This window comes from Macaca fascicularis, chromosome 11 (assembly GCF_037993035.2).
Source record: "Macaca fascicularis isolate 582-1 chromosome 11, T2T-MFA8v1.1".
NCBI lineage: Eukaryota > Metazoa > Chordata > Mammalia > Primates > Cercopithecidae > Macaca > Macaca fascicularis.
In genome coordinates this window covers 79058451-79635166 of record NC_088385.1, presented here as the reverse complement: position 1 = coordinate 79635166, position 576716 = coordinate 79058451, and the positions used below count along the sequence as shown (strand labels likewise).

At 36.0% G+C, this 576716-nt stretch overlaps 1 protein-coding gene and 1 long non-coding RNA gene across 3 annotated transcripts; one reads left to right on the top strand and one right to left on the bottom strand.

The window, feature by feature from the left end:
• Nucleotides 1-118629: 118629 nt before the first annotated feature.
• Nucleotides 118630-536599, bottom strand: TRHDE (thyrotropin releasing hormone degrading enzyme). Its single transcript, XM_005571555.5, has 19 exons — nucleotides 535400-536599; nucleotides 521518-521791; nucleotides 430395-430521; nucleotides 334741-334895; nucleotides 331489-331602; nucleotides 298466-298603; nucleotides 256387-256452; nucleotides 236309-236374; nucleotides 235492-235679; nucleotides 230162-230250; nucleotides 223407-223540; nucleotides 223253-223308; nucleotides 174491-174638; nucleotides 172315-172412; nucleotides 171773-171880; nucleotides 131529-131696; nucleotides 130854-130994; nucleotides 127131-127212; nucleotides 118630-121180 (listed from the first exon to the last, which is right to left on the bottom strand). The coding sequence occupies exons 1-19, from the start codon at nucleotides 536308-536310 to the stop codon at nucleotides 121037-121039; spliced, it is 3207 nt and encodes a 1068-aa protein (XP_005571612.1). The 5' UTR covers nucleotides 536311-536599; the 3' UTR covers nucleotides 118630-121036.
• A 21514-nt stretch (nucleotides 536600-558113) lies between these two features.
• Nucleotides 558114-573363, top strand: LOC141407979 (uncharacterized). 2 transcript variants are annotated; one of them, XR_012419752.1, is made up of 3 exons: nucleotides 559322-559454; nucleotides 569737-569820; nucleotides 572671-573363. It is a non-coding gene; the product is annotated as an uncharacterized lncRNA (long non-coding RNA). The 2 variants fall into 2 exon arrangements; XR_012419753.1 differs by lacking the exon at nucleotides 572671-573363 and having other exon boundaries at nucleotides 558114-559454; nucleotides 569737-570677.
• The last annotated feature ends 3353 nt before the right edge of the window (nucleotides 573364-576716 follow it).

Sequence of the window (576716 nt, the reverse complement as noted above, 5' to 3'; positions counted from 1 at the left end):
ATCAACACTTTAAGACCAATTAGTGTCCACCTGCTGGTGCCACACTGAGCATGCCTATGTTTATACTCATTTTATTTTTAGCATTGTCATTTTTCTCTCTATTCTGGCTTATTCTTTAAATGTCTTTATTAACTTCCATATTTTGCTATTTTTAGCATTGATTTAGCAATTTCCTGTGCCTGTTTCTTAAATGATTAATTTCATATGTTTTGCCCTTTTAGTTTTTTTCTTAGTTCTCTTAACTCCTTTTTCACTTCATTTAGAGTTGTATTTCTTGTTTCATATAATCCATTTGAGAGTGTAAACCACTTGCAATCTATCCTAACTGCCCCATGCAAAATTGCACCTCTTACTTTCTTTCCATTTATTCTGCTTTATTTTTCTTCTTAGCACTTTTCTAAGCCAAACTTATTCTATTTTTATTTTCTAACTCCCAATTTGTATTTATCTGATTTTTTTGTTTCATTGCTGTCATCCCAGTCACTGGTACATGCTTATCACAAATAGGAAGCTCAGTATTTGTTGAATTCAATGAATCTCATTTTTTAAAAATGTCTAGAAGTATATGTTTTCCTAATGTGAGCTCCATGCCTTTCTTTTGCAGGCTGGTGTTGCTTTCCTTCTTTGTGTTGCAGGATTTTTTAATAGATTCAATGTTGGAGTGAGTTTATCTCTACTTACATATCTCTGAAAGTGTGCAAATTAATAAGTAACTGGTATTTACTTGAAAAAGAGTTGGTATAGTCCATTTATATCAATGGCCTGTTATACCTGAGTATAATTTTTCTGTTCTCTTTCAAACTTGAGTTGGAGGGCTGGCTCTTAAGGTTTCACCTATCCAGTAACCTGAAGGAGATAAAGAAGAAACTAAGACCACCAGCAGCCACAGTTATGGAATTTTACATCTGCATATTCTTTGTCTGTATGTTTGTTAAAATTCTATCTGAAAGTCATGTTTAACCTACTGAATTGGGAGCATTTGCCACCTAATTAAGGTTTCTAATAAACTGGATTTCCCACCTTGGGACAAAGTGGCCATTTCAATGAACAGTTTATTTTGAAAAGTGTGGATTCTATTAATTTCATGTGACTATACATCTTGTCCTGGCAGTTTCCTGCTGTTGATGTCCTTTAGTTGTAAAAATGGCTTTGGAAGGCCGGGTGCGGTGGCTCATGTCTGTAATCTCAGCACTTTGGGAGGCCAAGGTGGGCGGATCATGAGGTCAGGAGTTTGAGACCAGCCTGGCCAATATGGTGAAACCCCATCTCTACTAAAAGTACGAAAATTAGCCAGGTGTGGTGGTGCATGCCTGTAATCCTAGCTACTCAGGAGGCTGAGGCAGGAGAATTGCTTGAACCCGGGAGGTGGAGGTTGCAGTGAGTTGAGATCACGCCACTGTACTCCAGTCGGGATGACAGAGTAAGACTACATCTCCAAAAAAAAAAAAAATGACTTTGGAATATTCTTTTTCACTCTCCTGCCTTGTGCCTAATTTATAGTCAGTTGAATGGTAGCATTCAATAGGTATGTCCACAAACCTGGGAATGCGATCTTATTTGGAAAGTAGGGGAAGGCTTTTGCAAATGTAATTCAGTTGAGGATACTTAAATGAGAAAAGTTTGGGTTATCTGGGTGGGCCGTAAATTTAATGACAAATGTCTTGGCAAGGATATACAGAGGAGAGACACACACAGAGAAAGAGATGAGGCCATGTGGAGAAGGAATCAAAGGTTGGAGTTAGGTAGAAGCCCAAGGAAACTAATACAGCTCTTTATCCTAGATATTGTCCTTCCAGGTAAGGTAGAAATTCTATTCTTTATTTGAATACACTCTGCAATTATTAGAGAGTGAAGGCAGAAAAAAATTAATGGAAAGCTCTGGTCACATATATTCTCTTGAAATTCTCTCATTAAAATGTCAGTATGACATTAATATGCTCTGAGGACAGCAGCTTCCAAATGGAATATAACCTTCGTTCCCTTGCTGTGCATGCCCCACACCCAGTCATTCCTTAATTTGCAGAAGGAGTAGAGCACTCTTGAAAAGTATGTTTTACGTGTTGTCTGTGTTGGCAGTGGTGTTTATGGAAGTCCAAACTATTTCTTGGATTTTACCTTCATTTTGCTGCAAATTATAGTGTGTTTGGCAGGTAGTCCAAGCAATATAAATGGAAGAAAAAAATCATTATCTGATTTTGAAGCTAATTTTTTTTGGCATTCAAAACTTTCAGTTGTGTTTTTGAAAGGGAGCAATTTATAAATCTGCACTTTACATCCTATCTTTTTTGCAGAACTTTATTTTGCTCTTGAAAACTAAGAAGATAGTTGGTATATTGTCTAATTGCTCTCCCCATTGTCAATTTTGCTCAACACTTATATATGTATTGCATATATATTATTAAAAATAAATGTAAGTACCATAAATATAAATTTCTGGTTTTATAAGGTATCTGCTCAGCTAACAGCAATTCCAATAGCATAAACTTTAATGGTTCATTGATCATTGGATATGCTTATGATCAGAGTATCTTCCTGCCTCCCATATCTTCATGGAGGAAATCTCAGGCTATTCTACCTTCCACAGCAGTGTGTTTGTAGAATGTTGAGGGTAATACCACTGACTGCAAGATCTACCCCCTTCATGTGCCAACTCATTGACTTCCTTCAAAATACATATTCTATTCAATCACAGAGTACAGTCTCTATCAGAGGAGAAGTATGAAAATTATGAGACATAACCAAAAACATATGATCAAAATATTCCTTTAACATTTCAAATATTGTATTACCAAAATACATTCATTGCCATACAGCATAAATTCTCTAAACCAATGCAAATAAATAAAAATGCTATGGGGAAAGTTTTTCCAAACAAGTCTCTTGGGACTTGAAATAAACCCTAGTCTGTTGCTTTAACCTCCTCATTAATGACTTGGAAAAGGGTGGGAGCCAACAGCACATTAATTAAATTCACAGATGTTTCTTAATTGAAAGGTATAGCACATATAGCAAAGGACAGAGGCTCTAAGGTTAAAAATAGTAGCACAGAAAAAAGTGTATAAATATACAAGCAGGAAAATAATCTAAAAATCCAATTCCATGGGTTGAAGATACTTGACATGGTGTTTATAGTTCAATGACTCTAAGGTGGAAAATGGAAGTACATAATATTATTATACTATAATCAATATTTTTAATAGAGTAAGTTTAATTGTTTCACTCTTTATAGACATATATAAACATACATTTTCATGTTTATATACATATATAGTTCCAAATCCTATATATAAATATATAAATTCTATACATAAATCCTATTTTGGAACTTCTCTGGGTACTTATTATTGCTATTACTATACTTTAAGTTCTGGGACACATGTGCAGAATGTGCAGGTTTGTCACATAGGTATACACATGCGATGGTGGTTTGCTGCATCCATAAACCCGTCATCTACATTAGGTATTTCTCCTAATGCTATCCCTCTCCCAGGCCCCCACCCCCCGACAGGCCCTGGTATGTAATGCCTTCCCCCACCCATGTCCATGTGTTCTCATTGTTCAACTCTCACTTATGAGTGAGAACATGTGATGTTTGGTTTTCTGTTCTTGTGTTAGTTTGCTGAGAATGATGGTTTCCAACTTCATCCACATCCCTGGGGTTTCTGCAGAGAGATCTGCTGTCAGTCTGATTGGCTTCCCTTTGTGGATAACCCCACCTTTTTCTCTGGCTGCCCTTAACATTTTTTCCTTCATTTCAACCTTGGTGAATCTGATGATTATGTGTCTTGGGGTTACTCTTCTCAAGGAGTATCTTTGTGGTGATATCTGTATTTCCTGAATTTGAATGTTGGTGTGTCTTGCTAGGTTGGGGAAGTTCTGGATGATATCCTGAAGAGTGTTTTCCAACTTGGTTCCATTCTCCCCGTCACTTTCAGGTACACCAAGCAAAAGTAGATTTGGTCTTTTCACATAGTCCCATGTTTCTTGGAGACTTTGTTTGTTCCTTTTCATTCTTTTTTTCTCTAATCTTGTCTTCTCGCTTTATTTCATTTAGTTGATCTTCAATCTCTGATATCCTTTCTTCCACTTGATCAATTCAGCTGTTAATACTTGTGTATGATTCCCTAAGTTCTTGTGCTGTGTTTTTCAGCTCCATCAGGTCATTTATGTTCTTCTTTAAACTAGTTATTCTAGTTAGCAATTTGTCTAACCTTTTTACAAGGTTCTTAGCTTCCTTGCATTGGGTTAGAACATGCTCCTTTGGCTCGGAGGAGTTTGTTATTACCTACCTTCTGAAGCCTACTTCGGTCAATTTGTCAAACTCATTCTCCATCCAGTTTTGTTCCCTTGCTGGCAAGGAGTTGTGATCCTTTGGAGGAGAAGAGGCATTCTGGTTTTGGAATGTTCCACCTTTTTGCACTGGTTTTTCCTCATCTTCGTGGATTTATCTACCTTTGGTCTTTGATGTTGGTGACCTTCGGATGGGACTTTTGTGTGGACATGCTTTCTGTTGATTTTGATGCTATTCCTGTTTATTAGTTTTTCTTCTAACAGTCAGGTCCTTCTGCTGCAAGTCTGCTGGAGTTTGCTGGAGGTCCATTCCAGATCCTGTTAACCTGGGTATCACCAGTGGAGGTTGCAGAACAGCAAAGATGGCTGTCTGCTCCTTCCTCTGGAAGCTTCATCCCAGAGGGGCACCTGCCAGATGCCAGCTGGAGCTCTCCTGTATGATGTGTCTGTCGACCCCTGCTGGGAGGTGTCTCCTAGTCAGGAGGTATGGGGGTCAGGGACCCACTTGAGGAGGCAGTCTGTCCATTAGCAGAGCTCGAGCACTGTGCTGGGAGATCTACTGCTCTCTTCAGAGCCAGCAGGCAGGAGCATTTAAGTCTGCTGAAGCTAGCCCCACAGCTGCCCCTTCCCCCAGGTGATCTGTACCAGGGAGATAGAAGTTATATATATAAGCCCATGACTAGGGCTGCTGCCTTTCTTTCAGAGATGCCCTGCCCAGAGAGGAGGAATCTAGAGAAGCAGTCTGGCTACAGTAGCTTTGTCAAGCTGCAGTGGGTTCTGCCCAGTTCAAACTTTCTGATGGCTTTGTTTACACTGTGAGGGGGAAAACCACCTACTCAAGCCTCAGTAATGGCAGACGTCCCTTCTGCCACCAAGTTCTAGTGCCACAGGCCAACTTCAGGCTGCCATACTGGCAGCAAGAACTTTAAGCCAGTGGATCTTAGCTTGCTGGGCTCTGTGGGGGTGGGATCTGCTGAGCTAGACCACTTGGCTCCCTGGCTTCAGCCCCCTTTCCAAGGCAGTGGATGGTTCTGTCTTGCTGGCATTCCAGGCACCACTGGGGTATGAAAAAAAAAATTGCTGCAGCTAGCTCAGTGTCTGCCCAAACAGTCACCCAGTTTTGTGCTTGAAACGCAGGGCCCTGGTGGTGTAAGCACCCGAGGGAATGTCCTGGTATGTGGGTTGTGAAGACCATGGGAAAAGCATAGTATCTGGGCTGGAATGCACTATTCCTCACAGCACAGTTCCCCATGGCTTCCCTTGGCTAGGGGAGGGAGTTCCCTGACCCCCTTGCCCTTCCCGGGTGAGGTGATGCCTGCCCCTGCTTCGGCTTGCACTCGGTGGGCTGCACCCTTTGTCTAACCATTCCCAATGAGACAAGCCTTGTAATTCAGTTGTAAATGCAGAAATCACCCACCTTCTGCACTTCTGCATTGATCTCGCTGGGAGCTGCAGACCGGAGCTCTTCCTATTCGACCATCTTGCCAGCCACCTTCTACACTATGATCAATTTTAAATGGCCAGTGATCCAACTTTGGAGAGAGGGGAACACAGAAGGACATCATATACTATATGAAGATGCAAATAGCTCTTGAAAAGATGTATTAATCTCAGGTTAGCATAAATGTAATAGAAGATCAATTTTTTAAAGATTGGCAAGAAGAGATAGCTGAAAGAACTAATAATTCATAAAAATAAAAATTTACGTAAGGTTACTTAATTTTGTTGAACTTTCAAAGGGGCCTGTCCAATCACATGATCCTAAAAAGTGTTATTAATTTATAGATAACACCAAGAAAGGCTAAGCTACTAGCCCAGAGTCTTAGAGCAAATATTTGACAAAACTGGGCTGAAGGTTGTCTCCTGACTACTAATTTCTGTGCTGAACTCTCACACCATTGCCAGGTCCACCTTAACATTAGCATCCCAGGGACATGAAAATATTCTGATTCTCATATAGGAGATTCCTTGTGAAGGAAATCTAGTAGACATTTAAAATTCCATACTAATTTCTTAGAGGAATAAAGGAAGCAGAGTTCATTCCACTAGGGTGAATGCAAGAATGGTGGTTTGTGGTAGTTTCTTCTCTGTGGACCATTTTGTGATATGTTCCACACTGACTTGTAGAAAGCTACAAGAACAACATGTGAGGAATCAGAAGAATTTGGTCTGAAACCTTAGACATTTATTTCAGCGTTGTGACTCTCAGCTCCTAAATTTGCAAATTAAGGCTAGTATCTGCGCTAACCAATTGACAAGGCTGTGGTGAGGATCAAATTTTTAAAATTGTATAGGAAGAGTCCGTGAAAGAGAAAATCCTATATAAATCAAGGCATAATTTTTCCTGAATACTGACTTGATGATATGCTCTAGCTTCCCAGGGAAAGTCCACCGGATAGAGGTCATGTAACTGCAGCAGCTTTTAGAGAATGTCTAACCAAGAAGGGAGCAGAGACTCAAGGGAAGTAAACTAAAGCAAGTTTAAAGAGCTATCCTCCACTGAAGTGAAATGTTCCTGCCTTTAAGATAAGCCAGAAAATAGTAGGTTGATATTTAGCATATGTATAATCAGTAAGAAAGCTAAACATTTCTAAATTGATTGATTAAAAATACCTCCAAAAGTCAGTCCAGACTTAGTGTCCAGGATTTAGAAAGGTGTAGAGAATGTGGCACAAATTTTATTATTTACATCAAAAAGTTGTAAGGATTCAAAGAACACATGTCAATTCTCCAGTACAGTGCTGAATCTACATCATAATAATTTTCATGCCTTCCAAAGCAACTGTGGAAAATTTCTTCCAGATTAGAAAACAGTCCTGTAGTTTGCGTGGAAGTTGACTTCTAGGGGATTTATTTGAAACCCCAAGATAGAAACTAAGCTGTCAATGTTAAAGAAAATAAAGACGAAGGTCATTGAATGTACGTAGTTATAACTCCACCAACAATACATAATCATACTGTGAAACAGTTTTGCCCTCACAAGATGATAATATTTTACATAATTTCATGAGTCCTTTTATTTCTGATTTCTCTGGCTGTAATTTTCTAAGTAAGTTAGTTAAGGAACAATTCAAGCCTATGTGGAGGTAGCTAAAGAAAAGATTGTTCAACTAACCTTTTGCTGTGCTATTAGTTCCATTAAAACCAACTCATTAAATATAGTCAGGTCAGATTCAGAGAACAATGAAAATTAGAAACAACGGGTTAGATCTTTTAGGTAGTCTGAGTCACAAAATAATCACAGCCATGATTTTCTCAGAGCTAACCATTTATTTGCACCCTAGCACTTATGAATCATTATGTTATTGTTTTCCTCTTAATGTCTGCTATGCATCAATGGTCATAATGGATGGAGATTGATGGGGAATTGAGACTTAGCAGCAACTTAGCAATTAAAATACTCAACTGGTCTTTGTTCGAGTGTTCCCTGGTGAATATGGCCCTGTTCATTAATCTGCATGTTGATTGCAGCCACAGTGTGCTATTGATCTGTGTTTCCCCGTCCTGTGACTGCAGGAGTATTAAGTTGCCATAGGCATCTATAAAAACTCATACCTCAGAATTTAATGCTGCTGACAGTTGTGCAATGAAAAAAAATATATAATCACCTATTATTCTGACTTGAGGATAGATATGAAAAATTTCAAAACCTACTTACCTTAAATTATTTTAATAAGATAATCTAAAGACTGAGTTTATTTTATACCACAGATGTTGTTCTAAAATTTCCGGGTAATAAAACCATATTTCCTTATGGACCTACTTTATAAATTTCAAGTAAATATTGTTTTTATATTCAAATATTAGTGATTTCATTACATTAGTTCTAAATTTCTCTCTTCTGTTCCCAACCTTTTCCTCTCTATCAAGCAGTTAATGACATGTAAACTAACACTTAGGTGTGTTGAATGAACATACATTTTTTTCAAAGATCATGAATCTTTTTATGAAACAGTTTTTTAAATTGTGAATAATAATCTTGATCTGTATATGTTTATATTAATTTTCTTAGAATGGAATATACTTCAAAATAATTGTGATATGAAGAATGAAGCTATTATAATTAGCACAAGATGAAGCATTGTTTTAGAGCACAGTGATTGAGAAGAATGATTTGGTAAGACTTATATTTAGTAAACCGTAGTTAATAGCACAGGTGTTAAACATGAATATTTGAAACATTGTTAAACTCATCAGTAGGATCTATAAATACGTTCGCTTAGATGTTTGCTTTGATAACTGTTGCATTTTAACAATGTAGTTAATTTCTTGGGTTCTGTTTTAACACTAATAGTAGCACCTACTTTGTCTAAGGCATTTAAATTTTTGGAGGATGTAACATGACCTTTATACATAAAACTCTTAGAAGGATGAGAGAGTACTTAATTCGTTTTTCAAAGTAACGACAATTTTTTATTAAAGTCAAAATTATAAACTCATATTAACATGAATAATATGCTTACATAAACAAGTATATTATAAATTTTATTCACCACCAGAATTTAGGTATTACTATCCTTTCACTACCTTGTCTATTTCTACAAAAGTGAAAATAGATGATAAATTAACACATTTTTATCATACTGAAAACATGGAGATGAAAAGAAGAGAATAAGTTACTATCCAAGAAGCAGTGAGATTATCTGAATATTGCCTGAGAACTAATGTTAATTCAACAACATATGGCCTGTGCTTTTAAAAAATTATTCTGCCAAAGTCCAACCCCTAAATCAAACTGCTTTGCTAGGTCTAAGGTCACTTTATAAAGTTAACTCAGCATAGGCCATATTTCACATTATTTGATATTATATTAAGTTTGGAAAAGACCACTTAACTGGTCTAATTCATCCCACTGAATCACTTCATATGCCTTAAAAATATTCTCGGCCAGGCGTGGTGGCTCACTCCTGTAATCCCAGCACTTTGGGAGGCCTAAGCAGGTGGATCACGAGGTCAAGAGATCGAGACCATCCTGGCCAACATGGTGAAACCTGGTCTCTACTAAAATACAAAAATTAGCTGGACATGGTGGCTGTAGTCCCAGCTATTCGGGAGGCTGAGGCAGGAGAATCGCTTAAACCTGGGAGGCTAAGGTTGCAGTGAGCTAAGATCAGGCCACTGCACTCCAGCCTAGCAACAGAGCAAGACTCTGTCTTAAATATCTATATCTATATCTATATCTGTCTATTTATCTATCTATCTATCTATCTCCTCTAGGGTCACTGCTTAGTCTTGAATATGCCATGTGGAGTTCTTTTTCAATAGGTTTCAAATAAGATCTTAGTGTACAGTTGGCCCTTGAACAGCACAGGTTTGAACTGTATAGGTCCACTTATGCCAGATTGTTTTTCAATAAAAGTTACACCAAGTTTGACTATCTTTCTTGCATCCCTTTCCATCTCCTCCACTTCTGCCTCTGCTACCCCTGAAAACAGCACCAACCCCTCCTCTTCTCCTCCTCTTGAGCCAACTCAATGTGAAGACGATGAAGATAAAGGCCTTCATGAGGATCTACTTCCACTTAGTAAATTGTAAATAGATTTTCCCTTCCATATGATTTTCTTAATAACATTTTCCTTCTCTAGCTTACTTTATTATAATAATATAGTACATAATACTTATAGCATACAAAATATGTGTTCACTGACTATTTATGTTATCAGCAAGCTTCCAGTCAACAGTAGGCTACTAGTAGTTTAAGTTTTGGGGGAGTCAAAAGTTATATGCAGGTTTTCAACTGTGTGGAGGATTGGCAACTCAACTTCCATGTTGTTCAAGGCTTAATACTATACTAAATTGTAAGTCATCATTATGACCACACACTATCTGAATTCCAAAGGATTCTGTTGTATATCCCTGAGATAAATTCACCTAAAAACATTGTAGAAGCAACGTTGATCTGACTTAAGTGCAGCTATTGCTTCAATAAATTATAATTTCAGAGAAATCTCAAGGCCTTACCATTCAGCAACAAAAATGTCCCTTACTTGCATGACACTTACTAAAACTCTTCTTTCCCACCAACAAACTTGTCATTTCTTTGAGTTGACTGTTTTTTTTTTAACAAGAAAATCTTTGCTAAAATTTAAATGTATTCCCTGAGCAGAGAAAAAGATTTACTCTCTCACATCCATTAGGCTACAAAAAGAAAAAAAAAACTAGACATAGGTCAAGAATAACCTGTCATAGGTGAGAAGGTGTTGACGAGAAGGCAGAAAAGATTCCAAACACCAGAGGATCCAAGCGTGGAAAGGAGGAAGAGAGGATGAAGAATGAAGACATGAAAGACTTGGAGGTCAAGAGAAACAAGAAGCAAAAACCAGAAATGTATCTCCTGCCTAAAGCATTTTTAATTTTTGTAATTTTTTTTAGGTCCACCCAAAGTTGTGCCACTCTGACATCCAATTTTTCACCACATAGTCAAAATTCAGAAGCCATAACCATTATTTAGAGCATAGAACATTTACTCCTAACTTTGTTTACTCAGTTTTAGATTATTGTGATGACTTCAGCTTCATCTTTTAACTGGGAGTAATAGTGCTACATCTCAGCTCATCTACTTCAGAGTTATTTTAGTTTGAAGGCTTCAGCTAATACATTATGATTTAAAGATAATAGAAGTCTTCCTTTTGCTTAGACATCAATACTGATCTCAGTAATATTTTCAACTCTGAAATAAACAAAAATAATATCTTCATTATTTGCTATCATTCTTTCTCTACCTAGAATTTGACTTAAGTTCTTTTCATAATAATAAAATAATGAATATTGATTTTGATTTGCATAAACTCAAATTAAATTTATTATTTTTGTTTTATAATTTAAATTTACCCTGTTTAATGTATTGATTACTTTTTACAATTATGTACCAGTGAGAAGCAGATAAGTCAAAAATGTTTTTTAACTCAAATGCATTCTCAAAAGAAATAACTTTTTATAATAATTTGCTCCACAAAAAGTAAGTTGTAAGAGCTGTTTTTATCTGAGAATCATGAAGTCTATTCCAGCAACCATCTGCTTCTTTTTATCCTGACTCCTAATCTACTCTCTAGAACACAAGTGGAAGCCAGCCTCTTTGTTGATATTCCCATTAGCTAAAAGGAATTGGATCCTCTGCCAGTCATTTTTCATCCACCATCACCATAGTGCCTTCCATCATAATGCCCTGGTAGTCTGAGACCCAACAATCATAAACATAACTCCTCCTGTGAAAAGATGCTACAATAAAAATTATTCCTAGGATTTTCTTGGCAACAGGAGCCACTGTAATTCTCTACGGAAACTTCGTTCTTCTCTATTTTTCTACAGGCGCTGATAAATTTTGTAGCATCCAAAGTACCTCTTAGATACTTAACCTGATAGTACAAGTATTACATGAAGAATAGCTGATTGTACTCTTCCATTTTTCCAGGTATTATAGAGACCATAGCCTATGAGTTCTTAGTATTTTGGGTATGTGCTGACTAATAAATATGACTTATACTGCACTTAATGTTACTTTCAGCAGGGGGCAAATAGGAACAAAGTTTAGTAGAGAATGACAACATGGAACATTATGTCCACAAGTTTTTCCTCTACTTTATATTGTATAGTCAATGCTACATGACTCTTTAATTCTTATGAACCTGACTGCATATACAAGTTGTAGCTGTGTAATGTAGCTTTTCTTTTTTAGTGATTGAGTGTGAGCCTTAAAGAAGCAATGAAATGAATTGGGAAATGGGATCTGAGTTATATAGCTGCAAGCACTCAGATAATAAAACTCATACAAAAATCATAAGAGGACTAATATAGCTAAAAGATAAAAATCAGATCACAGGTATCCTGTATGGGATAAACATTTTCCTTGAAGACACATTTTTCAAAAGGCATTAGTAAATGATCTGGTCTCTTTGCAGGCAGATTCAGAGAGAATGAAATAATATGAGTTGAGAATGTAGGGGAAGAAATCAGGAAGTGGGAAAGATAGAATAGCCTTGTGATATTATTTACCATGACATCTGGAAAGGAAAATAAATAGAAATAATATCTGTGAAGTAGACGAGATAAGAAATACAAGACAAGAAATTGGGTATATTTTAAAAGCCTAGCACAGCATAAAGTGGCCAGAAGAGAAGGTCAATCATATTCTTTATAACAGAAAAGAGAGTGACCAAAATCAAAGAAATAACATATATTTATCACAAGGAAAGTTTATGCTAATGTTGAATGAGTGATTTATTTTTAACTGTAGGATAAAACATAAAAACAATTGACAAGATTCTACCACAGTCTGAATGAAAATAGAAGGTAATATTCACCCCAAAAGTTGTGTTTTGTAATGATAAAAAATGACTTCAGAAGTAGAAAATATTGGTCAAGAAAATATTACCAGTATGTAAAAGTCAAATAAAAACTAAACAAGTATGTACAACATTGAACAAGATAATTTTCAGCACCAATATGAATCTGACATGCTCCTTGTCTTAAAGAAACTTACAGCCTAATGAGATAGACAGGCATATCTATTAGTAATTGTTACATAACAAACCATTGCAAAATTTAGTGGTTTAAAACAAAAAGGGTTGTATTGCTCATAAGTTTATGGGTCAGCTAATTATTTCTATTGATCTGGGACAGAGTTACTTGATTGAACCTTTTAGACAACTACATGCAGCTGGTAAATCAGTCGGCTGGTCCAGGAGAGCCTGAGTTCAGATTATTAGTCTCTGCTTCATGTAGTCTCTCATACTCCTGCAGACTAGGCCAAGTTTATTGACAGGTATAACAAAGTTTCCAAGAGATGCAGCTGAAGCATGCAAGGCCTCTTAGGGCCTAAGTGTAGAACTTGCAAATTCATTATTTTTATGACATTCTATTGACTAATGCAAGACATAAGGCTATCAGATTTAGGAGAGAGGAAACAGATTCCACCTCTATATGCAAGTGGTTGCAAAATCACATTGGAAGGGAAAAGAACAGTGTTAAATCATAGATGTCTGAAAAAATATGACATTCAGAAACTGAAACTTCATTTCTAATGGCTAAAACGTAGGCTGAGTGGGGAAGAGATAACATGAGAAGATGGCTTGGTTATATTCTATAAGAAAAGTAGAGTTTACAAGAAGATAATCAGGGACAAAGCTGAGGAGTGGAAATATAGAGATATTGATAGGAAGCTATTAAAATAGTAAAGTAAAAGAAGACAAGAGAATAGAAATTAGATTCAAGAGTCATTCAGAAGTACATGGTTGATGGATTGGATGTTTGTATGCAAGATTGAAGGCTAGAGAATGAGGAAGAGGAATTGAAGGTGATCCCAAGGCTTCAGCTTTAGACAATTGAGCTAATGTAACCCTATTTACTGGAGCATATTGCAAGAGAAGTATTTCTTTTTGTGTGGGGAGGGGGAAGGTATTAGGATGTTCTCACACTGCTAATAAAGACATACCTGAGACTGGATAATTTATTTAAAAAAGGAGGTTTAATTGACTCACAGTATTTCACTTCTAGGGTGGCCTCAGGAAACTTACAATCGTGGCAGAAGGCAAAGCAAACATATTCTTCACATGGTGGCAGGAGAGAGTGAGAGCCAAATGAAGCGGGAAGCGCCTTATAAAACCATCAGCTCTTGTGAGAATTTACTCACTATCACAAAAATAGCATGGGGTAAACTGCCCTCATTATTCAATTACTTCCCACCAGGTCCTTCCAACAACACGTAAGGATTATGGGAATTACAATTCAAGATGAGATTTGAGTGGAGACACATAGCCAAACCATATCAGGGAATAATAAGGGCTGAAAATTAGAAAAGTTTGGGAAATGCTGTTTTTTTTTTTTTTTAATGCCTCTGATGATGAATTTCAATGAGGTAGGAAAATTAGAAATCAAACTATAAGTTGATGAAAGAATTGGAAGTTAAGCTGAGACATATTAGGCATGTAACTTTTATGATGCTTCTCTGAAAAGAGATGAAAGTTGTAGAATGTAGTCAGCATAGAATGAAAGACTGAAGAAGAAATGTGTTTGCTTTTTTATTGTTTGTCTTTTTGTCAGATGAAAAAAAGCGTCAGCATTTTTCTAAGTTGACAGAAAGAGAGAAATTAAATATATAGCTATTGAGAGGGTTGGGGATAGGATTAACTTTTGGAAAAGGAATAAATAACAAATTTAAAAGAATGTGCATTAGATCCTTTTTTGGTGACAAGATGGGGAGTTCAGAGTTAAATGCCTGACAAGCTCCTTTCTTTTTTCATATAAGTTTGGTTAGCAGGGCAGAAGGTTTAGGAAAATAAAAATGATATAGAATAACTTCCTTGGAAAATCTGGAAAGATAGTAAACTTAAGACACATTAAAAAAAACTGTGAATGAAAGCTGATGACACTGTGAAAATAAAAAGCTTTATTTGCATTGCAAGGAACCATGTCAGGTCTTTTCATAGGTGTTTCTACATTAGAAGTTTTCATCAGCTTCTTCTAAGGCAAGTAATCCCATTTTACACATGGAGAAATAAAAGTTTCTAGAGGATGAATTACCAGATCATCCTAATACAGAGGGTGAATGACCAGGAATTTGAGCCCAGGTCTATATGTCTCCAAAGCAGATCTTTCCACATCATACCTCTCTCAAATTCCAATTTCCCATAGTTTTTGATATGTACTTGCCCACAATTTATAATTTCTCAAGCGTTTCCCTGAAAAGAAAGAGCTTCTTTCTGCATAACAAGTATAATCGAAGGATTGGTCCTTCCAGGGTAACCATTTATAAAATAGGAGGTTGGGGCACAGACAGGGGGCTGCTGTCTCATTTCCACGGTAGATGCCCACTCAGGCACCAAACTTGTTGAGCTGTTTTTTCTGATTAATTATTAGGAGAAACAGGATTTATGAGGATGCAATATGGAACAGAGTTGAGGTGGCATGCACCCCCACTGTTTGACACAGTAGGTAGAGTGTAGAGTGTTTTCTCTGGGTTAAGGTGTTTCTGAGAAAGGTAGCTGGGCATATACCGTGCTTATAGGACCTGCCCAAGAAAACTGCCTCCTGTGCAAGAGTATCCTGACAACAGGAGGCTGAGCAGAAGATGATAGATCATTTCAGGACAGGTTATCCCACAGTAGCCCTCCCTATTCTGGTGTCTTTGCAGCAAAGAGACCTCATTCAGGGATTCCCTAGAAATTAACCCACTCATGCACCCCATGAGACAATAGGCACTGTATGTACTGTAACAGAGAACAGCTAAAGAAGAATCACAGCATGACTAAGACCTAGTGCGAAGAGAGAAAAACTTTAAGATGGATTTGAAATTGAAATTACAGCCTGGACTAAGCTTAACTGGGCTTTTTAGTACCTAACACAGCAAAAGAGCTAAAAGAATTTTAGGTGATGTTCAGTGGCAGAAACAGGAAAAGGAACAAATTATAATTAAAAATTGTGATTAGAGAAAAAATAAAACCATTACTTCTTTACAACTCTAACTTTTAAATCATATTATTTGATAAACAAATTACACATGGAATCATACAAACTCAAATTAGTAAGATCCTAAACACTTAATATTTAACATGGTTTGGTAAGAGCATCAGAATGAAAGTCAAGACTGCAGACTCAAACACCTGGAAATGATGCATATGGCATGCAAAGTACAAACATTTATAAATGACATATTTATTTATGGCTTATTCATACGGCTTAATCTGTCTTTTTGCCATAAACATTATCTTCATTCAAAGAAATGATTCTTGCATTCTTGCTTATGTTCTCAGTCTTTCATCTCCACGGCCAAGTACAACTCCAATTTCTATTTCATTAAAAAATAAAGTTTCTCCATTTCATTTATGATTTCTAGGTTCCTTTCCTTTAAAAAGTAAAGCTAATTATTATTTATCCTCTATGTGAAATAAGCTCCTTTCTCTGATTTTTCTTTTCTGATCTTAAGTAGTCAGTCAAAGTTGAGAGAATGAGTTGAGCTGAGAGAGTCCTTCAGCAGACTTGAAAACATCCAGGAACAAGCTCAAAGGCACTGATTGACTCCCTCTGTAAATATACGATTCTAGGTTCTCCCCAACTGGACTTATGTTAAACTACAGGTGCTCCATAATTCATTTTCCTTTTATAATAAACAAAGAAATCCTAACTGCTATGGCTTGGATATTTGTCCCCTCCAAATTTCATGTTGAAAAGTAATCCCCAGTGTTGGAGGAGGGGCCTGGTGGGAGGTGTTTTTGTCATGAGGGTGGATCCCTCATGAATGGTTTGGTGCCATCCTCCCAGTAATGAGTGAGTTTTCACTCTATAATTTTATGTGAGATCTGGTTGTTTAAAAGAGCCTGGAACCTCCTTCTTGCTCTCTTGCTTCCTCTCTCACCATGTAAGGTGTCTGCTCCCCTTTTGCCTTTTGTCATGATTGGAGAGCTTCCTGAGTCCCACATCAGGAGCAGATGCCAATACCATGCTTCCTATACAGCTTTTAGAACCATTAGCCAAAATAAACCTCTTTTCTTGATAAATTACCCAGCCTCAAGTATTTCTTTATAGCAACACAAATGGACTAACACACTAACTGAATGTCTGAACATTTTAAAGAGCCTAATACTTGGCACAAATAGGATGTTGAGTCCTTTTATTGTATCTAATGATGTCTAAGGCTAGAGTTGAGAAAGTTTTTTAAAATACCTCAAAAAAAAGTGATGTTTCCCAAAAGATGCAAAAGTATTAATGTAGTGTCATGGAAAACCAACATGGACTTTGAGGGAAAATGGATTTGAGTTAAAATCTACATACACCCCAGTGCTTTTATTTCATTAATTGTAACCTACAGGTTCTAATTCTTATTTAAGAGAGATGATATAGTAATGAATAAGATAACAAATGTAGGCAGCCACCCTGGCAAGATAAAAGGATTCAGTGCAATGAGAGATTCACCTGGGCTGGGCAAACCAGGAGTACATTGGGGTCATTACCAGCATCATCAAGTACATTGAAGATTCTCTCAACTTGTTCAATATGCCTTGTCATTCAGGACTGACAGTGCTAAAAGAGGAATTGATAGCCCTTGAAGGGAGACTAGGGTATGCTGAAGCACAGGTAACAAAATGTGAGATGCCACCTAGAACAATGCCATGCTGCTACTGAGAAGTTGCTTTACAGAACAATGGCCACATGGGAAGGGCCCCAGCAGCCTTGCTCATTCTTCTCCCCTTAAAGAGAAATGGGACTTATTATTGTTTTTCTTTTTTCAAAAGTGTGGCCTTTGGGCTCTGCCATGTCCACAGGTGGTATGATGTGGATGAAGGGAGAAGTCCAGAGGAACTCTTGGAAGCAAACAAAGCATTTTGCCTTTTCAATAACGTTTCATGGAACTACTTGTCAATGTATTTGAGGCATTCAGAGCCAACAGCCTGGAAATCTTTTTATAGATCCTTCCCAGTGCTTTATTTATCTCTCAGAAAGTTCTCATTGCCTCTACACTAATATTATAAACAGTGTCTCCTCCCCACTCTTGGTAGGAAGTAGGAAGTAGTCCTGGCCAAGATACTCAAGCCCTGGCGATGCAGCTGCCAGAGAACGTTGCTACTAACTCACTAGTTTCTTGTTGTTTGGGGGAGGTCATGGCCAGGCCCCAACTTGGCTTGAAAGAACAGCTTCAGACTTTTCTTTCTATCATGTGGGGTGTCTATGCCTCTCATATTTCCATAATAAACTCTTCAACTTTATTTGACTGCTATATTATTTTGGGGAGAGGAGCTAGAGACACACTCACTTATTCTGTAGAGATGCCATTTATGGGATTATTATTCTAACATACGATTTTCAGATGTAGCTCTTTGATTCAAATCCTAGGTGGCTTACCAGCCCAAGCTCCCATGCTTGCACTTTTAGCTGACTAAGTCATCCTGGGAATCATTTGGTCATTCAGGACATTTACATATTTATCAAGTACTTACTGTGTAGGCTTGTAATACACCAATAAAAAGATATAGCATTGAATTAGGGGAAATAAAAACAAATTTAGAGTACCTGACACTTAATAGTTGTTCACTCTTTTTTCATAGAATGCATAATGGTTAGATTTATGCCTGTACTATGTGATATGTGATTAACATACTTACAAATTTGGAGAGTATGGACATATTCACTTACCAATGAAATACTTTTGATCTATGTTTTTGACAGGGGCAAAGATGGGGTAAGTCTTGGAAATCTCTTAAATTTATCTTCATCATTTAAATCTCCCTTGGATGTTTTTCCCATCTGAGTTCCGCATCTTCCCCCACTTTTGGATATTGAGATGCCTTCTATTTTTCAGTCTCCTCCACCTAAAGCAGGTCTGGAATAATATTATATATATTTATCAATACTGCCACATCTATCAATGATTGCTTCTATTGATTTGTATTTTCACTTTGTAAAAATTCATGTCTCTAGCTTGGTACAGGGATACAGATCACATGGCTACATCCTGTGAAAAAAAAATTTAAGTCAGAAAATATAAGTACTAAATGGAAGAAAAATATTACCTAAACTTTCTTGAGTGTTTCCTGTGTTCCAGTCTATGCCAAAACTTTATATACATTATCTCATTTATACTCAAAACAAGCCCACCAGGTAGATATAATGATTTTCGTCATTTAACATACAAAGAAACTAAAGTATGGAGAAATTAAATAAAGTTATATGGTCACATAGCTATAATGTAGATTTGGGATTCCAATACAGGCAACCTGTTCCTTGAACATATACTATTATTTTATCAATCACTATTCTATTTTCTTTCTTCTTTCACAACCCTCACCTCAAATTCTATAAGGGGGTCACTTCAAGAGAATCATTTATAAGGAATTAGATGGTCTGTCAGATACAAAAATATATACTAAGAAATAATAAACATAGAACACAAATCAGTTACATGAACTGTATTAGGTGTCTTCTGCTACTATGACAAGTGAGCAAAAACTTAACGTCTTAATACAAATTTATCTTACAGTGAAGAAGGTCACATATCTAAGATCAGTTTCACTGGGCTAAAATCAAGATATTAGCAGGCCTATATTTCTTCTGGAGGTTTTAGGGGAGAATCCATTTCCTTGTCTTTTTCACCTCCTACACTCACCTATATTCCTTGACTTCTGGTCCTTTTCTCCACATTTCAAGCCAGCATCTTAGCATCTCTCCTGTCTGGCATCTGCGTCTGCTGTTTTGTGTGGATTATTGCTGGAAATATGGGCCTTAAAGCTGTTGCTGATGAGGGCTCAGAATAAAGTGAGGAGCATGGTAGAGAGAGCCTATATCTTCTTAGAGAATAAATACATTGTCATAAAAAGAAAATTAGTACAAATATAAATGTTAATGGCTCTGCTGGTGAGTGCTCAGAAGGAAATTAGAAATAGGCTATTGAAAACTGAAGGAAAAGTGATCCGTGTCATATAGAAGCAGAACACTTAGCTGAATTATGCTCTTCAGTTGTATGAAAGCAGAACTTTTTTATTTTTATTTTTTATTTTTTTGAGACGGAGTCTTGCTCTGTCACCCGGGCTGGAGTGCAGTGGCCGGATCTCAGCTCACTGCAAGCTCCGCCTCCCGGGTTCACGCCATTCTCCTGCCTCAGCCTCCCGAGTAGCTGGGACTACAGGCGCCCGCCACCTCGCCTGGATAGTTTTTTTGTATTTTTTAGTAGAAACGGGGTTTCACCGTGTTAGCCAGGATGGTCTTGATCTCCTGACCTCGTGATCCGCCCGTCTCGGCCTCCCAAAGTGCTGGAATTACAGGCTTGAGCCACCGCGCCCGGCCGAAAGCAGAACTTTAAAGCAACAAGCTTGCGTATGTAGCCGAAGAGATTTCCAAGCAAAATGTTGAAGGTGTGATCTGTTTTTTTTTTTTTTTCCTTGCTTTTTGTTGTAAAATGCTACAGAAAAGAAATAAATTGAAGAAAGAAGTGTTAAGCAAAAAAAAAAAAGACCACAGACTTGACGATTTTGGAAACTCTCAGCCAATACAGATTGCAAAAGAATAAAAAATTAGGAAATTCACCATCATGAAAATGTGCTCTGGGGTGAAAACCGGAGGTGTGGCTGGACAACCTTTTGCTAATGCCTTGGCAATATCCAAAGTTCAGAGTATTCAATTACACAGAAGGCTCTTTAAAGAGTTTAGACATATGACTTGACCCATAGATCCTCTTCAGTCTTTCAAAAGAAGCCGAAATAAGAGATATTATCAAGATTAAGATATAGGGAGGAGCATCTTTTCCAATAGAATAAATTTGTATGACATGCATTTGAGATTCACAAGATTCTGGGAATGTTGTAACAGTAGAAACACTGACAAACTGGTCTAAAAGGGACACAGAGACGTTAGAATGAAAGAAGGCTGCTGAACTTCCAAAATTCTATAGTCAGGAAACAGGCCCATAAAACAACTCATCTGCAAATATGTACTGTTCTTTTTACGAAAAGAAGGATGGCTTCAGAAGATGAACTAGCTGTGTGAGCTGAGAGGAAAGAGCTGCTCAACATAGAGGATTATTCCCAGCCTTTGAAACCTAATGGGATCTCCCTGCTGCGATTTCACAATTCTTGAGACTGATAACTTCTTTCTTGTTTTTCATTTTCTCCCTTTTTGAATAAGAATATCCATAACAATTATCCTTACCTTTCCTGTCATTATATTTTGGAAACAGGTAACTTGATTTCTAGTTTCACAACTCTAAAGATGGAGAGGAATATTGCCCCCATGATGAATTAAACTCAGCGTTGCACTCATACTTGATTTGCACTATGAGATCTGGGACTCTTGAGCTTATGAGACTTAAATGAGACTTTGGACTTTAGTTGATGCTGAATGGTTTGAAGCTTTTGGGAACCTACAGATGGGGTGAATATATTTTCATGTGGAATGGACATGAATCTTTGGAGCCAAGAGGGTGTCCCTTCATGTGTTTTGAAGTTATTAGGTACATTCACTTTTAAAATTTCTTTTGTTTCCTTAATGAACTCAATCCATGTTTGAGAAAAAAAGAAGCAGAAAAAAATATGAGAAAGAAATAGGACTTATTGATAAGGTTTATTTTTAATATTACTTTCTAACAAATATGTAGTTCAATATTCTGTCAAGTCATCCAGACAGAACTTTATTTTATTCGTCAGGATGTAATTTGTCTTACAAATTAATTCACACTAAGTTATGAATGTCACAAAGCCAAATACAGAGGAAGGAGCAATGGGGTTTATCAAGATATTTCTGGAGAGAGTTCCTTCTTAGTCATGCTTCATTTCAGTATTCTCTATGTATCAACTGGCTGTGTTGCACACAATCCTAAGTCTCAGTTGGAGAGGACAGCATATTTGCTTAGAGAAAAATTGCATATAAATTATCCCCTCAAATCAGAGACTCTAGAAAGCACTGAGTAAGGGAATCGATGAACAAATATTGTGGAACACATGGTCTTCTAACCTTTACAAATAATCTCTATTCTCATTTTTTAGTATGTATAGTTCTCTTTCTCTCTGCCATATAGTATTTTATTTATTGTTTGAAAAGCTTCAAAGGCAATTTAGCCAATTATATTCTCAGAAGCTTTGTTCGCGATCTGTTCCAGTAACAAAATTTCATAGCACTTGGTAAGTATCAGTTTCAGTCTATGTCTACACAGCACCAAATGAAAGAGATTCATAGTACTATAAATATTTTTCACTACAGATTAAGAGAATTAAGCTTGGAATACTTTATGAATCACATTTTATTAATTGTTAATAATCTCAGTAAGTAAATATTAACCAAACTTTTAGCTGTTAATGAAGCTATGTGACAAAAAAGAGGCCTTCTCGGAAATAAATTTTTGCAGATATAATAGTCTCATCGTACACTTTTTCATCTAACACATATTAATTAAGCATTAATATCCACCAGCTATAATTCTGTACATTGAAATAGTGAAAAAATGAAATAAAGTTCCTTCTTTTATATTTTAATGTAAGTACAATGAGCAAATGAACTTATAATGTCAGTGAGAAATGCTAAGAAGTCAAAAATAATGGAGATACACTTCTGAAAGACGGTTAGAAAAAGTTTTCCTGAGGAGGTGACATTTTAACAGAGATAGGAATAAAGTGAGGGAATGAGCAGGACAGTTATGTGGTGAGAAATCATTCTAAGCAATGCAAACAGTTGGTGCAAAAGCTCTGAAGCAGGACCAAGCAGAGGCCAGTGTGGTTTCTGCAGGGAAAGTAAGGAGAGGGTGGTAGGAGAGAAACATTAAGGTCACTGGAGGCATGTGGGACATTAGATAATGTGCTGCCTTTTGGATTTTATTCCAAGTGTGATAGGAGATCATTGGAGAATTTGAATAGATAAGTGATTTGCTCGAGATATTGCATAGGTCAAAGTGGGTAAGGTGATGGCAAAATAAATAAGAAGTAGTAGGATTCGGGATCTTTTCTGAAGAGATTTTGATAACAGATTAGATGTGAGAGAAAAAAGAACTTATATGTTTTCAAGGTTACCAGGTCACCACTGAGAGAATGATTGGACCAATTACTGAAATTGGGAACACCAAGAAAAGAAGATTATGCTATGGGGTGGGGAAGAATAGGAAAAGAATCAAGAGTCTACTTTTGAGTATAGCAAATGTGAGATGGCTACTTTCCATGTAAATCAGATGTTAATTGGGCAGTTTGTAGAATTCCAAAATGTGTTTCACAAATTTGGGAGCCACCAGCATATAGATAATATTTAAAGCCATGAGTGTGGGTAAAAAAGAGGTCTGAGGTTGGAGCCTTGGAGTACACCATGTTGGTATCCTGGACTGCTCCATCACAGAGATGAAGGAATGACTACTGAAATAGAATGAAGACAAGAACTTGTGTGATCTCCTGGAAGCCTATGAAAAAAAAAGTATTTTAGAAGAAAGAGAAAGTGACTAACTTTGTGCATTTGTCTTTCAATCAAAATTAATGTAACTAGGGAGAAATATGCATTTGTATCTGTGGAAGAGCTAGAAAATAAAGCTGAAATATAAAATAGAAAATGTAGGGTAAAATAGGGTTATATGCCATTTTTCCTGACCAAGAAACCTGGAATCCATACAAAATACACCATCATCTTATTTATAAAATCATTGGAACTGATAGAGTAGCACCTCAGATCAGGAGCAGATGTGAATATATATCTATTTCTGTGGCTGTGTTTAATGGCAATGACAGAATCATTTTCTTTTTTTTTCTGCCTTCCAGATTCAGTGATGTGGGTAACCAATATATTTAGAAAAATACCCATAGTGATGGTGGTAACCAATATATTTAGAAATGAATCATTCACCAAGAAACTAAAATAACTATATAGGATGTCACTCAAAATGATCTATTCCTAGTTGATTTTTAAAAAAATCCTTCTAAACTTGTATCTCCTACTTAAAATTTTGAATATTACTTTGGTGCTAAAATTTTCCAAGGCTTTTTTGCAACTTTATTTTTTATTATTATGGATATACAACCGTTATACCTATTTATGGGATACATGTGCTATTTCAACACAAACATAGAATGTGTAATAATCAAATCAGGATAACTAAACCACATGGCTGCAATATCTCTGTTATCCCATGACTGTAAGTGTATAACGTCCTCAATCTAGATAGAACATAGGAGATACCTTATTTCTTTTTCTCTGTTAAAAGAGCTAAAACGAGTATATTCCTCGTGAAAAACACACCATCTATCTATCCCCACAGAAGCCAGTCTGTGCAAGTTAATTGCTTAGACCTGACAGTGCAGAGAACAGCATTAATAAATGGGGTGTACTGGGTTGTAGAAAGAACAGATGTGAGTGTTCTGCTCCACTGTACGATGAATTAATTATCTATATCTCCATTTATATACTGTGGTCACCATTCAGGACCTGTGTTTAAAGACCCTATGGTAAAGCACTCTTCATATAATCTCCACTATTTCAAAAGTCTCCAGTGGCATTTGAAATTTCTCCTTTAAGACGTAGTCCTTTTTCACAGTGTTGGGAAGGAGAAGGGGGAATTTTACTTGAAATGCCACTGAATTATGATTTTTGTTTCTGGTTGCTCTAAACAACTTGTGCTTACAGACCTACTGCCTGGAGAAACTAGAATTGTACAATAATCTGTAACTTTATCCCAGTGGAAAATGTAGTTCAAATATGTTTTATAATAAATTTTGCCTTTTTATTTTTTATCTAACTTAAGGATTCACGTCTTTAAGCTCCTAGGGATGTAGCATTAGTTAAGGATTCAGAAGTGTGACCCTTGAAAGAAATGTACATATTTTAGTACCACACTGAAGTAAAAGTGTTTTTTGTCATGAAGTTCATTATTTGATATCAAATGTCTTTGCAAATCTTACGGGTACTAATTGCTTCTCTGGGTATAGACCAAACACTTCTAGATTAAAAAAAAAAATTCTGAGACTGTTACTAGACAGAAGTTAGAAGTATAGAAATATTTTTCCAGTTTCTATGATATTCTACACATTGTGCTATACATATTTGCTACTCTAGCACACTTTGTTATCACAACGGTCTTGTGTAATGGTAAGAGAAACTCTGTGGAACAGAACTTTCTTAAGACTCAATTTTCTTATCTGTAAAACACAGAGATCAATTTTATATAACTCATAAAGATTCAGGGAGTAATACCTCTAGATTACTTAGATTAGTTCCTGCATAAAAAGCTCTCTTTGTTAACTACATACCACCTGTGAGTTAAATAATTTGTAACAAATAAAAAAACAAATTGTCTTCTATGTAACATGGTCCAATTTCATAGACCATAAGATAAAAATCTAGAATTCATACTCAAGACGATTTCCAAATATCTACAACCCCTACATTTATTGAATGCTTAACTTTACAACATGCTAGTAATTTTCAAGTATTAATTCACCTAATTAAAAAAACACGTGTGAATAAGGTGATAATATTTTCTTTTTATAAATGAGGAAACTGAAGATTAAAGATATTAAGAAATATCTAAAGCTGCTAAAGTTCATAGAAGGAGGAATCAAAACCAGTTCAGATGCATTGCAAACTCTACTTGGAGAGTGGAAGTCAATATTTGGTTCTGTGACTAGCATATGGACAGTGTCTACTGAATGGTTGTGGAATAAATCAACCAGACTCAAAATATGTATTTTAATGTGGCATCAATTCAACAAACTTCAAAAATATCTTTATTAAACGTCACGTTTCAGCCGGACGCAGTGGCTCACGCCTGTAATCCTAGCACTTTGGGAGGACAAGGCGGGCAGATCACCTAAGGTCAGGAGTTCGAGATCAGCGTGGGCAACACAGTGAAACCCAGTCTCTACTAAAAATACAAAATTAGCCGGGCATGGTGGCACATGCTTGTAATCCCAGCTACTCGGGAGGCTGAGGCAGGAGAATCACTTGAACCTGAGAGGTGGAAGATGCGGTGAGCCGAAATCGTGCCATTGCACTCCAGCCCGGGCAACATGAGTAAATCTCCGTCTCACCAAAAATAAATAAATAAATATAAAAAATAAAAGTCATGTTTCATGGAGTAACACTGTATGTAGAGCCTCAAGCTAGTAACTTAATTGCCAAGCTAAGATGGGATTTTCAAGACTGCCACCAGCAAGGGATCAGGATGAATCCTACAATTTCAAATGTGTGTTCTGAACTATTTCCTTTGGAAAGAGAAAAGGCAATTTGGCAGAGTCAGAAAGAGGGAGTATGTGGACCTCTATCATGCCATGGAAAGGCATGCCAGGACTAAGGCGTCTCCTGGACAGGATGTGAATTCTCATGCAATGATACCAAATAAACTAGATTTAAATTATCACCTATTTGTGGACATTGTTTATAAAAATAAACTGCCAATTATCTGGAGACTTTGGAGTTTTTCTTTATCAGGAAAAGAAGATGTCCAGAATGTAAAATGCTGTACCTAGATACAGCTGAGTGTGGAATTAATCATTTTAGAATCTCAGTTTAACTAATCATCAAAATTTGATTTCATTCCTAATAACCATAAAAGTTTCACAAAATATAGTCGGTGCCAATATATTTCATATAGTGTACTTGGATCATTATTTTGAGATATTTTTAGTTGATAAATAATATTTGTACGTTTATATGGGGTACATGTAACATTTTGTTACATGCATAGAATGTGTAACAATCAAGCCATCACCTCCAGTATTTTATTATTTCCATGTGTTGAGATCATTTCAAGTCCTCTTTTCTAGTTATTTTGAAATATCCAATACATTATTTTAACTATAGTCATCCTACTGTGCTATCAAACATTAGAACTTATTTCTTCTAACTGTTTGTTTGTACCCATTAACCAACCTCTCTTTACTTAACATAATGATATCTAGTTCCATCCATTTAGAGGCTAAAGACATGATTCCTTTTTTAATGGCCAAAACTTTTTTTTGTTTTGTTTTGTTTTGTTTTGTTTTTTTGTATATATACCACATTTTCTTTACCCGTTAATCTGTTAATGAACACTTAGGTTGATTCTACAGTTTTGCTATCGTGAATAGTGCCACAATAATCATATGGGTGCAGGCATACCTTCGATATGATGGTTTCCTTTTCTTTGGATAAATACCATATAATGGGATTGCTGCATTTTCTGGTAGTTCTATTTTTAGTTTTTTTGAGAAATCTCCATACTGTTTCCTATAGTAGCTGTACTAATTTACATTCCCACCAACAGTGTATAAGAGTTCCCTTTTCTCCTCATCCTTGTTAACATCTATTATATTTTGTCTTTTTAATAATAGCCATTCTAGGGCAGGGTGTGGTAGCTCACACCTGTAATCCAAGCACTTTGGGAGGCCAAGGCGGGCAGATCACCTGAGGTCAGGAGTTTGAGACCAACCTGGCCAACATGGTGAAACCCGTCTCTACTGAAAATACAAAAAATTAGCTGGGTGTGGTGGCAGTTGCCTGTAATCCCAGCTACTGAGGAGGCTGAGGCAGGACGATGGCTGGAACCCAGGAGGCAGAGGTTGCAGTTAACCAAGATCTTGCCACTGCACTCCAGTCTGGGCGACAGAGATTCAATCTAAAAAAAAAAAAAAAAAGAGTCACTCTAATTGAGGTAAAATGGTATTTCATTGTGGTTTGGATTTACATTTCTATGATGATTAGTGATGTTGAACGTTATTCATATGCCTGTTTGCCATTTGTATGGCCACTTTTGATAAATGTCTATTCATGTTCTTTGCTTACTTTTGAATGTTTTTTTTTTTTTTTTTACCTGTTGCATTGTTTGAGTTTCTTATATGTTATGTATATTAGTCTCTTGTCAGATATCAGGGGAATAGTTTGCAAATATTTTCTTCCATTCAACAGGTTGTTTTTTCACTCTATTGATTGTTTTCTTTGCCATGAAGGAGTCTTTAGTTTAACATCATCTCATTTGACTATTTCTGTTTTTATTACTCACACTTCTGAGGTCTTAGCAATAAAATTTTTGCCAGTGTTTTAAATTGTTTCCCCTATGTTTTCCTCTAGGAGTTTAATAGTTTCTGATCTTGTGTTTAGGTCTTTAATCCACCTTAAATTTATTTTTGTATATGATGAGAGATAAGGGTTCACTTTCATTCTTCTGGATATTTATATACAGTTTCAAAGCACTGTTTATTGAAAAGGGTGTCTTTTCCTCAATGTATGTTCTTGGCACATATGTCAAAAATTAGTTAGCGGCAAATACATGAATTTATTTCTGAGTTTGCTATTTTGTTCCATTGGTCTATATTTCTGTTTTTATACCAATACCATGCTGTTTTGGTTACTGTATCTTTATAATATATTTTGAAGTCAGGTAGTTTGATGTCTACAGTTTTGTTCTTTTGGCTATTTTAGTTCCATATGAATTTTATCCATTTCTATTTTTGTGAAAAATGACATTGGTATGTCACTATAGAGTCTAATAAGTACATAGATTGCTTTGGGTAGCATGGCCATTTTAACAATAATAATTATTCTGATCTATGAACATGAGATGTATTTCACTTGTTTGTGTCCTCCTCAATTTCTTTCATCAGAGTTTTGTAGGTTTTTTTTTTTCCTTTTTTTGTGGAAGTCTTTTAACTCGGTGGTTAAATTTATTTTTAGGTAACTTATTTTGTTACATATATATACATGGTATTGTTGTTCTTGATTCCTTTTTCAACTATTTCATTATTGGTGTTTAGAAATACTCCTGATTTTTTAAATGTAGATTTTGTATCTGCGACTTTGTTAAATTTATCTGTTGGATATAAAAGGTTTTTTTGTTGTTGTGAAGCCTTTAGATTTTTCTAGATATAAGATCAGGTCATATACAAAGAGGGACAATTTAACTTTCTCTTTTCCAATTTAGAAACCTTTGATTTATTTTTACTTTCTAATAACTCTGTCTAGGACTTCCGGTACTATGTTGAATGGGAGTAATGAAAGTTGGCATCTTTGTCTTGCCACAGTTCTTAGAAGAAGGCTTTCAGCTTTTCTTCATTCAGTATGATGAAAACTGTAGGTTTGTCATATATGGCCTTTACTGTGTTCAGGTACATTCTTTCTATGCCTACTTTGTTGAGTTTTTATCATTCAATGTTTAACCATCTTTACATCTCTGAGATAAATCCCACTTGATCATGATGTGTCATCTTTTTCATGTGTTTTTGAATTCAGTTTGCTAGATTTTGTTGAGGATTTTAAAAACCTGTGTTTATCAGAGATATTGGCTTGTAGTTTTTGTTGTTGTTGTTGTTGTTGTTGTTGTTGTTGTTGTATTTTGTCTGGTTTGGGGATCAGAGCAATACTGGCCTCATAGAATGAGTTAAGGAGAAGTTTCTTCTCTCCAAGATTTTGGAATAGTTTGAGGAGAATTGATGTTAGGTCTTCTTTGTAAATTTAGTAGAATTCTGCAGTGAAATCATTTGGTCCTAGGCTTATCTTTTGTCAGGAGACTTTTTATTACTGATTCAATTTCATTATTTATTACTGCTCTATTCAGATTTTTTTCTATCTCTTTCTAAGTCACTCTTGATAGGGTATGTGTTTCCAAAATATCTATTTCCTTTAGGCTTTCCAGTTTGTTAGTGTATAGTTGTTCATAATAGTCTCTGATTATTGTTTATTTTTCTATGGTATCAGTTTTAATGTCTTATTTTTTCACTTATAATTTTGTTAATTTGGGTCTTCTCTCTTTTTTTCTTGGTTAGTCTAGCTAGTGGTTTATTGATTTTATCTTCAAAAATTCAACTTTTTGTTGTATTAATACTTTATATTTTGTTTTTAGTGTGTATTTCATTTAGTTCTGCTCTGATCTGGTTTTGTTTGTTTGTTTGTTTGTTTTTTGTGCTTCTACTAATTTTGTATTTGGTTTGTTCTTGCTTTTCTAGGTCTTTGAGGCACATCATCAGATTATGTATTTGAAATATTTCTACTTTTTATATAAACTTTCGTAACTTCCATCATAGTACTGCTTTTGCTGTATTTCAGATTGTGGTATGTTGTGTTTCAATTTTCATTTGTTTCCAGAAATTTTTAAATTTTCTTCTTAAATTATTTTCTGACTCAGTGGTCATTCAGGAGCATGTTGGTTAATTTCCATGTATTGTTATAGTTTTCAAAATTCTTCTTGTTATTGAGTTCTAGTTTTATATCATCGTGGGAAAACACTTGATATGATTTTGATGTTTTAAAATTTGTTAAGGGTTATTTTGTGGCCTAATATGTGGTCTATTCTGGTGAAGGTTCCATGTACTGATAAGAATGTGTATTCAGCAACTGTTGAATAAAATGTTTCGTAAATGTGTGTTAAGTCCATTTGGTGTAAAGTACAGTTTAAATCCAATGTTCCTTTGTTTATTTTCTGTGTAGATGATCTATCTAAGGCTAAGAGTGAGATATTAAAGTCTTATTGTATTGAACTATTGAACCATTATTGTATTGGAGTTTATTTCTCCCTTCAGATCTGATAATATTTGCTTTATATATCTCAGTATTCCAGTGTTGGGTACATATATCTTTAGAATTGTTATACTCTTGTTGAATTGATGCCTTTATCATTATATAATGACCTTCTCTGTCTGTTTTTACTGTTTTTGTCTTAAAGTCTATTTTATGTCATGTAAGTATAGCTACTCCAGCTTAATTTTTGTTTCTGTTTGCATGGAATATCTTTTTCCGTCTCTTTACTTTCAATCTATATGTGTCTTAGAGTGAGATGAATTTCTTGTAGGTGGTACATAAATCAGTCTTTTTTTTTTTTTGCCACTTACTCAGTCTGTATATATTTAAGTGGAAAGTTTAATCCACTTACATTCCAGGTTATTACTGATATGTAAGGGCTTATTCCTGTCATTTTACTAAATTATTTTCTGGTTGTTGTGTATATCCTTTGTCCCTTTCATTCTCTCTCTCTCTCTCTCTCTCTCTCTCTCTCTCTTTTTTTCCACTGCAACCTTCACTTCCCAGGTTCAAGAGATTCTCCTGCCTCACCCTCCCGAGTAGTTGGGATTATAGGCCCTTGCCACCAAACCCAGATAATTTTTTTTTTTTTTTTTTTTTTTTTTTAGTAGAGACAGGGTTTCCCCATTTTGGCCAGGATGGTCTCAATCTCCGGACCTTGTGATCCACCTGCCTTGGCCTCCCAAAGTGTTGGGATTACAGGTGTAAGCCACCATGCCCGGCCTCATCCTCTCTTATTTTTTATAGTTTTGGTTGATGATTTTCTGTAGTGGTAATATATGAGTTTTTTTCTCTTTCTTATTCATGTGTTTGCTCTACCAGTGTGTTTTATACTTTCCTGATGGTAGATACCATCCTTTCATTTCTATGTATAGGATTCCCTTAAACATTTCTTATAAAGCTGGTCTATTAGTGATGAACTCAGTATGCTTTTGCTTGTCTGGAAAAGACTTTATTTCTCCATTTTGAATAATAACTTACTTTCCTGGGTATATCCTTGACTGGCAGTATTTCTTCTATCAGCACTTTGAATACATCATCCCATTCTCTCCCGACCCATACAGTTTCTGCTGAGAAATCCACTGTTAGTTTGATGGGGGTTCCCTTATAAGTGACTGGACACTTTTTTCCTGTTGTTTTTAGAATTATATCTTCAGGGTTTTTTTTACTTTTGACAGTTTGATTAGAATGTGCCTTGGAGATCTTTTGTGTTGTAACTTTCTGGGAATCTATGAGTTTCCTGTGTCTGGATGTCAAAATTTCTTGGTAGACATGTGACATTTCTAGTTATTATTTAATTAAATAGGGTTTTTTTTTTTGTCCTTTTGGCCTTTTATTTGTTTCTGCAACACCTAATATTAAAATATTTGGTTGCTTTATGGTGTGCCATATATTATGGAGGCTTTTGTCATTCCTTTTATTCTTTTTTCTTTATTTTTGCTGACTGCTTTATTTTCAAAGGCCTATCTTCAAGTTCTGAAATTCTTTCTTTTTCTTGATCTAGTCTATTATTGAAGTTCTCAGTTGTATTTTTTTTAATTTTATTCAATGAATTCTTCAGCTTCAGGATTTCTGTTAGAATGTATTTTATGATCTCTGTCTACTCAGTACATTTTTCATTCATATACTCGCTTTTTTTCTCATTTCTTCATATTGTTTATCTGTGTTCTCTTGTATTTCACTGAGCTTCTTGAATACCATTATTTAAACCTCTTTTCTGGCATTTCATAAATTTCTTATTAATTAAAGTCTATTGCTTGAGAATTATTGTGTTCCTTCAAAGGTATCATATTTCTTTGCTTTTCCGTGTTTCTTGTGTTCTTATGTTGATATTGACATCTGATGTGATTAATGCTTGCTCCAATTTTTTGGCTTTGCTTTTATAGATGAGGATTTTTCCTAAAGATGTATCGATAATATTGATGGTGTAGGGGCACCTTGCCTTTGATTCTGGGTGCATGAAGCAGCATAGTGTGAATATACTTTCTTCAGATATAAACAGAATCAGTGGTCTCTGTGATTTCCTCAGAGGCTTAGGGTACAATTGTTAGTGAAAGCTGTGGTGAAGTTTTGCTTAGGACAGGGATGCCAGGTGGGCTAGTCCTCAGGCTTCAGTGGTGGCAGCAGTGGAGGTATACACTGGTACCAGTGTTAGCATGTCCAGGTCAGTCAATTTATGGTCCTCCAAGTGGCTTACAGCAGAGGCAGTTTTGGACTGTGAACGGGTGGGTCCTCAGGCCCCTTGGCAGGCAGTGTGGTGTGCGTAATGGCAATAGCAGTGGTGGAATAACCCTCTGGCTCCCAAGAGATCCATGATAGTGTTAGTGGTGGCTGCGATGGCCTTGGAGAGCTAGTCTTCAGGCTTGTATTAACACATTCAGTTGGACGAGCCTGCTTCAGGGTACATGCCAGTGTGCTATAGCCCTCCTGCTGGGGATGGAGAGTGTGAGGTTATTGTCAGTGGCAACAGCCATAGGTAGGTGGCTGGCATATTATTCCATTTTCATACTGCTATGAAGAGATACCCCAGACTGGGTAATTTATAAGGAAAAAGAGGCTTAATGGATTCATGGTTCCACATGGCTGGGAAGGCCTCACAAACATAGCGGAAGGTGAAGGGAAAGGAAAGACACATCTTATATGGTGGCAGGCAAGAGAGCATGCGCAGGGGAACTTCACTTTATAAAACCATTAGATCTCATGAGACTTACTCGCTATCACAACAGCATGGGAAAACCCACGCCGGTGTCTCAATTACCTCCCACTGGGTTTCTCCCAAACACATGGAGATTATGGGAGCTACAATTCAAGATGAGATTTGGGTGGGGGCACAGCCAAACCATCTCAGCTGGGGAGCATGTGTTTCAGCTCCAGACAGCAGCTCCAGTGGGGAGAGTTTGTTCTCTGGGCACTTGTGAATGCATGACAATCCTGCTGCTGTGGGTAGCAAGGTTGCTGCCGGTGGCTCCTGCCAGTGACTGGCACTTCAGCCTCAGTGGCAGCAGCTAGCAACAGTAGCAGCTGTGAGTAAGGAAGCTTATTTCTAAGGCAAGTGCAGATGCATAGAAGTCCCACCGCTAGAGGTGATGGGGTCACTACCAGCAGCTTGTGCTTCAGTCCTGGCAGCAGTAGTGGCTGCAGGTGGGGGCTGTTGTCCTCATAGCACATGCAGATGCACAACGGTTCAGTTGCTGGGGACAGTGAGGTCATTGCCAGTAACCTTCAGCCCTGGCAGCAGCAGTCAGCAGCAGTAGCAGCTCAGGCAGAGGATGTCAGTGGGGCTCCAGTGATGTTGTGATGTAGGGGGTGTTGGGCCCAAGGGCAGGATGCAATCTGGTGGGGGCTGTGCTCTCAAAAATGGCACCATGCTGTAACTGCTTAGGTCTCTGGGGTTGTGTGGGACCCAGTGTGAGCTCCCTCTCTGGAGCAATAGAGTCACACAGACCCCAGGCAGTTCACTATATTAGTTTTAGGACCCCTGAGGGTTGAGAGGCTCTCCCATGGCTAGGATTACAGGCGTTTGCAGTGGGAATATGGATCACTGGGGATCTGTCATTTATTCTTTCTCCACAACGAGTAGCCTCTCCAGACTGCTAGTCAATACTGGACAAGGAACTTGCTTCACTTTACTCTCCTTCCTTGCCTTAGCTGTTTCCTGTCACTTTCCTGTTGAATGTCAGCGCTCTCTCTTAGATGGCCCATTCCAAATCTGATTATCTACTCACTTTGTTAGTTCCTCTTTGTGGAGGAGGTGAATGTCAGATACCTCTAGACAGCCATCTTGAAGCCCTACTCAAAACTATATTTGTGTGTTTTAATCAACAAATTTAGCATGGTACTAACATCGTTTGTATAAAAATATATACTTAAAATGATTCTACATTATCATGGCACAAATATTGGAAACTTCTAGAAATATTTAATTTCTTTTTTTTCTTAAAAAAGAAAAGGGATACATATGCAGAATATGCAGGTTTGTTACATAGGAATACGTGTGCCATGGTGGTTTGCTGCACCTATTGACCCATCCTCTAAGTTTCCTCCCTTCAGCCCCCACCCACCAACAGGCCCTGATGTGTGTTGTTCCCCTCTCTGTGTCCATGTGTTCTCATTGTTCAACTCCCGCTTACGTGGTATTTGGTTTTCTTTTCCTGTGTTAGTTTGCTGACGACGATGGTTTCCAGTTTCATCCATGCTCCTGCAAAGGACATGATCTCTTTCCTTTTTATGACTGCATAGTATTCCATGGTTTACATGTACCCCATTTTCTTTATCCAGTCTTTCACTGATGGGCATTTGGGTTAGTTCCATGTCTTTGCTATGGTAAATAGTGCTGTAATAAACATATGTGTGCATGTGTCTTTACAGTATAATGATTTATATTCCTTTGTGTATATATCCAGTAATGGGATTGCTGGGTCATATGGTATTTCTGGTTCTAGATCCTTGAGGAATTGGAACACTGTCTTCCACAATGGTTGAACTAATTTACATTCCCGCCAACAGTGTAAGTGTTTCTATTTCTCTGCAGCCAGCATCTGTAGTTTCCTGACTTTTTAATGATTGCCATTTGGACTGGAGTGAGATGGCATCTCACTGTGGTTTTGATTTGTATTTCTCTGATGATCGGTGATGTTATTTCTTTTCCTGGTTTATGTCATTAGATTTTTCTCAGTAAAACCTCAGAGACTTATTTTTAATGTTTGTGAATCCAGGGATGGAAAAAAAATGGTTTCTAGAGCAAGACATACTGTAATATATGAAGCTTCTCACAGACCTATACCAAGACGCCTCTGCTATTTTATTATTAAACTCAGATTTTCACTGATCATTTACCAAATAATATTAAGGCCTAAACAAAGTTAAAAGAAGACAAAGTAAATTAGAGCTGTGGAGATACAGTTAAGTCTTCCACAGTGACAGGTAGCCAGGAAAAGGCCTAACATTCTTAAAACTCAAATTGACAAATTCCAAGAGACAGGATGAATGAACTAACGTTCCACTTGAAATGTACCTTGATCAAGATACGGGATTTTTGTTGAAGAGTTGACATTTAATGTAGAACGGGATCTAAAAGTAACAGATTGATTAGCAAATTTGGCTGAAGGAAAATATGAAACGATATATGATAAGAAATCTCATGTGGAAAATCCAGAAGTATTATGGATGCAAAACATGAGAATTTTTGGACCATTTATTCTTTCAATGATCCAAATTTAATAAGGCCTTCATGTGTATATATGTTTTATTTTAAGTTATTGTTTTATTATGTTTTCACAAAAACTGTATTTTTATATTTGACTGGCATTACTGACACACACACACGTCAAGTTCATTTCTTTTCTAATACCTGTTATTCCTTATCATGTTAAAAGTTATGGTGTAAGATAGCCTTAGAGCAGGAGAACAAACAGGAAAGGTAGTAATGGGATGATGATATGTTTAAGAAAAAGTGCTAGACTGTAAAATAGATTGGAGTTGAGACTTAGTTCCAACTTGCTGGCTATGTGTCCTTGAGTAAATTATTTAATCTCCCTAAGCCAGTTTTCTTATCAGTAAAATGAAGATAATAATTTATACCACATGGTGATGTTGTGAGTTTTAAATGAAATTACACATATAAAGAGTTTTGGATAGAGCTGATGAATAATGACAGTTTTTTTTGTTAAAAACACTATTGTAGCTATGATGAGTTATCAATTAGTTCTTTACATGTGCAGGAATCGTTTTGATTTCTCTGAAATCCTCCTTTAGACTTCATATGATATTAGCCTAACACGTTTTTCTCTTTGGGGTTGAGAAATGAGACCACTCTGGCTCCAAGCAGAGTTATTATCCTAATGTATGGAGAACTCGTCATTAATCATTGCCTGTTGAGCTTTAAAAAACTCTCAGTCTAGGTGAAAGTTGGTACAGCAACTTTGTACATTTCACTGGTACCCTCTCCACAGACCACCACTCCAATTTTCTAAGAGGCTGTGAGCTGGGGAGCAAAAAGATAGTTGGACGAAAAAAAAAAAAGGTTGACTATTGATGTTGAAAGTAATGAAACTGAGGTAGACGTGCCTTTTCAAATTATGGAAAATGAAGGTAGGGCGTATTCGAAGTCCACTTCCCAGCTGAGTTCTGAGTGTACCGCAAATGAGACACAGGTCACAGTGAAGCAGGGACCAGAAGAATCACGATGGTGGCCGGGTGCGGTGGCTCACACCTTTAATCCCAGCACTTTGGGAGGCCAAGGAGAGCGGATCACGAGGTCAGGAGATCGAGACCATCCTGGCTAACACGGTGAAACCCGTCTCTACTAAAACTACAAAAAAAAAAAAAAAAAAAAAATTAGCCGGGCGTGGTGGCGGGCGCCTGTAGTTCCAGCTACTCAGGAGGCTGAGGCAGGAGAATGGAGTGAATCCGGGAGGTGGAACTTGCAGTGAGCCGAGATCACGCCACTGCACTCTAACCTGGGTGACAGTGCGAGACTCCGTCTCAGAAAAAGGAAAAAAAAAAGAAAAAAAAAAAAAGAATCAGAAATATTCAAACAATCGAACCTTACCTGAAGCTAGGAGAATGATGTAAAATTCACTTGGGAAGATGATCTTTAACTCAATGAAGATATGCATCCAGAAACAGTAGCTGGGACTGTGTGGCAAAATGCCACTGCAACAAATGCCAGTGAAATTGGAAGCCAAACAGCTGTGCATCTCTGTATACAACTACACAACAGATTAAAACCAAGAAGTGGAGTTTTCTCCCTTCCAAAAATACAGGCTTTTCCCATAAACTTTGAGGCATAGAATCAACTGCAGAGATAAAGAGAGTAAAGGAAAACATTTCTACATTTGATTTTGAGTTTGAAATAATTACAACATGTTTAAGTTTCCCTAGAGTGAATAGATTACAGATTCTGACACTGGATAGAATTGGGGAGCAAGATAGAAATTAACTTCAGGTATGGAAAAATAATGTTACTTTTTTGCACACTTGAATTTGTGGTCCGTGAACCTATTTTGTTGCTTTCATTGACTCTACAGAGCAGGTTTTATTTCCACATAGAAAAAGAATATGTATTAAAGAGCTCATATAATTAGACTAACACACATAGGCAGACACTGCAGCTGCTACCAGATGTACAATGGGTCTTATTTGTACAACAGATCAGTGTTCCTGAAACACTAAGGTGCATAAAGGGCTTATCAAAATTACCCTACACATCACATATTCGGATTCCTTAGGTCTGTGGTGAAGTGCTAAAATGTGAAACTTTAACGTGGTACCAATACTATTTTGATACAGCTAAGCCATTCAGCTTTTTGAACTGGGTCCAGTTTAAAAAGAGGAAGCAAACAGAGACAGACAGACAGGTGTGCGTGCATGCAGACAAACACACACACACACACACACTAAGAGAGAGAGACAGAGAGAAGGACTAAAGCATATGACCAAATATTAAAATGATTACATATTTAGGTCATAGCATTATACTTACTCTTTAAGGAAAGAAATACCCTGTCACAATATTTAGGGACAATATAAATATCTAAATTTAAACTATTGGATTGTCCTCTACCTTAATCTATCATTTATTGGACCATAAACCAATTATAATGAAAGTAGTACAAACCTTATTAGAACAATTATAAATGCAAACATTACTAAAATATGCAAATCCACTGTAAGAGTAATTATTTTAGAAGTAAATCACAATAGTAAATATGTGTTACTAAATGGGCACAGAACAGCTATTTTAAAACATTTAAAAACCTAAACTAGCAATATATTGGACAAAAGTCTGGTCACATAAAGAATGAGCTGCATCTAACAATGCCACAGGAATTAGCCTTTGTGATATTGGTTAAGAGGTCAGTGATTAAAACATTTACCAATAAGAAACAGATTAACTGTGAGAGGACCTTGACACTCCCTTATTGTAATTTCACCTCTAACCCATATACCTCTGTAGAAACACCTTTCATCTCTATAGAAAAACCTTTCACCTCTATAGAAACAGAAGGTTTTGTTAGGCATTATGAAGCCGTGGAGACTTTGTCAGCATATTATCACAATGATATTATCATCAAAGTTGCTCAACTTTGCAGGTGGGGTCAACAACTGTCCAGTTTATTCAGGACTAGCCTAGTTTCAGCACTAAAAATTCCACATCCTAAGAAAGAAATCCCAAGTCTCAGACAAACCAGGATAGTTGTTCACTCTGTTTGCTGGAGAAAAAATAGCATGTCTGGTAGACATTCTACTTAGAAGAATATGAGGACATTTGTGGTGAGAGCAACATTTTGAATACTAACCATGAATTGTCTCCTTTGTCTTCTCAAGCACAAGACTTTCAACAGATCCACCCAAAGCCTTCATCTACTAGGGCATGCAGGTGAACAGTGCTATGGAGAATGACATGAAATTTGAGACTTGATATAGAAAGGATCCTTGGTGAAGGAACAGTATAATATTTGGCTTCAGATATGTAACTCAGGGCTATGCACTGAGATGATAGTGTTTTTGTCTAGGATACATTCTTGAGAGAGTATTTACTGGATTGTTTTAGTTCCCCGTTTACCTTGACACACAAGCTGAAATACATAGAATATAGAGTTCCCCCTATAGGCATGGTGCCTATGTTACAAACAGTCTTTTACCTACCTCAGAAATCCAGGTGATTTTTATGATATACAACTCATATGATATCAGGTAACTAAAAGAATTGCTCTTTTTCCCCTGGGACACTGAGGAAAGATGAAAAATGGAATTCAAGAAAGAGACAAGTAGAGTTGTACTGTCTCTAAGCACTACCAGGGAAGAGGAGAGTGTTGCATTTCCTGATTAGAGTTCAAAGAGAAGACTGTCTCCCCAAATGCCTGTCACAGTTTCAGGCTTTGAAAAATCACAGTAACTGGTGCAACAGAAGACTCTAGGTGGCTACACTCTCAAGCCATTCTCGGTTCCCATGTCACATGGATAAGATGAGAGTCAATGGCCTGCAAGGTATGTGTTATGAGTGAGGAAGGTGCTCCGCTTTCCCTGTCAAGTTTGTGAAAGGATCCCCAGGCCAGTGCAACAGATGGAGAATATGGCAGATGCCCACGGTCCTACAACCAGCAAAATCCAAAGTGAAGGAGTGCCACAGAGGGGATGCTAAATAATAATGATGGGTTCACCAGCTACGGACTTGAGCAACAGAGGCTATCAGAGCCCTGATTATCCAGTTGCACATGAGTTTGCTTCAGCAGCCAGAGAAAACTAGGCCCAAGGAAAAAAGAAGAGTTTTCATTTTCTAACTTGAGATCATCTATACCCTACACCCTTCCACCCATGCACTAGACCTCACCTGAAGGAGAAAAGCAGAGGAAGAGGGAGTCTTTAGCATTTGAGACACCGGAAACTTGTATCTAAGAAAGACTAACTTTTACCACCAGGGAGGTTTGAATTATTCGATCAATTAGACATACAGTTATTGTTTTTCCTACTGTCTAGAGAATGGGTTGTCACAATGAAGTGCAAGTCATTGAGTAAATAAAAAAATAGAAAACTATTTTTTTGTTTACTATGATTGTTATTGTAACATGAATTTGTGCTACTTTTTAGAGTCTACATACACCCACCCTTCTGTTTTAAGTGTAGAACAAGTACCCTGGTATGAAAAAGGCTTCCTACTATCCACCCATATTCTTTTTACCATTTTCCTGGCCAAGCAGCTGGATCATATCTACAAGCGCACTTTGAAGCTCATGCCAGTAAGTCCTAGCTAAAGGAATATGAGTGAACTGAGAAATGCCACTTTATGTTTGGACAAATAAAATCTTCCACATATACGTCTTTCTGTTTCCTTTCCAGTGGCCAGACACAGAAAACTCTGAGGCAGCAAGCATCTAAGGTCCCTGAGTACTGACCCAGATTGCCCTCACCGGGTTGTAGTTTGTGTCAGACAGAAATTTTTATTGTGTTAAGTCACTGGAAATTTGGGATTTGTCTTTACAGCAGTTAGCTTTACCTTAACTAAATACATGCTACACAGAAGGGAAAGTTAAGGGTGGACAAAGAGGATTAGAACAGGACTGGTGGGTTTAGAAAGGAGAAGAAGGAAGATCAAACAGAGAAGGAGATTCTCAAAGATTCCTAGTAGTGGTCTTAGACCTGAATGGCACTTAATAATCTACTATTTTGCTTGAATGTGACAGAAACATAACAAACTAGATTAAGCTAAAATGATATTATAATTCATGGGCTCTTTAAATTAAAAATTTTACCCTCACAGAGCTAGAACCAGGAACTTATGTTACCCTTAGGTCTCCCTCTCTCTCACTCTCCCTTTCACTCGCTCCGTCTCACTGTCTCAACATTTTTTCTAAGTGTGCTTTTTTTTTACCCACCAGATGGAGAAGGATAACTTTTCAAAGAAAAAGCTTCAGAGCATGCAAAAATAACAAATATCCACCACAATGACTTACTAAAAATGTGGATACATGGATATATACATAGAGAGATAGACAGATAGAGATATATATACATAGAGAGAAAAAAGAGTGTGTGTGTGAGAGAGAGAGAGAGGGAGAGATAAAGCTAAATAGATAATGATTCACATCATCCTCTAGTCTCTTTGTGTCAGTTTTCAGGAAACAGAAACACTTCCTTTGCTGAAGTGGGATGGACTTAAATATCATTTCAGTTATTATGAGTACAAGTAAGATGTTATATTTAGAAGACTATATTGTTGAACTGTGGAAGTATTGAATTGTGCCACAGTTTATGGCTGTTCCCAAATAAAAACATATTAAAGAAGTCGGCCAAACATATCAGCCAAACATATTCTATCACAACACCATCCAAATGATCTGTTTATATTTATTTATTTATTTATTTTGAGACAGAATCTCACTCTGTTACCCAGGCTGGAGTGTAGTGGTGTGATCTCGGCTCACTGAAACCTCCACCTCTTGGGTTCAAGTGATTCTCCTGTCTAAGCCTCCTGAGTAGCTGGGATTACAGGCATGCACCACCATACCTGGTTAATTTCTGTATTTTTAGTAGAGATGGGGTTTCATCATGTTGGTCAGGCTGGTCTTGAACTTCTGACCTCAGGTGATCCACCTGCCTCGGCCTCCCAAAGTGCTGGGATTACAGGCGTGAGCCATTGTGCCCGGCCCAATGATCTGTTTATTAACTTCTGGATAATGAACCACACTCCAGAACTGAGTGGTATAGTGACTTAAAATAACTATTTTAATCACCTCTCATGATTTGGTGCAATGACTAGATAGCTGGCTGGATTTTTGTGCAATGTGATGTGGGCAAGGTCTGTAATCAATGAGGGCATGACTTGGGCTAGAATGCACTATATGTCTTAATTAATATGGTTATTGACTTGTTGCTCAGCTGGAGTTGTGGACCAGTTCACCTATACATGATCTTTCTATGTTGCTTGGGCTTCTCATAGCATGGTGCCTATGTTACAAAGGGAGTGTCCTAAAAGGAAATGGTTCAAGATGACTAAAGCAAAAGCTGAGAGTCTGTCTAAATGCTAGGCTAGAACTGTCAAAATGTCATTTCAACCACCTTCTGTTAGTTAAGCTGTCACAGGTTAAGCTCAAATTCAAGGAGAAGGGAAATAAAGCCCAAATAAACTACCACTTGATGAAAAGAATGACCCCAAAGCTGCAGCTATCTTTAATATACTACTCAAACTATCAGGAAAGTGGTGTGGAAAATGTTCGTGAGTCCATCATGAACAACCACAGCATTGGGATACCCTCTGTTTCAGTCAGATACTACCAGAGAAACAGGAGCAATAGGAAATATATATACACATATACATGTATACACACACACATATGTACATGCATATGCATGTACATACATACTTAGAGTGAGAGATTTATTTTAATAAATTGGCTTATACAATGTGTAAGTCCAGTCTGAAATCCATAGAGCTATCTAGTTTTTCTTTACAGAATATGATAATTTGTTGGAGCAACTAATCAAGACTACTTTAACATTCCTTTCTGCTTGACTAAATTTTAGATAGGCCTCTTCCAGACTATAGGCCTCTGTCCACCTGTTTGCTAAAGCATTTACTTCAAAACACTTGGAATCGTAAATTGTTCCTCTGCCCCTTTGAGATGCAAATCTTCCACAATCCAGAACCCTCTTTCTCAAGGACCTGGGACCACCTCTTTGAAATGTGATCATGAAGAAGATAGGATCCCTCTATCCCAGTCTCTGCTGAGGAGTAGGAACCTGACTTCAATAAATGCCGATTAGCAAACATAGGTGATCTAATTGTATTAACCAACCTCCCCACTAATGTCTTCTGGTACTTTTCATCTAGGTCACCCAACTGCTTAAAAACTATCCTGCTTTTCAGTGAAGTTGAGTTCTATTTCTGTCCCCTGTCTCAATAATTTTGAACAAAGTCTTCCTTGTCCATTTAACCAGTCTAATGTAATTTTCTTTTACAACAGGTGTAAAGCTAATTGTTGATAAGGCTGATCCTTTTGTGGCTTGCTTTCAAGTTTTCTTAGAGTGGTTCTCTAGTAGTCTTTTTATTAGGGCTGCTTTAGCCTTAGGCATCACAATGTTGTAGTGGTCTTTATTGAATTCCCATGTTTTGTGCCACTGAGGTTACACCACTCTAATGAATTAGAACTTGAAATTCTACCAATCTTCTACAAGCTATGGAAATTGTTTGACTTATAACAGTCTAGTATTATTTCCCTGAGCATGAGAAATGTCCCTATACATGTGTACAGGTCAAGTCCTTAGCCAAAGATCCAAGAGGACCTCAATACAGATTTTGAGCTTCTTATCTATGTAGCTCCCTTCTCTATAACACCTTGACCAGCAAAATTTAGCTGCCTTTGTCTTTTTGAACTCCTATTACTGACCTTTTGGCTCCATGAATCATGGTTCTGAGTCTCACGTCCCCACATTGTTGTCTGGAAACACTTCTCCAGGCAAAAAGTCAGGAGAATAGCAGAACTCATTTCATTTTTTCCATTTTTTCTTGGACCACTATCTTCTGTTTGTTGTCTCGTAGGTGAAAATTGTTTCTTCAAATGTCAGTTTTAACCCTAGTTTTTGTTTTATTGTGGTGTTGGTCAAATGCCGTCTTCTTTTCTTGATAAACGGAAGTGGAAGATTTAAAATATTATATAATTTGAAATGGCTATTCTATGGTAGATAAAGGCTTTGTGCCCAAAAAGAAGTCATTAAAATTCCTAGTATCCTTATGTGTTTATGTAAAGTGTCATTTTGTTTGTATTTGAAAAACAGAAGTTTCCTAGATTAGTGCCTAAATACACAGCTGGTCAATTGCTTGCAATGACTTAATGTTAAATGCAATTTTATATAATTATTTTCATATATTTCTAACAAACACATGGTATGTTATTGGGGTTATATTTAGATCTGTAGTATATAAAAATCCTTTAAAGTATTCGTTTATATAGAGATCTATTTTAGCTGTCCTTCAAATTTTAAAAAAATTAAATAAAACATAAGAATGCTAATTGCATGACTATAAAGTTTTCACAGTGAGGCTGTTAAAAACCTGCAAGTGCATCATCAGAAAGCTTTTTCCATACTGTTGCGTTTATTTTTCTCAAACTCAAAGTTTCCAGATTCTGTAGCTCAAAGAAAGATACCACATCATGTGCGCAAGTTACACCTGAGAGCCAGCCAAAAAAAAAAAAAAAGTTATTGAATGATGAGGCTCATGCTTCAGTTCTTACTGGTAAAGATATTGTGGTAGACAAAATTCTAAGATGGTCTCCAAGATTCACACCCCCTGATGTATGTGTCCAGTATAATCCCTCTCTCCCTAAGTATGGGCAGGACTTTGGAATATGGTTAACATAAACACTGTGATTAGTTTATGACTAGTTTACATCGTAAGCTAATTGTGCAACTGTGAGGGGATTTTGCAGATGTAAATAAATCCTTAATAATTTGATTTTGAGCTAATCAAAAAGGAGATTATCTCAGATGGGCAAGACCTAATCAGGTGAGCTCTTTATTTATTTATTTGTTTGTTTATTTAATTTTTAAATTATATTTAGTTTTAAAATTATAACTTAATTTAGGTTCAGGGGACATGTGCTGATTTGTTATATTAAGTAAACTGCATATTACGGGGGTTTGGTGTACAGATTATTTAATCACCCAGGTAATAAGCATAGAAACAAACAGATAATTTTATGATACTTCCCCTTCTCCCACCTTCCACTGTCAACTAGGCCCCAGTGCATGTTGTTCCCCTCTTTATGACCATGCATGTGTTCCCACTGTTTAGCTCCCACTTATAAGTGAGGACATGTGGTGTTTGGTTTTCTGTTCCTGCATTCGTTTGCTTATGATAATGGCCTCCAGCTTTATCCATGTTGCTGCAAAGGACATAGTCTTTTTTTTTTTTTTTTTTCAATAACTGTAAGTATTCCATGGTGTATATGTACCATATTTTCTTTATTCAGTCTGCCCTTGATGGGCATTTAGGTTGATTCCATGTCTCTGCTATTGTGAATTATACTGCCATGAATATATGACTGCATGTGTCTTTATGGTAGGACGATTTATATTCCTTTGGGTATATACCCAATAATGGGATTGCTGGGTTGAATGGTAATTCTGTTCTAAGTTCTTTGAGAAATCACCATATTGCCTTCCACAAAGGCTGAACTAATTTATAGTCCCATCTGCAGTGTATAAGCATTCCCTTTTTTTGCCAGCATCTGTTAATTTTTGACTTTTTAGTAACTGACATTCTGACTGATGTGAGATGCTATCTCATTGTGGTTTTGATTTGCATTGCTGTAATGATTATTGAGGTAGATAGTCTTTTCATATGCTTGTTGGCTGCATGTATGTCTTCTTTTAAAATGTCTGTTCATGTACTTTGCCAACTTTTTAATGGGGTTGTTTGTTTTCTGCTTAGAAATTTAAGTTCCTTATGGATTCTAGACAGTAGACTTTTGCCAGATATATAGTTTGCAAATATTTTCTCCCATTCTGTAGGTTGTGTGTTTATTGATAGTTTCTTTTACTGTGCAAAACTTCTTTAGTTCATTTAGATTCCACTTGTCAATTTTTGTTTTCATTGCAATTGCTTTTGGCATCTTTGTCATGAAGTCTTTTCCATTTCCCATGTCCAAAGTGGTATTTCCTGGGTTATCTTCCAGGGTTTTGTGTTTTAGGTTTTACCTTTAAGTGTTTAATTCATCTTGAGTTTGTTTTTGTACATGGTATAAGGAGGCAGTCCAGTTTCAATCTTCTGCATATGGCTAGCCAGTTATCCCAGCACCATTTATTGAATAGAGAGTCCCTTCTCCATTTTTGTCAACTTTGTCATAGATCAGATGGCTGTAGGTGTGCATCATTATTTCTGGGTTCTCTATTCTGTTCCATTGGTACACATGTCTGTTTTTATACCAGTATCTTGCTGTTTTGGTTACTGTAGCCTTGTAATATTGTTCAAAGTCAAGTAATGTAATGCTTTATTCTTCTTCCTTCTTTTTGTTTAGGATTGCCTTGGTTATTCAGGCTCTTTTTTCATTTCATATGAATTTCAAAATAGTTTTTTCTTAAATCTGTAAAAACTGTCATTGGCAATTTGAAAGGAATTGCATTGAATCTGTAAATTGCTTTGGGCAGTATGGCCAAGAATCAATGATACTGATTCTTCATATCCATGAGTATCAAATGTTTTCCCATTTGTATCATATCTGATTTCCTTGAGAAATGTTTTGTGATTCTCATTGTACAAAGGTTTCACCTTCTTGATTAGCTGTATCCTAGGTATTTTGTTCTTTTTTTTGCAATTATGAATAGGATTGCATTCGTGATTTGGCTCTCAGCATGGATGTTGTTGGTGTATAGGAATGCTACCGATTTTTGTACATTGATTTTGTATCCTTAAAATTTGCTGAAGTTGTTGATCTGATCAAGGAGCTTTCAGACAGACACTATCAGACTTTCTGGATATAGACTCATGTCATCTGCAAAAAGGGGTATTTTGATTTCTTTTCTCCCTATTTTGATGCTTTTTATTTCTTTCACTTGCCTGATTGCTTCAAGCAAGTATAGGACTTTCAGGACTATTAATGTATTGAATAGGAGTGGTGAGAGTGGGCATCCTTGTATTGTTCTAGTTTACAAGGAAAATGCTTTCAGCTTTTGCACATTCAATATGATGTTGGCTGTGGGTTTGTCATAGATGGCTCTCATTATTTTGAAGTATGATCCTTCAATGCCTAGTTTATTGAGGTGTTTAACAAGAAGAGATGTTTAAAATGAATTCGTTTCAATAAAATGAATTTTATCAAAAGCCTTTTCTGCATCTATTGAGACAATCATGTGGTTTTGTTCTCACTTCTCCTTATGTGATGAATCATGTGTATTGATTTGCATATGTTAAACCAACCTTGCATCTCAGAGATAAAGCCCATTTGATCACAGTGGATGAGCTTTTTGATGTGCTTTTGGATCTGGTTTGCAAGTATTTTGTTGAGGACTTTTGCATCTATGTTCATCAAGGATATTGGTCTGAAGTTTTCTTTCTTTGTTGTGTTTCTGCCAGCTTTTGGTGTCAAGATGATGTTTCATAGAATGAGTTGGGGAGGAGGATCTCCTCCTCAACTTTTTGGAATCGTTTCAGTAGGAATGATACCAGCTTTTTTTATACATCTGGTAGAATTCAGCTGTGAATCCATCTGGTTCTGGGCTTTTTTTGGTTGGTAAGCTATTTATTACTGATTCCATTTTGTAACTTGTAGTTGGTCTGTTCAGGGATTCAATTTCTTCCTGGTTCAGCCTTGGGAAGTTGTATGTGTTAAGAAATTTATCCATTGCTTCTAGATTTTCCAGTCTGTGTGCAAACAGGTATTCATAGTACTCTAATTTATATATTTTTTAAATTTGGAGACAGTGGTAATATCCCTTTTGTCATTTCTAATTGTTTATTTGGATCTTCTCTCTTTTTAAAAAAATTAGTCTAGCTTGAAGTCTATCTATCTTATTAATGTTTCTAAATAAGACACTCATGGTTTCATTGATCTTTTTATGTTTTTTGTGTTTCAATTTCCTTCAATTCAGATCTGATTTTGCTTATTTCTTGTCTTCTGCAGCTCTGGGTTTGGTTTGCTCTTGCTTCTCAGCTCCTCTAGTTGTGTTAGGCTGTTAATTTGAAACCTTTCTAACTTTTTGATGTGGGCATTAAAGCTATAACTTTCTATCTTAACACTGCCTTAGTTGTGTTCTAGAGATTGTGGTATGTTGTATCTTTGTTCTCATTAGTGTCAAAGATGTTCTTACTTCTGCATTAATTTCATTATTTACCCAAACGTCATTCAGGAGGAGGTTGTTAAATTTCCATGTAATTGTATAATTTTGAATGACTTTTTAGCATTGATTTCTATTTTTATTGCATTATGGTCCAAGAGCATGATTAGTATTTTTTTAAAGATTTTGCTGAGGATTATTTTATGTCCAATTGTGTGGTCAATTTTAGAGTATGTACCATGTGGCAATGAGAAGAAGGTATATTCTGTTGTTTTGGGGTAGTGAGTTCTGTAAAGTTCCATTAGGTCTATTGGTCAAGTGCTGAGTTCAGTTCCTAAATATCATTGTGAATTTTTTGCCTTGATGATCTGTCTGATACTGTCTGTGGGGTAATGAAATCTCCCACTTTATTGTGTGAGAACTTAAGTCTCTTCATAAATGTGTAAGAACTTCTTTTATAAATTGGGGTGCTCCTGTGTGGACGAGTACATATTTGGGATTGTTAGCTCTTCTTGTTGAGTTGAACCCTTTACCATTATGTAAAGCCCTTCTTTGTCTTTTTGATTTTTGTTGGTTTAAAGTCTGTTGTGTCTGAAATTAGGAGAGAAACCCTTGCTTGTTTCCATTTTTTATTTGGTTGGTAGATTTTTTTTTCATTCCTTTACTTTGAGCCTTTGGATATCATTGCATGTGAGATGGGTCTCTTGAAGGCAGCATACCACTGGGTCTTGATTCTTTATCAAGTTTGCCACTTTGTGCTTTTTAATTGGGACATTTAGTCCATTTATATTCAAGGTTAGTATTGATATGTGCAGATTTGATCCTGTCATTGTGTCATTAGCTGGTTATTAAGCAGACTTGTTTGTGTGGTTGCTTAAAGTGTCACTGGTATGCGTACTTAAGTGTGCTTTTGTAGTGCCTGATTATGGTCTTTTCTTTCCATATTTACTGCTCCTTTCAGGACCTCTGGTAAGGCAGCTCTGGTGGTAACAAATTCCCTCAGCATTTGCTTGTCTGAAAAGGATCTTTTTTCTCCTTTACTTATGAAGCTTAGTTTAGCTCGATATGTAATTCTTAATGGGAAATTCTTTTCTTTTAAGAATGCTGAATGTAGGCTCCCAATCTCTCCTGGTTTATAGGGTTTCTGCTGAAAGATCTGCTGTTAGCCTGATGAGTTTCTCTTTTAGGTGACATACCCTTTTGGTTTCATTTAGACCTTGGAAACTGATGTTTATGTGCCTTGGGGATGGTCTCATGTAGTATTTCATGGCGATTATCTGCATTTCCTGATTTGAATGTTGGCCTCTCTAGCAAGGTTGGGGAAGTTTTCATGGAAGATATCCTGAAATATACAAGTTGCTTGCTTTCTCCTTTTCTCTTTCAGAAACTCCAATGAGTCAAGATTGTCTCTCTTTTTATAATCTCATATTTATCAGAGGTTTTTGTTTGTTCTTTTTTCTTTATTTTTGGCTGACTGAGTTAGTTCTGAGAGAACTCGGAGATTTTGAACTCTGAAATTTTTCCTTCAGTGTGGTCTATTCTATTAATACTTTTGATTACGTTACGAATTTTTTTTTTTTTTTTTTTTTTTTTTTTTTTTTTTTGAGACGGAGTCTGCTCTGTCGCCCAGGCTGGAGTGCAGTGGCCGGATCTCAGCTCACTGCAAGCTCTGCCTCCCGGGTTTACACCATTCTCCTGCCTCAGCCTCCCGAGTAGCTGGGACTACAGGCGCCCGCCACCTCGCCCGGCTAGTTTTTTGTATTTTTTTAGTAGAGACGGGGTTTCACCTTGTTAGGCAGGATCGTCTCGATCTCCTGACCTCGTGATCCACCCGTCTCGGCCTCCCAAAGTGCTGGGATCATAGGCTTGAGCCACCGCGCCCGGCCTGTTATGAAATTTTTGTAATAGGTTTTCCAGCTCTGTCAGATCATTTTAGTTCTTTCTTTTCCTGGCCATTTCATCAATCAGCTCCTCTACTCTTTTAGTTTTATCCCTAGATTCCTTGGAGTTGGTGTCAATGTTCTACTGAATCTCAATAATCTTCGTTCTTATCCATATTTTCAATTCTCTTTCTGTCATTTCAGCCACGTCAGCCCAGTTGAGAATGCTCGCTGGGATACAAGTGCAGTCATTTGGAGGAAAGAAGCCACTCTAGCTTTTTGAGTTGCTGGAGTTCATGCACTCATTCTTTCTTATACATATGGGCTTTTGTTCCTTTAACTGAAGTGTAATTTGTGAACAGTTAGTAGTCTTTTCTGGATATTTTCAGAAAGTGGAGACCCTGTGCAGGGTCATTATTTATTTTTATTTTTATATATATATATTTTTATTTTACTTTAAGTTCTAGGGTACATGTACAACGTGCAGATTTGTTACATATGTATACATGTGCCATGTTGATGTGCTGCACCCATTAACTAGTCATTTACATTAGGTATATCTCCTAATGCTGTCTCTCCCCACTCCCCCCACCCTATGGCAGATGCTGGTGTGTGATATTCCCTTCCTGTGTCCAAGTGTTCTCATTGTTCAATTCCCACCTATGAGTGAGAACAAACTGGAAACCATTATTCTCAGCAAACTGTTGCAAGGACAAAAAACCAGGGTCTTTATTTGTAACTGAATTATTGTCCTTGGTTTCCCAGGATTGGTATATTAGCAAAGTATTTTTGGTGTTGAAGATTTGGCCTGTGATCCAGTAGGTGGCACAAAACCAAAATGGCCAGTATGTAGGCTCCTGCTCAGCCACTTGACTCCTCTTTATTTCTTCAAGATGGTAGCCATGCTCCTTCTCAGTGTTCTGAAAGTGTGGGCTCCTCTCTCACTTGATTACTGGCTGCAGATCTCAGCTTGGCATTCTCAGGCTGCAAACTGTAGCTCTGGAGCAAGCTCAGGCTTTATATTCCTTCCCTAGCTTGGAGGCAGCAGGGGAAGGGATTTTAGCAGTGGCTGTGGCAAAGGGCCTTTCACTTGTCTCTTGGGGCTCCACTCCAGAGAGATGTCACTGCAATCAATCTGGGATGGGGCAGTTGAACTGTGGGCCCAAGACAGGCGGGCCCTTCCTGGTAGTGAACAAAGAGGGAGGGCAGGTAACAGGAGAGACAGACTCATCTCTTCTCCTGAGGGCAACTGCAGCTTGCTAGAGGTGCAGTTAAAGCACCCATGGTATTTGCTTCTTTCCCGGTCTGAGGGCAGCAAGGGCAGTATCACTGTAGTGGCAGTCAGAGAGGGGTTTTTGGTGTTCTCTGGGAGCTCCATCTCAGAGAAACAGGGAGCCACTGCTACTGGGAATGTTCAGCCAGGTGGTTGAGCAGCTGCACTGCTGGCCTGATCTGAAGGTTCTGCTTGAGGAGGAGCAACGGGGGTCACGGACTCACAGGGAGGAGAGACTGATCTCCTCTCCATATGGTGACTGTGGCATGCAGGGCGTGAGCCCTCAGGCTCTTTGTTTCTTCCCCAGACTGAGGGCAGTAGAGGAAGAACCACCACTGTGGCAGTGGCAGAGGGGCTGTCAATTGCCTCTGGGTGGCCCTCCCCAGGAAAACTCAGAGCCAATACCAGCGAGTGTGCTCAGTAGTAGGTGGGGCAGTTCATGTGTAATCCTGAGCCTGGGGCCCTGCTTGGTGAAGGGTCAGAGGTGAGCTCTTAGGTGAACTGTTTTAAAGAGGACAAGCCTTCCCTGATTTTATAGATTCTCCTGTTTTTCTAGAAGAAGTAGTGAGCTATAAGAGACGGCAACCCCTCTACAACTGTGAGAGGCTTCCAGTATCTGAAAGTGACCCATGGACAAAAGCTAACAATGAAATAACAATCTCAGTCTATATCCACCCACAAGGATCTAAATTCTGTAATATCTCTGTGAGTCTGCAGCTGGACCCTGAGCCCCAGAACAGAATGCAGTCTGACCAAAACATTTAATTGCAGTCTTGTGAGACTTTGAACAGAACATCCAGTTATGCCATGCCTGAACTTATAACCCACAGAATTTATGAGATAATAACTTTGTTATTTTAAACCACTAAGTTTTGGGTACTTTGTAATGTAGCAATTGATAATTAATAAAGCCACATTGGTTAGTAAAATGTTAAATACTTCTACCAGTTTGGAAATAGCTTCTGCCTAAGCTCCTGAATACCCCTCCACCATACCTGGTCATCAGGCTATCATTGCTCTTAGACATATGGATGCATCACCTAACGGGTTAACGCTTGAACCAGCAGGGACCTCCAGGACCTTGCTTCATCAGCATAGCAGTTTCCCTTCTGATTGGCCAGTGTTCAGGTAATGCTAAATATTATACTATATTATATATCATTATCTATTGAGTTATATATATCAATATGTGCAGATATTCCTTGGCTTACCATGGGGTTATGTTTAGATAAACTCATAATAAGTTGAAAATATTGTAAGTCACAAGTGCATTTAAAACACATAACCTACTAAACATCACAATTTAGCCTTATCCACCTTAAATGTGCTCAGAACATTTACACTGGCCTACTTCTGAGAAAAATTTTCAAACCCAAAATCTACTAAAATTAGTTGTTGAATAGTTCGTGTTATTTATTGAACACTGTAATGAAAGTGGAAAACAAAGAGGTTGTATGTATACTTGAAGTATGGGTTCCACTGAATGTGTGTCACTTTCACACCATCATAAACTTGAAATCTGTATATATTTCTCTCTCTCTCTCCATATATATATATACACACACACACACAAACATGTTTATATATATATATGTTACATAATATATAGTAATCTCTTATTATATTGGTGCAGAATTAATTGCAGTTTTTGGCAAAAACTGCACAATTACTTCTGAACAAACTTAATGCATTATGTAATATATACTACTATGCTACATATGTTAAAGGTATATCAAAGAGTTGTTGAAATTGTAGAGAATAAAGCAGGAAAAGTCCCTGCCCTCATGGGACTTACTTATGAGCTAAAGAAGAGATAGAAGAAAAAAACATCAAGTTAACAAATACAATTTTGGACAGTGATCAATACTATAAAGGAAGTCAACAGAGCCTGCATGACATAAACATCTGCTTCATGTCAACAATTTGCCAGCTTACTTTCCTGAACTGCCCTATTTTGTCACAGCTTCCTTCTTGACCTCTTTTCTCATTCTGTGCTGCTGCTGATTATAATGATGATACAATAAAAATAAGCACAAGTATGCATCCAGAGTTTTCTCTGTGCCAGGCAAGGAGATAGTTGCTTAACATACATTACCTCACATAATTCATTCAACAACACTGTGACTTGAGTATTCTTTAAAGTACTCGTTTGATATATAATATGTCAACATATATATAGCAAAATATATAACATAGTAAGGATAATATTTAAAATATTTAACAGCCAGTATGGCATGACTACCGGCCAAGCAAAATGATGGAGATTGATTGGCAGGAAAAGGACCTCTCAGAAATGTGGGATTTGAACTCAGATCTTAATGAAGCAGAGTCAGCCATGAGACAATCTCTAAAAGGTAAGTTCAGAAAGGTAAACCAGGTCACTTTATTTAATGCTACTCAGACAGTTGCAAGTCATGTAATTTTGTTTTTAAGTGATAGGAGTGGGCTTTCAGTAGGGAAATGACACGATTTAATTGACTTTTTAAAAACAGCACTCTGCTTCCTGCTGCATTTAACCTCCAGCATCTAATAGCCAGGCAATATTGCCAGGAGCTTTATATAGGGAGTTCCTATATAATACTTCTCTGTACCCACATGAGTATCTCATGTGGCCTCTCAAGTGAACAAATTTTAGTTAACTGGAAGCTACCAGTGTAATTCCTGACACCCTATTATTTACAAAAGTTTTAGGTCAAGTCATGTAGCTGTAGCGTGTGTGACATTTTTTAAGCATATTGATGAGGTATATACTTAGTTGATCCTCATTTCCCCACTTCTTAGAGAAGCTGGAGAATCTGTTTTAGTACAGCTGTAATAGAAGAATGTAGGCTGGATTGCTACATGGCTAGAAAAATATTAACTGCTGCTGTCTTTCCATCATCCTTTCCCATGTCTCCTAATTTAATACAGTATTTTGATGATATTGTATTTTTGGCTAGGATCTAAATCACACAAGCTTTTCTCACACAGAGTGGTCAACACATGACCTAAAAAGGGTTGTATTTAATGACAAGGTTTAGCTTGGTAGTGTGGATGACAGTTTGGGGCTATGTATGCTCCTCCTGATTCATTATTGGCCTGGAGCAGTACCTTTAAGGAGCTGTCCTGCTCTGGAAGTGCACGCTGAGCTCTGCATGACAGAAACATCTGCTTTATGTCAGAGTTTGCCAACTTCGTTTCCTAAACTGACTTATTTTGTCAGTGCTGCATTGCATTCCTCACAAGGTCTCTACTTCTTGGCTTCTATTCTTTCTATGATGATAGTAACGATGATACTTACAATGATAATACAGTAACAATACCCAACACAGTATGCATCCAGTGTTTTCTGTATGCCAGACATGGTGATAGTTGCCTAATACATATTAGATCATATAATTCATTCTATAACTCTGTGACTTGAGTATAATTTTTAAGCCCATTTTACGGAGAAGAAAACTGAAGCCTGGAGGCTTGACGATATCATAGCTTGTGAGATGTGAACTCAATGTATACCCAGAATAGATTAAAGACCAAACAATTTCCATCCATTTTTCTTTTCCAAACTGCTGAGTGATCTTGTTCCTCTAAACTGTAACTGATGATTTAACTTGATGTGTACATAGACTTGTTTGGGTAATAATGCTTCCAGCTTTGTCTTGCCTTGGAAAAACCCTTCCAACGTGCTTCTCTTGAGTAACAAAGGCAGATCCATGGTTTTCTTTCTCTGATTTACCTACTAGGCTTTCTACTAGGCTTCCTACTAGGCTTTCTCACTTAAAGCCTCTTGCAGAGCTCATAGATCAAAAGGAAACTATGTTATAAAAATGTTGTAACTTATACAAACTGAATTGTTATTGAATTATGTTGCAGGGGCCAGAGAGTTTTTTATAAGGCCAAGAAATATATGTTTTTATTGATTAATATACACATTGTTAAAAAAAAAAGATTTAAGGCCATTAAAAATACAATATCAACTCAACCTGAGGTTCTTTAATACAACCTTAAGGTAGTTACAGAAAATTAATTGAAAAGAAGTTTATTTTGCTAAGTAAAACTGTTTGGAATTGTACTTGGTCAGAAAGAAATATTTGTGTTAGCCATGAAATATGTAATGGTTTTATAAAAATCTATTTTTCTCTAATCACAATGTTGGAAATGGTAAAAGAATATTTATCTTTTAGAATCTTCTAGATTTCATCAGTACTTGTATTTGAATATGAAAAAGTATTTTCTTTCCCACTTATGAATTGAGTTAAAATAATATTCACTTTCCGCAAATGATTTGAATTTGCTTTTATGTTGCATACGCATTTAATCTGCTTTTCATACTCATTTAATCTGCTTTTGTGTTTGTCTGTTTGTCATTGAATAGCATGACAAGGCAATTTATGATTCTTAAGCAGCAGGTAGTATTTATTTTCTGGCTACCCTTCTAATGGATGCAGACTTCAATGTAGCAAGATAGAAATATTTTCAAAAGTACAATATTTGGATATACCCTCTGGCTGACCACAGTACCCTAACTGAGTAATTTCATTGGTTCTAAGGGAAATAATTCTTTCTTTCTTTTTTCTTTTTTTTTTTTTTTTGAAATGGAGTCTTGCTCTGTCACCCAGGTTGGAGTGCAGTGGAGTGATCTTGGCTTACTGCAAGTTCTGCCTCCCGGGTTTACGCCATTCTCCTGCCTCAGCCTCCCGAGTAGCTGGGACTACAGGTGCCAGCCACCGTGCCAGGCTAATTTTTTGTATTTTTTTAGTAGAAATGGGGTTTCACCGTGTTAGCCAGGATGGTCTTGATCTTCTGACCTCGTGATCCTCCTGCCTCAGTCTCCCAAAGTGCTGGGATTACAGGCATGAGCTACCGCACCTGGCCTCAAAGGGGAATAATTCTTTAAATAATATTGCAGCATTACAACACAGTAAATGGTCCAATAATTTTCAGCAGTGACTTTTCTTGTGCATATTAATTCGGCATCTTTATATAAGCACATATATAGGTAAAAATAGACCTGGGCATTCTCATCCTCAGAAATTCCATTGTAAACAAACAGATGTGTTTTTTTCCAATGGTATTTCCAGATTTACAAGTCAATAAATTTAAAATATATTAACTATTTAAAATAAAAATATTTTTAAATAGTTTTTTCTCAATAATAATGGCAAAATATATTTTGAATACATTTCTGATAAATGCATTTGAATTGTTTTCCCCAAGTTATCTAAACTGAGTTTATTTTCTGACTGAATTTGTCTCATTGTTTTATCTTCTAAGGCAGGGAAATTGCTATCTTCAAAGAACATAGTAAATAAATTCAAAAGGCATAATCCTGTCTATTTCCCTTTGGATATCTAAGCAATTTTTCAAAGACTTGTTTAGTTGAAAACATACATAAGAATGGTAGCAATAATTCATTTTTTAAAAACAACATTTTGAAAATATTTGTTAAAGTACAAGAGAAGAGACACAGGTGATTGTCATAGGTATAAAACTTTTCTGATTCATATTATACTAAACTAGTTATCAACTCATGGAATTTATATAAATCCAATGGAATGAAATTTGAGTTCATTCTAGTACCACAGAAAAAGTAACTCAGAATCTTCTAACTGCACATAAAAAAGGACATAAAAGTTAAGTAACGTTTTTTTTTCTGAATCTTGAATAATATTGATTCTGTGATATAGTGACTTGGATATGCTTACCTTTCTTATTTCTTGGTATATATATGTAAAAAGACAGTGTTTAGTTTTTTATTCAAGTACATTATGTTGGATTTTTCCAATAAAGCCTTTAAAATCTCCAAGAAAGTTGATACTCATGAAAAATGGTAAGCATTCAATGAATGTTTGCCTTTCAAGATGATTTTGGTTAAAAACAAAGAGTCTGACTAAGCATATTTATGGCTAAAATTAAAGAGATAATTGTGTTTATTTTCAGTTCTTTTGTGATCCATTTTCTCCCCCTGGAATCCTCATAACTAGAATGACAAGATGGTCTATATTGGTTTTTCTAGTTTTTATTCATTTTATTCTATTTATTTCTCTTGAGGTCTCAAACGCTATTATATATCATAGTTGTTTCCAATTATCTAATTACTTTTCATTTTTAAGAACTAAATTGATAAGGGCATCGGCCCTGTGGACTATTGGAATTTTGCCAACTCTTAATTGTTGGTTGACAGCAAAGCCTTCTCCACAGACAGTGAAATACTGCTTAGGCATGATTGGAGTAGTTTCTGGGGATAGGAGATTATCTTATTGTGCCTCTTGCTGCCATAAATGCATTTTTATAAATAAAATCAGGTTAAAATGAATGTCATGGGGACACATGAAGGGAAACACAAATTGCTAAAAATGTAGTAGGCAGATTTGGAGAGCTGGGTAGAAGGTTGCAGGGGCCTGCGAATAGCCAGGAAACTGAGTGAGAACATGGACTGTGGACTCAAAACAGTCGTGACTCGAGTTCTATCTCTACCACTTACTAACTGAGCAGGGCACTGGACCTCTCTGAGCCTAATGAATAAATAAGGATAACGTTAGTAGGTATCTCATAATATGATAAATAATTTAATACTAAAATTAAAGAGATAATTATGCCTGTTTTCAGTTCTCTTGTCATCTGTTGTAGGCACCATGGATACAGCATTAATAAAGTTTAATCTCTGACTTCATGGAATTTGCGGGGGAGAGGGACAATAAATAAAGATGCAATTGGTCAAGAAACAAAGATAATACAAGATAAAAGAATAGAGAGTGAAAGGGAAAGAAAGTAGGCAGGCTGTTAATATTTTAGAAAAGATTCTCAGTGAAGATCTCAGCAAAATAATTGAATCTGAAGGTAATGAAATAACAAGCCATGTGATTGTTCTGGAAAAAAATACCATTCTAGTCAGAGAACAGCACGTAGAAATGATTGAGTCAAGAACACGTATGGTTTGTACAAATAACAGCAGGGTCACCAATGAGGATTCAGCAAAGTAAGAGGGGAAAGAAGGTGATTTTCATTAGATAAGGGGCAGTGCGTGGGAAGGTAGCAAATCATACAGGACCTTAAGTCAAGGTAAAGACTTTGACTGATATGTGAAGCCATTGGAGGATTTTGTGCAGAAACATGACACAGGCTTGTTTATGTTTCGTAGAATAGCCCTGGCTGATGAGTTGAAAAGGCAGTAGGAGAGAAAGAATGGAAACAGAAAGAAGTGTAAGAAATAAGATAATTGCAACTCCAACTAATGCAGTAGCCCAGTGAACAGATTCAAGACATCATTAACAAATAGACTTAAATGAATTTACTTATGTATTGACTGTTGGGAAGGAGAGAGAGAGAAGGTGTTTTGCCTCAGAAATAAATTATCATATACTGAAATGGTAAAAATTAGAAGAGGAACACTGTTGATAGAGAAGAGAGGTTAAGGATGTAATATATTTGAAATGCTCATTGGTAGGTAGTTACATATAGGAGACTGAAGTTCAGAAAAAGATGGAGATATAAATTTAGAATCCATCAATGTGCAGCCATTATCTTAAGTGAAGACACTATGTAACTTCTTCTGGACAGTTAATGTGATAGATACAGGGTCTAAAAACTAAACTCTGTGACATTCCAGTGTTTGAAGTCAGAGAAGATCAATAGAAACCCACAAAGGGCCCCGAGAAGAAATGGCTAGTAAAAAAGGAGGTGTACTTAGAAAATTCCAGAGAATCAGGGAAGAAAATATTCCAAGGAGTAATCAACAGTTTCAACTGCTATCAGCAGATGAGTAATGGAAAGTGACTATTGAATTTTGTAACATGGGAATGACTGTTGACCTGGATAAGAGAAATTTTGGTAAAATGGTGGAGACAAAAGCACTATTGAAATGAGGTCGAGAGAAAAGGGAAAGGGTAAAACAAAAGATAGCAACTCCTAGGCAACTCTTTCAAGAAATTTTACTAACCAAAAAAAAAAAAAAAAAAAAAGGAAAAATAAAGTAGCTAGAGGAGGAAGTGTGATTAGTAGTTTTTTGTTTCGCTTTGTTTTAAAATAAGAGATTATCATGTCTCATAAATGAGATAATACATATAATGAATATAGAAGAGAGACTTACAGCACAGTTATTCATTGTGGCCTTTGACTGATCCAGGAAAGATCCAAGGACAAAGAAAATATCTAAGAAAAGAGGGAACCCCCGCTTTTCCTTCATGTGGCTCTCAGAATAATCATAGTATGTGTTGGGAATACAATATTCTGAGGTAGGGAGGAACTTGAGTTAAAGAGAGCTGTCTAAGACAGCTGAGGCCTGGTTTCTCACTCCCCTCGAAGCAGAATGTCCTTCGAAGCTTTGCTCACTGGTCCTGTTGCTTTTGAGTTATATAATCTAGGATGGTCTGCCTTTTGGGGCCCTCAGCTGTGATGCAAGTGGGGCACACATAGTAATAATTTCATCTGCTGCAGGCAGCTTTCCTGAGCCTTAGTGAACTGGCTCACAAGGGATCTTAGCTTTCTCTTGTTCCTTGCAACTTACCTGCAGATAATAAATCCAATTCGTATAACTTGTTGCATATGAGTGTGCTCTGTCTCTGTGGACTTAGACAAGTTGATAACCAGTGCACAGTGAACCTACTCCTCCAGACTGGCATATAACAGCTCAATATGGATACAAAAAGATTCTTTAACTTTCAACATCTTTTTTTTTTTTTCCACTTACCCTCAAATCCAGTTACTTTTCTGGTCCTAGTTTACATCTTTGTATCTATTTGTTTAAATGCCACCTGCTATGGTTTCGAAGTTTCCTCCAAAACTCATATTGAAACTTAATCTCTATTGTGAAGGTATTAAAAGGTGGGGGTCTTTGAAGGTAATTAGTATTAGATAAGGCCATCAAGGTGGGATTCCCTGGATAGTATTGGTGGTTTTAAAAGAAAAGAAAAACCTGAAATAGCATACCATCTCAGCAGCATGAAGCCCCTAATCAGATGCAGCCCATCAACCATGGACTTTCCAGCATCCAGAGGTATAAGAAATCAATACTTTGTTTATAAATTACCTAGTCTTAGGTATTCAGTTATAACAACAGAAAACAGACTAAGGCATCATCTAATGTTTATGACTCACAAATTTATATCTCAAGCCTAATCATTTCCTCTAAGTGCTAGACTCATGACAGCTCTTCTTGAATGCCTAGTTGTCACCTCAAACTTGGCATATTCATAGCTGCAACTCCAAAGAATTCCCCATCACAGTAAAAAACATCTCCATTCATACATTCCTCTAGTCTTGAATTCTGTGGTCATTCTTAACTATTCTATTTTTCTAACACCTCACTTCCAATTTATCAGCATATCCAATTCTACTATCAAAATGTATCCCCTATAGGTGTCAGTTCTGACAATTTTCTACCCCTTCACAGATGCTACCATTATCTTTTCCCAATAATACTGAAATAGCCTTTGTGGGAGGCATTATTTTTGTTAACCAATATCTGGTTCTTCTCTATTTGTGGGTACAAAAATTCTTGCTCGGCCATGTGACTTGTCTGAAACAGTAAGATACGTACAAATATAATCTGTTTCACTTCCAAATGAAGTCATTTAATTACCATTGCTGACTTTCTAGACCTTTCTTTCCCTTCTTCAGCAACTGTAGAAGCACCTGTTGGTGTGGTGGTGCCATGAAATTGAAAAAACCTACAACGCTGCACGTAGAAATGCCTCCAACCACAGCACACTTTGCATTGTTGTTACCTAGCCTGACCGATACAACCTCCAAACTGTTTTCCTTGATATTGCTCTTATTTCCACATACCTATAGACTAGTTTCAACCAAGCAGCTAATTTCTCTCTTAGCACATAAAACATTATATCAGTCCTCTTCTTCAAGCCTTCTGCTGGTTTCCCATCACACCATAAATATAATCTACAGACAATACCAACACATCCAAGGCCCTAAATACATGATTTGATCCTACCATACTGTTTGATGAATCTTAACCATTTCCCCTCACTCATTCATTACTCCAGTTACACTGAGCTTTCTAAATTCTTTAACTATGACTACTATGCTCCTGCTGGAGCAAAAATTAAAATAACATCTCTTTTGTCATCTACTCTCTGGTCAGAGCTCCCCAGTGACATAACTTAACCAAAAATCAGCTGGGAAATACCATTTGTGGCTTTCTATTTCTAGCAATGCAGAGAAGAGTATACAGGAGCAAGTATGGGCTAAGAGTCATAAACAACTAGCCAGTGCTCTTGGCATAATATAAATTGCATAATAAATATTTATTGAGAAGGTAAAATGAATATGTCCTCCTCAAAGTTTTTCCTATTAATCAGCACTGGCTTATAAGATTATGAATAATACAGAGAAACACAGCTTACGACAATGGAAGTGGTAATTAGAGAGTTGTTTAAGTAGGTACAGTAATCTTCAAAACTCAAATGTTAAGCAAGCCAGTACAATGAGACTCTTTTCTCAGAGGTGAAAGTTGCATTAAAATATGTCACTGAACAATACTCTTATTCAAATCCCCCTCCTGAAAAGATGTGTTATAGTGCTAGTCTAAGGCTGCAGTCTGTTGAAAGACAAAATTAGAATAAATTTTGTTAAAGATCTAATTGGCTTTTATTCATGATTCATGGATTGGGCAGCCTTTATTCTATCAAATAGATGAAAGCTCCCACTGTGCAATTGACAGAACAGTGGGATCTGTAAGGTAAAAACAACAAAACAGGATAATAGAAAAAAAAATGCTGTTGGTGAACATTAGGCTATTTCAAGTTTCTTTTCTTGGAAGGGTAAAAGCACAGGGGACTTCCTTGTTACACTGACATGGGTGACCTGAGCTCTTTTGGATTGGGTGCTGTGAATATCCTGTTTTCAAGAAAAAATTGATATGTTTAGGGATCCCACTGCTTTCTTGAAATTTCAGTATAATTATGTGACACTTAGCATAAGTGATGCCATTTTTCTTTGGTCTGGTCTGTTAAGGCCCATTGCAAAAGATCAGTTCAAAACAATAGTCCCTCATAATTCTTGTTTAACAGATTCTAGTATCAAAATATGACAATGATGCTAGGACTGACATGAAGGTCCCAGAGCATGAACTAAGGGAGATCTGAATAATGATAACCAGAGATAAAGCAGTAGTTTCATGAGACTAGGTAGTGAACATAATGAATAGTGAATACAGTGAAAATAAGGAATGGACAAAAACTAGAGTTGTGAAGAAATGGAGAAAAGGCTTAGAATAAAGGATACGAGGCTGAACCTTACAAAAATGCTTGTAATTCTGGAGCAGAGCTCTTGGTAGCTTTCTGAACAGAAGCAAGTCTTTATTCTCTTTAAGGGGAAAAGCTTCTGACACACTGTGAGATTATGAAAGAACAGATACTCTGTTAAATTCTAGGCACTGTGTTAAGCACTTTACCTGAATGCATTATCTAATTTGTAGTTTATATTTTGTTCTGTTTGTTTTTGTTTGTTTGTCTGTTTTGAGACAGTGTTTCACTCTGTTGCCCAGGCAGGAGTGCAGTGGCACAATCACGGGACCTCCTGGACTCGAGCAATAATACTCTCACCTCAGCCTCCTGAGTAGCTGGGACCATAGGTATCACCATGCCTGGCTAATTTTTATTTTTATTTTTACTTTTTTTTAGTAGAGATGGGGTCTCTGTTTGTTGCTCAGGCTGGTCTCAAACTCCTGGGCTCAAGCACTCCTCCTGCCTCAGCTTCCCAAAGTGCTGGCATTAGAGGTGTGAGCCACTGTGCCCAGCCTAATTTGCAGTTTAGAAAACCCCCAAAGTTTCTACAGTCTCAGTTTCATAACTGAGAATAAGACCCTTAGAAGTTAAGTCATTTTCCTTAAGTCATACAACCAAGGAGTGGAAACAGACAAAAATCAAAGAATGACCTGTTTTCACAGGGATGGTCTTCCCCAGTAGCCAGATCTCTTGGTAAAAGTTTCTGGCATCAAACATATTAAATATATAGGACACATATACACACACAGAGGAAAAAACATGTTATCAATAATGCAAAACATAACTGTCTTAGAAACATATATAGTGAACTGATTTATCCTGCTAATCAAGTTTCTCAAATTAAAATTAGTATTAAAATGCTTCCCCCCGCCCCCCGCCCTGAGCTGCACAAGCCCTGTAAGAATGTGAGAGCACTCAAGGATGTTGGCTACTGGGAATAAACATTTGTGACTATAACCCACAAAACTATCTGCACATGGCTAATCAAGAGAAGACTGCATTTTCCTATTTTTGGTTATATGACACCAGTAGAACATTTCGCATTAAATCTATAGTGATGATAAACTGCCCATTGGGATTTTCTGCATTCTTGTAATCACCCTTAGGATGGAAAACAATCCCATAAGTTTGCACTTTGTGAATTCTATTGTGGGGAATGCTGCAGTTAGGCGCTATTGAACCAATCTTTGAAAATTAAGAGCTGTAGAAAAATATGTCAGTTTACATTCCACTTTTTCACTCCCTTTCCCAGTGTGTAATAGATTAAAAACAATGGGTTATCTCTGTGAAGAACTTGGAATGTAGCATTAAAATCATTTAAATGTGCTATATCCTAGCACATTTCTCTGCCAAAGGCCAGGAAGAAGCATTACAATCAAAACAACAAATTTTATACACAATTTAAAGATATAAATGAGAAAAGTAACTTAAGGAAATAAGATCTTTTTTTTTTTTTTTTTTTTTTTTAAGATCTTGAAAGGAATTAGCATTTTACCTAAAAACCATTTTACTATTAAAGGCTAATATATGTAGCAAAGTTACACAATCATTTATGCTAGATTTTTTGTCTACCCTGGTTGACACCCATATTCTTTACTAGAACCATTATCCTTTACAGCAATGTTAACAGCTCTCAGGCACTTTCTAACCTCCCATTCAAACCACTACCAGTTGAATCTACCAAACGCAGAAGTTGCTATCCTAGAATTTTTAGATTCTACATAGCTAAAAAGTACACACCTAATTCAATTTTTGATGTATTTGATACTATCATTTGATACCAATTTCTGGTACTAATATTTACCAGTACCTTCTCTTTGAAATTTTCCTTCTTTGGGTTGTTTATCAACATTCTTCCCTGGTTTCTTCCTACCTCCCTGACCACTCCTTTACAAAATCTTCTGAGGATTTCCCCTCTGCTTTTGTTAATACTGTGTTAGTGCTCAACAAGATCAATTTCTCTACTGTCTTCTATAAGCCATTAATTGTGATCTCATCTCCTCTTAATTACTATTTCAAAAATTATACTAGATCTTTTTGATTGTACAGCACACTGGATAGTTCCAGTCGAGCCTCTATATCGATAAAACTAGATGCAAATCTATCATATTGACAAACAATCTGTTCTTTATCCTGTATTCTTTATTTTGTCTAATGTCACAGCTATTCATATAGCTTTCCTAGTCCAGAATCTGGGAGCTGTCTTCAGCTACTCTTTCAATTGAAACACCCAACACACCTGAAGGAGAATTAATCAATATTAATACTATAATTTTAACAAATACATGCAAAATATTTCAATTCCCTCTCCTTTTACTACCCCTTTTCTTCCATTTTAAATTTTTAATTTTATTTTACATTTATTTATCTGTTGTTTTATTTTATTTTGTTTTTATTTCCATAGGTTTTTGGGGAACAGGTGGTGTTTAGTTACATGAATAAGTTCTTAATGGTGATTTGTGAGATATTGGTGCACCCTTCACTGAAATAATATATGCTGTATAAAATTTGTAGTCTTTTATCCCTCATTCCTCTCCCAGCCTTTCCTCCAGGTCCCCAAAATCCATTGAATCATTTTTATGCCTTTGCATCCTCATAGCTTAGCTCTCACTTATAAGTGAGCACATAAGACGTTTGGTTTTCCGTTCCTGAGTTATTTCACTAGAATAATGGTCCTCGGTTCCATCCAGGTTGTTGAACATGCCGTTAACTCATTCCTTGTTAAGACTGAATACTATTCATATATATATACACACACACCAAATTTTCTTAATCCGCTTACTGATTGATGGGCATTTGGACTGGTTCCATATTTTGCAATTGCGAATTGTGCTGCTATAAACATGTACGTGCAAGTATACTTTCCATATAATGACTTCTTTTCCTCTGGGGTGATCCCCAGTAGTGGGATTGCTGGATCAAATGGTAGTTTTACTTTTAGTTCTTTAAGGAATCTTCACAATGAATGGAAAAAAGTTGAAAGCATTTCCTCTGAGAACTGGAACAAGACAGGGATGCCCACTCTCACAACTTCTATTCAATATAGTACTGGAAGTCCTAGCCAGAGCAATCAGACAAGAGAAAGAAATAAAGGGCATTCAAATTGGTAAAGAGGAAGTCAGACAGTCACTGTTTGCTGATGATATGATCATACCCATAGAAAACCCTAAAGACTCCTCCAAAAAGCTATTAGAACTGATAAATGAATTCAGCAAAGTTTCAGGATACAAAATTAATGTACACATCAGTAGCTCTGCTATACACCAACAGAGACCAAGCTGAAAATCAAATCAAGAACTCAACCCCTTTTACAGTAGCTGTGAAAAAATGAAATATTTAGGAAGATACCTAACCAAGGAGGTGAAATACTTCTACAAGAAAAACTACAAAACAATACTGAAAGAAATCATAGATGACACAAACAAATGTAAACATATCCCATGCTCATGGATGGGTAGAATCAATATTGTGAAAATGACCATACAGCCAAACCCAATCTACAAATTCAATGCAATTCACATCAAAATGCCACCATCATTCAGGAGTACATGTGCAGGTTTGTTATATAGGTAAACTTGTGTCACAGGGGTTTGTTGTACAGATTATTTTATCACACAAGTACTAAGCCTAGTATCCAATGGCCTTTTTTTTTTTTTTTTTTTTTTTTTTTTTTTTTGCTCCTCTTCCCACCCTCCATTAATAGGATTTTGTGAAGAGATTCCAAACCATGTTGTAATTACCTAATTGTTTGTTCTGCCTGATGGACAGGCAAAACAAATTTAATGAGTCCACGGCATTGCAGTAAAGAAAAAGTTTAACTGATGTGAAGCTAGCCAAGCCATATAGATGAAGTTGTGACTCAAATCAATCTCCCCATGGAGGTTAGAGATTTTCAAGGACAGTTTGGTGGGAGGGGAACTAGGGAAAGAGTAATGCTAATTGGTTGAGAATGCCATCATCATTGAGATACAAAAAATCGTCCTTGTGTACTGTAGTAGTCCATTTTCATGCTGCTGATAAAGACATACCAAAGACTAGGCAATTTACAAGACAAAGAGCTTTAATGGGATTACAGTTACACGTGGCTAGGGAAGCTTCACAGTCATGGTGGAAGGCAAAAGGAAAAGTCATGTCTTACATGAATGGCAGTGGGCAAAGAGAGAGAGAGAGCTTGTGCAAGGAAACTCCTATTTTTAAAAACATCGGATTTTGTTAGATTCATGCAGTAGCAAAGGACAGCAGAAGAGCATGGGAAAGTCCCACCTCCATGATTCAACTATCTCCCACCAGGTCCCTCCCACAACATGTGGGAATTATGGAAGCTACAAGAAGAGTTTTACATGGGGACATAGAGCCAAACCATATCATTCTTTCCCTAACCCCTCCCAAATCTCATGTCCTCACATTTCAAAACCAAGAATGCCTTCCCAACAGTCCCCCAAAGTCTTAACTCATTTCAGCATTAACTCTAAAGTCCACAGTCTAAAATCTCAACTAAGACAAGGCAAGTCTCTTCTACCTATGAGCCTGTAAAATCAAAAGCAAGTTAGTTGCTTCCTAGATACAATAGGTGTATACGCATTAGATAAATACAAACATTCTGAATAAGAGAAATTGGCCAAAACAGAGGGGCTACATACCTCATACAAGTCCAAAATCCAGTGAGACAGTCAAATCCTAAAGATCCAAAATTATCTCCTTTAACTCCATGTCTCACATCCAGATCACACTAATGCAAGAGGTAGGCTCCCATATGTGGCAGCTCCACCCCTGTGACTTTGTGGGGTATAACCTCCCTCGTGACTGCTTTTATGGGCTGACATTGAGTGTCTGTGGCTTTTCCAGACACACAGTGTAAGCTGTCCGTGGATCAACCATTCTGGGGTCTGGAGGAGAGTGGTCCTCTTCTCATAGCTCCATTAGGTGATGCCCTAGTAGGGACTCTGTGTGGGAACTCTGACCCCACATTTCCCTTCTGCATTGCCCTAGCAGAGGTTATCCATAAGCGCCCCCCACTCCCCGCCCCAAAACAAACTCCTGCCTGGGCATCCAGGCATTTCCATACATCCTCTGAAACCTAGGCAGAGGTTTCCAAATCTCAATTCTTGACTTTTGTACACCCACAGGCTCAACACTGCATGGCAGATGCCAATGCTTGGGACTTCTACCTTCTGAAGCAACAGCCCAAGCTGTACCTTGGCCCCTTTTAGTTATAGCTGGAGCAGCTGGAACGCAGGGCTCCAAGTGCCTAGTCTGCACACAGCAGAGGGACCCTGGGCCTGGCTCACAAAGCCATTTTTTCTTCCTAAACCTCTGGGCCTATGATGGGAGGGGTTGTTGCAAAGGTCTCTGACATGTCCTGGAGACATTTTCCCCATTGCTTGGTGATTAACCTTTGGCTCCTCATTACTTATGCAAAATTCTGCAGCAGGCTTGACTTTCTCTTCTGGAAGAAAGTCTGCTTATTATTTACCTGTGCCTGCATCTTAACAAAATAAAGGCCCCTCTCATAAACTTAACCTTGTGGACTTTCATTAGTTTTACAAAGGCATTTTAGTTTTGGGAATGGCTATTATCAGTCTTGCTTTAAAGTGAAACTATAAACTAAATTTCTTCCAAAGTTGGCTTGGCCTATCCCCAGGCATGGCAAGGACAGCTTAGAGGTTAGAAGCAAGATAGAGTTAACTATGTCATATTTCTCTTGCCATCATAATTCTGTAAAGATGGGTCCAATGTTGACACAAAATACAACAAATATGTACACATGTATACATAAAAATACAGACATACATAAAGGTCTTATAGGTTTCATTTAACAAATTTTAGCTATGAGACAGGTACAATAACATAAAACTCAATGGTTTATAAAGAACAGTTGCATCCAAATTGTGCTTTTGCAAGTTAAGTGAACCAGTTCATATGGCTAAAGCCCTTTACTAATAGTAAGAATGCCTTCAATATTTTTTATTTGGTCAAGTTTTAAATGATTTAATTTTTCTAGCGAGTCATTACCCTGAAATTTATTTCCAAAAGATAGCTACTAAGTTCTAGAGAAGATGGGATAGGAAATTAACATACCAAAGGTAAAGAGAAAATAATGCAAGTTTTTCCAAGAAGGATTTTAGAGTGTGTCAGTAAGGTCAGACATAGAGGAGGATTTAAAATGGATGCCCAAGTAACCAAAAATTATTACAGAATTTTACAAAGAAATGCACAGATGGACCTAGAGAAGGTTCAGAAGTCTAACTGCATTTGGTTATGGAAATGTGAATCCAGCTGGGCACGGGAGGTGGACTTGAGCTTAGGAGTTTGAGATCATCATATGCAATGTGGCAAAACATCATCTCTACAAAAAATAACAGAGGTTAGCCAGGCATAGTGGTGTGCACTTATAGTGTCAGCTACTCTGGAGCCCAAGGTGGGAGGATTACTTGAGCCCAAGAGGTCGAGGCTGCAGTGAGACATGTTCACACCACTGGACTCCAGCCTGGATGACAGAGCAAGACCTTGTCTCAAAACAAAGGAAAAAGAAATGTGAATACTTCTTACTCACCTCATGTATCCTCTTAGTAATTTTCTCTCACTGACCACCAAATAAAAAAAGCAGGGACTTGATGGAGAACATATCAAGGATTCAAGGGGACCAGATGGAAGATTGAGGGTGGGAAAAGGAAGGAGGAGCAGAAGGAAATGAAAGAACAAGTCTTAGAGGAGCCAGTTTGGAAAGATCTTAAGTCTACAAAAGAGGCCAATGAAGTTTTATATTATCCTCAGCAAAAATCATTGCAGTAAATAAAGCAGACATAGGGAGCAGACTATATAGTTAGCATGGCTTGGAGAAGAAAGAAATTCAGTTGACTGAGATGTTCACATGGGAAAAGCAGGATCCTATAGAGAGAATCAGAGTGGAAAACAAAACAAAACAAAACAAAACAAAAAACCATAGCCTGAATATCAGTTTTGAATTAAGCTGACTTCTGACCACAGAGCTCTTTTTAAAATTGTATTTCCTTCATTATCTTAAGTGCAGGACAATTTCAGTTCCAATATTCTGACATCTTACAGTATCTGCAGGCATCCTGAAATGGATAGCTGAGGTTTTGGGGTTGACAAAAATAGGTAGGCTTCAAATTGCCTCTAAACGCACATTCTTGTTTTTGTAAAAGACTCAGTTTGTAAAACCCTAACAGTTGCTTTTAACTCTTCAAAGAATTGCGATGCAGATTAAATGATACCAACGGACTGACCCATCAGTCTAATCTAATTGCATTATCTTTAAACTTTTTTTTTTTTTAAATCAGGAGAACATTTCCCACTAAAATATAAATCAAAAGATTTACCTGTTTTAGATTTAGAGCTGTTCATCTTTGAAATATTTTAATAAACTTACTTCTTATATTCTGAGTATGCAGTTCCATTTTAGCTTAGGAGAGAAGACAACAAAAAAATCCTATCACACTCTGAATATAAACCAAAGTACTAAACCGAAGGTATATCTACAAGTGACTCAAGACCAAAACTAGTATGCAAGGCAAAATTATTAAGTCTTTTAATGGCTTTAACCAAGATTTCCTAAGAGAAAGCAAAAAGATCCAGCCCTTTAGAGATCCCAAAAATAGACAAAAAGAAAGAAAAGCTTCAACAGTTAGTGTACTTATCCATAAATGAAGTACTACTCACATTTCTGTCCAGCCATATTCTTAGACCTCTCAACCTTTTGGCTGGTAGCCTACACATAAAGGTCCTATAACCTGTATCCCCACAATAGACAGAGAGTTTTAAAAAAGACATCAGTTGCTAAGATAAACAGGGAAACAAAAGCTGTTCATAAGAGAAAAGAGGATCACTAACAAATGGGTACCCCAAAAATCAAGAGTCAGACCAATTCGAAACAATTAATTTAAACTAATTCTTGTAAATTAATTCAAAAGAATTCTTATAAAAGTTTTTCTCTGAAACTATAGAAATTTCCTGACGAAACAGAGCCACATTCAGAGGAAGGAAATTTTAAACCAGGAGCTCAGAGATCCAGAAGATTTTCAGCTCAGAGGAAGGGAATTTATGAATTTTAACTGATTTCTGCTTTTAATTTTGCCAAGAAATTCTCTAAAGTTAGCCGTTACATTTCTTTGTGTCCTCTTTTTAATTTGATCTTTTCATAAAAAGAAGTTCTCAAAGGTTTTGAGAAAATATTTTCTTAAAAAATCTTTTCTTAAAAAATCTTTTTAATATTTTAAGAAAATATTTCCCTAAAAAATCTTTTTTTTAAAACATCTTTTAAAACATAGCCAATTTATTCCAAAAGTGACTGAAACCAATAATCCTTCTTCATGGAAAGACATGGAGGTAACTTTTCAGATTTAGAATACCATGGCATTGTCAAAGTGGGTGCACAAGATGCAGCCCTGCCACCAATTTAGAAAGTTTACTCCCAAAAGACAGAATAAGAAAGCAAAGAAACTTTTCATTACCACAGACAGTTAAGAATTGCGTTTGTGAATACAGCATCTCCAGACTCCTATGGGCCATGGGGGGCCACATGGAGTGCCTCCAGTCGCAAACCTGATCATCTGTGACACTGGCTGGGCAGACATTATTGGGATTGGGCTTTCTTAGCACTCTCCAGGCAACAGAGGTTATGATGACAAAAGCCTTTATGGACTGGGGCCTCTTAAGATAAACTCTCCTGAGAGATGGAACAGCCTGACAAAGAGAATGTTGCTTGGTACTTTGTGTCTTGGGTTATGAGCCTTTTTGACTAGCTATCAGATGCGACCTGACAATTGCACCCCTCTGGGTGGCAGAAACAAGAAAGAGACGTCCTTCCTCACTGGGTCAGAAAGCCAAGCTCCCAAGACACAAAACAATATAAAAGGAGAACCTCTCATCCAGTTTTTGTGTTGGGCACCCACAGGAAAGTTTGTCTAAGGAGAAGCTGCTCTGATGAGAACTGTGAACTCACCAGTTCAAGGCTGGCTTGAACAGTAGGTTTACAGGACCTAAGCCTGTGTGCTTTAGCTTTTCTCTTTATAACAAAATGACACAAAAGATGAATACAAAGAAAAATAAAGACCATCTATGAGAGGGAAAGGATCATAAAACAGAAATACTCACACTAAAAATAAAAACACCAAAGTCGCTATACAAGAACTCATTTACATACACTTTTTTTCCTGCTAATCTACATTTGGAAAGGAAAAAGAGAAAAAGAGAGACTCCCGCCACTTGCTCAACTAGACTCCACAGGCAGAAAGCCAGGAGACTGACTTGACAATAATTCTTACCTTTTGTCAGCTTCGTCAGGTCTCAGGGTCTCACAGCCTTCAGAGTGAGCAGAGAGATTTGTTCGCCTGGCTTCTCTCCGAAACTGCAGAGGGGAGGGAAACTTTTCTTCCACTTTCTGAAGTTTTGATAATTTCAGTCTCTGGAACAAACTGAGAGCAGACAGATTAATAGGAGAAAAGACTTACAAATTTATTATGTGCACATATGCATGGGATCCACACAAAGTATGAGACTCAAAGAAAGGCCAGATGGTTGAAGCTTAAATAGCGTTTTGAGCTGCAGAAAGAAATAGGGGCTTGGGGCTTCTCAAGGGGAGATGGCAACATAAGCAATGGGAGGGTGAGGGGAGGAAATGCATGATGAACAAAAGCTACCTTGTAATGTAAATATAATTTCTGAGGTATCAGTTGTTCAGAAGAATAGACAATGTGGACCTTTAGTATCCTTTCCTATGAGTTAATATTTCCAGTTTGATGAGATGATAGGGATGGGGGCTCAAGACAATTGCATTCCTTCTAGAGGAACTCCACATAAGGGAACTTAAGTCACATAAGGGAACTTCAGAAAGTCCGTTCCTGCATTTGCTGCTCTCAAGGTGCTATTGGTTTGAAGTGCAAAGTGGCATATTTTGGGCTATCATTTCCTGAGCTCCAACACCTGAAACTAAACATGTAAAATAAATCAAAATGCATATTTTAAAGTAAACTGATGTAATGGGAGAAAAGAGAATCAATTTTGATTTCAGATTTTTTCTTTAAGTGGCTCAGAAGCCTTAACATTGGACACATGGAAGAGAAATTATGTTGTCATGTAGCAAATAGTATATCATTAATCTTAATCATGTGACCTCTGTTTAGTGCCTTTTTGCTTTGTGCTTTCCTTTTTTTTTTTTTTAAAAAAAGCCTTTAATACTAATTATAATGACCAAACAGAATGTAAAGTATTGTAACATGAAAAATGCATTATGTTAAAGCTGATTTTTTCTGAAATGAGACCCTCAGATAAAGATTTCAGTGCAGGTATTTTACTAGAGCTAATTCCAGGAAAAACCAAGAGAGGAATGAGGAAAGGAGACAGGGACAGGAAGGAAGACAATAAAAGGATTATTATTAAGGACATTATCTCTGTGGACGTCTGAGCCTCATTCCTACTGGAAAACTGGGATTAATCCAGCCTCAGAGTTGCCTTCCACGGAGGGGTAAGGATACTGGGGTATGTGTCTTCCAAATCTCACCTGCCACATGCTAAATCTTAATACTTGTGGCCTGCCCTGTGGGAGGCTGGAGAGGAAGCCCTCATGCAAAGTCAGAGGTGTTCTCAGATGCAAGAAACAATGTATGGGAATGATAATGCTAAGGAAATATTAGATGAGTGCCAATGGTTTCTGCTAATGTCCACATCTTGCATTGTTTAGATCTACTCACATATTATATTACTCACATATTCAGATCTACTCACATATCTACTCACAAGGTTATATTACTAAGAGCTATCACTTCATCTTTACGCTAGTGGACAGTCAAAATTTCTAGGGGAAAAAAAAGAAAAATGACTTACAAGTTAGGAAACTTCATGGGACAAGCTACTGTTTTAGATATTTATTCTGTTTTTGGCTAGTGGACAGTAAAAATTTCTAGCGGAAAAAAAAGAAAAATGACTTATAAGTTAGGAAACTTCATGGGAAAAGCTACTGTTTTAGATATTTATTCTCTATTTTTGGCACTCATTCTAGATTTCTCTCACCATTGAACATTATTCTGTTATTCTAGATTGCATGTTTGGTGGGTATCCCAGACCTTTACCACGAGGTATCTGAGACCCTGGTCACTGTGCCCTTGTCAAACCTTGTTTACTGCAATTGCTCATTTATGATTATCATTGAGAATGAAAGCAGCAAGAGGCAACCTACTAGGTCTCCTGAGTCCTGAAATACTTCTCACTGCCCAAGTATGTTACAGCAGCACGGTGTCTCTGCAATAATCAGGTCAACTATTCCTGGTAGTATAGTCATTCCTTTATTTGCCTGTTGGTCTGCGGGCATAAGTAGCCTAAAATCATCAGGTAGCAGATTCGGCTTGTATTTAGTTGAATATTCACTATGCTCCCAGTTGTACCACCATCCCTCCCCTTACCTCATAAAGGAACCAAAAATTTTAGTCTAATAGAGACTAAATTGTAAGGACAAGAATAAAGAGGAGTAATGTTGAGTTGGAGACATTCTATTATACTTCCACCAATTGTTTCATAGACCCATGTACTTTAGCTATTTACATCACAGTAGCATAAAATGACCATTGATGTAAAGTATACACTGCATTTTGAGGAACAATGCTCAATACTGAAGGATGTCCTTTCCAGATGACACCTTATGTGCACTTTGAGAGGCTTTTCCAACACTCTATAAGACCAACAGTTTCTGACATTTGGAACTCATGATCATGTGCCCCTTGTTATATTGCCTTAATCCAATAGTGGGTTCTTAATCCTAGGTAATATTATATGAGGATCCTTTAACAATAAATCAGATACTCTTTGAACCTTCAGACACTGCTATTAGCTGAGGCACTATGGGCAGGGAAGGCATATCAATCTCAGTAAGGAAGAACTGTTATCAATACAATTAACTAGCCACCAAATTACTGGTTGGATTCCTCAAAAGATGATACCATATTAGCAGTTTAGTGATACCTCTGTGGCTGTGTGATACCTCTGTAGTCAGACATTCAGCAGCAGATAATCCTTAGCAAAAGGGAACTCATGCTATTGGTCTTTTAGACAGCCCAAATCCCTGCCAACATGGCTTCTCTATTCATGGGCCACTCATGTAAGTACTAGGTTGGAAGAACAGAGGCTGGTTAGTGTATATGAAATGAGTAACTCTGTCCACCTGATTTTAGTAACTTCTTTGAAATTGAAACATCTAGTGAGAACTGTCCTAAAGCAAATAATAATAGTAATAATAATCAACAAGTTTCTGTGTCACTCCCATATATGTCCATTTGCCTGCCTCTTACCTATATCTTCTTATTTTCAATTGACACTTGCATTTTCCAGATTTCTTAACAAGCTGTCAAGCTACTCAGTTCTTCCCAGTATTTTGAATATCTCAAACCACTTCTTTCTTAACATAAAATTAATGTCAAGTATACTGAGTAAGCCTCTGCCCAGTAGAAAACTTTTTATTCACTGCCAAATTTTAGTGCCACCCCAAGTGATAGCAGTGTGACAGAAGTACTTTCTTTGTTTGAACAAACATTTAAACATTCCAACCATGATCCAGGCCTAGGTGTTTTGCAATTCTATCAGCTATTCTCAAGGAATCCTCAAAGACAATGTGCCTGTGAGCTTAGGAAGAGTTCGTTGGTACAAACAACAAACAAGAGTCTCTGGTGAAGGAACCAATGTGAGGTTTATACATCTAAAAACTTTACCCAAACTGAATATTCCCTCAGATACCAGAAAAATTACTACACTGTATGTATGTGAAATGGATGTGAATTAGGACTTCATTTATCACTTGGCCTCTGTATGCCTCCCTTGACAAGGGTGGCCATGTTGATTTTATGGTACTCTGGTGTTAATGTCAGCACAGAATCTGCATCTAAGTGCTCTCTCGGGAGATCTATGTATTTCTCCTTTTCCCAATGTATGCTATCTTATTAGAAAAAAGGAATGGTGGTGGGGGATTGCTATTGCTTTTTATGTATATTCCTTCTTATGAGTTCTTCCTCTCCTTCAATCAATAATTCTGAGTCTGAAAACTGGCTAAGGTCTGGAAACAAGGATTGTGATTTTCCATTATAGAGGCCGACATCAATCTTCTGACTTGTTCTTAACCTTCTTTGATTATATAGGTCAGGGTCCTAACTTCTCCTGTAAAGGTCTAGACAGTAAATATTTCATAGTTTTGTAGGCCATACAGTTTCTGTTTTATCTACTTAACTTTGCCAGCATAGCACAAAACAGCCATAAACAGTAGGTAAATAAATGGACATGGTCACGTTTCACAGACAAAAGACTACATTTGACCAACAGGCTGTAGTCAGCTGACCCTGATACAGGTCAAATAATGCTGGTTACTGGCTACCTGTCTATCTCATCCCTAGCTCTATGACCTATTACATATAATGGATCTGCAGTGTAGGTCCTCTGCATGTCATCCAGACCTTGCTACCCATCCTTATAAGTAGATATGCTTTGCTACTGATGGTTAGATGCTGTCACCTGATATCAAATATGCCATGATTTTATTATCCATATTGACCCCAAAGGCACAAGTTCCATATAAAAATCTTCTATCATCAACCCAGAATCATAGACACAGTCACAACTATACTTGTCATCAGTGTTGGCACCTTTGTCAATGGTGAATTCCTTATCATTTTAGTAAGAAGAGTGCTCTCTAGGCCCCTCCAGGAAACATACTTAGATGATGTACTTTCCAGATTTATATAATACATTCATTTTAACATGCTTGGTTCTCCGAGATTTTCACCCCTTCTGTCACACTCTGCTAAAGCAAGTTTATTTACTTTAGGCTACCATTCCAAGCTTTAAACAGTTAAGCCAATAATATGATAGAAGCAGCTCATGATCACATTTCCAGAATTTTAATCCTGAGTTATGAGAGACTACTACCCCATCTCCATTGATATCGTTTGGCTGTGTCCCCACTCAAATGTCATCTCGAATTATAGCTCTCATAATCTCATGTGTCGTGTGAGGGACCCAGTAGGAGGTGATTGAATCATAGGGGTGGGTTTTTTTCCAAGATGTTCTTGTGATAGTGAATAAGTCTCACAAAATCTGATGGCTTTATAAAGGGCAATTCCCCTGCACAGACTCTCTTGCCTGCCACCTCTTGTCTGCCACCATGTAAGACGTGCCTTTCCTCCTCCTTTGCCTTCTGTCATGATTGTAAGGCCTCCCCAGCCATGTGGAATTGTGAGTCCATTAAATCTCATGTTCTTTTTAAACCACCCAGTCTCAGGTATTTCTTCATAGCAGTATGAAAATAGACTAATATAGTAAATTGGTACCAAGAGTGGGGCACTGCTATTAAGATACCTGAAAATTTGGAATTAACTTTGGAACTGGATAACACACAGAGGCTGGAACACTTTGGATGTCTCAGAAGAAGACAAGAAGATGTAGCAAAGTTTGGAGCTTCCTAGAGACTTGTTGAATGGTCTTCACCAAAACGTTCAGACTGCAGTGGTCTCAGATGGAGGTAAGGAACTTATTGGGAACTAGAGTAAAAATGATTCTTGCTATGCTTCAGCAAAGAGACTGGTGGCATTTTGCCCCTGCCCTAGAAATCTGTGAACTTTTAACTGGAGAGAGATGATTGAGGGTATCTGGTGCAAAAAATTTCTAAGCAGCAAAGGTTTCAAGATGTGACTTGAGTGCTCTTAAAAGCATTCAGTTTTATTCATTCACAAAAATATAATTTGTAATTGGAACTTATGTTTAAAATGGAAGCACACTATAAAAGTTTGGAAACTTTGTAGCCTGACGATGTGATAGAAAAGAAAATAAAACACTTTCTCAGAAGATATTCAAGTTGGCTGCAGAAATTTGCATAAGTAATAAGAAGCCAAATGTTAATTTCCATGATAATGGGGAAAATGTCTCCAGGACATCATCATAGCCCTTGCATCACAAGCTAGGAGTCCTAGGAGTGAAAAATGGTTTTGTGGGCCAGGCCCAGGGCCTTGCTGCTTTGTGCAGTCTCAGGACTTGGTGCCCTGCATTCCAGCCATGGCTAAAAGGGGCCAACATCCAGCTCAAGTCATTGTTTTATAGGGTGCAAGCCCCGAACCTTGGTAGATTACATATGGTGTTATGCTTACAGGTACATAGATATCAAGAATTGAGGTCTGGGAACCTTACACCTAGATTTCAGAGGATATATGGAAACACCTGGGTGTCTAGGCAGAGGTGTGCTACAGTAGTGGAATCCTCATGGAGAATCTCGCTAGGGCAGTACAGAAGGGAAATGTGGGGTCAGAGCTCTCACACAGAGTCCCCACTGGGGCACTGCCTGGTGGAACTGTGAGAAGAGGACCACCATCCTCCAGACCACAGAATGGTAGATCCACTGAAAGCTTGCACTGTGCACTTGGAAAAGCCACAGACACTCAATGCCAGCCCATGAAAGCATCCAGGAGGGGTGCTGTACCCTGCTAAGCCACAGGGGCAAAACTACCCAAAACCATGGGAGCCCACCTCTTGCATCAGTGTGACCTGGATGTGAGACAGAATCAAAGGAGATCATTTTGGAGCCTTAAGATTGATTGCCTCACTGGATTTTGGACTTGCATGGGGCCTGTAGCCCCTTCATTTTTGGCCAGTTTCTCCAATCTGGAATGAGTATATTTACGCAGTGCCTGTATCCCCATTGTATCTAAGAACCTACCAACTTGTTTTTGATTTTATAGCTCATAGGTGGAAGATACTTGTCTTATCTCAGATGAGACTTTGGACTGTGGACTTTTGAGTTAATGCTAAAATGAGTTAAGATTTTGAGGGGCTGTTGGGAAGGCATGATTGGTTTTGAAATGTGAGGACATGAGATTTGTCAGGGATCAGGGGTGGCATGATATGGTTTAGCTGTGTCTTCACCCAAATCTCATCTTGAATTGTCACTCCCATAATCCCCACATGTCATGGAGAGGTACTGAATCATAGCGTTAGGTTTTGCCTGTGCTGTTCTCATGCTACTGAGTAAGTCTCATGAGATCTGATAGTTTTATAAAGGACAGTTCCCCTGCACACACTATCTTGCCTGTCACCATGTAAGATGTGTCTTTGTTCCTCCTTAGCTTCCACCATGACTGTGAGGCTTCCCCAGCCATGTGGAACTGTGACTCCATTAAATCTCTTTTTCTTACAAATTACCAAGTCTCAGGTATATCTTCATAGCAGTATGAAAATGGACTAATACATTCTTAGTGTTCACTATCTAGCCTTATATTCCATTACCCCATCCCCTACTTCTGGTATAGCATTTCAAGATTAATTATGAGGCATATTATCCCAATTTCTGGTAGTATATTTCTGACAGTTCCTACTGCTCTTCTGGTAAATTATCCTTTTCATTTTGTTTCAGTACAGTATTTCATTACTTGGGCCATGTTGAAACAACTCTACTTATTGGTCTAAAGGCAATGGGGTGAGGCAGTGGAAGATCTTGAGGAAAGTAACCATGCAAACAAGAAGAGGTTGGATTCTCTCTTCTTGAAAGGAGTGTTGGTGAGATGGGGGGACTTTTGCTAATGTAGACTATCTGGGATAATATGGGGATTCAAGCTTTTCAAGTCCATTCACCCACATATCTTAATCTAGCTCTAAGGGTCCCACTTCTTCCCTCTTAGAGTCCTGACATTGATGTAAGAGGACTGTAAATTTAAATCTTCATAAGAGCACAACAATTAAAATCAGGAATTTCTGATTTTCAGCAGATCCTGTTCCCTTTGGCGCAAGATTTATGATTCTCTTTATTATTGCCATGGAGACTTTCCAGTTTTTGCACAATCCTTTGGTAATTAGTAGCTGACCTAAGCCTCTCGTATTCTTCCTTCAGGATATCTGGGGCAGTTAACAATAGTCAATCAACTCCAAGATGTAAATAATAATCATTTCCTCCATGTCTCTCAAGGGCTAGAGCTATAGCATAAGCCAGTGCATCCCCTTCCACCTGTATTTTATTACAAGTCATCACAGGTAAGAGCCTTAGCAATAGTGATGCTGTGCATGCCAGGGTATACATCTGTCAGTTACTAAGTCATGGACCAGTTCCCAGGAGTTTCTTTATCTCAGACCACTTCGTCCTTCCCTAAAGTTTATGACAAGATGTACTGAATGAAGTTTTGCCCATTAGGGAAGACATTTCCTCACTGCTATCTTTCTACCTCTGAGTAGCAAATCTGGTAGTTTTCCTTTTTCTGCTTGCACCAACATATCAAGCAAACCACCCCTGATCCAGGCCCAAGTGTTTAGCTTTTGTATTAGCTGGTTCTAAGGGTTACCTCAAGAGGCCATTCGCAAGAGCTCAGAAATAAATTCTGATGGAGTTCTTATCACCAACTGACTGGAAAACTCTCTAATTCCAGATTTTTTTTTTAATCAAGGGATAGATTAGGATCAGAACTTTTCATACTACCTTGAGTTCCTCAACTAGCATATCTCAAAATAAGGCCAGGCACGGTGGCTCATGCCTGTAATCCCAGCACTTCGGGAAGCTGAGGCGGGCTGATCACCTGAGGTTGGGAGTTCGAGACCAGTCTGACCAACATGGAGAAACCCTGTCTCTACTAAAAACACAAAACTATTCAGGCATGGTGGCACATGCCTGTAATTCCCAGCTACTCGGGAGGCTGAGGCAGAAGAATCGTTTGAACCTAGGAGGCAGAGGTTGCGGTGAGCTGAGATCGTGCCATTGCACTCCAGCCTGGACAACAAGAGTGAAACTGTCTCAAAAAAAAAAAAAAAAAAAAAAAAAAAATTGAGGATAAGCAGCTTATTTGAGAGTTTTGAGACATGTTCCCAAAAAGTGTTGTCAGGGGAAGAAGAAAATAATACAAATAAGGGAAGGAAGACTGTATTATCCATCAAGTTAAATATGTGGGCAACTAGAATGCAATCTTACTGGAAAACTCTAGGAGACAAAGTAAAACATGCCTCGAAATTACATTTCCCAAGGAAATCGTCAGGAAAGCTGGAGTATTTTTCTTCAAACTCCAGTCCATCGGTGGCCAAGGACTGCTCCTGGGGTGTAACTTCCTATTACTTTCAGAGGTGAAAGGAGGGAAAGCCTTGAGGCTGAAAGTGGCAGTCATTTGCAGCAGGGCCCTGTGGTATGCACTGGCACAGAGAGTGCTAAGAGGATCTGAGCAGGACATGAATGTGCTGCATATGATAGATCTGATGGAAAGTGAAAAGACAGACGGCCAGAGGAAGAAAAAATTTTATTTCTTAGACTTAAAACATATCATAACAAAGACCCTCCCAAAATGCTATGGCTCAAAAAACGATAGAAGCTTATTTTCCTCTCATGGGATGCTCAACATTCCTGGTCAATAACTGGTCCATGCCATCTTTCAGATTCCAAGACTATGGAAGTTTTACAATATTCAACATATGGCTTCCAAGCCCCACTAATGATCATCTTTTCAACCAGAGGAAGGAGAAAAGAATAGAATGTGTGTTAGGGTTCTCTATATAATAGGATATGTATATATATAACACATATATGTGTCTATATATGTATGCGTACATATATATCTGTACATGTATGTGTATATATATGTGTGTATATATGTATATATGTGTATGTGTATGTGTATATGTGTGCTTATGTATATATATATGGGGGTTTATTAAGGAGTATTAACTCACATGATCACAAGGTCCCAAAATAGGCTGTCTGCAAGCTGAGAAGCAAGGAAAGTCAGTTTGGGTCCTAAAGCTGAAGAAGTTGGAGTCCAATACTCAAGGGCAGGAAGCACCCAGCTCAGGAGAAAGATATAGGCTTGGAGGGTAAGCCAGTCTAGTCTTCACGATCTTCTGTCTGCATTTTACTTTGGCTATACTGGCAGTTGATTGTGCTCACCCAGATTAAGGGTGGGTCTGCCTTTCGCAGCCCACTGACTCAAATGATGGCAACACCATCACAGACACACTCAGGATCAATACTTTGCATCCTTCAATCCAATCAAGTTGACATTCTGTATTAACCATCACAGAAGGTAATAATATTATTTTAAGCAAATGTATAGAAGCTAACAGATATCATTCCCACACCATGTTGTATTAGCAAGAATTCTGTCACATGATTACATTTAGCAACAAGTCTTTCTGAGAACCGTAGTACTTAGTTGGGCAGCCACATTTTAACTAAAACTGTTTTAATATGGAAGTAAAGGAGGATGGATTTTGGTGTAGTCTCTGCCTCAGAAGGTAAAATAACTATAGGGTATCCTAGGCCCTAACTGAAGATCATGGAACAAGAAATAGTAATAAATGTATTATTCAAAATTATAAAGATAATCAATATAGCTATCAAAAATTAGAAAGAGAGGAAGGGAATTAATGTCAGCAAGACAAATAATCATGTTTCATAAAAGGGAGTCAAAAGTAATTGTTTAAAGGTTATTTTAGAGGTGATTATATAGTAGCCTAAATTAATCACCAAATGATTTTAAAACAAAAAATAGTTTATAAAATAGTTGCATCTAGGTATAAGTGGCAGGATAGGTAAAACTTAATCTTTACCATTGCCTTGAAAATAATTAAGATACATTTTGAAAATAGAAAAAAATGAAGTAGATCTCAATTTCCTGGTTTAAATTGATTTCTAAAATATATTATCATCAGATAAAAGTGAAGTATATAAATGTATTTCAGTACTATCCCATTAGTATGAATAAAAATGATGTACACACATACACACACAAATGTGCTTGTTTATCTTTGCAATTATTTTTAGAAAGATACAGGAAAGATTGTAATCAGGAAGCTATTGTTATCATCAATGATTGAAATTGCTGGTCAAGAGTTTGGATTAGAAAAAGGAAGATTTCAATTCTTCAGATATTTTACTACCACTTTAATGCATTACTTTCATTTAAATAAATTTTAAAAATCTATATACAGTGAAATTATTTAAGTTCATTGGATAAAAATGTCAAAGCTCTTAACAACATGTTCTAATTGTGCAACCTGAGCATTGAGCTCTTTTAAAATTCCTGTCTTCACTGCAGCCGTCTGTCTCCCATCAGTTGCTAAAATTATTGAGTTATAACAAGACAGAGTTTCATTAATATGGACAAAGAAGAGCACTCTTTTTTCCCACATTCCCCATCAGTGCTATCTGACTGACTTCCATTCACTCAGAACAAGACAGTTCTAAGTTAACATGCATTCATTCATCCATTTATCAATTCATTCATCTCCTTAAAATTTCAAGTCAGAAGCAGCAACAAAATCATTAGAAGCAGCTGATGAAAACATCATGGTGGGTGATGGATGGTGAAAAGGGAATTTCTGAAGACAGCTATGTTTGGGAATAGGTATTTGCATTATTTAATGAGACTTTAACAGCTATGGCCAGAGTTGGAAGGGATAGTCTTAGTTTTTGTTTCCACAATTTTTAGATTATTTTAAATTTTAGATTGTTTTTTATTGTAAATCCTTTAGAAATAACGACCTTTAGAAGAAAATATTGAGAGGAAGGATGTTTATTTATAATAATGATTTTCCTATAGTACTTTAATGAATGCGATTACTGAAGTGTGGTAGATGTCCCAATACATCTCCTTACCTGCTCCCTTTCTACAGCCAAAGAGTGATCAATAACAGTCACTGTTAGTATAACATACATTCATGATTTTTTTTGTAACATAAGGCAAAGTTTCCATTTCTACATAATGAAACTTTATGTGATGTAATTCTTTTCACTTCTCAGCTGGTTCAATGTATTTTTTCTCCAAAGGCAATCAAATCTGCCCTGTAGTTTACGCAGTGAGGTCCTATGGCCATTGAGAACATCACATTGACTCTACCTTTGTCTGATGCTTCTGATCACATGGATACATTTGAAGTTGTTCTTGGAGGTATTTACATAACTTATTTAAAAGCTTTGGTGCTGTTTTAATTTCCTTTCTTCCCCTAGGATGCTGGGGTGGGCTTGCTCTGAGTGGGGTTTTGGATTCTGCTGGGCCAAGCCCAGAGCTGGGAATCTCATTCCCAGATATCAGGGTCATGGAGGCCAAAGAAGCAAACAAAGCCACAAAAATAGCAAAAATGTCCAAAATCAAAATGGTAGAAGGTGACTCAGAGGGTCATTCAATGTGAGGCTATCAGAGGCAGACTTCAGAGTAGAGGTCTGGAGAAACAGGAGTCTGGAATTTGGAAGTGGGTACAAAAAATAAATAAATAAATTGAAACGAAAAGCTACAGGAGGTCTTAGGAATTGCCCAAAATGATGTTACACTGGTATCCTTGACAATGACCAACCAGGCAGGTGGCTATGTGTAGCTGTTCAGCTTGCTCAGTGTATAAAACCAACTGGAGATGCCAGTGGGGGCATCTCCACTGGTCTAGTCTGCCCAAGGGAAGCTTGTTTGTTTGCTTGTTTGTTTTTAATTCACCCAAAGGGTTCATACAGGACAATGTAGCCTTGAGCTCAGTTTAAATAGCCAAGCTTCCACCTGGCTGCATTATACCTTTTAATCATATTCCTTTCTCTAAACTCTAACAACCTGTCCTCAGTCAAGCAATAAGCACATAACAAAATCATTGCAAAATAAACAAAAACAATAATAACAAAAGAATTAAAGCCAAAGTTAGAAGACAAATTTGCAGAACAAATTAAGAGTTTCCATATGACTTAGAATTCCTGGTAGCTACTTTCCCATACAATTATACATATATGTCTGTGATTATATACACACATATATATATATAATCAAGTGGGTAATGCTCAGGGTAAGACTATCTCTTACTCTCTCAGTAGAACACTACAATTCTTATTATTCATTGTTTTTAATTATGGGATTTCATTATTTGCTTTCTTTTACAAAAATGCATTGAGTTCTTACTTTATATATTCCAGGAACTATTCCAGGAAATACAATGGTCTTTGCTTTTATGGAGCTTACAATTCAGTGAGAGAAAAACAGCAATCCTACCAAGATAAGCTTTCTAGTCTAAAGAAATAGAAAGAATGCTTTGGGAGCATGAAACAATGGGAAATGGATGCGGGAAGTAACTGATGCAGACCTCTCAGCCTCCTGGTGGCAACAGATGATGTTCTATGAAAATACATCAACACGTTTCACTCCATGAGATTAGTGCATGGCTTTTGAATTATAAACACCTTAATAAAATAACAAATGCCCTGTAGCAATTAATCAAGTGTTCTGGTGTTCTGAATGTTCAACTGACAGTCATAAATCTAGTTACAGACACTGGGGTGGGATCACTTTCTTATAAAGATTAAAAAGGGTTACATATAAGGGTGGAGAGATAGTACATCTGAGCTGAAAGGATGGATGAGACCCAATTCTGCTTCATCCCAGCTTTCCAGTGCCTTGTAATAAAGTAACCCACTCTTTTCCCAACATTGCTAGAATTCAAAGGACTTAAATTTGAATGCCACCGTACTATTTGTTATTGAACTTTCCTGCAAGTTTCATCACTTGGGAAAAATAATGTTTGTCAATGTTGAAGGATTAAATGAGAAAATAGAAAAAAAAAATGCATAGCGTTAAATAGATTGTGTGGTTTTTAAACAATTAGTAATCTCCTTGTTGAGGAGTATTTATTTTGACATAACTCAAGAAAAAAACTGGCCACAGTCTTGATTAACATAGAGAGGAAAAACTTGAGTTTCAATATCTATTGTCTGAGACTTGCAGCCAGCCACAGGGCCAGAGCTCTCTCTTTTCCCACTTCCCTTTGGGACCAGCAGAAATTAATTAATTCCATTAATATGCAACTGAAGTCTGAGATGCCACAATGTAAGACAAAAGAAGGAGTGGTTGCTACTCCTTTTGTTGCTACTGTAACCAATTACCAAAAACTTGGACATTCAGATGCCAATTTATTATTTCAAATTTTCTGTGAGGCAGAAGTTCAGGCACAGTGTGACTCAGCTGTTTCTCTACTTAGAGTTCCCCAAGGAGGAAATCAAGATTGCATTCCTTTCTGGAGGCTCTGGAGAAGAGTCAGCTTTCTCATTCGGGTGAGTGGGCAGAATACAGTTCCTTATGGTTATAGAGATGAGGTATATGTTTCTTTGCGGACTTTCAGTTGTAAGCCTCTCTTGGTGACCAAAGACCACTTGCATTCTGCTCTTTGCCCCTCTCATCTTTGCACCAGCAACGGGGCATCGATTTCTTCACTCTGAATCTCTCTGCCTTTCCCTCCTGCTTGATTCAATGGAGGTAATTCTCTACATTTAAAGCTCGTGTGATTAGATCAAATCCAGACGGAAAATTCAGGATATATATATATATAAAATTTTAAGGTCTCTAACTTTGATTCCTCTGCCAACTAATATCATATATTCACAGTTACTGAGAGATTCGCGTGCAGACATCTTCTGAGGCCATTATTCTGCTTATCTCAGCTTGGTTGCACTCTGGTTTCACCTGTGGGAAAAGGGGAGGAGGAGACACATGGTAGAAATGGGATGACAAACAGGATGGTTGATTGAAAATAAAGAACCCGCATCTGTTTGAAGATTTTGTTTGGCTAGCGGGGTGTTTGCTGTTTGTATTGTTTCTAAAGTGAATCTGAATGCCTTTTGGGATGGCATGTATATGCGTACTGGTTCCACATTTCCCACCATTCCTTATTACGTTACTCTGCCCTGCTTCACACAATTTTCTTACACGCCTGGTCTCTGAGAGCCTCTATGTTTGCAAAGATTGCCTTCCAGTGAGTTCCATGGAAGACAAGGAGGATAGAAGAATTAGGGCATATGAGGGTCAGTGTTCATTTGGTCAGGGGAAGACAGAAGAGTCGTGATTCTTGCCATTTCACCCCATGGGGATCTGAAGAGCACTAAAAGATCGATCTTTGTAGAGTACAATGCTCCACAACCAGAAAATGGCTCCCAATCCAGAGTTATTCTATCATCAATTTTTCTGATACTTTTCATCTAGAAAGAAAATAGGAACATATCCTAGAGGACAGAAAGAAAATGTCTCCCAAGCTTAGCTATACTAGTATATAGCTTACTTCTACTGACTTGTCTGCCTCTCTTCACGAGCTCATTTTTTAACTGTTCACTAAAATGCCTACTAATACGGTCTCTGTGCTTGCCATTTATCACATGAATAAATTCACAACATGAGTACCTTCATAAGAAGCGATACAGTGACATGAAAGTTAAAGTGAGCACAGGTTCTGGAGCCAAACTACTGAGATCCAAGACTTGGCCCTACCATTTATCAACTGCTTACAACTTGGGAAAGTTATTTAACCCTTCTGGGACTCACTTTTCTCATCTGTAAATTCGGAAGAGAAATAGAACCTACTGCAAAGGATTTATGTGAGGAGCAAGGAGGTTACCACATATAAAGAGACCATCTGCTATTTAGTGCTTAATTAATAAATATTGAATATAATTATTATTAAAACCTCTTTATCTGTGATATTTTTAAGAAAGAATGAATATTGCATTGCTTACAGATTGAAATGTTGTTTTAATATTTTGTGTTTAAGGTTTAAAAAATGTACTGACTTCTCACAAGGGGCTCATTGGCCTTGTAAGACTTCAAAGTAAACTGACTTTACAGGAAATAACATAGAATTCCCTGGCAAGGAGTGCAGGACAGGGGCAGGAGAATAAATGTGTGTGTGTGTGTGTGTGTGTGTGTGTGTGTGTGTAGAGGTGGGAATATAACTGACAGAGAAATAAAATTCTACCTTAGCCAGAGGTGGATTTTCCATGACACTAATGAAGCTTAAACTTTAAAAACTTTTATGATACAAACCTTTCCAAAACTTAAGAGGGGACCTAGCAATGTGTCAACTTAGATTTGTGTTGGTAATTTTGTAATAAGTTTCTTAAAGTATATCTACCAAAGGAAAAAATTACATCAGATTTCTCCCCAAAAATATAGCCAGGTCACCTCAAACCTGGTCTTAACCCCCAAAAAAGTATTCTTCTGTAACTAATTCTATGGGATCCTGAGATCTACATGTGCTTTATAAGTATCCCTACTGTTTATGTCTGCCAGGTTCTGTGCTATTAACTCTACAATAGGTTTGGTTTATTGACAGAAAATACCCAGTCTCTCTAGTCAGAAACCTATTTATGATTGGAAACTCTTTCCTATCCCATAGCCATCATATTAACGGTGGCTTACATCCTAGAGTTTCTGCCTCCTAATAGTTCTCAAGGACATTACCTTTGTTCCGCCTCCACTGCCATGCTTCTGTTCAGAACGTCATCAGATCTGATATGGATGAATACAATAAGCTATCAACTGATGTCAGAGCCTCCACCCTTATCCTAATTTTCAATTACCACAAGTATTATCTTCATAAAACTCAAATATGATCATGATAACCCATTTCATAAAATCCTTCAATTACTTCCCATTTCCAATAACATAAATGCCTTAGTAGGAAATTTAAGATACTTCATAATCTGACCAGTGTCTTTCAGTATAGTCCCATCTTCTGCCATTTGTTTTGTTCCCATTTCCCTGCAATATTGAATTACTCATTTTCCAAATGTGCTGTTCTGATTCACAATTCCACGTGTATCCCTTCCTTCTACCCCAGGTAACAATGCATTTAACCCCAATACTCTACTGCCTGTTGATCATACTCTGCCTAGTGAATTCCAAGTCAACTTTCAGGAGTCAGTTTTTTTTAAAAAATTAACTCTATTAAGGATTCCTTGACATGCCCCCAGAATTAGGCATGCTTTCTTTTATGGGCCCATTGCTCTTTGTTTACAACTCCTTCATAATTATTGCTACATCATCTGCAAAGGCAAGAACCATTTATTTTCTTTGTTGTAACCTCAAACCCTAGCCTAGCACTTTCTAGAAGATGATATGTTTTCATAAATTTTTGGGGAAAGGAATGATTGAACGAATGGAATAAATTAGGAGAGATTAAAAATGGTTGCCTATAAGTTAATTTGCATGAATAAATCTTGCTCTTCCAAGAAATATTTCAGTAAGTACGTCATTGGCATGCCATGTCTTTTCTTTCCATATTAATCTCTTGAGTACTTGTCACAGTACAGAGAACATTGTAAATACTTTTTAATTGATTAAACTTTATCAGCAAGGGCAATCTAAAACACTCAATTTAACTTATCTAATAGAAAAGTTAGAGAGTGCCACCCAGAGAAAAATAGGAGCAAATAAAAGCCAACTTCCACTCCAGGTATGGAAGGTTGCCTTCCTTCCTTAAGATCTCTAAAACAGCACTGAGCATCCAGTTTAAGAAAGAAGATCTCTGTGATAAGAAGCCCACAGCAGTTTTCATAGTTTCCATCTTATAAGAAAAGTCAGTGGGAGCCATTAGATCCCTTCATAGATTAATCTAATTTGGGCTTTTATTTTTTCATGGCTTGGAAATATATACTGTTTGTAGCTATATTGATTTCAAGGTATGTAGGTCTGGGTTCTGCACACAATGCATGTTGATATAGTTTATGTATTTGTTCTAATTGTAAAAAAAATACAAACAAAATTAAAAGAATAGGACTACTTCTAATCTCAGTACAAACAAACACAAACTTTAAAGAACTAAAGAGTTCTTTAATGCTCTTCTTAAAAACCCCATCATTAACATTAAAATTGAAAAACCAAAATCCTTTTTCTTAAACAACTATACATTATCATTGAAAATGCACTCAAAAAGACCAGCCTGAGCAAAACATAATCAAGTTTTAGATGTGCATGCTAAATATAACCATTGAATCATAGGAAGTATTTTAGTATTGTTCTACATAAAAATATTCCAAAAGAAATATATTTTGTCATTTATTTCTCTAAAAATCTGGTACTTAATCCAATCTAAGATTACAAGCATAAAATTAGCATATTATTATTGTAAATTAGAATGACAGGGATATGGGCAGCAGCATATTATGAGATGCTGTTAGAGAAAAATGGGTTTCTTCCTCCAAGAAATATGGAGAATTCTCGTTCTTCTATTATTAAAGGGAAAATAATCATTATCAGTTATGTTTTTTAAGAACCACTTTGTGTGTTATTTGCCAAGCTTCCTTCCTCCAAATGAAGACTAGGAAAATCATTGCCACTGAAATCACCTTGAACTGATGTGAGATTACATGTTCCCAAGTCAGTGGTAGTGATAATAATCACAGCTACCATTTATTCATTGTGAATTATGTTTCGAGAGTTTCATGTAAATCGTTTTAAAATCTATGCAGTAGCTCTAAATGTTAAATATTATCTTCTCCCCTTTTTCAATTGATTAAATGGAGGCTAGGAAAACTCAAATTGTCTAAGGATACATACTCGGCTAGGAAAGCGCAGATTCAGGAACCTATGTCAGGTTACAGGCTAGCTTTCATCCACTGGGTCACATTTACTCTCGGAAGAAAACTTGAACCCTTTAGGCTTCTATCAACCTTATCATCAGGAAGGTTTCCTTCCTTATAAGTTTCCATTTCCTATGTAAGTCTATTTCGTCCAATTCTGCCCCTGAGGAAGAAAACAGCTGGTCAGTGCCCTCCTCCTAATAAAGTTAACTGATTCACTGGTTGAGTAATTTTGCTTATGAGCGATTTTAAGTCCCTAGAGAACCAAGTATTTACTCACAGAATGAAACAAATCTACACTGAACTAATGGAAGAGGAATATTTCCTTAGCATCAAGCTTTCCTTGTGTTTTTAATGTGAGTAGGATGAGAATAAGCAGACGATGTAAAAGAGCCAGAGGAGAGATATTTTCTTAATTTGTTTTCTTAACTATGATCTAGAACTTGATGACTACAGACAGAAAAGTTGATGGAAACTCAGAAAGTACCAAGAAAATACCCACGCAAACAATTGCAGTGATTACATCCTAAGCCAAATTGTCAAAAATTGCTTAACATGTTATAAATATTTTTCAGTAGTGTAGTATCTTTTTTTAGGTAGGGCCTCTTACCTCAAATTTATCATTCAATAATCACTTTACAGCTATTCTTATTTCATGAATATTTTTGAGGGATCTTTGTGTGAGCTCTCTCATCAGGCTCATTTAATGCAACACTATGGTTTTACTCATTAATCTCTGCCTTTCCTTTGAAAGATAATCTGTGCGGGGTGCAGTGGCTCACACCTGTAATCCCAGCACTTTGGGAGGCCAAAGCGGGCAGATCACAAGGTCAGGAGATCGAGACCATCCTGGCTAACACGGTGAAACCCCGTCTCCACTAAAAATACAAAAAATTAGCCGGAATTAGCCGGGAGTGGTGGCGGGCGCCTGTAGTCCCAGCTACTCGGGAGGCTGAGGCAGGAGAATGGCGTGAACTCGGGAGGCAGAACTTTCAGTGAGCCGAGATCGCGCCACTGCACTGCAGCCTGGGCGACAAAGCGAGACTCCATCTCCAGAAAAAAAAAGAAAGATAATCTGCATTTAGTGGATACCTTATGTAATGTGGAACAAGGCAAAACTCTACTATACATTCCAAGAAGGGCAGTATCATAATGTGTCAACAGACCTCTTTGCATCAAAATCCTATTGATTCAATTACTAGTCTGGGGAATTTTAGAGCTTTACTATCTTTATTTTTCTTCATACTGATTCTAGAAACTAGAATTCCACATCATTCTGCTATTTCTCAAGGGATTACCAACATCGCAACAAAGATAAAAACCATCATATGTCAAAATAAAATATAAATTTTAAAACTATATTTAAATTAGTAAGTTCTTGGAGCAGAGGAGATCCCCATTTTCTCTGTGTTCAAACATGACTGCAGTTTCTAATGTATATCAGGCTTGATAATGAATTCAAAGGGTAAGGTATTTTTTCTTGAGTATAAACATAGTGCTGAGCCCTATCTAATTGAGTGGCTGGATTGCACAATACATAACAAGTTCTTTCTAGAATAGAAATAATTGAAAATTATTTTACTCTTTTGTAAGAAGGCAAATAACTCGTCTCTTAGTGGATGAACGAATGAATGAAAAAATTTTAAAGTAAATGGGTTGCTTGGTTATGATCTCAGTCTATAATTTCCTCCCCTGTACTTTCTTTGAAATTTTCAAAGTATGATAAGCCCACAAGTCCACAAAGGATAATTCTTACAGAATAAATACAGTGCTCTTCCCTCATTTCAGATTTTTATTCCAATGTATTGGAATACCTACTATGTATCTATTTGACCAAAGCATTGAACTCCTACTATGTGCCAGATACTGTGTAAGTCACTAAGATACAAAGATAAATAAGAATAATGTTGTCCTCCTTGACTTGACGTTCTAGCAAGGAGACAAATGGATAAACAGATGATTTCTATGCAGTGTGGAAGGTTTAAGATTGAGATCTGATTCAACGAAAGTACAGAAGAAAGGTAACTAAACACTTGACAGAGCATGCATCACATCTTATTAAAAACACTTCTTGTCACTTAAACTTTCTCCATGCATGCTTTACATGTACACATTTAACCCACAAAATTGCAAAATTTCTTCAAAATTCTGCCAGCCAGTCATGAAATGTACAATAATAGCTGACTCTTGTTGATTACTTACTATATGTTAGTCCAGGTGTTGTTCTAAGTTCTTATGTCTATTAGCTCAATCTTCTTACTTCTCTATATGTGTTAGGTACAATTATTAACATTTCACAGATGAGTAAACCAAGGCAAGAGAAGCCAAGTTACCTTCTCAAGATCACAGAGCTAGAAAGTAGAACTGAAATTCACATTCAGACAATCCGACTCCAGATATCAAGTTCTCAAACACTCCACTTCACTGCTTTCTGATGACTGAAAGTACAAAAAAGTAAGAAGAATTTGGTTTGAATCACTGCTGCAGCCTGTATTAACTCTGTGATTTGATGAAAGATCCCCAATTTCTCAACTTTTAACCTTTCTAGTATAAAATACAAAAATTAAGTTTTTTCATTTTGCAGTTTTAAATGTGATTTTAAAATTATTTGGCACACTGACCATCAAGACATGGGGTTTATGTTCCTCCCTTTGCATCCAGATTCTGTAAATGACCAACATAATTCAATAGAGGTGACACTGTGACAGTTCCCAGACATGGTCCTTAAGAAACTGCCGCATCTACTGCTTATCACCTTGGATGCTCTCTTTTGGAATCTAGTGTCCAAATATGAGGAAGGCCAGGCCACATGGAAAGGCTGTGTGTAGGCATTCAGGCCAACAGCTCTAGTAGGACTCCACCTGGTATCAATCCTAGACATGTAAAAGAAGAAATCTTTAAGATGACTCTGGACCCAGCCACTGTCTGACTCAAGTACACGAGAAACCTTGAGCAAGAACCACCTGTGCCCAGTCAATTCCCAGAATAATGAAAAATATTTTTTTTTTAAATAGATGGTATATTAATCAGGGTTATCTAGAGGGACATAACTCATAGGATGCATACATAAAGGGGAGTTTATTAAGGAGTATTGACTCACACAATCACAAGGTGAAGTCCCACAATAGGCTGTCTGCAAGGGGAGGAGCAAGGAAGCCAGTTCAAGTCCCCAAACCTCAAAAATAGGGAAGCCGTCAGTGCAGCCTTCAGTCTGTGGTCGAAGGCAAGAGACCTGAAGGTGAAGAACTTGGAGTCCGATGTTCATGGGCAGTAAGCATCTAGCATGGGAAAAAGATGTAGGCCAGAAGACTAAGCCAGTCTAGTCTTTTTCACGTTCTTCGGCCTGCTTTTATCCTAGCTGTGCTAGCCGCTGATTAGATTGTGCCCACCCAGATTGAGGGTGGGTCTGCCTTTCCCAGTCCACTGACTCAAATGTTAATCTCCCTTGGCAACACCCTCACAGCCACAGCCAGGAACATTATTTTGCCTTCTTCAGTCTAATTAAGTTGACACTCAATTTATTAACCATCACAGGTGGTTTGAAGCCTGTAAATTTTAGGATGATTTGGTATACAGCAATAGATAACAGAAACTGTTATTTATCCTGTCAATATTATTACAAGTATGAAAGTCCTTGGCAAATTGTAAAGTATACAAATGTAAATAAGTATTATTTAACCTATATCAAGTATATATAAACAGACGATTCCCTATAGAATAACACACCATCATAGAAATCTGTCTAATACCAGGGGCCAGTGAGTACATTAATTTAAATCCAGTGGGTATTCCTTGAGTGTCTACTCATTGTTAGCAGTAAATTAGGTTCCATGAAGACACAAAAACAACAAAGGCAGGAGTATTCCATACATTCTAAGAATATATGAAAAGCATCTTAAAACTGAGCTGTAAATGAAATGTTTTATTTAGCATCCTAATTTCTCAGAAACCTTGTTTTATTCCCTAAAGCTTAGTTTACTTCTTGATAGAAAGTTGGTCGGTGCTGGCATCAGGAAATTTGGGGTTTCAGTCTTTCCTCTAATACTTCCTTGAGTACATACAAAACATATTTCCGTGATGGGTTCCTATTGTAAAATGAAGGTAAAAATGTCTATATTGCCGGAGCCTTGGGAGGATTAAATGACATGTATATATTAAGAGCCTAGCACAAAGAATGAGATCAGTTAATAGACAGCTCCCATTATAATTGATCCTTCTAGGTTTGATCTCCATTGTAAATTTGCAATAAAAAAAACTATCACAAGAACAGAAAACCAAACACTGCATGTTCTCACTCATAGGTGGGAACTGAACAATGAGATCACTCGGACTCAGGAAGGGGAACATCACACACCGGGGCCTATCATGGGGAGGGGGAGGGGGGAGGGATTGCATTGGGAGTTATACCTGATGTAAATGACGAGTTGATGGGTGCAGCACAGCAACATGGCACAAGTATACATATGTAACAAACCTGCACGTTATGCACATGTACCCTACAACTTAAAGTATAATAATAATAAATAAATTTAAAAAAAAAATAAATTAAAAAAAAAAAAAATCATGGGGCCGGGTGCGGTGGCTCATGCCTGTAATCCCAGCACTTTGGGAGGCCAAGGCGGGTGGATCACGAGGTCAGGAGATCGAGACCATCCTGGCTAACATGGTGAAACCCCATCTCTACTAAAAAATACAAAAAATTAGCCGGGCATCCCAGATACTCAGGAGACTGAGGCAGGAGAATGGTGTGAACCCAGGAGATGGAGCTTGCAGTGAGCCGAGATGGTACTACTGCACTCCAGCCTGGGTGACAGAGTGAGACTGCGTTTCAAAAAACAAAAAAACATGGACATCTATCATTATTGTTCAGAAATATGGCTGTCAGGTTTTCCTGAGTTCAATTCTTAAGAGCAAAAGGCTGCATTTGTTCTTGAATTACTTCTAATGCTTCTCTATGAACCACAGACAAGTCAACAAATCATGTCAATTTTACCTTTTTAAAATACCCTGGATCCAGTGCCCCTCAAGACTTCCAGCAGCACCAAACAGGCAAAATCACTGTCATCTCTCACATGAATTATTATAAGAGCCTCCTCATTTAGATTTCTAGAGCTTTCATTAAAAAGTGCCACAAACTGGGTGGACTAAGACAACGGAAATTTACTTTATCATATTCTGGAGACTTACAGACCTAAATCAAGGTTTCAACAGGGCCATGCTCTGTTTGAGGGCTCTGGGAGAGGGTCTAGATCCTGACTGCTTCCCAGTTCTGGTGGTTGCTGGCAATCCTTTACTATTTCTTGAATTGTGTCAACATAATCTCTGTCTCTGTCTTCATAAGACTTTCTTGTTCGTATGGGTCCAAATTTATCTCTTTTTATAAGGACAACAATCATTGGATAAGGGACAACCCTAATTCATAATGACCTAATTTTAACTTGATTACATCTGCAAAGATCCTCTTTCCAAATTATATCATTTTCACAAGTATCAGGGGATTAAGACTTCAACACATCATTTGGGGAGATAAAATTAAACTCATTAAACTTCCCAGTTGATCCCTGCTTTCCCTTTGATTCCTTTAGACTATTCATTCCATTGCAGTCAGAATGCTTCCCATGTAAACTCTTTAGTAATGCTCCATTTCCCTGCAAGTAAAAAAAATCAGTGTCATGAAAGAGGACAAAAAGTTCATCATGAGCTCCCTTTGCCTGTCTCCTATACTCACCCCAGGGTCATTTCTCACAACTCCTCTTCCTGGTACTCATTACGTTTCACTGCGTCAGGCCCACTTGAAGTCCCAGTGCCCCTGCTCTGGGGCTTTCGTACTCAGGGTTCCCTATATGTGGAATTATCTACCCTTAACTCTCATAGCCTCACAGTTTGCTTCCTTTTCCTTTGGGTTTCTACTTAAATATCACCTTTGTGGAGAGAACTTAATGATTACTCCATAGAAATTAATACTCCCCTTTATCCTATATTACTTGGCATTAGTATCCTGCTTTGTATTTCTTTATAGATGGTACATGTCTCTAAAGGTCATATTACATATGTATTTGTTTAATATTTGACTTTAACTCCTTGACACACACACACACACACACACACACACACACACACACGAATGTAAACTCCAAGAAGGCAGGGATTCTGTTTTTACCACTGTATCTCTTTTGCTTATGTGAAATATCCAATAGTAATGCAAATGATTCTTGTTCATAGACATACAAGTTGTGTCTGGTAGAGATTTGCCTGATTTATTGCCTGGTGAATACTGACCAGTTTTACCAGTTTGTCTTCAATTAAGTGCATTTATATCAGCATTCCTGGTGGTCTTATATCCATGTGGTTCTTTGAGGTTTTGAACAGCTTATAACATCTTACTATTTCCCATTAATTATCATCTCATTTGTTAATTTCTCATTAACTATCTCTTTACACCATTCATATTGATAAGGTTTCTAGAAAGGGGTGAATATGAATTGAGTTTCAAAGAGAGAGTGTAGGTATGCACTAGAAGAAGGGAGGGCAGGTGACACATGGAGACTTACAAAGCAAAGAAGGCAATAGAATTTATGCATAGTAAACCCTGTTAACTCATAATTTTAAAAAAGTAAGATCATGACTCATAAAAATGTAAAATAAAGATAATTCAGCACTTTAACTTGTTAAGTAATGAGGGAACTAGTAAGATGTGAACAACAGTAGAGAGTCTTAATCTTTGTAAGACCAATTCTTCAAACTGCCAAGAGCGGGAATCATTTGCGTCACTATGGACAGGAAGTATCTGCACTGCCATCAGCCTTTCAGAAGTTTATCTGTATCTCTAGAAAGGTGAAAACTACACCAGTCACAAGTAACTCAAAGGTGCATACCATGAAATACCATAAGATAAAATAACTCTTGAAGACTATCCTAAAAAACATTCAACATTCCTTTGAAACGACATCAGTAAACTTTTTCAAAAATCTTTCGCAATGTCCCTAAAAACATCAAGCATATTATGTAATGTATACAGTCCCACATGTTTCTGAGAGTGATGACTATTTGTTCGGTTGGATGAAGGGGTAGCCCAGTTGGTGAAAGATGTTATTGAGAGGCAAGTTAGGATTTTATATAACAAGTTATGGAAAGTCACTCTAAATTCTCAAGCAGAGGAGTGATTTGATGAAAACAACATTTAAAAAGAATCATTTTAGCAGAGATGTGTAGGATGGAATCTTAGAGTTGGAAGATAGGCAGGGAGAAGACAGGAAGCAACAAGAAACACTCAGAAATGTTCTAGAGGAATTCAAACCTGATTTAGTCCTGAGATTTGCAAATGATCCAGAAGAGGTTGGACAGAGAATATTGGTTTGGAGATAGTTGATATAACTGAATTCACTGAGAGACAGAGTTAAGGCTCCTTGAAATTTTTCAGAGGATACTTCATTGTGAGGAGATTTTATAGTTCTAAAATGTGTACTTTCTAACATTTGACAGTCTATTTCTCTGCATTTATATTACTTTTTCGATGGCATGCTAATAAGTTATTTTCTTTGAATTTAAAATATCACAGTCACCTTTTATTTAAGCCTTAGGCTTTTGTAAAATTTTCTTGCCTAAAATGTTTGCTCCCTAAAATGTTTTTCACCTCTATCACTTGAGAAAGGCATACATCCATAAAATATTCAAGTGTATTTTTTTCACCTCTGTAGAAGTATTTGTGATATCCTTTCTATGATGGATATTATTTAGATGTCAACTCTCGTGTAATGAATTCATATAATTTCACTAATATTTAATGTTTAAATGCAATATTGTATGCTAATTAAAGCTCTTGCAATATCTATAGCAAGCTTAGAGAAATCCGTTTTCTCTTTGTAAGTTTTTTCTTTTTTAAATAAGTAGTTTAATTACATTTTCTGTTTGTGTGTGTTTGTTTCACTGGATTTTACTTGGTTTATTAAAAAATAAGAAGAAGCATCATGTCTTTTCAATATTAGAAAACAAAGCATATCATTCAGGTCATTTAAATCCATAGCAAAGCATGTTTGACGTGGTTAGGATATAGCCTGATTTCAGGAAAACAAAATATCAAGGAATAGTCTCATAGTAACTGCAGCTAAACATTTGAAGTTGAAGCCATGTTTCCAATCTGTGATTTGAGTATGCTTTTTTTCACTCATATGGATTTTGTAGAAATTAAACAGTGGTATTTTATGAAAATGCCCTTTTGTAGCTTGACATATTGTAAGCAAACATACACACTCCAAAAATGCACATCCAAAGTTAACCTTTTGAAAATTCAGGCTGTACTGAGGACATCATAAATGATTCACCAGTGACAGACATATAGGTAATTTTTATGACCTGAACCATGAATCGTTCTTTAGTTCTTGATTCAAGTGACTACTTTTCACTATATTGAGCCATGAGTTTCAGAAATAAACCTTTTGCTGATAAGAAGATTTACAGAGAACAAAAAAGCCTGAGTCAACTATTTATCTGGGACCAAATTCTGTGAACTAAGCTTAGTTCAAGCAAGAGTTTTTCTAAGCAGTTCATTTATTTTAATATGGTGGTGCAAACGATTTGGAGTTACATTGTAGCTTATGTTCACAGAGCTTTGACAGAAGAGGCGGGGAAAGGCCTGGAGGTAACACTTCATGCATTCTTAGAGATAAGAATTAAGCACCTGCTAGAAGCAAAGCCCCACGCCAGATGCTCTGGAGATACACAGGCCTAGCCTGCAAGGAGTTTCCCTCTATTCTAGAGGGAATAAAACAAGTTCACAGATCATTATGTTATGATAAATTATAAGACAGAATGTTATAAATAGCAAAGAAAGGGTAAAAAACAAACTTTTTTTTTTTTTTAAGAAATTCCAAAGACAGAGAAAGTACATTGGTTTTCCAGGGGAATGAAAATGACTTGATGGCGTTTGAGTAGAACAGTGTTTCTCTAACTTCTGCATGCATAAAAGATACCTGGAGAGCTTGTTACAATTTAGATATCTGGACCATCCCTAGAGATTCTGATTTCTAACATCTGCATTTCTAACCTGCACCTTAGGTGATTGAGATAGAAATGGCCCAAGTACCCTGCTTTAAAAACACACGCTTAGAGCCTTAAAAGATAAATAGCATTGAGATGGCACTCATAAAAGGAGAAAGTATTCAGATGAAAGGAATGATGGAATTTAGAAAGGAGATAAAATGGTGAGGATCTCACCTTGGTGGGTGGGCAGCAGGCTGGGGAGGGGTGTTGGAATCCCTAATCAGGATTAACCTATTAAAATAATGGTTTTCTGATGAGCAGTTCCAGAGAAAGGGAGTCTTAGAGTTTAGCAACAGAACATATTTCATAGTACTACTCAAAAATTATCTCTAAGTTGATCCAAAATTGATGAAAGAGTAAATAAAATATCAATAAGAAGTTGTCACATTGCAGGTAAAGCTCTTCTAAACAGCTACAGGACAACAGAAGGGAAAACATTCCCGGAAACTCATCAGGGAGCCCAGCAAAGTGACAAGCTCACTTGTTTTCTTTTTCTTTTTCTTGAGACGGAGTCTTGCTATGTTGCCCATGCTGGTCTAGAGCTCCTGGGCTCAAGTGATCCTCCTGCCTCAGCCTTCCCAGTAGCTTGGATTACAGGCATGTGGCATGTGCCCATTTATGGTCAGCTCATTTTTGAAACAATATGCAGTTACAGGTTTTCTGTTGGTCTGCTTTGAGTAATTGTTGTTGTCTGCTGGTGCCAGGCTGGATCACTGTATCCCTGCAGTCAGCGAACAGTACTCAATAGCATGTGCCAATGATGGTCTTCGTGGAGTTGGGGGAGGGGAGTCAATTACCTTTCTCCTATATCCAATTGCAAATTGTTAGGGGTTTCCTGTCTCCTGTATTTCTGAGCATAAGCTTGGAATCCCTCACTTACATTTTATTTTCACTCACATCCCTACTTTACATATTATCTGCCCTCACACAACATTCTACTAAAGAAAAGGAAACTAGCACTCCTTATCTGTGTCAGCATGTAGCTAAAGCAGCAGAGGCTGGGGCCAGAACTCAAAAAAAAAAAAAAAAAAAAAATGTGCGATTGGTAAAGAGCCCATTTCCAGCCTCCAGCAAATGAGAATTTTCTAAATGCTCATCACCACAGAAAACCTGCAAAAGAGTCAAGAAAATTATAGTCAATGTGTGATGTACAACAAGAAATGAAAACCAAGGAACAAATAGTACATCAAAGGCAAATTGTAAAAGATCTTGAATGTTAGGGCAAAGAACTTTTTTCAACAGACCAAAGGCAATCATTAAACATGATCCAAATTTGGCTGTAGGAGGTTTGAACTGGCTACAGTATGGAAAGCATGCAGAAATTGGTTAAAAGCAAAACAAACAGGAATTTTAAAGAGATACATGGAGTTAGAATTATTCTTGGTAAGTCCCTGCAAAAATCCTTTGTTGACCTATAGAAGACATGTACTTACATGATTAATTCCAATTTGTTTCTTAAAGAGTTTTTGAAACTGTCTCCACAGAATTTTTATAAAATTGGTTAAGGGAAAAAATAAATTTCAACTAGGCTTGCAGCACAATCAGCAGCAATCATTAAGCCAGCATGCCCTTTGGTCCACTTCCTTGTAGAAGTCACTGCTTGCTACACCAGGTTCATGGAATCCTTGTCATAAGTTTCTTTGTTTCTTTCTGTTCTATAAATAAAGTCTAAGAAATTGAGAGATGATAAGTTTTCCACTTGAGTTTCTCCTTTAAGTTCTGCAAACCAGTAAATTACCTCCATTACCTGATCTGAAGGGTCCAGCAAGGAGCTGACTCATGGAAGAATATCGTTTCTACATCCGGATGATTTTATCCTCATTACCCCAATCAATCAATGACCCCAGTTCTCCAGCTCTTCACTCTCTATGATCCTCTTAACACCCTAGGCCAGAACCCCTCACGGAGACAAATTTGAGGCTTGCGAATTGCAAAAATCAGGAAATAAAAATATTAAAGGATTATACGTATATTTGTTTAGTTCCTTTCCTGCCATATAGTTCCATCACTTACATTTTAAGCAGGCATTTATTCTCTATATTAGGTTCTTCTTATGGTAATCACTATTCTAAAAAATAAACCTCAAAATAGAAATACTTTCGGAGGGCAGAGCAAGATGGCCCAATAGGAACAGCTCCAGTCTCCAACTTCCAGCGCGAGCGACACAGAAGACCGGTGATTTCTGCATTTTCAACTGAGGTACTGGGTTCATCTCACTGGGGAGTGCCGGACGATCGGTGCTGGTCAGCTGCTGCAGCCCGACCAGCCAGAGCTGAAGCAGGGCTAGGCATAGCCTCACCTGGGAAGCACAAGGGGGAAGGGAATCCCTTTTCCTAGCCAGGGGAACTGAGACACACAACACCTGGAAAAGCGGGTAACTCTCACCCCAATACTGCGCTTTAAGCAAACAGGCACACCAGGAGATCATATCCCACACCTGGCCGGGAGGGTCCCACACCCACGGAGCCTCCCTCATTGCTAGCACAGCAGTCTGTGATCTACCAGCAAGGCAGCAGCGAGGCTGGGGGAGGGGCGCCTGCCATTGCTGAGGCTTAAGTAGGTAAACAAAGCTGCTGGGAAGCTCGAACTGGGTGGAGCTCACAGCAGCTCAAGGAAACCTGCCTGTCTCTGTAGACTCCACCTCTGGGGACAGGGCAATAACAAACACAGCCGAAACCTCTGCAGACGCAAACGACACTGTCTGACAGTTTTGAAGAGAGCAGTGGATCTCCCAACACGGAGGTTGAGATCTGAGAAGGGACAGACTCCCTGCTCAAGTGGGTCCCTGACCCCTGAGTAGCCTAACTGGGAGACATCCCCCACTAGGGGCAGTCTGACACCCCACACCTCACAGGGTGGAGTACACCCCTGAGAGGAAGCTTCCAAAGCAAGAATCAGACAGGTACACTCGCTGTTCAGAAATATTCTATCTTCTGCAGCCTCTGCTACTGATACCCAGGCAAACAGGGTCTGGAGTGGACCTCAAGCAATCTCCAACAGACCTACAGCTGAGGGTCCTGACTGTTAGAAGGAAAACTATCAAACAGGAAGGACACCTACACCAAAACCCCATCAGTACATCACCATCATCAAAGACCAGAGGCATATAAAACCACAAAGATGGGGAAAAAGCAGGGCAGAAAAGCTGGAAATTCAAAAAATAAGAGCGCATCTCCCCCGGCAAAGGAGCGCAGCTCATCGCCAGCAACGGATCAAAGCTGGACGGAGAATGACTTTGACGAGATGAGAGAAGAAGGCTTCAGTCCATCAAATTTCTCAGAGCTAAAGGAGGAATTACGTACCCAGCGCAAAGAAACTAAAAATCTTGAAAAAAAAGTGGAAGAATTGATGGCTAGAGTAATTAATGCAGAGAAGGTCCTAAACGAAATGAAAGAGATGAAAACCATGACATGAGAAATACGTGACAAATGCACAAGCTTCAGTAACTGACTCGATCAACTGGAAGAAACAGTATCTGCGATTGAGGATCAAATGAATGAAATGAAGCGAGAAGAGAAACCAAAAGAAAAAAGAAGAAAAAGAAATGAACAAAGCCTGCAAGAAGTATGGGATTATGTAAAAAGACCAAATCTACGTCTGATTGGGGTGCCTGAAAGTGAGGGGGAAAATGGAACCAAGTTGGAAAACACTCTTCAGGATATCATCCAGGAGAACTTCCCCAACCTAGTAGGGCAGGCCATCATTCAAATCCAGGAAATACAGAGAACGCCACAAAGATACTCCTCGAGAAGAGCAACTCCAAGACACATAATTGCCAGATTCACCAAAGTTGAAATGAAGGAAAAAATCTTAAGGGCAGCCAGATAGAAAGGTCGGGTTACCCACAAAGGGAAGCCCGTCAGACTAACAGCAGATCTCTCGGCAGAAACTCTCCAAACCAGAAGAGAGTGGGGGCCAATATTCAACATTCTTAAAGAAAAGAATTTTCAACCCAGAATTTCATATCCAGCCAAACTAAGTTTCATAAGTGAAGGAGAAATAAAATCCTTTACAGATAAGCAAATGCTTAGAGATTTTGTCACCACTAGGCTTGCCTTACAAGAGACCCTGAAGGAAGCACTCAACATGGAAAGGAACAACCAGTACCAGCCATTGCAAAAACATGCCAAAATGTAAAGACCATCGAGGCTAGGAAGAAACTGCATCAACTAATGAGCAAAATAACCAGTTAATATCATAATGGCAGGATCAAGTTCACACATAACAATCTTAACCTTAAATGTAAATGGACTAAATGCTCCAATTAAAAGACACAGACTGGCAAACTGGATAAAGAGTCAAGACCCATCAGTCTGCTGTATTCAGGAGACCCATCTCACACGCAGAGACATACATAGGCTCAAAATAAAGGGATGGAGGAAGATTTACCAAGCAAATGGAGAACAAAAAAAAGCAGGGGTTGCAATACTAGTCTCTGATAAAACAGACTTTAAACCATCAAAGATCAAAAGAGACAAAGAAGGCCATTACATAATGGTAAAGGGATCAATTCAACAGGAAGAGCTAACTATCCTAAATATATATGCACCCAATACAGGAGCACCCAGATTCATAAAGCAAGTCCTTAGAGACTTACAAAGAGACTTAGACTCCCATACAATAATACTGGGAGACTTCAACACTCCACTGTCAACATTAGACAGATCAACGAGACAGAAAGTTAACAAGGATATCCAGGAATTGAACTCATCTCTGCAGCAAGCAGACCTAATAGACATCTATAGAACTCTCCACCCCAAATCAACAGAATATACATTCTTCTCAGCACCACATCGTACTTACTCGAAAATTGACCACGTAATTGGAAGTAAAGCACTCCTCAGCAAATGTACAAGAACAGAAATTATAACAAACTGTCTCTCAGACCACAGTGCAATCAAACTAGAACTCAGGACTAAGAAACTCAATCAAAACCGCTCAACTACATGGAAACTGAACAACCTGCTCCTGAATGACTACTGGGTACATAAAGAAATGAAGGCAGAAATAAAGATGTTCTTTGAAACCAATGAGAACAAAGATACAACATACCAGAATCTCTGGGACACATTTAAAGCAGTGTGTAGAGGGAAATTTATTGCACTAAATGCCCACAAGAGAAAGCAGGAAAGATCTAAAATTGACACTCTAACATCACAATTAAAAGAACTAGAGAAGCAGGAGCAAACACATTCGAAAGCTAGCAGAAGGCTAGAAATAACTAAGATCAGAGCAGAACTGAAGGAGATAGAGACACAAAAAACTCTCCAAAAAATCAATGAATCCAGGAGTTGGTTTTTTGAAAAGATCAACAAAATTGACAGACCACTAGCAAGACTAATAAAGAAGAAAAGAGAGAAGAATCAAATCGACGCAATTAAAAATGATAAAGGGGATATCACCACCGACCCCACAGAAATACAAACTACCATCAGAGAATACTATAAACACCTCTACGCAAATAAACTGGAAAATCTAGAAGAAATGGATAATTTCCTGGACACTTACACTCTTCCAAGACTAAACCAGGAAGAAGTTGAATCCCTGAATAGACCAATAGCAGGCTCTGAAATTGAGGCAATAATTAATAGCCTACCAACCAAAAAAAGTCCAGGACCAGATGGATTCACAGCTGAATTCTACCAGAGGTACAAGGAGGAGTTGGTACCATTCCTTCTGAAACTATTCCAATCAATAGAAAAAGAGGGAATCCTCCCTAACTCATTTTATGAGGCCAACATCATCCTGATACCAAAGCCTGGCAGAGACACAACAAAAAAAGAGAATTTTAGACCAATATCCCTGATGAACATCGATGCAAAAATCCTCAATAAAATACTGGCAAACCGGATTCAGCAACACATCAAAAAGCTTATCCACCATGATCAAGTGGGCTTCATCCCTGGGATGCAAGGCTGGTTCAACATTCGCAAATCAATAAACATAATCCAGCATATAAACAGAACCAAAGACAAGAACCACATGATTATCTCAATAGATGCAGAAAAGGCTTTTGACAAAATTCAACAGCCCTTCATGCTAAAAGTGCTCAATAAATTCGGTATTGATGGAACGTACCTCAAAATAATAACAGCTATTTATGACAAACCCACAGCCAATATCATACTGAATGGGCAAAAACTGGAAAAATTCCCTTTGAAAACTGGCACAAGACAGGGATGCCCTCTCTCACCACTCCTATTCAACATAGTGTTGGAAGTTCTGGCTAGGGCAATTAGGCAAGAGAAAGAAATCAAGGGTATTCAGTTTGGAAAAGAAGAAGTCAAACTGTCCCTGTTTGCAGATGACATGATTGTATATTTAGAAAACCCCATTGTCTCAGCCCAAAATCTCCTTAAGCTGATAAGCAACTTCAGCAAAGTCTCAGGATACAAAATTAATGTGCAAAAATCCCAAGCATTCTTATACACCAGTAACAGACAAACAGAGAGCCAAATCAGGAATGAACTTCCATTCACAATTGCTTCAAAGAGAATCAAATACCTAGGAATCCAACTGACAAGGGATGTAAAGGACCTCTTCAAGGAGAACTACAAACCACTGCTCAGTGAAATAAAAGAGGACACAAACAAATGGAAGAACATACCATGCTCATGGATAGGAAGAATCAATATCGTGAAAATGGCCATACTGCCCAAGGTAATTTATAGATTCAATGCCACCCCATCAAGCTACCAATGAGTTTCTTCACAGAATTGGAAAAAACTGCTTTAAAGTTCATATGGAACCAAAAAAGAGCCCGCATCTCCAAGACAATCCTAAGTCAAAAGAACAAAGCTGGAGGCATCATGCTACCTGACTTCAAACTATACTACAAGGCTACAGTAACCAAAACAGCATGGGACTGGTACCAAAACAGAGATATAGACCAATGGAACAGAACAGAGTCCTCAGAAATAATACCACACATCTACAGCCATCTGATCTTTGACAAACCTGACAAAAACAAGAAATGGGGAAATAATTCCCTATTTAATAAATGGTGCTGGGAAAATTGGGTAGCCATAAGTAGAAAGCTGAAACTGGATCCTTTCCTTACTCCTTATACGAAAATTCATTCAAGATGGATTAGAGACTTAAATGTTAGACCTAATACCATAAAAATCCTAGAGGAAAGCCTAGGTAGTACCATTCAGGACATAGGCATGGGCAAAGACTTCATGTCTAAAACACCAAAAGCAACGGCAGCAAAAGCCAAAATTGACAAATGGGATCTCATTAAATTAAAGAGCTTCTGCACAGCAAAAGAAACTACCATCAGAGTGAACAGGCAACCTACAGAATGGGAGAAAATTTTTGCAATCTACTCATCTGACAAAGGGCTAATATCCAGAACCTACAAAGAACTCCAACAAATTTACAAGAAAAAAACAAACAACCCCATCAAAAAGTGGGCAAAGGATATGAACAGACATTTCTCAAAAGAAGACATTCATACAGCCAACAGACACATGAAAAAATGCTCATCATCACTGGCCATCAGAGAAATGCAAATCAAAACCACAATGAGATACCATCTCACACCAGTTAGAATGGCAATCATTAAAAAGTCAGGAGACAACAGGTGCTGGAGAGGATGTGGAGAAATAGGAACACTTTTACACTGTTGGTGGGATTGTAAACTAGTTCAACCATTATGGAAAACAGTATGGCGATTCCTCAAGGATCTAGAACTAGATGTACCATATGACCCAGCCATCCCATTACTGGGTATATACCCAAAGGATTATAAATTATGCTGCTATAAAGACACATGCACACGTATGTTTATTGCAGCACTATTCACAATAGCAAAGACTTGGAATCAACCCAAAGGTCCATCAGTGACAGATTGGATTAAGAAAATGTGGCACATATACACCATGGAATACTATGCAGCCATAAAAAAGGATGAGTTTGCGTCCTTTGTAGGGACATGGATGCAGCTGGAAACCATCATTCTTAGCAAACTATCACAAGAACAGAAAACCAAACACCGCATGTTCTCACTCATAGGTGGGAACTTAACAATGAGATCACTTGGACTCAGGAAGGGGAACATCACACACAGGGGCCTATCATGGGGAGTGGGGAGGGGGGAGGGATTGCATTGGGAGTTATACCTGATGTAAATGATGAGTTGATGGGTGCAGCACACCAACATGGCACAAGTATACATATGTAACAAACCTGCACGTTATGCACATGTACCCTACAACTTAAAGTATAATAATAATAAATTTAAAAAAAAAAAAAAAAAAAAAGAGCAGTCACTCAGGTGGTGAAGGGGTGACAGACATATAAAAAGCAGTTTAAAAGCCTTTGAGTGTTTTGACCTGAAGGTGTGCAGACTCAGAGGGAAATGATCACTGTCTTCAGATCTCTGAAGGGCTGTCATGTGAGAGAAAGAACAAACTTAGTCTGCCTGTGATTCTGAATAGCTTCATTCAACAAATACTGAAGACTTCAAAAAGTCCCCAGGAGATAGACTCAGTCTTGATCAAAGAGGTCTTAGCCCACTTAAACCTGTTTCCTAACAGTATGGAGATTTCTTGAAGAACTAAAACTAGAACTACCATTTGACCCAGCAAATGGTATCTAACCAAAGGAAAGGAAATCACTTTATCAACAGGACACCTGCACTTGCATGTTTACCACTGCACTATTCACAATAGCCAAGATGTGGAATCAACCTGTAAGTCCGTCAATGGATAACTGGATGAAGAAAATGTGGTACATGTACACAATGGAATACTACTCAGCCATAAAAATGGAATGAAATCATGTATTTTGCAGCAATTTGGATGGAGCTGGAGACCATTATCTTAAATGAAGTAACTCAGACACAGAAAGACAAATGCCACATGTTCTCATTTATAAATGGGAGCTCAACAGTGTGTATAAATGGACATAGAATGTGGAATGATAGACAATGGAGACTAGGAAGAGTGCAAGGGAGGGAGGAGGTGATGATTAATTACTTAATGAGTATAACATATGTTATTTGAGGGATGGATAACCTAAAACCCCTGACTTCACCACTATACAATCTACCCATGTAACCAAATTACACTTGTAACGTATGTACCCTACATATTTATACAAATTTTAAAAAATGAAAAAAAATAAACAAAGCTGTTCCCTTGTGAAAAAAAAAAAATAGAAATACTTTGTTCTCATCGGATCAGAAAAAAATAAATTAAAGCTAGTCAGACCCTTTCTCCATCTTTGGTGGATAAAAATGGTGAAGAGAAGAGGTCCTCAAGGTCTTATTTAATTCTTTCAATATCATTACATGTCTCTTTCACCCACACCGCCCCACAGCTTCTTGTCTTGCCTTTCATGGAAACCACAGGTAATGGGTAGTAATCTTTCTCCAACGCCATTTACTCCATAAAGTTTTCTTAAAGCATTCAGTCCATACACAACTTTCCTTTCCTCTGTAGTGACCTCAAAATATATTTTGTATGTTTTCCTGTATTCTATTATATATATTATGATATATAAACATATTAATAAATATAGCATATTAAAACAAATATATAATATAGAATATACATATATTAACACATTAATACTATATATTTATATATAGTATATAGATCTTGAAGAATTTATATATATTATATATATACAAAATAGGATACAGGAAAACATATATACATATATATATATAAAATATGTTTTACTATATCATACCTTATATGGTATTCTGTTCTATTTGTAATTGCTGTTTGTCCAAACAAGAAAAAGTTCTTTTAGACTAAAAACTATGCCTTATATTACTTTAATGTCAGCATTGCATCTAATATAGATTTGAGCACACAGTAGGTCAACAATAATATACTATTTATTAGCTCCATAGTGGGATATAGCTTACACCATTAGCATTTAGTAAAGATTATGTAATTCTACCTGATCTCTGTTTTATATTAAAATATCAAAGAATAAAAGCTTAATGAAATTTTCCCAGTCCAATCCAAAATCTTGCAAGACATTTGAAATCCATAAATGGCATCATTTTCTTGGATAGACGTACATTTTGTGGCAATAAAGGAGATACTGAGAATGTTTTCCATCTGATGATAACTTGAGAAAGCAGCACACATGCAAAATCAAATATACGTGAAGTTGATAGATCATTAAATGGAAAATGTGCTTTTTTAAAATCATAGAATTTCTATTAACAGTGAACAAAAATCTCTTTGAATAAGCCACATAGACACTATTTTTTTAAAAATTATCTTAGTTAGTTCAATTTTTCAACTAAAGTTTCTCTCTCCCTTGTGCATTTTACAACCTTTTGGCAGCTTTATTGTTGAAAAGCTAAGGTACATTCGTAATTGCACCACAGTAACATGCATTTATCATTGGCAAAGGTTCCGTACTATAAATGAATTACTGTAATAGATGTGTCATGAAATAGCATCTTATTATCCTCCTCTTCTTCTACTTACTCCACCAAGTGGGTCAAAGTCGATAACTAGTGTTGCTTTAAAGTGATATTTTTGAACAAATTAAAGAGATGGCGTGAGCTTTAAAGCTTTAGCTTTGCAATGCTTTAAAATGATCAACACTTTTTATTATGGTTGTGGCTCTACATTCTTAAAACTCTTTTTGCTCTGCTTTTTTTGCTCATACTGGAAAGTTGTTGGTTTTAATACTGGAACTTAGGTTGTTCTCAATCAACAAAATGTGATTGAGAATTTATCATATTTGATGTTTCTGTCAAAAATGGAAATAAATACCATCTGTAACCTTGAAGAATTCATAATCTATCAAGGAGATAAAACATATCGATTTAAAATATATATCGTATAGTCAGTAAGAATTATACACATGTAAAAAGAAGATCTGTTCAGAGGAGAGACAGTTAAATTGATACAAAAAATTAGCTTTATCACACCACTGCTCTCCGGCCTGGGCGACAGAGTGAGACTCAGTCTAAAAAAATAAAAAATAAAAAAAGTTAGCTTTGAGTATGAATAAATGAATGTTTAATGTAGATTGTAAGATTTCCAGTTGGTTTTAGTCAGATGTATTTGGGAATTTTGAGAAAGAAAAATTCCCTCCCTCCTTCAAAAAGCTTTGGTAAGATATTAGAGTAAAACTATGTTTTGGCTATATGGTGTATTGATAGCTGCCATTTCTGTTTTTTGGGTAGCTAAAAGAAAGTGATTAGAAATGTACAAGTATAGGGGTCTGTTACCAGGTTATTTTAGCTCCTTTATTAAGCCCTAAAGAAGGCAGTGCATAGTCTGTGAGCACAGAGAAGTTGTCCCCAAACAACATATAGTACCATGTAAACACAGCCTAACCACTGGATCTACACACATAATCAACGGAAGAACTAATGGCAGGTATCTGATCTACTGGCACAATGACATTTAGGGGGAAAATTCCCATGACAATCTCATGTCATTATTTAAATGAGGACAAAGGTGACATGCTACTCACATGTAGAAAGAGAAGTTGTTACAAGGAATGACATTATTGAGATCCCCAAATTCTCAGACAACAACATTAAGCAAGAAAAAATATTAATTTCTTGTCTTGTGTGTATAAAACAGCCAACATTTAACTAAGAGTTGGCTTAACAATATTCAAACTTTGGATATTTAATTGAGCCAAGAGCTATGTAGAGCAAACTCATCTTTATAAGAACACTGTTAATTTAGATGTTACTAGAAGTATAGAAACTAGGGTATGCCAAATGATATTTTGCTTTATCTTTGCAGTGTGGCTAACCTATGCTAGGGCTATACTACAAAACCAAATATCTCAAGTGAGGATGAGTATTATAGTAAGCAAGGAAAGCATCTATAGTCAAAGCAAATGAGATTTTTGTGCATGAAATTCAGGCAAAGTATTTGCTTTCACTCATCTGATCCAAGTAATTGAGAATGACTAGAAACTTAACACATGGGGACCTCTATTTTAAAAAGAATTTGTGGCAGAACAAAGAGATGCTCATATATCACCTGTCGCTTTGGGTTTCCTGTGTTTTGTTACTAACAGAAAGGGCAACATGAGTTCTTCAGTTTCATTTATCCAAAGTTAGGTTTTGCTTTTTCCTTTTGCTCTCAAGAGAACACCCAGTTTCTACGTACCCAGATATCTACTGAATCTTATTTGACAGTTCTAGAAACTCACATCACTTTCTATTGAACCAAAAATAATAATATTACACTTCAGTCTAAATCCCTCCTCCAGCTCACCAAGTATATTTTCATATGCAAGAATATGAGGATTTTTAAACTGGCAAATTGAAGAAACTAATTCTAAAATATTGAAAATATATTAATGTGTAACATGGGACTTTAATTTCAATTTTATGTGAAAATATGCTTGGTCAAAAGTTGTGTCATTTGTTCTTAACCTTTTCTTATTCTCCCTCCTCGTCCATCCGAAACATACACACATACATACACACTTAACACCTCATAAACACTAGCCAGTTTTTGCGCTTCATAGGCAATGTGAGTAAGATTGAAGGATTAAAATTAATATTTACTTTAAAACTTGTGCTTATCACCTGAAACATTATATTTATTTCTCTCAATTATTTTTCTCAAATAAATTCAATGGAAAACATTTGGATTAACCAAGAACCAGGGTAACTATTGCCTGTAAAATATATTCATGATTGCTGAAATTGCCTGGAGTTATTTACATACCTGTTGCATCTTTGCATATTCTCTGTCTACTAAAGTCCACCACTGTCATAAATATGGCAAGCCTATTTTCCAATCCCTTATTTTGTGCTAAATTTTCATGTATGCCTCCAAGTGGATGAAATAAAGCCATTCCTATTAAAATTTAGCTTTAGGACTTTTACATAGATCTTTGCTCATTAAGCATTTCCCTCTTTTTCTTTACCCAGCAGGCAGTTGTTGGAGTTCTTGGGTAGACCTAAATTTGTCACAGATGTCTCAGTAAAGTTATTCATCGTAAGAATTCTGGTAACTTAATAAGAAGCTACTAACTTGGAAGGTCTTACTCTACAGCAAAATTTCCTTTCTGCATGAAAATAGTTTCAATACTAAATCCTATAAAAACAATTACAAGGGGTGAAGGATGGAGAATGAAAAAAAAAATAGCAAAAGGAGGACAGGAGGATTAGAGTTTATTTTTTTTGTCAGATACGGCTGAAGAGTTATCCAATTAAATAATTCACCCTTTCCTCTACCAGCTTGCTAAAATGTTCAAGAGGTGACAATATTTCCAGTTCTCCTTTTATTAAAAAAAAAAAAAATTAGTTTGTATGCTGAAATCTCTAATTAGCTAGAGACTTTAGGAAAGAAAAGCAAATTTTAACAACCGAAGGGAAGCCAGAACTAAAGGATTGACGAATGAGCACAAAGACTCAAAAGTACAACCAAGTAGTTTCAATGTATCCAGATGCCCTTTGGGTCTTGTTTGACAATCCCAGGAACACATGTCACTTTCTATTATGCACACAGATAGAAACAGCTTAAAACTTCCACTGTTCTTTTTGCAATGTCAAGTAAAAATACAGTGTCTGTGGCTGAAAAGGCTCAGTGCTCATCTGGCAGGTCACATGAGAGAAAAAGAGAAGGGAGAATAAAGTAAAAACAACCACCACAACAAAAGACAACTGGAAAAGGAGTAACATTTCAGATGACAATAGTGTATAGTAATAGTTTATGGTGTGTTTATCTCTCTCAGTAACAACTTTAACATATGTCATTCCTGATCTCCAATGTCAGGCAATTGTGAAATGAGTAGCAGAAAAAAAAAATTGTTTTATTCAGCAGAGTAAAGGTACAGTCATTTAATGGAAAACGCTTCCAATGGGAACCTCCTTTTTTAGTGTTTTTAAATTTTTTTTTTTTGTATTTTACTTTAAGTTCCACGATACGTGTGCAAAACAAAAGTTAAAAATTTGCTATTGTTGATAATAGTAGATGTGAAATTATTCACCCTCATTTATATAGGACTACAGGGGAAAGGGGGTGGTAAGATAAAGCGGGTGACAGCAGAAAGAGTCAGAACCAGGAAGGATCAGGCAGCCACGTGGATGGCGCCAGACGACTCAGATTTATACTGTGGCAGTGACATGTCAGGGCAGTAAAGTCAATTGTCCAAACTTCGTGTTTGCTTTTCACTATTAAGCTAATTGAGAACATGTTTTGACTTCCATATTTGGTGAAGAATGCCAAATAATAGTATGAGCTTAGATTCTTGAAAAATAGGTACTTCCGGTAGTATTCTGTAATTAATGTTCAAGCTACTTTATGCTTAATTTGGTACCTCCTCTCAGGGGTCTTGAATGCTATATATTAAAATCAGGTGTTTTTAAAAATGCTTAAATGAATGCCCCATGCCAGAGTCTTTTTTAGTTGGTCTGAAGTGTGACCCAGGCATCAGCATGTTTTAAAAACAATTCAGGTGAGTCTAATATAAAGTCAGGGATGCGAACCACTCTATCTAGCCAATGTTTCTTGAAGCGCAGTCTAGATGGATCACCTCCGCCAGAATCACATACAATCCATGTTCAAAATGTAGATGATTATATACTACTCAACACCTACTGAGCCAGAATCTATAAGCTCCCGTGTGGGTTTTACAGAGTACCCTTGCTATCATGCCAGTATAATTCACCATTCATTTGACAGGCTCTCCAAGTTAAGATGGTACCCATCTGATATTTTGCAATAGCCATTTTCTGACTTATGTGATTTTTCTGCAGCACAATTTGGACAGGGAAATACATAATATATATGTGTATGTGCTGTTGGGGATATATACACTTATGTATATGTAATGTATGTATATAAGATTATATATATACATACTATATGGATATTTTATTATATATAGTTATACATAAATATATGTATATATGTTATACATGTATATGTAATGTAGACACTACTGGAGATATATAAATACATATGTACATACAAACACACACACTCACACACACGACACTGTCTGTATCCCTTAATAGAAATATTCTTTGCTCTGGCTTGGAAAGCCTTCTCTTTCTTACCCTCATGTTCATGGACGAGAGGAGGATTATCTATGGCTGTATAAAGTATTATGGGAAAGGCTAAAATGAGTGGCTCTGCAAATTCAAATTCTAATGCTTTCTGTCTAATCCTTAGAAAGAGAAAAACCCAGAGACATTGAAAATATATTTTGAGTACTACTTACGAATCATGATTATATATATTTTATAGCCCTGTTGTTATTGAAAACTGTTCTTGAAATTCAGAGCCTGAAAGTCTGTCGAATGCAGAAAACCTATTAAAAAGCAATCTGAAATGCATTTCAGGTGAAATAACTTTTTACCAAAGTGCAGATCATTTCATTTATTCTAAAGGCATATAATTAGAAAGAAGAATAAATTGGTATTCTTTTTATTTTTACAATATAGCACAAATACATACGTTTTTATTCTAGCTTCAGAATGTGTATAGTCTTGAAAAAGTCCATCTCAGAGAGAATAATTTCTTTTTCCATTTGCATGGACTTCTACAATATATATACTCAAAATTTAAAAAATGTATTTTCAAGTGAAAAAAGAAGCATTAAAAAAACAGATGGTATTATTTATTTTGGCCTTATCTGCATGTCAGAAAATTAAAACTTTTTAAATTGTGATACATTACACATTACTGTATAAAATTTGATTATCAGAGGCAAAATTCATATTTGTACTGCTTAAAATACAGAAGACAAATTTTCTCATTTAGAAAAATTAATTTTGTTAGGGCTTGGCCAGAATGGAATAAAAATTTCATGTTGAATACATACTAATTCAATTTTTACTGAATAATTTTAAAAGCATTAATTGGAAACATCTATCTACTAAACTAACAAAAGGTCATTTATTTGGTCAATGTTTTATTAACACTCATTTACTGAGAGAAGTTACTTTTTAATTCTTAAATCTTAAATATTAGAAAGGAAAAGTACTTTTATATGGCGTATTTTAAATAAGCCTGTTCACTTGGGGAATGGATTTAGGAAAATAAATTTTATTCCTGAGTAAATTTAGGTTCATTCAAAATAGTTCATATAATATTTTTAAAGATTATCTAATAAAGTCAGTGGTGTCCAGAAAGCCAATTACAAAAGCTCAAAGATAGAATTTCTCTTATTGTTCCAGTAACTAGACAATGCATAATACAAGTCCTAATCTTTTTTAGTTTTTCAGCCCTAATCTGTTTTTGATATTATCAAAATGCAAAGGAATTAAAATATAGCAATGAAAAATGATAAATAGCTTTATATGTGGCAATATATAGGTAGCATTCAAAAGGATAATGTAGAATTGCTGTTACACAATGTTTTGAAGGTAGAATACAACATTTGAGGAAAAATTCGCTCAAAAATATTTAGCATTTGAGAAATGCTAGTTAATAAACCTATTTTAAATAAAAGTAAATAGCAAAAACTTAATAATGAATGTTCTCACCCAGTAGGTCATAAGCTATGTAAAGGTGGGAACAGAATTGTTTACAAGAGCAAATGCAATACTGTGAACATAGTAGAGGTTAAAAGGGTAGCTACTAAATGATTAACTTAAAAAGTAAATGCACTGTACATTTGAGGCAGATGTTAACTCCATTGTAATATTTTCTATAAAACGTTTCACTCTTTCATTTACTTACATGACATAAGAAAAATGTATGTGATGAGAAGTAAGTTGACCTGTGTAGAGGCAAGTCAAAGCATTTATCTTAGACTGTATCTTCACACAGCAGACCCGTTGAAAATGTAAGTTTAAATAAATTAAGCAATTGCAGTCCATCTATACTTCTAAGCAGAATGACAGAGATACTTCTCTGACCTCACTACTAAGCAAAAGGAAAGTTCTGGCTAGACTAATGTGTCTCCTCCACGTGCAAAGACAGAAGTTTAACCTTAACTTTGTGGTCCACTGGTAAAATCTTTGCAATTTATTTTGTCTTTTCACTTATTTTTTTCATGTGTGTGGCTCGTTGGCTGAAATATCTGTTAATTATCTGTTATAACTTAAAATCCACTACATAACATGCTAATGTAAAATGTTTTCATGAAAACTTTTTATGGAATGTATATAGCAACTTTGTTAAGAAATGAATGGTAAACCAGAATACACAAATTAACATTTCTTTCGAAAGAGCCAGTGACAATGATGAAGTGTGCTAAGTATCAATTCAAATCTGCTATAGAGAATGGTCTGTACGGATAAACATTACGTTTTCATGCATGCTGAAGACACATTAATGACTAGTTTGAGCCATATAAGGCTTGAGTTTGCAGAGTTTTGAATCCCAGCGAATACCACTAATTAATCATGTAAACTGATAACAACTCTGCCTCCATCTACTCTTTGGTGAATTAAATCTAATGACATTTCACAGGGTTATTAATTGAGATGATACCTATAAAGTGCCTAGCATTCAGCAGGCATTCAAATTTTTGTAGCTTCCCTTTACCTTAACTTACTTAACATTAATACAGCACAAACATTTAATTCAGAGCAAAAGAATCAGTCGTTTTGTTTTCTTTTCTCTTAGTACATTAATAAATGAACTAGGAATGTACAAAAGATAAACGTCTTCAAAATACTATCCATAAAGCACTAAGTATTTGAAATAAAAGCTGTTAAAGTGGTATGTTTTCAAAATCGGGGGTAAAATCATCAACTAGTGGGGCCAGTTGTGAAAAACCTATTTAAAAAACAAAATGTATGCAATGGCATATATGTAGTATAGTTAACATTAGAACATATATTTTTAACAACTGTTTTATTAAATATTTAAGACAGTTTGAAAACTTTCCTTATCTAAACTTTAAAATAAAATTTCACAAAATAAAAAATAAAAACTACTGAAATACATTTTTGTTAGACTTTTCCTGAATCTATATCACATTAAATAAAATACTAATTTCTTAAAAAACTTCTTCATTAGTTCAAATCAATTGAACAAAAGATTGTTCTTATATAATTAAAATTTAGGATTCTAGAATAATTTACAAGAACATTTTTTCATAAGTTCACATATACTAATTTCAACAAATTATTGCTTAGGATGAGTATTATTTAATCTGCTTTAAAGAATATATAATTAACTTAAAATTAACACATTGTGAGATATCGATAGTATGCTGAAACCATTTTAGAAAACTTGAACTACTTTTTCATAAGTAGATTAAAGTATTCCTGCAACTTATTAATACTACTAAATTGTTCAAACAGCTTTTCTTAAGGATAAATTCCATCTCAATTTATATTACAATTATTAGAGTTTAAACTCTATTATTTGATTATAATTTCAAAATGTAACCTATTTCTGTAAAACACAATTGAGCACTAGGAAATCAAACAATTAAAATTATACTAAGTATCGTAAAAGTTTTGAGAACTAGTGTACAAAAATAGTTGTATAATATTATGTATACCTAAAAATGATTTACTTCCCTCTCTGTAGCAAGGAATTATTTTTCCTGTTGCCCTCTTTCCCCCGGTTCATTATTTCTTTTTCTTTTTCATTTATTGTGATATGAATTCATTCCTTCAGGCCATTTTCATCTCTGTATTCCTTTCCCTCTCTAGGTGCCTTGTGAAATAAAAGATGCTCAATAAATATTTCTTTAAGTATAGTTATATATTGTATCAATATATAGCTATTAGTGTCAAATGATAATTTAGCTATGATCTCTGATAATGAAAAAAATCAGTTGTAAGAATTAGTTTTCATTATATGTGCTTTTACTACTTCTTTATTAGGTGTACACGGTTACTTCATGAGAGTACCCAGGAGAATAAGCAAGCTATTTTAGGTTCTCCAACTTCTTAGAAAAGAATTCCTTAAAATTCTAATTGCCAGTAGATTTTAATTAAATGTATTACTGTAAACTTCCTTAGGGATTCCTTTACTGCATCTAATCCAGTAGTACTAAAATTGCATTGTTTTTCAAAACTTAGTCTGCATAGATTTATAGACATTTTATCAAATATTATTTTTACTGATTTAGATGCACACAATTATCTGCATTCTGACCATCTGTTACCACAGACAGAATTTATCAGATAAATTTGTGTTGAAAATTAAGCAAATTATCAGTACTTTAAGGTTATGTTTAAACAATGTTCAGTAAAAGACAGGAAATATAATTAATAAACTAATGAATTAAATTCTTTATCCCAATATTTGATTACTTATACTGACCAAATTGAATCATAACATTTCATCCAGTTGTTTAACATCCTGCAAATTAGAAATGCAAAAGTTAACAATGTAATTATTGTAAATATATTTAATTGTGTATTTTGATGCTGGTCTAGTATTTGGAAAATCTCTGACTAATGCAATGGATAGAGATATTATCAACATATATTTATATTTTAGTGGGGAATGATGTTGTGATAGATGTAGGTTATCATATTGGCTCCCAAAATAACAACATTGTGATTTTATTTTATTTTTTTAGAGACAGGTTCTCACTTTGTCACCCAGGCTGGAGTAAAGTGATCATAGCTCACTAGAGCACTGAACTTTTGGACTTCAATGATTCCGCCACCTCGGCCTCCCTGGTAGCTGGGACAATAGGTACACACTACCATGCCTGGCTAAGTTTTCATTTTTATTTTCATAGAAATGGGGTCTCAATATGTTGCCCAGGCTGGTCTCCAATGCCTGGGCTCAAGCGATCCTCCCACCCTCGACCTCCCAAAGTGCTGGGATTACAGGCATGAGCCACTGTGCCCAGCCCCATTTTGAAGTTTTAAATAGCTCATGTTGCTACCTGAGCCCCAGTTTTCTCATCAGAATATTAGGGCTAACAACATTTATTATGTTTTTGTGATAAGTCAAATAAAACAAAATGTGAAACAGTTCTTTGAGAAAGCAATGCATTTTATCAATACATGGCATCATCTTAATAATACCCTCACAAGATATTATAGTTATAATATTTGTAAATAATACTATCACAAAAATCTCAGTCCTATGATATAATTGTTCTGGAGACTATATAAACTAATGTGAGTTTATGACCCAACTAAAATACATGTTATTGAAACTCAAGAATAGACCTAGTATTGTACATATTAGCCTTAGAGGTTGAGATTGTATATTTTAGAAACTTCAAAGATTATAGAAAAATTTTAAGAAAAAAATGTGTAAAAATGGAGAAATCTTTTTATTTACAAGTTACCTGGAAATGTTTAATACTCGATGTGATAAATAATGTTGCCCTTTCTAATTGAAACTACTTGTTTTGTACATATATTGGCGCAGCAAATTGCTATGGCTGGAGGTTGGACACTTTCAACAGTTTGTTATTTCATGCATATATATAACTTGTAAAACTGACAAAAAAGAAAAGATAAAAACTCTAAGTAGAAAATAGAATTTTATAACTACATTTTACAGATTATTCCAAGAGATATCATTGGTTATTTTATTATTTTGAAAATATTACTTATTTAAACAACTAAAAAAACCGGTAAAGCCTGATATAGTTTCAACATTAGAAAGAATAAATTATTGAAAAATATGTAGAACAAAAACACCATCTTAATGCCACTGATACCACTATACTGTTGAACAAGTATTATATGAGGTATTGAACATTGCACATAATTATACAGTTAGAATTTGAGATTGTAGATAAACCAGTTGTTCAAGGCCACTAAAATACTGAAAAAGGATTATGATTATTAACAGTGGGGAGGAAAATACAACTATAAAAGCCCTTCAAACTTAAATCTGGAAATGGTAATTTTACTCAAAAATATACCACAACTACTAAGAGGTTTTAGTAATTCATGACACAAAGCAAGACATCCACCTATAATTTTTTCTTATCTATTACATAGATTCAGTGGTGACATAGCACATATTTGGGACCTGCATTGCAGTGTGATATTTATTACTGTTATGTTTTAAAAGTTACCCATTTAATTAAGGATTTTGTAAATGTGATATGTAGTAACTGGATTTTATCACTTCTGATAAGTGGAAAAAGTTTAGATTTTATACTAAGTATTATCATGCCTATTCACATCATGTAAAATATTTAAAATTCATATATTTTAATTGAATGAAGTGCTGAAAAATTTAGATATGACTAATAGGTATTACTTGCTTATATGATAAAATTCAATTTTAGGTGGTACTTTGTAGATTAGGAAATAGCTCTTCTTTTCTACTAATTTAAAATAATTCTATGGCTCTGATTTCTAAAATGTCTAATTATTTTCACTATTCAGTGAGTACTGTTAGAATATATTTCTTTCAATGATTTGTAAGATTTGGAGGAGTGAAAAACCTCCTCAGGAAAATAAGAAGTGATTTACAAACATTTGGCTATGTAAAGTAGTTGCATTGTTATTTTATACTGGTAAACTTAAAATATGCTAATTTTGAAGCATCTAAGCAATGTTTGGAAAGCTGGCCTACTGGGTGAGAATACCATTTAAAAACATTTGTGTTACATAACACACAGCCATGAAAATGGCTATTCAAAATTCCCAGGTAGAACACAATTGTCAGTGTCAAAAGAAAAGCTTTGCACATTAACACAAGAAAAGGAACTTTTCATCTTAAGGGATGGCACAACTGGCATAAAAGGTCATTAAATGCTAATAGACCCACTTGAGGTATGCTTGCTTAATGGAGGATTAGAACAAAACAGACTTAAAAACCAACACTCAGAGAATGTTTAACTCTCTGAACTACTCAACATAAGGTAGGAAAACAAGATGGAAAATAAATTGTTTTTCAGCACTAATAATTATAAGTTTACATAATTGTTTCATGCAAAAGGAACTCTGACAAAAATGATGGCAGAATCTATATGTAAGGCTGTCACAGGAGAACTGGAAGAGTGGTTAGTTTATACAAAAATTTTGTTTGTATTCATCTTCATGTAGTAGAATAGACCACTGTTCAAGAAGTAGATGAAAAATTCTTAACAGTTGAGAAATTTAGTCAGGACATAGAAAGAATAATGTTGAGATAAATTCCTTGAAGCCTTTTGCAACTGTCCTTAAGTTTATAAAAAGAGATAAATTTTCTTTGATCTGAAGACATTCTTTGTACATGTGCAGTGTACAACATACTATATACATACGGGGCTTCCCTATGTACATATACATATGTATACACTATCTATATGCCTTTTAAAATGTATACACAGCTTTAACTCAAAGAAAATGAGTTAGCAACACAGTAATCATTGCCAGACAATCCAAGTGCTGAAATAAGTGATGTTCATCACTTCAAGGGCTATTTTACTTCTCACATTGCCCAAAATTGAGAATATCATTTCTGTTTTTAGTTTTTCTTTCATTGCAACACTGATTGTCATATATAATCTTTGTGCTTTTGCATAATGCCCATCCTGGATGTAACATATATTCACACACAACATTGGACATTTGAAATAAGCATGCTGGAACACAGGCAGGACCATATATCCATGCAGAGAATATTCTGAATATGTTTTTCCAAATTGACTGTAACATCAACATGCATCACTATCATATTTGGTCCTGTACAGCAAGGAATGTACAGCTGAAGCAATCATGGCTAGTTTCACTTGCAAGAGTTGCTTTAGAGAGGAACACCCAGTAGAGAAACAGAACAGAATGAATGAAAAAAAAATATCCCCCAAAACCAAAAACTAAAAACTAAAGAAAAAAAAAAAATTCCTCCCACATGTTAACACTGAAAATCTGGCCATTTTCCATGTAGTACATTTTCCTCATTCCACAAAAAACGTGTCTTCTCATAAAATTCTGAGTTGAATTGTTTATAAGATACATATATTAGTGTCTTAGAGCTTTTCCTAACCATTGGAAAAGCTCATCTTGGTAAAGCATTTTCCAGCGTACATTGGCTTCGACAGTTTCCACAGCTCGTGAGAAAGAAGCAGCAGCTACCCCATCATAGTTCTTCATGAAGTTCTTGAGCTGGAAAAATAAATTTTTGAATGGTAAATCTGCCTGTCTTAAAATGAACTCATGTCCAACATACATGAACAAGAATTTATTTAAAAAATAAAAAAACTCAATATATTTGAAACAAAATGCCACAACCACTATAGAAGACATATTTAATACTGTGGAGTGAGTTTGGTAATGAAATGAAATATGACAGATTATGTCAATTAGTTATGAAGTAATTGATTTTGGAACAGAAAAAAGAAGAGTGGACATTACAACTTAAATAGCTCCAAATTCAGCTTCATGTTTCACAATTAGATATTAAAACAGACATTTAATTGATTATTTTAAAAGCAGTTGATGGGATTGTGGCAAGGACTAGTTCTAACTTCAATGCGTATACAATGCACCAAGTAGCCTCAAACACTGAATATAAGGATTAAAGTTCACATTTTGTCAGTAGAGAGAAAATTATTTTTCATCTTCTCCAAATGAATGATATTGGGCTTGACATTATCTTTGATGTCAAGGAATACCAAAGTATTGTCTGGTGGAAAAAAGCAATGGTGCTATGAAAACTGGATGATTAATGACATGGCAATCACCTGTGTAACTAGATTTTGAAATAATAAAGGAGGGATATGGTCTTATTTAGCTAGAGAATCTGAGCATTTAAGTAACAAGTTTTAAATGCTTTGCCATATTTTTGACATAAAATTTTATTTAGAGAGTTCACATACTCTGGAAATACTCCAAGATTTTACTTCAAGATTAAATACCAGAAGTTTTTCCTTTCTGTTTGATATATCTTAAGAAGCTGGCAACGAACTAACAATTGTGATGCTAATAGACAAATGTGAAAAATCAACTTGCAACACAGAAACATTATGTGGTGTAATTAGTGTGGGGTGTGATTCATCATATGGTGGGCGCCACATGGAGGATATGCCAGGAGAGAAATGCAGTGTATCAAGACTGGCTCAGGGGCAGGCAGAAATGGTGGTGGAGGACGGAGTTAAAATGCGGTAATAACTTTCTGAATTATTTTAGAAATTAGTTCATGGGCAGCTTAGTTTATTTATAAGCGTTACTTTGATTACACGATATGATGGGTTTTCTCAGAGTTTTTACTCTGCTTTCCTACAAAGCCCTTTGCCCAGCAGCATTAGCAATAGATAACTGTATCTCAGAGATACATCCTTTAGAAGATTTCAAAAACGCTGTGATTTTATAACAAACATGTAAAATAGGCAATGTATTACAAACAATTATGGGTGTTGTCCTTAAAACTGATATGGCATTTGACCAAATTACATATATTAAGAAAAAAGGAAGAAGCAAAGGGATTGGAGTTAATAAATATTAATAAATATTACAGGCATTGTGCCATGGCAATAGAAATATAGATACACATATATATAAAGGGGAAGTCTAATGGAAGTACTTGACTCATAATTTTAAACTTTATCTGATTCACATTAGAATACATTTGTACTTATATATTTATGTTCAGATTCATCCAGTCTATATCCTTAAAGCAAAAAGTAATACATTTTGATTCATTTTGAATTTTGTTTTAGTATAAAATATGATATTGTAATGGCATTATTTACATGTTATAGGTCAATCATAAAAAAATGCTTATACTCCTTTTAAAGTATATTCTGAATTATTACATTTTTTCCTAGGCAGTCACTGAATACACCAGAGAGTCATAAATGACCCTTTAGCAACTTTAACTCTGTGGAGCATGCTCTTGGTTTCCTTATGAGATGGCAAGCCAGCCTAAACACATGAAGTAAAACTCTTAAGTCCTTCTCAAAGGCAAACTATGGATTTGAATATGAACGTTTATTGACAGAAGGAGAGTAGGTTGGATTATCCTGCAAAATAACTCTCAATAGAAAATGTGAACTGGTGTGTCTCCAGAGATTCACTTCTTAAATCATGATTTCAGTGCGGTAAATACTCCCCTTGTGGGCTCAGAGAGTCTGAGGTGCCTCATATGCATCTTAAGAGGAACTTATTCATCAGAACACATCTGGCCTTCTTTCCACAGTTGCCATTAATTGATCTTATGCCTTGTAATTCTCCATAGCTCTGATATCCAACATGTGGTTGGAATTGCCTCTGACTGGCCCTAGTGCACACTCACAGTGCCTTACAAACCCCTGCCTCACTTTAGAGGGCTTGGGGTAAAAGAAAGGCAGTTAGCTTTCTAGTTTGCTTCTTTCTTTCACTCTCTGGTAGGATTTATGCTGCCATTTGTGGGCAAAGGATTACCCAGGTGCCAAGGCAAGAGACTGAAGGCACAAACTTTAGCAGTATAATAAAGAAAATAGTTAGAATAAAGAATAGTTATAACACAAATTAGATATAGAAATGATCATGGACAATTATCAATCATTAGTATAAACATTATTAATCATTAGATTTTAATATTACTCTTTGTTGCATTACTAATATAACCTAGGAATAACAGGCAAGCATAGGGTCAGGTGCCGAAGGGACATTGTGAGAAGTGACCTAGAAGGCAAGAGGTGAGCCTTCTATCACGCCCACGTAAGAGCCGCTTGAGGGCTCCTTGCTCAAGTGGTAATGCCAGTGCCTGGGAAGGCACCGTTACTTAGCAGACTGCAAAAGGGAGTCTCCTTTCCTTGGCGGAGTCAGGGAACACTCTGCTCCACCAGCTTCTTGTGGGAGGCTGGATATTATCCAGGCCCGCCCGCAGTCATCTGGAGGCTTAAACCCCTCCCTGTGGTTCTGTGCTTCAGTGGTCATGCTCCGTGTCCACTTTCATGTTCCTGCCATACTCCTGGTTCCTCTTTGAAGTTCGTAGTAGATAGCGGTGGAAGAAATAGTGACAGTCTTTGATCTTTCTTATAAGTGCAGAGAAGAAAACGCTGACATATGCTGCCTTCCGTCTCTGCTTTGGCTACCTAAAAGGGAAGGGCGCCCTGTCCCATGATCACGTGATTGCTTGACCTTATCAATCACTTGGATGACTCACCCTCCCTACCCTGCCTCCTTGTCTTGTATACAATAAATATCAGCACGCCCAGCCTTTGGGGGGGGGGGGGGGCGGGTGTCTTGATGGGAGTGGTCCCCTGGGCCCAGCTGTTTTCTCCTTATCTCTTTGTCTTGTGTCTTTATTTCTTACAGTCTCTGCAAATGAGGAGAATACCTGCTAAGTCCCGTAGGGCTGGACCCTACATCATTAGTGTTTTTTTTGTTTGTTTTCTAACTATACCATGATACGCTTTTATTTTAAAATGTTGCAAGTTTAGGCACTTTTATAAAATAACATTTAGTAAAATGGCAATGTTGTTTGTGTTCCCTATCTTTTTAGCACAAAACTTTGAAGCATGTTTGTTAATTTTTCTATTAAAAAGATTTTAGCATTAAAATTTCCTCTTATTTCAGGGTATCCTATCATAAGATAAATTATTTTTAGAGTAGATTGTAAAACATAATATACTCTTAGTAACTATGTAAATGAATAGAATTAACTATTGCCCTATTATAAAGTTAATATCTTCAATATTAAAACTGTAAATGTGATGCCTTCGATGCACAGGATCTATGCTCCTCCACAACAGTGAGGTATGTTAGGTTTAAAACGCAGAAAAATGGGCATGTGAAAAGATTGGTTAATGGTCATTAATGTGGAAAAATGGCAAGGGCCTCTGAGGTTCCAGAAGATTGTCTCCATTAGTTTAAAATCAAATAAATGACAGATTGCTTTATGGAGAAATATTGTTCAAATTGCTAGAGCCATTCAATTAAAATTAAAAGGAAACTCCAGTTTCAGGTACTAGAATACTGTTTTTGGGAGAAAACCATGGAACAATGTAAGTGTCTTTACTGAATCCACCTAAAGCTGATGAGGATCATTAAAATCTGGAATGAGTTTTCAGAATTCATAAAGATGCTGATTCCCTTTTGATCTATAAACCCTTAGAAATAAGAATATGCCATATCCACAGGGAGGACGTTGGGCTTTCTGCTTATGAGGTGTATGGGTTATGGTAGAATGCAACTGCATTCTCCTCAGCCTTTTCTATTTAAGAAAGGGAGGTTATCATCATAAAAGCCAAAACCCCCACCCCATCTGACAATAGTGTTCCTCAATCTTATAGATGATGTAAGAATTAAAAAGCCCCAGGCAGCACCTGTTAAACTGCAAAGCCAGAGTAAATAACTCCAGAGTGAAGAGATTCATTCCTCATGCCACTTAGAGACTGCATTGTGACGTTAGCTGCTTTGTAGATAATGAAATAAAAGCCATAATTTAGTTTCAACTTTGAAATTATACCCTTCATCATAGGAGCACTTTGAAACATCTGAAATGGCAATTAAATAAAGTGTAAAAATTTAATAAATCAGTGAAATATGTAAGACAAAACAGTCAGTATGTGATAAAAGCAATTAAATGTCTAAAATATTTTCTTTTCATGGCCTGGGTGTTACCAAGTCCAGGAAACTATGAAAGGCAGACAGAGTTAGAGGAAAGTAAGAAGAAAAATAGAGAAGGGATGAGAGAAGAGAAGAGAAGAGGGAGAGATTTTGCTTTGTGCTCACTTCAATGGCTGCAGAGGTTGTGACTAAATGAGTCTTTCATTCCCAGATTATTGAATGTGAAATCATGAAATTAAAAGTACTTCATTTAAATACAGTGAAAAATGGAAGCAATCATTAATTTAATTGTTCTTTCTTTCTGTTTTTTTGTGGATATGAAAACAGTCCTTTCCATTTAGCTTCCTATATTTAAAAAATAGTAAAATATGTTCCGGGGCGTTCAAATTTAATCCTTCAGGGTCGGGAACACACATAGCAGGGATAAAGACTGAATTTCAAATCATTACAATCAGAGACTTAGCTTAGCTTAGCTCATGGTGTGAAAGAATCCAAGTTAGTGCACGCGGGATAATCACAGGAAACTGGACAATATTAGAAGACATTAAGGATGGTGCCAGGGTTGATGCTTCTAGGGAATGGTGCTCAGTGTGATTAGCTGCGGGGCACAGCATTAAGCATTCTGTCAGTGAAAACTGAGAAAACCATCATTCTCAATGTCAAATATCAGCTATATTTTACAATGGAGAACAGGAGCACGAGAAAAGGCAATCAATGTTTGAAGCATGATCCACTGTAATCAATTAAAAGAGTCTATATTTTGCTTATTTTTTCCTTCCTCCTTAACCCTCTCCCCATTTCTCATCTCTCTATATTAGTAAGGTGACTTAATGGCAAAACAAACAAACAAAACTAGCTGGCTTAAATTTCCAAAGTAATAAACCAGAAATAATATAGTAAGGAAATGTTAAATACTCCGTAATCTGGACACCAGTCCTTAAAAATCAAGTTTATTTTCATTAATGAAATTCATTTGTGATTGTACCAAGCAGTTTTAAAACAATTTATTAATCTCAATATGTATTACCAGATATGCTCCTTTCTACACATAAGAATTTGTTTCATTTAAGAGGCTACATAGCACAAAGCAATATTATTATGTACAGTAGGTCCATTGTCTGTTTAAGGCTGACCACAAAGCAGTGAGACCCACGGTCTGTATCTCAACACCAACCTTCGTCCATTATACAAATACTGAGTCATTAACAGGATGGTTTTGTTGTTTAGTGAATCCTACAGTGGGTTAATAGAATCATTTGAGGAATATCTGATTGGATCAATGATCTCTGAAGTGGACTGTGGATCTACAGGTTTGAAAATTATTACATTCAACCATTTCTTGCAGGCCTTTAATGTTTGATATGTTAAAAATACTCCTTGCAAATTATGAATTGAGTAGTCTTTAACGTGTGTCTGTGTGTGGGGGGGGGGTGCGGGGGGGGTGTGCATGTGTAAGTAAAAGGAATGGATATGAATCTGTTGGAAAGAAATGACTGAAGTAAATGCATAATTTCAAATGTTTAGAAAAGAAAATAATTAGACCTTATCTTAAAATATTTACCTCTTTGAGTTCACCTTCAGTGTTAAGAAATTCTGTGACACCACTGATAAGTTTGGAATTCATAAACAATGCTTCTCCGTACCTCAAAAGAAAAAAAGAATCTCAATGTTAATGCAGGTAGTAATCACAAAAATATTACTATAAAGATTTTGTAGAGTTCTTCTCAAGGGTTCCATTTGATCAATGTTGTCAGAGACGGCCAGATCTCTGAGCACTCAAGTCCATTTCTCTAGGGATTTGGGGACGGACAGACAGTTATGGCTATGGGATATCATCAGTTCCCACCTAATATGGCTCACAGTGTTTCAGAGAAGTCTGAGTTGTAGCGAATTTTTTAAAGGAGCCCTCTATAACTGGATTTAGGGATTAACAGTATATTTCCAAGGCAAGGCCTGAGAACAAAATCTTTTAAAACTTTCAATCACAAAGCAACCTAGCTCACTGGAAGGGAAAATGATTCCAACAAAGGCAAGAGGAGCTGCAGGATCAACTTGGGCACTGTCAGATCCTTTGGTATGATTAGTCATAATTGACACTGGCATTTTCATATTTTATTCTTACCAACTGAGGCAAAATGCATTCTCCAAAATGCTCTCCAAAATATTAGCTTTTTCATGGGTACATTAAAGTATAACATCTACTTGTTCATTTGGATTGCCTAATCCTTGTACCACAAACACAGTTACTTGACTTTTCACCCAAGGCAAGGAACAACTTGTGTCAGTGAATTGAAAAGAATTCTCATTTTACTGATTTGTCCCTACTATGCTAAGGATACCTATCACAGGTCATCATACTTTTAGAACTAAGGTAAGTACAATAAAAACAAGACTCTGGATTTTTAAAGACAAGGATCTACACACTGTTACAAGAGGTTTTCTAATGCTTCCGTAACTTGTGGGATCTTAAGTATCTGATATAAGATTTAATTTAGCTTCTGTAGAATTTAGTTCTCTCATCTATAAAATGAGAAGGCTGAACTAGATGACCACTGAGATTTATTATAATTCTACCATTGAACTATTCCACAGAAAAAAAAAAAAATTAGCTAGGTAAAAGCAAGCAAATAGCCATTCAATAATAATAAAAGTGATCACTTTCAATCAGTATGTGGGTACAAAATTGTCCAACTATCCAAGCAAATAATATTTTTTTTTCTAAAGAGGTATTAGTTGCTTTTACTTATATTGTCCTGTGACGATAATAATAAGGTACAGTTTGTCCCTTGAAGGTATTATACTATCTAGTTGAAGAGTTTGACATGTAATCAAATAATTTCCATGTATTGTGGCTAAATGAGGTGGTGATAAAATTATACACAGTGCTCAGAGAGGATCTCTTTATCTGTAGGGTCTTGGAATGGCTTCTGGGAGGTAATGGCATCCAGATTGACCATGGAGTAGTTATGAGCAACAGGGAAGAATGTAATTTTAGGCAAAAGATGAACATAAACAAAGAGATGTGAAAAGACATGGTTTGTGCAGACAACTACAAGCAGTTTGATATTAACAGTGCATACAGGCCAAGACGATGGTTCACGCCTATGATCCCAGCACTTTTGGGAAGCCAAGGCAGGTGGATTGCTTCAGCTCAGGAGTTCGAGACCAGCCTGGGCAACATGGGGAAACCTTGTCTATACAAAAAATAGAAAAAAGCCAGGCGTGGTGGTGTATGTATGTAGTCCTAGCTACTCAGGAGACTGAAGTGGAAGGATCACCTGAGCTCAGGAGGTCAAGGCTGCAAAGAGCTGTGATTGTGCCACTGCACTCCAGCCTGGGTGACAGAGTGAGACCCTGTCTCAGGGGAAAAAAAAAAAAAAAAAAATAGTCCATACACTGATACATTGTGAGCCTGGGGATTGAAGAACAAGACGCTGAGAAAATATGCAGAGGACATATTAAGGAGCTTAGATTACAAATCTCACTTAGAAAGTTTTATAGCAGGGAAATATCCCATTTGCTTTTCTGAAAGATTCTTGGGATAAAGGGAAGAGGCTAAAGTGTGTTTGTGTAATTATAGAGGCAGTGAGACAGAAGGCTGTTATTTTAAGAGTACTGGGAAGAGATGAGAACCTGCACTAGGGAAGTCATCGCAAAAAAAGAGAGGAAGAATTCAACAAACTTTAGGAACTGCTCAATTGACACAACCTAAAGTCTAATTGTTATATATGACAAGAGAAAAGGGGACGACTGTTAGACTTCCAGATGCTGGGCTTGAGCAATTGGTGGATGGCCACAAGATTTACTGCGAAAAGGAGGATAAGAGAAAAATCATGGATTTAGCTTTGCAGGCACACTCATAAAGGCAACCTCGATGGGCAATAATCCATTACAGGGAGAAAGGTAGGGACAATGTCTGAATTAGAGATACAGATTTGGGAGTAATTGAAACCATGAGAGTAGAAGACATCTAAAATCAAGAAGAACTTGTAGAGTGAGAACAAGGGTGCCTTCAACAGAGCTCCGTGAATGCCAGCATTCAAAAAATCGACAGAGGAGCAGAAGCCCATGAAGATTATGCTCCTATTTGTCAATGTAAACACCATTGTATTTTTGGATAGGATGGAGATCATGGATTCAGTGAGACAAAATAAGCATATCAGGAACCAAGCATTTTTTGGTAGGAAATAAACTATATATGCCTATAATTGCATTGCCCTGAACTCTGACTTACAAAACCACTCTCTAAAGAAACTGTGTATTGGTGATATTCTTTTAAGTTAGATGTTTGTATACATTAATTTTACCTTAAGTGTCTGACTATTCGCTCTATTATATGCACAAAAGCAAAGCAAGCTTTAATCGCCCAACTATTACAAGAGCTGAGCTGAAAATATTAAAAGTCAAAGTGTCTTATAGAAATATCAGTGTTTTTTCACAATGAAATACCTAAGGATAGAGGGTTTTAATATGACACAGCCATTCTAATTGAACTTATTATACCAGGGCAACTGATGAAGGTATGCTTAAAAATAATAAAGATTGCACACTAGCTTTTCAGAGACAGAACAATAGGTCTGCGTACTGTCTGGGATCATTGAAGTTAAAAAAAAAAAGCAGCATTTACACGCTCTATAATAAATTGAATTTTAATAGGCCATAGAGATGATCAGAGTAATAAATTAGCGTGTATTATAATATATTTAAATGCATAATGAAATATCTTATAAAGTTGAGGCTAAAGAATTCTAACCATGAAACAAGATGTCCTGGGAATAAATTTTACTGCAAATGGAATTATACAATGATTCAAATGATTAATATTACTTCTCTATATCATGGTTTTATTCAGGTATTTTAAGATATTTATATTTAAAGAAAATTTAAAACAATTATACGGAAGTAATTAAAGTTTTATTTTTATAATAGCACTGTATTTATAAATCATTTCTATAACATATTCAAGATATAGGGGTTTTATGATACAGTGTCTTCAACTTTGGACAGTTTGATAGATTTTCCAGGAAAGTTGCTGAGCTAAACCTTTTTTACTCCAAATGTTTGCACATATAATTAATTAAGGTTATCAATTTTAATAAAGGAAATATATTATAGAATTTAAAAAGTAATTTTGAGTTTCACAGGAGTGGCAACATTCGTCTTGGTTGAGTATTTTAAAATCTAATCCTATTGCATGGACCTTAGCTTTAATACAAAACTTGGGCCTTTATTCTTCATATTTCAGCTTTAATTTACTCATTCAAGTAAGAATTCTTATGTCTACCTGGTATTTAGTATCTTCCATTTATCTCTGAAAAACTTCCAGGCAAGGTCTCGGCCATGTGGATTTCGAGCTACATGGATTATGACATCAATTGCATCTTGATCCAGCACCACCTCAGAATTCAGTGACAGATTTAGAAGCCTACAAAGATAGAATTTTGTAAAAATTTTTAGTCCAATAACTTAAACATTTTTATAATCTTACTAAAATTTTAGGACCTAGTTTGTCATATTCTTCAAAAGAATAGTCTAGTGCAATCTTTAATAATGCAAATTTATAAATAGAACACATTCGTTTATAAAAGAGAGAGGATCAAACTCATGGTATTTTAATTAAAAACATTAAACTCTAAAAAAATCTTGTGGAAGGACAAATCACAATTCCGGTTTGATGATGCAAATTCTCCTTTAAAACTCTTTATACTAAGCACTTCCTTTTATAATGAAATATTTTCTTAAACATATATAAATTATATAAAATAATTAGTCATTAAAAGATATAACCTCTGAAATCAAGTAGCTTTAGTCTTTAACATGGCAGTTTTTCTCACCTTTAGGAAGATGTATTTTAAAATAACTAACATATATTCAAGTAAATAAAAGCAATTTCAGAGCAATTTGATTAACACAGAATACTTTTGTTACAGAAACAAATTTAGAAAATCAGTTGACTTACCTATTTAATAAATTTCTGTCATCACTGCAAGTTAAGGCTTCCAATAATATTTTCTTCTCAGAAACTGCTGTGGTGGAATGGAATTTCATCCATATGAATTCCCAGACATCCTCATCCAGTAGTGACACTCCTGTACAGTATACGATGTCTCTAACATTTAGTGGTATTCTAAAGAAGCAACCCATGGTGGTTTTCTATTAATTAAAAGCTTAACAGTATTGAAAATAAAGACAGATTTTGCTTTACTACAGTCAGTTTTTTAAAAGATTATTTTGCTAATTAGATTTTACCTGAAACAGAATACTACATAGTAATAATATTTTCAAAATATTTCTCACTGAATGAATAATGTATTTTATTCAAAGGTAGTTTTGAACATAATTATTATTTCTACTCTTTACTATACTTAAACAAAAATAGTAACATAAAGGCTTCATAAACCCATGAAAATAAGGCACTTTATCTTTTCACCAACTTTAATATGTTTATTACACAAAGATTTTGCTCTCATAATTGGTAGACCCAAGAATGTCAAGAAAGTACCAGCTGAGGAGACTAATTAATCTGGATAGAACAGAAACATTTTCTCTTAAATTCTTAGATAACTTCATAAGTAATTTTCTCAAGCAACTCTCCAAATTTTGGAGACCTAGAAGATTATAAATATAGGTAATAAACAGATACCAAAACATAAGTAGAAAGTTATTTTTTCTTATGTTTATAAAATAACTTAAAATATACTAAAATTTGACTTTGATCTGAAATGCAATATTATAGTGGGAAACAGTAAATTTAATTAGACTTGGCTATTCATAAGTTTTAAATTTTCATCCCTACTTTGTCAGAGTGATTTTTCTTACTAAATATTATTTCTTTAAGTTTTGGTATGTACCCTACATTTACTGACTTTTTAATATGCTTCTCTGAAAAATGCTCCAATACTTTTTTTTAAGGTTTCAAAATTTAATTTTGCTTTTTTTCAACATTCACTCATCTACTATCAAACAGCTCATTAATAATTTGAATGTGGCAGTTATATACTGCTTTTTCTGGATAGCAAAAGCAAACAATGCCTTTTAAAGATTTAGGACCTTGATGATTAAAATACTGTTATGATTAAAGGAGTATTTGGAGAACAGGAAGAATTGTGTGAATGACTGCCAGTAAGATAATCTGAATCTCATTTTGTTAAGCAGCTAAGAAGGGCTACAATCAGGATATTGTGGCACTATACCAGGTGTGTAGAATTCTAAGAAAGTATCATACAAAATTCATGTTCCCAGAAAAGGCTAAACTTATTCTGTCTTTTTCAACAAATAAAGTATTTGGGGAAAAGTTACTTTAATTTGGTTAACTGAAGCCCTTTTGCTTTGTGGCATTAGAAAGCATTTTGTTTGATTTGTTTTTAATGAAACAAAAGGAATACAGACATAGAATAAACCATTAAAGAGCTTCACATCTTTCTCTTGTTTTCCATCTCAGCCCTGCAAGCCCTGTGGAAAGTACTAACAAAAGCCTTCTCAATTACTGGTGACATGTTCTCTCTGCTGTGTTTATGACCAGCTTGACACAGGGCATCCCTGAAATCACTAAGGAAGGCATTGTCACCACATTTTGAAGGATGTGCTCAGTTCTGGTTAAGATTACAGAGATGCCTCCATCTTTAATAACTTAAATCAACAGCTATAAAAAAGGGTGGGTCTTTTCCTCCATATATTACAGGCTGCAGAGCACAACACTGCATTATTGCCCTACTTTTGCCAAAAGAGTGAATAAAAACTTGCAAGAAAAAATCAATAAAATATCTAGTGAAATCACTAACCCACCAATCAATGTACATTTCCTCAATGTTAAGCATGATATTATAGTAACAGTTTACTTTCTAAGATATATTTATTAAGCTGTCAATATACCAGAGAGAATATAGGGATAAAGCCCCTTAAGTCAGGATTTTTATCACGTATAGAACCAACCTCCAATATCAATGTTCAAGAAGAAAAGGCACGTAGAAATATAGAAAAATATGTAACAGAATACACTAAACTATGTTGCCTGGAAAGCACTTGAGTACCACATACTATACCGGTGCCATATACTACAGTTACCTGTAAAAGTACCCAGCCCCTGGCAACCATCATTCCACTCTTTAATTTCATAAGCTTCACTTTTTAAAATATCTCATATAAGTGGAATCCTATCTGTCTTTCTGTGACTGTCTCTTTCACTGAGCATAAAGTCCTCCAGGTTCATCAATATTGTCAATATTGAAAAACGTCCTTCTTTGTAAAGGCTGAATAGTATTTCATCGTATGTATACACTACATTTCCTTTACCCATCCATCTGTTGAACATTTACATTGTTTCCACATCATGGCTAATGTGAATATTGCTGTAACAAACTTGGGAATGCTAATATGTTTTTGATATCTTGATTTCAATTCTTTTAGATAAATATACACAAATGAGATGCTGGATTATATTGTAGTTCTATTTTTAGTTTTTTGAGAACATTCCATACTGTTTACCATAGCAGCTGCACTATTTTGCATTTCCATCAGCAGTGTGGAGGGGTATTGATTTCTCCACAACCTTGACAACATTTGCTGTGTTTTGTTTTTTGATAATAGTTATCCTGAGTGTGAGGTGATATTTCATTGTGATTTTGATTTGCATTTTCCTGGTGATTAGTGACTTTTTTTCATATACCTGTTGGCCATGTCTGTGTCATCTGGGGAGAAAAGACTTTTCAAATCCTTACCCCTTTTTGTAATCAGATTAATATTGTTTTGCAGCCGGACGCAGTGGCTCATGCCTGTAATTCCAGCACTTTGGGAGGCCGAGGCAGGCGGATCACGAGGTCAGGAGATCGAGACCATCCTTGCTAACACGGTGAAACCCTGTCTCTACTAAAAATACAAAAAATTATCCAGGCGTGTGGTGGCGGGCACCTATAGTCCCAGCTACTCAGGAGGCTGAGGCAGGAGAATGGCGTGAACCCGGCAGGCGGAGCTTGCACTGAGCCTAGATGGCGCCACAGCACTCCAGCCTGGGCAATAAGAGAAAGGCACCATTTCAAAAACAAAACAAAACAAAAAACCTATATATGTGTATATAGTTTTGCTGTTGAGTTGAAGGAGTGTCTTATATATTTTGGAGATAAACCCTTTTTCAGGTATATGGTTTGCAAATATTTTCCCCATTCTGTAGGTTGCCTTTTTACTTTTGTAGATTGTTCCCTTTGCTGTGCTTTTTAGTTTGATGCAATTCCACAATTTATTTTTATGCTGCCTATGCTTTTGATGTCATATCCGTGAAATCATTGCCAAGATCAATGTCATGAAGTTTTCCCCTATGATTTCTTTAAGAAGTTTACAGTTTGGGATCCCATTTAAGTCTTTAATTCATTTTGAATTGATTTTTGTGTCTGGTATATAACAAAGGTCCAATTTCATTATTTCTTTTACATGTGGATATCCAGCTTTCCCAGAACAATTTGTTGAAAAGACTATCATAATCTTCCTATTGTGTATATTTGTCGCCCATTGTTGAAGAGCAGTTCAGCATATATTTGTGAATTTATTTTTGGCTTTATATTCTGTTTAACTGGTGTATATGTCTGTCTTTATTATAGTACCATATTATTTTGACCACTGTAGCTTTGTAATTTTTTTTTTTTTTTTTTTGAGACGGAGTCTCGCTCTGTCACCCAGGCTGGAGTGCAGTGGTGCGATCTCGGCTCACTGCAAGCTCCGCCTCCCGGGTTTAGGCCATTCTCCTGCCTCAGCCTCCGAGTAGCTGGGACTACAGGCGCCCGCCACCACGCCCGGCTAGTTTTTTGTATTTTTAGTAGAGACGGGGTTTCACCATGTTAGCCAGGATGGTCTCGATCTCCTGACTTTGTGATCCACCCGCCTCGGCCTCCCAAAGTACTGGGATTACAGGCTTGAGCCACCGCGCCTGGCCTGTAATATATTTTAAAATTAGCAAGTATGATTTCTCTAGCACTGTTCTCCTTTCTCAAGATAGGTTTGGCTATTAAAGTAGTCTTTTGTGGTTCCATCTGAATTATAGAATTTTTTAAATGTCATTGGAATTTTGATAGAAATTGCATTGAATCTGTAGATTGCTTTGGATAGTATTACAATTTTAAAATATTAATTCTTCCAATCCATGAACATCAGATGGCTTTCCATTTGTCTTATTTTCTTTCATCTATGTTTTATGGATTTTAGTACACACATTTTTCACTTCCTTAGTTCAGCTTATTTCTATTATTCTTTTGAAAGTTTATTTATATATATATTTTTTTCATAGAGATGGGGTCCCTCTCTGTTTCCCAGGTTGGTATCAAACTCCTGGCCTCAAGTGATCCTCCCACCTTGGCCTCCCAAAGTGTTGAGATTACAGGCATGAGCCGCCATGCCCAGCCTATTTTATTTTTTGGTGCTGTTGTAAATGGGATTGCTTTCCTGAGTTATTTTTCAGATAGTTTATTGTTAGTGTAGAGAAACACTACTGATTTTTGTGTGTTGATTTTATATCAAGAAAATATACTGAATTTATTAGTTCTAACAGTTTTTTGGTGGGGACTTTAGGGATTTCAATACATAAGATCATGTCTTGTGCAAACAGGGACAATTTTACTTCTCTCTTTTAAATTAGGATGCCTTTTATTTCTTTTTCATCCCTATTTTCTCTGGCTAAGGTTTCCAGTATTATGTTTAAAACAAGTGGTTAAAGGAGGTATTCTGATTTTGTTCTTGGTTATAGAGGAAAAGCTTTCAATTTTTCACCATTGAATATAATGTTAACTGCAGGCTTTTCATATGTGGCCTTAATTACATTGAGGCACTTCTCTTTTATTCCTTATTTATTTGTTGAGAATTTGTTTTTATCATGAAAGGATGTTAAATTTTGTCAGTGCTTTTTATTTATTGAGATGATCATGTGATTTTTATCCTTTATTCTAATAATGCGGTATGTAACAGTAATTGATTTTTGTATGTGGAAGCATCCTCGCACCTCAGAGATAAATACCAGCCAGTCATGGTGTATTATCCCTTAATGTACTATTGGTTTCAGGCTGCTAGCATTCTGTAGAGGATTTCTGCATAGGGGTATTTACCTGTAGTTTTCATTTCTTGTGATGTCTTCGCCTGGCTTTGCTACCAGGGTGATGTTGGTAAAATAAGTTTGGAAGTGTTCCTCATCAATTTCTTTTGAAAATTTCAGGATTGAAGGATTCTTTAAATGTTTGGTAGAATTCACCTTTCAGTGAAGTCATCTACTCCTAGGTTTTTCTTTGTTGAGAGGTTTTTGGTTTTCAATCTCCATCCCAGTTATAGATCTGTACAGACTTGCCAATTCTTCATTAGTTAGTCTTGATAGGCTACATTTTGTAAGAGCATGTCCATTTTTTTTATTATTTCATTTGTTGGCATATAATTGTTCATAGTAGTTTCTTTTGATCCTTTTTATGTCTGTGGCATCAGTTGTAATATCTACTCCTTCATTTCTCTTTTTGAGTCTTCTCTCTTTTTAAACTAATCTAGTTTAAGATTTATCAATTTTATCTTGTCTGATTTTTTCTATTGTTTTTCTGTTTTCTATTCTGTTTTTTTCTGTTCTTATCTTTGTTATTTCCTCCCTTTTGCTAACTATGTGGATAGTTTGTCCTTCTTTTTCTCTCTCCTTGAGGTGTAAAGGTAGTTTCAGGTCATTATAAATATAGGTATTTATCGCAATAAACTTCCCTCTTGGTTCTGCTTTTACTGTATCCCGTAAGTTTCATTACGATGTGCATTCATTGTGCATTCATTTTTGTTTGTGTTGATGTACTTTTTACTTTCCTTTTGGATTTCTTCTTGACCCAATTGTTGTTCAAACGTGTCTTGCTTAATCTGCATATTTGTAATTTTTTCGTTTTCTTTTTGCTATTGATTTCTAGTTTCACTTCATTTTGTTGAGTAAAAATATGTGATATAATTTCAAACTTCTTAAATTTGTTAAGACTTGTTTTACGACCTAACATGTAATCTAACTTGGAGAAAGTTCTAAGTGTGCTTGAGAAGAGTGTATATTCTGTTGTCGTAGGGTATGATATTCTGTTTATGTCTGTTAAGTCCATTTGGTTTATAGCGTGGTAAGCCCTCTCTTTCCTTATTGATCTTTTGTCTGGATATTTTATTTATTATTAAAAGTTGAATACTGAAATCTCCACTATTTTTAATGCTTTTTATTTCTCCCTTCAGTTCTGTCAATATTGGCTTTATATATTTAGGTGCTCTAATGTTGAATGTATATATGTTTATAATTCGTCATATCTTTCCAGTGGTTTGACACTTTTATTATAATATAGTGCTCTTCTTTGTTTTGTGATGGCTTTTGACTTAAAGTCTTTTTTGTCTGATATAAACATAGCTACACCTGCTTTCTTCTAGTTTTCCATTTGCACAGAGTATCTTTTTCCATCCCTTCACTCTCAGCCTATATGTGTCCTTAAAGCTAAAGTGAGACTTTTATAGACACTACACAGTTAGGTCTTGCTTTGTTAATACATTCAGCCACTTTTTTTTTATTGGGAAGTTTAATCCATTTATATCTATAGTAATATTGATAGAGGAGAATTTGTTTTTGTCATTTTAACAAAATTGTTTTCTATTGGTCTCGTAGTTTTTTTTTCCTGTCTTTGTCTCACTTGCCATGTTCCTTTCTTTGAATTTTTATATTGATATGCTGTGATTTGTTTTTCCCTCTCTTTTGTGTAACTTCTGTGGCTTTATTAGTGTGCTTACCTTGATGTATACATATAACAGTCTATTTTAAGCTGATAACAACTTAAGCGTAAACGCACACAAAAACTCCACAGTTTAACTCCTGTCCTCACACTGTTATTGTTTTCACAATTTGTATCTATTCATATTGTGTACCTTTTAATATGTTTTAGTCATACTGATTTTAATACTTCTGTCATTTAAATTTTATACTAGAATTAAAAATTATTTACCCACCACCATTACAGTAATAAAGTGTTTGTATTTATCTATATGTTGATTTTTACCAATGAGCTTCATACTTTCTTAGGCTATTTTGTTGCTGTTTAGCATCCTTTTATTTCAACTTGAATAATTTCCTTTAGCATTTCTTTTAAGGCAAGTCTGCTGGTGATGACCTCACTTAACTTTTGTTTGAGAAAATCATTATTTTTCTTTTATTTGTAAATGACATTATTGCTTGTATAATATTCTTGCTTGACAATTTTCTTTTTCCTTTCAGCATTTTGAATATATCATTCCACTTCCTTCTAGCTTACAAGATTTCTGCTGAAAAATCTTTTGATATTTCTACAACTGTTCCTTAGCAAGTGCCAAGTCACCTTCCTTTTGTTGTTTTCAAAATTCTCTTTTATACTTTTGCCACTTGGATTATAATGTGTATTGGTGTACATTTCCTTAAGGTCACTTTCTTTGGGGTGCTTGGGCTTTTTGCTTCTGAATGTCCATTTCCTTCTCTAGATTTGTGAAGTTTTCAGCCATTATATCTTTGAAAGAGCTCTCTAGTCATTGTATTTTCTGCTTCTTGGACTTCCATGATGTATATATTGGTTCACTTGCTGGTATCCCAAAAGTCCCTTAAGCTTTCTTAACTTCTTTTCATTATTTTACATTTTTGCCCTTCTAAGTAAATTTTTAAATACTTGTCTTTAAGGTTGCTGATCAATCCATCTTCATGAATCGGATCTGCTGTTTAACCCTTCTATTAATAGTAGATTTTCAGTTAAGTTATTGTGTACTTCAGCTTCATTACCTGTTTAGTACTTTTAAATGTTTTATATCTCCTTGTTTAAATTATCATTTTTTAATGCACTGTACTCTTGACTTCAGGGATCTTCTTTATGATAGTTATTTTGAATTATCTGTCAGGTAAATCATATGTTTCATTATGATCAACTTTTGAAGTTTTATCTTGTTCCTTTGTTTGGGACATCTTTCCTAGATTCTTATTTTTTTTTTCTATCAGTTGCTGTCTACACATTAATCAATTACTTCTCCGAATTCACAAACTGGCCTTGTACAGAAGAAGATATTCACCCAACAGCCTGGCTAGAGACTCTGGGAACCTCTACCGTCTTTATTCCCAGGGAGAAGCAGGCAGCTGTGGTTGTGTCTGCTTGCTCTGTGCTGAGCTGGGGAGAAGCTGCAGTGTCTTAACAGTTCAAGCCACTGTTTCTGTTCTCTCTGTGGCTAGCCTGCATCAGACCCATCAGAACGCCAAGACTGAGAAGTAGGATGTTAATTCGTTGGGGTGCCCCAGAGAAGTTTGAGCACTGGATGCACAGATCAACTCTTTCCCTCCCCATGGGGAAGCCAAGAGCTGGGAATTTCCCTCTATTTGTTCTGTGCTGAGCAGTAGACAAGATCTCTGACATTTACCAGTCCAAACTCCTATCTCTGTCCTCCTCCAGCTAGCTAGGCTATGGCAGATCTGTCAGAGCTCCAAGACTAGTAAAGCAAATGCTCATTCTTTGGGCAGCACCAGAAACATTGAAGCACTGGAAGCACAGATCAAATCTCTCCCTCTCTAAAAGGCTGTCAAGAATTAGGATATTTTTTCCCCATTGCTCTGTGCTGAACAAGGGAAAACAAAATGGCATCTCTAGCTCAAGCCACCACGTCCATTCTCCCTCATATGGCTAGATTGTGCTAGACTTTTTAGAGTTCCAAGGCAGGCAAGACAGAAGCCAGTCTTCTGGAGATACCTTTGAAAATGGTAAGATACTGGATGCATGAATCTACTTCTTTTATCCCCTGGGAGAAGCTGGGAGGAGGAATTCTCTTCCTGATTATTTGACTGTGTGCTAGGGAGTAGAGATTCTGATAAGTGTGCGTCCTGAATCACTCTACTAGCTTTGATGAGTGGTTTTACACTCACTAATGATACAGGAACATTTCAGTTAGTTTCTGGATTTCTCACAAAGGGAATTTGCCCATTAATTGTTGCTGAATCATTGTGTTTGTCAGGGGAAGAAGAATCCAGTGCTTCCTGCTCTACCATCTTGCAGATATCACACTAAAAATTGTATACCCTTCAAGAGGGTATCATTGCCATGCCCTGGGCCTAACCAGTGAGCTGCAGAGTAATATCAAGGCATCCAGCATATAATCTTCTGAGAGTTGAACTGTACACAAATGTTACCTGTAACTTTTTTTTTAATTACTTTTTTTTAAAAAAATCCACAGTTTAATCAGTCATCTTTGGTAAATGTTTGATGTTGGAAAGACTGGATTTCTGAAAATAAGTATTCACTGTGTTCACCAGCATTGAAGTGATACTTGCTAAAACACAGCCTCTGGGTGAGTTAAAAGGATATAAAGTAGCAGTATATTTAAGGAGCTACTGTATGGCAAGTTGGTCATAAGCAGAGCAAGAAGAAGAGATTCTGAAAGGACACTCAGAAATAAAATACTGGATAAAATGACAGACAGGCCACCCTGAAGGAATCTAACACAAATGGATAAAATAACAGACAGACAACCCTGAAGGAATCTGACACAAATACGGGGCAAAGAAAGTCTTTGAAGGCAAAGCTGCCTATAACAAGGGCAGGTTCTATATTTGTGTCTGTAGCCTCAAATCAAGAGAAAGACTGCATACTTTGAACATGCTTTACAAAAAACTGCTGGTCAAGTTTCAGTCTTCTCAATGGCTATCCATCACATAGCAGATATATCAAATTTGATGAAATTTCATTACTATGTAAATGAAACACACATATGTTTACATATATAATTTAAAGCATGTTGATGGTCCATTGAAAAATAGTTCTCAGTCTCAGCTACAAATCCCCAAAATATCAGGGAAGAAATGACTCTATTAGCAGCTGCTAAGAAGTACAATTGCACAGGTTTATATGGCTCCTTAGAAGAGAACAAGTAGCACCTCTTCTCACCCCATCAACTCATGTTTTTTATCCATGCAGCAGATGAAGAATCAATGTAAAGTTCACAAGATCATTTTTACTCATGCCTATAAATGAAATAAGATTGGTAAGCACCGGATATGTCAAGTGCCTTCGGTTCCCAATGACTTCCATTGTTAATGAAACCCCCTTTTGTTGCTAAATTTGTAAAGATGTTCTAATAACATTTCAGCAAAATGATTGCTCTGGGGACAGTTTAAGATCTCTTTGTATAAACCAAAGTCATTAGAAACAAATGAAAATGTTCATTTGTTTGTAAAGCATGAGCTAAAAAAAACCCCACAGAACCCACACTTATGAACAGTACAAATGAGTCCTGTGAGACTCTTGATATTAGCATCACAAGGAGAGGGCCCCTCCTAGTGAACATGGAGATTCTTTATAAAAATGTGAAAATTCCCACAGTCATTTCTCTTTCAATGCTGCCTGAGAATTAAATTCTTTATAGAATTTTATTATCTGGGAAGGAAAACTGTGTTTGTTTTTCTCTAGGTATGGTATACACGATAAACACGAACAGTGAGTTAGCCTCTCCTAGCTACCTTCACACAAGATGAATCCCGGGGTAATGCTTAGCCAAAATAAAATATCTTTATCTTTTTTAGGATACTGACATTACAGATATTATTACCTAGTTAGAGTAACTTGTTTGATAGTTTATTCCATTCTTATTTTAAATAGGATTGTGACAGAGTTCATTTGTATGATAACACTTTCGAAAGCATAGAAGTTCAGTGTATCATTGTGAAATAATTTCTTTTCATATTTTAGTGATGTATTTAACTTTATTATCTTACTCAAAGCAAATGCTGTGGAAGGAAAAGTTAAAAAATTAAGTAGGTGGAAAAATAAAGACATACATCTTTCAGGAAAAATGTTTTACTGAGTTAAATAATAATAATGGCTGCCTTAGTCTGAACAGCTATAACAAAGTACCATATGCTGGGAGGCTTATAAACAACCGAAATTTATTTCTCACAGCACTGGAGACTATAAGTCTGAGATTAGGGTAACAGCATGGTCAGGTTCTGGTGAGGGCCTCCTGCCAGGTTGTAGACTGCTGACTTCTTGCATTCTCACGTGGCAGAAACAGGGCGAAAAAGCAATCTGGGGTTTCTTTCATGAGGTTTTTAATCGCATTTGTGAGGGCTTCAGCATCACTGTGATTTAGCTCCCAAAGACCCTACGTCTTAATACTATCATATTGGGGGTTAGGATTTCAACAAACAAATTTGGGAGAAAAATATGTTGTTCATTCATAAAAACAGTCGAATGAAACTAAATCATAGTAAATTGGTATTTTAGTTATTAAATGAAAAACAGTGAAATGAATTGATAAAATAAATAATTAAGACAATTTCCAAAGATTTTGCTGTGAATGTTTTCATTGCTTTGTGGTAGAAAATCTGAACTCAACTAAAATATCAACAATAAGGCACTGGTTTAAGTTAACATGCAAATAGCAACCGAGAATAATATAGATTAATATGTAGTCATATAATAAAATATACTAAAGATATAGTATAATGCACATATTAATGAATAATATGTATAATACCATTGCATAAGTTTTCAAAAATAACATAATGTGTATGTTCTTAGGAAAAATAGACTGAAGGAAAAATGAGTATCTTAACATCTGCCTCAGGGTTTGGTCATTACAGGTAACTACTCTTTCTTTTTTTAAGCTCATATATTTTGGAAATCATTTAATAACTTTTATAATTAGTTTGGAAATAAGTAAATGTATAATTTCATTTGTAAAAATAAATTATGTTAATGTTAAAATAAAATACATTCAATATATAAAAATGATATTGAATAATATGTAGAGATAAATTTAAAATACCTTACAGAGGAAAATTATACTTGCCAAAGAAAAAACAATACTTAAAATACGAATTTTGATACTTAATTATGACATAAGTCTATTTCTAAGCAAGTTTTTGGCGGACCTAATTTGACCAGTAACTGCCTCTAGATCCAGGTAAGTCAAGGTCATTGCTTTGGGCTTCATTTTTTACCCTAATTGGACAGGGCTAAATACATGAGTTCTACAGTCCCTTCTTGCTCTGTGAGTACAAGATTCTTTCATTAGTGATTGTATTAACACTGAAATGTGGATTTAATTATTTTCAAACACAATGTAAAACATTTCTCAAACCACTAGCCTCTCTAAGAGCACCTCATTCTTTCAGTGGCAGTATACGTGCCATTGATTTAGAGTGAGGCCTAACAATTAATTTAGAATTAATTCATTCATTTGAAAGACTGTTTGCCTACTCTAACTGAAAATTAAAAGCTTTGGTGGAGGCTTCCTTGAAAATATTCCAAATCTTGTTCTGCCTTACAAATGCTTATACCTTTACCTCTTTGGGAACAGGCAATTCATGACTTTGAAATAGCAAACTGAAAAATAACCTGCATTTACAAAGTTTGACTTTGTTCATAGTGTCCTCTATTCTCATTTCTTACTATTCTCATTCTTTAGCCTCTTGTCTGCTGCTAATAAAGCCACCATGAATAAAACCTAAAGCTGTTTAGAAGGAATGAGCAACTTTTTATACCGATGTGTCAGTTTCCCCTTCTGGAAAAAGGAGATAATAATTCCTTACAGGACTGTTACAATGATTAAATGAGATGTCTGTCCAGTGCTTAGCACAGTGCCTGGTGTATATAAAGGGTTCGGCAGGGGCTTTATCTCCACAATGCGCACCTCCCAGCGCTGGGAAAACAGCAAATTGTTCTCAGTATTTGATGAGTCTCCTCCTCCTCATTATTTTTATTACTATTATTATTGAAATGGAGTAACAACCATCTTTCCCAAATGAGTAATGGAATTTTTAAAAAGCACCAGTAAAACTAAGAATCTCACTGAAAGTGAATGAGTAATTTATTGAAAAACCTGACTGATAATATGTCTCAAGTTTAAAGCATTGTAATAAAATACACTTTTATAATCCCACCTAACTTTACTAGTATACTTGTCAATCAAATATAGTACCACTAAATTCACAAAAACCCTGGCAACCAGGAAGAATGTGGTTTCTAGAAATCTCTACAATGCCCCCTAGCAAATAGGGGACAGAATCCCAAGTGAAATGCATAGCCAGTGATGGGTGGAAAGGTCACTAGGAAGCAACGCTGTTTGCTAGGCACTTTTCATGCTGAAGCTAGGGTGGTTCTGTTTCTAGGGAGCTCTCTCACTTGTGCCCAAACAGCATTTGCGTTCCCACTGAACCTTAAGTATAACCAAAAGAAATAGGAAAATCTCAAAACAAAGGAAAAGGCAGTTCAAAAACAGTCTGCAAAGGCCCTGTGAAACTTAGAAGAATAGCACTGGAAAAACCTGGTAAGAACAGAACACATGTATTTAAAATTATCTGAATATATTCTAAAATGATGTTCAATACTCCTTAATATTTTAATTTTGCATGTTTGCAAAGAGGCATATGCAGCTCTTTCTATATGAAAAGAAAGACTTGCTGGTGGGAGACAAGGGATCTTAATTCTTAACAGCCTGAATCTATCAAAAGATTACGATTTAAAGTAACTGTACTCCTTTCAATTGGCTTTTAAAATTAAAGTAAACGTACTTTGAAAGGGACACTCACTTTATCTAAGTTTAAGTAATATATATGAAATTACTTTGTAAAGGTTTAAGTTCCATATATAAAATTGTTATTATTTCTGCAGAAATAAAATTGGATGGTCAGAAAGAGGGATGATGAAGGTTAAGTATCTGGGCTATAAGATCACTTTATAAAATATAATTGCCAAAGCACAAAAACATAAGAAACTGAGTTGCCCAGATAACATTAAAAAGAAAAGGTCAAAAAGGAGACATCAAAGGAAAAGTAAAAAGACAGAAAGAACACAAGTGAGAAATTCACAGAGGCCAAAAATTTCGGTGTGAATGACAAAGGCAAAAATGACAAAGACCTACAAAAAGGTAAAGAAAAAAAGCAAATAATTAGAGGAAAATTCGTGACTTGTCTAGTGGTTTTTTTTTTTTTCTTTTTTTTTTAATGGTCCAATGTTAAACACATCCTACTGAAAAGCCTAAATGCTGGGTATTTAACATTTCACAACTTAGAACCCTTGCGATTTTCGTGCAATATATCCAGCATCAATTATACCTATAAGAGTTAAAAATGCTTTATAAGTAGAAAAATTAAAATATCTATGATGGCTCAGTCTAAAACAGTGAACAGCAGGCTGCTAATATAAACAGCTCTGTGAGCATAACATAACTTAGTACTTAAGAGGTATACAATTGTAGTAGAAGTTGTGAAATGGCTGATAAATTGCCCTATTTATAGACTCCAGTGTTAAAGATGAGATAAATTGTATCCTGATAATCACCTGCCTCTTATCCATGGCTTTTTAACTCATCTGCTCCATCCTGACAATGAATATTTAAGCTGCTTCTTCACTCAGCTCTGGTCAGGGCACTGTAAATCTAAGTACCTGCTATCATATAAAGTCTAACTATAGAAACAAAAATTATTGGTGTTGTCTGAATCACAATAATTGGGAATTAGCACTTTAGCTTAACTTGTTAAGATGAAAGATAAATTATAAGAATGAAACATTAGTTACCATAGCAAATACACAAGCACTGTCCTCATTCAAATCATGACCCAGGTCTGAGTGTCTATGAAAGTTCCACTGGATTATATTAGGCTCCACCTCGACAAATAACATTTGTTGCTCAGGAATGATTTATAGCAATTGTCATCATCTTTTGTATTCTTCACACAAATGTTGAAAAATTACAGAGATTTATCTTATCCATCAATGTAATACTTCCAAAAATGTGAGGAATCAGTGCAAATGTGGTTTATCTTAATCTCTAATGCACTGTCAAGGTCACTGAGATTAACAAGCCTGATTCCTCAGACTGGGAAGAATTGATTATTGCCATTTTGCTGAGTTTTTTGGCATAACCATAAAGCTGCCTTGAGTAGAACAATACTGCATTTTTCTCAATTGAAGTTTCCCAACCAAAAATGGATTTTATTTTGGCTAAAATAAATTTTGCTACTTGTGTGTGTGTGTGTGTTTATGTGTATTGCTCAAAATATAATTCTCTAGGCCTTTAATTGATAGTTGTATTTAATTGATTCATTATATAAGAAAATGCTGTACTTTTTAAAAATAGAGAAATTTTCTTATTCACATCCAATGTGAGATTCTATGACTTTGCTGAAATGTATTTTGAGCTTCCTGTTTTCTTTTTATGTGAAAAGCAGTGAAATGCATGATGAATCTCATATATATGTGTATTTTAAGGAATACTGATATAAATTTGACAAAGGATACTCACTTAAATAGTTAAGAATCTATTCCTATTTTATGAAGTAACAGAAAATTATTGAAAACAAAATAAAATAACCTAGCTTCTGGCAAAAAGGAGAATGGCATAATTGAATGAAAAAGTTACAAATTAGGCAAAAACAGACATTTTGCATTGTGAGATGATATACCTGAGAAATATATTTTAAAAGAGTTGACATTATTATTTTGTGAAAAAATTGAAATATTTAAGGTGTATACATGCACATATATGTGTAATTGATTATGGCATTACATATGTCTGAAGAGAATGAGTAAACAGTACATGTTGAATGCCTGCTCTGTATATTTCAGAATAAAATAAAGTTTATTTATATATGAAAATTAAATATAATATCTATTAAATAGGATAAAATAAGGTTTATATATGAAAATTAAATATAAGTCACTTTGTTTTTTTCTATTTGATTTCATAATTATAAATGGAATCTCGAGTCATTAGAAAGAAAAAAAATGAAGAAACTCTAAGTAAAGAGATCCTGAAAAATGAATATGGGTGTTTTGGTTTTTTTTTTTTTTTTGATATGAATTTTAGGAAGATTTCCATATATTATTCTATTTCATGGAATGGATCACTCCCATGATTTTTTCCCTATACAGTTAAAAATAATATTATACTGGCTGATGATTACAATTTTATCTTAATTTTGTGAGTAACAAGAAGAAACTGCTTCCTCAGTATTTTTTATTCCTCCTTTTCTTAATGAAAATCTTAAGTAAAAATAAGGATGAAGTTTGTTAAAGTGAAAAAGTTAATTTGCAATACCTCCCTGATATTCCATCAAAAAAAGGAAAAAACTCAAAAATACTGATTATACATCAAGGCTTGAATACAAGGCAAAGACTGAGGGTGTGTGCATTAGTTTTCTAGAGCTGCCAAAACAAATTACCATAAACTTGGTGGCTTGACATCACAGAAATTTATTCTCTTACTGCTCTGAGAGCAGAAGTTCAAAACCATGGTGAGTTTCCCCTGAAGACTCTAAGGGAAAATATAGCCATGCCTCTCTCCAGCTTCTGGTGGCTCCAGCAATGCTTGGTGCTCCTCTGTATTTACGTGACTTACTCCCGGTATCTCTCTCTGACTACTTTTCCCCTATAAGGACACTCATCACCAGATTTAGAGGTTTCTCTAAACCTAGGATGATCTCATACTGAGATCCATAACTTTTTACATGTGCAACAATCCTACCTCTAAATAAAATCACATTTACACATAGGGATTAGGATTTGGAGGCATCTTTCGGAGGCCGCTATTCAACCCATGGATGTATGTGGGTGTGCTTTTAATTTTGCTGTTATTGCCAAGAACTTCTGAACTATAAAAGTTCTCATTTTCCTATGTTTCAAATACTTTATATATATTCATTATATATACATAAAATGAAACAATATTGATTCTTCCATATTTTACCATAATTATCACAATGTTAAATTAATGTTATCACAGTATCATTAGAAGACTAACATAAATTATTTTCATTTTTATTTTGAAATAGAGTGAACTATATGTATAGAATCAGTCTTAAGCCTTAATCACAAGGGGAAAAAATAAACAAAAAGGAAATATTAGTTCTGTTGAATGACTCCCCTTAGTGATAGTATGAATGCTTACATTACATTAGGAAAATGTGAAGGAAATCTCTTCTTTGTAGTGGTTGGCAATGATTGCGATGAATTTTATACTCAATCTGTCAGTGTAATACACTCACTGTGTCTTAGTACAAATGTTTTGGAAGCTGCAAATATTTTTCTTGGCTATTCAGCAAACGAAATTCCAGTTTAGCAAACAATAAGGCTTATTATTATAAGTTTAATAAGCATTGTTCTTAGTTGCCCATGGGAATCTATATTCACCGAGCCCTTGTACTGTAATCAACAGTTGGGCTGTTAAAATAGAGGTACTCTACAACTAATCAGTAGGCATATGTCTTTTGATAGAAGACACAAAAGTGTCTGAAATCAGTATAATTTTAGGTAAACAATACTGGCACAATAAGAAAACTACTATTGGCAGTAATGGGGGAGATCCAATTATACTGCAAAGAAAAAAAATTAAATTAAATCACATTACCTTCAGAAAAGCATACTTATGTAAAAATTAAGATACTTTGAAGAAATAACTATTGACTATGTGCCTCTATGCATGGCTAGTAATATAATTTTTTTAAAGAGGAAAATGTCAGGAAAAGACCAAAGTGTTGGGAAAAGGAATACAAGTGTATGATTATTTCTGCATTTTAAATTAGAATATAAAGTCGTTAATGCATTTAGATTAGAAACTAAATGTGACTATAAGAAAATGAATAGAATTATGCACTCACTGGAGTTATATTAGCCATAGAAGAAATTAAAGTCCCTGCTATATAAAAACTAAATTAAAAATACAACCAGATTAGTTATTCCCTAAAGTAGGTCATTCAGTCAAACATTTATCTCATGATGAACTGAACTGAGTTGGCATGTATTAAATTCTCTAAATAGCAAGGAATAGTGGTATTCTCAGTGTGATTTCAGAAAAGCTTAGGGAAAAGAAGGATCAAAAGTTCTTGTCTATATTCAGGTATAGCCACTATTTAAGTAATTCTAATATATGAAGACCTGTAATTATACAAATAATAAGCCAGGTAGCAATTCCTGTCTATGAAAAGGATTTTCATTTTGACAAAAGAATTCACAGTAGGATAAATTCAGATAGCAAGTACACTCACTACATTTCATATATTATTTTTCTTCTATATAACTTTTCCAAAACACTTGTTTGGTAACATATTCTAACATTAGAATAGAGATCCTCTAAAGGTTTGATGAAAGAGCATAATCAACTTACTGGGATTTTTGCTCCTCTCAGCAAATAAAAACAAAACAAAGTGATTAATTAAAAATTAGCTTGCAAAATTTTTAGAGGATGTTGTTGTTTCAGTACAGATTCTGCCCAATCAGGTAAATTTTTGAAAGTATGAAGAATTTAATCTTGAGGAAGGATGTTGTGAAAGAAGCTCATTTTTACACGCTGTTGTTTCCATTTAACACCTGCTTTCCTTCTTAGTCTAAACAATGTGCATCTCTCCCAGCGACCTCAGTTTACTTGCCATTCTGCAAGGAAGTCAACTTTACTGACAGGTCGAATTGTCCTTCTCTTGTAAACTTTCCATCTGGCTTCTCATCACAGTTAAGTACTACATTATTTGTATTACATCTGACATCTGATTAGCGTTTGTCTACCCCATTAGATTGTAAGGCAGGAGCCATGTTCTTTTGTTCATCATTGGATCCTTGGTGACTTTTAGCATGATGGCTGGAACATGGCAGAGGCTCGGCATGTTTTACATCTGAATCAAATACTGTAAGAGTTTGAATTAATACTGGTTAAAACAAGTAAACTTATAACTATGGAAGAAATATGCAATAACATCTTATTTTAGAAAAGTTAAAAGTCCAGTCGATCCCTGCACTTTGACAGACCATGGCAGGAGGATTGCTTGAGATGGGGAGTCTAGGAGGACTAGCCTGGGCAACATAGTGAGACCCTGTCTCTAAATAAAACAAAACAAAAAAAATATTAACCAGGTGTGGTGGTGTGGAGCTGTAGACCTAGATATACTGGGACGCTGAGGTGGGAGTGTTGCTTGAGCCTAGTAATTTGAGGGTGAAGGAAGTTATGACAGTGCTACTGCACTTGGATAATAGAGCAAGACCTAGTTTCTAAAAAAAAAGAAAGTCAAGTCAAGTTGACTGTTAACCAGACATGCCATTATCCATATGTAGACTGGTGAATCTGGCCCTACAACATTGCAACTGTCCACAATGAGGGATGCAGCATATTAAATATTTTATTTTTCAACCTTAAAGAACTATGAAGGAATAAATTGAAAATGAGATGTCAATAGTAATGATTTTCATGATAACTGTGAATGCCAGAAGTGCCCATACCATTTTCTTCTTTAAAGACTCTTACTACCAATCTCTAAGTTTTTGTGCTAGGACTCTGCAGGCAACAATTCACAATGAACTGAATAGCCATAATTGCTGATATATATGGCAGAAAGGTGAGGGAAGGAAGATGATTATCTTTAAAGTTATTTTTCTAAGCATATGAGAGTGAGAACAAAAAAAAGTGCCCTCAAGTTTTGTATTGGTGGAAAACTAGCTAAAAGTACTCTAAAAATCTGTACTACAAATGTGCAAGTAGGCTTTTTATGGTGGTGTTCCCCTCACCCTCAATGAGCCTGTCATGAAGCATGTGTAGGGTAGAATTTGCACAGGGTAAAATAATGAGAGGTATATCACACTCTCTATCAGCAGTGTACCGTACTGTGCAAAATACGGTATGGGGAATTAGCCAAATAAAATTACAGTGTGAGATGCTGTATTACTTCACATGCAAGAAAAAATATGAATGACTAAATATACTGCTCAGTTTTTAGTTACTTAACATAATCTGCTGGGAATATAACTACTTTTTATGGCATAGTTTCTAAACTCTTAAAAATTAAAAATTTAATAATTTTTAATATTCTCATGAAAAAAGCAGTTTCTATGCCCAGGGTCAGTAGGAGGTAAAGAGATACATAACTTGATTTGTAAAATCAACATTAGCTAACTATTAATAGTAAGAAAGTGATTAAAATTATTTTGAAAGTAAAATATAAATTGTCTATTATGTGATATAAAATAGAGTGCAAGTAGTTGTATATTTTAAAGGAAAATGAGTAAAAATAAAATTAAGAATTGTGTAAATTTCCTGGGGACATATATAAAAGTAAATTCCAGGAATAAATCCTTATAAAATATATCTTTTTAATATATCTATATAGATATGCATCTATTTCTTTAAACAGAGAGTAAAAGTCTGGAATTTTAGTGGAAAGAATAATAAATGACAAAAAGGTTTATGAAAATTGATAGAAGAAATAAAGCCACTTTAGAATACTCTGTAACTGTTAAAGTTCAGGAGCCACAGCTTATGTCTGGATTATACCCAGGTATTTAATGCTGTGATTTCTCAAGTCTTAGTGTTGAACTCCTCTTTATGTATGTTCTCTGCCTGGACAATCTCACCAACTTATCATCCTTTCAGTGTTTACCCACATGCCAGTGCAGTTGTATTCAAAATGAGGCATTCATAGCTCTGGGGATAAAAGATGACTTTCCAAGGAGTACCCAAAAATATGTATAGTATCATGAGCATCAAGTTCCAAATCCTAAACTTTCATATGGATACTTTTAATAAAATCCTTTCTGTTTTTTTCCACGTTCCAGGAGAAAAGCATATTTTTCACTCATCTTGCCTTTTCCAGGGGTCCGTTGTACTGCAGTAGCAAAGAGAAAATTCTAAATATTAGTGCTGATATTTAGGAAACGAGTTTTGAATTTTTAAATTCTTTGCTTCTATAAAATCTGGAGAGAGCCCTAATCAAATTTTCAGGTGATAGTTAAAAAATTTTGGTAATAGATTACTACGTGATATTTAGCATAAATTTGGGAAGATTGTAAAGAACTGTGTCATATTGCTACAACAAAACACCTTTCATTCCCATCTACTTATTTTTATGCATAAGATTTCTCAGAACTTTAACATGAAAATAGGGATGGAATTGATGGTGAAACTTTTCTCATTCAGAAATAAGTAATATTTTTCCTTAAATATGTAAGTTCATTGGAAAATGGCCTATCTTATTTTTTTACTTCCATATTTAACAATTTTTTATGTTTGGAAATTATCAAATTAACAATTGTAATGATAAGTCAATTTAGAAAACAAATTTAACACAAACTTTTAGTATGACATGAAAAAATAACATATATATGTGTGTTTGGATTTTTTTTTTTTTTTGCAGAGGGGTATGATAGGATGATACATAAAAGATTTCCAGGAAGCAATATATTGGAACACAAGTTTGGGGGAGAGAGAGAAATGATATAAAGTCTGTGACTATTAAATTAAAAACTTCATCACATTTAAAAATGACTAATGGCCACTTTGAAGTAAAAAATAGCTATGACTAACGGTCGTTATTTTAAAGTAAAAAATAGCGAGGCTTTTAGATTATACTGGATACATTTAGAGAGACTGAAAATATTTTATTTGAAAATGCCTATAAAAATATGCTAGAAGTTAAAACCTTGCAATTATCTAAATGTATGATGGAGAATTTTAGATGTAAACTTAAACATATTATTTTAGGAGATACATGTACATAAAGTTTGAGAGCTATTCAATTATTCTAGTAAATTGTCCTTAATGCATTTCTTTCTCTTACTCAATAATGCAATCATTAACTCCCGTCACTCTTTCTTCCTCAATAACGGTCAAATAGCTCCAATCCTTTTCATTGGCACTACCAGCTCTCAGGGCTGGACATTTTTTCCTCATCTCCTTGCACTTACCAAATTCTCATTTGAGAGTCTCTCAGAACACCACCAAACTTTCATTTGTTGCACTTGTCTTGAGTTGTATTTTTACCTTTGTGTGACTATTTGAACAACTTTTATTTTCCTCTTACCTTCTTACCACTCCACCTGACTTTGGGGTGTGTAAAGGCAGGAACTATGTATTTTTAATTCCTGACAATAAAAGGGGCTAGCATTAGTTGACTGAATGAATGACACATTCTAAATGTGTAACACTGCCCAACACATAGGAGTTATTTGATGTATATTTATTGAGTGCATATGCATAAAACATACACCATTCAACTCAATAATCCAAAGAGAAATGAAATTAGTCCTATTGTGGGAAAATTGTATGATTTATGGATTGATGTTCATACACAGTGAGTGTGAAATTTTGAACTTTTAGAGCTGATATAAGCACTGGAAATTTGGGGGCAATCTCTTTACTTCAGAAATACAGTTGAGATTTTGAGAATTTAACTGACTTGTCTAAAGCCACAACTGTTTAATGACAAAGGACAAGCTAATTCCTGAGCCCAACTCATTGGAAGGGTGGGCAGCCCTGTTCTTTTTTCTATTCCATACAAACTCCTTGCTATGCTCACTGGTCTACAAAATGTCTATGTTGGTTACAGCACTAGAGTGGCAGGTCTGACTTTAGCCTATGAAAGTTTAGAGTGAAACAATTTATAATAAGAAAAATAAAAATAGTGGTATAAAGAACTGAGGAAATAGGACCACACCAACTTGGAAACATAAACAATAAGTTAGGATCTATGTTTTGGGGAAAGAAAACATGAGGTTTCTGGACGAGATATACACAGACCATAGTGGAAAGAGTCTTTTGTACCTCCACATTTATGTTCTCACATAAGAAAAGCAAACATTGATGATAAGGATCAGACATAAAGGAACACAGCTATTTGGAACACTCTACACTATGAGATAAAGTGAGCTCTGGTGGACAAAGAGATATTTGCCATGAATAGCAACTGATTAAGAAGAGCAAAGATGAAACAGTTATATCTGCCAGGAGGCCAAGACAGGCACTATTCCTCAAAATAGGGGAAAAGGGGCAAATGTCCTCCTGCTCCTAAATTGAGAATCTCTATGGTAGCATTTTGTTTTATATTTTATGTCACAGGTCACATCCTTGTAAGACTCAAAACTTATAGAGGGTAGATTGAGCATTGAAGGCATTCAATAAGTGTTACTATTTCTACTGTCCCCACTTAAAATTCACACTGCCCACTATCCAAAGATAGTGAAAACAAGTAGGGGGTAACCCTGAAGAAGACCAGTGTTTTATAATTTTCTGCAAAGGTTAAGTATTATATAGGCATTCTTTTACATAACTCTCATGACTTGTGTGGTTAGTAATATGATTGCCATTTTGCACAGAGGAAACTAAAAGACTTTTCCAAGGTTATTTAGGGAAACAACTTCAATTTGACCACAAGTGTCTTAACTCTGAAAACAGTAACCTTTCACTAAACCAGCGATTCCCAAAGTGTGGTACCTATACCACCAGCATCAACATTACATGGGAACGTGTTATAAATACAAAACCTTGGGCCTCATTCTACCTACTAAATCAGAAACTCAGAAGGTGGAGTCCAACAAACTGTTTTAATCCCATCTGATATTTCAGGTGCATGTTCAGGTTCAAAAACCACTGGCTTCTGCCATATAGCACCATGCAACCCATGTGCATAAAACTGTTGCTTACTCACTGAAGTGAGTACTTGACGTCTGTCAGACAATTTTTATTTATTCATTTTACCATTTTTGAACAAATGTATTTTACTGATATATAGTAGTGTGATATACTGCAGAACCACATGCAACAGCGTTAGGGGGCAGGCAAGCTAGGTAAAGAAGTCCAGCTCTACCACCTATTGTCATATAATCTTGGCAAGTTGCATAACTTCTGTAAATTTAGAATTTGGTTTCGGTAAGAAACAAAAATAAAAATAGTGAGATAATACACAAAAAGCACTTAGCCAGCACTCACAATGCAGTAAATGCTCAATATAGAAAATAAAGAAAATATAGCTTTATGATTATCATTAAAGACAATATTAGTAATGTTATAACTAATTAAATAAGTAGTGAAGCTCATGTATTGTGTATGTTGCAAAGAAGAGATTTGCCTCTACTTAGAATTTTTATTATGGAATTGTTTTGTTTTTTCAGTTTCAAAATGAATACCCAATTTATTTCAATTCAATAAACATTTACTATATAAGAAGGTGCTGTGTTGTTTCAGGGTAATTTTTTTAAGTATAGTGAAGATACCAGTCTTCAATTTATGTTAGGGAATAGACATTATTATCTATTGAGTAATGATTTAGATTAAATCCTTGGGGACTTGGCACCAAGATGGCCGAATAGGAACAGCTCCAGCATCCAGGTCCCAGTGTGAGCGACTCAGAGGATGGGTGATTTCTGCATTTCCAACTGAGGTACCAGGTTCATCTAACTAGGGTGTGTCAGACAGTGGGTGCAGGACAGTGGGTGCAGCCCAATGAGTGAGAGCTGAAGCAGGGCGAGGCATTGCCTCGCCCAGGAAGTGCAAGGGGGAAGGGAATTCCTTTTCCTAGCCAAGGGAAACCGTAACAACACCTGGAAAATCGGGTCACTCCCACCCTAATACTGCACTTTACCAAAGGTCTTAGCAAATGGCACACCAGGAGATTATATCCTGCGCCTGGCTCAGAGGGTCCCATGCCCATGGAGCCCCCCTCATTGCTAGCACAGCAGTCTGAGATCTAACTGCAAGGTGGCAGAGAGGCTGGGGGAGGGGCGCCCACCATTGCTGAGGCTTAAGTAGGTAAACAAAGCGGCCAGGAAGCTCGAACTGGGTGGAGGTCACCACAGCTCAAGGAGGCCTGTCTGCTTCTGTAGACTCCACCTCTGGGAACAGGGCATAGCCAAGCAAAAGGCAACAGAAAGCTCTGCAGATGTAAATGTGCCTGTTTGACAGGTTTGAAGAGAGTAGTGGTTCTCCCAGCACAGAGTTTGAGATCTGAGAATGGACAGACTGCCTCCTCAAGTGGGTATCTGACACCTGAGTAGCCTAACTGGGAGACATCCCCCACTGGGGGCAGACTGACACCTCACACAGCCAGGTACACCTCTGAGATGAAGCTTCCAGAGGAACAATCAGACAGCAACATCTGCTGTTCAGCAATATTCACTCTTCTGCAGCTTATGCTGCTGATGCCCAGGCAAACAGGGTCTGGAATGGTTCTCAAGCAAACTCCAACAGACCTGCAGCTGAGGGTCCTGACTGTTAGAAGGAAAACTAACAAACAGAAAAGACACCCATGCCAAAACCCCATCTGTATGTCACCACCATCAAAGACTAAAGGTAGATAAAACCCCAAAGAGAGGGAAAAAACAGTGCAGGAAAGACGAAAATTGTAGAAATCAGAGCACCTCTCCCCCTCCAAAGGAACGCAGCTCCTCACCAGCAATGGAACAAAGCTGGACGGAGAATGACTTTGATGAGTTGAGAGAAGAAGGCTTCAGACGATCAAAATTCTCCGAGCTAAAGGAGGAACTACGAACCGAGCACAAAGAAACTAAAAACCTCGAAAAAAGATTTGACGAATGGCTAACTGGAATAACCAATGTAGAGAAGTCCTTAAATGACCTGATAGAGATGAAAACCATGACACGAGAAATACGTGACAAACGCACAAGCTTGAGTAACCGACTCGATCAACTGGAAGAAAGGGTATCAACGACTGAAGATCAAATGAATGAAATGAAGCGAGAAGAGAAGTTTAGAGAAAAAAAGAGTAAAAAGAAATGAACAAAGCCTCCAAGAAATATGGGACTATGTGAAAAGACCAAATTTACGTCTGATTAGTGTACTTGAAAGTGATGGGGAGAATGGAACCAAGTTGGAAAACACTCTGCAGGATATCATGCAGGAGAACTTCCCCAACCCAGTAAGGCAGGCCAACATTCAAATTCAGGAAATACAGAGAATGCCACAAAGATACTCCTCGAGAAGAGCAACTCCAAGACACATAATTGTCAGATTCACCAAAGTTGAAATGAAGGAAAAATGTTAAGGACAGCCAGAGAGAAAGATCGGGTTGCACACAAAGGGAAGCCCATCAGACTAACAGCGGATCTCTTGGAAGAAACTCTACAAGCTAGAAGAGAGTGGGGGCAATATTCAACATTTTTACACAAAAGAATTATCAACCCAGAATTTCATAACCAGCCAAACAAAGTTTCATAAGTGAAGAAGAAATAAAATCCTTTACAGACAAGCAAATGCTGAGAGATTTTGTCACCATCATGCCTGTCCTACAAGAGATCCTGAAGGAAGCACTAAACATGGAAAGGAACAACTAGTACCAGCCACTGCAAAAACATGCCAAAATGTAAAGACCATCAATTCTAGGAAGAAACTGCATCAACTAACAAACAAAATAACCAGCTAATATCACAATGACAGGATCAAGTTCACACATAACAGTATTAACCTTAAATGTAAATGGCATAAATGCTCCAATTAAAAGACATAGACTGGCAAATTGGATAAAAAGCATCAGCACCCATCAGTGTGCTGTATTCAGGAGACCCATCTCACGTGCAGAGACACACATAGGCTCAAAATAAATGGATGGAAGAAGATCTACCAAGCAAATGGAAAACAAAAAAAGGCAGGGGTTGCAATCCTAGTCTCTGATAAAACAGACGTTAAACCATCAAAGATCAAAAGAGACAAAGAAGGCCATTACATAATGGTAAAAGGATCAATTCAACAAGAAGAGCTAACTATCCTAAATATATATGCACCCAATACAGGAGCACCCAGATTCATAAAGCAAGTCCTTAGAGACTTACAAAGACAGACTCCCAAACAATAATAATGGGAGACTTTAATACCCCACTGTCAACATTAGACAGACCAACGAGACAGAAAGTTAACAAGGATATCCAGGAATTGAACTCATCGCTGCACCAAGTGGACCTAATAGATACCTACAGAACTCTCCACCCCAAATCAACAGAATATACATTCTTCTCAGCACCACATCGTACTTATTCCAAAATTGACTACATAGTTGAAAGTAAAGCACTCCTCACCAAATGTACAAGAACAGAAATTATAACAAACTGTCTCTCAGACCACAGTGCAATCAAACTAGAACTCAGGACTAAGAAACTCAATCAAAACTGCTCAACTACATGGAAACTGAACAACCTGCTCCTGAATGACTACTGGGTACATAATTAAATGAAGGCAGAAATAAAGATGTTCTTTGAAACCAATGAGAACAAAGATACAACATACCAGAATCTCTGGGACACATTTAAAGCAGTGTGTGGATGGAAATTTTTAGCACTAAATGCCCACAAGAGAAAAAAGGAAAGATGTGAAATTGACACCCTAATATCACAATTAAAAGAACTAGAGAAGCAAGAGCAAACACATTCAAAAGCTAGCAGAAGGCAAGAAATAACTAAGATCAGAGCAGAACTGAAGGAGATAGAGACACAAAAAACCCTCCAAAAAATCAATGAATCCAGGAGTTGGTTTTTTGAAAAGATCAACAAAAGTGATAGACTGCTAGCAAGACTAATAAAGAAGAAAAGAGAGAAGAATCAAATACCTGAAATAAAAAATGATAAAGGGGATGTCACCACCAACCCCGCAGAAATACAAACTACCATCAGAGAATACTATAAACACCTCTACGCAGAAAAACTACAAACCTAGAAGAAATGGATTAATTCTTGGAGACATACACTCTCCCAAGACTAAACCAGGAAGAAGTTGAATCCACGAATAGACCAACAACAGGCTCTGAAGTTGAGGCAATAATTAATAGCTTATCAACCAAAAAAAGTGTGATACACAGTCAAATTCTACCAGAGGTACAAGCAGGATCTGGTACCATTCCTTCTGAAACTATTCCAATCAATAGAAAAAGAGGGAATCCTCCCTAACGCATTTTATGAGGCCAGCATCATCCTGATACCAAAGCCTGACAGAGACATAACAAAAAAAGAGAATGTTAGACCAATACCCCTGATGAACATCGATGCAAAAATCCTCAACAAAATACTGGCAAATCAAATCCAGCAGCACATCAAAAAGTTTATCCACCATGATCAAGTGGGCTTCATCCCTGGGATGCAAGGCTGGTTCAACATATGCAAATCAATAAACATAATCCAGCATATAAAGAGAACCAAAGACAAAAACCACATGGTTATCTCAGTAGATGCAGAAAAGGTCTTTGACAAAATTCAACAGCCCTTCATGCTAAACACTCTCAATAAATTAGGTATTGATAGAACGTATCTCAAAATAATAAGAGCTATTTATGACAAACCCACAGCCAATATCATACTGAATGGGCAAAAACTGGAAACATTCCCTTTGAAAACTGGCAGAAGAAGGGATGCCCTCTCTCACCACTCCTATTCAACACAGTGTTGGAAGCTCTGGCCAGGGCAGTCAGACAAGATAAAGAAATAAAGGGTATTCAATTAGGAAAAGAAGTCAAATTGGTACAGATGACATGATTGCATATTTAGAAAACCCCATTGTCTCAGCCCCAAATCTCCTTAAGCTAATAAGCAACTTCAGGAAATTCTCAGGATACAAAATCAATGTGCAAAAATCACAAGCAGTCTTATACAATCATAACAGACAAACAGAGAGCCAAATCATGAGTGAACTCCCATTCACAATTGCTTCAAAGAGAATAAAATACCTAGGAATACAACTTACAATGAATGTGAAGGAGCTCTTCAAGGAGAACTACAAACCACTGCTCAACGAAATAAAAAAGCACATAAACAAATGGAAGAAAATTCCATGATCATGGATAGGAAGAACCAATATCGTGAAAATGACCATACTGCCCAAGGCAATTTATAGATTCAATGACATCCCCATTAAGCTACCAATGACTTTCTTCACAGAATTGGAAAAAACTACTTTAAAGTTCATATGGAACCAAAAAAGAGCCCACATTGCCAAGATAATCCTAAGCCAAAAGAACAAAGCTGGAGGCATCACGCTACCTGACTTCAAACTATACTACAAGGCTACAGTAGCCAAAACAGCATGGGACTGGTACCAAAACAGAGATATAGACCAATGGAACAGAACAAAGCCCTCAGAGGTAATAACACACATCTACAACCATCTGATCTTTGACAAATGACAAAAACAAGAAATGGGGTAAGGATTCCCTACTTAATAAATGGTGCTGGGAAAACTGGCTAGTCATAAGTAGAAAGCTGAAATTGGATCCTTTCCTTACTCCTTATACGAAAATTAATTCAAGATGGATTAGAGACTTAAATGTTAGACCTAAAACCATGAAACCCCTTGAAGAAAACCTAGGCAATACTATTCAGGACATAGGCATGGGCAAGGGCTTTACGTCTAAAACACCAAAAGCAATGGCAACAAAAGCCAGAATAGACAAATGGGATCTAATTAAACTAAAGAGCTTCTGCACAGCAAAAGAAACTACCATCAGAGTGAACAGGCAACCTACAGAATGGGAGAAAATTTTCGCAATCTACTCATCTGACAAAGGGCTAATATCCAGAACCTACAAGGAACTCAAACAAATTTACAAGAAAAAAACAAACAATCCCTTCAAAAAGTGGGCAGAGGATATAAACAGACACTTCTCAAAAGAAGATGTTCATCCAGCCAACAGACACATGAAAAAATGCTCATCATCACTAGCCATCAGAGAAATGCAAATCAAAACCGCAATGAGATACCATCTCACACCAGTTAGAATGGCAATCATTAAAAAATCAGGAAATAACAGGTGCTGGAGAGGATATGGAGAAATACGAACACTCTTTCACTGTTGGTGGGACTGTAAACTAGTTCAACCATTGTTGAAGACAGTGTGGCAATGCCTCAAGGATCTAGAACTAGAAATACCATTTGACCCAGCCATCCCATTACTGGGTATATACCCAAAGGATTATAAATCATGCTGCTATAAAGACACACGCACACGTATGTTTATTGTGACACTGTTCACAATAGCAAAGACTTGGAATCAACCCAAATGTCCATCAATGACAGATTGGATTAAGAAAATGTGGCAATATAAATGGTGGAATACTATGCAGCCATAAAAAAGGATGAGTTCATGTCCTTTGCAGGGCCCGGGATGCAGCAGGAAACCATCATTCTCAGAAAACTATTGCAAGAACAAAAAACCTAACACCGCATGTTCTCACTCATAGGTGGGAATTGAACAATGAGAACACTTGGACACAGGAAGGGGAACATCACACACCAGGGCCTGTTGTGGTGTAGGGGCAGGAGGGAGGGATAGCATTAGGAGATATACCTAATGTAAATGACGAGTTAATGGGTATAGTACACCAACATGGCACATGTATACATAGGTAACAAACCTGCACATTGTACCCCTGTACCCTAGAACTTAAAGCATAACAAAAAATAAAATAAAAATAAATCCTTTCAAACTTTATGTTGTATTGGCTTACAGCTTTAAATTGTGCCCTTTAACAGTATTTAAATACATTGTTATGATACATATTTAACTTCTGGTCAAATTTATTACTTAGGGAAAACCCTGTAATACCATATCTGCAGTAATACTATGTCCAATTTTTTTTTTTTAAACTCAGTGAGACTTGGGCCTATTATTTCTTCCTTATTTGCACCAACCAGTGAAAGAAACCAGTTTCTATTCCCTTTATAATGCTTTTATGCATAGAAAAAGGCCGTCATCTTTTCTATGTCTTTTTTTTATTTTTTAAGATTTTCAATTTTCACAAGCTCCTCTCATAGCTCATGTGCTCAAGATCTTTTTATCATTTGTATTGTATCTCCACCAAATGCTTGGCAATTTGTCTCTTTTTTGAAATGTGCTTTTTTTGTTGAACTGAGTCTCCAAATTGCAGCCTAACAAGACCTGAATGTAGCTCAATCCCTTTTTATGCATGACATCGCTATTACAATTCAACACACTGTAGCATTTGAATATTTTAGCAGGTATTAGAATGTCAACTCATTCAATTTATCATCCACTGTAGCTCTTGAATTTTTCTTTCTGCTGCTACAATCTCTAACTATTCATTGTACTTTTTGGTTCCATTATCCCTCCCTGCAGCACCTTTCACATTCATTCCATTTTTGTGATTCTGATGTCACTGATTTTACCCATATCCCCAATGTATCAATATTATGCTGCATAGTATAGTACAACACCCCCAAATTTGCAATCCCTGCTACTTCTATGACTCACTGTTTTGTAGACATATTAGAATAAATATGTATTTCCCAAGATATTTCATAAGTCTACTACATTACCTCTAGTATTCTTTTCTTAGACGACTTCTGTAAATCACTCTATTTAAGGCTTCAGTTAAACAAACAAAAAGCAAACAAACAAGGATTACTGGTCTATTGTTACAGGGCCATTTTAAAAAGAAATATTGTTCTTTCTTTTTTGACTCAATTTGAGAAACTTAAACTCAGCACCAACTACAAGATTGCATTATTGTTTAATTATTGAGCTGTCATCCAAAAAATATAGATTACACCTCTGATCTTCACACACACCTAGTAGCATAGGGGATATCATCTGTCCTCACTGCCGGAGGTGACCTGTGCTTGCTGGGCGTGTCATGTGGTGGGTTAAGCAAATCTTAGTAAATACAGAGTTAATTTCACTTAACATGTTTACTTTCCCCGTTACAAAAGAAAGCAAGGCAGAGAATATAAAATGAAAGTAATGAAGGAAATGACAAAAGAATCTTAAGTTGTTTGGCCCAAATTTTATTATTTTACCACAGATAAGTGGCAGAGTTACCAAAACCAAAATGAGCTGATGAATTGTTCAAGTTTACAAGTCAAATATTACCATACTTATTAAATTAAACAGAAACACGTGTGGCTTTATTCTGTCTAGAATTCCCATCTACCCACCTTACATATTCATAGACACCTACTCCTGCCTTGAGTCCTGCCCTATCCACTGAAGTCTTACTTATGCTTCATGAATCAAAATGAGATCCCTCCAAGATAGTAATGTTTCCTTTCTTTGTGTTCACACTCTATCTTGTACTTAGTTCTTATTTCAAAATCAAATTGTTTAAAAAGCAGTTCCTCTATGAATGTTAAGATCCACTTCTTTGATTTCCAGCTACCAGATGGTACTGAGAATTATTCAAAAAGTATTCCTAAATAAATGAACTATTTTTAACGTAGCCTTTTTCCCAAAAGCTATATTTCTAAAATTTAGACAGTGATATTAGGAGTCGAATGCTTTCTAGAGAAATTATGGTGATGCAATGGTGTGAGTCCAATTTTAACAACATGGTAGAAAAACATGTTTATACGAGTAGAACCATTAAAGTTTTAAAACAATAATCAGCCCTGAAAAAGCGCACGTGTATAGCAAAATAAAACAAAAACAAACAAAACACACAAAAACAAAAGGGAAGAAAGAAGAGACTATAATTTCTCCATAATACATTTCATCTTTTTTATATGTATATATGATATGGATTTTAATAAAATTGTGGCTGTATTTATTTTGGATAAATATTTACTTCCATGGTCGGATTATATGTGGTAGAATTGAAGGAGGTGGTAAAAATAGTAAAAAAGTTTGTATAACATTTTCAAGTCTAATGAAATAGTTTTCAGAAGACTTAGCAAAATATCTTGAAAATTTAAAAAATGGGTACACTTTGGTTCTAGAGAAGACAGATGAAATATTGGATTGCTGTCTTCAAATAGATGATAGATCAATTGGCAGATGATACTGATAAAATATTTTCCTTTTTAGCTTATATAAGACCAGAAACAATTAATTTAGAGGGCAAGCAGGAAATGCTACAGGAAGGTGAGGTATTATGATGAGTTACTAAATAATGCAGTGAAAGATTCCTACAGAGACCTTTTGAACAGAATAGTTACTCTTTGATCTAGTCATTTAGATATTAAATCTAAACCTAGGGGGTGGAGCAAGATGGCCGAATAGGAACAGCTCCAGTCTCCAACTCCCAGGGCGAGCGACACAGAAGACAGGTGATTTCTGCATTTTCAACTGAGGTACTGGTTTTATCTCACTAGGGAGTGCATGACAATCAGTGCTGCTCAGCTGCTGCAGCCAGACCAGCGAGAGCTGAAGCAGGGGGAGGCATCGCCTCACCTGGGAAGTGCAAGGGGGAAGGGAATCCCTTTTCCTAGTCAGGGGAACTGAGACACACAACACCTGGAAAAATCGGGTAACTCCTACCCCAATACTGCGCTCTACCAAGGATCTTAGCAAACGGGCACACCAGGAGACTATATCCCAGGAGACTATATCCCACACCAGGCCGGGAGGGTCCCACGCCCATGGAGCCTCCCTCATTGCTAGCACAGCAGTCTGCGATCTCCCCGCAAGGCAGCAGAGAGGTTGGGGGAGGGGCGCCCGCCACTGCTGAGGCTTAAGTAGATAAACAAAGCCTCTGGGAAGCTCGAACTGGGTGGAGCTCACAGCAGCTCAAGGAGTCCTGCCTTTCTCTGTAGACTCCACCTCTGGGGACAGGGCACAGCTAAACAACAACAACAACAACAACAAAAAGCAGCTGAAACCTCTGCAGACACAAACGACTCTGTCTGACAGCTTTGAAGAGAGCAGTGGATCTCCCAACACGGAGGTTGAGATCTGAGAAGGGACAGACTGCCTGCTCAAGTGGGTCCCTGACCCCTGAGTAGCCTAACTGGGAGACATCCCTGACTAGGGGCAGACCAACATCCCACACCTCACACAGTGGAGTACACCCCTGAGAGGAAGCTTCCAAAGCAAGAATCAGGCAGGTACACTCACTGTTCAGCAATATTCTATCTTCTGCATCCTCTGCTGCTGATACCCAGGCAAACAGGGTCTGGAGTGGACCTCAAGCAATCTCCAACAGACCTACAGCTGAGGGTCCTGACTGTTAGAAGGAAAACTATCAAACAGGAAGGACACCTACACCAAAACCCCATCAGTACATCACCATCATCAAAGAACCAGAGGCAGATAAAACCACAAAGATGGGGAAAAAGCAGGGCAGAAAAGCTGGAAATTAAAAAAATAAGAGCGTATCGCCCCCTGCAAAGGAACGCAGCTCATCGCCAGCAACGGATCAAAGCTGGACGGAGAATGACTTTGATGAGATGAGAGAAGAAGGCTCCAGTCCATCAAACTTCTCAGAGCTAAAGGAGGAATTACATACCCAGCGCAAAGAAACTAAAAATCTTGAGAAAAGAGTGAAAGAATTGATAACTAGAATAATTAATGCAGAGAAGGCAATAAATGAATGGACAGAGATGAAAACCATGACACAAGAAATACGTGACAAATGCACAAGCTTCAGTAACCGACTCGATCAACAGGAAGAAACAGTATCAGCAATTGAGGATCAAATGAATGAAATGAAGCGAGAAGAGAAACCTAAAGAAAAAAAAAGAAAAAGAAATGAACAAAGCCTGCAAGAAGTATGGGATTATGTAAAAAGACCAAATCTATGTCTGATTGGGGTGCCTGAAAGTGAGGGGGAAAATGGAACCAAGTTGGAAAACACTCTCCAGGATATCATCCAGGAGAACTTCCCCAACCTAGTAGAGCAGGCCAACATTCAAATTCAGGAAATACAGAGAACGCCACAAAGATACTCCTCGAGAAGAGCAACTCCAAGACACATAATTGTCAGATTCACCAAGTTGAAATGAAGGAAAAAATCTTAAGGGCAGCCAGAGAGAAAGGTTGGGTTACCTACAAAGGGAAGCCCATCAGACTAACAGCAGATCTCACAGCAGAAACTCTACAAGCTAGAAGAGAGTGGGGGCCAATATTCAACATTCTTAAAGAAAAGAATTATCAACCCAGAATTTCATATCCAGCCAAACTAAGTTTCATAAGTGAAGGAGAAATAAAATCCTTTACAGATAAGCAAATGCTTAGAGATTTTGTCACCACCAGGCCTGCCTTACAAGAGACCCTGAAGGAAGTACTAAACATGGAAAGGAACAACCGGTACCAACCACTGAAAAACATGACAAAATATAAAGACCATCAATGCTAGGAAGAAACTATATCAACTAACGAGCAAAATAACCAGTTAATATCATAACGGCAGGATCAAGTTCACACATAACAATTAACGTTAAATGTAAATGGACTAAATGCTCCAATTAAAAGATACAGACTGGCAAACTGGATAAAGAGTCAAGACCCATCAGTTTGCTGTATTCAGGAGACCCATCTCACATGCAGAGACATACATAAACTCAAAATAAAGGGATGGAGGAAGATCTACCAAGCAAATGGAGAACAAAAAAAAGCAGGGGTTGCAATACTAGTCTCTGATAAAACAGACTTTAAACATCAAAGATCAAAAGAGACAAAGAAGGCCATTACATAATGGTAAAGGGATCAATTCAACAGGAAGAGCTAACTATCCTAAATATATATGCACCCAATACAGGAGCACCCAGATTCATAAAGCAAGTCCTTAAAGACTTACAAAGAGACTTAGATTTCCATACAATAATAATGGGAGACTTCAACACTCCACTGTCAACATTAGACAGATCAACGAGACAGAAAGTTAACAAGGATATCCAGGAATTGAACTCATCTCTGCAGCAAGCAGACCTAATAGACATCTACAGAACTCTCCACCCCAAATCAACAGAATATACATTCTACTCAGCACCACATCACACTTATTCCAAAATTGACCACATAATTGGAAGTAAAGCACTCTTCAGCAAATGTACAAGGACAGAAATTATAACAAACTGTCTCTCAGACCACAGTGCAATCAAACTAGAACTCAGGACTAAGAAACTCAATCAAAACCGCTCAACTACATGGAAACTGAACAACCTGCTCCTGAATGACTACTGGGTACATAACAAAATGAAGGCAGAAATAAAGATGTTATTTGAGGGCGGGCGCGGTGGCTCATGCCTGTAATCCCAGCACTTTGGGAGGCCGAGGCGGGCGGATCACAAGGTCAGGAGATCGAGACCACGGTGAAACCCCGTCTCTACTAAAAATACAAAAAAAATTAGCCGGGCGCGGTTGTGGGCGCCTGTAGTCCCAGCTACTTGGGAGGCTGAGGCAGGAGAATGGCGTGAACCCGGGAGGCAGAGCTTGCAGTGAGCCGGGATCGCGCCACTGCACTCCAGCCTGGGCGACGGAGCGAGACTCCGTCTCAAAAAAAAAAAAAAACAAAAAACAAAGATGTTATTTGAAATCAATGAGAGCAAAGATACAACATACCAGAATCTCTGGGACACATTTAAAGCAGTGTGTAGAGGGAAATTTTAACACTAAATGCCCATAAGAGAAAGCAGGAAAGATCTGAAATTGACACTCTAACATCACAATTAAAAGAACTAGAAAAGCAAGAGCAAACACATTCAAAAGCTAGCAGAAGGCAAGAAATCACTAAGGTCAGAGCAGAACTGAAGGAGATAGAGACACAAAAAACCCTCCAAAAAATCAATGAATCCAGGAGTTGGTTTTTTGAAAAGATCAACAAAAGTGATAGACCGCTAGCAAGACTAATAAAGAAGAAAAGAGAGAAGAATCAAATAGTCACAATAAAAAATGATAAAGGGGATGTCACCACCAACCCCGCAGAAATACAAACTACCATCAGAGAATACTATAAACACCTCTACGCAAATAAACTAGAAAATCTAGAAGAAATGGATAATTTCCTGGACACTTACACTCTCCCAAGACTAAATCAGGAAGAAGCTGAATTCCTGAATAGACCAATAGTAGGCTCTGAAATTGAGGCAATAATTAATATCCTACCAATGAAAAAAAGTCCAGGACCAGATGGATTCACAGCTGAATTCTACCAGAGGTTCAAGGAGGAGCTGGTACCATTCCTTCTGAAACTATTCCAATCAATAGAAAAAGAGGGAATCCTCCCTAACTCATTTTATGAGGCCAACATCATCCTGATACCAAAGCCTGGCAGAGACACAACAAAAAAAGAGAATTTTAGACCAATATCCCTGATGAACATTGATGCAAAAATCCTCAATAAAATACTGGCAAACCAGATGCAGCAGCACATCAGAAAGCTTATCCACCATGATGAAGTGGGCTTCATCCCTGGGAGGCAAGACTGGTTCAACATACACAAATCAATAAACGTAATCCAGCATATAAACAGAACCAAAGACAAAAACCACACGATTATCTCAATAGATGCAAAAAAGGCCTTTGACAAAATTCAACAGCCCTTCATGCTAAAAACTCTCAATAAATTCGATATTGATGGAACGTATCTCTAAATCATAAGAGCTATGTATGACAAACCCACAGCCAATATCATACTTAATAGGCAAAAACTGGAAAAATTCCCTTTGAAAACTGGCACAAGACAGCGATGTCCTCTCTCACCACTCCTATTCAACATAGTGTTGGAAGTTCTGGCTAGGGCAATCAGGCAAGAGAAAGAAATCAACGGTATTCAGTTAGGAAAAGAAGATGTCAAATTGTCCCTCTTTGCAGATGACATGATTGTGTATTTAGAAAACCCCACTGTCTCAGCCCAAAATCTCCTTAAGCTGATAAGCAACTTCAGCAAAGTCTCAGGATACAAAATTAATGTGCAAAAATCACAAGCATTCTTATACACCAGTAACAGACAAACAGCCAAATCATGAACGAACTTCCATTCACAATTGCTTCAAAGAGAATAAAATACCTAGGAATCCAACTTACAAGGGATGTAAAGGACCTCTTCAAGGAGAACTACAAACCACTGCTCAGTGAAATAAAAGAGGACACAAACAAATGGAAGAAAGTACCATGCTCATGGATAGTAAGAATCAATATCGTGAAAATGGCCGTACTGCCCAAGGTGATTTATAGATTCAATGCCATCCCCATCAAGCTACCAATGAGTTTCTTCACAGAATTGGAAAAAAACTGCTTTAAAGTTCATATGGAACCAAAAAGATCCTGCATTGCCAAGACAATCCTAAGTCAAAGGAACAAAGCTGGAGGCATCACGCTACCTGACTTCAAACTATATTACAAGGCTACAGTAACCAAAACAGCATGGGACTGGTACCAAAACAGAGATATAGACCAATGGAACAGAACAGAGTCCTCAGAAATAATACCACACATCTACAGCCATCTGATCTTTGACAAACCTCAGAAAAACAAGAAATGGGGAAAGGATTCCCTATTTAATAAATGGTGCTGGGAAAATTGGGTAGCCATAAGTAGAAAGCTGAAACTGGATCCTTTCCTTACTCCTTATACGAAAATTCATTCAAGATGGATTAGAGACTTAAATGTTAGACCTAATACCATAAAAACCCTAGAAGAAAACCTAGGTAATACCATTCAGGACATAGGCATGGGCAAGGACTTCATGTCGAAAACACCGAAAGCAATGGCAACAAAAGCCAAAATTGACAAATGGGATCTCATTAAACTAAAGAGCTTCTGCACAGCAAAAGAAACTACCATCAGAGTGAACAGGCAACCTACAGAATGGGAGAAAATTTTCGCAATCTACTCATCTGACAAAGGGCTAATATCCAGAACCTACAAAGAACTCAAACAAATTTACAAGAAAAAAACAAACAACCCCATTGAAAAGTGGGCAAAGGATATGAACAGACATTTCTCAAAAGAAGACATTCATACAGCCAACAGACACATGAAAAAATGCTCATCATCACTGGCCATCAGAGAAATGCAAATCAAAACCACAATGAGATACCATCTCACACCAGTTAGAATGGCGATCATTAAAAAGTCAGGAAACAACAGCTGCTGGAGATGATGTGGAGAAATAGGAACACTTTTACACTGTTGGTGGGATTGTAAACTAGTTACACCATTGTGGAAAACAGTATGGCGATGCCTCAAGGATCTAGAACTAGAAGTATCATATGACCCAGCCATCCCATTACTGGGTATATACCCAAAGGATTATAAATCATGCTGCTATAAAGACATGCATACGTGTGTTTATTGCGGCACTATTCACAATAGCAAAGACTTGGAATCAACCCAAATGTCCATCAGTGACAGACTGCATTAAGAAAATCTGGCACATATACACCATGGAATTCTATGCAGCCATAAAAATGGATGAGTTTGTGTCCTTTGTAGGGACATGGATGCAGCTGGAAACCATCATTCTCAGCTAACTATCACAAGAACAGAAAACCAAACACCGCATGTTCTGACTCACAGGTGGGAACTGAACAATGAGATCACTTGGACTCGGGAAGGGGAACATCATACACCAGGGCCTATCATGGGGAGTGGGGAGGGGGGAGGGATTGCACTGGGAGTTATACCTGATGTAAATGACGAGTTGATGGGTGCTGATGAGTTAATGGGTGCAGCACGCCAACATGGCACAAGTATACATATGTAACAAACCTGCACATCATCCACATGTACCCTAGAACTTAAAGTATAGTAAAAAAAAAAAAAAAAAAATCTAAACCTAAATAGCTCTTAACAAGACAAATACCAATTATTAATAAGTAGGTTATTCTGACTGCAGTTCTCTTAAGTTTATCCAGAACAAGTGTCTTTCTTTGTTGCCCATGGGATCATCCCTCACATGCATATCAGGAACAACCCTGCTATTGCAAATAAAATAGCATCATCTGTACAAATCAACCCCTAGCTTCTCTTCCTTTTAGGAAGAAAGACTCTAGTTATGGGGGCCAGAAACTGGAGAGGAATGGATATCAGTTGTCCAAAGTGTAAAAAGAAATAGTACATTAATACCCTTGAAAATATATAGATACCTTAAGAAGACTTAAAATACTGTAGGCATAATACTAATAATCTTTGATTATGTTTATGTTTAGTATTCCTTTCATTAGCAAGTGACATTTGGCAGAGTATTTTTTCCTCAAAAGTAATTTAATTAAACAACTTTAACCTCATATATTAAAATACTATATGGCAAAATTCTAAGATAAGATACAAGTTTAAGGTCATTGTCAAGGGTCACTGAAAAAAGAAAGATCTTTTTTTCGTAACCTTTTATTTTTAGTTTTTAATATTAACATTTGTTATGCTACTTTGTTTATGACATATGCTGGTAATTGTTTTATGAATAAATACCACAACCTTTATAAAGAACCTGTAAGAGTCTGGATTGAATTTCATTATTTTGTTCTCATGAGATAGCAGAGCTTTCAAAACTTGAAATAAGGTGACAACTTATATATATATTTAAAAATAAAGATCTAAATTAATAAAGTTACCATTAACTCAATGAAACATTTCAAAGATACCTGTATTGTGACTTTCACACTATTGCCTTGGAAGCTGTGAACCTGATACAAAATGTTGCTGCATGCTTTTGTTTTTCCTTGTCTTCTTTTTCTCCAGTTGGTAAATGAAATGCATCCACTGAGAATCTGAAAGCACTATTGAATAATATCAGAAATATAGGATTTGGCTCAATTTACCTGTTCCTGTTGCTGGAAATCCAATCTGAAATAAGAGTTGATGCCTGTTGGTGACAGTGCTTGTTGCCAAAACTGCAGGCCAGCATTATAACTTCTCTACGTAGTTCTCTAGATATCATCAAAAGGGAAACAAATTAAAAAGAAAGTTAGAGAAATTCATTCCCTAAATAGTAGATAGATTATTAACATAGGAATGGTTTTTAGATCTGGAAATCCTATGCTGCTGAGTAAAAGTCACTTAGGCAGAGTGGAAGTTAAACATACTAAAAGTTTGACAGTACTCCAGTGAGAGGCATGGGTTCCGATCTCAATATCACCAATAAAGGTAGATCTTAAATTAAAACACAGCAAGGAAACGTCTCTGTTCTCAGGATCAGGCAATGGAAACTGTGCTACCCAGCGGCAGTCCTCTTGGGAAAGCGAAATGTAAGATGAAGAATGAAAGGAAGATTGTCTCATGCTGCTAAAGTCACAATGGCACTAGTAGTACATTATTTTACAGTTCTACGGGAAAAGAAGAGGATAAGAAAATAAAACAGTACTCATGTTGGTAGGATGCTTGAACAAGAGATCCATTAAAATTATTTTTCGGCCACCCAAGCTTGATATACGTTGTTGCAACTTGCTTTAAAATATATTCCTAAATGGGGTATAGAATAAATAAACATAAGGTCAGTTTAAAACTTCTATATACTAATAATTAAAATTCTATAATAAAATTAAAATATTCTTAAAATGTACCTACTTTCAAATATCAGTAAAATTATAAGTACAGTAATGTTCTATTATAATTTTATTCAATGTAATATTTCATATATAGAAAATAGGGATAAAATGCTATTGGAATGGTACAAGTCTACTCTTCTTCCTATTAAATCACTAATTTGCATGAGTAAATATTTTAGATGATGACTTTTGTAAGAAAATGAGGAAAATAAATAATATTGATAACACCTATGTGTACATATGTACAAATGTATATAGATATGCTATATGAAAATGGACATCTATTATTTATGCATTTTATATCAACAGGGCATATTTAATGCAAAACTACTATGTTGGCCCAACCAATAGCCTAGTATTGATGAAGCTGAGATACACAGAACTCTTCAGTGTAATTATAATGGTATTTCAAAGTCAACAATTCATTCAGCTAATGACATATTTAGGTATCAGTATCAAGGTAAGGCATGGTCTCCCTCGCTATTTTTTGTTTTATTTTAGACAGGGTCTCCACTCTGTTGCCCTGGCTGGAGTGCAGTGGCAACAATCACGGCTCACTGCATCCTCCACCTCCCAGATTCAAGCCATCCTCCCACCTCAGCCTCAGGAGTAGCTGTGACTACAGGCACAAGCCACTACACCCAGTTAATTTTTGTATTTATTTATTTATTTTTTTTTGTAGAGATGGGGTTTCCATGTTGCCCAGGTTGGCTCTCCCTCACTTTAATGTGGTTCTTAAATTTTGCCAAAGGAATACAAACATTGAAATTACAATGAAAACAATTCTAAACTGTTTACTGAAAACAAAGAATCTGACATGATACACTATTCTAATGTACAAATATATTCAAAAATATATTTTACTTTTACAAAGATTTAATATCGCAGTGTTTTTGTGTTAGGGAGAAATTAATGTGCAATATTTCTCTAGCAGGTAAAAAATCATATCATAACTATAACAGCCCATTTATTTGCATGTCTGTTCTAAGGGCTTAGACAAAACTAACAATGAATGTAATTATTCCCATTAAAAAATCATTAAACAGTTTATTTTCTGTAGGTTTAAAGTAAAAATAAAAAGGAAGGAATTCTGATGGCCATCAGAAATCAGATGGCTCCAATAAAAAGATTTCATGTCACAGGAATCCACTTTTCAGTAATCCCAAATGTGTATGTTAATTAGTATAGTCAGTATGATATAAAAAATAAGATAATTTTATAAAACACAGAGCAGTCTCTTACACTAACTAAAGGAAAACAAATAGTGTTCAAAGATCACGGAAGGCACAATGATAAGAAATTTAAGAATCAAAAGGCTCATGAGCCGTACTTAATCCTAATATTATTGAAAATAATTATTAAATCAGATTAGGTGGCATGAGCAGTGTAATTTTGGTTTACTAGGTTTTGAGTTCAGAAAATCTGGTCAGGTAACAATTTGGAATGTTTGTCATGTCTTCTTGTCTATTTAGATTATCTGTTGTTTGCTTTCCTGTATCCCCTTGGACCCAATTATGAATGGGCTTTTGCCTCAATGTTGATCTTATCCTTGTTAATTAAGGCAGTGAATTGAATTCACTATGCCCTTTTGGATAAAAATAATGACTAAGAATCGTTACTGAAAATGCCTATATTCTGTTAAGATCTTTGGGATCTTTCCACCCAGGTTAAGTCCTTTGTGAACACAGAGCCCTCTAACTCTTGGAAAGTAAGTTTGAACTTTAAAACTTTGCCATGTATATTTCTTCTTTAATTCTGGAGCATTTAAGCTTAATTGACACTTTTAGGTCAGAGCAAAAGGTAGATTTGTATTAAATTTCTTCTTCAAATAATTATCATCTGTGTTGCATAGACAATTAGGACAAAAATCAGGATAGCACAAACTAGAAGAACAAACTAAAATAACTTGGGATCAGTTGCATACATAATAGTAGAAAAAGAATAAAATAGTGTATCTTCTAAAAATTAGAAAGAAAAATTATATCTTTTTACATTGAAAACGTTGTAGTTTTCCATGCGGTCCAGTAATTTATCTAGTGGATAAAGAGCTCGGCTGGCAGCATGCCATGGAAGAAAATCCTTCTCCTCAGACAGGTATCTGATAATCTCCAGAGGAATATTCTGAGGCAAATAGCCAGCCCTACAGTTAAAAAAAATAGATACATGATGATGCACAAACGAAGATTTTTACGCAAATAAAAGACAGAAAAGCAAGATTCATCATAGTATAAAGAAAGCATATTCAGTGCTATAAAAATAAAATTACTTTTAAAATATAGTCGTACTTAGGATGCCAGTGCCACCTTAATATATGCAGAGTTGGACAGTTAAAAATTTATGAATACAAAAACATCAGAATGCATATTTTTTTAACAGCAAGCAATTGTGGAATATAAGCAAGACTAAGCCTAGATATGTTCCTTCACAGAAACTCTTCAGAGGTTAACAAGCAATTGAAAATAATTGATTACTGAAATGCAATTTCAGTTTCTCCATATATTGTCTTTACTTGTCATTTAGCTCAGGGTAATGATATTTAATACACATTGTTTTTTAAAAGATCATCAAATTAAAGTGTCAATTTGCAGTTCTGAGTGTTTGTTAGATTACAATATTAGCATGTTTTTCAAACTTTTTTTTAAAGTTGCTTTCTATAACACTGATGAAAATCTGAGCTAGATTTTAATAAAGTCCAAATTATAAAAATGTTAAAGGAATAGCTTTTTTTTTTTTTTTCCTGAGATGGAGTCTCTCTCTGTCACCCAGGCTGGAGTGCAGTAGTGCCATCTCGGCTCACTGCAAGCTCCGCCTCCCGGGTTCACGCCATTCTCCTGCCTCAGCCTCATGAGTAGCTGGGACTACAGGTGCCTGCCACCACACCCGGCTAATTTTTTTGTATTTTTAGTAAAGACAGGGCTTCACAGTGTTAGCCAGGATGGTCTCGATCTCCTGATCTCGTGATCTGCCCACCTCAGCCTCCCAAAGTGCTGGGATTACAGGCGTGAGCCACTGCACCTGGCCGAGAATAGCTCTTTTCTTCTATTATTTTCCTTTCAAAATAAAATGTGTCACCTTGAGAACCAATATCAGTTTCCTTAGAAAATACTAAATTGTACCTTTGAAAAATTATCTTAATACATATTGTCTATAGTATAAGAGGCCGTATCAAGAAAAGAAGCCAAAAAGAACTATATATCTCTTTTTTCCAGTGGACTATAGGTAATATTCTAGCAAAATCAAAGCAATATAAATGAGAGTCCACAATACACTAAAAGATGGTCTTAGCCTTGATGTCTTCACTGCATATAGTGATATTATGTATTTTGGTGGAATTTTTCAGCATTGATATTTGCTATGGTTTGAATGTTGATATTTCCCTAAAATGTATGTGTTGGAACCTAATATCCATTGTGACAGGATTAAGAGGTAGGGCCTTTGGAAGTGATGAGGTCATGAGGGCTCTACTTTCAGGAATGGGATTAGTGCCCTTATTAAAGAGGTTCCAATGTGTTTTCTTGACTCTTCTTTTCAGGGTGTGTGCAGCAAGAAGGCACAATCTCTGAAGCAAGCTCTCATCTGCTGGAACTTGATCTTGGACTCCCTGGCCTCCAGAACCATGAACAAAAATTTCTGTTGTTCCTAAATTACCCGGTGTAAGGTATTTTGTTATAACAGCCCAAACAGACTAAGACAAATCAACTGAATGCAGACTGTTAACATAGGGAAGAGGGAACTATGAAAGCTAGAAAGCCTGGTTGTCCTGCTTATCTACATTTCACACTGTTCTTTTGTAACATAACAAAATTAGATGGACCTTTGTATTTGTGCATGGTGGAAAGTGGACAGGGAGGAAACAGAGCCCTTTTCATCTTCAGTTAAAATAATTTTTCCATATTATTCAGTCTTCATTCAATGTCACATGCAAAAATTACCCTACGGATGAATATTAGCTTATAATTGTGCTTATAATGTTCATAATAAAAACCAATTCTGAAGAGGGTGCTGCAGTTTTCTTTTAATTAAAACAAAAGAATGTGTGACACGCTAACGATTTTGATTCAACCATAGTACAAGATCAACCATAGTACAAGATCACAGGTTCATAATTCACATAAATAAAATAGTGAGCAAACTTCAAATTTCACATAATTTAAAAATCTGAAAATTTATAATTTACACTATACCTAGATTAGTGCCACTTTTTTCCTGTGCAAATTCCATTTTATACATTTTTGTAGAAATAGCATGAAATTAGGCTATGGCAACAATAATTAAATAAGCAACTATATTTTAGCCAGGACAACATCCCAATAATAACTTAAATTTTGATTTCACAGGTTTGTTCCACTCCCTGAAAATGTAATACAATTTTTATTAAAATAATATTTTAGATTATGTCCTTAAAAGAAATGTAGCTTCCAGTAGTTCAGATTTTGTAATTTGTTTCTCTCTAACTTTTAATTCTAAATATTAATTAGTGTGGTGATTAAATATTCACCTTCTCTTTATACATGCCATGGATTGTATAATGTTAAAGTTGAAGATTTATTTAGAAGCCATTCTTATTTTGTTAAATAAGAAAAGTAATGTATTATTTTAAAAAACTTTTAGTAAGTAGCTAACTTATTATAAAACTTCAAATAAGTTTGGAAAGTTGCTTGAATCTCATTTCCCATAAATTTGGACATGATAGCTTTATGTCAATTATAATTTATTGTGTTTTATTTCATCTCTAAAAATGTATAGACATTATTTAATGATTCATACTTTGTAGGGAATTTGCCTACAAATAAAAACGATGACAAATAATGTTATGGAAAGAAACTCAGATTTGAGAAAGAGCCTGAATCTGACTACTACCACACTTGTACAATTAGGCAAATAATTTATCTCTCCAATGTTCACATTCTTTGTCTATAAAAGGATGGAACTAAGAGACACCCATTATGGTACAGAAAAGCTTTTAATCTAACCTATATATCTACAATTTAATCTACTGAAAAACAATTGTAATAATATGGGTACAATTTAACTATTTAACAATTTGAAAAATACTTTGTAATTTTATATTCTCCATTCTTTAGTTGCTTAATATGTACAAGTCTAGGAGACAAGACGTGGATCTAGGTTTTATAAGACATCTGGCATTGTGTGAAAAAAAAAAGCAAAGCAAACTTGATAAAAGTTCCAAGTAATGGAAAGGCAAGTAAGGAAAACCACTCATTAAACAGAGAAATGGAGCAAGTTCTGTTGTGAGTCCTTTTGGCAGGAATCTCTAACTGCTCACCCAGATCCATGCTCTTCTCTTCTTCTTTGAATGAACTATACTTCGCAGTTCTCCTGGTACTTAGGTGTGGTCATGAGACTGTGATCTAGCCAATAGAATATGAATGTGCCTCTCTGCCTGGATTGTCCTTAGACATCTCCCATTAGGTATTCTATGTTCTTTCTCCTTAAGTGAACCTTCCAGGTGACCTTGACAGTCTTGTATTGAATATATCAAAAACCTGCCTGGGTCCCTGGATGACTGCATGACTATATCAATTCTCACACACACTCCAGTTATGTGAGCAGAAATAATTTCCATTTTATCTTACCAAATGTGTTTGGGGTCAATTTTTTTTTTTAACAGCAGTTAACCTTCTTTAATGTTGACCTCGAATAGAATAAGAAACAGATTATACTCAAATTGCCCTCCTTCTGTTGTGGTACCAACATATGTAATTACCAACTACATAATTTAATATACTTGCATTTAAGCCCACGACATCACAATATGTAGGTACACTTAATTGGAAAAGAGGCTGATCAGCTTCATTACAAAATTAAGAACTGTAAGAGATAATGTTGGAGTATAGGTTACCTAGCTCAGATGCGTGTTTGTGTAATTGGCTGGTAATGATATCTGTGATTACTACTACTGATAGTGCAATCAATATAGGAAAGTATGTGGAATCCAGTGAATGAAACACGACATTAGCTCACTGTAATCGGCCCAGTAGGCAGCACACTTAGGGTTCTGATGGTGAAATGCAGTTTCCCTAAATTTGCATCACCACAGGGAAATATTGCTAACAAAAATTAAAAATAGCAAATTTAAAGAATACATATTGTATGTATTTCATATATAATTAAGTGTGTCCTATTAATATTTTAGGAAGAGGTTGTAGATTATACCTTTCTCCCCTACTATTGGAGTGAGGATGAGCATAAGAAATGATTTGGGAATCAAAGAAAAGACAATGAGAAAGAAGCAAATGAGGAATGTTACAAAAATAAATAAAAGATTGTCCATATGCAGCTAGACAGCTGCTCCTCCCATCCCTTGCTACACACACACATATATCTTTCCCTCCTCCTCCTCCAATTTATAAGCGCTTGAAATAAAATATATTTTTAAGTGCACTAGATAATGTATTTTATAAGAAAGAGATTAAAACAAGACTATGTTAGCTGATATTGAAATGCTCTGACCTTAACTGGCTTTGTTTCCACCTAAAATCCAAAATTGCTTTTTAAAAACCATTCTGAATTCCTTTGAATGTTAACCCCTGAATCTTACTGAGATGGGTGGCTTGTATAGAAAATAACCTATTTAACTGTGAGTTTTCTTTAAAGGCAATTGATTTCTAGGCTTGAAACTTAGAGAAATACAAATAAAACACAATTCTCAGATTCTTTGGAGCATCATACTCTACTCTTGATACTCTACATCATACTCTAATAAATGAATATTAACTGAATATTCATTTAAAGCCCAAAAACAGTCTCCTACATATTTCACAATGCTTGCTGAAGATACTTTCACTGTCCCTTAGGGCACAGATTTTTAAAGCACTTGCTGAAATGCTTAATTAAAAAATTTAGTAGGATTTATCTGTTATTTTTCATTATTCATTATTAAAAGGCTTTATACGCTCTTTGTGGGAAAACCTTATGGTACAGATTGGAAATCCCAATAGTTCTTGATGTACCATAGAATAAAAGGGGAAAAACACAGGGGAAGTATCTCTGTCAACCAACAGCTCATTTGATCAGTTTCTAGAGAGAAAAAAAAGATATCATTCAGCCATTGCTTAATTGTCTGAAGAGATGTAAAAGAAAGTTATTAATTTGTAGCCCCATAAAATTAGTGATATAGTATGAACATTTGTCCCCGCCCAAATCTCCTGTTGAATTGCAATTCCCAATGCTGGAAGTGGGGCCTGGTGGGAGGTGTTTGGATCGTGAGGCAGATCCGCCTTCATGGATTGGTGCTGTCTTCCTGATGCTGAGTTCTCATGAGATCTGGTCATTTAAAAGTATATGATGCCTCCCCCTGACACTCTCTCTCTTGCTCCTACTTTTGTCAGATGATATGTCTGCTCCTACTTCACTTTCAAGTGAAGTTTCCTGAGGCCTCCCCAGACACCAGGACTATGCTTCCTTTACATCCTGCAAAATTGTGAGCCAATTAAACCTCTTTTCTTATAAATTACACAGTCTCACATATTTCTTTATAGCATTACAAGAATGGCCTAACACAATTAGTAACGTGAAAAGGTGCACAGAGAAGAGATCTCAGAGCCCCTCCTCCTTCTGCTCCTTCTCTTCCAGAAAGCCTGATCCCAAACTTGACTTAGGCACCTTTTTTCTGGGTTCAACTAACACTTTGAGAACACCTCTATTCATAATAATTATCGGGACGTTAGTCATTATTTTCTCACAGTGTTATCTTACTCACTGGCCTTAGCTCTTTCAGAAAATGAAATATGCTCCACCCGTCTTTTTATCCCCACAGCCTAATGCAGAACCCAGCACAGAATAGGTACTCAATAAATGGTCCTTAAACCAAATTAAATTATGTCAATAATGTCATAGCTTTTAAAAACAGGAGCACTTGCCAAAGATACTATAAAACTTAAACATAACCATATTTTTAATTAAGCGTTTTTGAAGGTTAAAAAACAGCAGGATGAGAGAATTTTATTAGGGTGATATTGACAGTATTTTTTCTCATCTATTTTATTAATGATAACACATATAGAAGACAAGAAGGCCACAGGTATCTAGATAACAGCTTTACATTAGCGAGTCTATACCAAAATAAAATAGCTTTACAGCCAGTGAGCATGTAGAGGCATTATACAAACATCTCTACTTTATTTTTCTCTGATTAGCAAATTACTTTCCTAGAAGCAATCGTGTTATTTATGCCATTCATTTAAATAAATTGATGGAAGGCTTAGAAATCTCTTTCTCCTAGTCAGAAAATTGGCAAGGGTAAACAACATGATTTCTAGAGTTCCTTCTTCAGTAAACATTTAAAAATTAAAAATAAGACATCCAGGAAACATTTATTTTGTAATTTATGTAGTCTCACTACCACCATCATTGCATCCAGCATTTCTTCTCTACACATGCTTTCTTCTGTATTTCCAAACATAATATCATAAGAAATCAACCATCATCTTAAAACAGAGTCCATTGGGTACTTAATAGTGTCGAGAAATAGGGTCAATGTTCGACCATTAATTGGAAGAATTAACAGATGTCAGTTATTTGGTCAAAAAGAGAAAAAAAACCTTAGTTTTAAGGCCCAAGTCAACTATTGTTTAGGAAACTATCCACTTAATAATTTCAAGTTATCATGTATTGAGGAATTAATGTATACCAGTTATGATGTTACGAAAACATGGTCTAAATTTATTTCAGTCTACTATCCTTTAGAATAGTTATACTAAGCATCAATATCAGTACTATTATGCCCATTGTTTTTAGAGAAAGAAGCTAAAGTTTCAGAAAATATGCCCCTTGCCAACCTCACGTGGCTAACGAGTAGCAGGGCTAGAATTCAAACCCAGGACTGACAAGAAAGCTCCTGCTGGTTCTACCCGATGAGGCAACCTCTCAAAATACGTCTTTGAATTAGGGTTAACTGCTTTCTTCCTTCCTTCCATTCACATCTGGCTTGCATGCCACTTTCATGGAATTTATCACATTAGACTTAATACACAAATACATACATAATGTGGTCCCAGATGATATGAAGGGAAAGCAAGCAGGGTCAGGGAAAGAAGAATTAGAGGGGAGTGGTTTAAATAGGGTGGTTAGGGAACGTGTCACCTGCATGAAGTGAGAGAACAGGTTGATCGATTCTGGTGAGAGAATTATTCTGACTGAGGAAACAGCAAGTTTGGTGGGAGGAGAATACTGACTGAGGAAACAGCAAATTCAAAGGTCTTGAGACAGGAACAGACTGGGATGTTGAAGGAATAACAGAGGGCCTTTGTAGCTGGCGTGGAGTTAGCTGAGGAAAAAGGTCAGGGTATGAAGTTGCAGAGGTCAGCGGTAACCAGAGCATGAAAAACCTGAAATAATAAGGGCTTTGGGTTGTTTTTCTCTTTTGTCCATCAGAAAATGTATTTGTTATTAATAGTGAATGAAGAAAAGATGTCAGTATTCATGATAGAGAAGAGATTGTAAAAGCTTAAGGTTGCCTTTATACTGATTTTTTAAATGCCTTATTTCACTTGTAATCATAAACATTATTCTAACAAGAGGTAAATTTTCCTTCCTTTTTGTCTCTTACTGGCATGATCATCATAAGAAGTTAAAGTGAAAGAACTCTTATACAGTCAAAGGAGAAAACCAATATGCCACAGCCTAGATAATCTCACACAGCACTCTTTTCCTAAGATCTAGGTTTTTCCCCTCTCTTCTTTACACTCCAATTATCAATAACTTAGCCTCACCCTCACCCCTAGCTTTGTTAGAGCGAAGGTTCATGAAATGAAGGAGCTTGATTAGAAGAGAAAGTTTTTATGGCCAGTAGAAGTAAAAAGTGCAAAAAGGTCAAGAAGGCTGTCTTTTCAAATCATTACTGATCAAAATGTGACATAATTTGTCAGAATTCACCCTCTGGTGCTTCTCTTTAATGGTATTCTCTTTAAATGGGTTAATTTCTTGCTAGGAAAAAAATGTTCTACCTCTGGAATTAACGTTGAAGGAGATTTGCTTGTTCCAGAAGTTGATATTACCATCTCTTCTCAATCATGTCCTGTTTGGCGTGATGAACACAGCACACTTACAGGTTAGCTACTGCAAAACCACTGAGGGTCTGGTGTGTGCTCTCTTGACAACACTGAAGAATTCTGGCCCGCAGATCAGCACAGATAGGACAAAACTCATGCCACTGAACTTTACTTCCATCCCTTTGGCAGCTTTCTGATATTGCTCAGTGGTGACTTTGTGGAACTCAGCTCCTCTTCTCCAGTCTAGCCAGCTGCTCCTTGTAAAATGTATCCTGCTGTTTTGCCACTAGGTCTTTCTCTTCCAGGTGCTTAGCCAGGTGCTTTGCCTTACAGCCTTCCTCCTCACTTGATAGACTCTCTGAAGCAAAGCTCATTGGCAGTGGCCCTCTCTTGGTTGGTCCGGTTCTTTACCTTGCTTTAATTAGTTCTGATTTTCAGAATCTTTATTTTAGCATGCTCCAATGCCAGTTCCTCAGGTACTCTTCTTTTTAAATCTTCATGAAAAAACTGATGCACCACAAACAGCAGAACACTGCTGCAACATTAAATTAGAGGATGGGAGTTGCTTTCTTCCATCAGTTACATTTTCTGAAAGTCAGATGCCCTGCACCATGGTGATGTTCTCATTCTCATGCGCTTAGAAGGTGACTCCATGGGGGCAGGCAGTCCACCTGTGGTTCCTGCTTCTGCCCCTGCAGAGACCTAGCGCAGACCCAGGTGCATATACACACATGCAGGCACCCGAAGTTATTGCTGCACAGTGGGAGCTCAGATTGTTTTTCTACGTGTGATGGAAAGCCACCGCAAGTTTTTGAGCTGGGAAATGACACGATCTGATTTATGCTTTAAAAGGGTGACTCTGGCTGCTACGGAGAGCAAACTCAAATGTGCCACGTGGTCTTTCAAGATGAGAAGGATGTGAAATATGATTTCCCAGTTGGTCTTGTCTCACTATACGGACTATGCTTACATGAGAAAAATATATACCTAGTGAGTGAAATGAATGACATAAAAACAGAGAATATGAGTTTTAAAGACAGACCATGCATGACGTTTGTTTTAGAAAGTTTCTTATGAAAATATCAGAAAAAAAATTACAAAACTTATCCACACATTTTTTATTGTTTAAATGTTAAAAGCAGCATTAGAAAACATAGGGAAGGTCACTGATAAATAATTTCAATAATGAATCCACTTTAAAATAATATGTTCTTTATGTACAGGAAGGTGTATATTCCACTTTGGGTTAATTAGCAGAATTAGCCTAGGATTTAAATACAGACTACTGCCGGAAATGAATAAAAAAAAATCCACAGAGATTATGATTTCCATGGAAAAAGCAACTCTTAAAGCTAGTATGGAATTCTGCTTATTGAGCAGTGAAGTTTTTCAGTGCTCTAAAGGGGCCACATGGGAGTAAAAAGAATAAAAAATTCCAACAGAATTTTTCAGAGGTTGAGTCTACTGCCATCAGGACATCCAATCTTTAACCTAAAGGTCCATAAATCAGTGAAGCTTCTAACTTCCTATATGGCTGCTTTTTGGAGAAATCTGTGAATAACAGGAAACTAGAAAAGAGTAAAAACATCACTCAAACCAAACAACTTAAAGAGAACTGACTTTGTCTTCTCTAGTCTAATATGTATGTCAAAAGTTTTGTCTTTTATATATTACACAAAGAAGTTTATATATTTAACTTATTGTGGAGGGAGGGAGGAGGGTGAAGATTGAAAAACTACCTATCAGGTACTATGCTTATTACCTACATGACAAAATAATCTGTAAACCAAATCCCTATGACTCGCAATTTACCTATATGACAAACTTGCACATGTACCCCCGACCCTAAAATAAAAGTTAAAAAAAAAATAAAGAAAAGAGCAGGAAATAAAATCAGTACTCAAAAAATTTTTTGCATGTTATTCAAATTCTTCATAATTACCTTTGGATTGGTTCTAACAACATTCTGTTGAGAAGATTAGTGTAGTTCACTATTGTCAAATATTGTGGTTAATACATGTTTTATATTGTAAATAACAGGTCTAAGAACATCTTTGTACATAATACTTTTACATGTTCTGAATGATTTTCTTTGGATAGAATACCCAAATTAGAATTATTAAGCTAAACATGTGTTTCTTGGAAAATCTCTGAGTACATGTTTTCAGTCTTTGTAAAGCAGCAAATGATCCCAGACAAAGGAGCAGACAGCCTTACATAGATCAGACAGGCACTGTGATAGCCAACATTGCTTTAGGGTTCTGTGTATGTGAAAATATCTTCTCAGGTTGGCAGTATTACCATCCCCATTCCACAGATCAAAATTGAGGCTCAAAAAAGTTTTCTAACCTCCCTAGGGTCATATTGCAAATAAGGGGAGAGCTGGAATTTGAACCCAGTCTTCCTACACCATGCCCATGATATTCTTGCCACTATTCCAAAAAGAACTGGTGGTAATTTTTGATTCTCTTTACCATGTTCTAGTAAAAGAAAATACGAGAGAAAATTATAGGGGATATCAAGTGGGAATAATCCATGGAGGTCTTATGAGAAAAGCATAACAATAAATGGGGATGGAGGGAGAAGTTTGGTTCATGGATGACATTAAAATGGAGGTCTTAGTGACTCATAAATACTCCTTTTAGCCTTTGGCCAATTTTTGGCCACATTACCCAAAGCCATGTTCTTAACCACTGAGCCCATTCCCTGGATTCCTTTAGTATTTCATCCAGTCTACATAAATCAGAGAACACTCTTAGCCCAGACACTGGCCTACAGAGGCTGATTCAGTTACCAGTACTATACCTACCATGAACAGCATGCATTACAATAACACTTTGCTTTCAGAAATATTGTTGACACAGGTAAACAAATAGAGTACCAGGATGTGGTCCCCCAAAAAAGGGGACGTAATGACATAAAGTATATTTAATTTACATAAGAAAAAACGCTTCAAACAAAGAAATACTTTCTATCTCAAGGTTTTATAGGAAAGGCAAGAATTAAGGCTATGGAAAGTGGTTTCAGGTTCTATACTTTGCCTGAGAAGGAAAGGGTGAAGGACTCAAATAATGGCATATGGTGCATGGGAGTAATCACATCCTCTACAAAACTGTAGGGCTGACTTTTGGGCCTGAAAAGAAACCCAAAGATAGCCCATCTCAATTAAATATTTCAAAACTAAATCTCAAAACCAAGTACAGCTCTAGCTCATACATGCAGGTATCAATACATATAGGAGCCTTTTATAATTTTTTCAATGTAGGGCTAAGGTTAAAATTTTAGACTGACACAAAGTTTAATAATTAAGCAGGAAGACAATACAACACTCCGAAAAATGGTACATTTTTGAAGGAAAAATAGAAACACTTTTAAGAGTGTAACCTAGTGATGCTAAAGGGAATGATGGCTTTAAAAAGAGAAAAGGCTTGGAAAGGCTTTGAAAGGCTTTAAAAGAGCAGCCAAAAAAGACAGAGGGACTCTACCAAGAGCAAAGTGATAGCAACCCATTGAATCTGTGCTCTGCAACCCACTTAAAGAACCTCCTGGCCAAAGTTATACCATTTTTGAGTGTCATTAAGAATAAAACTGCTATGACTTGAAATCTATCTGATAGACTTAAATTCATAAGGTCAAAACAAAACTTAAAGACAAACCAAAACAAAATAATTGGTCACTATAGGGCACGCTAGAGAACTGGCTCATTAGTTTTGTAACTGAAAAATAAAGAAAACCATCAAGCATTTATTCTGACTTTTAAAAAAAAAAAAAAACTGTATCACTGGTTACCAAATAGTAAACAACAGCAAGTTTCCTTTTGAAAACCTATTCCATTTACACATAAAAAAACAAAACAAAACAAAACAAAACAAAACAAACAAACCATGAATGAAGGAAACAGCATTTTGCAACACCCAGTGAATTAACAGATTTAGACATTGGACAGCAACAGTTGTGAATATCACAAAAAGACAGACAATTATTTATGTTATGTGTGCATATAGAATCAACTCTGAAGTAATTTTGCCTAAAATTTAAACCTGTACTGGATCAAGCCTCTAGATCCAGTTACCAATTTACAGTGAAAAGAGGGGACAGAGGAACACATAAAAGTGCACAGTGGGGATGCAATCAGCAAAATCCAGACTGTGGAAAGTTGAATAGGAAAAACAACTTTCCTCACTAAATAGTTGGGAAGGAAATTGTTTTTTAATTAAAATGAAAAATAAATAGTTTTAAACTGAAAAGATATTAACTAGTCACTGAGAAGTAAAATCATTTAGATCCTAATTCAAGCAAACTGTGAAAACAATATGGCATTTATGAGACTGTTGGAAATTTGGACACTTCCTGGATAGTTGATATTACTAAAGGGATGTTCATTTTTAGATGGTCATGTTTAAAAACAATAATAATTATTAGAGATACACAGTGAAAATTATTTAAATAAATTAATTTGAAGTGTGGAATTTGCTTCAAAATAGTATAAAAGGTTGGATGGGGACATGGATGAAATAAGATTGACCATGAGTAAACAATTGTTGATGCAAAATGATTGATACAGCAGCTTCATTACACTCTTTTTCCAGTGTGTGTGCACATTTGAAATTCTTCACAATAAATAGTTAGAAAACAAAGCAGAGTCTAAATCTTATTTATCTCTGTATCCCCAGCATGTATCATAAAGCCTTCATATGGCGTATGCTTAAGAATATTTGCTGAATAACAAACTTCAAGAAAGGCGACCATTTTAGTCTCAGTTTCTTCCTTTATACAATGGGGGAAACGATATTTACCTTCTAGCGCCATCATGAGTTAAAAGACAAGAAATGGAAGAGTATTTTGTAAACTGTAAAGTGCCACACAAAGGTGGCAGCCTTAAGACTGAAGAACTAGAACTAGAATTCAGCATCACGTGCCGTGCATCTGTATTCTGACCTTGATTTGTTCCCTACATTGAGCTAATAAACTCATGTACAGATCCCAGCACATTCATTTTCCCCTTAGGGACAAAGTACCAAATGGTAGTGTAATTGCCAAGGGAAAATTATTACTCTGTTCTGAATTATTTCCATCATAAATCCGAAACCAGTCAAACAGTCTCTATCACAAAAACGACAGGGTTGCTGTACAGTGATGAGAATCCCACATACAAGTGCCCCATAAATTCATGAGTATCACAACCCTCCAAAGTCATTCTGAATCATGTGTTTAAATCGGAATTGGGAAGCTAGACTGGCAGCATGTTGGTCAACACTGTGGAAACAATGAAAATGAAGTGATTTACTCAGCCATCAGTTAGAGAAATATCCTATCATCTGTCTCATGTAGATTGTACAACATAAGAAAGGCATTTTATTTGTTTGTCTTTAAACATTTATCTATTGCATCAAAGGAAAAAAGGCTTTTTTCATTTAGTAACAATAATACACAGTCATTCATATTTCTCTTACATTGAATTACAGTTGCAAAAAGATATTAAAGCATGTCAAAGAAACTATTTCAAGCAATAATGAATAATAGAAAATGGATAGAGAAGGACACAACTTCTATGTGTGCCATGCATTTTCACATTCTCTAATCTTAGTAAAATATCCATTTTTACTTACAGAGAAATGAAATATCTAATCTAATTCTTTATGATTTAAAGTGATCTTTTCCTGCCTCTCAGAATATTATGCTGTATTCCAAATTAGAGTTAAAAACCCTCAATGCTATTTCAGATGAAGTGTGGAAAGAAAAAATATGTTTTATTACTAGTGAGACAGAAAAAGGACTTCAAATATATAATTCATTGTATAGAAAATGGTTTAATATCTTCAAAAAGATAGTTGTGCACACTTGAAACCATCTTTCAGGAAGCAGGAATCTTAGATTTTTGGTACTTTGCTCTCCCTCAAGGGTACTAAATAGTAACTGAAAGAAATAAAGGGCAAAGCTAAAAAAATACACTGATCCACAAAGAGTATAATGTAAATGGTGACATAGAAAAAATGCTAACAATTTATTTTAAAATTTGAACCCACAAAGTGTTTTGGATTTATTTAAGGAAATTTTTAATACTTAGAATTAAAATATATTGAAACCTTTTTGAAATCATCTAACATCTATATAATATAATAACTGATACTTTTTGTCCTTTGGGACATTAACTTATAGTTTTCAAAACATCCAGGGACAGAGGTTATAGGGAAGACAGTTGCTTCTGATAGCTACCTATTTATCAAATTTCTCAATTTTAGTTGCAACTTCCAGTGTCACAAAATTCAAAAAACACTATTCATCTAGAAATATTTAATTACTCTTGGATCTCCAGCTCAGAAATATGACTGTAACTTTGCCTTGATTTTCTTTAATGGTGATAATGTTCAAATAAAACATAGAAAAAGTAATGATAATGATGTTCTAACTCCTTAATGATGATTAACAATTAGAAGACATTAATGGTATAGATTTACCATGTTCTAACAGTGACACTCATTAATTTTAATAACAGTCTCATAGTTAAGTCCTTGCTTACTGTCTGAAAATTTACCCCTCATTAACACTTGTAAGAAGTAATTTTCTAAAGTTGAAGCATCAATGAAGATACAAAACAATAGCAAAAAAGTGCTAGTTAATTCAGAACAAGGATATATATTAATATTATTCCAAAATGTGAGTGCAAAATAAAGTGACACTTTTTAAATAAGAATTATATTAAAGAATATTTTATATTTTACTATAATGATCACATATAGTTCAACAATATTATTAAAACTGAAAGAGTATAAAATTGAGTTAGAAATTTCTCTTCTGTAAGAGAACCACTGATACAAGAAGAAAATTCTGGAACCTTAATTTAATAACAGTCATTATTATTATTGTTTAATATACAATGCTAACACAACAATAATTTTCTCAAGAATCACATGTTTAATATTAAGAAGCAGAAACCTAGGAGAAAAGATGATAAAGTGATAAAATCTTTTTCAAAATTGATAGTTTTAGATAAAATGACAGAAACTGGTACATCCCCTATGACTAAAATGCCCTTAAAAAATAAAAACCTTACACTTGCTGCTTGATTATTTCAAAGAGAATTTCATCTCAATTAAAATACCTTAAAGGAATATTTTTTTCTATGGATTTGTCTGTAGTTTGTTTAATCTGTATCTTCTGAGTCTCTGCTAAGAAAGATGAGGAAATAAGCACACGTACACTTTATACCACCTGTTTTTTATCCCCTCTGAACTTTTATTTGTTAAATTACTTCTAAATTTTCCTAGTTTACAGATTTACCTTCTATTTTGTAACCTTCATTGTCCTGTTTCTTTACCTTTGATTCCATGTGTAAGTAAATTCAAGACTCACCATATCCTTTAGTAGCCAAAGGATAACTTGATTACATATAATACTTTGTATTCTAGCTGCTGGATTATCTTTGCTTATAGAAATCTCAGCCTGCCTGAATTTTCTACTTTCTAGCTAACTTGCCTTGTTTAATCTTTAAAGCTCAGTTTAGTCACCATGATGTGTCTCAATGTTAATCCCTTTGGGTGAGATTTCTTTCCTAAAACACAGGGTGCCCTTTCTGTACACTTACATTTTTTTTTGTTTGTTTGTTTTGTTTTGTTTTGTTTTGTTTTTTGAGTCAGAGTCTCACTCTGTTACCCAGGCCTGAGTGCAGGGGCACGATCTCGGCTCACTGCAAACTCTGCCTCCTGGGTTCATGCCATTCTCCTACCCCAGCCTCCCGAGTAGCTGGGACTACAGGCGCCCACCACCAAGCCCAGATAATTTTTCGTATTTTTAGTAAAGACGGGGTTTCACCGTGTTAGCCAGGATGGTCTCGATCTCCTGACCTCGTGATCCGCCTACCTCAGCCTCCCAAAGTGCTGGGATTACAGGCGTGAGCCACAGTGCCTGGCCCACACTTACACTGTTATAATAAGAAAGTTTACTCTGTCTATATCTTCATACTTCTTTTCCTTTGCTTTCATAAATATCTAATATAGACACACCAGCACACCAACACACACCACACACACCTGCCAACACACAGGATACCTCTTGTTACATTATGACTTTCATTGCTTTTTCCATTTCATTTATGTCAACTATCTCAAGCTTATTCTCCATTTCGCCTGACAATGATTTCCCCTGAACCTATAAAATTTTTTTACTGCTTCTAACGTGGCTTTCTTTCTTGCAATGTCAGATCTTTTTCATTCTTTTTGTTTCCTTATCTCTTCTTTATTCTTTTGCATGTTTTTTTCAAACTCGCCTCAGAGAAGCCTTATTTCTTTATCTGAACTCTTTGAACTCACATAGATGGGTATATTTGAAACTTCTGCTTGGTGTTATAGTTCTGTTGTTATGGCTATTGCTAACTATCCTTCTTTTGGTATTTTTCTACAGTTCTAAGGATTTCAGTCTGGTTTATGTTTAAATATCATTCATAGTTGAAGGGGCAAGTCCTATCCAGTAGAAGTAGTTGCTACTGGATTGTGGCTAAAGGGCAATTGTGGGGAATAGATTGAAGGAATAGCAGTTTACATTTAGAGTTGTTATTTCAGACATGGTTCTAATCAAATTAGTGGTTCCATCTGTTTAGGGGCACATTTCTGCTCCATAGTCCCATTTCAGAATATGCTGGAGAGCTGTGTGATTCACAGTTCAACCCTGTATATTGCAGGTTCTCATTGTGGTGATTTAGAATTTAATTGTTTTTTTTCCAGCTGTCTCAATTAATGGTTGCCAAGCCAATTGCCATATATATTTCTTCTCCAGCCCACCACTTCTGCCCCCTGCTTCTTGCAAAAATGGTACTTTTGCATGTCTTCTCTTTCAGGCCTAAATTTGCTTCCTGCTCTTCCATGTGGAGAAAGATTTATCAGTGTAACCCACCATACCTCCAGATTTCATTATTCCAAATAAGGCAGTCCCTTCAGGGATGTGTCTTATTTTTGTAGATTTCTCTGTCTTATAGAGGATCTGTAATTTTTTCATATTTTCTCAGAATCCTTCTGCATTTTCATCCACAATTCACAAAGTTTTTCAGTAGTTCTTTACTTTTAGTGTTTGTAGTTGTGTCTGTCTCTGTCTTTCTCTCTCTCTCTCACACACACACACATACACATGGAGTTTTCAACCCTATGTTTTCTTTTTCCTTCCTTGCTGGGGTGGTTATTAGATATGGATGTTGGGAAATCAGAGAAATGGAAGTAAGTGTGTTTCTCTCCCTTCAACTTTTTAAATGTCCTTAAAAATCAAAGCAGAACAAACAAAAAATGGTCCTTCAGAAGGATGTGTGGAGGCCAGCACTCTCATGAAGCTCTGATAGGATATTCAATTAGTATCTATAAAGAATTCAGCTTGTTCTTCACCAAATAAATTTTATTTTAATCCTGAGGACACAACCAGACTTCATGTACCCAATTACATCAAAATTGAGGGTTACCACGTACAGAGATATGGTAAGTTCAGTTTCAGAATACTGCAATAAAGCAAGTATTATAAGAAAGAAAGTCACATTTTTGTTTGGTTTTCCAGTGTATATAAAAATTACATTTACATTGTACCATAATCTAGTTAGTGTGCAATAGCCTTATGTCTAAAGAAAGAATGTACACACATTAATTAAAAATGCTTTATTGCTAAGAAAAAAGCTGCCAATCATCTAAGGCTTTAGTAATCCATAATCTTTTTGTTGGTACAGTGGCTTGCTGAATAATAGTGGTGATTGCTGAAGGTTGGTGTGCCTGTGACGATTTCGTAAAATAAGGCAACAATCAAGTTTGCTGTATTGATTGACTCTTTCATGGAAGACGTCTTTGTAGTGTAAGATGTTGTTTGATAACATTTTACCCACAGTAGAACTAATTTCAAAATTGGAGTTAATCCTCTCAAATCATACTTTATCAAGCAAGTTTTATGGAATAGCAAGTAAGTTTATATAATGTTTTAATCCTTAGTTGTCATTTTAACAAAGTTCACAGTATCTTCACCAGTAGTTGATGACATTTCAAGAAACCACTTTCTTTGCTCATCCATAAGAAGCAATTCAACATTTCTTATAAAGTTTTATCCTGAGATTGTAGCAATTGAGCAACATACTCAGTCTACGCTTCTGATTCTATTTCTCTTGCTATTTCTACCACATCTGTAGTGACTTTTTCCACTGAAGTCTTAAACCCATCAAAGTCATCCCAGAGAGTTGGAATCAACTTCTTCCAAACTCCTGTTTATGGTGATAATTTGACCTCATCCCATAAATCATAAACGTTCTTAAAGGCATCTGGAATGATAGATCTTCTCCAGAAGGTTTTCAATTGACTTTGCTCAGATCCATCAAACGAATCACTATCTGTGGTAGCCATATACATATAAAATGTATTTTAAAATAATAAGACTTAAAAGTTAAAATTATTCCTTGATCTACAGATTGTAGAATGGATATTGTGTTAGCAAGCATGAACACAACATTAATCTGCTGGTACAACTGTATCAGAGCTCTTGGGTGACTAGGTGCATTGTCAGTAGTTTTGAAAGAAATAGTTTTTCCTGAGCAGTAGATCTCAACGGTAGGCTTAAAATATTCAGCAAACCATTCTGTAAATAGATGTGTTGTCATCCAAGCTTTGTTGTTTCATATATAAAGCACAGGAAAAGTAAATTTAGTGTAATCCTGAAGGGTCCTAGAATTTTTCAAAATAGTAAACGAGCATTAGCTTCAACTTAAAGACTCTGCCAGAAGACTCCTGGAAATAACAAACAACTTCAGTAAAGTTTTAGAAAACAAAATGAATGAATACAACCCTATAGTATTTCTATACACCAATGACATTCAAGCTGAGAGCCAGATCAAGAATGCAACCTCATTTACAATAGCCACACAAAAATTAAAATATCTCTAGCCAATAAGGTGAAAGATCTCTACAAGGAGAACAATAAAACACTGCTGAAATAAGTCATAGATGACACAAACAAATGGAAAAACATTCCATGTTCATGCATTGGAAGAACCAATATCATTAAAATGACCATGTTGTCCAAAGCAATCTACAGATTCAACTCAATTCCTATAAAACTACCAACATCATTTTTCACAGAATTAGAAAAAAAAAATTCTAAAATTCATATGAAACCAAAAAGGAGCCCAAATAGCCAAATAAATCATAAGCAAAAAGAACAAAGCCAGAGGCATCACATTACCCAACTTCAAACTATACTATAAGACCAAATATAAGTAAGTAAGCCAAAACACCATGGTAATGGTACAAAAACAGATACACAGACCAATGGAACAGATTAGAGATCACAGAAATAAAGTTGCACACCTACAGCCATCTGATCTTTAACAAAGTTTACAAAAATAAGCAATGTGGAAAGGATTCCCTATTCAATAAACAGTGCTGAAATAACTGGCTAGCTATATGCTAGAAGAATGAAACTGAACCTCCGCTTTTCACTGTACACAAAAATTAAGTCAAGATGGATTAATAATTTAAATGTAAGAACTCAAACTCTAAGACCCTTAAAAGAAAATGTAGGATTTTCTAGAAAATCTACCACAATGAAAACACCACTGTGGACATCAGCCTTGGATAAGAATTTATGACTAACTTCTAAAAATCAATTGCAACAAAAATACAAATTGACAAGTGAAACCTAATTAAACTAAAGAGCTTCTGCACAGCAAAAGAGACTATCAAAGGAGTAGACAGACAAACTATAGAATGGAAGGAAATATTTGCAAACTATGCATCTGACAAAGATCTGTTATCCAGAATCTACATGAAACTTAAATAATTAAATAAGCAAAAGCCAAACAACCTCATTACAAAGCGGGCAAAGGACATAAACAGATACTTCTCAAAAGAAGGCATACAAGTAGCCAAGAAACCTGAAAAATGACCCACATCACTAATCATCAGAGAAATGCAAATCAAAACCACAATGAGATACTATCTTACATGTCAGAATGGCTATTATTAAAAAGTCAAAAAATATTAGATGCCCATGAAGCTGTGAAGAAAGGGAACACTTTTACACTGATGGAGGGAATGTAAATTAGTTTGGTCCCTGTGGAAAGTAGCCTGTGGAGATTTTCAAAGAATCCAGAGCTACCATTTGACCCAGCAATCTCATTACTAGGTATATATCCAAAAGAAAATAAATTGTTCTACCAAAAAGACACCTACACTCTTTGTTTGTTGCAGCACTATTCACAATAGCAAAGACATGGAATCAATGTAGGTACCCATCAGCAGTGGGTTAGATAAAGAAAATATGGTACATATACACCATGGAATACTATGCAGCCATAAAAAATAAATAAAGCCATGGCCTTTCCAGCAACATGGAAGCAGCTGGAGGCCATTATTTTAAGTTAATTAATTCAGGAACAGAAAAGCAAATACCGCATTTTCTCACTTATAAGTGGGAGCTAAACAATAGGTACTCATGGACATAAAAATGGCAGTAATGGACACTTGGGACTATTAGAGGGGTAACGGAGGGAGGAGGGGCAAAGGTTAAAAACGTACTGTTGAGTACTACAATCATTATCTGTCTGATGGGATCATTTCTATCCCAAACCTCAGCACCACACAATATATTCATGTAACAAAACTGCACATGTCCCCTCTGAATCTAAAATAAAAGTTGAAATTTTTAAAAAGAAAAGAAAAACTAACCAGGAAGCTAGTCTCAAAAAGCAAAACCAAAATCTAATGAATAAACTTTGCTCTCCAGGAATTCTTCACAATGACCCTTGTGTCTTCCATTTCTCCCTATTTGCAATGGCAGGTTTTATTCCATGCCCCACCACTTAGACTTGGTTGTATAAGGGACAACCAACTTGTTAACGCATAGGTTTCCAGACATGCAAAAAATTGGCATTTCATTTAATATAAAGAAGATATGTGGGAAACCTATCTACTCCTTGAAGTTTATCAAGTAAAGTTTTCTCTACAGTTTTCAAATATAAAAAGCCATGTAGAAACTTAGCTGTAAAGTTAGGCAATCGAATATGAATAAAGGTTATTGATTCTAAGTAAACAAAATATTGAATAAAATGTTGATTCTAACTATATTCATAGATAGGATCACTGATGTTAGCTCTGTTAGTTACTAAATATAAACCATTTGAGTTTTTTCTTTGTTTTCCTTTTCTTCTTTTTTTTTTTTTTTTTGCCACTTTTTAGGTATGTTACATAATCAATTTGTTCAGGCAAGAGTTGGTTAAATTTGCTCAATTTTTTTGAAAAATAAATATTACTTGGTAATATCTGAGGCAAATGGTATTTTAAAGAATGGTATATTTTAATAATATAAAAAGATTGCAACAGTTTTCCTTTCCTTTTTCCTCCTGAGTTATGACATGTATAAGGAGAAATAGTATAGCACATTTGTGTCTTTAAAGAAGCTTCACATATACTTTCTATTTTAAAAATTATAAAAAAGTCTCATACATAGTTTCTATTTTAGAATATATATCTATATACATATGTCTGTGTGTGTATGCATATATACATATACACACCTCTTAGTTTTTTTTTTCTTTTTTTTTTTTTTTGAGACAAGGTCTTGCTCTGGCACCCGAGCTGCATTGTAGTGGCATGATCTCGGCTCAACCCAATCTCCACCTCCCAGGTTCAAGCGCTTCTCCTGCTTCAGCCCCAGAGTAGCAAAGATTACAGGCACATGCCACTGCACCTGGCTAATTTTTACATTTTTAGTAGAGACGGGGTTTCACCATGTTGGCCAGGCTGGTCTCAAATTCCTGACCTCAGGTGATTTGCCTGCCTCGGCCTCCCAAAGTGCTGGGATTACAGGCATGAGCTACCGTGCCTGGCCCCTCTCTTAGTTTTCACAAATCACTATTGACTAATAATACAATATAAAAAGAATCATGAAATTGCTAATAATTACCAAAAATGCATACCATGTAATATTCTAAGCATGGATCCAACACTAAGAAACCCCAAAATATTTTCAATTCAATGAGGCCTAAAGGAGAGACATTCGTATTTTCACATCATCAGTGAGTTCCCGCATAGCAGTGCATAACTAGAGATACTTATGTTCTCCAGAGTGACAGCTTTTTACTTTCTTATAGTGCTATCTCAGTGATATAATTTAGAGAAATATGGTTAAAACTGGAACACATAAAAAATAAAACTGGTTGGCAAGGGAACATTTTTAAATGGTCTTTCTATTTTTGCAGATCATTCTAACTAGGTATAGTCACAATTTGTATATCCTCTATCTGGAGGTTTAAAATCTGAGCATGTTTTTAAATTTAAAATTCAGAATAGATTTTCATAATGGTAAGGAATTCCTTTTTAAACATAAATTTAACAAATATACTATCATTTTATCTTTTTCATGCTGATTTTTAAAATGTTTTCCTCCTTCTACATTCATCTGTTGCAGTCACTTTATTTTGAGTCTCTTTGAAAATTATCCTGAAATACTAGCTACCGCTAAAGTGCTTGAGATCAAGTATCAGATAATGCTGGATGGAGATGTCTTTATATCATTCATGTGATATGACTTGCCTCCTATAGATCAAAGGCCATCCTAAATCTTTAATTGCCACCTCTTCTGTGAAGCATGAGGAAATTTTCAGTACACTATCCAGAACTGACTACTCCTTCCTTGGTTATATTTGTATTTAAACCACCCAATATTATTTTAGGCAAACATTAAATACCTTAGACCAATGTATTATTACATTAGGTAAAATGCTACATTAGATAATTGTGAAATTATAATAGCTTTCAAAATTCTAAGGCATTTGAGGATATCCTATGAGATTTTTGTTGTATATATCTAGTTCAAGACAGTGTTGCAGTGGAGTACTCATAAACATTTATTCAGTGAATGACTGAAATATACATTTCTTATAGCTGTGCTTTAATGAAGAATTTTATTTTCTATGTAAAAGTGGTTTTAATAGGTTCTTTGCTCTCAAGCCATATTTATTCAAAGATGTTTGCAACTCCTCTATCCATTTATCAAAAATACTAAATTTAATATTAATATGCAACTGACATATCTAAAATTACATTTTGCATACTGGAAGGATTATTTTAGATTACAATGATATTTCTCACCAAAGGGAAACTAGGAAAGGATATATTATGTAGAAAGATGAATGAAGATGAAAACTAAGAGTCAACAACTTCATAAAAATGGACTCAGACTAAAACTTGGATATATATTTTCAATAATATCAACCCTGAATAATTTGTTCTAAACTGATGTGAAATGAAGGCAAATAGAGAATATCCCTGATTCACTACTTTTCTAGTCCTGAAATCTCAGCTCAATATAATTTATCTTTTGAATATTATTACTATGATTCATGACTGAGTCTGCTATGGACTGTTATACAATAACAGAAAATATTCATTAAACACTCACTGGACCTAAGTTATATGACATGTTTTAATTATACTATCTTATTTAATGTTCAAAATAAAACTTTGATGCAAATATTGTCTTATCCACATTTTGTAGATAGGGAATCCAACCATAAGAGAAGTTAGTAACTTGCTCAAGGTCACATATTTTATTGAAGCTAAGACTAGGTTCATATTTAATTCCAGAGTCAGTGAACTTAACCACTGCACATTTTAATTAAAATTTTTAAAAAGGGAACACTTTTTTTTTTTTTTTTTTTTTTACAAATAATCATTTATTAACTTTTTTGTCTAGAGTATAGAATAATATAAAAAGTGAAATGAATGACATCAGTTTTAAAATTAGTCACTCTGGAAAACACTCTCATATTCTGCTTGAGAGAAATCTGCTTATGTTTAATGACAACTTGACAATTTGTCTCAATAGTTTTAAACGTATCTACAATCATGCCCCTAACAATAAAAGTTCTAAAGACAAATCTTAGTAGATAATTCATAATAAAAAAATTCATGTACAAAAATATTCTTTAGAGTAGTTCATAAGTAAAAGTTTGAAGATATTTCCAATAACATGAAACTGTTTTATAAAATACAGAAAATACTTTTAATTTTAAATGAATAAAATGACAAGTGGGAACTATTTCAAAACATAAATACCAAATGGGATTAAATGAGTAATTCTTATTAGTACTTTACTACTAGTATTATTAAAAAGAAAAAAAAAACTTACACCTGTAATCCCAGAGCTTTAGGAGGCTGAGGCGGGTGGATGACCTGAGACCGGGAGTTCGAGACCAGCCTGACCAACATGGAGAAACCCCGTCTCCACTAAAAATACAAAATTAGCCTGGCATGGTGGCACATGCCTATAATCTCAGCTACTCAGGAGGCTGAGGCAGGAGAATTGCTTGAACCCGGGAGGAAGAGGTTGCGGTAAGCCGAGAAAGCGCCATTGCACTCCAGCCGGGGCAACAAGAGTAAAACTCCATCTCAAAAAAAAAAAAAAAAAACTGTTTAAGAGTATAATATTCATTATTGTCCCAATGAGCATAAAAGTATCAGTGAATTTAATCCTCTGAAAAAATGTTGTAAGTGTGACAATAAAAGAACATGATCTTTGCAGTCACTGAGATTGATTTTGATGAATTCCAACTCTTACATGTAATAATAGATTGAATGGTGTGCAAACAAGTTTACCCTTTCTGAACCTTAGTCACTTTATCTATAAAATAGGGGTGAGGTTTCCCATTTAGCCTGGGGCTAAGTGCAATTTCTGCAGCATGTATAGTGGCATAGTGCCAGCAAAAAACATGTGGAAACACAGCCTTTCTGGACTGGTAACCAAAAATGAACTTGGAAACCATAAACACTGAAGTGAGTAGGAGATCCCCAAAATGAAAGAGACAGTGAGCGTATTCCTCAACTCTACTCACTTTTATGGCGGATCACTGTAGCACTCATATGGGAATAGACCAATAACAGGATCTGAAATTGAGGCAATAATTAATAGCCTACCAATCAAAAAAAGTCCAGGACCAGAAGGATTCACAGCCGAATTCTACCAGAGGTACAAGGAGGAGCTGCTACCATTCCTTCTGAAACTATTCCAATCAACAGAAAAAGAGGGAATCCTCCCTAACTCATTTCATGAGGCCAGCATCATTCTGATACCAAAGCCTGGCAGAGACACAACAACAAAAAAGATAATTTTAGACCAATATCCCTGATGAACATCGATGCAAAACTCCTCAATAAAATACTGGCAAACCAAATCCAGCAGTGCATCAAAAAGCTTATCCACCATGATCAAGTGTGCTTCATCCCTGGGATGCAAGGCTGGATCAATATACGTAAATCAATAAACATAATCCAGCATATAAAGAGGACCAAAGACAAAAACCACATGATTATCTCAATAGATGCAGAAAAGGTCTTTGACAAAATTCAACAATGTTTCATGCTAAAATCTCTCAGCAAACTAGGTATTGATGGGACATATCTCAAAATCATAAGAGCTATTTGTGACAAACTCACAGCCAACATCATATTGAATGGACAAAAACTGGAAGCATTCCCCTTGAAAACTGGCACAAGACAGGGATGCCCTCTCTCACCACTCCTATTCAACATAGTGTCGGAAGTTCTGGCCAGGGCAATCAGGCAGGAGAAAGAAATCAAGGGTATTCAATTAGGAAAAGAGGAAGTCAAATTGTCCCTGTTTGCAGATGACATGATTGTATATTTAGAAAACCCCATTCTCATTCCAAAATCTCTTTAAGCTGATAAGCAACTTCAGCAAAGTCTCAGGATACAAAATCAATGTGCAAAAATCACAAGCATTCTGATACACCAATAACAGACAAACAGAGAGCCAAAACATGAGTAAACTCCCATTCACAATTGCTTCAAAGAGAAGAAAATACCTAGGAATTCAACTAACAAGGGATGTGAAGCACCTCTTCAAGGAGAACTACAAACCACTGCTCAGTGAAATAAAAGAGGACACAAACAAATAGAAGAATGTTCCATGCTCATAGAGAGGAAAAATCAATATCGTGAAAATGACTATAATGCCCAAGGTAATTTATAGATTCAATGCCATCCCCATCAAGCTACTAATGACTTTCTTCATAGAATTGGAAAAAACTACTTTAAAGTTCATATGGAACCAAAAAAGAGTCCTCATTGGCAAGACAATCCTAAGCCAAAAGAACAAAGCTGGAGGCATCACGCTACCTGACTTCAAACTATACTACAAGGCTATCATAACCAAAACAGCATGGGACTGGCACCAAAACAGAGATATAGACCAATGGAACAGAACAGAGTCCTCAGAAATAATACCACACATCTACAACCATCTGATCTTTGACAGACCTGATACAAATGAGAAATGGGGAAAGGATTCCCTATTTAATAAATGGTGCTGGGAAAACTGGCTAGCCATAAGTAGAAAGTTAAAACTGGATCCTTCATTACATCTTATACAAAAATTAATTCAAGATGGATTAAAGACTTAAAACCATAAAAACCCTAGAAGAAAACCTAGGTAATACCATTCAGGACATAGGCATGGGCAAGGACTTCGTGTCTAAAACACCCAAAGCAATGGCAACAAAAGCCAAAATCGACAAATGGGATCTCATTAAACTAAAGAGCTTCTGCACAGCAAAAGAAACTACCATCAGAGTGAACAGGCAACCTACAGAATAGGAGAAAATTTTTGCAATCTCATCTGACAAAGGGCTAATATCCAGAATCTACAAAGAACTCAAACAAACTTACAAGAAAAAGAAACAAACAACCCCATCAAAAAGTGGGTGAAGGATATGAACAGACACTTCTCAAAAGAAGACTTTTATGCAGCCAACAGACACATGAAAATATGCTCATCATCACTGTCATCAGAGAAATGCAAATCAAAACCACAATGAGATACCATCTCACACCAGTTAGAATGGTGATCATTAAAAATTCAGGAAACAACAGGTGCTGGAGAGGATGTGGAGAAATAGGAACACTTTTACACTGTTGGTGGGACTGTAAACTAGTTCAACCATTGTGAAAGACAGTGTGGAGATTCCTCAAGGATCTAGAACCGGAAATACCATTTGACCCAGCCATCCCATTACTGGGTATATACCCAAAGGATTATAAATCATGCTGCTATAAAGACACATGCACATGTATGTTTATTGCGGCACTATTCACAATAGCAAAGACTTGGAACCATCCCAAATGCCCGTCAATCATAGACTGGATTAAGAAAATGTGGCACATATACATGGTGGAATACTATGCAGTCATAAAAAAGGATGAGTTTATATTCTTTGTAGGGACGTGGATGAAGATGGAAACCATTATTCTCAGCAAACTATCTATCGCAAGGACAAAAAACCAAACATCGCATGTTCTCACTCATAGATGGGAATTGAACAATGAGAACACTAGGACACAGGAAGGGAAACATCACACACCAGGGCCTGTCATTGGGTGGGGGCATGGGGGAGGGATAGCATCAGGAGCTATACCTTATGTAAATGACAAGTTAATGGGTGCAGCACACCAACATGGCACATGTATACATATGTAACAAACCTGCATATTGTGCACATGTACCCTAGAACTTAAAGTATAATAATTAAAAAAAAAAAAAGAAAAGAAAGAGATTTTAAAAATTTCACCGGCCGGGCGCAGTGGCTCATGCCTGTAATCCCAGCACTTTGGGAGGCCGAGGCTGGTGGATCACCTGAGGTCAGGAGTTTGAGACCAGGCTGGCCAACATGGCAAAACCGTGTCTCTACTAGAAATACAAAAAAATTAGCCGGGCATGGTGTCAGGCGCCTGTAATCCCAGCTACTTGGGATGCTGAGGCAGGAGAATAGCTTGAAACCAGGAGGTGGAGGTCGCAAGGAGCCGAGATCACACCATTGCACTCCAGCCTGAGCAACAAGAGCAAGATTTTGTCTCAAAGAAGAAAAAAAAAAAAAAAAGAAAGAAAGAAAGAAAAAGAAAAAGAAAAGAAAACACCTACAGGCAAAAGACCTTAAGTAATACTACAGCTGCCTCAACAGAAAAACTGCATTTCAAACCTACCCAAGAAAATTTGGAAAAATAAAGGAAACAACAAAAACAGAGAAAGAGAGAGAGAAAAAAATCACCACAACTTAATGTGCAAATAACCAAGTATATAACCCAAAAATAACTAACTTATGAGGAATCAAAATAATAGAACATACGTTAAAAAAATCAATTAATCTTGTTACTGAAATGAATCAGATGTTGGAACTAACGTAAGTACTTTTAAATGACTTTTATAACTGTCCTCAAAGAAGTAATACAAAGCACGTACTCAAGGTATGTAAAACTCAGGTAAGAAATATAAAATTTCAGAAGAAATATAGAAACATATAAAAATAACCAAATAGAAATTCAAGAGCTAAAAAATACAGTTTTACTGGATAAACTTAACAGCTGGTTGAACATGGGGGAAATTAAGAGAAGAAAAGGTGGCCGGGCGTGGTGGCTCAAGCCTGTAATCCCAGCACTTTGGGAGGCCGAGGTGGGCGGATCACAAGGTCAGGAGATCGAGACCACAGTGAAACCCCGTCTCTACTAAAAATACAAAAAATTAGCCGGGCGCGGTGGCGGGCGCCTGTAGTCCCAGCTACTCAGGAGGCTGAGGCAGGAGAATGGCGTGAACCCAGGAGGCGGAGCTTGCAGTGAGCCGAGATCGCGCCACTGCACTCCAGCCTGGGCAACAGCGTGAGACTCCGTCTCAAAAAAAAAAAAAAAAAAAAAAAAAAAGAGAAGAAAAGGTAAACTTGGAAAGAGATCTATACAAATTATTCTTGGCGAAGAATACTGGGGAGAAGGCAGATAATACCAAATGGCTCACATTAAGTATAACTGGAATAATATAAATACATAAAGAGTGAGTGGGAAAGAAAAAAATATTTGATCAATTAACAGCCAAGCTTTTTTCAAATTCAATGGAAAAAAAAATTTGCAAATACAAAATGCTAAACAAATACCATACAGAATAAGCACCAAGTGCATGCATGCATATATCACAGTTAAACTGTCAAAAGTCAAAGATAAAAATCACACTTTGAATACAGGAGAAAAAAATATACAATTGCATATGGAAATAATGGGCAATTAATGGCTGATTTCTCATCAGAAACTATTGAGGCCAGAAGACATTGAAAAAAAAATGTTTAAAGTGGTGGGTGAAAGACACCATCAATCCATAGTTCTGTAATAATTAATAATAATAATAATAATAATAAAAACTCTTCAAGACTGAAAAAAAATGAAGAAATCTTCATATGAAAGAAAACTCTTGGAGAATTTTTGTCAGCAGAATTGCACTTCAGGAAATAGTAGCAAAAAAATCCATATCCTTAGAAATTGATGGATAATTCAAAACTGGCAAATATTAGGGTATGTGCAAAATTATTTTTCCTTTATCTTTCTTATTTTCTTCATAAGCATATAAATATTTTTAAAATTATAACATTTTCTTTTGGGTTTTCTTAAGTATATATATGCATACATTATATGTATATTTTAATACAAAGGCAGGAAGCAAATAGCATACGGACCAATGTAGTTGGAGGATTTCTATATTTTATTTGGTGGGGTAAATTGTTAACTATAAAATAACTGAAAAGTTAAATATGTTTATTATAGTATGTAGAGAAATGTAGAAAAACTATGCAAAGAAGCATAGCTCAAAATTCAACAGTGATATGGATTGGCTGTTTCCCCACCCAAATCTCATCTTGAATTGTAGCTTCCATAATCCTCACGTCATGGGAGGGACCCGGTGGGAAGTAATTGAATCATGGGGGTGGGTTTTTCTATGCTGTTCTCATTGTAGTGACTAAGTCTTCTGAGATTTAACGGTTTTATAAAGAGCAGTTCCCCTGCACATTCTCCTTACTATTACCATGTAAGACATGCCTTTGTTCCTCCTTTGCCTTCCGCATGATTATGAAGCTTCCCCAGCCGTGTGAAACTGAGTTCATTAAACCTCTTTTTCTTTATAAATTACCCAGTCTCAAGTATGTCTTTATTAGCACTGTGAGAACAGACTAATACAAATGGAAAAAACAAAAAGGAAATCTGAAATTATCTAGATAATAAAAAGATAGAGGGAACAATAACAGACAAGAAGAAAACAATAGCAACAAAATGAGAGGCCTAAATACAACTGAATCAATAGTTACATTAAATATTAAAAGACTAAACATTCTTATGAAAAGGCAGAGATTGTCAGAATAAAATTTTTAAAAATCATAAGCTGTATAAAAATGCATTTTGAGTGCAAAGATACAGAGATATTTACAGCAAATATATTAAAAGTAATAGCATGCAAAAATAAGATTAAGAAGGCTGGAATGATCACATTAATAGCAGATAAAATAAATTTCACAATAAAATGTATTACCACGTACAAGGAAGATACTTCATAATAATAAAAACATCAATTAATCAGAGAGATAACAAACAGAAATGTGTATGTGACCCCATTAAAAAAAAACATATAAAGCAAAAATTGACTGAACTAAAATGAGAACTAGATAGTTTCCAAATGACCAAAAATTATAAGACCATCAATTTATAATACTAGTCAAAATATCAACAAACACATAATTCTGAATAGCACTATTGTTCATCTTGATTTAAATGCTCTGAACATCAGCAGAATACACATTCTTCTTATGTACACACAGTATGTTTACCTGGATAGAGTAATATCTGGGCCATAAAACAAGACTGAAAATATAAAGTTTGAAATCATATAGAGTATGTTCTCTAACCACAATGGAATTGTTTTAAAAATAACAAATAATAAAATATAAATAAATACAAAAAAATATAAATTAAGTAATATACTTGAGTAATCATTATTCTCAAGAAGAAATCACATGGGAAATTAGAAAATATTTTAAACTGAATGATAACATATATAAAATTTTATGGGATGCTAATAAAACTGTGTTTTGAGGAAATTTTATGGTTCTAAATGCATATATTGAAAAGAAAAAATATCTCAATCAGCAATCTAGGACTCCATTTAAAAAACTAGAAACAGTAAAGCAGATTAAATTCTAAGCAGACAGAAATAAACAACAAAGATAAGAGTGGAAATAAATGAAATTGAATATTGAATAATTTAAAAATTAACAAAACCAAAAACTGATTATTTGAGAATATCAATAAATTAACTCTAATTAAAAGAATCACAAAAAAGAAAGAAAACAAAACTTACCAATATCTACAATAAGAGAGAAGACATTTTCACAAAACTCATGGACATTACAAGAATAATAAGAGGATATTATATATAACTCTATCCCAGTGACTGTAATGACCTAAATGAAATGGACTAATTACCAAAATAGACTCAAGAAGAAACGGAAAATTTGAACAGCCCTGTACCAATGAGCAAAATTAAATTCATGATTAAGGACCTTCCCATACAGAGAATTTCAGGCTCACATGGCATCACACCCATCTGATGGTAAATTTTTATCACATATGTATGGTAAATTCTATCAAATATATGAAAGTTATAACAGTCATCTTACATAAACCCTTTAAAAAAATAGACAAGGAAGAACACTTCCAAACTTTATGAAGACTGATTCCAAAACCAGACAAAGAAATCAAAAGTAATGAAAAACACAAACAATATTCCCCATGACTACATATGCTGAACTTAAAAAAAAATAACAAATCAAATTCAACAATATTTAAAAGTTTAATACATAATTATCCCTAGAATGCAAGGTTGGTTTAACATATAAAAAAATAATTAATACAGTCAGCCTTCCATATCCATGGGCTCCGTATCTGTGGATTCAACCAACTGGGATTGAAAATATTCAGAATAAAATGAATGGTTGCATCTGTACTAGACACGTACAGATGTTTTTTTCTTGTCATTATTCCCTAAGCAATACAGTATAACCACTATTTACATAGTATTTGCATCATATTAGATATTATGACTAATCTACAGATGATTTAAAGTATATGGGTGGATGTGTATAGGTTATATGCAAATATTACATCATTTATATAGGAGACTTGAATGTTGTGAATTTTGTTATCTGTTGGGGGAGACCTGAAACCAGTCCCCCACAGATACTGAAATATGACTATATAATTCACTACATGCTCAAAACCATATCACTATTTTAATAGATACAGAAAAAGTATTTGATAAAATTCAAAATCTATTCATGATACAAATAGCAAATGAAAACAAGAAGGTAACTTCCCCATTCTGATAAAAAGCATCTATGATAAAGCTACAGATATCATTCTTAGCAGTAGAATGCTCAACACTTTCTATGTAAGATCCCAAACATGGTAAGGATGTCAGTTATCGCTACTTCTGTTTACCTTTGTCTTGGAGATCCTAGCCAGTGTGGTAAATCAACAAAGGGAAATAGAATACATACATACCAGAAAGAAAAAAAAATGACTATTGCTACATCCAGATGATATTACAATGTTTATAGAAAACTCTAAGGAAACTATAAAACACTATGCAAAATAATAAATGAACTTAGCAAGGTTGCAGGATATAAAATCAACATAGAAAACTCAAGTATATTTCTCTCTATGTAATAAGTTGCCATATTTTATTTTAAAGGAAGAGAGAATAAATATTTCAGGTCTCTTGCAACTACTCAATTATGTCTTTGTAGTATGAAAGTTGAAATACACAATGTAAAAGTAAATGAGCATGGTTGTGTTCCAATAAAACTTTATTTACAAAGACTGTCGGGCAGTGAGTGCACCATAGTTTGCAATCCCTGCTATCTATTAACAACAAAGCAGACAAACATGAAATTTAAAAAGCAACATAAAAAATAACATACACAGGAATAAATGTAATATGATATGTGCAAAACCTGTGTATCAAAAATCTACAATCAGTCTCAGGATACTAAATCAATGTGCAGAAATCACAAGCATTCTTATATACCAATAATAGACAAACAGAGAGCCAAATCGTGAGTAAATTCCCATTCACAATTGCTACAAAGAGAATAAAATACCCAGGAATATCAACTTACAGGAGACATTCAAAGAGAACTACAAACCACTGCTCAAAAAAATAAGAGAGGACACAAACAAATGGAAAACATTCCATGCTCATGGATAGGAAAAATCAATATGGTGAAAATGGCCATATAGGCTCAAGTAATTTATAGGTTTAATTTATTGAATTTATTTATTCAATATAGGTTTATTCCTATCAATCCATCATGGACTTTCTTCACATAATTAGAAAAAAATTACTTTAAATTTCATATGGAACCATAAAAGAGCCTGTCTAGCCAAGACAATACTAAAAGCAAAAAGAACAAAGCTGGAAGCATCATGCTACGTGACTTCAAACTATACTACAAGGCTACAGTAACCAAAACAGCATGGTACTGGTACCAAAACAGATATATAGACCAATGGAACAGAACAGAGACCTCAGAAATAACACCACACATCTACAACCATCCAATCTTTGACACACCTGACAAAAACAAGCAATGGGGAAAGGATTCCCTATTTAATAAATGTTGCTGGGAAAACTGGCTAGCCATATGCAGAAAACTGAAACTGGACCCTTTCCTTACACCTTATACAAAATTAACTCAAGATGGATTAAAGACTTAAACATAAGACCTAAAACCATAAAAACCTTGGAAGAAAACCTAGGCAATACCATTCAGAACATAGGCATAGGCAAAGACTTCATGACTAAAACACCAAAAGCAATTACAACAAAAGCCAAAGTTGACAAATGGGATCCAATTAAACTAAAGAACTTCTGCACAGCAAAAGAAACTATCATCAGAGTTAACAGCCAACCTACAGAATGGGAGAAAATTTTTGCAATCTATCCATCTGACAAATGTCTAATATCCACAATCTGCAAGGAACTTAAACAAATTTAGAAGAAAAAAAAAAACACCAATCAAAAAGTGGCCAAAAGATATGAACAGACACTTCTCAAAAGAAGACATTTATGCAGCCAACAAACATGATAAAAAGCTCATCATCACTGGTATTTAGAGAAATGCAAATCAAAACCACAATGATATACCATCTCATGCCTGTTAGAATGACTATCATTAAAAAGTCAGATAACAACAGATGCTGGAGAGGATGTGGAGAAATAGAAACGCTTTTATACTGTTGGTGGGAGTGTAAATTAGTTCAACCATTGTGGAAGACAGTGTGGCGATTCCTCAAGGATCTAGAACCAGAAATACCATTTGACCCAGAAATCCCACTACTGGTATATACCCAAGGGGTTATAAATCATTCTGCTATAAAGACACATGCATACATATGTTTATTGCAGCCCTATTTACAATAGCAAAGACATGGAACCAATCCAAATGCCCATCAATGATAGACTGGATAAATAAAATGTGGCACATATACACCATGGAATACTGTGCAGCCATAAGAAAGAATGAGTTCATGTCTTTTGCAGGGACATGAATGAAGCTCAAAACCATCATCTTCAGCAAACTAACAAAGGAACAGAAAACCAAACACCACATGTTCTCACTCATGAGTGGGAGTTGAACAATGAGAACACATGGACACAGGGAGGGGAACATGACACCCCTGGGCCTGTAGGGGAGTGGGGGGCTAGGGGACAGAGAGCACTAGGACAAATACCTAATGCATGTGGGGCTTTAAACCTATATGACGGGTTGATGGGTGCAGGAAACCACCATGGCACATGTATACCTATGTAACAAGCCTGCACGTTTTGCACATGTATCCCAGAACTTAAAGTGTAATAATAAAAAAAAAAAAGTGCAACAGAAAGAAAAAAAGAAACACAAATGAGCATATGAAGATTATCAGCATCATTGGTCATCAGAGAAATACGAATCAGATCAATCATAAGAAAATATATTATTCACCCAACATAATGACTGATGTTTAAAGGAAAACATCTGCATGCATCTCAAACTATGATATGTGAACCTCTGTCATTCCAGAGGCTACCATGTTGCTCTGGGCATCTCTTGATCCTTGCCAGGTGATATTGTTTTGCTATGTCCCCACCCAAATCTCATCTTGTAGTTCACATGATCCCCATGTGTGGGAGAAACCTAGTGGGAGGTAATTGAATAATGAGGGTGGTTACCCTCATGTTATTCTTATGATAGTGAGTTCTCAGGAGATCTGATGGTTGCAAAAGGGGTTTTTCCCTCTTTGCTTGCCACTTCCTTCTCCTACCGCCCTGTGAAGAAGGACATGTTTCCCTTTTCACCATAATTGTAAGTTTCCTGAGGTCATCCCAGCCATGCAGAACTGTGAGCCAATTAAACCTCTTTCCTTTATAAGTTACCCAGTCTCAAGCATTTCTTCATAGCAGCATAAGAATGGACTAATACACCAGGTAAATAGCCATAGTATCATCTTCAACAGTCTTTATAGAGTTTGTCCTAATGACCTTTCTAACTAGGCTCCCTGCTTCAAACTCATTCCTTTGTAGTATATTCTTAACAGAGCAGACAGAATGAGTGATCCTTTAAAAACACAGGCCTGGTCATATCACTCTTCTGCTTAAAACCCTCCCAGATGCTTTACCTTTCACTCCGAATAAAACCACAAATTCTCACAATAGTTTATTACACGATCAATGTCCTGTTCCTGCCTAAACACATTTAGCTTGCAATGCTCCTTACTCACTCCATTAGAGCCACGTCTACCTATCTCTTTTCCTTAAACATGCCAAGCACATACTCCCTCAAGACCTTTGCACTTGCTGTTCCTCTGGAATGCTCTACTCAGATGGTTCCCTTATTTACTTCTTTCAAACTACTTCTCACGTATCAACTGGAAAATGAGGGCTTCCCTGACCACCATATTTAAAATAACTCTTTTCCAAATGTACAAAGCTATTAAATAACAGAAAGATAATACTGACTAACTTTGTATTACAGAATTTGCCATTTGTTACGTATTCTTACTAACAAGCATCAAAAATTAAAATGAGAAAAATCAATACACTATAAGCATTGTGAAGTGCTTCTCATGCTTCTTAGAATCTTTATTTTGCCTGTCTGTGACAGATGCTTGCTTATCGCTTACCTGTACAGGATAAGGGGAAAATATAGTTCATTTAATATTGTGGATATACACTTCAGAAACTGACTTGTTTGCAATGAGAAATAGGTATTGAATGATGATAGCACATACAAACCTGACTAAATATTGAAAGATTTTCCTATAAGCTTTTATGTGTTTTTAAAATTTAAAATTTTTAAAAACAGACCAACAAACTACGAACATATTTATACCTTACATTTAGTTTACCATATCTTTGAAGCAGGTGAATATTTAAAAATTTCTGCATCAAACACTTGCAACCTTATGTTACATGTGATAGCTATTTAGTATATAATTCATTTGTAGAAAATACTTTCTCTCAGTAATATCTTTATTCCACCAAGAATATCACTTGAATTTATTTTAACTACATATGAGCTGTGATCCTTTAATTTTAAAATTCTGTATAATTTTTTTCATGACACCATAGCAAAGATGTCTTTCTGAGGCTAAATATAGTAATTTCACCATAGCATGAAGTGTTATGGCTTTATCTTTGTTATCCGTCTACTTTTATATCTACCTACTTTCAGATAATTCATCTGCCTATCATCTATCTATCTATCTAATCTATCTACATACCTAGCAATCTATCATCTATCTACAAATTCATTAATGTACACACTGTATACCTAATTTATTGAAATAACCTACATACTGTGTCTATTGAGACAAAAATTTTCATAAGAATTTCTCAACTCTTCATACTTAAAAAAACTGATAATCTACCAATGTTAAAATTCAACAGAATTTAAAAACATTTTAAAATAAAGGGAAATAGGAAACCTGGCAAACTCTACAAAGACGAAAATTTAAAAACTACAGTAAACTAGGAGGCCAGAGACTTAGTTGCTCTGCACAGTAACTATTTTTCTGTAATAATTGCAGCTTCACTATCAGTTGAAAAAGGATAAGTAATATTTCCCTCAACATGTCATGGATAAAATTCATGATCTGCCCTCAGCTTACACAATTAACTTTTTTATATTTGTACACTGGGGATGCAACACCAACTAATTTTCTTCTATAGTTCTTTCTATTTTGGCATTTTTGACAGCATTCCCAATAACTGCCCACTAATTTAGAGTGTGTTTAAGTCAGCATCCACATAAAACTCTCCGATACTCAATCATTATTCTCTTCAGGGCCTATTAGCCTTACTCAAATTTGTCAAACACAGACTTCTAGACTAACAATATTTTCTTCCTTATTGCAAACTCTCTTTTTTTATTTTCCTTTTGGTTAGCATGACCACCTGGTGTCCTGGAGAGTTTATATTGAATTTCTGTTTAATCCTCACCCTAATTAGATGAAGCAGCTGAGCAACAGGAAGCCTCTGCTACCTCCCTTTAGGGGCGTGAATCAACTGCACTCCAGGCCATTCCTAGTTTAGGAAGGAAGAATCTAATCTGTGATTCAAATGTGGTCTGAGTTCACAGGGCCCAGCACTACTTCTTAGCTTCTCTGTTGGCCTGTACTAACATCTTCACCATTAAGTAAGCACTGACATAGTTGCAACAAGTCAGGTTTTCTTAATCCGATGTTTTCCTACATCCAAAATAGTGAAGGCCTCTTCATTGGTACTCCATCCACATAAGGACATTTGAAGCATTCCACAAAGAATAGCTCAAATTGCATGCAATTAAGAGAGAACATCATGTATTTCAAATCACCTCCTAAGGCTTTACGGTTTGCCACATAAGCAAAGTGTATGTTACTTCGAATTAACCATTCACCTTCATTGCACAAAATGTTGGAACTAGATTTTCTTTCTTTTCTTTCTTCCCCAAATTATCACCTTTTCATACTTAAAAATGAATCTTTTATATTTCATGACTAGTGGAAAATAATGTAAAATGCTTATTTTCTATTATCTTATTCTAGTTCTCTTATCATGATAGCACTGCTACCTTGCCTACAGTTGAAGCCAAAATTAGATTTCATGAGTTCTGGGATTAAAAAATACGAGCAGCTCTTTACTTTATCATTGGCTAATCAGCATGTTTGGTAAGAAAGATGATTATCAGAAGGCTCCTCTGACTCTTTGTTCTGAGGTAGGAAAAGATCAGAATGAGACAACTTAAAGCAATAAGTAATTACCCAAACATAAAGCCTGTATTAGTACCTGTATTCATATAGTCCTCATTTAAAAAATTTCTTTAGAGTTTAATTAATCATAATAAAAATAAGGAGATTTTTATTTTGAGTTTTTTGAGAAACAGAGTAGATAGAGATCTTTATAAAAATGAGGCTTTTATATTGACAGGTCAAATGTCAGAAGGATTCAGTTTCATTTTTCAGTAGTCTTGGTCTACCTCAAAACTCTCATTTTCTTTTCTGGTAGAATAGAATGTCCCGTTTTGGCTGAGTCCCTGTCAGACTTCTTACATCTAATCAAAAAGCAAGTAGTTTCTGTCCTCTTTAGCAGAAGCAAAACCAGCTATGCTTTACTTATATTCTACTTCCTCTTAGAGTTGGCATTAGGATGTGTGTATACAGATGGTTTGGGGCAGCCTAGGAAAGGGGTCAGTTTAGAAGATCAATGAATACGGTGGATTGTAAGGTAGTATATAGGAAATAACAATGATGTCTATTTACTCTGGAGTGACCATGAGTATGTGCTGTGAAGGTAGGAAAGGGACAGAACAAAATTAGCATTTATTTAAATAACATTTATTTATTGTTAGTTATTTCATAGAGCAACAATTCCAATTCTATGTAACTTGATAGCCGATGCTCTTACCAGTTGGGAAAGGAAATCAAATTATACAGACTTGAATTAGTATTTAAAATATAAGACAAAGAAGAAAGAGAAAAGACAAAATGAATTTCTAGAATACAGAAAGGATCAACATATAAATTTTAATACAATTAAAAACGATATGAAGAAACAGACAAAAAATGACTTGTAGAGGCTATAGTCCCATCCTAGCTAAGCAATTTCAAGCAAATGGTTGCCAACAACCATGGTATAAACTGGTCATGTTCAGGCATGTGCAGATAATAGTAGTCAGTTAAATGGCAGGCACCAGGCAGAGGCAGAGCTTCTTGCAGAAAATGATAAAAATAGTGACAAATAGATAAGGTTTTCCCAACACGAAGGCTCTACTTTGGCTATATGCTTATTAGGAGAATATAGGGACAATATGGTATTTTTAAAGTACTGTTGCTGTCAAAGAGAGATCTGCACTTTCATGTTTATTGCAGCATTATTCACAATAGTCAAATATGGAATTAACCTAAGTTTCTATCAAAGGTTGAATCGACAAAGAAAATGTGGTATATATACACAATGGAACACTACTTAGCCATAAAAAAGGAAATCCCTCTCATTTGTGACAACATGGATGAACCTGGAGGACATTATGTTAAGTGAAATAAGCCAGGCACAGAAGGAAAAATACCACATAATCTCACTTATATGTGGAATCGAAAAAAGACGATCTCATAGAAATAGAGACTAGAATGGTGGTTGCCAGAGGCTAGGGTTGTTGGAGGAGAAGGAGTTCGGAAGATATTGGCCAAAGGATTTAAAATTATAGCTATATTGATGGAATAATTTCAAGAGATCTATTGCATAGCATGATGACTATAGTTAATGACAACATATTGTATTCTTGAAAAATGCTAAGAGAGTGAATGTTGTGTTCTCATCACAAAAATAATGATGTGAGATAACGCACTCAGTAATTAGCAATACTGAACCATTTCACAACATATATATACTTCAAAACATCGTGCTGTATGTGATTAATACATACGATATTGTGTCAATTGAAAAAAAATAAAATGGACCGTACCTACAGAAAAATGTCAAAATACTTTGCTTTCACTTTCTACTCAGCACTCTCAGACAGTAGGCATTAATATTAAAACATTTTCTCCTATAGAGATGAAACACAAATTTGTACTGGAAGGTTACAAATTTGCTTTTGATTTAATGCAGAACAGTTTAAAAGTCTCTAAGAAAGTTTGCCATCCTTAAGAGCCACAAGCCTGCCCCTTAATGCCTCAGGAGATTTGTACTTCTCATAAGTACCTGGTATTGTAGCTCCTCATAAATCCTCATCCCAAGGACAACATCTGTGACTCCACCCTCAACAGATTTCTAAAGACAGCTCAAAGGAATGTATTAACTCAGTCTCTAACCTTGAGCAAACCAGCATATTCCTGCAGGAACAGTGTAGTTTGAAAATCCAGAAATATACTCTAGGCTTTTACTGAGTTATAATAGAAATAAGTCTAAAGATTCCCAGCTTGTTACAGTTAAATGTCCTGAAACTGTTTTCAGACTATTTTTGACATTTATCTGTGGCAAAGTGTTGCATAAACTAAGACTAATTTAGAGGTCTTTGGGATATGAATTTTTAAATAATTGCATGCAGAAAGGTATAAAACAGGAATGCTTCAAGGTGACTTTTTTTGCATGTCTCAAGACTGAGCCTTCACTGATGATAACAAATAGATAATTAGAATCCCCAGCCTCAGAGATGTGAGAAACGTGATCTTTTGGGAATGGCCATGAAACTCCTGGAAGGATTCACTGTGAGTCCCTGCTCATATCGTGGAACAACCTATACCAGTTAGAAAGGCTGAGAGGATAACAACAAGCTGATTTTAATAACTTTTGGTCAATGGCAGAAGAGTGTAAGCATATAGTCAACAATAAATCGTAGTTTGCAATAAACAATTTTATCATTTTCAGGACTTCATAAATATTTAATATTTATCCTTTTGCACACATATTCTGGTGGCTTAACAAAAGATAACTAAGAGCTATAACCATACATAGACACCACTCCCAAATGAATCTAATACAAATAGCTGAAGAATCATCCTTCTCTCCATGTCTAATGAGAGCAAAAAACAACACATTCAAATCAATGTTCTATCATTATTATTAAGGCACATAATTTCATTGTAAAACACAACTAAAATAAAAACGATTATACTGAGATTTGTATAGTACTGTAAAAACAGAAAAAGATAGGGATTAAAGAAATAATTTTGAAACTAAGCATCCTTTATAAAATCAACATTTATAAAGCATTAGGCAGTATATTAGAGGGAGCTAGGATCCTTAATTGGGTTTTCTCATGGCAGTGTTCAGCTGAAGTAATGTAGTCCTGTTATCTCCATTATAGAATGAGGAAATCAAAACAAAAAGTCCAGTCTGCCAAAGTATTTCTCACAAAAGGTTTATAAGTCATTCCTTCTCAATTTCATTTTTGTAACTTCAGCACATTACACATTTAAACAACCAGCTATCAAAGCAGGAAAAATTGCTACTCATCTAGCCAGGGTCAGGGTGCACTTGCTTTTCAGGCACATTATACTACTATTTTCTGCAATAAGTGAAAAAATGATCAACATGTTTTGCAAGAGAAACCTTAAACAAGGTACAAGAGAGCCATCCAGAAGACACAAAAGAACTTCTAACAAAAACCGTGCTGAAAAAAGTCCCAACAGGAGCAGATAAATTCCAGAGTTTGCAAATGTTGTTAAGGTTATTTTAACAATGCTGTTTCCATTTCTGAAACAAGGCTCAGAAATGAAAACAAAAATCTGTAAGTTTTTGAAATGTTCTCATCATTTTCTTCTTCTTTAGCCATTATATTTTCAGTGGCTATGAGGCTGAATTCCCAGGCTTCTAATATATCTCAAATGTATAAGCTGTTAGACAAGTAAATAAAAGTGTATTTATTATTTTTTAACTTATATATTCATCAGAGATGTATTATGCACTACTGATGACTGCTGTCCAGTGCCAACAGCACTTCTAAGAGGGACAAACATAACTTCTAGACACAGGCCCTTATGCTTTTTAATAAAACACTCATAATTTACAAAAAATAACATCTTATTTCTAAACAGTTTGTGAACTAAAGTGTAATAATTTGCCCTCATCATGGGAAAATTTGTAAACGACTGGATTTTTTAACAGAGTAGTCTATAACATAATTTTTAAAATGTTATGCACACTAAAAAAGTATGTTATAATATTAAAAACACAATAGATTTGCATATGTTTTGCAAAATTGAATATTCCAGGAAACTGGTGGCTAAATTTTAAAAATTAACATAGTAACTGCCCAGAGCAAGGAGGACTATGATGGTATTTATGATGATGATGATAATGATGATCATGATTTAACCCTGTAATGCTTTTGGGTATACACAATTTTCCAAATGATTTTCATGTATTTTGGATATTTTCAAATAAAATGCCATGTGAATTCACAACCCAGTGATATACATATTTATAACTTTAAAAATTGTACTAAGAGCATGTCAAAAGCTTTAAATATCCAACCCATTGATTATATTTTCTATTTTAAATCTTCTAAATATTTAGTTTCTATCATATAATAACTGATAAACAATTTCAAAAATTAGGTAAGAATTTTCACCTTATCTAGTTGCCAATTCACCTCCTGAGAAATCTCAAATCTCTGCTTTATCCAAATTGTGCCATGAGGCATTGCTGCTGTAATAGTTCTGTCATAAGTTTATCCTCTAATTTATACTTTTTTCGGCTCTGATTCTCTTACTTTTAAACCTGTAATGTATTTCCATAGTAAACTTTCACTCTCCTGATGTTATTTCCTACAGAATATTTTGATGTTTTCCAAAATATTCCTAGGCCACACTAATTCTTTACTCCTTAAGGCTTTCATAACATTTTATTCATAGCATGTATACACTGAATATAGTTAGTTACGTACCATGCATCTTCCCTGCTAGATTGTGAGTTCACTGAATATAAGAAATGCATCTTGTTCACTTTCATATCCCCCAATACAACCATGCTTATCAAAACAAACAAACAAAAAAAACAGGCCAGGAACTGTGGCTCATGCCTGTAATCCCAGCCCTTTGGGAGGCCAAGGTGGGTGGATCACCTGAGGTCAGCAGTTCGAGACCAGCGTGACCAACGTGGCGAAACCCCATCTCTACTAAAAATATAAAACTAGCTGGGTATGGTGGCGGGTGCCTGTAATTCTAGCTACTCAGGAGTCTGAGGCAGGAGAATCAGTTGAACCCAGGAAGCAGAGGTTGCAGTGAGATAAGATTATGCCATTGCACTCTGGCCTGGGTAACAAGAGTGAAACTCCAACTCAAGAAAACAAAAAACAAATATGAACATCCAATAACAAAAATATCTAGGCATTTTAGTCACTAATTTTAAAGTGCAAGCCATAATACAATGAAACTTGAAAAGGCAATTAATTTATTCCCTAACTGCAAGCATTGAAATTTATAATATGTAAGTGTGAAAACAGTGCCATATTGTAAAGCAGCATATACCTTTTCAAAAATAACACAATATTAGCAGAACCCATGTACATGAAACCATAGGGCTTAACTTTGGGACCTGAATAAATGAAGACAAGTAACATTGTCATTGGAAAGCTCAAATTAGAAAAGATGTTAATACTGTACAAAATGATTTATAAATCCAATGCCTATCTAGTCATAACTGTAGTGTGATATTTTTTAGTAGAGGTTGTCAAAATGACTCTAAAAATAATATAATAATTTATATTGAAAAGAAATGTGTAAGATTCTGAACAAGAACAAGATAAAATTTGGTCAATGGCAACGTACAATAAATCTAAACCTATTAAAACAATATGACAGTGGTGCAAAAAAGAACAAACAGAGAGGTTAGGCAAAATAAAAAAATCTCTAAAACATGGGAATTTGCATCAGGATAAAGATATCATTTCAAATCCATAAAAATGAAAAACTTTAAATAAGTAGGATTAAAATAATTGGCACTTATTAAAGTTCAAGAAAATTAGACCTCCATTCAAAATATAAAAATTGATCAGAGAAAGAAGGGTTGAAGAGACAGATGTAAAACAAAAACAATCTCTTAAGAAAAAATAGAATATTTTCAAAATCTTCAGATAGGGAAGCCCTTCTATGTTGGACAGAACCAGAAAGCTATAAAAGGAATGGCTTGACGCATATATTAAAAACCTCTGAATCATGATAAACACCACAAAGTTTGAAAAATAATTGGCATCGTGTTGAGTGAAAACTACTGTAAAGTGTATGCTACAAAAAAGGATTAATATCTAAAAACATCCAAAATATATAGGAAAGTATAGTAGGAAATACCTTTGCTCATTTTCTATTAGGTTTTTAATACTTTGTTTTTAATTGGGTGATAGTTCACAGAAGAAAACATACAAACAGCAAATGTATATGAAAGGATGCACAACTTATTTTAACCAGTAATGAATAACTTTTATAAAATAACTTTTGCCACTAGACTGTCAAAAGTTTAAAAAATATATACCATTCATTATAATGCAGGATTTGAGGAAATTGGACCTGCTCACACATGGTTGATGGAGGGTTAAATTGGAAAAGCCTTCAGAATACAATTTCTAATATTTATTTAAAAAGTCATACCCCAAATTCAACTTACAAAAGTAAATATTTTTAAAAGACACATATACAACAAAAGACTCCTCATGGACACTCATTGCAGTCTTGATTCTAATAGTGAAAAATTAGAAACAATGAAAAGATCCCCAGACTTATTTTTGTAAATGAGTCAGAGAATAGACTTTCTGTTCATTAAAAAAAAAAAAAAAAAAAAAAAAAAAAAAAAAAAAAAAAAACGAAACAGTAAGAAAATGTAAAGAAAAATGGCTAGATAAATACATGCCAAATATTTTACCTGTGAGCAGGATCAAATGGCAGGGAATGAAGGGAGTAAAAGAAGATTTCACATTGTCTCTCTTGTTTTGTTTCAGTCCTTTACAATTAGAATGCATTCAGGCAAATTTATATATTTAAAAAAACAACCAAATAAAGAATGACTAAAGCAAGTTTGCTTAATCTCACAACAAATAGTGGCATAAAGTTAATAGTATAAATAATTAATAATTTATCAATTCAGGTAACAAATATACACAGGCACAATCCTGTAGCAAACATTAGGGAAGACAGTAGTCATATACGGATGACACAAAGGCTTCTCCTCCACATCATCGAAGAACTATCAGGAACCCAGAAAAGTAACTGGTTGAGCAATAAGGTGACAATTGCTGTGACACAGATCTATAGAATATCACCTTACTTTTGCTGAGAAGGACAGATAAGTCCTCAATGAGGGAAGGTGAGTAAAATCATACATTTTTTTCAGTGTATGATAATACTCTCAACAGTCAAGTGGAATGAGGATAGCAAGAAATTTCATGTAATGGGCAAAGTTACTCTTACTTGAGGTCATGGACTCTGCTGTGCCACTGTTTGGGGTTGAACTACTGCCTCCATCCCTGCCCCAAAAGCTCTGCAGCCTTACCTAAGCAACTTAACCTCTCTTAATCTCAATGCCTCAGCTATAAAATGTCAACAAGTAACCACACCCACTCCATTGGTTCGTTGAGAAGACTGATGGAGATCATTCGTAAAAGCATAAGCATTTCATAAATATTTGCTATTCTTTTATTTGTTATCTTTTTTTTTTTTTTTTTTTTTTTTTTTTTTTGAGACGGAGTCTCGCTCTGTCGCCCAGGCTGGAGTGCTGTGGCCGGATCTCAGCTCACTGCAAGCTCCGCCTCCCGGGTTCACGCCATTCTCCTGCCTCAGCCTCCCGAGTAGCTGGGATTACAGGCGCCCGCCACCTCGCCCGGCTAGTTTTTTGTATTTTTTTAGTAGAGACGGGGTTTCACCGTGTTAGCCAGGATGGTCTCGATCTCCCGACCTCGTGATCCGCCCGTCTCGGCCTCCCAAAGTGCTGGGATTACAGGCTTGAGCCACCGCACCCGGCCTATTTGTTATCTTTAAAGAAGCCAGAGTGCACGATGTGTTCAGGAGATTGAGAAAAGATTGATACAGATTGAATAGCAAAACTACGGAATATTTACAATACTACAGTGATATATGAATAATCCTTAACTCCAAGTAAGAGCAGAGAATTTGCCTAAATGAATCTAAATTTGTATTTATTTATTCTTACTGTAATAGGAAAATTATCTCTTAAGCAATAAAACAAATTATAAGTATATATTCAATGAGATTTGCATGTTTTTCTGGTGAATTTATATAAATGATCATGAAATTATTTACTTCAAACTTTTAAGGCTCCCAAAATTGCAATTGAAAGCATCCAAAATTGGAATTGAAAGCAATGTTCTATCTTAGTGAAGAAGAAATCTAATTTTTGAAAAAGAAATTTATCCACTAAAATTAAATAAAATATTTCATCTAAAAATAACTTCTATCATTTAATGCAGATGAGTCAACAGATCCCTTCCTTTTAATTTCCATCTGGTCTCTGTCATTAGGTTATCACAACTTACTTGCTTTCTCACCATCATTTCAAACCCGTAACGATTCACATGAACAACTGCCTTGAAACCCCTCAGTCCTTCTATATTGTCTGGCTCTTTTATTACAATAAATATTATTACTTCTAAGATGCAGCTTAGTGCTTTGGTTAATGGCAGAGGCTCTGCAGACAGACCACCTGGATCCAGGCTGTGGCTCTGCCAATTATCAGTTGTGTGACCTCTCTGAGCTTCCATTTCCTCGCATTTAAAATTTGGGAGGCCGAGACGGGCGGATCACAAGGTCAGGAGATCGAGACCATCCTGGCTAAACCGGTGAAACCCCGTCTCTACTAAAAAATACAAAAAACTAGCCGGACGAGGTGGCGGGCGCCTGTAGCCCCAGCTACTTGGGAGGCTGAGGCAGGAGAATGGCGTAAACCCGGGAGGCGGAGCTTGCAGTGAGCTGAGATCCGGCCACTGCACTCCAGCCTGGGCTACAGAGCGAGACTCCATCTCAAAAAAAAAAAAGAAAAATAAAATAAAATAAAGTGGGAATAATAATAACAATAATATCTACCTATATATCTTATAAAGTTGTGAAAATTAAACAAATTACTATATGTAAAATAGAAAAGCATTTGGCTCCTTAAAAGTGCTTAATAATTATTAGCTAATGAAAACAGCTTTCTTTGAGTTCCTTACCCTTTCTTTGTGGTACTCAACACTTCACTCTCTCTTTTTCTGCTTCTCTTTCAGTACATTATCACATTAAATACATTATCCTTCTGGCTTTCTGGACTCTCTAAACTTCTGTGCCAAAGTAATCTTTGTTTCATACATAAAACTTTCTACAAAGACTTCAGATTTTACTGCAGAGCAAAAACTACATATTAAACATTATCTCCACATATGATTATCTCAGCAGGCCTTTATGTAGCTCTATTATTTCTAAATTTTTGCCCAATAAGATAGTGCTATGGCATGGAAAAGCCTTCGTTTATCTTTACTAGAACTGAACCCTAGTTCTTATTACACAAATACATTCAATTGGTACAATTTCATTAGCAGTTTCCTTGCTGATAAATTGTTCTTAGGTTTGCCATTCAATTATTAGGCAAATATGTGCCTGAAATTGTACATGTTTGGTCAGAATGAGGCACTGATACAGCATCACTCACCAAATAAGAAAAATATTAGCAATGTTTTTCGTTTCTTTAGTAGCAATAAGGCAGGCAAAAGTCAGAGTATTTTTTTAAATAGAAAAGCACCTGAAATTTTTTCCTTACCCTCTATATACTTGTGTTCTCCCCTCTATATTGCTTGTTTTTACAAAAATCAATCTCTGTAATTTGATCCCAAACTTTGGCTTTGCTTCTATCAAAGTAATTATCAAGTCTTCTATGTGTAAGCTCATTATTTTGATGGATCAGGATCCTGTAGTGTGTAATATGCTTTTTAACATATGGAAGAGAATTGAATTTTGATTGAATACATAAACTGTAAAAGCAGTTTCAGGTCCCATGAAACAAAGCCTATTACTAAGATAAGTCATGTGTTAATATCAGCACAAGCATAACTAACCAGTTTCCCCTGATTATCTTAGAAGAAAATGTGGTAAATCATGATAACTAGGTAAGTAAGGAGAGTCACCCATGTCTTAATTGACAGCTTGTATAATTCTATTATTAAAATTAAAACTGTACTTGGATGTGAAACAGTATAAAATATTAAAGGAACTGAGTTTGTTTTACATTTTAGTCTCAAAATTGAGCAAATAGCTTCAGTTTATGAGCAACATTTCATTTAATGACTATTCAAAGGAATAACTAATTTTAATATTGTAAACATAATTATGGAAATAACACAAATATTACTATAGTACAACTAAAGTCTTCTACAAGATTGATATATATTTTGTTAAGAACAGTCTTACTCAGTGGAATATTGATTTCTGTTCTGCAGCATAAGCTTCTTAGAATGAATAACATTCAAAAAACATTTTTAAAAGATATACTAGTATATATCAGGGAAAAATTGGCAATACTTGAAGGTAATTTCTATCAAAACTTAAATATGGCCCAATGGTCATTTTATAGAGTTCATTAATGAAATCGGGAAGAGACTATTAATCTTCAGTGTTAAATTGAACTTGTGGAGAAATTCATCAAGCTTATCCTGACTTAGAAATACCCTATAGCTATTATTGATAGAAAGTTTGGGAGACTAATTAGAACTCATATCCAAAGTCAAAGAACATAAGATAGAAATAGATTTTTTTAAATGTCCTAAATAAAAGACATATACATACTATGCAGTTTAATAGAGGAAGTCTTGCAGGCACGAATTTTTATTGGGGAGATCCACAGGAAAACATACCTGGCTAGGCTGAAGGCATCGTCGATCAAGCCCGCTCGGTTACTCACAGAAAGAACCTAAGGCCAATTAGAAAAAATAATATGATAAATTAGGATTAAAATGGCAGATATTCACATACCAGAAAAGGTATTTGATAAGCAAATCTGGAGTGTACCTCATGATTCCGGATTAATTGATCAATTAATAATCTCCAGTTCCTTAGGTCATAGTTGACTCTAAAATAGCCAGTTTGATTGATGTTCCCCAGCAGCCAGCTTCCTTTGTCCAAATAGGTTATTCTGTGGTGCTCTGAAAACAGCATTTTTGGGATATATTTTAAATTTTAAGAGTTAAAATGAAGTATATTTTCTTAGTGCCAGATATAACAATACCAATAATTAAGTGAATGCCATTTTAAATACCTAATTGAAGCCTACTCTTTAATTAATCTAATTCTAGATGCTAGAAACACCTTTAATTGGTTACTCACTATCATCTCAATTAATTGTTTTCTTATAATTAACATTTTTGTTCTTGACAAAACTCCATTACATATACATAATTTTCTTTCTCAAAGTAAGTGTAACCTAGAAATCTACCACTGTATTCAGGCAACTTCTAATTAGATTGTATGGGGATATGAGACTAGAATGAAAGAAGAGGTTTTAGATGTATATTCTACTATTTTTATTCAGTAAGAATATATTAAAAAAATAGAGCTCATTTACTTGAAAGTCACTGGTGTTTGCCTTTTTTCTTGTGCTTTCTTGAGAGAACTAATAAATAACAGACTTAAACATCGTCAATAATGCTAATAAAATAACACTTGCTTGTTCAAGATTTTAATATTTCCACATAGAATTAGAAACAAAGATAATAAATTCTGCTTATTGGGATCACTTTGGAAAATGGCAACTTGATTATTCTCACCAACTAATTCATTAATAGAAGCCAGTAAAAAGTAGAAACAATATTATAACTTCTTATATATTTAACTCCTTCAAAAATGGTACAAAAAAGGGACACAGTTCACTTAACATATAGCCTTTATTGACTCCACGGAAACACAGTTGACTATTCTAATAATTATGTTGTTGATTTTCAAGTCTCATATTTCATAAAATTTATACAGTGGAGTTGACTTTAAATGTATACACATACACACAGACATACATAGTCTGACATCCAGGTGGAAAAAAATCAAAACCACATGGGTCTACTCTAATTTCTACAATGACTCAGAACTATAAAAGGCATCATAAAAACCATAAGCCTCTGGTCTGAGTAGGGATACATCTCTAGTTCTTACTCCAATGTCAAAGTTTTTACACATTCAGACTTCAAAATAGGAAATAAATTTTCCCTCTCATGTCCTTGAAGGAATACATTTACAGAGTACTCACTCTCAAGTAGAGACCACACAAGAAGAATTTATACCACAAAACTTATTAATGACCACTAATTTCTCAGGTTTGGAATAAAGTGAACTAATAAACCCAATGCATGTTATAGATGATCAATTTTCTAAAATCTGCAGTAAAATAGAATGTACTTAAACCCCAAAGTACACTGAATATAAAAATTTAATGTTTATCATTTCCAGTATCACAACTTCCCACCACCTTTATAAATTGTGTCTATTAGAACAGATAAAGAAACAAGGCTCAGACAGGTTAATCGAATTATCCAAGAAAAGAAGTGGTTCATCTTATGTCTCCTGACTTCAGCGTCCAAATTTTTACTATGTTATATTCTATTGATACAAGATGGTATAACACTTTTACTGTAATATGATATACATTTTTCACAGTCTAATGTTGATTTGAAAGGGAGAAAATGGCACTGGAAAAAGAATCAGAGTACGATAGAAAAGCTAAATTCTTGTCTCAGCTTTCCTATACGTAAGTGTTTAAATTTATGCCATTGATTCTCTTTGGTCCTCAATTTCCTTACTTGTAACCTGAGGGACAAATAATGGCCCTTAAGTTTCCTTCCAAATCTATGATTCAATGGAAGAAGACATTTATGTATATTATTTTATATACTATACTTAATCCATGGAACTCAGAAAAATAAATCATCACATATTTTTTCTAAAATGCAAATAATTTCTCTAGTCTCCAAAACTATGATTGTATAGTTTTCAAAATTTAGTGTATTTATTCAAACAGTTGCTACAAAAATTTAGAATTTCATATCTATTTGAAAGATGTAAAAATGACTACATAAATAAATAAGAAAATACCATTCTTTAAAATTAAAATCACCTCATAAAGAGAGATCTTAATTAATAATGTCTGAATTCAGACAATGAAAATTGAAACTTAAATATTGAGAACATTGTTTCTTTTTTATTGTAAAAATATTAGTAACCTTGAAGGCAGAAATAATTAATCTCTAAGTGTCTTCAAGTATACTAAGATTTTTATAACAAGAAATATTTAAAGTATACTTGAATTCACTTGAGCTGAGAAAAGTTGATAAATTTTATCTAAGAAGTGTTTTTTTTTTTTTCTTCAAAAAGTTACAATGTTAAAGCATCAAGTTTAACATATAAACACATACTTTGGATTTTTACAAGTTTGAAATGGTCATGCATTACTGTAATAGTAACTATATTTTTAAAGTTATTTCCTGTTCACATTTTAGATAACTAGAATAACTTAGCCCCACTTGATTCGCTCGAATCTAATTTTTAAACTTAATTTCAACAACTTATAGATAGGATATAGTCAAATTTAAGTTAATATGTATATTAAAATAAGAAAATAATTCCTGTACTTTCTACACTGTCTGACCAGAATAAGAAAGACAGGCTTCTATTGTTTTTAAGTATGTCATTATTAAATTTACTACTAAAACCTGAAGGTTATTACTGTTCACGAATATTTTTATGTCTTTGTTACAAATGAGATCGTTGCAGAAATGATTCCCTGAAATTTTTTGTAATAGATTTTTAAATACCTTTTCTGTTCTAGTTAATTATATCCCTAAAATAAAATGTTCTTCAAATTAACTTATGGCAAGCAATGAATTTTAAAGAGATCTTTTCCAATGGCCTAATGAGGTATGGTATTTGATGAGTACCATAATAAAATGTATGGAAGTTATATCTTGATGCTGGCAATAATAATTAAAAATTATATTTAGAATGTATCCAAAATGGCACAAGGCTTAGGCTATTGAGGTACAGAGTAGTTGGTATTTTATAAGATTTTATATTTTTTACTTTCTATTGGAATAAAAAGGGAAAAGAGATTAGGTATCTCTATCCAATATTTGCCAGTTGCAAAGAATTCGAATTTTAAAAACTTTTTAAAAAGGTCAACCAGAGTAACAATGTGAGACAAACTCAGGGAAAATAATACATATTGGTTTTATCACTTGACTCTTGTGAAAATCAAATGAGGATATTTTGTAAAACCTATAAAGAATCATGTGCATATAATCAAAGACATCATATTAAATAACTGACAGATCCACAAAGCAATCTACCATAGTAATAAATCGTGTGTGTGTGTGTGTGTGTGTGTGTGCGCGCGCGCGTGTGTGTTTGCAGAGTCAGGTGAAGGGTAGAAAGCAAAGGAAGCCAACTTTCTAAAGCCACCTCTTTACGTAATCAACTGATTTTTTGGACAAATTACTTCTCAAGTCTTAATTTCCTCATTTGTAAAATGGGGATAAAATAATACACATTTGAAAGGTTGTGAGTTTCAAATAAACCAGTGCTTCAAGAAAGCACTACTGCATTATGCTACTTTTCATGATTGCTTTAATTTTCAGGATTAATTTCTCTTCTATTTTAATATTTTCTTTTCTAACATTTGGCATTACATTTATTCCTCTCCACGAACCGTTAATTGAATAGCCAGTCAACATGCAAGCTACTACATATACAAATGTCTGAATTTTTGGTATTTTCATAATAAGAATGAAAAAGACAAACACTTCAACCTGTTTTCTAAAACTGAAAAATTGTTTTAAAAATTATTTTTAGGATAAAATGATCTATGCTTTACCTTAGCATTAATTAAATGTTTATCCAAAGTATTTTCCAAAAATGAACTGACAAGAATATATGATGATCCAAATCTAATTCGTACTTTATATTATCCACCACTGATTGCATTAATATCATGTAGATCAAATCTATATCACTAATGACAATGAAAAACTACAAAAACATTGACCCGATTGTTATAATTAAATTATAACATAATTTAATTATGTTATAACATAATTAAATATGGAACTGTTTTACATATGTTTATAAGAATTGAGCAGAATTTTTTCTTCATGTTTTTGTGGGAAACAGTTTTCACTGTGATTTAGTTGACAGTATTTTGAAAAAGAGGAGATGGGACAACATACACAAGGAAACAAAAATTAACAATCTTTTCTCTTTTTTTCCTAATTTTTCTTTGTTGTTAGTTTTTTATTAGTCATCAGAATGAAGGACTTCATAAAAAAAATTGAATACAATAAACTGGGACTGAAAAGGCAAACAGGAAAGTGCTCAGTCTTTTAGATGCCTCTTGTAAACTTTGCAGATTTTTGTATTTACAAAGTTTTCAGAAAACATTTCAGGAAACATTAACTTAGTATGGGCAATCTGCAAGTTTTAATATTCTAAATGTGACAATGTTATATCAAACAGAAGATAGTGTTATGAATGTGTCATTTTTCATTAAAATGTCCAAGTTGCACCTTACACAACTTTGGGGTGTGGGCCTGTGCCATTCATATCATAGCCTGTGCAAATAGTGCTTCCTAGAGTTATGTACTGCGCCAACTCTGCAGCTGTGTATAAGGACCATACATATCAAGATAGGTGATATTTTAGGCAAACATATGGTTTGAACCAATACATTGTTTTATTCTTGAATAATAATGAAAGACAGTAAAGGAAAACAATCCCTCAAACATAAACCGTGGCCACTGGTCAAGAAAAGCTGGTATAGCTGGTATACTATCCTACTTTTCCTACTTTTTTTTTTTTTTTTTTTTTTTTTTGAGACAGAATCTCTCTCTGTTGCTCAGGCTGGAGTGCAGTGGCGCAATCTCGGCTCACTGCCACCTCCGCCTCCTGGGTTGAAGTGATTCTCCTGCCTCAGTCTCCCGAGTAGCTGGAACTACAGGCACCCACCATCATGCCCAGCTAATTTTTGTATTTTTAGTAGAGACAGGGTTTCATTATGTTGGCCAGGCTGGTCCCAAGCTCCTGATCTCAAGTGATCCACCCGCCTTGGCCTCCCAAAGTGCTGGGATTACAGCCGTGAGCCACTACGCCCAGACTGGGATACTCTGTGAAAGATAAAAAGATATCATGAATAACAGCATGGAAATAACTAGGAAGTGAGAAGAAATGGACCCGGAAAGGTATCCACCAGAATTACTCATCCTGAATCCTTGCACGATCTAACAGTGAAGTTTTGGGAGAATCCCCATGTTTGATCAGTATCTTTACACTCATTTTCCCATTTCCATTCTACCTTCCAAAGATAAATATTTTACCTTATTTCTGAAGATAGTTCTATCACATCTCATAGGAATCCTATAAAGAGATGACTTCTTTCTAATTTGGTCATTATAACAACTCACTGCTCTCCCTCATCATTTCACAACAACTTATGTAGACAAACAACTACACGACAGGAAAAGACAAATATAAAGTCAAGTAATACAGGAAGTGTGAATTCAGAATCACGATATAAACACTAATTCCAGTAAGTGAAAGAATAGATTATAATGAACAATTTAAAAGGAAAAACACCAACAAATTTTAAAGTATCTCAATACATTGCTACATTACATATCAATGTTTCATATATAGTGTATATACATGAAAGCATATGTTTTCATTGTATGTCTTTATGTGTTACAAATATAATAACATGAAAATGTATGTAAATATCTGCATGGAACTGTAAGTGTTCATACTGCTGATAACCAGATTCCATTTTACTGTAACAACTTTTTCTTGCACGTATACATATATGTATTCTGAGCACTTAAACCTCCCTTATAATAGCAAGCCTGAGGATAAGAAATTGTATTTGTTTATTTATTTATACTTCACCCTATTTCAAATAAAAAAATTGTGGCTTTTTAAAATAAGGCTTATGAAAGAGCAAAATAACATCAATTAACAGCATCTGAGAAAGGAGTAGGAAAAACAATATCTGGGCACACTTGACTATCTAAACCTAAATGAAATGTTACACAAAAGATGATAATTGACTTTTTCTCTAACTCAATGGAAAACATAAATAAAAGGGACCTGTTTCACACTCTAGAATGAAGGCTATAGATTGGATTCAAGAAATAGCTTTCTGACAGTAAATTGAAATAGGTCACTATCTTATTTGAAGATATTTAGAAAGAGAATAGAATCTCATCTCTCTCTGCTCCTTGAGGTTTGACCCCACCTAAGAGATGGCTTGCTAACCTGTCCAAGCCCCCCACCTTCTGGCCCTGTAATTATATAATTCCATGGAGAATATTGCCTCTCTCATCCTTTAAAGAGACAGTCTGGTAAAGAGAAGATAGGAAAGTGGAATTAAAAATGAGACCTGTGTTTTCGGTATTTGGCATACTCTTCTCTTTGAGGTTATAATTATATTTTAATTACATGTGGAGTTATAAAGTAATACAATTTTAAACACCTAAGATTAGTATTACAAACATTTATTTTTAAGTTTCGTCTTTACCCTTAAAGAAACAAATAAATTTAGTAATTACAAAAACAAACTGAAATTAGACTATTTAGTAACTATCCTATATCTAATTTTATAGGGTTGATAATCATTCCTTTATATTCTCTTTCTAATTTGTCTTTATTCACATTTTATAACAGCTGAAACCAGAGGTTAAGTTGCTAAACAATTATCTGAAACCAGATAGTTCCTCAGGGGAGAATATATAGTTTACCTGATTTGTTCGACACCCAAATAATTGCTTCTGAAGACACATGGCTTCTATTTCCTACCACAATAGTTAATGGAATCTGCCACAGGTAACTGCAAAATAAAAGAGAAGCTTTAAGAATAAAAATAGCTATATCAAAACAAAAACAAAAAACATTTCCCATGCGCCTTCTGTGTGATTTTTACTACTCTCATTAGGTGAACTAAAAAACATTCCAGTCATAAAAGTAAGGCATAAGTCAAAAAGATGAATTCACTCTTTCAATGCCATTAAGGAGACTTGGCCTCTACGAATTTTAATTGCAGTGCAAAGAGAACTGCCAACAAAAGCATTTATCTTGGGGGATAAAGGTTTTGCATTTTGAATTTGAAATAAAAAGTAACTAATATCTATATACCTGAGCCATATTGATTAAGGTCTAAACATAACTCCTTTCTACTTGTTTTTATGTTAGATTAAGACACATCTCAGTGGCTCCATGCATTTACATTTTAATATTCTCCTTATTTATTATCTAATGACTCTCTGGGACACTATTAACGTAGTTTACAGAAAAGTTAATATGATATATCTAAAGTGATTCAGCAGAAAAGAAAAAAATAAAAACTAGTCAGATTCCCATACAATCCAGATCAATAGAAAGAATATTGTGGGACGCACTTAATGCTCTGTTTTGTGAAATGAAATTTCTAACTTGATGTGTCAAAGCAGCCACCAACATGCAGGGACCAATCATGAAACTCATCTATTAAAGAGAAGCATTTTGCAGCATTTACCTTTTTATAGGATAAAAATTGAGGCCTATACTTATACATGAAGTAATATCAGTTTAATCTCAAATGAATAGCCAGAGATATGTTGGATGGTCTTACTCCAAGTCCAATGACTACATGACTGTATTTGTTTCCTGCCTTGAAATATAGCCAGATTATTTCAATCTATCATTTCACCATTATCAATAGAGTAGCCAACAATTCCAGTTTGGAAAAATATATTTTTCTATTTTAGAAATGTAAGAGATATTGTGTGACCTCAATAACTGTGAGAATAAATAAAGAATTAAAAAATGTTTGGGAAACATGCCTGGGGGTAATAAACATTATAATGAATATGTCTTTTGGGGAGTGAGAGAGAAGGACATCTTCCATGAATCTGTCGTGTGAAATTTGACTATTTTATTATTCCATGTTTTGCATTCACAATAAACAGAATTCAGTAATAGTAAAGAGTTCAAATGGAAGGTTGAAAGAAATTCATAATTTTATACCAACTCCTATCTCTAGTATGGAAAATCAAAATAATATGTTTACAGTTCTTGATTTTAAAACTGTGTCCTATACTTAATGAAAAAAAAAACATTTTGGAGGGCCTAACTATGTGGAGATACTATGCTATACTAATAATGACTGCTTACAATCGGTCTAGTAACACAACAATTTATAATAGCAAAATCTATATTGACTCTTTAGACAGTAGTTCATGAACAACAACTCATGTAAACTCTTTAACAAATACTTCCAAACTTTCAATATAGGTTTAAAAATATGCCCCAGATATTTAATGACAGATTTACTGTCAGGAGGAGACAAAGAACTGATCCATTTCATTAACAGCTGTTCTCTTAAAAATAATGGATCTCTTTTGGCTAATTGGAACACTTAGTTAAGAGACAATGATGCCCAACTCTGGGTCTGATTCTCAAATTAAATGATAAGCTCATTTTTGTGTACTTAGGTCTTGAAAAAGCCTGAAAATAGGAGGCATTTCTACTCTAAATCATAAATTACTATTGAATCTGATTGAATGGACTTGGAATAAAATGAAATAAAAGGCATCAAACCCATCTATAGGTAAGACAGAATAACTTCATAAACTTGACTTTAGTACCTATCCATATTGAGTTGGGTCAGCTAAATTGTGAAGCCAAATAAGTACTGGTTAAGGCAAAGGATATATAAAATTGAGGATATTTAAAAATTCTCAAGGATAATTGTGTCTTTTTTGTAGCATAATCATAAAATGTTTGTGAATCATTGTTTGCCCCTAATATAAATAAACGGAATTTCCATATATTTAAATTATTTATTCTAAGTAACTAGAGATTATGATAAAAGTTGGTTTGTTTCTATATTTGGGTTTTAGAAAAAAATCTCTAAAATAAAGGAAAATGATTCATATAAATACCTGCATGTCAATACCACATATATACAGCAAATTTCCTAAATGTCAGACATTGTATCTCATAGCTGTTCAGATACAAGTTAACTACAAGGTTAACTAAGTTAAACTATAAACCTTATAGTTATAACTATAAGTTTTGGGGATACAAACTTTGAGGCAGTTTTTAAAAATTAAAAAATATATATTTACATACTTCCTAAGAATCTTTTTGTTCCCTATTCTATGTGTGTTTGTGTGTATGCACACACATAACCAAAATCTACATATAGTAACAAAGACAAATTAAAAGTTCCAAGTTAAAAGCATATTTGAAATTTGTATTTACTTTTGAACTACTATACTGTGAATATATTTCACAACTTTCCAAACATCATATACGTGGACTCTTCATAAATTTCGTTTTAAAATCAAGGAAAGCCTCGTAATTATGTTGCTTTGTGATTTTAACTTAAAAGACTAGAAGATCCTAAACTTAGTTTAGTGAAAAGCCCTCTGTGTTGTAAAGAAATCCAAGATTGCAATGGATTATGTTTAAAACGATATTAGAAAAAATAACTTAGGAAATTAGATTGTATTCTAGCTGTCTCAGTTTTAACTTGACTTGTCATCATGTTATTTTAAGCATAAAAAAAGACCTCCCAAGATATTTTTTTCTTTAACAGTTCCTGCGACTACCTCTCTTATCAGTCATTTTCATTGTTATAATAAAGCAACTTTTACTCTAATGATTATATTAAGGTAGCAAAGAATAGGTGCATATAAACCTGAATGAGACTTTTTTTATAAAATAGCATCAAAATTAATGAAGCATTTGTCCAGACTTTGTGAAAAACTGGTCAGATGTCACTGTCATCAGGGCATTAAGAGAAGGAAAGTATGACTGTGGAGGTTAGTAAAATTCTCCGCAGCAAAGAACACTGAGAAGCTCCTCAGTGTATAGGGAGACATTACTTTACATTGCAATGCATTAACTTTATAATGGAAAAGGCTATGCAAATTCACAACTTCCCAAGTACCCAAATTCTAGAATGTATTTGACACTCTGTTACACATCAGCTAACTTTATGTGACTATTTAGTTATGTAAAGATCTTTCCTTTCTATGTTGTAATACAACTATTATATATAAAAATATAATTACTGGATTCACTTAAAATGTTCTAGGCATATTGCAATGATGTTCTAGTGTTTCTTAGAAAAATGAAAAGACAAATAATTGATTTTCCTGGGTCAGAAAATATACAGATTTCACAGGATTTCTGGAATAGATAGGCAGTTGGTTTTACTCCATCAACTCTTTGCATTGTGAAATAAAGATCTAGGAAGGCTACATACATAGGCCAGAGAGAATCAAACTGAAGCTTTGACCAGGATGTTACAGTGAATTAAATGATCAATAATGTAAAATTGCAATAATCCATTTTCAGCTACAAGGTCTATAATTGCAAAATAAATAGAAAATCATTTTTTAGACAGGATGGTCCTGCATTATCTTACTCTTAATATTTTATATGCTAAGTTCTCAGAGTTCAAAATCATACATATGATTTTATAATTCCAGAAGACAAACCGACAAAGCTGTCTAGATGTTACATATGATTATACAGCCTGGGAGAAATTCTTCCTTTAAAGAATTAGATTCCTGGCCGGTACATCTGATGTATGTTATAGGTTGACAGAATATTTTTGTTCAAAATTTGTTCTGTCATCTGCGTGTCCTTTATGTTTTTCTGCATCAGTGATGCTTGTGTCACATTGATCATTCTCAAAGGCCTGGCCCAAATCTCTCTAACTTTGCCACAGTCAAGTAGTTTTTATGTACTTCCCGGCAAGGCCAGAGTTGATGCCTACGCTTGTGCTTGTTTCGCCTCGGACCAGACATCAGAAGGTTAGAAACAGCACCTGGCAGATGTGGGAAATCCAGGCTGGGGGAAGAAGCAATGACAGAGTCAGTCCCTAACAGTGGTGACAGTGTGGCAGGGTACAAGCACATTCCATGAGTCTACACAGTTGGATTGCAAAGGGTAGCGTGTTGAAGGTAAATATAGACTGTATATGGAGAGATACAAGACACTGCTTTTCTAAATCGGATTCCAAATGTAGTCACCAGAAACATTCATGAATTTCTCAGTCACTTAGATTGAGTGACTGGCTGGTCTTGGAGCTAGCCTACAGGGGAACAATTTCCATTCTTCTTAGAGATGACAAAGCAAACTTAATGTCTGTTCCAGATCTCCTGGACATGGGTGGATGATAAAGTCAGACTCCTAATTTTCCAAGATAATGGGAGACAGCATGAGTAACCTAATCCAAACATCTCATTGTGTTTATCAATTTTAACTTCTCTCCCTCTTCCTGTACCGCCCATCCCCCACACACATCCCCAGCCTCACTGGAACCAAAGTCTTACTAGGGCTTCTTAAATGAAATGAAATGGACTGATTTAAGTTTTAATATCTTTCCTTGGCCCAGACTTTAATGAGACACAAAATAGAAAACATAAAGTAGAAAAGAAAGAAAAATGCTACATGCTGAGTTATCAGTAATTAAGAGTTTCAGCAGAAAGTTAAAGAAACAACAAATAAAGATTTTATGTATGCTGTTGATTGATTTTAAACACTAAAAATGAGAAAGAACATATGTTGATACTAAGTGACATTAATCGTTAGATCATTTCAAGGTACCGTTTTAAATTCCTTTGACTCAGACATTATTTCATTTGATTTTTGTTTTAGTTTTTCTGCATTATGAGTTTCTGTTCTCACTTGCTTTATAAATCTCACAGTGGGCTCAATTCCTTTTAATTCACAGCAACACATTTTAACTTTCTTGCATTTAATTCAAGAAACATTCATGGGGAAAAGTGAAAAATAACATTTTTTTTTTAAACACCATGATTATTTAAAATTCTGTCTTCCTAAACAAATAACTTTGGTGTTTTTTCAGCTTGAAGGTTCAGATATCCAGGAAACAGGAGTAAAAAGAGAATCAAAATAACTTGTGTAAATAAAGAAACAAAAACTATATTTCACTTAATATATGTTTTAATAACAAAAAGCATTTCAGAATTTTGTTATTAATGCTCTTTGAAATATTAAAACTGCAAATGTAAGAATAAAAACAATATTTTTCATGTAAAAAAGAATGTTGTACCTGCTATTTTGAAGTTTAAGTGCTTTAGTTTTAGCACTGATATCATAGATAAAATGTTGTTGGGTAATTATTATTCTATTTTCTGCTGTTGTGTTTCCCAAGATGGTGATAACAGGATAACCCATCTGGAGTGTCCACTGATCCATTACTTCTTGTATATTTACATATTTCCCATTTCTTTTTAAAGCCTTTACAAGGAAAAATGTATAAATTAGTTTTATAAACATGAATTATCAACATAATTAACATTAAGCCATTTTTATTTCTATCTTTACTATTTACCTAAATATGAAAACATTTAAAGTCAGTGAAGCCAATATAATGTTAGTGAAATTAATCTTCTTACCCTAAGTTAAGCTTCATACATGTATATAAAAATGAAAGTTGTATTAACATTAAAGTTTTTACATAACATAAAATAAAATATGTGTTATTATTAAAGCAAATCCCTGCAGCATCAGTAAGTATTCCCAGCATGTCTAGTGTTCACATTTAAATATTTGACATATAGGAAAAATTATTTCAAACTTCAATATTTATGTTTTTAACATGAATATCTTACACCATATTAAAATTATATTTCAGAAATATTGTCATGTTTGAAAGTAGGCGAGGTATCTTTTACTACCATTTGTAGTTTAGTTTTAAACCCCTTTGTTTTACAATATATTATATAAAACAAAAAATCAATATGAACAAATGAAAAATGTAAAAAGTGAAAACAAACTGTCAGTGTCAATAAAGGCTATGAATGTCTTATAAATGCAATTCAAATATTCAAGTAGAGGTTTTGATATTTGAGCTTCCTATACTTTACCTCCGATAATGTATTCCAGAGATCATTTCTGGCTGCATTGCCATACTTATGAATGGTTAAATAATCCTATAAGAATATAAAATTGTAATTACAATTCAAAGGTTAAACAGTAACTAGTAAACACATTTATGTCTCAATTCAGTTAATAATTTTCATATGTTGGAATTATATTACTAAAAAAGACATAAAAGAAGATAAAGAATCTCATTTTAAAATATTCCAAAGAGATTTAAGTATAGAATATTTCCTAATTAAGTCATCAACCAATATTAATCTCTTAAAAATTATTTTCATAACTATAATCACTTCTTACAGATATCCAGGGTCAAAGATCTTTCTCTAATTGAGCGAGTCAACCTCAGTCAATTCTGAAAACACTACCTCTTCAATGAAAGGTTTAGAGAAACTTTCCCATCAGGATTTTGTGTTAAAGTGTTGAAAAAGAAATATTTTATGAAAAAAAGAAAGGGCTAATATATGCTGATGTTAAGAGGGATTGCTTTGCCGAAAGAATACTCTCTTCACAATCTGTCTCCAGTTCAGTGGTCTCTCTGCAAAGGAAAGACTGCCTATTACAATAATGATAAATACTTATTTCCATGGATTTGAAACACATATTAATATTTGATAAGAAAAAGTCATTCCTAAGTTTATTTAATATTTTGGGGCTTTGGACTTGCCATTTTTAATGTTTAGTTATTAGTGGTAAAACCTATACACTTTCTATCCGATTCACACTTTGTTCTCCTCTAAGAAGCACGGTTTGTCTCGTCAGGGTGCTATTTGGTTACGGCTGGTTTGCATTATTTTTTCTGCTTTCAAAACAGAAATATGAATATAAAAATAGTGTTATATTGTAAAAGTCCCTCGTTCTTCATTTGAAATTCCATTATCCCTGCAACATATAGATAGTAGACAAAATCCTAAATGACATCAAAGTACTGAAAAGAAAAATGCTGACTCCTTCAGTACTTTATATGGAGTGGGCTACTCTGGGGATAATTAAACTTGGGGGAAGCAAATTTTCTGAAATACAAATTGTAACACCTGTGACAGGTTCAGCTTTTGTTGGCAACTCACAGCACAGCAAATGGCAACTCCCACTTAATCAGATGCCTAGAGATGCAATGTCCAACACTAACTTAGCAACCACAAATTCATCATTGCCATCAGGTGTTATGAATAACTTTGTTAAAACATATAACCCTGAATAACCATTCTGAATCCTAATTTGGCTTTGAACATTCCATGTGAGGTTTTTCAACATAAACCCAGAGACCAGGATTTAAATAGATTATTTCAGATTTAACTTTCAAAATTATTCATTATGCTCTTTCCACTTAAATGAATAAATTTGGGAATAAGATTTACAAAATATAAAAGTGCGTTTTATTTTATTTTTTAATTTTGTATTTGAGACAAGATCTCACTCTGTCACCCAGGCTGGAGTGTAGTAGTATGATCAGGGCTCACTGCAGCCTTTACTTCCCAGGCTCAAGTGATACTCCTTCCTCAGCCTCCTCAGTAGCTGGGACTGCAGGCGCACACACCACTACACCCAGCTATATATATATTTTAAATTTTTTGTAGCAACAGGATCCCATTATGTTGCCCATGCTGGCCTTGAGCTCTTGGGCTTGAGCTAGTCTCTCTCCATGGCCTCCCAAAGGGTTGAGATTACAGGCCTTAGCCACAGTGCCTAACTTGCATTTTATTTTAGTGATGTAATAATAAACGGTGCTAATATTAGAACTCTTTAGTCTTAGGTTCTGTTTATGGGTAGTGCTGCTAGGCTAATTCAGCAAAGGAGAAATAAAGGAATACTATAAAATCCAATATACAATTTTCTTCTCAAAGATCATAAAAGTCTAACTATTCATAATATGAGTTGACCTTGTCCTACTATCATCAGTTTGAACTATTTCTTCCCTTCTCAGTTTAGAAAAAGGTTCAAGTTTCCACTTCAAGCAGGCTGAAATGAAAATTATCCAGACATAAGAAGCAATTTCCAACTTGCCTGCCTCTGTATTCAGGAAAGATAACATATCTTCTTGAACTCTCAGTAACCCTGATATTCAGATGTTATTGGAATTTTACATGTGCCAACTTTTTTTTTAAAAAAGTTTCCCTTTTTTTTTTTAAAGAGAAAGCTTGCATAAACATACTCATAGCTTGAATTAAGAAAATTTTGCAGAATTATAAAGAAACTTAAAGGATAATAAGTATGTTTTAATAATCAGTCATCAATTTTTTTTTTCATTAATTCCACAAAATGTATGGAGCACTTAGCGTGTTCAGGTAACTTTCTAGTACAGGGGAAACAATGGTGAAGAAAAGGTTACTGAGAACAACCACAAATACTGAGATGTGATTTGTGGAGGGAGATTTCCATGACTGAAGCTATAGAAATCTTGGTATAATAACCACTTGGCAAGATGAAATCATATTTGATATCTCATTGAATAAAAATATTTTAAGTTCTTTTCAAACCTCTAAGTCAGTGAATATGAAAGTCCTCAGAGATATAAATCTGAAATGGAAATCTAAGTTTACGTTTATGTGTATAAAAGTCAATCTTCAGCAGATTTGACATTATGACATAAAACAGAAGAATGTTTTAATATTAACTTTAAAAGAATTGTGGTTTCTCTATACTAGGTATTTCAGAAATAATAGAGTTATTGTAAGGAATAAAATAAAGATAATCACCAGACTATTCTTAAGAGACATAACAAATAATATAGACTGATTAAAAGTTAAAACTCTATTAAACAAGAATATATTACATCTGCCTATGGAGAGAGGCATCACAGCATAGTGGTTTAAAATGCAGTAACAAGAGCCTGCCTTGGTTCAAACCCAAGGTCCAACATTCACTAGCTATATGAGCTTTAGAAAGCTGTTTAACTCTTTGGGCCTATCTTCACATATGTAACAATGGGGATAATAAAATAACTACTATATATATTTTTCTGAGAATTGAATGATTCAATATACAGTGTTAAAAGAGTGAAGAGTGCCTAACACATCATAAATATTCGGTGGGCGTTCTCTGTGGTAATCTTTTTAATAATCTCAGGCTATAGGTTGGAAAACTGAGTAACTGAGAAGGAAATGCATCATTATCAATAATAATGAAAGAGCACAGCACATGAAAACAGTAATATTTGTCTCCTTTTTAACACTGTGCGAGTTGTCTTATATTTTATCTCATTCAATCCACACAACAACATTAGAGGTAGATATTATCATCATCAGCTAAGAAATCAGAACATTGGAACTCAGAGTCTTCAGACTACATCCAAACCCCATGCCTCTGGCTACCCAAATCCAATATCCAAGATATCCAAGCCACATAGATAACTGAGTCCTATTAGCCACATAGATAACCAAGTCCTATTAAAAACTGAACTCATTATCCTCCCCTACATTGGATCCTTTTGGTGGCCCTTCTCCAGTGAAGACCTTTTCATCCACCCCTAGCAAAGAGTTATCTTGATGCCTTGACAGCCCTTTCCACCACATTCAATTAATAATACATGAACTAAATATACTCCAAGAGTCCCACCTTCCCTTACCTGTATATCTACTGTTCAGAATCTTACATGGATGATGACAGCTGCCCTTGTTTCTGCTTTGTCCCTTTCATATCTAGTCTCTCCCAAAAAGCCAGAATATTTTTGATTAAATATACACATAAATCCCTGCTATGTTCAGAATATAGTCCAAACTCCTTAATATAGCCTAAAAATTGCCCTCATAGTCTTGTCCCTCTGTATTTCTCAAATCTCATTTGTTAACTTGTTGCTCCCTGCATGAATTTAGCCACTTTCAGCTTTCTGAAGATGTCTAATGGATATATTGTCTAATTTCTGGTTCTCTGCACATGCAATTCTCTACATACTCTTTTCTCCTTTGGCTACCTCAATTCAATTCAATTCAATTTCCAGGACTCAATTTTGATGCATTTCCTCCAGGAATCATTTCCCATCCACTTCAACCTCCTTCCTAATTCTAAGTTAAATATCTCTTTTATATTGTCACACAATGTTCTATATAATAGCATTTATCCCACTGTGTCATAGGTGCCTGTTTATTAGTTTGACTGTTCACACAGTCTGTAAACTCCGTGAGAGTAATGACTGCCAATCTTGTTTACAACTATTTAACCAACATCCTTGTGCCCAGTCTAGTACACAATAGGTGCTTTCTCTCTCTCTCTCTCTCCATACATATATATATATATGTATATCAGGATCCCCAAAAATATCATATTTAAATATTAAGATGGGACATGATTCATTATTTCTGTATATATTTGTCAGGCATATAACTTGAATGGATATATGCGATTGCATATAATGTCATAAAAAATTGTGAACTGTTGCATACAAGACCATTTTTGTTTTATTTCATTTGCTAACAAGTGATGTGGTTCATAACATGTCATGTGTAAAATCCAACAGGACTAATAAAGACAAGGGGAAAAGTAAAGAGTGAATTAAGGAAGTAAAGCTCTATTATCTTTTAAGGTTTATGGAAATGAGATTTATTGAAATAATTATGGAATAATTGCTTTCCTATTAATGAGTCTTTTAGCATGCTAGGATAGAGGATTAACCACATAAATGGTTTACACCTTGAGACATAAAGGGATGATTCCATAAAAACCATATGGATTCGTTTACATGTGTTTAGCTGCAAGTAATAAACATCCACCACAGAATGACTTTTAAAATAGCAGTATTTAGGCTGGGCGCAGTGGCTCATGCCTGTAATCCCAGCACTTTGGGAGGCCGAGGTGGGCGGATCACGAGGTCAGGAGATTGAGACCATCCTGGCTAACACGGTGAAACCCCGTCTCTACTAAAAATACAAAAAAATTAGCCGGGTGTGGTGGCAGGCACCTGTAGTCCCAGCTACTCAGGAGGCTGAGGCAGGAGAATGGCGTGAACCCAGGAGGCGGAGCTTGCAGTGAGTAGAGATCGCACCACTGCACTCCAGCCTGGTGACAGAGTGAGACTCCTTCTCAAAAAAAACAAAAACAAACAAACAAAAAAGCTGTATTGATTCTTTCCTATCATAAGTAGGTAGGACAGAGCTGTAGCCACTTTCTTCTGGAATTATTTTGGTCCCGCCCCATCTGTGACTTAGCTCCATTTTCAGGTTCGTGGCTAGATGGCAGCAGCAATCATCATATTCATACATGACATTGTACAAAGGAAAGATACAGAATTTCTTCCTGAGAACCTCCTTTAAAGAATCAGGAAGACTTCCCCTCAAATTCTGCAGCAAATTTCCCACATTTGTCATTTGTCAAAATTGCATCATGTGCTCTAGCAAGAATCTGTTACTGCATCTTAAGGGAGCATTGTTTGAACTTTACCCAAGGAAAGACACAGTCCTCTCAAGTATATGGTTGTTTAGAAGAGGGTGAGAATTTGAAAAAAAAAAAATCAGAATTCAGCTAATAAAAAAGGGAGACAACTAGGTATAGGAAGACCACCACCAGTAGTGCTTCCTCCAGTAAGACAGGGTACAGCAGCCTGGGACTCATTGACACTGGGAAGTAGGATGTCCTATACTTGTAAGACTAGTCTGGAAATGCCAGGTAAATTCAAGCATTGATTTTTCTGACTATGTGACAAGAAGGCTGAAGCAAGAGTTTGAAATATTGTTGCTTTCTATCAAGAATAATTGTACCTCAAAAAATTTGTAGTGGGCATTTGTCATTTTTTGGCTTTCCAGCATTTAAACACCAGTTTTATAGGGGGGCAATCACTCACTATGGAATCTGGGAGGAAGGCAAAATCTCTGCCTTCCTCTATTGAAATGGCAGGGACAAAATACTAAATATTCCCTCTCCACTTTCCCTGGCAGCTAAAGCCTGGGCATGTGCTCTGGCCTCAGACAAGGGGATGCTTTGTCCTAGCACTATGAATCCTAAAAGAGTAGTACCTGTCATGGTGACACTAAGGGTCCTGTGGTATCCACTGTAATGGGGAAAGCTGAACCTGACACTCCTGTGACATAACCTTGGCTACATCTCTTGATCTTTTATCTCTTTTAGTTCTTATTCTATTTTGTAAGCCTGGTTCTTCAGCCTTCCCAATGATTCAATGGGCTACCTATATCCTTCAAAAAATTTCCGTTCTGCCTAATTTAACCAGAATTTGTTTCTGTTGCTTGCATAATACAACTCTAATGGGTTAAACAAAATGAAGGAAGACACTTCTACACTATCTTAGCGATCCCTAGTAAGAAAATAAACTATTGCCTACAACTTATACAAAATAAAAGCTAAAGAACATTAAAATCTATTTAGTAAATCAGTTAGGCTTTTGTTGTTGTTATGAACAGTAGGTATGGCATGAAAGACATGTATACTTAATTTTTTATGTTTTAAAAGCAGACAAGAATGTTGGAGAGAAAGATTAAAACTGAAATAAAGTGGAGAAGGTTCTATAGATGGGGGGGCAGACAGAGTGACAACAACAAAAACATTTTAAAAAGCAACACTTTTGTCTTAAACAAAGCTTCCAAAGCAGTGACTTCTGCACTGAGAACTGTAAGTTCTGAACTTATATATTTGTAAGTATGTGCATTATTAGAGTAAGATGATCTTAAAGGGATCCATGAACAACAGCAAAAGTAGATTGAAAGTATCAGATCACAGCAAAGTCACACAAGAGTTGGATGAAACCCATTTGAAGCCTGGCCCATGCACTTCAGAGGATGTTTTTACATTCCCTAACTTTGACAAACAGGAGCAAGGAGACTACAACAGTGACAGGTGACCAACTCAAACAAAGAAAGCTAGACTATAGACCAAGGTATCTATTTGGATTCATACCTAGAAATTGATGGAAATTTTAAGATTAAATAAAAATGAGTAACAAAGCACTAAGAAAGCCTTATGCAAAGATTAAAAAATAATATTTATATTTTAATTATATTAGATAAGAGTCAAAGATGAAAAGGTATAAATAATTATTGAAACTTTTCTTTGTTATTAAATTATATTAGGTTTCCAAGACATAAGTCCAGTATAATAAGAACCATTACTAAACTTTTTGAGGTACAGCCGTTCAAGCCACCCGACATGAAAAGAAAAAAAGAGATGACAGATCTGGGAAAGAAAGCTATTGGAGAGATAGAAGAAGAATAATTGAAAGTCAGTTTTCATGCTTTGCATGCCATTCTGATTCTGAATTTTTAAATGTGTTTACCCTAAATTTACCTTTAGAAGTGGCTTGCTTAGATATGAGAGTATTTAGGACACAAAAGTCATTTTACATGTTTTGCAAATCCATTACTCTACCCAATTAATGTAAATTTTGTAAGAATAAGTGTATTCTTATAAGTGGCTGCTAAATATAGTAGAACATCAGAACATTTTAAATCAAAACAACGGGCCAGCTCATGAAAGGGTTTCTTGTTTGTTTGCTTTAAATTACAGACAATGGCATCTTCTCACACCACTTTTGTTTTCAAATATCTCCTATGTTGTAATTACAGATCATACCGTCAATTCCTCAACCTGCAGGCACATGACCAGAGTTACAATATTTCTGCTGTAGGATTTCTATGCCATTCCAGAACAAAGTGACAAGGTCCTACACCTGTCAGTGAAATAATGTGTTACAGTCTATAGAGGAGTTCTGGGGTACTAAAATATTTCTACATCTCACTTTTGCTGCTGGCATGAAATATTACTGAGACATAAAGTGAATCTATTGGTAAAAATGAAGTTTGTGAATTGCTTTTTCTGAATATCCTGATAAAGGGCTTTGATCATCACTCACTCCCAAAATAGATAAATTACATCCTGGTTGGTAAAAATGGACTGCTTCTTGTAAATCAAGTTGCCCACTGATTGTAGACATATACACAGAGTTCCCCTCTCCCACCTCTGTGCTCTCTCAGACCTGGTGCTGGTGGCAATTTGGGAAGAAATGTAATTTAGTTGAGAAAGAAGGTATATATAAACTAGGTATAGGTATTAATCCAGGCTGATCCCTACCAGTCATGTGATCTGTTAAAGTATCTATTTTCTCTAAACCTTAATTTCTTCAACTGAAAAATGTACATAATGTAGTGCTTACCTGATAAGGGTATGCACAGAAAATGATATAAAACAAATAAACAACTTAGAAAAATACCAACCACATAAAGGATCCAAAAAACTTCAGTTATTTTACTAGCAAGATAAATGGGGAAAAAGGGCTAGTGTCAAAAGTCTTCTTCAATCTTCCCTCCAAGAGAAGCCAAAATGTTCTAGAGACACCATAAGAAAATTATATAGACTTGGCCAGGAGCGGTGGCTCACTCTTGTAATCCCAGCATTTTGGAAGGCTGAAGCACGTGAATCACCTGAGGTCAGGAGTTCAAGACCAGCCTGGCCAATGTGGTAAAACTCATCTCTACTAAAAATACAAAAATTAGCCAGGTGAGGTGGCAGCCACCTGTAAACCCAGCTACTCAGGAAGCTGAGGCAGGAGAATGGCTTGAATCCAGGAGGCAGAAGCTGCAGTGAGTCGAGATTGTACCATTGCACTCCAGCCTGGGCTACGAGAGAGAAACTCCAAAAAAAAAAAAAAAAGAAGGAGAAAAGAAAAGAGCAGAGCAGAGAAAGAAAAGAAAAGAGAAAAGAAGAGAAGAGAAGAGAAGAGAAGAGAAGAGAAGAGAAGAGAAGAGGAGAGAAGAGGAGAGAAGAGAGAACAGCAAAGCAAAGCAAAGCAAAGCAAAGAACATTATATGTACTAATTGAAGGAGGAAATTGCCTGGGTGGGGGGATGCAGTGGAGCAGTAGAAAAGGAAAAGAAAAATTAAGAACAAAGCTTCCTTTAGGCTTGAGAAAAGCTGCTTACAAGACTTCCTTCCAAATACAGGAAAGTAATAGGTTTTGGACAGTTCTCCAAGTTGTGGGGCCTAGCAGCCTGTCTTTCACAGAGCTCTACTGAGATGACAAGACCCCTGATGGGCAGTTCATGGAATGGGTACACTAATTCGACTCAGCACAAAAGAGACTTACCCAAGTTGGCACTCATGCAATAAAGACACTAATCTTACTGTTCTTATTATTAATGGTGGGTTATTTGTCTAGCAGATTCTTCCTGTCTTCTCTTCCCTGAGTATCCAGATTAGATTTCATAGATCATCTTAATCAATCCTGGGAAACAGCCTCATCTGTTTTGTTTTACCGTCCTTCAATTACAGTAGCTTGGCAAAAATCCCAGTCATGGAGGAATCCAAATATTTGTCTTCTCTAAACCTGTACTCATACAGCTGAATATCGCAGAAGAAAATCATGCAATTGAAAAGCTGAGCTTATTCATAATTACCAAATTCAAATAGAAACTCAAAAATGTTAGAAAGTACCTTTCTACTCTTTGAATTCTCTATCTTCAACTTTCTCCACTTCCCACTCTTACCTCATTTTCATTCAGCTAGTGACCTTCTCTCAAAAAACACTAAAAAACTATAAGTCATCAGAAAGGATTTCTCTGATTTCCCCATTGCCAGCTTTCCAAATTTACTGGAGATAAATCTCCTATTAAAGACAAGTGCCTTCACCTTCTCAAAGAGCAAGGTCCTGGAGTTATTTCTCACTTCTCCAACATTATCAGAGTCATCTCCTGAATCTTTATCTGCCAGCTTAAAACCAGTACAACTCCCTGTCATCTTTAAAAATAAAACAAAAATCTTCCTTAGCCTTTATCCCGCTCTAACAACTGACCCTCTTTTTCTTATCTCCTTCCTTGAAAAAATTCGTTTAATTTTATTCTACATACTCTGTTTCCATTTCCACATTCCCATTCACTCTTTAACCTACTCCACTGAAATCGATGAATTTACAGGGTACCAAAAGGAACAGTTTACAGTTGTTATCCTTCTCCACCTTGCTACTGCATTTAACATTGTTGGTCACCCACTTTCTTGTTCTTGCAACAAACTCTTCTCTAAGCATCTGTGATACGATGCCTTGGTACTCTGCCTGCCTCTCTAGCTGTTCCATCTCAGTCATCTCTACGGGCTCCTCCTCTTCTCTGAACCCCCAGTTGTTACGGTTGTTCAAGGCATGTTTCCAGGTCCTCATCCCAGAAACCTCAGAATCATTCTAGATTACATTCTCTTCCTCACTTCACATACCATGCTCTTCATCCAATTTATCCCTAGGTCCATTGTATTCTACCATTAAAAAACATTTGAGATCCATCTATGTCTCCATTTCTATGAACCATTTAAGCCTTGATAATCTCTCACCTGAATATAAAAATATCCTCCTTACTTTTTTTGCCCAATCCCTTTCTTGGTATTCTGACTGCCCCAATCTCAGTGTGTTATTACAATTAGCCAGAGAACTGTTCTGTATGTAAATAGAGCCATGTCATATCCAGTTTAAAACTGTTTAATACAGCACTTAGAATAATATTAAATCTTCTTAGCACAGACTATTGGGCAATGCATGGTCACCTGCTGCTCACCTCTCCTACTTCTTGTTCTTACTAACTCTACGCATCCACCAGTTTCTTTCTTTTCCTTAAACGTGCTCAGTTCTTGTCTTAGCCCTTCCCTCTTCTTGGAATCTCCCTGACCCCCATCTTTCTTCCTTCAGACCTCAGCATACCTACCGTCTTCTCAAGGATTCCCTAAACAACCGATCTAGAGTTGTTCCAACCACCCACTCGCTATGCTTTCTCACAGCATCCTATTTTTCCTTCCTAGAATTTTTTCACATTGAGCAAAAAATAGATTCATTTGTTTTTTCCTATCTATGGTGTATTCCCTTTATCCTGTTACATGATTCATGAGAACAGGGGCCGTATCTACTGTGTACAGCATGCCCTGAATACTTAGTACTTATCACGATGTCTGACATAGACTAGATGCATAATAAATACATGTGGAATAAATGAATGACTGGACATGTCTAATGGGTGGGGAATGTGAACTGTATATATAAAACTAAGCAAAGCTGGTACAGGAAGAGAAATTATAATTTTGTTTTTTAGCACAAAACATTAAGAAATGATTTTTAATACTTACATGTGTTATTTTTCTTAAATGGAAAAGAAAATGATCTGTAAAATAATCATAAGGAGAGACCTTGAGCAGAAGAGAGAAGGTGAATACAGGAGACTGATTGCAAAAGGAAATCAGATTCAGTATAACAAGTGAATATTGTTATACTATGGTAGTATAACAATAACTACCATTTCTTTCTGTGCCGTGTTAACACGAAGTTCTCTCTTCCATAAACAAAAATACAGAGGTAGACAAAAGGGAAATTTTGGATGCATACAAACCTTTTGTAAACCAGGTTCAAAATATGTAACTTAAGTCTTTGTAACACTCCTAGGCCAATAATTTATAAGGTGTTTTTTCATAACAACAATTCTAACATATTAAATATAAGAGAAAAAGAATTTGCAGTAAATATGTTATAGTTCATTATTTTTATTTTATAACTAAATAAAGTTACTAAAAAGAGAGTAAGACCTCAATTTTAATGCATAAGACACATGGATAAATGTTATAAAAGAGTGAATGAAAGGAGTGAAATGCAAGCAGAGAATGTATTAAAATATTTCATAGCCTCATTTATGATAAAATGTATACACTGAAATAACAATGAAAAAAGTTTACTTACTAAATTAGTAAGAAATTTATTCTGAAAAGTTATAAGAATCCTGTTTACTTAGTATAGTATAAACAGAGAACTTTCACACTTCTAGCATTATACACTGGTTTAATATTTTGGAGAAAAAATTGATACTCTGCTCCTAAAATATATATCTGAAGAGATAGTTGAAAATATAATGGAAAAAATCAACAATGTAAAGATTATTAGAGTGTTATTTAACAAAAATTGGACAGCAATGTAACTGCTCACAAACATGGATGAAACAAAATATATTATGGTACATCTATGTCATATTACTAGTATTAAACTAAGCTATGTAACAGAATCATGTCAAGCAATTATGAAAATATTAGTAAATGAGGAGAAATATTTTTAAGTTAGGAGCAATTTTTGTAATGTTTCCAAATATATAGTTCTAGGCTATTACATGCACTTTCCAAAAAGAGAACATAAAATAAAAAGAAAAATAAATTTTAAAAGAAAAAGAAAGAAAACTGCTGATGCAGGAGCTAAGTAGGTTACAGGAAAATGCCTGTAAGGCAAGTTTATTATAGTACAGAACTAGCGATCTAACCAAATGGCAATGTCTACGAAGAGTCAGAGACAGTTTTTAGTAGATGTGTCTATATTTACAGATTGGCGTGCATTTACACATATAGCAACATACAAATACATCCATATGTCAACTAAATGTGTCTAATAATTTCACAGATACATTTAAATAACCAAAAATGTCATTTCATAGTATCAACCCAATTAGCCGATATGTAATACATCTTGAGCCCTTAACTAACAGATAAAAGATAACCGATACATATAAACATATGAGACCTCCTGTTGAGCTGGACAAATTTTTGCAGGATTATTAAAAAGAGATATATGTCTCTAAAAATAAGGGCTTTTTAGTTATATAGCCACATTAGTTGGTTAACAACCTATAAATCAGAAGAAAAATAATAAAGATTCAATCAGTGGCTGTATTTTTAAAAAACTGATGAATAAAAGTTATTTCTCTCTGATCCAGAAATATGAATACAGAATGCTATTTACTTTTTTAAAGTACTTGTTTGTATTAAAGATGGAATTCTTAATTCTGAAATCCATCAAATCTTTTCTGAAACTTAAATATTTCTTTCTCTATAACATGCTCATTAATTTCCCTTTATAGTTATGTCTTTAATAAATTAAATGCCAATTAAGTCAAATCTTTAATTTTACAAATTAAAAATTAGTAATGATAACATTATTATCATATGACATTGAGTGAACACATCAAATTATTTTCAAGTTGTTAACCATTTTACCCATAGCATATCTAAAACTGCATAGCATTTTAAGCAAAACTAGGAGACATTGGAGCAAAAGCTGTCTATGGTCATTCATTTTAGATTAAGTATGATTCAGCTGCCATCTGGATAAAAACACAATATTATCTCTTCAGAAAGAAAATTAACTTTGACACAATGTCTCTGCTCCTCTATTATTTTCTGACTTTTTACTTATCTGAAAACCTACATGTAAGGGAGAAAACACTCTCTCACAAATGTAAGCCTGCAGTTTTCAACTAAAAATCCTGCATACACGTGTTACCATATAACACTTCATTGGAACACAAGTTATTGAGTATGTTGTTGCTACTAATAATCCCTATGGCTTTGTGCCTGTCATTACCTTCAGGCTATCAGAATTTTATGAGCACAAACCAATAATAATGATATTTCCCTTTTGCTTTTTATCCACACCTCATTGCCTTACATTGATTTGCATAAGCAATTTCCACCCTGATAATTGGAGCCAAACATCTTGTTGTAGGTTACCTTATGGAAAAGAGCAGTTAAATACTAATCAAGAGAAATCTTTCTTTATTCAACCATATTTTAGATGATGCTGAATTACCCTCACTGCTTGAGCAGGAAGGTGACTCACTTTCTGACAGGGATTTCAGACTTTTGGGTTTGTATCAAGCTTAATAATGATCTCACTTTATAATTTCAATACCCTGGTGTTGACTCATAACAACATGAAGAATGGTACGACTAGGCTCAAATCATTAAAACAATATTGTTTTGTTTGAAAGAAAAAGCCATAGCACAGGTACTAATTATTTTTTTAATAGCTACCGAGCCAGTCAATGTTATCTGAGGATTTTATAATTACAGCTTTAATTTTTATTGCCAGAAAAATCTGAAAAAAATGTAATTAGGGAGATTAAAACATAAAAATGAAATAAGAAAAATCCAAGTCATGTAAAGATATATATCTAAAAGAATCATTACTTGAATTACTTACTTTAAAAGTAAGACTTATTCTACTTATGTAGAATCAGGATTTGAACTATTGGACTTAAATTATAAAAACAAAGTTAAAGAAGTAGATTCTAATTTATTGATCAAATGAATATTTTAACTATAAGCATTGTTGTATATGGATGAATAGTAATGTATATGCATGTAAACACTAAGAACCCTGTAAGTGAGAGATGCAATAATTACCAAAAGATGCTGTTAGGTGAGTAATTTTTATTAGAGAAGGAATTTAGATAAAACCTTTATTTATAGGAGAAGGGTATATTTCAGAGAGATATGTGAAATCACCAAGAACTTCTATAGAGACAGACAAAAATATTAGGGCAAAATTGCAGTATATTTATATTCCAGGTACCACACAGAAAGGGAAATTCAACAACACTGGGTCCTAAAGTCTGTCCAAGAGGAAGAGACGATAGGAGTGGGGTTACACTGCACATATTCCACCCCAAAGTTACACTAGTAAGGACTCTACTTATGCTTGCAACATTTTAATGAGAAAACCAGATTCCAATAGTAGAAATATTAAATAGGCATGAAACCCATGAGTGATCTTGCTAGCTTGTCCTTAGAAATGACCTAGGAAGGAATTTGGAGATGTGTATACCACAAACAAAAATGAGGTGCTAAAGATAAGAATTATATAAATCTAAAAATTGTAACTGGAGCTTCTGTACAAGAGACAGTTTCTAGTTATTGCCGACCTGCCTATGGCATTTCTCACTGACTCTGCTTAAGTTGCAACAGGTCATGTATTATGCAGATGCTTTCTTAGTCATCATTACTCTCTGGAATTATCGCTAGGAGAAAGTCTTGGGTTGGGAGAACACATAATCTTGTTTTCCAGATGTCCTATGTAGAGGTGGTCTTAAATCAAAAGCAATTTCGGTGAACTGCTGCTGTACTTTAACTTATCCCAGGAGGACTGGCCCACCTGGGGAGGTAAGAATGAGGATCCTACAGTTGTGATTATGCAAACCAAAGGCTAAATTCGTAAGTTAATCAAAAACCAAAACAATTATTCACAGTAGTAAACTTCCCTGTCTTTTTTCCAGATCCTTATTTTATGAGTAATCACTTTAGAAATTTACAAATTTTATATATTACTGGTACTGATTCACCATGATATAATCAAATCTACTCATTCAAAGAGAAAACTGGATATTACAGACCACAAACAACTGGACTGAAGTTATGAAGTTAGTAAAATGTGGTAATTGTTGATTTGATTTCCTTATCTCTCATCATATGTCCTGGTAAAATTATTGAAATCAGTTGAGAACATTCTCTGCTCTAGCTAGGGAAGTATCATATGGTCTTAATACAATATTAAGGAAGAGATGAATAAAGGAGTTAATACTTTTTAAATATCCATATGGTAATAAAACAACCTGTAAAAACAATGCAAATAATATTTAATCAATAGAACAAAGACATTTATGGATTAAGTGTGTCAGACTGTTGGCCATTCACCACCACTTCCCCTACCATCTACCCTCTTGTGCACTGCATGGGTTAGAAGCTTGAATGCTACATTTCCAGGAATCCTTTGCTAGTTAGGCTCAACTTTATGTTCTGCAAAATGAAAAGCACACATAAAAGAATATGGATGGCAGTAAAGGAGGAGGAGTTGTCATTGCTCAGATAGCAGAGAGCAAGCATGTGGGCTTTGGCAGAAGGCAAGGGTAAAGTATTACCAGTGGCTTTCAGGTGTATTCCAGGCAGCTGAGAATATGTGCATTACTTCCCTATGAAACTCAAATGTCTTTACTTCTGGAAGGGTGGCAGTAGCTTTCCTGACCTTTACTTCCATAACCCTGCCAACAGTTTCAGAAAATGACTATATCCAATGTTAATTCCCTTTCTGCTTGAAATATTACTAAAGGTTTTAGTATGTTACAGAATTACATACCAGAAGTGATTGTAGACCCTTAGAGATGGTTATCTACAGTTGTCTGTCTGCCTTGATTAGATTTAAAGAAGGTAATGTCATTAATAATGAGTAATAGGATCATGATAATTAATCATTTTCAGGCCAAAACAGTTGCTTAAATGATTATCGATAGTTTCCTAAACTGAAGAATAAGATTTGGGAAAACAAATGACTGTTTCAATAGAACATTATGGATGAATAGAGAATTACAAAGTCTTTGAGAGGCTTGGCTATTTCTGACTGCACTGGAGAGATTACAAAAACAAAACAACCTTAGTACTTTAAATTCTCAGCTGAAGGTTTGGCAGGGAACCAGAGATCTATGACTATGTGAAAAGAATCATGTCTCTTTTAGGCTTAGAATCAATGTATCCAAAAAGTAAACTATGATTTAAAATTCTGAATAGCAAAATTACAACTCAAGTAAATTTTGTCTTTTATGTGAGAGTTAGGGTATGGACTAGGAAAGTGTAGGATGCAGAATCGGAATGCAGGCCTCAAAAGTCTAAATTTCACTGAGCCTCCGTGGTAGCTTTTCTTGTCTCTGAAAAAGCAAATTCCCCTTGTTTGAGTTCCCTGTAATGTCATTCATCAAGGAGGCTGCTGACTCCTCTCAAAACCAATTCCAACATATCTAAACGCAAAACCAATAGGTAGAATTGGTTTCAGCAGATTTCAAGAGTTCAAGTAGAAATTTCAGCATTAGAAGATGGAATTTACACTGAAAATCACCAAGAAATTTCAAGAGTTCTTAGCATATAACATCTAAAACCACTGTAGCTTAATCATAAATTTGTAAAGTATCCAGAGCCAATTATGAAAGTGAACAAGTAAATAAAAGCCAAAGAAATATAAGTCGTTTCTTGATACTAGAAAAATAAAACTCACCAGCAAAAACTCCCTGTTACAAAAATGCTGCTCTGGTTTGACTACATTTATAGTTCTCTATATATTGATAGTTATATAATACAGTCTTAATATTCAAATGATTAAAGATTCATAAAAAAAATGGAGTCACTCTTGCATATCTAGTTTACAAATGTGTCCATCAAATTAAAACAGCTGTCCCAAATTAAATATATCAAACCCAAATTGTCTAACTAGTAAACTGCATTAAAGTAATCCTAGATTTAGTGAATATAAAAGATAAAAGGAATCTTACAGTATTTAGTCCAACTCTTACATTTCATAACGATAATGTCAGAGGTCAAAAGAGGTCTAGTGACTTGCAGAAAACCACTATTAACTGGAGGTATAAATGAGAAATATTTCTCCTTATTTATTCTATTGCCTAATGTTTCTCAAAATATGCCTGCTATCATTTTGAAAATGGATTACACAGAACAGTAGACATGTAGAATTTGCAAACACGTAATCATTTTTGCATTTAAAAATATGTATTATTTATTAGTGACACATAATATAACCACAGAAATGTTTAAGCTCAATTCAGTCCAGTTCCACTTTCAATTCAAACATTAAAATGCAAGCCAATTTGTTGGTGGTGTTACCAACAAATCACCAACAAAAGCTGTGATTATTCAATAAGAAATTGTTCTCCTAAACATTCTCATAGCTGATCCAGTGGGTAATATGACTATTAGAAACAAAATTTTTCTCAGAAAATCTCTAGAGTCTCTTCCTGCTGAAAAATACATGTTTAAATTGAAATTTAAAACATATTCCTATATAAAATATTACAAAAAATTGAAAATGTAGTTGAAACTACACTGGTACTTTATAAGTCAAATATGAATATATGAACTAACCCAGAAAACTACTACCTTTCTATATTACATATATATACACACACACATACACACAGGTATGTATTTTTAAAGTTTGCCTTGTTCCCAAAAGACCTTAAGGTGGGTCGTAAGGATACATAAATTGCAAGAGAACATAAATTTTAGGTAGATAATAAATCAAGAAGAAAGAGCATTAAGGCATTTTTCCTATGTGGAACATGAAGATTAGGGTCTGAGTCCAGAAAAAAAGAAGAAAGGAAGAAAAAAGAGCAAGAGAGAAAGAGAGAAGAAAGGAGTAAAAAATAGTGGGAGAATAAAAATATATATGAAAAACACACTATCCGCAATTTGGAATTGCAAATAGTAAACTTTCATTTGTCAACATGGAAATAACCATGGTTAATGTAAAAACAATTCATAGGTTTTCCAGCCCAGATAAGTGCTGACAGCCTAGATTAGCTCTTTCAACAACTTGTAAACCAAGACTCCCCAGGGCCTTCTGGATGGGAAGCATATTAATATCAACTCTGTGACCACTCAGCACCATGACATGAAGTGTCTGCTCAGGAGGTCATCTCCAAAATGTATCCCATACATCTTCATGCACAAGAGATGATAATTTATCACCTAGATGTAGGGATCTACTGTAAACTAATCCAAACTGCTGATGATACACTAAATCAGTTTGAATGATGAGTATAAATAAAGCTGCAAGCGAAGTACTGAAGGATACAGATCTATCTGATCAATGAGATGTCACCAGGCAAATGAAATGCAGTGTTGACAAACATAGAGTACCTCAGTTGAAAATTAACCAAATCAAGTATCAGAGCATAAAGGCACACATTAATACAAGCTAGGAATGAAAGTTTAATATGATATGAGTCAGAGGCTATATTCTAACTGTTTCATATAAAACTGAGCAGAGTGGGTCAGTGGAAAAGAATGTATTAAAAATTGATATATTTTGCACACCACAGAAAGTATGACAGGACGAAGAAAAATGCTGCAAAATAATAATCCTTTCCAAATAATATAACTGTAGTTATTCAATCTGCTGAGCAAACCCATATACACAGATGAAGAAAAACAATAAGAATTTTATACAGAAAATGATTTCACATCAACTTGCTATGAAGAAATCAAATTCAATTTGTGTTGCCCTTATGAACAGTTAGAAATTTTCCGAAACTGTCATGCTACAACTTCAATGGGGAAAAACAAAGGAATGGGGATAAGGAAGGACATTCCTCCAGATAGTTGATATTCATGAAGGACACTCCTTAAGAAAAAAAGATTTTCCCAACTATGTGATCAGAATAGAGCCTTTAATATACAACAAATAGATTCAATGGATTCAGCTATTCTGAAGGTGTCCCTAATGGAAAGAGCTGATTAAAGTAAATTTCAAACCCTGCTGGAACAAATCTGTAAAAATATTTTCTGAGGGAAATAATTCTTCAAAAAAGTTGTTTTCATATATAGTTTTTGTTGTAAGTATATAGAGAGAGTTTGTCATAACATAGTTAACTCTTGCCTTGTATTTTATCTTTCAGTTTATTTGGGGGTACAGATAGAATTATACTACTAAAATATGACCTGGACCCAGATGTAGTTTATTTAAATTTCAAAATGAAAAGCTTACTAAGAACAGATAAGATTGATTGCTCTCTCTGTCTTAGCATAATTGTATTTCAGGTGAACATCAATTTACTTTAAAGGACACTTCTAAGTAGCAGAATGCATCATAAATAATTCATCAATCACAGCTACTAGGAACATGATTTACTCCAGCAGATTCAATGGAATAAAAGTTTTTTTAATATATTGTGTCTGCTTTAAGAAGTTTCATAATCTTCCTTTTCTAAGAATTTATTCTTAGATTCCATACTTCATACTCTAAATGCATTATGATAAAAACTGTATCTTTTTCTTCCTTTTTTAAGAAAAACATATTTTCTAATTAAAATAAAAACAATTAAAAACCTTTGGAACAAATAACAGTCTATGCATATCAACAGCAAAATAACAAAAACATATAAGGTACATATTTGAAAAATAGCCTTAAGATTTCTCAAACACATAATTCAAATAATAATAACAAAATTTGTTTCAGCTTATTTGAATTTTTAAATGGAAGAAAAAGAAGGTAGTCTTTCCAGAAGTCTTTTGTAGAACATTTAGGATCTGGCATATTTTAAAATTACTTCAATTTAAAAATGCAAATCAAACAGATTCTAAATTGTTCAACAGTTCAAGTTTTGTCAGGTGATATCGTGAGTATCCTATCTAGAACTTTCATTTGTCATATAGAAAGACATTGCTTACCTTACACATCTTAAAGTTTTCTATCAATTTCAGCAATTTTGTACCAGCCATTTCCCAAGCTGTGAAACATATTGACAAGGAAAAATGTAAAAGAAAATAAAAAGCATTTCACTTACTTGCAAACCCCTCTGGAAAACTGAATGGCCCATAAAATTAGCCAGCATTCTTATTAAAGCAGCACCCTATAGGAAAGAGTAATAAAAAGAAAAGAATTTCAACAAAGTATCATGATTGTAAAATTGTTTTAATCAAACGTAGCCTACTTCATTCATGCTATTCTATTTTCAAAAATAATTAAGAAACAGGAGTATCATGAAAGTAACATCCAACTTAGTGATAACAATTTCATTTTTTTGTCTTGTGAATTTTGAAGTTTTATGTAATACCTACAACTACAAAATGGAAGTCCTCTAGAAAGAATATCTCAGGGCAATGATAAGCTGTAATTCAGGAGTACTCAATATTTTATTGAACACTATATATGGCAAATTTAATAAAACATGGTTCTTGTACTTACAATCTCATAATTTGTTCATGGAAGGATATCTGTGTTAATAAATAATCATATTAAAATATAACTTTGAAGTAAAATAGGTGCTTAATGTACTCCTTAACCAAGAAAAGTTCAGCTGTGGAAGTAGAGAGTAGAGTACCAAGAAGTCAGACTGCCTAGGTTCAAAACTTAAGTCTGCTACTTACCATGTTTACTCAGTAAGATTATTTCAGCTCTCTGCTCCTTACTTTTCTCCCTCGTAAAGTGCAGTTAATAGTAGTTATATTTAATATGGCTGTTCTAAAGCTTAAATAACTCAATATATGTAAATCAGTTTGAGCTAGGTCTTTAAAATAGTAAGCCATATAGGAGTGTTAGCTATCAGTATTATTTCAAATTGTCTAATCATTTTTATTTCCTATTTCCTTTCGAGGCTGTATTTAGCCATATATATCCATATACAAGTAAAACAATGAGATCAATATAAGAAACTGGAGAAATAGAAGAAAATACTAATTTACAAGAGTCTCTCTTATCTTGAGAACCATTATAATATGGCAGAACAACATGAATGCAAAAAGGTAGGTATGTAATCAATATGAAACATTCCAAGGAATGACAATTAAGTATGGATTATAACAAATCTTCATGTAAAATATAAATAAGTCTTCAAGAAGACACTTGACCAAATTGAATTGGTATGGAGCAATGGATTGTAAACAATGAATGTTTAAATACAAATTGTAGCCTGGCTTGGGGGTTACAAATTTCTTTATGACTACATATCCCATTTCATACTCAGTAGAAATATACAACTGTAATAATTCATTTCTTGCAAGATGTCTCTTTTCACAAGAAAATTGTAAGAATCACAAATAGAATCATTCAGCCAGGGCGTGCACTGCTGTGCAGTCCAGCAACACAACAACGGATTTCCATCATTTGTTACTAGAATGATTTGCTAGAATTCTGGGACTTGAATGCAGTGCAATACTCAGACTCCATGAATCACCATTAAAAGATGTGTATTATAATTTCAACCACCACCAGAATTGCTCCCCAAGTCAGTATTTTATTCTCATCTCAACAAATGATAGGCTGAAATATAATAGTTTAATGAATTTTCTGATATTTTTTTCTTCTCACACCTTCCATTCATTGCTCTTTCTTTAGCTTCTTCCTCTTAATCTTCTGCATATTTGCATATGACCATAAAACAGAAGCATTTTTGATTCAATCTGAGGACTAGTTTAGAACTCCCTTTAGAACATATCAGCTGTGTTCCTTGAATTTCCTTGACAAGCTCTCCTCCTATACATTTCTCAATATAATCGACCCATCCTGAGGGTGAAAACTATCCATTTTTCAGCAAACCTGACCATTACCACCTGGGAATTGAGACTTAGTATCAAAGCAGTCAACTTAAACTTTCCTTCAGCACTGAACAGCTCTCTTCAGATGATTTAAGTGTTTCCCTCCAGGTAATGATGACTTGGTCTCTTGTCAAGTTATAAAAACTATTAATTTAGCATGGTCTAATGACACAAGAATCCTTTCTGATCATAAAGAATGTACCAGTTTTCCTGTCTGAATTAAGCTGGACAGAGTGGTAACAGGAAAGAAAAACTGAAAGTACAATCAGTATTCAAAAGTTATAGACTATCACTTAGTTCCTGATTATATTGTATAACTCAATTAAGTTTTAGAAAATATGACTGTTACCCATCTGAACATTTTAACAGTCTCTGGAGTGGCATGCACTCTTCTATGTTTAACTAGCCTTTTCTTTCCAAAGTTAAAATTTTAAAATCCTTATTTTATAGAACTTCATAGACAGATGGGCTCTCCAACTGTCATGGTTTAGCCAACATATACTAAGCACATACTATGTACGGATTATAACAAAGATCACAACCCCTAACACAGGCAGAGCTCATTATAAACTTTTTAAAGAAAACTCAGAATTCCTTTTCATCCTTTCTTTAAAACATTTGTTTATCAAGCAAACTTTGTTTACAATATTGTAACTTATATTACCTTTTGATTCAAAACTCCAGCCCCAGTCAAACAAACTAGACATTTAGGAAGCCCAAGTAGCTTTACGAAAAGTAAATATACTATTTCTTCAAGATGTAATAAATTTTTAGACTTGTTCTAGAAAATTAATCACTGTTTGCTAAACTAATATTTAAGGATATATTAAGATATCTACTTGATTTTTCTAAAGTTTCATAAAGAATATTCCACAAAAGTAGGCTTATAAAACTCATTCGTCATTTAGTAATTTTTATATTTGGAATATCTTTTTAATGTAAGTTCCCACCTAAATTTTCTTTTATTTTACATTGGAGCCATTTGCGTGCACATCAGTCTCTGAGGTATTTAACATCCCCAGAGAAAAAAACTGTGTCCTCATGACTTGCTATCACCCTCTTCCTACGTCTGGCTCAGAGGAGGTGCTCCCTTAATGCAAGACATGGAAAAGAGAAAAAGAGAAAATTCTGCGCACGTAACAATTACTTTGTGTTCTTGCAGAGGAGCTATTCAGACAGGATATACAGTTTATTACTTCATTGGTATACATCAGTGAGAAATCCTCACTTTTGGAGAGGGAGATATTCTCAACTATTTCTTTAGCACATGCTTATTGAATAAGGTGGTATGTTCAGCATCCTAAATGACACAAGTCTCTGTCTTTGAGGATTTCAAAATCTCATAACTGAGATGAGATGCAAAGCAAAATAAAATGAATGACAAGAGAAAGTATTCGACTGTGTTTCAGAAGAGGTAGAGGTTATATCTGGAGGGATGAAGGAAAACGAGGGTCTAAAGAAGTAGTATTTGTGTTGAACCTTGGAGGATGGAAAGCGTTCCATGAGTTAAGATAAACAAAAAGCAGTTGCATGTTACGACAGGAATGAACTTTATGTGGTCAAATAGGTGTGAAAGTGGAAATCACAAGTAGGAAGATTTACATGGAAAGACAGTAAATAAAACCGGAAAATGGAAGACTAGATGGAAAATAAGATTGAGACAGTTTTTAGAGGAGTTTGAATACCAGGGATAAGGAATTTGGAAAACCGGTTTTTAAAAAAGTCAGGATTTAACTATGATACTCCAAGGAAGAAGTAAAGTAACCAGAAACAAATGATAGCAATGAGGATAAAAATTAGAAAGAGGTTTAAGAAATGGAGCAAAGATAAGTCTGTATTTTAAAGCTAGAGTGGATGATGACATTAGCAGATATACAGAATTTAGAAGAAAATGCTGGTGAGGTGAATATAATAACATCTGTTTGTAAATGTGCTGTTTGAGGAACAGGTATAGAACTCAAGGAACAGAGGGCAAGAGCAACCACAGGAATACAATTCAGAGGAAGGTTATGATTGAATATATATATTGGGAATTAGAGTGGATGAGTCTGCCAAGAGAAAAGTTCTAAGGCTTCAGTAAGAAAAATATAAAACAGAATCAAATAATTGTTTTCTATTTGTTTATTCTGTTTTATGATTTGCACTTCAGTGCTCGTAACAGGTGCTCAACAAATATCCATTGAAATCAATGAAGAATGAAATTAAGAGAAAAAAATGACACATTGTGATAAAAAACAGAAGGCAAACTGGGTATAAGTGGTGTCATAGAAGAAGACATGTTTTAAGAATTAGTGCTTCAGAGTTCAAGGAAAATAATAGCTAAGAGAAGGCCATAGTAGGCCATATTTAAGAGAGGGCTATTTAAATAGACTTGTGGGTATGAAAGCCAAGTGCAAACAGAAGGAAGAAAAGAGAAATTCAGAAGCAAATTCACATGAAAGGTTCGTTTGTGATTTTCTTTGGTAGAAAATGGGAGAAATTTTTTCTGCAAAGCAAAAGATGACCCAGTGGAGATAGAAACTGAAGACACAGTCAACCAAGAAATCATTATTGAAGTAAGATTCTAGAAAAGCTAGATGAGAATTTAGGCTAATCTTGGGAAAGAATAACAACAATCTACTCTGAGGTAGGACTGAGGCAGAAAGGGGAAATAAAGATAAATAAGAGATTTTTAAGTGTAAAGCACAGAAGTTAAGAAAGTACATTGCACAGAATAGACTGTAATCTCCATCAAGGTGGGGACTTGGTCTGTCACCATTATACGCTCATTGCCAAAAGCAGTTCCTGACACATGACAGGCTCTCAAAAAATACTGAACACATGATGGACTGTCACTTTCCAATAATGTAGGAGATGTGGTCTGAAGATAACATGAGTTGGAAAGAGTCGAACTAGGTTTGAAGTAACCCATTGAAAATGTAATAAGGAGTTTAAGATGTGGAAAGGTGTAGAAAAGTTGTAAGTTGTACTAGTCCATTCTCACACTGCTATAAAGAACTGCCCAAGACTTGGTAATTCACAAAGGTAAGAGGTTTAGTTGACTCAGGAAACTTACCATCATGGTGGAAGGTGAACGGAAAGCAAGCACCTTCTTCACAAGGCAGCAGGAGAGTGTGAGCACTCAGGAAAAACTACCATTTATGAAACCATCAGATCTCATGAGAATTCGCTTACTATCATGAGAACAGCATGGGGGAAACCACCCCCATAATCCAATCAGTTCCCTTCCTTGACACGTGGGGATTACAGTTCCCCTCCCTTGACAAGTGGGGATGACAATTCGGCATGCAATTTGGGTGGGGAAACAGGGCCAAACCATATCATAAGTCCTAGCTGAAGTTATCAATAAAGTAACTGTCATTCATTAACTATTTGTACTACATGCTAAGGCCATAATATCATAAGGAAAATATTACTATATTTATCAGGTCAGAAAATTGAGGCATAAAGGTTACACACCTTGTAGAAATTGACATGGGTAGTAAAAAATGGAGCCAGAATTAGAAACCCACTTATACTCAGCTCCAAAATCAGTAATTTAAACCAATTTAGACAACCTCTTGTGATCCCAATTCAAAATATTTACATGACTATCTCTAGAAACATGGTGCATCGCAAGAACCTAGAAAAATAAAGGAAATTCTTAGAGTTACTGAGAGTTTGAAATCAGTGAGATGCTCACAGAAGAGGATGAAGGAAAGCCTAATTCAATAGGACATAGTTGAAATGCCCGACCCATATTCCCAGGATTAGGGATGAAATAGAAGACAGATATGAACTTGCGGAACAGGACATGTTTATGGTCTAGGAGACATAAAGCTTCTTTATGGCAGGTTTGGTAAGAACAAAAGGCTAGCAAAATTGAAAATAGTGATATTTTTATCACTGTATGTGGATGTGGCAGCTGTGAAAATGCACTGCTCAGATTTCCCACTGCTGCCCCTCTGCATTTACCATCACAAAGGCCACACTTTCCTCAGTTTACTCCTAGCCAATCACTGAGCAGAACAGTGTAACTACTGCAGACGTGTTCTAGTGAGACAGGAGACTCTGCCAATGGATAACTCTAACTAGATGACTCGTCATTGGTGTGGATGATTTTTTTGCAATAGAGCTGAAGTCTGAAACTACCAACCCAACGCCTCTTCCTTTCCTCTACCCTTGCAGAGACTGTCAATTGTAATGTGGTCTGAAGGCAGCTCCCCCTACCTTCTCTGGCTTCTATAACAAATAAATCTTTGCATATAATGTTTTCTGCTTCTTAGAAAATCTGGACTAACCTAGTAGCTCCATTTTCAGTGCAGAAGTCCACACAAATATAAACTAATGATAGGTCCCTAAAATAAGCTGGTAATGAGAATACTCTAGTTAACAAGTAGCACATCCACCAAAACACAATAATCTTTTCCTTCTTAAACCTTTCAGGAAATCTTTGGCTAGTATATATTCTACACTACAAATGTCTTTGCTTAATGGTTTGCTCTCCTCCAGCACAGGAGAAGGTAAGAAATAAGGTATCATTACTTTCAGTTGACATACAAGAGAGACTGAGGTGAAGGGATTAGGTGCTTTGTCCAAAGTTACTTGCTTCCATTCACTCAGTTGTTGAGTTCTTTGATTAGCAAAAAGACTATGAAGTAAGAATTTCTTGTTACTTTTTGAGTTACTGAAAGGATTAGTCTATTGATTCAAAATCAACGTACTTTTAAAATGTAAATTTCTAAATGATGCCTCTGCACTAATTCTGGACATGTGTGGAAATAAAACAATGTTCTAACAAGATTTGTTACTGAAGCATGTCTTTTGGTATGGAATAAAAGCACATCTTAAATCTTCCATTTTTTTTGTAAAACATGTTTTCTTCTCTGTTTTTTTCTTTTTCCATGATAATATGTTAGCTATATTTAGCATCTGAAAAACAGAAAAAGAAATACCTAATCCTGAATATCCCTTACTCACAAGTTGATTACAAAAAAGAAAGGCAGAAAGAGAGGATAGAACAAGAGAAAAAAAAGAATGAAAGGGAAAAGCAAGTCAATTCCACACAAGAAAGCAGAATTAATGCCCCATTGCTTCAGTTACCCATGCTTGGAGGCTTGGAGTCCTCTATGATTTATTACTTCCTGAGGCCAAGCCTCCACCTCTGCATAGCTGAATTATTTCACTGCCTCCTAGAGACAACCCCAGATGCATTCTCACTCTCAGGAATCCATCCTATGGACCACATCAGACTAATTTTAATAATTATTTTAGAAGTATAATGTCTGCTAAGAGTCCTGGCTCTGTCATGTACTTAGGCATGTGAGATGATCTAAGTATCTACAATTAGAACATAACAATAAAAATGATGACAACTATATTACTACCTTTAATAAGAAGAACACCTATTTCAAAATTTTTCTGAGAATTAATTTAAATTATTATAAAGCACTAGATACTCCATGTTTAGCATATAATAATGTTCAAACAATATATAGGTATTGATATCATCATCATCACTATCATTATTTTTATGTTAGTCCTCTGCCCCCTAAATCTTTACTTAAAAAAAAAAAAAAAGTCCTGTGGGAGTAATCAGGGCCATACATAATGAGATTCACCACTACTTACCAATGCTTTTTTACATATGACCATATAATCAGCTTCTTCACTAGTTAAGCTCATCTTCCCATTATCCCATGAGCATACCTTACACACTGATGTTTTAATCATGCTTATTTATATCAGCAGCAATGTTAATCCTTTTTGATCCTATATTCTGAGCTCTATACATTATTAAAAGCACAGGAAAAGCCCATACCATAGTATAGTCCACACAGCTATACTGCCACCAGTAATAATAATAATAATAATAATAATAATATTTACCTCAAAAATTTTCTGAGAATTACTTTAAATTATTCATATAAAGTAATTGGTACAGTGTTTGGTATATAAACTTCAAAAATGTATGTAGGTATTGTTATCTTCATCATCATCAATATCATCATTTTATGCTAGCCCCCTGCCCCCCAAAATTGAGTACACAGTAGTCAATCTCCCCTATCAAGAAACACGGCATATATCTTTCACTGGGAATGTACATTTTTTGAGCATTCTCAGGCAATGGCATTCAAACAGGCTGGTCTACACTCAAAATAATAGGACACCAAAAAGGTATTTAAAGAGGACCATAGATCCCAGGAACAAGAAAACAGGGATAAGAAACTTTCCACAACTATGTTAGCTCTCAATGTTTTTGTCCCTCCAAAGTCATAAATTATTTAAGTCTGAACTAAGCAATTTGTCAAGTTATTTTAAATCACTCAAATTGTTTCACGTGACTTTGTCTCCTTCCCACAACTACATGTAGGTCATTTAACTACATTAATCTAGTTTAACTAGATTATTTAAACTAACCATTGGCATATCTGTTAGTTGTTGATGACATAACTTTTCCATTGCCAATGAAATATAATCCTGGCTAAGAGAATTATCCACCAACTCCTTTCTAGTTTCAAATCAGCAATCCAGACTATGAGATTCCAGCCTATACCCAGGTACTCATCAGTCTCCCCTGTCATGAAATTCAGCATACATCTTTTACTGAGGCAGTATGTTTTTTCAGTATTCTCAGGTAATGGCATTCAAACAGGGTAGTCTATATTCAAGATAATAGGAGACCAAAAAGTATTCAAAGAGGATCACAGATATCAGAGACCAAAAAAAAAAAAAAAAAAAAAAAAAAAAAAACTTTCAACAGTGTCAGAAATAGCACTTGCATGAAAGCATTCAACTCAAGAAATCTGAAGCATAAAAATACTGTACAATTAAATGAATGTACATAGAAGGATAAAACATAAAAGCAAAAAAAATGGAAAACAAATGGTTAAGATGAAAAATAAAACAAACAGTCTATGAAAAAACTAATAAAATAGCAAAGCTCTGAGAAATAAATTGAAGTAAAAAAGGAGAAAAGAAGAAAAAATAATGTAAATATTAAAAATGAGGACACAGCCACAGAAAAAAGTTTTTAAATTTAAAATAATAAGAATATTCTAGAAACATATACTAATAAATATGAAAACTCAGATTAAAAGAAAGATTTTTTGGCCAGGCATGGTAGCTCATGCCTGTAATCCCAGCACTTTGGGAGGCTGAGGCAGGCGGATCACAAGGTCAAGAAATCGAGAACATCTTGGCCAACATGGTGAAACCCTGTCTCTACTAAAAATACAAAAATTAGCTGGGTGTGGTGGTGCGCACCTGTAGTTCCAGCTACTCTGGAGGTTGAGGCAGGAGAATCGCTTGAACCTGGGAGGCCGAGGTTGCAGTGAGCCGAGACCATGCTACTGCATTCCAGCATGGGGGACAAGAGCAAAACTGTACCCCCCTGCCAAGAAAAAAGAATTTTCTATAAAACTGCAATGTTACTAAAGAAAAAGTAATGGTTTAAAAATAAGAAATACACCAAAAACAAACACAAACACACATACCAAAATCCAGGATAGTTTTAAAGGCAAACTTTTAAGAAAACATTGTCACATACTACCCTTGTTTTAGATAGAGTATTATAAAGGAATTGAAAATGAGTACAAGCTTTTCAACATTTTCATGATGTTGTGTACCTGAAATGCCAACTGGACAATGTAAAATATAGTCCAATATCCTTCATATGGTCATGTATGTAAATATATACATAATTGATGGGATAAATATCACATATGTAATATACACTAATATAAGGACAACTTAATATATATTACATGTGATATACAACACAATATATAATATAATCTATCTATATATAATATATATTCCATGAAGTGAGAGAAGATATTTAAGAAGAGTCCATTCCAGAAATTTAAAAATTGTTTAATAGCAAAAATTATATTATAACTAATTGCATTAATAGTGGAGACAAATTTTTTAATATCTCAAATGTAGGAAAACCATTTAATATTACTTAGCATTCATTCATTCTTATTCAAAATAATAAGATATCTTAATAAACTAGGAAGAGAAGGGGACCATTTACAATAAAGGCAATCTTTATAAAGTATACTCAATAGTGAAACATGAGATGCATTCTCCTTAAAGTTGAAAATAAGAATTCACTCTACTAATATTTCTATTCAAAAGTATAATAAAATGAATGAACAAATGAAATTAAAAACTAAAGCAGTAAATTATCATAATTCAAAGATGATGTGACAGTTCTCACAGAAATCTAAAATATATAAAGCAACATATAAAATCAAAAAAAGAGTACAGCAAAGAGATTAATGAATTATTTATTCATTAAGTTAATCTCTGACATGAGATTAATGAATAAAATCAAAAGAATTAATATGTTACTGAAATAGAATCTAAGGAATTAATTTATTGAGTTGTATTCTCAAAAGGAAAAGTACAAACAAATATTACAAAACAAAACAAAATAAAAAAAATTTCAAAATTGTAAAAAGTTTTCATGGAAAAAATTATAGAACTTAACCAAACACACAAGGACCTAAAAATGAAGAACTACATTCTTTAGAAAGCTAGAAAAAGTAATTGCAAAATGTCAAATATCCTAAAATTAACGTGAAAACTTCTCAAAACAATTTCTTTTTCACAGAAATTGTCTGGATCTGAAAATTCACATGGATTGGCAAAGAGTAAACAACAGCAATTTTGAAATGGAAAAAGATGGTGAATCATCTCTTTTGATAACAAAACTACAGAGTTATAGTGGTTAGTCCTATGATGGTAATGTTGGAGTAGAAATAAACATATAAACTAGGGACCAGATCAAGGGACTGTAGATATGCCAATACTGATATCAGTGATAACTGACAGAGATGGTATGTGATACCAGCAGCATAAGAGCAGGAAATTCAGTAAATTACACTAGAATGATTGGTTATCTAAACTAAAATTAAATTACATTGGACATCACAACATCAACAAAGAAAGATCACCCAAAATACCCAAATGGATGATTAAAGAACTCAATATACAACGCAAAACTTTAGAAATATTAGGTGAAAATAAAAAAAACACATCTTCATGAATTTGGGATAAAGAAGGATACTTAAGCAAAACAAAACAAAGAGCATGAAGTATAAAGGAGAAAATAGACAGATTACATCTGAACTTTAAAATCTATACGATAAAAGACATCATAAATTCATAGACAAGGTGCAGTACTGTTATCAATGAAAGATTAGTATCCAGAATGCAAACAAAAACAACTCTCATTAATTAACTATTAAAATGAATAGGAAAACAGATTAAAAAACAAAGACCACATTGGAAAATAGGCAATGGATATAAATAGAAAATTCAGGGGGGTCGGAGCAAGATGGCCGAATAGGAATAGCTCCAGTCTCTAACTCCCAGCACGAGCGACACAGAAGACCAGTGATTTCTGCATTTTCAACTGAGGTACTGGGTTCATCTCACTAGGGAGTGCCGGACAAACGGTGCTGGTCAGCTGCTGCAGCCCGACCAGCAAGAGCTGAAGCAGGGCGAGGCATCGCCTCACCTGGGAAGCGCAAGGGGAAAGGGAATCCCTTTTCCTAGCCAGGGGAACTGAGACACACAACACCTGGAAAATCGGGTAACTCCCACCCCAATACTGTGCTTTAAGCAAACAGGCACACCAGGAGATTATATCCCACACCTGGCTGGGAGGGTCCCATGCCCATGGAGCCTCCCTCATTGCTAGCACAGCAGTCTGCAATCTAACCGCAAGGCAGCAGCGAGGCTGGGGGAGGGGCGCCCGCCATTGCTGAGGCTTAAGTAGGTAAACAAAGCTGCTGGGAAGCTCGAACTTGGTGGAGCTCACAGCAGCTCAAGGAAACCTGCCTGTCTCTGTAGACTCCACCTCTGGGGACAGGGCACAACTAAACAACAACAGCAGCAGAAACCTCTGCAAACGCAAAAGACTCTGTCTGACAGCTTTGAAGAGAGCAGTGGATCTCCCAACACGGAGGTTGAGATCTGAGAAGGGACAGACTGCCAGCTCAAGTGGGTCCCTGACCCCTGAGTAGCCTAACTGGGAGACATCCCCCACTAGGGGCAGTCTGACACCCCACACCTCACAGGGTGGAGTACACCCCTGAGAGGAAGCCTCCAAAGCAAGAATCAGACAGGTACACTCGCTGTTCAGCAATATTCTATCTTCTGCAGCCTCTGCTGCTGACACCCAGGCAAACAGGGTCTGGAGTGGACCTCAAGCAATCTCCAACAGACCTACAGATGAGGGTCCTGACTGTTAGAAGGAAAACTATCAAACAGGAAGGACACCTACACCAAAACCCCATCAGTACATCACCATCATCATCAAAGACCAGAGGCAGATAAAACCACAAAGATGGGGAAAAAGCAGGGCAGAAAAGCTGGAAATTCAAAAAATAAGAGCGCATCTGCCCCGGCAAAGGAGCGCAGCTCATCGCCAGCAACGGATCAAAGCTTGACAGAGAATGACTTTGACGAGATGAGAGAACAAGGCTTCAGTCCATCAAAGGAGGACTGAATTACGTACCCAGTGCAAAGAAACTAAAAATCTTGAAAAAAAAAGTGGAAGAATTGATGGCTAGGGTAATTAATGCAGAGAAGGTCATAAACGAAATGAAAGAGATGAAAACCATGACACGAGAAATACGTGACAAATGCACAAGCGTCAGTAACCGACTCGATCAACTGGAAGAAAGAGTATCAGCGATTGAGGATCAGATGAACGAAATGAAGCGAGAAGAGAAACCAAAAGTAAAAAGAAGAAAAAGAAATGAACAAAGCCTGCAAGAAGTATGGGATTATGTAAAAAGACCAAATCTACGTCTGATTGGGGTGCCTGAAAGTGAGGGGGAAAATGGAACCAAGTTGGAAAACACTCTTCAGGATTATCATCCAGGAGAACTTCCCCAACCTAGTAGGGCACGCCAACATTCAAATCCAGGAAATACAGAGAATGCCACAAAGATACTCCTTGAGAAGAGCAACTCCAAGACACATAATTGCCAGATTCACCAAAGTTGAAATGAAGGAAAAAATCTTAAGGGCAGCCAGAGAGAAAGGTCGGGTTACCCACAAAGGGAAGCCCATCAGACTAACAGCAGATCTCTCGGCAGAAACTCTACAAGCTAGAAGAGAGTGGGGGCCAATATTCAACATTCTTAAAGAAAAGAATTTTCAACCCAGAATTTCATATCCAGCCAAACTAAGTTTCATAGGTGAAGGAGAAATAAAATCCTTTACAGATAAGCAAATGCTTAGAGATTTTGTCACCACCAGGCCTGCCTTACAACAGACCCTGAAGGAAGCACTAAACATGGAAAGGAACAACCGGTACCAGCCATTGCAAAAACATGCCAAAATGTAAAGACCATCGAGGCTAGGAAGAAACTGCATCAACTAACGAGCAAAATAACCAGTTAATATCACAATGGCAGGATCAAGTTCACACATAACAATATTAACCTTAAATGTAAATGGACTAAATGCTCCAATTAAAAGACACAGACTGGTAAACTGGATAAAGAGTCAAGACCCATCAGTCTGCTGTATTCAGGAGACCCATCTCACACGCAGAGACTTACATAGGCTCAAAATAAAGGGATGGAGGAAGATTTACCAAGCAAATGGAGAACAAAAAAAAGCAGGGGTTGCAATACTAGTCTCTGATAAAACAGACTCTAAACCATCAAAGATCAAAAGAGACAAAGAAGGCCATTACATAATGGTAAAGGGATCAATTCAACAGGAAGAGCTAACTATCCTAAATATATATGCACCCAATACGGGAGCACCCAGATTCATAAAGCAAGTCCTTAGAGACTTACAAAGAGACTTAGACCCCCATACAATAATAATGGGAGACTTCAACACTCCACTGTCAACATTAGACAGATCAACGAGACAGAAAGTTAACAAGGATATCCAGGAATTGAACTCATCTCTGCAGCAAGCAGACCTAATAGACATCTATATAACTCTCCACCCCAAATCAACAGAATATACATTCTTCTCAGCACCACATCGTACTTACTCCAAAATCGACCACATAATTGGAAGTAAAGCACTCCTCAGCAAATGTACAAGAACAGAAATTATAACAAACTGTCTCTCAGACCACAGTGCAATCAAACTAGAACTCAGGAATAAGAAACTCAATCAAAACCGCTCAACTACATGGAAACTGAACAACCTGCTCCTGAATGACTACTGGGTACATAACAAAATGAAGGCAGAAATAAAGACGTTCTTTGAAACCAATGAGAACAAAGATACAACATACCAGAATCTCTGGGACACATTTAAAGCAGTGTGTAGAGGGAAATTTATAGCACTAAATACCCACAAGAGAAAGCAGGAAAGATCTAAAATTGACACTCTAACATCACAATTAAAAGAACTAGAGAAGCAAGAGCAAACACATTCGAAAGCTAGCAGAAGGCAAGAAATAACTAAGATCAGATCAGAACTGAAGGAGATAGAGACACAAAAAACCCTCCAAAAAATCAATGAATCCAGGAGTTGGTTTTTTGAAAAGATCAACAAAATTGACAGACAGCTAGCAAGACTAATGAAGAAGAAAAGAGAGAAGAATCAAATAGACGCAATAAAAAATGATAAAGGGGATATCACCACTGACCCCACAGAAATACAAACTACCATCAGAGAATACTATAAACACCTCTATGCAAATAAATTAGAAAATCTAGAAGAAATGGATAATTTCCTGGACACTTACACTCTCCCAAGACTAAACCAGGAAGAAGTTGAATTCCTGAATAGACCAATAGCAGGCTCTGAAATTGAGGCAATAATTAATAGCCTACCAACCAAAAAAAGTCCAGGACCAGATGGATTCACAGCTGAATTCTACCAGAGGTTCAAGGAGGAGCTGGTACCATTCCTTCTGAAACTATTCCAATCAATAGAAAAAGAGGGAATCCTCCCTAACTCATTTTATGAGGCCAACATCATCCTGATACCAAAGCCTGGCAGAGACATAACAGAAAAAGAGAATTTTAGACCAATATCCCTGATGAACATCGATGCAAAAATCCTCAATAAAATACTGGCAAACCAGATTCAGCAGCACATCAAAAAGCTTATCCACCATGATCAAGTGGGCTTCATCCCTGGGATGCAAGGCTGGTTCAACATTCACAAATCAATAAATATAATCCAGCATGTAAACAGAACCAAAGACAAGAAACACATGATTATCTCAATAGATGCAGAAAAGGCTTTTGACAAAATTCAACAGCCCTTCATGCTAAAAACGCTCAATAAATTCGGTATTGATGGAATGTACCTCAAAATAATAAGAGCTATTTATGACAAACCCACAGCCAATATCATACTGAATGGGCAACAACTGGAAAAATTCCCTTTGAAAACTGGCACAAGACAGGGATGCCCTCTCTCACCACTCCTATTCAACATAGTGTTGGAAGTTCTGGCTAGGGCAATCAGGCAAGAGAAAGAAATCAAGGGTATTCAGTTAGGAAAAGAAGAAGTCAAATTGTCCCTCTTTGCATATGACATGATTGTATATTTAGAAAACCCCATTGTCTCAGCCCAAAAGCTCCTTAAGCTGATAAGCAACTTCAGCAAAGTCTCAGGACACAAAATTAATGTGCAAAAATCACAAGCATTCTTATACACCAGTAAGAGACAGAGAGCCAAATCATGAATGAACTTCCATTCACAATTGCTTCAAAGAGAATAAAATACCTAGGAATCCAACTTACAAGGGATGTAAAGGACCTCTTCAAGGAGAACTACAAACCACTGCTCAGTGAAATCAAAGAGGACACAAACAAATGGAAGAACATACCATGCTCATGGATAGGAAGAATCAATATCATGAAAATGGCCATACTGCCCAAGGTAATTTATAGATTCAATGCCATCCCCTTGAAGCTACCAATGACTTTCTTCACAGAATTGGAAAAGGCTGCTTTAAAGTTCATATGGAACCAAAAAAGAGCCCGCATCTCCAAGACAATCCTAAGCAAAAAGAGCAAAACTGGAGGCATCACGCTACCTGACTTCAAACTATACTACAAGGCTACAGTAACCAAAACAGCATGGGACTGGTACCAAAACAGAGATATAGACCAATGGAACAGAACAGAGTCCTCAGAAATAATACCACACATCTACAGCCATCTGATCTTTGACAAACCTGAGAGAAACAAGAAATGGGGAAAGGATTTGCTATTTAATAAATGGTGCTGGGAAAATTGGCTAGCCATAAGTAGAAAGCTGAAACTGGATCCTTTCCTTACTCCTTATATGAAAATTAATTCAAGATGGATTAGAGACTTAAATGTTAGACCTAATACCATAAAAACCCTAGAAGAAAACCTAGGTAGTACCATTCAGGACATAGGCATGGGCAAAGACTTCATGTCTAAAACACCAAAAGCAACGGCAGCAAAAGCCAAAATTGACAAATGGGATCTCATTAAACTAAAGAGCTTCTGCACAGCAAAAGAAACTACCATCAGAGTGAACAGGCAACCTACAGAATGGGACAAAATTTTTGCAATCTACTCATCTGATAAAGGGCTAATATCCAGAACCTACAAAGAACTCAAACAAATTTACAAGAAAAAAACAAACAACCCCATCAAAAAGTGGGCAAAGGATATGAACAGACATTTCTCAAAAGAAGACATGCATACAGCCAACAGACACATGAAAAAATGCTCGTCATCACTGGCCATCAGAGAAATGCAAATCAAAACCACAATGAGATACCATCTCACACCAGTTAGAATGGCGATCATTAAAAAGTCAGGAAACAACAGGTGCTGGAGAGGATGTGGAGAAATAGGAACACTTTTACACTGTTGGTGGGACTGTAAACTAGTTCAACCATTATGGAAAACAGTAGGGCGATTCCCCAAGGATCTAGAACTAGATGTAGCATATGACCCAGCCATCCCATTACTGGGTATATACCCAAAGGATTATAAATCATGCTGCTATAAAGACACATGCACACGTATGTTTATTGCGGCACTATTCACAATAGCAAAGACTTGGAATCAACCCAAATGTCCATCAGTGACAGACTGGATTAATTAAATGTGGCACATATACACCATGGAATACTATGCAGCCATAAAAAAGGATGAGTTTGTGTCCTTTGTAGGGACATGGATGCAGTTGGAAACCATCATTCTTAGCAAACTATCACAAGAACAGAAAACCAAACACCGCATGTTCTCACTCATAGGTGGGAACTGAACAATGAGATCACTTGGACTCGGGAAGGGGAACATCACACACCGGGGCCTATCATGGGGAGGGGGGAGGGTGGAGGGATTGCATTGGGAGTTATACCTGATGTAAATGACGAGTTGATGGGTGCTGACGAGTTGATGGGTGCAGCACAGCAACATGGCACAAGTATACATATGTAACAAACCTGCACGTTATGCACATGTACCCTAGAACTTAAAGTATAATAATAATAATAAATAAAAAATTTAAAAAAAAAGAAATAGAAGGTAGATTCATGGAAGAAATAGAAGGTAGATTCATGGTTGCTTAGAACTGGATGGTGGGAGGGTGCTGGGGAGTGACAGTTAATGGGTACAGGGTTACTTTTGCAAGAGAGAAATGTTTTAAAATTAGATTATGGTGATGAATGTATATATCTGTGAATGTACTAAAAAATACTGAACTGACCACTTTAAATGGGTGAATGATATAGTATGTAATATATCTCAATAAAGCCATTAAAAGAGAAAAAAAAAGAAAATTCAAAAAGTAAGCAACTCAAAAGGCAATAAATACATGAAAAATATTTAATCTCATTAACAAACAAATAAATATAAATTAAAACAATAAGAGCATTTCCTAGCCATTGACCAGACAAAATTTTGAGAATTTAACAATAATAAGCACAGATGAGGATGTGAGAAAACAGGATCTTCTCAAACTCTCTAGTAGGAGTGTGTACATAGGGACAAATGCTTTGGGGAAGAAAATGTTATGTTAAAATAAATGTTGAGATTAATTTATTTGTGCATTTAACCAATAATTATTGAGTGCCTGCTGTGTAAGGCACTACAATAGGGTCTGAAAATGATGCAGAGAACAAACCAAATAAAGCTTTCATGCAGTTTACATTGTAGACAAGATCAAAATATTTTAACACTCTACAGAGGGAAGAATAATTGAGTGGAGAAGGAAAAATGAATGTTTCAAAAGACAAGAAACAGCTGAGCGTGACCAATATCATAGACTAGACAAGAGGATGGGGTCCAGCACAGAGTGGAGGCATTGGCCTATATCATAGTACAGACCTTCATCCACTGCGACAAATAGCAATGGAAGCAGAGTATACAGGAATTGATAGGTGAGATGTACAGGGTTGGAGGTGTGAGAACATTGGTTTGTTTATTGCTTCCAATATTTTAGTGAAATAAAAGCAGAGTAATCAGATAAGAGTGATGAGGGATAACAGAGTGTGAACACTAAGAAAAAAGTAGGCATTAGGTGTCTGGAAGAATGATAAATTGAGTTGGGAAATGTGGATGCATGTACCTCCCAACCCCACAATTTCTCTAGCTGGATACACAGAATGACCAGCACTCACATATGAACACAAGCACACACATAGAAAGACGTAGAAAGAGGTCATTTGCAACACTTTCTAATTTCTAATTCTAATTTCAATAGTTTATGATAGACAAAAACGTCAAACAAACATCAGCCCATTAATAGGGGGATGGATTTGTAAACTGTGCTTTATACATATTGTAGAGCAACAAAGATAAATATAATAGAGGTCTGAGTATTAAAATATGAATGAGAGTTATGTCTCTTTAATGCTTATCTCTGGGAAGAGAGGGAGGGACGGGGGTTAAGAAAGGGATTAGAGGACTTTAATGCTTTTTTCTTTAAAACAAGTCACATGTAAATACAACAAACTAAATAATAATAACTGCTGACTTTGGGTCTTGAGTACACATATATCTGGTAATATCTTCTGTATGTTTAAAAATTTCTCAGTTGAGATTTTTATTTAAAAACAACAAATAGGAGTCTTTGGGAAAATTGCTAACCTGCAACATCTTATAACTGATCTCATTTAGTTCAGTCATGGTTTATATAAATTTCTTACTCCTCTTGGTTTAAGCACCATGATCTCTCTCTAGAGCCTTTTAAGAGCATTTTAGTCCTATAGTTTAATTTTTTGGTTTTTATTTAAAATAAACTTATCTGACAAAGGAAAAATGAAATAAGTTAAATTTAGCCAGACACTTGAGGTAACTTTTAAACAATGAAGATCTAATGAATAATTATTTTATTTTAAGAATAAAATTATTAGTGAATATATTATAATCACCATTAAAGTATAAAGGTATTAGCAAAGCAATGGTTTAAAAGTGCTAAAAATATTTAGTTTGTTTATTTCCGGATCCAGTGGAAGACTAAAATACCCCAAACTAATAACAGTATTGAATGAGTAAAACTAACTTAATTTTGTTTTAAGAAGGGCCCACACAGTAGCTCACGCCTGTAATCCCAGCACTTTGGGAGGCAGAGGCAGGGGGGTCACAAGATTAGGAGTTCGAGACCAGCCTGACCAACATGGTGAAACCCCATCTCTACTAAGAATACAAAAATTAGTTAGGCATGATGGCACACTCTTATAAATCCAAGCTACTCAGGAGGATGAGGCAGGAGAATTACTTGAACCCGGCAGGCAGAGGTTGCAGTGAGCTGAGATCACGCCACTGTACTCCAGCTTGGGTGACAAAGCAAGACTCCGTCTCAAAAACAAACAAACAAAAACAGAAGCTCAGAAAACACTATTTGTTTGTAAAAAATTCAGTTCCAAATTCAGTTCAGAACTTATGAATAACAGGCTGTAAAATAACTAACCAAAGACAACAATACTGTTTGTGTTTTTAATATCAGCCAACAAATAGTATTCTTGTCATTTATTGTAGAACAATTGTTCCTTGTCAGAGTTAAACTATCACAGCTAGAAACAATATGAAATTATAGTATTAAGAAAGATACAATGTGAGTTAATGTTAGTGAGGAAGTCATTTCAAAAGTACTAAATAAACAAGGCTTTTAAAAGATGCTTGCATAATATTGTGCCAGAAAACGTCACAAATAAAATACTTAACAGAATTATTACAAATTAGATTTTAGGCACATTTTGAATACAAAATACTTTCCCAATTTCCATCTAACATAAAAGATGGCATAATCTTAAAGAAGCATGACTGGAATTGGCTGAATGGTAACAACTTAAGTAAATATGGTTTATTATGCAAAAAAATATATATTAGTGTTATAAAGTTTTAATGTCAGATAGTTTGTCTGAAAGTTGAGCATAGGGTTAGCTTTTAAAAAGTTATTTATTATGATACATATTTTCTAAATAATGTAAACATTCACTTTTGCAACAAAATGCCAAATACACGAATATATGAAAGTTATTCATAAACTAGTTTATAAGCACATTTAGTTACATGATGAAATTCATGCTTTTTTCTAGTTTTTCTTTTCTAATATTTTATTGTGTATGTTGATGTATATAATATTGATGTGTATAAAATATATATATAGCATATGTCATCCCTTCATATTTTTAATATATTAAAATAAGAAAAAAATAATGGGCATGTGATTCTTATGAAAATAACATTTTCTTGGATCTGTCTCTTCTTCGTAATCTCTCTCTCAGACTCTGGCTTATTTTGTCTTTTTTTTTTTTTTTTTTGAACTCCTCTTACTATCATTCCCAATAATATTCTCTTTTGAGAGACTATGAAAAGAGTTATCTGCATAGTTTCCTGCCTCTGATGGCCACTTCTTCTGGTCCCTGAAACAGATTCTGTACTTCCCATTATCCTTATTTTTGTATACATTCTCCATGCCTAAAATTCCACAACTGCTCTAAATCGAATTTTTAACTTTATGCAACATAACTCTAGTATCACATATTTCTAAGAAATCTTTCCCAATTCAAGTCAAAATTAAAATTGTTTTCACAATTTTATAACACTTGTTTTGATATACATTAAATAACTCAGGAAATAGAACATTCTATCTTATTTCAGAATTTATACATAACATATACTTGCCATACCATTAGGAATCAGGAATGGAGGAGCCATGCTCTGCACTACCCAGTATTTTGCTTCATGACTAGACATTCAATACATACGTGTTAAACTAGATATCTCAGTAACTGCATTAATGTGCAAAATATTAGTAAGAAATTATAGGGAAAAATAAAACACTAAATAAGTATAAGAGCAGTATTATTTGAGACAAAGACTAATCCTTGGTAAAATTTCTTCTATTTTCTAGAAACCAATACAAGTAGAGAGATCAAGAAGAAAATAATTGTTTAAAACTGGATGCAGAATTCACTATTCATTTACATTGACTCCTCTTTTCTGATTCTCAAACTTACAATTCCCTTTTGTTGATTTGCCCTAATAATCTATCTATTTATCTCTCTCTCTCTCTCTCTCTCTCTCTCTTCATCATTTGCCTGAATCTCATCCACTTAATCATTAAATTATAATTCTGAATCATAAAAGTTCATTTTGGTATTATATCAAAATCATAAAGATACATGGCTCCAAAACTCAGATATCCACGTGCAGACACACTTCACTCACTCTATATTCAGCTGAAACATAACCAAGTACATCCTTAATGAAAGTGACATTTAGTAAAGGATGAACTATGGCAGAGGACAGGCACTTTTGGTTAATCCTTTTGTTGCCAGAGAAAATTTGTTTGCAGGATACGAAGAAATGATTTGATAGTATTTGAGAAAATATCTTTGCATATTTATTTTTAAATGATAATTTTGAATTATGACTTGTCATCAACAAAACATTTAGAAAGTACAGTCATCCCAACAACATAAAATATCAATTATGAGCTTAATAACCAAGCCCAAAGAAGTTGGAGTCTTGAGGTAATATTTCTAAATCTTCTACCAAAAGCTGACAAAAAGTAAGCAATTGTTACTGTGTGAGTTGCTAAGAAAAAGGACTTTAGCAATAAATTATCTGAAAAATGTGTAAAGAAATCAATCCAGTCAAACAACAGTAGAATACATGTATTTGCTCCCAAGTATCCTGAAACTGTTCAGAATGGACATGATATTGGGATATAAAATATCATGCAGAAAAAACATTATATTGAACATGATTTGCAATAACTATGTACTGAAAAAATATATACGTAAAAATGTCAGAGGACAGCAGAGAAAATCCATAGATTAAAAAAATAAGTTTTAAAAACTAGATATAATTTTTTTCTGGAAAAATGGGGGCCAAACACTTAATAATAATTTTCAAATGTGCAAAAGTTTTATATATAGTAGATGTGGTCAGCTGATTAACTCCACTGGGAGTTAAATAACAACCACAGGGTAAAAAAATGACTGAAACAGAAATACTAAAGGCAGAAAGTGTTCCTTAAACCATGAAAGCCTTACTATTTGGCATTAATCACTAATGGTACACCTAGATTGTTTTTCAAAAGGTAGCCTGAATAAACTATATTTTCTTTTTGTGTTAAAAATTTAAGTATTGACCTGCAAGCAAGTAGAAAAACTTTCTCTGTAAAGACTTTCCACAATCAAACAGCTGCTCCCAAACTGTTTCCTACCATAGTTCACTGATACTGGAAAGAAGGGAATGGCCGAAAAATCACCAACTTTCTCTCTCTCTCTCTCTCTCTCTCTCTCTTTCTCACACACACACACACACCACACACAAAATATGAGCAGTCTAGTATGGTATTTCAAGGCTCCTTGTGATGATAAATGATAAAGGCAAACAAATTTGAGTATAAATTTCAATCACGTCATCCTAAGGTATACCAGGCATAATCTTTTAATTTTATTTTTAATTAGATTATTAATCTAATTACTATTAAATATCTCATCATACTACATTATTTATTTTTAAAAGACTTGATATTTTTAGAAATGATAAACCTTGGGGAAAAAAATTAAAACTGGGTTTTGACTTCAAAATAGAATATTTCTAAATTTTTTAAAAAATGCAAATATCTAAAGCACAAAGTCATTTTATTCTTATTTTAAAAGGAGATTCTAGCTTTTCAAAACCATTTTTCCTAAACCATGAATATGTTCAAGTGACTTTTAAAAATACCATTAAATTGAAGTAAATAAGAGTACAGATTTGTTCACAGGGTAATTTGCGTAAACATCTACAGTTTGTTTATGTAATTCAGAAACTCCAGATTCAAATATGTCTTAGTATAAGTTTTGTCTTGGATGGATAAATGCATCAGTGAGAACAGGTGTTAAAAGATTCCATGGAAAATTAAGGAAATTTAAGTCAAGGACATTGAGTCTTGGAGGTCAGTTCTCTGGAATTTTAGGCATACTGTCCATATGAAAAAGATTCGCTAGACATAACCATAAATAACTGTGCCCTTCATGTGTGCTCAGGATTGTCTGTTTTCCTTGAAAACCAGGATACATAAGCTGCTTACTCTTTCAGACAAAGTGTTGTGGGGCCTCCTCTTATAGTAGAAGCTTTATTTAGCAGTTGTGGTGAACGTCTCTTGTGTTCTGACACGACAGACAAGGACAAAAGCATAGTATACTTTTTCATTAAGCATCCATATGAGGAAATCTTCAAGGATGGGCTCACATAAGAGGCTGATGAGATTATTTACACAGATGGGCCATCACTGAGTTCAAGAACAATATGGAATAAAGCCATGCTTCTCAAACTCCACTGTGCTATAAAACTAAATTTACCATCCTGCTAGATCCATAATAAATAAAATATGTATTACAAGTGAATACCAGCATAACTGATGTTTCCATCACACCAATTAATCTGCAAAGGAAATGGACCAATTGAGATCTGCACCTTGTTTCATCACTCATATATATGTAGAGAAGCAAGAAAAAAAAAAATCTTGTCTAGGGCATGGGCTTGGTAACTGAATGACACTTTGTAATCTTCATTGTTGAATTCACTCATACATGATATGACCGATTTTCTGGAAGCTAAGAAAATCATTTTACTCTACCAATATTTGCAGGATAAGGGAAATAATTGCTTGAGTAAGGTTTTCTCTCTCTCCCTTTCTGCTATTCTGACTTCAGGGAGAGTTTACGGAGAGGATGAAATGTCCTGATTAAAGTTTCATCAAACCACCTTCAGCTGTTCCAAAAAAAAAAAAAAGAAAGAAAGAAAAGAAATTAGCCTCTTCATGTATATCACCATGAAATAGATGATTTCTTTCTTTGCTTTTCTTCCAAAAAGGCAGAAGTCACAACTCCAGTGTGGATGCTGTGCATAGCAGAGGATAATGGAGAGCAGGTTAGTATTGAGGACTTGATAAAATCTAGAAGTCCATCAATGAGGTAAATAATCATCACCATCTCAGCTTGTAAAACAGGACAGCTTTCGCTTCCAGTTTTTGCTTTTTGTTTTCAGAGTGGCAAAGCACAGATGTATTCTGTCCCTGGAGAATTTCAAAACTCAAAAACATAGTCCAGGGAACTAAAACAAGCCATTTATCACAAAGCAAACTCTTCTGACAGTGGTGTATCACGAGCAGAATCAGCCCAAGTTTTTATGTCAAGACAAGCAAATACAGTCTTATTAGAGTGTATTCGGCAAGCCCATGTAAGAAATTCATTGTTTAAGGCTTTCATTGAAGGTGGAGTTTTGTGTAATGCCATTAAGTTAAATCAAGGAAATCTGAAGTTTCAATATCTGAGTTAAAGGTAAGAAAATAATTTTTATAAAATATATTGTAGAACTGGCATTCCACAAATTACATTTTGGGCAGCACCACCTTTATAAAATAAAACTTCCCAAGATATATACGTAAAAATAAACAATGCCCTTTACCCTAGGAACCTATAAGTAAGCATTTAACACTCTCTAAGCAAATATCCACATCACAGGTCCAGTTATGGCCTCTCCAAACTTTAGCTTTCTGTATGTGGTAGCAAGTTTCTGCTTCTAGCTTTCTTCCATTCTTTTTCCATTAACCAAAAGAAGAAATATTGACAGTTGCTACTAACAGGAGCCTAGAAGAAATAAACACCCTAATATGAGATGATCTAGCACCTTTTCATTTTAAAACAATTAAAGGTAACTTAACATTCTTATGATTTAATATAGAGCAAATGTAAGAAAGAAAAAAAAAAAGCAAGTTACTCTTAGGTCCTTGTTCCTCAGGAAAAAGAAACAGTGTTTTATTTCACTTGTGGCAAGTTTCTCATGTAATCCACTGGCAACATCGTGGCTTCTGCCTACAACAGGGTCACTGATAAGAGACATTAAAATAAGGTGATAAAAAAACATTTGGTCCCAAAGCTATAAAAATGTTTTCTCAAGCAGAAGTGGAAAACAGTGAAAGATTTAGCTCTTAAAGTAAACAACAGTGGAATTAGGAACAAAACTGCCATAAAGGGGCAGATCAATGGTCTGTCAAACTGTGAGCTGACAAAAGCATCAGGGGATGTGGAGAGGCGGGTATGTTCATTGCTCTCCATGACCTTCATCTCAGAGGTGAGGGGCGTGCTCTGCATGTTCCTAACTTCTCCCTCGGGTTTGTATAAAGCATCACAGGACACCAGAAATAAGGATTATCACTTGGTGCTTGAGGAAAGTAATTTAGAGCAAACTAAAGAAGCTTTATTCTCCAGTATTTTTCAGAAGAGATGTGACTAGTTCAAACTAAACTCTTTAAAAAGTTAAGAGGAACATTTATTAATAAAGTATGATATTGCTTCATAGTATAGAGTCATGTTTCTCTTTTCATGCTAGATGTTTAACAATTTAAAAATTATCAAAACCCATTGCTGTTAGTAATCTGAAGCAACCAGAGATTCAATTTGAAAGACTACCTTAAAGCTTCTGTGGGCTTGGAGAGTAGGATTAATCACTGTTAAATTCATTCTAAATCCTGAACTATAAGTATTAGTTTTTGCTCACTATCTGTAAGTCACTGTACTAGGGGATAACTAGGATGTTTCTAAAACTTTAATTCTAAAAGGACTAATTATACAGATATATGTAAATAATTACAAAATACAATAACTCGACTGAAAAATAAATGAATGTTTCTTCATGTTTTATGGGTAAGGTGCTCTATAAACATAAAAAGAAATCAAAGGGTAAGCAGTCTGGTGTAGGTGACTAAGAGCACAGATAGAATGGCCAGTGTTTGAATCCTGACTCCACCATTTACTAACTGCAATGTTGGGTAAGTTATCTGTAAACTTACTGTATTTTACAGATACAGTGTCCTCATCTGTAAAATGGAGATGGAAAGAGTATTAATATAGCATGTGATTGCTGTAAGAATTAAATGACTTAATATACGTAAAAAAATATATACAAAAATGTCTGGTACATAGTATTATATTCATGTTAACTGAGGTTATTATTTCATACATAACCATCTCAAAACCTGCTAACTTTTCCCTAACCCTACCATCACACTCATTTCAAACTGGAAAAACATTTTTAGGCATTAGACAGCACTTAAAACTCTTGCTTTTACTCTTAACGAATGTGACTACTGAAATAGTTTCAACAGCTCCAATTTAGTAGCAAGGTTCCTGCTGTGACAGATCCCCTTCCAGAAGGAAAATGATGTGGCAATAAATGTTTGCACATTTCATCTTAAAATTGTGGAGCTGGAAAACAGTTTGGGGACTATGTAAGCAAAACACAGACATTCAGCTGCTTGGTCATTGCTTTACTTGGGCTTATAGTACTTACCAGGGGAACACATACCAAAAATTCTCTACTTTAAGCTAGATATTTTGATGGCACCGAGTTAACTGCATCCTATTGTAAAATGACAGCAGAGAGGCAGCACACAACTAAACGGCACAAGTTGGCTTGCCTGGACGTGCTCTACTCTGTAGAAGCCAAACCATGTTTCTCAGAATCGCTGCGACTCACACTCTCCCCTCTACATTATGCTCATCTCCACTCAGGGTCTCTGAGCTCCGAGATAGCCTTGGCATAGCATTTTTCTGAGGTCCTTATGCTGTTCGCTGAAATGCAGAGGGTAATTCAGAAAGTACTAAATAGGGTAAAATAGGGATTGGTGAGAAGGGAGGCAATGCAAATTAAAGTATCTCATCAAGATAGACTCTTTGGGAACTATGAAATCATGAGACTGGTTTTGTAGGAAAGAATGAAACTGTATCTGAAAATTATTTCCAAAGAGGGAAGAAATAAATGGTCAGATGAAAGGAAAAATTATTTGGATACATGTATAGTATTCTCTACTGTGAAAATCAATACCTATTTGACTATGTAATCAGGCAATCACACAACAGGGTAGAATTTGGATTTGGGAAGGTTGGGTTGAAATCTTGGTTCTGCTACTCATGAGCTATTATGAGTCTGGGCCAAATAACTAAACTATCTTTCAGCTTAATCTAAAGTTTAAATTGTATGATATCTGGTAAAACTCTGGGAACATAGCAAACACTCAATAAATAACAGTTAATGTGAAAAAAGTACAATTTTAAAAGTTAATATCAGTTTTATCTCATTCAAGTTTTTAATATGGTAATAAAAGAGAATAAAGATTATAAAATCGGGCTATGTTGATGGGTGAACCTTATTACTTTAAGACTTAGATCAAACTCAGAGCTCTGGTTCTAAAAATGATATTACTGTTTCAGGCAAAAATTTTCTGATGTTAAGAAGCTATAATTCGATAAAGAAACAAAAGATTGAAAAAGTAAGGGAAGTTAAGGCTTGAATCCATGTGTTACAAATTCTCACTGCCTTTTCTATACATCTTTATGTCTCCTGCAGAGCTCTTGAATACATAGTATCTTCACTACTATCATTTAGTTTATAATTCTCTCTTTAGCTTTTTTAAATCTGTGATGAAGTCGTCTGTCATATTTACTATATTCTTAAATGAAGTTATTGCATTTTCATTTCGAAGAATTCTCACTAGTTGTTCTTTATATATGCTTACATTTTGCTTATAATGTCTCTTTTTATTTCCTCAGATTTATTAATATACTATTTTATGCTCTAAGTCATGTATCTAATGTCTCAGTCATATGCACAAATGATTCTTCTCTTAATTGTTTCTGCTGTCTCATATTCGTGGAAACCTGTTTCTTTGTGTGACTGGTGATTTTTGACTGTAAATTTTTTTTTCCTTGAGATTTGTCTGTGGAAATCTTTTGAGATGAGATATGAAGGTGGGCTTTTCTAGAAAGGATATGTTTTAGTGTCTGTCTGGTGTCTGGGGACACCTTCTAGTCCAGGACCAGCCATTTTAAATTAAATCCTGGCCTGAGGTTCACAGTGTACCAAGATGGTTTTCATCTGAGATCTGATGCCAGTCAAAGGTTGCTTGTAGTTGCAAATTTTCAGGAGAAATTTTCTTTCCCGTTTTACTTGCTGCCAAAGTTTGGAACAGGTAATTTCTTTGTAGTCCCCTGAGGATGGGGATAGGTTTATTTCTAGTTCATCTGTGTGCTAAGGTGTAACTCTTTAAGGTCCTAGCTTTATGGGAGGCCTCCCATTAAACTTCTCACCTTCGGCTTTGTCTTCTTTTCATTTCTCTGTGAAACCTTAAAAATGGTGCTTAAATTCTCCTTCTTGGGAAAATGCCTTTAAGACAAAAGCCAGATTTTATACTTTTTTAAAAAACTCTGTGTCTTCAAGGTAACAGTATGTTGCATGAAATCACAGTTAAACCTCCTAATACTGATTCAAAATTAACTCAGAAAAAGCTGAAAGACATTCTATTTTTAAAAGCACAAAAATCAACGACTTGATTTTGGTCCTCCTAGGAAATATGCAATAGCATGAATGACAATGAATATAGACAACATGTAGTCTCTAGATAATTTTCTCAGTATGTCATCAAATGGTCCTTAGCTTCCCACGAAAGAATCCATAAAAATATCTGTGAGAGTATGTCCAAAGAAACAATTTCATCATTTCCAAGGAAATAACATATTTACCTGAGAAAATAAGACTTGGGACAAAGAGAAAAGGCGTCTTTGTTGTTTGACTAGGATTGTATCTGCCCCATGGAGCAACATAGTTTGACCTGTTTGAAGCTGAAATTCTGATTGAGGTTTATATATGTCTTCAATTAATTAAGCCCTGAACTCTTAAATACTTCAAAAATACAATTTTTATAATGAAACAAGATAATATTTAGATCCACATGAAAAGGAAATAGTATAAAAGGTGACCTCAATGGTAAAAACAACTGTGTACTAATGCTTCTGAACATCATGTATAACATTGCTAACTGTATAGGGCTTTTGAAGATGTTTATATTTCATTAACATACCATGTGTGGTTGATTAAACATTGGTGTGTGGTTATGTTGATTAAAAATCATTCCTCAAATGCCAAAACACAACTCATTCACAATTATTCCACAGGAAAAATCAATTCAGTTCAACCGCTTTCAATATTGTTAGATACACAAACACTACTTACATTCTAAATATGTTTATTCTGAATTTTCTCCAAGTGTTCTTTCTGTAAATAGGAAGTATTATCTCTATTCTCCTTTTCCTTCCTGTATACTTTTCATTTATCAAAATGTCAATCCTTGATTCTAGTTGCCTTGCTTATTTATCCTTTACATCTTAATTTATTCCTTTCTAAGTACTATAGAATTCTGTCATTCTGAAGAGTCTATAAAAATCTATATTACCATTTATATTATATGTTATATAATATGTTATAATATTACATATTACCATTTATACTAACTTAAATGCTAACTTTTTATTTTTCAATATGACTACTGATGAAGTCTAGCATAAGTAAACCCACTGCAAAAGTCATTAGAACTAAGCTTTTTGCATAAGCAGAAGACAAGAACAACTGTAGCTGTAGAAGTATTTCTGAAAGCCGTGAAAGCATAACCTCACTACAGCCAAGTTTTGCTAGCTAAGGGTTACATGGTTCTGGCCCTTAAGCTTCTCATATCATGAGATCACCACTTTGGCTCTCACAAAGTCTGCATAAGAAAGCAGAAGAATAGAGTCAAAACCAACATTGCACTTTGTTAAGCTTTCCATCAAAGTAAAAAAGACAGAAACTGTGTGCAACAGAGGAATTCAAAAGTAGTTATCTAAACCATTAGTTAACAATAATACAGTGTGACACAAAGAGGGACAGGAGAAGATAACAAGAATCATTTGAATAGGATTAATCTATTCCTTACTCTATTCAGCAATCTGCTACCTATTTTTATTAAATACAGACTTTTTCTTTCCGTCTCATCAAGTAAATGCCAAACCAGAGATGGACATCTAATGGGGAGAGGTGCAAGTGTCTGGAACGAAAATAAGCTGTATTAAGTGTTAAGGTTTGCACAGGAAAAAATAAAAAGAAACCATTAAATGATGATGAACCAGTCAAATATGTGTGCAAAGGAAAACTTGCCTCCATCAGCAAAATGCACAAATTAATAATTTACCAGTAAGTGGTAAAGGCATTTATCACAAAACATCAATGAAAGTATCTCCTCCCACATGTACATTTTCTTTATGAAGGCAAATAGGAATTTTCTTTACAGAATGTCTTAATATTGCTGCTGGTCCAGTATAACGTTGATTTAGCTTCAAAAGCAAAGTCTGGTAACAAAGAAAAAGAATAACAAAAATATGTTATATCTAGAAATTATTGTGATGATGTTTAATAGGTATCAGTAGACCATTCAGTGATAGATGGGAATTAGTTTTACATTTTTTCTGTTTACCTAAGAAGCTAGTAGTTCTTTTTTTAACCACTCACACTTCTATATTTAAAACAAAAAGAAATTTAATGACACACACATAAATATGCAAATAAAAAATTAATTTCTGATATGCTATAAATTTTATATTATCTGACTATTATGTAACGTGAAGTTAATATCCAGGAGGAATTTTTTCAGTAGTTCTTCAATTTAATTTGTTAATTTGGGAGCACATTTTAAATTTCATTTTTAAAGAATATCAAAGAATGAAGATTTCACAAGCCTAAGTAGTTCATATTAAAATGTTTAATTGCCTTTTATGTCAAGAAGTTCTTTCTTATATTAACTGAAATTTCTTCCTGTAATTTAAATCCATCTATCTTACTCTGACCTTGATGTTGACAGAGAAGTGGTGAGCAGCCTTCCCATAATGACCATTCACATATTAGAGCCAATTATTAAGTCACCTCTTAGCCCTCTATCCTCCAGGGTGGACATATGTAAGTTCTTTAGCCTTTTCTATAGGCTTTATCTCCAAATGTTCCAACATCAATCTCTCTTCCTCCCTTCTTTTTCTGGCTTTTTCTCCTTTGCCTAATTTTTTCAGTCCCAAGTTTGTTCACATTTTCCTTGTGAGATGATCATAATCAGTGCTTATACTTCTCAGATTTTATAACCTGTATTTTTGATATGCATGCCAGTATGTTACTTATTTTTAAATAAGACTTTTTTTTCATTCATGGAATGAAAACTCAAATCATATTTTCTATTGAAACAATGGCACAATAGACAAGAATCCTGGTAGAGTGAAAAGCATATCAGTTAGAAACAATAAGATGTGAGTCCTAGGTCTGACGTTTAGGAGCTGGAGCACATCATTAAACTTTCTAGGCCTCTATTTACTGTTATGTAAATTGAAGATAATAATATATACCTTATATTGTACAAGTGTGGGAGATTAAATAAGTGGATGTTCAGTGACAAAAAACAGCTGATACTATTATTGCCTATTATTGCCATCATATAGCACACTAAAAGCCTATTGTCCAACCATTTTACAGAAATGACCACAAGTGTTATATTTAACCAATACATGTAATATACCAGATACTGTAGGACATCTAAAGAGTATCACAAAATAGTGATCTATTACATTCATTTGTTAGTATATATGTAATTGATTCACTGTGAGTAGGGAAAGCAAAGTCTAAGAAGGACCTGTTTTAAAAAATAAGAGCCAGGAAGACTTGCAGAACAGGAGGCTAATTGTGCCTGAGGCAGGAGAGGGAACAGACAGCAGGAGAGTAGCTGAGCTCACAGAAGGGGGTCCCATGAGGTCCAGGGCTGAGGGGTCAGGCCACATGTGATGAAACCCATTAGAAAACTAAATGACTGGGTAATACAATCTTTCTTTCCCCTCTGGAATTCATATGGAATTACCTTGGAAATTCCTTAATCCTATTTCAAGAGCCAATTCTTTTTCCTAATTCCTATAAACAGATGGGATCTTTCCCTCTGAAACACCAGAATGTTTTGTTTATATTGTTTTTCTGACATTTACTTTAATTTAACTCAACAAATACTTATCAGAGTGCTTTCTGCACACAGGCAGTATAATAGGTACTGGAGATACATTAGTGATAAACCTAGACATAGATCTCTGCCTTTATGAAGCTCACATTCAATGGGGGAAAGTGGAAAGCCAAACAATATAGTAAATATAACAAACAAAATAGTAAATATAGGATCAGAATAACAAAAATGAGTGGGGAAAAAGAGTGAAGGTTTCAGTTCCAATTTTAAATGGGAGGTCTTCTTGAGAAGGTGACATTTAAGCAAAGGTTTCAAGGAGAGCAAGCTGGGACAATGACACTATGTGGAGTAACATTTTTCATACAAAGAGAAAGACCAATTCAAAGGCCCTCATGTGGGAGGGAGTTTGGTAGAGCTCAGGGGAAACAAGGGAGCTGGTAGAACAGTAGCACCATTAGTGAGGGGAGAGTAATAAGAGAATAATTCAGATAGATAAGAGATAAAATAAGAGTCAGGGCTCCATAAGTCACTGGGGAGAATAGAATGAGTAGAGATCAGGAAGGGATTCGTGGGTCACTATGAAGACTGTGTCTTTTATTATTATTTTGTCCAGGCCGGGGGAGGGTCATTATGGAATTTCCAGCAAAGAACTGACACAATATGACACAGGTTTTATAAATATCACTCTGAATGCTTGGTAAAGATAGGCTGTAGGAGAACAGGATTAAAAGCAGAGAGACGTTGCAGAAAATGATTCTGGCAAAATGGTGCTGATTTAGACTGGGGTGGTATATTAGTCCATTCTCACATTGCTATAAAGAACTACCTGAGACTGGGTAATTTATAAAATTTAAAGAAAAGAGGTTTAATTGGCTCACAGTTCCATAGGAAGTACGGGAAGGATGGCTGTAGAGGCCTCAGGAAACTTACAATCATAACGGAAGACAAAGAGGAAGGAGGCACATCTTACACGTCTGAAGCAGAAGGAAGAAAAGAGCGGGGGAGGTGCTACACACATTTAAATAGCCAGATCTCATGAGAACTCATTCACTATCATGAGAGCCACAAGGGGGAAATCCACCCCCATGATTCAATCACTGCCCACCAGGCCCTCCTCCAACACTGGAGATTGCAGTTCAAAATGCGATTTCATGTCCTTCTCCCATTGCAAAATACAATCATGTTTTCCCAGCCATCCTCTAAAGTCTTAACTCATTCCAGCATTAAACAAAGTCTCATCTGAGAAAAGGCAAACCTCTTCCAACTATAAGCCTATAAAATCAAAACAAGTTAGTTACTTCCAAGATATAATGGGGATACGGGCATTGGGTAAATACTCCCATTCCAAAAGCATTTGGAAATTGGCCGAAACAAAGGGACTACAGGCCCCATGTAAGTCTGAAACCCAGCAGGGCAGTGATTACATCTTAAAGCTCCAGAATATCCTCCTTTGACTCCATGTCTTACATCCAGGTGACACTAATCCAAGGGTTGGGCCCCCAAGGCCTTAGGCAGCTCTGCCCCTGTAGCTTTGCAGGGCTCAGTTCCCATGGCTGTGCTCAAGGTCTGGCATTGAGTGTTTGTGGCTTTCTAGGGACACGTTGCAAGCTGTTAGTGGATCTATAATTCTAGGGTCTGGAGGATGGTGGCCCTCTTCCCACAGTCCCACTTGGCAGTATCCCAGAGGGGATTCTGTGTGGGGACTCTAACCCCACATTTCCCCTCCACACTGCCCTAGTAGAGATTCTCCATGAGGGCTCTCCCCTGCAGTAGATTTCCACCTGGACACCCAGGCATTTCCACACATTCTCTGAAATCTAGGGTAGGCTCCCAAGCCTCAACTCTTGTCCTGTTTGCACCCACAGGCTTAACACCACATGGAAGTCACCAAGGGTCATGGCTTACACCCTCTGAAGCTATAACCCAAGCTATACCTTGGCCCCTTTTAGCCACAGCTAGAGCTAGGGCAGCCACAATACAGGGTGTCATGTCCCAAGGCTACACAGAGCAGCAGGGATATGGGCCTGGCCCATGAAACCATGCTTCCCTCCTAGGTCTCCAGGCCTATGATGGGAGGACCCGCTACAAAGATCTCTAAAATGCCTTCAAGGCATTTTTCCCATTGTCTTGGCTATTGACATTCAGCTCTTCTTATGCACATTTCTGCAACCCACTTGAATTCCTCCCCAGAAAATAGGTTTTTCTTTTCTATCACATGGCCAGGATATGAATTTTCCAAATTTTTACACTCTGCTTCCCTTTCAAATTTAAGTTCCAGTTTCAGACAGTTTCAGATCACCTGTTTGCTCACACATATGAGTATACACTGTTAGAAACAGCCAGGCTACATCTTGAAGGCCTTGTTGCTTGGAAATTTCTTCCGCCGGACACCATAAACCAGCACACTCAAGTTCAAAGTTCCCAATCAGTTCCTCATCTCCATCTGAGACTTCATCAGCCTGACCATCTCTGTTCATACCAATATCAGCATTTTGGTCAAAATCATTCAAAAAGTCTCTAGGAAGTTCCAAACTTTCCCATATCTTCCTGTCTTCTTCTGAGCCCTCCAAACTGTTTCAACCTCTGCCCATTATCCAGTTCCAAAGTCACTTCCATATTTTCAGGTATCTTTATAGCAATGCCCCACTCTTGGTACCAATTTTCTGTATTAGTTCTCACATTGCTACCTGAGACTGTGTAGTTTATAAAGAAAAGAGGTTTAATTGGCTCGCAGTTTTGCAGGCTGTATAGGAAGCACGGGTTGAGAGGCCTCAGGAAACTTACAATCATGGTGGAAGGCAAAGAGGAAAGAGGCATATCTTACAAGGCTTGAGCAAGAGGAAGAAGAGAGTAGCAAGAGGAAGAGAGAGAGCAACAGAAAGTAGACAGTGGCAAGAGGAAGAAGAGAGTAGAATATCTTGTCTCTGCATGACAGGATCAAGGGTGGCCTGGGAGCTTGGAGTTGCCATCCACTGAGATGGTCCATATCATAATTTGCCTTGAAATATATTTATTTGTGAAAGACTTTGTAGATAAGAGCTCAGGATTCAAACTTAGATATATCTGTCATCAAATCCTGAAATGTTTATTTGCTTAATATCTGATGCTGTGGTAATCACTTAAGTACCTAAGTGTAAGTTTCCTCATCAGTAAAATGAGTTAAAAATGCCTGCATGCCAAGTTTTCTGTCAGGAGTAAATGGGATAATACCTGCAAAGCATTTCACAAAATACATTGTACATAGTAAGTGATCATTAAATGATAGATATGCTTTAGTAGTACTCATAGTACAATTACTATTATTATTTCATGTGTTTTATGTCTTCTATTGGGTTGCATTCTTTTCTTGCTCTTTTTGTTGTTGTTGTTTGTTTGTTTTAGTTTGTTTTTTGACATAGGATTTTGCTCTCTTATCCAGGCTGGAGTGCAGAACTATCATAGCTCACTGTAGCCTCTAACTCCCAGACCCAAGCATTCCTCCTCCCTCAACATTCTGAATAGCTGGAACTAGAGACATGCACCATGATGCCTAGCTAATTTTTAAAAAATTTTTAAATGTTTTGTAGAGATAGGGTCTCACTATGTTCACCAGACTTGTGTTGAACTCCTGGGCTTAAGCAGTGCTCCCATCTCAGCCTCTCAAGGTGCTGAGATTACAGGCATGAGCGACCATGCCCGGCAGGGTTGCATTCTTGAAGAAAGGCATCATCTTTTTTTTCTTCCCCCTTGCAGAAATAAGGCATACTGTGTGTAGCATTAATAGTGCTCTCTCTGCGCATTAATCATCACCTGACTGGCATGATTTTGTGGATGAGGAGCCTGGTATTACAAGGGATGATAGATGCAAATGGATGATTGGCCTTTCCTATTCATTTCTAAAGATGACAGAAATTTCACATGTTGACTTCTGTTGGTCAAAGGGTTTTCAAATTTAAGGTGTGGAATATATTGGCAAAGCACAGCAAGTTAGATTTCTACCACCATCACTTTTTAAAAAATTTGTGTCCCCAGTGTTCCTTTGAAGATTTTTTCACTTGCTAATTCTCTTACCTTTTATTTTATGTAATTTTGTTTGGTGTACAAATATACTAACCATGACATAAGAATTGCTGGAAAAGTGTTCTTGTTTGTAAAGGATCTCTTTAAAATTGAAGTCATTTTGAACTCTGTTTTTCTCTTCCAAGCTTATAGCAACCCTCTCCACCTTGGCATCATATGTAAATTTAATGAGCATTCACTCACTTTCATCATCTAGGTCATTGGGTCATTGATTCTTGTTTCCTTTGTGCTTCTAGAACAAAGAGATTGTCTCAATCCACCTATTCCAGTCCTTCCAGTCTATGGACAGTATTTTCCTGCTTCCGTTACACTTCAAGAATAAAAGCATTTTCAATCTACTATTAAAATGGGAAACTTGTTATTTCACCAGACCTAATTTTTTGAAATAGTGTAGTTTTCATGTTTTTCTCTTCCCATTCTTAAAAATGCTTGCAATTTTAGGAGTTTTTCATTTGTTTAATAATAGTCTTGGGACTATCCATATGGAACATTACCCAGTATTTCTTCAAAGGCAGTCAGCTCTTAAATTCAATCCCAAATTAGTAGCTGGCCTATTGGTTCCTAACCTTTATTTTTTGTATAATCTTCTGTTCTGCTATAATACATTTCTTTATAAAAAGTTATTTAAAGTGTATTGTAATTACTATTCAGGGAGAATAACAAAAAAACAGAACTGGGAATAATTAGAATAATTATTAAGGGAATAATTACAAGAGATGGTAAGCTAGCAAAGCACTGATGCAATGAGGGTTTGACTGTTGGCAGAGGTTAATGTTGACTAGTAACAGAGACCTTTAGGGAGAACAACACAGAAGAGCAGTGGCAAGAAATTTTTATTGTGTTACACACAATATTACCAAATATAAGTGATGTATGCTACAACTCCAGTCTCTACAATCTTTCCTGAATTGTCCAGAACTATCAATATCAACTCCATCTCTACATCTACAGGAATATTCTTTTTAGAATGCAATTTTAATTATGTTACTCCTCGGCTTTAAATTCTCCTTGGTTCTGTTTGACCTTTTGGATAAAATACAAATTTCTGTCTGGGAACAGTGGCTCATGCCTGTAATCCCAGCACTTTGGGAGGCTGAGGCAGATGGATCATGAGGTCAGGAGTTCAAGGCCAGTCTGGCCAATATGGTGAAACCCCATCTCTACTAAAAATACAAAAATTAGCCAGGCGTGGTGGCGGGAACCTGTAGTCCCAGCTACTCAGGAGGCTGAGGCAGAAGAATTGCTTGAACCTGGGAGGCAGAGGTTACAGTGAGCTGAGATCACACCACTGCACTCCAGCCTGGTCAACAGAGCGAGACTTTGTCTCAAAATCAATAAATCAATAAATCAATCAATAAATAAAAATTCTTAGTGTGAAAGGAAATGTCTTCCAAGTTCATATCCCGCTTATTCTTCCAGTCTGTCTGCTACTCAAAATTCACATTCCGCTATGATTATGTTTAACTCTTTGATGTTCCACTTAATCACCAGTTTTCTTTTCTGAGCTTCCTCTGAAGGATGATTTTCTTGTTTTCTTACAGTTCCCCTCTACTCCCCTATCTCGTGACTGTATCTTGTAGATATTCCTGTCATAACTCCTTAGATTCTGAGGTGGCATCCGTTACTTTTTTTCTACTGATCGTTTTCTTTCGGAAATTGTTCCTCCTCTACTTTGAGTGATCCCAGGAGTCCTAACTGCTATGGGACTTTTGTCTCACATCACAGAGGATGAGCTCATGACATTCACTGACCAGTCAGAATACTCCATCCCGGCGGACACAAGGATTGGCCAGTGATAATCTCTTTCCTAATCAAAACAAATCATAGCCCTTTGGGGAAACAGATATAGATTCTATTGTATGGGAGTCAATTTACTCTTTCTCTGAACTCAGTAGGGACACAAAATTGAGGCCCATATGAGATGAGTCTTAGTGCATCCTAAGGATCATCCAGAAATTAAGTCAGAGAGAAAGAGAGCCAATAAACTGAAGAAAGGTAGATTTCTGATGATATTGTAAATATCTAACTCAACCATTCTGAAAGTTAATACTACATATCAAATTTACCCATTATTTAGTCAACAAGATTGAATAAATTGCTCAAGATGACTTCAGGTAGGTGTCAACATTTAATATGGAAATATTGCTGGATAGCACTCATATGTTACTGCACTGGTTTATTTATGTTTTCTCTCCTTTGTGTATTACTGATTGTTAGATCTCTTCTACTCAGCACACAGTGCCTAGAACATAAGCACAGGCTTAAATGATCTTGGAATAAATGTTCCAGCCAAGCTTGTTAATCAAATATGAAAATAATTAAGAATACTGGCTCTGGAACCTGATTTTCTGGGAAACATATCCTTGAATTTACCATAACTCAACATATTTATCTTTAAAGTGAGGATGATGATCATAACAACCCCATTAGATGCTTATAAGAATTAAATTATATAATAAATGTAAAATGTTAGTTTGGTGACTAGTACAGAGTATCCATGTAATAAATGTTAGCAATTATTATTTATGTCTCCAGAATCATCTATATTACCTGTCATACATCCCAGAATGATGTTGTTTAACCTACAAAACCCAACATAGTTTACCTTTGTTCTACTTACAAAGTAATTGGTTATTACCCATTATGCACATACTAGTTTTCTTATAGGAAGAACCTGAGTGAAGCCAAATCAAAGAACAAGGCTAGGAAACTGAATTTACATCAAGGCCTGATGCTGGATTATCAAAATGAAGTCCCTGAAATTTCAGCCTAAATGTTTTAATCCTCCTTTCTCCATATTCACATTTGAAAATTATTTTTCAGATATGCCAGCAGATAACTGGGTCACTATTTTTCTCCACAGTTTTAGATGTTTGATTTGGTACTATGTGAGGGAGTCCACACAATGAAGGCCCATCGAGAAAGCATGATGAACAAGTGGACAGAAAATCAATAAGGATACAGAACACTTGAACAACTCTATCAACCAACCTCACCTAATTGGCATTTATAGAACACTCCAGCTAACACTAGAGGAATACATATTCTTTTGAAGTGGATACAGTACATTTACCAACACATATCAACTTCTGGGTCATAAAATAAACCATAATAAATCTAGGAAGATTCAAGTCATACAGAGTATATTCACTGACCACAATAAAATTAAGTAAGAAATGAATAACAGAAAATTTTCTGGAAAAATCTTCTAATATTTGGAATCTAAATAATACACTCTGAATAAGACATGGGGAAATTAACAAATGAAAGGGAGAATTAGCAGGCATTTTAAAGTGAATGAAAATGAAACTTAAACATATCAAAATTTGGGAGATTTCCTAGGTGGTACACTTAAGAAAAAATTTACAGAATAAATGCTTAAAATGGAACAGAAGAAAGGTCTCAAGTTAATGACCTCAGCTTCTACCTTAGGAAATTAGAGAAAAGAAAAATTTAAATTCAAAGTATGTAGAAAAGGGAAATATTGATTAGAGAGGATATTTACGAAATAGAAAACAAGAGAGAAAATCAATTACAACAAAAGATGTTTTTCTGAGATCAATAAAATTTATAAATGTTCAGCTAAACAAATCACAAAAAAAGGAATAATACACAAATTACCAATATCTGGAATGAAAGAGGTTATATGATTAGAGTTATTAAAGGGATAATAAGGGAATATATCCTCTAAAACTTTATGCCAATAAATTAAACATTTTAGATGAAATGGGCCAAGTCCTTGAGAAAGAAATAAACCACCAATGCTCACATTAAAATAAATAAATAACCTACCACATATTAACAAAATTAAATCATTAGTTAAAAACCTTCCCAGGGAGAAAATTTCAGGTCTCTACTGTTATACTGGTAAATTTTAACAAACATTCAAGAAAGACATAATATAAATTTTATACAAATTCTCCCAGAAAGTTGAAAAAGATAATAGTTGCCATTACATGATGCTAGTATTATAGTGACAACAAGGAAGACGTTACAAGAAAGATAATTAGGCACTAATATCCCTCATGAGCACAGGTGCAAAATTTCTAAACATGTTTTTAGCAAATTGAATCTGACAATTTATAAAAAGGATAATATATTATGACTAAATGACATTTGTCTCAGAAATGCAAAGATGGCCTAACATTAAAGAGTTAATCATTATAATTCACCATAATGACAAACTAAAAAACAAAAAATATATAACCATCTTGATAGATGCTGGAGAAAAGCATTGAATTGAGTCAACACTCATTTCTGATTAAAACTTTTAGCAATGTAGAAAGAGCATGCAACATCTTCAACCTGATAAAAGGCATTTATAAATATTTAGAGACATACTAATGGATAAAGACTGAAGGTATTGCTTCTAAAATTAGGAACAGCACAAGGGTTTGCTTCACCACTTCTATTTAATATTGTACCAGATAAATAGGCAAAAATGAACTGTATCCTATGTATAGCAACACAAAAATTAGAAATGAAATTTCAAAATACTACTATTACAATTGCCCGGAAATGTGAAATACTTAGGGATAAATCTGAAAAAAAAATATGAAAAATGTATTCAGTAAGAACTACATCATGGACAGAAATAAAGGGGACCTAAAGGAACTGGAGGCATACTGTATTCATGGGTCAGTCAATATTGCTAAGATGTCAACTCTCCCAAATAGTTTTATAAACACAATGCACATTTCTGCAATTCCAGTATAATTTTTGTAGGACTTTACAAACTCATTCTTAAACTCATATGCAAAGGACCAAAGAAACTTAAAAAAAAAAAAAAAGAAAAAGAACAAAGTTGGAGGACTAACAGGACCCAACCAAAATATTTTGTGTGTGTGTTAACTACAATAAACGCTTCAGGGAATAACTTCTACCTTCCTAGTTATTTGCATGCTGCTATTCATGATATCTTTTTACCCCTCACAGAGTATCAAGAATAGTATTCCAGACTGGGCATCAAGGCTCAAACCTGTAATCCCAGCACTTTGGGAGGTCGAGGCTCGTGGATCACTTGAGATCAGGAGTTCAAGACCAGCCTGGCCAACATGGTGAAACCCTGTCTCTACTAAAAATACAGAAATTAGCCAGGTGTAGTGGTACATGCCTGTAGTCCCACGCTGTAGTCCCAGCTACTCAGGAGGCTGAGGCAGGAGAATCACTTGTATCCGGGAGGCAAAGGTTGCAGTGAGCCATGATGGCGCCACTGCACTGCAGCCTGGTGACAAAGCGAGACTCCGTCTCAAAAAAAAAAGTACATAGAAATTCCAAAAAATGCAATTTAACCTACACTAAAGATCACAGCAGACTTTGATCCTATTTCAACCATCATTAAGTGACTAGTACGTGTAAAACACGAAGAGGCACATCATCACGTTAAAATTAGAACAACGAAGAGATACAAAGAAAAATCCTAATCCAAGTAACAATGGGAAAAATTCATATTTACCTTATTTTTACATTTAGTCATTGGCTCAAAATTATTCATTGCCAAAGTCTAGTCTTTTTAAAATTTTATTTGTTATGTTTAGTTATTCAGGAAACATGTTTAATTTTCAAAATATCTTTCAAATAGTACATATAAGATGCATGTATCATGTCATTACCTATATCCATTTGTATTGGCCCATCAAAATAAATTAGTATTTAAGGGCATTGGTGAAAATTAATTTGTCACTATATGGGTCAGTTCTTTTATTAATAATAATAAAAACTGACATTTACATAACTTCGTTTGTAGAGCAACTTCATATTGATTCTCCAAATATTTATTAATATTTCCAATATTTCTATGCATTATTTGGCAAACATTAATCTCCATTTTGCCAACTTTTAAAGCAAAACCGTAGCTCATGAACCTAGTGACTCTGTTTTGTAACTCACAGTCTATGTCTATCCGCCCAGAAGAAAAGAAAAATATACACATCTAACATGAATTAGTTTAGCTATCTTGGTAGTGAAATATCTAATTGGCACTTTGTTCTTTATTCCCACCTTTTTATATGCGATCCAGTCAAACACCCTGTCAATATCTGTTGCCTGCAGCACTTCCTGTGATACTGGATGGGAACTGACCAAGCCGTCCAGCAGCATCACTTCATGCAGAACATCGGTCAGGAACCTCTGTTTTTCCTGCAATACAGTAGACAGGGCAATATCATAGGTGATTCATAGTTAGAGAGAATGTGTATGATGACTTGAACATAATGTATGTCACTTAATTGCTGATGTTGATCAGTCTTCCAAGGCATGACTCAACTCTAAAGTGAACCCAGTAAAAATGCTCCTTAAGTTACTCTAAAACGAAGGTGGTTGACTTAAGCTCAACATGAAACAAAATCAATGGACTACATTGGTCCCTAAGTAGATAAAAACAGTGAACTCTTGTGTTTTAACAGTGGCTAAAGCAAATTTGGACAATGGGCAGGCAATAATAACAATGATAAGATGCAGACTTATTTGTGCATTTTACAGGGTAAACATTATAATTCCAGTCCCAAATGAACTTTTAGGTAAGTTCAATATAAGAAATACTAACCTTCTGTTATTCATACCATGGATTTCTAATACCATTTAAACAGCTCTTTTTTTTTTTCCCTGTCCTTCCCTCCCTTCACTCCCCCTTCACACACTCGCATAAAACACACACACACATTTATTTTCTGAAAAAATTTCAAGAGACCACAACTAGTAATAAAAGGCACTCTTCACATCAAGCTAGAATACTGGTGGATGTATTTGGGGATTCAAAATAGTGGACATAAAGTGGAGACCAATCAGTATTAATAATCCATTACCATGAAGAAATGAAAATAGAAAAATCATGAGATTTCCATTTTCTGCATATTGAGACGTTAGCATTTGCTCTGGTAAAAGCTGATTTGCTATGTTAAAAAATAAACTGTAAAGAAAAAGTACTTCTCTGTTTTGGGGTTTTTTGTTTGTTTGTTTGTTTGTTTGTTTTGGAAAGCCCACTTTAAAGAAACAGCTAGGGTTTTGTTAATAGGAATGCTGGCAGCTAGTAGTCTTCTCGGCCTCCTGCCTTCATTGAAAGAGGAGAGTAAGAAAAAAGAAATTGCAAAATATAACAAGGGCTAAATAGCCCCTAGATAGTTGTGACCTGAGGAGTATCATTACAGAGATTAACACTCCAATGCTTAAACTGCCCTAGCTAATTCTGAACTCACTCCTGGAGTCTCCTAGTTTTGAGCCCAGCAGATAAACAGCATGTTATTTCTCAGTGAGTTGTAATTTCAAGCTGAGAATACACCAATCCTGGATTTAAAGACATGGAAATGGAGAAAAAATATGCCAAGAAAAGAATTGTTAACTGGACATAAATGTGTGTGGTAATTTAAATTTGGCTTTAAAGAAAGATTTCTTTTCAACCTCATTAGCTCTATGATTTAGTATGTTTAATTGATAATGTATTTAATTAGGCATCTGACTACATACTGCAAGGTTTGTTTTCTAATAGATTATGTTTTATAGTCTATGGTCCATATATTTAATTTCTTCAGTCCTCTCTTGCTCTAAGAGCTTCACAGCAATGATCTTTTCTCCATCCAAGAGGATTATATGGTAATGACAAATCATACTTTGAGTCCCTGAGGGCTGCTCCGGATCCTAAGAGGCCACAGATGAGAAGTTCAAACTTAGACTGAATTAAACGACAAATATGACATAAATACTATATTTCTTCTCAAACCAATTTCCTAATTCCAGACAAATTAAAAAGAGTAGAATTAGACTTTATGCTTTAAAATTTTAAGATTAATAACACCAATATTCATATTGTTTATTTAAGTCCACTGAGAAGCAACAATAAGATCTCAGAAAAATAGCATAGTCTTAGAGAATAAGAAAAATTTATGTACCAATTTCAAAAGAAAAAATTTAAGGTTACTTTTAAGCAGATATACAATCTTGTTATTCATTCAATTTTAAAATGTAGATGAAAACTATCTGATATTAGAATTAATGGGAGAAATAATGAAATTATAATTATACTTCAACTTGACCAATGAACACTTTTGTTTATAAGAAATACCAATTAAACGTGTGATTCCATTCTGAAGATAAAATAATATTTAGCCATTTAAACAGCAATTGCCTGCTCTTTTACAAATCATTCAAGCACCTGATCTAAAACAACCAGGTAAAGTGAACTTAAAATGATGCTTTATTTAAATCTTAATTTTAAAAGTTGGTAACAATAAATTCATATTGATCAATATTAAAATTTACTAAACATACCTTGGTTTGCTAGAAATGTAATTTTTAAAATGGTATAAAGAAAAATGGCCATGTAATTTAGAAAATAAAATCTAAATTCCAAAGAGAAAACTTTCCTGTTAAAAGAAATATGAATTATATATTATATTATTGCCTCATGCTTCTGGAGGAAAACAAAAACAAATCTTGCCTACTCAGTAGACTTTCAATAAGCAGTGTTTAAGTTTTGTAGTGCTAAATCATTAGCAAAAGATTCATCTGTCTACCTTGTTGGAGAGAATGATACTGTGTAATTGAAAAAAATAAAAAAGTTTATATGCATAAATGGATTTAGAGAGAGGGGAAACAAAGAAAAAAGCCTGGCAGGAGAACACTCACAAATCCCAGAATAGCTAATACCTTAAATTGAGGAGGAAAAAAGAAAAGTCTAGCCAGAGGCAAACTCAATTTTACAGACTTGCAAAGAGTTTCCAGCAGAGAAGGTGCTAATTTTTTATAAAGACCTGTGTCACTATAAAATAAGAAATGATCTCAGCTTGTCAGCCCTGGCAGGGGCTCTCATCATCATCAAAATCAACAACATCAGCAAGATTAAGTATTGGTTAATTGCCTACTGTTTACCTGAAACTATGAAAGCTTAAAAATAAAGAAATCCTAGCTTTAATGTGAGGTAAGAGATAAAACAGAATATTTGGCCATAGTAAATGAAACACTAGTTTCATCTTACAGGCTGAATGTGCTAAAGGGATTTCGAGAAAAACAATACTGATTTGGTTTGACTCTGTGTCCCCACCCAAATCTCACCTTGGATTATAATAATCTCCACATGTCAAGGGTGGCGCCAGGTGGAGATAATTGAATCACAGGGGCTATTTCCTACATATTGTTCTCCTGATAGTAAATAAGTCTCACGAGATCTGACAGTTTTATAAATGGAAATTCCCCTGCACAAGCTCACTTGCCTGCCGCCATGTAAGAGGGCTCCTCATTCACCTTCCGCCATGATTGTGAGGCCTCCCCAGCCATGTGGAACTGTGAGTCAATTAAATCTCTTTCCTTCATAAATTACCCAGTATCACATATGTCTCTATTAGCAACATGAGAACAGACTAATACAAATTCTGTTAAATGAAATGATTCGTGGAACATTTAAAGGAAGAAGTAGAATTTGATCTAACTCTTGGCAGGAAATTTAAAGTTTGGTGTGTGTGTGTACACATGCATGGTGAAATAATATATTTGTGGTGAATATTCAACAGGTACTTATCATTTTACATCATATTTTAAGGTCACCATGATAAGTGACCTAACACTTTGAAAAAGCAGCACAATAAAACAAAATGGAGAACTTTAAAATCTGTTTACAGTAAGTTCAATGTCAACAGTAACCATAAATTCTACCACTTCAATGTAGGTGCTACCTAGAGTAGTTGAATATGTGCCCACATTTAAATAGTTACAATAATATCAAATATATCATTTTGTATTCAACTATTTTCAAAATTCTATTGCATTTGAATTTTTGGAGAACAGTACAAAGGCATTTCAGAAAAGTAAAGAAAATGTGAGTAAATGTAGAGTTGAGAATGAACACCATATAACACTGCCATTATTTTATGTATTCACTCATTCATTTAACAAATATGTATTAAATTACCACTCTATGCCAGATATTGTGCAGCATTCGAGGAATGAATATATAAGCAAAAACTAGGCCCTAACCTTAAATAACTCAAGAGTAGAACAAAAAGTACAAAAAAGTACAGATAAACAGCAAACTGTAATATAATATGATGGATGCTATAAAACACAGAGGATGAAATGATTAATTAGTTCAGAAAAGGCTTCATAGAGGAGGTGACATTAAAGTGGGTTGTTGAAGGATGAGTGTTTACTCAGATAAATGGGGGAAACAGCTGAAAAGGGCAAATCTGGCAGAGGAAACACGAAAGAAAGATACTCTGTATTCTCAATTATCAGGTTGAAGTTTTTTTCTTTATAAATAGGCAGTGGCAGGCATAATGGCATAATAAAAGTAGTGTCTTAGGAAAATTAACTTATCTGCCATACACAGGATTATTTGATGCATGCAAACAGGAGACAGGAAGTGGGATGTGGTGATGATGTATTAGAACAAGATGTTGCTGAAGGACTGTTGGATCTGAGAGATATTTTGAATGCAAAAATTCAACCAATGTTGATACTTTGATGCCTTGGTTCCCTTAGTAGATAAAAGAGAGGAAATACTCAGTGATAGCTACATAGCTTTTAGACTTGATGAAACCCCCCCACCACCAAAAAAAAAAAAAAAAAAAAAAAACCGGGGGAGGAACTACTGACAGAAATGGAGAGGTAGAAAAAAAGTTTGGTTTGGAGGATATGCTAAAAACATCTAGTTTTAGATATTTTGCAAGAAAAATTAAGGTAAATATCTAAAAAGATATGTGCCATAGGCAACTGAAAGTAAAAGCCTGGGTCTGAGATAAGAGGCTAGTGCTAAAAATCTTTTGACAATAAACTGTAGTCTATATATATATGTGTGTGTGTGTGTGTGTGTGTGTGTGTGTAATATCACAAAGAATTCACTCAAACGTTATTTATTACAGTATTAGCATTTCATATATTGGTATTCAGTAGCATCTGTGAAGGGAATTATCAATAGTTCTTATCACATTAGGCACACATGAGAAATTATATTTCTTTATGTCTTGTAATGGCTTCTACCTGAACACGTCAAAGTCTGAGGGGTTAAAAGAGAATATGCCTGGCATAGCCACAGTCACTGGTGATGGATGGAAAATAGGAAATAAGAGTAAGGATTTTGGCAGGTTCCCCTAGGAAGGCTGACTAATTTTAGGGAAGAGCAACACAAGGCAGATACTTCGACTTTGTCACCAAAAAAAATACACAAAAAAACAAACAAACAAACAAAAAACAAGCAAACAAACAAAAAGCAGACCAAAAAATCATAGAATAATCTAAATCAAGATCAAAGAAAGTCAGATACATCAAACCAGAGACAAAGAAGAAAAGAGCCAAGACTGAGCCAATTCAAGTAGTTGTGAGGTGTTCATAGGCATGGAGAAAGCAGAAGAAAAATTATCAAAGAGACATGGGTTACATCAGAGCAGCTACAAATACTCAATTTTCTAGAAGGATAGATCTGAACATAAATGGCTTTTCTGGTATTCCTAGGATAAAAGGGAGACACATTGAAGCCTCCAGACTGGATATCTGCCACTCACTGGCTGTATGACCTTGAGCAAGTTACTCAAACTTTTTAGACCTCAGCATTCTCAGTTGCAAACATATATGGTTGTGAAAATTAAATAAGATAATTAGTTCTACAAATATTTATAAGCAAATATTTATAGTAATATTTATTAAGCACCTGCTACATCTTAGATGGTATGCCTGGTTCTGGGATTAGAAAGATACAAAGACAAAGGATACTGGCAAAGGCTATAGATACTTGCAAAGGCTATAGAAGTATGATAGACGAAGGTGAAAACAAATGTTAAAACACAACTTGCTACATGTAAAAATGGAAGTAGGTTCAGGATGTAGTGTGACTACACTGAAAAGGCTGCTAATTATTCTGCCTTAGGCAGGGTAGAGTTTGAATTGAATATTTAACGCTGATTTGAGTTTTCTAGGAGGAATGGCAGAAAAGGGCATTCTTGACAGAAAGGAATATGTGGGAAAAGTCATGGAGACCTTAGTGTGGTTTGTTTGGGATACTACAATGTTTTGTGTGGCTAAAGGCAGATTTTAACATAGCAAATTACTAGTAATGAGAAAAAAAAAGATAGGCAATAATGAAATCATCAAAATTTGTCCATGCCTAGTCAGAAAGCTAGTGTTAGGAAGTGACATCATCAGGGCTACATTTAGAGATATAACTCTGAATATCTCTGAATAGTAGGAAAGCGGACTAGAGTGATAAACAACTAGAAACAGAGAAACAGGACAACATTGCATAATTGTGCACAAATAGCACACAATATGTGCTTTGCCTTTGTGATCAAAACACATTGCACCAATTATTTCTCTAAAACTTAGCTCGATTTTATAACCAACAGTGATCAACCAATGTATTTACTTTGAAATCCAAAATGCATACATTAAATATAGATATAAATGTAAATGTAGGCAGACTGTAGATGCAAATATATATATCCAAATACAGTTATTTCATTTTTCAGTATTTTCATTTGTTTATGTAATATCATATTCTAGATTGTAATGTTCACAATATCTGGATATAATTTCTTAGGAACAGATAAAGGAAGTTTTTTAATGCTGGAATCAAACCAATAGAAAGTCTGACTAAAATTATAATGCTTGAAAAATGCAATCTAATTCCACATATGTTTCCCGACTCCCTCATCTACAGGAGGTCCTGTGTTAGAAGCAAAGGAGATATAATTGAGACAGAATTCTGCCTTTAAGCAACTCCCATTATGGTATGAAAGATAGATACACATACAGCCCATTAATGCCATGTGATAGGTACAGTATTATTAATAGTATAAAATACTGTGAGAGTAGAGAGAATGTTATGAATAAAAATGCTTTCAGTGTCTAAGACTATGTTGATTCAAGTTTACTTGATCTATCATAAAGAGAACAAATAAGATATATAATTTATGTTTTACTTCTCTGGAAATCTATACTATAACATGATAAAGACTTTTAAGAATACCTAGGTTAAACAAAATACCACATGAATTTTTACTAAACTGAATTCCTTATTTATACAAGGCTAGAATGAAGGATAAACACATAATTAGCATTGCACAGTTGGTGTTTTTCCTTCTTGTTTTTCATTACCTACTCAAATCATGACAAAGGTTAAAGCAGAGAAATATGATCAAGAATTGAAAAGAAGTAAATATATTGGGGGAAAATATCCATCAGATTTTAATCTATGTGAAATAGTATCCCTGTAACTTTGCAATTATCATCTTTTGTAAGCATACAGCACAATGCCATATTTGAAATTAGAAATTATGTAGACTTCAAATTTCCTATAACATTGAAAGAAATTTACTTTGTAAATTTTATATTGTCATCCAACTCTTTATAAAGTTCTATAATGTACAAAAGTATTTTAAGTTCTACCAGTTGAAAGTTAGCTAGATTTACTAGTGAAAAATTATATCATCATTTAGTTGACTAGTAAATAATTTATGCACAGTTAAATCATACTGAGGGAGAAAGTAAAAGCTTGTGAAAATAAATGTTGCTTCCATATACCAATGCACTTTAAAAATTAACATTTCAAAATCTCATGTGTAAAATATACTTGTCCAAGATGTTAATAATTATTTTCACTTGCAGCCTGTTAAAACAGTCCATTTATACTAAAGCCAATCTTGTGTAAACACACTTATATACAGAAGGTATTTTTGAAAAATAATTTTAAAAATAATCACCACTAATGCCTACAATGAAACAAGCACTGTACTGAAAAGTTTATGTGTTTGTTTGCATAACATTTTATTGGAAGTGTTACATGATCACAAGACTCCAGGCATATCTCTTACTGATATAACATTATTCTGTGATTTTGCATAAGCATTACAATTAACTGAAATAATGTGTTCCATATGTTATTTCTTTCAGCCATCAACTACATTTCATTCAATGCCAAGCTACAAAATCTCTAAGATGCCTTAATCAGTGCATAAACTAAAAAAGCGATTATGTTTTTATAAGAATATCTCAGATGATTTTGTGCCTCTCATAATCCCAGATAACCCTCTGCACAGTTTTTATGAGCTTCTATACTCTGGAACACGATGAACACAGAGAAAGTGGGTTAAATTGTGGGTCTGTTCCATGACTAAACCCTTCAGCTGCCTCATGTTTTGTTTTTAACATCCAAGCTGAATGCGTCATGTCTCATTTTATCCAAGATGTGATGCAGCTAAGGGAAAATGCTAAGATAGAACACAAAACGAACTTAATTATATACAACCAAATTCTTATCATTCTGCAGACTTACTCAAGAATCTTAAAAATATAGCAATATTGATACAGCAGAAGTTATCAATCAGTCACTCACATTTTCATTACTTATGATAATCCTGGGTCTTATGGAACAATTGTGAATGTGCTTCAAATAATGTCAATCACAGTAATAATTATGAACAGGTTGTCTAATTACATAGCTCATTCTGATTCTAGCGGCCCAAAAAATCACTGCAAATAATCGCCATATGCCATGTGCTTATCCTTTAAAAATATGCATGTCATTTAGCTTTCATTTATTTGTGAGGATTTCTTTTTTTTTTTGTTGCTTAAACTATGAATTGTGATTTAAAGTGTTCTTTTTAATAAATATTATTGTGTAAATTTAAGGTATACAACATAACATGGAATATAGATAGATAGTAAAATCGTTACTACAGTGAAGCAAATTAATATATCCATCATCTCACAGCTACCTTTTTTTTTTTTTTTGGTTTTGTGGCCAGAGCAGCTAAAATCAACTCATTTGGCACGAATCACAGACACAGTACAATTTTATTATTTATAGTCCTCATGTTGTATCTTAGACCTCTAGACTTGTTCATCCTACATACCTGTTAATTTGTATCCTCTTAACTACATGTTCCCATTTTGGGACCACCTCTCCACCTGTACCCACTGCCTTCTTTTCTATCTCTATATATTTGAGGGTTTTTTTTTTTTTTTACAGATTCCATATATTAGTGAAATCATGCAATATTGTTCTTTCTGTGTCTAGCTTTTTCACTTAACATAATTTGTCGTATCCATGGTATGACAAATGACAGACGTATCCATGGTATGACAAATGGCAAGATTTTGTTCTTTTGAACAAAGTGTGTGTGTGTGTGTTTATACACAAAATTTCTTCATCGACAAACACTTAGGTTGCTTCCATATCTTGGCTGTTGTGAGTAATGCTTCAATGAACACTGAAGTACAGATATCTTTACAAGACGGTGATTTCATTTCCTTTGGGTATGTAGGCAGAAAAGGGATTGCTAGGTCATGTGGTAGTTCTATTTTTAATCACTAAAGAAACTTCCATACTATTTTCCATAATAACTTATATTTCTACCAAGTGTACAAGACTTTCCTTTATTCCACAGCTTTTCCAACATTGGTTATGTTTTAACTTTTTGATAACAGTCATTCTAGCAGGTATGAAGTGGTATCTCATAATGATTTTGATTTGCATTTCTCTGATGACTAACAATGTTGAGCATCTTTTCATATATCTGTGGGCTATTTTTATGTCTCTTTTGGAGACATGTCTATTGTGGTCTTTTGCTCATTTTCCAATTATTTTTTCAATTATTAAGTCTCATATGTTCTTTATATCTTTTGGACATTAATACCTTATTAGGTATATGGCTGGAAAATATTTTTTTCCCAATCCATAGGCTGCCATTTTATTTTGTTGTTTTCTTTGCTGTACAGAAGCTTTTTAGTTTGATGTAGTCCCATTTATTTATGTTTTCTTTTGTGGGCTGAGCTTTTGGTATATCACACCAAGATATCATTGTTAACAACAATGTTCAAGAGTTTTTTCCCTACGTTCTCATCTGAAAGTGTTATAGTTCCAGGTCTTACATGTAGGTCTTATCCATTTTGAGTTGATTTATATAGATGGTGTAACTCAAAAGCCTCATTTTATTCTTTGACATATGGAAATCTAGCTTTCTCAGCACCATGTATTAAAGACACAATCATTTTCTCATCGTGTCTTCTTGGTAGCATTGTCAAAAATTAGCATAGCGTATATATTTGGATTCATTTCTGGACTCTATATTCTTTTCCACTGGTGTATGGGTCTAGTTTAATGCCAGTACCACCCTCTATGATCATTATATCCTTGTAATATATTTTAAATCAGGAAGTGTGATGTCTCCAGCATTGTTCTTCTTGCTGAAGATTTCCTGTGCTATTCAGGGTTTTTTTATGTTTCCATATAAATTTTAGAATTGCTTTATTCTATTTCTGTGAATAATGCCCTTGGGATTTGGAGAGGAATCATGTTGGATATGTACATTGCTTTTGGTAATATAGACATTTTAACACATTAATTATTCACATCCATGAACGTGTAATTTATTTCCATTTATTTGTGTCTTCTTTTTTATTTCTGAGTTATCTGTTCAACTTCTTCACTTTAATTTTTTTTTATTTTTTGATTTGAATCTTCTCTCTTTTTTTCTTAATTTTTTTTTATTTTTTGATTTGAATCTTCTCTCTTTTTTTCTTAATTAGGCTAGCTAAAAGCTTGATGATTTTTTTTTTCCAAAAAAAAAGCTCTTAGTCTTATTGATTTTTTCTATGGTTTTTCCATTCTGTATTTGATTTATTTCTGCTCTGATTTCTATTATTTCTTTTCCCCTGCTAATTTAAGATTTAGTATCGTCTTCTTTTTCTAATTCCTTGAAGTATAATGTTAGATGATTTATTCTGGAGCTTGATTCTTTTTCAATGTAGGCATTTATTGCTATAAAATCCTCCCTTAGAAGAAACTACCATCAGAGTGAACAGGCAACCTACAGAATGGGAGAAAATTTTTGCAATCTACACATCTGACAAAGGGCTAATATCCAGAACCTACAAAGAACTCAAACAAATTTACAAGACAAAAACAAACAACCCCATCAAAAAGTGGGCAAAGGATATGAACAGACATTTCTCAAAAGAAGACATTCATACAGCCAACAGACACATGAAAAAATGCTCATCATCACTGGCCATCAGAGAAATGCAAATCAAAACCACAATGAGATACCATCTCACACCAGTTAGAATGGCAATCATTAAAAAGTCAGGAAACAACAGGTGCTGGAGAGGATGTGGAGAAATAGGAACACTTTTACACTGTTAGTGGGATTGTAAACTAGTTCAACCATTATGGAAAACAGTATGGCGATTCCTCAAGGATCTAGAACTAGATGTACCATATGACCCAGCCATCCCATTACTGGGTATATACCCAAAGGATTATAAATTATGCTGCTATAAAGACACATGCACACGTATGTTTATTGCAGCACTATTCACAATAGCAAAGACTTGGAATCAACCCAAATGTCCATCAGTGACAGATTGGATTAAGAAAATGTGGCACATATACACCATGGAATACTATGCAGCCATAAAAAAGGATGAGTTTGTGTCCTTTGTAGGGACATGGATGCAGCTGGAAACCATCATTCTTAGCAAACTATCACAAGAACAGAAAACCAAACACCGCATGTTCTCACTCATAGGTGGGAACTGAACAATGAGATCACTTGGACTCAGGAAGGGGAACATCACACACCGGGGCCTATCATGGGGAGGGGGGAAAGGGTAGGGATTGCATTGGGAGTTATACCTGATGTAAATGACGAGTTGATGGGTGCAGCACACCAACATGGCACAAGTATACATATGTAACAAACCTGCACGTTATGCACATGTACCCTACAACTTAAAGTATAATAATAATAAATAAATTAAAAAAAAAAATCCTCCCTTAGAACGGCTTTTGCTGCCTCTCATAGGTTTTCGTATGTTGTGTTTTCATTCTCATTTGTCTCAGTATTTTTTTTTTTTATTTCCTTCGATTTCTTCTTTGACCCATTCGTTGTTCAGGAGTATGTTGTTTAATTTCCACATATTTGTGTATTTTTCACGATTCTCTTTGTTATTGATTTCTAGTTTTATACAGCTGTGGTCTGAAATCATGCTACCTATGAATTCAATTCTAAAACTTGTTTTGTGGTCTTACGTATGGTATATTCCGAACAATGTTCCATGGTTCTACAGAAGAATGTATATTCAGCTACTATTGGATAAAATGTTCTATATATGTCTACTAGGTTCATTTGGTCAAAAATGCAACTCAAGTACAATATATCCTTATTGATTTCATGTCTGATTGATGTTTCCATTGTTGAAAGTGGAGTATTGAAGTCCCCATTATTGTACTGCTATTTATTTCTCCCTTCATGCCCATTAATATATGCTTTACATATTTAGGTACTCTAGTGTTGGGTGCATATACATTTACGATATTTATACTCTCTTGATTATTTAACCTCTTTCTCATTAGATAATAACCATCTTTGGCTCTTTTGATTGTTTGTGATTTGAAGTCTATTTTATTAGATACAAGTATAGCCACCCCTGCTTTCTTTTGGTTACAATTTACATGCAATCCTTCCACCCCTTCACTCTCAGCCCGTGTGTCTCCTTAAAGCTTGAGTCTCTTGTAGGCTGCATCTAGTTGGATCTTGTTTTATTATATGCTCAGCCACTCTATGTTTTTTGATTAAATAATTTAAGCCATTTACAGTCAAGGTTATTATTGATAGATTAGTATTGCCATTTTATTCTTTGTTTTCTGGTTGTTTTATAACTCCTTTGCTCCTTTCTTCCTTTCTTATTATCTACTTTCGTGATTTGATAATATTCTGTAATTCTGAGCTTTGATATCTTCCTAATTATTGCTCGTATATCTGCTGATTTTTTTTTTTTGTGGTTGTCATGAGGCTTACATAAAACATCTCATAGTTATAATCAACTGTTTTAAGCTGATAACAACTTAACTTCTGTTGCATACAAAAACTCTGAACTTTTACCATCTCCTTCCACAGTTTATGTTTTTGATGTCACAATTTATATCTTTTTATATTGTGTGTTCCTGGACTTTTTGTAGCTTTAGTTATTTTTGACTTTTAACCTTCATACTAAAGATATATTGGATTTATATACCACCATCACTATATTGAAGTATTCTGGATCTGACTATACATTTACCACTACCAGTAGTTTTATACTTTCATACATATTCATGAGAGTAATTACTATTCTTTAATTTTCATTTGAAGAACTTCTTTAAGTATTTCTTGTAAGTACAGTGGTAATATATTCATGTCACTTTTGCTTATCTGAGGAATACTTCATTTCTCCTTAGTTTCTGAAGGACAGAATTGCTGGGTATAGTATTCTTGTCTAAAAAGGGTTTTTTTTCTTTCAGTACTTTGAAAATATCATCCCATTCTCTCCTGGCCTGCAAGATATCTGCTGAGAAATACACTGATAGTCTAATGGAGGTCTCCTTATATGTGACTATGCTTTTTTTCTCTTGCTGCTTTTAAAATTTTCTCTTTGTCTTTCACTATTGATAGTATAATCAAAAAGTGCCATGGAGAAGAAATCTTTGAGTTGTTTCTGTTTGGGGACTGTTTGGGGACTTTTGACCACATCACTTCCAAGACTTAGGAATTTTCAGCAATTATTTCATTAAATAAGTCTTCTCTTTCTTTTTCTCTTTTCCTTCTGAAAATTGCATAATGTGAATATTTCTTTACTTAATGGTGTCCTATAAATCCCATTGACTACACAGTTTTTAATTTAAAAAAAAAAGTTCTGACAATCATTTCGAAAGAGCTATCTTCAAGATTCTTCCTTCTTTTTGTTCTAGTCTGCTGCTGAAGCTCTTCAGTGTATTTTTTATTTACAGCTGAACCCTACAGCTCCATAAATTTGATTTGGTTCTTTTTTAATGATATCTATCTCTTCTTGTTGAACTCCTTACTCAGATAATGAATTGCTTTCCTGACTTCATTGTCTATTTGTATTCTTTTTGTATGTTGTTGAGTTTCCCTAAGATTACTATGTTAAATTCCTTATTAGGCAGTTTGTAAACTTCCATTTCTTTACAGGTTAGTTGCTGGATAATTATGTCCTTTGATAGAGTCAGGATTCCTTGCTTTTTCATGTTTCTTGTGTCCTGCATTTACATCTGCATATTTAATGGTACAGTCACCTCTTCTAAGCTAAGAGTGGCTTTTGGAGGCTAATACTTTTACCTGCAGATGGTGCCAACTGGGCAGGGTGAAGGTGCTCTGGTTCCATGTGGGTGAAGTGGCATAGTCTTTGTATAGCTTCTTCAGTTGTTATCTACATTGGCAATAATTGTGGTACCTCAGTGGTCTTGGCTGCAGGAATTTGTGGAAGTGATGGTGACTGTATAGGTTATTAGGGCAAAGACTTTAGGGATCCTTCTCTTCTTATCTTCCCCACAGTAGGAGTCTTATCTGAGGGGATCTCTCTTGGTGTCAGGTCTGACATGGCCCACAGGCATGGTACTTGGATACAAAGCACGGTGCTCAGATAAACTATGAAGACAGGTTTCTGGGATCAGGGTCTTATAAGACTAACCATTATAGCACCTGGGACTTGAGTTGCAGCTTCACTTTCCAAGGTATGAGTGGGTGCAGTTCTCCCACAGAGGTAAGAACTGTTGCTCTGAGGCACATCCCAGCAACCTGGACCCAGGGAACTGGGGTGTGGCTGTAGTTTTGATCCTAAGTGTCAAGGCACAGTATTGACATATCTCTGGGGAAGAATAGGTTCGCCAGAGGCTAAAGCCTCCTGGAGCAGGGTACAGCTGCAATGCAGGACCTGGAACCAACAAAACACAGCGGGGTATGAGGTACCACACAGTGGTGACTGTAGACCCTGAGATGATGGAACTAAGCTGAACGGGTTCTGTGACACCAGGTGCAGCAGCAGCAAGTACCCAGGAATAGCAAGATGTCTATACGGCTTGGGAGCTGAAGGGTAGGAAGTAGTGCAGAAATGACCACTCCCTATAGAGGTGGGACATCTTAGAATCTCAATCCGGGCACCTGCTCAGCCTGGAGGTCAAGATAGTACAGCTCAGCCAAAGCTCTGATTCACCAGGACACATGGTATTAAATCTTCTCAGCCCCATAAAATGTGACTACATGGGTCAACAGAGCCTCTGCATACCTTTGTATGGGGCAGGACTGATAGTTAGCTGTGACACTGGGGGTGAAACTGCTCTGGTATTCCTGAGACTCGGATCCCCAGGGACAGGATGCTGCCTCACCTGTAGAATGGGGAGGGGTCAACTGCTCTGGTGTGGCAGAGGCCCCCTGATGTCCCCAGGGGCAGGGCACTCAGCTGTGATGCCAGAGATGTGACTGTTGTGGTGTGCAGGAGGCCTGAGGTCCCCAGGGGCTGGGGTGCTACTTCAGCTCAGCTCTAGGAGGAGGGTGCACCAGCCACTGGAATGCAGAGGTTGGAGCAGTTCCACAGTAGCTTGCCCCTTGGAGGTAAGGAATGGCAGCAGATCAGCTCAGGAATGGCATGCTACCAGGTGGGCATATTGCAGGGGCAGCAAAGTCTCAGGGATGGAAGGGTACAATGACTACTCACCCCTGGAGCAGGACACACTCTAATAGTGGCTCTAATTCAAGGTGGCACAGCACAGTAGCAACTTGAGCCATGGGGATGGAGAATAGCCACACTCCTTCTCTGGGTGTAGCTCAGTGTGTGGACTCTGGAGAGCTTCTTCAGCTGGGCTCTGAGCCTATGAAGACTGAAGGAGTCTCCAGTAGCAAAGACCGCAGCATCCATGGTGGTGATTGAGGCTACCTGGGTCCTCTTGCTTACCTTTTCTCTGCAAGAAGTTGTCCCTCCTGGTTCTGATTTGATTCCACCCCTGGGAATGGGGTGATGGAGGCAATGAATTTCCTTCCCTTCCCTACACAGCCATCCTGAGTTTTGGTGCTCTACAAGATTTCTGCTGTTTCTTTGTTGTTCTATGAAGCTCTCCTTTAGCTATTTTGGTCAAAATGTAGTTATTTCTTTGTTGTTTGGGGACTTTTCTTGTGGGGAGAAAAGAACACTAAAAACTTCTTGTCGGCCATCTTGCTGACAGCCAACCTTCAGGATTTGTTGCCACCTTTTCCTGTTTCCTCAAAACATTTATCCAATATAGTTTCATAGGTATTCTAATTTCAATATCTTCTTTTGTTCAATGAATGCATTCCTAATGGCAACATAGAAACTACTATAATCTTTCATAAGTGATCTTGACATTTGTTAACATTCATTTCATAACTTTCTGTTAATTTTTGGCCAGATTTGTATTGCTGAACATCTCATATATGCTAAACTTTCAGATAAATACTGAGAAATGATGGTGAAATAGACAGTCCCTATTTAAATGACTATAAACAGTCCCTGATAAAGCATATATCATTAGTGGGGAATACTTGCTTTCTCTTCTTTGCTAATTAATATGAACTCATTCCCATTCTTCTAGAAAATGTCACTTTAGGATCCTGTACATAGATTTTAAGTTTCTAGGAGATAATACCTCCTTCACCTTTTCAAGAATTTTATACCTACTTTGGCAGTAAGAATATTTTCCTCCATGCTAAATTTTTTAACAGTCTGATAGGACATTTCAATAAAATCAAATTGGCTAATCTTTTTTCACACTTATCCATTCATTTTGCACATTAGTCACAGAGAGTTATCTCCAATATTTTGCAGACACATAAGAGAATTAAGGCATTTTTTTGATTGACAAAATGTAATTCAGAGCATTTTTAAATGTATACTGACTAATTTTCTTAAACAGATTATATTTCCATTTAAATTTCTAATGGAAACTTTCTCATACCATTCAGGTTTGGAAGAATTCCAAGGATGAGCTAATAGACTCCCAGAAGTTATTAACATGGTGATAAATTTATGTTATTTTAATTTATAAAATAAATATCCATTCAACTGATCTTAATTCTGTAACAAAATTATTATTAATCTTTATTAATTGATCAATAGATTTTATAAAATAAACCATTTTTGTACTTTACTTTCAATGTGATATGAATTGTCAATATATCATATAACCCAGTCTGATAAAACCTTACATTTGTCAGATAATAAGAAGTCTTTATATTTCCAACAAATATAAAAAATATATTTTTTGGAATTTGAAAATTTTGATAACCCATAGCAAACAACTCTAGAACATATAGCATACGAAGAGCCCAGAAAGTTAATCAATTAAGAACCTATCATATAAAACTTTATTTCAAAGTAAGCTATTATAATACTTATAAACTGATTATATAATGAGTAGAGAAAAGCTTTGCTCTTCAGAACGTAAAATTTGAACTTGCAATCCATTTATAAAGCATAAAAATGTTAAAATATTATTACCCTGCAGATAATACTATTACACTTAACTACCTAATAACAAAAATATTGGTTAAAAATGATAGTAAGAATATAGATTTCTTTAATTCTTAAAACCAGTCTGTGATATAAACAACCCGGGGATTTCATACATATTTTGAAGATGAATAAACAAGATCACACAGCTATTAAGTAGCAGACAGCCAAAAATTTAATTCATGGGATAGGCAGAAAAAGGAATTGAACTTCATTCTAGCTAACTGTAAAGTAGTATTACTCTAACGCTAATGAAGATAATCTAACTAAATTGGTAAAATAGGTCTGTGAGACTTAGAGGGCATTGATGTTCCATACTTATTTGAGTGTCTCCCATCCCTAATGAGAAACCAGCCAAAAAAAAAAAAAAAAAAGGCAGGGGGGCATCCAGTAAGTGTTTATTAAATGAAAGAAAAAAGAACAAGTCAGTGCAGATTAATCCTTGGAAATATTTGGTCAGTGAAGATCCGAAATATGACAGCAAAATACTTAGCAATAAATTGAAAATATTATCTTGTTGTAGGAAGCCAAATTATTTTTAGGCCTGGTAAGTTATATGTCCTGTCACCTCTCTAAAGAAGCCAACAATTTCAAGAAAACTTCCCTGTTTTAAAACTAGGGCAACAAATTTGTTTATACAGTTTTTTAGTTTTTAATTAGTCATCATCAATAGTGTATCATGATTCAAGTGCCTCAAATTGGACCAGTCATGCGAATAGTTAGGAACAGAATGTAATTAATGCCAAATTTTCCTCTGAAGGGGCAATCGATCTAAACTTGTCTTTAATCAGGAAACTTATAATATAAACAATATTTAGATGAAAATATTCCACCATACTACCACCACTGCCACTACAATCAAAAGAACAGAAATCTGCTTTTGTAGTAACCTATCTTGCAAGCAAAGCTGTGATGTTTAGGGAAAGAAGCAAGACTCAAAAGCATAACTTACATGAGCAGAAAGATACTCAAAAATCTAATGAAATGGCCATTGTAAGTTGGTTAATCTCAGCAAACATTACAAAATATGCTTGAGTCCTGTACTATAAAAATAATAGGTAGCTAAATGTTCTGATTGTTCTATGATTTTGCTAATCCTCTGAAACTTACCATGCCCAATTTTACTTTTCAAATATATCTATGAATGTGAGCAACCAGACTGAGGTGATGGCTCTGTATTTTTTTTGGGGGGGGGGGGAATTTATTATTATTATTATTATTATTATACTTTAAGTTCTAGGGTACATGCGCATAACGTGCAGGTTTGTTACATAGGTATACTTGTGCCATGTTGCTGTGCTGCACCCATCAACTCGTCAGCACCCAACTAATCGTCATTTACATCAGGTATAATTCCCAATGCAATCCCTCCCCCCGCCCCCTCCCCTTAATAGGCCCCGGTGTGTGATGTCCCCCTTCCCAAGTCCAAGTGATCTCATTGTTCAGTTCCCACCTATGAGTGAGAACATGCGGTGTTTGGTTTTCTGTTCTTGTGATAGTTTGCTAAGAATCATGGTTTCCAGCTGCATCCATGTCCCTACAAAGGACACAAACTCATCCTTTTTTATGGCTGCATAGTATTCCATGGTGTATATGTGCCACATTTTCTTAATCCAATCTGTCACTGATGGACATTTGGGTTGATTCCAGGTCTTTGCTATTGTGAATAGTGCCGCAATGAACATACGTGTGCATGTGTCTTTATAGCAGCATGATTTATAATCCTTTGGGTATATATCCAGCAATGGGATGGCTGGGTCATATGGTACATCTAGTTCTAGATCCTTGAGGAATCGCCATACTGTTTTCCATAATGGTTGAACTAGTTTACAGTCCCACCAACAGTGTAAAAGTGTTCCTATTTCTCCACATCCTCTCCAGCACCTGTTGCTCAATAAATTCGGTATTGATGGAACGTACCTCAAAATAATAAGAGCTATTTATGACAAACCCACAGCCAATATCATACTGAATAGGCAAAAACTGGAAAAATTCCCTTTGAAAACTGGCACAAGACAGGGATGCCCTCTCTCACCATTCCTATTCAACATAGTGTTGGAAGTTCTGGCTGGGGCAATCAGGCAAGAGAAAGAAATCAAGGGTATTCAGTTAGGAAAAGAAGAAGTCAAATTGTCCCTGTTTGCAGATGACATGATTGTATATTTAGAAAACCCCATTGTCTCAGCCCCAAATCTCCTTAAGCTGATAAGCAACTTCTGCAAAGTCTCAGGATACAAAATTAATGTGCAAAAATCACAAGCATTCTTATACACCAGTAACAGACAGAGAGCCAAATCATGAATGAACTTCCATTCACAATTGCTTCAAAGAGAATAAAATACCTAGGAATCCAACTTACAAGGGATATAAAGGACCTCTTCAAGGAGAACTACAAACCACTGCTCAGTGAAATAAAAGAGGACACAAACAAATGGAAGAACATACCATGCTCATGGATAGGAAGAATCAATATCGTGAAAATGGCCATACTGCCCAAGGTTATTTATAGATTCAATGCCATCCCCATCAAGCTACCAATGACTTTCTTCACAGAATTGGAAAAGGCTGCTTTAAAGTTCATATGGAACCAAAAAGGAGCCCGCATCTCCAAGACAATCCTAAGTCAAAAGAACAAAGCTGGAGGCATCACACTACCTGACTTCAAACTATACTACAAGGCTACAGTAACCAAAACAGCATGGTACTGGTACCAACACAGAGATATAGACCAATGGAACAGAACAGAGTCCTCAGAAATAATACCACACATCTACAGCCATCTGATCTTTGACAAACCTGAGAGAAACAAGAAATGGGGAAAGGATTCCCTATTTAATAATTGGTGCTGGGAAAATTGGCTAGCCATAAGTAGAAAGCTGAAACTGGATCCTTTCCTTACTCCTTATACGAAAATTAATTCAAGATGGATTAGAGACTTAAATGTTAGACCTAATACCATAAAAATCCTAGAGGAAAACCTAGGTAGTACCATTCAGGACATAGGCATGGGCAAAGACTTCATGTCTAAAACACCAAAAGCAACAGCAGGAAAAGCCAAAAGTGACAAATGGGATCTAATTAAACTAAAGAGCTTCTGCACAGCAAAAGAAACTACCATCAGAGTGAACAGGCAACCTACAGAATGGGAGAAAATTTTTGCAAACTACTCATCTGACAAAGGGCTAATATCCAGAACCTACAAAGAACTCAAACAAATTTACAAGACAAAAACAAACAACCCCATCAAAAAGTGGGCAAAGGATATGAACAGACATTTCTCAAAAGAAGACATTCATACAGCCAACAGACACATGAAAAAATGGTCATCATCACTGGCCATCAGAGAAATGCAAATAAAAACCACAATGAGATACCATCTCACACCAGTTAGAATGGCAATCATTAAAAAGTCAGGATGGCTCTGTATTTTTGAGCTGCTCTGTAAAAAAGCTACTTCTGACAGAGGTGTGATCAGTCAGCTAAAGCCTTAAAAAAAATCCTTAATTTATATACATCTACTAACTGAAGCCACCAAGCAAAAGATAAATACAAAGTACACAAGAAACTGATAGATACCAATTCCATATTAATATTATCATGAGATTTATTCCATAGAAATTAGCATGAGTGGCTTATTTTAGGTACTTGACAATTCTCTGATGGAAATAAATAGAATGAATGAAATATATGAATGAATGGAATGAGAAAAAAATATAGCAGCAATACATCAAACTAACTTATATACAATTATTGACCTAGTATACCATTAACAGCACTTAAGAAGGGCCTCACTGAACTATAAATAAAATATGGAGAAGAAAAACTAAAATGATTAAGGGAATTAATTGGACACAGGTGTTTTTGAAGTGGGTGCTAAGGGGAGAAAAGCATTCCCATGTATCTTCATCTTTAATGATGCATATGACACAAACTGACAAAAATAAGACTGTAATCAGTAGAATTTTGTTTCATCAATCCTAGGAAAAGGTACAAAGCTAAAGACATAACAATTTTCAAAGGGAGCTCACTCAAGTTTGTGAATGGTATATCCACAGAAGTTATTCAGCTCAATGTCAAAATATGTTCTACCAAAAATCTTTTTTGAATTCATGGTTGAGAAGAGCTGCCTGAATGGCAGAACTGAACAGTGATCTAGCCAATATAACACTCTTCAGACTTCCAAAAAACAAAACAAAACAAAAAAAGGACAATAGAGAAATTATGCATTCTCCAGATACTGGCAGGTCTTACTCTATTTCACAGTGAATTAATATATGTCAAGTGTTTAGAGGTACAAATAAATGCTATATGAGTCTTTATAATTAAAACGGTTAAAGGAGTAACTGAGGCAAAATCTTCATAAACCTCAAATTACCCTTTTTTTCCTAATTTTCTCTTCACAGAAGGCTCTTTTCTATTTTTCTGATTTTTTTTATTGTATCACTTGAACTCACTACTTTTATTTCTGGCATCCTTGTCTAGTAATATCTCGAACAGTATTAAAGTAACCTTGAGAAAAAGAAAAAAGAAAAGTCCCATAAAGTGTTATGGACTGAGACAATCACTCTTTGCTTAGAAATGAGTTGTGTTCTAATGTCTTTTAAAACATATAACTGTCTGGTTAAGGATGATTAATAATTAGAAAATTAATGAATTTTTCTTTGGTTGCCCTCTGAGTCCCCAGCTTTTAGTTTTGGCTATGTTTATGTTAGAGGATTTGCAAGGCAAATTTATTTTACCTGGGGACATGCTGAATAACATCAGATGTTGAACATTCATATATTAAAAGAGAATAACGTTTTTACCAGGAGTGGTGAAAAGGACAGATAAAAGAGTTGTCTCATATGCTACGGCCACTATTATATGTTTGAGAATAATAATGTCTAAGAAGACATTTTGTCATTTTGGTATAATTTTTGGATTATCAATTTTTTGGTTTATCAAGTGGTGTCTGACAGTTTTGTAGCAAGCTGGAATATTCTGCTTATGAACTGCTCTTACTTGAAACGAGAATGAATAGATTCATTTTCCCTGTGGTATTTCTAGATATGAGAAAGGATGGCCTTGCATTATTATTAGACTCCAGGTTTAGTAAGTGTTTTCTTCTTAGAAAGTGTCTAATGCTGTAAAGTTACTGGTTGGTTTTGAAACTCTTACAAAAATGTAAAAGGACCTTGACTCTATGCAAATCCTAACACAGTGCTCAGAAGGAATACTTTATTCCATAGGGAATGCTCATTCATCTGAAATCTCTAGGTTTAAAGTATACAAAACCTGAAACAATCTTTCTGAGCAAAATGACTCTGCTTTTAAAAAAATCATCCTTTAAAAACATGTATAATTTTTTAAATTTTCAGCTTTATTTTACATTTTAAAAATTCATGTAAGAAAGAATGTGAGGTAATGTGACTAACAAACCTTCCAGATACTTACCTGAGTAGATAGAAATATATGTGAATATACAGTGAATATACATGAATACTTATGAATTATGTTTGTTTTATCTTCCTTTTCTAAAGATATCTTACTTAGTAAAAGCTGGTCTTTTATTTGAAGCAATGAAAGAAACAGATTTTCATTTCCTGAAACTTAACACATCTTTGTAACATTGAGGCTCTTCAAAAGTTTCTATTTCCCAAGCAACTGTGAATCCAAAATCTTGATTTTTATAAAAGAACTACAAGTGCAAACAAAATGAAACATGTATGTATTATGTATTCTTCAGTTGTAGTATTATACTCAAAAATGTATTTGTGCTACACAATTTCTACATCAGTTAATATACTTCAACAATTAACAAAGATTGTCCAGCCTTACTCATTCATCTTTCTAACAGATGTTCTTAACATTGGTACCAATGCTACAATAAGACATGTTCTAAAATGTACAGAATTAGTCCCAAAAATGAGGAAAAAAATGTAAATATAAGTTGTTATTGCATTAGCCTCAGTGAAAGCTAGTTTAACCTGTTAGTGTAACAGGTACAGCTCTTATTTTAACTGTTTTTTTTTTTCTAAAAATTATTAATAACTCTTCAGTCTCCACTGGTTAGATTCCAGTGTCAGGCCTGCTTAACTCTGACATTCTTTTTGAATTATCTGAATACATACACCCTTGGAGTTCTAGTCTAATCCTCAATGCATGGGGCATATGCACATTAGGATTCCTCAAGCAATACTCAGAGTACAGCTACAGCACAGGAGATATTTTGCTTTAATGGCACTAGCTGCTGCTCTCATTGCTGCTCTTATATCCTCTTTGTAGTTTCTTTGTCTTTGCTATAGGCCCATTATCCACCAATGCCAAAATCTGCTCTAACTGCAAATGCTAGGAGAAAGGTTTACCTTTCTCCTGTAACAGTGAGCTGCAGGTTCCCAGTTCCTCTTAAATTGGAAAAACATGTTTCTATTCTTCTTTTTCCCCCATTTTTTATTTTTTAGGTTGTAAATTTTTTTTAATATACTTTAAGTTCTAGGGTACATGTGCACAATGTGCAAGTTTATTACATATGTATACATGTGCCATGTTGGTGTGCTGCACCCAATAACTCATCATTTACATTAGGTATATCTCCTAACGTTATCCCTCCCCCGCTCCCCACAATAGGACCCGGTGTGTGATGTTCCCCTTCCTGTGTCCAAGTGATCTCATTGTTCACTTCCCACCTATGAGTGAGAACATGCGGTATTTGGTTTTCTGCTCTTGCGATAGTTTGCTGAGAATGATGGTTTCCTGCTGCATCCATGTCCCTATAAAGGATACGAACTCATCCTTTTTCTTAATCCAGTCTGTCACTGATGGACATTTGGGTTGATTCCAAGTCTTTGCTATTGTGAATAGTGCTGCAATAAACATACGTGTGCATGTGTCTTTATAGTACCATGACTTACAATCCTTTGGGTATATCCCCAGTAATGGGATGGCTGGGTCATATGGTATTTCTAGTTCTAGATCCTTGAGGAATCGCCACACTGTTTTCCACAATGGTTAAACTAGTTTACACTCCCACCAACAGTGTAAAAGTGTTCCTATTTCTCCACATCTTCTCCAGCACCTGTTGTTTCTGATTTTTTAATGATTGCCATTCTAACTGGTGTGAGATGGTATCTCATTGTGGTTTTGATTTGCATTTCTCTGATGGCCAGTGATGATGAGCATTTTTTCATGTATCTGTTGGCTGTATGAATGCCTTCTTTTGAGAAGTATCTGTTCATAAACTTTGCCCACTTTTCAATGGGGTTGTTTGTTTTTTTTCTTGTAAATTTGATTGGGTTCTTTATAGGTTCTGGGTATTAGCCCTTTTTCAGATGAGTAGATTGCAAAAATTTTCTCCCATTCTGTGGGTTGCCTATTCACTCTGATGGTAGTTTCTTTTGCTGTGCAGAAGCTCTTTAGTTTAATTAGATCCCGTTTGTCAATTTTGGCTTTTGTTGCCATTGCTTTTGGTGTTTTAGACATGAAGTCCTTGCCCATGCCTATGCCCTGAATGGTATTACCTAGGTTTTCTTCTAGGGTTTTTATGGTTTTTGGTCCAACATTTAAGTCTCTAATCCATCTTGAATGAATTTTCATAGACGGAGTAAGGAAAGGAACCAGTTTCAGCTTTCTACTTAGGGCTAGCCAATTTTCCCAGCACCATTTATTAAATAGGGAATCCTTTCCCCATTTCTTGTTTCTCTCAGGTTTGTCAAAGATCAGATGGCTGTAGATGTGTGGTATTATTTCTGAGGACTCTGTTCTGTTCCATTGGTCTATATCTCTGTGTTGGTACCAGTACCATGCTGTTTTGGTTACTGTAGCCTTGTAGTATAGTTTTAAGTCAGTTAGCGTGATGCCTCCAGTTTTGCTCTTTTGGCTTAGGATTGTCTTGGCAATGTGGGGTCTTTTTTGGTTCCATATGAACTTTAAAGCAGCCTTTTCCAATTCTGTGAAGAAAGTCATTGGTAGCTTCAAGGGGATGGCATTGAATCTATAAATAACCTTGGGCAGTATGGCCATTTTCATGATATTGATTCTTCCTATCCATGAGCATGGTATGTTCCTCCATTTGTTTGTGTCCTCTTTTATTTCACTGAGCAGTGGTTTGTAGTTCTCCTTGAAGAGGTCCTTTATATCCCTTGTAAGTTGGATTCCTAGGTATTTTATTCTCTTTGAAGCTATTGTGAATGGAAGTTCATTCATGATTTGGCTCTCTGTTTGTGTGTTACTGGTGTATAAGAATGCTTGTGATTTTTGCACATTGATTTTGTATCCTGAGACTTTGCAGAAGTTGCTTATCAGCTTAAGGAGACTTAGGGCTGAGATAATGGGGTTTTCTAAATATACAATCATGTCATCTGCAAACAGAGACAATTTGACTTCTTCTTTTCCTAACTGAATACCCTTGATTTCTTTCTCTTGCCTGATTGCCCTAGCCAGAACTTCCAACACTATGTTGAATAGGAATGGTGAGAGAGGGCATCTCTGTCTTGTGCCCGTTGTCAAAGGGAATGCTTCCAGTTTTCTCCCATTCAGTATGATATTGGCTGTGGGTTTGTCATAAATAGCTCTTATTATTTTGAGATACGTTCCATCAATACTGAATTTATTGAGAGTTTTTAGCATGAAGGGCTGTTGAATTTTGTCAAAGGCCTTTTCTGCATCTACTGCGATAACCATGTGGTTTTTGTCTTTGGTTCTGTTTATATGCTGGATTACGTTTATTGATTTGCATATGTTGAACCAGCCTTGCATCCCAGGGATGAAGCCCACTTGATCATGGTGGATAAGCTTTTTGATGTGCTGCTGGATCCGGTTTGCCAGTATTTTATTGAGGAATTTTGCATCGATGTTCATCAGGGATATTGGTCTAAAATTCTCTTTTTTTGTTGTGTCTCTGCCAGGCTTTGGTATCAGGATGATGTTGGCCTCATAAAATGAGTTAGGGAGGATTCCCTCTTTTTCTATTGATTGGAATAGTTTCAGAAGGAATGGTACCAACTCCTCCTTGTACCTCTGGTAGAATTCGGCTGCGAGTCCGTCTGGTCCTGGACTTTTTTTGGTTGGTAGGCTATTAATTATTGCCTCAATTTCTGAGCCTGCTATTGGTCTATTCAGGGATTCAACTTCTTCCTGGTTTAGTCTTGGGAGAGTGTAAGTGTCCAGGAAGTTATCCATTTCTTCTAGGTTTTCTAGTTTATTTGTGTAGAGGTGTTTATAGTATTCTCTCATAGTAGTGTGTATTTCTGTGGGGTCGGTGGTGATATCCCCTTTATCATTTTTTACTGCATCTATTTGATTCTTCTCTCTTTTCTTCTTTATTAGTCTTGCTAGCAGTCTATCAATTTTGTTGATCTTTTCAAGTGGACTAAATGGTCCAATTAACAGACACAGACTGGCAAACTGGATAGAGTCAAGACCCATCAGTTTGCTGTATTCAAGAGACCCATCCCACATGCAGAGACACACATAGGCTCAAAATAAAGGGATGGAGGAAGATCTACCAAGCAAATGGAAAACAAAACAAAACAAAAAAGCAGGGGTTGCAATCCTAGTCTCTAATAAAACAGACTTTAAACCATCAAAGATCAAAAGAGACAAAGAAGGCCATTACATAATGGTAAGGGATAAACTCATCAGGAAGAGCTAACTATACTAAATATATATGCACCCAATACAGGAGCACCCAGATTCATAAAGCAAGTCGTCCTTAGAGACTTACAAAGAGACTTAGACTCCCATATGATAATAATGGGAGACTTCAACACCCCACTGTCAACATTAGACAGATCAACGAGACAGAAAGTTAACAAGGATATCCAGGAATTGAACTCAACTCTGCACCAAGTGGACCTAATAGACTTCTACAGAACTCTCCATCTAAAATCAACAGAATATACATTCTTCTCAGCACCACATCTCACTTATTCCAAAATTGACCACATAGCTAGAGGTAAAGCACCCTTCAACAAATGTAAAAGAACAGAAATTATAGCAAACTGTCTCTCAGACCACAATGCAATCAAACTAGAACTCAGGACTAAGAAATTCAATCAAAACTGCACAACTACATGGAAACTGAAAAACCTGCTCCAGAATGACTACTGGGTACATAACAAAATGAAGGCAGAAATAAAGATGTTCTTTGAAACCAATGAGAACAAAGATACAACATACCAGAATCTCTGGGACACATTTAAAGCAGTGTGTAGAGCGAAATTTATAGCACTAAATGCCCACAAGAGAAAGCAGGAAAGATCTAAAATTGACACCCTAACATCACAATTAAAAGAATTAGAGAAGCAAGAGCAAACACATTCAAAAGCTAGCAGAAGGCAAGAAATAACCAAGATCAGAGCAAAACTGAAGGAGATAGAGATACAAAAACCCTCCAAAAAATCAATGAATCCAGGAGCTGGTTTTTTGAAAAGATGTTTCTATTCTTTAAAAAGAAGTTTATATTTTCAGTAAGGAAAAAAGTTTCCTTATAGAGCAAATCATCTATATTTCAGTTAGTCAATGATTTTCTCAACTTCTGTTGAGTAAAAATAAAATAGCTTTAAAAGGCAGGAGGGAACAGAGAAAGGAAAATGCCGTCAGCAAAGAGGTCCATTTCAAAGACTGGGATTCCATGAGACCCAAACAGGCACGCGTTCTACTTTCCTTATGGTCTCTCAATGTAAACGTCACTTTTAAGCAACTGAACAGAATCAAAAAGACCAAAAGTCCTTAGGTTCAGCTCTAAGAAGTCTTTAAATTTCTCACATTCACTGGGTATCAGTCATTTCAGTATAAAATTTCAATAAATTAAAACAATTGGATCACCTTCTAGTTTATTACTTTAGAGGAGTTATTTTGCAGACTGAATTTTAGTTGCATTAATAATCTTTATGCTCAGGTATGTGTCCTTACGAAAATTAGGAGAAAAATTCCAGTCTGCTGACTTTATCAAAGTATAACTTAATGTTTTTGGTGGGTGAAGCTCTTTATCTTCCCAAGTTCTTTAATGAAAGAACATATGCTCATGTTTAATGATTCTCATTATGGAAGCACTTTCTTGTAATGCTACATTCCAGAACCTGAAGTAGTCACCTAGAATATAGACCACACGAATTATAATGAAACCTATGCAATATACACAGGGGATATGAGTTGACCTGCGTCGGCACCAGGTCTTTAAAATGAGTTCTCCATTGCAGTATTTTAACAAGCAACTTTTTGCTGTAGTAAAATTATTTTAACATAAACTTTTTTCAAATTAAAATGATCAAGAGTTGTTAAAGAACAGTTACTGTGCTGTGTCAGTTCTTCTTTTTATCTGTTTTGAGGAAACATAATAAGATTTAATATGATTGCTGTCAATGGCATACTATAACTTAATCCATCCAATAATGTTGTCACTAACAGCCAACTTTGATAAAATAACATCAGGCAAAAAGACTATTCATGCCATGAATCCTCTTTGAAATGTGTCTTCAGCCCTAAGCTGAGGAGGTTGTTTCTAATGATCTTGACACTTCTCTTTGATGAATGAAACATTATCTAAGGCTTACGTTCCTATGGAATAGTCCGCATTGCCAGTACAGATAAGAATTTATTTGGTGAGACTGAATTTAGATACCAAGTTTATTTTGTATGTATAAATAATTGGTATAAGCCTAAGAAGCCAAAATGGATTACTAGGATTGGAAATGTTAGAGTATCTATATGTAAAATTGATGTACGTTTCTAATAGAGAATTTATTTTCCCAGGCCCATGATGCCTACTCACATTTGTATAGCAGTTCATACATTTCAAAGACGTCATAAGTTATTTTGTCTTCAAAAAAAAATTATGTGGACATACTAAGTCACTATAATTCTCCCATTTTTCAAATGATGAGTTAGGGGAAATGCCTTTCTTGGAATCCAAGCTTCTTATTTCCAATCTATCCCCCTGACTTGTGTCATACTCCCTGTAAAACCCCATATCTACAAAATGGTAAACTTGATTAGTTTGCTAGAGGACAAAATTGTCACAAAATGCTTATTGTGATAATTTTATTATATGTAGTATTCCTTAATTCTATATCAGAAACTGGCTCTGAAAACACACATACATACAACCTAAGATTTTACTAACAGTTAAGCGAAGTATATTGGCCTAAGTCAGAACAAGAGCTTCCTTAACAATACTATGTAATTCTGGGCTGCTTCATTGCTAGTCCATGGAAGGTAGATTGCCATAGTATCTCTCTAGCAGATAAAATTGTTTTTCAGTGTTTGAGCCTTGATGCCTAAAAAAGCACTGTTTTTGAGATTAATGGCAAAGTAGGTCAACTTCCTGAATTTCTTTACTCCTGACATGAGCCTGACTCCTGGTTTTTCTATTACAGGCTTAGGTCTAGTGAACCTTAAGCCATGCACTTACAGGAAAGCTTTTATGCACATCACAATAGTATGAGTTACTGCTGATGCAGCTGTCACTCTTATTCTTCAGAGTATTTCTTTCACTCTTTTGTTGATGCCATTATGAAAATTAGTGCTGGCACAGCCTTCAAGGCACTTAATATCCTCTCTTATTTATGTGGTTATCTTATTCTTAAAATTTTGTTTGCAAAGAAGGTATTAATTACATATGGAGGGGCAGAAACGCTATAGAGTTTCTACTCGTAGGTTTTCTGGATTTATATTGAGGTATCTCACAAACTAAAAAGCAAAAGCAATCAAATAGCAGAAAGTTTTTTAAATCTATATAACCTAAACACGAAAACACATCATGACCTGTAATCCCAGCACTTTGACAGGCTGTGGTAGGTGGATCACCTAAGGTCAGGAGTTTGAGAGCAGCCTGGCCAATATGGTGAAACCCCGTCTTTGCAAAAAATACAATACTTAGCCCAGCATGTTGGCTCACACCTGTAATCCCAGCTACTTGGGAGGTTGATGTACGAGAATCACTTGAATCTGGGAGGCAGAGATTGCATTGAGCCAAGATGGTGCCACTGCATTTCAGCCTGGGCCACAAAGTAAGACTCTGTCTCAAAAAAAAAAAAAAAAAGACCATCATATTAAGACTTGTTTCTTCTCATTATTAACTGTGTAATTAAATGTGATGGAGTTTATTGTTTCATTTTTTACTTTAATAGGATGAGTTTTCTGTGACACTGTAATTGTTCTGTCATTAGTTTTCATTTCTTAATTATTAAATATGGATTTAGAAGTAATCAAATCTTATATCTGACTAACCTCTAGGTTTTTATACTTCTAATGCATGGTCTGTGTTCAATTAAGAACAAAATCTCAGTTGTCTTATTTACACTCTGTGTTCATTTTCAATACCTCTAAAAAATATTTTCCAGAATTCCTATATTTACAGTATAACTGATAAAATGATGAAGAAATATGAAAAGTCATTCAAAGACAAAATTTGGAATGAGGACACTGAAACTGAAGATATATTACCATGCTAAAACAATCAAAAGCTGTCAGTTTTCACCCCATCTAAAATTCTGTTGACTACTTTTAAATCTAAGATGTATTTTTCATAATGGTGAATAGAAAGAATTTTATCACAAGTATCTGAATGAGCTAAAAAAAGCAATACCTATGCATAACATGTCACTTGTAATAAGGACATCTTTTAATATTGAAACATAATAAAATTATAAATCAGTAATAATCCACAGCATAATAAAAAATGAGAAATTTAAACAAAGTTGGTTGAAAGTCATCAAAAACCAAAAGATACTTTTGGAAGTGTTTCAGTAACTGTAAATATTTACATTTTAAAATTACACATTTTTAAAAGAATACTTTCAATAATATGACATTATATTGCTGATTTTTCTTCAAAGTCATTTAAAGCATTGTTAATTTGAATGCCAAAATAAAACACTTCAATTAAGATATTAAAATTATGTTATACATCTATAAATACCTAGGCACATAAATCAAATAAACTTATCTTATACATTTGTGCAACTGAATTATTTTGCCTTCATAAAATATTGGTAAAATTGCATGAAAATAATTGAAACACGTTGATATGGTATTACTATCTTCACATTTTTGTTAAAGTAATTTCATTTTTTTTCTCAGCAGGAGTCAGTTAAATTTATGTTGGAGAAGTTATATGATGACTTACAGATGCTTTCATATTTTACCTTGGTTTACGTGTTCTTCAAATTATACTTGGAACAATAACAAACAAGTAGATAACTGCCTATTAATACTTTAGAACATCAAAAGGGAGCAGTATAAAATATTTTTGGAAGCAATCTATCCACTGACAGATGAATGGATAAAGAAAATGTGGTGTATACATGCAAGAGAATACCATTCTGCCTTTAAAAAAGAAGAAATTCTGCCATTCGTAACAACATGAGTGAACTTGGGACATCAGGCCAAGTGAGATAAAATAGACAAATACTACATAATTCCACTTGTATAAGGAATTTAAAATAGTCAAATTCACGGAAGCAGAGAATAAAACGGTGGTTGCCAGAGGCGTGGGGGAGGACGAAACAAGGATGTATTAGACAAAGGGTACAAAGCTTCAGTCAATGCAAGATGAGTAAGTCCTAGAGATCTACTGTATAGCATAATGTGTATATTTAATAATTCTGTATCATACACCTGAAAACTTGCTGAAGGGCAGATTTCATGTTGTGTTCTTACCACCAAAAAACAATAAGTAAAGAAGACAGGAAGAAAATTTTAGAGGTGATGAATACGTTTATGGCATAAAACAAAAGATGACCATTTGTGTTATGAATGTACACTTATCTCCAAACTCATCAAGTTGCATACATTAAATATGTACAGCATTTTGTATGTCAATCTTGCGTCAATAAAGTGGTTTAAAAGAACATATATATGTGTGTGTATATATGTATGTGTATATATGTATGTATGTGTATATGTGTGTGTGTGTGTGTGTGTGTATATATATATATAAAATCACCTATGCTATGTCAAAAATAAAATTTGAGCTTTTGGAAGTTGATAAGTATTGGTACATTGCAATTTTTACTTAATTTAATAGTACCACTTTAAATAAATTTAAAATTTTAATTTCAGAACAACATATATGTATCCTGGGTTCTATTTAATAATTACACTGTCGCTTATTGATCAGTGAAAGCTTATATAAAATGAAAAACTGATATAAAAGGACATATAGCAAAACTACACCCTCATTCTACTTTTTCTTCTAGGATGCCCTATAATAGCACAGCTTAAGGCACAAAAACCTTTCTTCAAGTTCTGACATTCCCAAAGTATAGGTATAATATGAATAACTCTTCGTAAATAAAATTAATGACCTCTTATTAAGTCATTTAATCCTAAAATACATATATCTACAACGATAATACATCATATCTTTTAGATGGTTTTTGTGTTTTATCTCATCAATGAGATGTCAAGTCCTCATTTTTCTATGTTTGATATATTCTGTATATTTAAAATATTATTAACTACTCTTGACTTCTTTATTTTAAAGGACAATTTGCCTTTACTATAAAATACTACAATTGAAAATATTTCTATTTAGGTAAATTGTGGCATTTTGAAGCTAATGAATAGCAAATCAGATTATATAGTTCCTAATAAGTAAAAGATGACTCTTTAAGAATACTAACATTTAAATTTTTGATTACATTTTATCGATACATTTTCATGCATCAGTTGGTACCTTTAGCCATCTCTAATGATGATATAAGCCTAATGTAACACTAGATCAGCCTTTTACTAAAAGTTTCAAATAATTCAAGGGCACTTACCATGTTCCAGCCAGGATAGAGGTAGTCTGTACCAACAAATTCAAAGTAGTGAGCAAACCCTTCCTTCAGCCACACGTCTTCCCACCACACAGGCGTCACGAGGTCACCAAACCACTGCAGTAACAAAATTAATGGTCATCAAATAAAATGAAATCTATCCCCAAACTATTTTATCTAAACTTACATGTATTAAACTATGATTATTATAACTGGAATTAATTCCCCAATTGATTTTGTGATCTTAAACTGTATTGTGGCAAAACCGTATTGATTTATTTGACTACTTGGGTGACACTAGTTTTTTATACATGCTTTCAGAGAGGAACAAAAAAGAATAATCAATGAACACAAAAGAATATTTGACTTGGAGAAGAAAGGGCTCAGGAGAGAAAAACTGATGAGAGCTGTCTTCAAATATGTGAAGACCTATTATATAGAAGAGGAAAGGCTTGTTTCCTGTGACCCTACAAGTGACAAACCAGGACTAATGAATGGAAATTAGCATGGGTAAATGTCTGCTGAAAATGCAGAAAACCCTCTAACAGACTGAGATGGCCAAAGATGGGAACATTCTGCCTTGAAAGGTAGTGAGCAGTTCATCACAGGAGGTATATAAGCATCACCCTCTAGTGGCAGAGGCAATTCAGAGAAGATATTTGCTGATTGATAAAACTAAGGGTTTTTGAGGTCCCTCACACTTGACTCTCCATGATTCTATTATAATAAGGATTTAGACCAAAAAAAATTCTCTAAGATGCCTTTATGAAAAATAATGTAATTTTAAAAGGTATTTTGATTAGATAATGATGTATTATTCCGAAACTTGCTTAGTTTAGGAAAACGTTAAGGAAATTCTTTTCTCATTAAAAAGCAAAAAATACATTATATGCCAGGAGCTAGCCTAAAGGATTCAGTGAAGAAAAGTTATATAATGTTCCTCCTCATGCAGTTGACATTTTATTGTAGAGGCACGGGGGATGAGGGGAGGTAGACGATAAAAAAATAAATAAGCAAATGAACAACGCAATTTCAGATCCTAACAAAGTGCTACAGGAATGAGGGAGGAACTGCTTTACATTGTAAAACCAAAAACATTCTCTCTAAGCAAGTGACATTTGAGCTCAGACTTCAATGATAAGGGAGAACCAGTCATGAGAAAGGCTTGGGAAGGAGAATTTCAGGGACATGTAATTAACCCTTAATGTGAAGACTCTATGTGGGAATGAGCTATTTAAGAAACAGAAGAAAGACCTCTGCGGCTGGAACATAGTGGACCAGGAGGAGGAAAGTGTGAAAGAGTCCAGAAAGGCAGACAAATACCAGATCATGTGTGGCTTTAGCAGCCACATTAACAACCTTGGCTGACAGTTTCAATAGTAACAGTAAAGTATCTATTCTTCAACAGAATCTCTCATTGAAATACAAATCAAATCAGCTCTCAGTATGTTGAGGACCACAAAGTAAATGTTTAACCTTTTAATAACTTTTTAAATAAAAAATGCATGTTTCTCCTGTAACTTGAAATCCTATCTTCAGAATTGTGACTACAAATTGGTGGGCAGGAAAGGTAACATAGAAATTAATTGGTTAATGACAATGGAAATTATTTCAAGTGTTTCTCCTAGCTTCTGGTTCATGATTCCATAGTAAGTGCCCTACAAATACTAAGCTATAACAAGAAAGTAACTTAGAATATGAAACAAATGAAATCCAGTTCTTCGAACAATTATACATTATCAGTGCACTTTCACTTCAACAGAACTATATATCTAACTTGTCATTTATAGGAGCATTCAAAAAGCAAACTGCTTTTGTCTCAAATAATTACAAGATATTCAGTCAAAACCATCCTCTTTACTACAGACTAGGAGCACCAGACATCTCTGCAAAGGATCCCCTTAAGCCTGGGGTGAGAAACACACCTCAGAGATCTCATCAGCAAGGCAGATACAAACATCTTACAGGTTCAGTGCAAAAAACTGACATTTAGGGGCCAGGCACGGTGGCTCATGTCTGTAATCCCAGCACTTTGGGAGGTTGAGGTGGGTGGATCACCTGAAATCAAGAAGTTCAAGACCAGCCTGGCCAAGATGGTGAAACCCCATCCCTACTAAAAATACAAAAATTAACTGGGCGTGGTGGTAGGCACTTGTAGTCTAGCTACTTGGGAAGCTGAGGCAGGAGAATCACTTGAACGTGGGAGGCGAAGATTGCAGTGAGCCAAGATTGCACCATTGCACTCCAACCTGGGTGGCAGAGTGAGACTCGGCCTCAAAAAAAAAAAAAAAAAAAAAAAGCTGACATTTATGTAAACAGTCCTCTGGCTCGCATCACTTCATCATTAAGACAGTATTCATTTATTAGCATTTAACAGTTTACCTTTTTTCACTGACAGTGTTTTTCACATCACTCTTTTCTTCGTTTTTTCAGCTTTTAAAAAGCTGTGGGGTTTATAATTTATTGAAATCACACTGTATCACAGTGAGATTTCTGGTGTTATAAGTTTAAAGCTATCCATAAATACTAGTAACCAGGACAGGTATCACTTTCTGTTGGCATGGACATCTATTTTCAGTGACTTTTTCCCACAAAAATTAAGATTCAAATAAGCACTGCGAAATCTCTCTAATGCCATCCATTCATTGTGAGAAAATGCATAAAATCAAAATGAAATTAATTTTATCTTAGCTTCACTACAAAGTTGGCTAATTTACATATGAATTTCTAAACATGCCAAGACAAAAAATATCAATCATTTGAGAACAAAGAGTCCACGGCTGAGTTAGTGAAAGACTTCCTAAGTGTCTATGTGGTGGGAAAAGGGGAATAACAAATTGATTTCAGCAAAAGCAAATTTTGACACGTACACAAAACTCAGCTGCATCTTGCAGCGATGCAATAAATCATTGCCATCACTGCACTTACCCTATATACACACTAATAATCACAAGAAAATACAGCAAGGTTGATAACTGACTAGATAGGGGCTCCAAAGAGGCTGCTGGGTGGCAGTGCCATCTCACTGCTCAACTAAATGGAATGACAGTTGCTTACTCAATACGATCAGGGTGTTTGTTTTTGTTTATCCTATGATTGAAGAAAAATGACATATCTTCCAGAAAGAACTACACAGTGCTCCATATAAAATTAAAATTTATTTGGGAGGATAATAATTTAGCTCTTAATGTAGCTATCCAAAATCATTCTCAATAGCTTTTACATTATACTTACACCTGATTCTTTTTCTCATACCTGGTGACATATCTCATGAACAATGACCATGGTGACATCCAGCAAATAAGAAATAGATGAAACACTGGGATCCAGCAGTATTCTTTGTTCCACAAAAATACTTAGTCCCCAGTTCTCCATAGCAGCATACGGATGCTTAGGCACAGCTAAAAGATCTAGAAATAAAATAAAACAGTTCCAAAGGCTTTAACAAAGACACCAGATTCTGAATTTATGTGCTAAAAATGTCCAGAAATCCTAATTATAAGGGATACTTGATTTGACTTAGTGATTTTTTTTTTTGGCAAATTAAACTACCTGCCATTTCTACATCACAGCAGAAATATAGGCTATCACTGCAAATGCTGGTCATATGCATTCATCACAGTTCATTTTCAAGCCCAGTGCTATAGGTAGCTGGAAGTATCAGTGCCGTTATTGATGGGCCCATCCTAATAAATTTTATAAGTCAAGGAAACCAAATGCAGCAGGAACCTACAGAGGCAAAGGCGTTGTGCCTTCTAATGAAAATATATTTGACTCAATGCAGTAAATACTATATTCTTACATTTACCTCAGTATTGTATAAGAGAAAACATTTTATATCTGGTTTAAAATGTGGTGTTATTTTTCTAATTGCTTAAATTCTAGTGTATTTTTTCAGTTATATTAAAAGAAAGATGTTACATGTAAATATATCTTACAGAGAAAGCTTTGCTAGTGGATATAATGGAAAAAAAACTAAAAACTATTGAGGGGACCCACAGACTCTGGTCTGGCTCTGTCATCAACTGGCTATGCAACATCAGTAAATCACTTAACTTCTTAAGACCACAATTCCCTCACCTATGAAATAAGGTCATTAGCCTTAATTATCTCTAAAATACCTTCTAGCTCCAAATATCTACAATTAGATGATTCTAAGATCTGTGCTTATTTTAAAAGGTCATAGAGGTATTATCAACTTCTGGTTATGGTGACACAAAGAGTTCATGCTTTGATGTACTCCCTCTGCTCCAGAGGCATAGTGATGATAAATAAAATATTAAAAGGGAAAACGAAAAAAACATCTCCGGGCTTAAAAATAAACCTCTCCCTGGACCAGAAATGGTACAGAAATGCAAAGTGGTGATTACATGTGAAGCCACAGGCCTGCTGGGCACTGGCTCCAGCATCAGGCAGTGGCGGCTGGGAATTGGCTCTGGCAGATCCTTCCAGAGCCAAAAGGACCTAAGCCACGCTGACTACTTAATGCCAGGGATTGAGGTAGGGCACGCATGCTCATGAAAACAGGTTGAAAATAGCTGGCGCTCCTTGCTTCCTGGGAAAGTCAATAAGTGGCAGGGTAGAAATTTGAACCCAGCAGCCTGGTTCCAGCACCTGTGCTTTTAATCACAATGCCAAGCATAGTGTTTACAGTCTCTGACCCAGAAGTTCTACTTCTCCATATAGCCCTGTGGTAACTCCCTACGATGCAACAGAAAATTGTATAAGAATGTTCGCTATAGTATTGTTTGTACAGGTGAAAAGGGAAAATTAAGTGCGTTTAAGCAAGGTAAAGGACAAAGAAACTGAGAAATAGGTACATAAAGGAGTATTACACAGCAATCAGAACAATTGATCTTACCACTAGATTCTAACACTACATACATCAACATGGACAATCTGAGAAAGAGAATATCGAGGAAATAAGTGAAGAGTAAAATGACACTATAATAACATCCACTATTTAAAAACAAGTAGAATAACACCATGTCATGTAAATGGATAATCATACACGAACACATGCACAGAGACAGTAATGGCAAGAGGCACACACAAACACACATACAGCAATTATAAACATTAAAGTCATGATGGCTTAATGGAAGAAAGGAGGGGAAAAGGATGGAAGACAGTCACACAGTGAATTAAATAGTTATGTTTTTAATAAGAATATTTCACTGTTGGTGGTATGGCTGATTATAATATTACTGATTCTTTTCCACATGCTTTAAATATTTCAAAATAAGAAAAAGAATAAAATAGTCAACAGTCTTATAATAAGGTTGATTTTTCTTTATTCCTGACTTTAAAAAATATCTTCTCAGCATTGGTTGTCGGTATTTGTTGTTGCTATTTCTGTTTGTTTGAGATGGAGTCTCGCTCTGTTGCCCAGGCCAGAGTGCAGTGGCGCAATCTTGGCTCACTGCAACCTCCGCCTCCTGGGTTCAAGCGATTTTCCTGCCTCAGCCTCCCAAGTAGCTGGGATTACAGGCATGCGCCACCACGCCCAGCTAATTTTTGTATTTTTAGTAGAGACGGAGTTTCACCATATTGGCCAGGCTGGTCTTGAACTCCCGACCTCATGATCCAACCACCTCGGCCTCCCAAAGTGCTAGGATTACAGGCCTGAGCCATTGCACCTGGCCGGTTGTGGTCTTAAGTCTGAAATGTATATTAAAGTAAGTCAAATATGACCCCGTCTTCTGCTACATTTTAGACTAAGCATGAGGGCATAATAGCTATAACACGAAAAAAAGGGAAATATGAGGTAATAGTTGAAGAATTAAGAGTGCTGAGAGAGAGAAAAAACAAATCTGATTGGGGAGGTTTTCAAAGAGATGGTACTTAAGTTGGACTTCAAAAGGTAAATAGGATATCAAAGGGCAGAAACACGTAATCTGCGCATTCACATATACAACAAATACTGATTGAGCATCTCCTTTGCTCAGTATAGACATGGTTTTGCCCTGTCCTGCAAGCTCGTTCCTCTCTGTCATCATGGTGCTTATATGCATATGTGAGTGTGTGCAGGAGGTCAATTAACCAGTAATAAATGAATGAGAAAATTAGTAAATGATAAATGCTACAAAGACAATGTAACAGAGTAAGATATTGATTGATTGGTGGGGTAGGTGTGGTGTGGTCAAGGCAGCCCTCTCTAAGGTAGTCACATTTCATCTGAGATGTGGGTAATGGTAGAAACTAGCTTGTTTGAAATCGGAAGTGCATTCTAAGAGAGGACAACAAATGCAAAGGCCCTAAGGTGAAAATGAGACAAGTATGCTAGACAAAGAAGGTTGATGTGGCTGAAATATATAAAGTGAAGGAACACAGATCAGAGAACTGGTATGAATTGTAAGTTCATAAGCAATAGATATTCTTTTATATAAGATTTTACCTTAACACCTTGTCTAACTATGAACAAACCAGGTAACAGGACCACAGTGTGTCAACTTTGTCACCAGTAGATAGCAACAACAGTAGCAGATCTGGTGTCATTTACTTGTAGCAACATGTGACTAATAAACAAGCCTTCTGACCCAAGCCTGTGACAAAGTCGAGGCAATTCTGTAAGCTGTAGTCCTCCAGGAGCCAAGAGTAGTCGGTCGTCAAGGCTAAGCGAGCATATCAAGCCACACATTGGGATTTGGATTGGCTCAAATAGCACAGGAAGAAGACTCGACACATATGAGCCAGATGCAGTCTAGGAGTTTGGAATAAAGAGGAAGGTAGACTTGGGAGCATTTGTCAGAAAGCAAAAGCCTGACTAACAGCATAAGGAGATATGATGTGGAAACAACTGGAGGCTGGTGATAAAGATATCAGGCACTGGTGACCTAAGCAGGCAGCTGGTTACATACTGGAATTGAGAGGTATGAGGTTACAAAAGTCAGGCCTGGGTAACAAGATCACAGATCAACCAAACAAGGACTCTTCAGCAAATGGAGCCAGAGTCAAATTAAAGTCATTAAAGAATAGAGTAAAACACAGATCAGTAGTAGAGGACGGCTTCTTATATATACACACAGGTTTTATAATAAATACGAGGAGCCATGATTATAGATGACAGAGTAGGGAAAAAATAAAGAAAACATTGTATGCTACTAACCTTATAACAGTGTATTGAAGAAACTTAGATTTTGTTGAAGCAACTATGGAGAAGTATTTTTAATTGTGGCTCTGTTCTATGTCTTCACAACTTAAGGAATCTTATATGATAGGTTTATAATTTAAGAGCACTTACATCAAGTATATATCCACACAAACATCTGTACACAAATATTCATAAAAGCCTATTTCCAGTAGCTAAAAACTAGGAACAACTCAAATGTCCATCAATAGGTGAATAAAGTAAGTATGGTATATCCATGCAACAAAATACTACTCAGCAATAAAGAGAAATGAACTATGGTTACAGTCCACAACATGATTGAATCCCAAAATAGTTACGTGGAGTAAAAAAAGAAGAAAGCTCTATCTGCTGTATGATTCATGCCATTTATGTAAAATTCCAGAAAATGCAAACTAATCTATAGTGTCAGAAAGCACATCAGAGGTTGCCTGGGGACAAAGATGGGAGGAGTTAGAAGATAGCGACGAGAAACTTTTGGGAGTGATGAATATGTTCATTATGGTGATAATTTCCTGTGTGTATACATGTGTTAAGGCACCAAATTGCATACTTTAAATATGGACAGTTTTCTTGTACATTACTGTACCTGAATGAAGCTATTAAAAAAAAAAAGAGCAAACTCAGTAACAAAAATACTCTTTTGTTTATTTAAGGCAGATAACATTAATTCACAATGAATTATTTTAATTTTTTCAAAAGAAATTTGTTACGAGACCATACTCATTAAAATGTATACCCATAACTCTTTCATATGCCTTGAAAACAGAAGAAAATTCAAATGTTTCAGAATCTAATTTACTTGGAAAGTCAAAGAAAATGCTTGATAAAAGTAGGCATAGTAGTCTGCTTCCAATTAAATAGTATAGTACAAAAAACTATAGACAGATATGAAATAATTCATATAATACTAGTGAATGTGATAACATAAATTAACATAAAAATCTGACTTGCTCTACTTGTTTGCCTCCTACTCACCCTCAATGCACTATAATTTGCCTTCTATTCTTAACACTATCCTGAAACAGCTCTGAATAACTAAATTCACAAACTCTCATGGACACTTCTCAGAATTCATCTTTTTTTGGCATTGCTGAGAATTATCATATGGTAGGCTAGCGTCTATAATAACAGAATATCCATGTTTTTCCTCCACTTCTCAGATTAGCTTTTCTTCTTGTTTTGTTTCGTTTTGTTTTTCATTTTCTTGCCACTCTCTGACTTTTGAAAATCAAAGTTTCCAGGATTTCCATCTGTGGCTTCTATGTTGCTTTGTTTTACTAACTGCTATGATTTAAATGTGTCCTCTCTGAAATTCATGCTGAAATGTAATCTCTATGGGTCTCTTCTGCCATCTGAAGACACAACATTCATCCCCTCTGGAGAATGTAGCAACAAACAGTCATCTTGAAAGCAGAGAGTAGACCCTACCAGACAGCAAACTGGCCTGTGCCGTATCTTGGACTTCTCAGCCTCCAGGATTATAAGAAATAAATTTCTATTATTTGTAAATTACCCAGTCTCGGGTATTTGGTTATAGTAGCATAAATGGACTAAGACACTTACTCTGCTACTTATTTTCTTTGAGTGTTCTCATCCACTTTAACATCATCCATCACCACCCACATGCCCAGACTGCTCTCTTTGAGCACTAGATGAAAATATCTAAGTATCTTATAGTAGGCTGCTATTTGATAGGCCCCCAGTGTGCTGTGCCTCCTTGTGTAAGCCTCTCCTCTTTTAATCTGGTGTAATAGTACATACTAAAGGAAAGTTAAGAAAGCCTTGTATCTTTCTGTTTTGCCCTCTAGGGAAAGTCAGCCCTCATAAAATGAAATGGCCCATTGCCCTGAGAACATCATGCAGGGAGAAACCTCACAACTTTACAAAAGGTCCAAAGAATCCACATGAGGTCTGTTCAATAGTATATACTAACTGAAATCCAGTCTCCAGCATTAGTGAAAGTGTTGCCTTATTACCCTTCTGATGCATAACCTTGTAAGCTAGAAATGTACTCTAATATATTCCAGATTATTAAATAATCACTAACAAAAATGTGTACAATATCCGTTCTCTCCTGTCTGCCAGTCAGATTCTTATCTCACAGGTCATGATAGTCAGTCCAGAATAAGATGCTTTGCCCCTGCTTTGAGCTCTTCTAAGCCCTGGCTCCAGTGCGAAAGAGTCTGGTATCCTCCAGCTCAGATATTCTCCGCTACATGATCAAGCTCACACTCCGCACTCTAAGTGTGAGAAGAGTACAGGAGATGCTCTCTGATATGTGACCTCAGATAGTTATCAATTGTCCTACTTTCTCTCGTACTTTCCTTTTGCCTAAGCCATACTACCTACAGTACTGACTTTTCCTGGCAATATTTCTTCACCAGCCAATTTCTGCCTTCTAGTTGTCCACACTCAAACTTATCAGTTCATTCTAGATTTGTCATCCATTTATTTAGCTAATTTGAGATTCATAACAAAGTCTGCAATAAGATCAGAACCTGAATGCCCCAGACTTCAACCTTAATCCTGAGGGAAAAGGGATAGAAAGTCCTGGAAGACAAGAGTTTTAATGCTGAAGAAATAAATATCCCAGCAATTCAGGAGCATCACCTCAGCAGCCAATCCCTCCATGCCTAGGCAGAAAACAGACCTGCTGCTGAGCCCCTAGTGTAGTCAGGGCATGTGGCATCTTCCTGAAAAGCAGCGCTGGTCTCTGATTGGATGTAAGATATTTTTGCTCAGAAAATCTAAAGTGCCATACATTCATATTAGAAGTTGTGGTTTCAGAACAGAATAAATTCTATACATTTGTTCTTTCTGGTTTTCCTTGTACATGTAATGTACTTCTTTGAATCAGGCATTCATTCATTCATTCAATAAAGTTTGCTGAGTCCTTATTCTGTTCGAGCAGAGAAGGAGACTAACAAAGATGCTGCTGTGTCCAAGCTCATGTTCCAGTTTTGAGGGGCTGGGGGATGCAAGTAGGGCAGGGGGTCAAATAATACACAAATAGACAAATAGATAATACGAGACTGCAATTGGGACTATCATGAAAATTACACATAATATGTTAAAGAATAACAGAGTTGGAGGCAGAATACATTTGATCAAATGACCAGGAAAAGTTGAAGAAAATTAGTATCTAAGCTGAAACATCAACCCAATCCAGGAAGACAGGGCAGTTTTAATCTTAATAATTGCATTTGCAGTGCTAGCATAGTACCAAGCGCATGGCTAATGTTCAAAAGGTAATTGCAAATTAAATGAATAGCAAGTGATGTGATGGCAAGTCATGGTAAATATAGCTTACAACTAGTTTTGCCTGCGATCCTAAGCCACACAGATGTATAACCACTATCAACACCACCCAGGAAAGGGCCTTTGGTTCCACAGTTCTGGTCATGAATTCCACGGTTTCACTCTGCCATGTAAAGAACTCTGCGGCTCTTCTAAATCACCTCTCTACTCCTATGCAAAGTGTCACTTAGATGCATTCCCTTACGATTCACAGATGGGCTCTATGCATACTGATTCTTCCAACCCAACACCATCTTGTGCTCAAATCTGCAGCCTTCTGACCTAACTCTTACTTCTGTGTCCCGCCACACTTCACCCTTCGAATTTTACCTTCAATGTTATCACCAGGCTGTACTCTAATAGCATCTCAATCACAAGCCAAGTTATTTTACCAGCTCTGCTCCTCAGATCTTATTGGCAGAAGGCAATGGATATAATGTTTAAAGCTGCAAGTTGTGGAGTCCATACTGGGTTTGGGATCCAAACCCACATTGTTTAACCTCTCTCAGCTTTCACTTTCTTATTGATAACATAGGGATATTAACAGTACCCACTTTGCAAGTTGCTGTGAAGATTAAATGAGTTATACCATGTAAAGAACTTAGTCCTACATAGTAAGCAAGATAAATGTTATCACTATTTGAGATCTTTCCAGTCCTTTCCCACTCTGGGGAATCGAATGCATCGTAGGCCTCAGGAAAGAGAGGAGGAGGAGTCTTATCTTCAAACAAAGATGAAGTTTAGGTTAATATGTTCCATTATAGATTTTAATTTTCAAATTAAAATTTTATCTTGTGATTTAAAACAACATAGATCCTACTTAAGAATGAGCCAAAAAACATTATAGAATATGCCCATATTATCATCCAGGGACATTAATTTTAAAGGCATAGGTTAAAAAAAAAAGTTGTATTTTGATTATACCATGACTGGCTGTTGCTCAAGACTGTCTATACACCTTAGTGTTTCAGAATAAAAAATGGAACATCTTGCTCTGAAGATTAATATACAGGGCTAGTAAAAATATAAACTACATTTGAAATAGTAATAGTAATAAGACAAAATTTATAGAAGTAACCCATAACTAATATTTATAAAATGAGAACTACCATTCTTTTCTTCCTTTCAAGGGTATATTCTCAAGATTTTTACTGATAAACCAGTTAGGTTCTGAATGACTCTTTTTCAGTTTGTTTGACAAAGAAGTTTAAACTTCGCTATCCTTAGATACATTTCTACCAAATTTAGGAGTCAGTCCTTCAAAGTTTTAAAGCAAAATACACTTTTCTCCTGATGGACTTTTATTTGGGCATCATTCATTTAAAACAGACTAGTTTCAGCTACACATTGTGGATTCTAACAGAACTTTCATCAGCACTACTTGTATTCAGAAGCTTAGCTTTCAAGTTCTCAAACTTCTAGCATTCTCCTGAATTAGCATTAGGCCATAATAGGCAGGCAGTGTTTTTGCGGATCCTCCTGCCACACATTCAAAAGATTTTTTTTTCATTTCAGCAATCAATTTTCCTCGACATTTACTGATTACTGTCAATTGCAATGGAGGAATACTTTACACGTTTTGCTTGATTTCTTTTTTTCCCTGAAAAAGGCTTTCTATGCCAAAGGATATACCCCATATGCACAGGGAACATTTGTCAGTTTCTCGCCCCTTTAATTTTTAAAATTAGTGCCACTTTGATTTTCACCATCATATTTTTTTGTTGTGCATCTAGTACTTTCAAAATCACAGTCTTTGCTTTAAGAAACATGATTAGGTATGAACACAGAGAAGACATTAAATGACCCCTTCTGCCCATCCACTGGTGATAGCCCAAGTTGACTAATACTTGTTATATAACAAAGATTTGCTGTTATCTCAGAGAATACAGGTTGAATGTAAGGTTCCTTCCTATTAAGGTTCCATTTACAGTGTATTTTCATTTATTCCAAAAACACTTGCTCATTACCTAATGCTGGCCAGACTGATCTAGGCTGGGCATATAAACATTGAACAATAAAGACATAGTCCCCTTAAATTTTCATGGAGCTTAAAAACCAATGGGGGATACAAACAAGTTAAAAAGTATATATATTATAGACACACATGATGGCAATTACAATGTAGTGCATATGCTACAATGAGTGCACAGTATAATGGCTGCAGCATAGAGCAGGGATTAGGAACATGAACTCGATTCTGCTACTTAATGGGGCACGTTACTGATCCTCTCTACCCATCATTTTCCTCACCTGTAAAATGAAGATGACTATAATTGCAACTATTTTGCAGGATTACTGTGAGGACTACTGTTGAAACACAATTCTCAAGGGTCTCTCACATTTCTGTATATCTTATGAACACAGGCACTGACTGCTTTTTGTTCCACACTTTCTTTTTAAGGATGGTTTTGTATAGCAAAAACAGAGATAGTAGGCTCTCCAGAGCAAAAAGGTGGCATACATATTATCACTTTTTAAAGAACCACATTCCCTAGGGTCAGGTATAGAATCCACTGCATGTGCAGCTATCAGCTGGACCTATGTGTGTCACTCTTGGGAATTAGGGCTCTGGGAACTGGTACAAAAAATATGATACCAGCAGGACACAGTGGCTCATACATGTAATCCCAGCACACTGAGAAGCCAAGGAAACAGGATCACTTGATCCCAGGAGTTCAAGACGAGTCTGGGCAACATAGTCAGACACTGTTCCTACTAAAATAACAAATTAGCTGGGCATGGTGGTGCACGCCTGTAGTCCTAGCTACTTTGGAGGCTGAGATTGGAGGATTGCTTGAACCCAGGAGGTCGAGGCTGCAGTGAGCTATAATGTTGTCATTGGACTCCAGCCTAGGCAACAGAGTGAGACCCTGCCTCTAAAAGAATAAAAAATGCTTATACTCTGGCTACTGCTGTAGCTAGAATAACAATGTCTTTTATTTCTAGTCCAAGAGTTTCATGACTTCTGCCAGCATTCATGAAACAGTGGCGGTCTGACTAGTTGATATTACAAGTAGGATAAGGTAAAACTTTAGACTCCTCACAGTTCTTGACAACTATACAAATTAATATAGGTAGCGTGCTTAGAACAGTACCTAGCAATTGTTAAGTTCTCAATAACTGTTAGTTATTGTGGATAAAAGATGTCCAGGTCCTCATTCCTGGAACCAGTGACTATATTAGGTTACTTGGCAAAGGGGAATTAAGGTTGCTAATCAGCTGAAATTAAGATAGGAAGAATATCCCAGATTATACAGGTGGACCCAATATCATCACAAGTGTCTTGAAAAGTGAAAGCAGGAGATGGGAAGAAAGTCAGTGTCAGATTGATGAAATGTTAGAAAGACTCTACCAGGCATTCTGCTTTGAAGACAGAAGTGGACCATGAGCTGAGGAATGCAGTCTCTAAAAGCTGGAAGAGTTCCAAAAATGTAGAAGATTTTCCCCTAAAGTCTCCAGTGAGAGTAGTGTCAGAATTTCAGCCTTCATAATTGTAAGATAATAAATTTGTGTTGTGTTAAGCCACTAATTAGGTGCTAATTTATTATCGCATCAATAGGAAATGAAGTTAACCATTATCATCATCATTACCTTTATTATTATTACCATTACTCTGTAAAAGAAGTCTCTAATATTGACAGAAAAATGAGAAGGCTTCCTTAGAGAATGCCAATTATGGGATCTGTTGAGTGAACAGTGGGTAGCCAGAGGGGAAATATATTGCAGGTTAAGGAAGTAGCATAGGCAAAGAAGAGACAATACAGTACCTTCAGTAATCAAAAAAACCGGATCAATATGACTGAAGCATATACTGACAAATCCTGCTTTGGACATGCTGAGTTTGAGTTACCCCTAGAACATCCAAATAGAGATATCTACTAAGAGGCTGAATGTAGAAGTCTGATGCATTGGGGAGAGGCTGGGGTGGGGGAAAAGATTTAAGAAGTCATCAGCACATAGATGAGAGGAGCCCATGACCAATGCTGAGTAGAGAAGAGGGCTAAGACAGATGTCTGAGGAGCACTAAGATTTAAGAGAGGCAGAGGACGAAGGCAACTGGGGTAGGGCCCACAAAGTATACTGACAAGATGCTGTCATGAAAGGGGGAAAGAAAATCAGGGAAGTGTGACATCGCATCATTCAAGAGTAGTGATCCATCCACAGGGGAGGGAGGACTTGACAGTGTCTATGACTATCTTAGGTATATTTATAATACACAGGCAATATATAATCAAGTAGTTGAATTTTAATTAACAATTTCAAAGAATACTAGTTTCTCATTCAATATTGTTTTCAGCAGATTTCCCAAATAAATTGTAAAATATTTTACACAGATCTAACACCAGATCTAATCCCATATATTAGCACCATCACCTGAAGGGAGGGAAAAACCAGTGCTGTTAGGGGTTCTCATAATTAGCTCTTTAATGAGTGTCAGTTGCTGAGCGGGCCCATCCCACAGCATGGAACTCAGGACTCTCTCCTGTTTTCAAAGTCTGAGGTAGGTGGAAATCAATTTAGCGGTTTGAATAGCTCTTTGACACTCTTTAATTGACAGATTCACATTTCCAGTAGAAGGGAGTAGGAAAACAATACTATTTATAAATGAGCATTCTTAACTCTTGAAATTTGCAGTTGTCAGTAAAATGTATTTCCAAATTCTTATGTACTTTAGACAGTGTGAGTACAAAGTGGTTACCTCTGAAAGAAATTATTTATGTAGGCTTGGTAAAGTGAAAACAAAGATGTATTGTGCCTTAAGGCCAGTTCCTCTTAGCATAAGCTGTACTAGTAGTTCACACAACATTCAATAAAAAACGCAAACATATAATCCAAAGGAACCAAATGTTCGGTTCTTAGTCTAAAACTGTACAGCATTAATTTCAAACAAAATCAAATACTTGTTGAAGCCCCTGAGGGGGAAAAAAAAAAAACACTGATACCCAAAGTTTGCTTAATTTTTTAAAAATCACTTATTGCAGTGCATAGTATTACCTAATATTAACTGGCATCTAAACAATGAATGGATTATCAGAAAGCTAGTTGTATAAACAGGAGATACTGAAATTCACTGTGAATTTTATAGGTTCCTAGGAACAACTGAGAGTGCTTGGCGTAATGAGGGCAGAGAAAAGAGAAGAACAGATCATTTAAAAACAGCACAATTATACAAATGGAAAATTGATGACATGGTGTTACTTTACTACATTTTAACACTAAGATGAAGCTAATTTGCCTTTAGGGGAACTAAAAATAGAACCTTATCAATTTAGTCCTTGGCCTGCATAGTACTGAAAGACTTTATCTTTTTTATATCCAAACCTATAGACTTTCCATTTGACATACCATCACGTCATTCAATGTCATGAAGAAAAATGAATGCCATGTCCCATTCAGGTTGAATTATGTATCAGCTGGGAGGCATTGATCAAAATATGAGCCATGTCTTTCATTACTGAAGGTACCTAATGCTTTGTTATAAATATCTTCTTGAGAGTATAAAGAAACTGCCTTTTCCAAATTTTTTCACAGAAGAATTTCTGAGAGCTTCTATTCAATGATTTTTTTCAAGACCCATTACTAGTGTTCCAAATATTCCCTAGTTCAATTTACATTAGATCAAGAAATGAAATACAGAAAGAACTAATAATGAGGCAGAGATTGAACTGAACCCTTTACCTCTCCAAGCTCCAGTATCTAATGTGAATCACTAAATTATATTCCTAAATTGTATTTTATAAGGAGGAAAACACTTTGTGCCCATAACGGGAAAATGCTGAGAAAAGATTTTTTTTTTTTTTGTACTCATGATAAAAATGTTTCTCCTAATGTAAATACTCAGGGAATTGACATAATAGAAAATTGCCAGGAGCCATTTTCCTAACACCACAGTTAATAGAGCATGAGGGTTCTTTAGCTCAAAACGACATGTAACTGATCACTACACTTGCAACAGGAGACTACCATGAAGAAAATGATAACACCCCCCTCATTATTTGTTTTTTCTTGTCCTCCTAATATACTATGCAAATCTTTTATTTGTATACTTGGCATCTATTTGAATAGTCATTAAAATGAAAGCCAGGACTCTAATATAAACATAACACGAAGTGCTGTATTAAAATGCAGAGGTCCAAGAGTGCAAAAGCATCTGCTCATGTTTTGCAGTAGCATTTGGAATATTTCAGTCCTGGATGGGGATGGAACCCTTACAGCCTGGCCACCTTTCCCCGCTTCTAGCCTGGACAGGGAATACCCCAAAATGAATGTGATGAAAGCTAACAAACTCAAGGAACATATGTCCAACTCTCTGAGTCTCTGTGTGTGTGTGGGGGGGTGGGTATAATTACATATTATATTTATATAATATTTCTATTATATAAATATTTATACTGAGTATATATGAGTGTATATACTGCATAATAATATTACATATATACACATCAGAATTCAGAATATATGTGTGTGAGTATATACATATATATATAGGAGATACACATGTAAGATTAAGATTAGCCAAATTTTGGTAAACTAGTTGAATTTTATGAGTCTATGATTCTAAATTCATACTGAAAGTAGACTCCTCTGTATCTAGTCCTACATAACTCTAGGCAGACGGAAAGATTAAAACTAAGCTATACTTATAGGTTCTGTCCCAATGGGTCCAATTTAATAATAACAGCAAATAGTACTTTTTAAAAATCATTTGTAAAGTCTCCAAATTATAAATACAATACCTCTAACTTTTATTTCTGACACTTCTAACATCTCAGACTGTTTTAAACCTGACATACTGATCTCTACCACCCTAAAGGGGTCTAATAAATTGTTGACTACTAGGTAAGTTTTCATATTTAATGTAATTGCCATCCCCAGCACTTCCATTTGTTACTGGAAACATAAATCCATCCATTAAAGATTCTGCACTTAATTACAAATAAGTATAATGATATTTCAGGAAAAAAACATTTCTACAGAAGATATAACATTATAAAACACATTAAATAACCAAAAGTTATAAATTTACCTTTACAAAAAAAACTTTCAAAATTTTCAGCCTTGACTTATAAAATTATTTTTAAAGTTTACAACTACTAAACACTTGTATAAAGTATGCAGATTTTTGCACCAAATAACCAGTTGGTTATTATTATATTACAAAGATATACCGCATTTTCAGATCACATATAACATTTTTTTTAATGGCAAAGAGTACCTGAAAAAGTTTTTACAAAATTTTCTATGCTGATCATCTATTGATAAGATTTAGCACTTGGAAATATCAGAAATATTAAGCCTGAGAACATCAAAGTCATTAAGTTTCTAAATTTGAGATCACCATTGATTCTGAGACTTTATTAAACAGTCATCTCTCCCTTCTTCCTTCCTGACCTTCTTATCCTATATTACTGAGTCTTAGACTAAAGGTGTAAAATACTGTGTTCAATGAATCATAAAGCGTTCTCGATGTTCTGGGAAGCCTAAGATCCATGAAGAGAAATGGCAGGAGGCAAGTTAGGATGGAAGCAAATAAATCTTGAAGGATATTGTATAGCTTTATGGGTTTTTACTTAAATAGTGCAGGACCATGAACAATTTGTGTTTAGGGAGAAAACTATCACACTCTAGCCTTGTTACTCCAAGGTGTAGTTCATGAATCAGCAGCATTGGCATCACCTGAGAATTTGTTAGAGCTGAAGAATCTCAGAACCTGCTCCAGACTAACTGAATGAGAATATGCATTTTAACAAGATCCTCAGACTACTTATATTTACATTAAAGTTTGAGAATCACAGACTTAGAGTAAGACTTCCATGATGGGGTCCTTTCCTGTGAGGTTGCTTAAGACTATCCATGAAGATTGGAGAGTAAAATACAATGTTTATTTATATTTATTTTTGCCTGGTACAATAAGAAATAGATTAAGCTTTTTTCAGTATTCAACATAAGATATTCTCTTTTGTTTATGTAGCAAGGTCCATGAACAGGTTTTAGTGGTTCTATAGATGTCATAATAGCACTGCCTTTCTCATTCATTCACTTTCAAGGGAAAAGGGCACGTGACAGCACCTGAGCACCAACTTAAATCAATTTATAAATTATATTTTCTAGTTTAAACAATCTTCACAAAATAAATAGATAGCTTAAAAAGATTCCTGAAAAAAATATTATATTGGCATTAACATTTATAAATGTTTAGATCCCTCAACCATTATACTCCATTTTATCCCATTTTTATTATAAGTTAAAAACAAAGAGTTAATTACATATTTTAAAAAACATTATCAACAAGCATACTTGCACTATTGATTTATATTACCCTTACAATGAACCTTACTCTAAATGCATATGTGCCTTGAAATTTAGCTATTGAAAATCATAAGTGTACTACTTCAAAAGTAGATAAATTCAGCTAAGTCAGAATAAATGTACTCAAAAACATCTGGTATAGTACAAAATTGAAAATGAAAAGGAGACTGTGACAAAAGGTATAAATTCTTGGAAGCTTTATGACACTGCCCATCACCTGAGAAACCCAAATACTTATCCCGGTCAACTTAGGAGAACTTGTGCACCCACAGGTTTAACACAGCATGGTAGCTGCCAAGGCTTATGGTTTGCACCCTCCGAATCAGTGGTCTGAGCTGTACCTGGGCCCCTTTGAGCCACAGCTGGAAATGGAGCAGCTGGGATGCAGGAAGCAGTGTCCCAAGGCTGCTCAGGGCAACAGGGCTCTGGGCCTGACTCAGGAAGCCATTCTGTCCTCCTAGGCCTTAGGGCCTGTGATGGGAGGGGCTGCTTCTTAGGTCTCTAAAATACTTTCAAGGCCTTTTTCCCATTGTTTTCTCTATTAGCACTTGCTTTCTTTTTAGTTATGCAAATTTCTCTAGTAAGTGGTTGCTCAGCAGTCAGCTTGAATTTTTCCCCTGAAAATGGGCTTTTCTTTTCTACCACAGAGCCAGGCTGCAAATTTTCCAAAATTTACACTCTACTTCTCTTTTAAATACAAATTCCAACTTATTTCCTTGTTCCCACATCTGAGCTAGGCTGTTAGAAGCAGCCATGTCACATCTTGAATACTGCTGCTTAGAAACTTCTTTTGCCAGATACCCTAGGTAATCACTCTCAAGTTCAAACTTCCACATATCCCTAGGGCATTTACACAATCCAGCCAAGTTCTTTGCTTAGGCAAAACATGAGTGACCTTTGATCCAGCTCCTAATAAGTCTGTCATTTCCATCTGAGACCTCATCAGTCTGGATTTTACTGTTCCTATCACTATCAGCATTTTAGTCACAATTATTTAACCAGTCTCTTAAAAATTCCATACTTTTCTTCATCTTCCTGTCTTCTTCTGAGCCCTCCAAACTTTTCAAATCTCTGCCCATTACTCAGTTCAAAAGTTGTTTCCATATTTGTCTGTATCTTTATAGCAATGCCCCACTGCTCAGTACTAATGATCTGTGTTCTCACATTGCTATAAAGAAATATTCAAGACTGGGTAATTTATGAAGAAAATAAGTTTAATTGGCTCATGGTTTCACAGGCTGTACAGGAATCATGATGCCGACCTCTGCTTGACTTCTCAGGAAGCCTCAGGAAACTTACAATCATGGCAAAGGAGGAGTAGGCATGTCACATGGCCAGAGCAAGAGCAAGAGAGTGAAGTGGGAGGGGGCTCATGATTTTAAATGACCAGATCTCATGGGAACTCACTATTGTGAAGACAGTATCAAGAGGCTGGTACTAAATCATCCATGAGAAGTCCACCCCCATGATCTAATCACCTCCCATCAGGTCCCATGTTCAACAGTGGGAATTAGATTTCAATATGAGATTTTGGCAGGGACACACATCCAAACTATATTATCCATATATGACAACCCATAGCTAACATTATACTCAATAGCAATAATTTAAAAGCCTTTCCTCTGAAATCCAGAACAAGACAAGGATGCCCACACTCGTCACTTCTCGTAAACATAGTCCTGGAAGCCCTAGCTAAAGCAATTACTCAAGAGAAGAAATAAAAATCATCCAAACCAGAAAAGAAGTTCAACCGTTCTTATTTGCCAATGACATGATCTTACATATTGAAAACCTTAAAGACTCCACCAAAAAACTACTGGAGCTAATAAATGAATTCAGCAAAGTTGTAGGATACAAAATTAATACATAGAAATCAGTGGTGTTTCTATATACTAACAAGAAACCATCAAAAAAATCAAATAAACTATCCTGGTTACAGTATCTACAAAAAAAAAAAATACTTGGGAATAAATATAACCAACAAGGCAGAATACCTATACCATGAAAACTAAAAAACACTGACAAAAGAAATAGAAATCACACCTGTAATGCCAGCACTTTGGGAGGTCAATGCGGGCAGATCACTTGAGGCCAGGAGTTTGAGACCAGCCTGGCCAACATGGTGAAACCCCGTCTCTACTAAAAATACAAAAATTAGCTGGGCATGCTGGCACAGGCCTGTAGTCCCAGCTACTTGGGAGGCTGAGGCAGGAGAATCGCTTCAACCCAGAAGGCAGAGGTTTCAGTGAGCTAAGATTGCACCACTGTGCTGAGCCTGGCCAACACAGCAAGATGCCATCTCAAAAAAAAAGAAAAAGATAAAAGAGAAGAAAGAAAAGAAAAAGACACAAATAAATGGAAAGATATCAGTATTTATGTATTGAAATAATTAATATTGTTAAAATATTGATAAATTACCCAAAGCAATCTATATATTCAACATAATTCCTGTCAAATGACTTTTTTGCAGAAACAGAAAAAAAAATGCCTAAAATTTATATGAAACCATAAAAGAGCCCAATACCCAAACCAATTTTGAACAACAACAACAACAAAACCAGAGGCATAACACTGCCATAATTGAAAATCTACTACAAAGCCATAGAAATAAAAACACCACAGTGCTGGCATAAAAACAGACACGTAGACCAATAGAACAAAATTGGGAGCCCAGAAATAAATCCTTGCATTTTTGGTCAATTGACTTTTGACAAATGTGCCAAGAACACACAATAGAGGAAGGACAGTCCCTTCAATAATTGCTGCTGGAAAAGCTAAATATCCACAAGCAGAATAATGAAATTAGACCCGGATCTCATACCATATACACAAGACAATGCAAAATGGGTTAAAGATGTAAACATAAGATCTGAAACTATAAAACCACTAGAAGAAAACAGGAGAAACGCTCGATGGTACTGCTTTGGGCAATGATTTTTTTTGGATACAATCTCAAAAGCACAGGCAACAAAAACCAAAAATAAACAAATCAGATTATATCAAACTAACTTCTGTGCAGCAAAGGAAACAATCAAAGTAAAGAATGGGAGAAAATATTGGCAAACTATATACCTGATAAAGGGTTAATATAAGAAAGTTATAAGAAAATCAAACAACTCAATGATGAAAATAAATAATTTGATTTTGAAATGAGCAAACCACTGCAATAGACAGTTCTCCAAAGAAGACACACAAATGGCCAACAAGTATATGACAAAAATGTCAACATCACTAATTATCAGGAAAATACAAATGAGAACCACAACAAGTTATCACTTCATGCCTGTTAGAATGGCTACTACAGAAAAAACAAAAGATACTAAGTGCTGGAGAGGACAAGAAGAAAAGGGAATCCTTGCACACATTCCCTTGATGAGAATGTAAATTATTACAGCCATTGTGAAAACCAGTGTATAAGTTCCTAAAAAAATTAAAAATAGAATTATCATATGATCCAGCAGTCCCACTTATGGGTATTTCTCCAAAGAGTACAAAATTTCAGTCAGATAGGAGGAATAAGTTCAAGTTGTACAACATGGTGACTATGGTTAATAGCAATGTACTATATTCTTGACAATTGGTAAGAGAGTAATAAGTATGTGAGGTAGGTAATGTATATGTTAATTAGTTTGATTTAGCCATTCCACAATGTACGCGTATTTCAAAACATCATGTTGTACATGTTAAGTATATACAATTTTTATTTATCAATTATAATGGTTAATTAATAAATTTTAAAAATTAATGCTTGGTGTTCACTTCCAGAGATTCTTAATTTTTCTAAGGTATGACCTAGGCCTCTTCATTTGTCAAATGGCCCAAAAGTGAAATGAAGGTTGAAAATCACTGCTTTAGATGGAAGGAGAATAGAAACAGATATTGTAGTAGTAAGAAATAATAGAATCCTATGTAAAATATAGAGGCATTTCAGAGGTGGAAACAGGCAGGACTTGGTAATTAACTAAATATTAAATTCAGATGAGAAACTCACCAAAGAAGCATAGACCATGCTACCTAACTGAATGAATGGGGAAATGAAAAGAATCATGGTATTCCATTAACCAAGATTGTGAATCCAGGGAACTAGAAGGGGAAAAGTGAGGAAGGGGAGGGAAAATAAGTGGAGAAAAAGAAGGTAATATTTTCATGTTACAGAATAGAACAAAGCATGTTTTTGTTATGTTAACTTCAAAAATTCCATTTATTGCTAGTAAAGGAAAAGTAATAACAAAAGTTCCTTCCCATAACACCATGTCTGTCTTTAAAATCTTTCAAATAGTTAAATCCTGGGCTGCCTAGCTTCAGAGACCATATTTGCAATCTCAACTTTATGCTGCATCCTGTTCTATTTTTATGTTAATGGAAAAGGGGCTCAAAGGATCAACAATAAATCAAAAATAGTAGGGATTTGCACCCAGAGCTACGAGATACTGAAAAGATCATGCCTAAGCTGTCTATCCTTCTATTACTAATAATGCAGTCTAAACTAAAGTCTATTGTTTTACAAAGCTTTTTAAAGGAAAAAAAAATAGTAGAGGCAGTGAGTATGAAATGCCAGAAAAAATATTCAAAAATCAGATCACATGCATTTCTGCTATTACCTAGGTAAATATTAAATAAGCAACATTTACAGTTTTATTATGGATTAACACGGTTGATTTCCACAAATATTCAATTCCTTGTCACAGCATTGTAGTATAAAAGGCAAGATTCTGTGTCAACTTGCTCTAAATTTCTTTGCTTTAGTGCCCATGAGTTTATATAAAAATTTAATTAGATCTCTATTTCAAACATAAACTTTTTGGCTACTGAAAGCCTGCATTCTTTAGAATGGTATATTATCTGGTGTCAATGAAAAACATCAAAATGTGCTCCGCCATAAACAAACACGCCCCTTAACAAGAACTAGTAATCTTAAACATTAGAGGAAAAGAGGAAGCTGGATAAGATGCAAACCATGCTCTGTTGACATTTTCAAATTAAGAAAATATATATGGCACAGTACTGACTGCGACAATATACAAATGTTTCATTTCCACTCTGACTGAATATAACAGCAGGTGGTAAAGTGGCATTACAAGCCAGTCACTTACACTTTAAGCCCAAAGGCAAAGTGATCCATTATTTTTGCAGAGTTAGCTTAAGTTATTCCTCTTCCACACAAAAAAAAAAAAAAAAAAGGAAAAACAAAAATTTCCATTACCTCCAAAGGCAAACAAAATGACTAGTGATAATATGTCTCCTTTTCTTTCTTTCTTTCTTTTTTTTTTTCCTAAATTGCTTTCTGTAATGCTGTGGTTGAAATCATTGGGCTAACCTGTAATAGCATTTTACATATTCTAAGACACTTTAGAGATAGTAAGTTGTAATTCTTAATGTCATAATTCACACTATAAAACATAATGGACACAACTTTGAAAAATAGTTCTAAAATAGTCAAATGAATTAGGTGTTAATACTTAACCTTCAAATAATTTTTCTAGAACACTACTAACATAAGTTTACCAATAAATTAACTAAAGTATATTAACTGTTTAACACTGATACTAAATAAAACCAATGCTTATTTGTCAAACAATGGTTACATAGTATGTTTTTCAGTTGAAGTAGATTTGTTTTATCATGAATTCATAGTGGTTTTATTTGTTAAACTAAATAGAGCTTTATTGCTAGCCCAAATGAAGCCATTACACAATTTACAAAAAGCCACCTCTTACGCAAGGCAATGTAATACCATCAACCAGAAAACAGTCTGAATAAATGCACAAATCTATGATGGCAACAAACGTGAATGGCAGCCTTCTAGAGTTATGCAGTGCACAACTTTATTAGGTTGTGTCAACAGAATTAGCAAGAAATGTTTCCTAATCCATAAAGCACAGAAATATAATGCATTCTGCAAGGAGATAGTGAAGGCTTTCAAAATAACAAATACACTTGTAAAGAGATGACTTATGAAACACCATTTTTGATCAAAGGACCTAGTAATCATTAAGAATATGATGGGAAATCAGCTACTTTTTTCTTTACAGAGGATATAGCAAGAAACAAATGGACTTAAGTTAGAAGTGTTACAGATATAAATTTTTTCTGACAAGAGAGCTATTGAACATTCAGGTAATGTGCCAAGAAAGGCTCTTTACTGAGCATGGTTCTCAGCTGTGCTGTACCTTAGAATAAATTGAGAACCTTTTAGAAATACTGATGTCTGGGCCCCACTCCAGATCAATTCTCTCTGAGTCTCTAGGGGTGCGGTTCAAGCACCAATCTTTTTTGAATATTCTCCAAATAATGTCTAACGTCCAGCCAGGGTTTAAAACATCAGACTTAGAAGGTGATTTTAAAAATCATATTCCTACCTGAGATAGACTAAGATGGTGGTTCTCAAACATGAGTATGTATCAGAGTCACCATCAGGGTTTCATAAAACAGACTGCTTGATTTTGTAGTTGCTAATGCTTTTGGTTAAGAATCATACATGAAGAACCACTCTTCTAGAACCTTACTACTCAAAATATTGCCCTGGAATGGCAACACTGACATCACTAAGAGCCTGTTAGAAATGCATAATTGGGCCCCACCCATCACTGAATTGATATTTGGATTTTAACAAGGTCCCCAAGTGATTCACATGTAAATTAAAATTTGAGAAGCACTGGTCTAGGGCACAGACCAATTAAAAAGTCTACTGAGACAAGGAGAAATACAAATGGGGATGAAATAGAATAGAGACCTGTAAATAACTGGGGAGCTCATATTCTAAAACCTTCATCCCTAAACAACCAGTGCCCACGTGGGAATGCAGCCCCAGTGTTGCCACATACTCTAATATTTCAGGAAAGCCAGGGGGAGAAAAGCAAGCAAGCAAGCAAGCTAGTAATCTGGATTTTTATGTGAAATCTCCCAACTGTAAAATATTGGCAATTAATTCAAAGGCTTCGTAACACCTTTAAGACCAAATAAAATCTATCCATGTGCCATATTAGGCCTAGAGTTTGTCTGTTTGTAACGTCTGATCTAGAGTCAATCATAAATTGAGTTGGAAATAAATCAGTGGAATTCCTTTAAAAGTTTAAGATGAATGAGATATTTGGTAACAGTTAATTATTTTCCATAGGGCACATTTCTACCTAACATGAACTCAGCAAAGCAATAGAAATAAATGCTAGGGCAGCTTTGAAATACAAGTTATGGATGAAAGAATATCCAGCTATGAGGTAGGAAGCAAGAGAGGTTGCGGAAATGGGTTGAGATTGTCTCTGAAAAACCTGAGAAGCACAAGCAATCAATCTCATAATGAAAAGGGCCGAGGCATTTGATTATGAGATAAATACACCTATGGACAGTGCAATATTTTCTTCAGAGTGGAAGAAAAATAGTAGTATTATACACGTAGAATTTATTTTCACTTATTAAAAAATATGTGATAAAACAACCTCAGTTCCACAGTTCATTTTCATCTATATTTAATAGCATTAAATCATATCATTTCCTTTAAGAAGCAATTTGAAATAAAAAATTCCAGCTGACAACATGCTCAATGTCTGATACTTTAGTGATTTCTTGGTCATTGAGTATTTTTCTTTAAACCTTCAAATAATCACTTGATAAGATGTCTTAGAAGCTATCTGGAGAAGAAGAAGAAGGTACTTGTTGAAAAGGTCACATAGGAATAGAAAAATACAGAGAGCAACTAAGCAGGCTGAGAGAATCATGAAAGTCAAATTACATATCTGAATGGGAGAAAAGAGAATAGAAAAATTATGAAAACTGCTTATTACTCTGCTAGAGTACCAATAAACAAGCAAAGTTTCATAAACGCCATGGGAATGGCGCAGAAAAAGACCAAGGAGAATATCCAGCCTCTCCTCACCAGGCGTCCTTTAAAATACATTCCTTTCACTATGCGATCCTTAACTCCATAAGCTCAAGTGGCTCGCTCTCCAGATTCACTAACAGACATTTCTTAGCCTGTGATAAATGGTGTTCATAATATGGTTTGGATTTAATCTTATTAAATTATTAAATACTATCTCTCACTTCTCTCCAAATCCCTTCAATTAGGCCCACAATTAGGACAATAGGTATTTCACTCAACTATGCCCTTATAAAGTCTTCAAGTTTTGCCATTAGAATAATAAACCAAAGTTTAGCAGGATGTTTTTCTTGGTTCAATATTTAAGGGTAACTATCATCTCTTACTTTATTCTGCTATCAACTGATATTTCAAAAAAAAAAAATGTTGGACATGCCAATAACAGTTGAGTAACAAAGAAATATCAGATAAAACCATTTCCCTTAAAAAAATTAAGCAGAACTTTGAGCTGCACCCAGCACCCTAAAGGACATAGATTAGCAGATGAAAGACAGACTTTTACAGTGCAATTAGAATAAGGGAATTTGTAGCAGAAGCTGCCAAGATTGGGGGTTACAAGTGTGAATATCTCCTAGAGTCTATACTTATAAAAAAGAAAACTTCATCTTTGAGTTTTTTTTTAAATACTGAAATCAGAACATCTTCTAAAAGATGAGTGCACTGAAAATCTGGAACACCTTGTTTTTTTAGCTTTGCCTATAAAGAAACTATGCGACCCAAGGCCAGGGCATTCTGGTTTCTTTATTTTAAACTTATGTCACAATTCTTCTTTATATGCAAAAAGAGGAATAAAATAAATTAACATTTAGTTTATTATTCAATATCTTCCAGGCTCTGTCTTTGGCAAAATTACCAGTCAGATGGGATGATGAATTACACAATCTTTATGGCCCCTTTAATTGAAAAATTATCTCATTTCTATGGAATATTTGAGTAAATTGATATGTAAATCACATGTAAATCCTGATAATAGTAAGTCACACTAGCACTACTTTTCTCTTGGAATCCACTCTCTTTCTATAGCAGCCTCTCCCATCTGCAGTGAATAGCTCCTTTACCTACTTGTTAGTACTAAACCCAGAAATATAGAAAGGATTCATAGCAGGAATCAAACAAAATGCCTATCTTCCTGATCATATTGTCACAATACATTATAATATAAAATATATAGAGAAAAATAGATACAGCTTAATGCAAAATGTTCCACTGAATGTGTTCTCCATTTTTTCTCACAATACACTAAAAGTTTTCCTTATTTTTAACCAGTTTACTTCATTACCATTGTAATGTTTATACCCAGCTATTATGCTAAATCCTACAGAAAAAGAGGTGAATAATACCCAAATCTAAGTCCTTGCTTCTTAGGTCTCAACAAGGTCATGAAACATAGTTTAAGTACCTAGTAAGTGCAATATAATACCTGGGATACTAGGAAAATACAAAAAGAGAGCATCTAATTCAATCATGGAATACAAAAAAACGCTTTCTAGAGTAATGGTGATTGAGTAGACTCCCTTAAAGATAAAGAAGTTATGAACAAAAAGAATGAGGATACAAGGCTTCCCAAGCAGATTAAATAGCGGAAAACACACACACATACACACACACACACACACACACACACACACACACACACACAGGAGAGAAGTAGCAAAGTATGTGTGGAAAATAAGCTATAGAATACTATTGTAGTACAGTGTTGGAAGCACAGGATTTGGGAAAATGAAGCTAAAGTGGTAGTCAATGGCCAAATTATGGAGGACTTTATATGTCATGCTAAGAACTTGTATTTTATTCTAGGAGCAAGGGGAAGCCAATGAAGAGTGCAAGAGAATAGCATGGTCAGATTTACCTTTTTCAAATTTGAAAAGAGGATTTCAGGTAGAAATAACTGAAGGCAAGAAAATAAGTGAAAAGTGAGTCCTTATGCTGTGCAGTGTTAACAGAACTATGGAAGAGTGGATAGAATTAAGTAATAGTTAAGATGTGAAATTGGATGACTGATATGAAGGCAACAAGGTGAAGGAACCTAAGAATCCTCTCCTTATTGTTTATAGCTTTTAGGCCAACTCCTTACATGGGAGGGCAAACATTTGAGACACAAAATACATGGGAAGAGCCTAACTGTTCAGGGTGCAAAATGGGAGCAGGGAAGCTGAATGCTGTTTGGATCTGCTGCAAAAATATAACTCATAATCCATGAAGGGAGGTCCAGTAAGCATTAATCAAAGTGGTAGAGGGAAAAACAGGAGGTAGTGCTATCAGAGGAAATAAAGTTCCAAGAATGAAAGATGGATCAATAACGCCAAATGCAGCAAGGAGATGCAGATAGATAAGTAAGGAAAAAGTGTTTATTGGATTTGGCAAATTTGCCTTTGCCAGGTAGTTTCAATGGACTGCTGGAGATGACAGCCAGACTGCTATAGGCTCAGGAGTGACTAAGTGATAAAGAAGTGACAACAGTAAATCTTCCATAGATTGCAAAGTCATGTGGATAAGTAAGACTTGCCCAAGTATCTCTGCCTTCTCTTTGTGGAGCAAAAATCTCCTTTGTATTTTATCACACATCGATAAGGCTCCCTATCAAGATGGCTTAAAAATAAAATTATTTCCTTTAAACTGAATGAAAAGCCTTAATCACATTTAAAAGTCAATGTGACTAGTTATCAACCACCTAAACAAGTCTCATGTAGAGGGGCAGGATGAAGCAGGATGCCAACGTAAATACCAAATAATCCCAGCATCATTTAGACTATCCTCTCTTTGCAAGGTGAAATGTTATTCTAATTACAGAGAATATAAAGAGACTTGTCGCTTCAGTTAACACCCCCCACTCAGCCTTTTGCTTAGTGTTCACAAGGAATGTTCTAGAAAATTCTGTCTGCTGTTCTCAAGTTTACTCAAGGAAAAATGGGTGGCAGAAAATGGGAGGATTCCTATCCAAATCAACTTATTCATTTATTTTATATTCCAAGCACTATCGCTGATATATTATTGTTCATTTCTATTTCTTACAAGCATTTGCTTTATTATCTTGTTTATCTTTGGATTTTGAAATCATCAAAATTCAATATTTATGAGATGTATTTGGCCAACAAAGTCAACTGGAATGGAATAGCTTTGAGTTCTCTGGAAATGAGAATATACCTTTAACAGCTCTCTTCATTAAACTCAAACCCAATATTACTTATATTTTATGATTCTGCCTGTAACAGTAAACCACTTAAAAACATTTTCAGAGATTCTCCAGAAGGATTAAAAGGAAGCTGTATTTCTCATCAGGTTTTCTCCACACCTCCTGTCCTTTTCCCTTTCCTGCCTGTCCAGCCTGATGTCAATCACCTTGTGTACTACAATGATGAACTGTCTTACTCCTCACTGAAGGCTTTGAGAGACAGAGCAAGAAAGTCATCATGGGGGTAGGAAGAGCAAAAAGAGTAAAGGGAAAATTGAAAAATTATTATTAATCAATTTTATTACTGCTGTAACCAAATAACAAATTATTTTTTTCCATGCAAATGACTACATAACTTCCATGATAAAAAGGGAAAACATCATATGAGAGGAAGGCAAATCATCATTTATAGTCAAAGCAAAACAACAGCAAAAATAAAACAGAAAGAGTCTATTACAACATAGCCACTGTAAACTGCAAGTAGTTAAAATTTCTCCATCGATTTTTTTTTCTTTAAGCCCTTATCATCTTATATAGCACTGAAATCTCAAGAGATAGCATGGAACTGAGTATAACAGTATTTTGATTCCCCTTAATTTATCCTGATTATCTTCATTTCAGAAAGTCATAACACATGAATATCCTTCACTCCAAAAAATTGCCAAGTATGTATTTTTTATTATTGAATCAATTGTTACTAGCTTCTTGATAAATATCCATTTTGAATGTGCACATCTCTATCCTTTGCAGTCAAAGTAAATATGTTATGTCATCTGAATCCCAGAAACTGAAGTCCTGGTTGCTATCATTAATAGTTACCAAACATATACCTGTGACAGACCCTGTGTTGGGGGCGATCTACTCTGATGTTCCAAGCATACCACAACTCCCACTAAGAATACAGCATGGGGGTTTAATACCTCAGATGCTAGAGCCAGGCTACCTATTGAATCCTGCGTCTACCACTTACTGACACTGTTTAATCTCTATGTACCTCAGTTACTGTTTTTGTCAAAGTATGCTGATATGGATATATATCATTGGACTGTTATGAAGATTAAATAAGTCAATATATGTACTAGCATTTATATGCTTATATATTTTATCTAGCATTATTAACATGAAATGTAAAAGAAAAATATATTTTGAGCCCTCTACAAAATGAAAAACAGTTTGTAAAAAAAAATCTCAGATGCCAATTTATTCTTAAAAATATGGATGTGAAAATAAAATTGAGATTGAATAAGTAATAAAAAGTCTCATATCAAAGAAAAGCCTATGACTTAATGATTTCACTTCTAAATTATGTAAAATGTTTAAAGAAAAACTAATATTAAACTAATATTAATTCTTCTCAAAGTTTTTCAAAAAATTAGAAGACGAGAGCATAACACTGATACCAAAGCCAGACAAAGACACTGCAAAAAAAGAAAACTATAGGCCAATATTCCCCATGAACATAAATGTAAACATCCTCAACAAAATACTAGCAAATGGAATACAACAGCATACTAAAAAGATCACTACCCATTATCATGTGGGATTCATCCCAGTGATGCAAGTATGATTCAACATAAATAAATCAATAAATGTGATAAATTACATTAACAGAATGAAGAACAAAAATCATATAATCACCTAAGTAGATGCAGAAAGAGCATATGAGAAAATCCAACATTCTTTCTTAATAAAAACTCTCAACAAGTTAGGTATAGAAGGAATGTCACTCAACAAAATAAAGACTATATATGACAAACTCACAACTAACACAATACTCAGTGGTATGCTATTATGTCAGAAAAGTTGAAAGCTTTTTCTCTAAGATCTGGAAAAAGAAAATGATGCTCCCTCTTACCACTTTTATTCAACACAGTACTGAAGGTCCCACCCAGAGAAATTAAGCAAGAGAAAGAAAATGCATCTAAATAGGAAAAGAAAAAGTTAAATTATTCATGTTTGCAGATGCCATGATCATATATATATAGAAAGCCCTAAAGACTCCACTGAAGCACTGTTAAAACTAAAAAAAAGTAAAGTTTCAAGATATATATAAACACAAAAATATGAAATCAGAAAAATAATCATATTTCAGTAGCTATGAAAAAATTAAGTACCTAGAAATGGATTTAACCAAGGAAGTGAAAGATCTTCACACTGAAAACTATGAATGAAAGAAATTGAAGAAGACACAAATAAATGGAAAAAATCCCATGTTCATGGATTGGAAGAGTTAATATTGTTAAAATGTTCATATTACTCAAAGCAATTTATAGATTCAATGCAATGGCTATCAAAATAACCAATGATATTCTTCAAAAAAAATCTCAAAAAAATCTTCAGAAAAAAATCTCAAAATTGTCTATAGAACCATAAAAGACCATGAATAGCCAAAGAAAACTTGAGCAAAAAGATCAAAGCTGGAGGCACCACACTACCTGACTTCAAAATACACTATAAAGCTTTAGTAACCAAAACAGTATGGTACTAAGGAGAAAAAAACAGAACCATAGATCAGTTAAGCAGAAGAGAGAACCGAGAATTAAATGCATGCATCCAGAGCCAACTGACATTCAACAAACGCACCAAGAACATACAATGGGCAAAGGACAATCTCTTCAATAAACGATGCTTGAAAAATTGGATAGTCACATGTGAAAAAATAAAATTGGACTCATCTCACAACATACACAAGAATCAGCTCAAATGGGTTAAAGACTTACACATAAGGAACTCAAATGGTTTAAAGACTTACACATAAGGTTCAAAACTACGAAACTACTAAAAGGTGAAATGCTGCAACACCTTGGTCTGGGCAATGCCTTTTTAGATGTGACCACAAAAACAGAGGCAACAAAAGTTAAAATAGACAAATGAAATTATATCATACCAAAAAATTTCTGCATGGTAAAGGTAATAATCAACAGAGTGAACAAAAAATATTTTCAAAGATTTTGCCAAAATATTTGCAAACTCTACACCTGATAAAGAGTTAATATCCAAAATATATAAGGAACTTAACTCAATTAACAAATAATCTGATGGAAGAAAATATGATTGCAAGAAAATCTGATGAAAGCAAAACACCATGATAGACATTTCTCAAAAGATGACATAAAAATAGCCAAAAAGTTTATGAAAAAATGCTCATCACTAATCATCAGGAAAATGCAAATTAAAATCTCAATGAGATATCATCTCATATCTGTTAGAATGGCTATCATTAAAAAAGTTGAAAGATAAGTGTTGGTGAGCACATAGAGAAAAGGGAATCCTCACACATTATTGATAGGAAAGTAAATTAGTACAGCCATTACAGAAAACAATATGGAGGTTCCTCAAAAAATTAAAAATAGAACTACCACATGACCCAGGAATCCCACTACTGGGTAAATATACAAAGAAAATGAACTCAATATATCAAAGATATATCACTCTTCCATGTTCACTACAGAATACTCATAATAGCCAAGATATGGAATCAAATTAAGTGTCCATCAACAGATGAATAAAGAAAACATGGTATATATACACAATGAAATACTATTCAGCCCTATAAAGGAAGAAAAGCCTGTCATTTGTGACAACATGGATGAACCTGAAGGACATTATGTTAAGTGAAATAACCCAGTCATAGAAAGACAATTACCACATGATCTCACTCACAAACGAAATCTAAAAAAGTTGATCTTATAAAAGTAAAAAATAGAATGGTGTTTACCAAGGGCTGGGGTGATTGGGGTGAGGTTGGAAATAAATTGACTCAAACATACAACATTTCTTTTGGATAGAAGAAACAATTTTAAGAGTTCTATTGTATAAATGGTTACCATAGTTAATAATATATTGTATTCTTGAAAAATGCGAAGAAAATGAATATAAAGTGTTTGCACCATAAAAATAACTACATTAGGTAATATATATGTTCATTATCTAGCTTTAGTTACTTCACTATATATATTTCAAAATATGTTGTTTATGATAAATACATGCAATCACATGTCAATTTTTAAAAAGTGAGTCAAAATGTCAAAAAATATTAAATAGAATCTATTTTGCACTCGTATACTTTGAAGATTTCTACCATACTATGATTCCATAAAAGTGATCAAACCACATAATAAGCTGAAAATCACAACAGTAGTTCAAAAGTTGCCTGAGTCTGACTTCTAATGAACTAATTTTCCCATTCAGTATTGTTTGACAAAAATTACTTCGTTCCTGAAGACAACAGAATGAGGGTATCAGACCTCTTTTAAAAGCCTAAAATACTGCATGGACAAAAGTTGGATCAGCAGAAATACAATGGAGAGATGGGTGACAGAAGACCAGAGAGGGATGAACTTTGAATTCACTTAGAGAAAAGGAAAGGTTACAAAGAGGCACAATAATAATTACTTCCACAGAGCATTCATTCTCTGTAAGGCAATATTCTAAGTGCTTTACTTCTATTAACTTATTTAATCCTCACAACCCAAATTAATCTATTAACTTATATATTCCTCACAACCCAAATTAATAGGAAGGTACTTTTATTATCATTGCTATTTTATACATGGGGAAACAGAGAAATTAATAAACTTGTCCAAGATCATGCTATAGCTAGTAAGTAGTGTAAGCAAAAATTGTGCTCAGTCTGGCTTGTATTCCTGATACTATCCAGCCTCCTTCAAATATAAAGGGATATTTGTATTTAGCTTAAACAGGACATGTATAAACTGAAAATATAAATGCTTGAAAATAGATCATGGAGGATGTCCAGATATTAATATAAAATTAATATGTAGATGATGGGTGGTTGCATGTTAAAATTTTGTTGTAATGCTTTAGGATCTATGAAGCTCACAAGATTGTTCAATTATGACACTTAATAAAGGAGTTCACACTGTATTTTTCACCTGTCCAGATGCTTCATGGACAGCACCAAACAGAATGGGCTTCTAAAAGCAAGACAATAAGAAAATTTAGAAAAATTACTCTCTGCTCTTCAGTACGTCAACTTTACTGAACTTTCAAGATCATTAATTCTGAAGAGTATGTCAGGCTGACTCTCTTGGAATATTCTTAAAGGAAGCATTAGTACTTATTCCCAGGCCATGTCTTATCACTGGGCCTGACCTCATAAGAACCCTGTGAAGTTCAGCAGATAGGGTACACTTGAATAAACAAAACAAAACAAACACCATTACTTTGTAGTCCTTCAAAATAATCCCAATTAAATAATTAGCATAATGTCTTTATATGAAGAACATCTAAAATTTTTAATAGGTTTGTATCATGATAAATCAGTCTAAAAACCAACAGGACAAAAAAGAAGAAGAAATGATTAATTAAATTAACAGGCTGGTATATTATCAGGATTAGAAATAAGTCTGGTCATACTCTACATTTTATTAATGACCTGGAAGAAAACTACAACATGTTAATTGAATCTATAAGTTCAACTGAACTGACATGATATTTCCAAAAGTTAAGCTAGGACAAAAGTCAAAAAGAAGCATGTTCACCTTAAGAAAAATATTTTCAATAAGTTGAAGTACTGTCATAAACTCTCACTCAAAGCACCATCAATTATCATTGAACAAAGATGCTCTTTAAATAAAGGTCAAACTCCACATAATAAAACACCTGAGGACAGACACATGACCCTGGATTTAAGAAAGACTTTGTCATTTATAGTTTCATTTAGTGTAAAAAGCCTCCCTCTTGTTTTTATTGGTCGGGGGGGAACATATGTGAACAAGTGAAAAAATTAAATTTTCACCTTTATCATTTATACTTTTTTTTTTTGCCTTTCCTACTTAATGAGCCAGAAACCCTCTGTTTGCTTGTAATAGCATAATTATGTCCTTGGGAACTGGTTTTTATATTGCAGCTATTTATTCCTTTACCTATCAGGTCATTAGTTCAAAATTATATGTTTCTCTTGTAACAGCTAATAATAATAAATTCTTACATTGCATCCCCAAAGAACTATGAAAATATGCCTATTAACCACTTCATTCAGAACAAACACAAGGCAACAGTGGATAGAAAAAACTCTGACAAAAAAAAAAATCCTAGCTGGGGATCTATTTTCATTCAAGCACTGTATCCACAAAATTGGATCAAGAGTATTATGGATTTTTTTTTGCAATAAAAACAGCACAATGTTATTAACATCATAAAATTAGAAGATTTTTTTCATATTCTAATCAAACACGTAACAAACCTGATTGGAAGAGATTTAGGTGAGAATCATTCAATCCTGAATAGCTTCTCATCCTGGTTTAGATATGGCCTAATTCCCCAACACAGGGGGCTCTCAAGCTGAAAGAACACCAACGCCAATGAACTGACAATCAGTTCCTACAAGATTAAATAAACTGCTGCAGTTTGATGGCAGATTTCCATCCTTTGGGGAGGACAGATTGCTAAAGTAGATATTAATTCATCTGGTGACCAGGTATAGATGGCAGTTATGTTTTGCTTAATCTGCAGAATTTAGTTTTAATTAGTAGTCAGCAGTTTAAAAATTGGGAGCATTCTCATATGAAATAAATCTACATTTCTAGTTCCTCTTGAAGAATGACAAGATCTGACAATGACAAACATATTCATAAGGAAACAATGAACTGCTGATGAGGAAGAAATTTACCCTTTAAAGGGTGATACACCTCCAATTTACCTCAGTCCTCAGTTCTGTTATCCCCACCACACATTTAAACATGTAAGGTATATTTAAACTATTTAAATTTGCCATCCCTGTCCCATAGTTCAAAGAACAATTCTTCATGCCCTGGTTCTACTCTGGAATGGCATGTTTCTCCCTTTGTAAGGGAGAAACGTGGGGGTACAACAGAAGGAGAACAAGTGGTGAGATTAGTTTCCCATCAAAGTGTGAAAGTGTTGGGAGTGGACAGAGATTAGGTGTACACAGGTGAATATTTATTATTTATTTACATGAGCCTTTGATTTTCCTGAAGACAGATACAGCCTGGATTTCAAGAGACATGAATTACAGCATGGGACCTCATTATTAGAAAGAACGTACAAGGTCATTTTGTCCATGCTCCCCCCAATTGGCTTACTGTAATAATTGTTGAGAAACCTTTATTTTTACAGGAATTTCAGTAGTGACTGAAAATCTAATCTAGGGATTCAGAATATATCCAGAATGGCAGCATGAGGAGCTCCATAAAACCACTCCTCTCACACACACACAAAACCTACCTGATAAAAATTATAAAAACAGCAAATATATAAAGTATTTGGAAGCTGGTCAAAGACATATAATAAATAAACTTTTTTTTTTTTCTTGAGACATACAGAGTCTGGTTCTGCTGCCCAGGCTGGAGTGCAGTGGTGCCATCTTGGTTAACTGCAACCTCTGCCTCCCGGGGTCAAGTGATTCTCCTGCCTCAGCCTCCTGAGTAGCTGGGACCACAGGCGTGGGTCCGCCATGCCTGGCTAATTTTTGTATTTTTAATAGAGAAGGGGTTTCACCATGTTGGCCAGGCTGCTCTTGAACTCTTGACCTTAAGTGATCCACCTGCCTTGGCCTCCCAAAGTGCTGGGATTACAGGTGTGAGCCACTGAGCCTGGCCCACATTTATTTAAGAAAATTTACTAAGTCTCAGTAAAACGGTGACTGCCTGTGGCACTTTAGTCCTCACTCACTCCTCTCCCCAGTTCAGCTCCCCATTTTAGCTCCACAGCAGGCAGGACGGCCAACGAGATGGAGCTCACAGCTTTCTTTCCCACCAGCTCTCAGTCACGGGCTACAGTATCTCCTCTGGAGAGACAGGCTTCCAGGAATTCTCCTCATCACCAGCTCCCTGTTGCAGAGGCTAAATTTCAGGCATGTGCAGCAAGAGATTAAGAGCCTTCTTTCTACATCCAGTCCCCACTTGTAAGGGAGACTCTACCATAGATGTGGGAGGCTGAAAATAGTGAGTTCCTAATTGCCTTTGCTTCAGCTTGCTCATAGTGCAAAGGCTCCATGCTCGGGGAGGCAAACCAAGGAGACTAGAGGCTACTGCTCCTGTCCAGCACCCCACCCATAAACTAGAGTCAAACCAAACCTCAAAGACTGGACCCTAAATTACTCCCACAAAGGGGTCTGAATTTAATTGGACCAAATGTTTAAAGAATACCAGTTCTTCACAAATAGAAAATTCCCAAGTCATTCTATGAAGGCAGTATTACTCTGAGACCAAAAGCAGACAAAACTTCAGAAGAAAGGAAATGTACAGATCAATATCTCATGAATATAGACAAAAAAATCATTATCAACATGCTAGCAAACCAAATCCTGAAACAAATCAAAATGATTATATACCATGGCCAAATATAACTTATCCCAGTAAGGCAAGATTGCTTTAAAATCCAAAAATGATTACTGTAATGCACTACATCAATAAAATAAAGGGCACAAGTCACATGGTCATCTCAATAGAAGCATTAAAAGGATTTGAAAATATCTAGCACCCTTTCATAATAATAAAAATATACATAGGTAGTAACTTCTTCAATCTAATAAAGGGAATCTATGAAAAACCTCCACCTATCAATGTACCTAATGGTAAAAGACTAAATGCTTCCCACTAAGATCAAGAACAAGATAAGGATTTTTCACTCTCTCCACTTCTATTCATCATTATACTGGAGGTTCTAACCAGACTAAGCAAAAAAATCAAATAAAAGGCATCTGTATTAGAAAGAAAAACTGTCCCTATTTGCAAAAGACATGACATTTTATATAGAAAATCCTAATGCCCCACTGTGACCCAAGACGCCTGTATGCCAGGGGTTCACCTGCTGCTTCTCCTCCCAATCGCTTCTCCCTGGATGCCCCAAACCCAGGCTTCAAATGTTCGATGACGTCTGCTGTGGGGGATGTGTCAGAGTGGTGGGAAAAACTGTAGGGAAAAGACGCAAACCTTCTGAAAGGTCGGAAGGCTCTGCAGATCCCGGCGGGGGGCGGGGGGGAAATAGCGGAAGGCAGCTGTTCTATAACCCTGAGGCAGAGGCCAAGGAGTAGGTACAAGGCAATGTGGGGGAATTTATCTTAAACAAACTTATTTACTTATGTTGACCAGGAACTGACCTTTGATCATCTGCACGTGTGACATTCCCGAATGGGGAACAATAAATGTTAATTAGCTACAGGTTGTGTTGGCTCCAGGTTTTCGGCATTGTGCCTGCAATGAATAAAAGCAAGCAGCTCCAGCTTCTCGGGGTTGCTCTCTGGCCACTAGAGCCAGGCAGTCACCTAGCTGCTCTTAAACCGCATACCCATGTCTGAGTACTCATTTCATCCATCAGCCAGGGTCTGTGGGACAGACCCAGCAGTCCACCACACAGTCTCTGTAATGCTATTGCTCTCTAATGCCTCTGATCAGACCCATCAAAGGAGAAAGGGGGTGAGAAAGGAGGTCTCTATACCATGGCTTATATAAAGGAGACCACGTGCAAATCAATGATGGTAAATAACCTAGGAAGCAACTGGCTACAAAAGTGAAACCTCTTTGGGAGGAAGAAAGAAACCTCATAGTTACAGGCCTGGTACTGTGGCACTCCGTGAAATTTGTTATCAGAAGTCCCCTGAACTAGTGATTAGCAAATTTCTCAGGACTTCAAAACATCTTCACTTCCTGAGAGCCGCTATTGGAGCTTTGCAGGAGGTGAGACCTATCTGGTCCACCTTTTTAAAGACATCAACCTGTGTGCTCTCCATGTCAAACATGTAACAGGTATGCCAATAAACAGCCAGATAGCAGACCGCATACATGAAGTATATGCCTAAGAATCCACTATGATGGGAAACATTTCATTCTAAAAAAAAAAAAACTCTTCTTGTTATTGGCAGATCTGAACGTTAGATATTTTTTTCCCATAGAATCAAAAGGTACCTAAATATAAGATTGTGAGTGGAAAAATAGAAGACAGAAATCAGATAGTGGCATTTTTTCCATTTCATCTTTGTGTGAATTTTTAATGTAAATGTGGGGACATAAAGCATTAATGTAAGTCAAAATATTTCAGTGATCAAGTTTCAACCATTCAACTTCATAACAACTATAGATCAACCTGTTAATTTTTTCTTCACAATGTCAGCATTTGTCTTGTTTTTAAAATAAGTAAATTTCTTATTAACAGCAACTAAATGGTGTTCGTAGCATTTTTATCATACAGTAAAGAGTATAGTACATCAATTGACTATATTTTTCTGAGTTGTCCTACACACAAGTTCATGTTTTTAATGTTTTCTTTCTTGAGTGCTATTTCTGTATGTTTACCATTAAAATACATTAAACTAGAAAAAAAAAACTAAGAAATTCACTACAAAACAAAGACTAAAAAGAGTTCAGCAAGATTACTAGATACAAGTTCAATATACAAAAAAAAGCGGCATTTCTATATGTTAGAAATGAGCAATCCAAAAATAAAACTGAGAAGACAATTCCATCTACAATAACATCAAAAAGAGTAAAATGCTTAGAGATAGATTTGACAAAAGAAATGCAAAATTTGTACACTGAAACTATAAAATATTGTTGAGAAAATTAAAGGCCCTATTAAATACCTAAATTAATTTTAAAAAGCATCCTGTTTACAGATCAAAATACATGATATTATAATTACAATACTCCCCAGACTGACATAAAGATTCAAAGCATTCTCTATCAAAATCACAACTTGTTTCTTAGCAAAAGCTGACAAGTTGATCCTAAAACTCATATGTTAATTTCAGGGATCCAAAGTTGCCAAAATAACCATGAAAAAGACTAATAAAGTTGGAGTAGTAACACTTTAAGGTAATAGAAATCAAGAAATCACTTGTAGTACAAGGATAATGATAGACATATAGATCAGGGGGACAGAATGCAGAGTTCAGAAAAAAATCCTCACATTTATGGTAAATTAATTTTTTCACAAGAATGCAGTGACAATCCAACATGGAATTAGTTTCTTCAAAAACTGGTATAAGAAAACCTGTACATATATATACATATATCCACACACACACACATATATATACACACACACAGATGCATATGTATATATTGCATATATATACATGCAAAAGAATGAAGTTGGATTCTTTTCTCACATTCACATCATGCACCAAAACAAACTATTAATAAAAATGGATTACAGACCTCAACGTAAGAGCTAAAACCATAAAATTCTTGGACAAAACTACAGTGACCTTGAGTTAGGCAAAACCATTTTAGATATGACACCAAAAACAAAACAACAACAAAACATAGCTAAATCATATTTCATCAAAATTAAAAATGTTGTGCTTTAAAGTATGTCATCAAGAAAGTGAAAAGACAACCCACAGAATTTAAGAAAACATTAGAAAATCTTTTATATGTATCTGATAAGGGACTTGTATGTAGAATACACAAATAATTCTTACAACTCAATAATTAAAAAATTTAAAAATTTACAAAGATCTGAATAAATATTTCTCCAAAGATATATGAATGGCCAATATATACATGAAAAGATGCTCAACATCATTAGCCATCAGATGCCAATCAAACTATGATGAGATTCCACTTCACACTAAGTAGGCTATAATTGAAAAGACAGATAATAATAACAAGTGTTTGCACGGATGTATAAAAATTAGAACCCTCAATACTGGTGGTTGGAATGTAGAATGGTCCAGACACTTTGGAAAATAGTCTGGCAGATCCTTCAAAAGTTAAATATAGAGTTCCCATATGATCCAGTAATTCCACCCCTAGCTATAGACCCAAGAAAAATGAAAATACATATCCACAGAATAATAAGTACATGAATACTCACAGCGGCATTATTCGTAATAGCCAGAAAGCAGAAATATGTAAATGTCCCTCACCTGATGAATGTATAAATAAAATGTGGTATATCTTTTTTAAATTTCTTTCTTTGTGAATTATTATTATTATTATACTGTAAATTCTGGGTTACATGTGCAGAACATGCAGTTTTTTTACATAGGTGTACATGTGCCATCATGGTTTGCTGCACCCATCAACCTCTCAGCTACATTAGGTATTTCTCCTAACATTATCCCTCCCCTAGTCCTCCACCCACCAACAGGTCCCAGTGTATGAAGCTCCCCTCCCTGTGTCCATGTGTTTTCATTGTTCAATTCCCACTCATGAGTGAGAATATGCAGTGTTTGGTTTTCTGATCTTGTGATAGTTTGCTGAGAATGATGGTTTCCAACTTCATCCATGTCCCTGCAAAGGACATGAACTCATCCTTTTTTATGGCTGCACAGTATTCCATGGTGTGCATGTGTCACAAAATGTGGTATATCTGTACTAAGGAATTTTATTCGGCCATAAGGATTAATAAGATACTGATTCATGTGACACATAAATGAACTTTGAAACATATGCTAAATGAAAAGAACCAGCCACCAAAACCACATATTGAATGATCTTACTTATAAAAAGTTTCTATAACAGGCAAAGCTGCACAGATATAAAGTAGATTCATAGTTAGATTTTTAGGCAGAGGATGGTGAGGAAAATGGGGTTTCCTTTTTAGGTTGTAAAAATTCTCTGAAATTCTGTTGGCAATGGCTACACATGTTGTGAATATACTAAAAATCATTTGCTTGAACAATCTAAATTGGTTGTATAGTATGTGAATTGTACATATATTTTAATTGCCTGTACAGCATTTATTCCTCCCTTCTAATAAAAAAGAAATAAAAATAAATCTGTTATATTAAAAATAAAGCTCAATAAAGCTGTTATATTAAAAAAATTAATCTAGGCTTTGTCAAAGACAGAATGCTTGATCCTTTTCGACACTTTATCCATAATTGACAAAAGCCTTTCAGCAAGTATACAAATATATACATATACACCCATAGATAGATATAGACATAGATATAGAGATAGAAATACATATTAAACACATACATATTAGTATTCAACATCACATTGCTTACAAATGACACATTATGGAATTAGTGAAATAATTCAATATATCCAAACCTTACAACATGCTGTGCTTGTCATCAAGAGTCATGATGTAGTTACATTTGTTCCTATGAAATGACCTAGAAATATGTCCTAGTATATGGTTAGGACAAATTTTATAAGGGTATAACACAAAGTATAAACAGATTCAATCTTTGCAAAATTACATATATATGAAATAACGTGAACCAAAATGTTAAAAGGAATAATGTCTGGCTGCTGGGATTACTGTTAACCTTTATGTTTTCTTTAAATGTTCTATGTTGTCTGAGTGCCTAACAACGATGTGGAGTTTTATAAAACAGACAGATCACTTGACCTCATCTTAAACCTACTACACTTCTGGAGGTATGACCTAGGAATGTGAGTTTTCCTCAAGTTGTCCAAGTCATTCTGACACAGCCAATCTGGCACAGATGTGGGATTTAGAAATCAATAGTCTATCTAATTTATGATCTAATAAAAGAATTACCCTCACAGCATCTTGCACATATGGCCATCCAGCCTGCGCATGAACACATGAAGGGAAAGGGCTCTGCCAATCTCAGATGGCAGCTTATTCTATCATCACAGAGCTCTATTGGTAGTATGTTCCCCTTATGTTATCTAAATATATTAAAGCCACCCTTTTGGTGCTAGTTTTGCATTCTCAATAACTTATTGAGAATTGCGATAATGATCATTAAGTCAATACGAGAAAGAGTGTAAAATATCCCATGTAACGAAACTTTCTCTAATCCCTCCTTCCCCTTCCCCAACAAAAGCCAGGAATACAAATAGAGAGAGATGGCATTGAGACTAAAAGAAGAGTAAAAAAACAACGAGTCTTCTAGTGTGATATCTTCCATGAGCTAACAGGAAATCATACTACACAACTGAAATACAGTAGGATGAAATGACTTACAGCCCTACCGAGAAGCTGAAGAAGAGAGGTTGGGTCCTGGGGAAAAGAGATGTTAAAGAGCTGTAGAGAGAGTTCTAGGGGAGAAGACAGCACCATAATCAGGGTCCCTTATAGATCAGGCAATATGGCACACACACACAAATTAGGAAAGAAGCCTCTGTCTCCAGGTGATACTACTGTCTAGATCAGGGGTTGGCAAACTATAACCTGCAGGGCCAAATCTGGCCACATCCATTCATTTACAGATTTTCTACGGGTACTTTCAGGCTACAACTGCGTAGTTGCCACAGAGACTGAATGGTCCACAAAGCCTCAAATACACCACTGCTGTAGAGCCTAGATAATATAATTTGGCAGAATTTGTTTTAGAACCTAGATAACTGAAGATCCACTTTTAGTGTTCTGGGCCATCTGAGGGTCAGGACTACATATAGGTGACGTTTGACCACTAAAGTAAAAACGATTCAGATGAGATGAATTTTCTTTTCATGGAGAAAGAAGTTTGGCAATGATAAAAACATGACCAAAAAAAAATGAAGTATTAGCAATCATTTTCTCTGTGGCTTGCTACAGGATGTTTTTTACTTCTTGATAACTGATCCCTTTTCTCAGGAAAAATAATCCCTAAGAATGTAAATTATTAAGAACTGGGTTTTTTAAAATCTGTTTTTGTGGCTGCCATATCTCTAGCACCTGTACCACTACCTAACATAAAAAGGCACTCAGTAAATAGCTGTTGAACTTGTCCTGTCTCTACCACTTACCACATAAGTGGCCTTTGGCAAGTAACCTACTATTTCTAGTCCTTAGGTCCCTCATCTAGAAAATTAGGAAAATAATAGTCCCTACCTCTTAAGCTTATTGTTAGGATTAATGGAGTAGATACATGTAGATTATTTATAACAGTGTCTGGAACAATGTGAAGTATTTATTACTGTTGTTAGTTTTTAAATCTTCAGTTGTACTATATAATTAAACCACTGAAAGTGTTTTTCTTAGAAGTTTTAAACTTTTCTCAGTCTCTTTCACATAAAGTTTGCAATTTATAAACATGTAGAATAGGAAGCCCCAGCATATATGGCATATTCTTACGAACATATTTTACCCATTAAAATACAATAACAATTGACTAGGCACGGTGGCTCACGCCTATAATCCCAGCACTTTGGGAGGCTGAGGCAGGCGGATCATGAGGTCAGGAGATTCAGATCATCCTGGCTAACATGGTGAAACCCCATCTCTACTAAAAATACAAAAAATTAGCCGGGCATGGTGGCAGGTGCCTGTAGTCCCAGCTACTCGGAAGGTTGAGGCAGGAGAATGGCATGAACTTGGGAGGCGGAGGTTGTAGTGAGCTGAGATAGTGCCACTGCACTCCAGCCTAGGCAACAGAGCGAGACTCCATCTCAAAGAAAAAAAAAATACAATAACAATCTTATTACATTCAACAGAGAGAAAATATGTATGCCAGTGTGATTATTTCTTCAGTTAATCAAACATATGTTTATTTAGGATATCTCCAATAACATGTTACTACATTCTTTGAAACCAAATCTACCTTGAATTATTGAGAGGTTCTATATACTGTTGTCACTTGCATATAATTCCATTTACTGCACACTATAGCAAATGAGTCCTTAATAATGTGGGCATCATCCCTGCCACCATTTCAATTGTTTGATTCTATCACCAGTGTTTATTGGCATGAACAGTTGATGTCTTGCTATTTTTTTAGACCTTCTGTAATTTTATATATATGTGTGTGTGTGTGTGTGTGTGTGTGTGTATATATATATATGTGTGTATATATATGAGTTTTGGTAGCTCCAATAGTTCTAGAGCTTCTTCGTTTCTTTAGTGAAAATTTATTCTTGTTGTGTTGCTGCTGCTGTTGTTAACCACAACATTGAATATGGTTTATTGATCATAGACCCATAGTAAAAAGCAAATAGTAAATTAATTAATAAAGTAGTTAATTAGTTAATTTCCACCAATAATAAGAGGCAGCATCAAGGTATTTTTTTAAGTTGCTTCTTTCAACATATGTTGGAAACAGAAATATGGCACAGAAACTTTAAAATCTTAAATAAATGGTTACTTAGAATTGAGACAAGAGAAAAATGTTGTTTTTTCATTTATCTTCAATCTTGTGATAAAAAATTATTTTAAGAGCATTCCATCAACTGTCACAAAGTGAGGATCTTAATGACAAATTATGGAAACTCAATTGATTTGATAACTTAAAGTACAACTGTTAAGCTAAACAGAGCCAACAGACATACACACAGATGATCTGGTTAACAGATTCTTTCAACTTCTTCTATAAGTAACAATTTTAAAACATCTAAATGTACTGTGGAACACTTAGCAATCATACAAAAATAAAGACTGATATTAACTATATTCAGTAGGCATATTTAATCAGGAATATGCAGGCTGCATTAGCTATAGAAATTGAACCAAACAGAAAAATAAAACTGATCCGCTATAGTTTTCCAGGGCAAATCATTGAGGGTTTTGCTGGCCAATGGAATGCCAACATTTTCCGTGCTACACTTGCAAAGCTACATTTTTAGAGTAAGCCAAACTAACAACAACAACAAAATGCATATGCAATTGCTCTTTTTATCAAGCTGTCCTAAACCCAAAATAAAATTTAAGGTAAAACACAAGACCAATATTGCTTTCATTTTTCTTATGGGAGTAAAGTTTTTATAGTAACTATAGTAAAAGTGACTATAAAATGGTTTCATAGCACATTTTTAAAGGACTTTTTTTCCTTTCTGTGATTTCAGTTTTATTTTAGTTTCAAAGTAGCTCCTCTCAAAGAATTATTTGACACTATGACAAAGGAATTATGTTCTAGATGAGAATTTAGCATTCTTTTACTAAACACTTATTAAATGAATATTAGGTGGTAATTTCTCAAAGAGATACAAAGAATAAATTGCTTCTTCCCTCAAGAGCTTTAATATTAAAGAGACACAAAACATAACAAAACAACAAGGGAATGATTAGTGATGAACGTTTATTTAGAAAAGTATAAACAAGTTCATACTGGGAGAATAGATGGAATTTAGCAAGAAGAGATAGGAACTTCAGAGACGAGACAGCATTTGAGTTGGTCCATGTGTTAGTTTTCTATGACTGCTGCGTAACAAATTACCACAAATTTAGTGACTTAAAACAATACAAATTGGTTATCTTGTAATTCTGGAGATTATAAGTCCAACACAGGTCTCACTGGGCTAAAAGCAAGGCACTGGCAGCCTTGTATTCTTTCACATTGAAGCCCTAACTCATGGTACTTGCGAATAAGATCTTATTTAGAAATAGGGTCTTTTAGCTTGAAGCAATTTAAGATGAGGTCATTAGTGAAGGCCTAATCTAATATGACTGATATTCTTATAAGAAAAGGAAAACAGCATGAAAGACAGAGACACACAGGAAAAGTGTCACGTGATGATAGAGGCAGAGACTGGAGTGTGGCAGCGGCAAGCCAAGGACCACCAACTATCAATGGCCACCACCAGAAGGCAGGGAGAGGCAAAGGAAGATCCCATCCAGAGTCTCAGAGCACGGATATCCCTACTGACACCTTAGTTTAACCTCTAGATCTTGAGACTGTTAACCTCTAGATCTTGAGAAAACATATTTGCTGTTTTAAGTTACCCAGTTTCTTTCAAAGAATTTGAACAGATTCTTTAAAATTTTGTGGTACGTGGTTATCCAGTTTGTGGTACTTGGTTATAGCAGCTCTAGGAAATGAGTACAAGGGGCAAATCTGTTTCTTGCTTTCTTTGCAGCTTCTAGAGGTTCTTAGCTAGTGGCCCTCCCCCTCCACCTTCAAAGTCAGCAAGGGCAGGTCTATTGCCTCTCACATGACATCACTCTGAGTTCTGCTTCTATCATCACATCGCCTCTCTGACAGATTCCTCTTCTGCTTCCACTTCCACTTTTAAAGACTCTTCTGATTACATGCAACCCACCTAGACAAATTAGGAGATCTCCCTATTTAAAGTTAAACTGATACACAACCTTGGTAAACTGATTGTAAATAGCAACCTACCTATTTGCAATCTTAATGTCCCTTTGCCATTTAATATAACATACCCATGTTTCCCAAGATAAGAATGAGGATGTCATTAGGAGAACATTATTCTGCCTATGACCATCCATGAATTAAAGTTCCTCAAGGTGTTGTGGACAGAACACCCATATCAGAATCACTTTGTTGTCTGTTAAAAATGCAGATTTCTAGGCTTCTCTTGCTGCATTATGAGTGGGAATCAGAAAATCCACACCACCTTAAAAGATGAACAGAATTTTTGACTGCTGGTCTCGAGAGAAGAAAGTAGCTCAAGTGGAGGAACGCTTTGATCCTATGTAAAGAGGAAAGTAAATAGAGATGCTCCTCAACTTAGAATGGGGTTGCATCTCAATAAACATATAATAAGCTGAAAATATTGTAGTTGAAAACTCATGTAATATGCTAACCTACCAAACACCATAGCTTAGCCTAGTTATTAAATGTGTTCCACTTTTGCACCATCATAAGGTTGAAAAATCTTAAATAGAACCATCATAAGTCAGGGATCGTGTATATTGTGATCACGGAAGTACAAATAAGTAGAGTTTTAACATAAGGAAGGATTCATAAAAATAAGTTTGGATTCTAAAGGAAGTTTGGAAATGAGGATAGGACCAGAGTCAAAAGAACTTTGAGGGTCTCCGTACATTTTCTGCTGCTATAATAAAAATATCTGGGAATGGGCAACTTATAATGAATATAAATGTATTGGCTCACAGTTCTGGAGACTGGGGAGTCCACGATCAAGGTCTTGGGTCATCACATGGTGGAAAGTGAAAGAGCAAGAGCACAAAGATGAGAATCCACTCCCACAAGCCCATTTATAAGGAAAGAGTCCTCATGACCTAAACACCTTTGATTAGGCCCTATTTGCTAACATGGTCACATTGGGGATTACATTTGCGAGACATAAATTCTGGGGGACACATTCAAACCATAGCCGAGGACCAATCCAGTAAATTTATCTTCACTCAGAAGGTCAAGAAGCTGAAGACATTACAGAAACAGTCAACTATTTCTTGCACATATTTGCTTTCTCTCACAGAAATAAATTTGTTCCAGGAAGAATCAAATGAAAGCATTCTGTAGTCTTTAAAGATATAATATTGAAATAAAACCATTTTGTATTACTCAGTTATGAGGCCATAAAAATTACTATTCCTATCTTAATCCATTTCTCTCCAAGAATAAATCACAGGCTAGAATTGAAAAGATAGATTGCTAATCAAAATGTCTCAGTCACTTGACACTGCATAAACCAGAACACAGTATCTTTTCTTTCACAGCTAATGAATATAGACTTGAAGGATTGTATAGGGAATGCAAAAATTAAATGGTAGAAGTTGTAATAAACGTTACCCCTTTCCATTTCAGCATGATTCTAACTGCGAGTTCACCAATTTTCAAACTCTTTCATTGTTTTAAAGGTGCAGCACAAAATTGGCAAGATTTTCTCCTCTTGTCACTGTTTCTAAGAACCATAAAACCCCAAATGAAAAAAAAAAACCACTATATACCTATAGATAAAAAATTAATAATATAATACAAGAAATGAATAGCAACAACCCGAGAACATTTTAAACCATTGTTTCAGGATGGGAGATAATAAATTATTGTAGCTATGAAAAAGACACAGGACTTTTTATAACAATAAATCTATGTCAATATTAAGGAATAAAGGTAGATATATATATCCATTGTCTCTGGACCATAAAATATTTGGCATTCTGGTTTACACATTTCTATTGAATAGGATATATGAGTATATAACCATTACAGCTTTTACAAAAATATCCTGAGGCAGTGATGATTTTAAAACTCACAATTGAACGGCTTTTGCCAACATAGATGAGTCTAAAAAAGCCTAAGTGTGCATCAAGAAGTGACTTGCAGGTTTCCCTAGATGTTTCCACTTTAACTCATTGGCCAAAAAAAAATTAATCAAACTAACTAAAATCAGCATAGTGTGGCAGATGTTTTTTCAAAAATTCCCACAGCAATGTCTCCCACCCCACAAGGTCTTTTACAACACGATTTTGCAAATTCCCTTCCTTTTGAGTGTGGCTGGTTTTAGAGACTCCATTGTAGCCAACAAAATGTAGCAAAAATACTGCCGCATAACTTTAAAGGCCAGGTCAAAAGAAGCCCTACAGCTCCTGCCTTGGTTCTCAGGCAGCTCTTTCTCTGTGCTTCTTCTCTGGCCATTACCTATAGAACCTGTCACCATGCTGTAAGAAGGTCAAACCGCATGGAGAGACCACGTGTACCTATTCAGATCATCAGCCACAGCTGAGCTCAGGCTTCAATTCCTCCCAGCCCAGTTATCAGATACGTGAGTAAGAACCCTCCAAATTATAACCCAGCTATTCAAGAGTCACCTCCAACCCTAGGATCTCCCAAGTGAAGCCTTACACAGTGTGGAGCAGACACAAGTGACACATCCATGAGTGTAACAAAATGGTTGATGTGTGACAAATTGAGTATAAAATTTCCAAGACACAAATTTGAGTTGGTTGAATTTAAGTTGACTTCTTACGCAGAATGAGATAACTGGAACACTCAACCTAGCTCATATTTGTTATAGAAATGATGCCAATCCCACCCGGGAGGCAGAGCTTGCAGTGAGCTGAGATTGTGCCATTATACTCCAGCCTGGGCAACAGAGCGAGACTCTGTCTCAAAAAAAAAAAAAAAAAAAAAAAAAAAAAAAAAAAGACACCAATCCCATAATTAGTCTGTAAGAAAGGAACCCAATACATAGGAGGTATTCAGTATTTAGGAATCATGCCACATGTATGAAAAGTCTGCCACCTACAGGTTCAGAGCCATGCCCAGCCTTTAAGACAAGTTTGAGAATTTTGTTTGAGAGTATATTAGGAGTTTAGCTACTAATAGTTGAGATATATTTCCTACACTTGATGGCCTAAACATGAAGGCAATCCCCATATGTGTGAAACTGATTAAGAGCATACCTATATATACCGTCTGTGTTGTCAGTCTATATAATTGGTTTTATTCCCTAAACTCTGGTGGAATTGAACCCAGTCTATTTCAATGGTAATTTAATCCCCTTAGCTTTTTTCAAGACCTTCTCTCCAGAAATAAACTCTGCTTTTAGGAAGTTTTCAGCTTCCCCTATCTATGACTAAGAACCCATATGATGCAAAGAACCATGAATAATATCATATATCCTATGATCCACACCCATTGAATTTAATACTGGCTTGAATCAGAAAGGTCCTAAGTCCTTTATAATTGCTTATGTAAACAGTTCACACCTTCCAGACATGAGATAAACTTTCTGTCCCAAGATTGTTCCCTCAGCTCCTAACCATCACTTTATGAAAATTAGAATACCAGGAGTTGCTGCTAAGATAAAGAATTAAGAATATGCAACCAGACAAGGCCAAAGTTCCAAAAATTAGGGCTGGACTGCCTAAATACTAACTGTCAGAGTTTTAGAGACGATCAACTGCATTCAATCTAATTTTAGTACTGATCTTAGTAGAGATATGGGGTGGCCTGAATCTACAGATGGTGTTTCACACTAGCTGTAGGATGTAGCAGAATGCAGAAGCCAAGAAAAAAGCACTGCTTAATAGAGATGACTGATCCTCTGTTATATTCCTGATGAAAACCTTTGAAATAATGCATTCTAAAATTGTATGTGTTTTTATTTATTTGTTGACTATAGTTTTGCTAATTTGTATTTTTGCTTCTTTGGAAAATGAGACACTTCTCCATTTCCATTCTTATTTTCATGATTATTCAATGACTAGCCTAGTCTAGCAAACATCTGTAATTCACTGGGATACAATTCATCTTGGTCTGGGAAGGAAGTGTATGGCAACTAATGTTTATTTATTTATTAAGTAACCACAATTTGCTAGACTATATCAGTTATCTCCTTTAATCTGCTAATTTATAGGAGGTAAGTGTATTTTTCTTGATCACAAAGTAGTATGGTTTGGATATTTTTCCCCACCAAATGTAATCCCCAATGTTGGATGTGGGGTCTGATGTGAGGCAACTGGATCATGGGAGCAGATTTGTCATAAATGGATAGCACCATTCCTTTGGTTCCATTCTTGAGATAGTGAATGATTTCTCATGAGGTCTGACTGTTTAAAAGTGTATGACACTCCCCATCTCCCTCTTGCTCCCACTCTCACCATGTGGAATGCCTTCTCCTTTTTTGCCTTCCACTATGATTAAAAGCTTCTTGAGGCCCTCACTAGGAGCAGACGCTGGTGCCATGCTTGTGCAGCTTGCAGAATCATGAGCCAAAAAACCTCTGCTCTTTATAAATTACCTAGCCTCAGATATTTATCTATAGCAACACAAAATGGACTAAGACAACTGGTCACACACCTCTTATTCCATCATATTGTATACAACTTTTTACATCTTTTCTCTAGCAACTTCCACAAGAAACTTCCTGGATAAATAGACCAATTTCTTTAAACACCAATTATGTTATCAGAATTTGGTGTTATTTTCTGTTCCTCTAGATCCATCTACTCATTCTTGAGTCTCCATCTTAAGTGTTTAAATAGCTCCTCCCTCATTAACTCTTGGATGGCATTGCTGCTTTTACCTAGAATTACTTCCTATCCCTTTCCCTTTAGAATTTAACATCTCTTTACCCAAATTTCAGTTGAAGTAGCAGTACTTCTACTCATTCTATATCCCAAGAAAATAAAGTAACTTCTGCTTATCATCATTATCCATGTGCTTCCTTGGTAACTTTTTAATAATAGAGATTGTTCTGAAGCCTTCTCTTCTTTAGCATCAAAATGCACAGAACATAGCAATGTTCTTTGGTAGCAGAAACAAAAGACAAAATTCTATTATAAACTTGATCTCTGACTCAGCACGTGATTTGAAAAAATAAGACCTCTCGATATTTTCTTTTTCTCACCTGAAATACTGGGACAATAATGTTTTCCAATTATTGGTGTGAGGATTAGTGAGACAATGTTTGTAAAGCACTTTGAGTACCTCCCATGAAAGTTGTTCTATTGTTACTCTGATTTCCCCTTAAAAGATGGGGAAATCAATTTACCAGTCTCTATGGAAAGTTTTTTAAAAATCCATTTTACTCACTTTTGTAACATAGCTGGAGGGCAAACAAGAAATTCACATAGGAAAAGAATCAATGACTTTGAATTGCATGTTTTCTTCAGAACCTGAAGCAGGTTACACTTATCTTGTATGCAAATGACAGCTTTTAAATAATTTAAATATGCATTTATCTTTAAAAATTGGCATTTTATTAGTAAATATCACATATTTTAAGTCATCCATGAAAATATTTATCTTACATTTTGCCACTAAAATGGAATACAAAAAGAGAAACACTGAAGTAATGAAAACTTTGATTCATGCCTGAATAAATATGAGAATTAAAAGTTACTCTTGAGAACCTATTTTGATTCACATCTTTATGCCTCAAAGAAATTGAGCAATAAACTCTCTGATGATTATTTTTGATAGCAAGAATTAATAAAGTAGGAATTATGGCAAGATTTAAACTTTAGCATAAGTTTAAAACCTAAAGTCTAAAATTTTTTTTTTTTTTGAGACGGAGTCTCGCTCTGTCGCCCAGCCTGGAGTGCAGTGACCGGATCTCAGCTCACTGCAAGCTCCGCCTCCCGGGTTCACGCCATTCTCCTGCCTCAGCCTCCTGAGCAGCTGGGACTACAGGCGCCCGGCACCTCGCCCGGCTAGTTTTTTTGTATTTTTTAGTAGAGATGGGATTTCACCGGGTTAGCCAGGATGGTCTCGATCTCCTGACCTCGTGATCCGCCCGCCTCGGCCTCCCAAAGTGCTGAGATTACAGGCTTGAGCCACCGCGCCTGGCCTAAAATATTTTTAAAAATATTAGTTGGGAAATCTGAAAGCACAAAACATGTTAGTTTAGTTTACAGTGTCTTCTTCCAGATAATGACCATATATTAAACCTACAGTTTTCTGCTGCATTTAGTAAAAAATAAATGTTTTGAATTTGCTCATGAAATTGAGAAAGAAGAAAATATGAGAAAGACTAATGAAATCTCGTCAGTAAACTTAAAAAAAAATAAAACCTATTAATATTTGTATTGAGGAAATTTTGATGATCTAGAAGTACTTACGGCTTATTTAGTTGATTAGGAAATTCAGAATCAAGCTAGGAAAAACTTCAGTAACAATATAAATTATACGCACCAAATAGAATCGCACAGCCCAGTGATTAGGGTGAAAAAATCTGTCACAGAGTACTAATGTAAATAAAATAAAGTAAATAACATTACTAAAGTCCCACCTTCCAGTACAATTTTCCCCCTCTGAAAAATAACATCAAATTCAAAATTATCAATATTATACTTGGTACAGATAGAATCAATTTGAGCAACCTGCAAAACACAATTGTTTTACAGAGAGACTGAGTAATGCTGTGGCTTGTCCCAGACTGTACAGGGCATTTAAAAAAGTCATCAAATAAGCCAAAGCAGATGTGAAATTTGAAGAATAAAAAGAGTCTAATTGTTAATCTCTGCCAATGCTCACTTCCTACCAATTCCAATTACATGTCTGTTGAAATAACACATTAAAACTTAGGACTATCAAAGTTATGTTCCAGCCTGTTTGTGATTACTACACTTGTCATTTAAAGGTTAATAGTCCAGGACCCAAAATCAACATACAAAAAGCAGTAGAATTTGTATATGCTAACAGCAAACAATCTGAAAAAGAAACCAAGAAAGTAATCTCATTTTAAATAGCTACAAATAAAATTAAATACCCTGGAATTAACTTAACCAAAGAAACAAAGGATCTCTACAGTGAAAATGGTAAAATATTGATGAAAGAAATTAAAAACAACACAAAAAATGGGAAGATATTCCATGTTGATGGATTGGAAGAATCAAAACTGTTAAAATGTCCATACTATGCAAAGCAATCTGCTGATTCAGTTCAACTCCAATCGAAATATCAATGCCATTCTTTATAGAAATAGAAAAGTAGTCCTAAAATTTATATGGAACCACAAAAGGCACAGAATAGCTAAAGCTCTCCAGAGCAAAAAGAACAATGCTGAAGGCATCACATTACCTGACTTCAAATTATATTACAAAGCTACAATAACTAAACAGCATGGTACAGGTATAAAAACAGACACATAGACCAATGAAACAGAATAGAAAACCCAGAAATAAGTCAACATATTTATAGCTAACTCATTTTTGACGAAGTTGCCAAGAACGTACTTTGGAGAAAGGATACTCTTCAATAAATGGTGCTGGAAAACCTGAATATCCATATGCGGAAGAATGAAACTAGACCTCTATCTCTCACCATACACAGAAATGAAACCAAAGTGAATTAAAGACTTAGACCTAAAACTATGAAACTATTAGAAGTAAACATTGGGCAAATTCTCCAGGGCATTGGTGTGGGTAAAGATTATTTGACTAAGACCTCAAAAGCACAGGGGAAAAAAAAAACAAAAAACGGAGTCACATAAAGTCAAAAAGCTTCTGCACAGCAAAAGAAACAATCAACAAAGAGACAACGCACAGAATGGGAGAAAATATTTGCAAACTACCCATCTGACAAGAGGTTAATAAGCAGAATATATAAGGAGCTCAAATGTCTCAGTATTTAAAAAACAAATATTCCAATTTTTAAAATAGGCAAAAATCTGAATAGACATTTCTCAAAAGAAGACATACAAATGGGCAACAGAAATATAGAAAAATGTACAACACCACTAATCATCTGAGACATGCAAATTAAAACCACAATGAGATATTACCTCACCACAGTTAAAAAAGGTTTTTATGAAAAAGACAGGCAATAACAAATGCTGGCAAGGATGTGGAGAAAAGGGAACCTTCATACACTGTTGATGGGAGAGTAAATTAGTACAGCCACTATGGAGAGCAGTACGGAGGTGCCTCAAAAAACAAAAATAGAGCCACTATATCATCTAGCAATCCCACTGTTGGATATATACTGTTCTTTTTGTTTTTTGTTTTTTGTTTTTGTTTTTTTTTTAAAAAGGGAGATCAATATAGCAAAGAGTTCTGCACTCCCATGTTGACTGCAGCGCTATGCACAATAGCCAAGGTACGGAATCAGGCTAAGTGTCCATTAACAAATGAATAGATAAAGAAAATGTGGTACATATACACAGTGAAATATACAGCCATTAAAAGTAAACAAATCCTATCATCTGCAACAATGTGAATGGCACTGGAGGATATTATGTTAAGTGAAATAAGTCAGTCACAGGAAGACAAATAGTGCATGTTCTCACTCATATATGGGAGCCAAAAAAAAAAAAAAATGAACTCATGGAGAGAGACAGTAGAATGATTATTACCGGGGGCTGAGACGGGTAGTAGGGAGGGGGAGCAGAAAGGAGGAAGAGGGAATGTTTAAAGGAACAAAAATACAGTTAGACAGAAGGTATAAGATCTAGTGTTTGGTAGCACAATAGGGTGACTATAGGTGACAATAGTGTGTTGTATATTTCAAAATAACCCAAAGAATGATTAGAATGTTCCTAACAAAAAAAAATGATAAATGTTTGAGGTGATGGATACCCCAATTACCCTGATTTTACTCTTACACATTGTATGCCTGTATCAAAATATCACATATATCCCATAAATATGTACAACTATTATATATCCATTACAACTCTTATGCATGCATAACAACTAAAAACATTTTTAACAAAGTGATATATTAATGGACTGTAGAAGTGGTTCTCCAAGTGAGGTGTTGAGGAGCTGGGCAATGCAAAGCAGCATGATATCACATGGAGATCTTAGTTGTGTAAATTTGCATCAAGGACTCCACTTCCAAAATACTAAAATAGAGATTCATGAACCAACGAACAGTAGGAGCCCCTGTCAAAGACAGAAGCGCCTGCATAGGCCTCAGGTCAGATAAATATAACTAAATTCAAATCCTTGTTTAGTCCCTTACTAAGTACGTGATTTTAGACCATTTAAAAAATGTAAGTAATTAAATTTTCTGAATCTCAGTTTTTTCATTAAAAATAAAAGCATAGTAACACCACCATCACAAGACTGTCGTAATAATTAATGGTTTAATGTATGTAAAGAGACCAACAAAGAGTAGTAAATGAATAAATTATGTTCTCCCTGTCCTCACCCTAGAAGATACTAAGAAAAGATCAATTAATACATCCCATGTCTCTACCAAAATGAAACACTATACAAATGAAAGCCTTTTAGGGAAAGCAATTTTACAGCTAGCCACCTCTAGTAGGTTATCATAGTAATTAATAGCCTTGCTGCCAAGATGTTGGTCTCTATTGCTTACATAACTGCAAATTAAGTCACTTTCTTCTTGACCTTATTCAATTACCCTACTCTATTCTTAATTCGACAGAGTTGTTATTGAGAAATGCTTTGCCTTTTTCAATTCATTGTTAAAACTAAAATCTATGAATGTCTTTTTAATCTTTCTTTCTTTATTTTTCTTCTAATTCTATGTAAAGAAGCAATAACCTCAAGTAGCTAATAGCTAATATTGGGTTAGTATTACAGCACATGAATTTCATTGTCTCTCTTACTTCCATTAGTCTTTCAAACTTATCCAAAGGTGTTCCTAGGCTCTGATGTTTTCCCCTACTAATTTATAAAGTAACTAGTTTCATTGCTTCTTTAAAAACTCCTAAGTTTATAAAATACTGATTTTAAAATTTGACCCTGGTCATATAAATTTTTTTTTCACATTTAGAAACTTTATGTTAGGATGTATCCTCAAATCTGCCTACAGTAACTTTGAATCCACTTGTAGAAGTAAAATAAAAGACTAATAGTAATAGGCCTCAATCCCAAAACAATATACAAGAAAATGAAAAATTCTATGGCAGAGACAACCTATATAATACTAAAATGAAATACCCTTTAAAAGATTTACTCTTTAAAAGTCACCTTACTAAAAACTAGCATACTTATCTCATTTTATTGTTGCCATTGCTTAGTAATCTAATATCACACAATTTTATAAACAAAGGAATTAAGACCTTATTAAATTAAGTAACTTTATGAAAGTGACATAGCTACATTGCTGTGATTTGAAGTCAAATTTGCACTACAGCAAGGCCAACAATTCTTTGTATTTTACCATAAGTGTATGACAATCTAGATTTGGAGGACTGTGATGCTCATGAACTTTTCTTATATCCAGACACCTCAGGAAAATTTTAAGATTTAATGTGTGTATTAGTTATAATAGATTAGTTTTTGGCAAGTAATTTACTATATTTGGGACTCATCTTTATCTATAAAAAGGACTCAATTGACATTATCCTTAAGAAATAAAATTAGTTACATATGTAGTTTAAAATTTCTAGTAGACATATTTTAATAATGAAATAGGTAGAGTTAATTTTAATAAGGTTTAACCATATATATAGCCCAAATATCATTTTATATATAATCTATATAAAATTAATAGAATTTTTAATATTCTTTTTTCATGGTAAATCTTAGAAACCCAATGTGTATTTTAGATACACATTTTAATTAGCCACATTTCAAGTGCTCAATAGTCACATGTGGCTAGTGGCTACCATATTGGATGGTATGGCTAGCTGTAGAGAACTTCAAGTTCTCTTCTACCCAAAAAGCCTAGAAACCTATCATTCTATAGTTTGCAAAATAAACACAGGCTGAAAAGAAGTTTTTTGAATTATACCATAGAATTGTCTGGGTACCAAAGTAACACTGACATTTATGTGGATTTGTTTTTGCCAAACTGGATCTTTTAAAAATTATTAATTATGAAATAACATAGATAGAAGTAGTATATAAAACACAAATGTAATCTTAAAAATAATGATATATTGCAGCCTCCCAAATAATCACTATCTGGGTCAAGAAAAAGAACTTAATAAACCACTTCATAACCAATGACCCCCGAGGTGTGCACCACCCCAATCACTGCCCATTTCTTCCCCCTTAGAGGTAAATACAACCCTGATATTTGTGATCATCATTTCCTTATTTTTCTTTAAAATTTTATTACCTAGTTATGCATCCCCCAAACTATATACACCAGTTTAGTTCTGCTGTTTAATTTCATATAAATGAAATTACATAGTGTGCATAATTTTGAGAATTTCAATATCAAAGCTATCTTTGTGGGACTCATATATGTTTAGATATAGTTCATTCATGTTTCTGGCTTTATTAGTTCATTGTGTGACTGCAGCATTCTACTACTGACTTACACTCAAGTTCTTTCTGGTGTTTGGCTATTATAAATAGTTCTGCTTTGAACATTCTTGTCCACCTACCTTGAAGAGGTACATGCCCAAGAGTATGTCAAGAGTACACTTAGGAATGAACTTGCTGGATCATAGGACAGGGCCATCTTTAACTCTACTAGATAATGTCAAGCCTTCCTAAACTGATGCATAAGTTTACACTTCCACCAGCAATGAGTTTTGCTACAACCTCCCCAGTGACTGGTATTGTCGGATTTTATAATGTTTACCAACCAGATGAGAATATAATAGCATTTCATTGCAGAATTATTTATCTAATTATTAATAAAATTGGTTATCTTTTTATATACACATTGACCATTTGAATATTCTCTTTTAAGTTGCCTCTTTTTCTTACTGATTTGTATGTCTTTATAAGTCCTGAATATTTGTCCTTTTTGTTTGGCTGATTTGGGTTATATAAATTTTTAACAATTTCCCCAACTGAGTAATTTGTCTTACCACACTTTTAAGGGGGTGTTTTGATAGATAGATGTTGTTAATTTTAATACAAATTAATATGTCAGTCTTTTCCTCTATAGGTACTGGTTTTTGTATCTTGTATAAGAAAGACTTTCCTACCTTGAAATTATTCTCTTATATTATCTTCTAGACTTTTGTATTTGACCTTTGACATTTCAGTCTTTAATATGCATGAAGGTCAGTTTTTATATGGTGTGAGGTAGGTGTCAACTTTAATTTTATTTCAGTTTGATATCTAAATGGTCTAGTATTATTTATTTAAAAGTTTGTCTTTTTCACACTAATCTGCAAAGTTATCTCTTCCACTGCTCAAATATCCCTCAAAAAGTGGATTTCTTCTTGGACTTTCTACTCTGTTTTTTCCCCAACTTGCCTAACCCCATGCCACTGTCATAATTACATAACTTTAAAATATGTTTTGATACCTGATAAGTCAATTATTCCCATCTTATATTCCCTTCTTAAGATTTTCTTGGCTTTTCTTGACCCTTTGAAGTTCCATATACATTTTGAACAAGCTTGTTGAATTGAACAAAAGAGCCTGCTAAGATTCCATTTGAAATTCATTAAATATATAGAAATCAATTCTGTCTCAACTAAGATAGAACTGAGACTTTTAATAATTTTGAATATTTCACTCCACTGATCTTTGTTCTAAGTTTATTTCAGTCATTTTAATATAAAGTTTTATATTTTTTCCACAGAATTCTTATATATCTTTGTTAGATTTATTCCAAATTGCTTCATGTTTTCTTAAGTTAGAATAAAATGTGTATTACCTCATTTTAACTGTTATTTTGCTGGTATATAAAAATGCAATTTGTTACTGTACGTTACTATGCATATTATTGAATTCTCGTGAGTCATAATAATTGAATCTCTTTGATGTTCTATATAGAATCATGCCAACTGTTATCAGTTGCAATTTTGTATGTTGTTTTTAATCTCAAATCTTTTTTTTTTTTTTTTGTCTGTCTGTCTGATTTGGGTCAGGTTTCAAATGTAACGTTGACTAGAAATGGTGGACAGCCAACCAGCATCATTGATTCCTGATCCAAAAGAGAAAATGTTAAATGTCATTTTAGGTTTGATCTGCTATGCAATTTTTGCAAATGATATTTCATTATATTAATGATGCTGATCCTAATTTGCTAAGAATTTTTGTCATGAATTAGATGTTGACTTTTATTACCTGATTTTCTGCCTCTATTAAAATAATCATATATTTTCTCTTTTTTAAATTGTGCTAATTTATACTGATTGATTTTTAAATGTCCAACGAATTTCACATTTCTGGAATAAATTCAACTTTGCAATTTATTTTTATATTTGCAAAATTTTGCTTAGAATTTGTACCTATGTTCATGAATGAGAAAGACCTATGATTTTACCTTTCCTAATGGCTGTGTCAGGTTCTGATATTAAAGTTATGCTGGCCTCATAAAATAAATTGGGAAATGTTCCTTCTTTTCTACTAATATTTAAGAATTTGTATAAAAATTATTTTACTGTTTGGTAGAATATGACAGAGTTCAATAATAAAGACAGAGTTCTTTGTAGGAATATTTTAACATACTTTGTTTATTTAATAGATAAAATACTATTCATATATATCTATTTGTCTGTCAACATTAGTAAGTTTGTTTTTCTAGGAATTTGTTCATTTTACTTAACTGTCAAAACCATTGACATGAAATATTAATAAAGCCCTAATATTATTTTTAATATATGGTATCTGTGATCTCTTTTTATTCCTTAAATTATTTGTACATTCTCTTTCTTATTCCTTGATTATTCTCAACAGATATTTGTAAATTTTATTATTCTTTTTAGAAAATCGACTTTTTGGCTTTATTGATCACTTCTTTTTTAATAGCTTTATAGTATTTTAATTGCTGCCCTATTCCTGGGTAATGCAAGGACCTTCAAACACTTGAATTATATTTATTCCCCTCTCAATGTATGTGTTATCATTACCAGTTACTATAATTCTATTTTATGCCCCACAGTCCATTATTATCATTTTAAGTAATTCATATTATTTATATTTGTCTATAATTTCCTGTCATTACATTTGCTTTCCAGAGTTCCCCTCTGGGATCATTTTCCTTCAGCCTAAATCACATCTCCAAATCATACCACAATCACAGGTAAATCCAAAATTGTATTGTCTTACAGTAACAAAGGTTTATTTCTGTCACATTTACATCTATGGAGGATCAATGAGAGCTCTGCTGAATGTGCTCTTCATTTCAAAATCAAAGCTTAAGGGGCATCCTCTATCTGGGACACCAGTTTCGACAGTGCTCAGAAGTGTTGCTTGTCACTTCCACATGCATTGTATTGTCTGATAAAATTGTCTGATAAAGTGATATGGTCAAATCTGATGTCATCAGGACATAAGGTCCCTATTAGAAGAAGCCAGAAAAACTGATATTAATATATTAATATGATCTGCTCCATCATGTGTTTGTATTTCTATTAAATAGCACCTGTTGTTGAAAAACTCAGTGTTTCCCTGAAAACTGTGTTTTATTTACTGAAATTCTTAAAATATATCTTCCCTGGGTATGCAATTTCCTTAGTATTTTTCCATTTAATACAATAATGATACATTTTCCCTTTCTTCTGACTCTATTGTTGTTATTAAGAAGTTAGCTCAGTCTAGTTGCTATTCCTTTAAAGACAATTCTTTTTTATTTCTGGCTTCTTTTAAGATTTTAACTTGTATGTGGTGCACTGATGCTTCACTATGATATATTCAAGTGTGTATTTCTTTCCACCTGTCACACTTGAGATTTGCTGGACATCTTGAATCCATAGATTAGTATTTGTTCTGTTCAGGAACATTTGCGGCCAACAATTCCTCAAATATTTCCTCCTCTCTATTCTTTCTATCCTCTTTTTCTGGAACTCCGATTAGACATATATGAGAATTCACATATTAGACTTTCTCTTTCTGCCCTCCATGACTTTTTATTGCCTCTTTTATATATTTTTCATCTCTTTGCTTCTTCGTGCTACATTCTGGAAAGTTATTATGACTGATCTTCAGAACAATTATTCTGGTTGATTCATCTATTGAGTTTTTACTTTCAACTATTGGACTTCTCTTTTGTAAAAGTTTGATTTGGTTTTTCCAATCTTCTAGGGCACTTTTCGAGTATTCTATTATCAGGAATATTTTTATTTCTTTAAACATTGTTGGCATGGGATTTTATAACTTGTGGTTATAACCATAGTATCAAGTCTTTGCAGATTTGTTTCTGTTTTATGTTTTGTCAGCTGGTTCGTAATATTAGTGCCCTTGTTTATTTGTGTGTGATTGGTTATTATCGCCAGTGAGTACCCATTAGTCGTTTTCCTTAAAAGTGTGTTTATAGGTACTCTTTAAGGATAAAGATGAAAATAACTTTCTGCAAAAAACATTTTAATTTACTTTTGCTAGGTTTCTATGGATACCAAGAACCACTAGTCTAGTAAATTTGGGTGTTGAATACTCACAAAAGCCACATGTGGTTATAACTTTGCTGAGAATTCCTGCTGTGCTCTGACTGTGTTCCTCAAAAGTTTATTTATCGGAAACCTTATCTCTCTTTCCTTATGAATGAATAAAGGAATTAATGAGTATGATGCCCTCATGAATAGATTAATGTCACTATTAGAGAGTGCTTATCTGAGAGTGGTTACCCTAGTATCATGCAAGTAGGTTTCTTATAAAAGCAAGTTTTTTCTAGCTCCCTTGCCCTTGCTCTGTCACAATGTGATGCCTTCTGCTGTGTTGTAATGCAGCAAGAAGGCCCTCACAGATGCTGGCTCCTCCATCTTGGGCTTCCCAGCCTCCAGAACTATGACATAAATATTTCTTTATAAATTACCCAGTCTGTGGTATTCTGGTACAGCAACAGAAAACAAACTAAGGCAATTCCCTCTTCTGTTTTGCTAAGCATCAAGGTCACGTTCGTAGCAAATGCATGATACTGGGAGAATGAGGCTAGTTTACTTCTAATTACCTCTCATTCCTTGGGGTTCCCAGATCTTTAAGAAAGGTGCTGTCTATTAGACTTCCACCTAGAGTGGGCCCTGTGTTTGTTTACCCTTTACCCTATTTCACTTTTATTCAAATTTAACTCATTTGACAAACATCCCCAGAGAAAAGTGGATTAAATGATTCTCTTACATTCTGATTCCAGTTCTTACTTATAGTTTAACTTGGTAGATCTTTACTATCTTTTTAAATCTTACATTTCTAAAAATACATTTATTTTCTATTGTATGTAGCACTTTTAGTTGTTTTATTCCAATGCAAATGTTGGCCCAAATGAACTCTCCCTGACACTTTCCTCTGAGGGTAACTACTGGACAAATTCTAAAATGATTCCACACCAGCGTTCTCCTGGGTAGCGCAGATCCAGCTAATGGGAAACATTCCACATCCCTTGCTCTGACTCTGAAAGTGCAGGTAAATCAAAACACATCAGCCCCCTCTTAGCTTTATCATAAAGCAATCTTTCAGTCTTTTATCACCTCCAGATTTCTCAGACAGGAGTCAGACATCAGTCCAACCTCTGCTTTAGTTTTCTCACATGTGAGTCAGACACGAGTCCTCTACAGCTTCCAACTGCGGGAGACTCATTTAAAGTTCTGAGTTGTCTCACTGAAGCCTTCTTCATCTAGCTTTCAGAGGAAGGAACAGACCATTCCTCTCCCCACAGCAACAGAACTGAAACACTCCACAGAGCAGTAGCTCTCTGAAAGAAAACCTTTGTGACAACTCATCCTCCCAAATCTGATTCTTTAAGGCCTTGATCACGCTGAAGAGTACAAGACTCATGGAACAGCTTGTCATTTTGTAAATTCTGCATGGGAAGCGAACTGTCCTCTTACTTGGCATCTTCCTATAGTTTTCACACCTCGGTCAAGAACGAAACATTCTGTACACTTTGATATCATTTGTCATAATGAAAAACAAATTATGAAAATTTGAGGTTTTTTTACTTTCAACACCACATTTAGCAGTAATCTGTGCAATGCTATGGTGAGAAGGCTAGTATCTATTTTCACCATGTATTTACTATTTTTAAAAAGATACAAGTAAAACTACATGATGTGCTAAATTGTACTAAATTGTTGGAACTTTATAATCACTAATTTATAAAAACATCCAAACTCTAGAGGTGAAAACAAAGGGAAATAAATATGTATCTCACAAAGAAGAGTGGGAGGAGAGCAGTAAAGCTTTCTAAAAGATCAGGAGATATTTAACAAAACTTAAGAGAATCTCTCCCTTAGGAGAAGAAAACAATTCACCCTCACCAAAAAGATCCAGGTACCCCCACTCACTTCCTATTAAGACAACCAGCACCTAACAATATAAACCCTATTTCCTCTAAAAGCAGAGTGCCTCTGACATGAGGAAAAGCCCAAGTATCTTGACCTCTGCTCAGAAGCAATACTATTACAAGCCAAGAGATTTTTGCTAGACTTTGCGGGACATCCACCGGGACTCTCAGTGGAAACACTAATCTGTTGACGTATAGAGCACTACACAATTCCCTCAGAAGCCCTAATTCTCATAAATCAAAAGTTCTACTTCAATGCAACTGATCTATTTTGCAGAAGGCAATCCTGCTCAGAATTAGATTTGTCATGGCACATCCTTTTAATCTTTATCGGTATGAGCTTTGTAAACATAGTATTTGAAATAATACAGCATATTATTTTATACAAAAGCCTTGAGAGTCCTAGATTCCTGAATACTTTCTAGTAAAACAGCCAAGTTACTTAAGCTGCTGCTGCTTCTCCTCCTCCTTTTTCTTTTTTAAGCAAGAGTGAAGTAAAAGTCCTACGAGCTAGTGAGCAAAGAAATGTTTGAATATTGAGGGAGTTAATGAGACAGAGATAATGCTGTTTCAGTTGGCAAGTCCTACAAAGCAAAGGTTTGTGCAAAGGTAATAGTGATATGAATTGAAGACAGGGATACTGACCATCTATTTGTATTTGATATACACCCTCAGAATCTTTTCCTCAGCAACTGTTTCACATATGTAACACTGCCAACTTGCTTGAGAATATAATCTTCATAAAATGTTATGTTTTCCTTTACACTGAACAAGCATTTGCCCTTTTGGAAATATCAAAAAAAGACTTTAGTGAGGGTTTAAGTCAATCTACATAAAATGTCTTTGAAGTAGCCAAGTGATTTTCTGTTTGCTTTTAATTATCTCTTCTGTGGTCCAAGCACTTGGAGAACAGATGTGAGAGAAGGCTTTGTATAGAAAATAAAAGAAATAACAGAAGCTTTCAATGAGATAGACGTAATGTAGTGGTGGCTCTGGGGAAAAGTATAATTAGGAATTAAGCAAATATTAGAGACCACAGATACCAATGTACAGCTAGATACCAGAGATGCCAATGTACAGCTAACTCAAATCACAATAGGTGACCATTGCAGAGAGTGAAGACGTCATAAACATAGTAAACGCAGTGATCTATGGAGAGGTCCATTTAAATGAACAAAAATGGGCAAGTTATATACAATATTCTAGAAGTCCATAGATTTAAAAAAATTAAACGTGATATCCTATATGAAGTCTTACATAATCTGTCCCCTCACCCACAGCCAAGTTAAAATGTCTTGGGATGGTGTTCTATCAGATATATCTATACATGAGTCCCCTTTTGTTTCAGTTTTGTCTTTTGTAAAAACAGCTAATGATATCTTAAGGATTAAGTAGAATAACTCCTAAAAGTCCTTAGCACACACATTAAACATAGTAGGCACTCAAGAAATAATCATTATAATTATACTGTAATTTTGTACTTAGATTGGTCTCTCTCATTACAATCTCCTTCAAGAATGTATCATAGCTAATCAATAGCTACTGTTAATTATGAAGTTTTTGTACACTAGGTATTGGTCTATGTGATTTATATGTAGATAGTATTATTATCCTCATTTTATAGACAAGGCACTGACAGGATAACTAACTTGCCCATGGTTACCTATCTCAGAAGTAGCAGAGCTAAGACTTTTAACCCACACACTCTGGTGATATGGTTTGGCTGTGATCCCACCCAAATCTCATCTTGAATTGTAGCTCCCATAATTCCCATGTGTGGTGAGAAGGACCTGATGGGAGGTGATTGAATCATGAGGGCAGGTCTTTCTTGTGCTGTTGTCATGATAGTGAATAAGTCTCATGAGATCTGATGGTTTTATAAAGAGGAGTTTCCCTGCATAAATTCTTTTTGCCAGTCACCATGTAAGATGTTCCTTTGCTCTTCTTTCATCTTCTGCCATGATTGTGAGGCCTCCCCAGCCATGTGAAACTGTGAGTCAATTAAACCTCTTTCCTTTATAACAAATCTTATTATGATGTGTTTTGTTTTTTGTTTTGTTTTGTTTTGTTTTTTGAGACAGAATCTCACTCTGTTCCCCAGGCTGCCCAGGTTGGAGTGCAGTGGCGTGATCTCAGCTCACTGCAACATCCACCTACCAGGTCAAGCAATTCTCCTGTCTCAGCTTCCACAGCAGCTGGGACTTCAGGCGTGTGTCACCATGCCCAGCTAATTTTTGCACGGCTAATTTTCTCTGTGTTTTTAGTAGAGACAGGGTGTCATCATGTTACCCAGGCTGGTCTCGAACTCCTGAGCTCAGGTGATCCACCCGCCTCAGCCTCCCAAAGTGCTAGGATTACAGGCATGTGCCACCAAGCCCAGCCCTCGGTTGTGTCTTTATTAGCAGGTTGAAAATGGACTAATACATCTGGCTAGTACAACTAGTACAACATACTGAGTACTGATATCATAGAAACACACACACACACAGGCAAAGATGTGTTTGTGTGCATTCTGTTTAGTTTTAAAAAGCACAAACTTCAAGTCTAAGTCAACTCGATTCCTTAACATTTTTCTTTCTATCCATAGTCAAAATCAGAAATGCCTGCTGAAAAACATCTTCAACTATGACCGACGCCCTCCACTCCACTCCAAGCCCCCATAATCCGACCTGGTAATGCTGGTTTCCTTCCTGTTGACTTCTGCTATTCTGACTATCCTCTTCAGACAGAAGTCAGGCTTGGACTTCCTAGCTGGATTTCAATGTTGGCATCATTCCAGAATCTTATTTAACCTTTGGTTTCAAACTCTGCTGCCTTTGGATCCGGCCTATTCTACTCCAGCATCTAATCCAGGTCATTGGGAATGCAGTCCTGGCCCTTGTTTTAGAATCCATCTTTTTCTTGAAGGCGAGTATAAATATTTAAAGTCTAACTTGGGATTGAATCCCAGGGATCCCGGGCAAGCTTTTAATTTTTCTGAGCCTCAGTTTCCTCACTGGAAAGATGTGAAAAATATTAAGACCTTTTTCACCAGGTTGCTGTGAGAATGAAATAAAAAAAAATACATGTAAAACAGAATTGTGCTTGGCACGTAGCATACAATGCAAAAGCGTATTGGATGAAAAAAGGATGACAAAAGGGTAATTTAGTCTGATTTTATTATTTTGTCTGAAAAATAAACACAAAGGCCCTGAATGTTCCCTGCATTTCTCACATCACCTTCATTCTTCAAGACTCAGCTCAATTATTTATTCAAGGAAGAGACCCTCCTTTGTGCTCTCACAACAAACCAAACAAGCTTTTATCTCGGTCCTTGCCACATTAAGTATCATGTGTCTCTTTGTCCATACCACTAGATTGTCAGCTTCCTGAGAGAGGCCCATGTGTGCATGTATGTATGCGAGTGTGTTGGGGGTTATTACACCTTAGTCACCTTTGTTGCCCCAGTTCCTATCATAGGCACCAGATTTTTCTGGGCTCAACTAAACTGTGTATGTGATCTTCTGCCAGAACCACCAAATGAGAAGGTACCAACTGGCTAAATAATGAGATTGGATGAAGCAAAGGGAGATTCATGAGGAAGCAGTCATCAGCTTAGAGCTGCTCCTCAACTCTGAAACAGAGTAAAGACACTCACACCTCCATCATAAGAGAGTCAGATGGTGTCTCCAACATGGACTACTTACCTTTTACCTTACGAAATAAAGGGTGAAAAAGTTGTGCCCTATGAAAAAAAAAAATTAATGAGGCTATTTCATAAGAAATCTAGCATCATTAAAACTAGAATGGGATATTTTTATGTATGTAATTGTGGTCTGCAAAAAGAAGATGACATCCTAACCCTCAGTACCTGTGAATGTGACCTTACTTGGAAATAGTCTTTGCAGAGGATCAACTTAAGATGATATCATTAGGGTAGGCCCTGATTCAGTATGACTGGTGTCGATATAAAAAGAGAAAATTTTGACACAGGGACAGACCCATGCAGTAGGAAGACATGCACAGGAAGGATGCCACCTAAAGATAAAGGCAGAGATTGCAGTGATGCTTCCACAGATGAAGGAACACCAAAGATGGCCGGCAAGCCCCTAGAAGCCAAGAGAGAGGCATGGGATAGATCAAGCTTGTCCAACCTGCAGCCCATGTGCTGTCTGCAGCCTAGGATGGCTTTGAATGTGGCCTAACACAAATCTGTAAAGTTTCTTAAAACATTATGAGATTTTTTTTGCAGTTTTTGTTTGTTTGTTTGTTTTTTGTTGTTGTTGTTGTTTTAGTTCATCAGCTGTCATTAGTGTTAGCGTATTTCATGTGTCACCTAGGACAATTCTTCTTCCAATGTGGCCCAGGAAAGCCAAAAGATTGAACACTCCAAGACAGATTATTCCTCACAGCCCTCAAAAGAAACCAATCCTACCAACACCTTGATCTGCAGTTTTGGCCTCCAGAGCTACGAGACAATCAATTTCTGTTGTTTGAGCCAGCCAGTTTGTGGTACTTTTCTATAGCAGCCCTAGAAACTAATAAAGACTTGTTAAGGAAATAGCAGGAGAATCTCAAAAAAAGGAAGTATAATGGAATACCATCAAGAAAATCAGTAGTAGTAACCATTTTAAGCTTCAAACCCACTACCAATAACATTTTAAAGTATTCAAAATACTGAAACAGAGAAAAAGATGCTACTCATCCCAGGCAATCAATTCCACCTAAAAGCTTACCATTCATATCTAGAAAAGCAAACATTCTCCAACCCCAGTTATTACTATTGTCTTTCCAAATGGTCGTGGTTCCTCCTTGCTCATCTATTTCCATTATTACAACCGAACTTCAGGATCACTCTGTTAAGTTCCCAACTTTATTATAAGATGATATAAAAAATAATTCACATAGATGTTTAAATGGCATTGAATATAAGGTTCAAACATTTCTTATTAATTATATCACTGGGTATTTTATGAAAATCTGTTGTTGATGTGAACTTGTTCATTTGATTACATTTTTAAACTGTCAATTGCCAGTGTAAAGGAAAACACAGACTTCCCTGTTGATGTAATGGTCAGTTGCTGGCTCTGGAGCACATTACTTGGGTACAAATCTTCACTTTTCCACTTGCTTCAAATGTGATTCTAGGCAAGCTGCTCAACCTCTTTAAAGTTTCCTCATTAGTAAAATGTGGATAATGCTAGTAATTACCACATAAGGATGTCAGAATTAAATGAGATAATGCATATTAAGCAACAGCCTTGTAGAGAGCAAGACCTCAGTGGGTGTTAGCTATTATTGTTGATGTAGTTAGTATTAGGTATGTATTAACTCCCTAATGGGAAATTGAGAAAGCAAAGCTGTCATGGAGATCTGCCTTTAAAAAAGACAAATACCCACCAAAAGCCAAATATCACTTAAAAAATTTATAAAATGGTCAAAAATCATTCTCTCATTTTTACATTTATCCCTACTGTAACTCATTTAGAAACCAAGGAGAGCTGAATAAAGAGTTAAGCATAGAAAAAAAGAATGAGAAATTGGCTAAATAGGACCATCTTAAAATATTTTATTAAAAAAAAATTCCCTGAATACTCTCAGCACATTGGAGTGCATTTATCTTAACTGTATATAAAATATAGTAGCCCAAGAAGAAGAAATTATTTTACTCCATTTTCTTCTTTTATAATTGAAAGACACTTCTTTGAGCAAATAAATAAAGTGCTCTAGGCAAAAAGACACAAGAGAACATTATTCAACATGCAAAGTGTTTTGGAAATCATAGCTTCTCTAATTAAGATAAACTTTTTCGTAAGACTGAATAGCGTACAAAGTACAATAAAATAAGATGTGTGATTTAACAATACATGTAACCTGTAATTCAGTTCTAACATGTTTTATTTAAAATCTCTAAAACTAGAGATCTGGTTCCCTAAAGTTACTTATAAATACATGGTAATAGCTTGAAATATATTTCTGCTAGTATCTCTGCAAAGTCCTCACTACTCTCCCAAGGTTTGAGAATATGTAATATCTATAAATGAAAGCTCCCTCAGTGCATAACTGCTAATAGGCACAACAAACACCAGTTTACACTGAGAATTTTTATTCATCAGTATGTAAAACCTGATTTTGCTTACACCTACATATTAAATTAAATGTAGGTGTAGTCTAAGATGTAGCTCTTCTTTGAGCAAAAGAATTGCTCATACCGACAGTAATTAATTCCAACACCTAGTTTCTCACATTGCCGTGTCGTAACTCTCAGAAAACAAGGAATAATTTTAATATTAATAAACTTGAACACTCTACAAAATACCTTCTGCTGTAGTGTCCTATAAGTATATTTTCACTGTAAAAATTAATTTTACTAATATACAAGAAGATACCCTTGCCTAATCAGATAGAAAAATTGAATATAGGTATCTACTCTATATTCACCCAATAACTCACTTTCTGACTCAAAAAGCTTTACACCCAACTGTCAATACCCTAAACAAAAAGAATATGACAAATCATAAGATACCCATTTATTCGATTAAAAAACCGAGGTCCAGAGAGATTTTTGCCCAAAATTAAAGAGTGAGTTAGTGGCAGAGTAGGAAATTAAAACTGAAATTATAGCACTCCATTTTCTCCCTGGATAGCTTATTCATCTACATTTTAAAATAGACCACAGACAATTGAGATACAGAGGCAATAAAGAATCTAGAAATCTGTCACTCATTTATCATTGAAAATTTACTCTTTTTAAAAAGTAGCCTAGTTTTTAAACTTAAAAGAATAATTACACTTTAATAAAGAATCAGAAGAAATAAAACAAGTTTTTTAATTAAACTTGCAGAAATCATCTAAAATCCAGTGAAAGGAAGTTATTTTTGAGCTTATATGTCTCAACAATTACAAACTGGGTTTAATTTAAACTTTCTGTGTGAAAATTTTTGCTTTTGCCAAGAACTATAGTGTTTTTCATGATAAAAATCAGTTTCTTGGTGAGAAATAGAATTTGAAACATTGACATTTATGTTCTTATGTGAATAATAAGTAAAACATCTCTGTTTCCTATATGTTTACAAGCAGCACAAGAGTAGTTTATTATTATTAAATAAATAAGATATTAGCAAATTTGGAGTCAGATTATTCTAGAAATTGGAAAATGACCCACTTGTTGGATAAAATGGTTAGTACTTTCCAAATAAAAATTAGATATTCCTCTCTTGCAAACTCAATTTCATGATCTAATGTTTGGAAGTTTCTATTAAGCCACTCTGTGAAGATTTTTCTAACATTAGCCTTCAGATAATACTTAAAGCAGACATTCCCCCAGGCTTTCTGGCATCAGGGACCAGTTTTGTGGAAGATAATTTTTCCAGAGACAGAGGCGGGAGTATGGGGTGGTTTCAAGATGAAACTGCTTCATCTCAGATCATCAGGAATTAGATTTTCATAAGGAGCACGCAACCTAAAGATCCCTTGCATGTGCAGTTCACAGTAGGGCTTGTGCTCCTATGAGAATCTAGTGCCACCACTGATCTGAGAAGAGGCGGAGCTCAGGTGGTAATGCTCGCTGGCCACCTCTCACCGTGAGGCCCAGTTCCTACCAGGCCAGGGACTGGCACCAGCCTGGGGGTTGGAGAACCCTGGCTTAAAGTTTTAATTTTTCTATTAATTTGTAAACATGTCAAGCTTGGACTAGTAAAAATGGTTATATTAACATAAAGCATCTAACAACTTAATCTGCACCTCTGGAAGATGGGTAGAGTGAGGGATACCCTACCAATCCCTCACTCCCATTAACCAGAGAAGCTCTGCTTATATTTGTTGTCTTCATAGGGGCCTCAGATAAGATTTAATTTATTAAAAATGCAGTTCTGCTGACTTAAAGTAATTGAAAAGTTGTTCAAATTTGTTATAGAAAAGAGTAAATCAGGAGTAATTTGAAATAAAACACTGATATTTGGATAATTCTCTTATCTAATGCATATTTATTAAGCATCTACCATAGGTCAAGTAATGTTGGAAACATTAAGAATATCATAATAAAATTCTTGTCCTCAAGAAACTTTCAATTGAATAAATAGACACTGCTATGTAAATGGCAAAGTACATAATTCAATTCTATAAAACATAATAAATGCTATAAAAAAAGGACAAAAAGGTTTTAATGGGCAGTTACTTTTGATAATGTCATCAGGGGATGTTTCTATGCCTCTCTTTCTCTCAGAAAGTAGCACTTGAAAATATTTCCAAAATATATTTCTAGTGAAAAGCATTTCAGACTAAGGGAATGACAACGTAAAGTTTCTGAGGGAAATAACAGTGATGTATTCAAATAAGCATAAAAAGATCATATCAATAGGAAGGGGTGAGCACAAGGAGAATGGTGGTTTGGGTCAGCAAGGTAACAGGAATTAGATGGTGGAGAGCCTCATAGGCTGATGTGAGGACTTGTTTTAACTTTGATAGGAAGAAATAGAGGAAGATACTCATGTAACGTGACTTATGTTTTTAAAGGTTTACTCTTGGTTGTTGTTTGGTAATAGAATGGACAATAGGAAAAGTTGCAAAAATTTAAGTAAGGAGAGTAATTTAGAAGCTGTTTCAATGGTCCAGGAGGAAAAAGGTGATGACTTGGTGACTTGGAATAGCAGCGAAAATGTGGAGAATTAGTAAAACACAAGATTATTTTTAAGGCAGAAACCTGTAGGACTTGCTGATAGATTACATAAAAGGTATACAGGAAAGATGAATCAAGGTTGACTCTGATTCTGTTTCACCAGAGCAGCCTGATGCATGGGTTTGCAATTTACTAAAATGAAAAAGGTAGAAGAGTAGGCTTGATGGGTGAAAGAAGAGTTCTGTGTTTGAAATGTTTGCATTTGAATTTCACATTGGAAATTTCAAATAAGAAATTAGAGTCCACAGAGGTCAGAGGTGAAGATATAAATGCATCAGCATACAGGTGGCTTCAAAGCCACAGTACTGAATAAGATCAATAGGTAGATATACAACTGAGAAAAGAAGAGAGTGAGGAGTCCATTCTTGGAATATCAAATATATAAATGTTGAGAAAATAAGAAGTACACAGGAAAGCAGTCTGAGAAACAACAACCAGTGAGGTAAGAAGAAACTGGTGTACCTTTCCAAGAGCCAAGAGAATAAAGTTTTTTTGTTTTTTGTTTATTTGTTTGTTTGTTTTGAGATGGGGTCTGGCTCTGTCGCCACACTAGAGTGCAGTAGCGCAATCTCAGCTCACTGCAACCTCCGCCTCCCAGGTTCAAGCGATTCTCCCGCCTCAGCCTCCCAAGTAGCTGCAACTACAGGCGTGCACCGTCAGGCCCAGCTAATTTTTGTATTTTTAGTAAAGATGGGGTTTTACCATGTTGACCAGGATGGTCTCGATCTCTTGACCTCGTGATCCACCCGCCTCAGCCTCCCAAAGTGCTGAGATTACAGGTGTGAGCCATCGTACCTGGCCAAGAATAAAGTCTTGAAAGAGTGAGTGAACGACTCTCCTACATGCTATAGAGGGGCCAAGTAAATTAGGTCTCTTGGCTGACCATTGCACAGCAACCTTAGAGCCCAGGCAAAACTCAAAGCCTGATTAAAGTGAGCTCAAAGGATAATGGGAGTTAAAGAATGGATACTGTAGAGAAAACATTTTGAAGAATATGCTATTAGCAGTAACAGAGAAACCATAGCTAAAGGGGGAATCAAGATCAGGAAATGCTTCTTATTTGCTTAAGACAGGGTATATTGAAGCCTGTTTGTTTAAAGATAATTTAGTTGGAAGAGTGGGTACCTGATGATGCGAGAAAGAGTGGATAATTTTTAGAGAAAAGTTTTAAAAGCACCCAGAGGATGTAGGGTCAAGACCATTTTAGAGGAGTTGGCCTCATATAGGTGTACAGAAAATTCATACATGGCATACCAGGAGGAAACACAAGGTATATGAGTACAGACCCAGGCAGATAAGAGAAGGAATTTACTTCTGATTTTTTTTGTAAAAAAAAGAAAAAAAAAGAAAGAAATATCCAGATCATTGGCTAAGATTGAGAAAGGAAAGAGAACACTAGAGGTTTGAGGGGAGGGAAAAAGATGTGAGATTGTTTTCTTGGAGAATAGAAGAGCTAAATAATTACAGAAATATAGAATGATTGGTGCAAAAAATTAAGGGCTCATTTTACTGCGTAGTCATAAATTTAAAGTAAATACCATGATCAAGTCAATGCAGGCATAGAATAAGCATAGAGTAGGATTTAACAAGGGTAGATGTTTTTCAGGTGACAATGATAGAAAGGCACAAAAGAGTTGAATATGAAAGCCAAGGGATGATACAATGATATATTATATCATCTAACCTGGGTGAAATGAAATGGAGGATACGAGAAGAGTCATGATCCTGAAAATATGTAGGATTAGTAGTTTGGGAATTCTAGGAAGAAGGAGGGTGACAAGTTGTTGGAGGAGAAGAACTGGATGAACAAGGCTACAAAGATAGGATGTTGCAAGCAGAGTAGGATGCTTGAAATGAAGATGTTTCAAGGTGGTACAGTTATTGGAAATGACAGGGTCCAGGGTATGACTGTGAACTGAATGGGGGGCAATGAAAAACATCAATAGAACTGAGAATATTAAGGCCTCTCAAGGGTGTTGGAGGGATCATCAATGTGAACGAGGAGTGATGGAAAGTCAGTGTTTCAGGTTCATCAATAACCTCATGGAGAAGGAGGGAGAAGGTTGGGAAGATGTTGGTCAAAGGATACAAAATTTCAGTTAGATAGGAGCAATAACTTCAAGAGATCTATTGTACATGGAGACTATACTTAAGAACAATGTATTGTATTTGCTAAGAGTGTAGATTTTAAGTATCCTCACCACAAAAAATAGTAACTATGTTAGGTAGTGCATATGTTAATCAGCTTGATTTAGGTTTAGACATTTCCCAATGTATACATATTCCCAAGCATCATGTTGTAAGCAACACATACGTAAAATTTTTTAATTTAAAAAATGTTTAAGAAAACACCATTTGGTTAAATATGATTCCTGGGAGGTAACAGTAGATTAATTCAACCAAGCTGAGGAAGCAAGAGGCATACTTCACCTGCATCCACTCAGGTAGCCAGAGGTTTCTGGAAGGTGGCAAAGATAAAAAGTAACCTGGAATTCGCTCTAAACAATATGACACCTATACCACTTGTAAGCTTGTGTGTTGCAGGATGTGAAAGGAAAATTATCCACACTTGAAAGAGTCACAGGGGAAAGAGTATCTTCAACATATAGCCAAGTTTCAGTAAGAGTTAAAAAGTAAACAAAACATTTATAGAAGTTAACGGCAGAGGGGGATTTGCAATGAGCAGAATGGGAGAGTCTGGAACAGAAGAAGTGAACTTGAATCAGATTAAGGAATGTACATATATATATGTGAAAAAGACTCAAGGTGATAAGGGATGCCCTGGGATGTTTGAGATTATGATGATAATGAATTAATCATCTCTCTGGGGAAGGCTAATTAATATAATTATGGTGTTCTTCCTTGTACTGATCTCTTAGGCAGTTTGTTACGGTGTTGGGAGGTAAAAGGTGTGCAATTCATGGCAAAAATACTTGCTGCCTATGGATCTCCTTTAAATCCATTGCAAGTGGCATTTTCAGAATCTACTGTTAATTGGACTATTAATCAAATTTCTCTGTGTTTAGAATTTGAGAGCTCAGAAAGCATTGTCTTGCACCATTTATTAGACTCTGGTGATGTAACAAACTTAAATTAAGCGTGATAAAGTAAGCCTGATAATAGTTCATTTTAAGGTCTCCAAGTCAATAGAATTAATTGTCCAAACCATATTTCTTAAACTTGTCAACCTCAATGCACATAACGGGTAATATATACCTGAGTATGTTCATATGAGCCAGGTGTACACATTTACAGTTACTAGCTCTAATTCCAATCCATTCATTCTCTCCCAATGAAGGATTGCAGAAAGAAAATGCATGAGAGTTGGATTGATATATTAACCATGACTCCACCAGATTTTTGAAAGAAATAAGATTTATTAAAAGCAAGATTTAATATTTTCATGAAATTCATAGTAATATCTTTGTGATACTTGTAACATACTTCACACCTCAGCTCAACATTCTAAAATTCGCTCTCTAGGCTCTGTACAAAAAAATGTCAACTGTAACACAGCATTATATTGATCAAAATAAATCAACCACCATCCAAGAATAAGGATCAGCATATTTTCCTTTTTGTGATCATTTATTTGTAGTTTTCTTCATCTCATATCTTCAGTGACTGATATGTTTGACAACAGATATACAAAATCTGACACTGTGGGAACAGATCTTCATTTTTACCATTTGTTAGGTTTAAAAAATGTGACAGATTCTGAAACATGTTATGTGTTCTCTGAGATTCACTGTCTGTTTATGTACTCCCCTCACTGCCCTTGCCTCCCACACCCCGCATTTCTCAGGGATAGCTCTAGCACACAGAGAACCACTTTTCTCGGGCCCAAGCTCTGAAACAGGGACTGCAGTGGCCTACGCATGAGACTTGATGAACTTAGTAATTTGAGAACCAGCATTCTATCAATAATACGCATTATTATTAGATACATAGATCTGAGATTTAAGTCCAGTCACCTGATTCAAATGTCTATATGATTAGCCATTATTCTCTATCTTCCATCTTAGTCTGAAGCATTATTAGAGGTTGCAGAGGAAAATAAGTGTTAATCCTGACAAAAAAAATCAGGTTTTCCTGACATTATTCGCTTCAGGTGAGAATGTAAAATAACATGAAGCAACATGAGTCTTTGCATAAATATGTCATATTGAATGTAAATATACAATAGGTGAAACATTAACATTCACTCAGTATATATAAATAAATTTGTATACAAATGTGTAGTGTATAGTTTTTAAATGTATGTAATAATAAATTGATATACAGTATATAAAATATAGTATATAGTGTTTATTAACACAAATATAAATTCCATTACTGTGATGATTCTGCACATATTAATAAGAAAATGCATGCCCTTAAAAGAAACAAAATGTACTAGTTATTTTAAATGTGCCAGTTTAGTTTGATTCTCGATCATATGCAAAAATGTAGAAAAATAAATCTTGAACAAATGCCTTTCAGGGATTTGTAATTTTTATATTATTAAACTAAAGGGGTTATCAAGTAATGCAGGGTTCAGCAAACTGTGGTCCATGGGTCAATTCTGGCCAACCATCTGTTTTAGTAAATAAGATGTTATTGGAACACAACCATATCCATTCATGTATATTTCGTCTATGGCTGCTTAGCTATAACAGCAGAGTGGCATAATTGAACTGAGATTATATAGTTTACACAGTTGAAAATGTTTTCTCTCTGGCCCTACACAGAGAAAAGTTTGCTGATCATTGTGATATTGATTATGGAGGCGTCTTTACATTATGAAAATTGTTTCAATCACATATTTTTTCACTATAGATCAGAAGCGGGGATGACACAGAGTAGAAGATATTTAAGGAGGTACATAAAGAATTTCTTCTGAAATTATCAAAGTAATTCAGACAAAATTGAATTGTGATTGAAAGAGCTGAGTAATTCATGTGGTTGCCATACTCTTTATTTTGGCCATGTCCTCACTGGCATTCCCATCACAAATCTCAGCAAAATGATCTAAGCCTTACACAGGTATATTAGTCAGCTTAGGTTTATGTGACGAAATACCATAGACTGGGTGGCCTAAACAGCAGAAATGTATTTTCTCATAGTTCTGGAGGGTAAAAGCGTGAGATCAGGGTGCCAGCATGATCAAGTTCTGGTGAGGACTCTGTTCCTGGCTGATAGATGGCCATCTTCTTGCTTTGTCCTCACATGGCAGAGACACACAGAGAGAGAGATCTCCCTTCCTCTTAGAAAGCCAACAGTTCTACCACATTAGGATTCCATGTTAATGACCTAATGTGGCCTTAATAAAGCCTCCTAATTACAACTCAGTTACCCTCTATTTCAATACAGTTACATTAGGCTTTAGAGCTTGAACATATAAAATTTGAGGAGACACAATTCAATCCACAGCAATAGGTATAAGAAATTATGCCCAAATTTCTGCTACAGACATGGAATGTTGGTTTTGTCCACTAGAGAAGTTTGGCTCATCAAGTTTCATACCATTTACCAGCTACCTTTATTAATACTAATAAAAATTGACACGGTATATCTCAATGTATTTAAGAAGCTAAATGATCCAAAATGTTACCAACCTACCAATTATTTTATGGCTTAGTGAATATTTTTCAGTCTGTAAAATAAGAAGAATAGCTAAACAATTTAAAACCTTAAAAACATCCTATTCTATGCTACCGAAGACACATTCTAGGTCATTCGTGAATTATTTACCATACGAAGACAGAACCCATAAGGAAAAAAAAATAAAGCCAATAAAGAATAAATCTAAGTTACAAACCATTAAAATTCCTCCAACTGAAAAATGGCATTTGAGACTCACTCTCTCTTTCAAAATCACCCTTTAAAAAGCTTCAGCGATGCCCTGAAGGCTTCATTTACGACTACCATATTGGATTTGCTCTGCTTGTGTACTGCAACCTCCCTTACAGGCTAAGGTTTGTTTCACACTTCAGTCTACTTTACATTTCAAAGTACATAAGCAGCAGCATCAAAATTCTCAAAAACAGTAATGAAAGATTTTAAGACTACAAGGTGGGCCAGGAGTACATTTTTCATTTAAAACCTCTCAAAATGTTTCATTCCAAATCCTAAACCCCTCCAGTGTCATGAGGGATAAAGTCAGTCATAAGTTTGAGATTTTTTAAAATAGCCAATTTTATAAAAAATTATTTATTATCAAAATGATTATATCACTTTTATAGTGGCTGGAAATTTCTGAGATTCTTTTTTCTTGTAATAATCTCTCAATAATCATCCAAGTTGAATTTTATATGATGTGCTAAGGACTTGCCTTTTATATTAGACAAGCAAGTGCACAAAATAAATACATCTCACTCAGGTTACAATAGTACCTCTGCTTCTTACCCCACAAAATTATAAGCAGATATCCCACAGTTTACAGCAAAGATTTTTATTATGCTTCATTATCTGATAAGATAATAAGACTTCAATGCAAAATGTAAAGGAGTGATGTCCTGATTGTAATAACCACTTAGAGTTCCTAAGCCTTAGAAATGACAATCAATCAATAAGTAATCATGGAATATCTTTACAATGGAAAGGTCTGAAAAGTTCTGGATAAAGAACACTTACAATAACACTGGGAAGAAAAGGAAAAAATGTATTTTGACTATTTCTCTCTTACATAGTATTTTGCTTTAATTGACTTTTAGATGGTTAACCCTAATTTACATAACTATGCCTCAGTCTCAGTTACTTGAAATGAAGCTATTTTGAAAAACCTTCTGATCTCAATACAAGCTATTTTAGCTCTAAAGTTTATGAGAATGGCCACCTTTCTTTTAAAATTGGCTGATTGGCAGCGCTGCTTTCAGCAGTAATCCCCAGCTAGACTTTAATGAAATGTTCCTCCCTTTCTCTAGGGCTTTGGATTGCTATTTGGCTATAATTAACTCCAGATTGACCAATAGCCAGTGAAGGAAGCAACTTACTCCATGAAGAGGATTATTACAACCATTATTTTGTTCTAAATACAGCTGTTCTGGTTAGAAAATACAGAAAATACAAATTATGTATCTTGCTATGTTGATTTCAAATAACCAAGACAGACAAAAGGAAGTATAAAAAGATTGGTCCTTTTTACTATAGCTACACAAGCAAGCAAACCACATGGGAAAACAAAACAAAGCTCATAGTTTTTCAAGCTTGTCACAGTCTCCTAAACTGCAGTTGAAAACAGCCAACATCAAGCCTTCATTTGAATCTTATTATAACACAGCAAATCCTGTTGATTCTCCTTTGAAAATGTATCCAGAATCTGCCCCCTTCTTACCACCTCCATTACTACCACTCTGGTCCCATATACTATTGTTTCTTAGATTAACGCAGTAGCTTCTCTCTGCTTTGATCTTTGCTCCCATCCCCCAAGTCTGTTCTACATGAGGCAGCCAATGTGATTCTTTAAAAATGTAAGTCACACCAGATCACGCCTGCTATGTACTGAATTGTATCCCCTCAAAATGCACATGCTGAAGCCCTAAGACCTAATAAGATAGTATTTGGAGATGGGACCTTGGGAGGTAATTAGGTTTAGATAAGGTCGTGAGGGTAGGGCCCTCATGATGGGATTAGGGCTTTCATAACAAGATACACCAGAGAACTTGCTCATTCTTTGCCATGCGAGAACACTGCAAGGAGGCTGCCATCTGCAAGCCAGGAAAAGAGTCCTCACCACAGCCTGACCCCACCAGCGCTCTAGTCTAGCCTCCAGAACTATGAAAAAATATACTTCTGTTGTTTAGTCACCCGGTCTATGGTATTTTGTTATGGCTGCCCAAGGTGACTAGGATAATACTTCTGCTCAAAGTGAAAGAGCATATCTTTCAATAGCCAGACAACAGATCCTTCTCCATCTGGCACAGTTACTTCAAAGATTTCATTTCACCCTCATCTCGCTCTCACTGACTTTGATTCAGGGACACTGATCTCCTTGGTATTACTCCACAAGTCAGATGTCCTCCTCCTTAGGGTTTCCGTACTCTTTCAGATTTTGACTCAACTGTCACCACTTCAGCAAGCATTATCTGATCACCCACCTGTTTAAAACTGTAATCCTTCCCCAACCACCACCATTTCTGACACTTTCTTCTCTGCTGTATTTTCTTTATAGCAGTTATCACTTTCTACATACAACTACATAAATACTTTTTCTGCCTTTCTCCCTTATTAAAATATAAGTCCAATGAGGACAGGGATTGCTGATTTTTATTAATTGATGATTTTCTATTACCTAATAGAGCAGTGTCTAGTACACAAGGGTATTCAATAGATGTTTGTCAAATCTACAGTAAATGTTCTCTTTAAAAAAAACAAGGAAGAGAAGAGCTGATAGGCAACTAGATATTTATTTCATTTTCCAATTGCAAAAACATTCCAGGTACAAAACATAACTTCTTTAATAGCCTCACCATAGGATTGCTATGATAATAATCCAAAAGCTCATTATTTCTTCCAGGTACTAAGTCATCCATTTTTCACCAACAATTTCCTTTAGAGGGATCCTTAATGAGAAAATAGCTGCCACTATAGGTAAGTCATCCTTCATCTCTTCTATTTTTATTTACAGAAAAGAGTTTTCTTGGTAATGTATAAGGTACATCACCATTATTTCTTTGAAATCATATTTTATTTTATTTACACAGCAGCTGAAGCTTTGCCTTCTCTTCCTCTCCTGTGTTGTGAAAATGATTACAACAGGAAGAAGTTAGGAATTATTCATTTAACAAGAATTTATTGAGTGCAACTTTGGGCCAGGCACACCTCTCAGTAGAGGGAATAGAGCAGTGAACCAACAGGCAAAGACACTGGTTTTCATAGAGCTTACATTTGGGTAAAGAAATAAGGGAGATGTGGAAAACAACTAATAAAGAAAATAAACAATACATAAACAAAACACAAGTTAAGTGAGATAATAAAAAATACCATGGAGAAAAGTAAATCAGGGAAGAGATTTGGGAAATGATCTGCAAGGCTGCAATATAACAGAAGGATCCGAAAAGACCTCACTAAAACAGGGTGATATTTCAGCCATGCATCTATTTGAATGAAAAATGTTTTAGGCTAAGGGAAGAACAAGAACAAAGGCCTTGGTAGTGGGTTTGGCCTGTTGGAGAAACAGCAAGGAATGCAGTGCAGCTGAAACAGAGAGGGAGTAGGAGGGAAATAAATGAGACTAGAGGGTCCAGGGTGTAAAGGGTAGGGGGCAAGCATGCAGGGTCTTGCAAGCCACAGAAAGAATCATTTACTGTGTTAGTCCGTTTTTCCACTGCTGATAAAGACATACCTGAGACTGGGTAATTTATAAAGAAAAAGAGGTTTAATGAACTCACAGTTCCACATGGCTGGGGAGGCCTCACAATCATGGCGGAAGGCAAAAGGCACATCTTACATGGCTGCAGGCAAGACAGAATGAGAACCAAGCAAAAGGATGTTCCCCATATAAAACCATCAAATCTTGTGAGGCTTATTCACTACCAGGAGAACAGTCCGAGGGAAACTGCCCCCATGATTCAGTTGTCTCCCACTGGGTCCCTTGCACATGTGGAAATTATGGGAGTCACAATTCAAGATGAGATTTGGGTGGGAACACAGCAAAACCATATCAGAATCCTAGACTTTATGAGTAATGGGAAGCCATTGGAATTTTTGAACAGCAGAACAACATCACCAGGTAAACTCAACATCCCTTACAAAAACTCTGTAAATTAACTCTTTAACTTCAAATTTTATTAGGTTGACCCCAAGCAAAAGAGTATGGTGGTTGGAATGAGAGTACTAGCAATGGAAATAGTGACAAGTGATCAGCTTCTGGATACATTTAGAATGTGGAGCCAAAAGGATTTGCTGATAGGTCAGATGTGTCACATTACAGAAAAAGTATCTAAGGCCAAGATTTTATATATAAACGATGGTGGTTTAGGATCTGGGGTTCAAATTTAAACATGCCAATTTAATATACTCATTAGGCATCTAAGCACTGATATCAGTAAAACATAAAAGTCTGGAGTTAAGGAGAAAGAACCAGGCTGGAGATGAAAATTTAGAAATCATAAGTATCAGCATATGGTGTTAAAAGCCATAAGACTTAATGAGGTAACCAAGGGAGGCCACTACCAATGTAAATAGCAAAGAGAAGAGATTCCAACCTGAGTTCTGGGGCATTCGTGGTTTTAGCAGCTAGAAAGGCAAAAGAGCAGGGGAAAGAAGACTTAGAGTGGCCAATGGGTAGGAAAAACAAAACAGAAAAAAAGTGTTGCCCTGAAAGACAAATGAAAAACTGTGTTTCAAGGAGTTGGAGAGAACAATTGTGTCAGATGCCACTGATAGCTCAAGATAAACACTGAGAATGGAGCATTGGATTTAGCAGTGTGGAGGCATTACTGAACTTGAGAAGTTTTAGTATAGTGTTGAGGGGAAGTCTGATATAAAATGCATTCAAAAGACAAGACAGAAATCCAAGTCAGTGCAGATGGACAATCCTTTCAAGCAGTCTAACTCTACAAGGAAGGAGAAAAAAATGGGTCAGTAGCTGGAGTGAATGTGCATGTGTGTGGTTAAGTTGAGAGAAATAGCACCATATTTTTACTGCTGATAGGGAAAAATTCAACAAAGAGAGAAAATTGAAGATTCAGGAGAGAAAAGGAAAAATTGTTGAAGCAATGTCCTTGAGCAGATGAGAGAGGATGGGTCATGAGGTGCACAAAAGGAGGAAGTATCTATTACTAGAGCAATGCCAGTTGACCCATAGTAATAGGGGAAACAGCGGTGTATAAGGAACAAGGCTTATGCAATGACTAAATATGAAAACGTTAAAAATGGTTATTTCCTAACCTAATGGCAAAGCTGTAATGGCCAAAGCACTGTTGGATTATGTAAAACAATGCCTTGGAGGCCTCTTTAAAATATACATTGATTAGGTTACAATCCTGTTAGAATTAGTGAATATATGCTTAGGAGTAAACTCAAAGTTGTGAAGGTCTGAAACTCTTAAAACTAGAGAAAGGGGGAGGAGGGCAGTAAACAAATTAAACATGTAACAATATAGTCAAGCTAGCAAAATAATTAAAAAAAAAACTTCTCTTCAACTAGATTTTAGGCTTCTAGGAGAAGATGCCACTTACTATCATTGCTGAGCACAATGTACATAGTGACTACTCAATAAATGCTGGTTCAATTAATTCAGTTGTATGTTGGTTTGTATTGCATTAGTTTAGAGAAGTAATAATCTCATGCATTATTCTCACTAAAATGCATTATTTTCATTAATTTCTTTCATCCTTACTGTTGTGCTTATTTCTCTTTTTTGCATTAGTGGTTGAATATCATAAACATTAAGTATCCTATATATATTTTGTTTTTTATTATAATCTTTAATGTATACAGCATGTAATAGCTGCAAAATAGCTTAACAAGAACAGTTAAATGGCCATATTATAGAATAATTAATGAAGGGATAAAAGGCCTTGTTAAATTACGTTAAAATAACTATTAAATATTGAAATAACTGTGTCCATTTTAATATAATTTGGTGTTGTTTTAGCACAAGTGGTTATCTGAGTGGGGGGTGAGAAACACATAAAAATATTTCCCACTGAAAAAAATGATAACTGGTATTTTGGTTTATGAGAAAATAAACTTATGAAGGGTTTTTCAGAATTAAATTACCTACATAAAATAGGGAGAAAACATTTATTTGATTTTCTTTTTTTTTTTTTAACTTTCATTGTTTTATTTTTTTTTTTCCTTTTTTTTTTTATTATTATACTTTGAGTTCTAGGGTACATGTGCATAACGTGCAGGTTTGTTACATATGTATACTTGTGCCATGTTGGTGTGCTGCAACCATCAACTCGTCAGCACCCATCAACTCGTCATTTACATCAGGTATAACTCCCAATGCAATCCCTCCCCCCTCCCCCCTCCCCATGATAGGCCCCGGTGTGTGATGTTCCCCTTCCTGAGTCCAAGTGATCTCATTGTTCAGTTCCCACCTATGAGTGAGAACATGCGGTGTTTGGTTTTCTGTACTTGTGATAGTTTGCTAAGAATGATGGTTTCCAGCTGCATCCATGTCCCTACAAAGGACACAAACTCATCCTTTTTTATGGCTGCACAGTATTCCATGGTGTATATGTGCCACATTTTCTTAATGCAGTCTGTCACTGATGGACATTTGGGTTGATTCCAAGTCTTTGCTATTGTGAATAGTGCTGCAATAAACATACGTGTGCATGTGTCTTTATAGCAGCATGATTTATAATCCTTTGGGTATATATCCAGTAATGGGATGGCTGGGTCATATGGTACATCAAGTTCTAGGAATCCAACTTACAAGGGATGTAAAGGACCTCTTCAAGGAGAACTACAAACCACTGCTCAGTGAAATAAAAGAGGACACAAACAAATGGAAGAACATTCCATGCTTATGGATAGGAAGAATCAATATTGTGAAAATGGCCATACTGCCCAAGGTAATTTATAGATTCAATGCCATCCCCATCAAGCTACCAATGAATTTCTTCACAGAATTGGAAAAAACTGCTTTAAAGTTCATATGGAACCAAAAAAGAGCCCGCATCTCCAAGACAATCCTAAGTCAAAAGAACAAAGCTGGAGGCATCACACTACCTGACTTCAAACTATACTACAAGGATACAGTAACCAAAACATCATGGTACTGGTACCAAAACAGAGATATAGACCAATGGAACAGAACAGAGTCCTCAGAAATAATATCACACATCTACAGCCAGCTGATCTTTGACAAACCTGAGAGAAACAAGAAATGGGGAAAAGATTCCCTATTTAATAAATGTTGTTGGGAAAATTGGCTAGCCATAAGTAGAAAGCTGAAACTGGATCCTTTCCTTACTCCTTATACGAAAATTAATTCAAGATGGATTAGAGACTTAAATGTTAGACCTAATACCATAAAAACCCTAGAGGAAAACCTAGGTAGTACCATTCAGGACATAGGCATGGGCAAAGACTTCATGTCTAAAACACCAAAAGCAACGGCAGCAAAAGCCAAAATTGACAAATGGGATCTAATTAAACTAAAGAGCTTCTGCACAGCAAAAGAAACTACCATCAGAGTGAACAGGCAACCTACAGAATGGGAGAAAATTTTTGCAATCTACTCATCTGACAAAGGGCTAATATCCAGAACCTGCAAAGAACTCAAACAAATTTACAAGAAAAAAACAAACAACCCCATCAAAAAGTGGGCAAAGGATATGAACAGACATTTCTCAAAAGAAGACATGCATACAGCCAACAGACACATGAAAAAATGGTCATCATCACTGGCCATCAGAGAAATGCAAATCAAAACCACAATGAGATACCATCTCACACCAGTTAGAATGGCGATCATTAAAAAGTCAGGAAACAACAGGTGCTGGAGAGGATATGGAGAAATAGGAACACTTTTACACTGTTGGTGGGATTGTAAACTAGTTCAACCATTATGGAAAACAGTATGGCGATTCCTCAAGGATCTAGAACTAGATGTACCATATGACCCAACCATCCCATTACTGGGTATTTGATTTTCAAGATGGGGGAAAAGGTTAGTCCCTTGAAGAAACTTATTTCTCTATGGTACTTGATAACTTAGAAAGCAAACTACCGCCTTAGATAAATCTCCAGAAAGGAACTAATCATGCTAACCCACAGAGAGATCCTTAGGTTAGTTTCCACCAAGAAACCATACAATAGCTGAGTATAAGATCTTCCAAATATTTTGAAGAGCTCTTGTTGAAGGAAACTTTTTATATTTTTTTTTTTTTATTATTATACTTTAAGTTCTAGGGTACATGTGCACAACGTGAAGGTTTGTTACATATGAATACATGTGCCATGTTGGTATGCTGCACCCATTAACTCATCATTTATATCAGGTATATCTCCTAATGCTATCCCTCCTCTCTCCCCCGACTCCACAATGGGCCCCAGTGTGTGATTATCCTCTTCCTCTGTCCAAGTGATCTCATTGTTCAATTCCCATCTATGAGTGAAAACATGCTGTGTTTAGTTTTCTGTTCTTGTGATAGTTTGCTGAGAATGACGGTTTCCAGCTGCATCCATGTCCCTGCAAAGGACACGAACTCATCTTTTTTTATGGCTGTACAGTATTCCATGGTGTATATGTGCCACATTTTCTTAATCCAGTCTGCCATTGACGGACATTTCAGTTGGTTCCAAGTCTTTGCTATTGTGAATAGTGCCGCAATAAACATACATGTGATTGTGTCTTCATAGCAGCATGATTTATAATCCTTTGGGTATATACCCAGTAATGGGATGGCTGGGTCAAATGGTATTTCTAGTTCTAGATCCCTGAGGCATCGCCACACTGTCTTCCACAATGGTTGAACTAGTTTACAGTCCCACAACAGAGTAAGAGTGTTCCTATTTCTCCACATCCTCCCCAGCACCTGTTGTTTCCTGATTTTTCAATGATTGTCATTCTAACTGGTGTGAGATGGTATCTCATTGTGGTTTTGATTTGCATTTCTCTAATGACCAGTGATGATGAGCATTTTTTCATGTGTCTATTGGCTACACAAATGTCTTCTTTTGAGAAGTGTCTGCTCATATCCTTCGCCCACTTTTTCTTGTAGTTGTTTGTTTTTCTCTTGTAAATTTGTTTGGGTTCTTTGTAGGTTCTGGATACTAACCCTTTGTCAGATAAGTAGATTGCAAAAATTTTCTCCCATTCTTTAGGTTGCCTGTGCACTCTGATGGTAGTGTCTTTTGCTGTGCAGAAGCTCTTTAGTTTAATGAGATCTCATTTGTCTATTTTGGCTTTTGTTGCCATTGCTTTTGGTGTTTTAGACATGAAGTCCTTGCCCATGCCTATGTCCTGAATGGTATTGCCTAGGATTTCTTCTAGGGTTTTTATGGTTTTAGGTCTAACATTTAAGTCTCTAATCCATCTTGAATTAATTTTTGTATAAGGTGTAAGGAAGGGATCCAGTTTCAGCTTTCTACTTAGGGCTAGCCAGTTTTCCCAGCACTATTTATTAAATAGGGAATCCTTTCCCCGTTTCTTGTTTTTGTCAGGTTTGTCAAAGATCACATGGTTGTAGATGTGTGGTATTATTTCTGGGGGCTCTGTTCTGTTCCATTGGTCTATATCTCTGTTTTGGTAGCAGTCCCATGCTGTTTTGGTTACTGTATCCTTGTAGCATAGTTTGAAGTCAGGTAATGTGATGCCTCCAGCTTTGTTCTTTTGGCTTAGGATTGTCTTGGCAATGCGGGCTCTTTTTTGGTTCCATATGACCTTTAAAGCAGTTTTTTCCAATTCTGTGAAGAAACTCATTGGTAGCTTAATGGGGATGGCATTGAATCTATAAATTACCTTGGGCATTATGGCCATTTTCACGATATTGATTCTTCCTATCCATGAGCATGGAATGTTCTTCCATTTGTTTGTGTCCTCTTTTATTTCACTGAGCAGTGGTTTGTAGTTCTCCTTGAAGAGGTCCTTCACATCCCTTGTACGTTGGATTCCTAGGTATTTTATTCTCTTTGAAGCAATTGTGAATGGGAGTTCACTCATGATTTGGCTCTCTGTCTGTTATTGGTGAATCAGAATGCTTGTGATTTTTGCACATTGATTTTTGTATCCTGAGACTTTGCTGAATTTGCTTATCAGCTTAAGGAGATTTGGGGCTGACATGATGGGGTTTTCTAAATATACAATCATTTCATCTGCAAACAGGGACAACTTGACTTCCTCTTTTGCTAATTGAATACATTTTAATTCTTTCTCCTGTCTGATTGCCCTGGCTAGAACTTCCAACACTATGTTGAATAGGAGTGGTGAGAGAGGGCATCCCTGTCTTGTGCCAGTTTTCAAAGGGAATGCTTACAGTTTTTGCCCATTCAGTATGATATTGGCTGTGGGTTTGTCATACATAGCTCTTATTATTTTGAGATATGTTCCATCAATACCGAATTTATTGAGCGTTTTTAGCATGAAGGGCTGTTGAATTTTGTCAAAGGCCTTTTCTGCATCTATTGAGATAATCATGTGGTTTTTGTCTTTCGTTCTGTTTATATGCTGGATTACATTTATCGATTTGTGTATGTTGAACCAGCCTTGCATCCCAGGGATGAAGCCCACTTCATCATGGTGGATAAGCTTTTTGATGTGCTGCTGGATTCGGTTTGTCAGTATTTTATTGAGGATTTTTGCATCGATGTTCATCAGGGATATTGGTCTAAAATTCTCTTTTTTTGTTGTGTCTCTGCCAGGCTTTGGTATCAGGATGATGTTGGCCTCATAAAGTGAGTTAGGGAGGATTTCCTCTTTTTCGATTGATTGGAATAGTTTCAGAAGGAATGATACCAGCTCTTCCTTGTACCTCTGGTAGAATTTGGCTGTGAATCCATCTGGTCCAGGACTTTTTCTGGTTGCTAGGCTATTAATTGGTGCCTCAATTTCAGTGCCTGTTATTGATCTATTCAGGGATTCAACTTCTTCCTGGTTTAGTCTTGGGAGAGAGGGATTTATCCACTTCTTCTAGGTTTTCCAGTTTATTTGCGTAGAGGTGTTTATAGTATTCTCTGATGGCAGTTTGTATTTCTGTGGGGTCGGTGTTGATATCCCCTTTATCATTTTTTATTGCATCTATTTGATTCTTCTCTCTTTTCTTCTTTATTAGTCTTACTAGTGGTCTATCAATTTTGCTGATCTTTTCAAAAAACTAGCTCCTGCATTCATTGAGTTTTTGAAGGGTTTTCTGTGTCTCTAACTCCTTCAGTTCTGCTCTGATCTTAGTTATTTCTTGCCTTCTGCTAGCTTTTGAATGTGTTTGTTCTTGCTTCTCTAGTTCTTTTAATTGTGATGTTAGAGTGTCAATTTCAGATCTTTCCTGCTTTCTCTTGTGGGCATTTAGTGTTAAAATTCCCCTCTACACACTGCTTTAAATGTGTCCCAGAGATTCTGGTATGTTGTATCTTTGCTCTCATTGATTTCAAAGAACATCTTTATTTCTGCCTTCATTTCGTTATGTACCCAATAGTCATTCAGGAGCAGGTTGTTCAGTTTCCATGTAGTTGAGCGGTTTTGAGTGAGTTTCTTAATCCTGAATTCTAGTTTGATAGCACTGTGGTCTGAGAGACAGTTTGTTATAATTTCTGTTCTTTTTACATTTGGTAAGGAGTGCTTTACTTTCAACTATGTGGTCAATTTTGTAATAAGTGTGATGTGGTGCTGAGAAGAATGTATATTCTGTTGATTTTGGGTGGAGAGTTCTGTAGATGTCTATTAGGTCCACTTGGTGCAGAGCTGATTTCGATTCCTGGATATCTTTGTTAACTTTCTGTTTCGTTGATATGTCCAATGTTGACAGTGGGGTGTTAAAGTCTCCCCTTATTATTGTGTGGAAGTCTAAGTCTCTTTGTAAGTCTTGTAAGTCTCTAAGGACTTGCTCTGTGAATCTGGGTGCTCCTGTATTGGGTGCATATATATTTAGGATAGTTAGCTCTTCTTGTTGAATTGATTCCTTTACCATTATGTAATGGCCTTCTTTGTCTTCTTTGGTCTTTGTTGGTTTAAAGTCTGTTTTATCAGAGACTAGGATTGCAACCCCTGCCTTTTTTTATTTTCCATTTGCTTGGTAGATCTTCCTCCGTCCCTTTATTTTTGGAGAATGGAACCAAGTTGGAAAACACTCTGCAGGATATTATCCAGGAGAACTTCCCCAACCTAGCAAGGCAGGCCAACATTCAAATTCAGGAAATACAGAGAACGCCACAAAGATCCTCCTCAAGAAGAACAACTCCAAGACACATAATTGTCAGATTCACCAAGGTTGAAATGAAGGAAAAAATATTAAGGGCAGCCAGAGAGGAAGGTTGGGTTAACCACAAAGGGAAGCCCATCAGACTAACAGCAGATCTCTCAGCAGAAACTGTACAAGCCAGAAGAGAGTGGGGGCCAATATTCAACATTCTTAAAGGAAGGAATTTTAAAACCAGAATTTCATATCCAGCCAAACTAAGTTTAATAAGTGAAGGAGAAATAAAATCCTTTACAGACAAGCAAATGCTGAGAGATTTTTGTCACCACCAGACGTGCCCTACAAGAGCTCCTGAAGGAAGCACTAAACATGGAAAGGAACAACTGGTACCAGCCACTGTGAAAACATGCTGAAATGTAAAGATCATCGATGCTAGGAAGAAGCTGCATCAACTAACAAGCAAAATCACCAGCTAACATCATAAGGACAGGATCAAAATCACACATAACAATATTAACCTGAAATGTAAATTGGCTAAATGCTCCAATTAAAAGACACAGGCTGGCAAATTGGATAAAGAGTCAAGACCCATCAGTGTACTGTATTCAGGAGACCCATCTCACATGCAGAGAAATAAAGGGATAGAGGAAGATCTACCAAGCAATGAAGGAAACATTTTGAGAGTTAATTCACATTACATAAAATTAGACCAAACTACCAAACTATATAAAGAAACCTCAGAGATTTTATTTTAAAAGGCTGTATTACTTTAGGCTAGTAACAAAACACATACATAGTAACTGAGTATTTACCTAATCAAAGACAAGGCAAGAAAAGTCATACTTTAAAAAACATAAGAAAGGTTCAAACTATGAGATATTTGATAAAGATCAAGATAGTATTATATAAGCGTAACCTCAAATTAAAAACTGCAAACATATTCACTAAAGACAAAAACACATAACCACAGAGGATAAAATGTCCAGAATCATTATAAATATTTTATATAAATTTAATAATACAAATGTGTGATGAAAAAGCTTTAGTATTTGCAAGTAGTAAATTATCATCATCATTACAATCATCATCATCACAATAAAAATATATATTTATTATATTTTAAGCAAAAATGAATCATGTAAGCTAGCCTCTTATTTGTGAACTTCAATAGGGTAATTTATCCCATAATTTATCTATTCTGTTATGGAAAAATGTTGACTCCATCAGCATGATACATAGATCCTAGGGTATTCATGGACTTTCCTACTACACAATTCTCAAAATGGCCTCTTCTCTCGTTTCTTCTCCAATTAAATTCATGTATTTTTTGGTCCAGCATGAAGTAAAAATAAGACTTCTCTTTATGTGTATTTTATTCCTACAGCATTGTACAACGATCCCACTCTTTTAGCATAATACTAAATATTTACTCTACAAAATGTTGGTGCTTGATTATATTCTATATTTTGTGAGTCTTTAATTCATTCATTTCTGTAAATATTGCATTCTCTCAACAAAACCACAATCTCCTTGAGGGCAGAAATTCTAGTTACAAAACACCTGAGCTCCCTCTACAATCATAGCACTGTTCCAAATAAGTACTGAATTCTTCATAAAAGCATGGTGTCTTGAAAAAAAGCAATCAAACTCCTTTTTGAAACATTGATTTACAAATTACAGAGTAGTAGTAAAAGGAAACTGAACATTGTCATTAACTGAAGTCTAAATAGGGTGAATAACAAAATATTACAATATAAACCTGAGTCATTTTATCTGACGTCTAATTAATTATACTGCACGTATGATTAAAACATATTTGCAATACTCATATGTCTTCAGGTTAATACAATTATGAGTTATAACACATGTACTTTTTTAAGTTTTCAAATTCTCTTCAAAGACCATCAGTAAAAATATCAGTAAAAAATTAACAAAAATAGCTGTTATATCATTCCTCTAACAATCAAATCATTGAGTTTATAAGGCAACCTATATTTTAATCTCTGAATTATTTAAATTTCTGGAATCCATTTCAGCAGAATCCCAAGATTTTGGAGCCAGACAGCCTGGGTTTGAATTTCAAATCTACGTTTACTGCTGTGTGATCAAAACATATTACTTAGTCACTGAGTGCCTAAATTTCCTCATCTGGAAAATGAAAAAAAAAAAAAAAAGGAATTACCAGAAAAAGCTGAAATAAAGATTAAATGGGGGGCCAGGCACAGTGGCTCACCTGAGGTCAGGAGTTCAACACCAGTCTGACCAACATAGTGAAACCCCATCTCTACTAAAAATACAAAAATTAGCTGGGTGTGGTGGCACACGCCTATAGTCCCCACTACAGGGTAGGCTGAGACAGGAGAATCACTTGAACCCGGAAGGCAGAGGTTGTAGTGAGACAAGATCATGCCATTGCACTCTAGCCTGGGCAACAAAGCCAGACTCCATCTCAAAAAAAAAAAAAAAAAAAAAAAAAGATTCAATGGGTTAGAATGGTCAAAGCCCTTAAAAGTGGCTCACATTTCATAAACACAAATAGTTGTCATTTTATCGATATGCTTTTGAGATATAAAAAAGATAACAATTCTTTTATATGTCTACAACTTTCTTTTAAAGTAACACTCCATGCCTTTGACAGTTCTTATGAAAATACAGTGCATAGATATAGAAAGGATTGCTGTATTGTATTAAGTAGGTGCTATACCTCTTATTACAATTTAATACCAAGAAATAGAAAATCTCTGCAAACCTTAGTTTTAATTACCTCAGTTAGAGATTTAAAAACAAATTTTCACATAGTGTGCTCTGGTTACTTATTTTGGCTTATCAATGATAAAGGAGAGCCTTTATGTAACAAAGAGAATAAATTATTATCCTAACAGCAAGAATCAGATATTATCCTAACAGCAAGAATCAGAATTCCTCTTAGGGAACTATCCTGATAAACTACTTGAGGTGGAAACTCAAATCCTTAGAGATGAACTAGCATGAGATGAGGCCACAGTGGAGAAATTTAAACTAATTCCACATCAGAAATAAAAACGAATTCGGGAAGAAAGAATGTATTGTAGAGTTTATGACAGAACAGCAAAACGACTTTTGAGAGAAGAAGGATCCAATACTAAGTTTTAAGACTTTGTTTGTACTTTCTTGTTTGTCTGGTTTGCAGTGTAACACCCTGAAATTCACACAGACAAACATTCCCTCCAAAGCTTCGGTAAAGTCAGGCCAACTGGTGGAGAGTCTTCCTATTTATTTATTTATTTCAATTTTTGGTTTTCTAATGCAAACCAATGAAAGAGGCAAATTCCACACCTCCATTGACATGATTTATTTGTGACGTAAGAATGCCATCACTTCAGCAGAAACAGCTCTTCTTCAGAGGTGGGTATTGTTAATATTGTTATACCACAGGTCCGTCTCCCTCTCCCTCCATTCCCAGAACCCTCCCTACTGAACATTTTTAGAAATGCAAACAGATGATCTTCATTCACTGCTTCTAGTCACTGTCTCCCTTCCCCAACCCCATGCCCATTTGCTTTTAAGCACACCTGTCAAGTCTGTATTCTAGAACTGCTTTTGTCAAGGTCACCGGTGACCTTCATATTGCTAGCATCAATGAATGGTTAATTCTGAGACCTCATCTAACTTGATTTAACACAAGTTAGATGTGTGTGATTTTGAGGAACCACAAAAAATCTGTGAATATATTACCAGACTGAGAATATATATCTATAAGTTATGCTTCCTTTTTTTTCTTTGGAATTAACTGTCTTTATTCCCAATATGCAAAGTATTACTTACTCTTTGAAATGCTTTCTCCACTTGATGTTCCCGACACTACAAACACCTGGTTCCCTTAACATCAACCATATGCTGCTGCTCAGTCATCATTTCTGACTCCTAGGAGTCTTCAGCCTCTGAACATGGGACCAGTGCCCTCTTGCTCCTATTTTCTTTCTATCTGCCTTCACTGCTGTGGTAGTCCCATTCAGCTTCACAGCTTTACACAACATAATATGCTGGCAAATGTACATCTCTAGTCAGATTACTCACCCAAATTCCTGGATTTCTTAAAGACATAAAAGTGCTACCTAAATGTTAAATAGACATGTCAGTCTCAAAAATTACCACCTTCCACAGTCTTTCTGTCTCAGTAAAAGGTACTTCCACTCTCCTAGTTCTCAAGCCAAAAGCCTTGGAATTGCCCTAGATGCCTCTCTTTCTCTTACAATCCCATATTCCATTCACTATTAAAAGCTTTTGTATCTACTTACAATATATATCCAGAATGGCACCACTTCTGACCTCTAACTGTTAACATCCTCATCCAAGCAGCCATCATATTTTGTCTGAATTTTGCTATAGCCTCTTAGCTAGTTGTCACGCCTCTGTCATGTCCTCTTACAGCAGGTTCTTTCAACATTGGTAGTATTGATATTTTGGGTTAAATAACTCTTTGTTGTGAAGAGCTATTCGGTGCATTGTAGGATGGTTAGCAGTATCCACCAGGCCTCTACCAACTAACTGCTAGTAGCACACACTGTACCCACCTCCCAAGTTGTAATAAACAAAAATGTCTCCAGATATTACCAAATGCATCTGAGGAACAAAGTTGTCCCACAATTGAGAATCATTGCCCTACAGTGTATTCTCATTTTAGCCACAGAATGACCGTTTACAACATTAATCAGATTATTATATAATGCCTCTGCTTAAAACAGACCCATAGATTTCCATCTCACAAAACAATAAAGAAGAAAGAGAGAGAGAGAGAGAGAGAGAGAGAGAGAGAGAGAGAGAGAGAGAGAAAGAAAGAAAGAAAGAAAGAAAGAAAGAAAAAGAAAGAAAGAAAGAAAGAAAGAAAGAAAGAAAGAAAGAAAGAGGAGAGGGAGGAGAGGGAGGGAAGGAGGAGGGAAGGAAGGAAGGAAGGAAGGAAGGAAGGAAGGAAGGAAGGAAGGAAGGAAGGAAGGAAGGAAGGAAGGAAGGAAGGGAGGAAGGGAGGGAGGGAGCTACAGCCTGCTGGTGGTCCATGACCTGCCACCTACCCATTCCTCCTTGACCATATCATCTACTTCTCACCCCTTTACTCACTCTGCTCCTGTCACACTTGCGTCTTTGTTGTTCCTCAAAAATACCAGGAAAACTTTACCTCAATATCTAGGCACTTTTTTCCCTCTGCCTGTAGTTTTTGCCCCATGGTATCTGCTGAGTTTAGTCCTTCACTTAAAAGCCATCTTCCCAATGAAGCCTTCCATGATTGCCCATTTTAAAAACTCATCCCCTTTCCCATGTCCCATCTGTCCCCCATGCTTCCTGTCCCTCTGTTCTAGCTTTATTTTTAACGGCATGCATCTCCAATCTGATATGCTATAAATGTTACTAATTGCTTTAATGTCTATATTCATCTAAAAGAATGTAAGCCCCAGAAGAGAGAAGAATTTTGCCTTTTTCATTCACTGGTATATCTGCTTCCCATAGAAAAATGTCCATGGTAGGCAATCAATAAATGCTTATAGAACAAATTAGGGCATGCAGAAAGAGTTGAATAGGTCTCAAAAACCATCTTAGATATGAAGGGTCAAGGCAGCCTCAGCTGATATCTAGGATACATCCATATGCATCACCAACAAAGACTAAACTGGTTTCCATAGAATTTATTTAAAATATGATTCATAATGTATAATGGAAAGTAGGCACTTGTCAAAATGCATATGTGCTTATGGGTTTTTATGTAAGGGGTATTTACAAAGCATATTTATAAATCCATTAACATAGATCTAAATATCTGTAGATATATAAAATAAGTAGAACTTTAAGAGAAATTTTACAAAGCACTATGGGCTATGGTAACTCCCCTAGATACATAAAAGGAAATATGCTGGGATAAGTCAAGTCATTCAATTATATACACCATAAGGTAGCTTAACAAGTAGTGGTAATGGCGAACAAAGCTCTTTTCTACAGATGAAAGGCTGCATGGTTCAATTGTGAGTGAAACAGAGGAACAGAAATGCTTCCTGCGCAAGCTGACGGTTACATGGAACCCCCTGACGTTATACATTGAGTTCCTCTGCTAATTACTGGTCTGAAGGGGACAAATAAAGATCCACATTTTATTTCTCTTGCTGAACTTGCAATATAAGCACTTGTGAATTTTACATTAGGGTCAAGCTGGGAAGTTCCCAGCCAGTTATACCTGGAGTAGATAACAGTGCCACCTTCCATGCAAATGAGGTCAAGTATTCCTTTCTGCCTTGGGTGACCACCAGGGAGATTTCAGTGTAACAGGTTCTAACAGGGAAGTTGATATACAGGGAGAAAAGAGAAGGAAAACAGAACAAAACAAAACATTGATCCTGTTTAAAATAAAATTTTGCCTATGAATTCTAAAAGCACATATTTCAAAAAGATCTCAGAATTTTGTAATATCACTCATAAAAATTGTATGTCACACCCATTGATAACAATATCAACTATTCTCTTAACTTTCTGAACTAACTACTCATTGCAAGACCAATAAAGCTACACAGCAGGCAAGTACTTTAATGAAAGCGGCCCGGTTCTCCAGGGAGGGGAACCTGTGGTTCAAACACAAAAACTTTTGATCAAGTAAGCACTTTATTCTTGCCAATGAGAAATACCTTTAATGTGGAATTTGATCAAAAATGCTCTTGGGAAAGATAAGGGAAGAGGAGAGATGAGAGGGGAACAAAGGACTGTTGTGATGTAATATTTCAAAACAGGTTTTCTGGGAAGGAAAAATAACTTCCACATTTCTAATGCATGTAGGTACCCTTCTAACTTCCTGGAAAGTATTGTTCACTCCCTGGCAAAAACAGCAGCCTCATTGAAATTCAGATAACCAATCAATTCATTTATGCATTTGACTGACAATTACTGAGTGCATTCTCTTTGTAAAAGGAAGAAATATAAGAACATTCACACAGAATACAATCTCCATTATTACCAAGTTTCTCTTCTCTTTTATTTGTATTCTATTTACTATAACAGTATACTAGATATATGACTGAACAAAAATAATCTAAGGGATAACATACATCGAGGTCTGACATGTGAAAATTTGGAAAGAGAAACAAATCAATGAATGTCTTCTCCAGATAAAATAGTGAGTTGTTTGGGGAGTCATCAAGACCTAGTTTGAAATCCCAACCCCTTCACTTACTGGCTGTCTAGATGAATGGAAAATTCCCTGGGTCTCAACTCCCTTATATGGAAAATGTTCTAGTTGTACCTACCCCCATGGTAGTTTTACTGATTAAATATGATGTTGGCAAGCACCCCTCTATAGTACATATTCAACAAATTATAGCTATTTGGCTTGTCTTTTGGAATCCTAAACTAACATAATGCCTTCTTAATTCCTATGAGCACTTCTTGGCAAGACTCCAGAAACACTAAATCTTATTTTACCTCTTCAAAAGAAATTTTTTTATGCTTATCTTCTCTAAAAATATAAATCTCAGAATGTTCACACTTCTGGATGGCCCAAATAAACACATGAAGAAGAAATTCCACTTTCAAGGAGCCCTTCCAATAAAATAACCAAGAAAATTCTTACCCAGTTTTGGCAAGGAATAGGGCACTTTAAAGTAGTCTTCATAAAATTCTATTAATCTCTTTGTTATATGGAGAGCATAGTCCCCGGATCCTCTTCTGATAGCATCAGGTCTTGCATATAATCGTACCTAATTAAAAATATATATAAAAGTTACTTTAGCCTTTTAGCACTTGAGTTTTATCTTCCCTGCAAATACAAATCTACACAAATCACTTAGAATACTACAAAATTTAAGCAGGATTCTTGTTCATATGCTACATCAAAGCACACTGGGGCTGAAAGGACCAAACTTAAACAATTGAAATCATTGAAGTAACCAAGTAGAGCAAGTCACAATTTCCTCGCTTTACAAGATGACATTGAGAAGATTTACACACTTTGCATCAAAATAAATATTCAACGTTATCACTTACATGTGCTTGCTAGAGATAGGAAGGTACAGTGGATTAGTATAATGGGACCTTGACTATGCTGAAAGTAGCCAGGATATGGTGGCTTGGCAGGAGAAAAAATTCATGGTTTGTTAAAGACAGGTTATATCAAGCTTCCGAAGTATTACCAGACTGAGAATATATATCTGTAATTTATGCTTCCTTTTTTTCTTTGTAATCAACTGTATTTATTCCCAATATGCAAAGTAAGGATAGAAAAGTTTTCATGTATATAAGCAATCACCATTCTGGAAGGCTGTCTGCAACTGCTCCTGGCTTCAAACTCAGCAGAGTAATTCATATTTCTAACACAATCCAGATACTTAATATTGATTTTTAAAGCAAGCATTGTATATTATCTAGTCCTTGGCCAAAAAAAAAAAAAAAAAAAAAAAAGCCTAAAGCAAGTAACGTAAAACTGAACAAAACTAACAATTGTATAGAAAAGGTTAAAATGAGATTAGTTTTCATAAAGCTTTCATAAAGCTATCTAGCATCTTTCTTTCCAAAGGCTAAATCTATTTTTCACAGATGTGGTCCCTAATCCTCATATCAATTCTATGAATAAGAAATATGTATTTTGTGGAGCAGTTGAGAGTACAGTGGCTTGGGAAATGGATTTTAGTCCTACTCTGCCACTAACCAAGGTGGGTGATATTGAACAAATTAGTTAATTTCTTTGGGTCTCAAATGTTCTCATTTATAAAATGAAAGTGTTGGCCACCAGCTGGCTGCTAAAATGCTTTCAGTTCTAAAACACATTACTTCCAATCCCATTTTACAGATAAGGGAATTTGTGGTATTTTCAAATACCTAAAAAAAAGTGTTTACTCAGTATACAGAAGTGAATACTTACATTCAATAAAAAAAGAAAGTTGTACTCATTAAATATTTACATTCAATTAAAAAACAAAAAAAAAGCTGTACATGTTTTACATCATTTATTATGATTTATAATAAAAATTGATTATATGATTAACTATTATCTCTGCCTAAGGAGAGAGAACAGAAATGTGTGTAATTAAAAAGAGTATAAAGTCAAGGAAAACACATTCTGACTGTATGTTCGAAAGACTTGTAATGCACTAAGTTATTTACTAAATTCTATAACAATTATTTACTGAAATTGTGAAGCCACTTTCCTACCAACAACTAAATAAAACATCAAATTTAGTCTACAGTCACCAACATTTTGGGCTGGCAGTATTAAAAAACCAAAAACTATCAGGAAGACTACCTGCAACAGCAGAACTTGACACTCTTAAGAAGGCAGTGGTTAGGATCCCCTACCCCTGACAATAACTGTGAATAAATATGCAATATCTGAGGTAAAGTTCCTAGGAAGCAGACCTTTAAAAAAAGATGAATGTACAAGTGATTTAATAAAGAAGTGCTCTAAGGAGAAACTTACAGGAGAATGGGGGAAGCAAGAAGATGGAGTATAATAAACCAAGTAAGGTTGCAATTTCAGGTGAAGTCCTGGACTCAGCCTGATCCACAGGAGCTCTGGAGTGTGAATTACACTGGTGAGTTCACACTGCCTTGGGGCAAGAGAACTAGACATCCATACTCTTGCACCTTGTCATTGGCTACTGGTTACCAAGGGGAAGACATAAAACCCCAGGCACTTCTGGTTCTTGAGCATCTTGATGATGCAGGTCTCACTGGCAAGAGATAGTCCTTTGGAGAAGATGTCCTGTGTGAGCTGTTAGGAGCAAAGCAGTGGGAGCTAGAAGATATGCATACCAAACAGGAAAAGAGATCTAGTCTGTCTATGCACCAACAACATTCACAAGAGACAGTTTTCATTAATTGTGCGTTCATTCATTCAACAAATATTTATTTGGCACCCACCTTGTATCAGGGCCTGGACTAAGCATATGTAATTTAGCAATGACGAAGGCATGCATTATTGAGATAAAAAGCAATGAAGATGCAATCACCATTCTCAAAGACCTTCTCATTTATTAAGTTACATTGTGACCACAGATAATGATACCTGCCATATGAATGGTAAAATATAAATGTAAAATGGATACTGGGGAAGAATGGATAGCTTTCAAAAGATTCTACATAAAGTATCTAGTAGATTCATGTTAAAACCATAACTGGAACTACTCTAAAATGATACAGCAAATGTCACTGGTTTTACTCAGGACGCTTCCCTGTTTTTGGCGGAAACACAGCCATTCCTATCAATCAATCTTACCAGTTAGTCAAGCTATCTGTACACCCAGACAAGAGAAACACAATTAAATTAATCTAGTTGTCAAGATTTGACGGAAATGATCCAATTTAAGCAAGAAGATAAAACATATACATGTTTAGCACAGTGTCTTCATTTGCTCATTCAAACCTTTATTGTGTACCTGCTGTGCACCAGACATTGTACTAGGGAATAGAAATAGAACAGTAAAATTCCTACCGTACAATGAATAAGACATTTATACTTACTGCTCTTAAGAGGTTCATAATATGTGGGAAAATAAACAAATAAATTAACAACAAAAATACAATGTGAGAAATACAACAATGTGCCCTCTCTTCCCTCCCATTACAAAGGATGAACTGACTAAGCTCCTATCCAAGGCTAAGCTCTTCACATTTAATCTCCTCTTGCCTTTTCAAAGGCATAATTCCCCAAATATCCCCCTTTATCTTCCACATCACCAATCTATGCTTTCTTGATCACAGTTCCTCCAGCTATGGTTTCCAGATAATGCTCCTTGAAAGAGTTTCCTGTATAGCCAAGGTGAACACGTCAGTTAACAGCCAAACCAAAACACATCTGAGAATATTTACAACCTGAGACTATCAGTGCAAGTAGGGCTTTCACCTATTTATACTCCCTTTTTCTAGTCTTCCTTGAACGCATTTCAACAAGGCTTTCGTTCCCACTACTCTACCAGAACTGTTCACATAAAGATCACTAATGGCCTCAAGATACCAAATCCAACAGTCAGTTCTCAGTCTTCAACATGCTTCAGCTATCAGCAGCATTTGCACAGCTGATAGATCACTTCCTGTCCTTAAAGCATTTTATTCACTTCTCTTACTTTTCTATCTATCTCACTGCCACTCCTCAGTCTCCTGCCCAATTCCTACTCTACTCATCCCAATCACTGATAAACGTTGGCGGGTTCCCAAGTTTCAATACACAGATCTCTTCACTTTTCCACTACACTCAGTTCCTTGGTGATAACATCTAGTCTCATGGCAATAAATATCATGTAGACGCCAAAAGTGTATCCAGTTATTCCAGACTTCCAAATGCATTAATTCAACTGTCCACTTGACATTGACATTTCTACTTAGAGATCTAACAAGCATCTCAAACTTAACAGGTCTAAAACCAAACTCCTGTTATCACATACACACACACACACACACACACACACACACACACACACACACACACACCCCTTCTCCTTCTAAAATCTTTCCCACCTCAGTTAATGGTAATTCTATCCTTCTATCCAGCTGTCCACTCCCAACCCCTGTATGTTCATCATCCTTGTTTTCCCTCTTACTCTCACACTCCATGTTCAATTAGTCAGCATATCCTAAGCTCTACCTTTAAAAATACATCCAGAATCCAACCAATTCTCACAACCCCACTACTACCACCCTGGTCCAAGCCTCCTCCATTTCTTGCCTGAATGACTGCTTTATTTTCCTACTGATGCCTCATCCCTTGCTCCCTTCAAGCTGTTATGTATACAGCAATCAAAACTTTCTTGTTAAAATGAGCATCAAATCATGCACTCTTCCACTTTTCCTCCTTCAGTGGCTTCTCCCCTCACAGTAGAAGTCCAGGGTTTTACAAGGGCCCCAAATGTCCTTTACTAATCTAGTCCCTTCTAGCTCTCCAGATTCATATTCTAGCACTTTGCTGCACACTAACTTCAACCCACCCATAACACTAGCTTCCTTGTCACTCCTCAAACATAACAGAGAGATTCTCGATCAAGGATTTGGAGTTTTCCCCTAGATAGCCCCATGGTTAGTTCCTCCATCTTCTTTAGATATTTGTCCAAATCCCACACTTTCTGAAAATCCTTCCCTCTGACCCCAGGACCATCTATCTCCTTTTCTTGCTTTATTGTTTTCTGAAACACTTATCACCCTTTAGCAAAATATGTTTTATTTATTCATTTTGCTTCCTGCTACCATTTTTTCAGAATGTACATTGTATGAGGGCAAAGATTTTTATCCACTAGCTCAAGCCACATGAAAGAGCCGGTTTTGTGAGTCGAAATGTTTTGTTCAGTTTGCCTCTCAAATGCCTAGTACATACAACTTTGATGAATAAATGAGCAAATGAATGAGTTTCATAGGTATGTATAGGTCCTAAGGAAGTATGAAGTATGTAATAAGGACCCATCTCAGAGGAGGGGAAGTTTCAGCTGAATCTTGAAAGATGAGCTGGACATAGGAAGCTACCAAGAGGAGGATGATATCCCAGACGATGGTAACAATATGTACTATGGCAACGGTTCTGACCAAATAGTAAATGACCTTAAAGGGATTACTGAATACTGGGGTGTTATTTTAAAATGTGTGGGAATTGGCCAGGTGCGTGGCTCACGTCTGTAGTCCCAGCAATTTGGGAGGCCGAGGCAGGTAGATCACTTGAGGTCAGGATTTCGAGACCAGCCCGGCCAACATGGGGAAACCCTGTCTCTACTAAAAATATGAAAATTAGCTGGGTGTGGTGGTGCATGCCTGTAATCCCAGCTACCTGAAAGGCTGAGACAGAATAATTGCATGAACCCTGGAGGCAGAGGTGGCAGTGAGCCAAGATCATGCCATTGCATTCCAGCCTTGGTGACAGAGCAAGACTCCATCTCAAAAAATAATAATAATAATGAATTTTTTAAAAGTGTGGGAATTCATAGGAGGATATTAAGCCAGAACATGATAAAATTAGTTTCATATTTCAGAAAAACGACAGCAACCTATACTAGGTGAACTGAGGTATAGAAATCTTCCTGTTAAAACTGCAGGCAGAAAGACTAATTAGAAAAGTGAGGAGATATATAGTGATAGGTGACACTGGAGAAGCAAAGAGAAGCTACAAAACATATTACACAAGTGTCTGTAAACCGAATTGCAAAACATGAATTTAATATCGTCAGCACAAGCAAGTCACTTAAAGATTTTAAGCCATAAAATGACATGATCGGAATCAGGTTTTAGCAGTCTATATTAGCTGCAGTGAAGATGATGGATTAGGAGGAAACAGAAACAAATAAAAGGACATGAGTTAGACTATTGTAGAAGTCCGGGTGAAAGATAACAGTGGTTTGGACTGGAGAGATGGCAGTAGGGATGCAGAGAAATAGATGGATTTATTCAATCAGTCCTAACACTCTGTTGAACATGTCCTTTAGTTACCAAGTAAAGCCAATTGTAGTCGCATTTTTACTTAAAAACAATCATTCACCTTATCTGTACTCCAGTATCTCACTCCAGTGACCTGCTGGAACACATGAGACCCAGTTGAACAAGTGGGAGAAAAGTACAAAATATTTTGCAAACTGAGTAATTACTGTATGGTTAATTAAGTGAATTTTGTAGAATAATTCACTTTATACTGTGAAAAAATCACAGTTGTTTTCTTCTTTTAGAGTAAGTAGGTCCCACTTAATCATAACACGGAGAGTAAATCTTCATAAACATAGCTATTACTCAAAAGTAATAAAATATAATTTTATTACTAAATGTTCAAACTCTATGAACATTTAGTCCAGTGGAAAGGACATTACACTAGGAAATGCATGCAGGGACTGGAGGGTCAACTTCCCATAACTACTGTGCAGTTGTGAGAGTCATTAACTTCTCTGGGTCTCAGCTCAAAGTTCCTTCCAGGGGCTATAGTTCATCATTATCTATTTATTATATTATGTATGAGAGGTTGGTGTGTCATACAAACATGTCAAAATTCTTCTCATCTAGTCTGCATTTATTTTGAAGAGAAAATAATGAAAAGGGTTTTTTTTTTTCCTGACACAGTTTTACTCCTTTACATTTTTTTATTTCCTTTGAAAACACAAACCAACTGCTCAGTTACCTTTCCCCATCCTTTACTCCTGTGTATTACTCTTTGCTTTCCTGATTGGCCATGAACTTGGTACTGATTGAACAGAAATCACTGTAGTAGTAACCAATACAAAACAGAAGCTGGCTGTGGAAAAATACGCTTATGACATCACCCTGGTGGTAATACATCATAGTAATGAGCTAAGGTGGAGGACTACAAATTTTTGATCACTTAGAACAAACTGGGAGCTCCTATTGTTGTTTCTATGGGATCTAGCAGCCTTTACTCTGTAATTTCATGAATTCGCTATAAATATGTTTATTTCATCTCTTTACAGAATTTTAAGTATTTTTATCATTGAAAGGAAAAACATACTAAAGGCAGATATCATCAATCCGTTTGGTCATCTCACTTTCCCACAAGTCAAAGATGGCAATAAAGTTTCAGCTATCCTGACAATGTGAGTGGCTGCCTAGAGGACATGCTGGGAAGAATCCTGAGACCATATCTGGACTTGGCAGAAAAAAGTGCTGTAATCCGTGAAATGCCGGCTGTGCACACAAGGGTAGGAAACACAGCGCTGGTGCCAGATACTCAACACTATTAGGGTAGAATATTCTTTAGGAAAAGTGTCAAAATGGAAGAGAACTTCAGATAGATTTGAATTAATTATATCTCATAGTTGTGCAATTTAGAAAAAGAACATCAAAGACTGTTTAAGGATTTCATCAATGGGATTTTTCAGTTAATTTATTTATTCAGTTAATAGTTAACAAGGGTCTATTAAGGGTCAGGTCACTATTCACATGCTGAGTGTTCAAAGGTAAGCAAAAGACAAAAGCTCCCTTCTTTCAAGAAGCTTGTAGTCCACTGGGAGAGACACAATAACATGGTCCTATAATTTAGAATAACAAAGTGGATCTAATTTACATGCGCTCTTCAGAAAAGTTCTACCTAAAGAGATGGTGACTCAGAGGAACAAGGTCAGAGTCCCATGAAAGTAAAGGTGAGCAATTATTCAAATTATTACATATAAAGTTCTACCTTTCATTGTACTAAAATTTTCAAAAGAAAGGTAAAAATACATATATAATCACAATATGATGCAAAATCATAAAAAAGACACATTCAGTTGTCAGAATTATTATGAAATCTACTAAATAAATTTAGAGACTTTCTTCTAATAATTTAATGTACCTTAAGTTTATCATCATAAACTACCTGGAGTTAGCAATAAATTCTGATTTTGTTGGTTAAGAATTTGAAGAGATTTTCTAGTCATTGATTCGCTTTCAAGGGAATGAAACTAAATCTCTCTGTCTAAAGCCTTTCTTCTAGACTGTATTAATTATCTGTTGTTTAAAAATGACTTGTGGTAGTTGTTATATAATTATGTGAAACAGTGTATAGTTATACCACACAGCCAAGAAAAAGAAAAAAACATTTACAACAGTAGTGCACCTGTTAAAGACTTAAATAACATTTTCTCTAATTTGACATTTGTAATTTGGTACTTTAAGTTAAATAAACCTTCTGACTTGCCAGAGTTATTCTCTGAGAAAATTTTACGCTGCAAGAGTACATTAGAAACTTTGGAAGACATAGTAATTATTTCATAGCTTTAAAATACCACTATAACAATACATTTACTTTTCCTTTTGCCTATAACTGAAAAACTAGTCCCCGTCTTTAATAATTCAACACAACAATGCACTGAATTGCAGCCAATAAAGCTGAATTAATTCACCTATGTGAATATAATTTGATTTGGGGGTTCTTCCTACAAATCAGGAAAACAGAACAAGCCAGGGAAAAAGGAGCAGGTTGACACGAAGAGGAAAGGATGTTGTAAACAAGAAACTAAAAGCCCAGGAGTATTAGTCTTATTTAAAATTCAGAAGATAACATTCTTTTTCCTAAGCAAAAGGGAAATAAATACACATGAAAATCTAACAGAAACAGGGAACTAACGCCCAGATTCACATTCAAGAGCCAATAAACATAAAGAAGAGACTGGAAGGAGGAAGGGGAAGGCACTGGCCTGGGAGTGGCAGGTGGCAGAGGTCAGAGAGCCTTGACCTCTCATATGAAGACTGGACATGTGGCGCTGAGGAGTTGAAAGCCACTGTCGAGTTTGAGGCAGAGTGACATGATTGAAAACGACAAAGACAGATTATTTAGGCAACAGAACTTAAGACTCATTGAGACAAGAAGACCAGTGAGTAGAAAAGCATAATGTTACAGGTGAAGAATTTGTTCTGTGGTGTTTATGGCAAGAACAGCCAGTAATAGGCACTCTCCATTACCAGAGTCAAAGAACTCATTCTGAGAAGGAGGAGAATTTATCATTGGTGATGGATGGGGAGTAAAATCTCAGTGCTAAGAAGGAGGCACATGATGATATGAAAACCACAACTACCTCAAAACCTAACAAAAACACATTGCAGAAAGAAATCTCAGAGCCTCTCGGTGAATCTCACCAAGAATCTGCACCACAGATACATATAATAGATATTTCGAGAACAATTACTTAGACTTCTTTACTGAGGTCAAAAATCAGCCTTATGCTAAATTTCACACCATAGCAAATACCATTACAAGGCAAATCCGAGTATTGTCATTGATAAAGTTGCCCTAATGGCCTGTCCCTGCTTGTACTTTCCCCCTTCCCTCTTTATAGAATTTTACTAAAAAATCACTAAAAATTCTGAAACAGGTTTGCTACATCCTATGGGGATTTTGGGGCCCTGTCGCCCTTATTTTGTAGGTTTATAGGCTCCTTATACTTAAAGTGTGTTTGACTCATCTTTCTACAGGACTTTAAGTTTCCTAACCATTGGGTCTGTCTTTTCACTCCTTACCGTGTCTAATATGATGCCTTGCACCCAATGGGGACTGACAATATGTTTCTGAGTCCCATAAAATGGCAATAAACTTTGAAGGTCCTTGTCCACTCTAGCAGTAAAATGCTGCTATAATAGATTGATTACATCTTCCAACTGCATTTTGCTTCAGGCAAGGAAATTAGCAGTGTGGCATACTGTACAGTCTCTTCTTGTAAATCATTTCACATTTATTTACTAAGCTGTTGAATTTACAAGTTGAAGTTACTTACAGGGACTTCTAGGAACAGGAAGGACTTTGCTATATTCACGCTGATATTGTCACATTTTTCTAAACATGTATGTGGTAGGCTGAGTGATGGCCCCCAAAGATAGCTACATCTTAATGTTACCTTCTACAGCAAAAAGAACTTTGCAGGTGTGATTAAATTAAGAGATTACTGGGTTACTGGAGATTATCCTGGATTATCCAAGTAGATCCTAAGTGTGATCACAAACGTCATTATAAGAGGGGGTAGAAAGAGTTTGTTGGACCACCAAAGAGGAGAAGGCAATAGGATGACAGGAGCAGAGAGAAATGTGAAGAAATACGAAGATGCAAAGATGGAGAAAGGAGCCACAAGCCAGGGAAGGCAATGGATGCAGCATTAGAAGCTGGAAAGGCAGGGAACCAGATCACCCTGCAGAGCCTCCACAGGGACCAGTCCTGCGCAGTCCTTGGTTTAGCGCTGTAAAACTCATTTTGGATTTCTAATCTCCAGAAGAGTAAGACAATAAATTTGTGTTGTGTTAAGCCACTGAATTTGCAAAAATTTTTTACAGTTGCAATAGGAAGCTAATATATTACACCTTCTTATCTTCTTGCCAGTTAACTCACTGCTTCGGATTAGATTTTCAACTTCCTGTGGGAGCACAGTGTGTGTTCTTTTTGTGCTTTTCTCTTTATTGTTGGTATAATTCTTCACAGCTGTCAAACTGCTAACTTTGGCACACCTGTATTACTCGCCTATATTATTACCAAGCTTGCAATACATTGATGCATGTAAGTGGTACACAGAAGAAAATGAAATAATTTTAAAAAGTTAAACTCATCTACAGTTATTTTTCTCCAAGTATTGTCCCACAATGTTTGCATCAGAATCACCAAAGGTTATTGTTTGAAATTCAGATTCCTGGGCCTAACCACACCAGAAGTTCTGAATCATCTCTCCCAGGCAGGGCCCTGCATTTAACACACTTACAGTTGAATCACATGTATTCTAAAGTTGAAGAACCACTGGACTAGAATCACCTGAAGAAGCTTTTGTTCATTTAGCCCCACAACCAGCAAATCTCAAAGCTTGAAAGAAATATTTAGCAAAAGCCTAACACACAGGAAAAATATGTATCATGTTTCCTTAAATCTGTTTCAACATCAGAGTCTTCAACGAAGATACATTCAACGTGGCTGTTATTATTTTTAACTGTAACAACTAATCTTTCTCCTGCACAATAAGCAATAACAGATAAGTCGGATCCAACATTTGGGAATCAGAAAAAGTTGGTTAATCCTGTCACAGCCCAGAGATAAAACAGCAGTATTTAATCCCTCTGTGAAATCCCTCTGAGTACCTCTTTTGTAGTAAACTGAACTGCACTTTTTTGGTTGTTGGTTTGTTTTTAAACAAGAGAATAAACTTACAGAATTTCCTTATTAAGCTATCTATTTTATGCCTGATCGAACTTCTTCAGCAAGACTGACAGCCAGGTACATCTGTTTGTAAATACAGGGGCTGAATGCAGAGTTGAATTCAGTATCAATTTAGTTTGGCCCATCAGTCCTTTGATTCCTGGATTCCCAGCTGCCTGCTGACCTCACTTTGACGAATGCCATCTTCCTCTCTAAATCAACACCATCCTGTTCAAGCACAGCATTCTGCCTTCACTGATTATCCCTTTTGTGTATTTTAATGATGCTGGCATCCCTCTATCCCCCAGGGTAAGAACTTCAGGAGTCATTTGTTTGTTCATTCATTTTACAAGCATTTATTGAGAAGCTACTTTGTGCCAGGCCTTCTCCTAGGTGCTGAGGACATAGAGTGAACCAAACAAGTAGAAATCCCTACTATGGAAAGCTTACATTCTCATAGGAAAGACAGGTAATAGCCAGATAAACACAATTTATAGGATGTTAAATAATAAGTTCACAGGAGATTAAGAAATGTCCAATGCCAAGGAAAGCATCACTCAGAAGGTATTATTTGAGGAAAAATATAAAGTGAGGATGTGAGTAACAGGGATATAGGTTTCTGAGAGGAATGAATTCCAGGAACAGCCACTTATCCATGTCCGTAAAATCTTCATTGTATCAGTTCTCACACCTATCCATTCAACTCTTTTGTTAAATAAATTATAAAACGCCTACTCAAATAGAAAGTACAAAGAATAATATAACATTACTCTTATACCTCAAACAGATTTAATGTTGATATTTTTCCGCATATGCTTTGGATATTTTTTCTTTTACACTTTATTGCATCTTTCCAACAAATCTATTAAATATTACTATTGGCATTTTATAGATAATGCATGTCTAAGCACAAAATCCATCTTTCATTCAGTTTGACACATTAACTTTGTTAAAATATCTGGATTTTCACCTCCAAAGCATATAGTTTTAACAAAACACCTGAATAAGTTGCATGGGATTTTTTTTTTTTTTTTTTTTTTTTGAGACAGAGTCTCACTCTGCCGCCCAGGCTGGAGTGCAGTGGCCGGATCTCAGCTCACTGCAAGCTCCGCCTCCCGGGTTTACGCCATTCTCCTGCCTCAGCCTCCTGAGTAGCTGGGACTACAGGCGCCCGCCACCTCGCCCGGCTCATTTTTTGTATTTTTAGTAGAGACGGGGTTTCACCGTATTAGCCAGGATGGTCTCGATCACCTGACCTCATGATCCGCCCGTCTCGGCCTCCCAAAGTGCTGGGATTACAGGCTTGAGCCACCGCGCCCGGCCCCGGGATTTTTTTAACATGGTAAAGTTAATGTTCTTCTAAAAGGTGTGAAGGGCACAAAAAAAAAAGCTTTAAAGAGCAATTCCACAGAAGAATTAACAAAGAAGTAAAAGGAGAAACAGACACTAATATACACAAATTATCCTCAGCTAACTAGTGCAGGAACAGAAAATCAGACACCACATGTTCTCACTTATAAGTGGGAGCTGAACCATGAGAACATATGGACACAGGGAGGGAACAACACACACTGGGGCCTGTGGCGAGGGCTGGGGGAGGGAGAGCATCAGGATAAATAACTAATGTATGCAGGGTTTAATACCAAGGAGATGGATTGATAGGTACAGCAAACCACCATGGCACATGTTTACCTCTATGTAACAAACCTCCACATCCTGCACATGTATCCTAGAACTTAAAATTAAATTAAATTTTTAAAATATGTAAAATATCATAACTGCAACACACTCACTTCATCCGATTCCCATCCCTCCTGCTCTAGAATTACCCATGGCCATGAAGTATTGGCTTCCACAGTCAACTGTACAATATATTTTCAATTCATTTTATATTTGTTTTTCACTAAGTTTTACTTGGTATTATCCATTTCTCTTCAAAAGAGTTGTACCAATTTACATCTTACAAGTACAAGCCCTGCTTCCCCACATCCTCACCAAAATTCTATTTTGAGATATTTGTTAAACAATGGGTATGAAATAGTGTTCCATTGTTAGTTGTAATTTGCTTATTTCTGATAATAGTGAGGTTAAGCGTCATTTTATATGTTTATTGACACTTAATTTTTTCTCTTCTGCAAACTGCCTTGTTCTGCAAACTGCCTATTTTACCTGTCTATTCTACCACTGGATCATTTATCTTTTTCTTATGATTTGTAGAAATTCTTGTATATCTTGGAGAGTAATCATTTGCCAATGTGCAATTTGCAAAAATCTCCCAGTCTATGACAGCCTTGCACATTATGGCCTTGATCAAATAGAATTTTTTACTTTGGAGGTAGTCAAATATCAAATGTTCTCTTTAGGATTTGTACTTTCTGAGTCTTTTTAATGAAATCATTCATTGCCCTCAAGGTCAAAAGATTATTTGTTTTCTTCTAAAAATTTAAGACTTTTGTTTTTCAAAGTCAGGGCTTCCATTCATGTGGAATGTATTGTGTGAGTGCTGTGAAATGGGGATCTCATTTTATTTTTTCTGTGTGGATAATCAATTGTCTCTGTACTATTTACTGAATTGTCTTGCCTTTCCACTGACTTATAATGCCCTTCTCGGATATACCAAGTTCTCATCTATACTGGCCTCTTCATAGTTTCTTATTGGCTAGTCAGTCTCTCACTGTGCCAATACCACATTCTGTAATCACTAAAACTAGGCAATAAATCCCAAAGCCTTGAAAGACCAATACCCTCTCCTTATTCTTTTTCAAAATGTCCTTATTATTTTGTATGAATATTAGGATAATTTTCCACACTTATACACAAAGTCTTATTGTAAACGTTGCTAGCATTGCACTGGATTTGCATGTCAACTTGACACCTTCAAAATATTAGATCTTAGCATTTTGCCCTTGGAATAATATCACTTGATTGTTTCAGTCTTTGCCCCATTTCTAAGTTTTACAATTTCCTCCACATAAGCCTTGCACAACTTCTATTAGATTTGCTTTTAGATACCTTATGGTTTGTTGTTACTGTAAATGGGATTTGAAAAATCATATTTCTAATCTATTATTTCTGATATTAGCTACCTATTGATTTTTCTAAAGTGACTTTGAAACAAGTCAACTTTCTCAATTAATTCAAATAGTTTTTCTGTGTTGTTTTGTATTGGCTTGTCTCAGTCAGGATATCTAGAACAATGCCAAATAGGAGCCACGAAAGATGGTACTGTTATCTTATTTCCGACTTTATTTGGAATGTTTCTACTGTTTCACTACCAACTATAATTCTTGCTTGCAAGATAAGGACGTTCCCTTCAATTCATTGTTTGCCAAGAATTGTATCATGAATAGTGTTGGATTTTTCGAAGGCTTTCTTCACCTCTCTTCAGATAATATGTTGCTTTTTTTTTTCTTGTGACCTGTTAAGGTAATGAATTATAGTAATAAATTGTCTAGTGTTAATTATTTGCTTTCCTGGGGATGTGGGGGTGTATTAGTCATGTTAGGAAACTCTCCTGTTTTGTTTAAGATAAAATTTAACTTTTCCTGAAGAGTTAGTGAAACATACCTAAACATACCTATAAAACTGTGTGAACCTGGTGGTTCTTTTTGTAGAGGGGGAAGTGGTTAGAGTTTTGACAGCAGATTCAGTATCTTTAAGGTTCTTGATAGCTTATCGTTTTCTTAAAAATTATGCATTTCATCTAAGTTTTATAAGCATAAGCATGAAATTCTTCATAATACTCTCTATTTCTAAAATCTCTCCCTTATCTGCAATTATATTCAATTCTGATAATATTTCTACCTTTTCTCTTTTTCCATTAAGATTGCCAGAAGTAGGTCTCACAGTCTTTTCAAATAACTCTTTTTGGCTTGGCTGAGCCTTTTTAGTATTCTTTTAGCCTTTATATCATCAATGTCTAATCTTATCTTTATTATTTTCTCCTTTATTTCCCTGCATAGTTGATCCTTGAACAATGTGGAGGTTAGAAGTGCTGACCCCACACAATAGAAAACCCATGTATAACTTTTAACTACCCCAAAACTTAACTATTAATAGCCTACTGTCAACCACCCCATTGGTAACACAGTTGATTAACACAAATGTTATATGTCATGTGTATTCTATACTATATTCTTACAATATAGCAAGGTAGACAAAAGAAAATGTTATTAATAAAATCATGAGGAATAGAAAATATATTTACTATTTATTTAATGGAAGTGGATCATCATAAAAGTCTTTCATACTCATTGTCTTCTTGCTAAGTAAACTGAGGAGAAGAACGAGGAGGGGTTGCTCTTGCTGTCCCAGGGGTGGGAGAAGTGGAAGAAAATTCATGCATAAGCGGACTTCTGTAGGTAAAACCCATGTTCAAGAGTCAACTGTATTCTGCTATTTCTCTAAACTCTTCAATAAAGTGGTCATCTGATAATTTTAAATCATTCATGTTGTAAAGAAGACCTTTTACACTATCTCCTCATAGGCTATAAATCCCTCCTAAGTACTGCTTTAGTTGCATTCCACAAAATTTAATCAGCAGTGTTCTTATTTTTCATTAATTTTTAAATATTTCATAACTTTCCATTTGAATCATACATTATTTAGAAGTTTTTTTTAACTTTCTAATGTCATAATTTTTCAGTTATCTTTTTATTATTGAGATCTAACTTTACTGCCAAAAGCATGGTCTCTTTGATACTGATTCTTGGTATTTCTTTTTTTAAAATACATTTTATTGTGTATATTTAAGGTATACATGATGTTGTAAGATACTATAGCAAAATAGTTACTATAGCAGAATAAAGTAACAGCCGTCATTTCACATGGTTACCCATTTTTCCCCTTTGACAAAAGCTACTATAATCTACTTGTTTAAAAGAATATCAAGTAATATTTACACTCTAATGATCATTGCAGCACTATTAACAATAGCCAAGATATGGAAACAACCTGGGTGTCCATCAATGGATGAATGCATAAAGAAACTATAGCATGTATACATTGAAATATTATTCAGTCTTTAAAAAGGAGGAGATCCTGCCATTTGCCACAACATGGATGGATCTAGAAAACATTATGCTAAGTGAAATACACCAGATATAGAAAGAAAAATATTGCATAATATCACTTATATGTGGAATTAAAAAAAAAAGTTAAATATATAGAGATAGAGAATAAAATAGTGGCTGCCAGGGTTGAGGTAGGGGGAAAATGAAGAGACGTAGGTCAAAAGATATGAAGTAACAAATATATGAAACGAACCAGTAAAAAGATCTTGGCATTTCTTATTTTTTTGTGAACTAGTAATTGATGAATTTTGTAAGTAATAGGTATTGCTTAGGATTGCCTTGACTATTCAGTGTCTTTCTTTGGTTCCAAATGAATTTTAAAATAATATTTTCTAATTCTGTGAAGAACGTTGTTGGTAGTTTGATTGGAATAGAACTGAATCTGTAAATTGCTTTGGGTTCTCTCTGGTTGCTTTATTTAAACACGGAAAGTTTTAAGTATACATAAAAGAAGAGAGAACTGAATACAGATTCAACAACTATCAAGAATTTGCTTCATCTATTTTGCTGAATTGTCTAAAGGAAATCACAGGCATTATGTCATTTTATCCATACTATATGCATTTCCAAAAATATGGATATTTTCTTATGTAACCACAATGTTATTGTCAACCTAACAAAATGATCTCTGGCTGACGGGTAGGTTTTCTCTTTGTGATTGGTGTTTCATAGTTTCACCATGATGTTTCCAGATGTGGATTTGTTTTTACTTATCCTGCTCAGTTCATTCTTGATCTCTCCCTCTACCTCACCAATCCAATCCATCATATATCCTTTTAATTTTACCTCTTTAACAAATTTTTAATCTATCATTTTTCTCCACATCCACTACAATCCTAGTCAAGTGACTTCATCTTTCATATAGACTGCTGTGAACCTCATAACTTCTCACATCCATTCCTTCCCCTCTACATCCACTTTTCATAATGTAGCCAGAAGATTCTCTTTTTTTTTTTTTTTTAACTTTTATTTTAGGTTCAGGGCTACATGTGCAGGTTTGTTATATAGGTAAACTCATGTCACAGGGGTTTGTTGTACAGATTATTTTGTCACCCAGGTACTAAGTCTAGTACTCATTAGTTATCTTTTGTCCTCCTCTTCCTTCTCCCACCCTCCACCCTCAAGTAGACCCCAGAGTCTGTTGTTCCCCTCTCTGTGTCCATGTGTTCTTATCATTTAGCTCCCACTTATAAGCGAGAAGATGTGGTATTTGGTTTTCTGTTCCTGCATTAGTTTGCTAAAGATGATGGCCTCCAGCTCCATCCATGTTCCTGCAAAGGACATGATCTCATTCTTTTTTTATGGCTGTGTAATATACCATAGTGTGTATGTACTACAGTCTCTTTATCCCATATACTATCGATGGGCATTTAGATTGATCCTATGTCTTTTTCTATTGTGAATAGTGCTGCAATGAACATTCTCTTGCATGTGTCTTTATGGTAGAACGATTTACATTACTTTGGGTATATAGCCAGTAATGGGATTGCTGGATAGAATGGTAGTTCTGTTTGTAGCTCTTTGAGGAATTGCCACACTGCTTTCTACAATGATCATCCCATCAACACTGTATAAGTATTCCCTTTTCTCTGCAACTTCACCAGCATCTGTTACTTTCTGACTTTTTAATGATAGCCATTCTGGCTGGTGTGAGATGCTTTCTCATTATGGTTTTGATTTGCATTTCTCTAATGACCAATGATATTGAGCTTATTTACATATGCTTGCGGGCCACAGGTATGTCTTCTTTTGAAAAGTGTGTGTTCATGTTCTTTGCCCTCTTTTTAATGGGGTTGTTTTCTCTTGTAAATTTGTTTAAGTTCCATACAGATATTGGATATTAAACTTTTGTCAGATGCATAGTTTGCAAACATTTTCTCCCATTCTGTAGGCTGTCTGTTTACTATGTTGATAGTTTCTTTTGCTGTGCAGAAGCTCTTAAGTGTAATTACTTCCCATTTGTCAATTTTTGCTTTTGTTGTGATTGTTTTTGGTGTCTTTGTCATGAAACTTTTGCCAGTTCTTATGTCCAGAATGGTACCGCCTAGGTTGTCCTCTCAGGTTTCAAAGGTTCTTTCTAGAAGGCAATTTTATCATGTGGTGTCCATCTTCAAACCTTTATTTGCTCTGAGGACTTCAAAGTTTGCATGGTCAGTCTAATCAGCTATGCATGTACTCCTTGTTTAACCTTGAACATCTTCTCTAACTACAACTCTCCACAAACCTGAACCACTTCTGAATTAACTTCAATGATCCTTCAAATTTCTCACCCTTATTTCAGGGAAACCACCCTTGGAACCCAAATGTAGGTCAGGGCTTTAATTTCATTCTTTTTCATAATTTTTCATAATGAATACTTGGCACAATAGCAATTTTGCACCTTCCCTTTTGTTGTGTGATTATTTGAATAAGATTATTCTCCCCAGGAGACTAAGAGGTCCCACATTGTATTCACCACACTTAGAAGAGGAATTGACAAAAAGCAGGAACTCAATCAATATTGGCCAAATGACTGAATGAATGAATTACTATTTAGTAATTCCTCCTCTGTGCTTCCATTTTACTCTGCAAATTCCTATCTCATAGTACTTATCACATTTGACATGATTAACAGTTTTTCACTCAATCTCCCCAAACAGATTACAGCTCCTCTGGGCAAAGAATGTATTTGATTCACTTTTTCACTTCTAGCTAGACAACTGGCCTAGTGCCTACACACACACACACACACACAGAGCGATAACTATGTATATGCATATTATATATTATATATATTTATGTGTATATAATTATAAAATAAGAAAATAAGTATATATTTTATATACATATTTTAAAAGTATTTAAAATAATTTATTTTAAAAAATTATTATAAATATAAAATAAGAATTTGGGAAAAGGGCATCAGGCACTAGTTTTGTTTGGATCCCAGATGCGTGGATCTGAATTGATCATCCTTAATTTATATATTCATTTTTCATTTTCATTTTACTTATTTGAACACCTGCTATGCCCTAGGCACTGATTTAGGCACTCAGGACACAGCAATAAATAAAACTAAATTTCTGCCCACATTAAGATTATGTTACTCTACATTTTTACCAGGGATCTGTGAAAGTTTCCTCTTCTGTTTCAGATTTTTATTTTTACTACTGTTTTCCCTTTTATTCCCTATTCCCAAGACCATTCTTCTTTCCTTTTTAGTAACTACCCTTTTGTACATTCTATTCATCAAACATATCTGTTTTTACATGTAAGAATATCCAGAAAGACATATAGTATTTTGTGTGTATTTTACATTTTTAAAATAAATGGTATTATGTTATAATGTCATTTTCTTCTTTACTTTTATTATTTGTTCATTTGACTAATTTTGAGATCTATCACATTTCTACATGTAAAATCTAGTGAATTTCTTTTGAGTATTCCATAGTATACCATTCTATGAATATAACAAGGTATTCATTTCTCTAAAAAAGGATACCTATGGTACTTCAACTTACCACACCCCAACATTGATATAACAAGCATCCAAGTACATGTCTCCATGTGCATCACCTTGAGAGTTTCTCTCTGCCACATATCCAAGAGTTGAACTGCCATGACATCAGGATTAGCATACTCAATTTCCATAAGATCTATAGGAAGCTCTCTGAAATGGCCACACCACTTTACACACTTATCAATAGTAGAAGATGTCTCCCCTTGTCTTCACATTCTCCCTGGCATTTGTCAAGTATCAAAATTTCCCACTTTTGCAAATTTGATTATGGTAAGGTATATTTTATTATTATTTTAATATATATTTTTTCTGATAATTGGTGAGATGAGTATTCATATATGTGTGAGAGGTTCTAAAACAGATTTCCATTTATATCCAAGTAGTCATGAGTATATTAACTGCTCCATGACTCAGAGCAGTTTTGTTTGGATCCCAGGTGCATGAATCTTTTACCTCCTTTGTAAAGTAGGAATGACTAGTACTTCTCTTGTGATTAAATGGTTAAAAAATTAGCCACTGGGAATAAAATCTGTGACAAGAAAATGTTAGCTGTCATTATCTTTTACATTTTTTACTTTTATTTTTCATTCAAGTAGCCTCTTCTATAAATTGCCCATTAATATCCTTCAACCACTTTTCTTCCATATTTCCTGTATATTCCTTTCTGGTTTCCATGAGCCTCTTGTATATTCTGGGTATCAACCCACTACAAATGCTTCTATCTGAATAAGTGAATGAGTGATCACAGATTGAACACTTCAGTTTTGTTTTACAAAACTCCCAACTGTTTGCTCTTTCTGCTCACTGCCTTGCTAGGTAATTTTTGTGGACATAATTTTGAATGTCAATGTATTTTTAATCCGACTAATACATTTTAAATAAAATTTAATTTATATTCCATTTTTCTATGTCCACAATGCAAATCTACAAGTGTGGGGGAAAAACAAATCCTAGTTCCAAACTGGAAAAATTAAACAATTGTATTTGTGGTTTTATTGGGTTATTTAAAAAAAAAAAAAAAAAAAAAAAAAAAACAGAAACAAGTACTACTTTTTTAAAAAGTGAAAAAAAAAGGTACAGAAAGGGTACAAATTTTGTCAAATTTTCTCAGAGACAAGTACTTTGTCTCAATTTCAAAGTCATTATAATTCAATCTTTAAAATAGGCTGCCCAAACAGCATAATTTTCTGCGAGATTCCTAGAGGAACTATTTATCACTGTTAAGAGGCCATAGTTAATAGAATTCTTAGCAATCATTTACAAAATCACACAGAAAACCCTCAAAAAAGTCATAGCAGAGCATGATAAACATTTGATAAGAATCAGTGTCCAAAGTAAATCTATGTAATGAGCCCTAAACTTTATGAACATTTTTCTAGTAACTTAAAACAACACAGAAATTGATAACAGTGGCACACAAACTGCATAGCCCAGATCTATATAGGAAGCTTATAATTACTAGATTATGTATTAAACAGATATTCAAAAGTATTACTCAACAAAAAAATAACTGTCTTCATCTTGAAAAAATATATTTTATATAAAAATGGCGACGTGGGAATCACAGCTAAACTAGAAATACCAGTGATGACTAGCCACCACCACTTCCATATACCACTCCAATGGGTTTCTAATAAATGACGCTATTTGATTTTTTTAAATGACAGGGCCAGGTGATCTATACAAGAATTCACACATTGACAGAAAAGGCATCTGGCGATCAACAAATTGTTTCTATCTGCATCCATAATATTAAGTAGGTAAAACATCCATAATAGGTAAAACAGTAAGTAGGTAAAACATCCATAATAATTAGGTAAAAGAGACACAATTAAGAAAATGTTGGCCAAATCTTTTTTTTTCCTCCCAACAAATTCCAAAGCTGATATGCTGATTCACTCAGTCAATCATTCAATTTAAGCTTAATGAATATCTACTGGATTCTGGAGTTTATAAAAATGAGGAAAAATTGACAACAACCCTGTTATGACTAAGCAGAGGAGACAAATGTTCATTTAAAAATCGCACAAAGGTGAAATTACTCTGAAAGACAGGCTCATGGTCAACGTTACAAGAGTCTATACTGAAATAATCTGACCTAGTCAGGAGGATCAGAGAAAACTTCCCTGAGCCAACATCTGCAGAAGAATGAGTTAAGCTGGTAGGCAAATGAGTAGGGGGAAGCATATGTGCAAAACTCTAGGGTACAAAAGAGTGTATTGAGTCCACAGCAATAGCTAGGATGAAAAGAATAAAGAAGATGCAAGATAAACCTGGGAGAAAAGACATATCCAGAATGTGCCTAGCTATATGGCTATCTTAAGTGTTTGTTCTTTAAGTGCAATGGAAAGATATTGATGGGCTTTAGGAAAGGAGCTTCTAATTTAGAGCATGAATTGGAAAGGCAGCAAGAATGGAAACCAATTATAAAGATGTTGCCATAGTCCAATGGAGAGACAGTAGTAGCTCAGACCAGGTGGTAGTGATGGAGATAAGGAGAGGCTCAGGGACTCTAGAGATACTGAAGAGGCAAAATCAATAGGACAGGATAGGAAAGGAGAGAGGCAACAAATGCCTCTTTCATAATTTCTCCATGAATCTTTCCAGGCATTGTACTGCTTTCTCTATTATGGCTGCCAGTTGAGTACATCTCTGTATGTTAAAAGGGAGCTGCTCTCTTGCGACTGCTTGGATACCCAGTCAGAATTTTCCATGGATCCATTAAAGAAATAGTTTCTGCACCATTTGTGATAAGGAACACTTTTAGTTCTGGATATTCTGTAATCTAAACTTTTGTAACATGGTGGAACTAATTTTGCAGACCAATATATGATCCCGTTTAACCCTGTGGGACATCCATTACTTTCATTGCTGTTAACCTCGTTTGTTTCTTCAGCACACCTGATTGTCACAAGCAGGGTGCTTACTTCCCAGAACTTCATTCTCATATAAGAATTTCTTGCAGTTTCTAAAGTATTTTGTCTGTAAAACCCGCAGAAGCTTAGAATTTTTTCTAACCCTTTTCTCCAGCTCTCCCATGTGTTGAACAAGGTGTGTATGACAGAAACACAAACATGTTTAAAGATTTTTGCTACAATTTTTCCTTCAAGTTCACAGTCAATTTTATGCATTTGGCTAGTTCTACATGGCTAGGTTTGGATTCTTTTGTTATAGACACTCATAGTAACATTGACCATGAGCCTGTCTTTCAGAGTAATTTCACCTGTGGGATTTTTAAATGAATGTTTTTCTCCCTTGCTAAGCCAAAACCACTAGGGATGTTGTGAGTTTTTGCCATGTCCTCTCAACTGGAGTATCAAATTATTTGTTAATATCCATTCACATATTATGAAAACATGCCCAGTTTTAATCTTTAGAATATATCTGTACCCCTATTTTTTCTATCAAGCCTCATTTTCCATAAGCAATTCAGCAAGGGAGTTCAGTACCTAGAAGATCAAAACCTAGACAAGTAGAACAAGCCATCCCAACCACCTTCTGGAATTGGGGGCCTATGCATCAGCACAGGCAGTCACTGGTTTAAAACACTGACTTTTGTGTCAATCTGTTACTCTGCCACTTAATAGCTACATGTCCTTGAACAAGCTGTTTAACCTACCTGAGTCTCAGTTTCTTACAAAAAGAAGATTACAATATATTATGTTCTATATTACATTATGTAACTAATATATTGAGAAATATAAAACATAGAGGGCTTGCAACAGAGAGATGTGTGGGAGCTATCATCGCCATTACTGCTTTCATCTTTGTTATGTTTCCTACTTTCCTCCAGACATGACCATCCACCAAATGGGGAGGGATGTTTAAGAAGGAAAGGTTGTGCCAGTCGTCTCTGTCTCCTGGCATGTTGAAAGTTACAAGATTGAACACATCATGAAGCAATTAATAATAAATTTTTAAAACTCAGTAAGTTCAGCAAGAATATATGGAGAGAGAGGAAGGGGTAAAGTGATGCTAGCATATGTGTTTGTTGAGGAAAGATGGTTAGAGGAAAGAGTAAATTGTAGTTTTAAAGAAAAAAGTGCATGGAATATGGAAAATGGCACATAAAATGGTATATACCACCAATTGAAGAAAAGGAATGATATCACAGACTTGAATCCAGTATCATGACCTTTCAGATCTATGGAAGAACAAGCATATTCTGGTTTGTAATTAACAGCTAGACATGAGAAACGCATGATAGCTGTTACCATTTTACAGATGTGACAACTAAGTCTCAAAGAAGTGTCTCATTTATAGTTATATATTTAGAAAATAACAGAGCAAGACCTAATCAGGTGTTCTCACTTCAAAGTCCATACCCTTTTTACTACACCAAAGTCAATCCCAAGGCCACATGGCTTGGTCTTCTTTGACAAGAGTTGCAAATGCAATTAGTTACAGTCACAAATCATCATCCTCAACAGAAAACAGATATTGTTAGGCCTCAGTGTAAAGTCAGTAGGGTCTACGGTTCTGAATGCTGTAAGGGTGTGTATTTGTTTACAAGCCCCCTTTCCCTCCCCCCCAAAAAGGCAAGGGGACCTAAAAGCATGCCAGCTACCTTTTAAAGGAATCCTTTTACTAGAGGTAAAACAGAAGGAAGAAAAATCAAACCATGTTCATATTCAAGGCATCAATAAAGTCTCAAAGGTATCAAATAAAGTCCCTCTGATAACAGCATTGCTGGTGATATTCCTTTCAAGATTGCCATATAATGCTTAAAATTTTCAGAAGCATAGAGAGCATCTATTTGTCTAATAAAGGCAATAAAATAAAGTCAGGCAGTTTAGAAATGAAACCATGTATTTCTATGATGATTCAGAATATTTGTATGAGCAAATGAATTCCTGATATATATGGTTAATATTTCTAGGAATGCAAAGATATTCATAGGAAAAAATGGCAGAAATGCATGCTTAGCTAAATTCAACTTTATGTATGAGAAGTTACAACTATGGTATAAAATCCACAGTAGAAATGAAACAGGATTACATCACTTACAATTGCTAATATTAATGGACCAGAGGGAGACTACGTTCCCTCAAGCTAGAAACATGTCAGAGGGGAAAGACATACAATTCAGCTTGAAAAAGCAAAATCCATTAACCATGAAATAAGGAAACAAAAAATCAAACTTACCATATACCATATCTTACTGGAAAAAAATCTATTAGCAAAAAAGGACCTCTACTAAACAAAAGATTTCCAACTCAGAGAAAATGTAAAAATAAATGATTTCAAGTAAAGAAAATTTCCAGAAAATTCATATGGTTATTTTTATGGCCATCTATATCCATCAAAGTACCAACATATTTCTGAGTATATAGGTCTCAAAAGAATGCATATAGTTTGGATCACACTTAAATGCATTTTTTAATTTAAGAAAATATTATATTAACTATCACAGATTTGATGTGAAGCATTCCAAGTTTTTGTCTCTATTGTGAAATTACTCCATCTGGGAAAGAAGTCCTAGCTTCTCTAATAAGAAGAGTAAGGCAAACAGAGATTTAACACCTTCAGTATACTTACATCAGTTAAGATTTATAACAGCTTCTTGAATAATCTTTTTAAAATATTTCACACCAGAAAAAAAGGAAAGATGGCCTGAATCAAATAGAGAGTTGCTCAAATAGCAAGACTCCCAGATGTAAAAGATCAAGGCCACTGTCAGGGATCAAAGCGATTAACTGCCTCACCAGTGGTCCAGGGTGATGCAGAAGAGATGTGGTGTAGCATGCACACACAAAGAATTAAGCCAGCACACAGAGGCTTACTATTGCTTTAATGGGATTAAAGAAATAAAATCCAAGATGACTGACAGAAATATATTTAAAAACTGCTAAGAAAGTAAACTGTAAGTGTTCTTATCACAAAAAAATATGTGAGGTAATGCGTATGTTAAGTAGCGTAATTTAGCCATTCCACAATGTGTGTGTATATATATACACACACACACATATTGTGTTGTATACCATAAATACTGTATATACAATTTTTAACTGTCAATTAAAATATTTTTTAAAAGTTGAGCAGCTACTTCAAGTGCAAATGCTTACTCTCATAAACAATCAAGCCTATGTGTGGGTAGCCTTTCTAAGAGGGCCCCCAATGATTTCCCCTGCCTACTAGTATTCACACCCTTCTGTAATTCTCTCCTTTTGAGTATCACCTGAGTCTGGTAATATACTTCTATTGAATAAAATATGACAAAAGTAATGGAAGGCCAATTCTAAGACTGGGTTAGACAAGACTGTGATTCCTCCCTTATGCTCTATCTTGTTATTCTAGCCTGCTCACTCTCGTGAAGCCAGCTGTTGTGTTGTGAGTTTGAGTTGTGAGGGTAATTTGCCCTATGGAGAGGCTCACATGACAAAGAACTCAGGGCAGCCTCCAGCCAATGCTAGCAAGAAACGGAAGCCCTCAGCCCAACAACCCACGAGGCACTGAATCCTGTCAACAACCATATTAGTAACTTGGAAGTGCCCCCACCCCCAGTGGTGACCTGAGATTACTGTGGCCCCTGCCAATACCTTGATCACAGCCTCATCAGAAACCCTGAGCCAGATAACCTAGCTAAACTGCATTCAGATTGCTAACCCACAGAAACTGTGAGATTATAAATGCTGCTTTCTAAGCCACTAAATTTCGAGGTAATTTGTTACACAGTAATGGATAATGTACAATTTGTAATGAAAACAGCCTCCTAATTAATACTCATCTATGAATAAATACATTGCTGATTTTAGAATGCAAAGATCCTTGTCTCTACCCAAAATCTGATTATTCAGTTCCAGAACCACAGCATATTTAACTTAGACTTGTCTTCTTGCTTCTCATTTGGTCTCCTCTGAATCCATCTCTTATGGGTGTGAGTCCCTCAAAAACTTAAACATTGAAGTCCTAGTCCCCAGAATGTGAATTTATTTAGAAATATGCCACATTTAGAAATAAGGTCATTGCAGATATAATTAATTAAGATGAGGTCATATTGGACTAGCCTGGGCCCCTAATCCAATATCACTGGCATCCTTAAAAAGCAGACAATTTGGATACAGACACACACACACAGAGAACACCATGTGAAACTGAAGTTATCCTGCCTTATGCCAAGGAACTACTAGAAGCTGAGAGAAGCCTGAAACAGATCCTTCCTTAGAGTCTTCACAAGACGCATTGCCTTGCTGACACCTTAACTTAACCTAGGATTTCTAGCCACCAAAACTGAGACAATGACTTTCTGTTGTTTAAGACGCTCAGTTTGTGGTATTTTGTTAGAGCAGCTCCCAGCAGGCTCAAGCCACCTTCTACACAGCTTGCCAAGAAAGATCTACTTGAAATATGAATCTTACCATGGCATTACACCTATTCATTCATTCAGCAAATGAGAGCCTCTTCCATGCCAGGCTCTAAGTTTGGCACCAGGCATTGGTAACAAAAAATCCAGCTGCAGCACATGCTAGCACAGTAGTAATAGGGTGCCTTTGTGCTTGAGAAAAGGGAGCCATTCCCAGGCAGACAAATTGTGAAATGGCACCCCCTTGTGGAGGATGACTTAACATAACGATGCTCCTCAGGGGAAGAGTTAACACAAAAGCACACCACATGGGCAGACAAACCCAACAGCTCTATCTTGGAAAAGTTGGTAAGAGTGTGCCCGCTGGATTTTAGCATGCATTTCCACCATCTTGGCTAAATGTTTTTGTGAGGGACGGCTTGCATGCCCATTAATGACGGACCTGAGTAAAGGTCTGTACTCTCTCTGCTCTCATGGATCTTTCAGAACTTAAATTCCTTCATGATTCAACATCAACTCTTTGTCGAGGATACCCAAGAACTCAAAATCCTGTGCTCCAATAGCCCAAACAGTAGTTTGCTGGAGCCAGCTTTCACAACAGGTCTCAACGTCCACAGAAGGCCCCAAAATAGCAGTGGAGAATAACAGAATCTTCCAGAGGTATCCAGAAATACAGCACCTTGAGCATGAAATTTATGTTCTGTGTTATTACCTTTGAAAAGCAAATGCAAATTTTGCATATCATTCCATGATACATTCATTCTTTATTTTAATAGAAAAATAATGGATTTTCCTCTCAAATTCCTGAGTAAAACTGATGTATCAAAATGTATTATACTTTCAGATTCACCCAACCAAGGAACACCTGTCACTGCTTGAGAAGCACAGAAGGCAAACTAAAAGGGACTCTGTGATGTGACCTCAGAACTGTCCTTTACTGTGAGGAAACAGGGCCCCTACCCGGCCCTGGGCTTTGAAGAATCTCTCTTTACCTCTTCAGCTGCCTGTTTCCCCAAGGGATAAAGTATCCAAGGGGTATGCCCACCAGGAGCCCACACAATCCTCCACCCCATTAAACAATGCTCTGTATACCCAGGAACACAAATCCCATGACCAAACAGCTCAGACAATGGTGTCCTGGAGGCACTCCTACTGGTTCACAAAAGTCCATTGTTATATTTTCAAAAATTTTGAAAGCTGGATGTTAGACATGACCATTATTAAAAATAAAGTGTATGAACTTAAATCAGTTATATTGAAAACAAAGGTAATTAGTATTTAAAACTCATCAGTTTCTAACTATTTTACTATTGTTTATGTACTTGTTATTTATGCCTGTTGCATCTGTATGGTGGCAATACTAGACAATGGTGTGCGACTGTGCATCTCTTCCCAACTCTGCATTCAATGACATCATGTTAGCAACTGGAAATTGGCTTTAGTGAGAGTATCTACACCATATAAATCAGCAAATACTTTAAGTTACGGCTTGATTTATTTTTTCTTCATTGTCTAGGCAGAAGAAAGTGATGGAGAAAATATTAATAAAACCAATTAAAGTTTAAAATGTGTCATGTCAGTAGCTTTTACATGTATATATTAATACAAAAAATGGGAAAACATTCTGCCACTGTTTAAAAACTACTATACAATTTAGTGTAATAGTTGCACTCCTCATTAATTAACAAGTGAAGTTCTATTTGTTTGTTTCACTTGCTCAAGCCACCTTCTACACGGCTTGCCAAGAAAGATCTACTTGAAACATGAATCTCACCATGGCATTACACCTATTCATTCATTCAGCAAATGAGAGCCTCTTCCATGCCAGGTTCTAAGTTTGGCACTGGGCATTGGTAACAAAAAATCCAGCTGCAGCACATGCTAGCACAGTAGTACATAGGGTGCCTTTGTGCTTGAGAAAAGGGAGCCATGCTCTTTTCACTTGCTCTTCAACATAAATAAACATATCAACTACTGTGCCATATGTCAACCACGTAGGAATTATAATCAGAAAGCTAGTTGTTAAACATACCAGCACACTGTAGGCCCAGAGTCCATTTCCAAGGCCAACACGAACCTCTTTTTTTAATCCTTCCTCTCAAGTCTGGACCATGCTACCTGGAGTGTGTGCCCCTGAGGGACAGATGTGCAGCCAGGGGTGTTCATTCATAAGAAAAGTGTTCCTCATAATGCTTGACCAAGCAGGAGTAGAAAGACAAGAGGGTTGGCAGCAGGTCAAAGTTGAGGGGTGGAGGCTTGGGAGTGGCCTCCACTTCTGCATGTATCGGGGAAGTCCAGGACCCATACCACTCTCTCCAATTGTATTTTCTTTTGCACACCAACAGCACACCAGATTACTTGGAATTCTCTGCACAATTGTTCTTGCCAAACCCTTGTTCATGTGGCCCACTTGCATGGGATGCTCTTTTATTTTCATCATCCTATCACTGGGACCCAAACCAGGACATGGCACACAGTAGGACTCAGCAGTTTAAAATAACGAATAGATTAATTTTACGGATTCCAATCTTGGTCAATTATCTATTAGCTATGTGGCATTAGGCAACACATATAAGGCCCTCAGGCTTTAACTTCCTCAGCAGCAAGTGAGAATTAATAAACCTTTTTTGTAAACATTAAAAGATATGTGATAATTATAGTAGCAACCTTTATTAAGCACGTACTTGCTAGGCATTGTGTTTGATGCTTTACACAGATTATCAAATTTTAATCCCTGCACATTTTACCTCTATGAGAGAAGTATTATAATAATTATGTCCACTTCAGAAATGTGGAAACAGGCTTTACAAGTTTATGTCTGTATCATAAGACTCAACAGATCTTCATCTACTCCTACAAAAGCCATAATATATTTTGGGTCAGTATTTAACCTTCTATAAGTTCCAATACAATGATTATTGAAATATTAACAAAGATGTAGCTCATCTTTAATCTGGCTATAGGTTCAGGAAATCTTGTCCTGAAGAGCAAATGAGTCCAATGAAAAAAATACATATAAGAAATGTAATAAATATAGATAAAGGAGATTAAATCTAATTCTACCAAAAAACTGGTTTAGACAGACAAGAATCACAATAGCAAGATAAGTTTTCAGTGAACAATGTGATAGAAATTATCTATTTCAGGGCGCCAACCAGCAAGAGGTTCCCCAGCCCTGAGAAGGGATCTCCCATTGTAGAACCAATGAAGAAGAAGTGCATTTTAGGAAGTTCAACCCTTCCTTTAAATCTTTTAAGTCTCACATTACTCTATATCACTAGTCAATTCTTTTTCCACTTCAAAACTCATATAAGAAAGTATATCCATTGGGAAGAATACTCATCATCAGTTATGAATGATTTAAAGCAAATAAAACTGAAAACATAAACAATTGGCACAATAAACAGGAAGGAATACATAAAACTGAACTTAAAGTAACAGTTAATAGGTTGACAATTACACCTGGCTTAGGACAAGAAAATGTGGAGTGTTATGGACTATAGCAAGAATCATGCAAATCTTAATGATATTTAACTTTGCAACTCAACACAGTTGACCCTTGAACAGGTGTTTGAACTATGCAAGTCCATTCATAGGCATATTTTTTCAATCAAATGTGAATTGAAAAATATAGCATTCACAGGATGCAAAATTTACATATATAAACGGCCGACTGTTTTGTATATTCAGAAAGCGCAGGTCAACTGTGAGGCCTTGAGTGTGTGCAGAGTTGAGTATGCACAGGGGCGGGGGCGGGGTGTTTCCTGGCACCAATACCCAATATCCCACATATCCTGAGGGACAATTGTACTCAAATTGAGAAGCGACTTTCTCTGTTTTCTTCTTTGGGAGACTCAAGTCTACATCATCAATATATGCTACCTATAAAGCAGCGTGATTAAGACCATAGGCTGAAGTCTGACTGCCTGGCTTCGAATCCTGGTTCTGAAAGTTAGTTATGTAGCCTTGTGCAAGTTATATAACCTCTTCGTTCCTCAGTTTGCTAGTTACACGATGGAGGTAGTAACAGGATCCACCTCATAGGACATTAGAATTATTACATGTGTAAAGCACTCACAACAGTGCCTGCCACATAATAAATGCTGTACACTGGCTATAATTACTAGCATTATCATGAAAACTAAATAAAATCTCAAAGCTTAGTTGCTACAATGGCTGAGTTCCAAATAGATGAAAGGGAAAAAAATGCTCCATCCAAGGATCCTGTCTATAAAACTATATTACACAACACTATAGTGAAGAAAGAAAATCAATGAATGTGTTCTAATTCCTATATGTACAACTTCATCTTCCTCTAATATTAAGAAAGACAATAAAAATAGCTCTTCCTCAAAGATACTAGTTAAATCTACTTATCAAACATATAAATTATACTCCAATGTTTTTCTCTTTATTCATTGCTTACCTCACTAGTTAATTAAAATAAAAAAGATTAATTCACCCAATTCCATATCTCAGTTGCCTATACTAATCATATTCTCTTCATTATTTCTTTCTTTAGGAAACAGGCAGAGTATATTCAAAAATACTATTTAGGGAGAGATATGTCTCAAATTTTTAGCAAACACTGGAATCTCCCACTTCTTGAAAACCCATTCTGTTTTCTAAGAGTTCAAGATACTGAAAATTAGTTTGGAGTACACATTTAAAAAGAAATGATTAGTTGAGAACTAAAACAAATTCTTAGTATGGCAGATTTAACTTATTTTCACTTAAACCACATTGCTCAAGTATTTGTCAATCTAACAAAAAGGTTATAACCATGATTTTCTTTAAATTAGGTTATTGTGTAATGATAAAAATGAGTGAATAGAATCAAAATATAACAGTAAAACACAATTTGAAAGAGAAGTAACAAATGTGGGCAATTCTTTCTCTAAGTGAGCTCCAATTTTATTTCAAATCACAGAAATTTGGGAGTTTTTAAAGTCTTTTCTTTGTACTCATATTTGTATCCTGAGCAATGATTTTGAATTGTGTATTTCAATCCTTCCTAATACTGACTTATTTCCTGCTGTTTTGTAGCTTGTCATTTCTGTAGACTAGTTCTTCCAAAATCATTTTCAAACATTCCTTCTGAATATTCTTGTAACTTACCAGCTCAGGATTTTGAAGAAGTTAGTTTTAGAAGGCTTTTAGAACTGTCTTTAAAAACACCAGATTCATTTTCTATTAAATATACATTATTTGTCCACAGATACACAAGTTTTAAATTCTGTTGATTCTAATTCCCAAATATTTTTCAAATACTGCCCCTTGACTCTGTCATTGCTATTGCTAAGTTCTACCCATCACCACTTCTCATTTACATTAATGCACTAATTTTAGAACTCTCTCTGCTTCTAATCTTAACTCCTTTCAATTCATCCAATTTTCAAGTTTTCAAAAAAATTTCCAAAGCAAACATCTGATAACAACACTATCTGCTCAAAAACCATCAATGCACTCTTTCATCTATAGAATAACAATGAATCCTTTAATGTGAATAATATGATATGCCAGTTAGAAAATTATTTGCAAATAACAGAAACAAAGTCAGACTTAAGAAGACACATGGGGTGATTCACAAAACTAAAGCTGGAAACCATCATTCTGCGCAAACTATCACAAGGACAGAAAACCAAACGTTGCATGTTCTCACTCATAGGTGGGAAATGAACAATGAGATCACTTGGACACAGGGTGGGGAACATCACACACCAGGGCCTGTCAGGGAGTGTGGGGCTGGGGGAGGGCTAGCATTAGGAGAAATACCTAATGTAAATGATGAGTTGATGGATGCAGCAAACCAACATAGCACATATATACCTATGTATAAAATCTGCATGTTGTGCCCATGTACCCTAGAACTTAGAGTATAATAAAAAAAAATGAAGGAAAGACTGATAAAATAGATAAAATAGAATGAGAAAAAAGAAGTTCCAAGTCTTAGAAACACATGGATGGTCCTTTAGGGACACCCTCCATGTCAGCTGTGGGTCACTCAGCTCATACACCATAAACAAACAGAAGAAATGGGCAAATAACATGGCTTAGCTGAGTTAAAGTCACTGCCCACTCCTGTATCTAACAAGATTATACCCAATGGGAGGTGATAGTTTCTGTGGCAGAGACTGCTAATTATTCACAATATTCTGTCTTTTCATCCTATTTTTAGCTTCATATGTAGTCCTTTATAATAAAGCTTACAATTTTACCATTCTACACACTGTGTGACCATGTTCTGGCCAATGGAACATATGAGGGGAAGTGTACAACTACTGTGTACAACTCTTGGAAGTATCCTTAAAGATGGGGACAAGCCTTTTTCTCCCCTTCCTCTTTTCTGCTGGCTGGAATGCAGGAGTAGATGGGTCAAGCATGCATCTTGGACATCAGGTGGCTTTGAGACTGGAAGCCACCCAGGTAAGGACAATAGCATAGAGTGAAGTTGAATCCCCAACACCATGAAGCACCACAGCAGCATCAGACTGACTACCTCTATACTCCTTTTATGTGAGAGAGAAGTAGGCACATTTCTAGTATATGCCACTGTTATTTGTGGGGTTTCCATTATGTGCAGCTAAATCTAATCTGAACTAAAACAGTTCCTCATAGCAAACTCAATGTGTTAATACTGGAAAAAAGTGAAATGGGTGCTAGACAGAAATAAAGCAATAGATGCTTACTGCACACAGCCATTCACTTTATGCAGAGTTCATTTCTATTTAGGGTTGCCCAAATACATCAAGCCTTATTACAAAAAAATATTTGGCTGGTTGAATTGCATTTATCTGCTTCATCTGAATAGCTAACTTCTACAGACACCAAGTATCAGATCATCAGTCGTGACTTCTCTGTCATTTTCTGAGTTCCCTTACTCCCTGGTGAGTTTTGCAACAGGGAGAGTTGCATACAGAAAGTTTGTTGGGATGTACTCTTACAAGATATATCCATAAGGAAGTGGGGAAGGTAGGACTGGGCAGAGGCAGAATGTGACCTGCAATGCAGTTACAACTGAAACCTCAGCCAATCCTAAGGGGAGATATGTGGCTATGAAGTTTCTTCAGTGTTGTCACAAATTGAGGCAAGAAGGCATACCTGTCTATCTTTACATCAGACAGTCATTTATTTTGCCCTTTCCCCTTCTCTCCCAGGGAGATAAACCTTGGCTGAATAAGGTCCCTGTGGCCAAGGGCAATTTCCAGAGTGGGACTCAACTATGATCCTTCAGTAGCAGGCATCCTCAACGGGTAGGGGACAGGTGAGCACTAGAATATCCACCATAGTCATGGGCTGTGTCTCATTCGTTTCTAAATGTCCAGTGCCTAACATAATAAAACCATGATTTGATTTTGTTTTGAAGGAACACATTGATGGATAATCAAACCAATAAATAATTACATCTGTTTTCAGGCAGAAGGAATAAAATCAATAGAGGAAAAATAGAAGATGTTCATTAGAAACATAATTATGAGAGCAAAATCCTGCTAGATAAAGTAAAATAGAATTGGAGTACCCTATCAGCTCTATGCTGACGTTCCTTAGAGATGAGGCAAATGAGACCCCCAAAAAACTTAAATGGTCTTATTAAGGTACACTTTCAGTGTGAAATGGCACAACCAGTAGGTGCAAGGGTTAAGGCATAGGTACAGAAAGATAGTCTTGAAGATAAGAAATGATACTTCATTTGTTGAGATAACAGTGGATGAAGCTAGTAACACTAGTCAATATTACTGGAAAGGTAAAGGAGGAATTTGAAAGCAAAGGTTTCAATATTTTCAGTAAAATATAAGGTAAACATAATTAGTAGAAATTAAACTGTGTAAGAGCTTCAGGACAGTGAAAATTTACCAAAAAGGAAAAAATTACAGGAGTATCCTAAGAAATCAAGAGATGTGAAGAAGGTGGACTTTTACATAGGGATTGCTCCACTGGAAATTCAGTTAAAGCGAGATGGCAATTACCTGTCATTCAACGGATCACAATATTCAACACATCAAAGAAAAAGCTTATTTCTAGAATTTTTACTTAAGTAATATTCTTATACTGAAAATACAGATAGACTCAATTTGTTTACTTTAATATGATCCTTTCCTCCTATGAAAAGCCAATTTCAAAAGAGAAAGATTTTAAAGGCTTTTTCTTCTTTAAAGAACACAAACCATGTTGATTGCGATATCTTGAAATTCTTGGAGAAATCATATATTAAGAGTCTCCTTTTGTTAGTATCTCTCTATAAAGACATGTTGTCGGTTCACAAATTTATCTAGAATATGTCTTCCTCGTGGGACTTAAGTTACATTACCATAAGCAGCAGTAGCAACAGCATCTTCATCATCATCTGCGACTTGATATGTTTATGGCACATCATTGTTTGCATAGGGCTTTACATACATCAACCACTGAATCCTCTTTATAGCCTTGTGAAGTAGAAGAAACTTATCCTCAGTAAAAAGAGGTGACGTGGGCAAAGTCATATAATGAGTGTATGTCAGATAAAAAGCTAGAACCTACACTCTAACTCCTTTTGGCAAAGTACTTCTGTCCCCTGTATACCACACACTGATGCTCAAATACATTCTTTTCTCTGCCATCAATGATCCCATGTTCTGTAGGTGATTTTAGCTATTTCTTCATCTTTCTTTAATTATTTAAAAATTACCAAGTGCTACAAGTAGAAAACACCAATTAAGATCACATTCTGTTTACATGATCAACCTGAACCGTGACATAACAACTGCCAAGCAGAAAAACAATCATCACCACCGTCCTTAGTTAGAAAACAACAGGATTTTTGCCTAAGGCAGGATGGTAGAATAAATTCTCACATTGGCAATAAAAAGCTTCAGAGGAAAAGCTTGGCATCAATCTAATAAATAAGTATAGCCGAGAAAGAGAAAAAGCATTTCTTTCCAACATTCTGTGTGAAAACATAAGCAGGCACAGCAACACTTGTACAAAAAGTCATCTGAAACATATTTTCGAGTTCCAGTTAGCAGAAAATTCCTGCAGATCCGAAATTTCTATAAGTTGCTTTTTTTTCTGAGTTCTGCTTGAAGATTTACTTGATTTTGTCGATAGATTTTTCACAGATCTCTACTTTCTACCTAAAAGTGTTGCTAGTATTACGTGTAACCACAGCCAATTACATGCAATGGGAAAACAGTGTATTTTTCTGTTACATTTAAATGTTTGCAGTGGTCTGACAATAACAATAATAATAATAATAATACCAGTGCAAATTTCAGAGATGCATATTAGGGACAGCAGGTAACGTCAGGGAGGAAGCAGTGAATCCAGACCAGCAAAAGATATAAGCAGGAACTCGTCTGACTCAAGCAGTTTGGGAATAATGCAGATAAATCACAGAGCACGCAAAAGGGAACAGAATGCATTTCAGACTTGGCTCAGAGGAAGAGACACACTCAGGGAAACTGAATTTATACAGTCTAGAGAAAGAGCTTCAAGGAAGGAACCTGATCATAATCTATAAATACCACCAAGGTAACACCATAAATAATTAAGGGGAGAAACTACTCGTTGTTTCTGAAGTAGGTCTAAAAATGAAGTTTTAGATTTACTTCTCCCTTTGTTTCTTCCTGGCATCAGAGCACATGTGTATTGAGAGTTGTTTGCTCCTGCCTGGGATATACTGGGGCAGAGCACCAGAAGGGTGAGTGCCTGAAGCTCCTCTGTCCCTGCACGAGGAGCACGACTATCTCCCCTTCCTTTCAGCCATGCAGCTCATCCCGGCCTGAAAAGAACAACTACAGGAGCAGAAGGAAAAGACCTCTGTCAGCTGACACTCCAGAGACTTGTCTCTGCCACTCCAGGAAGCTGGAGCAACCAGACCTTCCTAAAACCCAAGCAGAGAAGTGGGCTTCGTGTACGTTACTATCATTTACTGTTGCATCTAATTGCTCCAAATAGTACTAATCATGTGCTAGGATGGGGCTTCTCAATTAAAATGCACACAAATCACCTGGAGAGTTCCTTAAAACGCAGATTCTGATTTAGTAGGTCTGGGGTGAAACCTGAGATTCGGCATTTCTAACATGCTCACAGATGACGTCAATGCTGGCAGTCTGCAGATCGCTTTGAGTAGTGCTGTGGTTTGAATGTGTCCCCCAAAGTTCACGCACCGGTTTTGGGAGGTGGGGACTAATAAGTGGTGACTAGGTTATGAGCACTCTGCCCAAATGAATGGATTAATGTTCTTAATGCAAGAGTCAGTTAGTTATCGTGAAAGTGGGCTTGTTACAAGAGTGAGTTTGGCCTCCTCCTGCTCTCTTGCTCTTGGACACCTCTTCCCCTTCCACTTTTTGCCATGAGATGACACAGCACAAAGACCCTCACCAGATAATGACATCATGCTCTTAGACTTTTCAGCCTCCAGAATCATGAGCCAAATACCCTTCTACTGTTTGTAAATTATCCAGTCTCAGGCATTCCATTACAGCAACACAAAATGAACTAATACAAGTACCAAAGCTCCAGGAGCTGAGTTTCTTGGGGGAGACAGACACAGAAAGGGATAACTAAATGCAACGTGTTGACATGCCATAGGCAGCTAACCCATCCTGAAAGGCACAGAGAAAGCAAACTTCATGGAGAGGACAATCCTCGAGCTGATTAAACACAAGGAGAAAGCACAGAGGAAATTCCCATGATATTTTCATTCAAAGATAATTAATATGAATAACTTTTGGAATTAGGAGAGATTTGTATTAGCTGCTGATTTCCTTTTGTTGGTCTAAGATTTTACAATGTTTTAACGTAAAACAGTGTGCAGCACAGGTTTTGGAGTCAAATAACCTCTCTGAGTTTCAGTTTTCTAGTGGCAAAACAAGTATAATAAAACCTGGCTCTGAAGTTTTAGAATAGATAATAAACGGTAAACAAATGTTAAAACTCTTTTCTCCTTATATTGGCACCTAAAGAAAACTGCATCTCCAGCCTCACCATAAATGCTCTATCCCACATCCTACATATGTACTTCCATTCCTGACTACTTAAATGTGCTTATGTCTAACAAAAATCACATTAAATTTACAATTTTACTTCTTTTTTTAGATGTGTTAAATGTATTATCCAACTTGCTCACTAAGCATTTCTAAAATAATTGTTCATGAACCTCATGTTATTTAACAGAAATACAGATGTGGCAATTGTACACCCTGGGTTTTTTAAGGCAGCTCTGAATTCCAATATCCTGCCCACTTATCAAACTATTCTCTCCAATTTGGGGCTTCCAAATATGATCAGAGATACACAGTTTGTGGGAAATATTTTACTAAATGTTTCATTCAATAAGTTCAAGTGTTATTTAAAAATTCCTAAATGCAAGGCTCCACAGGGCAAGCCTACATGATTATGATACCGTCTGTGCCCTCAGTTTGCTCACATTACAGTGCTCATGGAGAGCACTTACTTAATGAATGATTGTGTGTGTGCAGAGAGGTAGTTGGCAGGAGGCAGGGGAAGATCTGCGTGATATACGCCTACCTAAGTACAGTCTGGTGTTTGGTGCCAAATGTCTTGTTTTAGTTCCTGTCTACTTTATCTTTCTGGCCCACCACAGAAAAGACTGAAATAAAAGATGACTAAATGCCAAATTAATTTCTAGTATCATACATGGGTGCCCACTGGTTCATTTGTATTTAATGTCTGCGGTTCAAGGAATGATCTTCCTAAAATAGATATAAAGGCTTTGCAGTAATAATAGGCTGTGCTCCCTGAAATCTCCGGCTAGAATCTAGAATTTACCCCCAAGAGCACATAAAGGAAATTCTCTGTGATTGGCAAGCTGTAGTGAATTCTTATAATTTTATGTTGCCTCAGCATCCATTTTGAGTATAAGTTTAACTCCCTCATGCCAGAAGCAGGGCACAGTCACCCTTGACACAGTTTCCAGGTCTATACCACACCCAAATGGATTAGGCTGTGGCCAGAGGTAAGAACTTAGAGGCATTTCTCCTGCCTACCAGACTGGACTCTCTGCTTTCCTGCTGCTTCCTTTAAAGGGATCATTCTGGCATTTGCCTGCAAACTTAAAGTGACCAAGATCCTATTCCTTTTATATACACTGTTAGTTGCCATGCTCTATTCTGTCTCCCTGCCGGACTCTTTTCATTCCTGCCTGGCGTGACCCGGGGATGAAGGACTGCCCTCAATCATTGCACCCTCCTCGCTCGGGATCTGTAAGTAATAAATCTTTCAACTTATTTCCTGTTGTGGTGGTGTACTGAATTTGTGCCTTCGATCTGATGAACTCGGGCCTGCTCAAGCTGGGTTTTCCCTGGGAGGCCAGAGTGAACACAAGGTCAGGCTCCCAGTGCTAGAGCGATGATCAGGCATGGATAAACTGGATATGGATCAAGGGCATTTGCCAGGATAAACAAGTTTCCTAGCTGAGAGACTCCCGGGTTGCAGATCAGACAGCTGGGCATCAGGCCATCTGCCAGGTAAAAGAAATTTCCTGTAAAAGATACACAGATACACTACAAACACCCATATCCGGCTCTCCTTCATTTCCTATTAGGGCAGGGTTGCTAGCCGCTCTGGTGCTAGAACCCCAATTTAGTTGTGGACTCTTAAAATGCAAGCTCCTAAGGAATGCACAGTAACAACAAGCTAGAGTTCGAGTAGGAGTTGATTTGGAATATACACTATTCTTACCTCTATTCTATCATAAAGAATCGGATTGAACCCTGTAGCTACTCATTAAATCATTTTTACTGAAGAAAAATTCTGGCAAGAAAGGAAAGATCTACAAATGAGCAAAATGTCGACTCTGGCAATTATGATGATGAATGATTTGCTGAACAATATATTACACAGAGATTTTTACTCTCCATGAACACTGTAATGTGATTATTTTATGCCATGCCCCTTGAAATACAATTCTAATGGTAGAAGCCACTGCTGCTCTTCTCTCTCCACTTTCAAAGAATGAAAAGAGAGAGTAATTAGGAAAGCCATTCAGAAGACTCTCAATAAACCTAAAATTATACCCATTCCACTAGCTATAGAGAATCAAAAGGTTGACTTTAATCCCTAAATAACAGGACCATAAAACATCACTTCTCTCGATGTACTGTCACTTAAATTTGAATTATTCAGCATAATAATGCTTTTTTAAAAAACCATGTTTCTTGAATAATAGGATTTCCAACAGGAAGTCTATGTACTCCTGAGAGAAAAATATTAAGAGATGACCAGGGTTCAAAATAACACTTTACCTCAACCCCACATTCAAAGCACTGGCTCAATCTGATGGTGTTAAGATATTTTTGTCCCCATTTCCATCTTTAGAAGTGTATTCATGCCATATAGGCAAGAGGATCAAACAAGATTTATTAAGGGGATATGTATGCATTCTTGTCTATACACTTAATCATTGAGGTTTGTGAATTTCCATCTCCTGGGTTCCTATCGCCCATGTCTATCCACTTGTAATGCATAGAACAAGAAATCTTCAGTAGTACAGAGCTATGATTTTAACCTCATTACTGTCACAAATTTTTCACAATATCTCCCCAAAACACTTTTTCTAAAATTAGGTCTCAATTCTCTTCACCCAGATTGCTACTCTCTCCTAGTCCAAATTCCTAATTGTTAACATTTTCCAATTCAGGCAACCTTCAAATCTACTAAAAATATCTTTCCTTATTGTTTTTATCCTCACATCGAATCTTATAGTAGGACATCAATACATATTGGTAAACGTTTGAGAAAATCTATATTTTCTGATTTAATTTGTATTAGTTTCTCCATCATCTAACCAACCTGTTAGTCTTCATTGAGTGCCACCAAAGTTCTTTGCCCTGAGTTAGAAGCTGAAAAAAAGATAGAAAGGTACTGAGTACACTCGCCATTACCAGGGACATTAAATCAAGGACCTGACAACCATTAGTCAAGGATTTTATTTCCTTTGCATCCTCATAAATTCCTAATTTTCCTTTGCTCATTCTAGGAAATGTATTCATCTCCTAAGTCAGACTGTTCTCCAAAGGTGGTGATAATTGCAGTAAACTTGAGAAGAGGGCAAATTACTAAAAGCTGAATGGTCTAGTGCTTCTCAAACATTAAGGTCCAAATGAATTGCCTCAGAACATTGTTTAAATGTGGATTCTGATTCAGTAAATCTAGGCTGCACCTGAGATTCTGCATTTCTAACAAACTCCAAGATGATGCCCGATACTGATGCTGCTGATCATTGAATAGCAAGGGGCTCCATTGTTAGGTCTCTGAGAGCAGTGTCTCTGTACTTCAACTGTCACTCTAGAGTCTAGCACAGTAGACTCAGTACCTAGTATGTAGTAAATATTCAATAAATATTTTAGAAATAAATAATTAGTTGAGGAAGAGATATTATTAAAGAAGAAGTGATATGGTTTGGATGTTAGTTCCCTCTAAATCTCATGTTGAAATGTGATTGCCAGTGTTGGAGTTTGGGCCTGGTGGGAGGTGACTGGATCATGGGGGCGGATCTCTCATGAATGGTTTAGCACCATCCCCTGGGTGATAAGTGGGTTACCACTCAGTTAGTTCACTCAAGATTTGGTTGTTTAAAAGGGTTTGGGGCCAAGCATGGTGGCTCATGCCTGTAATCCCAGCACTTTGGGAGGCCAAGGTGGGCAGATCACGAGGTCAGGAGATTGAGACCATCCTGGCTAACATGGTGAAACCCCGTCTCTACTAAAAATACAAAAAATTAGCCAGGCGTGGTGGCAGGTGCCTGTAGTCCCAGCTACTCGGGAGGCTGAGGCTGGAGAATGGCATGAACCCAGGAGGCGGAGCTGGCAGTAAGCCGAAATTGTACCATTGCACTCCAGCCTGGGCGACAGAGCGAGAATCCGTCTCAAAAAAAAAAAAAAAAAAAAATAGTTTGGGACCTCCCCCTTAGCTCTCTTGCCCCGGCTCTCACCATGGGTTACACTGGCTGCCCTTCACCTTCTGCTATGATTGTAAGCTCCCTGAGGCCCTCATCAGAAGTAAGCACCAATACCATGCTTCTTGTAAAGCCTACAGAACAGTGAGCTAATAGGACTTCTTTTCTTTATAAATTACCCAGCCTCTGGTATGTCTTTACAGCAGCTCAAGAATGGCTTGGCACAAGAAGTAAAGAATATAGACAAGGAGTGCACTCACCTTAATTCAACTTTCCTTTATGTAGAGTTGGTCAAATAATTTCTAAACCCAGCTTCTCATTCTAGTCATTCAAACTGATCCATATGTAATTCAACATGCCTATCTTTCCACCTCTTGCCACACAACTTCCTCTAGGTTGGGCCATTTTCTTCACTGCATGTATACAAATGCACATTCATCTCGTAGAGTGCCCCACAACTCGTTCCTCTTCCCTCATAAACCTGGGTCCACCCACCTTTTCAGCTCAAGTCCTACCTCTTCCATGAAGTCCCGCCCAGTTTGCTCAGCCATACCTGATGCCACCCTTCCCAGGAGGTCTGTATCTCACAGTTATTTTTAGACATTGGAAGCAGAGCAAAGTGACAAGTGAGCAGTTCCATAGCAGAAATAATTAGTTCATTCGATGGCATAGTAATGAAATGTCTTTCTGTCAAGGCACAATTTACTGAGAGAATTAACGTTCTTACATTTCTACAGTCCCTGCTAAGTAAGTAAAGAGAATTAATCATCTTCAGTAGCTTTTTCCATTCTTTTCTTGGAACACAGGGACAGGTCAAAAATATGACTCAAGCTATACAAAAAGACAAGACACTGGTAAGTGCTATGGGATAGTGGTTAGCACACGGTTTTGGAGATCAACACTTACATTCAAATCCCGGTTCCATCACTTGTTATATCTATGTCTTTGGGTAAGTCTTTTGACTTGTGGGAGCCCAAAGCTCTACACTTAAAGAGAGTAAATGATATACCCAATAAAATTTTGTAAAGATTAAATGAGATAACAGATGTGAATTGCTTAGCAAATTGCCTGGCATACAGCAGGTTTTCAAAGTTTACTATTGTTACTATTACTACAGAGGGTTTCATGTCGGCAGTGGTTTTCAAAATGTGGTTCTCGGAGCAACAGCTAGCAACATCACCTGGAAACTTGTCAGAAATGCAGATTCTCACGCTTCACCCCAAACCTCTTGAATTAGAATCCTGGCAATGGGGCCCAGATACCTGTGTTGCAACAAGCCTTCCTGGTGAATCTGAGGCATGCTAAAGTTGAGAGGCACTGTTCTAAAGATTGAGGAAACTGTAGGTGTAAACCACCCAAGCTTAGTGTCAGGCACAGGAGGGACTACCCACTAAATGTCTCCTAACTTTTTAATAGGATATTATTTTCGCTCTTAAAAGTACTTTATTTTCCTACTTCCCAGCACTAAACTGTCCTGCCCTGTGTATGAAACTACCCAGTTACTTCAAATTACAGAGCTGCCTAATTGCCAGCCTTTGACAGTGCTCCAAACTGCTGCTCACAAACTATTTAATTGCTTATCCAATTGCCTACGTAGAAACACCCGTGGGTCTAATTACCAGCCGCTGACCCCTGGCTGCAGAAGCATGACCACAGGCTCTCCCATCGCCGTGAGAGTAGCATTCCAGGCAGAGCGCTGCTCACTCGGCTCCGGTTCTGACACTTCCGCTCGCTCACGTAACATCCCTGTGGCCACATGAACCAACTATGTGCATCATTATGAATTGCTTTGGCTTTTTTGAGCTATGGGTTTTTTGTTTGTTTGTTTTTTGTTTGTTTTTTTTTTTTACTTTTCTTTGCCTTTATTTTTTAAGAATCGGGAGGTGGGGGTCCGGGCGTTAGGGAGAGTTGCTTTTGTTTCCTTAACAGCAGAACAGTAAAACTTTTCCATAAAAACTGTGTATTGCTCAAGGCCAGGCCGTTAAGCAGCTGGGGCATTTTGGGCACTGCCTGTTACTGATTTTATTTCCTTTCCACTGCACTTGCAAGCAAGTCATTTATCTTTAAGTTAGCAAGCAAGAAATGGGAAATAAAAGAAATACGTTTTATTTAAAGCAGTGTTTGTGGCTAGGCATGAGGAGGGAAATGGGCACTGCCTACACTGACCTCATTTTCATTCCACAGAACTGACAGCGGATCAATTTATCTTTTTTGGAGTCCCACGTTCATCTCTTATCTCTCTGATTCCCTTATGTTTCTCTTGGTGCTTTCCCTCCACCCCTCCTGTCATATCAGTGTTCTCAAATTTTTAGAACAAACTGAATCCAGGCCAAGGGATTTCTTCTTGTATCAAAAGCCCCTAGACATCTTTTTCCTCTCTGAGGGAACTGGCATAGGATAAATAAGCCATAATTTCATGGTGTAAACTAGATGGGAACCTCTTTTTTCTCCATCCAAATGGGACAAACAATAATCAAAGAAAATGTTCTACTTCCATCATCTATTCTTCTTTAATATGGGTATATATGATTCTACCATTCATCAATGCAACCTGTGACATAATAACGAAACAAAATAGGAATGAGCTATAAATGTCCTCAAAATACAAAGATATTGGTTTTTTGAACACATTCCATTTGCTTGCCTTTAAAATATTACACAACACCCGCTTTAAAGACTTGCTAAGAAAAAGTATAGCATTACCAACATGGAAGGGTAAAAATGGGTTCAACGCATTTACTATCATCAGAGTAAATCTCTGATTTCCCGAGATCTGCTCTAAATATACCTGACTCATGTTTCCAAATCAAATGGCATTTTCTTGTAGCCTAATTTTTTTAAATTGCTTGTTTTCTGCTATTTAAACTTTTAAGGACGGTTTACCTACAGTGGATAAATTCTATGCCCACTATTGTTTATTCAATGAATATCCAAAAGTAAGAATGCGCCTCTAGCTTTGCCATAATGCGCTCTGCTTCGTTTAACATAGTAGACAATATATGATAATCACTGACTTTCTTATCTGTCCCTAACGAGCTAACTGTGAGCTGGGAAACATCTACTATATCCCAAGAGTCTAGCAAAGGACAAGAATATGAGCTCTTCGTAAATATTTTTGTGATAGAATGAATAAAGAAGAACTTTACAAAACTTTGAGACTCTTTTTTGTATTTTTACATAGACATATTTTCACTGACACCAGAGAAATGAAACCACATAAAAAATATAACTTATAATCTTTATCCCATATAAAAGATAAGTTATTTCAAAGAAGCTTATATAATTTAACTATTAAACTAGTTATTAGGGTAGAAGTTAAAATAAACCATGAGGTATTTACTCAAAAAGGATGATGCCAATTAGGAAAATCCCTTGAAATTATGCTACCTGAAAACTAATAGTATGACAAGCTAAACAAACTTTGCAGCAAAGAAACTTTTCCTCTCTATAAAATTACTTCACCCAAGTCTTTTCATGTTCAACCATTTCAGCAAATTTTTTTCTGGCCCAGTCAACTTATTATGCATGTGTAGTACAGTTTCTCTCTAAAATATAATATGGTAAAAATACACTAAAATCCCAGAAGTGTCTAGAATAAACATGATACACATGCTCCCACAAAGGCCCCCAATCATAAAGACACACATTGCTTTCCTATTTTTATCTTCCTCAGATCATAATGAATTAAATCATCAATAATCCAAAAGTAAATGCAAGATTTAAACTTTAGGCTAATGCACAAGCATTTTTTAAAAACCAATAGAAATGTGAATGTTGTTTGTGGAAAGAATATAGATCAAACTTAAATTTAAACCATTAAATTGTAGTAAGGTGACCTACCACGAAAAAGAAATTCCAAATTAGGCAATTACTTATAATGTGTCTGTAACACTCAGCTTCTGTTTTAATCGTCCTTGAATGCCTAGCCCACCCTATCAAGGGGAACCTTTATAGAAATCTAATTTTAGTGTGTGTCAATACACGGAAAAACAAAAGTACACCAAACTAGCATCAATTTCAGAATGGACTTTTCAGACCTCAGATTTGCATATTTTGGCTTTGATGGATAAAATTCACGATCTGACATGGTTTAAACCTAGCAAGCCAGGTTTCTTCCTCTGATGATACTCATGGGCCATATACAATGCATGTCAGTATGCAAAAATCCAAGTGACTGGTGTTGATTAGACAAAAGCCAAGCAAGGACAATTACTAAAACTGGGCTGCTTGCCCTGTACACACTTCTAGTAAGAAAATTGATGAGGAAATGTGTGTGAGACAAGTGGCGAAAAGAAGCCTGAGCGAAACAAATTCCCAAAACAATCTTTGGAAGTCAAAGCTGGGATTTTTTTTTAACATTTACAGTCTGACATGTAATCAAATAGCTTAGGTGTTAATTTTATGTTACATCTTTTTTTTCTTTTAAAATTAATCCCATAAAAGAGAACAGCTGCTAAAAGCTAGTTTCATCCAAGATTTAAGAAGTTTCAAATGAAAAATAAAAGAGTTCAAGTCTGCAAGCAGATAAACAACAACAACAACAAATTCCTAAAATAATACACAACTTCTCTTAATTGTGGTCTCAGAGCAGTTTCCCCTGTTGCTAATGTTACTATAAATATAGTGTTGAATTCTGAAAATAAATCTCTCTGGTCAGTTTGGTGATTCAGTGTGTTCTGCTAGATGATCCATTTCATTGTAATGATTCCCCAAATACAAACACTTTTAGAACATCATAAACGTAACCTAAGTTCTTTAACCAGGAGAAGTCTTAATGATGTGAGAAAGGACATTGACTTATTCATTCACACACTCTCCCAATCAATGGGAAATCTAGACCATACTCCTATCACTGCCCAACCCTCAGGTCTCACCCCTCTGCCTCATTTTCTCAGTAGAAGTCCTGAGGTTAATTAAAGGAAAATAAGAAAAGGCTCCCTGAGTCGGGCTTCATTCTCACTAATTAGAGTTCCTGCTCAGTGTCTCCAACCTCCATGCCCCCTTTTCTCACTAGACATGTTAGCTCAAACAATTTTCTGAAATATCTTTGATTCTGTGAAAGATATGAGTGAGATAAAAGTTCTCACAAGGAAGTCAGACCAAAAAAAAAAAAAATCAAAACCTGATAATAGATCTTATAACTTCCTCCAAACTGCAAAAATGTATGCTTAAAGGAAGGAACACCACATAGAATCATGAAATCAAAGAACTGTAGAGCTTGTAGGTATAGCAAGATATAGATATATAATCATCTAGCTCAGCAGTTCCCAAATAAGAGTCCCAAAGCTGCTGCCACTCCTTGTCAAAGTGTTCACCATTAAAGTCAAAATGAAAAAAGTAAAGGCAATGTAGCAAGTTTTGATAAGGCTCAATTTGTTCAATGTGAAGGATTACCTGTTATTCTGAAAGTGGACTTCCTACGTTTTTGGCATTAAAATACTTTATTTAATGGAATAATGGTAATAAAGATGATTTGCTTGGGGAAGAGTTACTTGTGATTACTTGACAAACTAAAAGTTGACAAATCTGTGTTGGTCCACAATATATTTTTCTTAATTTTCTGTTGTGTGAATTTCCTAAGCTTGAAAGTTTTATTTAATCCAAACACTACTTTTTTTTTAATTTTACTTTAAGTTCTGGGATACATGTGCGGAACTTGCAGGTTTGTTACATAGGTATACACGTGCCATGGTGGTTTGCTGCACCCATCAACCCATCATCTAGGTTTTAAGCCCCGCATGCATTACGTATTTGTCCTAATGCTATTCCTCCCCTAAGCCCCCACCCCTCAACAGGCTCCAGTGTGTGATGTTACCTTCCCTGTGTCCATGTGTTCTCATTGTTCAACTCCCACTTATGAGTGAGAACATGAGGCGTTTGGTTTTCTGTTTCTGTCCAAACACTATTATTTTATAGATGAAGCCTGGTAAGATAAAGAAATTAGAACAAAGTTATGCAGTCTAGTAAGTGCCAGAATGAAATATAGGATTTGTCTTTTTTGACTAGAAGTCAATGCTTTTTGGTTTTGAACTGTATAGGTGTCTTTTAAACATAATAATAATAAAGACTATTTTTTTCTCATGAACGTGGAACAGTTGGTGGTTAAGAAAAAGAAGAGACCCTCCAAATATTGGAGTTGTTCTGTCTCTATGCAGTTTGTTAATAATGCCAAGTACTTGGAGAACTGAATTGATAATTGTTTTGAGTGGTTCCACAAGAAAAAGACCCTTTTCCTCCAACAAACTGGCAAGTTATTTGAGTGAACACACCACATCAAATGCCTGGTTTATAGTTCCATAAAACAAGAATCATATTTTGTGTCGAAGCATAGTGAATTGCACATGTTACTATCCAGTTAATTTAAGCAAAAAAAAAAAAAAACAAAAAACAAAAAAACCCAAACCTACTATTAAAATAAGAATTGGCTTGGCTGTATTGTCAATTTCACTAAATAGTTCCTCATTTCAAAGTAATTAAACTTATCCTTACAATAGAATGATTTAACCATGGTGCTCAACATAGAGAGAAACATGGCTTAATAACCATTGATTAAAATCACTGAAAGGCTGAAAATAATAGAGATCTACAGATATAAACAAAAGATTAAATATAGGTAAAGTACTTCTGACAAAAGGAAAGTACTACCTTTTTTCTGGCCTTTATTTTTTCTATGAAATAATCTCTTATTTTGTTGGTGGTGTTTGTTATATTTGCATGGTTTCTTTATTCCTAAAACATGGAATTCCAGTTACAACAACAAAATTGCCACTGAAGTCTTGCTTTACAAAAGGCTGTTTGGTAAACAGAACTGTTCATTTGTTCTAATGGCTTTCTTTTTCTAGATTTTTCCTTTCTGGGATTTGAATAAACATGTGAAAATACATAAACCTCTGAAGATAAAAATCTAAATCTCTTTAGTGGGCAGTGTTAAAAGAATGGTGGCTACATGAGAATAAAACTGGAGGATACAGATTTAAACTGAAGAAAATAGAATTTCATTTAGAATTAAGCCTTTAAAAAATAACAATGTTATGTCTACATAACCCAAAATAAGGGTTTTTTCAAGTTAAAAAAAATGAAGCAAATGGCTATGGGCAATGTTTTTGTCAAAAGAGTTCCAACGAGTTTCATTCTGCTTTGCTTTTTTTTAATTCTTTTTCTATTGGGATTCAAATATTTGCCCCTTTCTTTTAGTATCCCCAAGAGGAACATTTTGGCTCAAAAGCTCGCAGCTGATGATTGACACTCCAGAAGTAAAACCTACTGTACATTTAGGATTATAGTAACCAGCAGTTCCTAAAAAGTCAAGCCATACCCAATGTCTAGAACAATGTTTGTGACAGAAAGACAAGAGAATATCATTTAAATGTAGTTATCCACTAAGGAGCTTTATAAAATCATACCTAAAGATGGTGTCATAGGCCTCCTTCTGATATAGAAATCTAGGGATGAAAATGAAGGTCTGTAAAGATTAGAAAGTGAAAATAATTCACTGTTTCAGGAGAAAGTTATCCTCAATATAAATATTTCGTTTATGCAGTGACATTCCGCCCCTTTTCCTGATTCTAATTTCTCCACAGAACCAGCCCAGCCTATTTTTCACTATGTCACAAATGGAGCACGGTTTGTATCCGCTGGAGTCTGAACTTCCCTACCTAACTCCCGAGCCTTGATCTGATGACTCCTGTGGCCAACATTTAACAATAGGAATTTTCAGCTCATGTCTGACTTTTCACCTGACATCTCGCCCATGTATCATTCCCTTTCATATCCTTCATGACGTTTTTACCTCCATGTGAAAGGTCCATTTCTCCTTCGCTGTAAATCCTCCCAGTCACCTGCACCTCCCCTCCTCTGGGAAGCCTTCATCTATTCATGGAGGCAGTATGTAAATATCAGGGACTATGGTATCAGGGAGACCAAGGTCCTAGTCCTGGCTCTGACACATTTACTTATTTTTGACTCTATCATTTAACTTCTCTGGGCCTCAAATGCGTCTAAGATTCCTGTCAGTTTTAACTTGATGTTAACAAATTAAAAGGTACTCACTAAACATGAATTATTTTGATTACTCCAGCCTCACTACTCAATTTTGTTAGACTTTTTGGTTCCAAGGAAGAAAGTGAATCAAGGGGCTGATGCAACTGAGGGGTTATCGTAAGGATAAACATGCACAGGAAGTGTTGAACAATCTGGTATCAGGAAGACCAGGCGTTATAGTCAATTTTGGTCTCAGAAAGCATAAAACTTTGTAGCAAAGCTGAGCCTTGGGGTTTTCAATAAATATTTTGCCCTATGACTGAGGTGGTCATTCTGTGTCTACTTCTCTGATGCCATCTCTATCAGCCAGATTCTCCTTTCCATCTCTCTCTCTCTCAGTCTCTCTCTCTTTCTCTCTCTCTCCCTCTCTTTCTCTATCTCTCCATAATTTCATCTTGCAAGACCCCCATCCATGACAGCCCAACCTCTCTATACATCACAATTGCCTTTGGCCTTCAATTCCCACAATTGTCTCGTTCTGTAACTATTTCCTAGTTCAAATTTGCTAAGAGGAAATTGGATAGGCTCAGTTCATATTTTGGCACCAAGCCTTCCCAAGAGTCAGTCACAGTCTATGGACTAGCTTCTTTTGTATCAAGTGCCCTCGTATAATCCAACGATTTGTGGAACTGAGGTGAGGCGGTAGAGTCAGGATCACCTGGAACAAACACGACCATGAAAAAGCAGCCCCTTCCGAACCATGACCACCTAAATGGAGTTGTGGGAAGGACAAAGCTCCAGAATGACAGCAAGTAGATTACTGTCCTTTTCTTAGAACTTAAACAACTTTCTTTATCAATAGTTCTAAAGTTTACTCTGTTAGAACACATTCTAAGGAACAGCACAAGTGGAGAGGAGGGTTATGTGTAGTTAATCTGGAAAATTATTCACCACCAGATGATTCTGATAAGCCACTCTCTGCCATTCACATCCAGGTGGAAAACTACTGCTCAATAGGATCTAATTTATCCTTTTATTAGACATCACTTCTTATTGTTTACTATTTCAATTTTAGTGTGTTCTCCCAAATTAGTTATTACCTTCTTAATTGTAGGCATGGTGCTTTATATAGACACATTTTTTGTAACCTTTCTCTTTCCCCTTTCCCAAGATCACGGGGAACCACATGAGTGCTAAATTAAGACTTTCGTTTATAAATATATATGATTTTAGCACTGGAAAGAATGGAAATCTTCACTCTACTTGTTGATTTTAGAGATAAGAAAAAATAGTCCAAGACAGTGAAAATGGCTAAATGGCTTCTCCAATATTACACAGCTAATCAGTAACAAAGCTAGGACAAGAACCCAGGTAGGCTAAGTCCCCAGCCAGGCTTCTGCACCCCCTATATCCACTGTTAACTAATACACAAATGTGGATAACTCAAGTCCTAAAAACTCATTTACAGTTTATCATATAACTAGCTAGCACTGAATTTGTCAGGTATTTCCTCCAATACCAAAGTGGTATCTGCAAATCTGTATACATATTGAAAATCAATCAATCATCTCAGTGTTTTCATAAAACATCTATTACCATTATTCACAGCTGTTATTTCTATAAAGTTGTTGCAAACACTGAATTAGCAAATACTGAATCATTGTCCCTGCGCAAAATACAAGTTTAAGTTACCGTGAGCCTCTCGTCACATTTTTGTCAACCCATCAATACATAACTTTGTTTGATATCTGTTTCTGTTAAAGAAAGCTTATTAAATATATACTGTTCATTAACATTGAACTCATGATCAACAACAATATAACTCATGCCTGTACGAAGTTTATCTAACATACTGTTTTCTTTATAAAGCTTATGGCAGCCTTCTTGCACACAGAAACACTAGATAACACTTAAGCACTACGTTTGGGGGCCATTTTAAATAGCAATCCTTAAGTAATCACCAAGAGAAAAAGAGTCCCTGCAAAATGCAAGAAAATAGACCACAAAAAGAATACCTGTTTACAGCATGAGGGATGAAACAAGTAGGTAGAGTATCTCCTTGTTCAACCTCAGCTGAGAATGTTGACTTCAGGTGACTCAAATTTTTTGCCATTCTGTCCATGTCTTTGAGTGACCATGAAAGCACCACAAACATTGATTTGGGGGTTACAAATACATTTCAGCAAATAGGAGAATTTTCAAACAAGAAATCCATGAAGAATGAGGATTGACTGTACATATACAGACTGGGTGAATAAACTGGGTCCTATTTTCTCTTTGATACTTTATGATCTCCTATGCATAAGAACCACCATAATAAGCAATCAACAGTTCCTTTGATGGTAGTGGAATATAGCCTCTAGGACTCTTGGGGTGTGTGTGGGTGTATATAGATATATATGTGTATTATTCACAACTAGGCAGAGAGCACCAATACTAAACACTAAACAAAATTATACATTATGTACAAATGGTTATTTACAAATACTGCTGCTTTTGTACTTTACAACTATATTAACCTTGCATTTTAATGTGTACTTCTATAATGCATTCACAGTAAAGAGTGCCTTTTAGAAACAAAACTGAATATATTTAGAATATTATGTATATATTTTTAATGAATATTCACTAGAGAAAAGGCTTTGTAATGCTTGGTAAAATAAACGCACCTTTACTTTCTGAAAACAACTTACAATGTCTTCTTCCTTGGATCTATGCAGCCTCAAATGCAACTTTCCAGAGCAGAAATGGTGAACAAGTATCCCAAAGGTCAAATATCATGTTTAGTTTTCCCTGAGCAGTGTTAACCCACTTTATGTATTTTTTTAAATTTGGGGCTAACTGCAAAAAGTTATAAATTGACAGAACTTACAAAAATTTAATTTCCCAAATTATTTTGAGAAAAATTATCTGTGCACACCATCCCCAATCCTTTCCTAGAAGCCATCAGCCGGCACTGAACAGTGGCTGCCTCTTGTTCAGGGCACTTGCTCCCTTCTGTTATCTCAGTTTCTACCACTTACTATTCATTCTGTGTCTGAGTGTCAACTGCCATTTTGCTTTTGTAAAATTAAAAGATAAGCATTTCTATTACTAACGCCTCTATCAAAAATGACATAAAAATCGCTGACAACCACAAGTTTATTTTTCTCTCACCCTGCTCATTCTTATTGTCATTCGAGTTGATGATTCCTTTTCTACACTAAGGCAGATACAATTCCCACGAATAAGTTGAAATATCCTTCACTTTGAATCAAAGCTTAATTAACAATCTTACCTATAGCTCTTTACAGTTTACAGAGGCTCATGCATTATTTAATTTGATCTTTCTAATAAAGCTAAGTTGGCTAGAGCAAGTATTTTCACCCTCACTCTACCATAAAATGCAAAACTTGCAATGATTAAACAGCTTGCCTGAGGCCACACAGCTAGTAACAGACCAAGAAAGGTGAAATTCAATCTTCTGATTTGAAATCCAGAGTGCTACCTAATACACTCTGTCATATAAGCAAAAGGGCTGACCCACATTTTATCACATATTGCATTTTTTAAAAATATACCCTTTTTATCAAGGTAGAACTCTGGAATGACAGAAATTAAGATGTTGCTTTTATTTTTATATTTCACATAGAAGAGCCAATGCAATTACATTACTTGCTACACACACACACACACACACACACACACACACACACACACAGAGTCAACCCTCTGGATCCATAGGTTCTACATCTGAGGATTCAACCAACAACAAATAAAAAATATTTAGGTTTGGGAGGCCGAGACGGGCGGATCACGAGGTAAGGAGATTGATACCATCCTGGCTAACACGGTGAAACCCCGTCTCTACTAAAAAATACAAAAAAAAAGCTGGGCGAGGTGGCGGGCACCTGTAGTCCCAGCTACTCAGAAGGCTGAGGCAGGAGAATGGCGTAAACCCAGGAAGTGGAGCTTGCAGTGAGCTGAGATCGCGCCACTGTACTCCAGCCTGGGCAACAGAGCGAGACTCCATCTCAAAAAAAAATACATATATATATATATATATATATATATATATATGGAAAAAAATGGATGGTTGCATCTGCACTGAACATGTACAGATTTCTTTCATGCCATTATTCCCCAAACAATACACTATAACAACTATTTATGTAACATTTACATTATTGTAGATATTGTAAGTCATCTAGAGATAACTTAAAATATACAGAAAGTGGGTGTAGATTGTGTGCAAATACTATTCCATTTTATATAAGGGACTTCAGCATCTACAAATGTTTGTATCTGTGGGGGGTCCTGGAACAAATCCCCCACGGATATTGAGGGATGGCTATACGTATATGTATGTACATGCCTCTGTGTATGTGTATGCACGCTGGTGTACACATATACACCCCTCATTCCAAACAAGAACTGAAGCAATTTACAAGACTAAAATAATTGAGAAAATCATGTGTAAGGGGAAATGAAAGTAGGGTAGATAAAATAACACTAAAGGGTTCAAGCCTTACCTGGAGAATCAAAAAATAAATAAATAATTTTTAAGCCAGAAGTATTATTAGTACAATAATAAAATGCCATAATTATCAGATGCTTTAGTAGGGACCGTATATTTTACTCTGAGCTTCCTAGCAGTCAGCAGAAAGAGGGAAACATCATCAGCTATTCAATTCAATTATGCCCAGAAAGAAGAACATGTTATTGATTTCTAGGAAACATTTTTTTTTCCCAAGAGTCCTCATAATGTTCCCTTTGGGCAATATAAAGAACCAGATACTCCACAATATTAAAACAATGAATAAAAAAATACATAATGGTTCTTATTATCTCTTAATATAAGCTGCCAGCATAATGCCAAATCACAGTTCAGTAAAAAGCAATCCTGCAAAGAGCCAACATAATGCGGTCCAAGTACTCAGAAAATCTGATGGCCAGATTAATAAAAACAGATAGGTGATGATTGATGATAAATAGAGAAAGATAGAGAGAGATAAAGTTATCACCTAAGGAAGTATCTAGAAAAGCACAGCTTTCAGGCGTTCCATATGTACCATTTTTTCCATCCAAGTTTTGATTAAGTATTGAGCAGAAAAGAGTTCAAGGTTAAAAATCTCTGACAAGTTCTTGACATACAAATATTTCATGTTGTTGATTAAAGTCAAATCCATAACTTCTGATGGTCTACTGAGGTGGACCTAGGTTTGACACTAAATATGAAATAAAGAGACCCACTCCCACAGTCCTACAAAGGGAAGTCAAGAAAGGACCTGAGGCCAAGGTCAGCGGCACTTCCTTTTTCACCTAAACACCTGGCCCCTCTATGAGACATCAGAAAGCAAAAAAGGCTACAGCACTTGACCACTCTCCTGAGCTTCAGGCCTGTGTCATCAGCAGTCAGCTGGACATCTCCATCTGGCATAATGTCTGCCCTGAAATGTGCTTTTCTATTCCTGTATTCCCAGTATTTACTGGTGACCTCCCATCCTACCCATTCATTCAATCCCAAGCCATGGTACACCATCCAGTTTCCTCTCCCTACCCTTAGCTCTCACCGACTGTGCCCTCTCTCCATGCCTACTTCCACTATGTTGATTCAGGAGAGAATCTCCTCGTTTGCCTTCCAGAATCATCCTACCAATGATTTCTCTGCCATTCCTTTCTCATATGTACCCTCCCCCAGTCTGATAGAGTAACCATTACAAAATAATAATAATAGCATTTATTGATTGAGATTTTACCACCTGCCAGGAACTGCTCTAAGTACTTATTATTTCATACATTTCTCATAACTCTGAAATAGCTCCATTTTTAGACAAGGAAATTAAGGCACAAAAATAAAATAACTTTTGGAAGATCACTCAGCTGGGACATAATGGAGCCAGGGTATAAAAATGATCAGTTTGAATTCACACACTGAACTCCTAGCAACTGAAAAAGAGAACCTTCTGACACCTGGGAGTCAGCCTCGCACTCACAGCTGGGCCGTGGTGTTCTCTTGTTGGGAAAAACAATCTCAGGGAACATCAGTACTGGCCAAGGTCACTGTGATTGTGATGAATGGAGACCAACACCAAGACCAAGCATAATCGTATCTAAGCACACACACAAACAAGGTCACTGTGCAAATCACAAAAACATCGCACATCACCTTCTCCCAGCTAATATGAGTGACTGTTGCTTTTTACCAATTACAAGGTTATGCCTGCACTTATCTGCCTTCCTTCCAGATAAGATGTGTTGAGGTACCAATTCACTGTATTCTCCTGTTTACTGATAGACCTTTATCTGGAATGTACCCTCATTTCTTTGGACTCTCCACAAAATCACCCAACTATGATCCAAATCCAGTAAGTATTTTCTGACACCCTCTAAGACACACACACCACTCCCCGCATTGCTCATAGCTTTGTATTTTTCCCTCATTGACATATATAGTAAATCCAACCTGAACAATTAAAGATGTGTTACTGGTGGTCTTTGGTTAAAGGACATTGACACTGCTGTGCTGTACTGCCTCTAGTCATGATTCTCTTACGACAGTCCTTTAATGGCTATAAATTCCTTACATGGAAAGGTTTTAGCTCATGAGAAGGAAAACCCACTCCCCCAACCTCTCACCTGTTCCTCAGCCTCATTCCTACCACATCCTTCCTCCTGCCCCTTCACCCCTGCCACCCATCTTGAACGTCTTACCACAGCACTGTTTCCCAAATATTTCATACCTTTACACATGCCATTGTTATCCCTTGAATGTTCCCTGCCCATTCCATCCTACAATTCCCCCCTTCTTTTACTCTTACTCTGCAGGCTGACATTGGTGTCCCTCTTTCATGTACCTATAGTTTCCACACCTGTTGCTATGTTTAAATGTTTATACCCCTCCAAAATTTAAACTATATCTCCAATGCAATATTAAGAGGTAGGGCCTTTAAGAAGTAATTAGAAGCCTTCAAGAATGGGATTAGTGTCCTTACAAAAGGGTTTAAGGGAGGCTGTTTGGTCCTCTTTGCTGTGAGAACAAAGCACCATCTTGGAAGCAGAGAGTGAGCCTTCACCAGACACCAAACCTACCAGTGCCTTTATCTTAGACTTCTCAGCCTCCAGAACTGTGAGAAATAAATTTCTATTATTTCTAAATTACCCAGTCTTCGGTATTGTATTATAGAAGCAGGAACAAACTAAGACACCTGTATTACAATTTTGATCTGCCATATTAAAATTCTCATTTAATTTACCCACTTGTGTCTCCCTACCCCACAAGAATACAAACTCCAGGCATGCAGAGATTAAAGCTTGGTCATCTTTAAAGGGATACAGTAGAAAAACTATGAATTTTAAATCAAATAAAGCAGCCTAAATTCACACTTCTGCCACTTAGAAGTAGTATAAAAATAGGCAACTAATTTTAACTTTCTAAGACTGTCTTATCACCTATAAAAATGGAATTATGATACCCTCAGAATTGTTGTGAAAACTAAAAGTTCCTAATATAGTGTCTGATGCTCAGTATACGTTTAGTGAATTTATTAGTACAGGGCATAATAAAAAACACATAACTCTTCTTTTGATATGTATTAGGCCCAAACATCTTCATCTTTAAAAATTACTATATTCTACTTTCTCAGGAATTCGAGCTTATATTAAATGCTGTCCTATATGAGATACCACAAGATAACGTGTAACTTATATACCAGAACACATTTCTCTGAATAATCATTCCATTTTAAACTTTACACCAAGGAGGGACTACAGAGTCACTTAACCCAATGCACTCTTATTTTTTAAAGAGATAAATCATGGCATATTCATATGATGGGATCTTTGCTACCTGCATCAACATGAGTAAGTTTTATAGCCATATCAGTGAGTGAAACAAGCCAGAAACAAAAGAGCACGTATGGATGATTCCATTTACACAAGATTCAGAAACACACAAAAACTAATTTATGGGGTAAAAGGCAGGACAGCAATTTCCTTTCGGAATAAGGTGGAGTTTGTGACTAAGAGGAACCTGAGAGTGCCATCATGGGTGTTGGTGGTGTCCATTTCCTGATCTGAGTGGTGGTTATCCGCGTGTTTTCATCTTGTAAAAAGTCACTGGGACATAAGCATACGACTTAAACACATTTCTGTATGTATATTTCAGTGATAGCCGTGAGTATTAGCTATACCCTATGCTGCTTCCACGTTCTTAGTCATACTTGTTTACAGACAATGCGCTCATTTTTAAAATGAGAAGGGTGCGGCAGCAAAGTAACTACCCCAAAGTCATATAACAAATCCATGGCCAGAACTAAAACCTGCAAGTACTGATTTTCTTGCCAGAGCTCTTGATTTATGTGTATAATGCTATTCCAAGTAAATATATCAGTGTCTTTTCAAGGAAAAATTTCCTTGGATTTGTGCATTCAGAAGCTGGAATAGAATACATTCACTGAGAAGCTACCCCCTTGGCCATATCCCAGCTATTATGCTGGCGGCTGGCAGAACATCCTCTGAATCTATGAAAATTTGAGAATCAAGGCCAGGCCTCAATCCGCAGCTGGCACAACACATTTCTGTTTAAAATGGAATTTAGTTGTGTTTTTCTCCCCCAGCTAAATTACATATAAAGGGGGAAAAAAATCATTGAGTATCCATTTAAAGCAACCATAATTCCAAGGCCACACAATGCAATTAAAATGCTGCAGAAAATCAGGCTACATAGCAATAATGCTGCATTGCCAGCTCTCCTTTCCCATCACTACCAACAGGCTGATCAAAGTGAGTTAGGGGCAAGGCAGCATCAGGCAGTCCTACCTAACCGGAGGACTCAAGGCTAAATCAAAAGACACCCAGGACCCCTGGCAGCCTCAACCACCAGTCCTGGGCTCCTGTGGTCAACCACAGTTTCCAGCAGCTTTGCTGATGTGCCTCTGAGAGGTCTTGATTTGCAGATCATCTGCTCAGGTACAGAGAGAAAGTGCATACCATAATTTTACAGCTACATGTCTTGCTATCCTGCAGCACTTTACTGTGTTAAGTATTTAGATGGCAATAAGGCTGGAGCTATGCATAACTAGATGCTGATTAAAATGCACAAGGAATCATGAGTTATGGCACAGATGGCTGCTTGAAAAAAATCTAAAGTATATACGGACTTACAAAATCTAAACTACTTGTTTCATAAAATATTGCCACCTTGAGGAACTTGTATAAGACCTATCAGTTTGGTTTTTTTCTTACAAAATTAGCAAACAGCAATCCTTAGCTATCACTTTAAAATACTTCCTAATCTCACCAGAGTCTAAAGTAAAAGTTTATCTTCCTCATCTAAATTATGCAAAGGTTTTGAGGCAAGTAGTTGAGAAAAACTACAAATGAGTCAATTTGTTTCAAAACATAAAGGACACCGTTTTCCTTTAAATTGAACAAAAAAAAATTATTTTAAAAAGCTAAGAGTTAAAATACTCTGAATAAATGTTAAGAAATCATCCTAATGTAAGTTATACAGATATACCTGCCTAAACAATTTATTTTTAACTAGGTAGCAACAAGTTAATTTGGTAAATTTGCAATTAAAACATGAATTATATTAAAAGGTATTTGTGGTTCAGTGAGTACAAACCTGCCATCTAACCGTCTGAACATTTGTCCTAAAGCAGTGTTTTAAAAAATGTTTTGTAAGTGTAACAACGTTTCCAAATTTCAATTCCTAATTCTAACGTTTAATCAGGGAAGCTAATTTGGAATTTTAAAAAGACACAATGTCAAACACAAAACATTAAAATCACAGTCACCAGGCATCTTCACGTTTTAAAACTCTGATTTTATTTTATCCACTTGCCACAATTCAATATAAACTTCACCTGTGACTCTTGGTAGGTCCAAAGGGAGGCACTCCACAGAAGTACAAACTGTAGATATATCAAACCCAAAACTATCATTTCAGTGTTTCCTACCATTTTTCCTTCAGTGACATTCGTTTGAAACAGGAGCAATTTTATGCAAATAAAATAAATTCATATTATGTACGGTGTCTACAGTAAATGCTGCCATCATGGATAATGTCTATAAGAAAAACATTATATATGAATGGCTCATTCTTAGTTTAATTTTCAAAATCAACCAGAAATCCAGAGTAACAGATTGCAAGTTTGCAATCTATAAGGTTTTTTTTCTTTTAAAAAAAAAATGGAAGGAAGGAAGGAGAGAGATAGAAAAAGAAAAGGAAAGAAAGAGAGAGAAAGAAGGAAGGGAAGGGAAGGGAAAGGAAGAGGAGAGAGAGAAAAAAAAGAGAAAAGGAGAAAAGAGAAGACAAGAAAAGACAAGACCTGGTATCTGGTGTTCTGGTACATTCAATTCAGTTCACATGTGATAAAACAGATTTTTTTGTGAAGAACTGCTAAGGGTCTGAGATTTTGCATTGCTTGCAAGTTAAGAGTTTAGCCTGCCACAGTTTCACAGAGGCTGACAAAAGACATGAGACCCCTAGGTCAGAAACAAATAACTTTATTATCCAGAGAAGAGCAGGCAGCATGAGCTTCATTTACATATGGGCTTTCCTTGCTCCCAGGTCCTGTGGGGGTGATGCAAAGCAGATGGATGCTGCACACACACTGGATCTGAGGAATCCCAAGCCTGAAAAATCCCCAGTGTTACAAAGTGAACTGTAAGCAAACTTGCCTAATCTTTGTTCCTAAAGGAGTTTGTCCTGATCAGGGAACAAATCTACCCTCTTCTCCAGAGGGAGACAGTATCTCTAGCTTTTAAAGTTATTTACTATGCCTCAACTATGGAAACATCCTTAAAAGATAATCCAGAATTGAACAAAAGCTTTCACAAGACTTGTAGAAAACCTTAGAGAATTGTCCCTCAAAGTTTTGTGCTATATGTTTCATACTTCATTAAGATTATTTATTCTAAAAGCTTCTACACTTTGCTTAAAAATAAAGACATTCTAGGAGAACATTTTTTCCATGATAAAACAGTGCAGAGTTTGGCGTCAATAAACAGAAAAAAAATAAAAATTATAACGCCCTTTTAATGATAGAATTAATTTCAGTACAATAATATATTTTGGGCTATATCTTATACTACCACAGTTACATCACATTTGCATAAAAGAACGCTTTTAAAAACACTCATTTGAACATTTAAGAAGTATTATTTTTGAATGTTTTAATTTAAATAGAAGGTCAAAAGGAAAAGAAAAAACACAAAGAGACAAGACAAAAAACTTGTATTAATATTTGGTCTATCAGGTGTTCCACAATGCCAATAAGGTCTGAAATTTTTTAAAAATCCATCAGTATGCTGAAAGGAGCCAAATATTTTGGTTTTAGGAAAACAGTAAAATTATTTATCTGGCCCAGTTGTTTGAGCCTGTAAATATTGCCCACAATAATGAAATTATAAACCTGATAGCTATAAAAAAGTAATGTTTACATTCTACCCAAATACAGCATAAAGGCTTATTATCACAAGAGTAAAAATATTTCAAATGGCTAAAAACCAAGAACATAGGAGGAGGGTAGGGAGGGAGAGAGGAAGGACGACTTCCTGTAAAAGTTTTTGAAAATTTTAATTAAAGTTTTGCTTCAAGACCCTCAAAAACTAGATGTTTGTTGATGTATATTGGCAGAGATGCAGGAAGAAAGAGGGAGGAAGGGGAAAAATAGTGGAGGTAGAGGTCACCACTTTAGTACTTAATAAAATTCCTGGACCAAATACCTTTTTATTACCTACGAAGCTGATGTTTATCTCATCTTTTAAGTGGCATAACCTTAAGAAGTGGAACTATAACCTTTGTGACATTTTATTTAGGTTTGAGAGAACAATATAGCCCAATGAAATCTTGTAAATTCATAGCCTCCCGGAAAATGTGTTCATCTTCTCTGAGTGAAGTAACGGGAAATGGTGGTAGGCTACCAATATTACCTTTTTAACACCCACCACATTGTTACATAATAACCAAAGGATCATTTCTTGCGTTATTTATTTATTTTTATTATTTTTAAAACAATTGCTGAGTGCTCTTGGACCATAATTAATAGCAAGCTGGAGAAGGTCTGGTCATTACTTTACAGGAAATGTCTGACCTAAAGGTCATCATATTTATTATAAGTTGTTCTAACCTCCTATATATAGAAAATAAAAAGGGATTCCTGTTATTTGTTGAACAATTCTACATAATCATAAAGTTGATGCTCTGTAAACAATATCAATACATTTAGCCAGCAGATAAATAGAGCATAAGGGATGACATTGAAAAGTCATCATGCTGCATAATGGGCAGCAATACAGGAAATCAGCAAGGTGAGGTAATTGACTATGGCCTTTGAGGGCAGTCCTGATTTTACTAGCTGTGTGACCCTGGACAAGCTCCCTTTCAGTTTGCATGTCTGAAACGGTGATAACGGTACCTACTTCTCAGGGTTTTTGCGAGGATCAAGCAAGACATATTTTAAGTGTCTATAACACATGTGGCAGAAACTTAGCAAGTATTTGTTCACTTTGCTTCCACTTCTCTCTACATCTATGCTAATCGAGACACTGAAATTTACATAATAGTCTTAATGAAGAAGATAAGAATAATAAAAAAAAAAAGAAGTGTAAGAAAAGATGCCTTTCTGGAAGCAAAGTACTAAATGATTTCAAGCTATTACAGCAGACAGCTAAAATAGTGAGTTTCATTCCCCCCCATATGTTTAGGAAGAATTTATATTGCCCCTCAATTGCCCATTTTGCCAGTTTTTTCTCCAGTTTCTGTATTACTGGATATCTACCAAACTGTACTGACTCAACTATGATACTCCAAATTGGTCAGTATAATGGACAAAACAGGATTAATACTGTCATTATTATCATTCTCATCATCCAGATTAACTGAGTTTCTCCCTGAGAGTAGGTAAAGCTATTTAGTTAGTATCCCATTAAAGTATCATTTATTTGATGAATAGTCAGCAATATTTACTGAATGACAAGTGAAAAACAATCTCTTCCTTTTGCTGGATTTTCAACAATGTTAATGTGCTGATTCCATCCATGAAGATTGCACCACTAGCCCTAGCTGCTCCAAGATATGAATGAAACTTGCATCTGTAGACCCATGAGCGCCATCTTTATTCAACTGCCCATAGATGACCACAACTACAGACACATACACTGATATGTTCACACACGCACAGATGATGGATAAATCTGGGTGTCATTAGTAATGAAGTCCAATAACAGGTTTCCAGAACCTGTTTAAAAATAGATAATTGATATAAATGACTTTCTAGAAAAGACAAAACAGTGGGAAAAGGAAAAAAAATCAGTGGTTGCCAAGGCCTGGAGCTGGGGTAAGGGACTGACCACAAAGACATAAAGGAACATTTTGGAGTGATGGCAATGTTCCATATCTTGATTGTGGTGGTGGTTAATGACTATATGCATTTGTCAAAATCTTCAGAACTATATACCTAAGAAGGGTAAATATTATTGTATATAACGTATACACCAATAACCCGGCTTTAATAAAAACTAATTGGAAAAGGAAAAAGAAAGTAGAAGGGCCAGAGTGACAAAATATGCTCTGATTTTTTCTCCAATAATACTCCAAGAAGCTCAAATGCAGAGTTGTCAGAAATCTTTAAAAAAAACTTGCAACATTCTATACATGAATAAATTCTTGACTCAATACCATTAGAGGTCGGAATCAGCTGAAATTGGTATTGATTAGGGACTGTCAAATTTCCACTCCACATGCTAAGGAAGGAAATAGATCCACGAGGAAAGCAAAAACTTCATTTTAATTAGGAATTTAAATGGCTGCCCTCTTGCCAATGTTTTTATTCTTCAGAGCTACAAGTTAAAAATATACTCATATAAATATATAATCAAAATTATTATAATAATAACTGACAAAAGTTTTCCAATTCCCAGTGCAGCTCTATATTTATGTAAACATTTCATATTTCATAGTAATTTCACACTTATTGCTTTATTCTATTTAACTGGAATGCAATTAATACAATACATTATGTAGAAATCTAGTGTTTCAAAGTTACAGAACACTTTTATGTACATTATCCCATTCACTTATCACGAAAATAAATGCAGTCAAGATTTTTAAACCTATTTTACAGATAAAGTAAGTGAAAAGTAATCAGCAACGGTTGAATGCCTTGCCCACAGGCACAGGCCAAAGGCTCTGAATTTAGACAGGAGACTTGAATTCAGGTTTACCGACTTCTAATAATACAAGCTAGACTTAGCTTTTGGCACATATTAAGGCACTTAATTTTCACAACAACCCTATAAGGTGGATACTATTATTCTCTCCCTTTAACAGGTGAAGAAAGTCAGACATAGAGGGGTTATGTAACTTGTACAAAATCACACAGCTAGAAAATCCAAACACAGGCAACAGGGCTCCAGATTCCATGGCCCAGCACCATGAACTATTGTGTCATAGCATCTTCCATTATTCTTGTGCTGGGCATACGGCCCATTCTCACCAATGTATACCCTCTCTTCATTAGTTTTAATGGAAACAGAATTGCATTAAGAAGCAACAAAATAGAATGATCAGCATTTCACTGTTTTGTTTTAAATAGGACTTCAGATCTAACAGAGAAAATAAAATGTTCTTTGCCTTACCTCTACCCCTTGACTCCTGACTCTGACCGGTTTCCTAATCTGTTTAAACTTCATGGTGCATAGCATAGCATCAACCATTATATTACAAGCATTCAATTTCTTGATTTTCCTGTCTTTCCTCTGCACCATCTGCAGCATCAAAAAACCCATCTTCTTCTTTTTTTTTTTTTTTTCTTTCTGCTACATTCTGGCCACAAAGAGCAATTGAAAGAAACACACACACACACACACACCTTTTTATATTTTTTTTCTTCTCTACATCTCTCAACACATAAACTTTTCTTGCACATGATTGAAGAAATTGAACTATCAAATATGAATCCTTCAGCTGTCTCCAAGTATAGTAATATACCTCTTATCTGCGTCATATTGGACCACCTCATCTCTTTTTGAGGAAAAGCTGTTTTTCCTCATTTCCAGTTATTCCCCAATTGTGGTTTTTACCCCAGCCCCTCTCATCTCTTTAGGGACCCTCTTTCATCATTGATCTCATCTTTTCAGTACTTTCAAAATCTCCCTTTCCACTGCTTTTTCCATTCAGCACATAATACATGCAAAACTTTAAAGAAATCCTTCCATTAATCTGTGTCTGACTACCTCTCTTTCTCGGACTTTCTCTTCACAGACAAACAGCTTGAAAGAGTAGATGTTCTCTCTCTCTCCTCTTTACCTCTTTTTTGTTTCTCAAACAAATACCATCTGCCTTCTACCTCAAAAATGACTTTTAAAGGCTCATCAACTCAAACTCAGTGTACCAGCTGCTGGGGACTGGAAACAGAGGGAGGAGCAAGAAGAAACTTCTGGGGGCGATGGAAACCCAGTGACTTGTTCATTTTAAAAGGGTGACATCCCGTACATAAATTATACTTCAAAAAAAGTTAATTAAAAAATAAAATCAATGTGACAAGAGTTCTAACATTAAAAAAAGAACAAAGAAACGAACTTAAAGGAAGTGGATTAGAGTTATCAAAAGGTGAAGTCAGATAAATTATGCAACTAGGCACTAAATTGAGATGGGAGTTTCCTCTCAACTAAGTCAGAAAGGGATTAGAGAAGTTTCTTCATGGCATAACTTCATATCATACCATGATCACTTAGTCCTTACTTGTGAGATTTTAGGTAGCATAATAGTTTTGAAAAATACATAGAAATAATACTTAATTGGACATTTTATATATCACCTTCTACTTTAAAAAATGAGTATATAACATTAAATTATTACTCAATAAAAGCATTTTTACAGCTACTGATATAACCTGGACTGGGCTTATTAGTTTTTGACAAGGTAATACACTGCAGGAATAGATAAGAATTGAAGAAAAATCATCCTCCACATGCCAGGTACTTTTTACGTGTAATCCATTTTATCTAACAAGCTTTTATTATGCTTCTTAGATTAGATTACTTATTTAAAGTGGTTAAGTAATACAGCTAACACAGAGTAGAACCAGAATCAGTTCCAGAATCTGTCAAACTTTAAAGTCCTTCCTTTATGCCACACACGTCCACTGATGTAAAAATGAATGAATTGTCCACATGCCCATTAAACGACCCCTCTCAGATATCAATTGTCTGACGAAGTTATTGGCAAATACTGGGTCAAGGCAATTTGTCCTCACATTCACCCACATGCACATGAAGTACCAATAGTCTATGCGACTGGAGGAGAAAGAAATGTGCTTTAGCCACCAAGAAATGCAGGAGTTAGAGTTGTACTGCTCTGAGAACCCAACTAAGAGTCTCTCAAGGTCCTCCCTCCATAATGATGTAAACTAGAGGATGATCTCCGAGAAAGCAAAAAATACATTATCAGTCTTGATTCTACTGAAACTTTCAGGCAGTTATTGGTGGAACCCTAAGCATGCTAGACCACATAACATGAAAGAGACAGGCATGACCAAAAAAAAAAAAAAATCCTACCTTGACCATAAGGCATCTGATTTGTAATAAAAACTTCATTTTTACAGGTGCACATAAAATGGGTTAGCTGCAAAATTCATCCTTAAAGCCTCAATTAATTACCTTGTTGGGTAAAGTTATTTAGTATTATCCATTTAGACAATGGAAAGATTTTCATTTTAGTTTAAGTTGAGCTGATTCAGAGCTGCTCTTTCTGACAACAATGAGCAACAGCTCAGCTGTTCCCTGTATAACCTAGAAATGGTAGGCATCATATTAACATAAAACAGAGTATTCCTCGAGTTCTCTTATTTTCTCACAATCCACATCAAGTATATATCATGAATTCCAGAAGTTCTGCCTTCAAAATATATCCCAAATCCACTACTTTTCTACACTCCACTCCACACACTGCAGTAACCACTTACATAAGGCTCTGCCTCCAGCCTTACCCCACCACAGTATATACCCATACTGCAGCCAAAGAGATTATTTTGAAATACAAGTCTGGCCTTTAATTCTAGCACTTTGAGAAGTGGGTGGATTCGCTTGAGGCCAGGAGTTCCAGACTAGCCTGGCCAAGTGGCAAAACCCCATCTCTACTAAACACACACACACACACACACAAATTAGCTGTGCATGGTGGCGCCTGCCTGTAATCCCAGCTACTCGGGAGGCTGAGGCAGAAGAATTGCTTGAACCCAGGAGGCAGAGGTTGCAGTGAGCAGAATGCAGTGAGCCAATATCACGCCACTGCACTCCAGACGGCGTGACAAAGGGAAAGTCCGTCTAAAAAAGAAAAAAAACGAAGGGAAGGGAAGGGAATGGAAGGGAAGGAAAAGTCTGATACATCACTCCTCCACTTGAAACCTTCCAAAGGCTTCCCATAGCACTCAGACAAAAAAAGTACATGTCCCTATACCCACCTAGAAGGCCCTACCTACACATGCACACACACAAACACATACATATCTGATCTCATCACCTACCATTCTACTCTTTATCCTAATGCCTTTGCAACACCTGAAACATTCTAGGCATTCCCCTGCCTCAAATCCTGTTCCCTCTGTGTGAAATCCTCTTTCCCCAGATATCTCACGGTCTACTTTCTCTGTTCAGTCTCTCCTCAAACACTCATATTCAGAGAGGCCTTTCCTAACATCCTATCTAGAATTGCATCATTCCTTTTCCCCACTTTGCTTTTCTCCTTGGCATATCTCATCACTTTATATATCGTATATTTTAATGTTTTTGTCAACCTCACCCCACTGGAACAGAAAGAATGTAAGCTCTGTGAAGCTTCGCCCATTTTATTTATTGCTGTGTCCCCGTGCCTAGAACAGTGCCTGGAAAATGTGAAAATTTAAGTATACAATGGTTAAAAGAACATCATTGCATGACTGAATGAATGAAATCATGATACCTACAAAGATAAGAATGCTTGTCTTCTTGTTTGCTGCTGCTGAAGTGTGTATGTCTACTTACTCTAATGCTGTTGCTGAGTTGTCTAATGTAAATTTAAAATGAATGAGAAATTAGGGCAAAACTCTGTCTTATATAGTTCAATACTGGAATTTTGTGTATCATAAAATAAGTCCTCCCCACTCTCATTTAATAATGTTAGTATTATGCAGATTTTCAAAACACATTGACTAGCTTGTGATTTACAGAGATACTATGCTTAGTCCATAATTACTTCCTGACATGGAATCAAAAACTGATGGATGAATCAACGAACACTGTCCTCCAGTTTGTTTTCAGTGAATACACAAATATAGAAAACATTTGTAAGAAGTAGATGTATCTAAGTCCTATTTATTTCTCTTGCAAAATATTAGATTAAGTCATCTAGTCTCATAATTTTTTACAAGAAAGCTGAGTTTCAATTTGATATCCACCAGCAGAAAAAAACACTCAGCCATGAGGCAGCAGAGGGGAAAACGGAATAACAGAACAAGCCAAACTGCATGAGACTTGACTTTGGATTAGTGTTTCTCACTGGTAATAAGTCTGGCAAGATGGGGCTGTCCGTACCACTGGAGTGTCAAGTATAAATAAGCTAAAAAGTAATCATGGCCAAGGTAGAGAGAGGTAGAACACCAACAGAGAAATCTAGGAGTGTCTTCTAAGGTTTGGAGTGTGTGGAGAATTCATATAACCATGTTTGAAAAGAATCCACGTTTTAGGCACAGAATCGGTGGAACCAGTAAATGATTTCCTCTTTTCAGACTGCCTACTCATTTTCACAGCCTTCACATCTTCAACCATAAAATCTCACTACTGTTGAGTTTTTGTTTTACTGTTTTGTTTCGTCTTGCCAGCTTTGGATTGCTCAACCACTTAATAATGCCCTTCTCCTGCATATTAAACTGGACACAGAAACATCCTTTCTCCAGTTGCAGGTACATCCTAATACAACTGCTCTCATATGGTTAGGGTGAATCCTATTGCATATGTTAGAACCTATTACTGAAGAGGCAAATGATCCTTGTAGCCAAAATCCTCCTGGATTCATAGTTATCATTAGGTAACGAATTATTTGACTTGCCCGGATGGCAATTTATGATTCTGTGATTTCATTTGCAGAAGTCATACCATGAGCAACAGCAATGTTCCATCATAATCTTATGTAATTGTCCATAATGACCTAGGCTGGAGCCTTTTAGTGGGATTTAGTAATCCATTTTTCAGGGAGGATTAATTTGTTGAAATGATTTAACCTAATTTATGGAATAACATTTATTATTTCCTCCTGAACATGTCAAAATGTTATCTTTCTAACTTTGTCAGAGTTGTTTGCTGTTATTATTGGGATTTCAATACTTTTAAATAAAAATACAAAATGAACTATAAATGATACAACACTCATGTAACTATTCCCCATAATTAAGGGCTTTTATTGTTGAAATTTCTCTGGGTCTTTTTTACTAGTGGAGTATTCTAATATCTAGCTTTTCTCTCTCTCTCTCTCTCTCTCTCTGTGTGTGTGTGTGTGTGTGTGTGTGTGTGTGTGTGTGTGTGTGTGTCTTTCTCTCTCTCTCTCTCTCGTGCTCTCTCGCTCTCTCTTCCTCTAAATCTTTAACCACAAGATAAGATAGCAGACACGTGGGACATTAAGACCAATTTCTGCTTATCTACAACCTATAACCCTATACAACCTGCTTAGAGAGGAAATACTTCCCTAGAGACATCAGCATGCTATAAATTACTCACCATTCAAAAAGTCAGTCATAGACTGGATAAATGAATTCCCTATATTAATAATTTCCTAAAGCATCCCTGGTTCATTTAGATGTGTAATCTGGCATAGTGATAGTGGGAATCAAAAGAATTCTAGAAAAGATTTCAGATGAGAGTAACCATAGTAGGGATAGACTTAGCTATGGGGAACTCATTATCAACTGTCATCTCGATTAGACAGACATTGCTCTAAGACTTTCTAGAGACAGTTGTTTGTGTCATCTCAAGATGATAAATAAGCTTAACTAGGTATATTTTCTACTTGATTCATGAACTAGCTATCATGGAGAGAGGCCTATATATTCATACAAATCCAAATCAGACTTTCTATAAAGCTTACCCTGGCGGGATCACTATGACAACTTCAAGATTTCATTTTATTAATGTATGATCCTCTGGATTATTGGGAACCATAAGCTCAAAATGTTGCCAAATTTACTAAATAACATCAGGCTCCCTCTGCAGCTGTTCCCACCTTATGGTAGTATTTCTTTTCCTCATTTACAATTAAGAAAACAAAGTAGATATTAAATTCAAAATATACAGTAATATAATTCTAATAAAATTGGAACAATTAAGATTATTGACATTGATATTACCAATAAGGGCAAAATATGTTATATATATATAAATCTAAAGACCTAAAATCTGTAACTAACAGATCAGTTGGGGAAATTAAGGGAGTGTGATTAGATAGTCTAGCGGAAAATGCTTGTAGAACCAGATAGAACCTATTTAATATTTTAGCCCTAACATCCATGAGCTATGTGACAATGATCAAGTGTTCAGTCCTTCCAGATTGCATTTCCTCATCTATAAAATAAGGATAATGCTAGCAGCCACATCACCCAGTTGCTTTTCTCTGCCCCGGAAACGTTCTGTGTTCAACAACTGTCTGATACTGTTACTGTGTTTTAATAAGAGTCTGTGGCAAGGACTGTTAATTATCCACCAATGTCCCTTCCCCTAGATCCTTAGTTTAAGAACCCTTCATTTTTGGTTTGACACATGACCGTGTGACATGGAGATTACATTTCCCAACATAATCTGCAGTTAGGTATAGCAAATAAGAAAGTTATGGCCAATACGAATTTTAAAGACATGCTCTGTGTGTGACTTCTGTGCCCTTAAAGGGAAGAAGCAGAGCCACCAAAGATCATCCCAAATGGAGAGCATGGGAAGGAAAATTTTAGTCTATGCTTCTTGCTCCAGGGTGTCTCTCTGAGACTTTTAATATACCCTTAAAGCTGAGCTTCCATATCTGAAAGTGCAGATTCACTAAGTCTCGAGTAGGGTCCACAAATGTGAATTTTGAAAACAAAAGTCCCCAGGTGACTCTAATATGCACATGTAGTTTAAGAGCCACTGCTATAGGGGCTCCACCAAGTCTCACACATTTAGAATATGAAGGGTAAATGAACATCAGTCAAACAGTGCATTGGAAACTCTGCAAACTGAACAACCCTCAAACCATCCCTAAAGCCTCCAAACAATCCCTGACCATAGAAGATACTACAAAAATGTCCTTCTCGTGTGTTCTTTCCACATGAGGAGCTGTTTCCTATTATTAAAAGGGAATGTTTATGGCCAGGCGTGGTGGCTCACGACTGTAATCCCAGCACTTTGGGAGGCCCAGGAGGGCTGATGACGAGGTCAGGAGACCGAGACTATCCTGGCTAACAAGGTGAAACCCCGTCTCTACTAAAAATACAAAAAAAAATAATAAATTAGCCGGGCTTGGTGGCGGGCGCCTGTAGTCCCAGCTACTCCGGAGGCTGAGGCAGGAAAATGGCATGAACCCGGAAGGTGGAGGTTGCAGTGAGCCGAGATGGCACCACTGCACTCCAGCCTGGGCTACAGAGCTAGACCCGGTCTCAAAAAAAAAAAGGGGGTGGGGGAGGAGAATGTTTATATCTTACCCCTTTTGTTTTAATTCCTAACGTCTCTAGTGATATATACTAGGTTTTTTCTCATTGCATTTGGGTCCACGTTTATCTGGAGAAGTAGAGATTAGTGAGAGAAACGAGTCTTGATAAGCCCATGTCGCCCCTTGAATGTATGCTCCAAATGGGCTGCACACCTCCAGATGGAGTCACCACCATAGGACCATCAACCACCAAAGTCATTATTCAAGCATAGTTCTCAACCAGGGGTGATTTTGCTGGGGCACATTTGGCAATGTCTAGAGACATTTTCAGTTGTCACATCGGGTGTGCTACTGGCACCTAGTTAGCTGAGGCCAGGGACGCTGCTAAATATCCTACAATGCACAGGACAGACTCCCACAACAAAAGTTCTCCAGTCCAAAAGGTCCACAGTGTTGAGCTTGAGAAACCCTGTTCCAAAGGGTGGTAAAGGTAAAACCTTCCTCAACAGATCTGTTGTTAGAAGGCTTAAAATTCACATTCTCTGAGAAGTGTCTACCATCTAGCTAACAAGTAAGTTCCACGAAGAGAAAGAGACACCCCTGTGTCTGCCTATAGTCATTCAATCATAGCCTCTGCCAAACAATGAAGAGCAGGATCTCTGCAGTCACATCACCTGAGCTTAAAGCCCAACTCCAGCATTTACGATGGGCAAGTTATGCCATCTCTCTCAGCCTCCATTTCTTCATCTATAGATTATAAAAATATTATGGTAGAAACATCCCTACATTATTATGAATATTAAATGAGATGATCTTTGTAAAGACCTTAGAATAGTACCTGAAACATAATGAATTATTTTTAATCCAATTTTTAAATAAAATTACTTGAATGATTTTTATGAAGTTCCTTTAGGGCAGAAATATTCTCTTTTCCATCTTTCAAGTTGTATGTCATTTTCCTCCACCCCACCTTTAATCACAGCCTGATAACTATAATATAGTTATCAGGATATAATTGTGTATATAACACACATGCAGGATATAACTATGTATATAACACACATGCACACACAAACACAGACACACATACACATACACATAGATAATAAGCATAGAAAAATTTAGGTTACTTAATCACTATCTCTTCAAACACCTTTCTCTCTCTGGTTTCTTCCTGGAAGCAATTCTTCCACAAACCCAAGAACATTCCATCTTCCCACATGTAACAGAATCATAAATGAACATACTTCACAAACATCTCACTTCCTCTAATAATTAGGTTATAAGTCATTTGCACAATGTTGGTAATCACAGGAAAAATAAACACTACAAATTTTGCAACACGTTCCACCATAGCATTATGCTAGGAAATTTAGCACTATTATAACAGAAATGGCAGTATTCCTGTCTTCACTTCATAAGCAATGCCTCCTTGCCTTTTGCAAATGACCTTTTTTAAGCTGTCCCTATAGAGGATCCCATTTAATCATCTGTGCTCATTCTCCCTCACCCTACCTACAGTCCTAGCCTGTTCACTAGTTAGACATCAACTTGATCTTGCCTGTGTAGCTGCCAAGTTTTGCACACTCTTATGTGTCAAGCACTTTGATAGGCACTGTACTTCCATTGTTTTAACTTTCTCAACTGTGTTACAACATCTACATTGTTATCTCTATTCTGTGTAAGAGAATACAAATCTAGTTAAGAAGCTTACCTCTAATAAGTGGTGGAATCTAAAACCCAATCCCAATCTGCCCAATACCACTGCTATTTCCACTAACTTTCTCTCTCCAGCCTGTGCTTGACTCCTCTATAGCCTTCTAAAAACACATCATTTAATAGGATCCCTAAATTCTCAGTTGATTCTTTTGCATAGGACTATTTCACTCTCTCACTGTTCGCATTGCCTTTCCCCAGGGAAAGGTAAGCTAAAAGGATTGTCTCCACCATAAGCATCTCTTACATTCCCACAGAGGCACTTCTGATGGAATTTCTCATTGTCTAATGAATTACTGAAAGGAAAAAAAGAGACCACTCTCCCATTTAGACAAAGTGGTCCTTTATTCTTTTCCCTATCTGAAATACTGAGAGATACTTTGGCATTAATTCTAGGCATGTGTGAAGATAACCTAACTTTCAGCCCGACTTGCCATTTAAAAGATTTACATTTCATCAGAGAGACACATGTAATAAATTTGCCATATTAAAAAAAATAGAACTCCGTATTTCTTCATTTTACTCCCACTGATACAACACAATCATATAGTGTTAAGTTTCAGAGGAAGAAAGGAAGCAAAATGTTTCACTCTGGCCAGTCCTCCCCCTGAACCTGGAATTCAGCAGAGAAGAGTGGGTGAAAGTAAGAGAGGAGGGGAAAGAATGCAAAGAGAAAAACTTCCAGAAATAACAGCACAGGACTGATGTACCATCTACTCAGTCAGGCAACCTGAAACTTTGAGGTTTTCTTTGATTCACTTCTATTTTTTTATCACCCAAATAAAGGCACTCATCAAAACCTATTGATTTTTTTCTTCAGACTACATCTTACATCAACCATCCTCTGAATATTTACTGAATGACTACAGTTGCCAAGGAGCTGTGCTATGTTATGTACCATGGGGATTATACACACATACACACATATATATACGCACATATACACTGTGTGTATATATGTGTGTGTGTATACACTATATATATCATGTGATAACATATATATACACACATACACACACATGCTATACATCTGTGAGCTGCTCAGGATACACATGCACACATGCACATGCACACACACACCCACATATATATATGCCATACATTATTTCTATAAGCCTCCCAAGATGATAAATACATATATAATAAATATATACACACACATATACGTATATATGTCTGTGTGTATATAATATATACATATATATAAAATACACACATACCACACACACATATATAATACATATCTCTGTGAGCTGCCCAGGAATATGTGTGTGTGTGTGTGTGTGTGTGTGTGTGTGTGTGTGTGTATATATATATTATTTGAGTGTTTTTTTCACCGGAAACAAGTCTTGTCCTCAAAGATCTTGCAATCCAGTAAGTGATAAAAGATGTGAGAAAACAACAACATAAATATATTAGCACAATGATTCCAAAACACTGAAGGCCTATTACAGTTCAAAGAATGAAAACAATCCAGCTGGGGCAAGGCTACATGGAGGAGATGAAAAGTAACACTGCCTAGAAGAACAGTTACCCTCTTGTACTTCCTTTTTATAACAATATTCTTTTTTTGGGGGGGGGGAGGTTAAGATTTTTTTATTATTATTATACTTTAAGTTCTAGGGTACATGTGCATAACGTGCAGGTTTGTTACATATGTATACTTGTGCCATGTTGGTATGCTGCACCCATCAACTCGTCAGCACCCATCAACTCGTCATTTACATCAGGTATAACTCCCAATGCAATCCCTCCCCCCTCGCCCCCTTCCCCAAAATAGGCCCTAGTGTATGATGTTCCCCTTCCCGAGTCCAAGTGATCTCATTGTTCAGTTCCCACCTATGAGTGAGAACATGCGGTGTTTGGTTTTCTGTTCTTGTGATAGTTTGCTGACAATGATGGTTTCCAGCTGCATCCATGTCCCTACAAAGGACACAAACTCATCCTTTTTTATGGCTGCATAGTATTCCATGGTGTATATGTGCCACATTTTCTTAATCCAGTCTGTCACTGATGGACATTTGGGTTGATTCCAAGTCTTTGCTATTGTGAATAGTGCCGCAATGAACATACGTGTGCATGTGTCTTTATAGCAGCATGATTTATAATCCTTTGGGTATATACCCAATAATGGGATGGCTGGGTCATATGGTACTTCTAGTTCTAGATCCTTGAGGAATTGCCATACTGTTTTCCATAATGGTTGAACTAGTTTACAATCCCACCAACAGTATAAAAGTGTTCCTATTTCTCCACATCCTCTCCAGCACCTGTTGTTTCCTGACTTTTTAATGATTGCCATTATAACTGGAGTGAGATGGTATCTCATTGTGGTTTTGATTTGCATTTCTCTGATGGCCAGTGATGACGAGCATTTTTTCATGTGTCTGTTGGCTGTATGAATGTCCCCTTTTGAGAAATGTCTGTTCATATCCTTTGCCCACTTATTGATGGGGTTGTTTGTTTTTTTCTTGTAAATTTGTTTGAGTTCTTTGTAGGTTCTGGATATTAGCCCTTTGTCAGATGAGTAGATTGCAAAAATTTTCTCCCGTTCTGTAGGTTGCCTGTTCACTCTGATGGTAGTTTCTTTTGCTGTGCAGAAGCTCTTTAGTTTAATTAGATCCCATTTGTCAATTTTGGCTTTTATTCCCGTTGCTTTTGATGTTTTAGACATGAAGTCCTTGCCCATGCCTATTTCTGAATGGTATTACCTAGGTTTTCTTCTAGGGTTTTTACGGTATTAGGTCTAACATTTAAGTCTCTAATCCATCTTGAATTAATTTTCATATAAGGAGTAAGGAAAGGATCCAGTTTCAGCTTTCTACTTATGGCTAGCCAATTTTCCCAGCACCATTTATTAAATAGGGAATCCTTTCCCCATTTCTTGTTTTTCTCAGATTTGTCAAAGATCAGATGGCTGTAGATATGTGATATTATTTCTGAGGACTCTGTTCTGTTCCATGGGTCTATATCTCCATGTTGGTACCAGTACCATGCTGTTTTGGTTACTGTAGCCTTGTAGTACAGTTTGAAGTCAGGTAGCGTGATGCCTCCAGCTTTGTTCTTTTGAGTTAGGATTGTCGTGGCAATGCGGGCTCTTTTTTGGTTCCATATGAACTTTAAAGCAGTTTTTTCCAATTCTGTGAAGAAACTCATTGGCAACTTGATGGGAATGGCACTGAATCTATAAATCACCTTGGGCAGTATGGCCATTTTCACGATATTGATTCTTCCTATCCATGAGCATGGTACGTTCTTCCATTTGTTTGTGTCCTCTTTTATTTCACTGAGCAGTGGTTTGTAGTTCTCCTTGAAGAGTTCCTTTACATCCCTTGTAAGTTGGATTCCTAGGTATTTTATTCTCTTTGAAGCAATTGTGAATGGAAGTTCATTCATGATTTGGCTCTCTGTTTGTCTGTTACTGGTGTATAAGAATGCTTGTGATTTTTGCACATTAATTTTATATCCTGAGACTTGGCTGAAGTTGCTTATCAGTTTAAGGAGATTTTGGCTTGAGATGATGGGGTTTTCTAAATATACAATCATGTCATCTGCAAACAGAGACAATTTGACTTCTTCTTTTCCTAACTGAATACCCTTGATTTCTTTCTCTTGCCTGATTGCCCTAGCCAGAACTTCCAACAAGATATTGAATAGGAGTAGTAAGAGAGGGCATCCCTGTCTTGTGCCAGTTTTCAAAGGGAATGCTTCCAGTTTTTGCCCATTCAGTATGATATTGGCTGTGGGTTTGTCATAAATAGCTCTTATGATTTTGAGATAAGTTCCATCAATACCGAATTTATTGAGAGTTTTTAGCATGAAGGGCTGTTGAATTTTGTCAAAGGCCTTTTCTGCATTTATTGAGATAATCATGTGGTTTTTGTCTTTGTTTCTGTTTATATGCTGGATTACATTAATTGATTTGCATACTTTGAACCAGCCTTGCATCCCAGGGATGAAGCCCACTTCATCATGGTGGATAAGCTTTCTGATGTGCCGCTGAATTCGGTTTGCCAGTATTTTATTGAGGATTTTTGCATCGATGTTCATCAGGGATATTGGTCTAAAATTCTCTTTTTTTGTGTGTCTCTGCTAGGCTTTGGTATCAGAATGATGTTGGCCTCATAAAATGAGTTAGGGAGGATTCCCTCTTTTTCTATTGATTGGAATAGTTTCAGAAGGAATGGTAGCAGCTCCTCCTTATACCTCTGGTAGAATTCGGCTGTGAATCCATCTGGTCCTGGACTTTTTTGGTTGGTAGGCTATTAATTATTGCCTCAATTTCAGAGCCTGCTATTGGTCTATTCAGGGATTCAACTTCTTCCTGGTTTAGTCTTGGGAGAGTGTAAATGTCCAGGAAATTATCCATTTCTTCTAGATTTTCTAGTTTATTTGCGTAGAGGTGTTGATAGTATTCTCTGATAGTAGTTTGTATTTCTGTGGGGTCGGTGGTGATATCCCCTTTATCATTTTTTATTTTGTCTATTTGATTCTTCTCTCTTTTCTTCTTTATTAGTCTTGCTAGCAGTCTGTCAATTTTGTTGATCTTTTCAAAAAACCAACTCCTGGATTCATTGATTTTTTGGAGGGTTTTCTGTGTCTCTATCTCCTTCAGTTCTGCTCTGATCTTAGTTATTTCTTGCCTTCTGCCAGCTTTTGAATGTGTTTGCTCTTGCTTCTCTAGTTCTTTTAATTGTGATGTTAGAGTGTCAATTTTAGATCTTTCCTGCTTTCTCTTGTGGGCATTTAGTGCTATAAATTTCCCTCTACACACTGCTTTAAATGTGTCCCAGAGATTCTGGTATGTTGTATCTTTGTTCTCATTTGTTTCAAAGAACATCTTTATTTCTGCCTTCATTTCGTTATGTACCCAGTAGTCATTCAGGACCAGGTTGAAATCTGCACTCAGTAATTAAATCACAGCCACTCCTGAAACTAAAAAAGGTGTTTCTTACTCTAAGAAAACCCAGTGGTCATCCTTTCTGTGTACACTCTTCCTCTCATGAAGACAACTCTCTAATTTGCCTTCCATCTACCGTGCCTATCCATCCCTCAAGATCCAATAATTCTCAATCATTATCCATTCCCTCGCTGGTCTTCTTCTATGTTCTTTTTTAACAGCTAGCATCCCACTGAAGTTACCTTTTCTTTATAAAACAGCATTGTACCATATCGTGCATGATAGTATGTTTATCTTCTCTTATTGTCTGGATGATGCTAAGCCCAAAGAGGACACTGAGTTGATTAAGGTTAATCAGAAAAGTTTAGAAATTTTTCCTCTCTCTGTAACTCAAAGTCCTACATCTATGTGAACTTCTGATGAATTCTGCTCAGTCAGTGCTCTCTTTGATCTTAATTATGACAGGATTTTCCAAATATTTCAGTTCATTATTGAATACAGTTGCTTAATATATATTTGTGAATTAATGAAAGAATGCTTTTCTATGGTTTTAAGATGACAGTAAGAAATGATTTTCAGTACCATGTGAACAGCACATATGGGCAGTGATTGGTTTTAGGCATTTTCCAGTTCCTCCCAAAATTAAACTTAATGAGAAAACAACAGCATCTCCCAGACCCAGCAAATCTTCATCTTGCCATCTGGTCTGATAAGGAAGTCAAGAAACATTAGTAGGTGGTAGTGGTTGAGGACAGACCGTACTATTAGTACTTTTGCTATCTTCTTCCACTCTGAATATTCACCCTTATTTATCCATCTGAGTACAAAGGTCTTCTGAGAATAATATTTGATTCTTCAGGAAATAATTTGCCTCTTTGTTTCCTACAAGTCTCATCCCTAGAAATATTAATATATCTCAACAGAATGTCTTGGTAAATCTTCCTGAAATTTGATATCAAATCCTTTAAGAACCATTTGCATCTGAGTGACATCAACGTTTAGAATATAATTTTGTCTTATCATTTGTTTTGTATCATGGTCACCCAGAGATTCTTCTCTGTAGTGCAACACATCATGTGCAAAAGTTTGGCCACTTTTTCATGCCAGCTGCAACCTAAACTCCACTTGCTTGCCCAGACAGTCACTTAATGCCTATTCCTTAATCCTCAGGAAAGCTGAGCTAGATCCCTATGGCAGCCTTAATGAAACAGGAAAACAGATCCTGGTCAGGTAAATAATGGAGAAAAGAAAATGAGAGTCTTTTGACAAAGAGGATAAGACATTTTGTATTATCTCCATGCTTCTAAAGAATGCTCCTTATACAACCCTGAAGTCCTCCCAAGTTCAAATCCTTCAATGGCTCCCCTCTGCCTAAAGCATACAATCAAAACTCCTTAACATGACATACAAATCCCTTCATTATCTGGCTCCTGCATAAATCTCCAACCTCATCTTTCACTCCTTTCTTTCTCAGTATTACACAACTCTCTACCTCTCTTGGATTATAAAGGCTTGGCCAAAAACAGTTATTTAAAGTAAAAGTCCTAAAGAACTGGAATATAAAAGAAGAGGAAAGTCAAAAAATAAAAACAAATCTGAAGCCAGAAAGAAAGAGCAAACTTTTAAATAGTATCAGATTATATGCCATTGCTTTACTCTAGACATGCCAGGACCTTATCTAAGAGACAATTGGACTGGCAGCTCCCTCTTCAGCCACCCAAAATTCTACCAGGAAGAATAAGGGAAGGAAGATCACAGCCAGAATCATCTCCTTCCTCTCTACTGAAGGAAAAACAGACCTGGCTGTGCACCATGCAATCTATCACACACATTATCAAGTGTAAACACACTGTAATCATGGATACACTGACCAAACTGTTCTGTTTTTTTAGATTTGTTTGTTTTTCACTTCAAGCTCTTTCTATTAGCTTCTATTAGCCTCTTCAATAGGTAGACTCTTAAACCTTAGGGAAGTTGATAAATTGTAGATTATATAACAAAACCCATTATCATTCATCACTGAATCCACCATCAGCCAAAGCCAGCCACAAGGGGATGGAGATTTGCTGAGGCTCACTCCATTACATCAATATCCCAATGGAAACCTTGGGGCTCAATGGTTCTATAAGCTCCTCCATTAACTAAATTTGGCCTGCTCAATCCTCCCTCTGTTCTGTTGTTAACATGTCCCTCCAGTCTACCATTCCGTCTGCTGTGTAAGTAATCCTTTTTCTCAACACTTTTATCCTTTGCACAAACCCCTGACTCCCACTACTTCTGCCCACACTCTCATCCTTAAGCAGATCTGCTCTCATCCACCCTCGGAGGCAGAGAGAAGGATGAGCACTTTCCCAGCTCCTGCCATTGCTGCTTTTACACCACTGTTCCTCCACTTCCGTGAAAACAACTCTCCTCTTTTAGAGTTCATGGCTTTCACTATTCCTATTTTCTGTCTGGCCCTGCAGGTGACACTCTTGAACATTTTTCGTGAATCTGAAGCCTGATATACAGCTTTTTCAGAGATTCTCCCAACCTGTTCAGGATCACCTCTCCATGTTATTCACATTTGTTCCAACACAACCTTCTGGTTACTTTCTTTCTGCTCACTCCATGATACTATCCTCAGTTCCCTTCATCCACCCAACTTTGCCATAACAGGCTTAAAATTCCTCCAACTCACCCTGAAATCTGAAACCCTCCTCTCTATCACATACAATCTTTCCAGCTCACCCACTTCATATCTCTACTCTTATTTTACTTTTAAGGTGACTTGTAGTCTTCACCCCTGCTATCCATTTTTCTGAACATCACTTCCATTATGGGTTCACCTGCCTCCCTGCTTCTCTGGATACCACGGCCAATGATTCCAACAATATATTTATGATTACTCTAGATGTCTTGCCCTCATGACTGTTGGCCATTTGTGCCTTGTCAATTCCCCAAGTTCAATCTTCCTACATTTGCTTTCTCTATTCCTATTCCTGGGTTCCTAAAACTTGCAGAAAGGTGCAAAACAGTGTGGCTATTTCCCCTGTAGACACAAGCCATTAAACATCAGGTAGCTCTTGGCTGCTTTCTGGAAACTTTTTGTTCTGTTCTTATAGATTCAGCTCTCCCATAATCTAAAACCCCTTGGAACAAGCTCTGCATACATAATTTTCTTACCCCTTCTCTTAACTAGCACTCTTAAAAACAGTCTACAATCACTACAACCATTTCTTCATTCTACACACACTCTGTAATAGAACCTACTGACTCTGCTCCTACCACACTAATGAAATTTCTGGAGGTTCATCAATTTTATTCTTTGCTTTTTAACTTCTTAAACTCCTCAACTCTAATAAACTTCTGACCTGGCCATGTAGCCTTCTGATACCACTGCAGACCTGACTGGGTGACTCATGCCTGGCTCAAACATCTCTCTCATGCAGCAGAGGTGAGCTGGACGTCATAAAAGCAATAAAGGCACCCATGTGGCTGCAGACCACTGAGCCAACTCAGGCCCCACCTAGCTATGACTCAGCTATTACTAAGAAATCAACAATACTCAGGCACTGCTTTCCTAATGGAGAACAGAGACAGTTCTTTGTCTTTCTGCTCACAGGAACCATCCCATTTCTCCTCAGAGTCTGCACTGGATTCAGTTCCCTGTTTGCTCCTCAGTACCCGACTCTCTTTAGTAACTCTTTTCACTTACATGTTCCTGCAGATGTCCTTAAAAGTGATGATATTGGTATTGTAACATTTTCTATTTTTATTTCAATATTGGTCAAAATTATTTCGCATGAATTTTCAGGCCCTACATATTAACCTAGCCAAAAGGTTTTGAAAACCCTTGACATTGTGGTCTATCTGATGGAAATTCACTTATTTAGACAACCAGTGGAATTTCACTGAGTATCTATCATTTTCTACATACAACATGAACTGCAGATCTTACAAAGATGGTACCTACCTTCAAAGAGTTCACAGTCTAAAGTAGCTGGCAAGAAAGCTCTACGAACAGCAGAAAAACAGCTATGAGAGATGAGTGTAAAAAGTTTTCAAAAAGTAGAGAGGAGAAGGATGACTAACACTTCCTAGGGTAGGAAGGAAGCCTCTACTTACATTCCTAAATAGATTGTAATCCAACTCTTTTGTTACTATTTCTTTTCATTTCTCTATGGATCATTATTACATTTCTAATGCAATCTTATTAGAATGTCTAATGACAACAGGACTTTAATGACTAACGTAATTTTTTCAAAAAATAGAATATATGCTTAGAATACATTAACCTACCCTCCTTTAATTCTCTCATTAAAAATAGACTTAATTTGTTTTCAGTAGGAAACTTCACAGAATAGTCCTATGTTTTAAGTGTATATACAGAATATCATATCTAGAAAAATAAGCATCAGGAATGTACATTATATGTATGTGTCTTGTACTTTCCTGGATGTGGGCATACATATATAGATACCACCACTGTAAATTGTGTGTGTCCTTCCTATTGTAGTCAGTCCACACAATAAAATTAAACGGTATGTTTTGAGTACTTGTAGCAGTTTTTTGCCCAGCATCCCTTCTCTAAAACTTCCTTCTTTTTTGCAATATATATTCCCATCCATGAGGTTGAAACAGAAGATACCATGTTCCTATCATAGTGATGGCAGCGGTGGGCCATCTGGAGCAGCTGCTGCCATCACATTGGCTGCAGCAGGGAGGCGCAGTCAGGGCTGCCCTCTCCATGGAGCCCACGAGAGCCAGGGACAAGTGGGAGCCCTGCCCCTTCTGAGCTGGGGCAGGGACTCCCCAGTGCTGTTGCAGCCGCCCAAACCATGCTGAAGACCCAGGTCTCCCTCTCCCTGGAGCAGGCAGGGGCCCCGTCCACAATCCCTCCCACCCTTCGACCCCTTCCATCCCCTAGCCCCCCACCACCAAGCTGCAGTCACCCAAACCGCAGCTGCGGACCCAAGCATCCCTGGACTACTGGGGGCCCAGGAAAGACCCGCTTGCTCTTGCAGGCTCATAAATGCCTGCTCCCACTGCCTGGCTTCTCCCTGCTGTCCTTGCCTGCTCTGATCTCGGAGCAAAGTCGGGGCAAGCTCCAGTGCTGTCACTGCACGGCTGGGTATGCACATGCTCAAGGCAGTGCTGACACTCCAGCTCCCTGCTGCCTCAGCCCCCTCCAAATTTTGGGTGCCAATGAGCATAGGAGGGAAGCCAAGGTGGGGCTGAGGGCAGCTCAATGCTGGCCTACAGATACCCCTTGGCACTTATAGCCTGGGTGCCATGAACAGGCAGCAGGAGGCAGACAGGTTTCTAGGTGGAAGAAGGTGGGTCCCCAGTGAGACCAGGGAACAGGCTGCCATCCCACAGACCAGAGTAGGGACTTGTGGTGCCTTTTCCAGGCCCAACAATGGCCACCCATGGCCGAATCAGTGCACACTTCCTCCCCACTGAGGCTTATAAGAGCCCCAGGCTCAGCCAGACGACCGGATGCAGAGAGGAGCAACACACTCTAGGTCCTCTCTGCTGAAAGCTGCACAAGCAACAGGATGACCAGTTGCAGAGAGAAGCTACCTTCTCTCTAGGGGCTGAACACTCATCAGGATACCCTGGCTGTGGAAAGGATCGGCCCACCCTCCCACCACACACACACACACACACACACACACACACACACACACAGGTTCCCCCTGAGCTTTTCTATCATTCAGTAAAGCTTCTGTTCATGTTGCTCACCCTCCACTTGCCTACATACCTTATTCTTCCTGGCACAGGACAAGAACTCAAGACCCATTGAATGGTGAGGCTAAAAGAGCTGTCACACAAACAGGGCTGAGACATGCCCCTTGCTTACCATGTTGTGGGAAAAGAGAAGGAAAGAAGAGCTACAGTCCTTCAAGGAGCCCAGACCTGTGAACTCCCTGAGCCAGGGCTGTGACTCCCTCTTTAGGGCCCTTTAGGGCCCTGTGGTTCCTGGCATCTCCAAGTTTCCAGGCACCACCATATTCCCCGGTACCAGCCATGAAAGCTGCTTGTGATGCACCTGGTCCAGTGCCCATGACAGCATCTGGAGCTGCCTGCCCCACTGCAGCAGCTGGCATATCTCATTGTACACAGTGGTTGGACCCCACGCTCACTCACACACCATTCCATATCTGACTTACCCTTGGCTGGTGTGGGACCTAGCCCATAGTGTATGCCAAGCGAAGCTGCCAGGCAAAGTGGGTGATATGAGCCTAGCTGGCCCAAGCAAAACTCAGTCAAAAGTGCCATCGGCCACAGGTTCCCAGCCAGAAAAACGACACCCCAAACATCCCATAACAATAGAATGCCACATGTTCATGGTATACACAGTAACCAGCAATGATCGTTGACTCAAGCCAGGGCAATCAACTCACTCCCTATGAGTTTGGGAATTAATAATGATCACTTTCTTGGGGTCTTTGGGAATTAATAATGATCACTTTCTTGGGGTCTTTGGGAATTAATAATGATCACTTTCTTGCGGTCTTCACATTAGGATGCAAAACTTGGGAACTTTTGGCAGCCATATTCCAGCATATGAACCAAAGATGAGAGGAAGCCTGTCCCCAGTAAGAGAGTAAAGAACAAGCATTGACAAAGACCCAAAACAGAATTTCTGAGCTGCCCACAGTGCTCCAAGCCCTAGGTTCATCCCTAACCTGGGTTCCTTGATACACCTTGATCACTTTCTAATAAATTTCCCTTTTTGTGATAAATAGATGAGACTTAATTAAACTAAAAACTTCTGCACAGCAAAAGAAACAATCAGCAGAGTAAACAGACAACCCAAAGAATGGGAAAAAATATTCACAAACTATGAATCTGACAAAGAACTAACATCCAGAATCTACAAAACACTCAAAAGTATTAGCAAGAAAAAAACAAATATTCCCATCAACATTAGACCACCCTGCTATTAATACAAGGAAGCTCAGGCCACTTGGAGAGACCAATGGTAGATGCCCCAGATGAGAGCTCCAGCCGACGTTCCATAAAACACACAACATCAAATACAGTCATTTAGTAAAGATTCAGTCAGAAGATTCTTGCCCCCAACTATCAAGTTAACCCCAGTCAATGAGGCCTCTCCCACTGAGACCTCAGACATCGTGTAGCAGAGATAAGTTGTTCCCTGCTCTGTACCATCCAAACCCTTCACGGCCTTTTCATGCTCACACTACTCTTCACAGTGAGCATTAAAAATGGTTACTTATTGTTGAAACATTTTCAAATGATTTCTTATTCAGCAATATTGATTTGAACCAATTTTGATACCTGGAATTAGGGCGCCGCCATATCAAAAGCCTTAAAATATGTGGTATTGACTTTGGGACTAGACTAGGAGCAAAAACTAGAAAAGCCTTGGGATTGTTAGCAGAAGCCTCTGGGGCTTGAGGAGGCTGTTGGTGAGAGCTTGAAGCATAGTAAGGTAAATGTTATTGAAAGCTGAAGGAAAGGGGACCTTTGTTATGTAGTAGACAAAAGTGTGGCAACCTCATTACTTGTAGTGCTATGGAAAATGAGAAATATAACTACTGAACTATATTTTCTAGCTATGGAGATTTCCAGGCAAAACATTTAAAGTGCCACCTGGCTTCTTCTCACTGGCCATGAAAATTATAAAAGAGAAGAGATGAGGTTAAGATTAAACTGTCTGGTTTTCAAGCAAAATTTAGAGGAAATATAAAAGAGCCAGGACTTGCTAGTTTTGAAATTAAAACTTTTCCTTCTTCTCAGCTTCTTCAGATAATGGAAGATTCTCATAGTAAGAAACAGCTTCAGAAAAACAACAAATTCAGGTCACTGTCAGGACAAAAATGGTCTAAGGATGAAGCCAAGGACGAGTCTTTATCAAGACCTCAGAAACTCTTAAAGTGATGCCCCATAACCTCTTCAAAAAGGCAAAAGGCTTTATAAAGATCTTAAGGGTATGCCTTATAAAGCCTGTTAAATAAAAGAGCATCTAAGAATTTTTATTCCACAAAGCCTCAAAGTAGACAAAGGTTCATCTTAAAGAGATCTGTGGGTATCATTTTGTCTAATGGAGTGGATATAACTTGATACATAAAAAGCCAACATTTTTTAACATAAGTGTACCTGCTTGGGCTGAATGTAACAGAGCCAATACAAAAGAAAAATAGGTGTTTGTAGCCCCAACATTTTACTGGTAGCAAGCAAGCTGAGGTTATTCAAATCTATTGTAAACACAAGCTACAGTCATCCCTTGGTATCTATGAGGACTGGTTCCCGGACCTCCCATGGATACCAAAATCTATAGACAGTCAAGTCCCTTATATAAATGGTATAGTATTTGCATAGAACCCAAGCATGTCTTCCTGTATACTTTAAATCATCTCTAGATTACATATAATACCTAATACAATGTAAATGCTATGTAAATAGTTGCCATATTCTATTGTTGGGAAGAAGAACCAGAAAAATAAAGTCTAGCTCCTGTTCAATACAGATACAATTTTCTTAAATAGTTTTAATCCACAGCTGGTTGAGTCCCTGGATGTAGAACCCATGGATATGCACTGGCTGTACTTTTATGCAATTATGACTATTTGGTTGCAAACACAAACTACTTTTTAATTAGAAGAGAAAGGATGCCTCAGAAGGCAAAACAAAGAGCCCAAAGGGTAGGGCCAAATGCCAAAGAGAACAGTTCACAGGGACCGGCCATTCATCCATAATTAAGGAATTGGTAACATGTGCCCAGTTGGGTTTCAGAATTGCTGTGGGCTAGTGACTACTGTATCTTCCCATTTCCTCCATTCTTGAATGGAAATGGCTTTTGTCATAACCATATTCCAGTCTTATTGTCTGTTGAAGGGAGAAAAGTGAGGTAAGATAGCTTGTATCTTTCAGTAACAGGTCTTCAGAGTGAGAGAAACTATGCCCAAGAAACCAAAGCAAGTCATCTCTTCGATGCTTGAACCTAAATTAGATGGTGAAACCTGGACCTCAATTCTGAGCCTGATGCTATAATGGGATGAGACCTACTGACAAGTATATGTTGTCTGTAGGATGAATATAAATAATCTGCAGGCAGAGAGCAGACTATGTTAATTTTAAAACAGGCCTACAAATTCTTTTACACTCCTCCTGTCAAGAGTTGGGGTCTAATGCCCTCTTTTGCTGAAAGAGCACTATGCTTAGTGACTCATAACCAATAAAATGTCTTAGAAGTGATGCTCTGTGACTTCTGAAGATAAGTTAAAAAATTCCACATAACGCCCACCTAGTTCTTTTAGGACACTCACCTTTGGAGCTCTGAACTACCACATAAGAAGTCCAACCATCCTAAGACCATCATGCTTTGAACAAGCCCAGGCCACATGAAGAAGCCACACATGGATATATGACTGACGGCCTCAGCTCACATCCCAGAAGACTGACAGCACAACCACCAGACAAAGATGGTTTCAAATGATTCTGGCCCCTAGCTGTCAAGTCACCCCCCAAACATCCTGCTTCCCCAACTGAGGCCCCAGACATCATTGAGCACAGAGAAGTTACCACCACTGTGCCCTTCCAAATTCCTAGCCTACAGAAACTTTAAGCATAATAAAATGGCTGTTTTATGCCACTAAGTTCTGGAATAGTTTGCAATGACATGATAGAAACCAGAACAATATTGTAGAGGAAAAATTCATACTTTCAGTTTTCAAACAAGAAAATCAGAATAAAAAGAGGTTAAGTAATTAACAAAGTTTGCAGAGACGCAAAGCAAAGCAATAATTCTGAAACAGACTAATCTGATTCTAAAATCAATGTTTATAATCATCATGCTACACTATATTCCATAGAGATATCCCTACCTCTGTGTCTTTTCCTATTAATATTTCCCTGGCAAAGAATTATATGCACACATTATCTGCCTCTGTAAGACCAAGCCATCATTCAGGGCCATATTGAATCCTGTCTCCTCCATGAAGCACATCCCTAGACTTCAAACATTAACAATTTCTCCCTCTTCCAACTAGTCTTGAACTTATTTTCCACAACTTTCAATCAAAGCAATTCGTGAATATGTGAATACTAGTGTTTCTAAATCACAATTAATGAATTCATTGTTTTTCCTATGTACAGTCCTAGGCTACCCTCTGGATTTTCAACTCCGAACATCTATAGGATTGATCAAAACAGGAACTAAGTATCAGTGAAACGGACTAGATGCAAAAGAACAAAAGTGGTCTGGATTAAGTTAAACTGGGAAGCAAATGCCCCACATAAGTGAGTCACCACTACCCAGCTCTAGCATAGTGATTTTCATGATAGCATATATCACTACCTGACATATTATATATTTTTTGTTTATTGCCTCTCTCCCCTCATTAGAATATAAGCTCCCTGGGAGCAGGAAAGTTTTCTGCTTTGTTTGATGCTATATCACAAGAGTCTAGAACAATACCTGTCATTCAGTCAATAAATACCTGTTGAAGGAATAAATGAATGAACAAGTGGTACCAAATAGGAGTATAACCTAAGTGTTACAAGAGCTTTCCATTTTTCAAGAGAAGCCAGAAATAAATAAGTTTATGTGGATTCTTCTACTTTCTAAATGTTGACAACTAATATAAAAAATGTTCAGCCATTTTGGGGATGGGTAAACAAAACATGGCTGCAGCCTTGGATTCAGTCTGAATACTTGAATTTGCAATCTCTGTACCAGAAGGATTTTAGATTTTTAAAAAATGTTTCTAATTACTTAGAATAGAGCCTTGCAAAGTGTAGGTAGCTTGATAAGCAAAGAATAACAGTGATGATGATGTCTCAAATATTCACATTTATGGCCCTGCTACCATTTAGCTGTGTATTATTTATATGCTACTCAAGTTCCTCTTTCATATCTCAAAGAAAATTGCTTCAGTTTCTGATCTGAAATGACCACCTGGACTTCCTGTGACCGTCCTACATCCAAGATTCTAAAGCTAAACTTCCACTCCTTCCAGCTGTTAAGTGTTGAGAAATGTCATTCTCATATGCTCCGAATAATAAAGGGGAAAGGCAGTGAAAAGAAAACAGATTGTATTTCAAAAGAGTGACAGAAAAAAAGGAGGTAAGTTTTAAACTATATTTCCACAGTTGATAAATAAGAGCTCCCAATGGCAATTTTGTTTTCTTTTTTATAGATGTTAGTATTTTAGGTTATGCAATCTAAAATTTTATTTCAATTGACCTTTCAGTGTTCTCTGGTAGAATGTTTTATCATTTCTACATAAAAGTTATTAAGCAAGAATTTTAAAATATTTAGTAATTACTTAGAGATTCTTAACTCTAATAAAAAATCACATCTAAATAACTATTAGAGTGTGTCTGGCTTTAAAACATGGGTCACTTAGCAATAAGCATAATTGTTTGGGCTGAAAACACTTTTAAAATACTTTAAAGAAAACATACTAGAAAAAAGAATTTCAAATGTACCCTATGCTAGTTGACCCACAGCAAGTCAATCATCAACTTTTGAAGACGTAAAATGAAATGAGGTGTCTTCGTGTTCCATGTCTGTGTATGGTCCAATGAGTACAGCCTTGAAATGCCCACAGAAGACATCAACAAACATCAGAGAAATTCAACATATCAAATGGTTATAAGTCCAAAAGAGTAAAACGCCTACTAGCCTTCTAAAAAGTCTGCATTTAAAACATGATGTTAATGATTAGATAGATGAATTCATTACAAGCAGTTTTTCAGTAATAGCATTGATTTTGTATGCTGGCAGATTTTATTTCTTAAACAGGTCCCACAGTGATTTAAATTAAAAGTAACAGTGAGGAAAATTTCTGTAGCCAAAACTATTTTTCAAAATTTAGGTTATTTTAGAACTATCAACTTCCTACAAATTAAAAATATAGATTTCTATTCACCTATTTTGCTGTGTTCAAGCAACACTGAATACAAAGGTTACTGGATGAGAAGAATCACAATCTGAATTTTCTTATAGACACACAAGTGAAATAGTGGAACACAGAATTCATAAGGCACAGGGGGAAAAGCCCAAAACGTAGGATCAAACCAACCAAATTTGATTTACAGCTCTACCATTTGCTTACGTTTAGCCCCTGGACAACTTACTTAATCTCCTTAAACTGTACTCGATTTACTTTACTCATTTGGAAAAAAAAAAAGTGGAATCATAATACCTTGTCTTAAAATTAATAAGAAAATTAAAATAAATGCATATGTATCATGTAAGCCATTGAAATGAGGCAAAAATTGTTAATTCAACATGGCATAGTCTACCCTAATGCAATGTAATTGCATGTAAAAAGTGCCTAGAATACCATGGTGTCACAAATGATAGCCATCAAAGAGAATCCAATAGATTCTTATTACAAATTTAATGCAGACAATGCTCCCTCTATCCCATCCTTCCTAAGAAAATAAAAATAAAATGAAATGAAAATAAGTTGCAAGATATTATCTACAATAAAAAATCACTTACGTGAAATTTTAAAATATGTCATGTATTTTGTGTGTGTGTGTGTGTGTGTCTATACATAGATATGAAATAATTGCAGGATAATATGTATGGAAATAGCAAACACCAAATTCAGGACAGTGTTGATCTCTAAGGGAAAGGCCAAGGCAATGAGATCAAAGGATGGTTACATGGAGAGCTTCAACTGCATCCTATGTTTTACTTTCTCAGCAATAACATTAGACTGAAGATGGTAAAATATTTAGTTCTGTTGATCTGGCTAGTAGGTATATGGAGTTTACTATATTACTCACCATATGTTCTGTACATTTCAAATATGTTACAATAAAAAGAAGTAGCTTTCCCAGTCATACAAACAGGCAATTTTCCAAAACAGACAGCAGCAGCTGTTCCAGAGATGTACAATAGTGCAGGTAGAGATAAGGAAGAATAAGGATGATGGGGGAGGGAGGTGGAGGTGGTTAAGGGAATAAGAGTGCTGGGTATAGAAGACAGGTTTCTCTCTGACAGTTTGAAACCAGTAAAATATGTAACCCCCCTGCCCCGTAAGAATTAAAGAAAGAATTCCACTATATAAGGTGTAAAAAGGTTAGAAATGATTCATCGTTAATCCAGAAATCAGGTTACTTTACACAGTATACATTATCCAAAAACATCATTAAGCTGAAAATACTTACTATAACCCCACTCTTGGTGGTAGTTTCTCTGTATGTGAAGTTGCAAATTGCCCAGGCTAAATAATATGTGGACATGAGAGGGGTCTGTGAAAAGTGATCCGTAACCCATCCATCTTCCTCAAACACGGAAGTTTCCACTGGCATATTAGATAAAGATAAATAGGTTGCTTGATGCTTGATGCTGATTTTGAAAGTAGCCTTGTAGATTGGCTCATCAAAACAAGGAAATGCCTTTCTGGCATGTGTAGGCGAAAACTGAGTAACACCAAGGAATCTGGAAAAAAGAAAATGACATTCTCTATTACATTCATGTTATGAGTTAAGTTATGGCCACATTACACACGTCTGTTGATGAAATAATATATTATTCCAAATTGCAATTATTTTTGTGAACCAAACTTAAGTGCATGAATAGTATGAAAGCACAATCCATATGTAATATACTTCCCCAACCATAAAAGATTTCAGGGCAGTTTCTGTCTCAATTAAAATAAATTCGCTAAACCCAGAGAAGTGCTTGTTAGATGAAAGATGACACACTACAGAAAAACAGCTCACTGGCATCACACTGGCCAGAACTGGAAAGTGATGATTCTCCTTTTTGGTGTGCTTCACTTTCTTCCCTGAAGCTGCACAACATGTCAAGACAATGAAATCAAAATCCAAAAATTGTCCTCAGATATATGAAGAACATAGATCATCACTTGGGAAATATCTGTGCCCTAAAATCTCAACAAGACACAGCCTGGTTTTGTTCAGAAAAGGGATTTTGAGACCTGATAAATTCTGGTCTGAATTCTGGCTCCACAAACTTTCTTAGCTATGCCATCTTGGGCAGTTATTAAATTTTCCTAAGATGTAGTTGGTCATTGCTGAAAAAGTAAATAATCAAGTCTAACTCAAAAAGTATTGTACAGCTTAGAGGAAAAGAAAGGATGTAAACCACCTATGACTGTGACTAGCATGGAGCAGTTGCTGATTCACATCTTCAACCTTTCTTGGAACACAGGAATAAATGTTTATACTGAATAGTCTGGAGAACATTGTTTTTTCCTCCTCATAATAAATGTTATATTAATACATGTTAATGTTAATATACCAGATGTATATTAATATAATAAATATATAATAAATATATGAATAAATAAAATGTCAATGTAAGCTCACACATGCATATACATACATATATATTGCACTCAAGTTTTCAGATCAAGCTGTATCTTATTAAAATTCCAACTGAAAGCACCTTTTATATTCTTTCATGGTTTATGGTTACAAATGAAGACAAAGATTAAATATTTTAAGAAGAACTCTTCAGTCGGGCACAGTGGCTCACACTTGTAATCCCAGCACTTTGGGAGGCCGAGGTGGGCAGATCATGAGGTCAAGAGATCAGGACCATCCTGGCCAACATGGTGAAACCCCGTTTCTACTGAAAGTACAAAAATTAGCTGGGCATGGTAGCGCATGCCTGTAGTCCCAGCTATTCGGGAGGCTGAGGCAGGAGAATCGCTTGAACTCGGAAGGCAGAGGTTGCAGTGAGCCAAGATCGCACCACTGCACTCCAGCCTGGCGACAGAGCAAGACCCCGTCTCAAAAGAAAAAAAAAAGGCACTCAGACATTCTTCTAAATAAGAAAAACATTCATGACAAAAGTTAATCAAACTTTTTAAATAATACTAGTTACAAAACGATATAAGGCAAGTCAATATTAGACTGTTAATAGAATACTATTGAGTTCTGAAGCGATTTCTTTAAAAAGTTTGTTCCTCCATAATAGTTCTGCCACCACTCCTCTCTCCATCATCCATGATATACATGGTTAATCTAACATGGCAACTTTCCCACTGAACCCAAACTTGGCCTCAGAATTATTCTCAGCACAGCACTTCAGGCAACTACTACCAATCAATACAGGTTGACATGTGTATTGAATCTTATTGGCTATCCCTAGCTCAAAGCACAAGGTATAAATTTTACACTATTTTTAAATTATGAAGCTTACATTGATCATTGAGGGCCTCATTTTTTAAATCTTAGTTTTAGAATAGAGAAAAATAAAACATTTTAAAGATAAATCGTTACTTATCTTCATAGACAAGGTTTTTGAGAGTTATCTTGTAAATAGCAACAGGCTGCTACACACCAAGCTTGGTTAAGTAACTTAACTATCTGACCCTGTGTTTTCATTAGTACAAGGAAAATATGTTTTCTAGGCTTTCCTTACAAAAGTCAAGATGATAAAATGAGATAATATATGGAAAAGAGATTTTAACTGTAAATCTTCATACAAATATGAGGTTAAAGCTGGAAGCAATATTAGAAACAAAGTGTCCTACTCTCATAAATTTCTAAGTTGAAAAAGTGGATCCAGTAGGATGAAGTGATTTATCTGAAGTTATACAGACAATTTGCACAAAGCTGGGTCTAAAACTCACATTTTCTGAATTACATTTCAAAACAGTAAAATTAATTTTTAGCTATAATTATAAACATCTTAATTCAGCTGTAAGTAACAAAGATTCTTCTTTCCCAATTTGCCAGTATCATGGTAATATTTTTCTTACTATTTTTTACTGATTAGTAATACACTTTCTGCTTAATGAATTGTCAGTACTTTTAGTTAAAATGCACCCATTTATGATTTTGTCTTCATATGCTTTTATCTTACATAATGCTTGTGAATCTTATCTTTCAGCTTATTAATTAAAATGTCCACTGAGCTTAATATTTCTCACTGAGGCTACTTAAAAGATGCCTATGGGATTTTATATATGAGTCAAAGTTACTTCCTTTTAACTTTGAAATATCTGAGAACTCCAATTCAATCACTGAAGGAATGTTGTCTGCTATGTGTGAGCTTTATGCTATACAGGTTGAGTATCTCTTATCTGAAATGCTTTGGACCAAAAGCGTTTCAGAATTTGAATTTTTTTAGATTTTGGAATATTTGCATTATATACTACCACTGAGAATCCCTAACCCAAAAATCCTAATAAAAAATATTCCAATAAACATTTCCTTTGAGCACCATGTTAGCACTCAAAAAGTTTTGGGTTTTGTAACATTTTAGATTTTGAAGTTTTGGAGTGGGGATACTCACCCTGTATTAGGTACTTGGTACAATTTCTTTTAAAGATATAACCATTTTCATATTTAAGGCCTTTGCAGTCTAATTGAAAAATATATTTTTCCATGAAATATATATATATATGTGTGTATAATATTTCCTCATGGAAAATTAAAGGACAACTAATAATACTAGGGGAAGAGTTCTACAAGAGTTCAACAGAGAGGTTGTAATTAGAATGAATTGGCCTTTAAGTGAAAATCAAAGATGTCTTTGATATTAAGTAATTAGTGGGTAAGAATTGATTAGGTGTAAAAGATGTAAATACCTCTGGGCTAAGGATAATTTGATTAAACAAATATTTGTGCAGAGAAAAAACACAGTGCAGTCTCTTTTTGCCTTACCAAGTAAGTAAGCATGTTAGGGAAGGAAGCAATTTACATCACTGATCCTCGGGGTTGAAAAGAACGATACAGATCACCTAGTGGCCTCTTCTGCAATTACTATTCTTAATGAATTCACATACACAGTATATACCCATGCACAGAGGGCCACCATGTGTTCTGATAATGTCTAAATGAGGAAATACCAATTTCACAGTCTGGCACCTGAGGATGATTGCAACTGAATTTCAATTCATTATTTAGAAAATCAAAAGAAGTCCTTTGGTAAAGAAGAGCAGTTGGACTAGACTACATTTAAGGTGTTTTTCAAGCTTGAGATCCTACAACTGAACAAAAATCAGAAGTAAAATATTCCCCAAATGTGATTGGTTATTTAAAGATGTTAAATTACACTACCACTAAACAGCTTTTTACTACAAGTTCTATAATGCATTTGCTCCTTTTAATCATTTATTTTTGAGTGTTCAATACTGGGAAGAAAACGATAAATATATATGGTTCCTTCCTGCAAAGAGTTTCTATGCTAATAAAATAAATTAAACATATACCTGGACAGGTATTATACAAACAAAGCCATGACAAAGAGGGAAAAATGTATGAAGAAATTACATTCTCCTAAAGCAGAGTTTCTCGATGTTGGCACTACAGACATTTTAGGCAGATAATTATTTGTTGCGGGGACTGTCCTGTGCCTTTAGCAGTATCCCTAGCCTCTACCACTAGATGCCAGTATCATCTCTCCCCAGTTGAGATGGGCAAAAATGTCTCTGGACATTGCAGATGTCCACTGTAGGAAGAAATTGTCCCAGCTGAAAACCACTAGCTTAAAGAACTCAAAGAAGGTTTTATGAAGAAGAAAGCATAATAATTGGTCTGAAAACCTGGGTGGAAGTTTAAAGGTCAGAGTTGGATGTAGAAATGAGTGAGCTGACTATAGGTAGCACAGAAATAAGCCTTCAATAAAGTTTTCACTCACATATTAAGTTTGTGCCCTGTCTGCTGTCTTGCAAATTCTGGTTACATCAGATCTCAGTATTTCAAGTCTATCTGTAACATCTTTTTCAACCTTGATACTCTTTTCTAACAAAGAGAGCCAGTTTCAGGTCGGTGCCCTTAACAGGCAACAATGCCTGCAGAATTTCAAAAATATAATTTTGTCTTCACTGCATATATTTTGTGGTTGCCTTCAATTGGTGGAAGTGAGACTTCTCTTCTGCTTACGGTCATTAAAAACATCAAAGAGGCCCACAACAACGGTGATTTTGAGAAAAAAATAACAAGTTTGGAGTGAAATTGTGGTGAGTTTGAGGTGGTAAGCAGAATACCAAGTATAAGAAATATAAAAAATTAATTAAAAATAGAAATATTTCAATATATAGTGTGGACATGAAAAATATATGTAAATGCAGCAAAAAGTAAACAAAACAGCAAAAGGCAGAAGGTAATGGGGATAAGCATTTTGTTGTCTATTATTCTCCACCTTTCTTAAACAAAATCATTTTTATCTTTTAATGAATCTGTCTATTACCATAAAAAATTCCACTTTCAAAAGTGACATTCTGGGAGTGTGATTCCTAGAATGTCATTTTAGCATAACTGGAAAAAATGTGAATAACATACATGTATTTTAATTCTCTTCTATCTAAAATAAATTACTTTATTTTCTTAACAACTTGTCTATTTGACATTTTGGTTGAGCTAAGAAGGAAGGCTTAAAGCTCCGTGTTGCCTCTGAAGGATATAGAGAATTGATTTCTTTTTATTTCTGCGGAAGTTCACTAGGCAAGCTACATGTATCAAGTCATTATGATAACATTCAGCAGAAGTAATGCATTAATGTTGGTTGATATTGCCAACAAATTACAGTATGTGATACAAAACAATTTCTGCTCCATTATTTTTCAGTTTGCCTTTTCATAAAGGTAAGACATGCAGAGGAAACAAACATTTGCATAACACTGTTAGTATTCAGATTGATTCACAGCATTTCACTGTGGAATCCACCAAAACCAAGAGAACCTCACAAACAGCATGGGTGATTTGAAAGGTTTTCTTTTTGACCACATCTATGCATAACACAGAGGAAAATGATTTTGAACCTACTTCTATAGTAACTGCAATTTCTCTAATAAAGCAGTAATTTAAGATTGGCAATAAAAACTTCCAAGACCTTAAGGAAAGTTTCAATGGAACATCTAGTTACTATTCAACTGATTGCAGTAAGCGGACTGTTACAAGGTCATGGAAGTCACACGTGTTCCATTTAAAATTGTTAATCCAAAATGCAAATTGTTACTCTATGACAAAATTCTTTTTTTTTTTTTTTTTTTTTTTTTTGAGACGGAGTCTCGCTCTGCCGCCCAGGCTGGAGTGCAGTGGCCGGATCTCAGCTCACTGCAAGCTCCGCCTCCCGGGTTCACGCCATTCTCCTGCCTCAGCCTCCGGAGTAGCTGGTACTACAGGCGCCCCCCACCGCGCCCGGCTAGTTTTTTTTTTTTTTTTTTTTTTTTTTTTTTAGTAGAGACGGGGTTTCACCATGTTAGCCAGGATGGTCTCGATCTCCTGACCTCGTGATCCGCCCATCTCGGCCTCCCAAAGTGCTGGGATTACAGGCTTGAGCCACCGCGCCCGGCCAGTTCTATGACAAAATTCTTTAAGCCAAAATGGGTCGTTGTTTAGACTGTGTGTTTTTATGCACTTCAATGAGTCATTAAACCTCTGCTATTTCAGAAGAGAAGTACTCCTGCTGAATATTCAATACTATAAGCAAGTGTGTAGTCTATTTTTTTTTTTAAATAACCATTGGAGTAAACTAAAAACATAAGGCAATAATGCCAGCAATATGTATGTAGGAAGTGGTGCATATGTGAATAATCGTGTTATAAAAACAGAGCATAATATTCATAATTGTTTCACCATTTATGTACTAAATACGCTTACCAAAAATAAGTACTGTGTACTTGATCATCATTGTTGAAGGGTATTATGAATGCATTAAAATGACTTTCCCAGGTCATAATAGTAGGTTTTCATAAAAATAAATAAAATTAGTGTCTGAGATTCATGTTTTTCTATTGGAAAGAGGCAAAACATTACGTAAGTATTATAAAGTACTGCTGTTGTCAAAATTCACATAAAGTCTTAGGAACAATATCTAATGATTGAGATGCCTTTCCCTTGGTACGTAGGGCTTTTCTTCTTGTTGTACCGGTACCCTTCTGACCCTTCAGTCTCTGGTTCCTGCTATTCTCACTGCTAATAGAGAGTACTGCTGTAATCAGAGACTTGTGTGTTTCTCGTTTCCCTCAGTCTTTCTGCTCCCTCAACCCTCTCCATCTCCCAGTATTTGATCCAAGCTAGGAGGTTCTCTGGCTGAAATACCACAACCTTTCTTTCCTTCTCTTTTTTCTGGTGACCAGGCTCTTCTTCTTCCTACCCACCTTCTTTTCCCATTCCCTGTCTTTTGAACTCTGCTTAGGTGGTAAAAACAAACAGCAGTCAAAGGAATGTCCACGGTGACCATTTCCCCACTGTTTTGCCAGCAATGGGAAACCCCAAAGCAAGAATGTTGGTCCTACACAACCCGGTACTAGCCCAAGTAGCAGATCTCCAGCCATGGAATAGTATAATTATATTTAATAACCACAGATGTGCTTACTAATTATCAGACACTGTTCTAAGTGCTTTATTACTGATGTGATCATCACAACCACCCTGTACAATAGAGTATCATTATTTCCACTTTCCAGAGGAGGACACTAGACACACAGCAATTAGGAAACCTGGCCAAGGTCTTAAAGCTAATAAGTCGCAGAGTCAGGACATGAGGCCAAGCAGTCTGGTTCCACAGTCCATGCATAGGAGGAAGAGAATGAACACACTAAACACACACACACACACACACACACACACACTTCCATCCAGCAACACAACAAAAGTGGACTATTTTTTAAAACATAGAAGATTTTTTTAAATAATTTATTTTTTAAAGACGTAAAAAGTAACCAACAACCATAGTTTTTAAACTGCTTTCTTTGTCTATCCTCTGATTTTTCTTTTTTTAGTTGTGTAGTCATGAGGAAAGACGTGAATGATTAAAACAAAACTTCATCCTGCAGCACACACATAGGTGTGCACTGGGAGGAATTAATTCTCCCTGTCCCTGTACAACTGGGGCCAGAGTTCTATACATGTCAGGCCCACTCAGGCATTCAGAAGCTTGGAGGCAAAGAAGGCAGGAAGGGTGAGCCTGGGTTCTTCACCCTTACTCAGCTCCACGCAACATTGCCAATCTTATTCTACCTTCACAGTGCCACCACCACCATACAGCTGTGCCTGTTTGTGCATCATTTCAGGTTGTCCAGGAAACTGGAAAAAGCAGGAAGTATTTTTCACATTTGAATTTTCCAAAATTCTGCCTACTAAAATTCTATCTGTGGGAGAAAGTATACAGTCTCCTGCAGTAGAAAGTAGGATGGCATGAACTTTGAAAAACCCTGGTGGAAGCTGGCCAGTAATGTAAATCTGGAAGGAAGTAAAGAACAAGCAAAGAATTGAGAAATGATGATGATGGTGATGGTGATGATGAAGATTTTGACTGCTGGGGTTGGAAGGATGAGCATGGGGGTGAAGGAGGGATGCCCTCCCTACAGACTGTAAAACATTTATGCCTTAAAGGTAAATCATTTCTTCTTCACTGTTTTTGTATCACTCCTTGAAGTCATACTTAAAGAGGTAAGTCCTATTTTTGTAAATAATATTGACCAAATGTCACCATCTTCAAGCACACCTAAAATATCGTCCTGCATTATTTGCTCAAGCCCATCTACATACACAATGGCAACAATCAGTTTAAAGAAACAAACACGTTGTGCAAACCAAACAAATACTGGGAAGTCCAGCATCAGGTCCATCTTTATTTGAAAGGGATCCAAAGCAGATAGGCTCAGTTTGGAGTTGCACTGAATAAATAAAAACAAAGGCAACTGCACAGGCAACAAAAGCAAAAAATAGACAAATGGGATTGCATCAAACTAAAATGTTTCTGCACAGCAAAGGAAATAAACAATAGGGTAAAATAACAACCTATACAATGGGAGAAAATATTTACAATCTGTACATCCGATAAGTGATTAATGACCAAAATATATAATGAAATCAAACAATTCAATAGCAAGAAAAAACAAAACCTGATTTTTTTAAGTGGGCAAAAGACCTGAATGAAAATTTCTCAAAATAAGACATACAAATGGCCAATCAGTATATGAAAAAATGTTCAACATCACTTATCATCAGGGAAATGCAACCACAGTGAGATGTCAACTCACACCTGTAAGAATGGTTATTATCAAATAGACAAAAGATAACAACTGTTAGCAAGGATGTGGAGCAAAAAGAACCCTTGTACACTGTTGGTGAAAATGAGTACACTGTAAATTAGTATAGCCATTATGGAAAACAATATGGCAGTTCATCAAAAAATTAAAAACAGAACTACCACATGATCTGGCAATCCCACTCTTGGGGGATTATATATCCAAAGAAAAAGAAATCATCATGTTGAGGAGATATCTGCAACATGTTTATTGCAGCATTCTTCACAGTAGCCAATATACAGAAGGAACCTAAGAGTTCATCAATGAATGAATGGATAAAGAAAATGTATTCATACACTAAGGAAGTACTATTCAGACAAACAGAAGGAAATCCTGTCATTTGAGACAACACTGAGGAACTGGAAGACTTCATGAAAGTGAATAAGCGAGGCACAAAAAGACAAATATCGCCTGATCTTAGTCATATGTGGAATCTAAAAAAGTTGACCTCATTGAGTTAGAGAGTAGAATGATGTTTACCAGATACTAAGAGGTTAGGGGAAGAATGGAGTTGAGGAGTTGCTGGTCAAAGGATATATAATTACTTAGATAAGAAGAATAAGTTCAAGGGATTTGCTGTAAAGCAAGATGACTATAATTAATGACAATATATTATATTCTTGAAAACTGCTGAGAGTAGATGTTAAATATTCTCACCACAAAAATAGCTATATGAGGTGATGCATTTGTTAATTAACTAATTTGTTCCAAATGTATGCATACTTCAAAACATTAGGTTATACATGATACATACAATTTTATGTCAATTAAAATAATTTGAAAAAAACTGTACATTTAATTACTATCCAGGGTGATGAAATCGAATGGCACTACAGGAAACACAGCAAGACAAACACAAATTGCATAAATTTTCTCCCTGAGTGAGTCATTATTAAATGGTCAGAGCTTTTTTTTTAGTAAACATTGTCTAGATATAGTTTACTGGTAGCATTTTGAATTGTGTTCAAAATCCAGCACTGAACTGAGTTTTGCCATATGGTTATGTGAGCCTGACACAAAAACAATGAGCTAAGTCCATTAAGGAATCATAGAAAAAAGTTTTTACAGAAACAAATGGTTCTCAAAGATTTTTTCAGTTCACAGTCCTCTATAGAGGGACAAAAAGCGATATACTCCTACTTGCTCATGTTAAGCTATCTTCTTAACAGAGTGAATGGGAGAAGTGAAGCTGCTTTCAATCTAAAAATAATGTAGTGAATGTCTTGTTTGTATTAAATATCATGAGTATTAATTCATTCCCAGAAGATTACAGGGCATCGGATCACAGAAATACCACAGTAGAGCAAATGCCTACCCAGAGATAAAATCCTCCATTCTCTCCCCAAGATTTTTGCAAAAGGATGGTCCCAATTCTCTTTAAGAACTATCACTATTATTTTCCCATTTTACTTGGAGACTATCGTTTCTCTCTAAACAATCCTTTATAGAAAAGGACCTCCTATTTTTAACGTCGTCTCACTTTGGCATGTTATAGACCCTATCATGTTGGTCAAAGAAAAACAGCCTCCCTTTTGAAAGTGAATAAAATGTTCTTTATCTTGGCTATATTTCCCTTTCAATCCAACCATCTGGATCTAAATTAAGGTACCCTACTTTGAACATGGGTATGCCCACCATCTGGCTACCCAAAAGTGGCAATTATTTCAGGTAAATGAACATTTTACCTAATTCTAAGCAAGCATACTCTCCTGTCGAAGACTACAGCATAAATACATACCCATTTTTATCTGCCTGCTGCACACCTAGTTGATGAAAAAGTGAGTATGTATTCTGCCTAATTTACTTCTTGGTGTGTAAACATGTTGATTTTAAGAGAATTTAATTTCAATATTCAACAAGTGTAGGAACCAAGGGTAGAGAATTTGTCTCAACTTGGGAAACCTTCGGCTTCACGGGGGGAGCTTGTCTTCTAACCTTTGTACAGTACAGTATGGAAATCAGGAAAAGCAAGTCTTCCCAGTTGTACAAAGCCAGGCTACCTACGACACCCAGCAGGAGATAAAACCTTCCAGAGGTCCAAGGTATATAGCACACAGTGGAATCTAATTTCCCTGCTGTCGCCAACATTATTTTGCTCAGGCCTCTGAGAAGCAAGTTGAAGAATCAGACTGATAGGATTTTAATGAGTTAGTGTTTCCACATAGGCTGAGAAGTGAACTGTATTGTAGTATTGCTCTTTTAAGCATTTCAACTTGCTCAATATGACTTCCTTTATCAGATTAAATATTTGTTTTTATCACAGAAATTATCCTATAATTAAATTGGCAAAATTATATCTAACTAAAGACCAAAATTTTTAATCATTAGTCAAATGAAAATTCAGTGTTCACATCTGTGTCCTACTTGAAAGTGGGTTTTAGAATGCCAATTTACATTGCATTTTGTGGACAAAATCATCACCAAAGTCCAACCCTAGCTGAGATGCTGATAAGGGTCTGTTTAAAAATGCTCCAAGTGGCTATAGTAACAAAAAAAGTTTAATAAATAGAAAGTTTATATAACTATGAAATGGTTTATTAGATTTATTTCTTTTGCTTTATCAACTCCAGTAGAAACATCCAAGAAATTATGAGATTTACTCTAGTAATAATAATGAGGAATGAAAAAAAAATGAGGAACAAAGACTTCCTCTAAGATGCTGTATAGAAATAAAACAATCCTGGGATTTTCAAAACACTGTGTTCTGCATTTCTACTGGGATGATGAGTTTAACTATATGTGAACTAGGTTAAACTTCCAACCAAGTTATTTACTTCTTTGAGGAAAACTGCAAGATAGAGTTTGAATATAAATATGCACTAGGGTTACAAGAAATCAGTTACGGGTCAAGCAGAAACATCTGGTCTTTTTAAGAGTCCTGTTAATTTGAAAGCATTGACCAAAACAAGCTCAGTTCTGCCAAACATATTTTGGCATGGCTCAAAAAACAGGATTTGTCGAAAGCATTCATTTCACCACAGCAAGATGTGTCAGTAATGATATGCAACTCCCACTATTGACATTTTGACATAACAAGCTTGTTCCTAAACATAGTATGCAAATTTGTTTTCTATGCCTTTCCCCCAAATTTGATATAATTCTGGGTTTAAAAAATATTTTTAATCTGTATTCTTTAGAACGTGTCGGAGGAAGTGGTAGAAGGGGGTTTAAATTATCCATATCTGATGTCAGGAGTAAGACAGTGAAAAATTTATACATTCACTTACAGGAGGTTTTAACTATCATACAACTACTAAAGCATTGGGCATTTTATTTATAGGAGGTTACTTCATAGAACTCTATAAATAATAAAACTTTTGTTTACTTTCACAACACATTGCAATTTCCCCAGCCTCTTACACAATAACTTCTTCTGAGAGTTTCCAAACACCATAAGCTGTGTCTGGTCCAGGGATTAGAGAACCAAAGTTCAAGTCCTAGCTCTCCACTGACAAGCCTGCTCACCTCCAGGGCCCTGGGCTTCCCTGAGCCCATTTTCTGCTGTTGTGAGAATCACCTGAGAAAAGGAGAGGCTCTGCCTCCTTACTGATCTGCAACCTGCCTCCTCTTCTAAAGTTCTTGGTTTAATTTTTAAGCTCACTTTGGTTGTTCATCTGCCCTATAGTCATTTAATTAATCGAAGTTATTTTAGCAATGAGGGAGTTAGAGCAAAGAACAAGAATCACTTATTCATTCAACAATATACCTGAGAGCTTACTGCCACAAGACACTCATGAGAGCTAGCATTTATGGTGGATACTCTATGTGCCAGGCACAGGGGTAAGTACTTTGTAATGCATTCACTCACAGACGTCTACACCAATCCTACAAGCAGAATATTATTATTTGTATCCCCAAGTTAGAATTAAAAGTCTAGGCTCAAGAGCCAAACTCCCTGGGTCTAAATCCGTACTTTGCTCACTCTTGGTGATCTTGGTCAAGCTATGTGACCCACCTGTGCCTCCATTTCCCCGCCCGTAAAATAGGGAATGCTGATAATAGCGTCTACCTCATAGGGTTCTTGTCGGATTGAGTACATGGGTGTGCAATAAGCACTAGAAAAGGAGAAGGTTAATTACCTTCTTCAAACCTTCACCACAGTTGGACGAACAGCAGAGATTCGAACTCGGTTCTATTGCATTATGAAGTCTGAGCTCTACACAAGTGGTGAAAAGCTCCACGGACTTTCAGATTTTTTTTTTTATATAAAAATACCAAAGTACCCAAATGTGAAACGCGCCAAAGATAGTAACAAGGCATTTGAAACTGACTACTAGCTTTCCCACCCTTGACCACTGGAATCATCTCCAGAGGCAGCAACTCATGAACAAACAACCTGAGTCGCCCTGCCTCAGCACAAAGCTGGCAGCGCCCGCGAGGCCACTTATCGCTGGCTCTGACCTTGGCAACCTCCACCCCCGTCCCGGTCCTCTCAGCCTATCTCTGAAAACCACTATTTTCACTCCGAAACTCAACTTGAAGTTTGGGGAAAGTTTACTCAGCCAAAGCCCATCCTCTGCTCTGCACCTGGCAGGGGACTACTAATAGGCAGGGGAGATGGGCATGTGAGGGCGGGGGTGGAGAACGGTGTGTCCCTGACCTGCCTTGACAAGCTAACCTGGATGCGCTGTTGTCTTGGCCTTCAGCGCCACGTATTTTCCCTCGACAGTAACTTGGCAAGCTTTTCATGTCACTCTGGCATCGCTCAGATTACCAGTTACCCTTCAGAAAAAGGGCCCTGCGTTTCAATGGCTAAGGAACTTTGACAGGAAGAGGAGAGGTCCTGACTAGAGGAGGGGGCGGCATTCATCTTTTAGCACCGGCGAGTCAGTTTGAGGAGTTGGCTGCAGTGAGACCTCAAGGCATCTGGGAGACCCCGGGGTTCTGACTGCCCTACCCCGCTTTCGTTTCCTTCCCCCACCCCTGGCTTCCCGAGTATTGGAAGCCAGCTGGGTCCCCGGGGTCGCAGGCCGCCCAGAGGTTCGAGCCGCGCGGCGGGGTGGGGCGGCGCGGGGCACCGCCTCCCTCCATACCTTCTCTCCCCGTGGAGCACATAGGAGCTGCGGAAGAAGCCCAGGAGCTCATTCTCGATGAGCGCGTTGTAGATAATCTTCAGATTGTAATTCCTCTGCGCGTCCAGTGTCCTATTCAGCACCACCACTAAGACCTGGGTTTGCGGGTAGAGGAAAAAACCGGCCACAGGGACAGCCCCAAACGCCCTGTCCTCAGCCAGCTGCACTTTCTCCACCGCCACTCGGGAAGCGTGCAGCACTACGTAGCGGGTGGCGTTCCGGCACGCGATCTCCACGTTGACCTCCCCGGAGAAGGTGAAGTTCTCCATGAAGGCGGTGAGCATCAGATTGTAGTGCAGCGGCTTCAGGTGGCCCGACAGGCGCAGCTGCGTCCACGGCTGCCACGGCTCCCGCTCCTCCTCCGACGGCTGCTGGGCCGACGGGGTCCCCGGACTGGCCACCCCACCCGCCTCAGGCTGCAAGGAGTCCCCGCCCGCGTGGTGGTTGCGCCGGGCCGATCCGGGGAGGCTCCCGTTGCCGCCGCGCTCCGGAAAGCCTGCGGGGCCACCTTCGGCGCCTGGCGTGGCACTCGCCCCGCACTCGTCGAAGCGCAGGCTGAGCAGCACGGCAAGCATGGTGACCGCGAGCAGTGCCACGAGGGACACGGCGAAGGCTAGCACAAGCCGCTTGTGTACCGCGATGTGGCGCTCCGTGGTGCGGGGTCGCACTCCCACTGAGTCTGCCCACGGGTCGGAGAGCCCCCTGCCGCCAGCGCGAAGCGCGGCGTCGTCTTCCCCCATCCTGGCCGCGAAGGGTGAGCTGCTCTTCTCGGCCCCCTCCTCCTCCTCCTCCTTCTTCTTCTTCCTCTTCTTTTTCTTCTTCTTCTTTTTCTTCTCCTCCTCTTGCTCCCCCAGCTCGCCGTCCAGGGCCATCACACCGCCTCCTCCTCCTCCCCCGCCCCCTCCGGCACCCCCCGCGGGCGGGCCGCGCGGGCCACCGCCAGAGCAGGCATCGGAGAGCGCACGCGGGCCGAGGGCGCGCTACTGGGGATGCTGGCCCGGGTTCTTTTAAGACGGGTTCTGGCCACAAGCGACGGCAGCTTTCGCGACCCCCATCAGCCCCGCCTCACTCCGGACACTGGCTGCCGAGGCGCCGGGCTGCGAGCTCTGGGACGCGCCTAACTTGGAAAGCGTCTTGCTTGCCCAGCGCGCGCTACTTCTCGGGCGAGCACCCTGCGCCGGGGCACATGCTGCCCCCGCCCCTGCGCGCCTGCGGCTCCCGGCTCTCCCTCCCCTGCGCCGCGCTCTCGCCTCGCTTTCCGCGGGAGCCTTCCAACCGGTCCTGGGAAGAAGGACGGGAGCTGTGGGAAGAGCGAGGGTGTAGAGAGGGAAGTTAGGGCTTCCGCTTTCTCCCCCCACTCCAGCGGCGGCGTTCAGTCCTCTGGGTGGAATGTGCTCTCAGCGGCAGTGACCGCGGCCACAGCACTGGAGGCACCCGAGCCATACACCCTGCAGCTGGAGAGGAAAGGATGGCCGAGGTGGGAGAGACTAGAGTGAACCAGCAGGAGGAAGTCCTAGGGCCGCGAAGCTACGGCGGAGATCTGTCCTGGAAAAGCCTTCTCCACCCTGGGCACTTTAAGCGGCGGTGGCGGCAAACAGCAGGAGGTTGCAGACCCGACAGCGAGCCTGCCTCATTCCAGTCTTGCTCTGCCCTCCGGAGATGACAAGTGAGAAAGAAGTGTCCGGCCGGGCCATCCCCTTCAGGTAGATGAAGCTCTGGGTTTGCTCCATATCCCCAGGGGGAGAGCCGAAGTGCGTATGTGCGAGCGCGTGTGCATGTGTGTGCGCGTGTGTGCGTGTGTGTATATACACGGGCTCCGGGTTTAGATTGCCAGGGCTACTCCAGCTGCATTGAGGGACTGAAACTCCCCGAGAAAGGCAAAGGAGAGAGAGAGCGCGCGAGGAGGCAGGAAAGGCGGGAGGGAGGGGAGCGACTGAGCGGCAGAGGCAGGCACTGGGAGATTAGAGAGCTTTTCTCCGCTCTGTCACACCAGACACCCACAGCCACAGAGGGGGTTGCTGAGCCGCCTGCAAGAAGTACATTGTAAATCTTTAGCGCAACAAGCCCCACAGTCACCCCTCTTCCTGACTCCTTAGCCCCACCGCGCTCCACGGAGAGATCCTAGGAGCCTTTGGCTATTAGCATAGAGAGCAAAAGAAGATCCTGCTAGGGAGATGTGGCTGTGTCCGATTTCACATCAAGCTCGCCAGAGGATTTGGAGGATTGTATGTAAATTGAAATAAATTCTCCAAAACCTGACTGCATACATTACATTATACTGTGCGATGTGTCCAGGTGTGCAGTACTAAAATAATGCTTAGCAATGAAGCATTAAAATCCTCCGGAAGTAAAGGCCAAAGCAAGGTGATGTTTTCCCCATAGGATAATTTCCATCTTTAGATTGGGGAAATGATTAAAACACAATGCCTACAGTGTAACATTCAGGACCAAAAGCTTGAGACTGAGAAAAGCTGGGCTATGAGCTTAGTAGAACAGTAAACGAATACATTCCATGATTGGTCAGTTTTTCATTTCACCTAGCCATAATTACTTTCTTGCAGCTTTCCAGTGTTTCCATGAACATTGTTTAAACTTTGTTAGGATAGTTATCAATAGACAGTTTGCTGACAGCAGGCAGCATCAAAATAGGTTCATAGCCCATTGGCTGGTTATGGACTCTTGTCTGAGTATATTGGAGTTTAAAATTATAGTGCAGAGTATGTATAAATATGTAGGATATCCAACCCTCAGAATTTGTGTGAAGAACTCTAATTGGAACAATATTCAGAAAACAGCCACCCCAAAGGTGACAGCTAAGAAGCAGGAGTCTCCAGTGTTTAATAAAACAAAGTGTGATTGGCTTATGGGTTAATTTAAAAAGTGAATAATAGAAAGAAAATGAGGTAATTCCTTTTTACATGTTTCTTTCATGTCTTCAAATCTTGAAGGCATTTTACAAATCATGTCTATAGCTATTTTCTTACAAAAAGAAACAGTTAATGCTTCTGGCTTTGGAGTACTGAAAATAGGCAATTAAAATATTGTGTTTGCCTTTAAAAGCTTGACCAAAGAGACCGATTACACATTAACCTTAGCCTGATAACCTCTAAAAACACAGCCCTGCTCGAGGAAGCCCTTTTTCATTTATCCCCAGATGGGATACATGCTTAATGCCATGCATTCTAAATGTCCATTTGAATCATTTTTAAATGATGATGAAAATAAGTGCCAGGGTGGGATTTTTTAAGCATGTTGTATGTGGGCCGTTAGCAACAGACCAAGGGAAATGCCACATTCTGTTCAAGTTACTTTTTTCTGCTCTGTTTTTAAATGTCTGTGCTCTTGCTGTCCATATGCATCTGGCTATATGCATTTTAAGAGTTGAAGAGTTGGGGTTCCTTGGTTTGTTTTCACAGAATCAGGAACTATAGTGCAAGCAAGTAAGACGAGCCCTGAGATCCTCAGCAGGTCACCAGACTTCTCTGACTTTAGGGTTTTAAACTGGTAATTCAGTATTACTGATCCAATATCCATGGATTTAGTGCATTTGTTTATCAGAGGCTTCTGGAATCCTCCCCGGGAGTCTAAGAACCACTGCCTAAAGGAAGAAGTTACCCACTAAGGGATCTTTAAGACTTTCACTTTCTAAAACATTAGTCAAGAAAAGATTCAAAGAAGGCTTTTTCTGTTTGTCTTTTTTTGAAAATGTGTACAAATTTGTGGGATACATGAGAAATTTTGTTACATGCACATAATGTGTAGTGATCAAGTCAGGGTATTTAAGGTGTCCATCACCTGAGTATAATGCATTTTTGCAAGGTATAGTTACCCTATTCTGCTGTCAAACATTGAACAGCTAGACTCCTTCTGTCTTCCTGTATGTTTGTACCCTTTAACCCAGTTCTCTTCATCTTTCCCCTTTCCCTCACTCATGGTCTCAGTCTGTTATCTCTTTCCTCTCTTTACCTCCATCTATTCTTCTTTGTATTTTATCAATGTGTGTATGTACTTCTGAAAATTACTACAAGGAAAGTCTCAAATATTTCTTACTAGCTCATGGATTCCCCTTAAATGTAACTTTGCATAATAAAACTTACTATCAGGATCAAATAGGTAAATATTTCCTCCTTTCATATCAGTGTTACAAAGGTTTTCAGTGAGTTTTCTTTTTTTTAATTTCTGAAAGTATATAGCACACTTTCCCAAAGAAGCAAGCAATTTAGTAAAATAATTTTTAAATATTATTTTTCTACAGAATGTTCATTCTACCTTCAAAGCAAAAGTGGAGGGGTGAAATTTCAGAGTGTGTACCTCAGAAAAATATTAAAGACATAATTTACTAATATTCCTTTTTAAAGTTGTTTTCAGTGTTATAGGTCACTAGATTCGAGATAGGTTTGATTTTGCCAATACTAGAGCCATGTGGTGCTGTAAACAAGGAAATTAAACTTCCCAAAGTACCTGATGCTTCTCTCAGAAACATGTTTATTTGTTAGGAGAATTTCATGATTACTTTATTTAGCTAATAAATATCACTAAAGTCATGATGTGGCCATATTTGATTCAGGGGTTTGTAAAAGTAAAAATTATCTGAATATTTAATATACAGGAGGCCAAACAGAAGTTGTTTTTAATAAAATCTATACCTTGGTCCTGAAATGATCAAAATGAACTATCTTCAGTGAATGTATTGGCTTCAGGATCTTACTCTTTGATTGTTTACAATTTAACTGCCTTTTTTTCTTTTCTTTTCACACTGGGTGGTATATAGAAGCACATAGTTAGGTGTCCTTGGGTACTCAGTCTCTTCACATGTGAGTAAAACCTCATGTCCAGAAACAGCTTGGCTCGGGAGAAAGAGCTAGATCCTGATCACCTTCATCTTCCTCCATTGTCCTAACCCAGTTACTTAATGGACTCAATTTCTCAATGTGTTAATGTAAAGGAGTTAGATTTGGGGGTATCTTTCTGCTCTGAACTTCTTGGAAAAATATACAGAAGCTAATATACTACCCTCTTTATGTTCTCAAAAAATATTTAATTAATCTTCATGAGAAGCAAAAAAGTAATTCAATTAAAAACTAAAACTTTAATGGGTAAATAAATTTAATAAAAGCACACTGTACTAGAAAAAGTACAGGGGAAACAAACAAATCTTACTATTCTGGCAGTCAAAACTAGGCTGATGTATCATATGAGAGGGATATGTTTCTGAAGACCTCCCTCAACTGGAAACCAATATGAAAAAAGAATGGTGAAGTTTCTGTTTAGCAGCTGAAGTGGTGCCGCCATGTGGCAATAGCAAAACAGCAGTTTGAAATTTGAAACGGATCATTTGATGAAATGTTTAATTTAGAGCAATTAACATTACTGCAAAGTTTATTAATATTTTTATATTGCAAACTTTCAAAATTTTATAACATTTGACCCACTTGATATTGTGGGGTTTCATATAAGAACTACCCTTCCAGACAGAACATTCCTCAAGATCTTGAAGATGAGGAAAGAATTATTTAAAATTAACTATAATTGAGATAGTGAAATTTCATGATTTCTGTAGTTTGTCACAACAATTAACACCTTCATTTAACTGTTAATTGTCTGACTTGTTATTTGAAAGGATTAATCTAAATGGAATTTACATCTAAATTTGATTATATCTTTTTACCTCATAAAAACCTGTGAAACCATGAATTTGTTTTTATCTTTTTTCATTTTTTATTTTTACTTTTTATTGGATTTATTTTAGAGATTAGGTCTCACTCTGTCGCCCAGGCTGGAGTGCAATGGTGTGATAAGAGCTCATTGCAGCCTCGTACTTGAAGTTGTTTTTAACAGAAATATTTCCTAACCTATTAATAGAATACTATGTGTTCTTAGTCCCAGAAAAGTCTCCCGAGTATGTTTATACCAAGCTAGAACAAGCCTCACAGCATAAAATGGATATCTCTAGAGAGCAAATGTAAGGAAAAGAGTGACCAAATAATTCAAGTGTCATTTCCAATTTTAGCATTACATGTTATATCCAAAGAGAGAATTAGTATCTCAAGAAAGTTATATCATTATTTGAGGGGCTCTAATGCTAGGTTAAAACGCTTTAGCATTCACTCTAGACTCTTTGGTTTATGACTTCTATAAGAAAGCTCTATAAAAAGGCAAAGTATATATCATGGAAATGTTTACAATTTGTTCATGAAACATGCAAGCATAATATAGACCAAAGTCTACAAACAATAGAAATTAAGTATTGTTCCGGAAATGTTTCCATTGAACTAGTTAATTTGTCTAGTCACTCAAGAAATTGAAATAGTGAATATACTCCTATAATTGCTACCATGAACTTAAATTGCTCACATCCACGTTTCCAGATAAATATGGCAGGAAGAATTAATGAAAATAGTAATAATCACTAAGATTTTTCAAGGGCTTAACTTGTGCCAAGTATTTGTGTAAGCATTTTATGCTGTCTTATGTAATCATGAAAATCACTGCCTTCAGGTCAATGCTATTATTTCTTCCACTTGACAAATCAGGAAACTGAGGCTAAAAAAGATTAAATATCTTGGCCAGAGTCATTTAATTAGTAGATGGCAGAGCTGGAACTCAAAGCCAGCAGGTCATTTCATTACCTTTACACTTAACCTTTATGTCATACTCCTTCCTGAAAGATAAGCCAAATATGAACTATCCAATTGCATAATGAATACTTGCTACATAAATTATGAAGTCAGTGCCAGGCACTATGCTAGTGATGTATCACTGAAGCAAACATGCCTGGTCTATACTCTCCTTGGAGAGGACTGGTCTATACTATCCTTGGAGAGGACAGTGCCTAGTACATGATAAGTGCTATGTGTTTGTTGAATAAATGAATAGAGAATAATCTAGTATGACCCTGAACAGATAAATAATTATAATTTTGTAAGATAATGATAAAAAGAAAACTCGACAACATTATTACTCCTGGATTGAGAACTAAGTAATTGAAAGAGTTGACTATAGCTTATTTTCATACTGCAGAATAAGCAGTTTACATGCTTTAGGAATCTTACCTCTTCAATGAATCCAAAAATATATATTTAACCCAGGCTTATTTGACAGCACAAATTTACATAATTTGAATGGTGCCTCACCTATTTCAAACCATGAAAAGTATCTGCTTGAAAGGCACAATAGACAAATATTAATGTAAAGTCACGTAAAGACATCTCCTGCTTTATTTCATCCACATGTATCTTCTAGTCCACGTACTTTTTTCTGTCTTCCAATCATTTATTTCCCATTCTTTCATTTAATAATAAAATATTGTTTATCATTTAAAAACTTTGCTTACTACAGATAGATTCTGCTTACTACATACATGTTTATCAATATAGCTGTTTAAATGAGGTAATTACAGTATTTTCTTGAATCTGAGTAACAAGTGATTATTATAAATGGGTTGATGAAGACACATTGGAAGAAATATGGTGAAATTTTTCTTTTAGATAATGAAATATCACTAGTATTGAGGTCATATAGCTGTATGTAAAATTTAAAACCTAATTTTGAACTACAGTGTTTTCTTATTTTTAATGATATATAACATAATATAAAATATATATAGTTTTGCTAAGTGAGGATTCTGGTCAAAGATACAGTCATGTTAACATGAGAAACACCCCTTCTGTTAGAGAATAGATCACAATATGTGTATATATAGCAAATATACAACAATAATTACAATTGTTTTATTTTATAAACCTCACTGAATTCCTACTTTCAAACTACGGAAAAAAGATGTATTCTGATTTTTTTCTTCAGGTACTAGATCTGTACATAAATAATATATTTTCTTAATCGTGAACTGAAAAATAGCTCTTCTTTGGGGGGAGGGGGGATCCATGCCTTTTCGTTGCTTATATTCAGAGATGTTTGCTAGAAAACTACCAGTTTCTTCCACCACATGACACTATAAGAATCCTTCATGACGCTATAAGAAACCTCTTTAATTTCAGGGTTACACACCAAGGCTACACCAGCATCATATCATTTTTTCTTTCTCTGTACATGTTTTCCTGAGAGTATATTGTCCCATTCACATCCCTATATAGGCTCTGAAGTTACTCTCCAGGTGCCTTGAAAGTTAGGTGAAAAATGTATTTGGGGATCCAAGAATTAGTCCTGAAGTTCAAACAATTAGACTTTGGCTAAAATGGCTTTTTCTTGGTCATTAAAAAAATTATTTGTATGCTATAATTACAAATACTAAATCTAAATATGTTAGTATGCTTTGTATTATAAAGTTAAATATGTTGGGTCTTTTCTTTTACATTTATATTAACAACATTAAGCACTAGGCACTATACAAAAGATAAAAGAGAAACAGAGTTTATAACCAAATAATAATCATGGAATCTGTATCTGGAAAGAGATATAACTTTCCTACAAAATAACTACACAAAAAGTTCAATTACTAATTCTTGAAAATAGCCAGCTGCTTGATGGAATGAAACTTTTGGATCTAGAACAGTCTCTATTAAAAAAAAAAAAACAATGAACCTAAAGATGACTGTTTTGGGTTATCAGCATATTAAAATTTGGTATCACTTTATGAAATAAATTTAATTCTCATAATAGAATTGATGTAATATCTAACTTGCCTGTGATCTTCACTTTTGTCACTTTTCTCTTTGGTGCCACCTTGTGGGTCAGCCAGTAACAATACATATATAGGGTTTGGAGGGTTTTTAGGTTTTTAACTGTACTTGTATTAAAGTTAGACTTACAAAGAAATGTGATACAATTCATATGTGAGGCAATTTTGTTTGTTTTCTCAGAGAAGCAACCACTTCACAAGAAGATTCTGAAGTTGGCCATTTTGAACCCCAGAACAGCTTCTCATAGATTAGAAATATTGGAATCTGCACAGAAATCGATATTCATTTACAAGATCATCAAACTTATCTTGCATAACATAAGTGGCAAGCTCTGACTTGTGATTTTTTCATAAGAAAAATGTTTTTTAACTCAGTATCATCATTTCTACAAGTGTCCCATGATAATTGATTCTAGGTGATTTGAAACACTGTTTAGTCCTGTTTTAGAAAAAGCTCCTGTATCTGATTTAGTCTCATATGCAGCTTACTTCTAACATCAGATTGAATTTGCATTGAGTTACCTTACTCAGTTTGTTTTTTAATTATGTTGCACTTACAAGGGAATAAGGAAAAGTCAGTATAGTGTGTTGAAATGTCTTTTTTAATTGGGACACACAGGAAATGTGTTACAGGTTCCCAAACCTTCTTCATGTATTAGACATGTTATAATAATCTTTTGAATAGCCAAGTGAAAAGGAATGGTTTCACCTGAACATGTTAGAATTTATTGCTACATTTTTGTGTGTTGTGGTGGAGAAATAAATTTTTAAATTGCATTTATGGAGTCATTTCAGAACAAGTAGAAATCATATGTAATCTGGTCACTTTGAATGTGTAAGTGTTTGTATCTGAACTCCTCCTGCCCTATTAAGAGTTGAAGGTTGTACTATATGTTACTCAAAAAGTAATTTTCCCCGGATGTGCAATAAGGCCTCAGATTTGACCTATAACCTGAATGTCATAAGCTATCCATTATCTATGCTGGAAGCACACCACCAACAACAAAATAATTTTAAGCATTTTTATAGGCTTGCTAAAATCCGATTATAGAACCAAGGCAGTCAAATACCACGAGTAAGACTGCAGAAACCCTAGAATTTAACTCCCTAGTTATTCTTAAAGAGCGAATACTATGCTTTGTGTCTAAAAGCAATGTATTACACTTTCCAATTCAGAAAATGCATTTTAATTGTTATACCCATTGATACATCAATCTGTCCATGACACTCTGACATATATATACAGTTTCCTATGGATTTGGTATAGGAGCAAATTAAAAGATACACTAGAATGGTAACATTTAATCTATAATCCTCCATTTAACCTTTATGTGGCTGTCACTGAACAAGTCCTGTTTTTAGCATTGAACCAAAAAACAAAAACAAAAACAAAAAAAACATGCACACACACTAGAGAAAGTGTGTTTTTTAACCTGGAGACCGTGAAAAAGTTTTGACCATTCCCCCACCCCCATGCTTCAACTTTAGCTTTGATAGTGAGAGTATTTCTTCCTTCAGTTTAAGTTGAACATACTTCTGCATAAGACCCTCCAGAAAGCCTCTTGAACACATACAGTTTTGGGGGCAATGGGGACTGAACTATGTATAAATACGTGATACCTCAGCACACAATTCCTGGGATAAATTTTATCCTCTTCTCATTTTTATTCTTGTTAACTACATGGGGTTTTTTAAACAAGTTACCAAAAGCAAAACACATTTTACCTTTACTCTGATACATGTTTCAAATTAAGCAGATCCTAATTAATTGGGTTACATTTTATAACAATAGCCTTTTTAATATAATATGGTTTTTATGATCTCTCTTTTATTTTTCTTAAAATGAGACCGCAGTAAAGATTTTCTTGATATTTCTGAGAATTTCATTTTCAGTTTCAAGAAATTATTTATTCATTTAATCTTTCAATGTGGAAAAGTAATGAATACTGATTCATTTTTAGAAGCGCTAACATTCAACTAGGTAAACTTCATATGTGATGGCTATTAATGTTCTCTTTCATCTTCTAGACAGAAAATCAAAGCTATTTAAAGTAAAGGATTTGTTTCAAATCAATGTACGTCTACAAGTTAACATTAATGTTTACAAACACTTCCTGTGATCATTGTGTCTTATTTGGGTGTATATATGTCTTTATATCTATCTGTAAAGATGTAGTTGCAAGTAGATGAGAGACGAATGTTCATGTTTCTATATAGTCTGAACAAAAGTGTTATCACTATGCTAACCTGCAGTGTTATAAAATGCACCAGTAGCTCTTTGTGCCACTCCTTCATTTTCAGTGGTTACCAAGATAGTCAAATTAAACTGCTGATGTGATAATCATCCAAATATTTAATTCTAACACTAGGCTTATAGACTTTTTCTATTTCTATGAGATTTACCTATAGTAGATTTCTGTTTAATGTTCAATGTTCTATAGCAGTTTCCTTTTAAATGTTCAGAGCAGGAGCTATACCCTCTAGGATGTGCAAATAATCAAGTCTTAGCAACATTATAAAATATAATCCACATTATGAATCAAACAGAATGAGCCTTCAGATCTGATTGCCTAAGGCTCAAAATGTTAATGCTCCTGAAACACCTTGTACATATTAGCTAGTTGAAATTGCATTAAAACAAGAGAACGAATTGTAGTCTTGACCTCAGTCTCACTTCACCAGTCTTTGCCTGCTACTGCCAGCCTGAGAGGGGAGCTTCTGCTCTGTAGATGGATGGACAGCTGCTGATCTTCACCTCCTGTCTGTTCCCACAATTCTAAAAGAATTAGGCCTGAGGAACTTTATCTTCTGGTGTTCTATTGTGAACTGACTTTATTAAATTTTTTCCAAAGTTCAACGTTCTTCAGTTCTTTCTTGGGAGTGCAAATTGAAGAGAGACAGAGTCAGTTCCAAATGAACTGAAATTGTTTTGTAAAAAATTAATTCAAACAATAATGCCATGGAAGAGCACTTTGAATTTTTCAATTCCCAGGCTATTGATTCTAAAAAAGAAACAATTCCAAATTATCCACATGCTCTCATTTATTAGTCTAGAGCTCTTGCCCAAAGAATTATTTGCCAAAGTAATATATAGAACATCAGGATGATTTACTTGCTTTTCTAATACCGTTTTGCCCACAAACTCTATGGAACTGAAAGCATGTCAGCAGCAAAAGAAGGTCCACTAGCAGCTATAAAAGAGAGCTCACTAATGAACAATAAATATCTAAAAGTAAAGGGAAAGGAGTTGAATTCCATTTTCAAAAGCCAAACTTCTGCAGTAGGTAAATATCACAGATAGCATTGCTTATTATTTATAATCACCAAGAGTAATTTATCATTTATTTAAATCCTCAAAATATGTCGCTGCCAGCCACATTTCCACCTGCAGAAAAGTTTGTTATGACTGCCTGGTTTTGTAAAGTCCAGACAACTTTACACTAAACTTAATAACGTTCATTTACTCAAAAGCTGTTCTAAAATTGTGTAGTTGATGAACACTAAATGAAAGTTAGTGCTTTAACTGAAAGATAATTTTCTATACCCTTTGGAGTCCAGTCCAGTACCATCAAGATCTGGGAAAATACAACTAGTAAGCACTTTGACTTTTTCTCAGAAAATCATTATCTACTTCCTTCATACTTACTTAACATCTCAAGAAGAGGAAAGAAAGGCGGGGGAGGGGAAATATCTAAAATTTTAATCTAAATCTTTCTTAAACTGTACCTTTCAAATACATAAAATACTGTGTGAAAGGGCTGTAAAAAGTAGTATCTAGTAATGACTTCCAACTCTATAACTTGGTATAAGCCTTATGGAGAGTAATTTACCAACGGCTGTCAAAATTCACAAATCTAAAGACTGTAGCAAGACTCTTGAGATACCTTGTAACTATTGGCATGATTCTCTTCTACTAGAATGAAAGTTTCTTAGAGGGCAGGAAACACATATGTTCATTTCTGTATCCACAGAGCAAGCAAAGATTCTGAGACATACTGTTCTTCATATGCATATTTTGAATGAATGAAGGCTCCATTTGGTCGTATTTATCATCAGCTTCTTGGCCCTTACTACTCCCTTCTCTCATTTAAAGCTTGTGTCCTCTTCCTTGCCCAGCACTCTTTTGGTTGCATACCTGATAAGGGTGCTCTTCAGCTTGGCCTCCTTTGACTTTATTCCTCCCCTGTTCTACTTTTAGAGTCTCAATAAACTCTTATTTCTTATAGTGGAAAAATGCATTTATAAATCAAGACTGTGCACTGAATTTGCTCATTGCTGCTCAGGTATTGTTGCTCCCATGTCCAGTTGCTCCCAGTGAGCCACTCTATTGGAGTTGGTCCCACAGCCAAGACCCTACTCTTCCCTAGCTCTAGCCTAGAAACTTGTCACCAGAGCATTAATCTACATTTTAGAGAGGATTGTCTACCAAAAAGAACTGCATCATTTTTCCTGAATAAATAATATGTTCTAGAATCAGTGTGTGATCCTCTCAGCTTCCTTGTTGGAAACCAAATGATGGTTCTCCTGGAGAAATAATTCAACTAAATGTTGAAACAATTTAGGCTGTACAATAGAGTCATACTTGACAGAAGAGTTAGATTTTGAAATCAGCATATAAGGTAAGAAGTACCTAATGTCAAATTTGCACTTGAAAAAAAAATTCCTAAACTTTGTACACTTCGCATTAAACCATGATTTTGCAGATCCATTCCTATACAGCAACATTTATATATAGATGTGCATAGAAAGTATGTGCCATCTTACAATATTTTCAGTATTTTAATTAAGTTGAATTTGAATAAATAAAATACTCACATGCTATAACTCGGCTGTTTTAAGAACACTGCTACCAATTCACTACTATGTTTACGTGATGCCTAAATAGGCAGCCAATGCAGAAAGGTCAGTTAGAAAATGATGCCAATGCTTGCTTTTCTTTCTTTCCATTGAAAGGGTGCCGGTGAGTGTCAGGGTCCACACAAACTGGGAGCTGGAGTGGGCATGAAGGCAGTTTGACGGGAGTCAGGGTCTACGGAGGGAGGGCTGCTGAGCAGGGCAGAGACCTGGTAGAATCAGATGCTTGGCTCCTCACAGGGAGTCCACTTTCCTAATGCTGGAGAAGGTACAAACATGGAAAGAGGAAAAGTTGAGGTGAATGATGTGGTATTAGATTGCAGTTGGAAGAGTGGATATATAAGTATATATGACATGTAAATAAACATGGATTTAAGGGTCTGTCTGTATGTATCCATTGAAGGAACCTGGGAGCAACAATGCCTGAGCAGCACTGAGCAAATTTAATGCCTGGTCTTGATTTCTAAATGCATCTTTCCACTGTAAGAAACAAGGGTTTATTGAGACTCTAAAAGTAGAACAAGGGAAGAATAAGGAGCTTTGAACATGTTGGGTCAGAAGGTAAGAAAGTTCTCAGAAAAACAATGAGAACATGACCAAATAATCCAGGAGCCACCTTGAAGGAGCTCCTACTGACCAAATCTGGAAAAACTTAAGCATAAAAATAAGTAATGAGAATAATGGGATTATAATCCACTGCATAAAGAGGAACCCATGAATCCACAATTATATAATAAGTAAATAGGTAAATGGGAAGAAGATAAACAGTTAAGAGATTGGGTAAGAGATTATTTCTTAAATTAGAATGCCAAGTAATAAATACAAAAGGAATTCAAGCAAGACATCAATAAATGCTAAAATTAGTGGATGAAAGTGAGATGAGAAACATAATTTTACAGAGCTTCAAAGTATCTTTCTACAAAATGTTTAATTACAAAGGGAGAAAAAGTTAATGTTATAGTGGAGAAACCTAACAGACATTATCTGATGAAGTGATCAAAGTTAACACTCCCAGTAATTGGAAAAATCAATATCATATGTCACTTAATCAAATGCAATGAGAAAAACACAACGTCACTTCTCTAAAATTTATAACCCGGTTATAATCAAGAGGAAACATCGGACAACAGAAATTTGGAGAACTTCTATTGAATAACTGACCTTCAAAAATGTCAAGGTCATGAAAGTCAACTAGAGATTGGAGAACTCATTCAGACTAACAGAAGGTAGAGAGACATGGCAGATAATGGAGTGTAATGTCTTCTCCTGAACTGGACCTTTTTACTATAAAGACATTATGAGAACAACTGGCAAAACTTGAATCAGGTCTCTGGGAGAAGTATATTCAGGAGTCCACAATACTATTCATGCAAATTTATTAAATTCATTCATGCAGATTTTCTGTAAGTTTGAAATTATTTGAAAATGAAAAAATAAAACAAAACCAACTTTATTCTTATTAATTCTTTTTTTAAGCTCTCACTGCAACTCTAAAGTTATACAAGCCAAGAAAGGAACATTAATGGGAAATTAATGACAGTATCAATAAAATGGAAAAGAAGATGAACTAATTACATAACGTCAACCAACCAGTTTTTTCAAAACGGGTTTTACTGTTTGGGATTTGTCTACTCTGCTGGCATCCTGTAGGTACCAGCTTTGCTTATTCACATTTTCCCTTCACATAGCCTGTGTACCCATTTTAAACACAGCAGAAGATACTTTGAGAATACCTTCTGCACTACTTTTATCTTTTATTTTCTTTCATTTTCTTACCTTCCTTCCTACTCTCCTTTATTTTTGGAAGCTGCACTCACCCTACTGGAAGAACCTATTCTGAACATAAAGTAGTTTGCCTCATCCTGCTCATCCTCATGACAAATAGGTTAAGTAGCATCTGGTAAGATAAGAGAAAAGAATAACTACACATTTACCCTTCTGCACCCTCGTCTTCTACCCAGCTGTCTCTCCTCCCTCTTCCTCTTCATCACTATTTTCCCCTTCTTTGGACCAGAGATCTAAACTGTTCTTAAAATTTATTAAAGAGAAGTGGACCTCCAGCAAATTTTCTTGCCCCTATAATCTAAAGTATACTCCTCACTTGAAACATGAAAGAAAATCAGGGTATAAACGTTCCCCTTTTTAAACTTTTTTATTTTCTCAACCATCTTCCTCTGCATTAAGTCAGGGCTTTGTAACAGTCTGCCACTCTAAACAGCACTTGTCAGGAATGTGTGAAGTTATTAAAAGAGAAAGAACTTTAGAAGATCTAAATTCAAATTACCTTGACTACCATTCTTTAGTAATAAAAGGGGAGGTAGAAAGAAGACAGTAACCACCAGATTGTCTAAAATCTCCAGCAATATTCATCCATCTAAAGCATCTGCGAAACAATGACCCCAAGTTATATTGGGAGAGATATTTTAGCTCTCTTGCCTGAATCTAACTCACAGAAACTTGGGAAATGTCAAAAATCCCTTATTCTAAATGCTTGGGTCAAGAAGTGTTTTGGATTTCAAATTCTGGAATATTTGCATATACATAGTGAGATATGTTAGGTGTGGGACCCAAGTCTAAACACAAAATTCATTTATGTTTTATATGCCCTTTAAACACCATAGCCTGAAGGTAATTTAATATAATTTTTTAATAGTTTTGTGCATGAAACAAAGTTTTGACTGTTTTGACTGTGACCCATTACCTAAAGTCAGGTGTGGAATTTTACACTTGTGACCTGGAGTGCATCATGTTGGCATTCAAATAGTCTTGGATTTTGGAGCGTCGGATTTCAGATTTTTGGATTAAGGATGTTCAACCCGTATTAGATAGCCTGGTGCTTTTCTCCTCATAATCACTCCAATAATTATGAAAGGATAATCATAAAGATGACAACAATTACAACAAAGATGATTTAAAAAATTAAGCCACTTGGCAGCACTATTTGTGGCCTCATGAAAATGATTCCCAATGTCATAATTCCCTCTGAGATTCCCACAATAAAAAACTATTGGAACTAGAACTGCATACCGCACTTACTAGTCATTTCACATGATGCCATGTTCAGGCATAGCTGGTATGAGTGCTGTTTGCTTTCACCAGTGGAGCCATTCTCAGTAAGCTTCATCTCTGTGCTGATGAGAGCCTGGGTCTGTTCTTCTGGCCCAGGATCTTCTCCACATCTCTCACAGGACTGCAGCTCTCCTTTAGATATTCTGTGTACCACAGGAAGGGGCTCAGATGTGTTCCCCAATTTACAGCAATCTCTTTTCAACATGGTAACTAATGCAAGTATTAGACCACAAGGCTTCTCTTTGGAAACTTGTCCAAAGGAGGTTGTCATCTCTGCTATTCATTCATTCATTCATTCATTCATTTATTCAATAAATATTTATTAAGCAACAACTGTGTGCCAGGTACTGTTTTTGGCATAGTGAACAAAACAGATTAAAACTACTAATCTTGTGGAATTTGCATTGTAATAGGGGAGACAGACAATTTTTTTTAAAATGAAGTAAAATAGATAGGGAGAAGAACAAGGAGATAAGGAGTGCTGGGCCCAGGAAGAAGGGTTACAATACTAAATATGATAATTAGGGAAGCCCTCAAATTTGAACAAGGATCTGTAGGAAGTGGTATGTTGATATCTGGGGAAGAGGGAACAACAAAAGCAAAGGAATTGATACAGGAATGTCGCTGGTGTCTGAGATATGGCAAGCAGGTCTAGGTGGCCAGAGTGGAGTAAGATAGGAAAAAAGGAAAAGTAGGTAGGGTTGGAAAAATAATGGGGAGCCAAGACTGGATAACATTTTGTAGGCTATTGTAAGTACTTTGACTTCTACTAAATGATGGAAAGCAACTGATAAATGTTGACTTTCAATTGGAAAGAGCCATGAAAGTTGATGGATGGTCAACTTTTGACCTGAGGAATTACATGACCTATTGTAGATTTCAGAAAAGTCCTTCTGGTAGATTTGATGAAAATTCAGAGAAAGATAAAAAAGAGGGTAATTGAAATAATCCATGCAAGAGATGATTGTAGCTTGGATAAGGGTGGTAGCAGAGGGGTCATGAGAAGTGATTGAGTTTTGCTGAAGGATTATACATGGCGTGTAGGTGAGAAACCTCAAGGTTGATACCAGGATGTTTGATCTGAGCAGCTAGATGGATGAAGTTGACATTATCGCAGGACAGTTCCCCAAATGGCCCTGGACCCACCCAATTCTCCCCCTTTCTTATTTATAGTTACCAAGAATAACTGTAGAATGTGCTGGGAATGCAATGTCCTGAGATAAGGAGGAACTGCCTGAAACAGCCTGGACCTTATTCCTGTACTTCCTAGGGAATGTAACATCTCAAGTTAAAGAGGAACTGCCTGGGACAGCCCTGGGATTGTTCCTCTCTCCTGGGAAGGAAGATCACCTCCAAGGCTTATCCATTGAGTCACACTACCCCTGTGGTGGCAGGCTGCCTCTCCAGGTTCCTCAGCTGTGGTGCAACAGAAGCAAGCACAATCAAGACTCCATCTGTTCAAGGCAGCTTTCTCAAACCTTGGGGAACCTACTCACAATGGATCACAGGCTTCTTTTGTTTCTTGCTGCTTATCTGTAAGTAATTAACTTGCTGCATATAATGTGTTGCATATGAGTGTGTTCTGTCTCAGACTCAGGGAATTGGTAACACTGCAGCCGAGGACGCAGTGGGCAGAAGTGTTCAGACTCCTGTTCCCTGTGGTTGACGCAGTGATGATAATCTCTGCTGTCCTCCACAGAGTGGAAGTCCTCTCTTGGGATTGGTTATTGGTGAAACCACTTCCCAATTTATTAAGATGGCAAAAGCTTAGGGAGGGGCAAATTTGAGGGGAAGATCAAGATTTTTCTGTCAGTATTGCGAATAGTCAAGAATATGTGGTCCAAGAAGTGATCATTATCTTTGGCATTGTGCAAGTCATTAGTGACCCTCACATGAACAGGCTCAGTGTTGGAGTGTTGGAGGAAAATACCTAACTGAAGAAGGTTCAAGAGTGAATGGAAAAAGAGCAGTAGTACGTGGAGAGTACAGACAAGTATTTCCAGGGGCTTTTCTTTAAAGAGTGATAGAGAAAGGGACATCACTTTTGGATGGGGGGAGAGTTAATTATAGTATGTTTGTATGCTAATAGAAGTGATCTACTAATGGGGAAAATCTTGATGCAAGAAAGAAAGGGATTTGTTGGAATCTTGTCCTATAACAGGTGAGAGGGGATGGGTTCTAGAAGAAAAGCATCTTTGTTTGAGGTCAGGCAATTCATCTGTAGGAACCAGTAGGAAGATGGGTACCTGTGGTAGTGGATGTTTGTGAACATTATTTTCTTTTCCATTGTTTCTATTTTCTCAATAAAGTGGGAAGTAAAAATCAGCTGAGTGAAGATGAGGAAGAAGGTGTTAAAGGTTTGAAGAGAAAAAATGAAAAGGATATACTAATCCAAGGGGATGCGTAAGTAGAACATAGATAATGAAAATGCTGGCCCTTAGGATTGTTGGGCGTAAATGCTCATATGATATTGGTGGTCACAAATTTGAACTTTCTCTAAAGCCAATTTTTGCATGTGTGTGCAGGCCTGGAGTAGCTGGAGAGGTGGATTTAATAGGATTGAGGATCAAGCAACTACAACCAGAGAAGAGTGGGACAAGGGAGATAAAGGATATTGGCAGGGGAACAATTATAAACATGGACCATGATCAAAACTGAATTTGAAGGAAAATAGGGATAAGAGGGGTGGAAGGTAAAAAATAGTGGAAATGAGATAGAATTAATAGATTGTAGGTCCCTGTAAAGTTGAAGAAGTATTATTATGCAGTACTCGTTATTGAAATGAGGTCACTATGCTTAAGGCACAGTGAATCCTAGAAAACAGTGGCTTTTGTTTCTCATTAGGCAATACATTCCTCTTTGCTCCAGAATGCAACATACATGCATCCTTTTCTGTACTATTATTTATTAAGAATTCATACTTAATTCCACTGACTGACACTCAATTTTAATGTACAGTAGGGAATTCCTGTACTATATATTATGAATCCATTCCTTTGAATTTCATTTATAATACTTCATGACTGACACCTGGCTTTCCACCAAGACTCAATTTTCATAGCAAACCTCATCATCATAAGCCCCCAAATTAACAGGATGAGGAGGAAGAATTGGCAGGCTAAAGAAGATGATTATATCAATTAATGCAGAGAAAGCACTTGATAAAATCCAATATTCGTTTGTAATTAAAAACTCTCAACAAGTTAGGAATAGATAGGAATTACTTCAACTTAATGAAGAGTATCTTTAAAAACCTTGAGTATTTTCATCAATTATAACAAATGTACCACTCTGGTGGTGAATGTTGATAAGGAGGGAAGCTATACATGTGTGGGGAAAGGAGATATGTGAGCAATTTCTGTACCTTCTACTCAATTTTCTGTGAGCCTAAACTTGCTGTAAAAAATAAAGTTCTTTTTTAAAAAAACCTACAGCTGTCATTCTTAATGCTGAAAGACAGAATGCTTTTCTCTAAGATACGGAACAAGGCAAAGATTCAGTTCTCACCACTCCTATTCAACATAATACTAGAAGTTCTAGCCACTGAAATGGGGGCAGGTTGGAAACAGAAAAAGAAAAAAAATAAAAAGCATACAGTTTCAAAAGGAAGAATTAAAATGGTCCTTATGTGCAGATGACATGATTGTCTATTTAGCAAATTCCATGGATTATACAACAATAAAACTCCAAGAACCTAAGAAGTTATTTCAGCAAGATCACAGGATATAAGATCAAGATGGAAACCAATGTCATTTCTATATACAGTAAGTCCTCTCTCTCTTAATATCATCAATAGGTTCTTGGAAACTGACTTTAAGCAAAACAACATAAAACTAAACCCAATTTTTCATCATCAAAGTTATAACAAAGTGATGTTGAGCAAAACTACATTATTTCAGGACCTGCCATACATCATGTCACTTAAAATTACAGTCTCTAAGAACCTAGCAATGGCATTATGTGAGAATTACTGTAGTAACAATAAACATATGAAAACCAAAATTAAAACACATTTACAATCAACCCAAGGAAAATGAAATACTGAGGTATAAACTCAGTATTGAGTATTGATGAAAGAAATCAGTGATGACAAATAAACAGAGAGACATACTATAGTCACAAATTGGAAGACAGCATAGTAAAAATGTCAGTTTGCCTCAAAGTAATCTGTATGTATAAGACAATTCTTATCAAAATTCAAGGAAGTTTTTAGTAGGCATTGGCTAGACTATTCTAAAATTTATATGAAAAGCACAAACCCTAAAATATCTAAGATAATCTAAAAAGAAGAATAAAGTGAGAGGAATCAGCCTACCTGATATTAAGGTTTATAATACAGTAACAGTAATCAAGACTGTGTGCTATTTGCCAAGGCATGGACAAAGATCAATGGAACAGAATAGAAAACACTGAAATAGTCCCATATAAGTATTTCCAACTGATTGTTTTCCAATCAATTTGTAACAAAAGTGCCAAAGTAATTCAGTGAAGGAAGGATAGCCTTGCAGTAAGTTGTGCTGGAGCAGCGAGCACCCATAGGCAAAAAGAAAAAGAGAACATCAACCTTAACCTCACATCTTATACAAAAATTAATCCAAAATTGACAATAGACTTAAATGTAAAATATAAAACATTTCACAACAATAGAAGAAAGTCTTCAGGATCTAGGACTAGACAAATAATTCTTAGATGATATCAAAAGCATAATTCATTAAAGGAAAAGTTGATAAATTAGACCTCATTAAAATTAAAAACTTCTGTTCTGCAAAATGCACTGTTAAGAGGATAAAAAATGTACAGACTGAAAGAAAATATTTGCAAGCCACATAACTGACAAAGGACTAGTATCTAGAATATAAAGAATTTTCAATACTCAGTAGTAAAAGCAAAATAATTCAACTAGAAAATTGATATGAGCAAACATGTTACTGAAGAGGATGTACAGATAGCAAAAATGCATGTAAAAAGATTTCAACTTCATAAACCATTAGGGAAATGTGAATTAAGCAACAATTAGCTATCACTATGTTCCAATCAGAATGGTGAAAATGTTTAAAAAATAGTAACACCACCAAATATTGGCCAGGATGTAAAGGAATCAAATCACTCATGCATTGCTAGTAAAAAAATGTAAAGAGGTACAGCCACACTGGGAAACCTTTTCACAGTATTCTAAAAACAAAGCATGGAATTACCATACATCCCAGCAGTTCTACTCATCAGCATTTATCCTGGAGAAATAAAAATTTATGTTTACACTAAAACCTATACATGAATGTTCATAATAGCATTTTTCATAGTAGCCAAAAATTGGAACCATCTCAGATGTCCTACCATGGGTGAATGGTTAAACAAACTATGGTGCATCTATATCTACCATGAAGTAGAACTCAGCAATAAAAAGGAATGAGCTATTCACACACAAAATAACTTGGATGCATCTCCAGGGAATTGTGCTGAATGAAATTTTTAAAAGCCCCAATTCCAAAAGGTTATATACTGTATGATTCAATTTCTGCAATATTTATTAAATGATAAAATTACAGAAGTGGGAAAATGATTAGTGGTTTTCAGGGGGTATATACTGTAAGGGTGAGAGGGCTGGAAGAGTGCAGTTTTATAAGGGCAGCATAAGGGACCCTTATGGTGATGGGACTATTCTGTATCTTGACTCTGTTGGTAGTCACATGAATCTACACATGTGATAAAATTGCATAGAATTAAACATATATACATACTCAAATGAATGCATGTAAAACTGGTAAAATTTGAATAAGGTAAATGGATCGTAATCAATGTCAATTTTCCAGTTGTGATATTATACTATAGTTATGCAAGATGATATTAGCATTGGGAGAAACTGGGTGATGGATATACAGAATCTTTCTGTATTATTTCTTGTAATTGCATATTTATCTTGATCTCAAAATAAAAAGTTAAATAAATAAGAGAGACCAAAAAGTGGCTTTCCAGTGGAGAACTGAGATAATCTGAGCATCTTATGCTCCAAATAGAGAAAGTATGCAGTAAAAATTAAAAAATTATACATCTGTAAATTATATTGAAATTTACACACCATTTTGGGGAAAAGTCAAAGAAGCAAAAACAGCAGCATACACTATTAGTTTTAACGTTAGGCTTTGAGACTATCTCTGGCCTTTTCTCTGGCCAAAGGGAAAGAAATTCTCAGATCTACTCTGAAGCCTTTCTTAGACTGAGAAGCCTCTGATAGCATTTCAAAGCAGCTTAGTGCCAAACATTCTTTGAGCATCCAGTAAGAGTCTGTTTGCAGCTTAATAGAAAGATTTTTTTAAGTTGCCTTTTGACTATACACAATGAGTTCTCTTTTTATCTGGTTCCTGATTACTCTCTGACCTTTATCATACAAAGAAACATCTTTCAGCCTGTTTCAATCTGTACTAAAATTCAGACAAGAGGAAGCATCCTCAAAGTTGGATTATCTGACTCCGAAGCCAGTGTGATCCTCCTACTGCCTTCAGCAGCTTTTCATAGTGTTCAGCCAGAACTGACATTTGTACATTCTACACTGCCAGCCCATAATGACCTCTCTCATCTCCAAACTTCTATAACAATTATTACCTATACGATACAATAAAAAAACACTCATTTTAAGTATAAGTTTAATGCCATGTTGACAAATGAATTCAGCCGTATATGACCATTGTTATAAGTAACAGAACATTTCCATCACCCTAAAAAGTTTCCTTGGCCTCTTGCTCTGGTCCCCAGTCCCAGGCAACCATTATTTTGCTTTTTATCACTATAGTTTTGTCTGTTCTAGAATTTTACTTAAGTGAAAGCAAAAAATGAATATTATTTTGTCATCTGGCTTCTTTAAATTCCTCAGCATAATTTTTTATATTTATCCATGCAGTTCTTCTTATCAGTTTATTTTTATTGGTGAGTAGTAGTCTTTTGTTATCTAAGTTATATAAGTGGTATTATATTTTGTTTATTCATTTACCTGTTCTTGGACATTGAGTCACTACAAGTTTTGGACTATTACAAATAAAGCTAATATGAATATTCATGTATGAGTCTTTGTATGCCATCATATGCTTTCATTTCTCCTGGGTAAATAACTAGAAGTGGAATGACTGGATCTAATAGCAAGTGTATATTTGTTTAACTTTATAAATACTAGAGTATTTTACATTCCCATCAACAACACATGAGAGTTCCAGTTGCATTCTTGCTAATACTTGCTTATTCTTTTTATTGTAGCCATTCTGGTGTGTGTATAGTTGTCTATCATATGGTTCTAAATTACATTTTCTTGATGACTAATAATGTTGCACAACTTTGTATGTGCTTACCAGCTTTCATATGTCTTTTTATTTTTTGAGAGTTCTCACTATATTGCACAGGCTGATCTGAAACTCCAGGGCTCAACCAACCCTCCTGCCTCAGTCTCCAGAGTAACTGGGATTACAGGTATATGCCACCATGCCTAGCTCATATATTTTCTTTCGTGAAGTATATGCTAAAATCTTCAGCTTATTTTTTTTTTTTTTTTTTTTTTTTTTTTTTTTTTTTTTTTTTTGGAGATGGAGTCTCGCTCTGTCGCCCAGGCTGGAGTGCAGTGGCGCGATCTCAGCTCACTGCAAGCTCCGCCTCCCGGGTTCACGCCATTCTCCTGCCTCAGCCTCCCGAGTAGCTGGGACTACAGGCACCGCCACCGCGCCCGGCTAGTTTTTTGTATTTTTTAGTAGAGACGGGGTTTCACCGTGTTAGCCAGGATGGTCTCGATCTCCTGACCTCATGATCCGCCCGTCTCGGCCTCCCAAAGTGCTGGGATTACAGGCTTGAGCCACCGCGCCCGGCCTCAGCTTATTTTTAATTGGGTTGTTTCTCTTCTTATGACTCAGTTTATGTACTATGGATAAAATTCTTTGTCAGGTACACAGATTATTAAAAATTGCCTCCCAATTCAAGGCTTAATTTTTGTTTTACTTTTGAACGTCTCTGAAGATCAGTGTTTTCATTTTAGTAAGATCCAATTTATTATTTTTTAAGTTTTGCTATTAGCTATTTTTGTCTTCTGTGAAAATTTTGCCTACCCCAACGTCATGAAGATTATCTCCTATGCTTTTGTCTAGATGTGTTATAGTTACATCTTTTATATTTAGTGCTAGGATGCATTCTAGTTTTCTTTTGATTCAAAAATAATAATAAAAACCAGAGCTCAACACCCTTTGTCTCCATTAATATAAAACTTATTTTAAGTGAACCTATTAAAGGATCTATGTTTTATTTTAAAAACCAAAGAATTACCAACCGTGTAATAAATAAGAACATTAAGATCTATCAGTGAGGGTTTCAAATATGTAAACTGCTTAGATTTTTAGAAAACTGCCTAGATTTCTCATCTGCCAAGGCAAAGGCATTAACAATAAGAATTCGTACCTTAATTGTGCACTTTTCAAGAATTCCACCTCTGGTTCTGTCTTTGCTCTTGAAATTCTTACAGCTCAATACATTTTGCATAGAAAACATGACAACAGGAGGGCTCAATAGCAATTCTCCCATTTTCCTGTAGTCAAGAGTTAGAAAAACCACTACACAATCAGTAAATTCTAAACCTGCTCTTTTTGTTCTCCTTTCTCTTCTCTGATGTTCTATTTCCAATGATTTATCCTCTGAAATGGGTTAGTCTCAGAAAATGTAGGAGGGAATTTCACAGTGAGTAAGGAAAGGCATTTTTAATATTGATTCTTTTTTTATTATTATTATATTTTAAGTTCTAGGGTACATGTGCACAACGTGCAGGTTTGTTACGTATGTATACACGTGCCATGTTGGTGTGCTGCACCCATTAACTCGTCATTTACATTAGGTATATCTCCTAATGCTATCCCTCCCCCCTCTCCGCACTCCAAGACAGGCCCCAGTGTGTGATATTCACCTTCCTGTGTCCAAGAGTTCTCATTGTTCAGTTCCCACCTATGAGTGAGAATATGCGGTGTTTGGTTTTCTGTTCCTGAGGTTTTCTATTCTTGCAACAGTTTACTGAGAATGATGGTTTCCAGCTGCATCCATGTCCCTGCTAAGGACATGAACTCATCTTTTTTTATGGCTGCATAGTATTCCATAGTGTATATGTGCCACATTTTCTTAATCCAGTCTGCCATTGATGGACATTTGGGTTGGTTCCAAATCTTTGCTATTGTGAATAGTGCCACAATAAACATACGTGTGCATGTGTCTTCATAGCAGCATGATTTAAAATCCTTTGGGTATATATCCAGTAAAGGGATGGCTGGGTCATATGGTATTTCTAGTTCTAGATCCTTGAGGCATCGCCTCACTGTCTTCCACAATGGTTGAAATAGTTTACAGTCCCACCAACAGTGTTAAGAGTGTTCCTATTTCTCCACATCCTCTCCAGCACCTGTTGTTTCCTGACTTTTTAATGATTGCCATTCTAACTGGTGTGAGATGGTATCTCATTGTGGTTTTGATTTGCATTTCTCTGATGGCCAGTGATGACGAGCATTTTTTCATGGGTCTGTTGGCTGTATGCATGTCTTCTTTTGAAAAATGTCTGTTCATATCCTTTGATGGGGTTGTTTGTTTTTTTCTTGTAAATTTGTTTGAGTTCTGGATATTAGCCCTTTGTCAGATGAGTAGATTGCAAAAATTTTCTCCCATTCAGTAGGTTGCCTGTTCACTCTGATGGTAGTTTCTTTTGCTGTGCAGAAGCTCTTTAGTGTAATTAGATCCCATTTGTCAATTTTGGCTTCTGTTGCCGTTGCTTTTGGTGTTTTAGACATGAAGTCCTTGCCCACGCCTATGCCCTGAATGGTATTACCTAGGTTTTCTTCTAGGGTTTTTATAGTTTTAGGTCTAACATTTAAGTTTCCAATCCATCTTAAATTAATTTTCATATAAGGAGTAAGGAAAGGATCCAGTTTCAGCTTTCTACTTATGGCTAGCCAATTTTCCAGCACCATTTATTAAATAGGGAATCCTTTCCCCATTTTTTGTTTTTGTCAGGTTTGTCAAAGATTAGATGGCTGAAGATGTGTGGTATTATTTCTGAGGGCTCTGTTCTGTTCCATTGGTCTATATCTCTGTTGGTACCAGTACCATGCTGTTTTGGTTACTGTAGTGTAGTTTGAAGTATAGTTTGTAGTTTGAAGTGTAGTTTGTAGTGTAGTTTGAAGTCAGCATGATGCCTCCAGCTTTGTTCTTTTGGCTTAGGATTGTCTTGGCAATGCAGGATCTTTTTTGGTTCCATGTGAACTTTAAAGCAGTTTTGTCTAATTCTGTGAAGAAACTCATTTGTAGCTTGACGGGGATGGCATTGAATCTATAAATTACCTTGGGCAGTATGGCCATTTTCACAATATTGATTCTTCTATCCATGAGCATGGTATGTTCCTCCATTTGTTTGTGTCCTCTTTTATTTCACTGAGCAGTGATTTCTAGTTCTCCTTGAAGAGGTCCTTTACTTCCCTTGTAAGTTAGATTCCTAGGTATTTTATTCTCTTTGAAGCAATTGTGAATGGGAGTTCATTCATCATTTGGCTCTCCGTTTGTCTGTTATTGGTGTATAAGAATGCTTGTGATTTTTGCACATTGATTTTGTATCCTGAGACTTGGCTGAAGTTGCTTATCAGCTTAAGTAGATTTTGGGCTGAGATGACGGGGTTTTCTAAATATACAACCATGTCATCTGCAAGCAGGGACAATTTGACTTCTTCTTTTCCTAACTGAATACCCTTGATTTCTTTCTCTTGCCTGATTGCCCTAGCCAGAACTTCCAACACTATGTTGAATTGGATTGGTGAGAGAGGGCATCCCTGTCTTGTGCCAGTTTTCAAAGGGAATGCTTCCAGTTTTTCCCCATTCAGTATGCTATTGGCTGTGGGTTTGTCATACATAGCCCTTATTATTTTGAGATAAGTTCCATCAATACCGAATTTATTGAGAGTTTTTAGCATGAAGGGCTGCTGAATTTTGTCAAAGGCCTTTTCTGCATTTATTGAGATAATCATGTGGTTTTTGTCTTTGGTTCTGTTTATATGCTGGATTACGTTTATTGATTTCCGTATGTTGAACCAGTCTTGCATCCCAGGAATGAAGCCCACTTCATCATGGTGCATAAGCTTTTTGATGTGCTGCTGGATTCGGTTTGCCAGTATTTTATTGAGGATTTTTGCATCGATGTTCATCAGGGATATTGGTCTAAAATTCTCTTTTTTTATTGTGTCTCTGCCAGGCTTTGGTATCAGGATGATGTTGGCCTCATAAAATGAGTTAGGGAGGATTCCCTCTTTTTCTATTGATTGGAATAGTTTCAGAAGGAATGGTACCAGCTCCTCTTTGTAACTCTGGTAGAATTCGGTTGTGAATCCGTCTGGTCCTGGACATTTTTTGGTTGGTAGGCTATTAATTATTGCCTCAATTTCAGAGCCTACTATTGATCTACTCAGGGATTCAACTTCTTCCTGGTTTAGTCTTGGGAGAGTGTAAGTGTCCAAGAATTTATCCATTTTTTCTAGGTTTTCTAGTTTATTTGCATAGCAGTGTTTATAGTATTCTCTGATGGTAGTTTGTATTTCTGTGGGGTCAGTGGTGATATCCCCTTTATCATTTTTTGTTGCATCTATTTGATTCTTCTCTCTTTTCTTCTTTATTAGTCTTGCTAGCAGTCTATCAATTTTGTTGATCTTTTCAAAAACCCAGCTCCTGGATTCATTGATTTTTTGAAGGGTTTTTTGTGTCTCTATCTCCTTCAGTTCTGCTCTGACCTTAGTTATTTCTTGCCTTCTGCTAGCTTTTGAATGTGTTTGCTCTTGCTTCTCTAGTTATTTTAATTGTGATGTTAGGGTGTCAATTTTAGATCTTTCCTGCTTTCTCTTGTGGGCATTTAGTGCTATAAATTTCCCTCTACACACTGCTTTAAATGTGTCCCAGAGATTCTGGTATGTTGTGTCTTTGTTCTCATTGGTTTCAAAGAACATCTTTATTTCTGCCTTCATTTCGTTATGTACCCAGTAGTCATTCAGGAGCAGGTTGTTCAGTTTCCACATAGTTGAACGGTTTTGAGTGAGTTTCTTAATCCTGAGTTCTAGTTTGATTGCACTGTAGTCTGAGAGACAGTTTATTATAATTTCTGTTCTTTTACATTTGCTGAGAAGTGCTTTACTTCCAACTATGTGATCAGTTTTGGAATAAGTGTGATGTGGTGCTGAGAAGAATGTATATTCTGTTGATTTGGGGTGGAGAGTTCTGTAGATGTCTATTAGGTTCACTGGTTGCAGAGTTGAGCTCAATTCCTGGATATCCTTGTTAACTTTCTGTCTCGTTGATCTGTCTAATGTTGACAGTGGGGTGTTAAAGTCTCCCATTATTATTGAATGGGAGTCTAAGTCTCTTTGTAAGTCTCTAAGGACTTGCTTTATGAATCTGGGTGCTCCTGCATTGGGTACCTATATATTTAGGATAGTTAGCACTTCTTGTTGAATTGATCCCTTTACCATTACCATTATGTAATGGCCTTCTTTGTCTCTTTTGATCTTTGTTGGTTTAAAGTCTGTTTTATCAGAGACTAGGATTGCAATGCCTGCCTTTTGTTTTGTTTTGTTTTCCATTTACTTGGTAGATCTTCCTCCATCCCTTTATTTTGAGCCTATGTGTGTCTCTGCATGTGAGATAGGTCTCCTGAATACAGCAAACTGATGAGTCTTGACTCTTTATCCAATTTGCCAGTCTGTGTCTTTTAATTGGACCATTTAATCCATTTACGTTAAAGTTAGTATTGTTATGTGTGAACTTGATTCTGTCATTATGATATTAGCTGGTTATTTTGCTCGTCAGCTGATGCAGTTTCTTCCTAGCATCGATGGTCTTTACATTTTGACATGTTTTTGCAATGGCTGGTACCAGTTGTTCCTTTCCATGTTTAGTGCTTCCTTCAGGATCTCTTGTAGGGCAGGCCTGGTGGTGACAAAATCTCTAAGCATTTGCTTGTCTGTGAAGGATTTTATTTCTCCTTCACTGATGAAACTTAGTTTGGCTGGATATGAAATTCTGGGTTGAAAATTCTTTTCTTTAAGAATGTTGAATATTGGCCCCCACTCTCTTCTGGATTGTAGAGTTTCTGCCGAGAGATCCGCTGTTAGTCTGAGAGGCTTCCCTTTGTGCATAACCCGACTTTTCTCCCTGGCTACCTTAACATTTTTTCCTTCATTTCAACTTTGCTGAATCTGACGATTATGTGTCTTGGAGTTGCTCTCTTCAGGGATTATCTTTGTGGCATTCTCTGTATTTCCTGAATTTGAATGCTGGCCTGCCTTGCTAGGTTGGGGAAGTTCTCCTCGATAATATCCTGCAGAGTGTTTTCCAACTTGGTTCCATTCTCCCCATCACTTTCAGGTACACCTATCAGACGTAGATTTGGTCTTTTCACATAATCTCATATTTCTTGGAGGCTTTGTTCATTTCTTTTTCCTCTTTTGTCTCTAAACTTCTTGCTTCATTTCATTCATTTGATCTTCAATCACTGATACTCTTTCTTCCAGTTGATTGAGTTGGTTACTGAAGCTTGTGCATTTGTCACGTAGTTCTTGTGTCATGGTGTTCATCTCTATCAGTTCGTTTATGGACTTCTCTGCATTGGTTATTCTAGCTATCCATTCTTCCATTCTTTTTTCAAGGTTTTTAGTTTCTTTGTGCTGGGTATGTAGTTCCTCCTTTAGCTCTGAGAAGTTTGATCGACTGAAGCTTTCTTCTCTGAACTCTTCAAAGTCATTCTCTGTCCAGCTTTGTTCCATTGCTGGTGATGAGTTGCATTCCTTTGGTGGGGGAGATGCCCTCTGAGTTTTTGAATGTCCAGCTTTTCTGCACTGCTTTTTCCCATCTTTGTAGTTTTATCTGCCTTTGGTCTTTGATGATGGTGATGTACTCATGGGTTTTGGTGTGGGTGTCCTTTCTGTTTGTTAGTTTTCCTTCTGACAGTCAGGACCCTCAGCTACAGGTCTGTTGGAGTTTGCACGAGGTCCACTCCAGACCGTGTTTGCCTGGGTATCAGCAGTGGAGGCTGCAGAAGATAGAATATTGCTGAACAGCAAGTGTTGCTGTCTGATTCTTGCTCTGGAAGCTTCATCTCAGAGGTGTAACCAGCTATGCAAGGTGTGAGGTGTCAGTCTGCACCTAGTGGGGGATGTCTCCCAGTTAGGTTACTCAGGGGTCAGGGACCCACTTGAGCAGGCAATGTGTCCATTCTCAGATCTCAACCTCCATGCTGGGAGAACCACTGCTCTCTTCAAAGCTGTTAGACAGGGACATTTACATCTGCAGAGGTTTCTGCTGCTTTTTGTTTAGCTATGCCCTGTCCCCAGAGGTGGAGTCTACAGAGGCAGGTAGGCCTCCTTGAGCTGTGATGGGCTCCACCCAGGTTGAGCTTCCCAGCGGCTTTGTTTACCTACTTAAGCCTCAGCAATGGCAGGCGCCCCTCCCCCAGCCTCACTGCCGCCTTGCAGTTAGATCTCAGACTGCTGTGCTAGCAATGAGGGAGACTCTGTGGGCGTGGGACCCTCTGGGCCAGGCATGGGATATAATCTCCTGGTGTGCCATTTGCTAAGACCCTTGGTAAAGCTCAGTATTAGGGTGGGAGTTACCCAATTTTCCAGGTGTTGTGTGTCTCAGTTTCCCTTGGCTAAGAAAACAAATTCCCTTCCCCCTTGCGCTTCCCAGGTGAGGCGATGCCTCACCCTGCTTCAGCTCTTGCTGGTTGGGCTGCACCCACTGACCAGCACCAACTGTCTGACACGCCCCAGTGAGATGAACTGGTACCTCAGTTCAAAATGCAGAAATTACCCATCTTCTGTGTTGCTCATGCTGGGAGCTGGAGGCTGGAGCTCTTCCTATTCGGCCATCGTGGGCATGCCCGCCTCCTGATTTTTCGATTCTTTTCTAAATGTATGTGAAAACATATATGAATAAGCACTTCACTTTTTTTTTTTTTTTTTTTTTTTTTTTTTTTTTTTTTTTTTTTTGAGATGGAGTCTTGCTTTGTTGCCAATGCTGGAGTGCAGTGGCACAATCTCGGCTCACTGAAACCTCTGCCTCCTGAGTTGAAGCGATTCTCCTGCCTCAGCCCCCCAAGTAGCTGGGATTACAGGTGTGTGCCACCACACACAGCTAATTTTTGTAGTTTTAGTAGAGATGGAGTTTCACCATGTTGGCCAGGATGGTCTCGATCTCTTGACCTTGTGATCTGCTCACCTCGGCCTCCCAAAGTGCTGGGATTACAGGCATGAGCCACCGCACCCAGCCTAAGCACTTCACTATTAAATTTAAATATTCTATTCCATTAGCTATGTATGTGCATACATATATACACACATACACACACATGCATACATACACAGAGAGACAGATGATTGATTGATAGATCAATGATAGACATGACAGATTGATAGATGATAAAAAGATAGATGATAGATAATAGATATAGATAGATAGACACGTACATACATAGATACATATATGAATGGATACATTGATAGATAAACTAGTGGTCTATACCTAATGCAAATGAGATTCCAAAATACCATTCTGGTGTCAGTAATTCTGAGAAAGAGGGTCTTGAAATTGCTCTGACTCAATCTCCACACAAAATAACCCTAATCTACACATTATGGCCCAATATTGTGATAATCGTATTATATTTTAAATGTTTTTGCACTTGAAGATATTTGAGTACAATCCCAAAATATACTTTGAGTGTCTGTAATGAAAAACACTATGCAATGTTCTACAGTGATTTTGAACTCCAGCTGCACATTAAAATAACCTAGGGAATTTTTATAAAATAACAATGGCCAGGCCTATCCCAATTAATTGAATCAAAGTTTCTGAGTCTGAGGCTCAGAGTACACGTCATGTTCAGACAGATGGAGAGCCATTGTTCTAGATCAGAAGTTCTCAAAATATGGTCCATGGAACAGTGGAGGTCCCTGAGACCCTTTCAGGGGATCTATGATGTCAAAGGTCAAAACTTTCCCCAAAATTCCTATATACAGTCAGCCCTCCATATCCACAAGTTCCACATCCATAGATTCAACCATGCAGAAGGTTGAAAATTTTTTTTTAATTCATAGTTACATCTGTACTGGGCATGTACAGATTTTTTCTTATTTCTTAAACAATGCAGTATAACAACTATTTACATAACACATTGTATTAGGTATTGTAAGTAATCTAGATATACTTTAATATATATGAGAGGATATACACAGGATACATGCAAATACTATACCATTTTATATAAGGGACTTGAGAACCCATGGATTTTGGTGTCCATGAGGTCCTGGAATAAATCCCCCATGCATACTGAAGAATAACTGTAATTGCTAAATTGAGCTTTAGTATGTAATATATACATTTTTGTAAAGTTGAATTGAATTAATCATGATTTTGATCTCACCCAAATTAATAGAGTTTTTCTTACCCAGGACATTTTATATCAGAGAGTAAGAGAACTGACAGAAGAAAATACAAATGTTCCTGCACCTTTAAGTTTACTCAGAGGTTTGAAATAAGAAAAACAAATCATTATTTGCAAGTTCACTCTTCTGTGCTTATAGGAACAATTTGTTGGAAAAGTTTCAACAGCACCACCTTAATATAAAGAAGAAAATAACTTTTCCAACACTTAATAACAAAGTATTAGAACTAACCAAAGCAAGAGGAATAGAAGGTGAGGTGATTATTCCTTTGGCCCTTCAGGGAGTGTCCTCAGTTTGTGTCCTTGCCGGAAGCAATATCGAGCTATTTATGTTTAAGAGTCAGCTGCTTGTGGTGAAAGTGAGCAGGCCCGAGGAAGACCTCTCTATACTGCTGATCAAGAAAGATGAAGACAAAAATAGAAAAGTGGAAATGATCCAAAAAGAAAACCAGAAAATATGTCTTTTTAGGAGCCAGAGGGGAATCAAAAATCACATCCAAATAATACTGAACAGATAAATATGGCCTAGAGGAGAAAGAAAAGTAACTCAGTATTACTGAAACTCAAAATAAGTGCCTGTCACTTCTCACAGAGTAATGCATCAGAAGTCAGAGATGGAAAATTAAAATGTCTACAAGAATTCAGGCTTTCTCTAGTTGGTTGGCACATTCTAAGAGTTACTATATGCAATTTTCCTGAGGGTGTAGGGAAATTTTTTCCATTGTTATCTGAACATAATATGGCATAGTTTTTTTGAGGACAAAAAAAGGTGAAAATGTGTAGTCATTGATCAAGAAATCCCATTTATAGGAATTCCTCCTTGAGAAATAATTAAACATGAGCACAAAGATATATTCACAAGAATGTTTGTCACAACATTGTTTGTGACTAAGAAAGAGGCTGACCATTGTAAACCTCCTACATGGCCATAATAGGGATGGTTAAATACAGTATAGTACTTTGTACATTGTTGTAGTTAGAATAACAAGATAGATCAACAGAATATATACTATACTCCCAGTTGTATAAAAATGCCTTGACTAAATATATGTGTATGAACTTAAGTATACTGAAAAATTTTTAAATAATTTCCTGGATAGAGGAATATTATGCGGGAAAAATGTATTGAATATATACATATGTGTATATATATGTTCATACATACATATATGCACATATATACTCCTTAATTGTCTTTATATACTCATAGTTTGATATTTTATAAATTTGAAAATTAAATTGTGTATTTCCATGTAGAGAGAAGACAAGAAACTTCTAGAAGGACTATGAAACCTTGAAGAGGAAACTGAAGGATTTATAGCCTTGTAGGACTGTGAGATGGTAGAGTGCTTTTATTGTTTTTCCCTCTGAAGGTTGAGATTTTGGAGGAAAAGTAGTATGTGGGAAGTGAGCAGCTGGAGACATGGGTAGGTAGAGAGCCTCCATCTCTCCAGCTATTCACTCATATCTATATCTATATCTATATCTATATCTGTATGTATATCTATATCTATATATCTATCTATCTACCTATCCACCTATGTAGAGAGATGGAGAGCTAGACCTCTCCCTCTACATACACATATATATATACACACACACACACATACATACATACACACAAACAGATATATAATCAAAGAATGTGACTGGATTTCTAAACCATGGGTATGGTGAGTCAGGAATGTATTTATGTCACACAAGTGGTGAGATATGGACTACATGTTATTTGACTTCTTCAAGAGAAATTTATATTGAATAGGATGAGCTGGAGAAAAAAAAATGCCCAGATAAAATTTGACAATTTTTACTCTAGGGCATCAGTTTTTCCTGCACCCCATAGAAGATGTTGTAAAATTATTCACATGCCTTTCACATTCCTGAATTAACATCTAAAAATTCTAATATAAGTATAAATGGTTACAAAGGATGTAAATTTCTTGTGTATTTTAAATAATGACATTTAAAAATAGAATCATGTCTACACATTTAATGTGAGTGAAATCTACCTAAATACCATAATAATTTGAGTTCTTCATTTGCAGTCAGGATTTTATATCATTCCTTTTTCTCTCTAAACTTACATTTTCATTTCCCCATCCCCAAAGAATTTGATTTTAATATAATATATTGTTATGTTTAAAGTATTTTATTGATCAACCTATCATATTATCTTCAATAAAATATGTATATAAACTTAATTTTTAATTTTTAAAAATTTTATGGGAACATTATGGCAGTGCTTCTTCTGGATTGAATTATAGCTAAAATTATTAATCAAATCATAAATATATCTAAAATTAGTATAGTTAGCAAACACAAAAGTAAAATTTTACTGGGAATTTGTCTCTTATTGAAATGATGGTGCTCTTTTTGTTTAATTAGTTAATGTAGCCATGGATGATTATTATTTTTATCTACAATGAGGGGCCAGTGGAAATTAATAGCCAAAAGAATGGTTAGGCCATTATTAGGAGCTGAACATACAAACAGTGTTGTTAAATGCATAACTTACAATACCCAACTCTAACATAATATCCTTTGGAAAAGCTCATTTGCTCCTATGTGTGCCTCAAGTTGAAGGCTGCTGTTATGAAATATGTCAGAGTAACATAAAGTGATGGTGAAGATCCAACAGGCAAAATGAGAAAGTCACTAGGTAGGGGGTCAGTAACATCATAGTCTCCAAAATCTATACACCAATGTGCAAACAATGGATAATAACATATATCCAATAGCATAGGGTGATAAATAGAGCCTCATACTGAATACCAGGCTTAGTAAATGATGTGAGATGATGGAAAACTATGATGTAGTCTAAACGAACAGAGATATTTGAGGGAAGGCGCAGTAGGACTATATGTTATACATATCCTACACACCTGGTCTGTGGGCGAGTGTTAAAAATACAGAAGCCTGGGCTGTATGACCTAATTAATCAGGTTCTCAGAGGATAAGTCTAAGAATATGTTCTACAATAATTCCAGGCTTCAGGTCTGTCATATTTGAGAACAACTTAGTACATGGAAAAGAGAACTCAATAATTTCAAAGGAAAAATTAGCCATGAAGCCTTTAAAAGTGAAGATAAATCAAGATGGTTGAAAAGGTTTTAAAACAGTCTCATGATGCAAATATAAAATATTCCAATGAACCAGAAAAGGCGGAGTTCTCAAAAGCAGTGCTGTTACATAGAAATATAATGTGAGCCACATATGTAACTCTAAATTTACTTGTAGTCACATTTCAAAAAGTTAGAGGAAACAAATGAAATTTATTCTAATGGCATAATTATTAAACCAATATTTTCAAAATATTGTTATTTCAACATGTAATAAATATAAAAATTATTTTAAAATATTTTGCCTTCTTTTTTAAAATGAACTCTTCAACATCTGGTATATATTTTGCACTTTGCAGTACTTTTCAATTCAGAATAGCCACATTTTAAGTATTCAAGAACCGCCTGCAACTGGACAGCACAGATTTAAAGAAAATAGATGACAATAGAAGGGACTCTCTGAAGTTCAGATGTAAAAACAAGAAACGTGTATAAAATGTAGTAAAAAGAATACTGTACTTTAAGATACTTTTGGCAGCAAGTAAAAGCTTCAAACCCCAAACCTCAAAAAAGCTTAAAGGGGAAAGCCAGTAGCATTCATCGCAGGAAGTCCTGAAGTAGGGCAGACTCAATCATGTCATCAAAGACCAGGTTCTTTTCATGTTTTTATTCTGCCATCTGGGTGTTGCCTTTATCCCAAGGCCGATAACACAATGGCAGCAGTAGTCCCAGACGTCACATCTTGATATAACAGCATTCAGAAGTAGAAGAAAGAGAGCATCTCTTTTTGTGTGTCTCTCCCAGTAGTGATAAAACTTTGCAAAGACTGCTCCCAATAGGATTTCTTTCATATCTCATTAACTGGAGTTGAGTTAAATGCCATTTCTTAGCCAATCACCATCAAGAAGTGGACATGGCAAGTTATAATTTTGGTTAGGTAAGATGAAGTAGCCGTTCTCCGACCTGTCTTTCCCATTGAATGCAGTAGTAAAACCAGGACAAAACACATAGGACAAAATGCAAATATCTACTTGAGGACTCTTGAAAGTGAATAGTACCAGGCAGATTGGGAAAGGAAATGGGATTCAAATCACCTCTGACCAGCAGTGAGTTATCATTTTTTGCCCTCCAGTTTTTCACTGCCTGATCTCAAGGCAACCCAAAAGCCAGATGTGAACACTGATGTGGGTGGAGAGATCTCAAGAAGCAGCCCACTACTTCCCACTCAAGAAGCAGGAGAGTCTACTGGCAGCAACAGTCATGGCAGCAGGAGCCTACAGCACCCAAAACAGAAGACTTGTACAAAATATAGAAAAAAGAATACTGTACCCTAAGATATTTCTGGCATAAATTTCTTCTCTGAGCAGAGGAGCTGTGGCCCCAAGAGGGTAGCAAGAATCCCCACTAATTTTTTCTCTCTCTAGCCTCTTGAGGCTTGACTGTGGAGTTGGAAATGTGGCAGAGCAGGGTAAATAAAGCCCCAGCTTTCCAACCACAAAAAGGGAATGCAGGGAACTATCAATTTCTGGGGAGACAGTAGAGAAGAAGGAGCTCAAAAAGCAACTTTGATAACCAAATTCAAAGAAATTCTTCATGACCCAAGATTATGCAAAGTTGTCTTAGATATGACACCATACAGATAATCTATTTAAAAATTGATGAACATTATCTTTTTTAAAAAATTGTTCTATGAAAGACATTGAAATATAATGATGAAATAATGTATAGATTGGTGAAAGTCTATTTAAAATATATATCTGACAAAGAATTTGTATCCAGAACATATAAAGAACTGTTATAACTCAATAATAAAATAACTCAATTAAAAATGGGCAAAAGACTTGAACTTCATCACAATGGACATATGTAAATCAACTAAGTGCATCAAATATGTTCAACATCGTTAGCCACTGGGGTAATGGAAATTAAAACCATGACAAGAGACCAGTACATACCTATGATAATGACTACGTTAAAAAAAAAAAAAACTAATGTAAAGACTGATGATGATACCATAAGCAGGTGAACATGCAGAGCAGCAGGTACTCTTGTAAATTGCTGATGGCAACAAAAACTGACTCAGCCACTCTGGAAGACTGTTTGGCAGCTTCTTATGAAGTTAAATATACACTTACTATATGGCCATTAATCCTACTCCTGAGTGTTTGCCCTAGGAAAATGTTCATACAAAAACTCACACACAAACGTTTACTACAGCTCTATTCCTGATTCCCCAAATTAGATACAACTGAAATGTCTTTCAATATGTAAATGAATAAATAACAAATGGATAAACAAACTGTGGTACATATTTATAATAAAATACTACTCTGCAATAATAAAGTATTAATGCACACAACAACTTGGATATATTTCAAAGGCATTATGTGTAGTGAAAGAAGCCAATCTCAAAAGGTTATACACTGTAGATTCCATTTACATGACCCCCGCAAAAAGATAAAATGATAGCGATAAAAACTAGATCAGTAGTCCCCAGGAGTTAGGGATAAAGGGGAGTATGTGACTACAAAGGGATAGCACAATGATGTGTTTTGAGGTGACAGAACTGTTCTGTATCTTGATTGTAGTGGTAGTGACATTAATCTACACTTATTAAAATGTGTGGTATTGCACACCAAAAAAGTCCTTGTATGTTAATTGTTTTAAGTGGAATTAATTAGACACATGGCTGCATGTATTGGGAGTGGGGTGCAGGGTTGGATTAGGGATAATTAAAACAAACAGGAGTCCTTTTGGGAAGAAGGAAGAGAGGAATGAATAATACACCACCACCAGTGATCATTATAGGTACACATAATGGACAAATGAAGGTAAGAGAGTGGCTTGCGGCTGTTAGAAATTGGGACAATGGGTAAATTTCTAGATTGAATCGAGATGTGTGAAAAAATAATGCCCAGATAAACTTGTTTATTTTTTTTAAATTAATTGGAGAAAAAAAGGAAGCAAAAAGTCCTCTGCTAAGGGCAGATGGTATAAGGTTAACAGATGACAAAGAGAGGTTGGAACTATCTGATCTTATTATGCCTCCATGTTATCTGTCAAGATGACCTCACATAAGTAAAAATGGTGAGTTACAAAAACAGAACGTACAATATAATGTCATTTGATTTACATATATATTCAAATATATATATATACACACAAATATATATATATATATATATATATATATATAATGTGAGAAGGACATACACAGAAATGTTAGCAGTTTTTATTTTTGGTGTAGGATTTTAATCTTGCTGTGCATATGTATTTCCCAAATATTCTACAATTCACACATATTACTTTAAAAATGAAACTGAATAAGTGATTTAAAAATGAAAAAGGGTGAAAGAAACTTTAAGAAAACAGAAGCTCAAAATGAGGGGGTGTTAAAAGAACACATAGATTTTTATTTAAAAGTTAACAATTAAATACACTCCAGAGCACTGCAAGAACTTTTGGAGAACAGAAGACATGCAAAAGTAGTTCCAGTAAAACTACAGGAAAATTCTATGCCTAATTGTTGAAAGAACAGATTTGGAGAACTTAGAAAAGAAGCACCATTAAAATTCTAGCTTAAGCTCACTGAAAATAAGTCATGACAGGTACATTTTCTTTTATCAAGGTACTACAAGTAATCCATTGCTACAAGTAATGGATGCTGTGTCCTCAGACTCGATCTATTCAAAACTTTTGTCTCTTATGATAGTATCTCAATTTTATGTAGGAGAACTATTTTGACTATTTTATAGACATCTCATGTCTATTGATATGTCTCAATATATCCTAATAGTTCCCCTAAAACCTGCTCCATTGATGATCTCTAACATCATAGGAAATAGAAATTGCATCCTTCCATTGCTCAGGCAAAACATCTTAAAACCATTCTTGACTCCTCTCTCTCTTTCTCACAGTCCACATTGAAATCCATCAGCAAATGCCATTGGTTTTACCTTTAAAATCTATCAAGGATCTAAGACCTAAAACCATAAGAATCCTAGAAGAAAACCTGGACAATACCATTCAGGACATAGGCATGGGCAAAGACTTCATGTCTAAAACACCAAAAGCTATGGCAACACAAGCCAAAATTGAAAAATGGGATCTAATTAAACTAAACAGCTTCAGCACAGCAAAAGAAACTATGATCAGAGTGAACAGGCAACCTACGGAATGGGAGAAAGTTTTTGCAATCTGTCCATCTGACAAAGGGCTGATATCCAGAATCTATAAAGAACTTAAGCAAATTTACAAGAAAAAAAAAAGAACCCCATCAAAAACTGGGCAAAGGATATGAACAGACTCTTCTCAAAAGAAGACATTTATGCAGCCAACACACACATGAAGAAATGCTCATCATCACTGGTCATTAGAGAAATGCAAATCAAAATCACAATGAGATACCATCTCTCGCCAGTTAGAATAGCAATCATTAAAAAGGTCAGGAAACAACAGATGCTGGAGAGAATGTGGAGAAATAGGAATGCTTTTACACTGTTAGTGGAAGTGTAAATTAGTTCAACCATTGTGGAAGACAGTGTGGCAATTCCTCAAGGATCTAGAACGAGAAATAACATTTGACCCAGCAATCACATTACTGGGTATATACCCAAAGCATTATAAATCATTCTACTATAAAGACACATGCACACATATATTTATTGTGGCATTATTCACAATAGCAAAGAGTTGGAACCAACCCAAATGCCCATCAATGACAGACTTGATAAAGAAAATGTGGCACATATACACCATGGAATACTGTGCAGCCATAAAAAAAGATGAGTTCATGTCCTCTGCAGGGAGATGGATGAAGGTGGAAACCATCATTCTCAGTAAACTATCACAAGAACAGAAAACCAGACACCTCATGTTCTCACTCATAAGTGGGAGTTGAACAGGGAGAACACATGGACATAGGGAGAGGAACATCACACACAGGGCCTGTCAGGTGAGTGCAGGGCTAGGGGAAGGATAGCATTAGGAGAAATACCTAATGTAGGTGACCGGTTGATGGGTGGAGCAAAACAGCAAGGCACGCGTATACCTAATGTAACAAAACTGCACATTCTGCACATGTACCCCAGAACTTAAAGTATAATTTACAAAAAAAAGTTTATATGTATATGTCAAGGATCTGACCACTTCTGACCACTGCTTTTGCTACCATCCACA

Coding starts and splice junctions, on each gene's coding strand:
- TRHDE (XM_005571555.5), bottom strand. CDS start 536,310: ATGGCCCTGGACGGCGAGCTGGGGGAGCAAGAGGAGGAGAAGAAAAAG. Junction 235,680..236,308: donor TCTGGAATACATTATCGGAG/GTAAAGTATAGG, acceptor TTCCTTGTAAAG/GCTTTAAAAAGAAATGGGAA. Junction 131,697..171,772: donor ATTTCCAGCAACAGGAACAG/GTAAATTGAGCC, acceptor TTGCTTCTTTAG/AATACCACTAAATGTTAGAG.